A 576716-nucleotide genomic window follows, 5' to 3' on the forward strand; every position below is an offset into this window, starting at 1 on the left:
CCTCTCTTCCCCTCCTTGACATGTGTTACCTGGTCTGTGTGTGATCACTATTGCACATGGTCATCTAGGCTGCCAGTTTATCAAGGTGCACACTGCTTTCAGCATCATGTGTGGGGGTGGTATGCCTGTGCCCTGTCCTGTACAGTCATTAGGGGGTGCATATTTGTTGCCACTGATGCTGAGTCCCAACATAGGAGTGTGAGGTTTCAAATGAACAGACTTGCTGCATGCATTACCAATGTTGTGGCCTCAGACATGATGTGCATGAGTGGGATATTTGCATAGTGCCGGGACGGTTGCTCCTGTAACAGTCAGCTCATTCCAGGACCATGGAGCAGTGTGCACACTACAGTCCCCTGTCACAGCCTGCCCTCCTACTCATGTGTGTCATCCAACACTGTGCACATTCACTGTGGGTTCATAATGGCTCTGCATCTGTGGCATTGTTCCCTGGCCTAGGTAGTAGTTTTCACATGTGTGATACATTTGCCCACTGGACAGGGATACAGCAGTTTGCTTGTGCATGCTCACACTGGGCAGTGCCTGTGTGGCTATTCACAACAATCTGTTGATGTTTGTTTGTGACCAATATGTTTTGCCAGCCCTACAAGGTGATGTCGTGTTAATGAAGCTAGTTTACAAGCACAGTTATTGTAACCCTGAATAAGAGCTTTCACTTCTTGATTGGTATCAGTCACATTGACTCAGGTATGGGTGGGTGTGCGCGGGAGGGGTGTACATGTTCAACCCTGATGTTTCATTGCCAGTTCTGACTTGTGTGTGATGATTCGCAGTACAGAAAGTCATCGTACAGTGCCCCCGTGATGTTGGCCAGTGCTTGTTGTTAGTGCTTCATTGCCTGTGTCAGTTCTTGGCAATCATGTATCCTGCTTGGACATTTTTGGCACCTGTGTGTGGTTCAGATGCTACACAGTTGTGACTTTGTGTGCTGACATCTGTGGGTACATTCTGGCTTGCCATGAGGGGGAACCCACAGTACAGCTAGGCTTTTTTGCTAAACAATTGCAGGCCCATTAGCTTATGCATTGTCCTTGGTGTGGACATGTGTGCCACTCCAGATGACAGTCAGTAGGTCATATGTGTAGCCAACTGTGTGATCAGGTGACGGATAGCCATGTGACAAATGACATTATTCAAGTTGTTACTCTGGGAAAATGTCCATTGGCACTCACTACACCTGTCAACATGTCTCAATGTTTCATATGCTTGACCTTGTTGTTTGGTTGTGAAGGACAATGATGTGCCTGCATGACAGATGTCTCCCAAGGAAGTGCACAAGACACCACCTTTACACTTTCCAGGGACACGCTGGCACATTTTAAAGTAAGGCACAGTTTGGACAACACTTGTTTGGAGTTCATACATATACATGTTCCCACAGCGTGCTAGCATTTGGGTTAGTCCTTGGTTGTTGCTGATACCAAATTACGAGTGTCAAGCCACCCAGCCACCCTGGCGCCATGTATATGTACTTACTGCTACGCCATTTCTGCCTAACAGTGGCTGATTTGAATGAGTCTGGCAGCTCAGACAATGACTGTGTACATGTAGTTTGGTGTGCACCTCCTTGTGTGACTTCTGCTATACAGACACATGTGTGTTGTGTTCACAGAGTGCCACATTCACACATGCTAGACATGTCCATTTTGTAAAGGGTTGTGATTCTCCAGGAGTCACAATGTATTTATTTGGGGTGTCAAAAGTACTCACAGGTCTCTGAGTGTGGGGACACCTTCTGCATTGGCATGTGGTATTTGGCCTTGGGTGCGACAATACTGTTTGTTTCCCAGTGAACAAGAGGTGGCATGCCTTCAAAGTCTTGCTGTGCTCAACTGATCCCAGACACTAGCTTCTCATGATCTTGTGATTTCAAGTTATTTGCTGTTGTGTCCTAATTTTCATTGTTTGCAAGTGGCATGGTGCGTCAACCAACTGGGGAGTGCAGGGCTTACATATGTGGGGAGTATCCTAGATGTTACTCCTGAAGCCTTTCCTGATATACACTGTTGCCTATTTTGTTTGGACTCATGTGTCAGATGTATACAGGTGACTGATTTTGTCCTGTCTCTTCACCTTGCCCACAGCATCATCGGAGGACACCGAGGGAGACACCGGCACGGACGTGGAGGAGGGATCGAGCATTGGTGACACCACTGCTGTGGAGTCGGTGGAATCTAGTGGCACGGAGGGCGAGGGGAGTGAGGTGGAGGACCTGCCCAGTACCAACACAGACTACAAGGCAGACGGGTCCGAGGCTGAGCTCCCAGAGGGGGCGGAGGCTGCTCCCACAGCTGAAAGCAGCGGTACATCTCTCGCCGCCCCCCTCCATTCCCATCACCACCCTCCCACTTGCTCGGGTCCCTTCTGTCCGTGCTAGGCCACACCGTGTCTCCTTCGTGCCAGGCACCGCACCCCCTGCCTCCGTCCCCCCTGCTGCCCTCACTGCAGAGTCTGTGGACATTCAGCGGCAGTTGCAAGTTGGGCAGACATCGATCCTGACTGTCCTCCATGGCCACACCAGACTGCTGACCCAGATGGTGTCGTACATGGAGGGCATGTCATCAGCGATGTCTGACCAACGGATGTTGCCGAGGTCCCTGGACTCGTCACTGACGGCAGTAGCGAGTCACCTGCAGCGCTGCCTCCTTCCCCTACCCCTGGCCCATCCACAAGTCCAACACCCATGCCTGTCCCAAGCACACCCAGACATCCACACACATGCACCCCACCAGACACAAGCAGCACACCACCACGTAAGGGCAAGCGCACACCTCCTGACACGCACACTCAGGGGGTAGCAGGCACACCCACTGGGTCTGGGACACACAGGCAGGCACACAGCCACAGTCCTCATCCACATGACTCACTCCCCAGTCCCTCTGATGTCACTCCCCTTGGCTCACCTGCCCCAGATTCGGAGAAGGAGGCCTACTTTGCTGGGCTGGGCCTCATCCCCACTAGTTCACCTGGACGCAAACGGTCACGGCACTCCACCGGTAGGGGAGTTAAGTCCCCCAGCCCGTCCACCACCTCCCCCAGTAGTGCTGCAACCCATCCCTCCGACCCCCCCCCCCCTCCTTGGGGCCTGTTGTTTCTCCGGGTGCAGGGGAGACGCTTGAAGAACTGGCAGAAGTGTGCAGCGCTGAGCTCGCCTCCACCTTTGGCGCTGCCCCACCCCCTGTGGTGGAGTCGTCTGTCCCTGCACCCACAACACCTACCCTTCCCCCTCCTGTCCCTGCGGTGCCTGGTCCTTCCCCACATGATGCCCCCCCCCCCAGTCGACGACACAGTCTTGTGATGTGCAGGCAAGCTAGGGGAGACGCATGGCCATGTGTCCCCCCCCAAGGACTGATGATATGGACTGGCCATTGGCCTTTGTGAATAGTCTCGTTTACACATTATTATTTTAATGCTGAATAAAGCATTTTCTTTTTCGTTGGAAAAGTCTTGCATTTCAGGTATTGATGTTGATGCTGATGCTACAGGAGTTGGGGTTGTGGGCATGTGTTATGTTTCAGGGAAATGTTGTAGTCTGCTGCTCATGGGGTGGAACCTGGTATCTGCGTGCCATCACACGATCTCTGCAAAGATTCTTTGTCGTGTATGCTCTTTGTGTTTGGAGACATTGTCCCAAGGGGTGTTCCTTCCTCTGTGGCACCTGACATCTCCCCTGCAGAGAGTGGCATAATTGTTGTGTTGCCCTGTGTCTACTTGTCCTTTGTTGGTGATGGATCCCTTCAACTTTGGCCATGCCTGCTCAGCAATGTGTCCGGCTGCATCGTTTGTGCCAAACTTGGTACTCACTGTACTTGTATCTAGAGTATTTTGCCATGCCTTCATGGATAAATGGTCCCTTTTCCGCACAATGCATGTGTGTAATCCCAGCCTACTACACATATGGTACTTGTTCTGCTGGGTATTTGAACACCTGACTCACAATTGTGGCCATTGTATCTGTGGGAACTCCACCCTATTCCTTCCATGACAGACAACATCTTGGTGGCTAGCCCAGCACCTGAACATTCCTATCAGTCCTGGGATGTGCGTGACAGTGTGTGTTCTCTTTGGCTCTCTTAGTTTGTTAGGCAGTGACATGACTATACAGTCTTGTGGCATGATCTCAGTGTGTGTATTGTGCTGCATCTGCCAGGGGTGAGTATGCATGTGTTATTTGTCCTCACACCCACATGTGGTGTGTCATGCAGTGGGGGTAAGACCTCCTTCCACCTGGGAGTGGGACACTGCTGTCAGTGATGTGTTGTTATGGCACTATCATCATTGTCCTAAGTTAGGGATACGTACATTCTCCCATGGAGCTGTGGTCATCTGATAATGATGTACACCTCCCCATTTCTCTGTCCATTGCTGGGAGTCCTCTGCACCCACCCCCATGTCTCTGTCCACTGCTGGGAGTCCTCTGCACCCACCCCTCATATGTCTGGGCACTGCTGGGAGTCCTCTGCACCCACCCCTCATATGCCTGGCCACTGCTGGGAGTGATAGGCACCCACCCCTCATATGTCTGGGCACTGCTGGGAGTGATAGGCACCCACCCCTCATATGTCTGGGCACTGCTGGGAGTCCTCTGCACCCACCCCTCATATGTCTGGGCACTGCTGGGAATGATAGGCACCCACTCCTCACATGTCTGGGCACTGCTGGGAGTGATAGGCACCCAACCCTCATATGTCTGGGCACTGCTGGGAGTGATAGGCACCCACCCCTCATATGTCCGGGCACTGCTGGGAGTCCTCTGCACCCACCCCTCATATGTCTGGGCACTGCTGGGAGTGATAGGCACCCACCCCTCATATGTCTGGGCACTGCTGGGAGTGATAGGCACCCAACCCTCATATGTCTGGGCACTGCTGGGGGTCCTCTGCACCCACCCACCCACCCACTTGCACCCTTGCTGTGGTACACTGCTGTCCTGGGCATACACCACCCCCAATTTACAGCTGATGTGCTGCACGAAGCCGTACACCTACATCCGTGGCGTGTGTACGCCTTGTATCCATCATGTATTGGGGCTGTAGGGGTACGCGTGTACGGACCGTACCCACGCTCTGGGGCGTGGGTACGGTCCGTACACGCGTACCCCTACATCACCACTGCAATGGTGGTACGGCCCGTACCCACGCTCTGGAGAGCGTGGGTACGGGCCGTACCACCATTGTGGCGGTGACGTTGGGGTACGCATGGTACAGCCCGTACCCATGCTCTGGGGGTGGGTGTACGGGCCGTACCACCATAGTGGCGGTGACGTAGGGGTACGCGTGGTACGGCCCATACCCACGCTCTGGGGAACGTGGGTACGGGCCGTAGCACCATTGTAGTGGTGATGTAGGGGTACGCGTGTACGGACCGTACCCACGCTCTGGGGGCGTGGGTACGGTCCGTACACCTGTACCCCTACATCACCACTGCAATGGTGGTACGGCCCGTACCCACGCTCTGGAGAGCGTGGGTACGGGCCGTACCACCATTGTGGTGGTGACGTTGGGGTACGCGTGGTACGACCCGTACCCATCCTCTGGGGGCGTGGGTACGGGCCGTACCACCATAGTGGCGGTGACATAGGGGTACGTGTGGTATGGCCCGTACCCACGCTCTGGGGAGCATGGGTACGGGCCGTACCACCATTGTAGTGGTGATGTAGGGGTACGCGTGTATGGACCGTACCCACGCTCTGGGGGCGTAGGTACGGTCCGTACACGCGTACCCCTACATCACCACTGCAATGGTGGTACGGCCCGTACCCATGCTTTGGACAGCGTGGGTACGGGCCGTACCACTATTGTGGCGGTGACGTAGGGGTATGCGTGGTACGGCCCGTACCCATGCTCTGGGGGCGTGGGTACGGGCCGTACCACCATTGTGGCGGTGACGTAGGGGTACGCGTGGTATGGCCCGTACCCATGCTCTGGGGGCGTGGGCACGGTCCGTACATGCGTACCCCTACATCACCACTGCAATGGTGGTACGGCCCGTGCCCACGCTCTGGAGAGCGTGGCTACGGGCCGTACCCATGCTCTGGGGGCGTGGGTACGGGCCGTACCACCATTGTGGTGGTGACGTAGGGGTACACGTGGTACGGCCCGTACCCACGCTCTGGGTGTGGGTACGGGCCGTACCACCATAGTGACGGTGACGTAGGGGTACGCGTGGTACGGCCCATACCCACGCTCTGGGGGCATGGGTACGGTCCGTACACGCGTACCCCTACATCACCACTACAATGGTGGTATGGGCTGTACCCACGCTCTGGGGGGCCTGGGTACGTCCCGTACCACCATTGTGGTGGTGACGGGTATGCGTCCACGTCCACTTCCGTTGTGGCGGGACGTGGGATTGGTGGACATGCCCCCCGAAGTGACCAGACCATGGAGGTAATTAATGTGCAGGATGTATTAGTATTTTGTGGGGTGTGGCTTATGTTTCCTGCCCCTTGCCCCCCCCTCCCCCCTCTGCCCCTGGGGGTTGTTCTGACCTTCTGCGGCGTCTGCGGCGGTTTCTGAACACGAGGTTGTAGGCTATGAGGGCCGGGATGACGCGTAGGTTGGGGTCCATCGCTGTCCGTCGTGTACCGGTGCTCCTTCTTCGCGTCGTCCTCAATTTCCCGGCAGTTTTTGGCTCCCGTAAAAAATGCTGCGTGCGGAGTAACGTCGGCACGAATCGTACTTGCTGGTCCGCAGAACGCTGCCTGACTCCGTCCGGACGTCGCGTATGCGCCGTCCAGAATCAGATTTGTATGTATTTTTTTGCCAGTCGGTGTTTTTTACGACTCGTACGGAAATGGTGTTTCTGTGCGAATCGTACTTGCGAGTTTGTAAGGTGTTTTTCCCGGGTACGAGTCAGACGGAAGAAACGCTCCGTACGATCATTCGTACCCGGGTTTTACCGGATCGGAATCGGCACCTCTATGTACAATTGGCATGCCTGGAATAGGTGGGCTAGGTCAGGTGATACGTACTACTTAGGCTTAGTTGAAACAAACAAAAGAGGAAGGTGCACCAGTCAGGAGAAGTCCAAATCAAATCTGTATCTTTAGTTATATCCTTTATTTTCTTACAGATACTCAGCCAACGCGTTTCGTTCCACACCGGAACTTCTTCAAGGCTGCAAATAATTGACATGACAAGATAGAAAAACATTTATAATATAAGGACAACAAACATATATAACTTAAAACAAGACTGTCGTATGACACAAACAAATCTGCGAATATTTAGAGAATCTCACAATTACAGAAATCAGAAAAGACATAAAAACCAGTCTTAAAGAATAAACATATACATATGCAATCAAGGACAATATACAAATGAAACATAAATGACAAAAACATGTGTATCGGATAACCGATCCGATCAAATTATAAAATGCAGTGTAGCTGTAAACAAAAATGTGTGCAAGTTCCAGTAGATGTCTAGTCCTAGGTAATCCGACTAGCAGGAACATATAGAAAGTACGGACCTGAGGCAAGATAGATCCGTTGTGTCTTGTAGAGTTAACACAAGATACAAATTAATAGAAACAACAAGGGAAGTAGGGTCAGAATCCCGGAGGAGACAACATGCAAAAGGATCCAAAACTCACCAAATTCAAATCTTTGTGACCAGCGGATAAAGCAATGCAATGTGTCATAATCCCACATACATCGATAAGGTTCAGAGTAAGTAATTTGGTAAGAAGATCAATATATATATATAAATATATTTAAAAGCAACCATCAGTATTGCTATATGTCAATCTAAAAAATACACGGACTGTTGTCTAATAGATGTTCAATGGTTATTAATGTCCTATATCAAGGCATATATCTATAAACAACCACAATTAATATATAAGTTTAAAAAATCATCAAACTCTTGATAAGGTGGATGATAAATAATGAGAACAAGGACTTACCCTCAAGAGTGAATGACATATTACTTGTAATGGGGTGATATTGGGTTGCTGGCGCTGTACGTATAAGTTTAACTTGCGCTCCACAAAAAGAACCGAAATTAAATGGGTTCCAGTGATCTATGAAACATTAAATATAAGATGATCCGCTAAGTACTAATGCAACCTAAAATCGTAAATAGCACACCACATGAATAAAGTGCAAAATGGGCAATTAGGTGACAGCTACGACCCCAATTGTATAGAATTAGCATGATATATTTGCAAAGCAAGCTAATCGTGAACGTAAAGGAACGGCTTAATCTCTAGATATCCTGAAAGAGTTTCTAAGGGAATGACGGCGATGTTAATATAAAAATCGCCATAAAGAAATGCACAACTGCATGTATTGCGGTGCAACAACGGATGGAATCTCCAGAAAGCTTGCATATGAATGTTTGCTAAGTATTCAACTATCGATTATTGATGAATTTTTGTATATATATATATATCAAATCCCCCAAGTTACTACTGCAAAATGATAGGTAGTAGGAGTTATAAGTATAACTACTCGGGATTCTACATATAACAGCACTAGTCGTACCATGACGACAGCGTGACTCAAAAAATCACATTAAGCAGTAGCGCATCACTACTCCAATTGCTTGCCAATGACAGGGTAGTCAAATGCACGGAGGCGAACACACATCTAAGAGGGAGCAACCCTTCGGTAGCTCCGTAGTCCAGTATACAGTCAGTTATAACAAGAGCGAGTGTAACGCTATCCGAGGTAGTAACTAACACTAAGTAACCAAACTCGCCAACAGTGTCTCGCATGTTGAGATAGTTGGCCACAAGCATGTAGCGTAGTAAAAACAGCACACAATCATTTAAAAACGCACACCAATAGTGATCCGTACATAAGGAATCACCGTAAGTAATATAACATAGGGTAATTATGTATAAAGTTAATCGCCACAAAACACACCAAAGAGTAACAGACGCAAGAAAGGTACATACCTAGGAAGTCCCATGGTCCGAAATTCATCCCAGGTAGAAGCAGAAATAAGCGACCAATCAGTCCTAGTCGTACTCCAAACATATTTTAAAGACTTTAGAAAAGACGCGCGAGTCGAGGTCTGAGGTCACGTGGTACACGATGCCTTAGACAGGGAATGCGAAAGAGGACAAGTAAAAATAGTCACCATGGTGGAAAGGTATAAACTACCAACATGGTCTTACACTTTCAGAAAAAAGGGACGGAGAGATATACGGACGTCGCCTATTATACAGCGTGATCATGCCATTCCATAACTTACGAATAACAGACACTTGCGAGTTTGTAAGGTGTTTTTCCCGGGTACGAGTCAGACGGAAGAAACGCTCCATACGATCATTCGTACCCGGGTTTTACCGGATCGGAATCGGCACCTCTATGTACAATTGGCATGCCTGGAATAGGTGGGCTAGGTCAGGTGGTACGTACTACTTAGGCTTAGTTAGTATTCTGGAATCAGAATGGAACACTGGATTAGTGTTGATAAATAATAACTAGTCGGTCCGCGAATCCCCCGATACTACTTGTCGACTAGATTAGATAGGTCAATTTTATTGCAATTGTTGTTTACATTAAGCCTGGGCAAAGCACTACGCTACGCTCGCGTAGTTTGCGAAGTTTGCGCTACTTCGCACTACGCGAAATGCGCGTATCACAGTGCAAACACGCGTAGCGTAGTGCAGCGTTCATTTTTTGCTTGCTCGCGGTCCTCAACGTCAAGTTGGCGACCGCGAGCAAGCAAAATGACATCCTGGCGAGACTTTTTCCATGTTCGCGATCAGCAACATCAAGTTGGTGATCGCGAGCATAGAAAATAAACCTCCAGGCGAGATTCCCAACGCGAGGAGGTCAGGTTTCTCATTGCGAGTGGTCGCGTATGCTCGTGACCGCTCGCGATGAGAAACTACCAGTTCGCGTTGAGAAAGCTGCAGCTCGAGGAAAAATCTACTCGAGCAGCAGAAAACTACAGCTCGCACTGTGCAAGATGCCGTTTTCAATGATTGCACAGTGCCGGTTGCTTGTCCGCACTGTGCAATCATTGAAAATGACATCTTGCACAGGGTACTACGCAGTTCGCGAAGTGCTACGCGTAGCTCGCGTAGTGCGAACTGCAATTTGCGTAGCTTCGCGAAGTGCCACTTCGCGAATTACGCCCAGGGTTAGTTTACATAAATGTTTTTTGACAGTCTTTTAAAAATATTTTATTTGTTTCACACCAATCATCAATGTTTGTCTCTTTCTTTCTTATATCTTTCATGATCAGCACCCAGGGGCAAAAAGACGGGGTCAGAGTCGGCGTGAGCAGTTCAACAACACCAAGGACAAAAGGACCAGAACGAGGGCTCTTCTGCTGGTCCCAGTAAGTCTTCCTGTTTTTAATATTAATAATTCTTATTCACTAACTTCTACTGCACCATATTGTTTCCAAACTATTGTTTCCGTTTCCTAATGCTATTTTTTACCAACAATTATCCTCCGATCTAGACTATCTGTTTCTAAATTCTTGATATCCCTGACTCTAACTGCCTGTGCTATGACTCTCTGTACTACTACTATTAGTCTGTCTGTAGCTAAGCTTGCCCAGTTGGCCACTCTTTATTCAAAAGGTTTTAAATAAAACTCAGATTCACCATTAGCTCTAGCCATTGAGTCCAGTCCTTTGGGTTGTCCTCTTGTACTCCTTCTAGTCTTCTTAATCTTTGAGGCTTTATGAATCTTGATGTTTTTTGACAATTCCACCAACAAAATGCCCAACCAGATTTTACTATTTTGATAGGATAGGACATACTACTACTGTTGTAGGGATTTTGCACATACAGAACTTTGCACAAGAAAATAGGATGTTGGTGATGGGAGGTTGGACCTTCCTCACACCTCAATCAGAACAGAACCCACCACAATCTCCTGCCCGACTAGTTATAGTAGTGTTTCATTACTATTACCTCTCCGAACCCCCCCCAAGATACCCAATGAGTAGACAACCCAGAACATAAGACTCCCGACCTCTCAGTCGTGGAAGTAATGCACATGCACACCCTTCCTTTCGCTCGCTCACTCGTGTAAGTCCATCCACACCAAATACCACTGAGTCTATGTAAGTTCAAAAGTTTTATTTGCAACTGACAAGCTCTGTACGTTGTTCTATAATGCAGCACCAACAGCAAAATGCATAAGATTCAAACTATAAACATGATAACTGAACAGTGGTGGAAGCACCACCAACCCCTTTGTAGGAATATAGTTTATATAAAATTATAAATGAAGATCTCTGAGCGAATTCTGTGGACCCCTCACCTTAAAAGAACCTAGCACTGGTTGCATCATAAGCTCTGCAAAGCTCTGGTTCGTAGAAGGTAATCTTCCGTCTGTTATGAGAAAAATGGTGCGCGTTAGTATATTGCAAGCATTTCTCAGTTATGCCAAAAAGTGTAGCATTTTGGATAAGCAATATGGACTAACACCAGAACTCCATAACAAAGTGGCTTGTTTTGTTTGACCTTGTACGCAGCGCTTAGACAGTAGCAGTATGAGTTCATGTGGGCTCAAAGGCGTCACTCTTTATACAACAAGCCGCGAGGTAACGACGCGTGTGCAAATATAAAAGACACAAAAGTAAAATGGTTGCATGGCTCGGGCTAACTAAGCAAAGACTAGAATGACCCTAGGGACCATATAACTACTAGTGTCTACTCTACTACTACCTGATTTGTACTAGTGATGTCTGTTGTATATGTATGTATTACTATTAACTCATTTTTCAATCTTGCTAGTGAAAAATAGGGGGAGGGGTATATGACACCTAAAAAGTGTGTAATGTTTTTTCAAGGCACACTACCAACCACCAGTGCCGGGGCCAGCGGCGAAGGCGACATGGCTGCTGACAGAGGAGAGGATGCAGCAGTTGCAGGAGGAGCTGCAGGGGGTGAGCCAGCAGCAGTGGGGGGCGGTGGTAAGTTAGATTCCTAATTCTTACTTATCGACATTACACTCACTACAAGGGTGTACTGTATACTGTACAGTTGAGACTTACTAAGTAAGAACTTGTTGTGAACGGTTAAAGACACCCTTTACTTAGCATAAGTAAAAGCATTAGCGGCGGGAGTGTTGAGTAACCAATGGCCCTGTGAAAGTTTTATGGAGAAGACTAAAAGACAAATCAGATGACCTTGATGGATGGGTTGAATGAAAAGGGAAAGAAGAGTGGAAGGAAGAAGGACGGGCGAGATTTAATATTTATGACTGGCAGAGAAGGATACGTGGGATGCATGTATGCATAGGTGGATGATGGGAATCAGATGCATGGTTGGTTGAATGCCTGAAACTCCCACAAATGTTAAAGTCCAAGAAAGTGGGAGGATAGATACATACCACAAATTTTATGTACTGTGCTTGATAGTGCTTCCGTGCCACTATGTGTAGAATTAATTTGTCTTACTGCTTTGCTAAGAGTATATTTTACAATAGTCTTGTTTTTTCTTTTTGATATATAGCTACTCCTTCCAAGGGGAAACCTGACAGGAAGGAGTTGGCAGCCAAGGCCTGGTGCCGGAAGCTGGAGGCCATACAGAATGAATAAAGTCGGCTGGTGGTTCTGGAAGAGGAGGAGGAGGAGATGGCAGCAGCTGCAGCCTCCTCCAATGCCCCGGACCCCAGCCACCGCCCTCCAGTGATACGCGCCACCGTCTGGCAGCTGCCCGCCGTCGCACCTCAATCAGTGCTGCCTCCTCCCCTGTGGATTCAACTGCCACGCATTGAAGCGCCGTGTTGCCCGCCTAGAGGAGCAAGTATGTGTCCTCCAGAGTCAAGCCCGCCGAACATAAGACCCTGTTCATTGCCCCTTTTTTATTTATTCTTTTGGTGGGTGGGAATCGGGCGTTGGGTTTTCTCTTTTCATTGGACTTTATGTTGGACTTTTTCTTTAAGGACATTGGTTGGGGTTAGGGAGAGGGGTGGGTCGGGTGTTGTGGGATTTATTTACATAGTTTATTTTTGTTAGTGTATTAAATAATATATTTCTACTTTACATACGATGTTGTTAATGTTTTCTGGGTGGAGTTACTGTTTTACATCACACTGTTTCCTTCTTTCTTTGCTGGTGCAGGGCCGCCCACAGCCAGTGTTTGATTTTAATAATTGTCTGACTTTATAAGACACAAGCTTATAGATGTGGCACCCCTCACTGAGTGACTTGTTCTACTAGTACTGCCAGTCTCTTCTACTCTAGGCACTCTGCAACTGGACTCAAAGGGGTGTGTGAAATTGAATTAATGAAAACATGTCCATTATTAATTATGCCTCCACCAAACTTCTCTTACCTTTGCTTGATGTTAAACTTAGGCACAGCGATGGCTGCATGGTGATGATGGTTTTCTTTCCTAACATGCCATGGTTGTGGTGGTAGTAGTAGTAGTAGTAGACACTGGCAGCAGCATTTGCAAAAATAGAAAATGAGACAGTCTGTAGCCTGAGAGAGACTCTTCGAGGAGTAGTAGAATCAAGTACAGTACAGAAATTACTGCCAAACAATAATATGCAAAAATATAACAAAACATAATGGTGGTTGGGATAGCCTAGTAGTACACAGAGTTATAAACTCTAATTGTGTCGAGTCACTTGACTAGGCCTACAGTACACTGGACACAAGCGTAACTGTTAGTGCTGTGTAGGAGGATGACAACAAATCCATTAATCCAATCAATGCCTGCAATTAATGCTGATGTATTAGGTTCCTTTGGTAAAACAATTACCTCACAAATATACTGCTCATGGGTGGGCAAGCAGAAGAAGATCCCCGCCCTGCCTTGAAATTGAAGTACTGTTGCTTTTGCCACATCCGCCCCAGCAAGCGTGTGATAAATTATTGGTGTACATTTAATTTAGTTTTACCTCAATAAGTCACACAGCCCGGGGGACGAGGGTTAGGGTTTGTTGAATGGTTGGGAAAGGTGGTTTGGGGAAAGGTTTGAGAAAGAAAAACAGTACGCATGGACAAACAATAAACAACAGAATCTTTGTAGACTACCATATCCAAATCAGTATGTTAAGGGAGAAAAAGGAAATGCATGCATGATGATGATAAGGAGACCCGGATTACATACAGTTTGTGTTCAGTGTTACCGGGCTTACTTTTACAGATAGCAAAGAAAATTTTAAAATATCTGTACGGATGAATTATAAACAGAGAGCAAACCTAATGATAATAATAACAACAAGAACACACTGTTGTAATGATTGTAGACAAAAAAATGAATCAAATTATTTAAAAGATTATGAAAGTTGATACTGTTACTGTGTTATCCTGGTCAAATGGGGAGTTGAATCTCGGCATTCCTCTTGGTTCTCCCTTCCATGGATGCTCCGTCCATCAATTTTGGGTGACGCCACTGTCTGCCTGGCAGATGTAGATTCATTGGTAAGGTAAGTGTGCATTGTTTTCCCAAGTATAGCACAGGGTAAGGCCCGGCCTGTAATTGTAAATGCAAAAATAAAAGGGCTATTGAGAAACCAAGTTGAAAAAAATGCACAAGTTATGGTGTAGTGCAACAAGAACAATTTCTGAGGCGGCATGGATGCATCATCTCTACTCTAGTCTGTTTCCAGTATTAACCTACAACACCAACATGACAGAGCAGGCCAGAGAGCAAACCTAATGATAATAATAACAACAAGAACACACTGTTGTAATGATTGTAGACAAAAAAATGAATCAAATTATTTAAAAGATGATGAAAGTTGATACTGTTACTGTGTTATCCTGGTCAAATGGGGAGTTGAATCTCGGCATTGCTCTTGGTCCTCCCTTCCATGGATGCTCCGTCCATCAATTTTGGGTGACGCAACTGCCTGCCTGACAGATGTAGATTCATTGGTAAGGTATGTGTGCATTGTTTTCCCAAGTATAGAACAGGATAAAGCCCGGCCTGTAATTGTAGATGCAAAAATAAAAGGGATATTGAGAAACCAAGTTGAAAAAAATGCAAAAGTTATGGTGTAGTGCAACAAGAACACTTTCCGAGGCGGCATGGATGCATCATCTCTACTCTAGTCTGTTTCCAGCATTAACCTACAACACCAACAGGACAGAGCAGGCCCATGGTGACGGCACCCTTTGTATATCCTCCATTTAGCGTACATTTTTTTAAAGAGTTGGACAAAGCACATATCCAGCAACATAGCATTTTCCAATTTAAGTGACTAAATCAATGCACCGCAGTCATACCACCGCTACACTTGACTCCACCGCTACACAGACATTTAGGTCTGCTGTGGTTGTTGTTTACTTGTTTACCTTTTATGCCACTCATGACACGCCCTGACTTATTCCATCAATCATCTCCGATCTGTGTACTGAGTGACTGTGAAGATACTATGTCACTGTGGTCATCATGATGGTGTGTACCGAGTGTGTCCAGATTCCATATTCAAAAATGCAATGGATTGGCCTGCAGTAGAAGTACAATTTTGTTATTAAACAACAAGAGTGGAAATATTGACTTGAGTCACTGTTAGTGTGTAGAGTGAATACTAGTACACTTTGACTTCACTTCATGCACAACAAACAACAAAAACACAAGCACCAATCACTCAGAGTCGGTGTCCAATGCATGCCATTCATTACCTGTTCCTTCTCATCTTAAGTGAAGGGGCCGTCTCTCTCGCCATCATCATCATGGTGTTGTCCTACTCAGTGTGCAGTGTACAGATTGAGTCCCCTTCCTATATTCAAAATGCAATGTATCGGCCTGCAGTAGAAGTACAAATTTGTTATTAAAAATACAAGAAGGGAAAAAGTGACTTGAGTTACTTTTAGTGTGTAGATTATTACATAAAGTACACAATGAAGTAACTTCATGCACAACAAACAACAACAAACTCACTCAGTCAGCGTCCAATGCATGGCATAATTCATTACCTGTTCCTTCTCATCTTCAGTTAATGGGCAGTCTCTCTCGGATCAGAAACGAGGATAGTTATAGTAGTCATCATCAATCATGTTGCACTTCTTTTGGCGGGACTAGGAAAGATTTGCTTTTTTCTTCTATTTTGCATCATCCAATCATCATCTGTCTTCTTGAGGGCAATGGATTTAGGGAGATTCAGGAGGATGGAGGAGCAGGATTCGGAGGAGTGTACTGTGAAATGCAGACAGCTGAAACTTGTATATGGCAATAAAACGATTAGAAGACGGTGGTGATGGATTTGTTGTGATTCGAAGCTTCTAACCAGAAAGACAGACACACAAATAAAAGAACATAAGGGAGGAAGACAGTAAGAAGTGCAAGCCTAATTGTCAGGGAAGTATAGCTCGTCCTCAAACTCTGGGGGTTCAGCCAGAAGTAGGTAATCATCATCTAACACACCACTTCCGTCACCTGAGCCGCTGTCCTCATCTTCCTCCCTTGATTCATGTATTGTGTAATTCGGTGGTATAAAGTGCTGATTCAATTTGATCATGGTTAACCTCTGCACGTTTTTGGGCGAGAGACTGGTCCTTCTCACTGTTACAATGGAACCAGCAGCACTGAAAACACGTTCAGAAGAGATACTTGCGACAGGGCAAGCCAGATAGTTTATCACCAGCCTGCTGAGCAGTGGCCATTGGCCCCTTTTCAAATACCAATACCGCAATGGGTTTTGATCAATGTACACCTCTGTTGGGTCATCCAGATAGGCGTGGACCATCCGCTCAATGTTCAGGGGTGCTAAACTTTTTTCAGGCTCTTATCTCGTTGCATCAGCAATGGACTTACCAATGCCTTGCTGTAAATACCAACCGTGTAACGATTTTACTGGCCTAATGATCCAGTTCTTGCTGTTGTCGATAGTGTTGGTGAGTGTTCTGAGCCAAACGCACTGCCCTCAGGCTCCGAAACTGAACTTGACGCCGGATGCCCTGCTGCAGTACTTGTTGTGTGTTTATCTAGTGGGCTTTTAATTTGCAGCCATTCATTTTCCAACTTACTCGCTGACTCAGCTATCCAAGTTTTGTACCGGGCAACATCCATTTCTGAAAAAGGAATTAATGTCTTCAGTGCCCTTTTGTCCGTGGATTCAGAATTGTGGCAGAAATGTAATGTTTTTGTAGCAAAATCTTATTTTACACCCTTGTATTGTCAGCTAAGCGACGGGCTAAACTCTCCACCAACTCATATGCTTCTTTTTTTTCCTCTACACCTTTGTATGCTTCAGACACCTCCTTCAGCTGATGCTCTAGCATTTTCAACAATGGGATAGCTTGGCCCATAGTACAGTCCTCCTTGCTGACTTCACGTGTGAAGACCTCGAAAGGAAGAAGCATCTCAGTCAGGCATTTAACTAGGCACCATTGGTCCATCTGAAGGGTCATGCCTTTCACAGTAGCATCCCCTCTTCGCATGACATAGTCATTGATTGACCTGTACTGCTCAAACAGACGGTCAAGCATGTAATAAGTTGAGTTCCAACGTGTTGCCACCTCCTGGATGAGTGCTTTGACTGGCATTCTATAGTCACGTTGAATGATCCTCAGCTGCTTCCGAGCTTTAAAAGAATGGCTGAAATGAGTGCATATTCTTCGGCAGGTGGTCAGTAAGTTGCTGACTATGGCTTCTTTTTTCAGAAAGTCTTGAACAATAATATTAATGCAGTGCCCCAAACACGGAACCCTGAAATAGGAACCAAACTCCATGGCCCTAAGTACATTACTGCCATTATCTGTGGAAACAGAACCAATCTTAAACCCTCTTGGGCGCAGCCATTCAAAAACCTTGCTGTGAAACTCTTCCAATATGTTTACAGCAGTATGAGATTACTCCATGGTGAACATGGATACAGTTGCATGTTTCCGAGTAGCTTTAAAAATCTCAGCTGTGTCAACAGCACCTACTTCCGATAGCTTATCTCTAACCCCCACAAAAGAGACCCAGTGTGCAGTGATGCACATGTAATCAGTGGCTTGGCAACTGGTCCACATGTCTGTTGTCAGGTGGATATTGTGAACAGCACTCTGCTGCAAAACTTGTCCAACCAATTCCAGCACATTATGATGTAGTGCTGGAACAGCAACTCTTGCGAAATAGGACCGGCTCGGAACCTTCCATTTAGGGCAGATGGTTGACACAAATTCAAGGAAACCCACCCCTTTCACAAGTGAAAAAGGGAGAAGGTCCAGCGCTAACAGTTTAGCTAGCTTCGCATTGTACAACCATGCCGTTGGGTGGTTGCGTTGGTACTTCCCCTCCAACCTAAGCATGCTGTCAATGGTAGGCTGGATTATTTTCCTTTGTGGTGCAGTTGTTTTCTTTAACCCAGTTAGGCTCAACGACGCACTTTGTTTCATTGCAGTACTACTCAGTCGCCTTGGTGTCTCAGCCTGACTCTGACTCTTACTGTGGTGCCACTGAGATGTTGCTGAGGATGTGGGCGGTACCACTACACTACTGGGAACAGGGCTAGAAATGTCTCCCTCTTGTTCACCTTCCACCGCGATAATATCGTCCCCTGATTCTTCATGCCCAACAACAATGGGTTGAGTTTTACTTTGTTCTAAGCGAAGTAGGTGAGCCTCCCACACAATAGTGTGGTGTATTTTGAGATTACTTGTTTGGCCTCCGGTACCATAGTTTGTACCAAGCTTACCCCGCCTAACAGCATGTCGACAAATTGAGCATATAGCAATGTTCTCCTCCTTACTGCTAACCGAAAAGAAGTCCCAAACTGGGGAGGAGAACTTTCTGGTGCTGCTGGATGTGCCACTTTCAATACCAGATGAACTGGAGGGTGTGCTTGGAATGTGACTCTGTGCAGCTACACTGTGACTTCTACCACTACCTACTGAGCTGGATGTAGGTCCCTGCCTTTCCTTTGCAAATGAAAATATGGAAGCTGGAGCTCGTGGTGGTGTTACCTGTGTTGGTGGTATCTGTGTTACATCCCTTGCAGCCATTTTGGATAGGTTAATAATGTTGGTCTCCATATCCTTTGGGCTGGGAGTGATGTCCATGATGACTGGCTCGTCATCATCTTCATCCCCCTCTTGTACATTTACCTCCATAACTCTAAGGCTTTCTGGAACCTTCCTTTTCACTAGCCTTGTCTTGTGGCGTGCATCACTCTCAGACTGTGCTGGTGGCTTCCAAGTGGCATCAAGATCATCAGAAGCGGGGCTTGAAGAAGAAGATGAGGGACTAACCCTCCTTTTCCTTGCTGGGGATCTGGAAGACAATGCATCTTCTGAAACAGTGGTTTGCTCCACTTTGTCTGCAGGAAGCTCGATTTCCTGAAATGCCCCTACTTCAGGAGGAACAACTACTATTGTGGGCTGTTGTTGTGGCTGTTGTTGTGGCTGCTGCTGTTCTTGTGGCGGCTGCTGTTCTTGCGGCTGCTGCTGTTCTTGTGGCTGTTCTTGCGGCTGCTGCTGTTCTTGCGGCTGCTGCTGTTCTGGCGCTGCTGCTGTTCTTGCGGCTGCTGCTGTTCTTGCGGCTGCGCCTGCTGCTGCACACTTATCTGCTGAGTTTCTGCCTGCGTTGATTGTGTACTACTTTGCGATAATGACATTTCAACATCGCTGCTCGTTAGTAGACTGGCTACCTCTGCGACACTCATGGGCTTGGGCCTAGGTTGGTGGGGTTGGCCTGCTGGTGCGGAGGTGCTGCTCCCAGCTTGGTTCCCGGACAACGCTGCTGCAGGTGTAATTTTTTTGGTCCCAAAAACACATTTGCCGGCACACCGGTCGTGGTTAGTGCCTCTTCCTTTTTCTGTTCCTTCTTCTCACCGGCAACTTTCTTGGTACTGGAGGACCTGGTACCTTTCTTTGGGGCCATCTTCTTCAGATGTCAGACAGGACGCAGGTGCACAAGTTGCAGAGATGTCTGTGGTCACACGTGGACGTGATGTGGTGCGCAGCAGGACTTCTGTCTGGCAGTACAACGGATGATGTTGATAGTTACCTCCTCCTCTGTCTTTTTGTGCACCTAAAAGCAAATACGCCAGGAGAAGAACATCAGTGAAATGTTGCATTTGTTGTTGTGGTTCAATTACTACTAGTACAAACAAACAAATAAAGTATATAGTGTAGCCATATGTGATACTTTGGCAACAAGGGCTATGGTATACTACTTACTGTGTACAGTGTACACACTACACTCTCAGGAAGGATTGAAAAGAATAAGAACAACAACCAAAATACAAATGTAATGGAAGGGAGCTGCTGCTGGCAAAGGGGATGGATGGAAGCAGTAAGCCAATAGGAAAACCATGCAGGCCTATATGGCAAAAGCAGCACACTAATAATAACTCCCACCAGAAAAGGCCACCAGCCACATGGACACTCACAAATCACAAGCAACAAGCAGGAGGACTGGGAAACAATGAACTGACAAAAGGCCTATAAAAGAAGCCAGGCAAAAGATGCTAAACCACACTGCTTTGCCTTTTTAATGCAATAGAATGCAAAAATGAAAATCCACAGGGCAAAACAAGGTCTGCAGGGTGCACACCAACACACCAGGCACACACAACAAAGGCATTTCTTTAACACACACCAGAAAACAGAAATACCCCCCAAAAACACATTTTCCAACTCAATCCAATGCCATCCATGCCCTAAATGATGTTTAACTTCAACAGTACACACAGAAACACTTGTTTAATGCACCTGTGACTACCTGCTCTGAGCCTACTGGATGAAAGCAGGCCCGTGGGCAGACAAGGCCACACACCCTTGCAGGCCTTGGCTTCAAAATGGCCACCAGCCACATGGCCTGGCCCACTCAACTACAAGAAACAGAAGACAATGCAGGCCTGTTGCAAAAAACACACTGCCTGCCTTCAAAATGGCCACCAGACAATTTACAAATAGTGAATTCAATCACATGTGGGGCGGGAAACAAGAAAAGGGAGACCGCAGAGCCTGGAAAGGTAAAGGAAATATTTTTTTTTTATTTATTTCTGTCAGTAGTTGAGAAGCACTACAGTACATACATTTATAAAATGACCATAATACACACAATGTGGGCACTGGACCTGCTGGTGAGAAGTGAACGGTGCAGTGACACAAGAGTGCAACAGAACAGCGTGAACGGCGAATTGGAAGAAGTTTTTAAAGTGGGCAAAAGGAATGCAAAACTTTATACAAGTTATTTGTACAAGAGTATTTAGGTAATTGAATTGACCACAAGAGCGCCTGAGTTCTTGGCTGTGTAGTCGACGGCGTTTCAACCTGTATGATTTCAGGTCATCATCAGGACAATAGGTCATTAATTTAAGTAGTAGTGCTTCTATGGGAAAAGGGGAGAAGCGGTTGATCAAAGAGCGAGTAGTCCCAAGAGAGAAAAAAACAGTAAAAATAAATTAATTAAAAAGAGTAAAGAAAATTAAGGAGGCAAAATTACCTAGTAGAGAGGCAGTAAGTGGAGCGTCTAATATGGAGGAAATCCTTGATATTCGTAGAGGATGCAGTGGGGATCTGTGGATAAGGAGAAAGGTAAGGGGAGGAAAACGATGGATGGTAGAAATTGTAAGGTAGTATGAGTGGAGAGCTAGTTACCCAATTTCAAAGCTGGGAAAAACAAGCGCGTGGGGGCAAAATTGCCGGTGGCGCGGGACCAGGAAATGGTCTTGATCCGGTGAGAGGGGGGCAGAGAGACGTCAGGGGCATGAAGAGATCTGGAAAGACATGGTAGGGAGGAAGGATCAGTAACACACATGCGTGTGATGAGAAACAACAGCGCACGGTCAGGGGATGGCTAGGGGGGAAAAAAGGGGGGAGGGGGAACGGAACTTACTATTTGAAAGTCCGAAGCGAAAAGCAATCAAGGCGTCAGGACAGGAGAGTGAATCAATCCAACGTCAGGGAGTCAAAACCTCTGACTGAAACCGGAGTTCCGAAGTCGTCCGATGCAGCCGCATCCGGGACGGGAGATGAAGAAGACACAGAAATGGGGCACGTGACGGTAGTCACACGGGCAGAGGGAAACTAGACGAGGGAAAGGGTAAACAGACATAATATCGAATTAAAAATATCGACAGGACAGAATATCGAGTTTTTAATATAGAATGGATAGAATATCGAATTGCCAAAATATAGTGGTGAAGAATATCGAAAATCAGGTAAGAAATAAAATATCGATTTAAATAATATAGAAGTAAGTAATATAGACATTCATAATATAGTTGTTAAGAATATCGAATTTTTTTATAGTGTTTTAAGTGTTAGTATATGTGTTAAAAGTATGTATAAATTTTGGAATGTATGTTTGAATATTTTTAAAGTAATGAATTTTATGTTATTTAATTTTTGTGTAATTTAATTCCGTAGCGGGTTGTGGGTTTATAGGGGATTAGGGTGGGAAGTAATTTAATTATAGTGCATTAAATAATAATTTTTAGGAATTATTAATTATTTTTAATTTAATTTTGTGTTTTACTTCTGTAGCGGGTTGTGGGTTTATAGGGGAATAGGGTGGGAAGTAATTTAATTGTTATTAGGTAATCATTAATTGGCATTGAAAATTAATTGGTTGTTGACTAATTATTAATTGGTAAATAATTTGTATTAATTGGTAATTAATTTGTATTAATTGTTTAATTGATAATTATATTAATTGTATTAATTTATTATTTGTAGCGGATTGTGGGTTTATAGGGGAATATGGTGGGAATTAATTTAATTGTAAATAATTAATTATTGAAATAATTTTTGTATATTGCTAATTAATGTATTCTTAATTAATTATTAATTGGTATTCATGTAGTTTATTAATTTTTGGTATTGAAAATTAATTGGTTGTTAATTAATTATTAATAGGTTATTAATAAAACAAATATTGGTATTTATAATAAACTAATTATTAAATATTGTGTGATTGGTAATTAATTTTAATATTTTTGGGGGGTATTAATAATTTATTTATTTTTAATAAAATATTAAATTATTATTTTCCCTACTATTGCACTCACTGGAGTGGGAATAGTCATTTTTACCCCTACGCTATCCAACGCTTTCCCTACTATTGCACTCACTGGAGTGGGAATAATAATTTTTACCCCTACGGTATCCAATGCTTACCCTACAGTTGCACTCACTGGAGTGGGAATATTAAATTTGACCCTCCCGCTATCCAACGCTTTCCCTACTGTTGCACTCTCTGGAGTGGGAATAGTAATTCTTACCCCTACGCTATCCAACGCTTTCCCTACTGTTGCACTCTTTGGAGTGGGAATAGTAATTTTTACCCCTACGCTATCCAACGTTTTCCCTACTGTTGCACTCTTTGGAGTGGGAATAGTAATTTTTACCCTCCCGCTATCCAACACTTTCCCTACTGTTGCACTCTCTGGAGTGGGAATAGTAATTTTCACCCCTACGCTATCCAACGTTACTCTACAGTTGCACTCACTGGAGTGGGAATATTAATTTTTACCCCTACGCTATCCAACGCTTTCCCTACTGTTACACTCTTTGGAGTGGGAATAGTAATTTTTACCCCTACGCTATCCAACGCTTTCTCTACTGTTGCACTCTCTGGAGTGGGAATAGTAATTTTTACCCCTACGCTATCCAACGCTTTCCCTACTGTTGCACTCTTTGGAGTGGGAATAGTAATTTTTACACCCTACGCCATCTGACGTTTTCTCTACTGTTGCACTCACTGGAGTGGGACTAGTACATTTTGCCCTCCCGCTATCGAACGCTTTCCCTACTGTTGCACTCTCTGGAGTGGGAATAGTAAGTTTTTACCCCTACGCTATCCAACGCTTTTCCTACTGTTGCACTCTCTGGAGTGGGAATAGTAATTTTTAGCCCTACTCTATCCAACGCTTTCCCTACTGTTGCACTCTTTGGAGTGGGAATAGTAATTTTTACCCCTACGCTATCCAACGCTTTCCCTACTCTTGAACTCACTGGAGTGGGAATAGTAAATTTTACCCTCCTGTTATCCAACGCTTTCCCTACTGTTGCACTCTCTGGAGTGTGAATATTAATCTTTACCCCTACGCTATCCAATGCTTTACCTATTATTGCACTGTCTGGAGTGGGAATACAAATTTTTACCCTCCCGCTATCCAACGCTTTGCCTACTGTTGCACTCTCTGGAGTGGGAATAGTAATTTTTACCCCTACGCTATCCAACGTTTTCCCTACTGTTGCACTCTTTGGAGTGGGAATAGTAATTTTTACCCCTACGCTATCCAACGCTTTCCCTACTATTGCACTTACTGGAGTAAGATTGCACTTACTGGAGTGGTAATAGTAAATTTTACCCGCCCGCTATCCTACGCAGAAAATATTGCACTTTTTTAATTAATATTACGTTAATATATATGTATTTTTTTTTTACTTACATTAATTATTTATTAATTTTAAAGTTATTTAAGTATTTTTAAGTATGTTTCAGTTAATTATATGTTTTATTTCATTAATTTTACATTTATTTTAAGACATTTAAAATAATTCGATATTGTGACTAACTATATTTATTACACCGATATTTTGGATTCTATATTTTTGTACTTACCTGTTTGGAGATAGGGCTTCGATATTTTGGCATTCTATATTTTTCCTTCGATATTTTGGCAATTCGATATTCTCTCCGGAGAAATTGTAAGTGGCGAAAAGACTATCTCAAGGAAGCAGCCATTCTCTCCAAAAAACTGATTAACAGACGGTATCCTAAACGCATTGTCACCCGCGCTTCCAAAAGGGCCTGGTATTGTCACAGGGAGGTTCTCCTTTCTCCCTCTCCCAAACGTACCAATTCACGCATACCCTTTGTATCCACATACAGCCCTTCTAGTAACCAGGTCAGTAGGATAATCAAAAAAAACTGGCCTTTACTTCGGAACCATGCACCTTTCAAAGAACCCCCTCTGTTCTCCTACAAGAGGGGCAATAACATTGCTGATAAACTTGTCCAGGCTATCACCAGGCCCCAAACTAACAAGAAAGTCCAAACAGTTGCTTCACTCTGGGGTTTACCACCAATAGTTGGTCATTACAAATGCCAGTCGTGTCTAGCTTGCAACTTTACACACAACACAAAGGAATTTGTTAACAATGGTCACACCAACAAACTAAATCACTTCACCAATTGCCGTACCACAAACGTTATCTATGCAATATGGTGTCCCTGTGATTTAATATACTTTGGCCAAACCACACAGATGGTTAAAACACGCATTCTTCAACATCAAAGTTGCATTAGATGTAATGTAGATACAGCACCCTTGGTCAGTCACTACAAAGAAAAAAATAATTCAGAAACTGATCTTATCTGGCAGGTTATTGACTCCCCCAAATTGCCACTCAGGGGTGGTAATCTACAGTTACTACTTAATAAATGTGAATGCAGATGGATTGCACGTTGTAACTCTGTGGAACATGGGCTCAACACCCTTGATGAATGGAATACAGTTATTACAGTCACCTAAGTCCGTTCTCCTTTGAGTTAGCCCTATTATGTCTGTCCTTCGCTCTATTCTGTCAAGTTGCTCTGTTCTTTTTGTCCTCTATATACATCGGCCTACTCTGCATAACTACAATTGATCTATTGTACTTAGGTTGCTAGCACAATGTACTTGCGCCCTATCGCTAGGGTTTGATGTTATATCATTCATTTTTGTACCCTACCTGCTTGAAATAAACCCACCCACGGGGTATGTGATTTTATATTTGTATATACTCTATGTCCTCCATTCCTTACGTTATATGCTTTTTCTCCCGATGTCCCCACATGTGCTAATTCAATTGTATATGTTTTTGAATTGATGCTACTTTGCTCCATCCCCATGTCAAGTTGTCTGTTTTCATCATCATATACGCTGATATCCTTTAATACCCACTGCGTATCAAGACAGTTTATCGCATCTATGTACACAAGTAATACAAACACTACCGATCTTTTAATGTTCTTCGCGAGTATAGTTATAACACCAAATGCGAGTTTTGTATCCGCCTGCATGTTCCGCATTTACTTTGGACTGTAATTTTAACTATGTTTGTTTATCACTTATGGGTGCTTATACTCGTTATCTATTACCCGCTTTCTCTTCCCCCGCCTCCCCCCTACCTTACCCTGCTCGCTCCTCCGCTTTTACACTTCCCCTAACTGTATTCCTTCCCTAGCCCCCCTGGGGCAACCTTCTTCTCCTACCCTTTCCCCTGTCTAGTTTCCGTCTGCCCGCGTGACTACTTTCACGTGACCCATTTCCGGGTCTTCTTCTTCTCCCGTCCCGTATGCGGCTGCATCGGACGACATCGGAACTCCGGTTTCAGTCAGAGGTTTTGACTCCCTGACGTTGGATTGATTCACTCTCCTGTCCCGACGCCTTGATTGATTTTCGCTTCGGACTTTCAAATAGTAAGTTCCGTTCCCCCTCCCCCCCTTTCTTTCCCCCCTAGCCGTCCCCTGACCGTGCGCTGTTGTTCCTCATCACACGCATGTGTGTTACTGATTCTTCCTCCCTACCATGTCTTTCCAGATCTCTTCATGCCCCTGACGTCTCTCTGCCCCCCTCTCACCGGATCAAGACTATTTCCTGGTCCCGCGCCACCGACAATTTTGCCCCCACGCGCTTGTTTTTCCCGGCTTTGAAATTGGGTAACTAGCTCTCCACTCATACTACCTTACAATTTCTACCATCCATCGTTTTCCTCCCCTTACCTTTCTCCTTATCCACAGATCCCCACTGCATCCTCTACGAATATCAAGGATTTCCTCCATATTAGACGCTCCACTTACTGCCTCTCTACTAGGTAATTTCGCCTCCTTAATTTTCTTTACCTTTTTTAATTAATTTATCTTTACTGTTTTTTTTCTCTCTTGGGACTACTCGCTCTTTGATCAACCGCTTCTCCCCTTTTCCCATAGAAGCACTACTACTTAAATAATAACCTATTGTCCTGATGATGACCTGAAATCATACAGGTTGAAACGCCGTCGACTACACAGCCAAGAACTCAGGCGCTCTTGTGGTCAATTCAATTACCTAAATACTCTTGTACAAATAACTTGTATAAAGTTTTGCATTCCTTTTGACCACTTTAAAAACTTCTTCCAATTCGCCGTTCACGCTGTTCTGTTGCACTCTTGTGTCACTGCACCGTTCACTTCTCACCAGCACGTCCAGTACCCACATTGTGTGTATTATGGTCATTTTATAAATGTATGTACTGTAGTGCTTCTCAACTACTGACAGAAATAAATAAAAAAAAAATATTTCCTTAACCTTTCCAGGCTCTGTGGTCTCCCTTTTCTTGTTTCCCGACCCATATGTGATTGAATTCACTATTTGTAAATTGTCTTTTCCAATTCACTATTTGTAAATTGTCTTTTCCAATTACCCATCCAGTTGAGACATTGTTTTAGGTTACATATCATGCCCGGTCTCACCTGGGTTAATGGGTTGTACTCCTGTTAATTGTTATTTTGACATATATAGGCCTGCATGGTATACCTTTGTGGCCTAGGCTTCTTGTTGTGGGCCTGGCCATAAGGCTGGTGGCCATTACAATTTCTACCATCCATCGTTTTCCTCCCTTACCTTTCTCCTTATCCACAGATCCCCACTGCGTCCTCTACGAATATCAAGAATTTCCTCCATATTAGACGCTCCACTTACTGCCTCTCTACTAGGTAATTTTGCCTCCTTAATTTTCTTTACTCTTTTTAATTCATTTATCTTTACTGTTTTTTTCTCTCTTGGGAGTAATCGCTCTTTGATCAACCCCTTCTCCCCTTTTCCCATAGAAGCACTACTACTTAAATTAATGACCTATTGTCCTGATGATGACCTGAAATAATACAGGTTAAAACGCCGTCGACTACACCGCCAAGAACTCAGGCGCTCTTGTGGTCAATTCAATTACCTAAATACTCTTGTACAAATAACATTGTATAAAGTTTTGTATTCCTTTTGACCACTTTAAAAACTTCTTCCAATTCGCCGTTCACGCTGTTCTGTTGCACTCTTGTGTCACTGCACCGTTCTTGTTTCCTGCCCGACATGTGATTGAATTCACTATTTGTAAATTGTCTTTTCCAATTCACTATTTGTAAATTGTCTTTTCCTATATATGGCAAAAGCAGCACACTAATAACTCCCACCAGAAAATGCCACCAGCCGCATGGACACTCATAAATCACAAGCAACAAGCAGGAGGCCTGGGAAACAATGAACTGACAAAAGGCCTATAAAAGAAGCCAGGCAAAAGATGCATGCTAAACCACACTGCTTTGCCTTTTTAATGCAATAAAATGCAAAAACGAAAATCCACAGGGCAAAACCAGGTCTGCAGGGTGCACACCAACACACCAGGCACGCACAACAAAGGCATTTCTTTAACACACAACCAAAAACAGAAATACCCCCCAAAAAACACATTTTCCAACTCAATCCAATGCCATCCATGCCCTAAATGATGTTTGAAAAACATTCAACACACACCAAAGGAACAGTTGCTTCATCATGCCCCCACCCATGACTAGCTCTGGGCCTACTGGCTACCCCCAACAATTTAAAAAAAAGAATGATAAGTACCAAAATTGTAGTTGCAGCAACTGCAATGCCCCCAATCAAACAGACACAACACCAACTTACTTGTAAAATATCAAATTCAAAAGTCCTCAAATCCAATGATAATGATGCAGCAGACACAAAGAGTGATCCTTCCAGCTCAAATCCAAAGGCAGAAGGAACAGGAGATGGACAACGCACTGGGACTCCTTGCACAAAAAAGGACAGCCAAATGTCAATCTGAGGAGTTTTTTTCATCCAAATCATCATTTACAGAAGGTTTTATGCTGCTAGAGTTAATATTCTTCTCCAGATTGAAAATTTGGAGTGTTCGCGATCGCGAGCTTCACCACACTTCCGCCGAATGTCGATGGCGCGTCCAAAATGACGTGTTCGCGATCTCATGCTCTCTGTTGCGGTGGAGATTGACATGTTCGCGACATCACGCTCTCTCTCGCGGTGGAAAATGACGTGTTCGCGATCTCAGACTCTCGCGGTGTCTGATGGCGAGGTGAATGACGTGATCGCGAACTCTCACGGGATAGCGCGACCGGCTATCAACATCTCGTGGAGTACGTGAACAGATTGGAAAACTCGTCGGCGAACGCGGGGATCCCGGTAAGACGATCGCACGCGCGAAAACGCGTTTTCAAAGCGCGAACATGAAAAAAATCTTCGCAAGGCTGCAAATCGCGGAAAGTTTGGCATTTTCGCGCTCTCCGCGGAACGCAAAAATTTCAAAATATCGCAAATTCCGCGAGCGGAACGGAATTTGACGCCCACCCTTACTACCTACCTGTGAGTTTGTTTGATGAGATACAATGGCTGCCACATGCTTCTGGGTGGGAGGGAGTGCTCCATTACTGCTCACGGGTGGGACAGGAGTGCCTGGTGGGAGTTGTTTTCCGCTGCCATGGCGGCCGGGGTGGTTTTGAGACCGCCATCCTAATGGGCCCCTTAGAGCGTAGCTAACAGGAAAGCTAGGGGGGGGTGAAGGTGACCCCTGGCTTGCTATGCTGTTTTTGGCAGTGCCTGATTAGATTGAAAAAATCGCTAGAGTTTTACAATTGAAAAGCAAGCATTTTATTTTATTTGCTTAAGAAGCATACCAAATACCTAATTTTTCAAATTAATTATTTGCTTTACAAAGTAAAGTGCATTTCAATTCCTGTAGCTTAACTTAGGACCAGATCGGGGTTAATATCTGGAACACATGAAAAAGGAACCACTCTTCTTGCAGTTGTGTATTGCTAGGCCCATTTATACACATTTCTCTAGAGGGATGGTTCTTTGTAGAAGAAGGAGAGGTGAAGGGAAAAAAACAATGGTTAGCATCTCAACACAGTGCATCCAATGTGGCCACACATTAATCCACTTGACTACTTGAGCTGAATTTAGTAGGGTTTAATTATAAATTTAGAAACAAATCAATGTAGATCAATCTCAGCAAAATCATATAAAAGTACCCAAAGATCAGAATAAGTCCAAATCTCCTGAAGAGATTCGCCCTATATAGTACAATGCAAATGGCTAACTCTATGGTGATCATGCACATGATCAGGAAAAAGAAATGAAGGTTAAATTGCATAAAATGATTCTCTTAAACGAACATGGGCAAGCTATCTTTCCCTACACTACTTCAACAAGGGCAACTCTAAATTAAAAGTGTTTGGGTAAGGATATGATCAGAAAGAAAGAAAGGTGTCAGCCAGCAGAGTCTTCAGCAGAAGGCACTCCAACAATGGATCAAGTAGCATTCTCAGCCACAGTAGAAATCCCATGTGGACAAATTGAGCTCTCATTTCCTGACATAGCGAGTACAACAAGCCGATTTCCACCTCCCTATTCTCCGTATATCCTCCCAAGCCCAACCCATTCTGGCAGCCTCAGTAGCCGCCCCTATCCGAAACAAGTGTGTGCCAAACACCAAAGGGTCTTTTCCAATCCTAACCAAGGCCTTCCTTAAAACAGTTAATAAGTGGGTGCTAGAAATCTTATTGCCTTTAAAATTAAAAAAAATGCTACCAGGCCTGAAAACAGGGGACTTAGAAAATGACTCCCACTCCATCAAAGGACAACAATCAATGACCCCGCTACTGTTTAGGTGAACCCACATGCCTCTGCCTATTTGGTCCGTTTTTTGACATTCGCAACCGGATCCTTAGCTTACCATCATGTAACTGAACCTCACTGCTCTGGATGCCATCCTGATCGCGCAGCCCCAATAATTCCAAAACCCTGAAAGCACCAAAAAACCAGCCAAATCATGCATAACCGAAATCTATAAACCTCCCAATCATCGTAACAACAAAAAGGTAACTGTAACAACAACTTGTGCAACAAATCAAAAGTAACTGGTTCTCTCAATGACACAGAATGAGTGCGCTCCCTGCTAAGCCCTTTCAACAATTTCCTTAACAAAAAGTCATCAACAGGATCATAACCCCACCATAATTGGCCATAAAAGGAAATCCCAGCTAATTTCCCAGAAATAGTCGTGTGAGATAGGCCTTTGTTTTGTTAAATGAATGTAGTACAAACTGTAAAATGAAACGTTTGTTACCATCAAAGTTCGCACCATAACATTGAGATCGTTTTGCATAACTTCGTTCCAAGCCTGTTGGTAGCTTCGTCTGGTGGAAGGGGCTATAGAATGTTCAACTCATTCGGCGATCCTCAATCCCCCAGCACCCAGGTGTTCTGTGAAATCAGAGTTTTTACGCTGTCCGTCCCTGGCGCCAAACTGTGAAATTTCGCCCAATTAAAGCGAGACAAAGCTTCTGCAATAGAATTGTTGATCCCAGGAATGTGCTTGGCTCTGAAAACAATATTCAGTTTAAGACTCTGCAGCATGAAAACTCGCAAAAGGCGTAACACTCTTATATCTTTCGCTCTTTGTTTAATAATCAGATTTACCACAGACAATATTGTCAACATGAAAAAGCACACATCTATCCCGAAATTTCTCACCCCCCACTAGCAAAGCAACTATGAGAGGAAATAATTCCAAGAAAGCGATACTGTGCCCTTGTTGAAGCCAATGGGGAGGCCACTTTTCTGCACACCAGTGACCCTCCCAAAACAGACCAAAGCCATGTGCCCCAGATGCATATGAAAAAAGTTGTATTTGCCAGATTGTCATCCTCCACAAAACATAGAGAAACACCGCTAAAGTCTTCAAGAAACTGTAACTAGATAGAAAGATCTTCCTTGATGGCCTTAGATAATCTGATCCTGTGTTGGGGAAGATAAGCTCCAGACATTGTCATACCTAACCACCTGCAAAAAGTCCTAGCTGCCCTGACCACCCTGCAGGCAAAATTTAAATAGCCCAACAAACGCTGAACCTGCCCGAGCTCAATCTTTTCTTTCACCATTACACACAACAAAAAGGACCTGATTTCCTGTACCTTCTCAGCCGGCAAACGTGCTATCATGTCCTGAGTGTCAATTTCGATTCCCAGAAAGGTTAGTTTGGTGCTGGGTCCTTCCGTCTTTTCCGGGGCTAATGGGACACCCAACTCTTTAGCCATGTTCTGAAAATTGCACAGAGCCCTGCTGCACTGATCTGAATGGGTGGATCCAATGACCATAGTCATCCGATTAATGGCACACATACGTGTGTCCACTTCTCTTTGAGATGTTTGGAACTAGACCCAAAGGTGATACAATCAGGTTTTCCAACGGGATTTGCTGAAATGGACCCGCTATTCTGCCCGCTTGCAGTTCTGCATCTAATTTCTTTTGCACAATATGTTGTAACTGCTTAGCAGATTTAAGATTGTCAGCCCATCGATTATACCTTGGTCCCTGATAACCAATCTTGAAGCCATCCCTGAATCCCCAATAGAGTTTCGAAGCCACTTCAACATCCGGATACTCATTAAGCCAGGATTCAAGAATCGACAGCCTAATTGGGGTATGAGCCCTTTGGGACAGGCTGAAATGTTGCACCCCTTCCCCTTTAAAATCTCCCCAGCTCCACCAAACCTTTGGCTAGTGAAACATTGTGTGATGGCATGTTTACCCCCACATTGTGAACACTCATGTTTAATCTACAGAACTGTCTGGTACAAAACCCCTGGTTGAAATTCCAACAGGCTGCAGATACTGGAAATTGTCCTCTACCAAATCAACCTGCCCCGATTTGGGCGGGGCGAGGCTGAAAGGGCCAGTATGTAATTGGCAAACCACTTGCTGTATGTGTCGTTGCCGGCAGTTGTGTAGATGACATCCACTGAAGCCAAAGCTCTGCGTCAACTTCACCCCAAGGTGTGTCGTGGAATATGCTGACCCTGGCCCTAAATTTCTTGTCATATCTAAGCCACGTATAGCCACCAAAGTGCATTTGAACCTTACGAATTATATCTATGTATTTGAACATTGCAACAGCCCTGTTTTGATGTCTTTCGCAAAACACTTGTGTATATCAAGAAAGCAGATGACCAATACTCGATGTTCTTAGGGACCCTAGGGTGTTTGGCAAGCTCCTTTTCCTCTTCTTTGGACCCTTTTTTAGCCTGTATATCTCTATGTAAGAGCTTAAACACATCAACAAAATCATGATTCCAAATTCTAGTTTTTGTTTTTTCTGAAAGATGAGTCCCCAATGGCATTGCTATACCCTTCTTATGAATATTTCTGTCTTCACTCACCTTCACATTACCAGAGCCATTCGCCTCATCAGGTTTTCCTTGCCTTCTACAGAAACGCTACCCACCTCTGGAACCTGCCCACTCACAGTCCCCACACCCTCCTCAGAAAATACCCCCGAGTCAGGAGCCAACACAGCATCCCCAACCCCCACAGAACGAGTATTGCGCTTGTTGACAGCAGGTTGTGACCATGAAACCCACTAATGTGGCTTATCTCTAGGCAACTGAGAGGAGCGTTTCTGAAATTCTTTTGGATCATCACGCTGACGATGACCGTGCCGCTGTTCTTGGTCCGTTGCTCTGTCCGCTCCTGACTTCAGCAACAGACTAAAAACATTGGTTGCCCCCAACACAGCCCTCAAAACCACATTTTCATGAAGCTTAGTCTGTTCATTACCATCACCTTGTTCCTTCCCCAAACCCCCTTCTTCAAACTGATTATAATCTTCCCCATAATCCAATTGATCATCACAAAATTCCAAAGCAGTGTTGCTATGACCAGGCAGTTCCCCATCCCCCACCCCCCATCATACAACCTCCAATTGGTCACAGACATCCGCTCCGAATGTCCGGCCGCTGCCTGAAAATCCGCTCGTGATCCACCCAGCTTGTCCGTTTTTTTACCACAAGCCGCAACATGGTCAATAGACGAAGAACTGGAGACACCAGCCGTAGACCGTACTCCTTTCGACGCTTGGACCTTCAAGCCGCTCTTGCCTGAGGAAGATAATGAATCCAAACTCTCCCCCCTACCTCCCTTTCAGAGCTGACACCTGTAATCAGGGGGGGTTTGAGTGCTCAACCCAAACCCACTGCCCCGCCTGAGGCCCAAAAGATGAGCCAAAATCAGACGTCAACTGACTAGGAGGAGGACGAGGTGTGGGAAAAAGGAACTCGTTCCCAGGTAAAACCCAAAGCTGTTCAGACTGATGATCAATACTTGCACTATGATAAAAAGGAGGTGAGACTTCAAAATCTTCATGAGAATAATCCTGTCCCGCAGACTTGTACCCTCAACATGTATTATTGACAATGAATCCACCCCTGAAAAACGAACTGAGTAACCAGGGGGGCCTCTAGGCGCCGGGGACAGTGAAACCACAGAATCATCCCCCACCAACAATAAACTAGATACCATAAACTTGTTCAACAATTGAGGATTCCCTCCCTGTTTAGGTGCAGGGAACCAGGGGCTTAACAAACACCCCCGCTGCCCCTGCGGTGCAGGGGGGCCCCTACTCTTCAGTAAATGAAGGGGGCCCCCTCAGCTCTTCGGAAGAGAGCTGTGAGAGAGAGGCTTGCTCTAAATCAAGCCTCTCTCCCTCTAAAGCAGCCTCTAAAGCAGCCTGCACTGAGCTCCTCGGGGCTGACCCAGGACCCAGGACTGAAGAGAAACAAAGTAACAAGTTACATTGATTCTCTTCAGTCAGACCCCGCCAGGAAAGGATGGGGGTGGGGGCCCCAGAGAGAGCAGGAGGCAGCACAGCATTCCCCACAGGGCACTGCCTCTGAGAAGGGAGAGGACAAGGATGGGGGTGGGGGCCTCAGAGACAGCAGGAGGCAGCACAGAGGAGAGCTGACAGGGGAAAGGATAGGTGTGGGGGGCCCCAGAGACAACATTCACCACAGGGCACTGCTCCTCTGAGGCAGCACAGAGCTGACTTCAACCAGAAAGTTTGCAGCTCCAGAAACAGGATCGGCTGGGACACATTAGAAGGTGAGAGTTAGAGCTATTGATGTTGTAATGGACAATGTATTTTACCTATGTGTTTTCTGTTTGGAGGGGGGGAATGTGTGTGGTGTCAAGTGGACATATATGGTTTGGATTGGAATTGTTGGTTGTAGAATTGTGTTGCGTGGATTGGATCTGTGTAGTGAAATAATGTGGCGTAGTGTGCAGTGTAATTATGTGGTATTGAGTTGAGTGGGATTGTGTGTTTTGGAGTGGGATTATCTGGAATGGTATTTTGTGTTGTGGTGGGGTATGTAGTGGAGTTTCCTTATGTGGTGTGCTGTTAAATATTGTAGCATGATGTGGAATTTTGTGGTGTAGATTGGATGTATGTGGTGTGTTGTGCATTTGTGGTGTTAGTCTGAATTATGTAGTTTTTTGTGAATTATGTGGTGTGGAATGGAAATGTGTAGAGTTGAATTGTGTGACATGGAAGTTGTGGTGTTGAGTGAAATTATGTTGAGTGGTATTATGAGGCATGGTGTGAAGTGTAGCTATGTGGAGTGTTGCTACGTGGCATAGACTGGATTTATGTGGAGTGTATGTATGCAGTATGGAGTAGAGCATAATTATGTGGAGGTTAATTATGTGGAGCTGAGTGGTATTATGTGGAGTGTTATTATGCTGTGTGATAAATTGTGTGGGGATGAATTGTGGAATTGTGTGACGTGTGGAATTATGTGGCATGGTGTGGTGTATAATTATGCGGAGTGGAATTATGCAACATGTTGCAGAGTTGTATTTTGTGTAGGGAAATTATGTGTTTTAGAGTTGAGTGTAAATATGTTGTGTGAAGTGTAATTATAAAGGTTGAAGTGGAATGATGTGTAGTTGAGTTGTGTGGAGTGTAATTATGTGGTTGGGAGTAGTATTAAGTTGTGTGGAATGTTATTCTGTGATATGGAATTATGTGGTATGGAGTGAAGTGGAAATATGTGTATTTTTAGGATTGTAATTATGTGGTATGGAATGTTGTAGGATTAAATTATTTACAGTTGAATTGTGTAGTGTGGAATTATAAGCAGGGGCGTAACACAGGCCCCCGCAGCTCCCGTGTTGAGGGGGGGGCCCCAACACTCCAGAGGCCCCCTCAGCGGTGCCAACAAGCACCACACATCCGTGACTGTCTGGGATAGGTAATTAATTAATATAGGTAGGTTATGTAACTTACGCTTGCCCTAGACCTTTCTTAAATGGTAAAATTTAAAAAATGGTAATGGTGCACACTGCGCAGCGTGCAGATGTCTCCGCTGCTGCGTCTGTGCGGTCTTACTCTTCACCCGTAGTGTGGGGCTGGTGACCAATTGTCATGTGCATTGTTGACTGGTGAAGCGAGGAGGCATCCCAGAGGCCAGAGTGGAGACAATTGAGAGGTAACGTGTGACGGCGACTACCTGCCATTATTTAATTATTTCTCTGGCTAGCCTTGTTTGCCTTGTCTTCTGCGGCCCGCGCAGGTGAGTCTGTCTGTTCGCCCAGTCTATGCCACCCCCCGCAGACAAGTGCACCCCACCCAAAATTCATTGCGACGACCACTTGTGTGCATAAGCAGGCACATGCATCAACCACAAAACCGGTCGCAAACGGGCAGATTCTCAGAATCTGCCCCTTTGCGACTGGTATTTTTGCATTTGGGATGCATCATCCCAAATGCAAAAATCGCAATTTAAGGAATCTCAAAATAGCGCTTTCTTAAATAGCGATTGCATTTAAGGAATCCCTAATTGGGATTCCTTAAATGCAATGCATTAAAGTTTAAAAAATAGCGATTTCGCTATTAGCGGGAGCAAATTACCATGAAGCTGGACTTCATGGTAATTTGCTAGAACATAGAAAAATGCACTTATTTGCATTTTTCTAAGTTTCATGTTGCGCACACACATGCCCTTAGAGCATGCATGCATGCATGTGTGCAGAGTTCAAATACATGGGTGCAATAGGGTGTCATTTTGACACCCTTGCACCCTAGAAATTGCGGGAGCAATTTGCGAGTACCCCGCAATCTCCAATGCATTCCTATGGGCCTGGAGGCCCATAGGAATGAATGGGAAGCCATTCATTAATTGCGACTCACAATTTGTGAGTCGCAATTAATGAATGTTAAGGAATTTCTATTTTAATAGCGATTCCTACATGCATAGGCTTTTGCGAGTCCTTAATTGCGATTCCTTAATATTCGCAATTAAGGACTCGCAAAAGATTTTTTTCATGCATGTGCCAGAAGGTCTCCAGTTTAGAGTGAAGGCATTTAGTAAAAGAAAGGCGCCTTTGGTACATGAAGGTTGTTTGGAAAAGGGGGGAGGGGTTATGTTACACATTAAAGATTAAAAGTGCGTGTCATCAGTTTCACCTGCGATGTATGTTGACTTGCGGATTTTACAGTAAACACAAAGATCGTCATTGAAGTTTGTGGGCACAGGAAAATGTACCCTTCACCTATGAATTTACACCTTCGTCTGTGACTTTGGGAGAAGTTTCCCGGTTTCGCCTGACTTTGTCAAGGCAAAATGGTACCCACTTCCCCCAAAACTGACCCGATTTCATGTCGCTGATTTCTAGTTGTCGAGTGATGTCGGTTCTGAAGGGGCGGGTCCAGCTGAACTGGACATCAGGGTGTGAGTGGGTGGAGTGGGGGAAGGGTTGGGGCAGAGAGGGGGAGGATTGGGGCTGTGGTGGCAGTGGTGCTACATAAATTGCAGCTTGCAGAAAAAATTGTTTCTAGCGGAAACAGATAAAAGTTACTAAAATACAGCAACATGCATTGCTGCACAGTCGAATGCCCTTCGCTAAAATTGGCAGGCCACCTTTCAGTTACTCTTTGATGTTTGGTTGTTAAACTTGGACTGAGGTGAAACTGAGTGGGCTGGGCCCACATGTTCAAGTGATGAAGTAGACGTAGCTGAGATGATTTTATGTAGTTTATTAAGTCCATAGGTAGAAGTTACAGCAAACTAGAACAAGCCCAGAACAGGCCCCACCAGGAGCAGCCTCCTAGCTGCTCAGCCCATCTTCCCAACTGTCTCACACCCACACAGGCACCCAAGCATTCCACTCACACTAACATTCTACGCGGAACACTCACACTGGCTGAGCAGCTAGGTACAGAATGAAAGGGAACATATTAACATGACCTGAGGATACTACACATCCTCTCCCTTTACACTGAAAATTAATAAGACCTAAACTAAACCCAAACTAAAATGAAAACAAATAAATACAGAAATGTACAAAAGATATAAAGAGTCCATAAACCCAGGGATGCATGAAGAAATACATCACGAGAGGGAAAACAGACACACTAAGGAGGAAGGAAAGATGAAAGCATAGATCAACACACTAACACCATCCTCCTCCTTTAATACTGAACAAAGAAAAATTTAAGAAGTGAAAAAAAAGCTCACATAAAACAATTGAATATGATACCCAGACTAGAATACTATGGGTAGAACGACACCCATGGAAGCACTTCTCACGTGAGAAGACTGTGGCGAAAACCTAATACGCCACCCCTCATGTGAGGGACACTATGGGACTTAAACCCAAGTGAAATAAACATTGTTTGGGAGTGACACCCAAATGTACAGAATACGTCACATGGGACTAAAACCCACGGACTTGTGCAGCATGTAAAACAGAAATGCAGCACAGTGTGGCATCAAAAGATAGCCACCCACACACACGACAGCGAATATTTAAATGAAGGGATTAATACCCAACACAAACGTAACAAAGGTGGGACTCACAACCCCTTTAACTAAAAAAACTACTGTGAACGTGGGGTGATGGGACTAAAAACCCACTCCCATCCCTAAGCAGGGATAAAAATACCATTAAAGGAAATGGGACTAAAACCCACTCCTATCCCTTAGGCAGGGATAACATATGTGAAATAGGGGTCATGGGACGGAAAACCCACTCCCATCCCTTAGGCAGGGATACAAAATTTTAAACATGGAGACATGGGACTAAAAACCCACTCCCATCCCTAGGAAGGGATAATATAGCTGAAACAAGGGGACATGGGACTGAGAACCCACTCCCATCCCAAGACAGGGATACAATATCTGAAACAAGAAAATGCGTAAATAAGAGACATGGGACTAGTACCCACTCCCATGCCAACAAAACATGTACGTGTGAAAAGCAAATTAACAAAGATGGCATGCAGCAATAGCAAGATGTTGTAAATGCATAGACTACTTTTTCCTGTAAAATAAAACATTTTAGCATTAAAATCAGTAGACATGCACCAAAAATGACAATGAAGAGCATGTCATTACGATGATAATAAAGTCAAAGCATTACTACTAACAAAATAGTACTTTGTACGAGCTCCACGAAACATGCGACAGGAAGGAACATTGCTGGTAAATCGAACCCACAGAAGATGGATGGTCTCTAATTTAAAAGATGTATTCCAACTTGGCACACTAGATGGCAACGTAACATTGTGCAGAGAATTAAAATAATGAAACACAGTTCATGTTGAAAGTCATCATCGCTCCAATAAGCCTTTTAAAAATATTCCTGTTACTCTTTTGTTATGTCTAAATGTAAAATTGCCACAAAACACTCCAACTCTGACACCGGAAGGCAGACAACGGAAGGAACTAGCTGCCACTCACCAACAGTGACCGACGCATCATCCACTGTTGTGGTGGCAGTCCGTTAGACATACTGTGTGTAGCAGTACAAGCCAGTGTGTGTTGCTGTAAAAGCCCTGAGGGAAAGGAAGCAGTGAATGCACTACGTTGAAAAACGTGGTTGGCAGAGGCACAGAGCAAGGCAGGATACTTCAGAGCACCTCGAGTTCAATGTGCTCCGGCGGCGCCAAACATAGGATGGAGGCACGTACTTTACAGTGTGCCGGGTGGCTGCAGGCACACTCCTGCTGCGAGGCATCTGACTGCCAAGGAGGGAAAACGTCATAAATGATTCCACAGGTGCTGGATGCGGAGAGGTGAGGAGCGCGCGCTTACTTTCAAGTTTTGAAACGCAGAATGGCAGTTTTTACCGGCTTCCCTGTAGGGAAGACCACTGACACGAAAAACAAATTAAAAACTGAATATTACTCACTCCGATTGCCTTCTCATGCGGAAAGGAAGGAGATGAAACAAAATCCAAATCGCTTTCAGCTGGCACACGTGGAAAAGCCATACACCAAAGTAACATGACTAATAAAATAAACTGTCACTAGTCGAGCAAAACAAGTCCTGTGCTGACACTGCTTTCAAAAACCCATACAAAGATGAGCAAAAGGTTAGATGACAGTCATAAAGATTGAACTTTCACTTGAACAGCATTCTGTTAAAAATACACGCAGATACAGAGTACCTTGCTTCCCAAGGCAGTATATGTTGGTTGTTGCTTATTAGACATTATTTTAGATGTAAGTCCTTCTGCGTTACGTAAGCAGCATTGATGAAGAATTACCATATGCTGTAGACGCAGAGATGACAACACAGCACGCCTGGGCAGGGCTGTCCGGAGTAGTGGACACTGGTGGGGCTGCGAGACGTGCTTGACTGGTTTCCTGCTAGACTGGTTTCTCTTTTGTTTTTTACTTGAGTTTCTTGATACTTGTTTCTTCTTTTTGTTAGTAATTGTAGTAGGTCCTTTCCTACACGTAGTCTTGCTGTACTCCACATCCTTAGTTGGCATCCAACTACCTTTAGCGTGAGAAAAGCTCGAGATCGTCGCCATAAATGTAGTGGGCTGGGCCCACATGTTCAGGTGATGAAGTAGACATAGCCGAGATGATTTTATGTAGTTTATTAAGTCCATAGGTAGAAGTTACAGCAAGCTAGAACAAGCCCAGGCCAGAACAGGCCCCACCAGGAGCAGCCTCCTAGCTGCTCAGCCCATCTTCCCAACTGTCTCACACCCACACAGGCATCCAAGCATTCCACTCACACTAACATTCTACGCGGAACACTCACACTGGCTGAGCAGCTAGGTACAGAATGAAAGGGAACATATTAACATGACCTGAGGATACAACAGAAACATTTGCCAGAACAGTCTTAAAAGGTGCAAAAATTTAAAAACATTAAGTATAAGTATCACAAAATGTGCGGCATTAGACCGCCTAATTTGCCTTTTCCTGCTGCATAATTGAGTACCTGCAGCATAATTGTCATGGCACTGCATACCATGTACTTCCCCTCTGTTTACTGCTGTCGCAAAGAGCCACCAATCCTACCCCATTCATATGAAAGGAAAAAAATAAAATTTAAAGCCTTTCGACGTTACGAAGCATGTTCTAACAGAGGTTTCACGTGACTTCCGTGGAAACAGGCACCAACGTGTGTAACTCTCTTCTCTTTCTGGACTTTTTTTTAACACCAGCACAACCTACCTCACTTGCAACCTTTGAACTGTGGGGCGCTCCGTGCACTTTTCCGCCCTGAAGCCGTCGTACTCCACTCAGTAGCAGTAAAAGGATCAATGTCTCTGGTCCATAAATGGCTCCAAATCCCTGACTCTGTGGGTGTGACAAGATCACCCAGCATCCTGCCCCAGAAACCTGCCAGCCCCACAGACTTCTCCAGGCAGAGAAACCTGCCAGCCCCACAGACCTCTCCGGGCACAGAAACCTGCCAGCCCCACAGACCTCTCCGGGCACAGAAACCAGCCAGCCCCACAGACCTCCCCAGGCACAGAAACCTGCCAGTCCCACAGACCTCTCCGGGTACAGGAAACCTGCCAGCCTCACAGACCTCCCCAGGCAGAGAAACCAGCCAGCCCCACAGATCTCCCCAGGCACAGAAACCTGACAGCCCCACAGACCTCCCCAAGCACAGAAACCTGCCAGCTCCACAGACCTCCCCAAGCACAGAAACCTGCCAGTCCCACAGAACTCAAGCAGAGAAACATGCCAGTCCCACAGATCTCCCCAGGCAGAGAAACCTGCCAGTCCCACATACCTCTCCAGGCAGAGAATCCTGCCCGACCCACAAACCTCCCCGGGCAGAGAAACCTGCCAGCCCCACTGACCTCTCCACGCACAGAATCTGCCATCCCCACAGACCACTCCAGTCAGAGAAACCCGCCAGTCCCACAGACCTCCTCGGGCAGAGAATCCAGCCAGTTCCACAGATCTCCCCAGGCACAGAAACTTGCTAGCCCTACAGACCTCCCCAGGCACAGAAACCTGCCAGTCTCACAGACCTCCCCGGGCATAGAAACCTGCCAGCCCCACAGACCTCCCCAAGCACAGAAACCTGCCATTCCCACAGACCTAAACAGACACAGATACCTGCCATCCCCACAGACCTCCCCAGGCAGAGAAACCTGCCAGCCCCACGGACCACACCAGGCAGAGAAACCTGCCAGTCCCACAGACCTCTCCAGGCAGAGAATCCTGCCAGTCCCACAGACCTCCCCAGGCAGAGAAACCTGACAGTCCACAGACCTCTCTGGGCACAGAAATCTGCCAGTCCCACAGACCGATCCAGGCAGAGAATCCTGCCACTCCCACAGACCTCCACAGGCAGAGAAACTTGCCAGTCCCACAGACCTCTCTGGGCATAGAAACCTGTCAGTCCAACAGACCTCCCCAGGCACAGAAACCAGCCAGTCCCACTGACCTCCCCAAGCACAGAGTCCTGCCAGTCCCACTGACCTCTATAGGCAGAGAAACCTGTCAGCCTCACAGACCTCCCAGGGCACAGAAACCTGCAAATCCCACTGACCTCCCCAGGCACAGAAACCTGTTAGCCCCACAGACCTCCACAGGCATAGAATCTGCCAGCCCCACAGACCTCACCAAGCACAGAAACCTGTTAGCCCCACAGACCTCCCAGGGTACAGAAACCTGCCAGCCCCAGAGTCCTCCCCGAGCACAGAAACCTGCCAGTCCCACAGACCTCCACAGGCACATAATCTGCCCTCTCCACAGGCCACTCCAGGCAGAGAAACCTGCCAGCCCCACAGACCTCCCCAAGCACAGAATCTTGTCGGCCCTACTGACCTCCCCAGGCACAGAAACCAGCCAGTCCCACTGACCTCCCCAAGCACAGAGTCCTGCCAGTCCCACTGACCTCTCCAGGCACAGAATCCTGCCAGTCCCACAGACCTCCCCAAGCACAGAAACCTGCCAGTTCCATTGACCTCCCAGGGTACAGAAACCTGCCAGTCCCACAGACCTCCCCGGGCACAGAAACCTGCTAGCCCCACAAACCTCCCCAAGCACAGAAACCTGCCAGCCCCAGAGACCTCCCCGAGCACAGAAACCTGCCAGTCCCACAAACCTCCACAGGCACAGAATCTGCCATCTCCACAGACCACTCCAGGCAGAGAAACCTGCCAGCTCCACAGACCTCCCCAAGCGCAGAATCTGGTCAGCCCTACTGACCTCCCCAGGCAGAGAAACCTGCCAGTCCCACAGACCTCCACAGGCAGAGAAACCTGCCAGCCACACAGTCCTCCCCAGGCACAGAATCCTGCCAGTCCCACAGACCTCCCCAAGCACAGAAACCTGCCAGTTCCATTGACCTCCCCGGGCACAGAAACCTGCCAGCCCCACAGACCTCCCAGGGCACAGAAACCTGCCAGCCCCACAGACCTCCCCAAGCACAGAAACCTGCCAGTCCCACAGACCTCCCCAGGCAGAGAAACCTGCCAGCCCCACAGACCTCCCCAGGCAGAGAAACCTGCTAGACCCACAGACCTCCCCAGGCAGAGAAACCTGCCAGTACCACAGACCTCCCCGGGCACAGAAAGCTGCCAGTCCCACAGACCTCTCTGGGCACAGATACCTGCCAGTCCCACAGACCTCCTCCGGGCACAGAAACCTGCCAGTCCCACAGACCTCACCGCCGGGGCATATGAGAACGTTTTTGTATTTTTGTGCTGTGGCCAAAATAGAATAAGCTTACTATGGGCTAATTATTGTTGCTATGTCAGTGCAAAATGTATTTGTTCTGTTTTTTACCTGGTGTTAAAGTGGATGTCTTATGTCCCATAGTTGTAGGTCTGTTGTTTTTCTAATGAGATAGCTCCATAACTGAAATAAGAGGCATTTCTGGCATCTTCACAGTGGCGTAAGATAAGTCCCCGCAGCCCCCTCGGTGCAGGGTGGGCCCTCAAGCTCCAGGGGGCCTCCTCTGCAAAAGTGGTTGGTGGTGGCCCGGGGAGGGGGTCCCCTCGGTGTACTTTGCAGGGGGCCCCCTCAACCTTCGTTACGCCACTGCAGGGAACAATATCTGTTCTTCCATAACTTCTTCACAACTGTCACTGGAATAATCTACCAAAGAAGCAGAGCTCCTGCCATAAACCACGTGAAGCACAATGTCGATTTTTACACCTTCCACACTACAACATGAACATTTTGAGCCAGTAGCTAATTGTTCCCTGGCCCGCTTTGTAGGGGAGGGGCTCGCCAGCAAAGAAACTGAGGCTGTCGACCTGACGGAAAAAACCCGCCCCGTTTTAACTCTCCGATAAGGGGCAATGTGGAAGACTTCCTTGTGGCGGCAACACCCTTCAGAGAAGCTCTCCTTCTACTCCCCTGGCGAGAGGCGGAGACTGCCCCCAATTGCCCCACCTCACATACAGGAGCTGAGAGACCGCGCGCCTGCAACAGCCCTTCGCCTCTGCGCTTCAGGTGAGAACGGCCGCGACTCTGATTTACTGCCGCTACACCGTCCAAATGAACTGGCGCTAACGGAAACCTGCCAGTTGGCGGCAGACACGCAGCTACCGCTTCGGCCACCCCCTGTGCCGCCTTCCTTCTCGGACAACCGGGCCTCAATAAATCTTCCCTTCCCGCGCACAGAGAACCCGCAGCACTTCCCTCACTGCCACCATGGTAATAACCAGAAATACCTTAGTAGCGTGACCAAAAAACACACCACGACTAACTTCTGACAGAAAAGGTGAACACGTCAAAGAAAGCAGTCCACCAGCAATTTAAACCGCCGCAATGTCCTCCCTCCAAAAGCACTCCTATATATAGACTACCTATAAGCTGCACCCCCTTACCTACCTAACCTATAACGCAGCGTGGATTATCCCACCGCGCGTAAAAAAAACAGGGGGACACCGGCTCACGCCCTGTTCCCCCTGGGTCCCCAATGGAGAGAAACTCAGAAAAGGGAAAGCCATCTTAAAGAAATAAATGGGCTCCCTCTTGGAATGGTGGAGGACTCAGTAGAAACACACAAATAAACTATTGATAATATAGTTATCCAGAAAATGGGTTGGCCTCTGCAGTGCCAAAAGGAATTAATGCCTGCCTATGGGCGAACGACTAGATCAAATTATGTTATTTCATACAGTGTAGAGAATTAAATATTGGATATAAATGTCAGACGCGGCTGGTCAAAAATAGAACAATTCGAAAGCTATCTTGAGGAGAAAAGCAAACCGGGCAAAAAAACGAAAAGTGACCCGAGGCTAAAATATGGATGTGCTCGAAACGTTCTAGTAATGAACCTATCTATTTAGTCTGTGAATGAGAGGAAAATAAGGACAGTAAATAGAAAGCTTCCTTGAGTCTCAAAGTAATAGGGAAGTCTGGAGAAGACCCAGAGACGACTATAGGGAGGGAAAGAGTGTAAACAGCAATCAGGTGATGTCCCAGAAACAACTTTAGGGAGGCATAGAGTATTAACAGCACAGTTGGAACTTATGTGACTTTCCATATTATTTCTTCATTAAGTCCCACTTTGACTGTATTTAGAGAGAAAGTCCAAAACGTTTCTCTCTCCTTGTGGACTTCCGTCATAGTCCGCCCTTGTTTTTGTTTCACTTTTTCTAAGATCAACCATTTGGGGGCCGATTCCAATCCTGGAAAAAGGCTGCACAAATCGTTGTATGGGGCGTTTTTCCCGTACGACTCGTACCCGGTAAACTTTTCTTACAACCTAGGAAGTACGATTCGTACAGAAAGCCTCTTTCCATACAAATCGTACAAAAGACCATACGGCTCAAAATAAACCAACGATTCTGATCCGGAACAGCTTGTACGGGACGTCTGTACGTATTTAAGCAGCGGTTTCCGGCCCAGCAAGTATGATTCGTCCCTACGGCACTCCGTACGGCTCTTGTCTTATGGGAGCCAAAAACAGGGGTACGAGTCATACAGGCATACACCCCCGTGCGTTGTGTATGTACGGTGCGTACCCCCAGTACGCATGTACTGTGCGTACCACCAACATCGCGTACCCCAACATCGCATACTCCAACATCGCGTATGTACTGTGCGTACCCCCAACATCGCGTACCCCAACATCACGTACCCCAACATCGCGTATGTACGCACCGTACATATGCGATGTTGGGGTACGCGATGTTGGGGGTACGCACAGTACATACACGATCTTGGGGTACGCGATGTTGGGGACACGATGTTGGGGGTATGCACCATACATACACAACGCACGGGGGTGTATGCCTGTCTGACTCGCACCCCGGGAACAACTTTTCCCGGGATACGAGTCGTACAAAGTTCGCTTCGTAGCGGGTAATGGCATTCCCCGTGTGCGGGACTTTTTCCGTACAAATCGTAAATCGGAAAGCCGGTCCGGATCGTACTAGTACGGTCGGACTGCATTTTTACAATTTGTACGGAAAAGTGTCCGGGTCCGTCTCATACAACTTTTCCCGATCCGATTTGTACGGATCGGGCCGATTCCGATTTGTACGGATCGGGCCGATCCGTACAAATTGGATCGGGAAAAGTTGTATTTTTCCCGTACGATTCGTACTTCGTGGGTCGGACGGGACTTGTACGATTTGTATGGAAAAATTTACCGATACGAGTCATACGGGAAAAAAAAATACAGGATCAGAATCGGCCCCTTGGTGTCATTTTCTGAATGTTGTAGATCCATAATGTGTTGGACTAACGAGGCCTGCTTCTTCCTGGTTCTAATCGCAGATTTATGTTCTCCATTTCAAGTCCTCAGTTCCCTACCTGTTTCCCTGATATAGCCCAAACCACATGGGCATAAAATGAGATAAACTACATTTTTACTTCTGCAATTCGTCATATCCTTCAATTGGCCAGCCCAACCTTTATATTCCCATTGCTAAGTTACTAGGGCTGTCTCACATGCATAGCATGTGCCACAACAATGAATCCCTTTCACCAATGGGATATCTCCAATGGTCGTTTTTTTACCTTCGTTTTGGGGCATATTCTTGAGTGGATCAATTTTTCCCTCAAGTTGGCATTGTATCTGAATGCAAATATGGGTCTCTACACTGGTGGATCCACATCATTTATATTGAGGATTTTCCAATTTTGCTAAACAATTATCTTTACCTTGAAATCAATACTCAAATGATTTGTGACACAGACTAGTTTTTTCTCCTTTTTTGTCTTTTCTTGTAAGAGAGCATCACGATTATAATATTTTGGTCTCTTGAATTCCTGTTTGACAAGGCGCTTAGGGTATTCTCTACTAAACAATCTAATGAAGAGTTCTTGTCCGTATTCGACAAGTGCTTCCATGGTAGTACAGTTGCGTTTGATTATCAGAAACTCTCCAAATGGACTGGAGTCCTTTTGGCTATTAGGATGGAAACTTGTGTGTTGTAAGACTGTGTTGCGTGCAGTGTGTTTTCTATAGAAACTTACCTGCAGAAATCCTGGTTCTCTCGAGATCCAGATGTCTAAGAACGCTACTTTGTGTCTGTTGGTATTAGCTGTAAATTTAAGATTCCTGTTACTGAATCACTGACAGAATATCGAAGGTCAGAATATCGACATCCTATCTACATTATGGTAAGAACAAAAATATCGGGGAAAAATATCGATGTCAAAAATATTGTTGTTAAAAATATCGTTTTTTATTTAAGTAAAAAAAATAATGTAAAATTAAGTAAATAATACATATAATTAAAATAAACATAGTCAAAAATATTTTAAAATGTTGAAAAATTATAAGTAATATATATATTGTACAGATAAATTAAACGTATACATTTAATATATAATATATATACTTACTAATCATTTTTAATAATTATTTTAATAACTTACCATTTAAAAAAAAATATCATATATATTATAAATACATCTATACACATAAAACAATAATATAAATAAAAATTAAATAAATATATATAATAAATTATTTTTATTTGTAATCTTATTAATATTAAATATAAAATTAATTATATACTACATTAACTAATAAAATACAAAAAATATTAGATAGTGGAGGTAATGAAATTACTATTCCAACTCTAAACAGTGCAACAGTAGGGAAAATGTTGGATAGCGTAGGGGTAAAAATTACTATTCCCACTCCAGTGAGTGCAACAGTAGGGAAAGTGGTGGATAGTGTAGGGGCTAAAATTACTATTCCCACTTCAGGGAGTGCAACAGTAGGGAAAGTGTTGGATAGCGTAGGGGTAAAAATTACTATTCCCACTCCTGTGAGTGTAACAGTAGGGAAAGTGTTGGATAACATAGGGGTTAAATTACTATTCCCACTCCAGAGAGTGCAACAGTAGGGAAAGTGTTGGATAGCGTAGGGGCAAAAATTACTATTCCCATTCCAGTGAGTGCACAGTAGGGAAAGTGTTGGATAGCGCAGGGGTTAAAATTACTATTCCCACTCCAGGGAGTGCAACAGTAGGGAAAGTGTTGGATAGCTTAGGGGTAAAAAGTACTACTCCCACTCCAGTAAGTGCAACAGTAGAGAAAGTGTTGGATAGCGTAGGGGTTAAAATTACTATTCCCACTCCAGGGAGTGCAACAGTAGGGAAAGTGTTGGATAGCGTAGGGGTAAAAATACTATTCCCACTCCAGTGAGTGCAACAGTAGGGAAAGTGTTGGATAGCGTAGGGGATAAAATTACTATTCCTACTCCAGTCAGTGCAACAGTAGGGAAAGTGTTGGCTAGCGTAGGAGTAAAAATTACTATTCCCACTTCAGTGAGTGCAACAGTAGGGAAAGTGTTTGATAGCGTAGGGGTTAAAATTACTATTCCCACTCCAGGGAGTGCAACAGTAGGGAAAGTGTTGGATAGCGTAGGGGTAAAAATTACTATTCCCACTCCAGTGAGTGCAACAGTAGGGAAAGTGTTGGATAGCGTAGGGGTTAAAATTACTATTCCAACTCAAGTGAATGTAACAGTGTGGAAAATGTAGGATAGCGTAGGGGTTAAATCAACATACTTATTAATTAAATATTTTTTGTAAAATAAATAACATATTAAAAATTAATTAACTAAAAAATTAATAATAAATACCAATACAATTAAATTAATATTTACTTAAATAACATTAAATTACTTCCCACCCTATTGCCCCATAAACACACAACCCGCTACACATAAAAAAGAACACAATTAATTTAATTGTAAATTAATTACCAATTAATAATAAATTAACAATAAATTAATTAACAATAACAAATAATAATACATTAATTATAGTTAATATAATTATAAATTAACCAATACAGAAAATTGGGTGCCGATTACGATCCGGTAAAAACCGGGTACGAACCGTCGGTCGGAGAGTTTTCTCCGTCCGACTCGTCCCCGGTCGGAAAACTTTACAAACATGGAATTACGATTCGCACGGAAACACCATTTCCGTACGAATCGTAAAAAACACCGACCGACGAAAATATACGTACGAATGTGATCCGGGAATGCTGCGACGTGACGTCGGGACGCTTTCAGGCAGCGTTTCACGACCCAGGAAGTACGATTCGAACCGACAGCAGTCCGGATGGCGATATTTTCACGGCACCCAAAAAGTGCCGGAAAAGCGAAGTACGGCGCGAAACGACCAGAGTAGGTGGCCCGGTACGCGCCGTACCCCCCCCAGCCCCCGTATGTACGCGCCGACCCCCCCCAGCCCCCGTATGTACGCGCCGACCCCCCGTGTATGTACACCCGTGTACGTGTCGTACCCCCCGTGTATGTACACCTGTGTACGTGTCGTACCCCCGTGTATGTACACCCGTGTACGTTCGAGTCGTACCCCCACCCGTGTATGTATGGTGCGTACCCCCAGCGTACGCGCGCTGGGGGTACGCACCGTACATACACCGGTGGGGGGACGACTCGAACGTACACGGGTGTACATACACGGGGGGTACGACACATACACGGGTGTACATACACGGGGGGTACGACACGTACATGGGTGTACATACATGGGGTAAGACACGTACACGGGTGTACATACACGGGGGTACGACACGTACACGGGTGTACATACACCGGGGGGTACGACTCGAACGTACACGGGTGTACATACACGGGGGGTACGACTCGAACGTACACGGGTGTACATACACGGGGGTACGACACGTACACGGGTGTACATACACGGGGGTACGACACGTACACGGGTGTACATACACGGGGGTACGACACGTACACGGGTGTACATACACGGGGGGTTTGACACGTACGTACAGGGGCTGGGGGGGTCGGCGCGTACATACGGGGGCTGGGGGGGGTCGGCGCGTATGCGGGCACATGTCTCCATGGTTGCTATAGGAGTTCGGTGCGGACGGTGTTTTTTACCATACGGTTGTAACATCGGACGCACGGGATGGATCGTAATTCCGCGGTCGGACTTCACTTTTCACATTTGTACGGTAAATCGTACGGGGAATTTTTTTACCGGATCGTAATCCGCACCTTAATTGCCAAGTAATAATTAATTAACAATAAATTAATTATCAATAACAGAAATAAAAAAATATTCATTAATTAATTATAATTGAATTACTTCCCACCCGATTCCCCTATAACCCCACTACCCGCTACACATAAAAATGAACATAATTAATTTCATTATCAATTAATTAATTAATAAAAATAAATTACCAATTAATAATTAACAATAAATACAATAATAAATTAATTATAATTAATATAATGATAAATTAATCAATTATTACACATTAATTACCAATTAATAATTAGTCAACAATACATTAATAATCAATAACAATAAATAAAAACATATGAACCACGTCAGCCAATCCTTTATAATAATCGAGCACCAAATGATCTGTGATGTTTACTAACATATTGCCAGGCACAGCAGGCAGTCTCGTAGCTCTCCCCATGATGATCTGATGGGGCATGAGCCGCGCTCTACGATCTGGGACACAGCAAAGACTCACCAGCACAAGAGGCAAAGCATCAGGCCATTTCAAAGATGTTGAGGCACATACTTTAGCAATTCTAAATTTCAGTGTGTTGTTGACTCCACGATACCTGACGTTTCTGGCCAATAATTGGAATTCAATCTCTGTTCCACTTGCAATGTGGCACATAGCAAGCATTTTCAGGACCTCTTTATTAAAAAAATGAGTTCCCCGGTATGACTCCAAAGAGGTTGGAAATCCGAATCTTGGAATGAGCTCCCTCAGTAACATCTTAACTACAGTGAAGCTATCACATCTCCTAGTCGGATAGGCATCCACCCAATGTGCAAAGATGCATACTACCTCTAAAATGTACCTCAAACCATTACACTGGCATCTCAACAATGTCCAATTGCAATGTATTGAAAGGACCTCCAGATCTCCCTATATGCCTCAGTTTAACCCCTTCGCTGCGGCGCGAATTCCGCCGCAGCGCTGGGGGGGTTTGGGGGCAGCACGGTGGCGCAGTGCTCATGACGGAACCGCGCCGTCATGAGTCACGGGCGAGCTGTGCTCATGACGGCGTGGTTCCGTCACGACTCCGCCCACTCTCTAATTCGCCCGCACAGGCGGGGAATTCGAGCCGCGTGGGAGGAGCGGCCGCTCCATGACGGAACCACGCCGTCATGAGCACACGCCGCCCGTGGCTCATGACGGCGTGGTTCCGTCAAGGGCACACAAGGGGTTAACAGCAGTTTGCTTTCCCACATTCATTTGCTGACACATCACACATCAGTAACACATTGCCTCAACCATCACTTGAAACTTTGGGTTAAACCAAATCTGCCTAAACAATCTTACCATAGCATCTCTCCCTACATGCATCAGTCCATGGTAATACTGCACCATCGGGGGCAACAAATTATTTGGCAATACTGGTCTCCTGAACCCCAAATGTCATCGTCTCATTTCACACAACCTGCGTTTATCCAACTTAGCTGTTCCTCCTCAATAACTTCCTCCGATGACCTTTTCACTTGCTTCCATGAATCAGCAATTTTCATCAAAAGGTTAAAATTGTTTTCATCTGTTCCCTCATTTGTGTATTCACCATTGAAAGTGCAGACGTTTAGTGCACAGTAGCATGCAACTTCATCAGTGTGACAATTTCCTACTGTCATAAAGTAATTTCCTTTACAATGTGCAGGACACTTGACAATAAAAACTTGTGCTGGCGTTTGTAGGGCCTCTAACAGTTTTCCCACATTTTCTCCATTGCGAATGGGGGACCCTGAAGAGGTTATAAAACCCCCCTGAGACCATAACTGTCCAAAATCATGGACCACACCAAACTCATACTGGCTATTGGTGAATATTGTCATTTTTAGCTGGTCGGAAATGCATTATGCTCTGGTAAGAGCAATCAACTCTGCCTCCTGCGCGGAGAATACTCCTTGAAGCCAGGCAGTTTCCCCCAACCCTCCTGTAACAGTACAGACAGCATAAGCAGCTTTCAGGTTTCCATCATTGTCCCTGAGATGAGCCATCCACAAACAGAGTATAATCAGATTCAGGTAATGGCTCATCAGTAATGTTGGAACGGGGCTTGGTGCATAGTTCAGTGACATCGAGACAGTCATGCTCTACTTCAATCGTATCCGCATCACAATCAGGTAAAGGCAATAGAGTAGCAGGATTAAGTACATCATCTTTTCAGGGTTACATTTTCTGCTGTGGCACAGTAAAGCAAATACACACAGGAAAGACTTTATTCAGTAAGGACACTGACAAAACAGACATCAGGAGCAACTGTATTTATTCACAAATTGCACAGATAGGCCCCATTAGAGAAGAGCAAAGCACAAAATGTAGAGCTTGTCCATGAGAAGCTGCACAGGCAGGGGGCAAACAGCAAGGCCAGTGGCCACTCCAAGGTGCAGACTGAGTCCATGAGAATCTGCACAGGCGGTGGCAAACAGCAAGGCCAGACGCCAGTCCAAGGTGCAGACTGAGTCCATGAGAAGCTGCACAGGCAGGGGGCACACAGCAGTGAACGACAAGGCCAGTGGCCAGTCCAAGGTGCAAACTGAGTCCATGAGAAGCTACACGGGCAAGGGGCACACAGCAGTGAACGACAAGGCTAGTGGCCAGTCCAAGGTGCAGACTGAGTCTATGAGAAGCTGCACAGGCAGGGGGCAAACAGGCAAGGCCAGTGGCCAGTCCAAGGTGCAGACTGAGTACAAAAGAAGCTGCACAGGCAGGGGGCACACAGCAGTGAACGACAAGGCAAGTGGCCAGTCCAAGGTGAAGACTGAGTCTATGAGAAGCTGCACAGGTAGGGGGAAAACAGCAAGGCCAGTGGCCAGTCCAAGGTGCAGACTGAGTCCATGAGAAGCTGCAAAGGCAGGGGGCACACAGCAGTGAGCGACAAGGCCAGTGGGCAGGTCTAAGTGCAGAGTGAGTCCATGAGAAGCTGCACAGGGAATAGTTTAACACAGCAAGGAGCAACAAGGCCAGTGGCCAATACAAAGTGCAGAGTGAGTACATGAGAAGCTGCACAGGGAATGTCTGCGACTGTACCTTGCCATGGTCAGCAGCACAGTCAGGGGTGTCATGATGGGCAGCACAGGCCCCTCTGTGGGAGAGACAGGTGTGTGAGGTTGACCAACATTCAGACCTGACTGTCAGTCGGACTCGGAGCTGGCTGTGTGTCAGGCACAGTTGGAGCACTTGACTGGTGAGTGAGAGGCCCAGCTGAGGTAGAGCTACCAGTGGCTTGGGAAGCCGTAGGGCTGCTTGGACCAGGTGGTGTAGGGGCACGTGGAGGAGGAGTCATGCTGACGTGAGACACAGTGTGGGTGGGAGATTGTGGAGGGGTGCCTTTCCACTTCTTGGAGATTCTAAATGGCTTGCCTGACTTTGGATCAATGGGAAGTGGTGTGGACACAACAGGCACACAAAACACCAAGGCTGCATCAGGTGCAGACACTGGCCCTCATTCTGGGGACGTGCTGGATCCAGCGGGACGCTTCGCCTGGCCTTGCCTCTGCCCCTCCATCCCCTGTTTGCCAGGTGTTCCCCCTACAGTGCCCTGCTTTCTCTGCTTCACTGGGCTTGGAATGGGAGTCGAAGTAGTGGGGAATCTGCCTTGGGGCCCTTCTTATGTGTAGCCTTGGCAGGCACCACCTTCTCAGTGTGCACGGAAACGGTCTGCTTGTCTTTGCGAGGCACTTTTAGGACAGGAGAGTCCTTGGCTGAGGATGCCTCTGAGGCATGTGACCCTGAGGTCTGCTTTTTCGCTTTTTGGGCCTTCGTGTCGCCTGACGGGGTTTTCTCTTTGTGCTCTGGGGTGGCTTTGGTTTTCTGTGAGGATGGTGTCTGCAGCCTGGACTGCTTGGGCTGCTGCTGCTGCTGCTGTGTGCTATGTGTGCTGTATTGTGACCCTGAGGTCTGTGGAGTGTGGTCACTGTCATGAGACGTGGCCACTGGCATGGAGGTGGACAAAGTGAGAGGAGCTGGAGTCCAAGATTGTGCCAGATGCAGGGCTGCAGTCACTGTGGAGGACAAAGACTGGACAGTCCGGTGCAGCCCACCCACGTCTGAAAGAATGCCCTCCATGAAAGCAACCACCTGGGCCAATTTTTTGTCATGGTCTATGAATGCATTGAGGAGAGCTGTCTGGTCTACACACAGCTGGCGCAAAAGGTCCACAGACTCAGCACTGGTGGCAGCAGGGGGACAGGGGCAGCAGTGCCTGGGGTGAAGGAGACTCTTCCCCTCTTAATTGGTGCGAACACGGGCAGCAGCAGAGGTAGTGGCTGGGAGGGTGGGCACTGTTCGCTGTGTGGTGGGAGATGATGCAGAGTCCCAGAGCTTCACCGCTGGCATCAGATGACGTTGAACGTTGCATCTCGGGCTGCGATTCCTCCACCAGACTCCTGTCCCCTCCGAGGCGCTGGTCAAATCTGTGTCACTGGACTCCTGTGCAGTTGTTGTGCTTGTTTCCCCGCCACTGGTGTCCGTCCCCTGTCCCTCCGTAACCACGGGAGATGCTGAATGAGAGAGAGAGATGTAGGGTCAGTTCAGTGGCAGCAACAGAACATACATATGCAAGCAAAGCAACACTGAGGATGACTAAATCTACATGTTGCACGCCAACCTGTGCAATAACATTGTGCAAACATACTTTTGCTACTCAAACAGTGCGTGTAAACAAGAAAACCAGGCATAAGTGAGCCATGTGATGACCCCACAGCACAACATCCTGCACGTGGCTCCGTACAAACAGTAACACAAATAGCTCAGACATGAAGCCCACCGCCCAGAATGCTATTGAAATGCCCAGTACTCGAATTCCCTTAGGTAGTACAGGTAGGACATATGCATGACAGCTGCACCCAGCACAGAGGTCACTCACAAGCCACTGCATCACACTACCAACATCACATAGCCCAGCGCTGGCACAGCCTTGGTACACATGCAGCCACACACAGTCAAAGGCATCCTTCCCAGAATACTCACCCCCACTTTGCTGCTGATGCTCCTTCAATCGTGCATCCAGCTCAGGGTGTGTCACGGCCAAGATGCGGCACATCAGTGGTGTCATGCTGCGCCTTGCCAACCTGCCACTGCGAGGGAGCAGCCCCAGTGTCATCTCCGCAACGTTCTTTGCCAGCACTAAAATGTCATCCCACCTCTTGTGGCAGTGGGTGCGCCGGCGGTTTGACACACCCAGGGCCCGCACCTTGGTCGCAATGGCCCTTCACACGGCCTTACGCTGGTGTACTTTGAGCTGCAGGCAAGGAGACAAGAGGGGGCAAACATCAGTGACACAGTGTTATGTAACAAAATTCCTCAGTACAGTAGCATTATACTGACTCATCCCAACTACACAGATATGATTTTCAGAGACAGGAATGCATCTCACAGGGTACATCTGCATGCGAGAAGCACACGTAAATGAATGCAGGTGTGAGGGGGAACACAGTACCTGCACATCTGACATACAAGCAGGATGCTAGCACAGAAAGCCATGTGTAGTCTTCCCACATCTACTGTCCATTTCCAGGTAGAGCAAGACATACGTCACATGTCTACATGTGTTTGGGGGAGACTCACTGTGTCCAACACTGCACAGGCCTCAACGACCTTGCCCTGTGAATAGCTCACTGTGTCATGGATGTCACAATGAGGGACATGATCTCACAAACCCACACCCTTCTCACAGGGCCAGTCATGTGCAATCTACAGGGCTGATATGGCTCATTGATGGAGAGTCCTGCAAAAAACACACATGTAACACTCTGGACATTCAGTGATGGGTCCTTGTAAGATTGGGCGGTGACTGTGCAGGCCAGGTGGGCTCACACTGAGATGGACAACAGGGACCCACACAGCCATTCACACAAGCAATCACTGTCCTGACTCCTGCATTACCAACTTGCTGCGTCAGTGTATGGCTGACAAGACAAGACATGTCCCTCCAATCTTGATGTGCAGGCAGGGAAACGTGTTAAATAGGCTACACACCCCATACCCATGGAGACAGCATATTAGGCAGTGCATGACCCAACCCCACACTCTCAGGCACATACTGCATCAGACAGACTACATGTGTGCCCCCCCGCACTCTCACCCCCACTGTTGAAGATTTACCATGACATTTGGGGCACCATATAGCCTTGGTTACTGTGTGAGCACCTCGTCCACCAGGACCTCCAGCTCCTCGCTTGTGAAGGGACTGGCACCGATCTTCTCAGTCCAGAGACAGCAGCGGCAGCAGTGGGTGGTGAGGGCTCTCAGGCAGCAGTCCCTGGAGGCAGCAACAGGTGAAGGATCTCAGGCAGCAGTCCCTGGAGGCAGCAGCAGGTGAGGGGTCTCAGGCAGCAGTCCCTGGAGGCAGCTGCAGGTGAGGGGTCTCAGGCAGCAGGCTCTGTGAGCAGTGGCAATCTGGGGCTGTTTCCCACACATATATAGGCCCCTGGTGTCATTTCTGTGGTTCTAAGCTGCTGCAATTGGTGTTCCATGTCAGCCTTTTTCAAATGCATCCAATGACCGTCTCCGCAGTGGCGGAGCATGCCTACCGCGATGTTCAAAATTGCATCATGCTATCGCGGTAGCGGATCCCATTGGCTGTCAGGGCATGGTCCATGGCGGTGACACACCGCAGGGGCCAGGCGGGCGCTACCACGAGTTGGGTGCCATAAGGTGATATGGGTGACCGGGATATGGGTGGCGGAGAATGCCAACCGCCATTTGGCAATACATATGTATCAGTGACTACCGCGATTGTGTCCCTGGCATTGGCGGTGATACACCGCAGGGGCCAGGCGGGCATTACCACGTGTTGGGTGCCATACAGTGACATGGTTGACCGGGATTTGGGTGGTGGGTGACTGTGACAGCACCAATGGACACATCATGCTGTGTCAATGGCCATCTGTCAGTCATCCACAGTGCACAGTGTTCCCATGGTTGATGGCACGCCACAGTGCACACAATGCCAATGTGCCATGTACCCCACTGCTGAGCACACATGCCATGTTTGTGTCTGTGATTTCTTAGATTGGCATGTACTCCCTCACATGTCATTCGTGATATTGATGTGCCTGTACACAGGACAGTGTTGTTATGGACTCTCCAAACTGTACACATGTTAAGGTGTAAAAGTGCAGGGAATATCACTGTGATGTATTACAAATTTAAGATTGTCCATATGTGCCTGTTCGCTTATGTTTGACCATGCACACACTTATCATGTACGCTCAGCCTGTGGTCATTGTGTTGTTGATGTGTGCCAGGTTCTACAAATGCCTGAAGGTGTGTCATGTGCAGCAGCTAGGTGTGAAACAATGGTGTTGCATTTTTACACCAATGCTGGATGAGATACTCCCAGGCGTGCCCATGGTGAACGTGGCCATATCCATATGTGCATTCTCATATGGCGAGTATGATTTGGAGGTACTTGCTGGGTGTCGGTTGACAGGTGTAATATCAGTGTAGCTGAAGGAGTCCCGACATGTCAGCTGGTCCGTAACACGATTTAGATGACAGTCACTGCTGGGGTTGTGTCCGGCATAACGTGAGATGCTGTGCCTATCTCATGATGTATTTAAGGGGACCAATCAATACACAATTCAATCAAAGGCAAGGAGGGACAAGAGAGACCAAGAGATTGAAAAAGAAAACAAATTTTATAATTAAATACACAGTTGGTATGTACAATTCAGAATAACCATAACAAACATATGTGCACTGACAGTGAAGTGAACAAGTGAACGACGCAGTGACATAAGTGTTAAAATGACAACAAGGTACGGCAAAATAATTCAAATAAATTCAGGGTCGAGGAGGAATATATACAATGAATAATTCGCACATAATCTTAAAGGTCTCACAGGACCCTTTAATTAGCCGCAAATAATGCTGTCCGGTCGACGACGTTTCAACCTCCTTGCGTTGAGGTCATCATCAGGACTATGGTTATTGAAATATTTAAAAATACCTGTGTACGAGGGTAATTAAATCACCACCTCATAGCTAATTGCAGGACAATGTAGGACAAATAAATCTAGTCCGTCACATTAGAAGGGTATCTTCAGGCGTCTATTAATGACACAGGAACTACGAAGGCCCACAAAAAATACCTTAAAGCATGCGAGTTGCTCTTTGGAATCGACAGTCGGGGTTCTAAGGTTGAATCTAATAATCAAGTATGGAAAAAAAGCACGAAACATCCAGCGGTGAACAATCCGCGGCTTTTGAATGAATCAAGGCTTGGGATGGGCTTGTCAAATCGCCGAATAGCGGGATCAGTCCAAGCAGGGCCAAACAGTCAAAACGGGTAAGACGTCTTACCCGTTTTGACTGTTTGGCCCTGCTTGGACTGATCCCGCTATTCGGCGATGTTTCGTGCTTTTTTCCATACTTGATTATTAGATTCAACCTTAGAACCCCGACTGTCGATTCCAAAGAGCAACTCGCATGCTTTAAGGTATTTTTTGTGGGCCTTCGTAGTTCCTGTGTCATTAATAGACGCCTGAAGATACCCTTCTAATGTGACGGACTAGATCTATTTGTCCTACATTGTCCTGCAATTAGCTATGAGGTGGTGATTTAATTACCCTCGTACACAGGTATTTTTAAATATTTCAATAACCATAGTCCTGATGATGACCTCAATGCAAGGAGGTTGAAACGTCGTCGACCGGACAGCATTATTTGCGGCTAATTAAAGGGTCCTGTGAGACCTTTAAGATTATGTGCGAATTATTCATTGTATATATTCCTCCTCGACCCTGAATTTATTTGAATTATTTTGCCGTACCTTGTTGTCATTTTAACACTTATGTCACTGCATCGTTCACTTGTTCACTTCACTGTCAGTGCACATATGTTTGTTATGGTTATTCTGAATTGTACATACCAACTGTGTATTTAATTATAAAATTTGCTTTCTTTTTCAATCTCTTGGTCTCTCTTGTCCCTCCTTGCCTTTGATTGAATTGTGTATTGATTGGTCCCCTTATTTACTTCCCCTGTTGAGACATTGTTTTTGTTACTACATTTACCCGGTCTCAGCTGGGTTAACGGGCTTGCTCCTGTTTTTCTTGTATATCTCATGATGTATTGCATTGACATGTGTCCCCTTTTATCTCACCTAGGAGGAGACCAAATCTGCATCGTCCCTTTACGGTGCTGGTAGACATGGAGAAAGAGGAGATCATCTGGAAATTCCGTCTGGATAGAGCCACCCTACAGACCATTTGTGCTCAGTTGGAGCCCCACCTGCAGCCTCGCCGAACATATCCAACAGCTTTCAGCCCCACGTCTAAGGTGATGGTGGCCCTGCACTTTTTTCCCACTGTGGTTCCAGCACACGGTATCCAGCGCAGGTGGGATGTCACATCCCATGTTCAGCATGGTGCTACTGGATGTCCTGTCCGCCATGATGAGATACAAGGACACATATATCCATTTCCCCAGGGGGCAGGAATTGGCTGCTGTGAAGGGAGATTTTTGTCCTCTTGGACACATTCCCCATGTGGTTGGTGCCATTGATTGCACCCATGTTGGGCTTGTACCACAACAGGCACGTGATCACATCTACCGGAATCGGAAACATTTCCAATCCATAAATGTGCAGGTGGTGTGCCAGGCAGACATGATCATCTCGCACGTGTGTGCCAAATTTCCAGGCTCAGCCCATGACTCCTACATCCTGTGGAACAGCATTGTACCCCAGCTGATGGCTAATCTGCTTCCTGAGCAGGCATGGATTGTAGGTGAGTATGCCTAGTCAAATAGCGTTCTGTGTGTGTGACATGCTGTCTTCTGACCCAGCCACAGTACAATGTGTATCTGTGTTTGTCACACCTAGGCGACTTTGCATATCCCAACCGTCCTTGGTTGCTGAGCCCACTGTGGATTTACAGGACAGCAGCTGGTGTCCGCTACAATGATGCCCATGGGAGGACACGTCGTGTTGTGGAGTGCACCTTTGGTCTGCTGAAGTCACATTTCCGCTGCCTGGACAAGACCAGAGGTGCACTGATGTGCTCGTCCTGGAAGGTGTGTCAGATTGTAGTGGCATGCTGCATGCTCCACAACCTAGCCATTCGCAAGGTGATCCCCCTGCTCCTGGATACTGATGAGCAGCAAAGGCCCCCGCCTGCAAACCAACCCGTGTCCAGTGATGAGGACAGTGGAGAGGAGGAAGGTGTTGACCTTCGTCAACAGTTCATCAACCGCTACTTCACTTGAAGGTGAGTGACAATGTACAACGGAGCCGTTGTCTGATGATTTTGCTGTTGTTGTGAAGGTGTCTGTGGGCTTTGTGACTGCAGCTGGTTGTTGTCTGACAATATTTCTGGAACAGGGCAGTTTTTTACTTTGACAGGATGTGTGTGTTGGCACTTGTTGCCCATTGTGCTTTGTGCATGTTGGGTTATCTTGGTGGTAGGTGCTGTGTGATGTCTGTGATGCCACTACAAGACTAGGGAATGTTGTTCTGTTGTGTTTTCCTAGGTGCCTTCAACCTTTCCTTGCCTACATACATTCCATCCTCCTGGTACATTGTAATCATGTTGAAGACAGTACATCTTGCATTAAAGATGGAGCAGACACAATAACATGTGTGTAAGGATTTTTTTTATTTACAATGGTGACATGTGAGGGGGTGAACATTTACATTGAGGTGATTAGTGGAGCAGTGAGTTGTCAGTTATGGTAGATGAGATAATCGAGTTGCCACCACATTGGTGTTGTGACCCAGTCCAACAGACAGATGCCATTCACAAGGCAGTGTGGGGAAGGACAGTCCAAAAATTCAATGCAGTGGTGAAGAGGGTTGCCATCAGAGCTGGCTCCATGACTGGCATTTGGCAGGTGCTTTGCCTCCAGATACTCCCAGGGTTTTCCTAGGACGGCCCCTTCATCGCTTGGCTGGGGGGGCCCTACTGTAGGGCCAGTGGGGTCTGAGGACTCACCCCTCTCTGTGGGCGCAGGGGAGGATGGTGAACTGTCATCCTGCGGCCCACCAGAAGGAGGTGGAGGTGTTGGTTGTGGCAAAGGCCTGTCCCTCAGTGCCGCCACTTGCTGGCCCAAGAGGTCCATAATTTGTCCCATGCGGCTGTCGATGGACCTCATCAGCATGATGAGCTCATGGAACAGTTCGTCCAACCGGCCGTTCGTCCCTGGGCCCGTTCATATGCCCCAAGGACTCTGGTGATGTGGTCCAGTGATTGGGTCCCAGCCTCTTGTTGTCTGTGGGTGACCCTGCCCCTCCCACCTTCCCTGCTACCACGGACCTGTTGCCTCACCACTGTAGGCACCTGCATCCTCTCCCTGCCCTCCTCAGTTGGTGGTGTGGGGTGGACATCCTCTCGGACAGGGAGGGTGTTGCAGGCAGCACTGGTGGTGGTGGTGGTGGCGTTGGACGCACAGGCCGTAACAGCAGGGCTCTGCAGTTATGTTGTTTTTGTAGCGGATGTGGTGGGGGGACGATGGGGTCCTGTTGCGCCCTGGCACACCAGATGGGCCGGCTTCGAGCTCATCATCCAGAGAATCCCGGGAGTCAACATCCGAGAGTCATTGTACCAGGGGTGGGGGGAGACTGGCTGTGCAGGTTGCTGGTGATGTCCTCTGCAGTGAGTTCTTGGTCACCTGTGGGTCAGATGGGAGATGGTCATTTTAGTGCACACCGAAAGCTTTGTGTTAGCTTTATTTCATTCACTGTTTGTACACCAAACAGTTGACTAATAATCACATTTTGTTGTATGTGCACTACTGTGCCTCCTAACATGGTGCTGTGGTACATGCATTACTTGTCCATGGTGTGAGTTGTACCTACCATGAGCAACGTGCATGATTTCTGAGTACAGGGACATGTTGTCATCTAGGGAACAGCGCAGGAAAGAAATCTGTGAGGACTCTTTTTTGCTCACTCTGCCCTGTCAGACGTTACATCTGGCCATGAACAGGCCATTGTCATCTCCTGCATACCTTTGTCTTGTCTTGTGCATATCTGGATTTGTACCACCAACCATGTTTTCTAGTTACTCATTTGGTCCTTGCTGCTCTGGCCCCATGGCACTTACACATGGCATTCAGTGCTGTGCCCAGACTTTCTTCTACATGTACATTGGTGTGTCACACATTGGTCTCATTGGCTTAGCTGTATGCACACTGTGAGTGGCAATAGGATCTGTGTGTATGTGTGTTGAATGAGAGGGCTGGACACTGGCTGTGTGCACATACTGGCTACTTACCTGTTCTGTTTTCCCATTTGGCTTTGACTTAACACATCTGTGTGTGTGGTGGAGGCTTGCATCCTGCTCAGTGGTGTGACTAGCAGGCCTGATATGTCTACCTTCCTGTTATTTTGTTTGTGGTGATACAATGACTGACACATGCATCTGGGTGGGAGGGTAGGCTCCATCGTGATGGTCTGGGGGACGAGTTGGCCTGGGGTGAGTCGCTGTTCAGGCCTCCCACCCCCACACAGCCTCCATGGCAAGATGGCTACCTACCTGTTAGTTTGTTTGTAGTGATGGCATGGCTGCCACATACATCTGGGTGGGAGGGAGTGCTCCATCTTGATGAGCTGGGTGACAAGGGTGCATGGTGGGAGTTGTTGTGCAGGTCTCATACCCCCCACACAGCCTCCATGGCATGATGGCTACCTACCTGTTAGTTTGTTTGGAGTGGGACCATGGCTTCCAAATGCTTCTGGGTGGTGTGGGCTGCTACATCTCGCTCGGGGGGGGGGGGGGCAGGGGGCATGGTGAGAGTTGTGGTGCAGACCTCCCACCCCACACAGCCTCCATGGCAAGATGGCTACCTACCTGTTAGTTTGTTTGGAGTGGGACCATGGCTTCCAAATGCTTCTGGGTGGTGTGGGCTGCTACATCCTGGTCAGGGGTGGGACAGGGGGCATGGTGGAAGTTGTATTGCTGGTTGCCTGTGCACATGCCCCCATGGTGATGTTGCTAGCTATGTTTGGGGTGGATGTGAGTGAGTGAATGCTGGATCTGTGAGACATGTGTTGGGGAGTATGTGGTGCATATGAATGTACGTGTGCCTAGGGGGTGTAGCTTTGTAGTTGTGGAAACCAGTACACAGCAGTGTGGTGGTAGTCATTTGTTTGTACTTACCAGCCTCCACACCCCCGGCTACTCCTGTGAGACTCTCTGGATACAGTATGGAGAGCACCTTCTCCTCCCATGCAGTGAATGGTTTTGGTGGAATGGGAGGGTCACCACCAGTCCTGTCAGCCAGCTCACGGTTCTTGCTCCTCTTCTGTTTGACAACCCTCTTCAGGTCATGCCACTGCTTCATGATTTCCTGCTTGGAGCGCGGGGTGGTCCCTACTGCATTGACCCTTTGGACTATCCTTGCCCACCTTTGGGCTCTTGTGTCTAATGGTGTCTGTTGGACCAGGCTACCACACAGTTGTGATTCCACTCTGACTAACTCATCTACCATTACCTTCAACTCACTCTCTGTGAATTTTGGCATTTTATGTGTTGTCATGGTGTGTGATGTGCAAAGGGGTTGTGGGTGCAGGGGTGTGAGTGGTGGAGGGGTGATGTGTATGTTGTGTGATGTACAGGAGGGCCAGAGGTGCAGGTGTGGAAGTGGTGGTGTTGATGTGTGTGTGGTGTAATGTTTTGCCTGTCCTTTCTGTTCTGGTTCAAGCCCTTCTCTTCTGGAGTGTTGCAAAGGATTCTGGTCAGGGAAGGGGCTGGTTGTATGCTCAGCTGTGTGGGTGTGTTCAAATGGGGTATTGCTGTCAGGTGTGTTGTGTGGGTTGGCCTGGGATTTGTATTTTTGTATTTGCCATGTGGTTGTGTCATTGGGGTGTGTTCTGTGTTTTGGGGGCCATGGCTGCTTTGCTGTGTGCACTTTGTGGCCTTGTTGTGTGTTTTTTTCTTTCGTCCGCCATGTTTGTCACGGAGCGTCCGCAGCGGTGGGTGTGCTGCAGCTCTTCTGCCGGCTCTCTCATTCATCACTGTTAGTGACCGCTGCGGTTGGGAACTGCGGTACGTACCGCGTGCGCTTCTGGGTTATCCTTATTTTCTCGGTGGTGTCTCCGCTGTCCTGGCGGCGGTTTGATTGTTTTCGGCCGTGAATGCAACCGCCGCGGACGGGTTTTGGCCATCTCAGCCCGCTACGGGTGGTTTTTCTTGGCCTCGTTCCGCCGCGGTCAGTGTTTTTTGGCAGTTGATCCTAATTTGGATGCCGGATTTTCCACGGTGTCGGTGGGCGGTTGATTTCCAGATCCATGGTGGTCGGGGTGGTTTTCCGCCCGCCAACCTAAAAGGCCCCTAGGTCTTTCATTGTATCGCTGAGATTTAACGGTAAATCTACCACTGTCAGCACGGGGAACAGTGAAACATACAAGCTCTGGGTTGCTAGCTTAAAGGCAATGTCCTTATCCTTTGTCTGAAGTTCTATTCCTTTTGGTATACAATAGATGGTACAATTTATCTTTCACAGTAAGTCACGTCCCAAAAGAAATACAGGACTAAAATCTCACACCACAAATTGATGATTATGCTCAATTTTCCCTATCTTAACAGGTACTTCTTCAGTAAGGGGGTTTGATCATCATTTATACACTACTCCTACAACTTAGATACTTTTTCCCAAGAGGGGTAGGTTTGGAACCCCTGCTGTCCTTACAATAGAGTGTGTAGCTCACTTCAATCAGGAAAGTGACATTGTGGCCATCCACATATGGTCCACTCTAGCCTGCGTCTAAGATTGTGCCAAGTGTACGATCTTCCTCTCCCCTCAGACACCCTCATAAGGACTGATCTGAACCATACTCAATATCAAATATGTGAAACTATTGGTACGGACCATTTTGGTGGGACATATTCTGATTCCCACTCATGTCTGCATTCTGATTAAATTGGGCATTATTTGCAGCTTGCTGTGGCTTCGGAGACTGTGGCACGTGCATCATAGGACCTTGTGAACCAGACGGATTTTGGAATCTCTACCTTGGCACTTTCTGTGTTTGCATAAAATTACCCTGGGACTGATTCAACCCTCCATTCTGTTCTTGATTTGCAGGATTAAAACAACAATCACACTTCCAGTGCCCCAACCTAAGGCAGCAGTGGTATGGGTTTGACTTCTTTAACGTGGCAACATCTAGTCCTGTCTTGGGATCTACAGGAATCCCTTCCTTGTCCCTGAAAATCCTCCACTTTGTTGCATCAGAGTCCCAGACTGATGGACTCCCTGCACAGTGGTAGTATTCCCTAAATAAAGCTGTCCCTGTCCCCTTTGAAATGCGTTCATCTGTGCTACCATCAATTTCTCCACGAGGACCTACAGTGAAGAAATATGCTAAACTTTAGTCATTATAAACATATCCAAATAACTCAGTAACTCAGTAATACAGACAAACACTATTCTTTTCTAATAGTTTTTCTTATTATTTCATAATATGAATGGTCAAACACAAATACACATTAGAATGCCATTTTTTGTTCCTAAAAATGCAGATAAGATTCACAATATTCATCAACAGCTCATTTATGAAGATAATCAGAACATCAGGTATAGAGGAGTGAGAGAGAGAGAAAGAACATCAGCGAAAAACAGTTCCCTTCCGACAATGAAATACTATCCACAGCGTGCAATTAGTCTGAAGAGCTAACCCCACGGCTGTTAGGGAATAGCAAGAGCAGCATCACCAGCCAATGATGTGCAAAGTTTCTAGGAAAGTCTTTTAGGATTAGCAGGTTTCGCCAGCCAGAGAATCAGGAATCAGCACGGCATTCAGCATACCACGAACGCAGGGACTGGTCACCAATCTTGTGAACGAGCAGAGGAACATTTTCCCACAGGAATCTTTATAGTACGCTACTTCCTTTCTTCCGTTAATATGTTGCATTCTCTCTCTTCAGCAAGCCTCTCTATTGGTTATTCACGATGGTGTGACGGTCTACTGACAGTGACTTTACTACTATTTTCTAAACACCCTTTGTCTAAATATTGTATAACTTCCAAGAGAGGAAAGGGCAAGAATCTGGTTACAAATGTATTTTAAACATGTAGATAGTTACATTCATGTCATCTACAACCCTCGCCTAGACAGGAAAGAATTCTAAAATTTAGGCAAAATATCTCTATTCTAACATTTGTAACATTTGAAGGGCAGGAGCACGGAAAACCACATCCTCTAAGAATTTTAAGGCCTCCATTATTTTAGAAAACAGAGAATAATTTCTAAAACCTACACTACTTTCATGAAAAATAAAGGATTTTCTCCGTCGTTTATTTTTATGCAGTTAGAAAAACAGAGTAACATCCAGTTAGCATTATTCTAATAATTTTTGACTAAGAAAATCAATCTGTTATGTCTTGTGCACATTTCACGTGTTATACACTTTTGTGTTATATATTAATAGTTCTGCGTATATTATTAAAAACATGCATTAGAGTGGATTACATCGAGCAGATTTTATTTGCAAAAATCGTGCTCCATCAATCCCCCTTCTGGTGGTATCTCGAACCATCACAATAACCCTTATCAGATTACTATCTGATAACATAATTTCAGAATGTAGTGTCCATTGTTCGCATCTGTTTCAACCTAACACCCTCTAAATCTTTCATCACGCTATAATAAACACCTTTAATAATACTATTAGTATGCCAGCAGCAACAGCAACTATTGGTGTTAGTATTCTCCCTAACAAGCTGTTAGCAAATGTTGAAAACCATTCACCTATAGAAAAGAAACCCTTAACAAAGTTTCTCCCAAGCACCATCAACCTTCAGTTTCACTAAATCATCATGTAAATGAGTAATGTTGCTGATATATCCTTCTAGATCTCTACTTCTATCAGGAATATATATGTAACATTGTTGAATTTTCAGCATACTATAGACCCCATCCTCTTTTGCCAATAATACATCTAGGGCAAGTCTATTTTGTAAAACCATGGTTCTCATAGCAACCATTTCTGTATCAATCAGTAAAAATCCACCAGCAGTATCTGTTGATAAACGATCAAGCACTGTAGACAATTTTCTAAACTTTTGTGAATTTAGAATCACCCCAACTGAAAGTATTTATTTTATTTATTTATTTATTTTTTGCACTTGTACTGCGCATCGGCTACCCAAAAAGGGTTTCCCGGCGCATCTTTGCTGTTTCAGATGGAGAAAGAGAGATCTTATTTATCGAATAGCCAGGTTTTTAGCAACTTTCGGAAACTGGAATAATTAGGCTTATTTCTCAGTGAAATGGGGAGAGAGTTCCAGTGAGACGGGCCTAAGTAGGCAAAGGACTTACCTCCAATGCGAGTGCGTTTAAATTTAGGGATCCTAAAACGTCCCTGAGTGGCTTATCTGAGGCTCCTGGGTGGGATATATATATTTACCAGTGAGCAAAGGTACTTCGGGGCTGTGTTGGCTTTTATTTTATACATATAGGTGAGGGCTTTAAATTTCACTCGATTTTCAATATTGAGCCAGTGAAGTTTACGTCGGAATGCAGAAACTGATTCCCTTTTTGGTACCTTGCATAGTAATCTGACTGCCGCATTTTGGGCCATTTGTAGACGATGGAGGTTAGCCTTATTTGATCCTAAATAAAGGACATTTCCGTAATCTAAATGGGATGTTATTAAGGCGTTCACCACCGTTTTCCTGGTTGACTCAGGGAGCATCCAGCAGATTTTCCTCAGCCATCGTAAGATAGAAAAACAGGTGGCTGCCACTCTAACTGATTGTGCATGCATGCTCAAGGTATCATCCAGGAGTACACCTAGATTACGTACTTGCGAAACTGGGTTTGGGAGGTTGCCCATTTTCTCCGGCCAATGTTGATGGCTCCATAGATGTTTCTGTTTTCCTAGAATGACAACCTCTGTTTTTTCACCGTTTAGTTTTAGGAAATTTTCCTTCATCCAGGTTGCGATGTTGTTCAGTCCGGTTTTAAGCGTAGAAATGTCATTCACGTTTTGGGCCGCCAATGAAAAAATAATTTGTGAATCATCTGCATAGGAATAGATCGTGAGTCCCGACTCTTCAACTAACTCAGCCAGAGGCTTAACATAAATGTTGAAGAGAAGTGGACTCAGGATGGATCTCTGTGGTACGCCACGACTGAATGAATGGATTTTGGAACAAGTATTTTGAGAGAAAACTTGAAATGTCCTGTTTGAGAGAAAGTCCTGGATCCATTTCAGGGCATCCCCACTAATTCCTATGTTGAGCGCTACTGTTTCTTCTTGATCCAATTTCTGGCGGATTGTCTCTGTCACACCCAAAAGTGTGGTTTCCGTTGAAAAACCTGCCCTGAATCCAGACCGTGACTGGTGAAGAAGTTGGTGAGTATTCACATATTGTGTCAACTGAAGGTGGATGTGTTTTTCCAAAATTTTAGATAAGATTGGGAGTAAGGAAATAGGACGGTAGTTTTTCGTATGCGTTGCATCAGCATTTGGTTTTTTCAGCAAAGGGTGTATCATGGCATGCTTCCAAAGGGAGGGAACTTTGGCCTCTTTAATTGACATGTTGAGTACCTGCGTTATAGTAGGTATCACAGATAGATTTAACTGCTTGAGAATGTTGGCTGGAATAGGGTCTCATGCCACTAGCGCCACCATGCCCCATGCACCCAGCTGGACAATGCCAAGTCACAGGCCACAGAAAACACCAACACAAGACACGGTAAGCCGGATGGCGGGAGTGTGGGCCCCAAAAATCACATAGTGCAACTCAGAAGCAGACAACAATGCCCTCTGCCCATATGGCCTAGGTCACAGCCAGACAAACAGTGTGTCCCCACACAGGAAAGACTTGCCAGCAAATGGCGGACGCCTTGCATAAAGACATGGGGGTGAAGGCACGTTTTTGCACATGACAGCAGCTAAGGAACAGCCAACACTGTGAAAGAGTGGCAGCACACACCACCACAGCAGCAGCGCTGACACAGACACTACACCCAATGGGTGCCTGGAGATCAGAAACAAACTCACATCAACAAGCCAAGGGCCATTCAAAGATCTGCAAAAAGTGTGTGCCTAGGAAGCTGGGCTGAGGTGACAGAGGGTGACACACAGAGGGAGGGAGAGGGGGAGAGAGAGGGAGGGAGACACAGGGAGACGGCCAGAGGGAGGAGGCTGACACAGGGAGGGAGGGAGAGGGGGACAGAGAGGGAGTGAGAAAGGGACACACAGGGAGACCAATTCAGCCTTGTGGGGTGTGGGAATGTCTGCTCGTCAGCAGGTGGACTGCGTGCATGTAGACAAGGGTGGCCAGTGCCTGAATCCCCCTCTCTTCTCCATGGCAAAACACTGGGCCATGTCTCAACCTGTGCACGAGCACAACGCCAGCTACCTGCATTATATAAGTGTGTGGAACAACTCCATGTGCCCACGTACAGTGCAACACGGAAGGCGCCAATGCATGGCTCGCCACACCTGCTCACTCCACTGCTGACTGCAGTCACAATTGACACAGCAAGTAAGGCTGTGCCACACATAGGTAAAGTCTCAAAAGCTGTGGCCAAGGGACATACCCATGCTCAAGTGCACTGTGAGTGGAATGCAAGACATATCCAAATTCCCAGAGGAAATGTGCCAACTTCGAAACGAATGAAACATGGATGTTGCATGGAACAAAATTAACATTGTCTCTCTCACACACAGGTCAACGTCGTGGATCACCCCCCAACACTGGGGGGGAAGACTCACAGGACCCGGCTCTGCGGGATGACGGACCCACCGGCAGCGACGACTCTCACCACACTGTGGACGACCCCGACCAACCTGGCCCCTCTGGTGTCCAACCACCTGCAGCACCTGCGTCAGGTACAACTGGGCCAACCACCACCCCCACTCCTGCCACATCCCAGGAGACACCCAGGATCCCTGCCCCACCACCACAACGCAGCCAGGCTGACCAGGAGGAACACGGTGTACCGGGCACCCAGGAGGAGGCAGGCGACAACGCTAATGCCACCCCTCAGGGGTCCCGGAGACCCGATGTGCCCACAAGGGCAGGCCAGGTGCAAGTGGGCAGGGGTGGTGGGAGTGGAGGACGGCGGAGGCGCGAGCCTGACCAGTTGGCTGCGGAACCGGTATATTCCCATGTCAGAAACATCCTGGACACATACCGGCAGGACACCACGGGCATGGCCCAGGTTGTGTCCATCCTAGAGGAGATCAAGACCCAGCAGGCCCAGCAACATGCGGAGCAACATGCCTGTCTACTGCGACACCAAGGGCGGATGGAGGACAGACAGGCTGAGCTCATGACGGTGTTCACGGGAATTCACCGTACACTCCGTCGGATAGCCGACAACATGGGCAACCCTCCCTGTGCCACCAGGCCAAGAACATCACCACCCACAGGGAGGGATCAGGAGCAGGAGGAGACATCTGACGGAGCATCCCAAACATCGTCACGGCCTGCTTCTGAGGGTTCCCGCAGGAGGGCGGGTCGTCCACGGAAAAGACCGTGAGGGTCGGCGCAACAGCACCATCTCCCAGGACACCTGGCCTGGCACCTGGCCCACTGGACCAACAGCAGCACATCAGCAAAAGACATACTCTGCCACATGGACTTGCTGGTCACTGTCTGACCAATGTTGACAAAGACTGTGGCATGGACTCTGAGGATTTCCAATGGCAAGGACACCAACTCCCCTAGTGAACTTTGGATTCCACACACCCGGAAAGCCCCTCATGTCATACCCCACCCCCCCCACGTACCCCAACAAAAATAAAAAGTTACACGATAAAGAGATGATGCCTACATTTTGCATTATTACCTTACATGTGTCTAGTTACGTCTAACCATGCCTGAGTACTCATATGACTTCAACCATCCACACCCTGGGGCCTGAGTCTGGCACAGGACACACATGGGTCACAATGTATTAGGCAACACAGACATGGAGCACCATACACACCCGTGATGGGCCCAACCAGCTGAGGGGGTGGCCGCACACCGTGCCGACAGACATATTGAGTACAGCGACAGCCATGCGCAGAGGTCAGGGATCATGTGGAGTGTCCTGGGGGGCACCCAGGTATGTGTGGATAGGTGGCAGAACCATGTCCTGCAAGCTTGAGTCAGGTGGATGCAGAGAATGGTGACCTGGCCAACGTTGGATGCATGGGGATGGCACATGTCACAATACCCACACAGTCATGGACATCATGCACAATACACAGTCTAATCCCACACAAACAGCTTGCATCTTGCTACTCGACACATAGACACATAGCCACTATCACGGAAAACCATGCCAGACATGCCGTATGCACCGTGGCAACACACCAGCATTGACTGAGAATAGGCACCTTGGAGGCATAGGGACACCTTTATTATTCATGTATTCGGGAATGCAGAGGCAACTCGGAGTACACATACACAGGTCATGTGGAGTAACATGTGGGTCCAACACTGGAACCCCCCTTCTGCAGCACAAATGCGTGATAGCCATGGAACTGGCACACAAGTGTCGGCTAACAGCTAAACACCCCCTGCTGCTCACGGAGAGGCTGCCATACACCATTGATCCTCTGATGTGGAAGTCCCACACCATGTCAAGCCAATGCAAACCGTATGTGTCCGAGGGCAGTGTTACACACATTGATGCCATCATCACAATCCACTATCCCATCACAGATGACTGTCAACAAGTCTGACCATCTATTCAGGTGTACCCAGCTACATGTCATGTGTCCCATGGTGATGCGACATGTCTGCAGAGGAACCAAACATCGACAGGGGCAGTGTGCACACATTGTAAACAACTGCCACACCCAATACACCCCTGATGCATCCCTTACCCTAAGGAGACTTCCAAACTTGTCCGTGCGTGTAACGCTGAGTCAGCACACGATGACGTGTCCATGAGGAATAGCAGTGCCACAACAATGCAACCAGCAGACGGCATGCGCAAGTACCTGGGGATGAGAGACACACAAGAAGTCAGCCACAAAAAGCACAGCCACTTGCATGTGCATGTACTCGACACATGTAACGATGACAACATGCTAGGTCACAATTATGACTGGGAAAATACACTCATCACTGGCACCATCACTCCAGTGACACATCCACACACACCTCTGACTCACGTGGCATACATGCAGATGGACACACACATCGCAACACATGCCACACGGGGACCAATGCGTGCACATTCAGACACTGGTACTCACCACTAAGCAAAGAAGTCGCGTATGAGCAGACTCCGGATGTCCTCTTGCGGAACCACATCCTCCACATCACTAGCCCCATTGCCAAGCCCTTCGTCCTCCACGGGTGGATGGTCCTTATCATCTTGATCCAGGATGAGTGGCACAGCTTTCTCAACTGCCATGTTGTGCAGCATGCAGCAGACCATGAAGATTTTGCAGACCTTCACCGGGGCATATGGGAGGGCGCCACCGGTCTTGTGGAGGCATCTGAATTGGCTCTTCAGGAGGCCAAATGTCCTCTCTATCACTCGCCTTGTCCGGCCATGGGCGGTGTTGTAGCGGAGCTGGGCCGGCGTGATGGGGTTGCGGAGAGGTGTGATCAGCCATGGCATGTTGGGATAGCCAGCGTCCCCTACATGGAAACCACATGGACATAAGTAGGACAGGAGAAGCGGTCGTGCTGGAAGTCTACGCAAAATACAGGACAGACAGAGTGTACCCACCAACAACACATGCTCGTTCGTTGCGCAGCTGCGTCATCATTTCAGGCACCCTGCTACGCCTCATGATGTAGGCATCGTGTGCTGATCCTGGAAAACGAGCACCGACATGTGAAATCACCATGTTGGACAGACACACCACAAGGGCATTGATGGAGTGGTAGTGTTTGCAATTCCTGTACGCTACCTCCTGTGCCTGTGGTGGTACCAAAGCCACATGTGTCCCATCTATGGACCCAATGACATGGGGCATCCCTCCCAGGGCATAGACTCCACGCTTAACCCCAGTCAATAGTTCAGGAGTTGGGAAATGGATGAACTCATCCAGGTGAAGCAACATGGCCTCTAAGAAATCATGCAGCACACGGCTGAACATGCTCTGGGACATGCCACCAACATGAGCTATGGTATATTGAAAGGTACCCGTGGCAAGAAAATGTAGGGCTGCCATTACCTTCAGCTTGGGTGTCAGTGCCGTAGGATACCTGTGCAGCGGTTGCAGGTGTGGTGCCAGCCTTGCCATCAACTCCTCAATCAACGGTTGGGGGAAGCGGTAGCAGCGTATACAGTCATTCTCCCGCATGTCAGCCAAGTCCGGAATTGGTCGGGGAAGAGGCGGCGCACTGCAGTAATTTGGAAGTGACAAGAAAGAGTGAGTGCACTACAACAACAATTTATTTGTACTGAGCACATGTTAATCTGTCAATACGCATATGCTACATACGGAGTCAGGTATGTGCCACATGCCCTGGACACGTATGGCTGCCAGGTGACACTCCTACCAAGACCCAGCTACACACGGAGATTGTGAACCTCCACATGCCATGGCATGGGATTAGCTGTGTCCCAGTGTAAGTGAACAGCCAGACGCAACACAGGAGTGACATACATCAACACATCAGCAGAAGTAGGATGTCGATTTCAGAGACAGGTAGCGGAACACTAGAGCCACAGGTCACATGACATTACACTAGGACAGCCCACACACCTTGCCAATAAGGTGTACATGTAATGACTCACCACACATACATTGAGAGGATGCAGACATGTCCTTGTTATGCTACTCCGTGTCCCATGCATACATACGCACCTCACATCCAATACCACATGTGGCCTGGTGTGCGTAACAGTGTGCCATGTCCATCTACACACAGACACATGTTGGTTGCTGCAACAGCTGATGCTTTTGAGGGAGCACCAACATCAAGCTAATGGGAACACACCACACATACATGACATAGACAAATCGTGCACCGTGGGTAGTCACATGTCTGGTGTGGTAACCCCTGTAGCGGGCATCAGGGGACACTTGTGTGTGTTGTTGACTGTGCCATGCCAGTGACGCTCATCCCAAGTGTGCAGTACGACATGCACACATGTCAAAGGAGTTAAGGGCATGCCTGGCACATATTGCACCGTCACACATAACATCTGTACACATCTCATCATACATCTATTGCCTTCTCGACTCAGGAGTAATGTGCCACATCACAGCCTTTCACACCTGTGCCCCACACATGTAGTACTGCCCAGACAGGACCTCACAGGCGGTCGCTCCTTCCTCGCTGCTCTGCCGCTCGCCTGCCTGCTGCCTCACCTGCTGCCTCACCTGCTGCCAGACCGCTGACGGTTACCGCTGACCTCTTCTTCTCCGCAGCCCTCCGCTGCTGCCCACAGTCCACCTTCCGCTTCTTCCGCCTTCCCGCTCCTCACTTCTCACCGGCCCCGCTGCCCCGGTCACTTCCCTGCTTTCCCGACGCTGCCCCGGAGCCCCGCCTCCCCTCCTCGCACATTGGTCATCCCGCCTCCCGCCTCCCGCCTGACCCTCCCTACCGGCTCCTACTTAAGGGGTCCCTGTCGGCACACTTACTGTGACCCCTGTGACCTCACAGGCGGTCGCTCCTTCCTCGCTGCTCTGCCGCTCGCCTGCCTGCTGCCTCACCTGCTGCCTCACCTGCTGCCAGACCACTGACGGTTACCGCTGACCTCTTCTTCTCCGCAGCCCTCCGCTGCTGCCCACAGTCCGCCTTCCGCTTCTTCCGCCTTCCCGCTCCTCACTTCTCACCGGCCCCGCTGCCCCGGTCACTTCCCTGCTTTCCCGCCGCTGCCCCGGAGCCCCGCCTCCCCTCCTCGCACATTGGTCATCCCGCCTCCCGCCTCCCGCCTCCCGCCTGACCCTCCCTACCGGCTCCTACTTATGACGCCCCCTCAGCGACCGCGCAGCGGACGCGCCGACTGTGCGCCGAAGGTGCGCCAAAGGTAAGCCCGTCTGCGCCCGTCCGCGCCTGGACCGCGCCCAGCGCCAGACCCCCTGGCCCCCGCGTCCGGCACCCGCCCCGCAGGACCTACGATGCCGCCACACTCATCGCACTCAACACCGCCCGAACCCCCGGGTGCCACCAAGCATCCCCGCGACACACCCATGGACCCTTCGCCTGCCGATCCTGCAAATTCTCCTGCCTCCGCACCGGCACCGCACCCACCAAGACGGACAACAGCAACCACCTGAAGTGCATCCTGCTCAACACCCGCTCCGTCCACAGACACGCCGTGGAACTCTGGAACCTCCTCGACACCGCATCTCCAGACATCGCCTTCCTCACGGAAACCTGGATGAACGCCTCCTCAGCCCCCGACATCGCCATAGCCATCCCGGACGGCTACAAGATCATCAGGAAGGATCGCGTCAACCAGACCGGAGGGGGCATCGCCATCGTTCACAAAAGTACCATCCGCATCTCGACTGACTCCATCGACACATTCAACGCCGCCGAATACCTGCACTTCCAGATTCACACTGACCCCAAGACCACCCTCAGAGGCACCCTCATCTACAGACCCCCTGGACCACGCACACAGTTCTGCGAAGACATCACGGACTTCATCAGCCCTCACGCCCTCCCCTCCGCCGACTACATCCTCCTAGGAGACCTCAACTTCCACCTGGAGAACAACAACGACCGCAACACCACCGCCCTGCTGGACAACCTTGCCAACCTCGGACTCCAGCAACTGGTCAACACCCCCACCCACTAACGCCAGCCACACGCTCGACCCCCTCTTCTCATCCAGCAAGCACGTCACCTTCAGCCACTCCACCAGACTTCACTGGACTGACCACAGCTGCGTCCACTTCAGCTTCCCAAAGAACACGATCCGCCACCACCCGAAGCAGGTTCCCCACAGAAACTGGAGCAAGATCACCGTCAACCAGCTCACCACCTCCCTCAGCCAGAACCCACCAGGCAGAACAACGGACTCTAACACAGCTGCCCTCGACCTCACGCAGTGGCTGACCTCCTGTGCCGATGACCTCGCCCCGATGAAGAACCCACCCACCAGACCCAGAAGCAAGAAGGCCCCCTGGTTCACCGACGAACTCAAGGACTCTAAGAAGACCTGCCGCACCCTCGAGAAGGCCTGGCTCATCGACAAAACAGCCGACAACATGACCGCCCTCAAACTCGCCACCCGGAGACACCACCAGCTCATCCGCACCACCAAGAAGACATCCCTGAAGGAGCGACTGGACAAGAACGCCCATGACAGCAAGGAGCTCTTCAACATCGTCAAAGAGTTCTCCAACCCCAGCACCAGCAACAACGACATCACTCCCTCGCAGGACCTCTGCGACTCCCTCGCCTCGTACTTCCACCGCAAGATCGACGACATCCACATCAGCTTCGGCGCTCCACCCCCGCACCCATCGGTCGAACCAACACACCTTGCTGCCACCCTCCAGACATGGACCAAGGTGACCCCCGAAGACACGGCAAGCATGATGAACACCATCCACTCCGGATCGCCGACCGACCCGTGCCCCCACCATGTCTTCAACAAGGCCGCCGCTACCATCGCACCCTACCTCCGAAACATCATCAACACCTCCTTCGACACAGCCACCTTCCCGGAGAGCTGGAAGCACGCCGAGCTCAGCGCACTGCTGAAGAAACCAACAACGGACCCGACCGACCTCAAGAACTTCCGCCCCATCTCGCTCCTTCCCTTCCCCGCCAAGGTCATCGAGAAGATCGTCAACAAGCAACTAGCCGCCTTCCTTGAGACGAACGGATCCCTCGACCCATCGCAGTCCGGATTCAGAGCGAACCACAGCACCGAGACCGCCCTCATCGCAGCCACCGACGACATCCGAGCCCTGCTCGACAACGGCGAAACAGCAGCACTCATCCTCCTAGACCTCTCCGCAGCATTTGACACCGTCTGCCACCGCACCCTAGTCCAACGCCTTAACGACACTGGCATCCAAGGAAATGCCCTGGAATGGATCATCTCCTACCTCTCCGGCAGAACACAGAGAGTACGCCTCCCCCCGTTCCGCTCTGAAGCCACCGAAGTCATCTGCGGCGTCCCGCAAGGATCATCGCTCAGCCCCACCCTCTTCAACGTCTACATGAAACCCCTCGCTGCCATCGCACGCCAACACAACCTCAACATCATTTCCTACGCCGACGACACCCAACTGATTCTCTCCCTCACCAGAGACCCCGACACCGCCAAAGTCTGCCTACACGAAGGAATGAAAGACGTCGCCGAATGGATGAACATCAGCCGCCTGAAGCTGAACACGGACAAGACAGAAGTCCTCATCCTGGGACCATCGCCCTCTGCATGGGACGACTCCTGGTGGCCCCCGGCACTATGCACCGCACCCAAACCAACGGACCACGCACGCAACTTGGGCGTCATCCTGGACTCCTCCCTATCGATGACCAGACAAGTCAACGCCGTCTCCTCAGCTTGCTTCCACAACCTTCGCATGCTCCGCAAGATCTTCCGATGGATCCCGATCGAGACCAGGAAGACGGTCACCCAGGCCCTCGTCACCAGCAGACTAGACTACGGAAACACCCTCTATGCCGGTACAACAGCCAAGCTTCAGAAACGACTTCAACGTATCCAGAACGCCTCTGCCCGACTCATCCTGGACGTCCCCCGACGCTGCCACATCTCGAGCCACCTAAGAGACCTGCACTGGCTCCCTGTCAACAAGAGGATCACGTTCAGACTCCTCACCCACGCACACAAATCCCTCCACGACCTGGGCCCAAGATACCTCAACGACCGACTGACCTTCTACACGCCCACCCACCATCTACGATCCGCGAACCTCGCCCTCGCCGTCGTCCCTCGCATCCAGAGAACCACCGCCGGAGGAAGATCCTTCTCCTACCTGGCGGCTAAGACATGGAACTCCCTGCCTGTCCACCTGCGACTGACCCGGGACCACCTCGCCTTCAGGAGGCAGCTCAAGACCTGGCTGTTCGAGCAGTAGCATCCCCCCTCCCCCAAGCGCCTTGAGACCCTTCCGGGTGAGTAGTGCGCGATACAAATTTCTTGATTGATTGATTGATTGACAATGCCTTGATGTCCATCCATGGACAAGTATGTCAGCTCTATTCCTTCCTGTGTGCTGCCTGTCACCACTGTGATGTGTGAAAGGCACCGCACATTCGCTCAGAGGGCCTGTGTACGTTCCCTATCACTATGGGAGTGCTGCCGTATGCGTACCCATAGTGATAGTGAGCGTACGCACGCGTGTACGGTCCGTATCACTATGGGTACGCAGACGCGAGCACACCCATAGTGATAGTGAGCGTACAGGCGTGTGTACGGTCCGTATCACTATGGGTGTGCTCGTGTATGCGTACCCATAGTGATAGTGAGCGTACGCACGTGTGTACGGTCCGTATCACTATAGGTACGAATACGCGAGCACACCCATAGTGATAGTGAGCGTACAGGCATGTGTACGGTCCGTATCACTATGGGTGTGCTCGCGTATGCGTACCCATAGTGATAGTGAGCGTACGCACGCGTGTACGGTCCGTATCACTATGGGTACGCATACGCGAGCACACCCATAGTGATAGTGAGCGTACAGGCGTGTGTACGGTCCGTATCACTATGGGTGTGCTCGCGTATGCGTACCCATAGTGATAGTGAGCGTACAGGCGTGTGTACGGTCCGTATCACTATGGGTAAGCATACGCGAGCACACCCATAGTGATACGGACCGTACCCACGCCTGTACGCTCACTATCACTATTGGTGTGCTCGCGTATGCGTACCCATAGTGATACAGACCGTACACACGCCTGTACGGGCCCTTGCTATGCATTTGGGGTGCCCTAGGGCCCCGGAACGCACCGTACCTGTGTGTGAAACTCCAAATTACATAGGGGACACATGAGGGACAAGTATAAAGGCCTACATGCATGCTGGTTGTTATGGAGACCAAATTTAAAGTATGAATTTTTTTCTGCAGGTGCACAGCAGAAGTCAGTTTGAATGAATGTTGCAATGTGGTTCTGGAGTTGACATCATGCTCAAGAAAAAAAACAATAAAAACCCACTGACTGTGCTAGGTTTGAAGGGATTGGAGGAAACATAGGATGCAAATGTGAGTGACCAATCACTCTGTACTCCTGTGCATGAAACAGGCCAGCAAGGCAGATATAAGGCAGCCAGGTCCCATGAGGGAGCACTTGCCTGCACATCTTTGGATTCTACGACCCAGCTGCTGCTCCTGATTCCCTGGAACCATGTCAAGGTCTGTGGAGAGGGCACAGCCTTTCACCCTGGAGGAGAACCTGGCATTGCTGGATGTGATCCTCCCACAGTACCCCCTGCTGTATGGGCGACCAGGGTATCAGGTGAGTGCAGAGTCTACTAGCACAGACTGGGTCCCTTTTTTGTGACTGTGACTTCTGGCATTGTGTCCAGGTGTGACACACATGCAATGTACTGTAGGGGGGGTCCCAGGGGGGGGAATGCCTGATGTCTCCCAGCCAGAGCATGCTGTGGTGCATGTCTGCCGTCCTCACTTGCATTGTGTTTACTGTGACAATCACTGCATGGTGCATGCCACATTCTGCCTGTCTTATCCTCCTGGGAATTTAGCCTCTACAGTCCTCATGTGATTCTGTGGTCAGCCCAGTGTGACAGGTGACTGTACCCACAGATGTGTGTTAGTTCAGTGTACCTGTGCTGAGAGTGTCCACATGATGTATTCGTACCCTGGACATCGGTGTGTGTGTAAGTCCCCTGTCATGTGGGTGGGTGCATATGTGGAGTGTAGCACCCGGGCTGCATGAGGGATGGATATACCCTGCCTATCTGATGTGAGCAGGGAGCAGTGCTGTGTGTCTGACGTGCAGAGCCAGCCCCACACCTGTGAGCCCCCCCCGTCTAGTGGCACATGTGCAGAGTGAGGTTTGTCGCTGCATTTGGCAATGGCAGGTGAATGTCCTGTGCCTGTGTGTGTCTGTGTACTCTGCTGAGGTAGCGCCAGTGGCCTGTGGCATGTGACTGCTTAGAGGTGCTGCACATAATCCTGGTGTAGCTTGTGATGCACAGTGTGAGCCTGGATCATTGATTGTGTCGTTGCCCTCATTCCACCTGTGTACTTTCAATGGCGCGTACTGCTTTTGCCCTTCCCCAGAGGATCATGTCCCTATGACAAAGGTGCAATGCGTTGGATGCATACTATGCCTTGTTGTAAACAGCAAATTTGTTCTAATATGTGTCTCTGTGACATGTGACAGGTGTATTGATGCAGTGTCACTTGTTCATCCTCCCAGGTAGGCGCCTCTGCCAAGAAGCAGATCTGGATGAACGCCGTCAGTGCCGTGAGGAGGACGGAGGGTCGCAAGCGGCGCCTGGCCCAGGTGAGAAAACGCTGGCAGGATATCCGGTGCTGGACGCGGAGGATTGCACGGGTCCTGCTGGGGGACTCACCTGAGACCCATAAGAACCGTGGGCGCCGCCGTCTGACCCACATCCACAAGCGTGTGCTGGTAGTGGTCTTTCCAGACTTGGACAGGCGCTTACAGGAGAAGCAGCAGCAGGAAGGGGGTAGGTACATGTGTGTTTGTTGTATGTCACCAGCATTTGTAAGTGCACAGTTGCATGGATACACTGCCAGGGTTTAAAGGTGCTGTGCAGATCCGGTTACCCACAGTATAGCGGTGCTCTCTTGCCTCCCTTCCCCTCCTTGCAATGTGTTCCCTGGTCTGTGTGTAGTCACTCCTTCACAAGGTTATCTAGGCTGGCACTTTATCCACGTGAACAATGCCTGTAGCATCATGTGTGGGGGTGGTGTGTTACAGGTTTTGGGACCTTGCCTGTGCCCTGTCCAGTTCAGTACTTGTGGGTTCCATGTCAGTTGGCACTGATGCTGAGTCCAGACATGGGAGTTAGTCTCTCAAGTGTCATGCCTTACAGCACGCATGTCCTATGTTGTGGCCTGTGACATGATGTGCATGGGTGTGCGATACGCATGGTGCAGGGATGGTGGCGTGTGTTGCAGTCATTCCCATTCAGGACCATGGAGTTGTGTGGCCACTACTGTCCCCTGGGGCATATTTTCCTAGGTGTCATGTGTGTCATCACAAAATGTGGACACTCTCAGTTTAAATCGTTGTATTGTACCTAAATTTGTTTGCTGATTTTCATAGTTGAACAAATCAGAGTGCCCAAATTAGCGTTTGGTACTTACTGCCTGATGTGCCCCTGATCATCCCCATTGCAGCCGAGTAAGCGCTGCCGGGGTCTCCGCCATCTTGGGTGAGGGCAGGAGCAGGGCGAGCAGGCGAGTGCTCAGCCCCTCCCACCCTCCCGCCCCTCGCCATTACAAAATGGAGCCACCACGCTGGAAGCGCAGCGGACGGGCGCAGCGGGCGCGCCGTCAGCGCGCCGAAGGCGCGCCTAAGGCAAGCCCGTCTGCGCCCATCCGCAACAGGCCGGGACCCGGGGCCATAATCCCTGTCCCACCCTCCAGCCATCCACGGCTATTGAGCAAACGCTCCATCTCTTATTCAGGGAACGAGCTAAGAAAACTAAACACCGCTGACTCTCAGACCCAAGTATCATGTGCACAACTGGAACCCTTAAGCACCTTGGGACCAGTCAGCTGTTGGAACTGCCACTGGCTGAGCAACCCCTGGCACTGCCCCACCAACCTCTCTACCCTCGAAGTAACTCTAAAATGTATCTATCTTAACGTAAGGTCCCTCCCCAAACATGCAATTGAAGTATGGGACATTCTAGAAAATGATCAACCAGACCTAGCTTTCATTACGGAGACTTGGCTAGATAACCACAATACCCCGGATATTGCTACGGCCCTCCCAGACAACTACAAAATTCTCAACTTGAATAGGAAGAAAAAGAAGGGAGGGGGGTAGCACTGCTGTTTAAAGACTCATTTTCTTGTAGACAAGAAGTGATCACTCAGGCCAGTACCCACGAGGTTATGGCATTTTCTTTATCCTCTAACACCACCATCCTATTTGGTGGAGCCGTCATCTACAACCCCCCGGGCTGTACCTCTGAATTCAACACTCATCTCTTGGCACAAGTTATGCCAATCTGCCTTCAGAACAAAAATATCTTACTCCTAGGGGACTTTAATATCCACTACGATGACAGTAATAACCCCCTCACTAAACAACTAACTGAAAATATGGAGATACTGCAGCTGTCTCAGAGAATTAACCAACCAACCCATCAGGCCGGACACACCCTCGACCTGATTTTCTCCAATATTAACCCTATCTCCATCTCAGGGATAAGACCACTACCATGGACAGACCATTCTTTGGTTGAATTTGATATTCAATTACCGGCTAAAAACACTAGGCCCTCCTATCAGACAGCAACCCACAAAAGAAGTTATGCTAACTTCAAGGTTGAAACTTTCAAGAAACACTTTGTACATCCCCCTACAGGAGAAATAAGTGTTGATGAAGCAACAGATAGACTGCAGGACCACATCGCAATGGCTCTCGAGCACTGCACTCGACAGTGTCGGAATCCCAAACCCAGGCGCACCATGTCAGAAAAGTGGTACGGCCAGGAACTGAAATCACTAAAAAGGAAATGCACCATGCTAGAACACAAATGGAGGTTAACAAAATCCCAAGAGACTAGGTCAATCTACAAAAAAGAACTGTCGCAATATACTAAAGCCATCAGGAAGGCAAAAAAGGACTACTTTTCTCATAGAATTCTAGAGAATAAAGACTCCTCTAAAGAGCTCTTTAAAATAGTTAATGAGCTATGTAGCCCGCCCAGTTTATCATCTAATCTGATTCCCTCGCAAATCAGTTGCGACAAAATGAACAACTTCTTTTGTGAAAAGATAGACAAGATCTATTCTTCCTTCCCCAACCCCGAGGCTGGCTCCCCGATGGACCACGAGCCACCCACCTCCCAAGCCCACTGTACTAGCTTCGGCCCATTCTCTGAAGAGGAAGTGGGCAAAGCAATGCTCGAAATTAAATCTGGCTCCCCCTTGGACCCTTGCCCCCATCATATTTTCCGACAACTCATTCCTTTAATTTGCCCTGCAGTAACTCAAGTGCTGAATCACTCGCTAGAAGCGGCAGAATTTCCATCCAGCTGGAAGAACGCCACAGTCACCCCCCTTCTAAAAAAAGCAGGCCTAGATATCAACAACCCGGCCAACTATAGACCCATTTCCCAACTTCCCTACTTGTCGAAAGTCCTGGAGAAACTGGTCAACAGGCAACTGGTCAGTTTTCTCGAAACGAATAACCTACTGGACATCACGCAAACAGGATTTAGGGCCAACAACAGCACGGAAACAACTCTCCTGGCCGTGCTTGACAAAATCAGAATGCATGTGGACCAGGGGAAAACAGTTGCCCTAATCCTGTTGGACCTCTCGGCGGCATTCGACACCGTCCCACACAAACTGCTCCTGGAGACCTTAGCATCTAGAGGCATTAGGGACAGAGCACTGGGATGGCTGCGGTCTTTCCTATCGGAAAGATCACAATCGGTGCACCTGGGCAAGTTCTCATCCCCTCGCCGGATCATCAAATACGGGGTCCCGCAGGGGGCCTCGCTAAGCCCTACTCTGTTCAACGTTTTCGTGTCTTCCCTGGCTGGAATCGGCAGAAAATGGGGTGTTGAAATCTGTTCCTATGCGGATGACACCCAACTCACTGTACTCTTGGACGAGAAGAACAACCCCAAGGACAGGCTTCTAAACTGTCTCTCTGAGTTGGCTGAATGGATGCACAAGCACTACCTTAAGCTAAATGCAGACAAATCAGAGATACTGCTGTTCGGAGGCCACACTCAACTGTGGAACGACACCTGGTGGCCCGAAGCCCTGGGTATCCCTCCTGCCCCGACATCAACAGCAAGGAATCTTGGAATAACTATTGACACCTCCCTCTCCATGGAAACTCATGTAGCCGCTATATGCGGTAAAGGCTTTGCAACTCTGAAGATGCTTAAAAGAGTCTTTCCATGGATTCCAATAGAGTGCAGAAGGATCCTAGTTCAGTCTCTCCTGATGAGTAGGCTGGACTATGGAAACTCCCTGTTCGTAGGCATGGCAGAGTACCTATTCACCAAACTTCAAATGGTGCAGAACGCAGCAGCCAAGGCTATCTGCATGAAAAGAAAATTCGACTCGGCCACAAATTGTCTGCGTGATCTACACTGGTTGCCAATGAAGCAAAGAGCAACTTTTAAAATGTGGTGCATCACTCATAGAGCACTGCACAAGACAGGCCCTCTCATCCTTAGAAACAGGATTCAGTTCTACACTCCCACCAGAAACCTCCGCTCACAAATCTCGGCGCAAGCCAGCATCCCCCAGGTAAAGAGAGCCAGGATGGGTGAAAGAGCCTTTTCCCACGTCGCTGCAAGGAAGTGGAACGAACTTCCCGTGGCCCTCCGACTCACAGAATGCCACCTGGCATTTAGGAAACAACTAAAAACCTTCCTTTTCCCCCACTCCGACTAAACCACCCAACTATGCCCACTGCACCCAAACTTTAGCAATCACAGCGCCGTGATATCCCTTTGGGATGATTGTTAGCGCTCTATAAGAAACCTAAATAAATAAATAAATACAGCATAGGTTGTGCTCTGTGCCATTGTCCCCTGGCACCATGTATATTGACGTAAAATGTAGTACAAGTGTCCACTGTACAGCCTGACCTGATTTTCCTTGTTCATACTCACGGTGGCCAGTGCCTGTGTGTTTTGTTACAATCATCTGATGATGACCATTTGTACATGATTATTTGGACAGGCGCACCTTGGGTATTTTGTGTCCAATCTTGCATTTATCCAGCCCATGTGTATTTCACCCAGACTAAGAGATGTAAGTGCTTCCTGTGTCTCAACAAATTGTCTCATGTAGGGGGTGGTTGGTGCGGGCAAAGCCTACATGTCAAAACCTGATATCTCCTTGCTAGGTCTGGCCAGTGTGTGATGTTTGTCTGGACATACACTCAAGGTGCAGTGAGCCAGTCATGGTGGGCATGTTTTCAGTATTACCTATGCAGCATGTGCCTCAAGTTCATGGATATGGTCCCTGCTCATCCCTATTTTCGGCAACGCTGTGTGGTGCAGATGCAGTGCTGGATTGTCCCCAGAGCCTGGCTCCTCTGTCAAAATCCATTTCATGTCATTTGCTATTGTGTCATGCTCTCCATAGTTTTTCAGTGGCATGGTGGGTCAACCAACTGTGTGTTGCATGCCCTACATATGTACCTTGTTTTGTAGATGTTACTCATCTTTCTTTTCAGGCTATGCACTGTAACCTATGTAGATTGGACTCATGTGACATATGTATACAGGTGTATGATTAATTGCTGTCTCTTCACCTTGCCCACAGCATCGTCGGGGGACACGGAGGGAGACATCAGCACAGACGGAGCGGAGGGACCGAGCACCAGTGCCAGCGGTGACATCTTGGCTGGCACATCGAGTGGAACTGAGGCGGAGGAGAGTGAGGCCGAGGACCTGTCCAGTGCCACCACAGAATATGAAGCTGACGGGTCCGAGGATGAGCTCTCCGAGTGGGCGGAGGCTGCACCAGCAGCTGACAGCGGCACAACATCTCTTCCTGCCCTCTCCATTGCCATCAGCCACCTCCCACTTGCTCGTTTCCCTTACCAGCGTGCCCGGTCACCACATGTCTCCTTCCTGCCAGTCACCGCACCCCCTGCCCCTGTCTCCACTGCTCCCGCCAATGCCGAGTCTGTGGACATCCAGCGGCAGTTGCAGGTTGGTCAGGCTGCGATGCTTAATGTCCTCCATGGCCACAGCCAAGTGCTGAACAACATGGAGGCATACTTGGAGGGCATTTTCTCATCGCAGGCTGACCAACGCAACTTGCTGAGGTCCATTGACTCGACACTGACTGCAGCAGTGGGTCTCCTGCAGCGCTTCGTCCAACCCCCTACCCCTGACCCATCCACACTTCCCACTCCCATGCCTGTCCCACGTACACCCAGATGTCAGCATGCACCCACCACAACAGACACAGGCACCACACCAGCAGGGAAGGTCAAACGCACACCTCCTGGCACGCACACACAGGGTGAAGTAGGCACACCCACTGGGTCGGGGGGCAAACGTAAGACACGCAGCCAGAGTGGGAGTCCGCATTCCACAAAATCCACTCCCTCCAAATCCCCTCCCCTCAGCTCTCCTGGCCACATATCCAGCAAAGTCTCCTTCATGGCCGCTCTGTCCCTGAGCCCCACAGTGACACCACCCCGCAAGCGGTCAAGGGAGTCCCCGGTCAGGGTGGTTGAGTCCCCCCCCTGTCCACACCCTCCCCCAGTGGCGCTGCGACCCATCCCTCTGACCCCCCCCCATCCTTGGGGCCTGTGGTTCCTTCGGATGCATGGGAGTCGCTGGAGGACCTTGCTAAGGTGTGCAGCGACATCCTGGCCTCCGCCTTTGGCGCTGCCCCACCCCCTGTGGTGGAGTCCTCCATCCCTGCACCCACGACGCCTACCCTTCGCCCTCATGTCCCTGCGGTGCCTGGTCCTTCCCCCCCACATGATGCCCCCCCCCCCCCCTCTGGAAGACGAAGGAGTCTGACTGTGCAGGCAAGCTAGGGGACACGCGTCCCACTGTGTCCCCCACCTGGATTTGAACTTTGGATTGCCCTATGGGCATTGTACATTTTGAACTTTCAAGGGACAAACAGATTTTTGGATGCTGAATAAAGCAATTTCATTTTCCTTAGTACACTACTGTCTGTCTGGTATTGCTGTTGGTGGACCTGCTCCATTATTTTGGGTGGTGATAATGTGTTGGGTGTGTGGGAATTGTAGTCTTGTGCTGGTCATAGGGTGGATCCTGGTATCTGTGTGCCGTCACAAGCTGCTGGCTACATCGCTTTGTTCATGTAAGCAGTTACTGCATGGTGACATCGTCCCAAGGTGTGTTCCTTCCTCTGTGTAACCTGACATCTTCCCTGCAGGGTCATTCCAATATGTGGTGCTGAGCTGTGTCTACATTGGCTGGGTGTGTGACGGACTCGTTAGACTTGGGCCATGCATGCTGAGCGATGTCTCCACCTGCATCATTCGTGGCGTCCTTGGTGGTCACTGTACTTGTGTGCGTAGACTGTTGTCATGACTTCATGTGGACATGTTTTCTTTTCGGCGCTATGCATGTGTATACTCCCAGCCTCGCACACATGTGGTACATGTACTGCAGGATCTTTGTGCACCTGACTGACATTTGTGGCCATTGGATCTGTGAGTACTCCACCCTTTTCTTTGCAGGGGCACTGCTGCGAGTGTTAGGCACCCACCCCTCCTGTGTCTTGGCACTGCTGGGAGGACTCTGCACACACCCCTCCTGTGTCTGGGCACTGCTGGGAGGACTCTGCACACACCCCTCCTGTGTCTGGGCACTGCTGGGAGTGTTAGGCACCCACCCCTCCTGTGTCTGGGCACTGCTGGGAGGACTCTGCACACACCCCTCCTGTGTCTGGGCACTGCTGGGAGGACTCTGCACACACCCCTCCTGTGTCTGGGCACTGCTGGGAGTGTCAGGCACCCACCCCTCCTGTGTCTGGGCACTGCTGGGTGGACTCTGCACACACCCCTCCTGTGTCTGGGCACTGCTGGGAGGACTCTGCACACACCCCTCCTGTGTCTGGGCACTGCTGGGAGGACTCTGCACACACCCCTCCTGTGTCTGGGCACTGCTGGGAGTGTCAGGCACCCACCCCTCCTGTGTCTGGGCACTGCTGGGAGGCCTCTGCGCCCACCCCTCCTGTGTCTGGGCACTGCTGGGTAGACTCTGCACACACCCCTCCTGTGTCTGGGCACTGCTGGGAGGACTCTGCACACACCCCTCCTGTGTCTGGGCACTGCTGGGAGGCCTCTGCACACACCCCTCCTGTGTCTGGGCACTGCTGGGTGGACTCTGCACACACCCCTCCTGTGTCTGGGCACTGCTGGGAGGACTCTGCACACACCCCTCCTGTGTCTTGGCACTGCTGGGAGGACTGCACACACCCCTCTTATGACTGGGCACTGCTGGGAGGCCTCTGCACACACCCCTCCTGTGTCTGGGCACTGCTGGGTGGACTCTGCACACACCCCTCCTGTGTCTGGGCACTGCTGGGAGGACTCTGCACACACCCCTCCTGTGCCTGGGCACTGCTGGGAGGACTCTGCACACACCCCAACTGTGTCTGGGCACTGCTGGGAGTGTCAGGCACCCACACCTCCTGTGTCTGGGCACTGCTGGGAGGACTCTGCACACACCCCTCCTGTGTCTGGGCACTGCTGGGAGGACTCTGCACACACCCCTCTTATGACTGGGCACTGCTGGGAGGCCTCTGCACACACCCCTCCTGTGTCTGGGCACTGCTGGGTGGACTCTGCACACACCCCTCCTGTGTCTGGGCACTGCTGGGAGGACTCTGCACACACCCCTCCTGTGTCTGGGCACTGCTGGGAGGACTCTGCACACACCCCTCCTGTGTCTGGGCACTGCTGGGTGGACTCTGCACACACCCCTCCTATGTCTGGGCACTGCTGGGAGGACTCTGCACACACCCCTCCTGTGTCTGGGCACTGCTGGGAGGACTCTGCACCCAACCCTCCTATTTCAGGATATGTGCGCTTAGAACATACACGGGTGTGGGTTCGCTCCATGCATATGCGGGTGAGGGTACGGGTCGTACATACACGGTTGGGGTGGGGGTACGCTCCATGCATACACGGGTGAGGGTACGGGTCGTACATACACTGTTGGGGTGGGGGTACGCTCCATGCATACGCGGGTGAGGGTACGGGTCGTACATACACGGTTGGGGTGGGGGTACGCTCCATGCATACGCGGGTGAGGGTACAGGTCGTACATACACTGTTGGGGTGGGGGTACGCTCCATGCATACGTGGGTGAGGGTACGGGTCGTACATACACTGTTGGGGTGGGGGTACGCTCCATGCATACGCGGGTGAGGGTACGGGTCGTACATACACTGTTGGGGTGGGGGTGCGCTCCATGCATACGCGGGTGAGGGTACGGGTTGTACATACACTGTTGGGGTGGGGGTACGCCCCATGCATACGCGGGTGAGGGTACGGGTCATACATACACTCTTGGGGTGGGGGTACACTCCATGCATACGCTGGTGAGGGTACAGGTCGTACATACACGGTTGGGGTGGGGGTACGCTCCATGCATACGCGGGTGAGGGTACGGGTCGTACATACACTGTTGGGGTGGGGGTACGCTCCATGCATACGCGGGTGAGGGTACGGGTCGTACATACACGGTTGGGGTGGGGGTACGCTCCATGCATACGCGGGTGAGGGTACGGGTCGTACATACACTGTTGGGGTGGGGGTACGCTCCATGCATACGGGGTGGGGGTACGGTCCGTACGTACACTGTTGGCATGGGGGGTACGCTCCATGCATACGGGGGTGGGGGTACGGTCCGTACATATCCGTACCCACGCTGTGGAATGCTTGTGCGGGCCATACCCAGGCCTTTGCCACGTGGGTACAGCCGTCCCGCCATTGTTGGGGTGACGTAGGTGTGGGCGTGGTACGACTCGTACCCACGCTCTTAAGGTGTGGGTACGGGACGTACCTGTATTGTTGTGGTACCGGTTCGCGTCGTCAACCACTTCCATTGTGGCGGACGCTGGCTTTGCTGGACACGCCCCCACCCCCTCGTAGTGACCAGGGCCTGGGGGTCAGGTATGTCCAGGGCATGTGTGCTGTGTGACTTTGGTGGGGGTTTTGTGGCCTGCCCCTGCTCCTGCCCCCCCCCTTTCCCCCCTCCCTTTGTTGTTCTGACCTTCTGCGGCGTCTGCGTCGTAACCTGTAGAGGAGGTCGACTGCTATGAGGGCCGGGATGACACGTAGGTTCGGGTCCATGTCTGTCCGTCGCGTGCAGGTACTCCTTGTTCACGTCGTCCTGATTTCCCGGCAGTTTTTGGCTGCCGGAAAATATTCTCCGTGCGGGATGACGTCGGTGCAAATCGTACTTCCTGGTTCGTGAATGGCAGGCTGCGTGCGTCCCGACGTCACGCCGGCGCTTTCCCTGATCACATTTGTATGTATATTTTCGTCGGTCGGTGTTTTGTACGATTCGTACGGAAATAGTATTTCCGTGCGAATCGTACTTCAATGTTTGTATCTGGTTACGACCGGGTACGCGTCGGACGGGGAATATGCTCCGTCCGACGGTTCGTACCCGGTTTTTACAGGATCGTAATCGGCACCATGGTCTTTCATTTGGAAGGCAGAAATGCATCAAAAGTTAATAGGTAATAACAGTTGCTCTACAATTCTGTGTTACCCTAAGTCTCCCAATAGAAATGGTACCTCACTTGTGTGGGTAGGCCTAGTGCCCACAACAGAAAACGGCTCAAAACGCAAAGTGGACACATCACATTTTCACAGGGGTGGGCGGAATTTGCGAAATTCACTTTTGCAAATTATCGCGAAAATGTTAAAAATCTCCGCAAACACGCGGAAATATCGCGAAGATGCGGAAGTTTTTTTCCCGCCCGTTCACGGTATTTTTTGCGTGGTCGCGGCTCGCCAACTTACACATGCGGTTGCTCGCGGGCGCGGCCATCTTGTTTTCACTTGTCTCGCGGTGCATGATCGCGAGAAGAAAGACGTGATCGCGCGACGCATGACGTTACTGCGGGCGCGAACTGTCGCGAGACAGCACAAATGGCTAACAACAATCCAACATCTCGAGGAGAACGCGACCAGATCGGGAAAACTTGTCGGCGAACGCGGGGATTCAGGTAAGGCGATCGCGCTCACGCGAGAATGTATTATTTTACAGCGCGAGCAAGAAACAAATTATCGCTAAGCTGCAGAATGCAGATATTTTGACATTTTCGTGCTTTCCGCGGTACGTGAAAATGCCATAATTATCGCAATTTCTGCCAAGGGAACGAAATTTTGGCCCAGGCCTAATTTTCCCAATGAAAAATTACCCTTTTTTTGCAAAGTGCCTTGCTGTAGTTTTTGGACCCTAGCTATGCCGGGACCTACGGAAACCTAGCAAACCTATATGTTTTTGAAAACTAGACTCCCAGGGGAATCCAGGATGGGGTCACTTGACTGGCTCTCACCAGGTTCTGTTACCCAGAATCCCTTGCAAACCTAAAAAATTGCCCAAAAAAACACATTTTCCTCACATTTCTGTGGTGGAAAGTTCTGGAATCTGCGTGGATCCACAAAATTCCACACACCCGGCATTCCCCAAAGTCTTCAGAGAAAAATGGTACCTCACGTGTGGGGGTAGGGCTAGTGCCCGCAACAGGAAATGGCCCAAAACGCAACGTGGACACACCACATTTTCACAGTGAAAAATGACCCTTTTTTTGCAAAGTGCCTGCCTGTAGTTTTTGAACCCTAGCTCTGCCAGCACCTGGGTAACCTAGCAAACCTATACATTATTGAAAAATAGACACCCAGGGAAATCCAGGATGGGGTGACTTGACTGGCTCTCACCAGGTTCTGTTACCCAGAATCCCTTGCAAACCTAAAAAATTATCCAGAAAAACACATTTTCCTCACATTTCTGTGGTGGAAAGTTCTGGGATATGCGTGGATCCACAAAATTCCACCCACCCCGCGTTCCCCAAAGCCTTCCGAGAAAAATGGTACCTTACTTGTGTGGGTAGGCCTAGTGCCGGAGACAGGAAACTGCGCAAAACGCAACGTGGACACACAACATTTTCACACTGAAAAATGACCCATTTTTTGCAAAGTGCCTAGCCGTAGATTTTGAGCTCTAGCTCTGCCGACACCTAGGTAAATGTTAGATTTGGGGGTCTCTAGTTGGCAGAGGTAGGTACCTTTAACAAATAGGGACCCTTGCGTCTAGTCAGGGTAAGGGGGTACACTCCTAAAATAAACCCTGCTCACCCCCTTGGTAGCTTGGCACGAGCAGACAGGCTTATCTCAGAGGCAGTGTGTAAACTAAGCATTTGTGAACACATACAGTAACCAAGTGACACTACAGATGGACACCACACAAGTTTTAGATAAAAAATAAGTATTCTTTATATAGGCTTTTCACAAGACCACAAACGACAAAAATCCACAATACTGTACTTAAAATGGTAGAATTAGCTTAGTTCTCTTAGATGTTGAAATGCAACACTTTGAGTTCAATGTACCTTAAGATGCGTAACGCTATATAACGAAAGTGTTGCAGGGAAGGTGATGCGTCGGTTCCTTACATGCAAGAACGGTGATGCGTCGGGTCCCTACTGCTGCGTAGGGGATGCATCGGTTCTTCTCTGCGAGGGGAATTGATGCGTTGGTTTCTTACTGCGCTTCCGTGGTGATGAGGCACGCAATGCCGTAATGTGATGAAGATCCGGTGCAATGAAATGGCATCTTTTTCATGATGAGACACGATGCGGACCGTGACAGGCCCTGCGGCACGCTTCTCGGTGAAGCGGCGGCATCTGAGGCGACGTCGATCCTCTTCTCCGGCGATGCGAGACGCTTCGGCAATGATGCGAGCCGTGACAGGTCCTGCGACACGCTTCCCAGTGATGCGTCGGCGTCTGATGCAATGTCGATCCTCTTCTCCAGCGATGCGAGATGCTTCAACAACAATGCGAGCCGCAACAGGCTCTGCGACACGCTTCCCGGTGATGCGGCGGCGTCTGATGCGACGTCGATCCTCTTCTCCGGCATTGCAAGGCGCTTTCTCTTTGTGTAGCGACAGCAGCACTTCGGCGACACGCTTCTTGCTCGTGAGTCGCGCTTCCAGCCCCTTGTGACACGCAGTCCCTCAGAAAGCCTCGCAAAACAGCAGGCACTTCCAAAGAACACAAGTTGAATAAAGTATACACAAAGTTCCTTTCTCCTCTCTTTGGGAGTCAGGTAACCACTGCAGGCCAATCCCTCAAGCTTAGGGATAGTCTCTCCTCAGTCTCTCTGGTTTTTCTCCTCAGCAAAGGTTTCTTCTTGTTCCCCACAGTGATCTAAAGTTCTTGGGTTTGAGTCCCAATATTTATACTCAGTTTGTCTTTGTTCTCTGAAGGCAGAGAGGTATTTGCCTAGTACAAACCAGTTCTGGTCAGTCCTGGAGCACTTTGTTTACATAACTCCTTCTTTCCTTTCACAGTGCAGGGCAGGGACATCGGAGGCACCACAGGAGGTGGAGCCAACATTGTGGAGGGAATGCACAGCCCTATTCATGTCCCAGGTGCAACTCCTCCCACCCATCTGCATGCAGATCTCTCTATTCAGTCCTGTGCTGACTCGCCCTGTCTCCTGGAATCCCCCAACCCCTGTCACTCAAACTCCAGACAAGGAATACACAACCTAGCAGAGGCAGGCTTGGATGGTTAGACAAGAAAATACCTACTTTCTAAAAGTGGTATTTTCAAACACAGAATATTAAAACCAACATCACTAAAAGATGCATTTTTTTATTCTGAGTTCAGGCATACTGAACTCGACTTTCTACCTAGTTCCCTTGGTCAGTTAGGATTATAAGATGTAATAATCAAACTGCCCATTCTGGCCTATGGGGAACAGGTAGCCTTAGCAATGGTGAAAAACGAAAATGGCTGTAATTCACTATTAGGACATGCCACACACATCAGGGCATGTCCTACCTTATCCTTACAATACACCCTGCCCTTGGGCTTACCATAGGGGTGTCTGATATGAAGAAAAGGGAAGGTTTAAGGACTGGCAAGCGGGTGCCCTTGCCCAGACAGCATGGCAGTACCAGACTGCACACAGGCTCTGCAATGGCAGACCTGAGACACACTTTTACAAGCTGCTTCTGTGGGTGGCACAACCTGTGCTGCAAGCCCACCAGCAACATTTGGTTTACAAATCCTGGGCACTCCTGGTGCACTGTACTAGGGTCTGACAGGTGAACTAAACTAGCCAATCATGGAATCACTAATCCATACATCAATCTACATAGGGAGAGCATATGCACTTTAGCACTGATCAGCAGTAGTAAAGTGCCCAGAGTCATAAAACCAACAAAAACAGGTCAGACTAAATACAGGAGGAAGGCAAAAAGTTAAGGGATGACCCTGCAAAATGGGCCAAGTCCAACACAACCCCCTTCCAGCCAAAACGCAGGGTAGACCAATCACTACCTTGATGGGCTTCCCTGCTTTGGGCGATAGATCCTGGAACTGGCCCGCAACTGCAGGGGCATATTCAAGTTCTACGCCAATCTGAACCCATTTGGATCCCTCTGTCCATACTCTTAGGGCCCACCAAGCTAATCCATGGGGAACCATTCTCCTCACCTGTGGACACCATCTGTGAAGCACCTAACCTTAGCCTGCTCACAGGTGTGTCCCAACAGACAGACAGCAAGCCACAGTGGCCACTGACTATAGTCAGTGATGAGACCCATGCCTTATGCCTCTCAGGGCTCTCAAACCTCTGTGGCATCAGAGAGTGGGCAGTAGCCCCAGGTGCTTGGCACCCTTTGTCTATTCTCCCTCCTGTCAGGTCAGGTATGACATCCTGGCACTGACCCACCAGCCCCAGGCCTGTACCCGGCAGCTGGACAAGAGACTGAGGTGGCCTCTCCCACACCTGGTCCTTCTCCTTGGGGCTCTGTACCCTCCCACCTGGAGTGGTACCCCCTTCCAGAATTGTCAGGGTGCCTGTAGCAGGTTTCCTGCACAATTCGCCCACCAGTTCAGGGGTTCTATCCTGCAACTAGGCTTCCAGGTCAGGGGGACACCCTGAACTTGGTCCTCCAACCTAGGGTCTAAACACTCCAGTTGCACCGGGGTCAGAGGCGGGGACTCCCTCCCTCTGCACCCCCTTCCAGAGTACTGCCCCCTCCCATCAGGAGTGGTACACCCAGAAGCTACATCAGTCAGGACACTGATTACAGGTGCCCCTTCCTCTAGGTCAGACAACACCTGAACCTGGCTTCCCAACCCAGGGACCAACCTCTGCAGTTGAACACTCGCCCAGCGCACCAGGACTTCCTGGGGAGCACCTATGCCCCCCGGCGGCTGACACACAAGTCATGTGTCGTGTGACAATCTGCCTGGCGCAGATCTCCCAACCCCTGTCCATCTGATAGCCCGTGGAGATCCCCCAGGACAGAAGTGGTGCCACCATGGTCATTCACCGGTGACTCAGCCCTTCTGGCTGGAGCCCTGACCCACTGGTTCTTCCACTGGGGACTCACTCCCCCTCTCCCCCCTCACTCTGGACTTCTGCACCCTCCACTTAGGAGTGGCACTGCCAGACACCAGAACTGATGGAGGTCTGCTGACAGACACTTCCAGTTCCCTAGACACTAGGGGATCCTCCTCAACGGGCAGCCCATCAGGACAGCCTAGACTTCCTACCTGGTATTCCCTTAAAGAACCATCCAGGCCCTGAGACTGGGTTTCGGGCACCTTGGGACACGCAGCCCCACACTCACTCCTTCTCCACTGAGACAGGACGTGAGTCCCTACATCCCTCCCACTACAACGGGACCTAGCTGGGCTACTCTGATCCACTTCCACCACTCTGGGTTGGAAAATACCTGCGCCACTGGAATCCCCAAATGTCTGCCTTCAATGTGAGCTCCCTGGGGTCAGAGAAATCACTCTCCAACAGGTGTTGGCATAGCTCTGAAAAACAGGGACTTACAATATGCTCTCCCACAATTGGATCACACAGCCCCCTACAGGGGTTTACCAAACTATCCTTCACCTCACCATCAAGTGCCTCGCACACGTACTCCACACCACTCTACTGAGATTGGCAAGACAGTATCTGACTGTCTCTGTCACTCAACCCACACTCTTCTTGACGGTCTTCACACTCACATACCAAGACTTCAACCTTGGTGGAACCCCTCTCCCTGCACCTCTCATCTAGAGTCAGTAGAGTGTCACTCCCACCACTAGGTCCATGAACCCCTGCGTCAGTTTCCCCATTCTCCTCAGGGACACTGCGCACCACTGAAGCTACCTCATGTCTTTGAACCTCCTGATGTATGTTAAACCCCCTCCTTCAAGTCAGGCGCCAAATCTCTGGGTGTATGTACTGCTCCCTCAGCACTAGATAACACAATTTTGCTGCCACCATCTGAGCTGGATTCCACCTCCAACTCCGCAAAGCTCACTGTCTGAGCTACACACATTTCTTGTTGCTGGGCTGAGACACTCATGGCCTCAAGCCTCTCGAGCTCTACATCAAGCTCCCTCATTCTCAACTCATGCTCCATTTGCATTCTCTTGTTCTCTAGGGCCAATTTCCTAGTTTGTAATTCAAATTTTAACTGCCCACTTAACTTGAGCTTGGTCAGCTCCATCTCATGCATCCTACACCTCTCCCTGTCCTCCAACTCCTCTGGGGACAGGCCTTTGGCATAAACACTGCTACCTACTGCGGAAGTTGCTTCCCTCCCACCTGGACCCAATGGCCCACCCAGCTGCTCCTCTGCATTCTCAACCCCTTCCTCATCCTCAGGGGTACTCCTTGCTGCGACCCAGGCCCTCAGCGCCTTCTGGTACTCATCCTTTTCGGAGAGAATGGTCATTGCAACTTTAAATCTCCTGCAAAAGTGCTTCAGCTGGTTTACATTGTAGCATTCCAGTTTCTACTCTTCCCAATCATAATCAACAGATGCTGTGGATGATGCTTTCTCCATGGTGGTTAAACTTGGCAGTTCTTTGCAAAAATAGAAAATTCCAGGAAAAACAATCTACCAAAAGTATGTGGTCGCGTTTTGGTCTGCACTCACTAGTAGTGTTCACCAATCACTGTAGATGAGTCACAAATGCAAGTCCAAATCCTCACCGCTGACCACCAATGTTAGATTTGGGGGTCTCTGGTTGGCAGAGGTAGGTACCTTTGACAAATAGGGACCCTTGCATCTAGTCAGGGTAAGGGGGTACACTCCTAAAATGGACTTATCACAAGACCGAAAAACGACAAAAATCCACCTACATTGTTCTTGTTCTATGTATGTGATTGTATGCTTTTGGCAGACATGACAACATGACAGTGTCCTCCCTGTGACAGTTTTGAGCAGGATTATCATTGTGAGACGCTGTGTGTATCATGTGTTCCACATATATGGCAGTCCATGATCCTAGTGTGGGTACCTTCAAACCATAGAATTGTTATCACAAACCTATATCTTGGCTAATTTTGCGTGGAGGTGCGGAGTATGTGATGCTCGATCAAATGAATAGTGACAGACAGTAGAGGATTTTTACTGTACAGCACTCTAAGTGCTGTGTCACCATCCCTTGGTAACATGTCTGTGAAGGGTACTAATTCTGTGATATGTATGTGGGTTAAGCGTTTTTCATGAAATGTGTATTTCCAATGTTCTGTACCTTTATTTGTTTACCAAATTCATGTTCAGTTTGCCTCATTTCTTGTTGCTTTGTACATTATAATCTGACACCAACTCTGTTTACACCCTACATATAGGCATCGTAGGCATCCTCCAGTCTACAGGCCCTTTCCCGACACACAGACCGTGGAGGAACATGATACCATCAGGCGATATCGGTTCAACAGTCAAATTATTCAGGATTTGTCCACGCAGTTGGCACCTCTTCTGCAGCCGCAACTCCCATGTCCTCTTGCGCTGACACCCAAGGTGAAGGTGATGGCAGCCATCCATTTCTTTGCCACTGGGTCATTTCAATTTACTGTGTCACAGCTGGTGACATGTCCCAGACCATGTTTATTCATGTCCTGCGTGATGTATTGGAGGCACAGATGAAGAACCCGGACCAATACATTCATTTTCCAACAACAGGGGAATTGGCTGACATCAAGGGTGACTTTTTGCTGTGGGGACGATAGCACGTCATTGGCTCGATTGATGGCACCCATGTTTCCTTGGTACCACTACAAGCACATGAGCAAACCTACCGCAAGCACTATCATTCAATCAATGTGCAGGTGGTTTGTCTGGCTGACATGTTAATATCCCATGTCTGCGCAAGATTCCCTGGTTCGGCACATGACTCGTACATCATGTGGAACAGTGTCATCCCACGCTTGATGTCACAGCTGCAACCTGACCATGCCTGGCGTGTTGGTAGGTGATTTTGTATGTTTATGTTGTGGTGTGTGTTGTTTGTACATCAGATAGTGCTCTGTTGTCAGACTACTGAAGTTTTTTCTGTGTTCAATATAGGATATAATCAACCTAATTTTTGTAATATGTATTTTTTTCTGTACCTTATTGTATACCCACTGCACACTTTTTGTTGAATACAAATGAATGTTAGTTTTATTGTTTTTTGTCAATTTTCTTTTTCTTGCACATGATCCAATTTGAGTCCTGCTCCTATTTTGGGAACATTTCTGCCCACAATTCCTGTTAAGATTTGCAGGATTGATTAGGGACTTCTCTGTTGTTTCTCAAGAATTACCCCATCCCTTTTCTAAGTATCAGTGTATCTCCCTTTCTTTTAAATATCTCTGCGTTGTGATTGGCTATAGGAGGGGAGGGAGCATGCCTGTTCCTGTTCAGGACTGGCCCAGGAGCAAAGGTGGCTTGGGACTGGGATCAGGTAAGTTTTAGTTTTATTTTGCTCACTCCCCGCACGATAACCCCAGTGCGACCCCACCACCCGCAATAATTGTGAGCTGCGACTGGTCTCCCATCAGTCCCTGTTCTACATACACCTTTCTGCCCAGCGCAAACAACCCAACAGGACTTAAGCTTACCTCACAGTGTGTCAGAATGTGCCTGCAGGATACCTGACACTGTGCACTTGTGCCTAACTTTACAACAAGTACCATCATGGCCTTGTGCTCCAAACACCAGTCCCTAGTCTCAGGCATTTTGTCGTAACATTTGCACTCACTGTCAGGTTAGCATGGTTCATTGTTGGCCTGGAGGGCTGCGTGTGAGGAGGAGTGTTTTCAATGTCTATATCTCCCTTCAGGCCCTGTACTACACACATTCTTTCCACCGTGCACAATAGCACACCTGGAACTATGGTTTCCTGAGATTGAGTGGATATGTACTGACATAGCTGGCTAACACTGTTGCATGGTGTTTGTAGCACGATTACCTGATGTTAGTTGAGGGAAAGTCAGGGACCAATGTCCATTGTCATGTATCCTGCTAGTAAATTTGGACACACTGTGGGTAAGCTTAGTTCCTGTTGTGCTGTTTGTGGTGTTGTACAGGGCCTGATGTGAGTTGCAGCCATCACAAATACTCCTCCTCCCACCCAGCCCAGCTAATTCCCCTGAGACAATGGCTTACTGGCAGTGAGCGGAAGTGTACTAGTAAGGAAGCTGACACTGGTGCCTGGTGTTAAACGTGGATCTAAATCCCAACAAGGCCTTGTTCCACAAACTTCATGCACCAGTGTCAGTTATCTTACTAGTGCACTTTCATTCACTGTCAGATAGCCATAGGTCCAGATGAAGTGCTTGAGATGGGTGGGTGTAGGAATGTTTCTAATACTAGAACTCCAATCAGGCTCTGTCCTACACACACTCTTTCCACCCTGAGAAAACTGACCACATGGTAGTATTGTTTAATGAAAGTGGTGTACATATATTATCAGCATGTGTGACACTTGTGCCTGGTGTCTGAGTTAGCCACAAATCACGTTATTGCTTTGGTGTCCAGACACCAGTCCCCAGTGTCAGCCATCTTGCCCGTACATTTCCACTCACTGTCAGGTAAGCATGGTTCCAAGTGGGCTGTTTGTGCTAGCTGGGAAGGTGTGTGGAGGACAGGGCATGATGGGAGTTGAAGTCAGTGCAAATACTCCTCCTCCCACACAGCCCAACAATCCCACCAGGAATCATGCTTACCTGATATTGAGTCGAAATGTACTGACAAAATGTACTGGCCCTGCTGGGAATTGTAGATAAATAGGCAACAGTCATCAGTGTCACACCTCATGCAAGTACATTCCCACTCACAGTCAGGGAAGCTGAGTTACAAGTAGGCTTTTGGTGCTGGGTGGGAAGGTGTGTGGGGGACAGGGCCTGATGGAAGTTGTAGCCATTGCAAGTACTCATCCACACATCCAAGCCAGAGAAGTCCTCTGGCTCTATGCTCACCTCACAGTGAAGGGAAGTGTACTGGCAAGGTGGCTGACATCGGGACCTGGTGTTCAACGTGAAGCCAACTCCAATCAAGGCCCTCTGCACAAAACACCATGCAACAGTGGCAGCCATGTTGCTAGTACACTTCTATTCACTGTCAGGTAGCCATAGGCACATATGATCTGCTTTGACTGTGTGGGGTAGGAGTGTTTGCACTGACTACATCTCCCATCAGGATCTGTCCTCCACACACCTTCCTACACATTCCAACTACCTTAACGGAGACTCTGCTTTCCTGACAGTGAGTGGCAATGTGCTGCCAAGATGGCTCACACAGCTGCATGATGTCTGGAGCAGAAGGCATTGATGGGTGTCAAACACCATGCACCAGCGTCAGCCATCTTGCCAGCACATGTTCACTCACTCACAGGAAATCTGAATCACAGGAAGGATAGTTGGGATGGCTGAGAAGGTGAGTGTGGGCACAGGCATGATGGGAGTTGTAGTCACAGCAAACACCCCTCCTTCCACACAGCCCAACAGGCCCACCTGGAACCATGCTTTCCTGACAGTGAGTGGAAAAGTATTGGCAAGAGACGCTGCGGCTCCGGCATGCCATCGTTCCAGCACACAGTGGTCTGACTATCCCTTGCGGGGTGTCCAACTCAATTCCAGGACGAAGTCCCACACTCTCACTATTCAGGTAATGGGGTTCGACTAAATCCTAGTGGGATTCTTGGCTCTTAGACTCCTAGGCTATTAGACTATTAGGCTTTTAGGGTTATTAGGTCTTTCGCACCTACTCACAGGCTACTGGTAGCAAGAGGTGCTGTATTTATACAGTCTATGTGCATTTGTTAGCCATTGTTCAGTATGAGGATGACATTGGGCATTAAACCTTTGTGCGTAGATAGGAGAGGTGAAGTATGCCCCCTGGAAAGTGTTCTCATAAATTATTCATATGTGCTAAGGATGACGTCTTAGCAATATCGATCGGGCAGAACCCACCGTCGTCATGGAACTAGGTGAAAGGTTTGGTCCTTAAAAGTCGTCAGTCCTTATAAAGCGTTCAGTCCCTATAAGGCATTCTGTCCTTATTTGGAGTTAGGTACTTATAAGGCTCGTTCATATGAAATAAAGAGGAGATGATGTAGGGGAAGAGTACGATGTTCTTTAAACCTATATAAGGGTACCGATATGAAATATAACACCCACTCCACCTTATACTTAACAATAATAATGCACATTTTGAGATACACATTTAAAACGGTGTCAGTGCATAATATTATCAAGAGTCACTTTAAAATGTTTCTCAGACCTGATGGATACCTCCCAGGAGCTCTGTGATATAATGGCTGATTTTTCTGCACTAAAATCATGGATATATACTCCTCGTTGGAAATTGCTAATGCCAATAGTGCCCCATTAGTTTCCCCAAATCCCCTCCACCTCTATTCCAACGACTGTGTAACCACGGAGAAGGTTCCTAAACTACTTACCTTTCCCCCCTGCTTTAGAACTTACGGACCATCTGTTAGGGGGAATTAAATCCGGGTCCCCGATAGAGTCATGCCCTTTAAAGATCCTGAAATAGGAAGGGAAGCTATCGTCCCCCGCCTTACCTCAGTACTCAATATTGTCATCTCAGTGGGGCAATACCCCATCCCCTGGAAGACTGCGGTGGTTAAACCTCTTTTAAAAAAACCTTCCTTGGACTCAGCGGAATTAAAGAATTATCGCCCAATTTCCCTGTTACCAGTTCCAGCCAAGATTTTGGAGAAATACTTGAATTCTCACCTCAGTTCCTATGTAAATGAGTACCAGCTGCTCGAGGGCTTGCTGCATGGTTTTAGAAGTAATCACAGCAAAGAGACAGCGCTAACCTCGGTATTCAATAATATTCGTGTTCAGGTTGACACAGGATACACCACGCTGTTGGTTCTTCTTGATCTTATCGCAGCCTTTGATACCCTATCTCCTCTGAGACTGGTGGAACGGCTCAAGGAGATAGGGATTGGGGGCATGGCCCTCAAGCTACTTACCTCCTTCCTCAGTGATCGGGCACAGATAGTGAAAATGGGTCAATTCCACTCGGCTCCTAATCATCTGTTATGGGGAGTCCTGCAAGGCTCCTCTCTGAGCCCAATCCTTTTCACAAAATTTATGTCACCCCACTGGCAAGGGTCGTAAGATCCTTTGGATTGGAGGTACTATCCTATGCTGACGACATGCAAATCATGTTGTTTATTACTCACAGCTTTAGGGAATCTGCTACTAACTTTAAAAACTGCATGCAAGCAGTCTCCTCTTGGATGGTTGAGAACTATCTTAAACTTAATGGGGAAAAACAGATGTCCTGATCTTTGGAAACCAACAGAATATTTAGTCAAACGATTGGTGGCCAGATATGCTTGGTTGCTGCCCCTGTCCTGTATCCCATGGTAAAAACATAGGGGATATTGTGGATAACTCTCTCGCTCTGAGCCTGCAGATTAACAGAACGGTGTCCACCTGCTTTGAGATTTTCAGGATTCTCAGGGAAATCCCCCCCTTCCTTTTGTTCGCCTCCCGAAAGCAGGCTGTGATTGCCTTAGTGATGTCCAGATTGGACTATTGTAATGCCTTCTACCTTGGCATTAACGAGGGGCTTGTTCGTCGTCTGCAGCTGGTGCAGAATGCAGCAGCCAGGCTGGTGGTGGATCTTCTGAAATACCACTCAGTCTCGTCTTCTCTCAGCAAGCTGCATTGGCTTCCCTTAAATCGAAGAATTCTGTTTAAAGCCCTATGTTTTACCCACAGGGCTTTTTAGGTCTCGCCTGAGCCACCGCATGCGCTGCCCTGTCGAGACATTTTGTGAGTGGGCTTTCAAAAGTCCGACCACAGCTTTTGGGGTGGCATAGAGCGTGCGGTTGCGCGCACAATGACGAGCAGAGGCGCCATCTGGCTTTCCTCTCTCGTCATGGTGCGTGCACATCGCACACCACTCGCCAGCCTGCTTTCACTTTTGCCGTCGCGCGTGCGCGCCTGCTTTCACTTTAGCCGTCGCCCGCACCACTCGGCTATGCCAATGCTTGTTTATAGTGCTCGTGTAGCGTTGCTGTTGTTTGACAATCTGTTGAGGCAGGGCAAAAGACTTTTGCAGAGAAGCAGCGGGCAGACATTTTAGAAAGGCAGTCTTCAAGCTTCACGTGAGCGCACCACTCGGCTATGCCAGTGCTTGTTTATAGTGCTCGTGTAGCGTTGCTGTTGTTTGACGATCTGTTGAGGCAGGGCAAAAGACTTTTGCAGACACGCAGCGGGCAGACATTTTAGAAAGGCAGTCTTCAAGCTTATTCAGGCGCAGTATGAGAAACAGAGTGCGCCTTCCAAGCGACAAGAACTGTCTGTCACCACCTCCAGAACATCCCAATTGGTCCCGCTCGTGATTCCATAGTGATGCAAGAGTGTTCTATCTATGGTAAGGGCATCACCGCAGAGCATTCCAGTCACCACACCACCCTGAGTTTTTGACCGCCTGCGCGATTCTACCTCAGCCCGAGCTCTCCGAATAGTATTTGACTCTCGCAATCCTTTTTCTTTCTCGGTCAAATTTCTCTCTCAGGCACTAACAACCAGAGCTGCCGACTTTGGAGCTGGGGCACCAAGTTCGAGTCTAGGCGTCGGCTCAACATCCTGTGATTCGGGGCAAATAGCTTAATCTCCCTGTGCCTACCAAAAAATGAATGTGTACTGTCCATGTGTAACCCAACTGGTGCTCTTGTAAAGCGCTCCAACACATTCGGGTCACATTCGCGCTATATGAAAACTGGAAAACAAATCTTTACATTTTGTCTGTCTCTTGTTTTCTCTCCTTCCTTCCCTAGCCTGTATCTCTCCATAATCTTCCACCCTGTTGGGTATTTCTTTCATCTCCTTCTCCTCACCCTCACACACTCATGCTTTCATTTACTTGTTACACCCGTTTCTCACATTCCCTCTTTTTTTGTGGTTTTATATAGGCAGACTTCACTGGATTTTGAGCGGAAGCCGACACTGGAACCTTGGTCCCCATAATTAAGTCGGCATCTCTTTCTCGCACAGACACACACATACACCTCTGTTGCCCCAGAGGCACCCCTTTTTATGCACACAGGCATGCGCTGTGTTCATTCCTGGTCATCCCGTCTACCAAAACCATTTCTGACACGCTGCTCCCAATAATTGATGCTTCCCCCTCGTGACACAAGAACGACTTTGTATTCCCAAAAACCCAAGCAATATATCGCGGATGGTTGTTGATAATGAAATAGTAACTGGCTGCTTTCAGTGCGCATGCCACTGCTAACAGTTACTGTTTCCATTTAAGGTGTTTATTTTATGAGATAAACAGCAAACGTTTTGAACCATTTTACAGCCAAGGTGGGTTTATAGTGGGGTATATGTGCAGCCCTAGACATTCATGACAAGGGTGTCAAAAGTAAATGCCAGAGCAAAATAAATATAGCCTTTTATATAAAGTTGTTATTTTGTTAATACAAGCATTTGTAAATCATTTTAAAATAATCAAGGGGATAATTGTGTGAACGATTTCATTTGTTAAAGTAAGTGTTGGAAGGCGTTCCCCGGGGAGGCTACGGAATGCGTTCCCGACCACCCGGAGGCCCACCTTTCCCAGAGTTAGGCCGAGCCAGAGCGGGGAGGCCCTTCCTGGAACGGTCTCGTACCTAGGATCGCACACGCTGCGCTTACTCTCTCTTCGGATAGAGGGACACCACACAGTAATTCGTTGTAAGACAATATGCTTTTATCGGTAGTTGTCAGGGATCTTTATGATCCGGCAGGCAGGTGCAGAATTAATGCCACAAGCGGCAGCGATCTCGTGATGAGGGAAAAGGGGTAGCGGGACAGTCTTTGAATCAGTGTCTCTGCGAGGTATCCGGCGCACAGCTCTCAATCCTCGAGCTGAGGGGATGTTGCTTCTCTCGGCAATCTCTGCCGTTTCTCTTGGACGAGCGGGCCGCGAGTCACTCAGCAGGCACTGGAGGTTCGTAGTTCGGGGAGCCGCGACGGCGTCAGCAGGGCTCAGATGGTTCAGAATTCGGGGAGCCGCGACAGCGTCAGCAGGGCTCAGATGGTTCAGAGTTCGGGGAGCCGCGACAGCGTCAGCAGGGCTCAGATGGTTCGGAGTTCGGGGAGCCGCGACAGCGTCAGCAGGGCTCAGATGGTTCAGAGTTCGGGGAGCCGCGACAGCGTCAGCAGGGCTCAGATGGTTCAGAGTTCGGGTAGCGTTCTTCGGTTCGGGGAGCGATCGAGCCGCGACCAGGTCAGCAGGCTCTCGTCAGTCCAGGTCTTCTCTGCTCTCGTCCCTTCAGCACCCCTTGTTATACTCCCCCTCCTCTTTGAAGTCCGGAGTCCTCGCGGAGAGGGGTCTGGTGCCTGGGGGGCGGTGTGTCGGGTTTTCCTGTCGCTCGGCCCTTTGATCTGTTCAGGTGGGTCCGGGAGGGACTCCAGACACCCAGCGGCCGAGGCGCCTGCTCCCCGGGGGCCTGGTGGTCGGTCGAAACCTCCCTCGGGGGAGAGACCAGAGGTGTGACAGGATCGGCGCCTCTCGGTCTGGTTTGGGGGGGGTTTCGCTCTCCCTCGGCCGGGCATGCGTGTTGGGGATCTGGTCGGCCCTCGGGATGTTGGCCCACGGGAGCCGGAAGGCTGTATCAACGAGGTTCGGCGTGGTTGCAGGGTAACTTGCTGGTCGGGAGGGCCCACGCCACGAGGCCGGTCTCACATGTGCCCCCCCCAGCTGAAAGGCGGGGACAACTACCCATCCACTTGGGGGTTCTCTTCGCTGAAGCGGAAGAATCGTGACAGGCCGTCCGCGTTGGCGTGGTCCGTCCCGGGGCGATGTTCCACTGTGAAATCCATCCCCTGGAGGGAGATGGACCAGCGTAGCAGCTTGGGGTTTTCCCCTCGCATCTGCATCAACCACCGCAAGGGGCGGTGATCCGTTTGTACTCGGAAGTGTGTTCCGAACAGGTAGGGCCGTAGCTTTTTGAGGGCCCAGACTACTGCGAAGGTCTCGCTCTCAATGGTGCTCCACCGCTGTTCTCGGGGCAGAAACCTTCGGCTGATGAAGGCTATGGGCCGATCTATGCCCTTGTCGTCGAACTGGGAGAGGACTGCCCCGATGCCGTGTTCCGAGGCGTCCGTCTGGACCACAAACTCCTGGGCGTAGTCGGGTGCTTTGAGCACCCGAGCCGCGCACATGGCGGCCTTTAGGGTGTCGAACGCCTTCTGGCAGGAGGGAGTCCAGTGTACTTTCTTGGGGTGTTTTTTGGAGGTTAGTTCTGGGAGGGGGCCTGCGATGCTGCCATAGTTCTTAATAAACCTCTGGTAGTAACCGGTGAGGCACAGGAAGGCCCGGACTTCCGTTTGGGTCGTGGGGGGTTCCCAGGACAAGATGGCGTCGATCTTCGGCTGGAGGGGGGCGACCTGCCCACTTCCCACCTGGTGCCCCAGATAGGTTACGGAGCCGTGCCCAATTTGACATTTGCTGGCTTTGATGGTGAGGCCGGCCCGGCGCAGAGCCAGCAGGACTTGTCGGAGGTGCTTGAGGTGCTCGGTCCATTGGGAGCTGAATACAGGTATATCGTCGAGGTATGCTGCGCTGAACCCCTCTAGTCCGGACAGGACCCTGTTCACCAGCCGCTGGAAGGTGGCCGGGGCATTCTTCATTCCAAACGGCATCACCCTAAAGCGGTAGTGCCCATCCGGGGTGGAGAAGGCGGAGCGCTCCTTGGCTCCCTCGGTGAGGGCAATCTGCGAGTATCCACTAGTCAGGTCGAAGGTGCTGAGGTAGCGAGCGGCCCGAGGCGGTCAATGAGCTTGTCGGCACGGGGGATAGGGTGAGCGTCCGCTCGGGTGACCGCATTGAGTCCTCGGTAGTCCACGCAAAACCTCAGCTCAGGGGCGACACCCGGGGTAGCCGCTTTCGGAACCAGGACTACCGGGCTGGCCCAGGGGCTGTCGGAGGGTTCAATCACCCCGAGGTCCAGCATCTTCGCCACCTCGGTCTGGATGCAGGTTCGGACCCGATCAGGGACCCGGTAGGCCCGGTGTTCACGTCGTGGACACACCAGTTGGTGACCCCAGGGGTTAGGGAGAAGAGGTCCGCGAACTGCCTTAGTAGCTGGCGGCAGTCGTCGGACTGTTGGGCTGTGAGGGTGGTTGATAGTCTCACCCCCTCTATGGAACTATCGGTCTCTTTCGCCCCCAGGGGGTCTGGAAGGGGCTCGGTGTCTTCTTCGGCCCCATCGTGGGAGGCCAGGAGTAAACTCAATGCTGTCCGTACAAAGTGGGGTTTGAGGCGGTTCACGTGGAGAACCCGGAGGGGGTTCCGCGGGGACTGTACATCGACGAGATAGGTGACTTGGCTCTTCCGCTCGACCACCTTGAAGGGTCCAGTCCATTTATCTTGGAGGGCGCAGGGTTTCACCGGGGCCATGACCCAGACTTGTTGGCCCGGCTGAAACTCGACCAGCGTAGCATTCTGGTCATACCAGCGCTTCATCTCTTCCTGGCTAGCCTCGAGGTTCGCTTCTGCGAGTTCTCGGAATTTCCGGGTCTGGTTGCGGAGCGCCAAGATGTATCGGAACACATCCGGAGGGGTCCCCTGGGGAGTCGTTTCCCAACCCTCCTTGACCAGGCTCAGGGGTCCCTGTACGGGGTGTCCATATAGTAGTTCGAATGGGCTGAATCCCAGGGATTTTTGTGGAACCTCCCGGTAGGCGAACAGGAGGCATGGGAGGAGGACGTCCCACCTCCGGCGTAGGGGTTCCTCGAGGCCCATGATCATTCCTTTCAGTGTTTTTTTAAAGCGCTTGACTAGGCCGTTTCCTTGGGGGTGGTACGGGGTGGTGAACTTGTACGATACTCCGCACTGCTGCCAGAGGGACCTCATATATCGGGAGATAAAGTTCGTACCCGGTCACTCACGACTTCGCGGGGGAACCCCACGCGGGAGAAGATCCCCATCAAGGCCCGGCCTACCACGGGGGCCGTCACGGTGCGGAGAGGGATGGCTTCGGGGTAACGGGTGGCATGATCCACCAGGACGAGGATGAACCGGTGGCCCTGGGCGGTCTTGGGGTCCAGTGGTCCCACGATGTTGATTCCTACCCGCTCAAAAGGGGTACTGACGACTGGGAAGGGTTGTAGCGGAGCCTTGCGCTTGCCCCCACTCTTTCCGCTGGCCTGGCACATGGGGCAGGACTTGCAGTGGGCCTCCACATTTGCTCGCATCTTGGGCCAATAGAAGTGGGTGACGAGTCGTTGGTAGGTCTTATCTTGGCCTAAGTGTCCGGCCAGGGGTACATCATGGGCCAGGCCCAGGAGGAGACTTCGGAAGCGCAGGGGTACCACTAGTACTCGGGCCGATCCCAACTCGGCCGACTTCTGTTTGCTGTACAGGAGGCCGTTTTCCCAGTATACCTAGTGGGTGCCGGTCCGGTCGCCTGCTGCTTGGGCCTCGGCCTGTTGTCGGGGTCCAATGAGGGACGGGCAGGTGGATTGTTCTTGGAAGAATTCTTCATGGGAGGGGCCCCCTTCGCAGTGCCACTGGGCCAGTTCTGGCAAGTCCCCGAGTTCGGTCAGGGATTCGGGGTCGGAAGGCACGGTCCCTTCGTCGGGAGCGGTCGTTTCGTCCAGAAGGGGGTCGTTGGCCCCTGGTGGCGTATTCTGGTCCTCGGGGATGGTGGCGGTGCTTAGCGGCAGGGCTTCTCCCCCCTCGGAGGAAGGCACTCTGAGAGTCATCGAGCGCGTGGTGGCGCATACCCATTCGGGTAGGCCCATCATCTCGAGATGGGCTCTTTGTTCCACTTGTCCCCACGGGGAGTTCTCAAGGTCGTTGCCCAGGAGGCAGTCCACGGGCTGGGAGGTTTGGACCGCCACCTTTAACTTGCCGGTGACTCCCCCCCATTCGAAGGGGACTAGGGCCATCCGGCAGAGGCTCTCGGAATTGTCTGATGATATGACGGGACAAAAGGCACCGGGCAGGATCTGATCTTCGGAGACCAGGTGACAATGAACCGCCGTGACACTCGCCCCGTGTCCCGGAGGCCCTCGACGCGGTGACCGTTGACCGTTACCTGCTGTCGGTACTTCTTCGTGTTGGCGGGCAGGGACGTTCCAGGGACCATCTCCCGGTACCCTAGGGAGACCAAGGCCATGGCGGCTGGTTCCCATTCTTCGGAGTCTTCCATCTCTTCCCCCAGGGCTACGGAGGCCATTTGTCGAGCCGGCGGGGTTGTTGTGGCGGTTCGCTGGTACATGGGACATTGAGGGTCGCTGGCATAGTGTCCGGTTTGTTGGCAGCGGAAACAGGTGATCCTCACTCGGGGCCCCAGCCTCCATGGTGGCCCGGTGCTGGCCGGAGGTGGAGCTGGAAAGGGCGGTGGTTGTCCTCTGGGGGGGCTGAGCGGGGATCCCCCCAGGAGTTCCCTTGGCCGGCCTTGATTCCCTCCGCACCTCTGGCAGGGGGGTCCCTGACTGTGGCGACTGTAGTCTCCCACGGGGCCCCGGGAGGCCCGGGTGTTTACCCACCGGTCAGCCTCGAAGGCCAGTTTCCGAGGGTCTGTGAGTTTGCTGTCCAGGAGGTGCTGGCGCAGCTCTACAAAGCAATTAGCGGACAAGTGTTCCCATGCGATTAGGTCGAACAGCTCCTCAAAGGTGGAGACCTTGCTGCCCTTGATCCATCCGTCCAAGGCCCGGCTGTAAAAGTTCACGTACTCCACCCAGGTGGTACCGGGTATCTTCTTGCAGTCTCTAAACCGTTGCCGGTACATTTCAGGGGTGAGCCCATATCTGGCTACTAGGGCCTCTTTCATGTGACTGTAGCAGTTCATCACCGTGGAGGGCAGGTCCAGCAGGGTATCTCTCCCCTCGCTCAGGAACCGGCCCCACAGCCCAGCCCCCCAGTCTTTCTGCGGGACTCGGTGGGAGGTCATGGCGACTTCATAGGCTTTGAACCATTGCTGGATGTCGTCGTTCTTATAGTATTCTTTCACCGCATCTTTGGGGATGTGGACCTTTGGTTCCACGGTGGAGGAGAGGGGTTGGGTTTCCGAGGGTCTGGCCTCCGCATTCTTAGCCTTGAGCTCGATCTCTTTTAGTCTACGTTCGTGCTCTAGTTGGAGTTTTCTTTCTTCGTGTTCTCTTTGTCGTTTCTTTTCCTCGAGTTCTCCTTGTAGGCGTAACTGTTCTACCGCCAGCTTCTTTTCAGCCAGTTTTAGCTCTCCTTCGATTTTTAATTTTGCTAGTTCTAGTTCGTGGTTGTGACCTCTTTCTCGGTCCGCTAGTTCCTCTGGGGATAGGCCCCCCTCGGGGGCGCCGTTCCTCCCCGGGGTGCTTTGTGGTTCGTTGGGAGGTACTCCTTCTGTTTGTGTCCGGGGAGTTCCCGCCTCGACCCAGGTTTTTAATGCCCCCTGGAAGTCCTCTTTCGTGCTTAGTCCGGTGGTAGCGATTCCAAAGTCTTTGCAAAATTGTTTCAGTTCTCGGTGCGTATAAGATTCTAACTGGTCCTTTTGGAATGTCGTGCTCGGGTTGGTGCCTGCGGCACCTAGGGAAGTTTCTCCTTCCATTTCTTCTTGGTAGTGCGTAAGCCGTCTACTGCACGATCTCTAGGTGTTGGCTCGGATCCCGTCGCCTGCCACCAAATGTTGGAAGGCGTTCCCCGGGGAGGCTACGGAATGCGTTTCCGACCACCCGGAGGCCCACCTTTCCCAGAGTTAGGCCGAGCCAGAGCGGGGAGGCCCTTCCTGGAAGGGTCTCGTACCTAGGATCGCACACGCTGCGCTAACTCTCTCTTCGGATAGAGGGACACCACACAGTAATTCGTTGTAAGACAATATGCTTTTATCGGTAGTTGTCAGGGATCTTTATGATCCGGCAGGCAGGTGCAGAATTAATGCCACAAGCGGCAGCGACCTCGTGATGAGGGAAAAGGGGTAGCGGGTCAGTCTTTGAATCAGTGTCTCTGCGAGGTATCCGGCACACAGCTCTCAATCCTCGAGCTGAGGGGATTTTGCTTCTCTCGGCAATCTCTGCCGTTTCTCTTGGACGAGCGGGCCGCGAGTCACTCAGCAGGCACCGGAGGTTCGTAGTTCGGGGAGCCGCGACGGCGTCAGCAGGGCTCAGATGGTTCAGAGTTCGGGGAGCCGCGACAGCGTCAGCAGGGCTCAGATGGTTCGGAGTTCGGGGAGCCGCGACAGCGTCAGCAGGGCTCAGATGGTTCAGAGTTCGGGGAGCCGCGACAGCGTCAGCAGGGCTCAGATGGTTCAGAGTTCGGGGAGCCGTGACAGCGTCAGCAGGGCTCAGATGGTTCAGAGTTTGGGTAGCGTTCTTCGGTTCGGGGAGCGATCGAGCCGCGACCAGGTCAGCAGGCTCTCGTCAGTCCAGGTCTTCTCTGCTCTCGTCCCTTCAGCACCCCTTGTTATACTCCCCCTCCTCTTTGAAGTCCGGAGTCCTCGCGGAGAGGGGTCTGCTGCCTGGGGGGCGGTGTGTCGGGTTTTCCTGTCGCTCGGCCCTTTGATCTGTTCAGGTGGGTCCGGGAGGGACTCCAGACACCCAGCGGCCGAGGCGCCTGCTCCCCGGGGGCCTGGTGGTCGGTCGAAACCTCCCTCGGGGGAGAGACCAGAGGTGTGACAGGATCGGCGCCTCTCGGTCTGGTTTGGGGGGGTTTCGCTCTCCCTCGGCCGGGCATGCGTGTTGGGGATCTGGTCGGCCCTCGGGATGTTGGCCCATGGGAGCCGGAAGGCTGTATCAACGAGGTTCGGCGTTGTTGCAGGGTAACTTGCTGGTCGGGAGGGCCCACGCCACGAGGCCGGTCTCACAGTAAGGTATAATCCTTACAAAAACCATACCGACTATATTTGAGATGAATCTTTCTGAGTATTGTATTTGTCACTCTACTACTACTACTACAATAATAATAATAATAATAATAATAATAATAATAATAATAATAATGCTATTTTATTAGTTTTATTGTTGCTGTCGATAAAAACATAATTATTCTTAGTAAGATTTCGTCATATTATAAGTTTTATCACAGCAAATAGTAATACCAGTGTAAAAAGCATCAAGAGATGAATAGTAGTATCCATAGAAATATATATTTCCTTCAAATCGTAGCAAAATATCGAACGTTTAAAAACGAAAATTCATAGAACAAAAAGAGTAAAAATAATCTCCCAGTGATTTTTTTTTATACCGAGAAGGTAACTCAAATAAAACTAGAAGCTAGATGCCTAATTCATCTACAAAACTGTAACACTTGCATGGCATTTTGTGTAGTAGTCTTCCTGTGGTGCGTGTACCTCCCTCCGTGCTGCGAATTTCAGTGTGTGTGTGTGTCCAGTTCTCCTCAGTGGGGTGCCTGCCCCTTGTACGTCCTCAGTGTCACTGTGTGTGTGTATTTTTCCCATGGATGTGGGAGCTAGTGCCTGGAACACGTTGCGCTTAGCTCGCTCGGTGCCTGTGCGTGCGTCTCCTGGTTCTGCTTGACGGCAGCGCGCGCCCAGCTACTGCCAGCATGCAGCCTGCGGGCGGGCTGTAATTGTGGTTATTAATTACACGCTGAGCGGCATCGACCACTTTCTGACGCTGGCGCCCACTGCACCCTGCCAGAAGTGTGTGCCGCCCACTGCCTCGTGCGACAGGCGCACAATGACGGATGGTGTCATACTGAGTGGGCCCCTCTGCTTGTGACTAAGGCAGCTCACCCTCACTCCCACAGAAGGTTGTGGATCAGTGGGAGCGAAGAGGAACAAGCATTGGCATAGCCAATAGGTCTCGCCTTTGGGACCTTACAAGTGCTTAGCCATGCAACAGTTGATGTTGTTGCACCAAGGATATTGCGCTGCATAACTAAATACTTAAAATGTCCCAAAAGCAAGACCTATTGGCTATGCCAATGCTTGTTATGGTTTAGGCCCGGATACTATCAAAGGTCGGTTCCAGCACTATGTTCCCACCAAGCAGCTTAGATCAGTTAGTAAAAATCTGCTGACAGTCCACAGGTTTAAGAAGCCTAGATGGGGAGGCAGGGCGTTTTCCATTGCTGCTGCCAGGCTATGGAACTTCCTCCCTGGCAATCTCTCCGGACAAGAGTCTCACTCTCTCTTCCGCAAGGCTCTGAAGACCTGGCTCCTCACAGAGACATCAGTTTGAGCTTTACGTTAGCGCCTTGACGCCTCTAGGCTAAGTTTGCGCTTTAGAAGTTTAATATTCATTCATTCATGCCTCACCAGCCACTTCACTGCAAGCACTGTTAGTTTATCCGTTCTCTACCTATGTTAACAGGATTACCTCATCTTTCCTTCCTGACACGTGATGTTGAAACTCCCTCCCTGGTTGTTCGAGGCCTGCAAAAACAGTGCACTCTTCTTGCACTGAGATCAGACGAAATCCTACTTTCTCTACATGAAACCCAGACCTCACCAGAACCAGTCGCAAGTTCACATTCATTTACATAAACACCAGTTGTGAGGGCCGACTGTAGTAAAAGAATTCCCCAGAGGCAAGAGGAGTAAAGTGAAGATTCATTCCAGTGATGCTCTCCCACAACAGGCAGCGGCCGCCGGCTGGGGTCCCAGGGTGAATGGACACTGTGCACTGGAATCCTCGCCTGCTTCTCCGTTTGCCTGAACGGCCCTAAGTAAAACAATAACATTACATTTAAAGTATAACAAGCAGCGCCGGTGCAGCTCATGAATGTAACAAGTCACACGAGCTGCACAACACATTATAACTTTCCCACCCAAAAATGAAAATAGAATAGTATGGAAAAAATCCAGAAATATCAATTACTGAAACATGAATACATTACATAATCATTGAATCTGAAAGGTCTCTAAACAGCGCATGCCCTAGTAACTACAGCACTGAAGGGAGAAGCAGCATCCTGTAAAATGGCAGTAGTGCTCCTCACATCATCCTCGTGACCAGGTCTGTTCTCCCTGCTTCTTTTGTCAGGCTGTATCCATTGTGTCCAATCAGAAACATGTTTGGAACCTTTACTGCCGTCAAGTTAATGATACTTGTTTGCTGTGGAGTGAGTTTCACTAAACTCCGTTTCTTCCACCAACCTTTATTTTGTACCAAAACTGATCTTTTACCAATTCTGGAAATTCTTCCTAGGGAAGAAAAAATCGACTTCCCTTTCATTATCATACCTGTTTTTTGAGTAAAACCTGATCTCCAGCAGCAAAATCAGGTTCAACACTACTACTCTTATCAAAATGTTGTTTCATACTTGACTGCTTTTCCAATACTCTTTCTGTAACCTGTTCCTTCAAAGTGGAGTTATCCCCCCTTCATTGGGAACATATTCCTTAAGCCACATGGGGAACATAGCTGAATGATATTCACGACCTCTCAAAAGTGAAAAAGGAGTAACACCAGTTGTGCAGTGAGGTGACGTGTTATACTTGTGAGAAGTTGGCCTGGCATATGCTGTCACCTAGTTAAAGTGGGCACCTTGTACCAGGGCAAACAACCCTTATGGTGATTAGGTTAAAGATAACCTTTATGAAAGCTATCCTAGTGTTAGCTATGGAGAGCAGCCTTCAGGCTTAATCTTGAAGGCATATAAAGCAGCTTGTTTTACCAGATCAGAACCTCCTGAATGACCAAATGAAAGGAGAACCACACAAGTGTCATATAAAATATATGTATTTATCACTAAACACTCTCTATTAATCTCTATACGAGATTAGAGCACAAAGCACACAATACTTAATCAATAGAACAACAGTAAATAGCACAATACACAGTGGGCTCCAGGGGGAGACTGAACCATATACTAAAAAAATGGTATAGCAACGACTTCACTAGACACAATGCCTAGAGAACGTAGAATCGCTAGGACCCCAAGAACCCACCCAAAGGAGTACACAGGGAGCCCACGGAGGACGGGTGCAGTGTAGGAACACAGATGCGAACTCCGTACAACTCTATGGGAAAGTTGCGGTTGGAAAATTACAGTTTAAGGACACTTCAGAGAGGATTTCAAGCAAACCCTTGGGAACATAGAAGGTTCTAAGGCCAGCACCCTTGTGAGTACCAAGGTACCCGTGTCACCTATCCCAGAGGAGCCGGGTGTATAGGGGTCAAGTGGTGTCGGAAACCCTTGTCGTTTTCAATGGCGTGATGCGAAGAAGTGCTGCTCCCGGGAAGATGAAAAGTGTCCGGCGGAATCCAAGCCTGGATCCGAGGTGAGAAGAACCTGAAAGCACAGGGAACAGAGTCTGGGTCACTTCAGGGTGACCAGGGGCTCGGTAGACGAATGCCCACCGATGTCGGGTGCTTCAGGTGCAAAGATAGGATGCTTGACTCTGCAGCAGGTGGACCAGGAGACATTAACGATGGCCAAAGTCTGGAGGTGAGCTGTCCCACAAAGGATGTCGAGTGCTGAGGGGTCAGTGCCCGGATTGAACACCAACAAGCCTGGCAAAGGCAACCCACGCGGTCAGAGGAAACAAGTTACGGTGAGGACCAGCAAGGTCCTGGGGACTCTCCAAGGTATGGGGAGTCAGGGCACATCTGGAGCAATCAGGAAAGCCCAAGGAAATTCAAAGTGACCCTCGCTAGGACCCACAGGCCAACGGACCAGGGATAGCGAAGGGACCTTGAGATGAATCACAAAGCACCAGCCCACAGAGCACTCGTGGAGTGGAGGCCGCAGACCTTCAGTGGAAATACTGCTCGGGGTCGGGATTACACATAGTCTAATGCACAGCCTCAGGAATCGCCAAAAAGCATATGATGCTGAAAAAGTACATAGTGCACAGGGGTTCGGGTTGCACGGTCTCCACGAGGGAAACTGGTCTCAGGATTGCTGAGAGAGCAGATTGACCTCAGAGACGCTCGGGAACCCACCTCCTGTGTTGCAGAAATCTTCGGAGTCCTCAGAAGCTCGGGTGATGCAAACCAGTCAGATGCGTTTAGGTGCCTGCTGCTGCAGGGGAGTAACTCCTTTACTCCAAGGGAGATTCTTCTGTCGTCCAGCAAAGTGTAGACCGTCGAAGTACTTGGTTTCTGCTTGCAGAGTTTAGTCCAGAAAAAAAACCAAAGTCATGTAGTCAGGTTTCCTACTTTTTACCCAAGGAAAGGGTTGGACTAACTCTTGGGACCCACCTAGGGGACGGTCAGGACAGAGGGGTGGCTACACCCATGTCCTCTGTCCAGTTTCACGCCAGAGCAGGAGCAAATGGCTCCTGCAACCGGTTTGAGCTGGGCTATGCATGGGGACACCAAATGTGCCCCCAGTGCAGACTTTCTGGCACTCTAAGAGTGCACCCACCCAGCCCCAACACACTAAAGCCTGTCTGGGAGGTGGTCACACCTCCCTGTGACAGGAACCCTATTGTGAGGCCTTCCTCTGCTCAAGCTTGGCTCAGCAGCAGGAGGGCAGACTCGTGTCTGTGGCTGGCAGCATCCATTTTGTGGTGCCCAGGTTGAGAAAGCTGGTACCGGGTGTACCGGTGTTTCACATAAGTCCCTCTAGAAGGGTGGAATTATACCTTCCCCGCCAGTTACTGGCGGGGAGGTATGATTCCAAGGTGTTTGACAGCAAACACGACATGTTTCTAAGCAGCCATTTTAAAGTTAGCATTTATAATAATACAGTCATTTATTGAGTGCGAACAGCTACCTCCTAGGAGGCGTCCCGGCGCTAAAGCGACAAGTGACACACGGGAGACAGACAGCGATCAGGAAATGTCAAATTAAGCCAAGTTAAAAAGCCAAGTTTTGACTGCCTTCCTAAATAGTGTTTCAGAAGATATCTGAAGCAAGGAGTTAGGAAGGGAATTCCACAATTTAGACGCCCCAAACACAAAAGATCTGCCCCACAGCCGAGTTTTCTTACCGCAAGGTTATAATGCACTTGGTTATCTGCATCACAGACAACCCCGGAAAATGGCTTCCGAAGGCTGCAGAGGGGCTCTGCTCAAGCAGGGGCACCCTCTCACATAAAACCCAGCACCCTGCCTTCAGAATTGATAAGGCCTACCATAGGGGTGACTGATCGGTTTATATGTGCAGTGATTTAGAATAGATATAGGTAACCTATATCTAAGTAAGGGGTACATGCCCCACCTCACACAGGCTGCAGCAGCAGACCTGTGGTATCATTTTGAATGGCCTCTCAGGGGTGGCACAATACATGCTTCAGCTCCTGGGAGGCCTCTAGGGTACTTATTCCCTGGGTACATGGTGTACCATATACTAGGGACTGATAAGGGTACCCCAGTATCCAATCTGGACTGTACCTAAAGTACATGCAATCAATTTAGAGGAGAAAGCAGATAGACTGGGGTCCTGAATAGCAGGATCCCAGTCAGTCTAAGTCGAAAACAGTGATACATCAGCAAAAAGTGGGGGTAACTATAAGAAGCAGATCCTACTCTCCTACAATATTCCCATAAATTCTGTTTGAGAAATTATTTAACTCCAATTCCAGCAGTGAGAAATGTTTGCACACCTTTCTATATGACTTTATTCTCCCTTTTGACCAGGCCATTGGATGTCGGTGAATACAAAGCCACCCTTAAATGCTTGACACCATGTTTGTTCAGAATTTTACACATTTGGCTAGAAATTAAATATGAACCATTGTCGGTCACCAGAGATTTAGGCGGCCCCTCAATAGCAAACACTTGGAGGCGTTGCCCACAAGATGGCCGACAGGTATCCAACCCAGCCTTGGCATTGTGCCCTGAGATCTGTGTTAGTGGGCTGCGGCGGAGTACGGAGAGTGGAGAAATGCAACGACTTGCCATGAGCCGGGGCCTAAGGAGGGAATGCTGTGACCTGCTGAGACTTGTTTGGCCGGGTTCCCCCTGCCTTGTTGTGCTGAATCCCCCTTCTGGAGCCTGCATCGAAACACGTAGGGGCCTCCACAGAGAGCTGAAGGCGAGGTGGCCCATCGAGGCAAGGAGGATGGAGCTGGCCGAGTTGGTCTCGCGTTGAATCTGCAGGGGGTTTGAGCGGCGAGCTGAGCGGAGACCGCAGATGAGAAGCTCTTGAGGCCTGTGTGTTGGTGGGATCATCCTGACTCAGTCCCTGGGCCTGGGCTGGCGGTCCGTGGCCTCTCTGTTACTGGACAGGTATGTGTGTTAAGACCCTCTAGAAACATTGACGGTCCTCATGACGTGCTGTGAAGGGGGTCCACCGGTGGAGGATCTGTGCAATGGGATTCGCCCTGGACCTGGTTGTTGAGCATTGCAGCTTGGGTACGGGCCGGCCCTCTAGTCTTTGGGGCACCAACCTACGCAAGGTCTCTGATAAGGTCGGACTGGCGGAGGGCTCCATTGAAGAGCTGCAGACGGAAGTGGCCTCCTTGCGTAAGCAGGTTGCTGCCATCACGTCCCGGTCTGGAGCCCTTGAGGCGAAATTGAAAGATGCAGAGGGCTGCTCCAGCTGCAACAATGTGCATCTCTTGGGGTTCACAAAGTGGGTGGAGGGAGCCCACCCTGAACGGCTTGTTGAGACTTAGATTAAGAATACATTGAAACCTGATGCCTTATCTCCAATGTACATTATTGAAAAGGCGAATCGCACACTGTTGGCTCCACTGTGGCTCTGGCTATAGTTGCACATATTTCGAATTATAACAATCGGGACAGTATCCAGAGTTTGGCCAGAGACTGCTAAGTATGAGAATCATAAGATTGCTATCTATTCGGACTACACAAACAAGGTACAAGGAGCCTGAAAGACATTCCTGGAAGTCAAGGCTAAACTGTGCTCCATGGGACTCCACTATATGTTACCATATCCACCACTCTTGAGGGGTTTTTCGGGGGGCAAGTCCCATTTCTTCGAGTCACCAGATGATGTTTGGCATTGGCTGGAGGTATGGGACAGAATTCCTACAGAGCATACTGGCTCCTGGAGGCTGGAGACTGGGAGGAGAATGTCACAGAGGGGTTCTGGCTGGAGGGAGGACATGGGTCTGGTGGTAGCTGGCCCTTATCGAAGCCCAGAGGGGATGGATACCGCTAGGGTGGAGATCCAGGAGGATGTTACCATGCCTCTGGTCCTCACCGGAGAGCAATCTGAGGCGGGAGACGATGCTGTGCGACAGGGGGAACAGCTCCCACAGAGATGAACTGAAATTTCTCTTCTTAAAGTTTGTCTATCTAACTGCTTTTTTTGCAGAGGATCTCCATCACTTTATGATGCAATATGTAATCCAAAAATGTATTACGGGGAGGGGTGGAGTGGCATCAATCATTGCAATGTGGTTACAATCACTAGGAGAGGTGTAGATTGTTGTTCTAGCATCCTGCAAGGGCTGTTGTTTTTTTGGTATGTGGGATACGATTTGCCAGAAAGCCTTCTCCACAGTTGTGCTACATACAAACTGGGGGATTAGGCTGTAGGTCCTGGCAGAAGATAACGATTGGATTTGAAGTGGGAAGGAATGTTGTTACATTGTATATCTGGGGAGTAGGGGTTGGGGGAAAGTTTTTTGTATCCCTCGGTTGGGGACCCACAGTTTTTTTGTTGTTACAATACGTTTTGCAACAGTGCGCAGTGTGGTTGGCTTTCAGGTCCTCTTGATGAACCTTTGGGTGCCGAAGGATGGGGGGGTGAGAGGGAATGCCCATACTGTGTTTGGCTGACCGAATCAATATTGTCACGTGGAATGTCCGGGGGCTCTGAGATTAGGCCAAGTGCTATAGGGTCCATTCCTTCCTCAGAAGCCACAAGATCCAGATTGCTTGTCTGCAGGAGAAGCACCATGGGGCTGCAGAGGCGCAAAAGTTACAAAAAAAGTGGAGGGGCCAGGTATTTTTTGCTTCTAACTCCTCTTATGCTAGGGGGTGGCTATTTGGGTGGCCCCGGGGATCCCCTTTCTGCTCACCTATTGCGAGGCGAATGTAAAAGGGAGGTCTGTCCTGATCCAAGGCACTTTAGATGGAAAAGAGTTCACAATGCTCAATTAGTATGCGCCCAACATAGATGACAGAGTTGTCTTTGAAGGGTTGCAAGATCTGTTATCAGATAGCTTAGGATCCCCATTATATGGATGGGTGATTTCAACTTTGTTCTAGATGGGGGAGGAGACCCCTACCCCCCTCGGGCGGGGCCAAACAATTGATGACGATTGCTCTGGACAGGGTGATGTGGAACCTGGGGCTGCTGGATAGGTGGCGCCTCTTGCACCAGGAGGGCCCAGAGTATACGTGTCATTCCCTCACCCATAACAGAGGGCCCACAGTATACGTGTCATTCCCTCACCCATAACACTTATAGTCGGCTTGACCATTTCTTGGTGGGTGGTCTGGATCATTCAAGGATTAGTACTGTGACCCACATAGCCCGTTTCCTCTCTGACCATGCCCCGACCCTACTGACGCTGGAATGTGGTGGAAGGTTGGGTGGCTTTAGGTCATGGCGTATGCCCCCGACTTGTTATAGGATCCCATGTGCAAGGAGGACTTACGGGCTGCTATAGACACTTATGCTGATAAGAATTGAGAAACAATGGACACCAGGGCCATTGAGTGGGAGACTTTAAAGGCGGTCGTAAGGGGGAAATGCATTAGCTCTCTCTGTGGGGTGCGTAGAAGGCTCATAGCGAATTTAAAGAACCAGGAGGGGGATGGGGCCAAGATGGCGGCCATGGCAAAGGCAAACTAGTGAGCTCTGCGCCGGCCCAAAATTAACATATATTTATCCTGCCCTCCCGCCCGAATCGGAGAGCAGAGGGACCACGCCGTGACCCAGAGAGGCTGAGACAGGGGCCCGGAGAGTGTGCTGGTGACAAAGGGATGGCGCGCGCCCTGGCAGTCCCGCAGCTGAACTGCGTCCTGTCACGAACAGAGATTCTCGACCTCAATTGATGACTCGGGCCGGCGGCTGTGCTGTGGAGGCTGGGCTAAAGACACCAGAGGCCATCCCGCCAGCTGAAAAGGCCGGGAGGCGGGGCCACACAAATCAGATTGACAGCAGTGGACTCGCGCGATGTTGGCGCTAGGAAGGAGAACTGGGGACCCGCTGCTGATAAGGTGACATTCCATCCTTTATAAGTGAATGCATCTGAGGTCAGGGAGGCAGGAATGATACAATGCACAAGACACGCCCATCCTGATAAGTTGGAGACGCCAGAGCTCGAAGCTGATGGCCTGAGGGAGCGGAAAGGCAACACACGCTGTCTCTAGCCGACTGAAAAGGTAATCCCATACTTAGAGCACCACAACACTACACATAAAGTAGGCGGGTGACAGCGGCTGGGGCAAAAGTGACCAATGCAAGCTACAGGGGAGGGGAGTAGGCAGCGCTCCCTGCTCATTACGGTGGTCCCCCAGTGCCAGGTTGGAAGAGTCATAGATGCCTAATACCTTCATCACCCAACCTGGGCCTGACAAGAGCCCTGGGTTTGGCTGTCCACCCACTGGGCATCCACAGCTGAACGCTTGGAGGACAGAGCGACAGCCAGCTTAACTGGGTGCTCTGGAAAGACAGCAACGTACGACGCGCATAGCCGGGAAGAGATCCGCCAAGTGAGCCACACTGTGTGATCCCGCGGATGCGGGCATCAGGTTTCGCAAACAGGAAATCTAATACTAAGGCACTGACAGATGACACTGTGCCAGTGAACAGTTACCAAGAAACACAGCAATGATGCGAAAGTGGGGCAACTAAACTTACACAAACTCACAACAGGGCCCAGAGTTGTGGTAGCTAACCTTGAGGGCCACTCTCAGTGGGGGATTCGCCGACCTGGCCCGCCGGATTGACCGCGCTTACAATAGTTGTTTGGAAATTGTACCTGAGGCGTGAACTGGGAGAGATTTATCCCTGAAAGCTGGGGTGGCGGATGCTGCTCCCACTTCCTTGAACAGTGCCTATGGGGGATAAGCTGGGGAGCCCTTGGACCACCTAAGCTTAAACACGCTGGGACAAGGAAATCCAGAGGTCATAGACGTCCAGAGAAAGTAAGTACAGAACCACCCGAGTTCGAGCATCGCATACACATCTGGATAGAGCAATGGGGAAAGACAGACCACAAAGAGGAACGTAACAAACAGAAATTGATCAATATACCGTGCAGGGTAGCCCGTCACAGAGCGCGGCACCCCGGGATCCTCAGGGAATGGAGGAGGCTCCACAAACAGACCCCAACAGAGCACAGATCCTTGCTGCAATCGAGGCCACCAGTGCGGCAGAAAAGGTGAAAATAAAGGTGGTATCGCTGGATATCGGACTGCTGGGGGTTGATCTATGGACATTAGTGGAACGCTCCATAGCTACAGAACAAACAGAATGCAAGCGGAGCTATTGACCCTGAAAACAGCATTCTCAGACCTTACAGCAAAGACCTCGATCTTGGAGCAAAGGGCAGAAGATGCAGAGGGACACTTGTTGGCTTCCCGGAGGGTGCTGAAAGGAGGGCCCGTAACAGTTCCTGGAAAATTGGATCAAGAAAGTAATACCGGAGGCTTCCCTGTCTGACCTGTTTATAATTGAGAGGGCACCTCCCGGTACTCTCATAGTGAAGATAATAAACTATAGAGAACGAGATCGAATCCTCAGCGAGGTCAGGAAGGTGGGAGACCCCCACTTTGAGAACCACACTATACGTATCTTTCCTGACTACACAAAGCTGGTACAGCAACAGAAGATGTCATTCACGAGTGAGAAGCAAAAACTGAGGTCTATGCAGCAGCAGTATATGTTGCTATATGCAGCTAAACTAAAAGTGATATATGGGGGTCGTTCGCATTTCTTTACCTTCCCTTAAGCGGTGTGGAACTGACTGGAAGTGAGGGGGGAAGGACGCCCCTTGCCTCCGAGAGGTACAAATGCCACAAATAGAGGCACACAACAACCCCGCAAGGCTAACAGGCACTGACAGTATACTAAACTATCTACTCGCTCATCCCAGAGGATAGTGGTGCAATAGGACGGATCACTCGATGTGGAAATGGCCACTTCAGACTTGGAGGAGTGGCGTCTGTCACACTTGGACCCGGCACGAATGCAAATTGAACAGGAGGAAGCCAGGGCTTTGGTGGAAGTTGTGATTACAACCAGCTCAGAAACCAGCATCGGGATATAGTGGAGGACACACCACAAACAGATGTTGCATGATCCATGGCAGCTCAGTTAACGGAGCCCTGAATGGACCACAAAGATAAGTGATGGGCGGGGTCATAGGCCAAAATATGCAAGAAGGACTGGGTGTGGTCACGTAAGGTACACCTAGCCTGGGCGTCTTCTGGGTCTGCACAAGGAAGGGTGAGAAGGGTAATGAGTGCATGCGTGAGGTTGGCCAGGGCCCCCCAACTCTCTCTTTTTGTTCTTCTCTTCTCTCTCTTCCCTACTGTATTCATACTCTGGATTTTCCTTGACTGATTTTCTTATCTCTTCATTTGTCAATGTGAAAGGGGCTGCATGAAAGTGAGATTGATTGCGTGGTGGAGGAGATAGGTGTGCAGACGAGGTGGCTACTGCCTAGCGGGTTAGCTTATTTCATCCAGCACCATACTGAGATTGTATGAGTGATGAACGAATGAGGAACTCATAGTATATGAATGAATGGATGTGAGAGTGAAGCAGGTGGAATATTGTTGAGTGTGTGATAAGTAGCATTTGGTTGTTTATGTAAGTAGATCTAGGGTCAGGCATATGATTGGGGAGGCACAAATTGTTCACTTAGTGTTGACCCGGAGGGGTGGGGTTGGGAAACTGTTCAGGTTATAGAAATATTTGTTGACAGCAATGGCAGTACAAACAAACTGAAAAGACATTAATATATCAAAGGACAGATGGCACAGTTTAAAATTGTGACCTGGAATGTGTGGGGCCTCAACTCTTTCACTAAAAGATATAGAGTGCACACATACCTCCGCCGACATGGTATACACATAGCAATACTCCAGGATACACATCTGACCCAGATAGAGATAACTAAGCTTAACAAGAAATGGAGGGGTCAGATGCATGCCGCAACGTATTCTACATACTCCCGAGGGGTTACCACATGGGTGGACCCGCAGGTACCGTTCAGACTCCTCAGTAGTGAAGCAGATATTGAGGGAAGATACATTAGGGTACGTGTGATATGCATACTGATTACCTATGCCCCCAATATGGACGACCGCAACGTTTTTCTGCAATCAGAGGCCATATTATTGCCATTCGCGGGCACACCAGCAATATGGGCTGGGGTCTTTAATTGTGTTCTACATGCCACACTAGATAGACACCCTCCCAGAAGCACCTCAAACATGACAGATGCCCTGAGGGGTGTCATGGATCGTCTGGGTTACACGGACACATAGCGCACGATGTACCCAGATGATGGGGGTTATACCTGTTACACTCCAGCACACAGTACTTAGCATATTGGATTGCTTTCTGCTTTCAGGCAAAGCCGCAGTGCAGGCACACAAATACAGGTGTTGGTACGCTACCTCTAAGATCATGCCCCGGTGCTCCTGGAATGGGGGCCATTGTGCAGCCGACCTAGAGTTCCGTTATGGAGACTGCAACCACACACACTAAAGGACGATGCATTTAAAGGGGAACTCAGGGAAGCGATGAACACCTATCTCAAGATAAATTGAAGATCTACTGGGAGAAGGGGGACGAAATGGGAACCCTGAAAATAGTGACGCGCAGGGAATGCTGCAAACGGGTGGGACCACTACGGCGGCAACTAGAGAAAGAGTAGTACAGGCAGACGACACCCTAGCAAGGATATAGAAGCCTGCAACTGATGGACCCCGGACGGTAGAACAGCTGCTGGACGCCCACCGTAGACTGGGTGAGATATGGGACAGGCTGGATTGCTTGGTCTGCCGGGAATATCGACAATTGCTCCATCGGGAGGGAGATAAGTTGAGTCCCCTGTTGGCATGGTTACTTAAATGTAAGTGACCTCCCCCAATTATTCACACATTACGAAAACCAGATGGCAGCTATACCTCCACTAAAGCTGGTGTTAATACACTCCAGCATGCCCATCTGGCATCAATATACCAGGAAGACTCAGAGATCCCCCCAAACATCCAGTCGCAATTTTAAATGACCTTACGCTACCTGGTCTCACTGACGACCATCGCAGGGGACTCTACACGGAGATCACTCTGGAGGGCCTACAGGAGGTGCTGGCCACAATGGCCCACTGCAAACCCTCAGGCCCAGATGGTCTTCCCACAGAATATTATCAAACGTACGAAACATATTACTCCCCCGACTCTTGGAAACACTACAAGAGGCCAAGAGTGTGGGGCACTGATGAGGGAAGCCCAGATGGTCATGCTCCCTAAGCCAGGGGGTGATCCTCATGTGCCAAGGTCATAACGGCCATTGTCAATGTTGGGAGTAGACATGAAAATATTAGCTAAGGGTCTCGCGATGAGACTGGGTTGGGTAATCACCATCTAGTCCACACTCATCAGAGCGGCTTTATGCCAGGCCGTGGCACACATATACATTTGTGTAGACCATCCCACATTTTACACGCCACAACCAACATGGACCTTAGGGCCGCAGTACTCGCCTTGGATATTGAAAAGGCTTTTGATACCCTGAGATGGGATTACCTCTGGGAGGTTCTGGAGAGAACAGATCTAGGCCAGGAATGCACGCCTGGATACGCCTCTTATACCATCTACCAACTGCACGGGTGCTCAACGGTGGGGTGATATCCGAAACACTCTATATTGAACGGGGCCCGAGGCAGGGATGCCCACTGTCCCTGCTCCTGTTTGCCCTGGTGATGGAACCGCCGGTGATTAGACTGCACAGGGACATGTCAGGCTGGGGTATACCAGTGGACGGTTGGGTCCCTGTTGTGTCTCTGTACGTGGACGATGCCTTGCTATATCTAACTCATCCAGAGGAGGCAATGCCCATTTTATTAGACATACTGACGGGTTTTGGTACTGTATCAAGTCTGAAAATCAATAAAGGAAAAACACTTTATTTCCACTTGCCACACTAGCAAGTATGGACTCAGCGGAACTCCCCGTCATGGAATTCCAATGGAGGTGCACACATTTCCGCCATCTGGGGATCCATGTGGCACACACAGCAGAGTAGCAGCATGAACTGAATGTAGTGACGTTAATCAGGAGGCTACAATCCTCCAATAGCTTCTAAAACTGTCTCCGTCTCTCGGTCATGGGCCGAGTGGCCCTGGTTTGGATGGCGCTCCTATTGAGATGCCTGCATGGTATACAGAACTCATTTTGCATTATTCCTAGTTCCACGTTTAAGGCCCTCAATAGTCTTTTGATATAGCTGGTCTGGGCTGGAAAACGCAATAGGGTTAAGTTGGAGATATTGAAACCAGACACTGAGCAGGGGGAACTTGGCCTACCAGACCTTCAGTTATACCATATGGTCGCCCTCCTCCAATATGTGGCGCTCTGGTGCGCGTAGGGCCCAAACATGGAGATGGAGCTCTTGGCAGATATGGGACGGGAAAATAACTTACCAAGATGTCTCATGATAGGATCACGAATGCCGTCACACTACCCATTTGTGGTGCGCCAGGTGGCGAAAGCCTGGGAAAGGGCAGTTACATTGGTACTGCGTAGAGCACCTTATGCGCGTGCTCTACCTTTACAGTAGCTGCGTGGCTACTGCATTATCCACATTTATTGGACTTGGCAAAATGGTTTGAGGGAGGATGCATTTACTGCAGGTGACCTATACAGTAATGGGACATTTCTCACATGTGGGGAGGCACAGGAATGCTTCAGTTTCTACCGGACAGTCAATTTCTGCAGTATGCAAAGATCTCTCATACCACATGGGACATATGGATTGTGTTCCCAGAGGAACCAATGGAATCTTACACTTTGATGGCAATTTTAGATCCAGGTACACATAGGGGCTTGATCTGCGTGCGAGCGCTCGAGCAGCGTATCATCCTTCTGCTCAACCTACTGTGTTAGAGAGTACAAACTGCATTTTTGAATGAACGGAAACCTTTTAAAAATTGTATTGTGTTGAATTTGTATTAGCATGTTTTAAAACTAGAATTTGACAGTTAGCACACTGGGGGGCTTACCCACTCCGGCGCCAGCATACTCGCGCTCGATACCTGCCGAATCAGGGCAAGGCACCGAGCACCAGGGTTTTAGTGGCGGCCATCTTAGGGCGGGACAGAGCGGTGAGAGCGCTCTAGGCTCAGGGATAAAAGGAGCCCTCTGACAGTGTTTTGCGGATTAGCGAGCGCTCGAGCAGCGTATCATCCTTCTGCTCAACCTACTGTGTTAGAGAGTACAAACTGCATTTTTGAATGAACGGAAACCTTTTTAAAATTGTATTGTGTTGAATTTGTATTAGCATGTTTTAAAACTAGAATTTGACAGTTAGCACACTGGGGGGCTTACCCACTCCGGCACCAGCATACTCGCGCTCGATACCTGCCGAATCAGGGCAAGGCACCGAGCACCAGGGTTTTAGTGGCGGCCATCTTAGGGCGGGACAGAGCGGTGAGAGCGCTCTAGGCTCAGGGATAAAAGGAAACAGTCTCTCTCCGCGATAGCGGACGCGTTTTGAGCGGACGCGCCTCGTCTTCGCCGGAGTCCAGCCAGAGTCAGCCCGTCTGTGCCCGTCCGGGCCAGGCCGGGACTTAGGGCGCATTACTCTGTTTCTACGCTATACGGTATGATAACAAGTGCTACACTTAGGGCGTTACGCCCCATTAACCATGACAACTGTATAACCCTGAACCCGTTATTAGCTGGCTCACAAACATGCCCTGAATGTACTCTGTCCTTAACCAATTTTCAGCCCTATCGTGAAATCACGCAGGGTACGACTATCAAATCTCGCCAGCAGGGAGCGAGTTCTAACAATTGTATATTTTACTCGGTTAACTGCCGTTCACTAGTACAACATAAACTGGACATTTTTCATCTGTTAATGGAAAAAAAGCCTACCGCCTTGTTTTTAACCGAGACCTGGCTTCATGAAGGATCAGGCCCGGACGTTGCCATGGCCCTCCCCCCGAACTATGCTATTGTAAGGAGGGATCGGGTAGGACAAGTAGGAGGGGGCATTGCCATTATTTACAGTAGAGATTTTGTATGTAACTTCGAACCTGTAGACATTCCTAATTGCGAAGCGGCATCATTTAAAATTACTCTCAGTCCCAATTTTACCTTCTCTGGCGTACTGGTCTATCGACCGCCAGTAAATAATCCCGCCTGGTCAGATTATTTGGTAAACTCTATCCTACCCGAATATCTGAATGCTCAAAACTACACGGTCCTTGGAGATCTAAATCTTCATCTTGAAGACGATAATAATAAGACCTGCAAGAACTTTATAGATGACTTTACGGTTTTAGATTTGACGGTACGCAACAAGGGTCCTACGCATAGAGCTGGACATTTGTTAGACCCTATCATAACAAACATGAAGGAACTCTCATGGCTTGACACTACGCCCGTTCTCTGGTCTGATCATTTTCTTTTACGTTTTGCCATCTCACTTAAACCTATAAAACGCCCAGTTACGACCGAGCTAGAATCCTGTAGGAGAAATTGGAAATCCCTAAACTTGGAGGATCTTAATAACGCGCTGAGGAAAGACCACCCATGCTTAGATGGAGACATGGAAAGCATAGCAGAAGCCACACAAAGATGGCTAAACGGTGCAGCGGATTCTTGTGTACCCTTATCCCGCTGCAAAGGGAAAATACACCGCCCTCCTGCCCCCTGGTACACTGAAGCTCTCAAGAAAGAAAAATCCACATGTAAGAATCTTGAGAGGCAGTGGCGAAAAAACTATGAACTCCATCAAAAAGAAGTCTACCGTAAAGCCAGAAATAGCTATCATTCAGCATGCATGAAAGCTAAAGCATGCTATGTTACCACCAGCATTAACATGGCCGTAAATAAATCTCAGACTCTCTTCAATACCGTAAGAGAGCTGGCTGGTGAAAATTCAAGAGCGGAACCTACCCCTCTTGACACCCAGCAATGTCAAGACTTGGCTTCATTTTTTACTGACAAAATTGATAATATTGTCTCTAACATCAAAAGAGACAGCATAACCACGCATAAACATTTCAACATCCCTCAAGTTGTCAGAGGAAATTGTCATCTCGAGGCCTGGCCTCCTATTAATCTGAATATACTGAAGGAACTCTTAAAATCGATCAAATCAGGTTCCCCACGTGACATCATTCCTATAAGTATTCTAAGTAAACTAGAGGACTCGGCTATGGTCCCCATAGCGGAAATACTGAACGCCTCCATTTAGCAGGCCTCAGTTCCTGCACTATGGAAACATGCTATGGTCACTCCTCTACTTAAAAAGCCGGCCGCAGACCCTTTGATACTGGCAAATTACCGCCCAATTTCATTGCTGCCTGCCTTCTCAAAAATCCTTGAGAGGCATATCCACAAAGCACTCTCACTCTATGTGGAAAAAAACGAGCTTCTTCACTCGTCCCAATCTGGCTTTAGGAGTGGTTATTCCACTGAGACGGCCCTACTTGGGGTCACGGAAAAAATCAGGGAGCTCATGGACGATGGCCAAACGGTAGCACTGGTCCTGTTGGACTTAAGTGCGGCCTTCGACACCATTTCTCACTCCATACTGCTTGACAGGCTGGGGGAGAATGGTGTCGAGGGCAAGGCACTTGAATGGATTAGATCATACTTATCCCTCCGCACTTTTCAGATCTCTTCCTCGGAGGCATGCTCTGAGATATTCCACTCTCCTCACGGCGTGCCACAGGGATCGATACTGAGCCCGCTGCTTTTTAATTTGTACCTTCGTCCATTAGCAGATCTTGCTGAAAAATTTGGCCTTGTCTTAATGACTTATGCAGATGACTCTCAAATTCTGTTCTCTCTTTCAAAATCCGATTCATCTGCTCCATCTGCACTGAAAATAGGCCTCCAGGAAATATTTAATTGGATGTCAGTTAACCAACTTAAATTAAACGGGGAAAAAACGGAGGTCCTCCTTTTGGGAAATAGCAAAGATCTTTGGAGCGATCCCCACTGGCCATCATCGTTGGGTAAACTTCCTCCTCCTGCCTCTCAGGTCAGAAACCTTGGAGTCATCATAGATGATAGTTTATCTATGACGCAGCAAGCCAACAAAGTGGCTGGCATATGTTTTGCCATTCTTAAATGGCTTCGCAAAATTGCCTGGATGTTACCCCCTTCCACCCAGAAGATCGTAGTCAATGCCTTAGTGACATCTCGGCTTGACTACGGAAACATCTTGTACCTGGGTTCAAACAAAGTGGTAATAAGACGGCTGCAACTGGTGCAAAACGCCGCTGCCAGACTGCTTTGCAGAATCCCCAGATCCGTTGGGATCACCAAGCATCTTAGGGACCTGCACTGGCTCAGGGTCGAAAACCGGATTCGGTTCAAAACCCTGATTTACCTATTTAAAATCAAAGCTGGTATCGCCCCTAAATACCTACAGGATCTTGCTAAACTCTATCTTCCCAATCGCAGCCTCCGTTCAGGCACTGCTGCGAATTTTGTGGTACCTAGGTTCAAGCGGGCTAGAATAGGCGGAAGATCGTTTTCCTATTTGGGCCCAACTCTGTGGAACACCTTACCCATCCATATACGTAAGGAGGAAAATTTCATGAGCTTTAGAAAAAGCATAAAGACCTGGTTGTTCGATAAATAATGTGCTTCAAGTTTGCTCCTTGTCCAGTGGATGTTTGTACGTTACGCTGATCCGGCGCCGGGAAACCCTTTGTGGGTAGCTGCGCGCCTTACAAGTGTTATAAAAATAATAAAATAATAAATAAATCTCAACTTTATATTAGGCACTCAAAGCTGACTGGGATGTAGATGTCTTGCATGTCGGGGATAGATGGTTGACAGACTTGCCAATGGCACTCACAGATAACATGTGGAAAAAAGAGTTGGCGCAGGTGCGCGACGTGGCTAGTAATGCCCGTTTCAAACTCATACAATTCCACTATCTGCACCGCACTTATATATATGACCCCCCTCAGGCTGGCAGGCATTAGTACAGCACGCTCTGTGGAATGCACTCACTGCGGCATGGAACAGGCTGTCTTCATCCTTATGACATGGACTGCCCAAGACTTCAACAATACTGGGAGGGGGTGTTCAAGACACTTAGAGAGGCGACCGGTCTCCATGTCAAGAGTACCGTTAAACACTGCCTACTGAGGGTCCTACCGACCCCGAAGACGAATAACAAAATGTAGCACAGGTTTGCAATCTTAGAACTGGTACTTGTTAGACATTGCATTGCGATACATTGGATGCAGACTGCACCACCCACAATGCACAAGTGGATGACAGATATGTGGGAATGGGGGGTGGCAGAAGAGAGGCAGTTGCGGATAGTATGCACAGACGAGAATGCCAAAAGAGATTTGCAGACATGGGGGCTATTGTTGACCAACTTATAAACACAAGGTCAGATAGATGAGGGGGCAGGTTCCCCCTCGCAGTCAGGTACCCTGACTTTGCGGCCTGGAGGCAGTGACGACACCTCAGACGTCCTAGCCTCCAATACTTAGCATACCGCATCTGGTCAGATGGGGTCATTATTTACAGAGAGCGGAGAGGTGTGTGCGATTCACTTACGAAGGGAGCCCCTAAAACATTTTGGGACAGATTTACAAGCCCCTTTGCGCCTCTTTTACGCCGTCGTTGCGTCACTTTTTGATGCAGCAGCGGCGCAAAGCCAGCGCCATGGTGCGGGGTACTTACAACGTGACGCATCTGGGAGATGTGTCACGTTGTAAAGCCCTGCGCCACATGTAGGCGGTCCGGCGCAGGGGGGGGCGTTCCGGCGCAGGAACGCCTCCGAAAAGTGGCTGAGTGAAATCTACAAGATTTCACTCAGCCACTTTTAAGGCCATGCTGCGTCAAAACCCTGCGCCTGCTTGAAGCAGGCGTAAGGATTGACGCAGCATTTTAAAGATAGGGCACCCCTGAGCCTTGCAGGAGCTGCGTCGCGCTTGCGACGCAACTCCAGCAATGCGTCGCCTTTACGGTAGCAGATGCATCACACATCTGTCCATTTTTGCCCCATGGTGAGCCGCATTGTAAATGCGGCGCATCCATGGTGGCGGAGCCGTGATGCACAATAACTGGTGCATCCCTACTGATATGCAGGGATGCGCCAGTTGTTGTAAATCTGCCCCTAGGTTTCCATAAAAGAGTCATGCCATGATTGTAGGCCCGACACACCATTTGTCACATAATGTAACACATACCTGATGTACAAGATAATACGTTGTCCTGGAACAAACTTTTACACCACATCTATCCACGATACCAAGGGATATACTAGAAACTGCAAAGTTAACTGCTTCCCAGTCTTGTTTTGACTTTATATCTGTTTTAGTTAGATAGTTATACAAACTTATTGACAAGATGTAATGTTGTTCGTTGTAAACAAGAAAATAGGGATATGTAAGCTCTTTCAGATATGCCTTGTTACATGCTTACTAGCATACGTTGGGAAACAATGCTTTCGTAGCAAGAGAAATCCAAATGTATGTTATACTATAAAAAGTATGCACAAGCTGTAAAATAATGTTATGGAATCCCACAATAAAAATAGATGAAAAAAAAGTAAAAAAGAAAAAGAAAATCCAGGAAGACCGAAGACTGCACGACTGTACTGGCGGTTCATAGAGAGGTATGCTCCCTCCCTCTGGGACAAATTGGATAAGAAGGGTCTAAAGACTTTCCGACAACTACTACATAGAGAGGATGATAAATTGGTTAAACTCCTGGCGTGGATTATTAAGAGAGAGTTGGAGGTACCCCCATTGTCTTTATACGGGACGCAGAGGTTCACTTACATTCCTGGTGACAAGACATAATGACAACACTGTTGGACCATTTCAAATCTGTTTATAAGGTTGCTCCACCCAACATTGAGGGCCAGATGGAGGACTTCCAGATTCGGTCAGAACTCCCACAATTACAGAGGTGGGCCATGTTAGAGTTAGAAGAGGAACTCCCTGTGGAGGAGGTGAGCCCGGCCATTGAGGCTGTACACAAATCGAAGGGGGGTGATGGGTTCCTGGCAGAATTCTATCGGGCCTACTCCCTGGCTCTTAGGGAGAAATTGCTGGAGGTCAACCGGGAAGCAAGAAATATGGGACGATTGCCACGGACTATGAGAGAGGAAGTGGTATGTTTAATTTTAAATCTGGGAGGGAACTCCATGGATCCTTCTGCATACAGACCTCTAGCCATGCTCAATACCAATCTGAAAATCATGTGCATTATGCTGGTGACACGATTGGGTGGGGTTATGCGAGACCTGGTTCATGAGGACCAATGTGTTTTCATGCAGGTGCGCAGCACCATGCACAATCTTTCCAGGTTGACGCGCGTTCTTCATGATGCTCTGGGTGGGGAGGAGGAAACGGCCCTGATTTCAGTGGACCTAGAAAAGGCATTTGATACAGTGGAGTGGGCCTTTCTCACAGCAGTGCTGAGGGAATGGGATTTGGTCCCAATTTCTGTGTCTGGATTCGGATGTTGTATACAGAACCCTCGATAGGTGTAAGGGTAGGGGGTGACCTCTTGGAGATCTGTCCGGTGGGGAGGGGGACCTGACACAGATGTCCCCTCTCGCCTCTATTGTTCACATTGGCGATCGAGCCACTTGTGCTGTTGCTGAGCGTGGAGATGGTCTCTTGGGTAATCCAGATGGGAAACAATCATGCAGTCTCGTATTATACGGACGATGCACTGGTGTATGTGTGTTCATCCGGGATTCTCCATCCCATTATTGAAGAGGCACGGATGTCTCAGGATTGAAATTTGACATCCGCAAGTCCTTGGTGTTTCCCTTGGGGGGGTTGATTGGGAGACACCTAAACCAGTTGCCGACTGTGGGACTCCGATGGGAACTGGAAGAGTTTTGATAATTGGGGATCCGGGTCACCCACATGGATGCCCAACACCAGTGTCGGAATGCCGACAAGGTGTTGCCTGGCCTGGAGAATTCCATTGCCTTTTGGAACCGGCTCCCCCTCTCTGTCATGGGCAGGGAAGCGATAGCAAAAATGGTCTTCCTCCCAAGGTGTCGGTATCTGAATTCTATGTTTCCACTGACAGACTGCTATTTTAGGTGATCTGATAGCCTGCTAGTGACACGCCCGTTGGCGGGTAGACGAAGTAGGGTGGCGCTTGCAATGTTGAAGCGGGACATGAAGGACGGTGGCTTGGTAGTCCCGGATGTACATTTTTATTATTATGCTGCCCACCTACAGCATGTGTCCCATTGGCTCACGGAGTCGGACAACTGGGAGGAGCAGCTCCAAGGAACAGAGTTTGGGGGGACCCCTACCTCAGCTGCTGATGTGGTGGGGGATCAGAGTTCCCGATACCATACTTGATCACCCACACTGCAGGGATATGAGAGAAAGTGGGCCAAAGGGTAATTCGTAGGACTCCCTTCATTAGGTAGGTGAGGCTGTGGGATCTAGCGCACTTCAGAAACATCGACTCCACCATGCCCATGAAGCAGTGGCGGAGGGGAGGACGTCTGGAAGTGGGTGACCTTTTCCCTGGGGACACCTTTTTTATCATTCCCGGATGCGCTGGACTCATTTGGGGTAGGACCAGCTAATTTTCTTCACTATGCTAAGCTGGAGAGCATGGCTAAAGTCCTCAGGGTGGACAGGGGTTAACTTTGCTTGCCTGTCTCCTGGGAGCAGTGGTACGTCCTAGATCCCCTATAAACTGGCCCAGTTCGGCCTACTCTTGGCAAAGAGGCGGTTGGCCATCAAGTGGATGGGGGTTAAGGCCCGTCACTGACTCATTGGTTGAGAGATTTGATGGAGTTGGGGGCTGCGGAAGAATAACACATGCCCCTATCGTGCACTGATGGGGGGGCATCTGAGGCTATAATGCAATGGGTATAACTGTTGGGTATGTTCCAAGAAGATGAAGACCATCCCGCAGAGGATGGGTCAGAAGAGGGGGATTGAAGGGTGTTAGCAATATTTTCCCTTGTTGTTGCGTGAGGACCAAGTGGGCATTAATGTTACTTTGTGACATGGGGCTTGCTGTCTTGGGTTTACTTAATGATGTCTTGGGATACCTTCGGATATACAAATGCTTCAACATGTGCAATGTAAACTTTATCTGATTACATACGTCTTTATTTTATGTCTAATAATGAATCCCTTCCAGATTTGCCAACATGCGCTGTATGTTTGTTGTTCACTACAAAATTAATAAAATACAGTTAAAAAAAATGATAAATCCCTGTTCCAGGAATTTGACAGCCGCTTCTGATGATGGAGAATTAACAAAAGAAAAGTACAACCTTTTAGAGTAGTAGTCAACTAACAAAATAGCATACCTCATTTAATCAGGAAGTGAAACAAACTTCCTTGAAAAATTCATGCCTAATGTGTCCCAAGGTGCTTGAGGATAAGGCACGGGCACAGGGGCATTTTGCTGACCTTTTAGGACGAAACTATTGACTAAATTAAGTTCCCCAGCCACCCGAGCATAGGTCTTCAAATCACCGTGTAAACTTCTGATTTCAGGCAAACCCTGGATTATGTATATGTTGACCTGCTTAAGAATTTCATCCTGTTGGAAGGCACTCTTCCAGTCTTCCTCTGAAAATGTGGACTCACTATTTGGTTGGGGCTGAACTGGGATTCTAGTCCGTAAATTTTTGAGGTAAGCGGGTTCTGTTCTAGAAAATATTTATTGACCATTCCTATCTGGTCCACTGACCGGCGTCTGTATTTAATCTGTTTCAGATTGACCAAAAGCTTGAACTTCAGGACCATCTAGTCCTGCACTAATGCATTTGTCACAGTAAACGAGTAAAACGAGCACGCCGCCCTGCGCCGAAGTGCAGACACGGCCCTTATTATAGCCTGCATTTCCCTCCTCCCTACCGCGACCTCCCTTAACCTATAGTCTGACCTTTCAGCATAGTCACAGTGTTTATTCCCCTTCCCCCATATGCACTTCACCCTATTTTTAAAGTATTACCATCTACGAGCAGACTCGCTGCTCTTATATGCACTGGGTAAACAGGCTACGCTCAGCCCCCTGTGTCCTAAACCTCAGCCATTAGAAAATACTTTTCTAACCCTTGCTTCGTTCCCTCCCCATAGATCCATACTCTGAACACGGGACCTGAATACTGAACTCATTGTTAAATTATGTAAATATACTCACAACTTATCCTTTTTTGTATATACTAATGGCCTTCACTATTTGTTTACTATTATGTATATGTCATGTAATTGGAATTATATGTTGGACTCCTAACTACTGGCATACTCTCCATGTCAATCATTTTGCCTGTCTAATCAACCTATCTATTTTCTAGGGGTGGGCGGAATTTGCGGAATTAACCTCCGCGAATTATCGCGAGAATGCAGAAAATCTCCGCAAACACGCCGGAAATATCGCGAAGATGCGGAAGTTTTTTGCCGCCTGTTCGCGGTATTTTTTGCGTGTTCGCGGGTCGCCAACTTACCCATGCGGTCGCTCACGGGCGCGGCCATCTTGTTTTCACTTGTCCCGCCCTCTGGCGTTGTTTACTTCCTGTTCCGGGTCGCGTAATGCATGTTCGCGGTCGATATTTCCTGTTCGCGATCGCTTTTACTTGATCGCGTTGCTTTTTGCTTGCTCAGGGAGAAAATATCGCGCGAACTTGCGCACGTGGTCGCAACGGGCGCGGCCATCTTGTTTTCCACTCTATTGCATGGTTCTGGGGCCTGATTTTCAATCCTCCCTAAATCTTTTCAATCCTTTGTTTATAGCCACTTTTTTCGGATCTTTATTACTTATTATTTCTCTAACTATTTTCCTGCCTCTATATTTTTGGTTTTTGTGTACCTTTTTTTTTGTTTTTTAGCTACTTTTTCTCTTTGTATTGCCTGCTATTTATTTCCTTTACTCCTTTATTTATTTTACCTTTTCTTTCCCGCCCCGTCCCCAGAACCATGTCCAAGGGCAGGGCTGTTCGCCGGCGCAGCCAGAGCCGCGACCGCCTTCCTTGCGGAAGGCGGCGCCCACAAGGGGCGCATGCACGGGCCTTATTTGGGGAGGCGGAGTTGGCTGCACTAATTTTCTTTGTGCAGCGCCACCTCCCCTCAACCCTGGCAGCAGGTGGCAGGCCTGGGTCCGGGTACGGCCTCCGGGAGCGTCGGCAGCGGTGGGGGAAGGTGCGCCGGGCAGTGTCGCGCATATCTGGGGTCCGGCGCACCCAGGCACAGCTGACGCACCGGTGGTCCGACATCCTGGACCGTGAGCAGGACCTGCTGGACCTGCTAGGAGTGGAGGTCCCGGGGCTTGGTGAGTACCTATTTAATTATTACAACTTTGTGTCTGTTCTTCTGCTCTATGTTATATATTGCGAATATCTTTTTTTCCTTCCAACCAGATAGAATGTTGCTGCTTGCAATACATTCCAGGTTAATAACGTTTAAAAGTCTTCTGTGATTATGACACAGGTGCTCTTCTGCGCTACTACTAATCTTACTTGTTTGCAGCTTTGCGTTTGCGCTTGCTTAGCGTGATTCTTTACGAGTTTATTTTAGAGAAATTAAGTTACGTAATGCTACAGTGACTCATGTCCACTCCTTACTTTGTCCTGTCACTAATAGATAGGGGCGGATTGATACATAGGTTTAGGTACTTTGTATGAGCTTCTAATTGGTTAGTGGTATGCGTGATGCCCCCTCACTCAGTTACGTGACGTGCTGCTAGTACGCCAGTCTTTAGAACCTTTCTAGTTTGTTCAATGAGTGGAGGTAGGCTTTGCAGTTACTTAGCAGTAGCAGATGAGCATCAATCAAACCAAAATCGTGTATATACAAAAAATGTAGTCATGTTAATGTGTCCTCCATGATTGGATCATACACATTGTTGAGGAATACAGTCGAAATGCATACTTAATGTACAATTGGCATGCCTGGAATAGGTGGGCTAGGTTGGGTGGTACGTTGTACTAATACTTAGGCTTACTTGTAACTTAGTTTTCTGGAATCAGAATGGAAGAATGGATTACTGTTGATAAATAGTAACTTAAGTAGTCGAACTGCGAATCCCCCGATATTACATGTTGACCAGATGAGATCGGTCAATGTAGTTATTGCAATTGTTTACATAAGTGTTTTTTGACCGTTGTTGAAAAAAATTGTATTTGCTTAAGTTGACACCATCCATCAATGTTTGTCTTTCTTATATCTTTCCTGTTCATCAGCACCCAGGGGCAGACGGGCAGGGACTGGGCAGTCGGCGGGACAGGAACACCACGAGGAGGACACCGCTGAGGGCTCCTCTGCTGGCCCCAGTAAGTCTTCTTGTTTTTAATAATATTTCTTATTCCATAACTTTTACTGCCCCATTTCTCCCGAACTATAGTGTGTTTCCAAATGCTATTTTTTTACCACCAATTATCCTTCGATCTGTACGGTTTCAAAAAGCTTATCCCTGCCTCCGCTATGATGACTGAGTACTACTACATACTATCAGTCTGTCTGTCTGTACTGTAGTAGCTAGTCTTGCCCAGTGCCACTCTTTGTGAAAGGTTGTAATATAAAACTCATATTCACCAGTAGCTCGTACAATCCGTTGGGTCGTTGTCTTGTACTACTTTTTACTCTTGTTGATGTTTAGGCTTTGAAAATTCACAGCAACAGCCCTACCAGATTTCTTAATATTTTGATATGATACCCTATAGGACATACAACTGTTGTAGGGATCTTGCACATACATTTGCACCAGAAAATAGGATGTTGGTGATGGTAGGTTGGACCTTCCTTGCACACCTCAATCAGAAATTCCGCACCCACCACAATTCCACTGCTTGACTATAGTACTGTCTTGTCATACCTATTAGGTCTCGGAACCCTCCCCCCAAGACAACCAACAAGTAGACAACCCAGAACATTAACACACCCAACCTCTGTCGTGGAAGCAATTCACATGCACACCCTTACTTTAATTTGCTCAATCGTGTCAGTTAGTCCACTCCACACCAAATACCACAAAGTCTATGTAAGTTTAAAATTTTTATTTCAATTTGAGAAGGTCTGTACACTGTTTTCTTAGCAGCACCAACCGGCAAATCAATAACATTAAAACAATATACATTGTTACACTTATACAGTTGGGAATTAAATCATGATAACTGAAGTGGTGGAAGGCAGCACCACCATCCCATAGCAATTTAGTTTATATACATTTATAAATGAAGATGTGAGTGAAGGGACCCCTCACCTCAGAAGAACCTAGTACTGGTAGTTGGTGCATCGTTCAGAAGCTCTGGTTCGTAGAAGCGAATCTTGCGTCTGTAATGCGAAAAAAGGAAATGGTGTGCGTTAGTATATTGCAACTTGCAAGCATTTCTCAGCCGTGCCAAAAAGTGTAGCATCTATGGATAAGCAATATGGACTAACAGTAACAGTAGTACACCAGTTCTTCCTAAAAAAGTGGCTTGTTAATGTTTGTTGACCGCCTGTACGCAGCGCGTAGACTAGACAGTAGCAGTGTGAGGCAGGTCATGTGGGCTCAAAGGTGTCTTAAGAAGCTGCAAGGTAAAGGTAACGTCACATGTGCATGGCTAGGGCTAATCAAGCAAATGCTACAATGATCATATAACTTAGTGTCTACTCTACTACTACCTGATTTGTACTAGTGATTTATGTTAGTATTAACTCATTTTTCAACCTTGCTACTGATCAATAGGGGGGAGGTGTATATGTTGCCTAATAAATGTGTAATGTTTTCTAGGCGCACTACCGACCACCATTGCTGGGGCCAGCGAAGGCGACGCAGAGGGCGAGGATGCGGCAGTTGCAGATAGCAACGGAGGGGGAGTGGCAGCACCAGTGGCAGGCGGTGGTAAGTTAGATTCATAATCTTTAACTATTGTTGAACTTGACAGCACACTCACTGCAAAGGTGTACTGTATGTATATGTATACTGTAAAGTTGTGAATTAGGGCCCCATTAGGATGGTGGGCGTATTGCCCCCGCCGGGCTGGCTGGAATTCACTGCCGTCACAGCAGGGGCAAACCTCCCGCCATCCCTGTAGAAAATATTCAGACATGTCTAGGCGGAAAAGGGTTCAATATGGCGGTGGTGTCTCTCTCACCACACCGGCAGCCTTATAATCTGCATTTTGGAATACCTTTGCGTGGCGGCATTACCGTCCGCCACGGAAAGGCATGCACACATTGCAGAGTATGCTTGGGGGCCCCCATGGAGGGTACCTACCGATGCTATGGTACCCCCCCGACTTTCAAAGCAAAACGTGACAGGCTCCGTGCGAGGCCCGTCATGTTGTGCTTGGAAAAGCAGCACAACATTTTAGCATTGCTTTCAGCAAAGCCAACCAGAATTTAAATTTAAAATAACAGGGTGCGCCCGCCACTGTGCCGGGCGCATCATCCTAATTAATTGTCCCCACGGGACCCCCACCCTTTTTAGCAGTCGGATGGCGGGCGGACAAAGTCCGCCCGCTATCCGATGTCGTAAGTAAGTATGAGTTCTTGGGGACGTTTGAAGAGTGAACTAGAAGACTAGAATTCCCTTTAATCGGTATAGGACTAGGAGCCAGAGTATTGAGTAACCAATGGCCTCATCTATCTGATTTCAACTCCGCTTTGAAAGTTTTATGGAGAAGAGCACCTGGTGCACTGTTCAACTAAAAAGTGTAAGACAGGTGGAAGGAAGAAGGACGGGCGACATTTAAAATGTTATGTACTACTGTGCTTTATTTTATAGTGCTACTCTACCATGCCACTATGTGTATAAATAATTACCTTGTCCTACTGTTTTATTAAGACTATATTTTACAATTGTCTGGTTTTTTTCTTTTTGATACACAGCTACTCCGAAAATCAACCGGAAGGAGTTGGCCGCCAAGGCACGGCGCCGGAAGCTGGAGGCAATCCAGCAGGAATACCGGCGGCTGGTGGTCCTAGCCGAGGAGGAGGAGAGTGCAGCAGCAATTCAAGCCTCCTCCAGTGCCCCGGGCCCCAGCCACCGCCCTCCAGCGGTACGGCGCCACCGTCTGGCGGCTGCCCGCCGCCACCGTGCCATCTCCGGTGCCCCCCCCCACTGTGGCTGCAACTGCCGCGGCCTTAGACGCCGCGTCGCCCATTTAGAGGACCAGATTCGTGTCCTCCTCCAGTCCCGCCCCACCAGTTAGTCCCTGTCACTGCCCCTTTTTTAATTCCTGTTCGTTCTTGACTCGTTTGGGCGTTCTCTATTTCTATGGACAGTCGTTGGGGTTAGGGAGGGGGGTGGGTCAGCTTTTGTGGGTTTAGTTTATTTGTTAGGGTCAATTAAATATATTTTTCTATGTTACATGCAATGTTGTTAATGTTTTGTAGGTGGGGTAACTGTTTTACATCACACTGTTTCTTTGCTGTGCATGGCCGCCCATAGCGTGTGTTTGATTTCAATAATTTGCTGACTGTATAAGACACAAACAGATAGATGCGACACACCTCACTCATTGACTGGTCCCACTATGCATTCTTTGGAGTGGTGTTTGAAACTGACATCATTGACAACATGTCCATTATTGATTCTGCCTCCCCCAAACTTCTCTCTTACCGGTGCTTGATGTTTATGTCCAACTGTGGCACAGCACTGGCTGCATGGTGAAGATGGTTTCCTTTTTCATACATGCCATGATTGGGGTGGTGGTGGTAGTATAGTAGTAGTATACACTGGCAGGGTGGCAGCATTTCCAAAAAAAGAAAAGGAGATAGTCAATCGCCTTTGAGAGACTGTTAGAGGAGTAGTTGAATGAAGTACATCACAGAATTTACCGAGCAACAATTATATGCTCAAATATTTGACAAAAAAACTGAATGCTGGATATTATGAGGATAGCCTACTAGACAGAGTTACAAACTATAGTTTTGTCGACTTGGCTATGCCTACAGTCTAACAGTTAGTGCTGTATATGAGGAATGACAACAAACAAATCAAATCAATGCCGGCAATTCATGCTGAGGTATATGTTCCTTTGTTAAATAAAATAACCTGTGAAATATCCTACTCATGGGTGGGCAAGCAGAAGAAGATCATCGCTCTGCATTGAAATTGAAGTAGTGTTGCTTTCACCACATCCGCCCCAGCAAGTGTGTGATTAAGTATTGGTGTACATTTAATTTAGTTACACCTCGACAACAAGTCACACAGCCCGGGGGAAGAGGGTTAGGGTCCGTTGATTGAATGGGAAGGGGGATTTTGGGAAAGGTTTGACATAGAAAAACAGTATGCATACATAGACAAACAAACGACAATCATTGAAGACTACCATACCATATCCATTCCATATGTTAAGGTATAAAAAAGGAAATGCATGCATGATGAGACCCGGATTACATACACTTCTATTTCTTGTTCTGTTCCGGCCTTAATACTTTAACAGATAGCAAATAGAAATTTTAAATATTGGTAGTGAAGAATCGTAAACACAGAGCAAACGTAATGATGATTGATAATAACAACTCCAAGAACACACTGTTGTAAAGAATGTATACAAGATATTAATCAAATTATTTAAAAGAAGTGAAAAGTGGATACTGTTACTGTCTTATCCTGGTCAAAAATGTGGACTGGTTTTTTGCATCTCGGCATTCCTCTTGCTCCTCTCGTCCATCAATCTTGGGTGTGTCGCCTCACCACTCGCCACTGCCCGGCTGGAATAAAAAGGTGATTGATTGGTAAGGTAATTAATATGCATTGTAATGTTTTACAAAGTTTTGGACAAGGCCCGGCCTGTAATTTTAGATTGAAAACCAAAGGGGATATTCAGAAAGAAAGTGAAAACAAATGCACAAGTGATGGTGTAGTGCAACAAGAACACTTTCCGAGGTGGCATGTATGCATATGCATCATCTCTACTGTAGTCTGTTTCTAGCATAGACCTTCAACAGTAACAGGAGAGATCAGGCCCACAGTGCTTACCATTAGCACATCCTACGTTAACACTTTAGAGTCCTTTTTTTTTTTCTCTCAAAGAGTTGGACAAACGCAAAGCACATTATCCATTCCAGACATAGCATTTTACAGTTAAAGTTAGTAATATCAATGCACTGCAGTCATCCCACCGCTACACTCTATTCAACTTCTACACAGACATTTGGGTGTGCTGTGGTTGTGGTTCACGTGTTTACCTTTAGGCTTTTCCGTTTTATGCCACTCATGAAACATCCTCCTGACTTCATCATCAGCTCTGATACTTCTACTGACTGAAGATCGGCCTGCAGTACAAGTGTAATTTTTAGAACACAACAAGAGTAGAAATATAAATATTACTGACTTGAGTCATTCTTTATTGTGTACAGAAAAATAGATTAACACTAGTACACTTTGACATCACTTTGTGCACAACAAACAACGCTAATACAAAGACCAATAGCTCAGAGTCAGGTGTCCAATGCATGCCATTAATTATCATCATTTATTACCTGTTACTTCTCATCTTAAGTTAACGGGCCGTCTCTTTCGCCATCATCATGACGGACGGTGCTGTTAAGTCACAGTCATTTGCATTGCGCAGATTGAGTGAGTCCCCTTCCTGTATTGAATTAAAAGCAATGTATCACCAAGATGCAGGAGAGAAGTACACATTTCTTGTTTGCCAGAAGGGGAAAATTAGTAATTACTAGTGTGTTCTGTAGAAAGTTGATTAGTGGCAGTGCACAATTACATCAATTCATGCGCAACACACCACAAAATCTACATCATTCAGTCTGCTATTCTGCGGCCAATGCATGGCATCAATCATTACCTGTTGCATCTCATCTCGTTAACGCTGCAGGCCGTCTCTTTCGCCATCATCATGATGGACGGTGCTGTTAAGTCACAGTCATTTGCATTGCGCAGATTGAGTGAGTCCCCTTCCTGTATTGAATTAAAAGCAATGTATCACCAAGATGCAGGAGAGAAGTACACATTTCTTGTTTGCCAGAAGAGGAAAATTAGTGTGTTCTGTAGAATGTTGATTAGTGGCAGTGCACAATTACATCAATTCATTCATGCGCAACACACACAACAAAATCTACATCACTCAGTCTGCTTTTCTGCGGACAATGCATGGCATCAATCATTACCTGTTGCATCTTATTTTCAGTTAATGGCCAGTCTCTCTCGGCTCTGAAGGAGGATAGCTATAGAAGTCATCAGATTCATGGTCCACTTGTTTTGGAAGGACGAGGAAAGTTTGAATTTGTTGTTACCATCATCCAATCATCATTCATGAGGGAAATGGAATTGACCAGGAGATGCAGTATGATCGAGCGGAGGAGCTGGATTCTGAGGACTGTAGTGTCAAATGGCAGACACCTGAAACTTGTATCTTAAATTAGAAGATTAGAAGACGGTGATAATGCATTGGTTGCGATTCACAAGTTTATAACCGGAACAACAGACACAAACAAAGGGGGAAAAAAGGGAGGAAGACAGTAAGTGCGAGCCTAATTGTCAGGGAAGTATAGCTCGTCCTCAAACTCTGGGGGATCTTCCAGTAGTAGGTAATCATCTGACACAATACTTCCGTCACCTGAGCCGCTTTCCTCATCTTCCTCTGTTGATTCATGCATTGTGTAATTCGGTGGTATGAAGTGCTGATTCATTTTGATCATTGTTAACCTCTCCACGTTTTTGGGAGATAGACTGGTCCTTCTCAAGGTTACAATGGAACCTGCAGCACTGAAAACACGTTCGGAAGAGACACTTGCGACAGGGCAAGCCAGATAGCTTATCGCCAGCCTGCTGAGCTGTGGCCATTCAGACCTTTTCCTATGCCAATACTGCACTGGGTTTTGATCAACGTACACCTCTGTTGGGTCGTCCAGATAGGCCTGGACCATCCGCTCAATGTTCAGGGTTGCTGCTGGTAAGCTTTTGTGCTGTTTTTTCTGTGCATCAGCACTGTGCTTAAGGCCCATCTTTACATACCAATCTGATAATGATTGTACTCGGCAGAATGATCCAGTTATTGTTTTTGTAGTCGATGGTGATGGTGAGTGTTGCGATTGTGAGCCAACCGCACTGCCCTCAGCCGACGAAGTTGCACTTGATTCTGCATGGCCTGCTTCAGTATCAGTACTTGTTGTGGGTTGATGTGGCGGGCTTTTAATTAGCAGCCCTTCGTTTTCAAACTTGATGGCTGCTTCAGCTATACAACTTTTGTAGCGGGCAACATCAGTGTCGGAAAAAGAACGGAATAGTCCTAATTTTGCACGTGGATCCAGAATTGTGGCACAAATGTAATGGTCTTGTGACAACATTTTATTTTGTATCCTTACATTTTCTGATAAGCGCCTGGATAAGCTCTCCACCAAGTCATGGGCTTGCCTTCTGTCCTCTACACCTTTGTAGGATTCAGACACATTATTCAGCTCATGCTCTAGCATTTGCAACAATGGGATAGCTTGGCCCATTGTACAGTCCTCCTTGCTGACTTCACGTGTGAAGACCTCAAAAGGAGACAGCATCTCAGTCAGGCATTGAATTAGGGTCCATTGCTCCCTCTGAAGGGTCATGCCTTTAACACTAGCATCACTGCTTCTGTACCAGACATAATCATTGAGTGACCTGTGCTGTTCGTACAGACGATCAAGCATGTAATACGTTGAGTTCCAACGTGTTGCCACCTCCTGGATGAGTGCCTTGACTGGCACCCTACGCTCACGTTGGAGGATCCTCAGCTGCTTCCGAGCTTTAAAAGAATGGCTGAAATGAGTGCATATTCTTCGGCAGATGGACAGTAAATTGCTTACTATGGGTTCTTTTTTCAGAAAGTCTTGCACTATAATGTTTATGGAGTGTGCCAAACACGGAACCCTGAAATAGGAACCAAGTTCCATGGCCTTAAGTACATTACTGCCATTGTCTGTGGCAACAAAACCAATACCAAGCCCTCTGGGCTGGAGCCATTCCAAAACCTTGGTGCGAAACTCTTCTAAAATGTTTTCAGCCGTATGAGATTTCTCCATGGTGAACATGGCTACAGTTGCATGTTTCCGAGTACCTTCAAAAATCGCAGCTGTGTCAACAACACCTCGTGCAGATAGTTGATCTTTAACCCCCACAAAAGAGATCCAGTGTGCAGTGATACACATGTAATCTGTGGCTTGGCAACTGGTCCACATGTCTGTTGTCAGGTGCATATTGTGCACAGCACTCTTCTGCAAAGCTTGTCCAACCAATTCCAGCACATCATGATGTAGTGCCGGGACAGCAATTCTTGCGAAATAGGACCGGCTTGGAACTTTCCATTTCGGGCAGATGGCAGACACAAATTCAAGGAAACCCACCCCTTCCACAAATGAAAAAGGAAGAAGGTCCAGCGCTAACATTTTAGCCAGCTTCGCATTGTACAATCGTGCCGTTGGGTGGTTGCGTTGGAACTGCCCCTCCAACCTAAACATGCTGTCAATGGTAGGCTGGCTTACTTTCCTTAGTGGTGCCATTAACCCACTAAGGCTCAACGACACAGATTGTCTCATTGAGGTACTCGCCGCCGGTCGCCTTGGTGTCTCACCCACACTCTGAGTATGGCTCTTACTGCGGTGCCACTCTGATGTTACTGAGGAGGATGTGGGCGTTACCACTGCAGTGACTGCACTACTGGAGACAGGGCTAGAAATGCCTCCCTGTTCTTCACCTGCCACCACAATAATATCGCTCCCTGATTCCTGACCAACTTCAAAGGGTTTAGTTTTCCTACTTTCTTTTAACTTAAGTAGGTGATCCTCCCACACAATAGTGTGGTGTATTCTGAGATGACTTGCTTGTCCTCCGGTACCATAGTTTGTACCAAGCTTACCACGCCGAACACCTTGCCGACAAATTGCGCATATAGCAATGTTCTCCTCCTTGGCGCTAACAGAAAAGAAGTCCCAAACTGGGGAGGAGAACTTTCTGGCACTGCTGGATGTGCCACTTTCAACACCAGATGAACTTGAGGGGGTCCTTGAAAATATGTGACCCTGTCCACCTACACTGTGACTTTTACTACCACTTCCTACTGAGGTGGTTGAGCTGGATGTAGGTCCCTGCCGGGCCTTGGAAAATATGGCAGCTGGAGGTAGTGGTGGTGTAACCTGTGTTGGTGAGATCCGTGCTGCATCCCGCTCAGTAGCAGCCTTTCTGGATAGGGTTAGAATGTCGGTCTCCAATCCCTTTGGGGCGGGAGTAATGTGCGTGATGACTGGCTCGTCTTCATCAACATCATCACCCCCCTCTTCTACATCTACCTCCATAACTCTAAGTTTTTCTGGGACCTTCCTTTTCAGAAGCAATGTCTTGTGGCGTACTTCACTCTCAGACCGAGCTGGTGGGACCCAAGTGTCATCACGATCATCAGAAGCGGGGCTTGAAGAAGAAGATGATGGACTAAGCCTCCTTTTCCTTGCTGGTGGTCTGGAAGACAATAGATGTTCTGAAACAGTGGTTTGACTTCGCTCCGCTTTGTCTGCAGGAAGCTCGATTTCCTGAAATGCCCCTACGTCAGGAGCAACAACTACTATGGTGGGCTGTTGTGGCGGCTGCTGCTGTTCTGGTTGCGGCGGCTGCTGCTGCTGTTCTGGTTGCGGCGGCTGCTGCTGCTGTTCTGGTTGCGGCGGCTGCTGCTGCTGTTCTGGTTGCGGCGGCTGCTGCTGCTGTTCTGGTTGCGCCGGCTGCTGCTGCTGTTCTGGTTGCGCCAGCTGCTGCTGCTGTTCTGGTTGCGCCGGCTGCTGCTGCTGTTCTGGTTGCGCCGGCTGCTGCTGCTGTTCTGGTTGCGCCGGCTGCTGCTGCTGTTCTGGTTGCGCCGGCTGCACACTGATCTGCTGAGTTTGCGCCTGCGTTGAACTTGATTGTGTACTACTTTGCGGTAATGACATTTCTTCAACATCGCTGCCCGTTAGTAAACTGGCTACCTCTGCGACAGTAAAGCCCTTGGGCCTAGGTTGGTGGGGTTGCTGGACCGCTGTGCTGCTCCCAGCTTGGTTCCCGGACAACGCTTTGGTGCCAAAAAAAACCTTGGCCGGCACACCACCAGTCGTGGTTAATGGCACTTCCTTTTTCTGTTCCTTCTTCTCACCAGCAACTTTCTTGGTACTGGACCTGGTACCTTTCTTTGGGGCCATCTTATTCCGACGTCAGGCAGGAGGCAGATGCACAACAAGTTCTGGTCACACGTGGGCGTGATGCGCAGCAGGACTTCTGTCTGGCTGGCAGTACAACGGGTAGCCAGGTGATGCCGATGACACCTCCTACTCTGTCTTTTGTGCACCTAAAAGCAAAGAAGACAGGAGAAGAACATCAGTGAAATGTTGCATTTGTTTTTGTGGTTCAGTTACTTAGTACTGTACTAGTGCAAACAAAAGATAGTCTAGCCATTTATGAATTTTTTTTAACTAGAGCTATGTTATACTACTAGTACTGTGTACAGCCACACTACACTCTCAGGAAGGTGATGTCTAAAAATTCAACAGATCACATAGAAAACACTTGATCAATAAAGCTGTGGCTACCTGCTCTGGTAGCAGTGGATGAAAGCAGGCCTGCTGGCAGACAAGGCCAGGCAAGCTTGCAGGCCTAGGCCTCAAAATGGCCACCAGCCACATGGCGAGCCCCAACAACATCAGCAAGGCCACCCCAAAAAACACACTTCCCCAACTCAATCCAATGCCATCCATGCCCAAAATGATGTCTAAATTCAACAGAACACACAGAAAACAGTAGATTACTAAAGCTGTGGCTACCTGCTCTGGTAGCAGTGGATGAAAGCAGGCCTGTTGGCAGACAAGGCCAGGCAAGCTTGCAGGCCTAGGCCTCAAAATGGCCACGGCACCAGCCACATGGCGAGCCCCAACAACATCAGCAAGGCCACCCCAAAAAACACACTTCCCCAACTCAATCCACTGCCATCCATGCCCAAAATGATGTCTAAATTCAACAGAGCACACAGAAAACAGTAGATTACTAAAGCTGTGGCTACCTGCTCTGGTAGCAGTGGATGAAAGCAGGCCTGTTGGCAGACAAGGCCAGGCAAGCTTGCAGGCCTAGGCCTCAAAATGGCCACGGCACCAGCCACATGGCGAGCCCCAACAACATCAGCAAGGCCACCCCAAAAAACACACTTCCCCAACTCAATCCACTGCCATCCATGCCCAAAATGATGTCTAAATTCAACAGAGCACACAGAAAACAGTAGATTACTAAAGCTGTGGCTACCTGCTCTGGTAGCAGTGGATGAAAGCAGGCCTGTTGGCAGACAAGGCCAGGCAAGCTTGCAGGCCTAGGCCTCAAAATGGCCACCAGCCACATGGCGAGCCCCAACAACATCAGCAAGGCCACCCCAAAAAACACACTTCCCCAACTCAATCCAATGCCATCCATGCCCTAAATGAGGTCTAAATTCAACAGAGCACACAGAAAACAGTAGATTACTAAAGCTGTGGCTACCTGCTCTGGTAGCAGTGGATGAAAGCAGGCATGTTGGCAGACAAGGCCAGGCAAGCTTGCAGGCCTAGGCCTCAAAATGGCCACCAGCCACATGGCGAGCCCCAACAACATCAGCAAGGCCACCCCAAAAAACACACTTCCCCAACTCTATCCAATGCCATCCATGCCCTAAATTATGTCTAAATTCAACAGAGCACACAGAAAACAGTACATTACTAAAGCTGTGGCTACCTGCTCTGGTAGCAGTGGATGAAAGCAGGCCTGTTGGCAGACAAGGCCAGGCAAGCTTGCAGGCCTAGGCCTCAAAATGGCCACCAGCCACATGGCGAGCCCCAACAACATCAGCAAGGCCACCCCAAAAAACACACTTCCCCAACTCAATCCAATGCCATCCATGCCCAAAATGATGTCTAAATTCAACAGAACACACAGAAAACAGTAGATTACTAAAGCTGTGGCTACCTGCTCTGGTAGCAGTGGATGAAAGCAGGCCTGTTGGCAGACAAGGCCAGGCAAGCTTGCAGGCCTAGGCCTCAAAATGGCCACCAGCCACATGGCGAGCCCCAACAACATCAGCAAGGCCACCCCAAAAAACACACTTCCCCAACTCAATCCAATGCCATCCATGCCCTAAATGATGTCTAAATTCAACAGAGCACACAGAAAACAGTAGATTACTAAAGCTGTGGCTACCTGCTCTGGTAGCAGTGGATGAAAGCAGGCCTGTTGGCAGACAAGGCCAGGCAAGCTTGCAGGCCTAGGCCTCAAAATGGCCACCAGCCACATGGCGAGCCCCAACAACATCAGCAAGGCCACCCCAAAAAACACACTTCCCCAACTCAATCCACTGCCATCCATGCCCAAAATGATGTCTAAATTCAACAGAGCACACAGAAAACAGTAGATTACTAAAGCTGTGGCTACCTGCTCTGGTAGCAGTGGATGAAAGCAGGCCTGTTGGCAGACAAGGCCAGGCAAGCTTGCAGGCCTAGGCCTCAAAATGGCCACCAGCCACATGGCGAGCCCCAACAACATCAGCAAGGCCACCCCAAAAAACACACTTCCCCAACTCAATCCAATGCCATCCATGCCCAAAATGATGTCTAAATTCAACAGAACACACAGAAAACAGTAGATTACTAAAGCTGTGGCTACCTGCTCTGGTAGCAGTGGATGAAAGCAGGCCTGTTGGCAGACAAGGCCAGGCAAGCTTGCAGGCCTAGGCCTCAAAATGGCCACCAGCCACATGGCGAGCCCCAACAACATCAGCAAGGCCACCCCAAAAAACACACTTCCCCAACTCAATCCAATGCCATCCATGCCCTAAATGATGTCTAAATTCAACAGAGCACACAGAAAACAGTAGATTACTAAAGCTGTGGCTACCTGCTCTGGTAGCAGTGGATGAAAGCAGGCCTGTTGGCAGACAAGGCCAGGCAAGCTTGCAGGCCTAGGCCTCAAAATGGCCACCAGCCACATGGCGAGCCCCAACAACATCAGCAAGGCCACCCCAAAAAACACACTTCCCCAACTCAATCCACTGCCATCCATGCCCAAAATGATGTCTAAATTCAACAGAGCACACAGAAAACAGTAGATTACTAAAGCTGTGGCTACCTGCTCTGGTAGCAGTGGATGAAAGCAGGCCTGTTGGCAGACAAGGCCAGGCAAGCTTGCAGGCCTAGGCCTCAAAATGGCCACCAGCCACATGGCGAGCCCCAACAACATCAGCAAGGCCACCCCAAAAAACACACTTCCCCAACTCAATCCAATGCCATCCATGCCCTAAATGATGTCTAAATTCAACAGAGCACACAGAAAACAGTAGATTACTAAAGCTGTGGCTACCTGCTCTGGTAGCAGTGGATGAAAGCAGGCCTGCTGGCAGACAAGGCCAGGCAAGCTTGCAGGCCTAGGCCTCAAAATGGCCACCAGCCACATGTCCAGGCCCAACAACATCAGCAAGGCCACCCCAAAAAACACACTTCCCCAACTCAATCCAATGCCATCCATGCCCTAAATGTGATTGAAAATGAAATATATTCAAAAAACAAAAGGAACAGTTGCTTCATCATGCACACACACACCCATGAGGCCATGCCCATGGCTAGCTCGGGCCTACTACTACAACCCACAAAATTAAAATAAATAAAAAAAAAAAAAAGGAATGATGATAATTAATTATCAAAAATAAATTGTAGTTACACAACAACTGCAATGCCCACAATCAAACACAACAACCACTTACTTGTAAAATATCCTATTCCAAAAATCCTGAAATCCAATTGCAATGATGCAGCAGACAAAAAGAGTGATCTTTCCAGCTCCAAATCCAAAGGCAGAATGAGCAGGAGATGGACAAAGCACTGGGAGGAGCCTGCTGGACAGGAACAGGAAGTTGGAGAATCTGTGTCACTTCCTCCCTCTCTCCACCTTGTAAAAAAAAAATGACTCCTGGAGTCCTTGCACAAAAAAGGAAAGCCAAATGTGAATGTAAGGAGTTCTTTTCATCCAAAATCAGTATTTGCAGATGGTTTCATGCTGCTAGAGCCGATATTCCTCTCCAAATTGTAAATTTTACGTTGTTGAGTTCTCCAGCTTCACATTACTTCCGCCGGCGTGTCGAAAACGATATGATCGCGTTCTCTTCTTTGTCCCTGTCGCGTTGGATATGACGTGTTCGCGGTCTCTTTCTCCTGTTCGCGTTCGATTTCATGTGCCCGCGTCCTCATTCTCTGGCTCGCGATGTAGAATGACATGTTCGAGATCTCAATCTTCTCATACTCGCGCGGTGCATGATCGCGAGAAGAAAGACCTGATCGCGCGACAAATGACGTGATCGCGTGAAAAATGACTTGAATGCGGCCGCGAACTCTCGCGAGACAGCGCAAAATGGCTACCAAAATCCAACATCTCGTGGAGAACGCGACCGGGTCAAGAAAACTTGTCGGAGAACGCAGGGATTCAGGTAAGGCGATCGCGCGCGCGCGAGAATGTATTGTTTTACAGCGCGAGCAAGAAAAAAATTATCGCTAAGCTGCGGAATGCGGAAATTTTGACATTTTCGCGCTTTCCGCGGAACGCGAGAATGCCAAAATATCGCAATTTCCGCGAACGGAACGGAATTTTGGCCCAGGCCTACTATTTTCCTTACTTTTTCTCGAACTTTCCTACATCTACATTGCCAATCCCCGTCTTATTAATATGTAAACTACCCTTCAACCTGACCACCTTCCTGTATCATCTCTCGATCCTCCAACTATATTCTACTCTTCTCCTTCTCTTCTTTTTTCTCTCCTCTTCTCGGTATCTTCCTATACCTTTGCATCACTGAATATCGGTTATCCTTTTGACCTTTGATTGCCATTCATGTAGATGTTTCCTTTCGTGAATGTCGTATTGGTCCGCTCAACATGCCTCCCCCCCTTCTTTCCTTACTGCCCTTCCTGATCCTATTCTAAACCGCGTGATTCATACATGTTTTCTGCCTTTTGTAATCAACCACACAACCTCTATTGTAGATTTTTATTTAATGTTTTACATTTCTATTTAATAATTATTTTTCCTGTTGCTCACTGCATGTTCCAATGTTGTGTCATTTGTCTCACCTATGTATGCTATATATGTACAGCCCTGAGGAAGCCCCAGGCAGGATGGCTATGTATAGGGGGCGAAACACGTGTTGCTGTCTCTCTTGTACTGACTCTATGAATCAAAAGAGTCAGATAATATAAAATTCACCAAGTACAAACCGTGTATTAGAATGTTTTCCTCATAAACAACAATCTTTACTTGTCCAGATGTCTTCTCAGAGCATCCTCTTGGAAGGCACTCTTCTAGTCTTCCTCTGAAAATGTGGACTCACTATCTGGTTGGGGCTGAACAGCATCCACAAGCGCAACATAAACATCGTCATTCATTTCAGAATCTTCATCAAGATCAAGTAGCTGCATACGAGATAGGCAATCAGCTCAAAACTTTTTTCCTCCTGCCACATTTTAAATGTATATTCATGCAGCTTAGAAACCAACTGTGTAAGCCTTCCAGACACATTGTTATGAATCCCCTTAATGAAGATCTAAACATGGGGTTTGTGGTCAGTTTGTATATCAAATCAACGTCCCCAGGCATGCATTTTAAATTTCTGAACTGCCCGAACACTCGCTAGGGCCTCTCGCTCAATAGTACTGTACTGTTGTTTATATTTCCTGGGAGAGCTGGAAGCAAATGCAACAGTTTGATCTTTGTCACCTACACTCTGGCTTCAAACTACTCATAGACCACAGAGACTGCCATCCACAGTGAGGAGGGGTGTGCAATCATCCCTTAAAGCAGAAAGAGCAGAGGCATTTACAATCAAATCCTTCACTTTGTCAAAAGCGCACTGCATTTCCTCACCCCACATGAACTTCTGCCTCTTGCGTAAAAGAGATCTGAGGGGTTCTACAGCAACGGCATATTCCGACAAAAGCCAAGTATAATGCTCTGCAAGACCTAAAAAGGAACTCAGAACATTCAGATCAGTGGATGCCCTAGCATCTTTGTGCATCTTTGATTGCTTTGACCCAAGGAGAACTTGGGTTTCATTCCAGAGTCAGGGATATTATGACCCAGGTAATCCAAAGACCTGGTGGCAAACGTGCATTTGTCCTTTCTGTAGGTCATGCCAAGACATTATCAAGAATGCCATTGTGTTGTTCTAATGATTCTGCAAAAAACAGAATATCATCCTGGTACGCTTGTACCCCTTTGAGATCAACAAACAAAACATCCATGAGCTTTTGAAAAACACTGGCGGCTGATGCCAACCCAAATGGTAGTCAAAAGTATTTGTAGGCACTGAATGGGGTGACAAAAACTGTCAGTTCCTGAGACTTTTGGTCCAATGGAATTTGGTGTTATGCTGATCTCAAGTCAATAATGGAGAACTATTTGTCTTTGCCTAAGTTAGCCAATATCTTGTGTATTTTGGGAAATGGGTAACAATCAATCAAAATGTTGAAATTTAATGTGTGGAAGTCGGTACACAACCTGATAATCTCTGATTTTTTGCATGCAGCGACAATTGGTGCAACCCAGTGTGATGATGCCACTGGTTGAATGACCCTTCGGTTTCACAAATCTTTTAGTATCTGTTTGAGTTCCTCTCTCTATGATGAAGAAACTTGTTGCACCTTATGTAAACATGTTTTAGCAAGCGGCTTGAGCCTGAAGTGATGTACAAACCCTTTACTGTACCGATCTCCTGAGAAAATAGATCTTTATTCCTACTCAGAATCATGTTGATGGACTCATCTATAATGCACACTGAACTTGTTGGTAGCTCAGCCACAACTACAGGAGTGCTGGAACCAGGGAAAAGATATGAACCCATCTTGGCAAGGTCTTGCCAACCAATGATGTATTTTCCTTTGATGGCACCGTATATTTTGGTAAATGTTTCTCTGCCCATACCCTGAACCTTACCCATGAAGAAACCTAACAGATTAATGAGTTTCTTACCAAAAGCTTTGATGGCACCAGGATTCCAAACTGTTGATGAGATCAATGAAAGTTCAAAACTTTTATACAAATCCAACACCTCACTAAGTGTAGGATTGTGACATTTTAGTAATCACTCTTGTATTTTTTTGATGCACAGTTAAAAACAAATTGATCATGAATGCAGGTATCCAAATTGAACCAAATTCACAGGTCGTAGCTAGTATTCTAAGCGCAGCTACATATTCTTCAACTCCTCCATCAACCAGTTGTTTTCACTTAACAAAATTATGTCTTTCAAGCATGACGTTGGGTTTTCTCTGCAAATAGTTTTTTTTAACCTTTTGATAGCTTTTATATAAATATTCCAATTATCACCAGCTGGAACTCGAGGAGCGGAAATAGGTGGTAAATTGTCAAATATCTGCTGTGCTGTACGCCCCAGACTGCCAAATAAAAGTGCAAACGTTCTCAGTGGGCTATAATCCCCCTCGTCTATGGCAATTAAATGATTTTCAAAAAGATAAAACCACTTTGCTCATTTAATAGTGGGTTTGCCAGGAATAGCAAAGAAGGGAGGTGGTTGTGTTATTTGCTGAGTAGTGGCCATGGCGTTTGTAAACTAACCCACAAACTATAAAACTGCTTATTTTGAAAAATGGAAAAATAAACACCTTTTTTTGTTGGTAATCCTAGTCTGCGGTCTTATGTTGCAAGCGGTGTCTCTGGTGAGTGAGGCACTGCGGAGAAAACTGCAAAACGCCCCAGACGTGCTGTCGTTAGTGGCAATATTTATGCTGTGAAATTGACCAATTCAATATGGCCGCTGCGTGTGACGTCACACGCGGCAGTATCAGGTCTGTTTTTAGCCAGAGTCTGGCCAGAGATCCCAGCATTCCCAGGCAATCAACTGCAATGTAAAGAGAGCGTGTACGATGAGACACGCACACATGCTATGCACGAGCCTGCGAAGTGCCAGATAATGCCAAAGGGCCATACAAGGTGCTTTGCAGCATGGAAACAAAGGCACCTTCACGTGCGCCCTCCAAACTTTTAGCCTGGCGATTAAGGAGGGTTGTGAAGCCACTTGATGAAGCCAGAGATGAAAATCGCCAAAACTGATAAAATTGAGGTGGCAAGGGGTGTTGGTGGGCAAGGAACATTCGTTCTGAGGGCCTCATTTATGAGAAGTGACGCATCGCTGCGTGAAAACAGCGATGCGTCACTTCTCAGTGCGCCCTCCTTGCGACATAATGGATGCGTCATATTTACTGTATGACGCATCATGTCGCAAGGAGTTACAGATACGTCAGTATTTCTGACATATCTGTAGTCGCAAAAGTGACGCATTGCTGGAGTGTGTCACAAAAGTGACGCAACTCCAGCAATGTGTCCTTTCACACGGGGCAAGCCCCATGTGAAAGGGCCTGCGTCAGTCTTACGCTTGCTGTGAGGCAGGTGTAAGATATTGACGCATTTGCACCCTAGAAGTGGCACAGTGAAATCTCGTAGATTTCACTGCGTCACTTCTATGAGGCTTACTCATACTTACTGAGGCCCACCCTGCATACATTATACCTGACGCAGGTATAATGTGGTGCAGGGGTTTACAAAGTGACACATCTGCTCAGATGCGTCACTTTGTAAATAGGGCACAACAGGAGGCATGTTTTACGCCGCTGATGCGTCAAAAATAGTGACGCAACGGAAGCACAAAACTGTCGCAAGGACTCAAGAATAAGCCCCTACATTTTTAGGAAAAGAATTCTCCAGAGGCAAGCGGTATGAGTGAATATTTATTCCAGTGATGTTCGGCCACGGAAGGCAGTGGCCGGCTAGCTGGCTGGGATCCCAGGGTGAACTGACACCGTTCACTGGAATCCTCATTCGCTGCTCCGTTTGCCTGCAGGGGCCTAAGTCAAACAATGGTAGTCATTACATAAAATGGGGTGACCCAAAAGTGATCAACGACCTGGGTAAGGTACGATACAAAAAACAGCGGTCCTAGACCTTCATTCATAAATCAACAAATGATTTTGTGAGCATTCATTAGAACAAATTAATTGCTCATAGAACTTCATAATTATTTATAACAGAAGAGTGCAACAAACCATAGTCTGGTTCACCATACATTTTATTTTCATGTCAATTGGTGAAAATCATATGTACGTTATCAATTTGGCAGAGAAGGTTGCTCCAGAGGGAACGTGCATAGCAATAAGGGTGCTCAAGTGGAAGGTGGTGAGAAAGAATAATCAAGAAGGTGGCAAAGGAAAGTTTACTACATCAAAACAGTTGGACTGGTTTTTAAATCACCGTCCTTGAGAGCCTGGTCACGCTATTCAATACATAATCACAAATACAATGCAGTTTCAATTTACATAAAAATCAATTGTAATATGGCACGTGGCGGGGAAGTTCGGGCTCCAGGCTAGATTAAAGGGGGTGTCGACGTTTCGACCCGTCTTATGGCCATGAGGGTGATTTGATCCTCGGCCTTGCGCATCTTCATCAGGACAGGGTGGGGCAACCTAAAGAGGTATGGGGCCTAGTCACATACCGTAAACTGTAATATACTGATCAGTAATGAAGGGCTAGCGTCCACAATTTCAGTGGCTGATAAGGCCAATTACGCTGATGGATGCGTTTTAGGCGCAGTAGCTTGAAGGCTTGGGGCAGGACATAGAAATTATATCCAGTGATCTCAATGAGGTGGGTCCGCATATAAGTCAGTAATGTCCAATATTATTAACGAGTAAAGTCCGCATAGTCAGACGATCGTTGAAATGAGAATCCATTTCCCCAACTTTTAAGCGCTCCGGTTCCGCGTCCGTCTACCGCCGTGTGTAGCTGGATACTGATTTGATGTAGTAAACTTTCCTTTGCCACCTTCTTGATTATTCTTTCTCACCACCTTCCACTTGAGCACCCTTATTCCTATGCACGTTCCCTCTGGAGCAACCTTCTCTGCCAAATTGATAAAGTACATATGATTTCACCAATTGACATGACAATAAAATGTATGGTGAACCAGACTATGGTTTGTTGCACTCTTCTGTTATAAATAATGTATGAAGTTCTATGAGCAATTAATTTGTTCTAATGAATGCTCACAAAATCATTTGTTGATTTATGAATGAAGGTCTAAGTCAAACAATAACATTACTTTTAAAGTATAACAAGCAGTGGAGCTGCAGTTCAAGAATGTAACAAGTCACGTGATCTACACCACGGGCTGTCTAGCACAATATAATATATTACACTGACACACTCATGTATTTACACAATCCATCCATGCGGCTGTGTACAGCCATCCCATTAATGCACTTGCCTTAGACAAACCGCGTGGTATGCCAGCCTACCTCACTATACTCCCAGGAGACCACATACATTCCTTACAAGGACGAAGCTGCAGCATATTTTCTCTACCTCTTGTGGCCTGATTGGGCCAAACAAGCAACCTGAGGGGTCATAAGTGGTGCAACTGGACCTCAGTTTAACAGCAGCCAACTCAATGCCAGCTGTGGTGCTCTTAAATGTAAATTTACCATGATCACACTTGGCATGGCACATGCACAGTTGCATCTTATTTACTACAGTCTTTCATGTACTCATTATTTAAAGAAATAATGTTTGTAGAAACATAAGTTTTAGTTTACACATAAGAACCTTTGAATTAGCCATGTAAGATAACATCACAGTTCCTTTCTGTTTTTGACTGTAGCCTGTTATCACAAATATTTTGTGTTTTATTTTCACACGTGTTGCATGCCTCAATACTTTGGATGTACTATAGTTAGTGTTTAGCTAAGAATGACAAAGTAATTGTTATTTTGTCTTTTTACTGTATATTTAATCTATTGAATATTGCAACTCTTGTTTATTATTTGGCAATCTATACTGTCTTGAAAAATCCATGGCCCATGAATCAAATGGTAAAAAAACATTCTATTTCACAGCACAAGCTTTTCTTTTTACAAATAACTAGTATCCAAAAGACAGTACCAGTTTTGAGATGGCTGCATAGAGAGGCTAAACTACTCTGACAAAGCCCAGTGTACAAGATAAATGTAAAACATGTGTTGACACCAAAAAGTAAAAACAAATAAAACTAAACATTAATCAAACTCCCTTCTATGAAAAATCTTTTTCATACTGTCTCTATATGAGATATCAGAGCCACTTAATAATTGGGGTACCCTAGCCTAAACAATAACTGCCAAAGAATGGTGTATCCGTTGTTTTGTTTTCTTCTCTTGTGTGGGTCATTCACAGGTTGAGCCTAGCAGTGCGCATGCGCTGCTCTGCGAGGCATGGTATATTCACTACATGGGCTTCAAGGTGGCTCATTGCTTTTGATTGGTTGTTCTGGGTGCCTTTCTAAATTCCTTATTTTTGATCGGTAAATTGTGCCCATTTGTCCCTCCTTTTGATCTGTTGTTTCCTCCAATAGTGCCTGCCTCGTGTTCTGGAAATGTTGCAAATGCGAGCAGCTGACCAGTGTTCCTGCTTTCCCCTCCCACCGACCGTTTCTCCATGTTCTCCCCTACGCACCTGAGCTTCACTTATGATCTACAGTGTATGAGTAACTGAAGATCGAGTTGAGCAGTCACAAACTTAGAATGTTAGAAATTTGACTTTACTCACTAGCACCCTTTCACCCAATAATTTGTTTTTAGCATTAATTATGTTTCACTCGCTCGGAGCTCCATTGCTCCTTTTCTGTAAACAGGGCTGTAAATCTTGTTCTCTGTCTGTTCAAAAATGTTGCAGCTGTGTCTCTGTCCACAGTGGTAATTCCCCTTTCTTAGTCCTCTAGGCAGTGCTGCAATTGTGTCTCTGTTCCCAGTGGTAATTCCTCATTCGTAGTCATCTAGCCAATGCTGCTAGCTGATTCTCTGGTCCCAGTGGTAATTCCTCATTCTTATTTCTCTAGACATGCTGCAGCTTCTTCTCAGGTCCCAGTGGTAATTCCTCATTCTAAGTCCTCTAGACAGAGCAGAAGCTGTTTCTCTGGTCCCAGTGGTAATTCCTCATCTTAGTCCTCTAGGCAGTGCTGCTAGCTGCTTCTCTGGTACTGTCTGTAATTCCTCATTCTAAGAAGACAGATCTCAAGATATTTATTTTATTTTTTATTTTATTAAAAATTATATACAACACAAACTGAAACCTAAGGTAATAGAATTGTTTGCAGACAGCAGTACTATCTAAGGTAGGACACATGGAATAGAGAGCTATATCTCACTCTAGAAGGCAGAGCTCTCTCCTTTTAGGAGGCTAAGTGCACGGGAATATAAATACTATTAACATTACAGGTTACGAGTCAAAGCTTTCACAGGACAGGTGGCAGAGCTCGAAGGATAGGAGACTGAGCTCTCTCAGGGTTGCAGGCAGAGTTCCACCATGCAGGCAGCAGCGTGCATCCGGTAGAAGATCCCAAAAGGGAGGCAGATGTTGTTGATGAGAACCCACATGGTCATTCCATAGAACTTCACTTCCAAGTTATTATCAAACCGCAGTCGGGCCCCGAAGGCTGGGATGATCCAGAACTAGAGGAGAGAAGAACAATGAATTTCAGGTGGGATGCCAGGGAATAAAAAATATTGATCTAATGACACAGCAATAAAATAAGAATATGAAGAAAAATACTTTCAGAGGGAGCACCACAGTTGAAAGGAAAGATCCAGAAAAACAACAGATTGGAGATAAAGTTAGAACCGATGACTGGAAGGATACAGGTGAACACTTTGAAAGGGAAAGTTACAGACCAGAGGAAATGCCTGGATGAACCTAGGCTTTCAGAGGGGTGGTGGCAGACCCAAAGATAGGAAACATCTAGAATAAAGAATTAGAGAGGGATTATTACATACCATATGGAGAAGAAAAATTGCAAAAAGTGAATTTCAAGAAGAGAGTTACATACAAAACGTAATAAATCTAGCATAAAGACTTCAAAGCTACCATCATAGATTCTAATGTCAATATTTAGCACAAAGACCTTAGGAACAACAATAAAAGATGGGAGGAAGGTCGTAATGTTCTAGAGTATATTCTTTCATGGGGTCACTCATGTCATGGGTCGGATGCAAAGTTAAAATCTGAAAAGCACTGCACTGCAAAGCTTGCCAAGTAAATAGGTGTCCAGTAAACTTCTCACGATACTCACTGAATGGAAAAAACACATCATAGAATTTAACTTTGTGCAGTATTTATTTTGCTAGCAATTACTTTTCTCCAAAAAAAGATGTCATTCTGTGGAAGAATGAGCCCACTCTGGTTCACAGTGCTGATCTTGTTGAGGGTGGAACCACCCAACTGTGGTCATAATTTTCTTTTAGTACCTCACTGTGACAAATGTTTCTCCTCGGTGGTCAAACTGCTAAATATCTTTGCAAGTTTTCCTTGTGCTAATTTGGCAAGGTGCTTCTCAGTTGATTCTGTCTTTGTGGTTACTTTTTGATAAGCTCTGTGGAATGGGTAGGGAGAGATCAGGGTGCACTATGCTAGTAATGCGGTATTTATGTAAAGCGCAAACTACTCACCCCTAAGGGTCTCAAGGTGCTGGGGGCCATCGGAGAGATTAAGTGAGCTATTGCCCAGAGTCACAAGGTGCTTAGCTGAGATGCCGCTGGCCTCAAACCATGAGGCCTGTGCTCCGGAGTCAACTGCCCTGGCCGCTGCGCCACACCTCTCCCAAATTCAAGAAGTTAGTCGCTTCGCTCCTGGGCACACTGCAGAAAAACCATGGTCACAAAGCTTCACTACAGCAGCACTGCATTTGTACATGGAAATCTCCAGTACCCTTCTCTAACAGTCAGTGTGTTACTTTCCACAAAGGGGTTCAAGATAGCTTCTATTAACAGGGTGCACAATGTCTCCCTGCTAGAAGAAGCTGCCCTTAACCACTTAGAGGAAAGGAGCCCACTACCTTTCCTGAACCTGGCAAAGGGAAGTTGTCAGTCAGCGGTCCTAGCCCAGGGTCTCAGATATCTTTCTCGGTATCCACTGATGTGGGATGTCGGACACTGATAAATGAGAAATCTTGCCACTGGGGGTTTCGGTCACATGCTTAAAGCAAGTTTGCTGGCAAAGATTGCATTTTGAATACTTTTGGCTTTGAGACCTGTTTCCACCAGTTCTTGGCTTTCATATTCCTCCCATTCTAGTCATGCCAATATCTTTACAATTTAGAGTCCGCAGAAAGGAGTGATGGTCCGGGAGCTTCTGTTAGCAAGACCAGGAGGGTGTGAGGGAGGGCAGAAAGCACACAAGGCACCAGGGAATCCCACAGTCTTTCTGCCCCCCCCAGGAGGTAGATGGGGGCAATAGCCCTTGATCTGCCCCCCAGGGGGCAGAAAGACCACTAGGCACCAGGGATTGATTTTTTTTATATATATAAGTAGGGGTGGGACCTGCTGAGAATGGGCATGCTAATGCCCCCACCACCAAAAAAGGCTTTTTGCCACCCCAGAAGGCAGATCGGGGCTATAGACCCTTACGCCCCTTACGTGGGGGCATAAAGCCCACTAGGCACCAAGAATATGTTTATGGACATGCCAGTGAGAATCCCCATAGGCAAGGGTCGCTCCTTTTTTTTAAGCACATGTTTTGGCTGTTTCAGTGATATTTTTATTCTCATCTGCACCCAAGCAGGGGCAGAAAAGCACTTGAAACCAGGGTGAGTTTGTGTGTGTGTAAACTGGAGTTTGGCTGATGGTCTGCATTTACTGACCTTTGGCTGGCATTTTGCTGGCAGTGTGTGTGGACCTGCACTTGGCTAATCGTGTGGACTCGCGCTTGATGACGGTGTGTGTAGATTGGCGCTTGCCTTGTGGTGTGCGTGGAATGGCGCTTGGCTGGTGGTTTATTTGGACTGGTGCTTGGCTGGCTGTGTGCATGGATGGGGCTAGGCTGCAGGGCCCGTCTGGCCGTAGCTGGCCCAGGGCGTTACCCCAGTGGGCCGGAGGAGTGTGTGCTGGTTTTCTGGCTGTGGGGGGGGCAGTTTTGTCACTGGGGGGCGGTTATGCAGCAGTACTGCAATTTCAGGCCCCAGTAACAAAAGCTGGAGTGGTGCATCTTGCTAGCACCCCATCCCCCCACCCCCTCTCCCACGGCCGGTCGAGCAGCAATCTGCCAGGGCTGGTGGCTGTTCCCAGTCCGGCCCTGCTTGGCTCGCGGTGTGTGGGGATGGCACTTGGCTGGGTGATGCTTGGATGGTAATGTGCATGGATATTGCTTGGCTGACTGTGTGCATTGATATCGTTTAGCTGGTGGTGTACTTGGATGGCGCTTGGCTGGCGCTGTGCATGGATGGTGTTTGGCTGGCGGTGTGTGTGGATGGCGCTTGGCTGGTAGTGTGTGTGGATGGTGGTGTGCATGTACTGACTCTTGGCTGGCAGTGTGGCTGGCATGGACCCCCCAGTGTTTTCTTACCCAGAATCCCCCACAAACATCAAATTTACTTACAAAGTCACATTTTCCTCAAATTTCTGTGTGGGAAAGTTATGGTATCACCGTGCCGGCACAAATGTCCTACCACGCAGCGTTCCCCTCAGTCTCCCGAGTAAAATAATACCTAACTTGTGTGGGTGGACCAAGGGCCTGTGACTAGGAAGGGCCAAAGACATAGGGATCAAGGGTATAGTACAGCGAATTCTAAGCGCTACATTTTTTTAAAAATACGTTTTTAGCCGAATCTGAATTGGACACCCACAAGTGAGGTGTCATTTTTCTCGGGAGACAAAGGGGAACGCTGGGTGGTAGGACATTTGTGCCGGCACGGTGATCCCACACGAAAATGTGTTGAAAAGGTGTTTTTTTCAGCTAAATTTGAGGTTTGTGGGGATTCTGGGTTGGGATCCACGCAAGCCATACCTCCCGGGTCTCCCCTAATGTGTCTAGTTTTCAGAAATGTGTGGGTTTGGTAGGTTTCCCTAGATGGCCGCCGAGCCAGGGGCCAAAAACCAAGGTGCCCTCTTGCAAAACCAGGTAGTTTTGTGAAAGGTAATTTTGATGTCTCCACAATACGTTTTGGGCCCTTGCCTGTCAAGGGTACTTGGCTTACCCACACGAGTGAGGTGCCATTTGTATCGGGAGACCAGGGGGAACGCTGGGTGGTGTGAAATTTGTGTCAGCCCGGTGATCCTACAACTTTCCCACACAGAAATTTGAGAAACATTTGATTTGTTCAGCTAAATCTGAGGTTTGAAGGGGATTCAGGGTAGGAAAACGTTGGAGGTCCATCCAAGCCATACCTCCCTGGACTCCTCAGGGTGTCTAGTTTCCAGAAACGTCTGGGTTTGGTAGGTTTCCCTAGATGGCCACCGAGCCCGGGGCCAAAAACCCAAGAGCTCCCCCTGCAAAACCAGGTCGTTTTGTGATAGGTAATTTTGATGTCTCCACAATACGTTTTGGGCCCTTCCCTGCTGCAGGCACTTGGCCCACCCACACATGTGAGGTACCATTTTTATAGGGAGACTTTGGAGAATGCGGGGTGGGTTGAAGTTTGTGGACCCACGCAGATTCCAGAACTTTCCATCAAAGAAATGTGGGGCAAAAGTTTCTTTTTTTTTACAAAGTTTAAGGTTTGCAAAGGATTCTGGGTAACAGAACCTGTTGAGAGCCACACAAGTCACCCCTTTCTGGATTCCCCTGGGTGTCTAGTTTTAAACAATTTATAGATTTGCTAGGTTTTCCTAGGTGCCGGCAGAGCTAGGGTTCAAAACCAACAGCTAGGCACTTTGAAAAAAAAGTGTCCATTTTCACAGTAAAAATGTGGTGTGTCCATGTTGCGTTTTGGGCTGTTTCCTGTCGCGGGCAGTAGTCCTACCCACACAAGTGAGGTATCAATTTTATTGAGAGACGTTTGGGAATTCGAGGTGGGTGAAAATTTGTTGAGCCACGCAGATTCCAGAACTTTCTATCACAGAAATGTGAGGAAAATATGTTTTTTTGACAAAGTTTGAGGTTTGTAAGGGATTCTGGTTAACAGAACCTGGGACACAGATCACCCCCTCCAGCATTCCCCTGGGTGTCAAGTTTAAAAAAATGTATAGGTTTGCTAGGTTTCCCTAGCTGCCGGCAAAGCTAGGGTTCAAAATCCTCAGCTAGGCACTTGGAATAAAAGGGTCAGTTTTCAATGTAAAACTGTGGTGTGTCCACGTTGCATTTTGGACCGTTTTCTGTAATGGCACTAGGCCTGCTCACACAAGTGAGGTACCATTTTTATCAGAAGACTTTGGGGAATGTGGGATGGGTTATATTTTGTGGATCCACGCAGATTCCAGAACTTTCCATCACAGAAATGTGAGGAAATGTGTTTTTTGTGACAAAGTTTGAGGTTTGCAAGAGGTTCTGGGTAACAGAACCTGGTGAGAGCCACACAAGTCAACCCCCTCCCGGATTCCTCTGGGTGTCTAGTTTTCAAAAATGTATAGGTTTGCTATGTTTCCCTAGGTGTCAACAGAGCTAGGGTTCAAAATCCATAGGTAGGCAGTTTTTTAAAAAATGGGCAGTTTTCACTGTATAAATGTGGTGTCTCCATGTTGCGTTTTAGCCTGTTTCCTGCCACGGGTACTAGACCTACCCACAGAAGTGAGGTATCATTTTTATCTAAAGACTTTGGGGGATGCTGGGTGGGTGGAATTTTGTGGATCCACGCACATTCCAGAACTTTCCATTACAGAAATGTTAGGAAAATTTGTTTTTTTGGACTAAGTTTGAGGATTGCATGGGATTCTGGGTAACAGAACCTGGTGAGAGCCACACAAGTCATCCCCTCCAGCATTCCCCTCTGTGTCTAGTTTAAAAAAATGTATAGGTTTGCTAGGTTCCCCTAGGTGCCGGCAAAGGTAGGGTTCAAAATCCACAGCTAGGCATTTTGCAAAAAAAGAGTCAGTTTTCACTGTAAAAATGTGGTGTGTCCACGTTGCATTTTGTCCTTTTCCCTGTCGCGTGCACTTGACCTAAACACACAAGAGAGATACCATTTTTATTGGGAGAGTTAGGGGAAGACAGAATTGTAAAGCACCTGGTATTACCTATTGACTTTCTATGCATTTTTGCCTTCCAGATGCAAGGCAATGTTTAAAAAAGAAGTCACTTTGAAAAATGTCCTATAATTCACATGCCAGTATGGGTACCCACAATTTCGGAGATGAGCAAATAGCTACTGCTTCTAAACTCTATATTTTGTTCCCATTTCAGAAATACATAGGTGTCCTTGATACCTATTTTTCATTCTTTATATTTTACGGTATGAATTGCTATATACCCGGCACACAATGAAAAACCATTGCAATGCGCAGCTCAGTTACTGGCTCTGGGTTCCTCGGGTTCTTTGTGAACCTACAAGTCCTATATATCCCAATGACCAGAAGGGTCCTGTGGATGTAACAGTATATCGCTTACAAAAATCTTTTCAACTCAATTTCAGTTTTTCTTATTTTCAACTGTTAGTTTCAATAAACTAACTGGAAGGAGGTTGAGAGCACAAAAAGTAGCAAAAATAGGCTATGTCCCAGTGAAGTGCCAAAACTGTGTAAAACTTTTTGGTTTTCTGATAAAAGTCTGCATGATCCTGAAAGCTCGATAGATGGTGATTTCAGCACCACAAACCCATTGTTGATACCATTTGCAGGGAAAAAATCGGACGCTTTCTTCTGCAGCACTTTTCCCCCATTAAAAAAAAAAAAAAGAATAATTTTGCTGTATTTTGGCTAATTCTTGGGCTCCCTCAAGGCGACTCTACAAACCCTGGGTACCTTTAAAATCCCAATAATGTTGGAAGAAAAGGACGCAAATTAGGCGTGGAAACCTTATGTGGACAAAAAGTTACAGGGTCCTAAGCGCGAACTACCCCAAATAGCCCAAAAAAAGGCCTAGCACAGGTATGGGAAAAGGCCTAGCAACGAAAGGGTTAAACTTACGGCTGACTGCCCTGATGCATCCCCTGGTCTGTCAGTGGAGTTCACTGATTCGCTTACAGAGAGCATTACTGTGTTCAGTATTCTAATTTTACTGTCAGTGGATTTTAACCTCCATTGCAATGACCAAAATTATTCACAGGTCCGCGCACTGACTGATGCTTTCCTCGATTTTAAATTAAATCAGTTCGTCACTTATGTGACTCACACAGCACTACACATGCGTTTTTTGATTTTCAAAAATCTCAGGCTTGGAGAAAAATTTTGAACAGTCCCTTATTAAAGCTTTATTCGCATCTTCTCTGTCACTGAAGATCCTTTTTGAGTATAATTGACTCTTATCGACCCTAAATAATGTAGCCTCCCTAAAGTAAATGCATCAGGTCGCCGCTTCATATTGGCCCCATTGTTCTCACAGGCCTTTGCGGAAAGAAAGAAGCAAGTGAAAATCAGTGCAAAGAATATGGAAAAAGGAATTACCACTTTTTAGATAAACCACCCACAAGGAAGCATTAAAAAAAATCACACATTTATCAGGAAGACACAGGCAGACTTCTATATTCATAAAATTAATGAGGCCCCATAAGGCCCCAAGGACATCTTTCGAATTGTAAAATCTTATTTAAATCCTCGGATGGGAAGAACCCTGCCATTACCCCCTACTCAGACCTTTGCGGACGCTTGTCTGAGTTCGTTCATGAAAAGATAGATAAAATGTACCTTGAGTTTTTTAGTTCCTCCAGGTAATATTGATGCTTTGCCTACTGCGGAGCTGGTTGCTTTCATTTAAAGGACCGTGCCTGTCTCATCTCGCTGGAGGACTCAGCCCAAGCTTGGCTTGAGTGTAGGCCTGGCTCCGCGGCTGACCCTGGCCTCATGCGAATGTTTTAGAAGACACTTCAGATCTCAATCCAGAGCCTAACGTACTGTTTAGTCAATCACTGGTAACTGCCACTGCTCTTGACTGCTGGACGCCTTCCTGTATTGTACCGCTGCTAAAAAACTGGCATCGACCCGGACCTCCTAACAATTATCGTCCGGTAGCTTTGCTTTCAGCAGCCTCAAAGATGCTTGAAAGGTTAGTCAACTGTCCTATGTCTATCTATATCGAACAACAGGAGCTCTTGCATTTCACCCAGTCTGGTTTTCACGTGAATCATAGTACAGAATCGACACTTCTCTAAGTTACCGAATCTATTAGGTTCGGCTTGTATGAAGGTCGCACTGCTGCCGTTGGATTTATCCACAGCATTCCATCTTCTTTGCACGACATGCAGATGTGCAAGTCGATGGGCTGGTCCTCAGCTGAATAAAATCTTTCCTTTCTAAAATAAGCCAAATCAATGACGATCTCTCCCATTAGGTCAAATTAATGTTGTGCCGCAGGGCTCTTCATTAAGCCCAATGTAACTCTCTATGATCCCTTTAGCTATGATTGTGCAGTCCTATGGCCTTAGGGTGGATTTGTATGCTGACAATACACAGCTGATGTTCTCCAATAATAAAAATCCTACCATTCCTCAGGAAGTCTTTACAAATGCCTCCCTCAGGTTGTACATAGGATGGAAAATTGTTGTTTGAAATTAAACTCTGATAAAACTGAGATTTTGATCTTTGGTTACCCTGAATCCATCTGGTCGCCTGATTGGTGGCCTAAGGAACTGGGAGATTCCCCTTGCCCAACTAGCACATCATAGAATTAGGGTGTCAAATGTGATGCTGAGTTATCCTTTAACACCCATATATTGTTCGATGCTGGCATCTGATTTTCTTTGTTATGCTCTTTAAAGAGGGGTTCGAACATCTTACCTGTCTCAGTGTGAAAGACAGTTGTGCATGCTCTGGTTACATCCAGATTGGATTATGTTAACCTACTTTATTTTAGTCTTCCTCAGTATTTGGTTAGGCATCAGACTTGGTCAGGCTGATCTTGAAGATATCACTTTTGTATTGTGGTGACATCCGACTTCCTCTCCTGTGTTGTTTTGAGGTCAGGTGTGTGATTCGGCCATTTTGGTGGTGCTGTTGTTGAGGTTCATTCTCTGAGCTACGCTCTAGTCCTTACATCTATGACTCTCTGCATGAGGCCCATTCCCTATAAAAATAGGTACAATGTGTGGGCGAGTGCAGTGATTGTGTCTTTGGAGTAACTTTCGCCCTCAAAGGCAAGCCCGTATGCGCTCAATCGTGCCAGAACAGGTAAAGGGACCCTGGTTCTCAATCCACAACCTGTCTTAGATGCAGTGCTTCTCAGCTGTTTCTGCTTATTACTGAAAGCGCAGAGCAGGACCATCGAGCTGCTGCTTAATCTACGCCACTTGGGAAAGAGCTATTCTGATTTCTCAGCTTGAATTGTCTTTCATTAGCTAAACACAATTTAGTGTGTTTAACCTTATAGCTGATTGTAAACTTGATGCCATCTGTTTAACAGGAATGTGGCTAAACGAGCATTCCACGCCTGATATTGCAATGGCTCTCCCTGACCACTATGGCATAGGTAATTTTGATCGTATGGACAAAAAGAGAGGCGGGTTAACAATCATTCTTAAATCTAAGCATACTTGCCTCATTGAGAATCTCTCTATCCCTGACAGTGAAGGCGTTGTTTTTTCGATAAGCATTTCTAACAATTTTGCATTCTCCGGCTCCCTTATATATCGTTCTCCTGGACAATCTTATCAGGTGGCGATCAATGTTAGAGGAGGCTCTTTCTCTGTTTGTTTTAAAATATGCAAATTTTAATAATCTGTGTGATCTCAACATTCATTTTGATGACCCCCAACTGCATAGCTGCTACCAACCTGGAGATTTGAATGCGCTTGAGTTAAAGCAACTAGTAAGATATCCCTTGCATTCCCTGGGCCATATTTTAGACCCTATCTTATCCACCCTCTCCTCTCTCGCTGTTGATCCCCCTATTCCTCAACATGGAAGGATAATATTGCCATTCTGGCAGTAGTGTCTGGCTTGACTGCAGCTGTCTTGAGCAAGGCTCCTGGTAAAATATTTAGACTCTGGTCTAAGCTGAAAACCTATTGCCTTCTGTAACCTTCTTTTGACCAGTTTTCCTCTGTTATATAAGGTTCCTTTGACAACTGCGTAAGGCAAGTTGACCAGTAGGTTATGACGATGTTAAATGACCTTTCCCCCCTGGGAATGGCCACAAAGAGCAAGGTACATCTACCTGATCCATGGTTTAATCAGAAGCTCTTAGCAGAAGAGTTATAAGTGCTTGGAGCGTGACTGGTGCAAACATTACAATGGTGAGGATAGACCATTTGTAAAGAAGCCTTCAAAATGTATCATAAGGCTTGCTTTGATGCCTGTGCAACCTTTTAAGATGGGACGTTAGCAGTGCCCACAGCTCTTCTACAGAACGTTTCCAAACCCTTAGATCTCTGCTGGGCCCAGCTTACCTGATGCCACAGCCTTCTCTTTCTCAAGCCAAGTGCAATGAACTTGCTGATTTTTGCTTTAAGAAGGTAGCTGATATTTATGTCCTCTTTGACAGTCCTGTGGAGGAAGGCATATCCACTGCAATCTGCCAACACTCTCTTCTTTCAGTCTACGTGTCAATGTAAATTTTGAGGCGCTCTAGACCACCATTAAGTCCAGGTTGCCTTTCGAACTGACGCATCTGTGGATTTTAAAATTGGGTAGTGAAATTCCTTCACCAGTTTGGTTTAATGTGTTGAACAGGTCCATCGTGCCGGCCACTGTTCCCTCATTGTGGAAACATGCTATGATTGTGCCCCTGCTTAAAAAGCCACCCTTGAATGTGAAAATTAATTGACTGATCTCGCTCTTGACCGGCACTAACAAAGCTTTTTGAAAAGCACATTAATTCTCAATGATCTACCTAATTAGAACCTGTAATCTTCTCACGGCTCTCAGTTGGGCTTCCGTCCTGATCATAGCATTGAATCTCCCCTTTTGGGGTTCACTGAGAATCTCAGAATGATTCTGGGTGCAGAAGGGACTGCTTCCTTGATTGTTTTGGATTTTAGTATGGCTTTTGACACGGTTTCCAATTTTGTGTTTCTAGGTAGGCTTGCTGACAGTTTAATTCAGGGTTTAGCCCTTCAATGGTTTTGTTCTTTTCTGGAAGTCATACTTTTCAAGTCATATTGAAACCGTTTCCTTCTGCTGTATGCTAGATGCCGTTCGGGGTCCCACAGGTATATTCCCTGAGTCCCATCCTTTTCAACATTGTATGCCTGCCACTGGTGGACATTGTGGAGGCTTTCGGCCTCATTGTGCTCTCATATCCTGACGTCACGCAAATTGTGAACGCTCTTCCCTGAACATACTTACAGATATCCAGTGACACTATGGGGCCGATTCCGATTCGGGTCGGAAGGGCACAGAACGCGATCAGTCCGGAAAAACTACGCGCCGTACGCGTGTTTTCCGCCCGACTCGTACAGCTGTACGAGCGAGCAAGTACGATGCGAGCTACATGAAATTCACCGACCGACTCCTTTCCGGGTCCAAACCACTCCGTACGTCTCGGTTGGAAGCTAACCATGGCGTGCAATGGATGCGATTCACGACCGAGCCAGTACGACGCACGCGTCGGACAGCCTGTGCGAGCCGGAGTGTCCGATTCCCAAATTGTCCGGGTGGTTGCCTTTGTGGGTCCGCGTCGGACCCCTTGTCACCCGCAGCCCTACGACTCAGACACAAGGGGAGACCCATGGGTCTCCCCAACACAGGCATGTACGGTGCGGATGGCACTGTAGGGGGCTCACTTGTCCTCGACATACCCATTCAGTCAATGGGAGCCCATGTACGCGTCGTACGACCGGCTCCCATTGACTTCTATGGGAGTCCGACCGAACCGAGTCCGACAGCATACGGCCGCATCGTACTCGCTCGGTCGGACTGCAGGACTCCGGCTCGGTCGTAAAACACTCAGGATACGGCTCGGTCGGTGTGCTTTCTGACCCGAATCGGAATCGGCCCCTTTGAGTGGTAGTTTTATAATTAAAATACTGCATATATTTTTTAGAACTCCCGTGGTATTGCACAGTGTTGTTGTAAGGTGTTCGTCAAGGGGGAATTTCAGTGCGTTTTTTTGGTTTACAGGACCCTATCCCCTTGGTTCTAAGGGCTTCTCTATACATTTTAGACATTTATGTACTGCGTTTGTGACTCCTTGCCGCAGAGGTGGAAAAATCAGTGCCAAGAACATTAGGTACGCAGTGAAATGATGAGCACTTTGTTTACTTTTTGCAGCTTCTACTGAAAGGTTACACTTTCACACTGGTAAAACAAAAAATTAAGAAGTACAGTGTGCTATCTTTAGCGTACAAAATATAAATAAATTAAAAAAAATGCAAATTATTTAACGTTTCTATGTTTCATTATTGTGCATTCATGAAAAATTATGTGTTTCAACAGAAACCACACCTCGGTGCTCTACAAGTGTGACAGCTTCTTATAAGTGATCATAAATCAAAACTTACTAACAATGATAAGGATTAAATAAAGCCAATAGCATAGTTGACATGCAGTGTAGGGCCCATACAAATGAGTAACTGTGGTAGGCCTGACCACGATTATTTTTAAAAATCTTTTGCTTTTTTTTGTGTCTCATCCTGTGATGTATAATAAATATTCTTTCATTGGGCTTTGCGCTACAATTCAGTGATGCAAATTATTGTGATGTTATCACGAGCAAGGTCTTATGGCATCACATACTGAGATTCAGGGTGACTGCCATATGATGTCATTGAGGTCAGAGGGTGCGTGATGTCACTTATGAGCCGGAGCCCCAACATTTTTGTAAATTAACGTCTACGCTTTGTATAAAGAATATACTATTTTCTAAACAATGTATAACAATTTGTGTGCACAATATAAATGAACATATTTGTGGTATGCTCTCTGCATAATATCTGTGTTTATTTGCCAATCACGCTGGTGAGCAAAGAGCAAACACTGGTTTATTTATTTATTTTTTTTATTTAATTTTTTTAATTATTATTTCAAATCAGGAAAACCAATACATACAGTTGTTTCAAGAATGACACAATCTTTTTCATCCATAAATCAATACATATATTCACATATTACTATATATATATACCAATGGGATGGGTGGAACCATGATTAGAAGAAAGAGAGAGATTCAGACTACTTCATTGGGGCTAACAGCTATTTTCTTAGTTCTCCTCTGCTACCCACAATGGACCCCAAACCCGGAGACCTCTTTTTTTAGCCCTTTTACCTTTACATTTATACAGTGCCTTCTCTAAATTAAAAACATGAAAAAGCCTTGCGTACCATTCCTGGAAAGAAGGCGGTTCAGCATCCTTCCATCGAGTTGCAATAATTAAACACAAAATGGCTGTTACCATAAAACAAAAATATGTTTGGGAAGAGTCCATCTGTAAACTGTCATCAACCCCAAATATAATCAGAGTAGGAGTTAATCGAGCTAAACCCCCTATAGCTTGATTGAGAAAATGATCTATTCTTTGTTTCAAAATACCGAGCTTGCTGCAGCCACAAAACATGTGAATCATATCAGCTGGGCCCTGATTACATCTTGGGCACCTATCAGTTTCCCTTTTCCCCCAACTAAATAATTTTGCTGGGGTATAGTAAAGCCTAAACAGAATTTTAAAATGTTGAGCTTTAAGATTTGCAGCCATAAAGATTTTTTTCGACAAATATAAAGACCTACACATGTCCACATCATGATCCCCCAACTTCCCAGCCCAAACACTTTCTGAAATGGCTATGTCGTCTTGATTGACATTCAGAAGAATTAGATGCAAATCTTTAACCCGTGGCTGCCTATGCCCCACCCAGTCAAGCATTGGAATATTGTCCGAATTGCAAAATTGAGCCATTGCTGGTTTAATTATCTCCCTTATTTGTAGATACTTTAAAAAAGTCTTTGAATCTACGCCATATTGTATTTGAAGCTCTTCAAATGACTTTATCTCTGATTGATCAAACATATCACCTACTGTATTGATTCCTGCCTGCTCCCAGTTCCTGCCTAACATATCATAGAGTAAAGAAGAGAACATTGACGAGCGCCATAAAAAAAGATATCTATGAGCCTTTGGAATTCTCAGAAGTTTTCTTACATTATTCCATACATTCCAGGCGGTTCTAATGAGTTTAAACTGCGTTTTTTTATAATATCTCCCATCGAGTTGCCTCAGTAAAACACCTGGAGCTAGCTCCCCTAGGGCCAACTCATAAATAGAGGGGGGTATCTCCCTAATTTGATCTGCCTGGATAGTTCCTATACAGTTTTTAGGCCGAAAAAGACTGACTATTTGCTGCAATGTTACAGCCCAAAAATAATATAACATATGGTGGATTGCCAAGCCCCCCCGGTTTTGTGGAAGAGTCATCAGCTTAATTGATCTTCTGATCTTATTATAGCCCCAAATAAATTGTGAAAATATTCCTTCAATTTTTATGAAAAAACCCTTTGAGGGTTCCAACGGAATACATCTAAACAAATAAAAAAAATTAGGGAACATAGTCATTTTGATGATATTTGCTCGTCCTATGATAGAGATATGTAAGTTATCCATTCGCTTTAATAAGTTACTTATCTTGTTAAACAGCTGTGCCGAGTTAATATCCCATACCGTCCCAACCTCCGCGTTTATATTTATCCCTAAATATGTGGCCTCCAAAGACCTCTGTGCGTCGTGAAATTGAGTATTTTTGGAGCAGACAATCTTGGTTTTACCTGTATTCAATCTATAGCCAGATTGACTCCCGAATTCCATTGCCAAAACCTCAATTCGATCCAAAGCTTCCTTAGAGTCGGGGGTAACTATTGCGATATCGTCTGCATATGCTAAAACTTTAGTGTTATATCCCCTGACCACTATAGGTTTTATAGCCTGATCATTTAACATTGTTCTAATTAATGGGTCAATATAAAGGGCGAAAAGAATAGGGGAGCACGGGCATCCTTGTCTAGTACCGCGTGAGATCTTGATTCTCCCAGATTCCATCCCCATCAATTGAATTTTAGCGTGAGGTTGTACGTACATAGCCTTTATAGCTGTCTGAATACGGGGGCCAAAACCATTGGTACTTAAAATCTGCCAAAGGAATGCCCACTCAACCTGATCAAATGCTTTCTGAGCATCCAATAAGATAAGGGACATTTGTCCCCCTGTCTGTTCCATAATGTCAAATAGTGAGATTACACGGCGAACGTGATCCGTTGTTCCCCGAGCAGGAATAAATCCATGTTGCCACGGACTGACCAGAGAGGCGATTATTTTTGCAAGTCTGAGCGCTATGATTTTAGAATATAATTTCTCGTCCGCTTTTATAAGAGATTGGCCAATACGAAGCGGGATCTTCAGATAATTTACCTTTTTTCAGAAAAATAATTATATTAGTGTCCTTCCAGGACTGAGGCGGACTACCCCGATACTGCACTGCTAAAAACAAATCCAGCAGCAGGTGTGCAAGCACAGGCTGCAAGGCTTAAAAGATTTCCATCGGAATTCCATCTGGGCCAGCAGCCTTACCAGACGCCATGATCTGGAGTGCCTCAGTGACTTCAGTTAATGAAATATCTTTTTCCAATTCCTGTATTATTGGGGGGGGGATAACTGTTCCCACCCCAACTACTGTTTGTGGGTCAACTTCAGAGCTGTATAATTCACCATAAAATTCTACGAGGACTTGAAGAATATCCTGAGGTTTGGTTGCCATATTCCCATCCTTCCTCGTTAGCTTCATAATATTATTTGCTGCCTCTGTTTCAATATAAGTGCGAGATGTCTCCCAGTCATCTCCCCATATTCATAATTATCCCTAGCCCGAGTTTGATAAAATATGGCATTCCTGTTGTTGTATATTCCATTAATTTTTGCTTTAGCACTAATCACTTTTAATTCTATTTGGCTCAATAATTCCATCTGTTTTTTTTCGATAGCTCCCAGGTGTAATTCCTCATAATTAGAAAGTCCAGCCATAAGCAGTTGCAAAACCTCACTCTGTTCTTTCCTAACGTGCCCTGCAAAACTAATAATCTCGCCCCGTAAACAAGCTTTAAATGTGTCCCAAACAGTTTCTCTAGATGCACTATACCTATTTGCCTCAAAAAATTGTTTAGTCCAGCTCCTAATATGGTCTATAAAGCCCTCGGTTACCAAAAGTCTCCTATCAAAAGACCATTTTGAGGGACAATTCACATGTTCCAGAACCTCAATTTCCAACATCAAAGGGTTATGATCTGATAAAGCCTTAGGCAATTTCCGTATATTAGCTCCCTCTATAGGGGAGGCAGAGATAAAAAAATAATTAAGCCTAACATATTTCCGATGAGGACAAGAGAAATATGTATACCCGGCATCTCCAGCTTTTTTCCTAGCCCAAACATCCACTAATCCATGACTACCCGCTAAAGCTTTAAGTGCCTTAAATACAAACACTGGTTTAAATGAGTTTTGCATTGACTCCTGTGCTTCATGCACTGGTTCGCTTGCAGGTGTCACAAGGGACAATTCAGGGGTAGCAGTTGTTACCCCAGGCAACTTTTAAATGATGTCTATGTCATAGCTGGCAAATTTTCAGTTTGTTTATGCGTGACATTTCTCTATTTTCAGCAGACTTATGTGTGACATTTCAATACATTATTTGTGACACTTTGCGGGACAATTCATCGCTAGTAAAGCAAGGCAGTAATGTTCAAGCAGTGAGTTAAATGTCCCCCTTTCGTGCAACATAATATTCTAATAACTGACTTAGAAGATCCATGTGGTCCACTCCATGGCCTAAGTGCACAACTACGAAAAGCCATTTCCAGGCCTTAGGTGATACATTAAGGATGCAAAGGGCGACACGCTCCAGAATCTGGCACCCTCTGAAAAACACTAACTTCTACATACAGCCACAGTACTTACCAAACAAAGTTAATCATATATTCATTTTACCCTTAGGCTGGAGCCAGTAATAGGTTCCCTTCACTTGGTTCAAGTACTTGTTCTGCCCGGAGTCCCTCAAAAGCCTCAACAGCCTCCTATTTAGAGTGAGGGGCTGGAGGATGGGCAAAAAGTACAAACCACAGAAGGTACATCGATATCTGTGAGTGTAGTTTACTGTCGGTTCCTTTCTCTTCCTTCATGAGTCTTCCTTCCTGGGCTTGTTGGGGCTAGTAAGGCCAGTGTTAGGGCTTGCAAAGGTCGGGCCATGGGTGTCAATTGCCACCACTGTTTGCCGTCCAGGGGGGTGAGCCTCATCCCGCTGAGGTGCATTCACTCATCAGAGGTCCTCATTAGTTGCCAACAAGAGCTTAAATATGATTTTGCTTTTTTTGGCTTATTTTAGACAGTGAATTCTAAAGAAATGTATTCTCTTTATCAGAGAGAGAAGGTACATGGAAAACGAGTTCTGTCAAAGCATACCATTTTCACTTACATATAGTGCAACACCTTTTCAAGCTTCATAAGGACATAGATAGAGCAGGTACCACATGGGCATCAAGAGCGCAAGGTTCCCTCCTATACACTGAATAAGTGCGTGGCACAAGTGCACGCTTCCATGGACGTCAATTCACTAAAATGTCAGGAGTAGCGGAAGTGACATCACATGCCATTTGACGTTTATTTTCCTTAACACACGCACAGATTCACTCACACTATTTCTCATATAAACACCTTCTCCCCCGCAAGTACACACATAACATACATTAAAAATCTTTTTTTACTTACCTCAGCAACCAGATAGGGTCCTATTCTTGCTGATTTTACTTCCTTTTTTGAGTAAATAATGTAGCACGAAAAGGCAAATTATGTGGCTAATGCAGCACTCTTTGTAATAGTATTGCTACATTATTTCTTCATTTTTAAACTTGGTAACACTCTCTGGGCATTGGCTGCACCTCATTAATACTAGTCTAACACCCAACTATAGCAATAAGCAAAAGAAAGATGACCAGTCCAGCTTTAAAAAAAAAAAGGCCTTCCACTGCGCAGCAACACGTGTTGTCGCATTTTTTATAACTTTTCAACCGTTTGACCTAGAAACAATTTTATTTTGTTAAAATCAGCAGATTATGAGGCAGATAATGGATTATGTAGCAAATGCGGCAAATCCATAATTATGTGAAAATCGCTTTGGCTCCACAAGTGCATAATTCCAATGGTCCTGCTATTAGTGAAATAAAACAATTAACAGAAAACAAGGAAACTGGAGCCCTAACCGACATCAATAATGAGGAGCTGCCCTTGTATTCCTGGTACTGATTTTGCCACTTCTGAGACCAAGGACGCAGTGGCAGTGCCGGGGTCACAAAGTGAAAGCCAGGGGTCGCAGCTGCAACCCCTGGTGACTCCTAAATGACGTTCATGCAAGCTTCTCTTGCACAAACACATGTATAGAGATAGAGAACAGGGATAATGTAAGCACCAGCAGTGTGAGCTTCCCTCCCCCTGAGCTAGTACAGTCTGAAGCAGCAGTGGAAGGATTACTCAGACAGAAGAGTTTAAAGGACACGAGCAGTGCACCTACACACCCAGGCAAGCAGCATCCACGGTACAGTTGGATTTAAGGTGTCTTGCAAAAAGGTAAGTAATGGGCTTATATTTGACATAAAGAAAATTTTTGAAAGCACAGAAAATAGAGATATAGACATGATATTTCACAGCACAATAATTGCACTTCATCCATATTTTTTGTAGAAGAGCTGATCATTTTATGCTCCTCTAAGCTATCGTTTTCCTGGACATTCTGCTCCCAGCTCTGAGCTTTTCTTTTATAAATCATCATTAGATTGACTAGCCCAGTTTAAATTTAGTCACTAAAGGTCCCCTAAGACTGCAGGTCTCAGAATGTTTTTAGTTTGTAAATGGTAAGTTCCAAACTGTAAACAAGCTGACCCGCATGGTCTTAAAATAAGTGAAATACATACTACTTAGGAAAACAGAGCCTCCTCTCTGAAAATTTGAAGATCTTTGTGTGATTGCTTTCCTTTGAAATTATCCTGATATGCTGCTGTATTCAGACTTTCTGTTGCGAATCTCAGAAATGGAAAATACGTCTTTTTAATTAAGAATTCACATTCTGTTTTCCTTATGCTTCCATTTTGAGATGCAGTTGAAGGGCTAGTTTTGGTGGGGTGAAAAAATTGAGGTAAATGAAAGAGTAGCTTTGTGAGGAAAATATTTCCAAGGTGGGAAAATGTCATTTGTGGACGTTTTCTTCATAAACAAGTTTTGGCACGTCGGCATTTTACTCACTAGAGCTTCCATTGCCCACATTACATTCCTAGTTTGGAACATACCACCTCCAAGTATCCTACCACCTCCAAGTATCCTTTCCAGTGGGTATGCAGATGCTGCCTGTGACCTTATCACGGTGGTCTGGAGCTGAGCCCTGAAGACACTGTGCCCTCTGAGATCAGCAGTGCTGAAGAAGGTCGGACTGGACCGCAGTCCCACCAGTTCAGGTGAAACCTTATATGGACATTCTGAGGAAGGGCAGTTCTGCACCACTGTGTGCCCTATAAGTGCTCCATGAAGAGGTCAGTGACGAGGATGAATCTGAGTGACTTTGCAATGGCTGTCAAGTGCTGCTGAAGCATCTAAATACATGTGGAATGGCCACTCTCGTCTCTTAGGTTACTTGGTGCTGTTGATGAGCATTAGGGATTCTGTATTTGATGGGTTAAGTTTTAAGTGGGAGCTTGACATCCAATTCTGGATACGAAGTAGGTAGATATTTAGTCATTGGATATATGGGGTAAAGAGATTTTCTGGAAGTGTTGTGCATCGTCAGTTTACTAGTGGAAATTGGTATCATATTCAAGGAGTGAGGATACAGGGAGTCCCATGTACAGACTGTACAGATAACAGGGGAGATAAAGGATCCCTCAGGTTCTTCAAGGAAAACAGGGGACTGGTAGTTTCTGTTATCTAGAGGTTTGCATTTGGACAAACTGATGTCCTTTATTACAGTTGTTTGGGTGGGTGATGGTACAAACATAATAAAGTCCAAAATCCAGAAAGTACTAAATAGTTTTGGTAAGGAGCATGTCCATATATATTGCATGCAATAAGCACCAAAGAAAAAAAATCAAATGAATGACTGACGCTCAGCTAATAATAAGTTAGGCTGCAGTACTGGAGTTTGTTCTTGTTTATTTTCAAACCTTGAAATTGTCCAAAGCTGATTAATTTGAATGCAGTTAGGAAAATGAACTTTAACCATTTCAAAGTTTAAAAATAAACAACATTAATCTAAAAATATTTCATATTGCATCCTGAAGTATTTTAAGGCGATTGGTACATTTATTATAGTTGATTATTCCATTCAATATTTTGTGTATGCTCTTTGCTCACCATATGCTAATTAGTAACTTCTGGTAATTCTGATTAGGTTTGACTGTCAAGACTCGGTTGGCAGCAGCAGAGAAGGTCCATTGTTCTAGGAGTTTCTCGTTAAGTGGGTAATTGTGATACAAATGCAAAGACCCTTCTTTATATGAACTCTTCAAACCACTTAGAATTTGGCACATGTCCAATAAAAAGTGGTAGAAACTACAAACAGAAAGAACATTTCCAGTAAGCAACGCGGCTAAAGCCGTGTGTTCTGTAAGGACCTTTTGGTATGATTTAATGATTTTCTTATCGTGTTCAGTTGCACCTGGCTAGAACCTATCTTGCTCGATGTATTTAAAACCCTTTTTTAGAAGATTTATTTCACAAGCGCTGCTATCTCTGGACAGTGGGAAGTCTAGGACTGATATCCTCCTTCTATCTGCAAAACATAGAATTGAGATTGTTGAACTAACTTGGGTTCAGTATGGTCAGTACAGGTTGGAGACATTTGAGCTATGCTGGTCTGGTGATATACCATGCAATTAAGGTGCTGCTGAGCATGTCAAATAGCACACTGGATCAGCAGAGTTCAGTCGGCATCTGTCGCATTCTCCTTATTCTACCTAGCTACCTAAGTGGTGCCTTTAGCTGCAGCCGGCACGAGGGGTCCATTTCAAGGTCTTCTTCATTGGCCATCATGCATCCTATGAGTATGAATATGCCATTGATAGACTCCCATTTTCACTCTTTGATTATGTGATTGTTGATTTAGGTGCCTAGGATCAAGTGTAGGGTTGTCATCTTTCTTACCACCCTGCACTTAAAAATACAGCCAGGCAAGTCTAAAAGGGTGACCAGGATGCTACACACCCTACTACCTTCACATCCAATTATGGAATGTTCTCCCATTAACAGGGAGAGGTATCCACCCTCATCTAAACTTCAAGTAAATAGTTAAAGTTTCACTGCTTGCCTCCTTATGCTAATGCAAAGATGCTTGTTCAGTTAGGTGCTATATGTCCAGCTTCAGTTCCAGAATGTTCTCATTCAGGGAACAATGTGCTCTGAAGGTACCATCATATTATACCTATCGAGGACTGAGGTGGAGATCTGAATGACTTGCTAGCACCATAAAGTACCAGTGTTACTTCCACATTTGCCATTTCCAATACATTATATGGTTTGGACAGATCTGACCTGAGCTTCCAGACATGGACGCTTGGTTTGATGATGAATTTCATGCACAATCATGCACTTGATACAAGGTTTCCATGTTAGACTTCATACTTACAAGGATGTTTCCTAGTAGCAGGAATGCGCAGATCTCTCTCAGAAGTCTTCTCCTCTTTCTGTGGGTTGAGAGAGAAGTTGACAGAGTGGCTCTTATGGATGCAATTGATGCCCTCTGACGGGAAAAGGCATTCCGAGTACCCGGCTCTTGCTGAGAGGCATGGTGGCTGGCACTGTCTAGTGTGGAGGAATCTTTTCTTGGTGTCTCAGGAGTAGCCTTGTGTTGGGGCTGCCAGTCGTTGGGCAGTTGACGGTGCAGGCCTTCAATGATGAAAATGTTCTGAATTGTGTGCTGCACAATCAGAAGCAGTGAGTATGTGAGAGTTAGGGCCCTCAGATGATCTATTGGGTTAGTGGCTACCATGGCCACAATGGAGTAGTAGGAAATGCAGTACTGCCCAATCGTGGCGACAAAGAGCAAAGCAACATCCAGGGCGCGGCTTGGGTTCTTCCGATTGCACATTTGTCTCCTGTCAAATTTGAAAACAATGATTCCTCCAAGGGCCCCAATCGACATCAGGCTCAAGCAGATCACATGGAAGATGAAAAAGGTTGTGAGCACTCGATTCCTTAGCTGCTCATCCTTTAGTTGCAACTCGTAAACTATGAACAGTGCTAATCCCACAACCAGCATGGCAATCCCACAGATCAGGCCTATGAAAGGGGCCTCCCGCCAGGACCTTAGCTTCAGGTGGTGCGGGTGATGGACCTCGTCATCTATTAAGCGCCCCACGTTCTTCCACATCACATATGACATGGCACAGGCAAAGAGGCTGAACTCTAGATGAAAAGGGTAGAGATAATAATAGGCCTTCTTCAGGAGAATGCACACAGAGTTGCAGTTGCAGTTGCCTTTGGATAAAGTTTCATCTGAAAGTAAAAATAAAAAGAATAAGCTCAAGTGAAACTCAAAAGCTCTTTCTACTCACAATTGCATCTTTTTTAATCAAGTAGTTATCTTTTGACTCAAAGGAACTTTTTCCCATAGTGACATGGAGCAAGCTAGTCTGCAAAACAGTAGTCTAACACAAGCCAAAGACGCGCCTGCGGAGCGGGGGCAGATTTACCATAAATGTTTTCCCTTTCATTTTGGAGGTACTTTTAATCCTTCCTAAATGTCTTTATATTACCGCTATGCAATTTATTTAAGAGGTTGAACAATTTTGCCTATTATTGCTAATCAGATTTCATTGAGTTGTTAGTGTTAGTTTTTAGTAACTTTAGACCCGTTGACGCTCAAAACTATTTTTTGGTTAAAATTGGCAAATTATGCAGTAGAGATGATAGCTTATGGGGCAAGTGAGGCAAATCCATACTTATGCAGAAAGGGCTGCAGAATCGCATAATTCCACTGGCCCTTTACGTATGTTACTGCATGCCCCATTATAATAGAGTGTATAACGGTTTAACTGTTCATGCTTGACATAGTCTTATAGACTTTTTGTTTTTCTTTGTGTGTGTATATATATCATAGGAGTATTTATAAATCAGGGAAGGTGTGTTGCAGTATATCATTGAGTCTTTTACTTTTTACACCAGCTGTGTTGCATATTATGGCGGGTGGTTCATATTGTGATGGTTCATGTGTGGTAGTGAGATAGTGGGTGTCTTTGTCTATGTTATTTCTTCTGTATTGGTTTATGACAGTTGTAATCTGTCTCAATATTGTTGTATGTGTTTTTAAACTAATATTATTTATATAACAGTAATGGGTTAATTTGTGAAATAGACTTATGTTTTTGTAGTATTGGTTACCTTAATAATATTATGCTGATCAATAGTCCTGCGCTAAGTGTATTTTGAACGCCAAACATTGCAAATATATTTTTATTTAAAATAAGCTTTATTAGTTTTCAGAAATAAGCAAGCATATCAAAAATAAGGCAAACAAAGTAAATACAGGGGTGACAAGTAGGTACTGGTAGTATAATGAATCGTAAGGTCTCTTGGAAAAGGCTGCCATAGTACATGGTTGTATGTATACTCAACATTAGAACAAGTAAAGTAATCACAAGTCTAGGTGAGGATACAGAGCAGAATCATAAGGAGAGGGTTGTGATAGAAGGGCACACACTTCAATGAGAATTCCCTTAGGGGAATATGGGAAATTGTGTACAGTTTATGGTGGTTTATTAGTAGCAAAATAGTCATCTAAGGACTTCCAAATATATATTTGTTGAGGTTTCCATGGGGAGTGTTGCAAGGTGATGTTGTTCGCCCCACTGATATGTGATACCCAATTGATCCAGGTTTGAAAAGAAGCCTTGTGTGTGTCTTTACAATTAGAGGTAATGTTTTTTTTTTATGCTGTTAGTAAGAGATCAATTAAAAGGCAATCTGCCGATCTTTTAATGCTCGGGGCAAGGAATCCTTTAAAGATAAATGAGAATTCCTTCTTGGGGTGGATGGTAAAGAGTTTTGTAAAGAAGAGGAAAGCATTTTCCCAGAAGAGGGTAACTGATTTGCAGTGGAAGAGAAGGTGTGCGAGGTTGCCAACTTCTTTACACAGTTCCAGCAAATGGGGCTCTCTAGAATTTCCAGGTTGTGAAAAATGTTGTCCAAAAGGCTTTGTCTTTTAACCAAGAGTTTTGTAAAGAAGAGGAAATCATTTTCCCAGAAGAGGGTAACAGATTTGCAGTGGAAGAGAAGGTGTGCGAGGTTGCCGACTTCTTTACACAGTTCCAGCAAATGGGGCTCTCTAGAATTTTCAGGTTGTGAAAAATGGTGTCCAAAAGGCCTTGTCTATTAACCAAACGTTTGTTTTAGAGAGTACTGGTGATATTTTATGTGTGGTGATGGATTTCCAAATGGCTATCCAATGTGGTTCGGATATAGGGTTGGAAGAATGGGTTTCCCAGTATTGTATTATGTTCTTTTTAGGCTTTGTGGATGTGGGTTGGGTTAAGTGGTATAGTTTAGAAACCTGGTGACCAAGTTTGTTGAGTTTTCCAGTGAGCATTGGGAGAGACGGCCCCCTGGAGTGGTGTTTGGATTTGTGTATGGCTGTTTTTATCTTGAGGAATTTGTAGAACTCCGAATTATCTAGTTAGTATTTTGATTGTAGGATTGAGAAGTGTGGGGGGAAATAATGAATCCTAGCTGTCGAGGAAAGAAGATCCCTTTGTTGATCCAGGAACCCCAATAGAGTGGTTGACCACTTTAAGAAATACCTGGGTTCTGCCAGAGGGAGGCTAGAGAATAGCATCTCATCCGAGAGGGAAGATTCCTGATTATACTCAGTAGGATTTTTTTTGTTTTTTTTAGTATGGATTTGGAATCGGTGTGATATTTGCAGTTGGTAGTAAGCAGGGTTAGTAGGTCTGAGTTGTTCAGAATAGCACTTTCCACCTCTAACCATACAGGTGTATAGTTATCCGGAGGATGAAACCTGTAAGTGCCTTGTTTGGCTAGGAAGGCAGTCTGGTAGTCTTTGAAGTTGGCCAGGTTAACGCCACCTAGGGAGGTATGTAGACGGAGTTTATTTAGTGTTTTTCTTTATTTTTTGTTTTGCCAAATGAATCGTGAGAGCATTATGTCTAATTTGTGGTGGAAGTCTTCAGAGAGTAGTAAGGGAAGGATACTGATTAAGTAATTAATTATTGGTGTGATCATCATTTTAATGGTTTCTCTGCGCCCCCACCATGTTATCAATCTAGAAGACATACTATCAAGTAGGTTTTGTTTTTTCAAGGGTGAATTGTTCGTTATGTTGAATGGTATCTATTAGATTTGAACCAAATTCTACCCATAGATATTTTGTGTTTTGAGGCCGCCAGGAGAGTCCTGAATTTTCTAGTATTTCTTTTGTGCCATGTGAGTTGAGTGATTTAACTTACGATTTGCCCTATTCAGTTTTGTAATACTATAAGCATTCAAATGCATTGTGAGATTGTGGTGACCTTTGACTGTATGTGTTTTAACTAACTCCATTTTGAATGTACAACATCATTTTTGTGCTCTTGCATGATTTCATTTCGTGCCTTTTGCAGCTTCAGAGTGGGATGTTTTCATCTTCTCAGCACAGAGCAAAACAGCCTTGCTGGGACAGAATATTTGGAATGTACTTTTGAAAGCGTGAGAGAGGAATGTACTTCTCTGTCTCAGAGTCAAAACACGGAGGGCTGGTCAGCTTCTGTCTTTCCCTTGAAACAGTCTGGTACGGTCAACCTTGATTTTGCAGTAGATGAAGGGATGGGGCATTTCTAGAAGTCTCTCTCCCTGGGTAGGTAAAGGTATTAAAGACAGGAAGTTTTGGTGCTCATTTGTGGGATGGACACACCGTCACAGGGCAAGTTTTGCTGTCCCATTGAGAATTCTGGACGACTGAAAGGGCTTCCCAGTTGAGCTGACCAGAATTTTGTGCACTAAAATGGTGATTGTTAGACCTGGTACCATTGGCCTGAGTCTCCCTTCCATTTTTTGCTGTTGTTTCCTCTGTTTTTGATGTTTTGCTGGTTTTAGATGGTTTGGGCACTGTGTCACTGCTATTCAGTGCCACAGTGCAAGTGCTCCCTGTTGGAAAGTATTGTAATGGATTAGTGACTCCATGATTGGCTTGTTTGATTTACTTGTCAGACCCTAGTACAGTGCACCATGTGTGCCCAGGGCCTGTAGATCAAATGCTGCTAGGGGGCTTGCAGCACTGATTGTGCCACCCACAGAAGCAGCTGGTAAAATGTGTCTCAGGCCTGCCATTGCAGAGCATGTGTGCAGTCTGGTACTGCCATGTCGACTTGGTAAGTGCACCCACTTACCAGTCCCTAAACCGTCCCTTTTCTACCTGTTAGCCACCCCTAAGGTAGGCCCAACGGCAAGGTGCATTGTAAGTAAAAGGTAGGACATGCCCGGGTATGTGTGTGGCATTTCCTGATAGTGAATTACAGCCAATTTTGTTTTTCACTATTGCAAGGCTACCTGTTCCCATAGGTGTAGGAGAGTAGGATCTGCTTCACATGGGTACTCCCCCTTTTTGCTGGTGTTTCACTGTTTTTCGACCTTAGTCTGGCTATGGCCCTGCTAATCAGGACCACAGCCTAGCTGCTTCCTCTCTAAAATGGTTTCCATGTACATTAGGTACATATCTAATTGGATTCTGGAGTGCCTTATAAGCCCCTAGTATATGGTATACTATGTACCTAGGGCATAGGTACCTCAGAGGCCTACCAGGGGCTGCAGCATATATTATGCCACCCCTGGGAAGCACTCCAAAATGACACCACAGGTCTGCTACTGCAGCCTGGGTAAGGGTGTGCTTGCACCCCTTACTGTGGTATAGTCTACCTATATCACTACCCTATACAGACACATATAAACCTATAAGCCACTCCTATGGCAGCCCTTGACAATCCTGAAGGCAGAGTGCTTGGTTTTATGTGAGAGGGTGCCCAAGCATGAGCTGAGCCCCTCTGCAGCTTTTGGAAATACTTCCTTATGGCTGTTCTGTGATACAGCCATACCATATACTCTTAAGTGCATTATAACTTTGCGGTAAATGCTACCTTTGGAATGGCTGCATCAAAACATGTCGTGTTTGGTGTCAAACGCTTTGGAATACTACCCCTCCCGCCCGTTCTGGCGGCGGGGGTAGCATTCCACATTTCTAGACGGAGAGACATGTTCACACTGGCTAAACCCGGTAGGACTTTCCTGAGCCCTGGCATCACAAAATAGATGCCTCTGCCACAGACACGGGTCTGGCATCCTGCTGCTGACCGAAACTCCAGCAGGGGAGGCCTGGACAATAGGTTTCCTGTCGAGGGAGGTGTAACAACCTCCCCAGACAGGCTGATGTGTATTGGGGCTGGGCGGGAGCACTCTCTGGTTCTTTGAAGTCCTGCACTGGGGGCACACTTGGTGTCCCTGTGCATATTCCAGTTCAAACCGGTTGCAGGGTCTACCTGCCCCTGCTCTGGCGTGAAACTGGACAAAGGAAATGGGTGTAACCACCCCTTTTTCCTGGCCCACCCATAGGTGGGGCCTTAGAGTTAGTCCATCCCCTAAACTCACTATAAGTATAGGAATCCAGTCCCTAGGACTTTAGATTACCCTGGACGAAACTCTGCAATGTACATAGTGGACCTTCGACGTTCTATCCTGACTAGAAGACTGAAGAGATCTCCCTTGGGGTCAAGGAGTGACTCCCCTGCTTGGCAGGCACCAAAGAAGCAACTGAACGGTCTGCAATTCTGAAGCTCCCGCCCGATGCCGAAGTTTCTGCATCCCCAGAGGTGAATTTCCAGACTTCCCCGAGGCTACCCTGAGTCCACAGCAAAGCTGAGGCCCGTAGCTATCGTGGGTGACGTAGAACCATGACCCCTGGACACCGTGAACTTTTGCAGCAACACTATCTTCCTGGTCTTCCTTGAAGTTGTGCTTTGGGCTCAGAGTAGCCCCAGTCTTGAGCACCTCCTGCACCAAAGATTGTTGGCCTCCACTCCATGAGTGACCCGTGGGCCAGCTTCAAGTGCAACCACTCGAGGCACCTTCACGATCACTAGCCCGTTGGCTAGCAGGTCCCGACGAAGGCAACTCCTTCTCTGCTTGGGCTTTCCTGGTTGCTCCAGACGTGCCCTTACTTACCCTTGCTGGGTGAGTCCATCAGACCTTGCTGGTCTGCACCGCAGTCCTTTCTCTGATTTCCAGTGACTTGCCGTTGCCAAGGCTTGTTGGGTCCATTCTGGTCGCTGACACCGCAGCACTCGACAGACTTCATGGGACAGCTCGAATCTGGCTCGTGGACTTCGTTGACACCTCCTGGACCTCGTGGCTGAAGAGTCAAGACACCCATCAACTCACCTGAAGCACCCGACATCTGTGGGCATTGGTCCATCCGGCCCTAGGTCACTGGCTAGTGACCCAGACTCTGTCCCCTCTGCTTTCAGGTTCCTTACCTCCTAGATCCAGGATTGGATCTCTCCGGACACTTCTCCTCTTCACGGCAGCAGCAGTTCTTTGCAGGCTTTCATTGAAATCGACGACGCGACCCGACACCAAAAGACACCTATGCACCCGGCTTCCCTGCGTGATGTAACTCGAGTACTCCGGTGCTCCCGTGGGTGCTGGCCCTAGAACTTCTTAAGTCCAAAAGGGTTTGGTCCTGACTCGATTCTAAGTGTCCCTAATCTTTAAAATTCCAACCGCGACATTGCCCATAGAAGATAATAGGAACCCGCGGTTGTGTTTTCACACTGCATACAGCTCCCGTGGGTCCCCTGTGTCACTACCTTGGGTGGTTCCTTGGAGTCCTAGCGATTCTAGAGGCAATAGGCCTAGTGCCTATTCCAGTTGTGGTTCTTATACCACTTTTTTGGTATATGGTTTGGTACGCCTCTAGGGCTCAAACGTGTATTTGTGCTTTTACTGATGCTTGTTCACTTGTAACTTAAGTACTTCGAACTCCAGTCTCATAAACAGACTAGAGGGGTGTGTGTTAACCTAAATACATATATTTTAAATATATACCTGGTGTGGTTGTCCTTTCATTTGATCATTCAAGAGATTATAGACTGGTAAAACAAGCTGCTTTACATTCCTTCAAGACTTAGCCTGAAGGCTGCTCTCCATAGCTACCTCTAGGATAGCTTTCACATAAGGTTGTCTTTAACCATTCACCATAAGGGGTTGTTTGGACTGATACAAGGTGCCCACTAGAACTAGTGGACAGCATATATCAGGCCATCTTCTCACAATAGGCCAGAATGGGCAGTTTGAGTATAACATCTTATAGTTCTAACTGACCCAGGGAACATGGTAGGAAAACAAATTTAGTATGCCTGAACCCAGAATGTTAAAATACATCTTTTAGTGAAGCTGATTTTTACATTCTGTGTTTGAAAATACCACTTTTAGAAAGTAGGTACTTTCTTACCTAACCATCCAGCCTGCCTCTGCTAGGTTGTGTATTGCATTGCATGTCTAGTTTGTGAGTGACAGGAGGGCTTGGGCTCCAGCAGTCTGATGAGTCAGGGCTAGGCTGAATAGGACCTTGGCTGAATAGAGAGTGGGGGGGGGGGGGAGATTTCCTTTCACCCCCATGAGCCCTCATAGAATAGAGAGTAGGGGGAGGAGATTTCCTTTCAGCTACCTGGGCCACGTCTGCTTTCAACAATGCTGTCTCCACCTACTGCTAGGAAGCTGCACAGAACTGGGTTTGGCTAGGTACAGGCACCCTCTGCCTTCAGAGGACAAAGGATTTACTAGTATAAATATTGGGGCCCAGACCCCAAGACTTTAGATCACTTCTGAGAATCAAGGTGAACCTTTGCCACGGAGAGGAACCATAAGAAGCTGAAGGAGTTGACTGCCCCTGTGCCAGTGTGCTATTTTCTGGGGTTGGCCTGCAGTGATTGCTTATTTTCCATGGAAAAGGAGAAGGAAATTTTATTGAACTTTCATCATCTTGAAGAAGAATCTCCAAGGGCTTGAACTGTGTTGCCTCCTGCTGAAGTCTCAGGGATACAAGACTTCACCCCCAGCCCCCCCTGAATTTCCTTGCTGGGAATTCTGTCTGCAGAAGCCTGCGTATTGTTGGGAGCTGAAAGCGCGACTCATTGAGAAGAAACGTGTCACATCCGCAGCTGTTGCCGTCGCATTATCGGAGAGGCGTGTCGCCACCGCAAGGATCGCTGTCGCATCACTGTAGAAGCGTGTCTCTGTCGCAGCTATTTGTCGTCGCATCACCGGAGAAGCGTGTTGACACCGCAAGGGTCGCTGTCGCATCACTGGAGAAGTGTGTCGCAGGGCCTGTCTGGGCTCAGAAGTTCCAGAGTCGCCGCACGGCCGTCGGGCATGCACGCATCGCCTTCACGTCATCGCATCGCATCAAAGACGCCATCTTGTCACATCACACCTGATCGTCGCATCGACGCACCATCTTGTCGCATCGCAACCGGAACGCAACACGAGAGCGACACATCACCTCCTCTCCGGTAAGGAACAGACGCATCTCCTACTTTGCGCAAGCACTGAGGAACAGATGCATCGCCTCCCCCGAAACAAGGAGACGACGCATCGTTCTCTCTGCGAACCTTTTGTTTATCTTGAGTGACGTATCCAAAGGTACTTTTTGAGAAACGTGTCGCATTTACCATCATCTCTGAACTAAGCTATTTTCTACCATTTAAAAGTCATTTTCTTAATACTGTATTGTGGATTTTTGTTGTTTGGGTCTTGTGTTAAGTCTATATAAAGAATACTTATTTTTATAAAACCTGTGTGGTGTCCATCTGTAGTGTTTTCAGTGTATTACTGTATGTGTTCACAAATGCTTTACACAATGCCTCTGAGATAAGCCTTCCTGCTCATGCCAAGCTACCACAGGGTTGAGCAGGGGTTATTTTAGGAGTGTAGCCCCCTTACCCTGACTAGACGCAAGGGTCCCAATTGGACAAAGGTGCAAACCATTGCCAACTAGAGACCACCAGTTCTAACAGTGATGTATGAGCTACAAGGTTTATTGTTCTGTGATGTTTTCATGTTGGGCTCTCTATAATTGATTCTTTCATTTGACAGTTTATTTCTGGCATTTGAAAGTGCTTCTTTCTTGCATTAGACGTCCTTTATTATCTGCTCATGTTTTCCTCCCTTACATTTGACTTGTGAATCTTCCATCATTATTATCTGCGTATATGTTTTGCTCCTTTGCATTTGGCCTGTGAATGTTCCATCATTATTATCTGCGTATGTTTTGCTCCCTTGCATTTGGCTGTGAATTTTCTATTATAATTATTATCTGCCTATGTTTTGCTATCTACTATTATTACCTGCTTGTGTTTTAGCTCATGCATTTAATCACTTGTGAGTATTTTATTATTATTTGCTTGTACACACACACACACACACACACACACAAACACACACACGCACGCACACACACACACACACACACACACTTGCAGATTGTTATACCGGATTCATTTGACATCTGGGAAAGTCTTTCTGTTAGAGAGTGTTGCATTAATAAAACCCCTTGCTTTATTTTAAAACTGACTTTTGATTTGCCTCATTTTGTGGGTGCTGAGCTTCATTTCCAGGTGCTTTTGCCTGCTTTACGGAGGGCCTCATCTTAGGAGTGCTAAATTATTTTTTTGGGGAGCGTAAAGCAAGACAAGTTTATATCCCAAAACTTCTATTGTTCTATAGTTTCCATTAGAGCCTGGATAGAGGGGCCTGGGTTTTCTGCGATTATTAAAATATTGTCTGAATAAGCCAAAAGTTTAACTATTTTCCCATTGAAATCAATTCCCGAGATAGTGGGGTTTCCTTTAATGTTTAAGAGAAGGGGTTCCAGTGCTAGTAGGAAAAGAGATGGGGTCCTCTGTCTGGTGCCTTTTTGTAGCTTAAGTGGGAGCAATAAGGAGCCATCGATGCAGATAGGGACGCTTGGGTTTGTATATAGAGCCATGGTCATTTTTTATAAATTCGGCACTTAGGTTAAAAGTGTTAAGGGATTGTTCAAGGATGGTCAATGATACTCTGTCAAACACTTTTTCGGCGTATAGTGTGATCGCAACAGAGGCTGAAGTAGCTGATAAAGCTTTATCTAGGACACAGCTTTCCAAACTTTTCATGTTGGTGAAATACTTTTTGGAGAGACATCAATTTGGGACACAGTAAGGCAGTGTAGCGAGCGAGCGTAGCGAGCGAGCCCGAACAACTTAAGGGGTGTTCGGGAGGTTCTCCCCATGAAGAAAATTTTGAAATAAAAGTGAGCAAATGGTGCATTTTCAAGAAAATTTTGAGAAAGCAGGAAGGTTACTAAAACAATTGTGAATCTGTTCTAACAAAGACAGTGACTGGCATAACTGGGTGTAAGGTTAGGTTTGTGGCTGAAGCAAGAATATAATCATGCCCAAATTGACACATGCCCCAGTGATTTATGGCACAAAGAGGGCTGGTTCACGCACTGCCAACCCTTCCAACCATGTACAAAGTCCTCCTGCTGGTGAGCGAACCCGAACCACCCAAGAGGGGTTCGGAGGGGTTCTCCCCCCGGAGAAAATTTTGAAAAAAAAGTGGACAAATGGTGCATTTTCAAGCAAATTTGAGAACACAGCAAGGTTAATAAAGCAATTGTGAATCTGTTCTAACAAAGACAGTGACTGGCAATACTAGGTGTAAGGTTAGGTTTGTGTCTGAAGCAAGAATATAATCATGCATACATTGACACATGCCCCAGGGATTTAGGGAACAAAAAGGGCGGGTGCACGCACTGCCAACCCTTCCAACCATGCACAAAGTCCGCCTGCTACCTTACCGAATATGAGTTATACAAAAATCCGTTCAGGAAGGGGAAATTGTGAGTGGTAAAACAATCATGCAACTTATCAGCTGGTCTCTGCGCATTGAACTCAGAAGGGACCGCTCTCCATTTCTAAGTGCTGTAATATACAGGCACTATAGTTAGCAATGTTTTGGAAGTATGAAAGGGTGAGTCAATCTTGCTGTAATTCTGACTGATGTTTTCAGTCATAGAAAGACACTGCACCAAGAATGTCCTGAAAACCTCCCTCTGTCTCCCTCCCTCTGTCTCCCTCTATCTGTCTCCCTCTCCCTCGCTCTGTCTACCCCGGTCTCCATCCCTCTGTCTCCCTCCCTCTGTCTCCCTTTCTCTCTGTCTCCCACGGTTTCCCTCTCTCTGTCTCTCTTCCTCTGTCTGTCTCCCCCTGTCTGTCGCCCTCCTCCCTCTGTCTGTCTCCCTCTGTCTGTCGCCATCTGTCTCCCTCTCTGTCTCCCTCTGTATCCATCCCTCTGTCTCCCTCCCTCTCTGTCTCCCTCTCTCTGTCTCCCTCCCTCTGTCTGTCTCTGTTTCCTCCCTCTGTCTCCCTCCCTCTGTTTCCCTCCCTCTGTCTCCCTCCCTCTGTTGCCCTCCTCCCTCTGTCTGTCTCCCTCCCTCTGTCTGTCTCCCTCTGTCTGTCGCCTCCTGCCTCTCTCTCTGTCTCCCTCCCTCTGTCTCTCTCTCTCTGTCTCCCTCCTTCTGTCTCTCTCCCTCCCTCTGTCTTCCTCCCTCCGTCTCCCTCTGTCTGTCACCCTCTGTCACCTCACCCCAGCTTCCTGGGCACACACACAGCCGCATCCGAGCACTTCACAGGTCTTTAAAAGACCATTTACTTGTTAATGAGTCTTTGTTGTGAATCGCCCGGACCCAATAGAACAGAGTGTCTAGGAGTGCCTCTTAATTAGTAGCAGTTATGTGCTAAGTGCCCGCGACACACCCACCATTTGCAGGCGACAAAGTACTGTGTCGGGACACACAGTTTAGAAAGCTCTGATCTAGGACATGGACGACGGGTGCTGTCGTTTAAGAAGCAAGCCTGGGAATTACTTATTAATTGGGGTAAAAATAGGTTGAGACATTTGATTAGGATCTTTGCCTAGATTGTACCATCCAAATTAATCAAGAAGATGGGCCTGTTAAGTCTTTCCCTTCCTTCAGGTTACTACAATGTTGGCTTCTGCTGTGGTACCTGTAATAACACCTGTATTTGCGAAGTGGTTGGAGTGACTGGGAAAATATTTTGTAGAATTTTGCCACATTAAGATGGTGTTCTGTGTTGGAGACACCAAGAGCCACCAGAGTGTGTGGGCTTGTCTGCAAGATAAGTAGGGGTGCTGGTTGTGATGACTTTGTAAACAATGCAGCTGGTTTTGAAGATGATGTGGCCAGGCTATGAGAGCCAATGGAGTTCCATCACAATGGGGGTGATGTGATCATAACTCTTTAGGTCCTGAATGAGATGTGCTACAGTGTGAAGGATGGTCCTAAGGGGTGCAAGTGTGGAGTCCGGGAGGCCTTGGTGTCGGGCATTACAACCACTCAGATGTGTAGAGTGAAAGTGCTTGAACAGCAGTTCTGAAGTCACTTTCTTGAAGAAACAGTTCGATTTTCTTTAGAAGAGAGAGTGGGTACCAGACCATTTTTGTTTTGTTGGCAATGTGTTCCTTGAGGGTGAGGTTGGTATCTAGGGTGAATCCAAGTGATTTGGCTTTCTGTGAAAGTTGGAGTTCAAAGCCATCAAAGTTCATGTCATAAAGCCCTGTTTGTACTATATCTCGGTTTTGAGATGCCATCAAGGATGTCATGGAGGATGTCATATGTGAGGTCTTAAGCAGTGCATGATGGGGGATCAGTTATGTTTAGTTTACTCAACCATGATTGTCAAATTTCAATCGGCCAGAGTCACAAAGGTAAACTTTCACTTTAGTCCTAGTTTACAATTGTTTGCTATTCACAAAGAGATTTACAGGTTGTATCTTTACAAGCGTGGATTCTGCGCACGCAAAAAGACCTATGTTTTTATGTGTGGAGACTCTCCTCTCATAAATAAACTTCTCATAAATCCCTTTGTGAATAGCAAACAATTGTAAACTTACACAAAAGTGTAAGTTTACCTTTGTGAATCAGGCCCAATGTTTTTTATGTTTTGGCTTTGAACCATAATTTCAACTTTTTTTGTAAATTATTTGTATTGATTTTTGACAAAATGACAACATTAGCAACCGTATAACAACATAATCCAACATTGACATTACAATGACAATAACATGGGTGGCTTAGGCGGAACGCCTGGAGAATCCAATGAATCATAGGAACAAAAAGGAAAAACCCGTCGGTATTGCACAGATCAATTCCATCATTGAATCATTTGCGAGCAACAGAATGAAATAACATGAAAAATAAACACTAAAGGTTGATCCCTGTGCGTAGGCACAGGCCAAAGTATACATGTCGGTGAAGCGCTTCAGTGGACATCACGTATGTACCTAGATAGGTGTGGTAGTCCGTCCGGTGGGAAATGAGGCGGGGAACCATAACTTCAACCTAACTGTGTTTTTCCAGTGAATTTCTGAGGTTAGAAGCAAAGCAAACCATAACTTCCCCTTAACCTTCGTTTTTTTCATTTGGGGTTTTTGATGCATAGGGGCATGGTGTCCAGATTCCCACAGGTGCCAGGCCCTGTACCCAATTCACCGCACAAGCCCAACCTCCACTGCGCATGACATTTCACCCGCAGCCGCTCCCTGCACCCAACCCACCATAGGCAGCCGTGCAGGACCTTATTGTTAATAGAGACAAGTTCTTTGATTGTTGTTGGTGGTTCTTTGTGTTTTAACTGTTTTAACAACAGGTGTGGCAAAGAGCCACTTTAAAACTTTTTTTTAATTAATAATGGAACTTGTGGTAATGTTCTTCCGTCTGCTCCTTCTCAATCCGCTTGTTCTACTCGCCACATCATGTATGTACCCTGCACTTCATAAAAGAGAGTGCAACATGCACATGTGTAAATTGGTTTTCTCCTGTTGGTTCTCCACCATCTTTCCAGGAGCACATGGTAGTGCCACCTGGAGTATTCCTAGTCATACTTAAAGTTTAAATGTCTGTTCATGGTTCAGGTACCAAATGAGTAGTGACCTCTTGGCCTCTGGCTAAGCGTTTGCTCCCATAGTTTGCACATAACCCACCGTGCACTAATTTTATTCTCCTCAAACAGATGTGTGAAAATGTTAGAGACATCTGGCTCTTCCTCTCTACCTCCTGTTGGATGCATGACGGAACTACGTATTCCACTGTAATGCCTGCTGCTACAACGCAGCCGTTAAAATGCGAATGCCATCACCATGCATAACCTTTACCACACATGCCTTTAAAATGCATATGCCTTTACCACGCATTCCTTTAAAACGAATTTCGTTTTAAAAGCATGAATGGTAAATATATGTGCATGGTAAAGGTTTTACAAGCAATTATAACTATTTTATAGGTAAGTATAAACCCTTTCCCTATGTATATAAAGAAGGGTTTATATTTTCCTGTAACATTTTCATTATAAAAGCATGCATGGTAAAGGCATATGCTTGCTAAAAAAATGTACTGCTAAGTTCAAACACTTATATATACATGCTTTTTAAAGATTTAAAGATATACATAATATATATATATATATATACTTAAATATATGTATATATTTATGTATTTACACACGCATAAATGCATATGAGTGTGAATATATATATATAATATATATATACACACACATATATGTATCCTTAAAACCCCACAACCCCTCAACCCATACCCACCCTAAGCCCTAAAATTACCCTTGCCATCCCAAAACCTATACCCACCCTAAACCCTAAAATTACCCTTGCCACCCCAAAACCCATACCCACCCTAAATCCTAAAATTATCCTTGCTATCCAAAAACCCAAACCCACGCTAAACCTTAAAATTACCTTTGCAGCCCAAAAACCCATACCCACTCTATGCCCTAAAATTGCTCTTGCTACCCAAAAACTCATACCCGCCCTAAACCCTAAAATTCCCTTGTCACCCAAAACCATACACACCCTAAACCCTAAAATTGCCCTTGCCACCCTAAAACCCATAGCCACCCGAAAATTTTCCTTGACACTCAAAAACCCATACCCACCCTAAACCCTGTAAATACCCTCCCTAAACCATTAAAAAATATATATTTTTCTAATAGATCTATATATCTATATTATCTACTGGCGGTCGCCAGTTATAGTTACAACCTAGTTTCCATAGGAAATCTCAAAATTCTATTTTGAATAACTTTGGCACCGGTTGACGAATCCTCGCGAAATTTTCAAAACTAATGGGGCGCTCCGCTCAGCTCCTACCCTGAAAGTCTCGGGGTGATTCGTTAAGCGGGGGCCGAGAAAAAGGGGGGGTCCCAAAACGCGTTTTCCCCATGCATTTTTCCATAGGACCTTTAGTCGCAGCTACAGCCCGAACGGCTGAACAGAATTACGTGAAATTTGGCAGAGAGGTAGCCGTAAGGTCAAGGAAGTGCCTTTTGCAGGTCTGTTGTAAATCTGTTCAGTATGTCCTGAGAAAATAGCATTTAAAAGCATATCAATATCTATACGCGCGCACCGTGCGCGCACTGTGCGCGCACCCTGTCGTGCGCGAGCGCAATTCTGATTGGTTGTTAGATGTCGGTAAACATTCGAATCGGTCGAGACCAGGAAGTGTCGACCCCCTCTCGCAGTCTGAGGGCGTGAAAAAAAAAGGTGGAGAACGTGAAAAGGGGGCAGAGTGGACAGTTCCTGACCCCCTAGCCTTGGTCACAGAAGTACCCCCAAGGGAGAAATTTTTTTTTTTTTTTTTTTTAAATTCCCAAGGTGCGCGCATCCTGCGCGCACGGCACGCACTTCGAACCGTGGGTGCTCGGTGCGCGAAGCGCACCAAGCGCCCACAGCGCGCGCACGGTGGGTGAAGCGCACCATGCGCGCAGGGTTGCGCGCACCTAGCGATTTAAAAAAAAATAATAATAATTTATGGTGCGCGCACGGTGAAAAACCTGAAAAAAAAAAGAAATTTCATAAATACATAACTTAGCATTTAAAAAACCGTACAAATTCACTGATAAAACCATAGGTTTCACACACGTTATAGTTACGAATTAGCATTTAAAATACCTTGCAAATTCACTTAAAAAACCATAGGTTTCACACATGTTATAGTTAGCTGGACATTTCACTCGTAAAAAACCAATGAAATTCCCCCGTTATAGTTACTGCAGGCAACTATAACTCACGCGAGTCTAAATACAGTGATGTAATATCTGACGTCATCAGCAGAGGATTGCGGTCGCGTGAGTTATAGTTGCCTGCAGTAACTATAACGGGGAAATTTCATTGGTGCGCGCACGGAACGAACTGCGTTAAGTGGGCGCGCACGCCACGAACGGCGTAAAGTAACTTAGCATTTAAAAAACCGTACAAATTCACTGAAAAAACCATAGGTTTCACACACGTTATAGTTAGGAATTAACATTTAAAAAACCTTGCAAATTCACTGAAAAAACCATAGGTTTTACACATGTTATAGTTAGCTGGACATTTTACTGATAAAAAACCATTGAAATTCCCCCGTTATAGTTAGTGCAGGCAACTATAACTCACGCGACCGCAATCCTCTGCTGATGCTAATACTGTATTTAGACACTTATTTGCCCATGTCTTCTTCCATTAAATTTTAGCTATACATATATTACAAATATTTTTTTTTCATAAAGACACATATGTCATCAGCAGAGGATTGCGGTCGCGTGAGTTATAGTTGCCTGCACTAACTATAACGGGGGAATTTCAATGGTTTTTTATCAGTAAAATGTCCAGCTAACTATAACATGTGTAAAACCTATGGTTTTTTCAGTGAATTTGCAAGGTTTTTTAAATGCTAATTCCTAACTATAACGTGTGTGAAACCTATGGTTTTTTCAGTGAATATACAGATATATATATATATATTACATTTAAAATTCAACCCATACCAACCCTAAGTCCTAAAAACGCCCACCCTAAACCCCCATATACATCAACACTTGATATTTACCTAATGCTTACATTTAAAATGCTTATGGGTTTACCACTCATGTCCTTACAACGAAATTCATTGTAAAGGCATTCATGGTAAAGGCACATGCATTGTAAAATCCTCCTTGTTAATGGTTATGCGTGGTAACAGTACGCACGTTGTAACGGCTGCGTTGTAATGGTAATGCATTGTAACAGCCACGTTGTAATGACTGTTTTCTCCTCCTGTCTCTCAGAGATACTGCACATCTTCCTATCTTCGTCCTCCTCCTCCTGGGCAGCAGCAGACAACGGTCCTGGAATTTCTCCCTCAACAGATCACACCATAGTGGAGCCAAATTATGATTTGTGTTGCAGTAGCCCATGAACAGGTCTCTTGCTTCTCACAAAATGATGGGTGTGCCTCCGGTTCCCAAGAAAAATACACTACCTCCCAGCTAATGAGAACCTCAGAATGCTTTTAGAATGTGAAATAGTCCATGGAAGCTCACGGACTGTGCAGGAAGTCCTGCCCTTGTAGCTAGAAGTGCTGGGTCCATAGTCTTGTGACAGTGGCGTAACAAAACCTGAGGGGGCCCCCCTGCAAAGTTCATGGAGGGGGCCCCCCACGCTCTGGACCCTTTCAGGAACTCTCAGGCCAGGGGCCAGCCACACATGCACAGTGCTGGAGGGGGCCCTCTGGAGCTTGACCCCCCGCACCAATGGATGGATGAAAGGATGACAGAGTTATGGGAAATTTTAGAGGATGGATGGATGACAGAGTAAATGGAAAAGGGTGAAAAGATAGTAGAGTAAATGAAAATCTTAGAGGATGGATAAAATGCCCAATGGATGGAATGGTGAACGATTGAAAGTTTGATGAAATAATGAATGGATGACAGAATGTAAAGGTGAAATGATTGATAGCAGAAGGTGGATGGGAGAGTGAAAGGATGAATGAATAGATGCTCGGATGGAAGAGACAGAGGAGCACTTCTAGGGTGTTTTGGACTCACTTGCTGCACTTGCTTGGAGCCATCAGAGCTTTGGTTCGAAGTGGTAGGATATTCTAATTTTCTGGCTAATCCGTTACACACAGGCATGTCTCTCACTCTCCATTCAACCAGCCCCTCCTCTTCCCATGCATTCAGACAGACGTGCCTCTCACCCTGCATTCACACAGTCACACACTCCCCCTGAACTCACATGACTCACCCTCTACTTAAGCGAGCACGCCTCCGACTTTGCACTCACGTGGGCACACCACTCACCCAGTACTCACACAGGCACACCACTCACCCTGCACACACATTTGACCACTCACCCAGTACTCACACAGGCAAACCACTCAATCTGCACACACATTTGACATCACTCACTCTGCTCACATAGGCACCCCTCTCACCCTGCACTCACATGGGTAGACCGCTACTCACTCACAGAGGCACATCCCTCCTTGTGCACTCACATGGGAATATCCTCCCCCATGCACTCCCCAAGGTTTATCTCTCATCAAGCATTTACAAGGGCTCAAATATCCTCCTGCATTCTCCTTGGCGCCCATGCATTTACAAGAGCTCAGATCTCGCCATGCACTCACATAGGCTCACCGCACCTCTCACCATGCACTGTCACGCACTCACCTTTCACCATGCACTATCATAGGTACTCCTCTCACCCTTCATCCACGAAGACTCCTCTCTCACATAGACATACCACTCACCCTGCATTCACATCAGCTCACGTCTCAACCAACAATCACAGAGGCACACCCTGCATTCCCAAGGACTGAAGTGCATTTACAGAGGCCCCCCTTTCACACTGCATTCACACGGCTCAGCTGTCACTCTGCACTCACATAGGCTCAAAGTTCACTCGGCGCTCGGACAGTTACATCAGCTCAGCTCCGCTCAGACGGGCTCACCTCTCACGCTGGAGTCACAACTTCAGCTCTCACCATACACTCACAGCGCCACATATCTCAATCTGCACGCACAATCGCACCTCTCACACTGCATTCACAGTCACATCTCTCACACTGCATTCACAGCCACATCTCTCACAGCCTCCACTCACAGCCACATCACTCAACTAGCACTTTCACCTGGCACCCGCACTTAGGCACCATGTTCTGCCACTGAAATTGAATTTCCCATCTAAGGGACCAGGCGGGTGTGCAGAGGTAATGTTTAAACTAAGCCTCGAAAGGGCTGTCGAGTCTTGCTGGTAGGACAACTTTAAAATACTGAGGCCCCAGCCGCTGCTGGTGGCCTAACAAAACGTGAGAGGGCCCCCCTGTACAATGTGCTGAAGGAGCCGCTCACATCTGTAGGGTCTAAGGGGGCCCCCTTCAGTATGGGTAAGCCTGGGGCCCCTCCCCCTCCGCACCGAACGGGCTGTGGGGGCCTTTGGTACGCCCCTGATCTGATTGGTTGGCTGAATCATAAAGAGAAAGTTGTGGTTTCCATTTTAGGACTCAGGGACTCAGTCCCCATGTCATAGAAAACAAATCAAAATAAAAAAGGGAGCAGGAAAGCAGTACCCTGACCCATGCCACAGGGACACACCCTGGAGTCAAATTTAAAAAAACAACCTATTTTTTGTGGTGCTTGGTTACTGCGGTACTACCTCAGGCTCAGCATAGCCCCCTGTGTAATTTTGCAGTAGTACTGCAGCGTCATGGAAAAACAAAGGCGGGCCTTGGGATGCTGCAAGACAGCAAGGACACAGGTCTTGGCTGCACCTAGGGGGTTGTGTTAAAAAAAAAACTATTAACTCACTGAAAAAAACAAAGGTTAAAGTGGCGTTATAGTTAGGTATGGTTATAGTACCTTACTTTACGTTAAAAAAAAAACATTTACTGAGAAAACTAACCAAGATCTTTGGGAATGGCTTATAACCATTTGAAGATGCCAGCCTGTGCTTGCGCATGCATACACACAGACAGCCTTCTTTAAATAGGATTCCAAGATTACCCCGGCTTCTGTGCACCTGAAAGGCAGGCAAAGGTGGCCATCATTCAAAAGTTTGTAAAACGAATTACAAAACCATCCAAAGAAGGCTGGTTGTGAGCACACATGCTTGCGTGAGCTGAGGTGCCCATTATTTTTTTAATTCCTTTTTGTAATAGAAATTTACAAAAACTTTCAAAAGAACAAGCAATGGCCAACACCAGCCTTATTGGCTTTGCCAAAACGTCTTAAGTCATCTCGCCAAGCCACAGAGAGAGCAACTTGTCCAACAGGATCAACTGAAATACTGAGCTCAATTTATCTTGCACTAATCTTGACTTTGAAGACTGATGTAAAGACTGACTGAGTTTTTTTAAAGTTTAACTAACGGGTGCACTCACAACAAGCATTTACAATGCAATGGTCTCGGCATTGTTAAAGTTAGAGCTGTTGGCATTGCTCATGACATTCTTGTATGTTTTTGTTTTTAAAACATTTAAAGAAACGGCATTGTTATTTACAATGTCAATAGCTTAATCACTCTCCAATGCGAGACCTATTGCATTTGCACCCACACACAGAGCCACCCACACAGAGCCACCCACACATACAGAGCCACCTACACACACAGAGCCACCTACACATACAGAGCCACTCACATAGAGCAACCTACTTACAGAGTTACCCCCACCACTCACATAGAGCATTCTACACACAGAGTTACCCCCACACAGAGCCTCCCACGCACACAGAGCCTCTCACACACACACACAGAGCCTCCCACACACACAGAGCCTCATACACACACACACAGAGCCTCCCACACACACACACACACACACAGAGCCTCCCACACACGCACAGAGCCTCCCACACACATATACGCTACAGCCAGGGCTTTAAGAGGGCCGGGTCTCACCAGTGAAGAGCATCTGCAGTTTTTTAAATGGGGCCTCGAAACGGGTCTCTATCGGGAGAGACCCCATGAGACGTGTCCGGGAGGTTTTGAGTTCTCAACCATCTGAGCACCTGCTTCTGGGACGGCGCATGGTCCGGGTGCGCGCATTGTCTGACCACCCGAATACCTGCTTCTTGGGGGTGTGGGCAGGGAGACTCCCGTAGCGTGTCCGTGGCTTCCAGGGTCTGAAGCGCACGTGTTCCAGCTTGTCGGGGTAGAGACAGCCAGAGGCGTGGGATCTCAGAGTTTAACCCGATGCTCAGAAATGTAAGTTTAATTCCAACAGCATCCTCATAGTCGCCCACATTTTCGCTCTCAGGGTCCGTCCCTGCTACTCAGAAAGTCGGTTTTATATCCGTACGGTTGGCAATTCACCGAGGGGCACTCGCATGTCTTCCAAACCCCCGGGCACTGTACTTCGTGGGGATTTAACTACCCATGTAAGTATGACACATAAAGATTGTCTTTAACTGTATGGTCTGGCCGCTAGTATTATTGGGGGTGGACTCCTCGAATCCACGAGCACGCTCTGCAGCCACGAATTCTTTAACAAAACCTTCACGCGCGTTGTAAGAAGTCTCGCGGGTGGGAAAAATGCAAACCCAGTGAAAGTTTAAAGATGTATGCACTGTACCACCTTATCACGTTCAATTCCGCGGCTAGTCAGGGGTCGGGAATCCCGTGCATCCCTTGCACGCTCACTTCAGCGCCTAGACGCCTTGCACGCTCACTTCAGCGCCTTGTCAGGGGTAGTACATAGGATACGGACAATATAAACACATACACCACTCTTTGCAGTGTCTACAGTAAAAGGTGTAAAGCAGAGTGTGAGTATTCGAACTACAAGAATACAGTTATCGGTGAGGCGTGGCTGTGCCTGTGTTTTGGAATCGAGTGGTGTGAAGTGTGTGCTTGTGTGTGTCTGTCTTTAGTGGCGTCCGCTGGCCGCCGCCGCTGGTTTCACATCACACAGCTTTAGGACCCGAGGCTGCAACCTGGCAGGACGCAGACGTCTCAAGTGTCCCACGCCAGCGGAGAGTACGAAATACGAGTTTCTTTTCTATCTTTTGCAAATCTACAAATTCCAGAATGTACCGGGGTAAAAAAAGCCTGCCAGTTTCAAGGGGACGATTCGCAGAGTTTTTAATGCACTGAGATCGAGTTTATGTGCACAAAAAGGTCAACTAAGCGTTAAGGTTGGATCTTCTGATTCAAAGTGTCGGCCTCTGCGAAAGACAGGAGTGCGTGCCTCGGTCTCCCCAGGGTGAAAACCGGAAGGCAGCACCGCCATACTCATTCACTGGCAAAATACGGTCCCTGTAGACAAGATGAAACAAAACCATTGTGCAAAAATCAGATCTTTCAAATAAATGTACCTGTGTGATCAACAGGAGTAGGTTTAGCGAATGTGAAATGTAAGCCTCCCACTTGCTTGGATGTCTACTTACTTCTGTGAGTTTTGTCAGAGGGAATCGCCCTGAACACCACCGCCTTTCTCCGAGGTCAAGCAGAAATGCCTCGGAAAAACGCAGCGGTGTTTTCGGATTCGGGGGCGTGTTTTCCTTTCTCTCCTCTTGCCATTGGCTGGAAAAAGAATCGAAAAAACACGCCCCCGAATCCGAAAAGGACGGGGCTTGTTTGGAGAGACAAACCTCTTCTCCAATGGCTGACCAGCATTTAAGAGGCCAGCCAATGGAGAAGAGGAGAGAAGAGGGGCGGGTTAAAGCTCCTCTCTCCAAGTCATTAAATCTCGCGAGCGAGACTGCGCAAGCGCAGCCTTCGCTAGCCGAGACCCAAAAAGCACCTTTACTTTGGGAGTCAAGGGAAAATTAATCTTTCTTTGACCACCTAGTCCATCCCTCTCTTTGTTGCTTCTGCTGTCACGTTGTCCTCTGCTAGAGACAATAAAAGGTGAGGCGGATACGTTGCGAGGTTTCATACAAAACTTACAGTGTTTGCCCATATTTCAGCTTGCATTCCTCCTCTCCTGTTCCTCTTGTGTTTTTGCAAGGGGGTAGCTACATTCCAAGATGCAACGCCTGTTTTTTACTTTCTGCAGCCTTGCGGCCACCTACCTCGAACATTTAGAAATATAATATAGGCACATTGTGAACAAAAGACACATTTTAACCAATTTCTCCATGCAATGGCATAGTACACAGCGATTTTTTACATGTGGCCAAGCCCGGATCGGGAACCAAAAGCAGCCCTGGTAAAAGTGTTCAAAACCAGCCTCTGTCCTTTCTACCTCACTTTCTTTCTCCTTCACTCTATTCTCTCTCTCTCCTTCACTTTCTCCTCGCTTTTCTTTATCGTCTCTGGAACCCCCCCCACCAACCCCCCCCCACCACCTGGCCTGAGGAATCTGGAGAAAATTAGAGAGGTGCCAGCAATGGTCCTAAAAAACAACTTGCAAATGCTGCAGTCCCCTAGGGAAATACCCAGGGGGGAAAACGGGTAGTCTGGGCCTATGTGGCGAATCAGGACATCGCCTACAAATTGGCATGTTTTAATCCTACAGAATGACTGGTACTCCTGAAGAGGGACGAATGAGATTGGTTGCAGCAGGCAACCACCGAAGAGGACGCCCACTGCCCCGGCTACACTGGAGGCAGTAAACAGAATGTCACTGCTTCGTACTGTGTACAAGTAAAAGCGTGTATTGAAACAGTAGGTTTGTTTTAGCAGACGTCTTGACAGGCCCCGCCTACAACAAAGCCCTTATGATTGGGCAGAGATCACAACTGATCTTCCCTAAATGTACTTATTGGCCCTTCAGAGACACTGGCCTGCGCACAACGTCCCTTGACTTCAGGCCCAGTGCTAGGAGTTCGACTCACTTGGTAAACTAACATTCATCAGCCTGCAGGGGGGGAGCATTTTCTGCAGGTAGGAGCAAATTTATGAGGCATACAGAAGAAGAATGTGCCGCCTTTCAGTGAGATGGTGCAAGGGTCCCTGACAAGGCCCTTTGAACCTGCGTTGAAAAAAAAAAAAAAAAACATTGCTGTACCCTGCTTGCATTAAATAATAAATGCTTATAAATAAAAAAAAAAAATAAATGAACCTGCGTTGAGTACAATAACATAATGTGAACATGGGAGAAAGGCTGGAGACACAAAAGAGACAGTATGAAGTGTTGCTTACATAGAGGGCACGTGTACGGGAATATTAATGGTCTAACACGTAGTTTTCCGCAACCTGGGACAGGAGCGCGCTAGTGGCCATGCCCTGATTTCCTTACTACATTCTAGCTGCGACATCAATACTGCACATACATAGAACTGAACATCACTACTCACCACATGAACTGGAAAGCTGCGACTGAAGGTATTAGGGCATGAAGAGCGAACCTCTGAGGCCCGGCTGGGGCAAAGGCGTGCGCATGCGTGCCGTGCGCACCATTTAATTTATTAGGAGGCCGTGCGTGCCGTGCGCAGTTGCGCACCAATGAATTCATGATGAAGTGAGGGGGCCCCTGGAGCGTGGGGGCTGCGGGGGCCTGTGTTACACCCTGTCTTGTGAGCGATGCCGTGGACCTGGCGCACCAAAAAAATTCTGTATGAATGACACCCTTCATATTGAATATGCTGCAGATGTAAGTGTGTCATTTTTGGCGGGGGTGCTTTTTTTTAATGGTATTGTGCCATCAAAATTATTGGTCAACTGCTGACTACTTTTCAAGGTCTGTTGCATCTGTGACTTTGTGGATGCCCGGGAACTGTGATACTTTGCTGGGTCTCGCGGTTCCTGGGTCTGAGAATATGCCATGTTGGACCTGGCCCTGCAGGGTCATCCCCTCACATTTTGCCTTCTTCCTCCTACTTTTTGCTGAATTTGTTTTGTTGACCCTAGGACTCTGTGCATATTACAACTGCTGACCGGTGCTAAAGTGCTTAAAACATGGTGAAATTGGCTTATACACAATTGGTATATTTAATTTACTTATAAGCCCCTAGTAAAGTGGCACTACATGTGCCCAGGGCCTATACATTAAATGCTACTAGTGGGCCTGCTGCACTGATTGTGCTACCCACTTAAGTAGCTCTTTAAACATGTCTCAGGCCTGCCACTGCAGAGCCTGTGTATGCAATTGTAACCTGCCATGCATACCTGGCAAAATAAACCTTTCATCCAAAAAAATGATACAATGCACATCGATTTAGTCTTTCTTTTCAATACCAATCAAGTTTGTATGTGTCGAGTAAAGCAAGATGAGAAATTGATGAAATAGGAAGCAGCTACGAAGGTACGAAAGTCAGTTTCAGTTGTTTTTCAACATAGTTTTGCGCATTAACAACCAAGCAGCAATAGGCGTATAAAAGGGAAAAGCGTGTTTTTTGCATTGTTATTGGGAAAGTGAATTGAGAAGGGGAGAGGGAGGATGATAGAGGCTTTTTCAGTTTACATTGCTGGGAGTGTATAATCACATTTCTAGAGGGAAATCGCTGGGTAGGGTCACCTGTATAACCTTGAATAGTTTCTTGCATGAATTGCAATTTTGTCAAAATGTGGAGACGTTGTAATTTATATAATCTAATGGCGCCGTTCTTTTATTTGTAGCAAACCCCTGACGAAGGGACACAAATGGCTTGAAATGCATTGGGTATAAGATCTTTTAAGGCTGAGGATGTTTGATGGATTCAAGCGTGCCCAGAAAAAGGCCCGGATGGGCATATCTGGCGCATGAGAAACAGTAATGAAAACATAGCATCCTACGTGTGTCACGTTAAAGAACAATAAACAAGTGAATACAACACTTTGGAGCAGTTTGAATGACTTTAAAATTGAAAAATTGATAATATTTTCACGTGAGAATTTTGTAATATGCTGTGTGCTTGGAAAGGAGTGTAACTGTGCTCCCCCCATAGTTGCATCTACGAACATGTGAAACCAGGGTGGATCACGTTTGTCCAGGCTGCACGCAAGCGGCTCAACACATACATACTTGATTGGTATTGAAAAGAAAGACGAAATCGGTGTGCATGGTATCATTTTTTGGATTTAAGTAATACGTCTGCCCTACCCACAGTAGCACCCACTGGATTATAAGCAAAACAGAGTACATGGAGTTCGCACACGCAGGATGGCACATCCCTGCAACAGATTTGAAAGAACTGTGTTGGACTTTCCTTAAGACCATGGTTATATCGTTCTTGAGGAAAATTATGTGTTAATGTCTTCGTAAAAATTATTCTTTTGTAAATGTTGTAATTCTTGCGCAGAACATCTTAATATTAAATGGCAGTACCGGCGTGTCATTTGACATCAAAAGGGAGGGCGGGGCACACAAATGTAGACATTTGAAGTGAGTTTCTAATTTTGGTAGGGGAGTATCAATGAATGGAAATCATGCAACAGTAAGTTCGCATTGAGATGAAGCCTCCATTAGTGCATTATGGGTAATGTAGGTAGAAAGGATAGTTCTTGGAAGTGATGGGCCGCAAGTATTGGTCAGGTATAAGGGGTGGAGTTTCGTTGCACTAATTAAAATAGGTGGAAAGCTAGTAACACGCAAATTGCGTTTCCCGACGAGTAAAGCAAGATGTGAAATTGAGGAAATAAGTAGCAGCTACGAAGGTACGAAAGTCAGTTTCAGTTGTTTTTCAACATAGTATTACGCATTAACAACCAAGCGGCAATAGGCGTATGAAAGGGAAAAGCGTGTTTTTTGCATTGTTATTGAGAAAGTGAATTGAGGAGGGGAGAGGGAGGGTGATAGAGGCTTTTTCAGTTTACATTGCTGGGAGTGTATAATCACATTTCTAGAGGGAAATCGCTGGGCAGGGTCACCTGTATAACCTTGAATAGTTTCTTGCATGAATTGCTATTTTGTCAAAATGTGAAGATGTTGTAATTTATATAATCTAATGGCACCGTTCTTTTATTTGTAGCAAACCCCTGACGAAGGGACACAAATGGCTTGAAATGCATTGGGTATAAGATCTTTTAAGGCTGAAGATGTTTGATGGATTCAAGCGTGCCCAGAAAAAGGCCTGGATGGGCATATCTGGCACATGAGAAACAGTAATGAAAACATTGCATCCTACGTGTGTCATGTTAAAGAACAATAAACAAATGAATACAACACTTTGGAGCAGTTCGAATGACTTTAAAATAGAAAAATTGAAAATATTTTCACGTGAGAATTTTGTAATATGCTGTGCGCTTGGAAAGGAGTGTAACTGCGCTCCCACCCATAGTAAAATAAACCTTTCGCAAGGCTCAAACCTTCCTTTTTAATGCTTATAAGTCACCTCTAAGGTAGGCACTGGACAGCCCCAAAGGGCAGGGTGCAGTGCATTTGAAAAGTTGGACATGTACTTTGAGCCACAGTGACTCAAAGTGCTAGTCTGATGGTCTCCTGATCTGAGCCTTTAGAAACATAAAAGGCTCGCCACAGCATCTGGACCCGTCTTCAGCGAGTTCCTGAACCCCAAGTGGGACCCCCTGAGGTCCTGGACCCTTAAGGTGACACAGTGGGCTCTTAATTCAAGCTTTTGGTTTATTCTCGACTGTGAATGAGCATGTTCACACCAGAACCGCGCCGCTCGAATTCAAAATTCACTGTGAACCGCAACCAGCCTGACTCTTTGCACAGCAAGCATCAATCGCCTGCAGAGGACTGCCAGCACGAAGCACAAGCCCGCCCATCCACGATATACTGCCGTGTTCATCGCGCCACCCTGACCACCATCTGTGACGCCTTCTTTGCTCCCTGTGACCCTTTTTGACACAAACAGGACTCTTAGCACAAAACGTAAGATGTTAAACCTTCAGTGCGACTAATCTGGGACTGTATCCGACTCATGCTTCTTCGCGGTGGGCTTGAACTTTTGACTTTGACCCGGTCAGGCGCGACCAGATAGCTGTGGTTGATGCTTTACGCTAATAGGCACTATATTGCAGATTATGCTATAAAAATTCATAATTCCAGTTCTACTGATTGGGTTTTTGTCATTTTGGTCTTGTTCTATTTATTAAATTAAGCTTTAGTTTCCTAACCTGGTTTAGGATTCTTTTGTATGGTGTTTTCACTGTTTTACTGTTTAAAGTGTTGCACAAATACTTTACACATTGCCTGTAAGTCAAGCTTGAGTACAGGTTAATTTGGGGTTTGCTTGTGCCTTACACTGACTAGGATTGTGGTTGCTGCTTGACCGGGTCTCACACCCCAATCAACCAGTAACCCAATTTCTAACATGCCCTATGAATCTCACAGCTGCGGGCTTTGAGAGTGTTTCACCTAGGACAGTTTCCTATCATGCTACTGGACTCCTGGCTGCTGCTCCTTCTCTCTTCAACTCTAAAATCACCTGCAGGAGGGTTTACAGCTGCCTTTTATTGTGACTCCTCAGCTAGTCCACTTCAGGTTTTCATTCTCTTTTCTTTTCCCTTTCCATCATGGCTATTCCTTCCATGGGTTCTTCTTGTCTTTCCCAATCCACTATATTTACTGTCATGTGGTGTTTGATCTCATTTCCTTATCCTGTTCGTTTACTATTTAAAGGTCTCAGTCTGGGTGGAACGCGTGTCGCAACAAAGCCATGTTCCTTTGTTCCCTTCCTCCTTCCTCGCTCCCTCCACTTGTGCTTCCTGAATCTTTGCTCTTTGGATATCCTTTCCTGGATTCTGGACTCCTTGTTTTCTCCAACCCTAGGAAGACTTCATCAGCAAGGAGGTTCTTTACATCTTTCACTTTTTCTTCCTGAGAAGGTGGCAGCTTCTCAAGGGCACTTGCCTTCCAGTGTGTGATGACAGTCTGTGGTGAGACATTGTGGCTTTTGGAAACAGTCACCATTACCTTGGACAGAAGAAGACCTCGATCTGGATGACTGGTAAGTACCCAGACTTGAATAAGGACAGAGACCTAAATTGGCACCCAGAGACTTCGGCAACAACAACTAGATAGTGGACCCTGACAGGCACTGACCCCCCAAGGAGTGTAGGCTAAAGGCTTAGGGAGTCTGTGCTTATTACAGACCCTAGTCTAGATGTTGTGGCCAAGGAGTATGAGTGCCATTTTTACTGTGTTGGGTCCACAGCCATGAAAAATAGCATGCAGACCTTGGTGCACAGACAATTATAAAAAAATGTTTGAAACATTTTGGAGTGGGATTCTTTGTAAAGTAACTGACTATGCCTGTTGGGTCAAGATGTGCTCATCCAACACGCTTATGTGGCCATTCAGACAGCCGCCGCGGGTATCCAACTCCCTCTGTGCATATCTTTTGGATGTATGGAGCAGTGGTTGATCACCTGCACCACCTCCACTCTGCACCCAACGATCAGATCCTGCACCCAACAGGCCCCGAGAGACCAGCTCCCACTCTGCATAGCTTTCAGTTGTACTTAGGGGGTGTTTGGCAGCAGGGCCTAGTCAAATGTAAATCCCTGTGCCCAGCCTACTGCAGGTGGCCAATTCCCGCTATACATCGCCATGCACAGCAGAAGTTGGAGCAGGGCCTTTCCATCTGCAGGTCAGGCACCACCCTTCCAGCCATTAGCAACCAACCCCTTGTGCAGCGCGGGTTGGCCGCAGGGCCTGGCAAAAGTAAGCCCCTTTTGATTAAAAATTATATATATTAATGGGTCCATGGACCCTGTAATGGGCCTGCAAACACCGGTGGAGGTCCAACATGGGTTCAAAGCCCTTACCATGTTTTTGGGTACCATTAGTCAAGCTGCGTAGGTTTTATGCTTCACTGGGGGAACGGAAAACCAGCCTTGGAGTCAGCAAACCTTGAAGCAACATCAGTTTTTTTATATTGACCTAAGGAGTTCTCTTTGGGCCCCCATCCAAATCTGAGCCAGGGTGTCAGAGGATGCTACCCCTGCCCTGTTATGGTTCTATTTAGTTTTTTGGTTTCAGGACCCAAGCCATATAAATACTTTATTTTGAAGGGTCTGCCAGCCAGTCAGAGGTCTTCAGGTTCACAGACCGACTTGGGTTCAATGATCTGCAATGGACGATGGGAGAAAAAGCTTTGTTGTTCAAGTAATATATGAATAATTTTTAGTCGGAGGATGGTCATGAAAGAAATGGCTGCGGGCTAATGATCCGGATATCATTATCTATTGTACCCTTTGACGCCCACCAAAAAAAATGTAAATGCTAATTTCTTGAAAACTACTGAAGAGATTCAGTCCCAAGCAACAGGACTCGCCAGACCTTCTCTTTCTAGGAACTGTGATAGCATCAAGCTCTTCGATTAATGACATTGATACAACATCTAATGCGACATTCGTCTGGGTCAAATGTCTACTCCTCACCACTTCACAGTTAAATAAGAAAAACACATACATACATATAACCAAAATGATGTCTGAATTGATGTTCTTTTGTTGTATATGTTCATAAGGAAATTTCTGGGACGCATATCTTGATGCTCATAATCTATGGCAGGCATTCCTAAACTTATTTAGGGTAGAAGGACTGTCACTTGATCACTTGTCAGGAGAGGTCCTTGGCCTAGATTATAGGTTGAGATTCTGCCAAACACAGTCTCACCTGCTGCCAGCACATTTCACACTTTGCAGGTGATACATCTCGCCTGAAGACTGAAGGTGATAACTGACTGCTACCGCAGTGGGTGTTTTTGTGGAGAACACTGTTTACACGCCTGCGCTGTTAACCCTTTCGCCGCGGCGGGAATTCCGCCACGGCGCTGGGGGGTTCGGGGGGGCAGCGCGGTGGCCCGGTGCTCATGACGGAGCCGCTCCGTCATGAGCCACAGTTGAGCTGTGCTCATGACGGAACGGTTCCGTCATGACTCCGCCCAGTTGCGTTGTCCCCCCGCACAGGCGGGGAAACAGCGCCGCGTGGGCGGAGTGGCCGCCAACGGTCGTGTCATGACGGAACCGTTCCGTCATGAGCACACGGCAACCGTGGCTCATGACGGAGCGGTTCCGTCATGAGTGGGGAAGGGGTTAAAGGCAGCATTTGCAGTCAACAAGGTATGCAGTATGTCTCTCCTCCGTAAGAAACACTAGATTGCAAGTTGCTATGCCGTTCATGTTCTCATAGTATAGCTCATAGAAGTAGGCATTAGGGTGTTTGGTTGTAGATAATATTTGAAATATTTTATATGACATTTTAACAATGCTGGATATGTTCATTTTATTTTTGTTACTTATCACATGTTTTGATTCTATTTTTATAATATTCTGTGTAGTTGTATTAGATGTACAGAGAAACCGATTGTTTTTGTAGTAATAAATACTTTTAATGTAAAAATGTTATTTCTTCGTAGTAGAGGGAGTGTGATACTGTGAATAATAAAATATGGTCTGTTGTTGTTTTCACTGTGCCTAAAAAAGCAATACTTCTATATCAATTACACATTGAACAGTGTCTTGCAGGGCTACAATAACTTGTCTTTCGCATTCATTGCTGGTGCATTGAACAAAGTTTACCCGTGACACCCATGGGCGAGAAAGCACATTTTGTAGATTTATGCCAAAGTCGTAACTTAAGGAAACGTTGGCGGGCAAAACGGGGCTCATATCTTATGGTTTCGCCTTGAGTAGTTTACACTTATCACACACGTCTGAACCATTATTATATCATTACCTAGACGTCCTTAGTAATCATGGTTAACTCCTATTAGAAATAAGGGAGCACCTATTTTTGCAGGTTTGCTAAGTTTGACTCATAAAAGGATATTCCCCATTCTGTGGGTTTTCTAATTCTTTGATTCCAATTTCAAATTGAATTCATTCATCATGACAGCACCTATAGAAGGGCCAATTGCAGGGAAGCAGTTACTCAACACCTCAAAGCTCGAGGTGTCCCCGATTTGGGGGGAGAGGGGTCAGCGATTACTTTTGTAGCTGCACATCCACCATATGCCTTTGAGACTTGTTACTCCTAGGTGGAGTTTGAACCTATTGATGCTGCCTCAGGGCAGTTTCATGAGTATACAGTGGTAGAGCCATCTGCGCATTATAGGGCTTACCCAGATTTGAAAATCTATTTAACTTATCAAGAACAGTAAAATTGGTTTGGTGGTCAATTGCCAGACACGTACATACAAGTTCGTTTGGGGACTCTGGGCAATGACCGGACTAGGTGGCCAGCCTTGGTTAGTTATACTCCCGTTCCTCGCCCTGAAATTCTATCACATGCAGATGTAGCAGGGGTATTAAATTACAGAGTCGCTTTACACAGGAGACTTGTGCAGTTTGTGCACTGTACTTTGAGCTCCAGACCTGCTGTCGCAGCAGGACCTGCCTCTCCTGCACAAATACAAACCATTAGTCAACAGACTATTAACTCTGCCATGGAGAAAGCACCTGCAAAGCATGATGAAATGGCTTTCCAGATTGCTCGCAAGACTAACCACTTAAAAGCAGTGTATCTGTACACTGCGCCCAAAGATAAACACAAAATACTGACTATGGGCCCGATTCACAGAATTAACTTAAGACTAAATCCTAAACTTACTACTATGTGGTATTCACAGAATGCACTTACTACTTTTGGTATTCGCAGACTGCACTTACTACTTTTGGTATTCACAGAATGGATTTACGACTACTAACTTTACGTCCGCACTCGGGCCGGAAATTCCGGCCCGGAGGCGGAGCTTCTGGCCAGGAGGCGGAGCTTCTGGCCCGGAGGCGTGGCTTCTGGGCCGGAGGCGGAGCTTCCGGCCAGTGGCGGAGATTTAGCCATGGCCGAAATCTCCACCTCCGGGCCGGAAGCTCCGCCTCCGGCCCGGAAGCCCCGCCTCTGGCCCGGAAGCTCCGCCTCCGGCCCGGAATTTCCGGCCCGAGTGCGGACGTAAAGTTAGTAGTCGTAAATCGATTCTGTGAATACCAAAAGTAGTAAGTGCAGTCTGTGAATACCAAAAGTAGTAAGTGCAGTCTGTGAATACCAAAAGTAGTAAATGCATTCTGTGAATACCACAAAGTAGTAAGTTTAGGATTTAGTCTTAAATTAATTCTGTGAATCGGGCCCTATGTGTCTTCCTCTTGGGATGTGCCTCTGGTAGAGGAGTGTAACTCCTGGAGGAGCATCTTTGCATGAATTTATTCCAGTACGCATGGGATGCCTTCATTGGCAGCCTAACCTGATGTACTTAGACAAGTTCAAAATGAAGACGGAGCTGCCCCAGCTCTGGATTTAGAAATTAAGTTAATGGGAAACTTCTCTACATTTCTAAGCTAGATAAAGGGAGAGACTTCAGTTCTGGCTATATGTCAGGTTGTGGAAGCAGTTCCGGTTTAGGACCGTGAAGTGGAACTTCCAAAAATAATCACAGACCTTTATACCTCTGTAGGTACAGATACTTTAGGTACTCGAGTCGTTAAGCCACACTTAAAAAAAAAGATGTCACCAAGGGTTCTATTAAGGAGAAATCTGCAACGAAAGGGAAGAAAAAACAAAAAGACAGACTGGATCATCCGGTTCTCGGGAATCCTGAAGAGGTGGTTATAACTTAAGTGACTGCAAAAAGATTAAAAAGCCTGAATGGTTTTAGTATTCTGGTAGCCACTCTTCACGTTCTTTTCAGGACACTGAAGGTAAAAGAACCAAAAGAGGGAGCAGATCCAAGTAACAATGAAAAGAGGAGTACAATAGGAAAAGTAAAGGAGGATGCAAGGCTGATGTGAGAGTACAGAGGGAAGAGAAAAAATTGGACTCTAAAACCTCAGCAAAAAAGAAGTGGCCGGACTTTCAAAAAACATGCAGATCCAGCTACGAGTCTTCCTGCTAAACAGGACATGAGTGAGAGCTCTTCTAGACAGCGCAGCAGAAGTCACAAACTTATATCAGAGGTTTCTGAATGTGAATCCAACTGATGACTCCAGAACAACATTTAATCCACCTGTAAGGGTTTACAACCTAAAAATACAAATTGTAGGGGGCATACCACACATTATCAAAGCAGTCTTCTGGATCCAACTATCTGATGATTAGGACATTATCCTAGCATGGGAAGACTGGCCTCCAGTTTTCATTAGAGAAACACCCCTGGAAATGGTAGTCATAAGGGTAGCCTTCACTCCCATAGTACCTGAAGATATCTGGTAACTGTTTCACAGTGAATGGGCTGTGAGACAGGCTCCAACCATATATAGAAACCAAGCGGGGTGGGACAAACACTCTAGTCCACATGGTATCCCCCTGCGTAGTGAACCACAAGCACAATACTACTAGAAGCAAAAAATGGTATCAAAGCAAAATTAGACCAACTGGAGTATCAAGGCATAATAACGCCTTGCCTCTCACCAATACACACATCCCTTTTTCCTGTCTCCAAGCCAGATATATATAGAATAGTCTTAAACTATAGAAAACTGAATTAGCACACCTGAATATATGCAGCACAAAATACACACAGCACAGGTTTGATGACGAATCTGATGTGGAAAAAATACGAAACGACCCTGGACATTTCCAATAGGCTTTTCAGTCAAAATCATGCGCATAGAAGTCAGAATCTAGCTGCTTTTAGTTTCGATGGAGTGCAGTTTTAATTCTGACGATTGCCTACAGGCTATACGAATAGTCTGCATTTATTTGTAAAGAATACTGAATACTGAAATATTTATAAAGCGCACGAATGCCGAGGCGTCTTGGCGCTAAAATGACATCGAGAGCGGTGGAAGTAGATCTTAGTGAGGGGAGAAAAGCCAGGTCTTTAATGACTTTCTGAAACATTGTTTGGATTTTTGTGATCGCAGATGAGAGGGCATCGAATTCCATAATCTAGAGGCCTGGTACGAGAAAGACCTGCCACCCCACCGCATTCTTCTTATTCTTGGGTGGCATATCAGATCATGATTGGCTGACCTTAATGTACGCGATGGCACATAGCGAGGGAGAAGTTTAGACAAGTTATCTGGTCCCGTGCCATACAAGGATTTATGGACCAGGCAGAGGGCCTTAAATTGTATTCTGGCTCTAACCGGGAGCCAGTGAAGTTCCTTGATGGCTTTTGACGTTGGGTGACGGTAGGGTAGGTTAAGCAAAACCCTAGCTGCGGCATTTTGAATTGCCTGGAGTTTGTTAATTTGTTTTTCACCTGTGCCCAGGTAGAGTGCGTTGCAATAATCCACTCGGGACATTATCAGGGCGCCCATTACAGTCTTTTTTAAAGTTGGAGGAATATAGGGTAGGATTTTTCTAAGAATCTTGATGGTGTAAAAGCAGGTGGAGGTGACCTGGTTGATCTGTGCTTTACAAGAGAGATCTTTATCCACCAGGAAACCGAGATTTCTGACCTTGTCAACCGGACTAGGGCAGGCGCCTGCCTCCTGAGGCCACCAGAGGTTGCTCCAGACAGGCGGTTTCTGACCAAATTCGATTATCTCGGTTTTGTCCGCATTTAGTTTTAAAAAGTTACAACTCATCCAGTTTTTCACATCAAGAAGGCAGTTTTTGAAACATTCTGCCGTGGCTTCGAGGGTCTGGGATACTGACACTATAATTTGAGTGTCGTCGGCATAGGACACTAATTGTAGGCCATGAGATTGAATTAGGGCAGCTAAGGGAGTGACATATAGGTTAAAAAGGGTGCGCGACAATGCCGAGCCCTGAGGGACCCCGCCTGGAAGGGAAAATTCGTCAGATTGAAGACCTTCCCAATATACTTGTTGGATTCGAGAGTCCAAAAAGGATGTTAACAGAGTAAGAGCCGTGCCAGTAAATCCTAGAGTTTTTAATCTGTTTAATAGGATTGAATGGTTCACGGTATCGAACGCCGCTGTAAGATCTAATAAAATCAGGGCCGTTCTACCACCCTCATCCATTTTCATTCGAATGTTTTCAGTGGCCATGATTAGGGCGGACTCTGTTGAATGAAAGGGACGAAAGCCATGTTGAGAGGGATCCAGAAGTTTGTTTTGGTCAACATATTTCATCATTTCTTGATTTATAGCTTTCTCGAGAATTTTAGCTGGCAGGGGCAGGCAGGATATTGGCCGGTAGTTCTTAAGTACCGTTGGATCTAATGAGTCCTTCTTGAGGATCGGTCGGATGCAAGCTTTCTTCCAGCAGCTGGGAAAGTCACCAGACGAGATAATATTATTTAACAGAGGGGTCAGAACAGCTGCCACCGTCTGTGGAATCAAGTGTAGAATGCGCGGCGGACATGGATCTAATGGGGACCCTGACTTCATCTGTACAATTAAATCTGCCACCTGAGTCTCCTCTAGCAGCAGAAAACAGGGATAGCTAGGCCTAGTCAGGTGGCCAGTGTCATTGTAGTCATTGGGTACAATTAGTGCAGATGAGCTCAGATCGTCGTACACATTCTGAACCTTTTGCTGAAAAAAGGTTGCAATATTGGTGACGAGGTTCTGATCCGGACTAAAAACAGTATCCCGGGGGCTCTTAGTCAAATGAGTGACCGTTTTAAATAGCTCTCTGGTAGTATTAGAGGCTGCCTGAATTTTATTTGTGAAATATACTGACTTGGCCTGAACTATTGCTGACTTGTACTCCTGTAGGGCTTTTGTGTATACGGATTTATTTAGGGCACTATAATCCGAACGCCACAGCCGCTCAAGTCGTCGACATTTCATTTTTATGTGTTTCACCTCTGCGGAATACCACAGTGCAGTTACAGATCGCCTTCTAGCTTTTTTTATTTCAACAGGCGCCAGCTGATTGACTGCCTGGCTGATCCAATTTTGAAATTTAAACGCTCCCTTATTAGTGTTGCCAGATCCAAGGGTAGGGGGATTGTTTGTAAGTGAATCAGCCAAGCTGATGGGTTCAAGTTTATTCCAGGGACGTGTTTTCTCAGGAAGTGAAAAGCCTCTTCGATGATTAGACAAGTTGTTCTGAGGCAGGTTAAAAAAGATGGCACTGTGGTCGGACCAGGGGACTGCTAAGATCGAGGTGACATTAATATGGCTATTGTTGGTGAAAATGCCATCAAGGGTATGGCCCGCAGTATGGGTAGGGCCAGATATTAGCTGAGTCATGCCAAAACTGAGAAAGTTGTCTATTAGAGTGGCTGATTCGAACACTTGTTTGGTCACAAACAAATGGTCAACGCTTTTTAAACCCCAATTGTATTTTAACGGGGTTATCCTCAGGACCTGGAAAGAGAGCTTGTGTAAACTTTATCCTGGCACCAACTGGCTGCCAGACAGAAGGACAATTGTACATGGGTGCTGAAATAGAAGCGCGAGATTGACAAACACGCATGGTCGCTTGACGGTTTTCAAAGAGTACGGATTTATTCTTGAGCCATTACGGCATATCTTGAAGGTTGTTTGCTGGAGCTTGACCTTGCCGTCTTTACCCAAAACATCTTTAGAGGTCCACTTGCAATTTCTAAACAGTGGCATTTGTGTTGCCATTGGCAGTCGTGATATTATCGAGTGGCACAGTTGGTGCCAGGATAAAGTGTACACAAGCTCTCTTTCCAGGTCCTGAGGATAACCCCGTTAAAATACAATTGGGGTTTGAAACTCGTTGACCGTTTATTTGTGACCAAACAAGTGTTCTTTATACATTTTGAGTATCAGGTCTACATCTTATTATGACAACTAATAAATTTGAGTTTTTTATGACCTAAATACAGTATTGTTGGGCAAACTTTTTCCCTGGGTCTGTGTTGTATCGTACATACTCTTGATTTTGTGGTGTACTTTTTCAAACTTTCCCTTGGGTTTCTTTTCTGGTTTTTCTTCTCTTTGACTTATTCTCCCTAGTGTTTGTTGGAATTTGAGCTTGCTCATATCTTGTAAATGTTTTTAAATAGGAAATGCAACGTAGTGTCATATTTGTGATTGTGACACTTGTGTTATACGTTTGCATTGTTTTTGTGGTCCTAAAAATGTTTGGAATGTTCATGAAAATAGTAACATGAACCGATCTACTTTGAAACAACTCTTTAAAAGACATATAAAAATATAAAAAGAAAACATTTATTTGTTTTACAATCACTATGAGAGTCACGTGTGATTGTGATGAGTGAAGTGGTGAATAAATATCAGTATTGGCATTTGTATTGGTGTGTCCATTATAGATTGGTCCAGCCTTACTGATTATGGGCCAGAACCCTTTATTGATTTGAAGAAAACTTTCCATAAGTGGCATTTTTAAAGTTATAATCATAAATCCAACTTTACCATTAAAGAGGATTTATCATTACAAGTCGATAGGTATCAAATGTGACTATTCTACTAATTCTCATTCAGGAATACACTTAATAAATGTATCAAAGAATCCCCAATGTTAACCTGAGAGAGGGGTAGGCCTTACAGTAGTGAAAAATGAATTTGGGAGTTTTTCACTACCAGGACATGTCAAACTAAAACGTATATGTCCTGCCTTTTACTTACACAGCACCCTGCCCTATGGGCTATCTAGGGCTTACTTTAGGGGTGACGTACATGTAATAAAAGGGGAGTTTAAGGTTTGGCAAAGGGTTTTGAATGGCAAGTCAACATGGCAGTCAAACTGCACATATAGAGTCTGCAGTGGCAGGCCGGAGACACGTTTGAAGGGCTACTTAAGTGGGTGGCACAGTCCGTGCTAGAGGCTCACTAGTAGCATTTAATTTACAATCCCTGGGTACATATTGTGCACTTACTAGGGACTTATAAGTAAATTAAATGGGCCATTTGTGGATTCACCAATGTTATCATGTTAAGGGAAGTGAGCACATGCACTTTAGCATGGGTTAGCAGTGGTAAAGTGCCCAGAATCCTAAGGCCAACAAAAACACATCAGCAAAAGGTGAGGCAAATAGGCAAAAGGTTTGGGGAAAGACCAACCTAAGGCTGACATGTCTAACATTGATGAGATCTACATAAGTGATGATGACTTGAATCTACACCTTACCAGGGTAGACAGAGTAGTGACTATGTGAACATCACATGGTTACAAGATACATTTAAAAAAATCAAAGATCGCCTATCTGATGGCGACCTTCCTTGGATCTGAATTATCCCGGAACGGCAAGTGTCTAGCTCCAGACTTCATCCAGAAGTGCTCCACCTTGCAGCTTCCCAACACACTGAAAAAGTTGCAGTCCCTGTTGGGGTTTCTTAACTTTGGACGTACTTATTTGCCTCACTATGCGGAAAGAATGTATGAACTGATTTCTCCCACGTTTTCCTCTAAACAGTGGCTGAACACACATATTGGTATATTTTGTGCTCTACAAGCAGACATGCTTTAGACTAAATATTTACAAACTATGACAATAAAACCAACCTAGTTATCATAGTCATGCCCAGTCACCACAGGGCTTGAAAAATCCACTCACCCACTCGCAATAGCGAGCCAGATTTAATCACGGCGAGCTATTTTAGGGCCTATTTGCCCGTTCTTGCGGTGAACAGGTGTTCTGCTTGCTCACAAAGTGAATAAGAAATAAAGATGCCTTTAAATCTTGTTATCTTGTCACATTTCTCCGCTTTCAGAGACAGAGGTCAAAAGTAAATTCGTCTTTCTACATTTACTTTTCTTTCTGTGACTCAAGTTAAAGGATTTTTTGTAAAGTGAACCGTGTGGCAATCAGCATGAGACAAGTTCACAGGTCAAGTACATTAACGTTAGGTCGAGTTGTGTATTCAAGTTACTAGACCTGCAGGTCTAGTAAAATATTTATGAATTTTCAAGCTCTGCACTATGGTTACACCTACGTGACCTACAATGAAGGACAGACTGTCCCTATTGCCTACAAGTTTCACTTGTATTCCCTAGTTGAAGCAGAATTTGCTTCCATTGTAATATCCTGACTGCTGTATAAACAGCTATTCTAAAGGTGGTCCCTTTGGTGCAGGGAAAACATATTGTTTTGTTTCTCCTGTACCAGCACTAGAGGCGACTACAAAGGCATGCATTCCTAATCTACAGGGTACAGTGGGCCTCTTCTTTAAGTGCAGTGCATTTAAAGTTTCATTATGATCCTTCTCTTCATACACAAGCTTTTCTGCAATATGAACAGGATACTGTTCCAACGCCAGACACTTTACCTGTTGAGTCTTACCAGAGCATCTTTTACACAGATCTCTCTACCCAACCTGCAGTAGAAACTAAATGTAGCCTGCACAGCAGTGCAAGGTGTAGTATAGGATGGTGAGTTCATCCTACAACACACCCACACCAACCTCCTAGGTGACAGTACTGCCTGAACAAAGGGGTGTAGCTGCAGGGAGGGTGTTTGGGTGTAACACTCCCCTAAGAAACTTATTTTCTGATATATATAGACTATATAGACTATGTTGTATGTCTGGCTCGTGTGCGCACATGTGTCAGACGTACAACATAGTGTTTTTTTAATTACAGAAGGAGGCGAGGAGCAGGATGGAGAGCGGCCAGGCATTGGAGGCGACAGACAACAGGTAAGTGGCTTCTTGTACATTTTTAAAGACTTTAGGAGGGGGAGGAAGCGAAGCATATTTCCACAGAGTTTGTTTTAAACTCCGTGGAAATACGTGTAGAGGCACTACTCCTGCTACGCCCACGTTTACAGTCTGTGCATGCAGGAATAAATGCAACCGTAGCAATGCTACTGGTGGCCTAGTTTGTATAAACAGACTAGGGACTATGTTAGACAATGTGACATTTGTCAGTAGATTAAACCCTCCACTGTCAAAAGCTCCTCGCCGATCCCCTCATGATCTCAGATTTCCTCTTTGGGGTGATTTACCACATCGGTCCCCTAAATTCAGCTAACCGATGTAAGTATATATTGGTAGCTTGATTCATGTTCTCGATTCCTATAAGTTTGGCCACAGAAAAATGCAAATGCTTCTGCAGTCATAAATGATTTGGAGTGCCTAGTGTCAATGGGGGCAGTTCATTCATTTCATTCAGATAACAGTCCTGCGTTTGCCTCCAAAGCTTACAGGGATTTTATCTCTGCTCTGGGAGTCGGTTTGCAATTCAACAACCTGTTTAAAGCTATTTCGAACAGCAGTGTAGTGAGGGCCAATGGCATGATTAAACAAGCTTTGACTGATAGGGTGTTAAGTTCAGGGTTTAGCTAGTGCCATAATCTGTATGTAACATTGAATAACTTGCGTAGACGAGTATTGGGAGGACACACGCCATAGGAGGTTCTCTTCGGAGCTCCTAGGTATGTGTATAGATAATTCTGGGACGGTGGGGGATGAAGATTATTATTATTATTATTATTATTAAATTTTATAGAGCGCGTAGTCACCCGTGAGTATCCCAGCGCTAACTTCGACTTGGAGAATCGTTTGAATGTTTGACAGAGTATCCAAGAAGTCAGAGACAAATGGTCTAACTCAAACCACTCTGGCGCCACCATCTGTCAAGATAAGGGTATTACTGCTGCTGATGGGTGGGTTACCAAAGTTGGGGACCTACTTCAGAAGAAAATCCACGACAAGTTAGCTTTTGAACCATCCTACAGACCACCCAACACTGTTATTGGGGTAAAAAGCAACATAATTGTTAGCTTGCCTCCTCTCCCTGGATCAAGAACAAACAGATAGGTGTCTATCGACCATGTTAAAAAAATACTGTGTAGCTAGTCTTCTACAGCCAGCCACCGCAGACACCAAGAAGGATTCAGAGTAGTTCCTCCCAGCCTACTCTGAATACCCTATCTTCTGAACAAAGCAGTAGCATTCCTAGCTCAAGTTCCTATGTTGTTTGAGCTTAACATTCCACGAAGAACATTGAGTGCAACAAACACAGCTGATGCTGCCGATATGACAGTGGCTACTGTCCAATGTAATTCATGGTCTACTATGAAATTCTATCTGATGCTAAGCCATTTGAACTGGTACCCTTTTGAGAGTCCAAAGAAACCAACAATACTGAAAATGACTCTGGATATTTCTCAGAGGATTGTGCAACCCCTTTTACAGTCACTAGTGACGGCTTCGCACCTGTCAGTTATTTACTGCCTGGCGGGATTACTTTAGGAGCCTTTTTTCTCATTATGTGTATGTCAATGATATTTGTAGTTCTACTACAACTCAGCTGACATTTTGTCCGTGCAAAAGCAATTGCATCCCTTGTAGTTTGTGAACTACCGCCTCACTCTTTATCCCACAGAACCTGAAGAAGTTTCAATGCTTCACATATTGCAGCCTATCTGGTGCCCGCAGGCACAGCCTGGGAAAAAGTTCCATATTAGATTAATGTGCCCACTGAGACATAGCAGTTGCCTTATGTGCTAAAAGTTTTAACGAATTGTGTTACAATGCCTGGTTCTCTTTCAGATTATTGTGAAATTGAGACTGTTAAAAGAATGCTGTCTGATTTGCAGGTATATGCCACTTTGAATAATGAAGACCCTATTTTAATTCAGAAAACTACAAAGAAATGTATTGCTATCATCACTATGCACATTATTGTATGCATAGGACTAGCTATCCTTGAGAAATTCACAATCAAATACAAACGGAACATTGTAAGTCTCCTCTTCCCAAGAGTCATTCTACTTTCTTAATGAAATTCCATTACTTTCAGTGTTGGCATGTCACACCCTTCAGCCTTCTATTCCACACACAGTTTAGTCAAAACCTGTCTCTTCAAGGATATGAGTATTGGAAAGCAAATTTTCATGATAAAAGCATCTGGGGAACCAAACTCTGGCAGATTCAATATAAAGAAGCCTTATTTCGAGCCTGTATAATACCAAAAGAAATGACCTTTCTAAACAAAAATATCCAGCAGACTGCTTGTCTGGGATTGGGAACAATGAAGGATTTAAAGAAACCTTCCATTTCAAAAGTCAATTTGACTATGTTCAATAATGGGCGCTTTCAGGTGAATATTTCGGAAATAGATATAAATAATATGATACAGAATGGAGCCTATAATTCAACACAATTGTCTGTTGAAGGTTTGGCCTTGTGGCCTTATAATTCTAATACATACATGCAGCGTTCCCTTTCCAACACTCCTGGAACCAAAATGAATCGTCCTGATCCATGTTACAATACACAAACACCTGTAATGGTTACCACAGACCGTGTAGGCATGTTATGCCGACGATGGGCAGAACACTCTAGCCTCTCAGCTGTGAAGGAACACTTCTCTCCTATTAATGAAAATAAGGATTTTCTGACTTTCTTCTGGGACCACATCCTCAAAGAAATAAGAGTCCTTGCTACAGGAATATATACCATCTAAACATGAATTAAATCAATGTTCTGAAAAGGAATCTCCAGAAAGAATTAGGCAAATAGATCCAGAAAATATGCAAACAGTTTTTAAAGTTATCGACAATGGAATACCGCACTTTCTAAAAGCATCTACTCGCTAAATCACATTTTGTCCTCAGCCTCTGACCTCATGAAAGGAGGTCTGAAATTGTTACAACACGAGAGAAAACTTATACAACTAAATTGGGCATTACAAATGCTTAGATCAGGTTTCATGCCTTGGCAACTCCTAAATGAAACAGCCTTATTTGAACCATATAATTTGACAGCCACTCAAAAACCAATGACTAAGAAAGAATTCACATACACCCTATTAAGTATAGAACAAGTTGAATATGCACCATTTACAGTCAGTGACACACCACCTATTACCTGGTTAATACATGGTATTATTTCTTTACCCATAACAACCTTTCATTTTCATGACAGTCAAAAATATAAATCGATTGGTCGGTATAAAACAATGCACAATTCACAACTGTTCCTTTCACTTAAATCTGTTTAAATGAAAAAGAGGATGACTGCAAATTGCATAAATCCTCTTGGACACTCCCTTCTGTGTGACACCATATCTTTGCACAGAATGTTTAGAGCTTTGATGCCAGGGTTAAGTTGAAACTTATCGGTTTCCCTCCTTGCATGTATTCCCATACATCATGAACTTTTAAATAACGGTTCTTATCTGTGGGTTGGAACCTGGCCAGCCGTACCTGGTAACGGTTTCAGAAACAAACACAGGGTTGTGGAAGGACCTTGTCTCCTCCAACTAGAAATGTTATTAGGAACATCTCTTGGCCTAGTATAATCATGAAGTCTATGCATTTTGGGGACTTGAACAAACTATTGTCTGTTCTCTTACAAAAAGAAGCCCCTTTGACTTCAGCAGTTGAAGTTTATAAGCTTCAGACAGTGAGGGCTGCTTCAGAGATTCAGCGGCTGTTACACACACAATACCTGACACATTTTGCAGATATTGTGCAAACAATATTTAATTAATCTATAACAACTGGTGTTGAACATCTTTTTAAGAACATTGTATTCGGTGTAGTGACTGGATTTAAAGCTGTATTTGGACTGAATCCATCATTTTTTCATTCTCTGCTCTCCAACCTTTTGGAGGATTTAGCTCATAATACTGCTAATTGGTTGTGGTATCATCATCTTTCTCCTGTTCTGCCAAAGAAATCAACCACAAGGAGTACCCATATCCAGCTGAACAAATTTGCATAGATACTCTAACACGCTACATGGGACATGTTTGGCTATCTGAACTCGGCGAGCACTGGTTGCTCACATTTCACAAAGTGAATGCTACACAAGTACAACCTGTGTTCTGGTGCATAATCTGTCTGACTGAAATCATCTTGGACTTACTTCTGGAGCAGCCCCTAGTGGCTTATCTTTATATGGAAATGATCCTGCTACCTCTACATGCACACTAGAAAAAATGCAGAGCAAGGCACCTGTCCCTTCTACAGGATGCCGCCCATGACAGAGAAGTACCACCTGTGGCATTTTTCAGTGCAGCTCTTGACGAATGGCTGGACTCATTGTTATTCTTTGAGCCCCCTGTAGAGAAGCCACAACTAACATCGATTTCCTCAGACAAGCAATCAATTGCTGGTCAATCTAGCACACCAACTGTCAACTGTGAACATGCTCTGTATGGATTTTGCAAAGACCACACGTATGCTGTGTGTGAACATGGTCATGTCGACATGTCCTTTGATGAGGAGTGAACTCAACAAGTAAGTCAACCAACGGACCATGACCTGGATCCAGACGTAGCACAAAGCATACATGAACCGATAATTCAAAACAAAAATCTTTTTGATCCCTCTTTTTAACGGACTCTTTAATTGTTTTTTATACCACTTATTTTTAATTTGGCCCATCTATATTATCACTGGTATGTTTATTTACCAACACGCATTAAATCCTCTAGATAGATTATTAAATATGATTTTTATTATTGTTAGCTGTAATGCTCTAACTATGCAAGGATTACACTTATTCATGCTTCTCTATGTGAACTATATATTATCACATATGTTTTATATTATTGTATGTTATACTACAAGTATATAACCTATAAATATTTTAGACATGTATCTTCTCTGAGATAAACATAGATGACAACTTGAAAGCACATTTTTTCCTACACCTTAGTCAAATTCGTATTGATTAGACATGCCCTATGATGTCACATTCAAGCGCACAAGCTGGGGATGAGATAATGTCGTAAAAGGCCCAACTCTTGCTTATGTAGGTCTTTACTCCTAATTCATGCAGACCGCCATATTCGTTATCTAAGACAATGGAAGCCACCATATTCCCTGATTTATGCAGAATCATTGTCATGTCTGCCTTTAAACGCAGATGTCACCAGACCTTATCTTTCTAGGAACTGTGATAGTGTCAAGTTCTTTAATTAATGACATCTAATGCAACATCCATCTGGGTCATATGTCTACTCCTTACCAAGTCAAGGTCAAATAAGAACACATACAGACATATAACCAAAATAATGTATTGATTCCTTTTGCCTTATATGTTCATAAGCAAACGTCTGGAACGCATACCTTGATGCACATAATCTATGTCAGATATCCCTAAACGTTTTTATTTTCTTATCACAAACTTTATTGTATTTTTATTGTACCAAAATAGACAATGTTACAGGAGAATGAGGTCCATCACAGTAGTTCATCTAAGGACCACCTATGGTGCGATTCTGGCTGCTCCCCACGGTGCTCCGGCCTGATCAGTGTGACTTTGTTCCTGGTAGGAGTACTTCCCACAATCTTTGCACCCTTTTTGCCACCATGCAAGAGATTGATTCCGCTCTCCCTGCAGCTGCCATCTTTTTGGATGCCACCAAGGCGTTCAACACCCTGGAATGGCGTTTCCTTTTTAAACTTCTCGCCTGCATCGGCCTGAGTCCGTTCTTTTTAAGAAAGATTGCTCTTCTGTATTCCACTCTGACGGCGAGGCTGCGGATAAATGGAGTCGTCTCCCTACCTATCAGAGTGGCGCGTGACACGAGGCAGGGCTGCTCGTTGTCACCCCTCTTGTTTGCCATGGCTATGGAGCCACTTGCAGCTAGATTACGGCAGCCCCATGCACAGCGAGGGTTTAATGCCACCCCTCAGGTGATCTTGGTGTCAATGCATGCGGATGATGTGACTCTGTATGTTAACTGCCCGGAGACAAATCTGGACCCTCTCATTCATGAAATTACTAGGTTTGATGGCCTCTCAGGTGTCACCATCAACTGGGGGAAGTCCACAATCTTCCCACTAACTGCAGCCACTGACGAGTTCTAGTCGGAGTTCCAACTTAAATGGGCAGACTCCCTAGTGAAAAATTTGGGCGTAAGTATCAGTCAGGACTCTGAAGAACTCTGGCGTTATAATTATGGCAAACTGATTGAATGGCTAAAGAGCTGCCTGAATCGGTGGAAGTCGCTTCCGCTGTCTCTGGCAGTCCGGCTCGCCAACGCCAAGATGGTGGTGCTGCCCAAGTTCTTATAGGTTTTTATCAACCTCCCGCTACCTCTCACTGCGGAATTCAAGAAGAGACTCCGATCGAATGATAACTCTTGTCTGGGCGGGTGGACAACCACGAATTGCACGGCAGACTCTCACACTTCCATTTGAACAAGGAGGGCTGGGAGCTCTGGACATGAAATTGTACTATAACTGTGCGCAGGCCCAGTTTGGCTTTCATTGGATCTACCCAACTCTGCTTATGGTGCATGTCGCCGCTGAAAGGGATCAGGCAGACCCGGCTCCCACTAAATATGGCACTGTTTCAGCGACAAAGCTGCCCCCGGGCTGAAATTAATCCGGTCGGCTGCACAGTCTTGGCATGGCAGGAGCTGCGCCACAGGGCACGTTTGGACAGACTGTTCGCACCTTCCGTGCCACACATCAGACACCCAACATTCCCTTTCACGGACGAAGCGGGAGGCTTGCAATGACTGCGGAGGCTACAGCTCCATACGCTAGGGCATGCATTCCCTGACGGCACCTTCATTAGCATGGATGAGGCACTAGGGAACGACCACACGCGACTGATGGACAGAATGACGTATTTCTCTTTCAGAGCTGCTTTGCGCACGATTTTTGACTCATTCCAGACAGCACCACTGACATTCTGAGTCTTGGAGGAGTTTTTAGCCAACTCCTCTCCTCTAAAAACTCATTACCCGCTTATATTCTGGTATGCTTCGAGAATCCCCGATAAGCACCCTCCCCTGCACAGCGTGAATGGGAGGAAAGCCTAGAAGTCCCCTTTGAGGAGGGAGTGTGGAAATACTGCTGCTCGCAGGCCAGGGAGTTTTCGCTCAATTACAGATTGCGATTGATTAATTTCAAGTTCATTCATAGGCTCTACACGACCCCTGTGTGGATACATAAAGTTGGATTCCGGACGCCTCCTTCCTGCACTTGGCGTGGTAAAGCCCAGATGTTATGGAGTATTGGGGAAGCATCTTTGATGTGCTGGAGGAGGTGATAGGGCACAGATGTGAGCGATCCCCGCTGGTCGCCTTGCTTGGCTATGTGCGAAAAGTGCCGATGGAAAACAGGAGGCTGTCAGCCGTGCTCCTGCTACTGGCTAAAAGGAGGGTGGCAATCTACTGGGGTCGCAAGCAAAAGCCACGGTTGGCTCACGGGCTTAAAGATCTTAAAGATGCAGCTTTTTGTCACAACCAGCTATCAGAATTCTGTGAACTAATGCCCGCACAGGCACACCCCAAAGACATTTGGGGACCACTGCAGAGCTACCTCGCTGCCCACCCGCCCAACCGGGCGGAGGGCCTCGCCATTATAGGATAAGGTGATGCGTGGAGAACGCTCAAACAATGAGTGATCGGACGGTTGGAGTCCTAGAGATACTTCATGCCCGATGGCCAGAAAGATCCCCTCACCTCCCCTCCTCCCCCCTTCCTATCTTTTTCCATTTGCATTCTTCTTATTTGTTCATTCAATATATAATGTGTTATGTTTATAATGGGAACTTTAGCGGACTAAGAAGGCCACATGGACACTGGGATGTTATATGCTATGCTGGACTGGCAACGCATATAGTCTGCTCAATACGTTTTGCGAAGATAATGTATATGCATAACAATTTCCTGTCCCATTAATTCTTCCACTGGATGATCGATGCGGTATGTATATGATGACAAATTATAAATAAAAAAAATAAAAAATAAAAAGTATGCAGTGCATCTGTTCTCTCTAAGAAACTCTAGATTGCAAGTTTCTCCGCCTTTCATGCTGTCATAGTATAGTGCATAGAAGTAGGCATCAGAGTGTTAGATTCTAGATATTTTAAATGATAGTTGAACAATGCTTGAAATGTACATTTTATTCTCATTATTTAAAACGTGTCTCGTTGCTGTTTTTATAATATTCTGTGTTGTTTTTTTAGATTCACTAAGAAACCAATTGTTCCTGTAGTAATAAATATTTTTTCTGTAAAAGTGTTCATTCTTCTTAGTACGGTATGTGAGATACTATGAATTATGAAATAAGGTTTGTTGCTGTCTCCACAATGCCCCAGATCTCTTTATGGGATTGTTACTAACCCAAAAGCAATACTTCTATATCAATTACACATTGAATAGTGTCTTGCAGGATGCAATAACTTGTCATTCACATTTAGTGCTGGTGCATTGAACCAAGTTTACCCGTGACACCTGTGGGTGGGAAAGCGCATCTTGTAGAGTTACGCCAAAGTCATAACTGGCACAATAGTAAGATTGACTTATACCCAATTAGCATATTTCACTTACCCAGGGCCTGCAAATTACATAATACTAGTGGGCCTGTAGCAATGATTGTGCCCCGCAGCTAAGTCGCCCTTTAAACATGTCTCAGGCCTGCCATTGCAGCCTGAATGTATGACGTTACAATGCATACATTTACAACGCATGCCTTTACAAGGCAGTTTTTACATCGCAACATCCTTTACAACGCATACATTTACATTGCATGCCACTACCATGAATTTTTTAAAACTACATTTACAACGCATTCCATTTCATCGCATTATACCTTTACAATACATACCATTACAACACATACCATTACATTGTATTTAAGGTAAGTGTTGAATAGTGTAGGAGTAAAAATTACTATTCTAACTCCAGGGGGTGCAACAGTAGGGTAAGTGTTGGCTAGTGTAGGGGTAAAAATTACTAATCTAAATCCAGGAGGTGCAACAGTAGGGTAAGTGTTGGATAGTGTAGGGGTAAAAAGTACTATTCTAACTCCAGGGGGTGCAACAGTAGGGTAAGTGTTGGATAGTGTAGGGGTACTATGCGTTGTAATGACATGCGATGTAATGCTTGCGTTGTAGTGACATGCGTTGTAGTGTCATGCGTTGTAGTGACATGCAATGTAATAGCTGCGTTGTAGTGACATGCATTGTAAAAGATGTTGCGATGTAATGACTGCGTTGTAAATGTAGTACGATGTAATGACTGCGTTGTAAAGGTTGTTTCCCTTGCATCCTGTGTGTGTGCATTTTTAAACTGCCACTTCGACCTTGCAAAATAAACCTTTTGCCAGGCCTAAACGTTTCTTTTTAATACTTATAATTCACCCCTAGTGTAGGCCCTGGACAGCCCAGAAGACAGGGTGCATTGTATTCCAAACGTAGGACATATACCTTTGAGTTTTACATGTCCTGGCAGTGAAACATTCTTAAATGTGTTTTTCACTACTGCAAGGCCTCCCTCTCCCATAGAATAGTAATGGAGTTACCTTCTTACATTTTATATTTTTTAAAAGAGTTATATCCAAATGGGAACAGGTAACCAGTTGACATTTGATGTCTCTGGCATTGTAATGTAAAATCCTAACTTATGGTGAAGTTGGATTTTAAATTACCATTTTGAAAATACCACTTTTAGGAAGTTCAATATACAAAGTAAGACCCCCTATACCACTGATATGTTAATTATACAGGCTGCATGATTATTTGGCGCCTGATCTTACCAATAAAAGCAAGAATTGTTTAAGCAGTCCTTTACAAGTGTCTTTGGACGTCTGTAGCTGCAACCTTACATAGTATGCATGTGAATCAAAATGCAAAATGTAATAAGCATTGTCTTGATTGACGCACACAAACATTGAAAACAAGAAGTGTACTTTCCCGTGGACATGTGGCTTGTCCACAACATGTATTAACATTGATATACAATACAAAGTGACACTGATAACACTTTTAGACTAAACAAATGACATGACTTTCCGACACATACATTTGCATATTCACAAAGTGCTTTTGTATTTGTCCACCATGCATATTTACATAGTATTTGTTTGACAAAAATAAGTGTCTAACATAAATATTTTCCATTATAGGGGATACATTATTGCAGGAGTGGCCCGTGCAGGTAAGATCGGTGAGGCAGGGTGGGGGGGGGGAGGGGGGGGGTGTCGATAGATGACAACGAGGTAAACTGAAATTTAAAAAAATGAAAATCACTTATCTTGCGCTCGCGATGCGACAAGAGCAAAGTAATTGTTATTTTTTTTGTTTTGCTCGTCGTTTGTCGACTCCTCCCCACCCTGCTGCCTCACTGCTCTTATCTGCACAGGCCTACTCCGGCATTATTGTCTCCTTAGTGTCTGCTCATGAGTATAACATGAGTCCCAACTTGCTTGGGGCACATTAGTTCATCCTTATTCAATTATCTGGGAGGTATGAGTCCTCCTAGTTTTTTGTCCTTTGGCCTTGTATGGATGTGTGTGCCCTAAAAACACACTTTGGTACGCCGATGCGCCTTCTCTGTGGGCCTGATAGATGGTTATTGAAGGTCTTCCTCAGGGTGAGAAGGACTGGACCTACATCTATTGAACCCAGAACCCAAGAGTGACTCCAAGAGCTAGTTGCTGGCCTCCTGATTCGAGCCTCAGGGACGGAAGGCTCCAACAACCTTGCACCTGCATCTTGACTCTGCCATCTGTGAGTCTACCCTGCCAAGTAGTGCCACTCCAGGACTGGATCTTTGGAAGCCCCAGTTCTGGACCCTTAGAAGTGGGACTAAGGTGCTTTTCCAGCCTCTGTGGATCCAGCTTAACCAACGCATCTCCTCTACTGCGCGGTGCAACCCCGAGCATAACCGATGCTTCTCCACTGCTGCGTGGATTGGACCCATCGCAAAGACTCGCATCGCTGACACAACCCGCAACACTTTCGGAACTGCCGCTGCGTGGCGCTTCCTCAGTGCATGCTGTCGCATCCCTCATTGACGGCAGCCTTGATGACGATGATGGATTCCGCATTGTAGACTTGCAGCTCCACGGAACCAGCGTATCACCAGGACTGTGCGATGCACCCCGACTCCAGACTTCGGATAGCAAGCACTCATCAAGGGGCTCTTCAACGACCCTGCAACAGGACCTCGCACTTCAGTCTCACTGCATCTCAGAACTGACGCATTGCTTCAGCTGCGCTACGCATCTTTGACGCGGATCCTCACAACGCTCTGCAAACCAGGATTGAAGGTACTTTGAGGAGCATGCCTAACTGGGTCCCTGTAGTCGCCCCGCGCTCCATCGCGGTCAGCCTGAACTTGTGACATTTTCTCATTCCGGCGGGACCAGATATCTACAGTTACCGTTTTACGCTTTTTGACATAATTTTTACAAAAAACATTAATATTCAGCATCTCCTGTTCTACTGATTGGATTTTAGTTGTTTGGGCCTTGGTTTATTCATTAAAAATGACCCTATTCGTCTAACTCTGTTGTGGGCTCTTTTTGTGTTGTGTTTTCACTGTGTTACTGTTTGAAGTGTTGCACAAATTCTCAACACATCGCCTCTGATTTAAGGCTGACTGGTCTGTGCTAAGCTGTCCGAGGGTTGGGCACAGGTTAATTAGGGTTTGCTTGTGACCTCTTAGGGGAGAACTGTGGTTGCTGCTTGAAAAGGGTTTCACCATCCTCAACCAGTAACTCAATTTCTTATAGCGACAGAATATCCTGTCCATCAATCTGAAGGTCCACCCTCCCGAGTTAGGTGGATTGCAAGTTTTATGTTGATGCAGTAAAGTTTACTCTGTCAGTGTAAAACTTTCTTTGCCGGCCCGACGGAGTAGGTGCTATTGGAAATAAGTGACCCGACTATCCACCCTCTTCAGAAGAAATGGTGAGATGGCATTTTGTGTTTTTTACTGACCGTCATTGCAAACTATATCCTGGTTGTGTGGGTCAGTAAAAAAAGAAAAATGACCCCCACACCATAGGAGAAAACTGGTGTTTTTTTATTTTTTTAAAACAAATTTCCGTTTTGTTTTGTGCCCATTTTATAACAAGCCTTAGACTTTGCATTTCTATATTTGTACCAACATTGCAACTATTCGGTGCTGTTGTGGAAAAATGTAGGGCTGCAGTGGATTTGTTCAGAAAAATAGCAGTGGTTGCTGAAGGATATTGTCACAGATTTGTGGAGCTTTGTAGGACTGGGTGATCGCTGGCTGGATCCTATTACATACATTGGGCCCCACAGTAGAAGGGGGGGCATTACTGTGTATCACTTCCAAACATTTCTGTCTCTCAAGCTTAGGTCCATTAAAGGAATTATACGAAAGCATATCTAGGCTGCCCTGATGCTTTTGAGCAGAATTACTTTAAACTATACCATTTTACACATCTTTCACCATCTGATTCCTTACGGTACAAGCTCCAAACCTAACCTACAAAGGTGTTTCCATTCTATACACTTTTCATCCGTGTTAATGGCCCAATGTACGTGTAAATGTGTCATTGGCACCAATTTTCTCAAGCAATCCTTGCTATGAGAACCTTCAAACCCACTGTAATGTTTTACTTAAATTGTGTCCAATTTAGACTAATGTGATTGCTCCAATGTGATTGTGATGTTCCAAATGCCACAACGCACTGCAAGATTCCATTATAGGAGAAACCACCTTTAACCCCTTCGCCGCGGCACGAATTCCGCCGCGGCGCTGGGGAGGTTCGGGGTCAGCGCGGCGCCGCCATGCTCGTGACGGAACCACTCCGTCATGAGCCACGGGCGCGCTGTGCTCATGACGGAGTGGTTCCGTCACGACTCCGCCCACTTGCATTGATCGCCCGCACAGGCGGGGAATCAGTGCCGCGTGGCGGAGCGGCCGCCAACAGCCGCAGCATGACGGAACCACTCCGTCATGAGCACACGGCGCACGTGGCTCATGACGGAGTGGTTCCGTCATGAGCCGGGAACGGGTTAAAGTTATATTGAAATCTTATCAAGTTTTCCCTGGGTTTACTAGCCCAATGTGCAATATGGGCAACACTGGACACTAAGGGGGTCATTAGTCCGCCTTCCATACCCCCGGGAAACGAGACCGCCCGCAATGCATGCGGCGGTCCCACAACTACAAGTAGGATGCGCCGGCCACACTGGCGGGCGCATCATGCATTCATGACAGTGGCCCGCCGCAATGCCACAAAAGCAAGTTGTGCCTTTCAATACAAAACGTGACAGGCACAGCGCGGTGCCTGCCACGTTGTACATTGAAATGCAGGGGGGTAGCATAGGTACCCCCATTGTGCACCCCCCACCCCCCAGAATAAATGTCGAAGACCGCATGCCTTTCCGTGGCGGCGTTGCCACCATGGAAAGGCATGTCACCGCCTGCATATTAATATGGATGGCGGTGTCTACCAGAAACTGCCACCATGTTAACAGCTTTTCCGCCCAGTAGGCAATCGAGCGGATTGCCTACCAGCAGAAAACCTGCGGATGGTCTTTCCATCCGCCGGGGTCCCCCCGCCATAGTAATATGGCGGGGGGAATTGGCATGCGGGCGGGAAAGAATGTCGGGCGGATCGCCACATCCATGTGGGCGGTGGCGATCCGCCCGACATTCTAATGGTCCTCTAAGGCTCACACCTATAACAAGAGGGGACTTAATACATCTCTTATAAAGTAAATTATTCTCACTTTTCAAGTAAAATGCTTTAAGATGCACCATTCCTCATTCATTTCCTCTACTGGGGAGAACAGCATAAAAAAATGTTTGTGTGCTTCAAATTATCATCGTCAGTACACCTCCGTACTCTCAAATATAACAGTATATTTGTATTTTTGTATCTTGTTAACTCATTTCTTTATTTTAATCCATATTAGTGCAATAAACATGCAATAAACCACTATCCCACGCCCCTTTATGATCACTTACGTTCTATCAGCATGTGCATGTGTATTCCGGTCCGGAGGGAAACAGTATTTTGGAGTATTGAAGAAGGTAGGAAAGCACGGCGGCCAAAGCTGATGGAGGGACCATAGAGGAGAGACAGTAATCAACTTGTCCCCAGGTGTGGGATGGAATTAATAACGGAGGGTATTTAAATGGTAAGAGACTTGTAGTAAGATCGATTCGAACATAAAATGGGAACATCCGTTTGCCCTATACGGGAATTTCTTTGCGGTAGGTGGCAATTAATTGACGGTGGGTTCCGCGCCAGGTGGAGGACTGCATAGGAGTGACATGCGATTGATGTGGTGTGCAGGTGTTTGAGATTCAAAATTAAAAAATGTTTGTTGTGTTTGTGCACCTGTGCTGGAGGATCAGAGCACCGTAGTTGGGAAACTCACGTCACGAATAGAAGGAAGTCGTGACTAAAAGTGTTCGGAGCTCGATCGAGGTGAAGCGTGATTAATGATGTCAAAGGTGATGCTCTGAATGCCCCGGGATTATGATTGAAAAAGATACAGTATTAGCGATACTGTAATTAGATTGAGATTTGCGGTAGCAGTTGGACATCTAAAGAGAGGACAAATGGTTGGAGAAGGATTGTAAAGGGTACCTCCTGTCACAGTAATAAATACAATGCTAAGAGATTGGATAAGGATTAAGTAGGAAACACATTGCCCGGGTATATTAACACAAAACACACAGGGTATGGGGCATCAGTGGCTGCACTTATCCACTAGTTGGGTAAAGGTAATTCTTCTTCTGGGTGCCAAGGACCTGAGGCGCAATACCCCTACGCCCCCTATGGAGGACTCCACAAAAGTCTTTAGACAAACAAAGGGCACTCCACTTAGTAATGGTAATAGTAGCTTCTGTCATTTCCTTTTAAGAAGATTTTGAATAAAGAAAAATTGCACAAGACCTGCTGATTGGATTTGAAACTTTGTTACCTATAATATTTATAACTATTACTAAGTGGAGTGCCGGATCACATTGCCCGGGTAGTAAGGGCAGTGCAATAAGATTAATAGTTTGTGATTAAGCTTGACTTGTTTGTATAAATACGCTTGAATGTTTTCTATACTCTTGTTAGCAGTGTTCTTAGTGGATTGAAATTGATGAGAACCAAATAGATGTGATTACAGGAATGAGATATAATATTTTGTAAATAATGGATTTGTCCTCCTGTCTATACCATATGCATTAGGATATACAGCATGGTGGGAAAGGAACATAGGACATTAAATAAGCACATATTGTGTAGCTATGATCACCAAGATCACAAGGGAATGATTAGGTTAGGATGTGCATGTAAACTGATTCACAAAAATTTGGAAACAGTTTAGATTTAATATGTAAAATGGGGCAAGTTCAAATTGAGGATTCAGGCTTTTGTATAAGACACATGCCTGTGTTCCATTTTATATAAAATTAAAAAGAATTTAAAAAAATGCAAAAAGTTTGTAAAACAAAAAAGGAAGAAACATGATAATGTTTTTAACATAATTAAAGTATGGATTGTGATTATAAGTAATTGTTTTAGACCCTGATGAAGTCCCTATAAGGGATGAAACGCTTTGGCTGGCAACTAAATATTAGAAACTGGCTTGTATTAAAGAACATTCGCAACAGAAAGAAAGACTTTGATTATGAATTTTGGATCTAAAGTGATTACCACTATATACATAAAATCATGAACATGTCAATCAACCAATACATTGTATGTTGCCCTCCTACTAAAAAGTGTTTTTGATTTATTTTGAGTTTTGTGGGCAGTCACAACTCTAGGAGTAGGCACAATATACATAGGAATTTAGGAATAGTGACCGGTTTGGTCTGAAGGATTACTACTGTCATGGTTTTGAGTTTCAGATACTATTTTCATACTCATACCTCATTGTGGAGTTTTTTGTGTGGTATTTTCACTGTGTTACTTTATCCATGTATGCACAACTGCTTTACACATTGCCTCTTATGTTAAGCTTGACTGCTCTGTCCCAAGCTACCAGAGGGTGATCATGGGCTGATTTAAGTGTGTGACGGACTTACCCTGACTAGAATTGCGGTCCCTAATTAAACAGGGTGCCTACCTCTGCCAACTAGAGACCTGATTTCTAGCATGTAGAGTGTATGGGAGTGCTGCCTTCCACTGCTGCCTTTTCTAACAATGGTCCTGAACCCAGTGATAGACATCGAAATAATCGATGTTATCACTCCTACTAAACCTATTATTAATTTTGAATATATTATGTCCTCCCTTTGAGAGCCATCTATATTAATGAGAATACTCTGTCCCTCCTACGATGCTCGTCTTTGTTAAGGGGTCTCTTCGTGGCCCCTTATAATTGTTGCCTATAGATATATAGTGCACTCTTCAAACTAAATGGTCTTAAAGCGCTGCATATAGAAGGAATACATAAAGTGTGTTAAATAACTATATGGCTACTGAACCACGTTAGTTGAAAAAAAAGGTAGGTTTAGTTGTCCTTCCTGAAACTAATGAGTTTTGGTTTATGTTTTTTATAACCAATGGGAGAGCGTTCCATTCCTTACATTTCGTTCATCACTTACCACCCCTCCAGGTACATGCTTCTGGACATAAAGAGGGGCTAGCAACATACATAGGTTACGCAAATGCTTTTGTGCAAGATCCTGTTTTGAACTTGTAGCTAGTGAAGAGAGCGAATATATACACTGAAGTGCTTGAAAACAGTTTGGGAACTGTGATGCTGAATTCAGTGAGGGCAGGGACAGTGACTTAAGATGCGGGTCAGACACGCAGCTAAAAAAAATGTTGTCATTTAAGTGACTGGTAACTATATATAAAATATAATTATACAACTTAAATGAGAAATGGAAGGCTGTCCTGACAATGGTGGAAGATGATTTAGTCCCGGACGGTCCCCCAATCAAAAGGAAGAGAACTGGTTGTAAAAGAGCCCTCACACTGACTTTGAACAATTTTTAGACATTCCTTTACCCAGTTTGGACTCTCTGTTTAATACATTAATAGCATCTATATGGCAACAGTCGGAGGGCATAGAGGCTTGCCTCTCTTTCTCTATCAGCACCCTGTCAATTTATTGGCATGGAGCCCACGGTGTAGGGGATTATACAGGGGCATTACCTGCTGTGATTAGCAGTCCAAAACAGGTGACACAAAAGACACAAAATATTATGCCATCGAGCCAGGGGGTGGCCCAAGGGTCTGGGATAACCCATGCTATCAACAATTTGGACAATGGGCAGGTGGTATACACACAAGAGGCACGATTGCCAAAGGGGTGTTCAATTCACACATCTACCGTAAATAGACCTGCCATGGCACAACTGGATACCTGAGTACCATAGAGCTGCCCCCAGAATCAGCACCTTTAGCTGTAATTTTATTGGGAGTTCCACAAATCACACAAGGTTCAAAGGAATCCACACTGGATCTTATGCATAAGGTCACTCACTGGTGTGATACTATTGTTGTTAATGGTCAATACCTGTCTCCTCATATTATCATGGCCAGAAGAGTGGGATGGGTGGAACGCAGGGTCAGGAAAAATATTGAGGGGGGCTGTGTTATAGTCAACGTGAGACACCCTGCCCAAGCCAAAGCGCTCATTGAGTGTCAGTTTAGGAGAAGTTCCAAAACATCAATCAGGACGGTCCCCCTTCAGTATTTGTACCCTTCCAATTACCTCTTCCAGACCTTCCTAGGCAGCAGGCACTTAGGCCAGCTAAGCCTGCCCAGGGAAGTAATAGCAGATGTGTACTTCTCCTAACTAACAGATTCAAACCTTTGCTAAGCCCACAGGGGTTAGATGGCAATTAGTGACTATCACCAGCTCAGGCCGAGTCGCAGGGCCCAAGGTCCTTGGGCCTGGCTGGCACTTTATCTGTTTCACCCCCCAAGTCAGTTTCTGCTCCACCTTCTAAGCCAGCACCTATTACCCGTGGTCTTTCCTGTATGAAGATCCTGTTGTGCAATATTACAGGTCTACGGTCCAAAATAGATGACATGCTATGGCAGAGGTCCCTTTTATGTTGCCATTTAATTGCTTTACAGGAAAAATGGGATACTACTGAGAGCTTTTTTCTGGATTGCTTCACCTCGTTTTTTACGTGTGCAAATTATTCAACAGTGGGTACAGCCAAGGGGGCGTCTTCTTTTACTGGTCTCACTTGAACTAACATGCACAACTAGAATGGTAGATTGTTATTCACCTCATCTGTTAGCAAGGGAGCCGTTGTTCAAGAATCACCCCCCCCCCCCTGCTAGTTGTTAATTTTTATAATTCCTTTACTAGAAGTTTTGAGATCAAGCATTTAGTAGCCTTAGAGGGGTTTCTTGAACATTATGGGGAGAGGAAACACTCTTACTATGAGGTCATAATTTTAGGTGATTTTAATACTCATCAATGTCGCCTTAGTTATACTTCCACAAAGGGCCATGCAGATTTCTCATCACTGGCCACACATTTTGAGCACTCAAAATAAGGCACTCACATAGAAGAGCTCCTTTCAGCTAATAACCCGTGCTGCTTAGAGCAAACGGGAACAAACCCTCATGTCCCTACCTATATAGTTAGGGGTGGCTCCAGTATCATTGATTTGATAATGCTCTCTACACTGTGGGTTCCTGCAGCCCACAAGCTGAGGGTTTCCTGGGGCAGCGATAGCGATCACAATCCTGTTATGCTTGAATTGGCTTACTCATCTGCTCTACATGGAGGGGAGGGCAGTAGCATTCCAAATTCTGTCATCAGCACTAAAGACCAAACGAATAGACGGAAGTGGGAGAAGGTGATACCGGACACCTTCCTTGACAATTTGTATGTTGAGTGCTAAGCAGAGATTGCTCTATGTATGGATACTAGAATGCAGGCCAGAGTTGTTCTAGATGCTTTTGACACGCTAACTAAGCAGATTGCCAATAGTTTAACCAGTACGAGCAGATCTAAAGGTGCCATGGAAAAGAGGGGGTTTGACAGTACCTGCTCTAATGCCCATAGAAACTTATTGTTGGCACTAAAACAAGTTCCGAGGGATGAGGCTGAGGTTAGGACTTGTAGGAGGGCCTATAAATTTGCAACCCAACAGAGGAAGAAGTTCATTAGGGGACAGGTTTGGGAGGCTTTTGGGCAGGATAGTGTACTGTCAGATAGCACAAAGTTTTAGGCTGTTGTCAACAGTCCCATTTTTTCTGATACAGCTAATTCCAGTACAGATTGTGCTATAGCCGCAGAGCAATGGGTTCAGCACTTCGAAGGACTGTATAGTGGCGACGATTCAGACGGGCCTGAAGTACAATGGGACTCCAGGTCAGTTAGCGCACCGCAGCACATTAGCACAGATGAGGTACACAAAGCTATACTGGCCACAGCCGATGGGAAATCGTCAGGTCCGGATGGGGTTCCATCGAACTGTATAAGGCTGACCCTCGAGTCTGGGCCAGGATATTGGCACAGGTTTTTAACGCGTTCTGCATATGTGAATTCCCCTCCTCTTGCGCCAAGGCTGTTATCGTACCTATTTTTAAAAAGGGATTAAGGGACGATCATGCATATTACTGATCGATTTTCCTCTTAGACTTGGCTGCCAAAATCATGAGGAAAGTGATTTTGGCCCGTCTAACCTTTTGGTTAGATAATTTTAATGTTATCTCTGATCTACAGTATGGTTTCAGGGAAGGCGAAGGGACGCTTAATCAATGCATCAACCTTCACCTAGTGGTCGGGAAATACACATTAGCAAACAAGGGTTCCCTTCACATGGCCTTCATGGGCCTAACATCAGTGTTGGACTATATTAACAGATCCAATCTGTGGTTGATTCTTCAGGATCTGGGTCTGAATACAGACCTTGTGGCCTTTCTACACTTTGCCCATAACAATACTACTGCAGCGGTGAGATTCAATAAGAATGGAGGTGTTTCGGACTCCTGGGAAGTCAGGCGAGGGGTCCGGCAGTGGTGCATTTTGGCACCCCTGCTGTTTACGCTTTACAAGAATAAGCTAGGGGACCTTCTCTCATCTAGTAGAAAAGATATTCCGAGAGCTGGTTCTAAACTGATCCCTGCACTCCTATACGCAGACGATGCAGTGTTGTTTGCCAAGACTGCTGTAGGTCTGCAAAAACATTTAAATGTTTTTATCGATTTTATGGATTTACTTGATCTTGCCACTAACGTTTTGAAATCCCACACTATGACGATAGGTACTCAGAAGGCTGCTAGGTGCAAGTTCTTTTGTAGGTTACCCGGGGCTGCTGTTTGATGTCCGAAGCACTTGGGCTGCGCAAAGAACACACAATAACAATGTTCTGGCAAGAGAAGTAGGAGCAACCATGGACTTTGCAAAAAGATTGGAGTCAAAGCCTGAGCCCGCCCTGCTAAAGGTGTACAGAGAAAAACGTGTCCCTATTAACAAGTATGGATGTGATGTATGGGGATATAAAGACATGAGGGGCATCCAGGGGGCAGAAAACAAATGTATGCGTAGGCTTCATGCCAGCACTCCAGCTTTTATCCTGCATGAGGAGCTTGGCATGGGGTACATCTCTGACCTTATTGATGAGGCACCCCTACTGTGCTGGCTGAGAATTTGGTCTAGCCCAGCCACCACTCTAAACCAACTTGTCCTAGCGGACTGTACTCCACTTGAGGGGGCCCTATTTATCCCCTGGTTAAAGTACATTATGGAGCAAATGAGGTGGCTAGGTTGCCCTGACCTGTATACCAACCCCAGGCCTTTAGGCCCAGCAACCATTAGGATGATCAAACTACTGTTATTGGCTAAGCAGTAGGGGATAAGGGAGGGCAAGGAATTAGTTAAACCCAAGGTGAGAAAGTATGCCACACTGAGTCTGAGCGCACAGGTGCAGCCTTATTTGTCACTGGTCACTAACGTGCACCATCGCTTCGTGTTAACCAGATTCAGACTGAATCTGGTACACTGGCTATTAGCCTTTCCTAAAGGCTACACGAAGTCTGGTGCCCTAAACCAATGTCTTTGTGACAATTTCTCAGAACAAGACACTTTACATTTTACTTTGAAATTTATGACCCCCTGTGTAATAAATATTTTCTCCCGCTGCTTAGATCTGGCCAATTTGTTCAAGTAAGGCCTGCATTATTAAACCTACACATGCTTTCCTCCCCCATGGTTTGTTTTGGGCTTGCGAGTTTTTTTACAGGGGCCTTAAGACTCAGGAAGAGGATGTTTATGCAGTAGCTAGGCTGCACTTGTCTAATGCTTTTTGGGAAATATATGTGCCCTTTTTTGTGCTTGATATGGTGTGATTATGCAGTCCATTTACCAAGCTAATGCCATACCACTTTTGCACTTTATCTGTTGTATTTTATTTTTAGATCGGCTCTCGGTATCCGTTTTTAATGATGAGTTTTATATTTATCTGTTTGTATATATAGCCTGAGTTAAACCCATTCTTACATTTTTATATGTTTGCTTTTATGGCTTTTACTGGACGAATAAAGTATCTTTGACTTGACTTGAAAAATGCAAGGAAGTAAAACTAATCTGTAGAAAATGAATTGTTCTGATAAGAAAGCTTAGTTGGATAACCACTTCAAATGTCTATGTGTCTAACTGGAGGTTGTAACCACACTAGCCCCAGATTCTACTGGGAAAGGGAACTAGAGGCAAAATAGGGCGATAGGAGCTGGACAGCTTCCAACATAAACTGTTATACACAAATAGGGCCGCTCCCATCAGAATGACCTAAATGGTGCTCAGGAGTGTTATGTGTATGTGAGTGTAGACATCTCACAAAAAGTTTAGGACTGGCCTAACACACCACCTGGTGTCATGCTTCATCATTGGCCGTCCTCGCCCTCTAAAAACTTGGTTTGATAGAGGGCAGGCATAAATCTGATGACAGGGATGCACTTCTAACTAAGTGGGGACCCAAAGTGAGTGAGTGAAATTAAAAACCATTTCAGTTACCTCACTTAATTTTAATGAACTAGGTGACTGTATGGTGTCTAAAAACAAGTGAGTGGCGAAATGGAGAAGGTTATTAACCCCTCGCTGTGTAGAGTTGGGTCGACATGTTTCTGCATAGTGTCAACAGTGGTACATGGCATTCATCAGGACCTTAATCTATTTTATAAAGATCTCCACTCTTACCAACAATATGTTTAGAGAACCAACGGTGGGGTGACCTTTGTCACTTTCCACTAATTGGGGGTCTTTAGTACCCTGTGAAAAAAAGGAAAAAGAAACACACCAAACAACCATCAGAAATTTTGGTCATTCATGTAAAGGCAAAAACCACTCCACACATTTTAAGCGCGCGTGGTTAGGTGTGTAACACGTGTCTGTCATACGTGAACACACAAGTAAGATACCAAGAGGGAGAAATAACTCCCACGTCTTACCCAAAGTCTTCACCCTACGTGCTTCATGGGGGGTGGAGTAAGGGGAAAGCCCCTGTAGTCAAACCCTAGAAAGATAAGCACAGGTAGCCAAAATGAGAAGCAAAAAATTAAAAAGTACGTAAACGAAGAGTTTTGGCCCTGTTAACACTGGCTTCATTTTCAAAACTAGGGGGCCGATTCACAGAACTAACTTAAGACAAAATCCTAAACTTACTACTTTTGGTATTCACAGAAGTTAGGATTTTGTCTTAAGTTTGCCTTAAGACAAACTTAAGACAGACTTAAGACAGACTTAATACAAACTTAAGACAGACTTAAGACAGACTTAAGACAATCTTAAGACAGACTTAAGACAGACTTAAGACAGACTTAAGACAAACTTAAGACAAAATCCTAACTTAAGTCTGTCTTAAGTCTGTCTTAAGTCTGTCTTAAGTCTGTCTTAAGTTTGTCTTAAGACTGTCTTAAGTCTGTCTTAAGTCTGTCTTAAGTTTGTCTTAAGTCTGTCTTAAGTCTGTCTTAAGTTTGTCTTAAGACAAATTTAAGACAAAATCCTAACTTCTGTGAATACCAAAAGTAGTAAGTTTAGGATTTTGTCTTAAGTTAGTTCTGTGAATCGGGCCCAAAATTTGGCCCTCATTATGATGTAGGTGGGACCGCCACTGACAGTCCGTGGGTGGCGGACCCACGACATGTAGGGCAGTGGTATGACTGCCAGATTACAATACCGACGGTTGGAGCGTAGTGGTAGGGGGCAAGACCGCTGCCTCTGACAGGCGGTGGGACACTAATCCCTACAGTGGTGGCAATGCCTGCGCCATCAGAGGGATTAGGATGTGCCTTTACGACTGCCTGTTCATGGTGGTCCCACGGCTATGAAAAGGCACATGTTGCCTGGCACACAGTGCATGGATGTTTAAAAATGCCTTTTTCTACTGCTGCTTGTGCTGCAGCCCTTTTCCAGGCCACAGCAGAAGCCACAAAAGAAAAGGGCATTTTACGACCACCTCCTCAGCGGTTGTATCGTGATAAGGCAGTTGGGACTGCCGACTCTTTGTTGGATGGCCACCTGCCCGCAACGATGGCGGGCAGATGCTCATCTGACCACCATCGTAATGAGGATCTTTTTTGTTAGTATTGGAGAAGCTGCTGGGCTCTTGCCATTAAAAATCAAACACTGGCTAAAAGCAAAAATATTTTGTGGTCTCAAAAATCACACATGTCCATAGTAGTCTTTGCCATTGAAGGGAACTGCTTGGTGGGTGAAGCTGCTCCTTTTGAAAGGCTAAATGATGTCACTTAGAGTGAAGTTAGCCAATAGCTGAAGTGGACTGACTCGCTGCCCCATGCTGTATGCTGTAACGCACTGAAGAAAAATGTGAATGACAAAATATCAGACCAATGGATAAAGAGAGCTGGCTGAAACCACCTGTGGTAAATATATTATACTTTAGTAAAATGAAATGGTCTTCACTCACACAAGACATAACAATGTTTTCAAAAGAGGTATCTATTTAAGTATTATTTGTGAAAGACACTAGAATAATTCACCACCTAACCCAGTACTGAAATCGCAGACAGCTATGGCCTCCGGAGCGCGGGTTTCACGGTTCGAAACCTGCATTAGCGGCAGCTCAGCTCAGCATCTTGTGACTCTGGCCAATAGCTCACTTATTCTCCCCGATGGCCCGAGTGCCTGGATACCCGTAGGAGTGATAAGTTGCGCTCTACAAATCTGGAATTTATTATTATTATTATTATTATTATATGAAGTTACAATGTCATTTGAACTGGAAACAGCATTTACAACACAGACGGACCCACACGTTCTGGTAAAGGCAGTCAGCACTTTAGATTTAAAGTGGATGGGTGGGGAGATTGGAAGGATCGGGACGTGACTTGGCAAGTAGGGTCAGGGCCAGGTATTAGGGCTCAGGGCAGGGGGTTTGGGATCATTTTTAGGGTTGGCGACAGGTTTTAGGGTTCAGGGCGGAGGGTCTAGGTAGTTTTTAGGGTTGGGAGCAGGGTTGTTTATTGGGCTTGGGCTTTAGTACTGAGGGCGGGGGGATTGGGGTGAGATCTTTACCATGCATATGCCTTTACCAATCATGCCTTTACAACAAAATTTGTTGTAAAGGCATGCGTAAAGTGGGTTGACCCACTGTTCTATGCAGTATGCTATGGCAGAAGGATTCAAAATCTGAATGGCAAATTGACAGACCAATGGATGAAGGTTGCTGTCAAAATGCTTCTCTTTACATTTATTTTATGTATATTCATTAAATATACAACACGATTCGGTGTATAAGTGCTTACTGGGCTTTCAAAAGTTATATTTTTAGTAATGCATGGACTGTATGAAACAGCAAACCTTTTTTTAATAGGTTTCCATGTAAAAGATATATTCCACAAATACTAACACATCCCTACAGTACCTTTCAAAAAGAATAACTCTTTGCCATAATGAGCCTTGAAATGTTTTTTATCAATTAAGGTCTATATTGGCTCCAAACCAGCCTTTACATTTGCTGAATAACCATCGGCACACATTACCATTTCTTTCAGTTTGCACTGGCAGGTGCCCTGGAGGGAAGGTGTGTTTCTTCTGTAACTGTCGGTCTCTCCTCCTGCTTCATAGTACAGTTCCATTTCAGCATGAGGCAAACTTGTTGTCAACATTAACCGTTCAGGAACACTTGGTTTTTCACAATAAATATGGGAAATGTTGTCGATAAAAATAAATAAGCTTTCGAACGTCATTCCCAATCGATCCCACCCCCTTCAACCTCTGGATGCACAGTGATGCTCAACTTGGGAGAGGGTTTCCTTACCATTGCTGTGGTACTCCAGCTCATCTCTTTTTGTGTAATTCAAGGCCTCCATCATTTCTCTGCTCAGGTGGCTGGATTCATCAGAGACTGTGGCCATCCAGACAGCAAGGTTAGTCGTGAGGATGAGCATCAGGCCGCATCTGTGTGCGATACAAGGTAAGTGAGGGTAGCATATGTTTGCCCGTACAGTCAGCTGGTCTTACAGAATGCTGTTAATAATTAACGTGAACTATTTTTAGTTTGGTGCCCTCGGTTTGTACTGTTAATACATTTCAAGAAAGGGTGTTTGCAATGTTTTTGATTTTTGTATTCCATAAAATCCACAACTGTAGTTCTAAGCATAAAGCAAGGAGGCAAGGCAGCTGTGCTTATCTCTCAGTGGGAAAGGGAGTGGATGAGGTGGCCTCGAGAAGAAGGGAGTATGTTGGTTGGTTGTTGGTAGAGTTTTGAAGGTTTGTGTGAATGCTGTTGGAATACCACAGTGGACCACAACTACCCATCAATCCCACCTGATCATTTAATGTGGCTTTTATGCATCACAAAAGATAGAGTTCAAGTTTTAAGCGTGATTCATGTAGGCCATAGTGAGAATCCTAGTGCAAACCGTGCTTCACCAACGATTAGTGCCAGGAGTAATAGAGCAAGACAATTTGCTAATATTTTGGGAAATATTTTCCAATCTGCAGTGAGAAAAGTAATGGGGTTGCAAGAGGAGATCATATTTGGGCCATCGTTGGTCTTCGGAAATACCACAACGCTAGCAAAGCTGTCCTCACTGTTGATTTCTCAAACCTTTCCCTAATTATAAACCTGGCGCTAGCTATACCTTATAGATTTTACTAAAATTATATTATATAAAATGATGTGCTTTCAGCCAGCCCTCATCATCCATTGGTCTGTTGGCAGTCGCATTCTTCTTCCGCTCGCTACAGTATAGAGCATGTGGCAATTGGTCAGCCCATTCCAGTCATTTGGTAACTTCTCTGTGAGTGACGGCATTCTGATCTTTCAAAATGACGCATCCTCACACAAAGGTGTTTGCTTAATGCTAGAGGCTACTATGGAAATATGTGGTTTTTGAGACCCAAAATATTTTTCTTTTAGCCATTTTTTGTTAATTGGCTAGTGCCTCCCTAGTTCTTACAACAATAAAGTTTTGCAAAATGACAACAAGCATTGGCAAAGCCAGAAGGCTGCGCGCCAATGCCAGATCTGTTGACTTTGCAAATTCTTGTTGGGTCTGGCATTAGGCAAGACCTTTTGTTTTTAATAAAAAAAAAATGCAATGCATACTTACTTACAGGAACTTCCAGTCTGCCCTCTTTATCCATTGGTTTGCTTTCGTGTCATACACATTTTGCTTTCACCCACTACACTTTACAGCGTGGGGCTCAGGGTTAGCCAACTTAAGCTAATGGCTTGCCTTATTGAGTGATAGAATTTTGCTCTTGCACAATGTGCACATTTTCACAATACCTAGTCCCATTCATTGTCTGGGTCTACTGGTGCGATGTTCTTTTATATAAAATATGTACATATATTTTGGATTATAGACAATACTTATTTTCTTACAATGTGTGCCTTCGTTAAAAAAACACACATTCACGAACAAAAGTTCAGCAGCCAATGCCATACCTACTGGCTTTTCCAGTGATTGTTTTTAGATGGCTTCCTAGAAATTGCAGCTTAGTACTCCAGGCAGGGTCAGCTAAAGGGCGAGTCACTAGAGGACCCAGGCCTACATGGAGACATGCTAGATGTTATGTAGTGTATGGGCCTAGGAGGCTTGTTTCCAGTCCAGGGAGGACCTGGCCTGGCAGTTCAGGCTGGACTGTTCCCATTGGGTGCAGGGTTAAGACTGATTTGCATATGGCTGGGTCCAAACTGGAATGGCATGGTGAGCAAAAAAATGATGGATTTAGGCCCAGATCTCTGTACTGGGGTGAATGTATGACATTGTTCTGCATTCTGTCCATCAATTGTTCTTTTTGCATTTGTCACCCAGAGTGGGACGGGTATGCCCAGACGTGGGTGCCGTGCTCTCCATGCCACTGGAATCAAGCTATCCTGGCTGATGAGGGCTGAAAGCACGAAACTGGTTCTAGGAGGCTTGTTTCCAGTCCAGGGAGAACCTGGCCTGGCAGTTCGGGCTGGACTGTTCCCATTAGGCGCAGGGTCAAGACTGATTTGCATATGGCTGGGTCCAAACTGGAATGGCATGGTGAGCAAAACAATTATGGATTAGGCCCAGATCTCTTTCCTGGGGTGAATGTATGACATTGTTCTGCATTCTGTCCATCAATTGTTCTTTTTGCATGTGTCTAAAGAGAGGTCCTCTGCCACTATTAAAGTGAATATGCTGTATGGGGGACTTTTACCCAAAAAAACATTTGTTTGTCAAGTTGACAAACAAATACTTTTTTTTGTGAAAGCGCCCCGTGAAAGTGCGCATGGCGCGCTGAATGTTGTAGGAAAGCATGTAGTGCCTGCAGTAGGAGAAACCATTTAAGAAAATAGTGCTTACAGAGTAAATAAAACATACAGTGTAACAACCGAAGTAAAAGGGCCAGTCCTCATGGGAGGTTACAAATGAAGACAAGGCGGTACTAAGGAGGGACTAACAAGCGTATTAACGAATCAGAAGCCAGCATTTACGAAGGACAATGACACAACAAGCCAATGACAAATATGGGTGGAGAGTGGGCGGGGCTTCAAGACCATACTCCAATACAGTGTGGCTTGCAGAGCAGCGAATGCGCTGCCCAGGCTCGACCTAAAAATGGTAGAAGGAAAGCACTTAGAAATGTTTTCCATGTAATGTGCTCTATAAGTGTTTTTGATCTGATTTCAAAGGCCATATGTTCACTAAATTCACTGCCCCTTACACCACTTCCCCTGGAGACTGCCCCCTCCTTTGTGAAGGCACAGTCATACATTTGATAAAAATAGAAAAACAATCATGCCTTGGCTACAGTTATCTTTGCAAACTGGGGAAAGTCCACTATGCATTGTTACGTTTTTTAAATTCTCACCTATATTTCCTATTATCTTCACCTAAGGTAGCACAGAGAGTGTTAAAATACAAACAATCATGCTGTCCCACTAATTCTACACAGCAATATACTGTACACATCTAACAAAAGAAAAAGTCCTGTGTCTTTTTCTGATATGGTTTAAAACAGGGATCTCCAGCCTTTTCTGTAGTGAGAGCTACTTCTGATCAGTCAAAATCATCTAGAGTTACTGAAGGCCAAGCAACTTGGACATTGTTTCCAGACACCCCAACTCCCATTTTCATTGACTTTAAGCCTAATGTCCATAGAGCCAGATACTATGGTTTGAACAAAATACTTTGCCTAGGGGCACTATGACAGGGCTGCCATGTGTGTCAGCTGGAGCGTGGTCGTTAGGGGGGTATGAACATGTGTGCGTATAAATGGTATATATACATATAGTGACTGAGAGCCTGTGTCAAATGTACGTGCAGCACAGGACATACCTTTCGCCAGATGTAACATCCTTACATGTATAACACAAACATACATACATTTTTTTAAATGGGAGATCTGTGAAGTGCCGAAAGATTTTCAGCAAAAATGTTATGATATGGAATATTTTCCAGCTCTTTAAATTTCTCTTATTTAAAAATGGCTATGTTTTCAGTTATACTTATAGCACAGTGCCTGCTGTTTGTAAATGCAACACTTTGAAATTGGAGAACATTAAAATGAAGAGTTAACTTAATCATTAAGGTAACTTTTCATTTTCACCCATTTAAAATCATTCAGAAACATCATTTTGTTCCCAGCTCCAATATTGAGTTGACAATTAAGTATTTTAAGAGTTAAATACCTCAGTGCTTCAGTTGTTCACCTCTGTGCCTCAGACCCAACTTGGATCATAAATCTGACTGTGCACTGCTCATTACCAGGCCCTGCTATCTGCAGCCTGAAGATAATAATGTAAAATAAACACAGCCTTCCCTTAACCTTAAAAGGAAAATATGACATTGTGCCTAATTAACACGCATTTGCAACGCAATTGGTCTCCCATTTGGAAGAGTTTAAACTATTGGCATTGTAAATGCCAATGCTTTTTATTTATGTGTTTTGAAAACCTGCAAGTAATCTGTAAACACACACATAAATACAAGGTATTTTCATTTAATGTGCAAATAGCTTAAACTCTTGCAAATAACTTATTGCATTCCAAATGCTTGTTTTAATAGTTATAAGAAAGAAATTATGATGGTTTCTAAATTTCAAAGTGTGGTGCACAGTGATTAACTCCTCCTATTTTGACGAGATACCACCACCAGGGACCACTGATGATACTCAGGTAGCTGACTGATGGAGTGTGCAATTGAAGTTAAACTCTGTCCATAATGCCCACCAACACTTTCAACGAAAAAGCGCAGGTAAGATGGCACAATGGGGTGGGGGATTAGAGGTGCTGAGGGCACTAGGTAGTACAAGTGAATATCGAAGTGGGATGTCCCTGGGGGTAGCAATGTTGTACAAGTGTGGTAGATGTAGTACTTTTATTGTGAAAGTACTTGGCATAACGGGCAATGTGCACGGGTGCGGGTGTCATGTACCAGGAGGCAGAACGGTCTTTGTGCTATGATTGTTGTGGATAGAGTGTGAACAAGGATGCATTGACCCCATAGGGCGGCTGCTGCGTGTGGGAGGAAGCTTAGCACTGCTGCAAGAGTCAAACCTGCAAGCATCAGAGTTGCCCCCCTCCCTTTTGGGTATATGTCTGTGTGGGGCAAAAGGGGAGCAAATGTCAAGTCATATGGGGCAGCTGTGCTTCTGCACCAAGGTGGCAGAAGTCCCTATTGAGCCTGGTGCATGGATTTCAATGACAGCAGCCTTAGGGAGCAGAGCAAAAGGGGTCCAATTACATTTACAGCGTGGCACGTGGCCCCTCCCTTCCCTGGTACAATATATACCGCTTGGTAATGGCCCTGTGATTAGGGGTGTGGGGGTGGTGGCTGCGGGATCGGGGTTTGTAGGATGCCAAGGCAGATAGTGGTGCAAGGTTTCGGGTTTTAAGCCACAGAGCCGTTTTTTTCTGTGGGGAATATGCTTCTTGACAGGGGCGCGGACGTAGGGGCATACGTGACTGTATGAAGTGTATTATTAAAGTCCCTTTACGTAGCTAGGTTTTGTGGTGCTTTTCCCAGTACGTTTAAGTCTTATTAGGTGCACAATAAAAATGCACAGGGGTTGGGTGTGTAGTCTGTGGGTTTTAGGATTCTCACTCATAACGCGCACATGTGGGATGTCGCACTCATTTCTTCATGCAGCAGAGACGTGACACATTGAAACTGGTCCTAGGATGCTTGTTTTCAGCTCTGGGAAGACCTGGCTTGGCAGTTTGGGCTGGACTGTTCCCATGAGGCAAGACTGATTTGCATATAGCTGGGTCTGAACTGAGGTGGCGAAGTGAGCTAAAAAACGATGGTGGATTCAACCCAGATCTGTGACTGGATGTGAGTGTCGGAAAAGTTTCAGCGCTCCGTCCATCATCTCCTTGTGTTTTCTTGGTACAGTAACCTATGCCATGAGTGTACTGTGAAACAAAGAGACCTTACCAGCCTTCGCGCAGGTGAAGTGCTGCTGCATCCTGTTCAAGTGAGTCCACGCGTCCTGCGCCTCTGTGCAGTCGTCATTGCTCAAGGGCAGCGTCCCGCCATTGTTAAACAAAAACTAAAGTGATAGAGCGCAGTGCGCGCGGATAATACAAAAACGAGAACCACCCGCCGTTGCTCAAGGGCAGCGTCTCATGAGTTGTGTGGCAGCGGCAGGCGCCATTGTTAAACAAAAATTAAACTAAAAGTGCACATGGCACGCAGAAAATACAAGTGAAATTGTTTTATTATAGTAAATAAAGTGGGCGCCATGATAATGCGCAGAGCCGGTGCATGAAACTGACTGGAATTATGCCTATCCTGTCCTTTTGTACCAGGCTAGTGATGTTGACAGCAGGCCAGCCCTTAGACGGGGCACTGGGAGGGCCGGGTTTGGTGATTTAAAAAAAAGCAATAATGATCAAATGGGTGCCGTTCTACAACATCTTGCTAGGCGCCCGTGCATATTAAATTAAGCGGGCGCAGTGATCAAGCACGAAGCCTGTGCATATTAAAATTAATTAAGTGGGCACCATGATAATGTGCGGCGCCCGTGCATCTTAAAGTAAAGAGGGTGCGTTCTGAAAGAAAATCAATTTTGGACTTACACATGGCCCCTCGCGCCGTTTGCTACTTGTTCTGAGCGTTTGTGAAAGAAAGCTGCGTTAAAAATAGAAAAATGGTTATGGGAGAGCATGTCCTGCCTGCAACAGCTGTAGGGGAAAGTCCTTTAAGAAAATAGTGCTCACAATCTGTAATTAAAACATCCCGAGTAAGAACACAAGTAAAAGGGTCAGTCATCATGGAAGGTTACAGAAGTTGAAAAAGCGGTACTAAGAAGGGCCTACTAAGCCTATTGACGAGTCAAAAGCAGTCATTTAGAAAGGACAGTAATTGGAGCCAATTGAAAAGATGGGTGGAAAATGGGCAGAACTTCAAGTCCCTACCTGAATACAGCATGTCTCGAAGAGACAGCGCAAGTGCTGCCTAGGTAGGACCTAAAAATTAACTGAAGGCTGTGAGCTACTTTGAAGGTGTCTTACCAGGCATCAAATTCTACTTTGCCTTCAGTTTATTTCTGCCACAAATGTACACCCACCTGGTTGTTTCTGTTATATTAACACTAAAATTATTTGTTCTTACAAACACACACACACATATCCTGAGTTTTTTCCTACCAGTTGCTGTGGGTTGTCATCTGTTTACCACAGTACTGTAGGAACATTAACTGTTAAGCCCATCTTACCAGCTAAGCCTACAGACAATGTGTATCCTTAACATGTTAAGGCACCTCATGCACAACATATATCAACTCTGAGTGTATTTTAAGGCAGGCTAGATGATGGTATCATACTGGAAATCAAGCTTAGATGGTTAACGCGCTTGCTACAGAGAGCTGTTTCAAAAAAGATGTTCACAAGGTAGACTCTGCAGGGCATGTGTTTGAAAGCTCAAAATATAGTTCAGTGTGTCCCATCATTTTTTTCAGAAGCCTTTTTCCAACCTGCAGGTCACAACTTCTTATTCGGGTACATACATCAGTGCACTATATGCTGCTACAAATATTTACATGTTACCAGTAAAGAATATGTAAAGGTTTGCATGTCTAACCAAAATGTTAATCTTTCCAACTCACAGAATGTGTGCTATTCCATTAGGTAGTAATTTACACGTATTATTGAGACTCCACAGTCATCTTGCAGTCATATGGGAGATTACGTGAACTGAATAATCATGTTAGATCGCGCTGAAAATGTATCTACGTTTCTTTGCTTTCACTGAATACAGGGTGATATCTTTCAACGTTCAAGGCTTCTGCTGTTCCTTGGGTTGCTTTTATTATAACACAGATTTACTTCCAAAAATCTGACTTTTCTTTTGCAAAGCTGGCTGCTTGCCTTTTTTTTTGTTTCCTCGGATGGTTTGCTCAATTCCGAAAGAAGTGGCAGCAGGCCCAGCTGTGCAGACCTCTGGACACCTACTGGGAGAAAATATCTCCTCACAAAAGGCAGTACTGATTACCTGTAATGTAACAGATGCTGACCCATTCATTATTTTATTTTAGGAATCTCTGTAGCCTGAAGAACTGAATAATAGAGATCCAGAGACAGAGTGAGGATGATGCAAAGTGCGCCCAGCTGAGAGCCAGTTGTGGCACTGGCAACACCATTTACTGTTTAGGAGCAGGTAGCCTCATTTTCTCTGTCTCTCTGCGTGAGATGGGGTGACCCGGAACTGCAGCGTGGCTCACCTCGCCCTCCAAAGAAGATATTCCAGCCGTTCGCCTGGTTTTATTTTTAACCTGCTGTGAAGTCTGAGTGCCAGGAGCGGCATGCGCATCCCCTGATAGATCTTGGGCGCAGGGAAAAGGTAGGCTGCTGACGTGCACAGCTTACAGGGATGTGCTATGCTTTCATTTTTGGTTGACAAAGGACACAAACGAGTGTCCTAGGCACTTTGTGAATACCCACAGCCTGACATAGCATGCTCGAGGCTTGAGAAGCCAGGGAAAGGGTACCTTGTCTGTTGTGTGGAAAATAGCTATCTGCCCAGGTAAGTCTCTGTGGGGTATCACACTTGCCTTTGTAGTTCTGGTCTATGAACCACTTTAGTTCGGTGCTGTCAAAGATCTATTATCTACAATACATCACAAAGACTAGGCTTTAGGTCAGCCCCTTGACCATGACTGAATTGATTTATTACGTATCTCACTTCAAAGCTCCTGATTCAATGGCTTCCTCCCAATTCTTGCTTTTGTCCCACCCCCTGAGCAGGCTCGGATTGGGAAGGTGGGCAATCGGGCATTGGTTGATGGACCGGTTCCCCAGGGTCACCTGTGGGCCAGTTTGGGGCCTCTGTAAACCGGCCCAAGAGACTGAATTTATTTCCCAGTCGCCGCAAGGCTACTTTAATGTGGCACCAGTATCTTGGTCACTCCCCTGCCGCACTGTAAATTGAGGCGGGCGCATGGTGTTGCTTTAGCCTTTGGGGCATTCTCACTTTGGTGCCCTGCCTCGCGTGCACTTCTAGAAGCAGTATTGTGCCATGCCGGGCCATCACTTTTAGGCCATGGAGGGTGGGGGGGGGGGGGTGCAGCGAGGGTGGGTTGTATGCAGGGGCCTCAGAGGGTGGAAGGTTTTATTTAGCCATTCTCACCTCCCCTTCCCCCACCTTGAGCAGCAGCAATGTGCTTTTTGACACCTCCCTTGCCAGGTAAATGCCCTGAGGCTATAATGGGCTGGGGAGGGGGTGAATAAGATAAGTGGCCTCCATAGTAGCCAGGTGTTGTGACCTCATCCCCAGTGTCTATGAGGACTTGCTGGGGGAGAGGAGAAGGTGGCATAAAATTGAGCGATGGTCAGAGTTGCAGACGTTGAAATTAGGTTCAAGTACCAGCGTCAGCTCAACATCCTGTGATTCTGGGCAAATCACTTAATCCCTATAACGAAAATGAATTTGATCTTGTGTAATGTAACTGGTGTTCATGTACATTGCTCCAATGACTTTGGGCTGAGTTCACACTATACAAAACTATAACAAAAAATAACCGGCCAGATTCCAATGAGACTAAACAGATGGTGATCCATGAAAGGGATGATCAGGGAATGTGGGCCTTTTTTTTTAAGTGCTCGGGCCTAATTGTGAGTTGTGACCCCAATCCGACCCTGACACTGAGCATAGCTTTGTTACCTCCATTTTGATTGGATGAGTTGTATTCCTCCATTGCTAACATAACAGATTTTTTTTTCCCTCCATATTTGAGCACTACATGTTAGCGCCTGGCTTTCCTTGCTCTTTCCTTTGGCCACCCTCTTCTTGCTTCCCACCAGTTCTCCCCCATCCCACATCTATGCTTGTCCGTTAGTCCCATACCCCTCCCCTCTCTCCCCATCCCCCAGTTCATTATCTTTTTTATTTTATGTTTTATTTGATGTAGTGTGATGTCCTGCATTTGCCCACTGCTGCTGTTTCCCTGCTTTCCATTACTCTCCCACCCGTCTCCTTTTTTCACATTTGTTTTGCAAGGGTTCGGCAGCTGGACACTATAAACAAGCCACTCGGTTCTGTGTGTTTACATGGCATCCCTGTGCATACTTTAAAAAATATTTTCTGCTCCAAAATGGCCCTCAGGTGTCTTGAAATGATAAAATAAGGATATAAAGTATAACAAAAAAAGTAATTGCAAGATGGCCGCTGTGTGTGAGCAGGCACGCATGCAGATGAATTTAAAGTATAACAAAAAAGACATTGCGAGATGGCCGCTTTGTGTGAGCAAGCATACATGCAGATGCACAGACGAACATCTGGAAATTATTTGTTATACTTTGGTAACAAAAGCATTTCAAGATGACTACCCCTGTTTGAACGTGCATGCCATATTAGAGCAGTTTTTGCAACTAAGTATGGCCATCCAAACAAGCACTGGCAAAGCTAGTAATTCTGATGCCCACATTTGAAAGGCGAATGTCATGATGAAATCTGTTGACTTCTATCTTGCGGACAAGCAGGAATTTTCCCTAGTGACTGTTTTGAAAACAACAAACATGAGGCATGCATCATCGCCTTCAATTGGTAAATGTGCTTTTATTAAAATGAATGTGCTACCATCCTAAATCCACAGGCCCAATACAAGTGGGCTGATAATCAGTCTGGTATCCAACCTTCCTTGGAATTACAGATACTGTGGGCTTCAGTAGTTCCAAGGGGGAGGATTACCTCTGTTTATAAAATAATTGGCAATAACATATGGTAATTGTGTTTCTGCACTGATTTTCATATTATTTCTAGGTCTCACCTACATACAGCATTAGATATCTGTTCTCAAAAGACCTATTGTGCACAATGTTAATACTGACAGAGGGCTTTGGATCAGTCCACTGCTTATCATTGGTGGCTTTCCTGTGAATATCATTAGCTTACTTTTTATTCACTGGCTTACCTTCCTCTTTAGGTCTCGCCTGACCCAGCGCATGCGCTGGTCTGGCGAGACTTATTGAAAGGGCTCCAAAAAGTGCTACCAGGCCAGCCTAGAGCTACAGTGCATGTGTGCGGGCGCGCGTGCCGCGCTTGACCGCGATTACTTACACTTTCGCGGCTGCTTTGATGTTTGATCGCGATCACTTTCGCGGCCGCACGGCCACTTGTTCTTCTTTCGTCTGTCTTACCTGCGTCCTGCCACCCATCACCAATTGTCTGCAGCCATAAATGAATACCCCAATAACTAGGCATACGCCTACCTCCTGTGGTCTCTTCCTGAGCTCCATTTATTTATGAGTACTACACCAAGCGAAAGCTCGTGACTTCAGTGGAAATAGTTGCTCTAACAACGGCCTTAAGTGTTGCAGCTGACCCCACCCTCCCATGCCTTCTTCCTAATGCGTGGTAACCTTACAGAATGTTCATGCCCTATATAGGTGTTCTGTGTGTGCCTATGTGGCTTCGTGGGTGCCCAGCTGTGTTTTGTGTGTATGTCTTTAGTCCTTGTTGTAGATGCGTTTATATAATGGTTCTTGCTTTAATGTGCTGATGCGGAAAGACACAGGCATGCACAAATGAGGTATCCTTTCTTAGCACATTAAACCCAGACTTATTAGCTTTGCCAATACGGTTATTCATAGTAGCTTTCATTCGCCACTTTTGATTGATTCAGCTCTTCCGTGTCCTCTCTAATCTGTGTACGCACAGATCCTGCATTCATAACAAGACTACGTTTGTGGGTCCTTTTGATGTAACTACATGCCCCCCCCCACCGCTTTTGTGTGATTGATGCTACTTCACACAAAGGCAGTGGCCAAATTGAGTTCTTGGTATGTTGGCTGTAAGCTGGCTAGAATGTGTAACTCGGTCATTATTTGCTAAACTTGAATGTGGAGGCACCCGCATGGACTATGGCACTTTAGAATGTAATTTATTCAGGTTGGTTTTGCAGCACGTGGCTTGACAAATTTGTATAGCTGGGGGTTAGTTATAGTGTTAACGTTTAGAAGGTATTCAGTAGAATGTCACGGATTTCTTAGTCACCAAGAAGCGTGTGTTAGTGCTTGTTGTTGAAGTTGGTTTCATCCAGCTGTTATATCGTGCTCTGACTAGGGACTCGTACTCCTGGTCGTTGGTAAACCCTTGCATAAATCGCTACCTCTCACAAGCCACAACAGAATTAAAGAAGAGTCAGTAGATCTGACTTGTGAAGAAGATGCCATGCACATGTATCCAAAGGCTACCCTGCACACAACTTTGTATTTGTACAGGCTTAATGCACGCTCCATGCACTGAATTAGATTGTAAAACTATCAATGGTGAAAGGGTGGGAATAAATGTTTTGAACGTGATGTCTTTAAATATGTTCATGTTGCAGTGCATTGGTGTGTGGTAGGGTTAGTATGCATAGGTTAGTGCAAATGTCACAAGCAGTGTAAAGGCTGGAGAAAACGTTACTACACGTATAGATAGCATAATATCTTGTCATATTTTCCATAGTATGACTTAGGAATTGTTTTATTGCTATTATATGCATAGTCTTGTATGGGTGCAGGCATCACCGTTATTCCTCTGATCAGTTTTCTTTCTAGTTGGGGAGAAAGTGGGGGTGGAGGGAGAGTTTCCCCAAAGTTCTGCATGAGCTAACACCCAGTTGTGGTTGTAATGGTGCCTCTTCAACCTCCCTGCTAAGAATATCGGAGCAGATTTTCTACAGCCAACCTTCAGACCAGAGCCTCTTCATTTGGGACATTATCTGTGAGACATGGGGACTCACTAAGTAAAGTGCTTAATGAAAAGGAGCAGGTTATCCGCTTAAAGAACTACTGCGTCCTTGCCTATCCATTCGGCCATGGTCTCAATAGCCTGAACAACAAGCATTGGCATAGCCAATAGGTCTCGCCTTTGGGACCTCATAAGTGTTTAGCCATGCAACAGTTGATTTTGTTGCACCAAGGATATTGTGCTGGATAACTAAACACTTATAAGGTCCCAAAGGCGAGACCTATTGGCTATGCCAATGCTTGTTTTATGTTTATCCTTCCACTGAGCATAGATTTTTTTAAACATTCTCTTAATTAGGTGACAAGTATCCTTTCACTTTTTTCTTTTGCCTTTAGTTCTCCAGTTGAATGCATATGTTATCTTGCGTTCTCCTACTCTCCCCTGTGTGCTTTTCCCCTTTCACAATCCCAACCTCTATGCTCTAGGTGTGATAGTTTCCGTAACCCCTCCTCTTCCTTTACAACTTTCTTTTTAATAACCTCCAGTCCATTGCATCTGAGTTCTCCGTGCTCACCACCGCTGATCAGTGGTGGCACTTATTTAATCCGCACATCCCCCCTGATCTTCGATTGCTTCCCCAATCTCTCAGTATCCCATAATTTTGATTTAAAACAATTCTAGCTTTTTAATGGGATGTGGCAGTTGAAAATTGCTACATGCCCACTCTTCCCTGCTTTCAGGGACATTTTGAATATTTTTTTATTTATTGCTCCAAAATGAGCCTCTGCCATCTTGGAACGATAAATTAAAAAAACAAATCGTGGCTGCGTTATCACCCATAGATGGGTACGCATAGTGACACCTGTGCGTGTATATGTCATCTTGCTAGGGCTGCTGTGGTGTCATGACACATATGTGCACTTGTGAGAGGACATGTGCATGTATAAATCATTGCCCTTTTTTTTTATGATATTCAGCATTGACAATTACCATTTTCTTTTCTTTTCGCCAGTGATTAACAGCATTGACTAAAAGCAGTGGCATTGGCAAAGGCATTAGTCAAGACAAAATGTGAGATCTATTGACTTTGCCAAAGCTTCTTTCCATTTTCTGTCGGATTTTCACCTACATCGGAATGTAAGTGAGACAACATTTCTTGAAACAATATTTTGACAAGATGGAATTTCTCCTCTGTGGTGACAAACAACCCTTGGCCCATGATTTCCTAGTTCAATATAAGGCGGTGAGAAATATTGGGTTTTTGCCTATTGAAAATGGGTCTTTCATTCCACCAATGCATGAAATGCCCAAGGAATACCACCACCAGCTGACAGTCTTTCTACTGGAATGTAAATGTATTGTTGTCATTTTGCCCCCCTTTGCCTTAGAGTGGACTAGTGAAATGGTACATTTATGGGGATTCCCCAGCAAATCCGGATCTCATGGCACCATCTACAGAACTCTACTAATCACTAGTAGTGCCTGTCAGTAGCACATTCTCCCAAAATGTGCATGCCTACATTAGCTGCTAGTCCATCACCGTATAACATTTAAAGCACTAAGTGCTGTACATAAGGCCCGCCCTCTTGTGCTTGGGCTCCACTTCCGACGCTAATACATATCTATGATCTGATAATCGGAGGTTGATCAGACTGAAGTCAAGAGAACCTGTCTTGTAAGTCGGCCAAAATATTTATTTTTCCAAACTACACACTTAAAGTCCAGCAGTAGCGGCGTCGATCCTTCAAGCAGAAACTGAGAGCCGTCCAATTGTGTATGTTGCTGTTTCCAGCCTGACTTAAAGTAATCTTCAAGGCCAATAGTTGTTTTTTGACTCCCCGGAAAGCGCATGGTAATCGCTAGAACGAAAAGAGATAACGTTTACACAAACACACAACACAGACGTCCCTCTCTGGTTGTGGCTAGACTGTAGAGACTGGAGGCACAGATGATGACACTGCTTCCAAGCCAGTTTTACCTCCAGCTCTAGGGCAGTAGCCATCTTCCTCCATAAATCTTTCCGCATGATAATAGAAAGGGTGACACTAGATTTCTTGGGCTAGTTTATAATTATAACAGTCTCGATACAAGGACGGCCTTGGTTTTTCCTGTCATTATGCATCCCCCCCCAGTGCTTCTGGAATCAACACTAGATCACCTTACCATGTTACTGGCTGGAGCAGTTATAGGTGGACTGCAAGACACATGCCACCTGCAAAGAGCTTGTGCACAGCACCCACCAAAAACTCTTAAACTGACACAAGCCCTTGGACTAGGGAATGCCTAGTGCCTCTGGCATAAGACTAAAAAAATCTATACATACTTCTCAAATGCCCAAATTTCATTCTACCGCATTGATTACTTGTTTATGCCAGCAGTGGGCATATGAAGTAGCAGATATAGAAACACTACACAGAGGTATCTCTGATCAAGCCCCAATTCTGCTCCACTTATACGGCCTTTCGGATAGACCCAGAGGTACATGTAGAATGAGCGTGTGGTGACTCCAAAACAAAAGCACAGTGGATGGACTGTGACATGACATTGTTGAATACTTTGACTTAAATGAAAATTCAGTACGATATCAGTCCTCTTGGAGGCATTTAAGAGAGTGGTCAGGGGCAGGGCTCTGTCTTACATCAGTGGGGAGAGAAAAAAAGGTCACACAAAATAGTTGCTTTAGAGACACACACAGCCCAACTGGAATGGCTGATTTAGGACACTCAGATCTCGTACAGGACCCGGAGACAACCGGATCCCAATTAAATAACCTCACTTCAGACACTGTGAGGCACATTTGGATGGCCCCACAGAGAAACTATAGGACTGTGCAGATAAATCTGACAAGTTATGTCTATCCTGCAGACCCCAGAGGGTCAAAGACATTACTGATACTTTTACTTCATATTTGTGATCCCTGTATGTTCACCGTCCTTTCCCAGAGTTGAAATGTCCACTCCCATTGATCACAGAACTTACAGACGATCTTCAGACCACTATGAGCGGGAGGCCTTGCAACTCCCAATCACACCAGAAGAAACAGGGGCAGCGATTGCAATCAGGGAAAACCTGGAGATCAATGGCTTCCCTATCAAATAAAGAAATAATGAGGCCATCACAAGTGGGCGCCTGCTGCAGGACTTTTTTAGGGCTACGATTAACAAGTTGCTTACCTTCGGTAATGCCTTATCTGGTAGAGACTCTGTCTAACCCCACTTTACCTTAGAATTCTCTCAAAGGCATCAGACTGGATCCGGAAAATCTTGAGCAGTGCTTCTCCACACCGGTAGGTGGCACTGATCGGCTCCATGTCGGCATTGCTTGCGCCAGATGTAACGTGGGCATTGTCTACATTGGTGCCATCCCAGGGCGCTGACATCAGTTTCTTTTCGGGACTATTTCGGCACCAGAAGCACTGAGCCACGTCAGAAGGCTGATTGACCAGTGTGCAGAGCTAAAGGACTGCAGGAACTTTTTTTTAGGAAGAATCACTGTTTTGAGGAAGCGGGTGGTTGGGAAGGTCGATAAGGAATATGTGACTAGATTTCGTCTCTACCAGGTAATGCATTACCCAAGGGAAGTAACTGGTTCATCTAATAGAAAGTTCTAGCCGCAGATTCCTGAAGGACTGAATAGGCAAAGTGCCCGTCACAACAGACCTCACTATTAAGCCAGTAGTGTTTGGTGGACATATGCAAAGATGCCCACATCACAGTCTGGCAAGCATCCAGGACGCGGACCCTCCGAGCTAACACAGTGGTCGCAGCTTTGGCTGTGATGGAATGAGCCAGCAAGCCCTCAGGGGGTTGCTTTTTGGCTGGTGTATAGCAGATCTTAATGTGGAGCACTATTCATCTGGTGATGGTGCATTCCTGCACTGCTTTCACCTTCATTGCTGCAGAAAACCCAACAAATAGCTGATTGTCCACCCGGAGTTCTCTGGTAATGGTAATGTTGATGTAGACTGGCAACGCTCTTTTTGGGACCAAGCGGTGAAGTCTCTCCTCCTCCTTGGAGGGGGAGACGAAGCATAGAAGGTCAGCAGTGTGGTGCTTTTGCCCATTTGGAAGTGTGTCACCACTATAGGTAGAAAGTAGGCAAAAGTGCAGGGAACCAGTTTGTTTGGGAAGATGCTGGTGTACGGTGGTTGAACAGAAAGCACCTCCCTCGCGCTGATCATCCTGGTCATTGTGAAGGCCACCAAGAAGACTGTATTTTTTGTCAGGAGTCCTATGGGTCAACTATGCATGAGTTCAAAAGATGAGCACATTAAGAAAGTTAAAACCAAAGTAAGGTCCCAATGGGACATGAAAAAAGGTTTGGGTGGGGCCATATGTTGGATGCCCTTCAGAAACTATGTCACACAGATGACTTGAACAGAGAAGGTTGATCCATCATCCGCAAAAAAGCAGACGTGGCTGAAAGATACCCTTTAGCTGTGCCCAGAGCAAGGCTTTGCCAGGATAAAGACAAACCAAAAATTAATATTTCGGACAAGGGTGCTGACAGAGGGTCAACAAGCCACAATCATGTCCCAATGGCAGGTGTATACAGTCTTTGTGGAGGGACGTCTGGCTACCAAGATGACCTCACAGACTTTGGGAGGGAGATTGAAGACTCACAACAGTCGCCGCTCAGTCTCCATGCATGAAGGTGGAGCATGTGCAGGTTCGGATGCAGAACCCTGCCCTGTTACTGTGACAGAAGATCCTCCCAAAGGGGCAGCCTGATCGGAAGGATGATGCTTATGCTCAGGGGTATGGGATACCGTACTCCCCATGCCCGATCGAGAGCAATAAAGATAACTTGGGCCCGATCCGTCCTGATCTTCTTCAGAACTCGGGCAGTAGTGGTATTGGCAGGAGGACATCCAGGAGTCCTGAGCCCCTTTGGAGACAAATGTGGAATCTTCAACATGCGTAAGTGCTGACATTGCACATTCTCGGCGGTGGCGAATAGATCTAACCAAGGTTTTCCCCAGTCTGTGCAGAGCTTTCAGGCACAGGGTCCACTACCCCTCTCTGCCCTGTTTATTTCTGTACCATATGGAGGTGGTGTTGTCAGTGATCACCTGAACCAGCCTTTCCTTGATTGAAGGAGGGAAAGCTTTCCATGCCAAGAGAATCCTCTGATCTCCATCTTTCCCAGATGGCTGGCCCAACCCAGGAGTGATGCATCTGTCACCACTATGAGATCTAGGTGAGAAGGGAAAACGGTTTCCTGCTGACCCAATCACTGTTCATCAACCACCACTGCAGGTCCCACCAATATCTGGACCAGATCAGAGAAATTCCCCTGAAGCTGCACCCAATAGGACTTCAGGTCCCACTGCAGAGCCCACATATGCCAGTGGTTATGCTTTACCGGCAGTATGCAGGATGTCAGGAGACCCAGCAGCTGCAAAGTCAGTCTCACCGAAATCCATGATAGAGACTGGAACATCAGAATCATACCAGGAATATCCTGGACTTGCTGCTCTGGAGGATAGGCACAGGATTCAGATGAAAGGGAGAGTCTCAGACAGAGTCACACATTGATAGTGAACACCAGCGAATTCAGGAGATCTGCGGTAGGATGGAGGTGGATTACGACTGCCTGAGCTGAGCTCGCTTTCAACAGCCAGTCACCGAGCTAGCTAAAAATTGGAACCTCTGACCTCCACTGCCATCACTTTCATGAATACTGGGGGGGGGGGGGGGGCGCTGGTAAGACCAAACGGGTGCACACCAAACTGAAAGTGTTCTTGGCCCACCACGAACCGCAGGCAACGTCTATGGGTCGGCAGGACAGGTGTATGGAAGTATGCATCCTGCAAGTCCAATGCTACAATTCAGTCTCCATTGTCCAGGGCCGACAGGACTAGAGGGTGGGTGGAACTTGCAGAATTCCATGAAGTTACATAAAAACTCAGATATTTAGCAGCGGGAGCCCTATATCCCACTGTAAAATCAGCTCAAACAGCACCACGTGGCGTGCCAGAGGGCTCTGCTTCTTTCTGCTGGTCGAGTAGATTTTCTACTCGAGTGGCAGCTTTCTGAACATGAACGGTAGCGATCTGCTGCAACCACCCACGTTGAGAAATCTTGCAGTGAGGTGTTCTAATGTTCGATGTTCTTGCTCGGCAATTTAACATTCATGAGCTGCATGTGAGCAAAATTTCCACCATGCAGCGGTTGGCGGCGTTTTTCCATAATTCTGCGCTCCAAGCAGAGCATGGAGTGGGCAAAACTCAGCGAACTCCGCTGGAGGAGAGTTTATTGCCCACCCTTAGACAGGACCTGAGCCAACATGGGCTCTGGAATTTCTCCTTTTTCAGGGAGTAGTTGAGAAGGCACAGGTCTAGGACAAAGCAGAGGCCTTCTTTCTTTTTCAGCACCAGAAAATAGCAAAAATAGCAACCACGACCTACTCCGGATGTTGTCACTGTCTCGATGGCTCCTTTAGCTTGCACTTCCTGACGCTGCGGGGAGAGGTGGTTCTCCGTCAGCCAATATGATGATGGTGGCTTGGACGGCAGGGTTTTTGTGAATGGAAGGGCGTAACCCAGCTGAAGAATTTGGAGCACCCATTTGTCCGAAGCTGTGGACTGCCAGCTGAACATATGGGACTTGAACGTGCCACCAACCGGTTGCCTGTGATGTTTTGAGGGCATATCAAAGGCGTTTGGAGGCTGCACCTGCCTGTTGTGTAGTGGACTGGCTAGATCGCTGCACCACCAAACTTGTGGGAGCCACGTCTGTGGCCCCGAAAGGACTGGGTAGCCTGTTGGGCATGGTGGATGGGTGGAAATGGACGCAGCTAGTAGCCCCTACAATAGCCATAGAAAGAGCGGAAGGCAGAATGAGGCTGGTGAGGGTGCATGGAGAGTCCCAAAGCCCTAATGTCCTTGGAAAGCTCAAGCACCGAATCTGCCTTATCACTAAAGGAGCGAGTGCTGGTGAAGAGCATGTCCATAAGGAATGCTAGGACATCCCCTGAGAAGCCAGTTGTCTTCAGCCAGGCGTGTCTACAAAGTATCACCGATGAAGCAATCGCTCTACCTAGTGAGTCTATCATGTCCCGTCTTCAGTATATTGTGAACTTTGCAGCATCCCTGCCATCAACAATAGCTTGAGTCAGGATGGCTCGGCCACCTTTATGGCAGCACTTATCCAGTTACACCGGCCCCAGAGACATGTGGTATTTAGTGTAAGGCTGGAAGATGAGAACATCTTCTTGCAAATGTATCCAGCCTCTTGGATTCATCAGACTGTGTGGTAGGAAATGTGTCAGGGTTGACTTTGGTCATGGAGGTCTAGATGACCAGGCTCTCCAGGGTTGGATGAGGAAGGATGGATTTCCAGGAGCAGGGTGGTGGAGGACGATCGTCCTGAGCACAGGAGTGCCTGTGCAGGGTTTGCCCTAGGCTCCAGGCAGGACATAAGAGAAGAGGTTCTGTGGGGGGTACCCCGAGTTGAAGCACATGTCTAGATGTTGGTCTTGACTGCCACTAACCACAATGTAAGGTCCAAGACCTCAGCTGCTTTACGAACCACCATAACAAATGAAACCCCTTCCTCTGTAGCCGCACTAGGAGGAGAGAACAAGCCAGTGTCTGGCAAGGTGCCCAGACCACTGGCATGAGACAGTTCCTCATACCATTTATCCTCGGCCAAGGGTTCCACAAGGGGATCAGGATAACTGTACGAATCCTCAGATCTGCCCTAATCATATTCTCAACAGCGCCTGTCAAAAAAGGGAAGAACTGTCTCCGACCAAGATGGTCATGGGCCGGTCGTTGCCGGAATCGCGGTTGAACGACACTGATCTGGCTCTGATGATGGTAGGTGCCGCAGACGGGCATTGGCAGTGCCAGGAAATGCACCACTTGGACAGACTTCAGTGAAGGTCATGGATTCACAACTGGGGTCGATGGGGTTCAATGGGCCCAGCTGGTGCCAAGGGCAAAACTGTTGGCTGGAGTCCAGTTCGGGCACCTTCCAAACCCTTGAGGCCCGAAGGCGCTCCTGCAGGGGTGGCTCACCCAAATATGAGGCGCATGGCCTCATAAAATTTCTTTAGGTGGGTGGACGTCACTCTGGGAATTTCTGGGAGGAGCGAAGCAGACCCAGCCTCGAGCTCCATGAGTGAAGTGTAGGTGCAGGGCCAGGACATGTGGCGTCATTATTGTGCCTTGGCTGATGATATGAACCAGAGCAGTGAAGTCTAAGAAAGCATTAACGTCTTGGCCTTCTTCTTCTTGTGGAACTTACCCAATGAAGATTTTGACCACGACGACGACTGACAGGAACGACTCTGAAAGTGGGCATGAGACCTTCCACGCGACCGGGACCTAGAGCAGTGCAGAGTTGTCCAGTGTTGAGTGACCGGGAGCTTCAGGGCATGCTTCTTGACTACCTTGAGGTTCATTGCTTGCCACTCTTGGTAGGCCTTGGAGTGATGGCCCGGCACCATAAGCAAACGAGGTGGGGGTCTGTCCCAGACATCTGCCTGTAACTACCTCCACATGATTTAAAACCAACAGGTATTTTGAGGGCCATTCCTAAAGCACACTGGAAGCAAAAAAGTTTGAAAAAATAGTTGACAAATGGCGCAGGTAGGTTTTTTTGGGATCTGCTCTGATGGCATGGAAAGAAAAGAACTGAAGTCAGTGCGCTGGGATGGAGCCCATATAGGCACCTCTCACATCGCATCAAGCGCAAACGCAGACGTGGGGCCGATCGGCATCAACTACTAGTGCGCAGAGGAACTGCTCTACATTTTCCAGATCCAGTCTGACTCTTGGGGATAATTCTAAGGTAAGGAATCCTTGGCTGGAAGTGTCTTTGAGATAATCATGATTCTCAAACCAAAAATGGACCCAGATACCTGTTCCTCTTACCGTCCCATGTCTCTGTTAAATATTGAAATTAAGGTGCTGGCAACGATTCCTGCATCCAGCCTAGTGGGGATTATACGATCTGTAGTCCACAATGATCAGAATGGCTTTATGCTTGGCTGTGGGAGGGACAAGACACTGCATTAGACGATTATAGCTTGCCCTCGCGAGACACAAGAAGTTAGAGGGGCTGTCTCTGATCCTCCTTTACTTCAAAAAGACTTTTCACGTCTGTCGATTGGGGTTTCCTGTTCCAGGTCCTCCAGATTATGAACTTTGGATCCTGATTTATAGCAGGAGTTAAAACATTCTATATAGATCTATGGTCTGGTGGCAGGGCAAATGGGACATTGTCTGATGCTTTCCCGATACAAAGAGGCACTAGGCAAGGATGCCCCCATTCCCTTTAACATCTGCCCTTGTTATCAAACCACTAGCCGAGTGGATCAGAAGAGACTCATTCATTCTGGGCTTTCAGTGGAGGGGTATAGACGATGTCATCCTGTTCCTACAGACTCTGGCCGAGACAGGCAACCATCTAATGCAGCCAGGTAATGCAATGCAGACATTTATGTTTCAACCTTTGGCCTGGCGGTTGATTTGGAGAAGTCCATTCTCGGCCCGATCAGAGCGGAAGTGTCCAGCTATGGTAAACTCCCTACTTGGTTCAATGGCAACAAGGACGATTTCGCCCACTGTCAAGAGTTGGATTAGATCCTCGAAAAGGGCACTCCATACTTCCTCTACAGCTCCAGACATCATATGACTTTGCCAGAAATTACTAAAACAACTCTGTGGACTTTGGCCCTCAGGCACATCAGGTGGTATAAACCACCCACACTAAAAACCCCCCTATGGTTGGGTGACTGTCTGCTCTGGGCCAACAAGGCAATAGACTTCCACTTGGGACTGTATCTAAACTGGGTGACATCTGGGATGGGGGCCACATGTAGTCCTTTGAGGACCTCCAAAACTGATTCTTCTTGGAGAATTCCCAGTTATTTTGCTTCCTGCAACTAAGATACACACTCAAACCCCTCTGAGACAGCTCAAAGCCCTCCTCAAATTAAGTAAGCCTGGGCAAAGCACTACGCTATGCTCGCGTAGTTTGTGAAGTTTGCGCTACTTCGCAGTACGTGAATTTCACGTAGCACAGAGCAAGCGGTCATTTTTTGCTTGCTCGCGGTCCTCAACATCAAGTTGGCGACCGCTAGCAAGCGAAATGACATCCCGGCGAGACTTTTTCCTCGTTCGCAATCAGCAACATCAAGTTGCCGATCGCGAGTGTGGAAAATAAACCTCCCGGCGAGCTTCTCAACGCGGGGAGGTCAGGTTTCTCATGGCGAGTGGTAGCGTATGCTCGCAACCGCTCGCGATGAGAAACTACCAGTCCGCATTAAGAAAGCTGCCGCTCGAGTAGAAATCTACTCGAGCGGCAGAAAACGACCGCTTGCACTGTGCAAGATGCAGTTTGCACTGATTGCACAGTGCGGACAAGCATCCGGCACTGTGCAATCAGTGCAAACAGCTTCTTGCACAGTGGACTATGCAGTTTGCGAAGCTACGCGTAGCTCGGGTAGTGCGAAGTGCACTTCGCTTAGCTACACGTAGCGCTACTTCACAAACTACGCCCAGGGTTAGCATACACCTGATGACAGGGATGCACTTCTAAACTAAGTGGGGGCCTGTGAATAGTGAATGTGATACAAAAAGCATTACAGTTGTCAAATTAATTTTAATAAGGTGGCCAACTGTATAATATTAAAAAAGTGGTACGGTGATAAGGGAAAGTTATTATCCCCTCACAGTGGTGTATAGGGTCAACATGTTTCTGCCTAGTGTCCCAGTAGGATACACGGCATTTATCAGGACCTGTTTTACAGCGGGCTCCGGCCTTACCAAACGCGTGATAAGGGAGAACCACTATGTGGGCTGACCTTTTGTCTCTTCACTCGTTAAGGGGGCTCCACGTCAGCCTGTTGAAAAATGAAACAAAGCACAGAAAAACCTTAAGAGATTTCTTTGGTCATTAGCAGTAAACTCATTCATAACCACAGCAATTATCGCGCTTGGTTAAAGTGCATGACACGTGTCAGTCATCTGTGCACACAAAATATATTAATTGAGAGAAAACATCTCTCATACCTTACCCAAGTTTCTTAACCTATGTGCTCCATGGAAGGAGTGGAGGAAAGACCCTTTAGTCACACTCTGGGGGTGTAAAAAAGAGAGAGACAAAAACAAAAGAAGTTGACATGGTAAAGCCTTTGGATATGCAAAGTCTACTTAAGTATGTGTAGCGTGTCTAATCACACCCTTTTGGTCTCAACCTGGGGGTCAAAAACGCAAAGTTACTTGTCATAGTATAAATCTATGTAAGTGCAAACTTCATTTTATGTATGTTTAGCGCGTGTCCATATTAACCACAAATCACATTCACACTCTTACTGTGTCAAGGTATGCCTTCCGCCGAAAACACCTAGCTCTGTCCATATCTCCTTCTTGTAGATAACTAAGCCCGGATTCGGCGGGGTATAAGTAGTGTTTCCGAAATGGATAAGTGGCCCCAAATTTATCGTAATTGTTTACACCCTTGTTGTATCCGGTGTCACAATGTGCGCCATGATATTGATGTGCCTGGTCGCCTGGTTCTCTAAACGAGAGGAAACGGATGTTATCCTCCGTGCCCCCCTGCATCTGGAGTCTCTTAGAAAGACCGTCTGCAGGTCAGGCCAAAACCCGGCTGGGGGCGTGATTAGGGCGGGGCTCAGCATCGGGACAGGAATTTGAAGAGGTCATATACAATCAGATCAAACGCACGTCCACGGGCAGCACCTTGCGTCGAGCATGGCGTGCCTTTATGTACACCAATTTGAGGAGGACCATATTTTCAATCAAAGTAACCCCTATGCGGCGCAACTGAAAACCTGGAAGCGCTATATTGATGATATTTTCATCATATGGCACGGAACACCAGAAGACGCAACAGCATTTGTTCAATGGGTTGATACAAAGGATGAACACCTCAGATTCACCCATTCCATTAGCAAGAATCACGCCATCTTCTTGGACCTTGACATTACAATGACCACAGAAGGCATCTGTACCAAAGTGCATAACAAACCCACCAACAAGAGCAGTCTACTCCTGTATGAAAGTTACCAACCGAGGGCGTTGCGGCAGAACCTACCAGTAGGGCAATTCCTCAGAGTACGGAGGAACTGCTCCAACATAGAAAGTTACAATGAACAAGCGGAACAACTTGAAGGGAAACTCCAGGAACGGCATTACCCCAAAAAAATTATTTAAAAAGCTAGGAAAAGGGCCAATAACAGCAACCGGGAAGCCCTTTTAGAACCTACCACAAGAGAAAAAACTGAGCGAGTTGTATGTGTAACCACATATACCCCAGTATCTAATAAAGTCCAGAACATCATAAAGAAGAAATGGCAAATCCAAAACGGCTCACAGAAGCAATGGGAACCACCGCTTTTTGCTTTCAAAAGGAGCAAGAACCTACGTGATGATAAAACACTGACTCAGAAAGTATGTGGTAAATATTCTTTTTACCTATACTGAATTTCATACGGAATCTTTAAAATAAAGTAAATAGCTCAGAATAACAAGAGGCAGAATCCGTGGTATAAGAGGTTTTCTAAATGGGCTTTATTCCATCCAAAATGGCCGACTCGAGTCGCGGCCTTCAGGTTCCGTCACCACGAGGGTTCAGGAAGTGAAGTACAATACTTTATTGACAAGAAGTAACTTTTATAGGTCATACACTTACAATGAAACAAGTGCAAAAAGGCGTAACAATTGATAAGATAAATTAACATAGTGATACGTAATTGAAACTAGGCGTAATAAGGAGCAAAAAGAAACATGATTGGCTCTGATTATCTTACATAGGTGGATCTATACGATAATACTTAGCATAGCTGCGTGCGCAGCAGCATGACGTGTGATTGACGTGCAACTAGGGGGTGAAGGGGACTTGACATTTAGCTCTACATGTGGAGACGAGAAGTCTGGGGGTCATGTCAACCTAATCCCAAATCATATCTAACATCCTATGTTTAGAGAACTATGTTATCCACAAGGAAGGACTCTCGGACAGAATCTATTCTATACTAACTGTATGTGCGTGTACAAGCGTCTAAGTGCCTATATGAGAAGCGAGGGGCAGAAAACTTTCCATGGCAACAGGGCTATGAATCACTTGCAGGAGGACGGAAAGGCTGAGTCCTTTGCTTGTGAGCTAAAGGAAATGTTTACCTAAATCACTAGACAGGAATGCATCGGCTGAAGAGCAAAATAGATAATTCGAAGGTGAAATACAGCTTCTTGGCAGGCAGGCGAAAACTGGCCGAGGCAGGCACCGTTAGCTGCACAGGGAGTAGGACAAAGTTCATGGATACAGATGCGAGCTCAAGCTGAAACTGTCAGAGACAGAGAGCAGGGAAAGGCTTTGAGGAAAGAATCGGGCCTACTTGCCTGAACTGTAAAAATGGAGTAACCTAGCCATATAAAGTCGGTGGCTTTTCATACTTAGGAATTGAATATCCAGCCCATTGATGGCGGATCTGACAGAGAACATGTCGACGATAACACACATATGTTTGCGTCTTGGAAACTGGAACTGGAGGGAACACACATGCATTTGTAACATGCATATAGAACCGTTGGGGTCCAAGATAGGGGACATAACTGATCAGGAAAATCCACATTTCCACATTCCCTCCTTGTCCCCTACTTGCCCTTCAAGAGATATCAATCTTCATCATTCCATCGATTTGCTCATGGAGCATCATTTCTTCTTCCTTCTTTTTCCGGCATTTTGAACGAGAACTTTGATATGGAATGCATGATGTGGCACACAGACCACAAATCGCTGGTCCACATTGTAGGCATAAACAACAACTGAAGAGCATAAAAAGGCCAATACCTAGGAAAGATAGAACTCTCCATCCCCAGGCTGATATCACACTCCAGAACCACCCGGACCACGTCCAAGTGCCTGGATTCTCGTGTATCTGGCTTACAATCTTATGAAGGCGTGTTATAGCTTTATATACAGATGGCGAATTTTCTGGTATGAATATGCAGCAGCTGGATCCGATGACCCTGCAAGCTCCGCCCCTATCAGCCAGGATGACGTCAAGGACAAGACGATTCTGGAGAACAACAATTCTCATCACTGATTGTTCCTCTGTCAGGTTGCCTAGGGCGGCTATAGTCTCGTTTACTACAGCTTCAAGAGTCTTGGTGAGTCTGCGTATCAGCTTACTATTTGATATTGTACCTATATAGGGAAAGATACCTTTATTGAAATCTACATACTTGTCCCATGCCGTCTCAGTATAATCGACAACTGGGAGATCTCTACGCTCTCTTTTGTGTACTAAATGAACATTTCGATAATAATCAGGGGGAGCTAGGAAAACAGGTGGCAAAAGGAATGCTATGTAACAGGTACCATCCCAATCTAGAGGCAGACGCATATATGCCGTCTGACCACATATAAAGTAAGAATGGCGAGAAGCTCTAAATGAAGATTTCCCTTGATCACTATATTCTACTGTAGTAACGCATTTGCTATGGCCCATGTGTATGGAACCAACTTTTCTCACACATAATTCACCCTTAACTGGAAATACTGACATAGTGGGCAGAATTAATTCAACTTCGGATTTGACGTTCAAAATCATGAGATTAGGCGTAAAATTACCTAATTTATACACTTCATTTTCTAAATCAGTTCCTGTTCTACTGGGGTGACCCTCCTTATTAGGGTGACAGACTTTGAATAAAACTAGATTCAGATTTCCCCATATCCAATGTTGTTGATAAACTGCTGTGTCTGGGTCTATGGAATTTAGTAAACTAAACCATGCTCCACAGGAGCCATTGTGTGTGAACGGATGTGGAAAAAAAGGCAGAACTCCTTTGTTATTCTGATAGGGAGGGAGTCGGCCACACACCCAACAATTGGTGGCATTACTAGTCTGATGGGAATGATGTAACATACTAATGAAGGTGTTATTGCGCAGCGCAAGTCTATAAGATAATTCATGTGGCGGTAGGTCACTAAAAGAATGTTCAGCAGTAATATTATAAACATGTCTAGAAATAGGATGATATATGTGCAAAATCACACTCGTAATGATTATAAAAACACTCAATAAAAACAGAATTAATAATGTCCTCACACAGTAGCTACGCAGTGATTTACAATACTCCTGTCGTTTCAACATTTCTCTGGTATTTTCTCTACTCAGGTCCAAGGGATACATGTCAGAGACAATTCAACCGCTTCACCTTGGAGAGGACTTAAACAATCAAATTGCTCGACTGTTTGGGCCTAAGTTTTAATTTATAGTTCTGAGAGTCATTCCTTTCAACAAAGGGAAGTTTTGAATCAGTCTGTGAGGGAGTGCAGGGCACAGTGTCTATATCCGAGGATAGTCCATGAAATTTCTTAACGTGGCTGGAATGTATCCATCCTTTGCGGCCCTCAACTTTCACGGCTGTTCTTGTGGTCAGCAGGACTAGCTTCGGTGTTTTCCACCTGGGCTCCAATTGGGTTTTCCGATCGAAATTCCTCACAAACACCAGATCCCCCGGAGCAACGTCATGGGGTTTCACCTCAGTGTTGTCAGGAAAAGCTGCAGCTACCTGTGAACGACAAGATTGTAGTGCAGACATCAAGGAAGCCAGGTAATCTGTCAGCATATTACAATTTACATCAGTTATTTTACGTGGTACAGGCGTCCCCCACATATTTGGTGGCCTTCCGAAGATCACCTCATACGGGGATAGCCCTGTTCGAGAGTGTGCTACCATTCTTATGTAAAATAGTGCAACTGGTAAGGCTACTATCCAGTCAACACCTTTCTCCTTACATATTTTAGACAATCTGATTTTCAAAATTTGATTATGTCGTTCCACGAGACCTGCTGCCTCGGGGTGTCGGACACAGTGGAATTTCCACTGATATCCCAACAAAAGTGAGACATGTTTCATTAATTCGGATGAAAAAGGCTGGCCGTTATCTGAATATACAACACGTGGTAGCCCGTACCGTGGGAAGAATTCTCGAACTAACTGTTTGGCAGTAGTCGGGGCCGTGTAATCTGATACTGGGTACGCCTCAGTCCATCGGGAGAGAGCGCAGACAACTACAAGAACATATTTGAATCCTCGACATCTTTCCATCTGGATATAATCCATTTGGAGCACTTCAAAAGGATGATCAGGAGTCTGGAATCCACCCTGTTCTACGGGAACACTTTTTCCCGGGTTGAACTGACAACATATCATACAGGTACGGACCTTTTGTTTAGCTGCTGCTCGTAAATGTTTATTGAACCAAATGTGTTGAATGCTATCTAGCATAGCTTTTTCTCCTAAATGCGCCGGGCTGTGAATTGTAGCTATAATGGCTTGGACCATAGAGTCAGGAAGAAACCATACAGATTTCTCCTTCGTCATCCATCCCTGATCTGTCTGGATCCCTCCTAGTTCAGTCCATTTCTTTAATTCTTCTGCAGTAGCATGTGTCTGTATGTCAATTACGTCAAGTGCGGGATCCTTAATTGTCATACACTGTGTTGGTGTCTGAACTATTGGCTTTGTCATGTCTAATGTGCGATTCTGAGCAGTCTGTTTAGCTGTTCTGTCAGCTAAATCATTGCCTTGAGAAATGATATCAGTAACCTTCGTGTGTGCTTTACATTTCATAATCGATATGGCAGTGGGTAGATGTATTGCGTCTAACAAGGCATGAATGAGGGGTCCGTGCTGAATGTGGGCACCATGGGAGGTTAAATAACCTCTCTCTCGCCACAGTACGCCGAAGTCGTGTACAACTCCGAATGCATAACGTGAGTCAGTGTATACATTAACTTTCTTATTTGTGGCTTGGATACAGGCTTGTGTTAGAGCAATAAGTTCTGCTGCTTGGGCTGACAAAGTATCTATACAATTTGTCTCAATAACTTCAGTGTCTGTTGTGACTGCATACGCGGCCACTAAATCTCCTGTACTTGTTCTCATGCACGATCCGTCTACATACAACGTCAGGTCTGGATCTAACAATGGAACGTCTGTCAAGTCTTGTCTAGGTTTCGTCTTTATTTCAATGATTTCAACACAATCATGAGCTAGTGGGTCTGTTCCAATTACAGGTAATAGTGTAGCAGGATTCAATGTATTACACCGTCGGATCTCTATGTGTGGTTGAAACAATGTCAGTTCATAACCGGTAAGTCTTGCTATGGTCAAGTGTTGTGTCTGTGTTCGGTTCACAAGAACCTCTACTGCATGTGGTACTTGTACTGTCAATGGATGTCCTAATACTATGGCATCGCTTTGTCTGATTGCTAAAGCTGTCGCCGCCACTGATTTCAGGCATGCAGGCAAAGCCTGAGCTACGGGATCTAATGTGCTGGAAAAATAAGCACATGGCTTGCGTGATCCTGCTTGATCCTGAGTGAGTACTGACAAGGCAGTACCTTCACGTTCTGTAACAAAGAGTGTAAAATGTTTGCTATAACATGGTGTTGCTAAAACAGGTGCTTGACATAAAGCTTCTTTTAGGCTTTCAAAAGCTTGTGTATGCTCCTGAGTCCAAGGGAGAACAGTCGATGTGGCTGCCTCCTGTGTGGTTAGCTGAATGAGTGGTTTTGCTAGAAATGCGTACTGAGGGATCCACTGCCTACAATATGAAGTGAGGCCTATAAAAGCCCGCACTTCCTTTTGTGTCTGGGGTATTGACATGTTAGCAATTAACTGGATGCGATCTGGTGTAAGCTGCCTTCCCTCCTTGGACAGCGAGTGACCAAGATAAATAACTCGCTGGACACAGAATTGCAGCTTAGAAGGAGACACCTTGTGCCCCTTGTCGGCTAGAAAATGTAAAACTGTCAGAGAAGCCTTTTCACATTCAGGTTCGCTTCTCGCGGTGATCAGCAGATCATCGACATATTGAAGCAGTGCAGTATTGACTGGCATGTGGATACTGTCAAGTTCTCGTTTCAGTGCTTGGCTGTAGATGCTGGGGCTTTCTGTGAATCCTTGGGGAGCGCGTGAGAATTTAAAGCTGCGCCCATTTAAACTGAATCCGAACAAATATTGGCTTTCCGGATCTATTGGGACGCTGAAAAAGGCATTCTTGAGATCAATTACAGTGAAGAATGTTGCTTCGGAATCAATTGCTGTCAATAATGATGATATATCAGGGACCACAGGAAATTGTGGTACAATGCACTTGTTTAGTTCACGCAAATCAATAACCAATCGGTATACTGGTGGGGCAGTAGGATCAGTTCGTTTAAGAATCGGAATTATCGGTGAATTACATACATTGGAGTCTGTTTCTACAACTACTCCCTGGGCAATTAGCTCATCAATGATTTTCAGCAAAGCCACTACAGCATCATGCGGTAACTTGTATTGTCGCATTCGTGGTAGTACCACTCCTGCTTTCAATGTGACTCGGTATGGTGTAATGTTCATGCAGCCAACATCCGTAGGGCCTTGTGCCCATAGATGTACTGGTAAAGTCTGTAGTCGGGGATCCATGTCCCTAGACACATAGTGACCTTTAAAATCACGTAGAAACAACCTTACTCCTTCCGGAGAACAACATATTATGGCTCCTAGTGCTTTCAGAGTTTTAATTCCTAACAGATTTTCTGGGCATGATTTAGTAAGCAATAAATCTGTAGTTCGTGTCAAAGGTCCTATCGTAAGTGGGAGAGGCTGTGATACTTCATTAACAATAGGTTTTCCTGAAAAACCAAGGGAAACATTTTGAGAGCCTGAGAGGGGTGCCCCTGGAACTTCACTACGTTTTATAGTTGTTCGACTTGCCCCTGTATCGAGTAAGAATTTTCTATCTTGACCTAATAATTCACTATGTACATACGGTCCTTCTTGATCTACAGGAATCTCGATGAGCGGTAAGTCAACTTCCCTCTCTAGGCTTGTTCATGCGTAACGCTGATACTCAGGATATTCATATTGTGCAGTCTGATACATTTGTCGTGTTGTGGTTTGTGTGGCAGTAGCAGGCAACGGTGGTGCAGCTGGCACAAACTGTATGGGCTGCTGTGAGGCTGGCATGGACTGTTGCTGAACTGGCATGGACTGTTGCTGAACTGGCATGGACTGTCCATGCTGCATAGCTCCTTGTTCATTCTGATCTTGTCTAACTAATCGTGGTCTCTCTTTTGCAATACCTGTAGCTATATTACGTTTCAGGACTGGACAATCGTGTACATAATGGCCTAGTTGTTTACAGTAATTGCAGGTTCCTTTTACAGGAGCTGCAGAATCACCAGAATGTGTCACACCCTTTTTGTGACCCTCTGCTGGTACTGTCTGAGAAACTAGCATTTTCATTTTTGTATCCTTCATGCGTCTATGCTCGTGTTCTTGTTCATCCCTAATTCTATTGTGATGATACTGTAACATTTGTAGCATTTGTGACGGAGTGTTACTTTGCCAGGTACTCTCGAATTTCAATATTCTATTCTTCACTGGAGGCAATGCATTTTCCACTAATTTTGTCACAAATAAATGTGGATATGAGTCACTACTTGCTTTTATACCACTGTTTATACCAAAACATTTTTCAAATCGAGCATAATAATCGCTTGTGTCTTCATCTTGCTTTTGTTTGCAGGCTGTGATTGCACCCCAATCTTCCTTTTTTGTAGTTAATAGACGTGGCAGTACCTGTACTAGTAAACCTGGTAACAGTTTAACTTTATCCCCGAGCCCTGAACCTGCAGTTCGGGCCCTTTCTTCCTCTGCTAATGCTGTCCAGTCTATCTTTTGGTCTCCCACTTCCCACTCTTTTTCTTTCAGTTTTTCATAGATGCCAGCAGGCAAAAGCACCTTTAATATCGTCATAATATCAGGAAAGGTGTACTCTCCCATTAGTAACATGTCTTTAATTTCTCGGTGGAAACCCGCTGGGTCTTTGTCATGACTAGGTACTACTTTCTTCATTTCTAATAATTCCATTTTTGATATGGGTGTGTAAACAAATACACGGTGAAACTCATTGTCTTCGCCTTTTATTGGGTGCACTTCTCGTAAAGGATTTTGTCTATCCATATAGTACGGCGTTCTTTCTCTGTGGGGCAGCGAGAGAGAATCCGGATTTACAAAAAGGACATACTGTTTACGTGACACTAATATCTCTTTAATTAGCTTGTTACTAGAACCTCTCCATCTGTTCGTGAGTAGTTCCGTTAATATATCAGGTAAAGGACCAGGGTCAGCATGTTGGCTCTTATATAATATAAGGAGTTGCTGAATCATATAGATTCCAGCTAAACGTTGTTCATCTGCACTGAGATTAAAAAACGTGTGTGCTACGGTCTCATCACCGTATTTTTCAGGACTGTCAATCCAGTGAACAGCTGATCTGGCTAATTCTTGCTCATCCATGGAATCGAGGAGGTGGTAACCCCTTCGTTCTCGTAGTATTTTATCTGCGGCTTGAAACAAATGTTCAGGAGACTTCAGATTTATTACAGGCGTCGGATACGTTCTGCTATTACTTGGGCATACAGAGTGTATGGGATCAGAAAAACATCTAGCATTATCACAGGATCTTCCTCTGCCTACATAGGCTATGGTCTCTGACTGTCTTGCGGAATTCCCTGATTCGGACACTTCATCTTGCTCGAACTCGTCTGTTCCCAATCTTTCTTCATGAATACGCTCTATTTCTCTACGGATTTTTCGGCACATGGCTATTATACAATTTTGCTTATCGTGTCTCCCTTCTGATATATTCTGGCTCCATCTTGTAAGAATAAGCATTGCATTCGGGTCTACCCCCGGACGGTCTTGATTTCTGATCACACAGTTTATGAGGAAACGTAACAGTTCCCCCTGTATCTCTACTTTCTGGAATTCCATAGCTCTGTTAATACATCCTGGATCTCGTCCTGTTTGAACAAAATGATATATGTTATCTAGATGCGTAGTCATTCCTGGTAACCTTGCTAAATACTCTGCGGCTCGCCTGATGCGTAATGATGCCAGGACCATTTCGTCCTCTTTACCAACCACCGGGTCATATCTACAATTTACAAGGAGTTCCTTAAGCGTACGTTCACTTACGAATTTAGGTGTACGTGAATGCGCTGATTCTTGAAAGACAAGTTTATTTATTCTGGGTGGTGTAAAGGTATTGCTAGCACCTCCCGTGGCCCCATCTGGGGCGTCGGGTGTGAATGGGTTCGTTGAACGTGACACAGCAACTATAGGTGTCGATACCACTGTAGAATCGACTGCGGGGACAGATGTGCTTGCCGAAGCTTGTATCGGGACTTGCTGTTGCACGGGGTCGGATACCTGATCCTGACGTTGAACCCCTCCGCCAGACGGTCTATGTGGTGTGGCGTTAGCATACTCGGGAGCTGTGTCGTCTAGATATGAGGAAAGAAAAACATCTTCTGCGGTTCTGGGATGCCCTTTTTGATGTACCTTAATTGGAAATAATGGGGGTGGCAAGTCTTTTGGCATTCCTGGAACAGCCGTAGGTAGTCCTTCGGCTAGAAGGGGATACATACCATTCATAAGAGCATTTCTTTGTCTATTTACTTGTTCTGACTTCACTCGGATACCTTCCTCAATTAATAGATTTTCTTGAACTTTATTTGAACTTTCTTTACTCCTCTCTTCTTGTCTACGTGCTTTTTCTGTACGTCTATGAGATTCTTTACGCCATAACTCAACAGCGTCTTTCTGTGACTGTCTGACCTTTCTTTTCCATAACTCTTCCTCCACTTTCATGATGCACTCTGCATCCCAGGTTCCCGCTGCGGGCCACCTTTGACTTTCCGGCAATCCCTTGGTATAATCTACCCATAGATCAAGAAACAATATGGCATCTAAGCCATGCTTGTGGTACATAAAATGCCCTGGAGTGTCCCTAGGAGGAATAGGAACTGCTTCTTCAAGCACCCCTTTTCTGGTAGTAATCTGTCTTAACTTCGAGAAGAGCGGCATATTGACAACTGATCTGATACTTACTCTTGAATTCACTTAATACGAAAAACACAATAATGAACAGTGAACAAAGAACAATCATTCATACCACAATATGCAAGACATTTGAACACTTTAAACATTGAACATTAAACATTTTAACAATAACCGACAATGATGACAGTTTGCCTAACTAATCACCACGCTGAATTCTTGACAATAACTGAATACTTCGGAATACTTGATATACTGCTAAACAGTACATATACACTGCTAAACAGTGCAGACCGGATTTTGTGTACCCAAATCCGTCTTGACCGGCACAACCTATGTGCGCGTCAACACGCCTCCTCGGCGATGGTACTCACCGAGTAGCTCCTTGAAACGGAAGGCCTCAGAGAATGGACAGGACTCGATGACTGCGGACAGCGGACCCTCTGGACATCGGGATTTCGAAAAACCTGGTGGGCTTCTGTATACCTCGGATCTTGCTCTCTCAGCTAGGCTCTGGTCGGGATACTTCGCACTTCTCACCGCCTCGTCTGGGTTGATCGCAGCCTCAGTCGCCCCCGCTTGACCGGAGGGAGCTTACAGGAAATCCTGCTGGTACGCGTTTATGGTCCGTCCAGCTGTGGCAGGAGACCGGGCCTGCAACGCACCGCCGGCGCGTGAGATGAGAAAGTGTCCCTATTCGGGCGCCATTATGTGGTAAATATTCTTTTTACCTATACTGAATTTCATACGGAATCTTTAAAATAAAGTAAATAGCTCAGAATAACAAGAGGCAGAATCCGTGGTATAAGAGGTTTTCTAAATGGGCTTTATTCCATCCAAAATGGCCGACTCGAGTCGCGGCCTTCAGGTTCCGTCACCACGAGGGTTCAGGAAGTGAAGTACAATACTTTATTGACAAGAAGTAACTTTTATAGGTCATACACTTACAATGAAACAAGTGCAAAAAGGCGTAACAATTGATAAGATAAATTAACATAGTGATACGTAATTGAAACTAGGCGTAATAAGGAGCAAAAAGAAACATGATTGGCTCTGATTATCTTACATAGGTGGATCTATACGATAATACTTAGCATAGCTGCGTGCGCAGCAGCATGACGTGTGATTGACGTGCAACTAGGGGGTGAAGGGGACTTGACATTTAGCTCTACATGTGGAGACGAGAAGTCTGGGGGTCATGTCAACCTAATCCCAAATCATATCTAACATCCTATGTTTAGAGAACTATGTTATCCACAAGGAAGGACTCTCGGACAGAATCTATTCTATACTAACTGTATGTGCGTGTACAAGCGTCTAAGTGCCTATATGAGAAGCGAGGGGCAGAAAACTTTCCATGGCAACAGGGCTATGAATCACTTGCAGGAGGACGGAAAGGCTGAGTCCTTTGCTTGTGAGCTAAAGGAAATGTTTACCTAAATCACTAGACAGGAATGCATCGGCTGAAGAGCAAAATAGATAATTCGAAGGTGAAATACAGCTTCTTGGCAGGCAGGCGAAAACTGGCCGAGGCAGGCACCGTTAGCTGCACAGGGAGTAGGACAAAGTTCATGGATACAGATGCGAGCTCAAGCTGAAACTGTCAGAGACAGAGAGCAGGGAAAGGCTTTGAGGAAAGAATCGGGCCTACTTGCCTGAACTGTAAAAATGGAGTAACCTAGCCATATAAAGTCGGTGGCTTTTCATACTTAGGAATTGAATATCCAGCCCATTGATGGCGGATCTGACAGAGAACATGTCGACGATAGACACACATATGTTTGCGTCTTGGAAACTGGAACTGGAGGGAACACACATGCATTTGTAACATGCATATAGAACCGTTGGGGTCCAAGATAGGGGACATAACTGATCAGGAAAATCCACATTTCCACAAGTAGTAGAACAAACAACACTCTGGAGCCATCAGAGACCTATAGGACATTTCCCATGTGAGAGCTGCGTGGCCTGCGCACTCACATACACTACTAAAGAAGTAGATATAGGTACAAAGAAACCATGGAAGCTGAAGGACTTCAGCAATGGCAAAACTGAGAATGTGGTGTATTTACTAAAATGCCTGTGTAATCTCATGTACGTGGAAATGACCACGAGGAAAGTAAAGACCTGTATCAACGAACACCGAAGTACAATCCGTTTTAATAAATCAAACACTAAATCAACGAAACATTTCTTGAAACAAAACCATAAAGACTCTGACTTGAAATGGGTGGTTCTGGAAGTTATGAAAAACAAAAAACAGATGTCACCAGAAACTTGCATGTCAGGGAACAACGATGGGTGTACCGCCTACACACATGGGATAAGGGTCTTAATGACGAAATCCCATGGCTGCAGATGGGTTGATATCTGTCCACTAGATTTCCCCAGTCTAATCACTGAGAAACGAACTACTGGATGTAATTTGTTTAAAAAACACAGATGGCTTTTAGAAAACATTAGGAAACCTTGAATATCTACCATTACGCCGTCATTTAGCCTCAGAACGTAACTGTAAGGAATATAGTGACACACATTACACCTATGCCAACACCCAAGTAAAACCACACTGTGTAAACAGGTGTGTTATGATGTCATTGAACTTTTTCAATATCCTACTGAAAATATCATATTAAATGTAAATCCGTTGTAGGCGAGTAACACTGTTTTTTTTCTTTCCGGGCACCAGATCGTTTAAATGTAAATTACCAATGCGTAGTAGGTAGCCACCGAAATTAACACTGTAGTTAAGGCCAGCGTGATTTTTAACCAACAGGGTCAGGGGACTAGGCAAATGCTGGATTGCTGAAGGCAAGACTACGTACCGGACGCCACGTCCCGATGCTGAGCCCCGCCCTAATCACGCCCCGAAACAGGTTTTAGCCTGACCTGCAGACGGTCTTTCTAAGAGACTCCGGATGCAGGCGGGCACGGAGTATAACATCCGTTTCCTCTCGTTTAGCGAACCAGGCAGCTAGGCATATTAACATCATGGCGCATATTATGACACCGGATACAACAAAGATGGAAGTAATTACATCCGGCTCCTTATTCCTATCGATCCAGGTGACCAGGCACATCAATATCACATTGTGACACCGGATACAACAAGGGTGTAAACAATTACAATAAATTTGGGGCCACTTATCCAATTTGGAAACACTACTTATACCCCGCCGAATCCCGGCTTAGTTGTCGGCAGGAAGGAGATATGGACAGAGCTAGTTGTTTTCGGCGGAAGGCTCACCTTGACACAGTAAGAGTGTGAATGTGATTTGTGGTGAGAATGGAGACATGTTAAACATCCATAAAATGAAATTTGCACTTAAATAGATTTATACTTCTATGACAAGTAACTTTGCGTTTTTGACCCCCAGGTTGAAACTAAAAGGGTGTGATTAGACGCGCTACACATACTTAATTAGACTTCGCATATCCAAAAGCTTTACCATGTCAACTTCTTTGGTTTTTGTCTCTCTCTTTTTTACACCCTTAGAGTGTGACTAAAGGGGCCTTCCCTCCACTCCTTCCATGGAGCACATAGGTTAAGAAACTTGGGTAAGGTATGAGAGATGTTTTCTCTCAATTAATATATTGTGTGTGCACAGATGACTGACACGTGTCCCGCTCTTTAACCACGTGTGATAATTGTAGTGGTTATGAATAAGTTTACTGCTAATGACCAAAGAAATCTCTTAAGGTTTTTCTGTGCTTTGTTTAATTTTTCAACAGGCTGACGTGGAGCCCCCTCAACGAGTGGAGTGACAAAAGATCACCCCACATAGTGGTTTTCCCATATCACGTGTTTGGTAAGGCCGGAGCACGCTGTAAAACAGGTCCTGATGAATGCCGCGTACCCTACTGGGACACTAGGCAGAAACATGATGACCCTATACACCACGGTGAGGGGATAATAACTTCCCCTTATCACCGTACCACTTTTTTAATATCATACAGTTGCCCACCTTATTAAAATTAATTTGGCAATTGCAATGGTTTTTATATCACATTCACTATTCACGGGCCCCCACTTAGTTTAGGAACGCATCCCTGTAGTCAGGTGTATGCCCGCCCTCTATCAAACCAAGTTTTTAGAGGGCGAGGACTGCCGATGATGAAGCATGACACCAGGTGGTGTGTGAGACCAGTCCTTCACTTTTTGTGAGATGTCAACACTCACAGCGTAACTTGGATTATTGAGCACTAGTGGTCATTTTTTCTGGGAGCAGCTCCATTTGTGTGTAACATTGTGTAACATTGTATGTTGGAGGCTGGCTTGCTCCTAGCGCCCTGTGCCTCTAGTTCCCTCCTCCTGCTACCCGCCGGGGATTAGTGTGGTTTATATGAAAGAAGATTAGCCCAGGAAGAGAGGAGGGCCAGGCAGGGCCTATAGCCCAGAGACGATTGTGGAAGCAGAGTGATAACTGGAGTTTCTGACGGTGTGCTCCTGATGTAAGATTACCCAAAGGGAATGTTCCTAGTTATGTCCAGGGGGATGCCATAGATAAGTGGCTGGCCTCCAAGATGAGGAAGGTGGGTGCATAACAGTGGGATGCATTACTCTGGGAGTTAGTGCCCGTAGTTGGTAGGGATAGACTGCTTACACTTGAGGATGAGGTAGCAGAATCCTGCACAAACATGATAACAAGTACTTGTCGAGTTGTTTTGTCTCACCCCTAAGGAGTATAGACAGAAGCTTAGGACAACACAAAAGGTGGCAACACAAACATAGGTTTACTTTGACACTTCAGTTAAGGCACTAAATAGTTGGATTAAAGGAAACAAAGTAGACACATTTGTAGGGCTCTACAATTTGATTGTTAAGGAGCGCATTTTGACAAATTGCCACTCAGTGAAGTTGCAGGACTCTAAGCTATCTAACCCCCGAGAACTGGGCAGGGCAGCTGGTGAGTGGTGTTTTTGTCTCTAGTTGGCAGTGGTTTGTACCCTGTCCAAGTAGGTACCCTAACTCTAAGCTAAAATAACCCTTGCTCACCTCCTTGGTAGCTTGGAATGAGTCTCAGAGGCAATGTGTAAAGTATTTGTACACACACACAGTAACACAGTGAAAGCACTGCAAAAGGAGTCCACACTAGTTCAGAACAATATCCAAAATTTATGTGAATAAAACAAGACCAAAACAACAAAAATCCAACATACACAAGTTAAGATATTACTTTTAAAAGATTAATAGTTCGCACTTATAGTTCTTTGAAATCAATGGATGCGCTTGAATAAGTCAAAGTACCTTAGATGTGTTAAAAATCAAAGACATTGCAAGGCGCAGGGGAGGTGAAGTGTAGGAAAAGCCGGTGATGTTTTGTTTCTTTACTAGGCCAGGGGAGGTGATGCGTCACTTCCTTACTGCTAGGCAGGGTAGGTGATGCATTGGTTCCATACTGCCACAGTGCAGGTGATGCATCGTTTGCAGCACGATGCTTCGGTTCCTTACTGCGGTGCGGTGTTGATGACAAAAGCGGCACACGGGGACGATGCGTCAAAAGTCAAGTTGTGCTACGTCGGTTTCACAGGGTCGAAGCAGACGCTACGTCAGAATTGGATCGTGCATCACAGACTTCGGTGATGAGGTGCTGGAAACTCAAGCAGTGGCTATTCCTCAGAGGCGCTGCAACAGAAAGCTGGGGCCTGCATTGTAAGTCCTGGTCATTGCGTTCAGTGGGAAACAAGCTTTGGTGCATGCAGTGGTGATGCGTCGAGTTTTGCGATAATGTGCCGATTCCGAATGACGCTGTCAGCCGATGCGTTGATTTCTTCTTGTTCCATCAGAAGTCACTTCCAAGTGCTCAGGTACTGGATTTGGTACCATCTGGTGGGACAGAACTCTTAGCAAGAGAGTCCAGATGCTGGTAGGTGAAGTCTTCAAGGGCCCTGAGACTTCTTAACAGCAGGCAAGCTCAATTCTTGGCAATCACCACTAAGGGTAACCCGTTGATGGATGGTTTTTGGCCTTAGGAGTTAGGCGCTGCCCATGAATCCGTGGCAGTTGTGAAAAGCCTTGGTATCAAGTTGGATAGTAATCTGACAATGACTCGGCAGGTGGCAACAGTGGTGGGAAGCTGCATGGGCCTACTAAAGCAGCTCCAGAAATTGGTGCCTCTTCCATCCTTAAGATCAATAAGCATGTCCTGGATCTCCCTTCTTATATCCAGGACAGTAAGGATATTTTAAATAAATTTCAAAATTTTGAGTGGTCTGATGAACTTCTTTTCGTCACTTTTGATGTCACTAGCTTATATACTTGCATTCAACATGAGTATGGCCTCAAGGCTATTTTTCTATTTGGATAGGGACAAGGCCGATCATATGGGCCAGAATCAGATGATTATCGAAATGTTGAAGCTAGTCCTCAATAGAAATTATTTCCTATATGATGACGTATGATACCATCAGAAGAGAGGTACGGCCATGGGATCCAGGTTTGCCCCCTCTTATGCTTGTCTATTTATGGGATGGTATGAGAGGGGGCATGCATGGGGCAGATGTGCCTCCCCCTGGACTGATAACATTGTGTTCTGGGGGAGGTACATCGACGACATCATTTGCCTGTGTTCTGGTACTACATTACAACTTCAGGATTACTTTGAATACCTTAATTCCAATCCATTCAATGTAAAACTTACAATGGAATATAGTAGTGAAAAGATTCATTTTTTGGACCTTCATTTCTATATACAAGATGGGCAGATTCACAGCACTCTGTATCGCAAAGAGACTGCGTGTAATGCAGTCTTACATCCAGAAAGTGCACATGCTAGCTCAACCATTAAAAACATCCCATATGGTGAGATGGTACCTGTTAGACGTAATTGTAGTGAGGAAATCAACTTTAATAAAAATCTCCAGTTGGTCAAGAAGAGGTTCCTAGCCAGGGGTTACAACGAGAAGGTAGTGGATAGGGCAGAGACAAGGGCACGTTCACTCACCAGGGAGACCACTTTGAACATAAGCACCAAGAATAAGATCAAGACGAATGACAGTAACATCAGGTTCGTGACTCAGTATACTTCACACAGTAGTGACATCTTTAAATTGCTAAAGAGAATTTGGAGTCTCCTGTGTGAAATACCGAGTCTATGAAAAACGATACAGACTAACCCATCAATCACATACAGGCGAGGAAAAACTTTAAGAAATGATCTCTGCCCCAGCTATATCAAAACCTGTGACAACAAAGCAGTAACATGGTTACCAGCTAAACCATTGGGGTTTTTCACCCGCACAACTTGTAACATTTGTGAACTGGGGATTAATAAAACCAAGAATTTCTCTTATGATGGTTCCAAGAACTATAGGATTTACAATTTTATCAACTGTAACACTACCTTTGTTGTCTATGTTATTGGTTGCCCATGTGGAATCATTTATGTAGGCAGTACCAAGCGTAGCCTAAAGATTAGGATTCAGGAGCACAGGAGGGCCATACTAAAATGCGATTCTAGATATCCCCTCACGGAACACTTCATTAAACATATGAGGGCCGTGCTAACTTCTGGTTTCACGCTATTGAACATATAGGGAATATGGAGAGAGGAGGCGATCGGGAGCTTCGACTCAGGCAGTGTGAGGCAAAATGGATTTGTAGACTTCGGAGCATTGCTGAAGGTTTTAACAGTGACCATGAAATGCATTATTTCCTTGAAAGTGAGTAATTTACACAGCTTTATGATTCAACATATGTACAGGGCTATCACACTCCCTTGAATGGATGCAAATATTGATTTGATAAATAAGCACACATATCCAATGTTTTACTCCTTTGGTTACATCGAGGTATCTTAACATTTTAGATGTGAAAAATTGGTTTTTAAAAAACTGGTTTTCATAATTATGTGTGGCCTCTGAAATTTTGCTCTTAGATTTCCGTACCATTACTTTTTTATCAAGATAGAAGGCGTATTATTGTTAATGAAACAAATATAAGACTGGAGGCCATATGTGTCACTGTTAATGGCTTATTATTCATCTATTTTCTTTCCATCTTGATTACCATTCATCCTTCTTTTTTCTACTGGTGTAGTTTAACCACGGTTGAGGGCTGAGAGACATTTTTTATTATATATTTTTTTGGCCATTGGATTTCATGATCATATTGATATTAATTTAAAAAAAGAAATCAGTATTGATTCCTCGTCCCTTGTCCCTGGTTCAGTAATAAAAAAAAGAAGGACTACGTGATGACATATTTACGGAGCTTGCTGTTATTGACCCAATACAAGCTGACAACTGTGTTGTATTATTACATTGGATCAGCCCATAAGTGAATATTATTATGCACTTTCAAAGCTGTAATATTTTATAAATTGCGTATCTTTGATGATAGACCCTTTCTTGACATTTTATTCTTATATATTGCGATAGAACGTCGCTAGACCAGATTGTTCCATTCAATCATGGCGCACCACTTTAGACAAACGAGTGGCTAGCCGTGTAGGTTTTAAGATCCGCGCCCATTGGCTAGCCGTTCTACAGAGGGCGGAGCACCGTGTGTTTTTTAAATGAGGCATACGCGAAGTAGCAAACTAAGCAATACGTCAAATGTCCTTTGATACCTTGGAGCGCGGTTTGACCTTTATTAATGATGCCATACATGTGGCTACTGATAAGATTAAATTGCATGTTTAGGATAAATATTTTTGATAATTGTTTTTTTCGTTTCTATTTTACTTTAATATGCTTATACATTTCTAAGGTCATATGTATATATTTGTAATTCGTGATCTTTGTCTTCGACACTACATTCAATCATGGCGCATCACTTTAGACATACGAGTGCCTTGCAGTTCAGGCTTAAACATTTGCATACATTGGCTAGCTGTTCTACAAAGGGCGGAGCGCCGTATGTTTTCGAAATGAGACATAGGCGTTGTAATATACTAAGAAATACGTTAATTATTTTAATGTTCTTTGATGTTTTGGAGCGCGGTTTGATTTTTATTAATGATACCATACATGTGGCAATTGACAAGATTAAAACACATGTTCGGGATAAATATTATTGATAAATGTTTTTTTACGTTTCTATTTGGTTCTAATATGCTTATACATTCCTAGGTCACGTCTATATATTTGTAATTCGTGATCTCTGTTTACGATACTATATTCGAATGAATGGAAATACAGGCTTTCCATGTAACTTAACATGTTAAGATATGGCGTCAGGTTGTGAGAAACAAGATTGATCAGTGATTTGTTTTCGGCTTTATACTCATTGGCCAGCAGTATACCAGGGGGAGGGGCGTCGCACATTCATAATCATGGCGGACCGGGCGATAAACATTGAGGAACACGCCGCATTACTGAGGATTTTGTTCGGGACACTGCCGGTAAGGAGAAGTTTGTTGGGTGACGTTTATTGATTGATTGTGGCTGTGGATTTTAGTTACGCGACCCCCAATTGTTCTGCATGTAATTCCTAAAAACACCGAGCCCTGTGTGTGTTCGTCTACGTATGGATACGGGTTCTTAATATTTTGCTTAAGAAGCTAGGGTAATGGTATATAACAGCTGTGTATATATATTTTTTTGCCGGTTAGACTGTTTTATTTTCGCCTTTCTTTACTGCTGCAAATAAATTACAGCAACGCACACCGCTGGTGTACATGGCGTACTAATACAGGTATGAGGGGTGTATTATGTCTTTCCAAGTAATCAGGGAATCTCATTTGAAGCATATTGAGACCTTTGTTAATATATAAAGACTGTAGGGCGCGACACGTTGCATGCCATCATGAAAACCCATACGAGCCACTTATGGCTCTCGTAGGAAAGCCGAGGATCTTATGTCAGAGACTCTGATTTCGGTAATTATGTCCCTTTATAGGAATTTGAGGCGCATGTTAAATAGATTGCATCTCGTGAACTCTTCAAGTTATCTTGGAAATGTTGTGAAGAGTGGAAATATTAAGCAAAGGTATGCATGTTCTCTTTTACTCGTACTTTTTCTTCTAAAAATGTATGCACTCCCATTTACCTTTTTTTCTCACTTAGCATCTTTACTGATTCTGATTATCTTTTGGGAGACCAAGTAATATCAATGTATCATGGGGGTGGGAGTGGGAGGTGGGAGGATTTTTACTTTTACCCCCGTTCGATCACATGCCACTGTTTGTTATGTTTCATAAGAATAACTATTTTGAGTGGATGTTCTGATCAGGAATGGTGGATTTAGAACATGGTTTACCTATCGAAATTGTGGTCTGTTTGAAATTATATATAGATGTATTCATCCTCTCCAGGCCACCAGTAGATTGGACAGGTAAAGACTGTTGATATGTTGATAGATCCAATAGATGGTAATATTGATAAAGAGATGCCTACTTGGACAACAACTTGTAAATATGTATATTTTGTAAATATTAGAGTATGTAATTTATGTGTTCCATAATATACAAAAAGATGGATATTTTGTAGGTATAGGTATGTAACCTTTTTGTCAAAACAATATGACTCACAGTGTTATGAGGTTTGTGTGTCATCCTTGTGGTTACATTTTTATGTTGAGCATCTTTGAAAAGTGCGCTTTTAACTTTGATGTATTTGTTTGTGTTGTTAGTCCTGTGCCTCATGATTTATATGTAATATATATGTTGTTTTGTCATGTTACAGCCCTGATGAAGTTCCCCTTGAGGGAATGAAACGCGTTGGCTGGCCATTTCTTACCAACCCCAAAAATTTTTGGGACATAAAGAGGACATTTGAAGATTATACTTTGGTTGTTTTCGGACTGTTTGATACATGCACCCCCATTTCTTTTTCTTCTGCCTCTTCCATCCTTCTCAACAATGCGAACAGTGGAGGCCGCACTGATTGTGTCATGTTTGAACTATGGCAATGCCTTGTACATTGGGCTCCAGACAAAGTTGCTGGGTAAGCTCCAAGTAATCATGAATGACGAGGCTAGACTAATATATAATTTACCAAGACAGGTGCATGCCTCGCCACTGCTGCAACAATTGAACTGGCTTCCTGTGAAAAAGAGGGCCAGGTTCACGGGCTTATGTATTCCACACAAGACTCTGTATGGGATGGTACCAGCGTATATATCAAGGATCATCTAAGGCGATATGTACCTGGACGTTGTCTTTGTTCCTCTGAGGCAGTTTTGCTGACCTGTCCACGTTTTAACAAATCGACCTTGGGCGGTCGGGCTTTCTCAGTTTTCATACATCAGTTGTGGAATGGACTCCCGGAAGGAAGAAGAGAAACTGCCCTCCTTCCATTTTGTAATAGACTGAACCTTTTTGTATAAACAGGTCTTTGATAGCGTCTGACCGACTGTCTCTGCCAAGTATTAGTTGGTGCAAGGTGGTCAACCCCTTAGAAAGTGCTAAGGCACCAATAGTAATTATGCGCTATATAAGTGTTACTAACATAACTCAAGCCCTTGGAGAACCTTAGAAAGCAGAATGTAGAAAGCAAAGTCCAGTCCTTTCACTGCCAGGACAGAAGTAACAAGCAGCAGGCCTGCACAGCAAAGCAAACAGCAGAGTGGCAGTTCCTCCTGACAGCATTCAGCTCTTCATTCTATCAGAATGTCCTCAATCCAGAAGTGTCCAGAGTATATGGAGTCACAGGTCCAGTACTTATGCCCATTTTAGCCTTTGATGAAGGCAAACTTCAAAGGAAAGTCTTTGTAATTCTCAAGACCCTGCCTTCTCCTGCCCTGGCTCCGGACACACTACAGGGGGGTGGAGATGGCTTTGTGTGAGGACAGGCACAGCCATATTCAGGTGTCAGTGTGAACTCCTCTCATTACTCTAGCTCAGAAAAACCCATCAGCCTGGTGATGGAATATCAGGATATGCAGGGCACACCTCAGCTCCCTAAGTGTGACTGTCGAGAGTGAATGCACAAACAGCCCAACGGTCATCCTAATCCAGACATGTATTCAGCAGACAGGCGGAGGAACAGAATGGTTAAAGTAAGAAAATGCCCACTTTCTAAAATTGGCATTTTCAGACTTACAATTCATAAACCAACTCCACCAAAAGATGTATTTTTAAATTGTGAGTCCAGAAACCCCAAACTCCAAATCCCTATCTGTTCCCAATGGGGAATCACACTTAAAAGATATTTTAAGGCAATCCCAATGTTAACCTATGAGAGACAGGCCTTGCTGCAGTGAAAAACAAATTTAGCATTCTTTCACTATGAGGACATGTAAATCACACCAGTACATTTTGTTCCTTTTAAATACACTGCACCCTGCACATGTTGTAGCTTGGGCCTACCTTAGGTGTGCCTTATATGTAATAAAGGGAAGGTTTGGGCCTGGCAAGTGGGTGCACTTTCCAGGTCGAAATGGCAGTTTACAACTCCACACACAGACACTGCAATGGCAGGTCTGAGCCATGTTTAAAGGGCTACTAAGTGGGTGGCACAATCAGTGCTGCAGGCACACTAGTTGCATTTGATTTACAGGCGCTGGGCACACACAGTGCACTGTACTAGGTATTTACTGGTAAATCAAATGTATCAATCAACGAGAGACCAAATTACCATCATGTATTAAGCAGAAAGCACTTGCGCTTTAGCACTGATCAGCAGTGGTAAAGTGCCCAGAGCCCTAATACCAGCAAAAACGAAATTCAGTACAGGATCAAAAACAGGAGGTCAGAAGGAAAAAGACTGGGGAAACCCCGTCATGAGCTGATAGGTCTAACAAGTGGATTTGTACCAGGGTCCCCAAGAAGTCTCTGGGAGGTGACCAGAAGAAAGATGGGTAAAGATAAAAAGGATAGCCCCAAAGAACCCCTAGAAGATGCCAAAGGAGGGAGCCCTGAGCCACATCCTAATCAAAGGGGAGGGGGTATCAGGGAAAGAAGGTTGACCCCTTAAAGGCTGGATTGTGTTTTGACTGCAATTTCCCAGGACACAAAAGGGGAGATTCAGTGTGCACCAAAATTACGCCCACTAGTGACTAGTCCAAGGGTTTGGCCAGTGTAAGGATGGAGTGGGAGATTGCCCCTAGAGTTCCCAAAGGGTACACAGAGGCTACCTTAGTGTCTATGGCTGGGGAGAACATTGAACCTTTGACTCGCTGGCTTCCAAGTATTGAGAAATACCAACAGTGGACAAAAATCAATGCGGTGGAGGTGAAAGCTCTGAGGGATACAGGTGCCAGTGTGACCATGATTATGGCTAAACTGATTTCCCCAGACCAGATCCTACCAGACGAGGTGCACAAGATTGTCAATGCTGACAGTGTTACAAAGTCCCACCCTATCGCTGTGTTTGACATTGAGTGGGGAGGATTTACTGGCCCAAAGAAAGCAGCTGTGTCCCCTGCCATTCCCGTAGAGTGCTTGCTGAGTAATGATTTAGACACTTCTGCTCGGGCAGAAGTAGAGAGCATTACCCTTGCAGCCATGCTGGGTCTAACTGACTGTGTATGTGTTACCACAAGAGCACAGAAGGCCTTGAAGGAGAGTCAAGGGATCTTGGAGCCTGAAACTATGGACCAGGTCCCTAAAATCAAGAGGAAGGGTAGGAAGGCTGGCTGCCCAGCCTCTAAAGGTCCACAGACCCAGAAGGATCCCAACCCTCAGGTGTAGGCCTGGTGCCTGCAGAAGAGACTACTCCTGAAAACCTGCTAGAGCTAGCAGAACTCCACGGAGCTGGGGGTCCTTCTAGGGAAGACCTGAGTAATGGAGAAAGGACATGCCCTGCTCTAAAACACCTGTGACAGCTGTCTGGGATGAGCATGGGAATACCAGTGGTACCCATAAGGTATACTGAGAGGAGGGGCTCTGGTACAGTGAGCCAAGGGACCCCAAACCAGGGGTATCCAGGAGAATGGTGGTCCCTCAGCAGTAGAGGGAGTCCCTTCTTAACCTGGATCACGATATCCCCTAAGCTGAACACATAGGTAGACCAAGACCTGGGAGAGGCTGGTCAATCACTTCTACTGGCCCTAAATACCTGAGATGGTCAAGGAGTTTTGTCACCCCTGCCCCACCTGCCAAGCTAGCGGCAATGCAGGGAGGAAAATAAAGGGATGCCCTGACACCACTACCTGTGGTGGGGACTCCCTTTGAAATGGTGGGTATTTACATTGTTGGCTTTCTAGATCCCCAACAGCTTCAGGGAATCGATTCATATTGGTAGCAGTGGACCATGCCACCAGATACCCTGAAACTATTCCCCTTAGGACAGTCACTGCCCCTGCAGTGGCTAAAGCCCTCCTTGGAATCTTCACCAGGGCTGGATTCCCTAAGGAAGTAATCTCAAATAGAGGCATGAATTTCATGTCTGCTATCTGAAAGCCATGTGGGATGAGTCTGGTATGACTTACAAGTTAACCATCCCCTACATTCTCCAATTAAATTGTCCAGTTGAAAGGTTCAACAAGAACATGAAAGGCATGATCCTGAGCCTGGCACAATAAAGAACGTAGAAGCCTCAGTTGAGTGTAGGAGATATTTATTAGTAATGCCACAACCCCAGCAGCATCAGGGCAACTGCCTCACATGGAATATCCACAATGGTTTACATTCCACATTCTATGGGCCCCATGGAACTGCTCCCTGACACATTGAACAACATGACATCACCACAGCATCTCCCTTCTTCTTATAACACAACTAACTTAAAAAGAAAAATGCAGCATATATCTTGGACCACACATAGGTCAAACAATTTGTACTCATTGGTCCATACTTAACATTGTCACAAAAGAATGACAAAGATACAAAACATAAACAGTAAAATACAAAAAGATCCTACCACATTTTAGATTAAAGTTCCCAGTAACACACCAGCTTCATAATGTGCCTCCCACTTCTGAGACTCTCAACAACAACATTTTTGGCAACATCACAAGGTTGAGCAACTCTGCCATGATCAAGTGACATGGGCATATTCGACTGGATGGAATGACCTTCCAGAACCCAGTTTTCTCACACTTTGCCAATCCAATCTGACCACTCTCTCGAGGTTCCACCACTCATTCCTTCAGATGAGATCAGCATTGCCAGACACAGCCTCAACCTGGACAGGAGCTCTGAATTTTGAGAAACCCTTCACCACATGGTTTGGGTCTTTAATACGCACCCATTCTCCTAATTTAACCTTGGAAACTATGTCTTTCGCTCTGTGTTTGTCATCATACCAACTTCTAATTTTGTTTTGGAATTTGGCAACATTTGGTCATACAATCCTGTAAACAGACTTCTCATGATCAGTTTTTACTGATATCTGTGGAACCTTGTTGAACATAATTTTGAAACAGCAGCAGGTCCCAGCATGACTTCAAATGAACTCACCCCAGTGCTGGTATTGGGACAAGACTGATGAGACTGCAACATGTTCTCTACATCCATACCATTTGTAAAGGCCACTGGAGACAATCCATCAAAGTGTGATTCATCTTTTCCACTCGGCCATTGGCCTGTGGATCATATAGAGCGTTCTTCCTGTGTAGGATGGCATTTTTCTCCAAAAACTCCTTCATCCACCTGGAAACAAACTGGACACCATTGTCCGTTACAATTTCTTTAGGACAACCCTCTCTTGAAAACACCTTTCTCATTAACCTGATTGCCCCATGAACTACACCTGCCACCATTTGCTATATTAATCTACCATCACAATGGCACATCTCAAGCTGTAAGGTAGAGCATAAAAAGGTCCAATAAAATTGATGGCTAATTTGGACCACAGGCCATCAGGTATTTCAGTGGGTTGTAAAGGCACAGATACGGTCTTCATAGATTTGCCACTGTTGGCACAGATAACACACCCCTCCACCAATTCAATGATGTCTTGATCCATAATAGGCCCTTATCTTCCTTTTAGTGATAGTTTGTCCTAAATGTTTCTCGTGGGTGCCCAACATAATCCCTTCTCTTAAAGCTGCAGGAGATACACATTTATCACTATGGATAAGCATCCCATCACCTTCTGTAGACAATTCCTCTGCCACCTTTGAAAATGGCTGAATTCCAACAGCACAACCTTTTCTCTGTGCAATCCTACAGTGATGTACCGCGCAATTTCTTTCAACACTTCATCCTCCAAAGATGCCACTTTCCATTCCACCCATGAAAACCCACCTTCATCACATACTTCAACAGTGATAATTAGACATTCTTCATCATCATCTGGATCACCCATGTTTTCATCATCACAAGGTAAAGGTGAACGTGACAGGTAATCTTCTCTGATGTTTCTTCCACCAGCCACATGCTCTACACTAAAAGTGTATTATAACAATTATGGGGGTATGATCATTGAGTATATTGACTAAAGGCTTGTGAACAATTTTCTAGTAAAAAAATGTTGATCCCAAATGAAGCATTTAAACCGCTCGAACAGCCCAACAGCATGCTAGGAGTTCCTTTTCAATAACAGAGAAATGTTTTTCATTCTCTCTCAAAGCCCTAGATGCAAACTCAATGGTTTTCTCTACAACACTGAGTCAAGATTGCACCCAACCCACCATTGCTCGCATACATCGTAATAATACACTCTTTAGAAGAATCAAAAGGTCCAAGTACTTGTGCCGAGACAATATAAGTTGTCAAAGACAAAAATTCACTTTGACATTTTTCATCCCACTGAAATGTTCTCCCTTTTTTTAGTCGTCCACGCAGATTAACAGTTTTGGATGAAAAATTCCTTATGAATTTGGTGTAAAATTTGCACACACCCAGAAAAGAGGAAACCTGGTCACTCGACTTGAGAGTGGGAGCCTTTGTTGTAGCATTGACCAAATCCGGCCGAAGTTGAACACCTATCTCTGAGATGACATGTCCCAGATATTCTATGGCATCCTTCTGAAACTTGCACTTATTCATGTTAGCAACCACTTAAGCTTCCTCCAATCTCTTCAGAACTGTTTCCATAATCATGCTCTCCTTTGTCCTTACCAGCAATCAAAATGTCGTCTTAAAAAGTGACAACACCTTTTATCCCTTCCAAAATTCTCTCCAAGAGGCTCTGGAAAACTGATGCTGCGGATGCTAATCCAAATCGCATCTTTTTTTAACTGGAAAGTGACCATAGGGGATGAATGGTGGGCGTAGTTGGTGGAGCACCACTACACGGAATCCTGTGGAATTGATCAAAAACTATATGAATTCCGCTGCGCAACTCCATTCCGTCGCACCACAATTAATAAAACAGAAACCTCACATACCCTTGGTAAAACATTCAGTAACTCTATTATTACATGCTAAAATACATATAATCATCTCACTAAAGTGAAAATGAAAATACAGGAAGCAGTGAGAGAGGTGATGATTTTGATGTCCTCACTAAGCTAGAGAAAGAACCAAGCAGATGCCTTGAACACAAAGAACACATCATGCTGATCGATTGGTGGTGGTCCCATCCTCCTAGGACCAGCCCAAGCACAGTTATGGGCAAAAAATACAATCCCAACCAAAGACCCTGCAAAGCATTATGGGACAATATTCTAGGGTGCAGTGAATATTATAGTATCCAATATCAAAACATTCCTCAAGGTGCAGGCTCTCGGGCTCAGCTGAGAGCTAATACTATAGTTTTCACTAAACTCTAGAATCTTGCCCCATAATGCTTTGCTGGGCCTTTTGTTGGCATTGTATTTTTGCCCATAACTTTGCTTGGGGTGGTCCTAAGAGGATGGGACCACTACAATCATTGAGCATGATATGCTCTTTGTGTTCAGGGCACCTGCTTGGTCCACCCCCTAGGTTAGCTAGGTTAGGGGGGCCCCAAATTCATCACCTCTCTCATTGGCTGATATTTTTCAAAGCTCACTTTTGTGAATTGGTTACATGCTTTGTAGCATGTAAAGGTAAAATTGTTTTATCAATGGAATGTGGGCGCGGTAGCTTATTCCAGAGTTTTTGCATGAACTCCGTTGTTGGTTTTTGAGTATTAATAAAAGTTTTAAACAGAAATCTCCCATACCTTTGCTAAAAAAGTTTTATCTTTGAATGCTAAAATACATATAGCCATCTCACAAAAATGAAAATGATAATATAGCAAGCAGTGCCTTTAGCTAAACAATAAATAATTCTATCTTTACATGCTAAAATGCACACAGTCATCTCACAAAAGTGAAAATGAAAAATAGCAAGCAGTGAGAGACGTGATGATTTTGGGGTCCTTCCTAACCTAGGGAGAGGACCAAGCAGATGCCTTGAACACAAAGAGCACATCATGCTGAAATTATTCGGTGGTGGTCCCATCCTCATAGGACCATCCCAAGCACAGGTATTGGCAAAAATATAATCCCAACCAAAGGCCCTGCAAAGCACTATGGGATGACATTCTAGAGTGCAGTGAATACTATAGTATCCAATATCAAAACATTCCTCAAGGGGCAGGCTCTCGGACTCAGCTGAGAGCTAATACTATAATATCCACTAAACTCTAGAATCTCGCCCATTAATGCTTTGCTGGGCCTTTGGTTGGCATTGTATTTTTGCCCATAACTTTGCTTGGGGTGGACCCAGGAGGATCGGACTACCACCGAATCATTCAGCATGATGTGCTCTTTGTGTTCAAGGCATCTGCTGTCCCTCCTCCTAGGTAAGGGGAGACCCCAAAATCATCACCTCTCTCATTGCCTGATGTTTTTCAAAGTTCATATTTGTGAATTGGTTATATGCTTTTTACCATGGAAAGGTATTGTTGATTTACCAAAGGGTTATGGGTACGGTAGGTAACTCCATTGCGTAGCGGAGTTGAAATTCTTGCATGAATTCTGTGTTTTCAATGAAATGTGTAGTTACCAAATCTCCGCAACTTCCACTAGTGGAGCGGATTTTATTGCCCAGGGTTATAGGGGATAAGAAGGCAGTGAGATGTGTAGAAGGATTTAGCTCTACTTGCTGATATGAAGAAGCAAGGTCAATCTTACTAAACATTCTGGCACTAGCGAACATCGTGACTACATTATTAATTATGGGTAGAGGATGGGAATCAACTCAGATTGCCCTGTTCAAATTCATAAGGTCTATGCATACTCTCAATTGGCCATTCTTTTTCCGTGCAATAACTAAAGGAGACAACCATAATGATGACTCTACAGGTTCAATCACATCTTCATATATTTTTTCAGAACATTCATCAAATCTTCTCTAACGCTGAACGGAACATTCCATAACTTCTGTTTTACAGGATTAATACCAACCTGGACCCGGATTTTATGGTTAAACCCCTTGATTTTGCCTAATTTACCACTAAAAATGGATTTAAACTCTTTGCCCTAAACATTATCTTTCAAAGACGCATCACCTTTAGACACCACTGACACCTGAACTTTTGTACCTGAACGAAGGGTCATGGCAAATAGGCCTTGATGGTACCACTCTATTATGTTGAGGCCTTTCTTTGGCACATAAATCTTCCCTGTAATTCTTCTCCCTTTGAACTCTAAACAGGTTTCAAAAAATCCTGTTAACTCTATTTTCATGCCATCATACATAGCCGGGGTCCTAGCAGGTGAACACAACTTGCCATCTGGCCACATTTCTTAATACATCTGTAATCATGGTCATTGTTACCCCGGAGTCAATAAGCAAATTAATTACTATTCCATCAACAATAATATTTTAAGGATCAATACATTCTACTCCCTCCACCTCACCATCCTGAACAACTAGAACAACATCCCTTCCAAAACTTTGCTCTTCATCTGAACCCTCGGACATTTCTCTTTCTAGTATGGCATTAACTTGATTATTTTTTGATTGACTCATTTTGGCAAAATGTCTCAGTTTCCCACAAACTATACAATTCACATTTTCTGTGGGACATGGACGCCGATTCGGGGAATGACTACGATAACCAGAATGGAAACACATATTTTTCAGTTTGAAAAAGGGATGTTTCCCTTCTCTTTTCTCTACAGTCTTTTTGGGCTGATAACTCTGTTTAGTGTTCACAGTCTCTTTTACTTCAGGAACACTATTTTGCTCTTTTTGTTTCAATTCAATTCTTTGCAAGATTTCCGTGACAACACTATGCTTTTAACAATGTCAATTGTTTCAGTAAGAGTAGGATTTTTTTAAGTCAACAACCTTTCCTGTACCTTCTTATCCCAACACCTTACCACAATTTGATCACGCATCATTTGAGTTGTGTTATTTCAAATTCGCAATCTGCCGCAAGAATGCGTAGTGCCACTAGATAATTATCAATCGACTCATCCTGACACTGCTCTCTCATGAAGAACTTATGACGATTGACACTTAAACTTGACTGTACATCGAAATGTTTTTCAAGCTTCAATACAGCCAATTGAAACTCATCTACACCCTCTTGATCCTCCCCCAACTCTAATGGTGGTAACTGTTCATAAATGGACTGTCCTTCAAATCCTAAATTGTGTGCAAGAAGATATCTCTTCCTCTCTGGACAGTATCTGTTTCCACTGATGGTCCCAATATACTTCGTGAATGCCCTGAACTATGCCTGCCTAGGTGTGGGTGGATCTCGAGGCGTTTGTAGAAAAGGTGGGGGCATTAATGCTCTGCATATTTTTTTGAACCAATGATGGCATATTGGTGGAAGTATGAAGCGTTGTTTGAATGCACGCAGAAAAAACCTTCAAAAGTGGAATGCACTATAAATATGAGTGTATCACAGCAATCTACTGTAACAAACAGAATATGTGGAATAAACAACATTGGAACCTGTGGATAATGTGTGCGTATCACAGCACTTGCTTCCATTCACATTGAGCAACAACGCAATGTGTGACAAATGTGTGCGTCTTAAAGGTGTACGTATTACCGCAATAAATACTTATGTGACACGCAGTAAATGTGAGCGTATCACAGTGTTTGAAGATTAATGGAACTATATGTGTTCCTTTATTTATTCTCCACAGACAGTAAACAAATGGATTTGTGCTTGCCGCAGCAATGACACGCCCTGAGGTCAACATAAAGGTGCGCGTATCACCATACTTTAAATTCCAAACCTTAACAGGATGACCAATAAAAGAAAATAAGCAAGCTTAACAGGGTGAGGCAACACCCTTTTGCCTAACAACAGTTATGATGCTAATAAATACAACGTCAATCCTGCTGTGCGTGTCTGAAGTCAGAGGATGCTACTCTCAGCGTGCGCACAAACTGTTCACAGAGACTATGAGGTTGCGCTGAACCTCGCGCCTCGATGTCCGTCTCACGCTGAGTGTTGGGCCACACAAAAGTTTTCTACGGGTCAGACTAGTGGTACTGGTACTAAAACCCAATCCCAAAAGTGAGAATCCTGATATGTGGTTCTCTATGGACTACAGGGGCCTTGGTGCAGTCACTAAGACTGATGCGTACCCCATACCAAGAGCTGACAAGCTCATTGATAGGTTGAGAGCAGTCAAATATCTGAATACCCTTGACCTGACATCAGGTTATTGGCAGATAGCCCTCACCCCAGGAGCCATGGAGAGGTCTGCATTTTCTACACCTGAAGGCCACTTTTAATTCAAAGTGATGCCATTTGGGTTGACAAATGCACCTGCCACCTTCCAGAGGTTGGTGAGTAGAGTACTTTTGGTCTGGAAAGTTTCAGTGTGGCTTATCTTGATGACATAGCTGTATTTAGCTCCACCTGGGAGAATCACCTGGTCCGCCTCAAGAAAGTGCTTCAGGCCCTGCAGCAGGCAGGCCTGACTGTCAAGGCAGTCTTGGGCCACCAAGTTGGTGGGGGCCATGTACAACTCTCCAGCCCAAGATCCAGACAATTCTGGCCTGGAAGGTTTCCAAAGCCAAGACCCAAGTCAGAGCCTTTCTTGGCCTGACTAGATCCTGCAGGAGATTTGTGAAGGGTTGTAGTACCATAGTGGCGCCACTAACTGAACTGACCTACAGGAAACAGCCAAGAAAGGTTATGTGGACTGAGCAGTGGTAGAGGCTTTTGACATCCTGAAGGAAGCTCTGTGCTCAGTACCTGTCCTGAAGGCACCTGACTTCGGTAAGGAATTCATTATTTTGACAGATGCCTCTGAACATGGGATTGAGACTGTGTTGTCACAAGTTAATGAATTAGACCAGGATCAGCCAGTTGCCTTCATTAGCAGGCGACTCCTCTGCAGACAGCAGCATTGGAGTGCCATTGAGATAAGCGTTTGCTGTGGTTTGGCACCTGAAGAAGCTAACACCCTACCTACAGGGTGTGGACTTTACAGTAGAACACAGACCTGGGACTGACCATGCCAATGCAGATGGATTTTCCAGGTTCTTCCACTTAGATGATGAGAACTGCCAGGATAAAGGTGGGTTGCTTATTACATTTCATCTGGACGGGGGCCGTGGAAGGAAATGCCACCTTTTGTATGGTCAGCCCCAAGGTTCTGGACTGGTTCTGCTGGCCAGACCTCAGTGTGTGTGCCCTTACCCTTAAAGAGGTATGCCGAATTGGCTTATACCCAATTGGATAACTTAATTTACAAGTAAGTCCCTAGTAAATGGTACCCAGGGTGCCCAGGGCATGTAATTTAGAGGTTCAACTCAGGGTCTGCCGTACTGGTTGTGCCACCCTGGGTGTGACACGAGTAGAACAAGAATCCCAGCCCACCATTTGCAAGCTGGAAGAGCAGTTTGGACTGCTAGCCTGATTTTGCCATATACAGTAAAGGCAAAGACAGACTTCCCTCTGCTTATGTAAGCCACCCCTAAGGCAGGCCTATGGCGTCCGAAGGCTGAGTGCAACAGAGCACATGGGCAGAACATGTATTGTACATGTTCTGATAGAAAGAACATGAAACTGTCATTTTTACTGTGAAAAGGCTTGGTCGCCCCATTGGCTAGTACTGTGTTACACGCTGATGCCTCAATTGTGCTAACTCTGGAACAGTGCAACCGAAGTGGGTCATCCAAGATATCAAACAACTCATTACCTCAAGATGGACTTTACTCTCAAGTCTAAATTAATGTAACAAGTTACAATATGAATCTTTAACAAAGTTGCAACTTTGGTGCCTTTGGTCCCCTATGCCAATAATGGTTGGATACGTGTCCTCTTGCCAAGACAGCTTTCTGCCCTCCTGGGGAGATGTGCTAATGATTTCCGGAAAGGATACAATAGGGGCCTTCTCTGGAAGTAGGTGTCACCTCCCTGCAGCAGGAAGCCACACAGGTGTCGGCCCAAAAGACGAGTTTCAAATGAGAATCTGCCTTTGAAGGGAAAATGGGTAACAATTGGGAGAGGGGCTGCTCCATTGTTTAGGTAGACAGGCTAGCACTAGGGACAGGAGAGGGAAATCTAGTTACCAACCAGGTTTTCCAGGAGTGTGTAGCCCCCCTTGTAGCCACACCTATGGGTTGGGCTAGGGAGTTCCACACGCTGGGAGAGGGATCCTGCGATATTGAAAGTGGGCAGAATGGTGCATCGTGGGATGCAAAGATGCCACATTTCGCAGGAAGTTGTCATCAGGTGAGAGGCAACCCGGTAGCTCTTTGGCTAACAACTGCATCTTGCCCTGAGGGCATTTTCTGAGCATACGTATGGGCACCCTGAACTCAGATCTCGGCTGGACTGGAAGAAGGACCGAGATAGAACTGCCCTGCAGCTCAGTGGAACTAGCAAAGAGATGCTGCACCATAGTGGACTGTACCTTCTGCACTTGGTGGTTAGCAAAGGGGAGGGTCTGTGCCTGCTGTGTCCTACTCAAGCAGAAGTCATCTCCAGAGCCCCATCAAAACTAAGAGACTCCAGGGGCTAGCTGACTGGTCTCCTGTTGAAAGCTCAGGGACACAACAACTGAAGAAGCCTGATGGGGCAAGTTCGTAGCCTAAAGTCTTCAACCCACTGCCAACCACTGTCGTACAGCACCATAGACCAAGACCTGACACACAAAGATGCACTCTTATGCGGTGAGGCTGGGAGTGCCATCAGAATGCAGTTGGAACCCCGGAGGACGAGTTATCGAGCCATAAAGGAATTGACTGATGACCGTGATACTGGGCAACTGGTAGTCCAGTGGCAACTGGACTTCTGCCAGCACTGAGAGGACTTCAAGGGACATCAACCTTGTGACTAGGATCCCCTCACCTCCTTCGTGGACCGAAAAATAGTCGCAGGAAGACACCTCTCGACCACATTGCATCCACAGCATCCTTGATCATCTTCAGCCTCCTTTGCATCAAGACCACTTCTATAGGAAAGTCCTGCAAAGGATGAGAGTGCATGGAATTGACTGAAGACTGCTTCACCTGTTGAAATAACTGTTTCTGAGGACCTTGCTAATCCCCCTGACTTGCTCCCTACTGGAGTTAGTCACCTAAACTGACTCTAAGTGACTGCATTAACTAGTCAAAACATTTTAGTGAAAACGTTTCTAAGCGTCAAATTTGTTGCATACTTTGATTTATATACCTTGTAAATTATATATGTCCAGAAAACTCCAGTGGATCTTTTTTGTTATAGTGTCTAAAAATACATAAAAATACAGTCTATTTTTATAAATTGGTGTCAGATTTCTTTAGTGTCTTGCTGATTTCTTCCTCAATTGTTTTGGTGCTTTTTAAATACTTTACACTTGTTCCTTTGTTTAAGCTTTGCTGCTCAGAGCCACAGCTACCCCTGATTGAGCTGAAGATTTGATAAACAAAACCTGAGGGTTCTATTATAGAGGTTGGTAAGGGGGTTACACGGTGAAGTCGCAAAACCACACCAAATAATACACCCCATTTCCTCACACCAATGAGGAGCCACACATGGCAGCAGGGGCAGGACCTCCCAGTTTCTGATAGGGCTGTGCTTCCAGTTCTCTCAAGAAGCTGGTGAGAGGGCTTGAGGTTGATCTTCCTGTAAAACCTAGCCCTGCTGCTCCGTCTAAATCCTTGTTAAGAATCTGGCTTGCTGGTTCCTATACCCAGTGCCAGATTCCTGCTCTGCTGCTGCCATGGAGCCCCTGAGTTGTCAGCAAAGGAAGAAAGGTAAATAAAAGAAATCAGTGTTGTTTCTCTGTGTATGCGTGATAGCAAGTCCCACATTTTGTCTTCTGGTCGTAGAGCAAGAAAACCCTATTCTTTCTATTGTAATGGGTTGGAAGTGACTTCGGTCTCTTCCTTCACCTACTTAGGGGTTGTATTTGATGAGAAGTGTTCTTGGCTACCTCAACAGAAAATTAAAAAGAATTCTATTACTCGATCTGCCCTAGGATTAATGGGGTTCGCAAAGCGTCTGGGGGCTAGACCGATTGAGAGTATATTGAAAATATAAAGTGCAAAGTGTGTAGCGATTGCGGCCTATGGGTCCTCTATATGGGGTTTTAAAGAACAGCCTGGTATTCAAATAGCCGAAATAAACGCCAGTTTTTTCGATACAGCAGGAACTGGGGATCGGTTATATTTCGGACACTTTGAGCATAGCTCCGTTGCTTTGCTGGCTCAAAACGTGGATTAATCCTGAATTGACTTTGAATCATGAGATCCTATGAGACTGTGTTTATTTAGACAAGTCTAACAAGATTAAGTGGTTGTCTTATGTTAAAAGTATGTTAACCAAACTGGGGCGGCCAGAGCTATTTGAAGCGCCTGAAAAGATTCTGAGGGAGGATGTGCAGTGGGTGAAAACAAGCTTTAAGAATTTATTGTCTGCAGAAAGGGAAGAATCAGAGTTGCATAAACCCTCAGTCAGGGCCCATTTTTTTAATAAAAACGAACATCTGTATTGAACCATATGTGGTAATAGTAAATAAGCCCTTCCATCGTTGGCTTTTAACTAGGTTTCGTTTTAATTTGGTTCCTTTCTTATTAGGTGATTTCCAGGAGTGGTGTAACCCCGAATATGCGGTTCCTTGTCATTGTGATAATTTTTCTTCCCAGAATACCCTCCTTTTTATGATGTTTTTTCCTTTTTATACTGATATCCGTAAGAAGTACATAATTCCCATTCTGAGAGGAAGGGGTTTCCTGCAGGTTAGACCAGCATTACTCTATCTCCAGACATTGAACACGCCATGGGAAATTTTTAATATTGCGTGTTTTTTGGTTGCTGCTTTGAGGATTAAGAAAAACAGATATTTGCCACTTGATTATTGCTTAGATTCCTAAATGTTGTCATGTAATTTTATAGGTCCGTGATTTTAGTAACAATGATTTTCATATGAAGGACTGTTTTTTAGGAGGCCCATAATGTGTCAACATTCTAGAGATCATCATAAATCTATGAGTTTTTCTTATATGCACGTAGCACCTTAAATAACGTCTTTATATGGTTGTCTGGAATGAAATTTCTGTAGTTTGCCCCGTATGGATTATATCTTTTTAGCATTTTGCACTTTATAAAACACGTTGCACTTTAAGATATATTATAGGGAGTGAAAATTGAAGTTTCGTATTTTAATATGTTTGCCTTTTTGCACTTTGAAATTTTATTTTGAGGACTAACGCGCTATTTTAATCTATGTACTTTTTAACTACATTTTGCACTTTATACAAAATTTGTACTGTGTGCTTAGCAAAACTCTAGCTCTATAAGACGAATCATAGGAAAAGACTCTTGTAGTTTTGCACTTCCTGTTTTTTTTAATTCTGCCCATTAAGTTTCTTTTTTATATGGATTGTTATGAGCTGCCTACGGATCTGAAATTAGGATGGCTTCTTTTTAAAATGAATTGTAGTATTGAATGAAATGTTTACTTTTATGACTTTAAGTTGTCGAATAAAGCATTCATGACTGACTGACTGACTGTGTATGTGTGGGTGAAAGTGTGTTTGTGATTGATTGAGTGAGAATCAGATTAAGTGAGAGTATGTTTTAGTTTAATGTGTTGGAGATTGTCAATGAGAATGAAATAGTGGAAATCAATGAGTTTTGAGAAGGAGTATGAACATGGGAAAGGAAGTGAGTGAGTAAAGCAGTGTGAGTAAGTTGGAACGAGTGAGTGGGGGAGATTCTGAGAGGGAGTGGGAGTGAGTTAGGGGTGTTTCTATCAATGGTGGAGCAGGTGCAGTTGCACTAGGGCACACAGGCTCTAATGGAACCGCACCTGCTGCTCTAATTCAACAGAACACCAGTACCTCAGGAGTGGAAATCATCGCCTCGTACACCAGTAGTTGTGAGTGAGGGTCAGTGATTATGAAAGTGTGCCTGTGTGCAAGTGCATTTGTGAGTGAGAAACGGTGTGTGTATGGATGCATCTGTGTGAAGGCACCCAATGCAAATATTGAAAACAATGAGGTGAACCAGTGGCAAGTATTATGCCCCACCACTTTCAGGGATCACCAGCCACCACTGTTGAGATCCTTCAGTAGCATGGTATGGACAGACAATCATCCTGGAATGTGCTGTTTGTAAGGCTTGTCCACAGCCCATCCTGAAACACATGGGATTTGATTGCCAAATGAATAGGAAGTCTAAGTTCTACATTTTTTGTCCAGTGCTGAATTCAGCAGTCCTGCTGCCACTGTTTGTGCCTAACACACCAGGCTGCTCACAAATAAACCCTCAAGGTAACTGCTAGCACAGAATTTCCAGAGTGATTCATGTGGTGAGGAAGTTCTTCTATGCGCTAACCTTGCAGTCCCACACTGTGCTGCTCAGCAGTGTGAGGGATGCTCCTTCTTCTCTTGAACGCATGTAATCACTGGGTACTGGGCTCAGCATAGATGTAACAATAGAGCTTGAGATCATGAATATTTTTATACCACTGTATGTAGTTTACTCCAAATGTTGTAGGGTGCTCCATGGCATTTAGTGGTTACCAGTGCTCCAATTGCCCTGGTCCTGCCTGTCCCCCTGCATGGCTCTCCTTACCTCCCTTTTCCCTCCTTGCAGGAATGATAACTCTATGTGTCTGGTTCAAAATCACATTAAACTGAGTGGAGAAGAAAGGATCCTTTGTGATCACACTTCATGGAAGAAGCTAATTGCAATAGGTGGGAGTTTCAACACCTGAACAAAAGAATGTGATAAAGGTTATGGACAAAGTAAGTCCTAGGCAATTAGATGGGCTTCCTGCCCATCCTCAATATCTTGCTTCCTCTCTGCTCAAGAAGCAGCAACTCATGATTGAAAATAGTCATCTGGTTTCCCTTTACAAAACCAAAGGTAGAGTTCATCTTGGTAGCTGGCTGCAATAGAGCTGTATCACCCTTGAATGAAATGGGCTTTTGAATGATAGGTTCCCTAGAGAAGCTTGTGGCAAGCTTTAAATCTCAGTGGTGAATTGGAAACCAACTGCTGCTGTATTTGAATTCAAACTTGTTATTTATCGTACTGACAGTTCATTTTTTAGGTCAAGTCTAGGCAGATCATGGGCTGCCTCTTCGAGACCTGCTGTAATCAGTCAGTGGGCTTCAAGTCTGTTACCCTTCTTACCATTACTTTTGTCTATATCAGTGTTCTTTAAAAATCATTGCTTATTAGTGGTCAGTCCTGCCTCTTTGTCCCTCCTGTCTCTCTTCCCTTCCTCCCACAGATCAAGTACTGTCTCATTAGGCTATGGTTCTTTATCTGTTCATTAGGGGACTAATTGTTATAGCTTTCCTGCTCTGTTATTGTTTGCTGGTGTTCAGCTTCGGTGCCACAGCTGCTTACATTTTGAAATAGGATTCCTCTCTCCCACCTCCTCTTAATGCCACAGTTGTGTTTGTGCTGCCTCCCGTGCCGTGCCTCCCGCTCTGTTTCTTGTATTTTGATTTTGCCTTTTTGCAATTTTGGATGTTGACCGGAAGTTTGGCTTCTTTTGGTAAGATATTAGTTTGCTTTTGGGCTTCCTTTTAAGGAGGATTCAGCTTGTTTTTAGCCTTTTCACACAGTGACCAAATGCAAATTCATGTGCCATCGCTGTAACTGCAGCCATGTATATCAGGGGGACTAATCAGCGAGGGTCTCATCCACATGCCTCCTGCTCCGTTGCTTGTATTTGGATATCGACCATCTGTTGGACTCAGCTGCTCAGACTGAGTGTGCCCGGGTCAGTTTCACGCTCTGATCGAGCGCACACTCTACCGTTCCCCTGGGGCACAAGAATGGACCTCCTTGTCTTCTTTACTCTTGCTTCGTAAAACTCATTTTTGCACTTTCAGTAAAAGAACTATTGCACACGGCTACACGTATATATGTAGGTGGGGTATATAATTTCGAGAATTCTGTAGAATAGTGACGTAAGTGATTGGGTGTGGTTAAGAAACTTCATGACGTAGTACAGGCAGTAAACGGTTACACTCTGAAGAATAAAGACGTGTAATACCCAGCTTCGTGTGTGGTGTGATCATTTACATGTATCTGGACTGGGAAGGAGGCCATAACTGGCAACAAAGATGGGAATACGTAAACCCTGCATCCCGAAGAACCGAGAATGCTCTCCCGTAGAGTTTGCCATTGACCAGCAAACTGCTGTGCGTGCCATGTGTGCCTCAGTCAAAGTAAAATAGACGATTGGTGTATGTAGAGTCAAAGCAGCACTCCAGCCAGTGCAAGGTCTGTGAAGAAAGTGGGGACCTTACAGAAAGCTTTTTTGCAGTCAGCTAGAAATTTTGCTGGTAAACTGGAGACAAGAGATACTGCTCCGAAGCCTAACACAGAGCCGCCATTCATACAGTACTACAGTGCTAAAGGCAGCGTACGGAAAGTACAACGAGCGGTGACAGCCAGGTTCAAGAGAACGCTGTGAGTAGAAGCAGATAAACACACAGAAACATTAGAGGCGGCAATAACCATATCTATATAGAATATAATTATGCTTACCAGAACCTGAGTAAAGAGAGCAATCCAACCACAGCACCAGGTCCCGCAACCTAAGCAGAAGCACAGGGTTGTGCTTACGCGGCTGGTAAGTCACATCAGACCAACTGAAAGGCTGTGGGCGGTGGTCTGAATAGTGAAAATTTCTTTTTCCAATGGCCGTGGAAAAGAGTGCCAAATATGGCACTGTCACCTTCTTAAAACCACTGCTTCCCTTTGATAACAATAAAAAGCAGAATATTAGCAACAGATAGACTGCCTGGATCGAATCCTTCAAGATGTCATTTATGCACTGGAAGAAGCAAATGACAAAAAGATCTTAAGAATTTGGTGGGTGAAGGAGTAAAAGAAGTGATAAAGAATACACCACATGGTGATGAAGTGACGTACCGTCAAATCAAAGAGACGCTAAACACCAAGTTCAATCCAATGCCAAATGTCAACTACGAAAGGTACATTTTCAGTCAGGAAAGTTGGTGAACCGATGGATGAATTTGTAGAAAGACTTGATTGGCTCATCAAACATTGCAAGTTTAACAAGCTCAACAATGAAGAGGCCATGCGGTTCAGAGTAATAGATGATTGTCTGATTCCTTCAGACAATGAATGCTGAAAGAGACACTCATTGGCTGCCAGAGTGGAAGAAAGAGCTAAAGACAATCTGTTAATATGGATGCTGTAACGGGTAAAAATGAATCAGCACTGAGTGTGAAAAGTAAGCTGAAACACAAGGTAGAAGGCCACAAAGTGATGTCTCCAAAGAAAAAGAAGTTATGTTTTTGATGTGGATTTTTCTTTCGACATTAAGTTAAATGTCCTGCCATTGGACAGATATGCAAAGGCTGCGGGAAAGAGAATCATTTTGTAATGGTTTGAAAAGCGAGGGAAAAGTCAAGTGTGCCACATCAAGAGAACAAAATGGCCTCCAGAAAATTCCATACATTCCAACCACGCCCACAAGGCCAAGTGACAACATCAGGTAAGGCAAGCAGAAACTGAATAACATGAAATGTCAAATTCATCATCTAAAGGTTTGTCATCATCATTGTCAAGCAACAGTGAAGAAGATGGCTGTGTGATGTCAAAGTTGACCATTGAACAACGTGCACATGTAGGATTAGCTTCTTGTGAGGAAGAATGTCGGTCGAAGCGAGATCGACAAGTGAAAATTTTAAATTCATTTGGACCCTGTCCCATAATCACAGTGAACGAATGGGTGCTTTGTTCCTTTTATCATAGACAGTGGTGAATCGATTAACATTATGGCAGTGGAAATGTACAATGAACTTTCTCCAGTGCCCCACTTAAGCCTGTTAAAAACAAAAATGTGTATGTGGAATGCTTCGACACCACTGCAAAGTTAAGGTCCATTTATGGCAACTGTGAAGCAAAAAAAGACAGAAGTACAAGCATCAATTAATGTTCTGCAAGGCACTTCATCAAGTGCATGTTTACTCAGTTTCAGTACTGCTGCTGACATGGGGCTGATTTCTGTAAATTTCAATGTCAATGCCTATCATGAGACAGTGAATTAGTTTCCATCCTTGTTTCATTGGCTAGGAAGACTTAAGACAGTGAAAGTGCAATTTCACTTAAATGAGGACATCTGTCCTGTTGCTCAATAACATAATTGAATTGCATTTAATTTACAAGAGTATTTTGAGAAAAACTTGAGACACTATTAAAGCACAACATCATTAAGCGATACACTGGCCTGGCGCCATGGGTATCCTTCATAGTGATTGGGCACGAAGATGGATAACTGAGCAGCCATGTGCATCTGCACTGATATGTGCAAGCTAAGAAGGCAATTGAAAGAGAATGACATCCAGCTCTGCACATTGCTAACATGATTACACAGCTGAATGAAACCAAAGTCTTTCCCCTCCTTGATTTGAACAACGGGTATCACCAAATCGAACTGGAAGAAAATTGCAGGTACATTACTACCTTTTTGACTCATGTTGGTTTGTTTAGATATAAAAAACTTATTTTCAGAGTGTCATCAGCTGCAGAACTCTTTCAGGATGTCATTCATCGCATAATACAGCCAGTCACAAATGCTTTCAATTACAGTGATGACATATTGGTTGTTGAGGCCGCAAGGAAGGAACTTGATAAAGCTCTTACACAATTGTGTTGTATACTTGCTGATGCAGGTGTCACTTTAAATGCAGCAAAATGTGAGTTTCATGAACCAAAACTCAAGTTGTAAGGGTCGAGCATTGTCATACGTGAGAGTCTGAGAGGCGAATGATGTTGTCGAGCGATTCATGAGCATGCTGAAGATGACCGTTCAGCGTGCTGTGCTGAAAAGACTTGAACTCAAATCAGTTCTTCTCTCTACTCTTCATGCAAATAGCTCAACTCCCCATTCTACCACAGGTGAAAGCCTTGCCACCTTCATGTTTGGGAGAACCATGGGAACCAAATTACCACAATGGACCACTGAAATATCTATTAACCATGATAAGCTTTGCACTACTGATTTGTCTCACAAATGCAAAATGAAGACCTATGCGGACAGATGCCACCGTGCTTAGGACACTGTGTTCAACAGGGAGACCAAGTCATTGTCAGGCAGAAACAGAAATGCAAATCTGATGCTCCTTTTGATGTGTGACCCATTGAGGGTTGTGACTAGTAAAGTACACATGGTGTCTGCTCATTGTTCTGGAAAGTTCATCACAAGAGATTCGTCATATTTCAAGCACCTGCTTCGGGGTTTGTTGATTCCAGATGATCAGTGTCAGACCCTTCCATCTGGGAGTCAGAAGAGCCCAAAGACTGCATCTGTGTCCGAGTCACCAGTTCCTGCTGCGGATGCCTGTCCTGTCTCCTAAAGCTCACTCAACGAGATCAGAAAGATTGATTCGAGCTCCTCGGCTACTCATTGAAGAGTTATGATGTATATATGTATTTTCTTTGTCCCTTTTTATTTAACAAGGGGGAGTTGTACTGTTGTGTGTGTTAGAGATAGTGGGGCCCCTCTTCTCCCTGACAAACGTTGTAGAATAGTGACGTAAGTGATTGGGTGTGGTTAAGATACTTCATTTATTTATTTTTATTTATTTATTTATATAGCGCCTGAATCACCCCCGCAGGGGTATCTCTGCGCTTGCGGACATGTGAGAAAGTGATGATTCTATGTGAGGCGTCTAGAACAGAAATGTTTTCAGGGACATTCTAAAGTGGAGATGGTCCGTACACTGCCTCAATGTAAGCGGAAGCAAATTCCAGAACGTGGGGCAAGGTAAGAAAAGGCCTTTCCCCCGGTCCTAGCCTTGTTAATACGAGGAACTTTTAGAAGGAATTTAGAGCTAGATCGCAGGTCTCTAAGGGGAATGTATTGGTCAAGCTTCTCCGCAAGATATGTTGGCCCATTGCCATACACTGCCTTATGGACGAAACAGCAAACCTTCAATTTTATTCGCTTGCGCACCAGAAGCCAGTGCAACTGCCGCAGCAGCAGACTCGACGAAGATCTATATGGAGCATTCAGTACCAAACGCGCTGCTGTGTTTTGAACTACCTGCAAGGGATCTAACAAGGCCTCATTGGCCGATATCAGTAGAGCATTGCAGTAGTCAAAACGACTCAAGACTAACGTCTGAATAAGAGTCTTCCGTGTATGGTCTGGGAGAAACGGAAATACTCGTCTCAGCAGACTCAATACATGAAAGCATGAGCTTACCGTTTGAGACACCTGTTCCCTCATGTTTAGACTCTGCTCAAAGCGCACCCCTAGATTCTTTACTGATGTCTTCAAAGCGGGGGTACACCCAACTCCCCAGGCCACCACTCAGGTGTCCACAGCAATGCGGCCTCCCCGCATGACATTGTACGTTCAGTTAACGGTTACACTCTGAAGAATAAAGACATGTAATACCGAGATCCGTGTGTGGCGTGATCTTTTACATCTACCCAGGCCGGGGAGGACCCTACATCCACCCCCACCTTTCACATGCAATAGTGACCCCTGAGGAACACTAGCCAGTGTGGACAGTGAAGTGGTTGTTGAAAAGATAGAGCCAACATTTCTTCAATCGTCCTGATGACTGCAAAACATACATGGCCAAGACAGTTTTTTTAGCAAGATGCCTGCTGTTGATGGCCCCTGGTTGACCTTCCCTTTCTTATTCAGCTGACATAACTCATTCCCGAACTCTTGGTCACAAGCAGCAGTAATAGCACTGAATTTCTTACTAGAACTAGGGGTCTTGAAGACAAGAGTTGCAAGAGTCACACTGAGAGCACACTTCAACTTGGTGAGCCCAGCAGCCGTCGAGTCCACAGTTCAGTATGCAACTGGGTGTTGCTTCTTGGATGCCAGGTTGGTGTGTATGTTTACCATATCGGCAAAGCTTTCAAATAAATTCACAGCTGGCATTTGATGTGGACTTATCATCCAGGTAAGCCATGCTATATTTCTCAGTGCCACGCAGGACTCCATTTACAAGCCTTTGAAACGGAAGAGAATCTTTCTTCAACAATCCCTGAACCTAAAGTGGTCCTCAGGTTTGTCGTCTGCAGAGCTTTCCCAGAGTGACAATTAATATTTTAATGAATTCATCTGCTAGAGAGACTAGGGAGTGTCGGTTTTGGTGACACAGTTGAGGCCTCTACAATACACACACCTCAGCTCATTTCTACCAGCTCTAGTGAGGACTGCTCAAGAGTCTATGATATGCATCAACTAAAAGCAATCACAAGCCAACTCATTGCAATCTCCTAGATACTGGTGTGTTTAGCAATGCTCACCACCTTTGTATATTTCTGATTTCATGGGTGCAGTAAATATGTTATCTGGGAAGGGAAAAATGGCCATTGAGTTGCTGTAGAATTGGATGGTGTGGGGTAGAAAGGTGAAGAGGCTCACTTTTCGTACCCCCTTCATAAAATATTGTATCATATCAGGATTGATTGAGCAAGATTAAACTATATCACTTGAAAAACCCAGACTGTAAAAAATGTTGCCATTGTTATAGATGCGTTGGAATGTCCCTTCAACACCACTGTCCTACAATTAACTGACCATGGATTCAGTGTGGATTTGTCGCAGTTGGTAAGGTTACAACGATAAGTGAACGAGGCAGCTATGAGAAGGCTACAGAGGCAGTCTACAAAAGAGAGATATCCCTGAGGCATGTATACTGTCAGACATAACGCTACATATCCCACTGGTTTCTATCTGTCCTGTACTTGACACCAAAACTCACTTGGACAAACCTGTGGGTTGTTGTTGGAGCAGGTCTAGCTTCTCTCATCTGGGCCGAGCAATAGATCGGGGGTGCTGGTGTTGGCTAGACCACTGGTGAGTGATCTTTCATTTTTGAATGGTCTGGAGTGCTATGAGGAGCTCAGTTACTGAAAGGGCCAAGAAGAATTGAAGCCCAAAGACATCTGGCTTCTACAGGAGAGTTATGTGGTCCGGATAGAAGGATGTTGTTCAATCTACATGGCTTGAGTGCTTGTGACTTCAGTATCAAGGGAGTGCAGCATGTACTGTAGCCAGTTGTTGAGGGCGGCAGCATTGGGAATTCACCTGCTATACTGCGTTGGACAGAGGTGGAGGATATCCGATTATCGATTACAGACTTGCTTTCTTCTGCAAAACAGGGTAAGCAGGTACCAGGTGCTACAGAATATTCAACTATTCCTTCTAAGTGAGGCATGGAGATGCCGTGCACGCACAAGAGAGATATGCAGAACCAGTAGCAAGAGTCAAAGGAGTTTAAATCAGAATGGATCCAACACTCTAAATGTTATTATTGAGCTTCTTTGACACTGCAATTACTCTTAAGGCTGTCTGGCTAAATGTTTCTTGTATCAGCAAGAAATATGAGTGATGTGTCTTCTACAACATACCTCAGAGTGCGAATAAGGACTGTACATTTGATAAGTGCAATTAGAACTAAGATTATTGTGAAGTGTGGTTTGCCCACGTTTCAGATAGAAATCTTCAGAAACCAAGGAAGCCAGAAGACATCTAACACATACAGATGATCACAGCCCAGGAGGAAGTGCATCGATTGCTTAATTTGACCCGGTGGTTGCTGAGGGCCACCAACACTCATTTATGGGGACCGACAGGCATTTCCCAAGAGCAAAATAAGGAAAAACACACAAAGGAGAAACACAGAAAAATCGTCTCAAAGGTAAGGGGTGTAGTGTAGTGGTCTAGCTGCTAACCACCACGTCACAGGAGAGCATGACGGGAAGTGCGGCGGCCATTAGCCGGGAGAACATCTCTGGTGCAAGCAGCCGGCCCACACTCTCCCTCCATAGAATAAACTTACGTGAACCTCCCGACCGTCTCCAGCCTCTTCTTTTGCGGGGCGGGAGGCACCACAACAAATTGACGATGAGGTGGTGCACGCCACACTCCTACGCAGGGAGAGTGTGACAGCGGGACGCCCAGCGGATGGTGCCGCTTCCCGCCTTTGATGATGCAGAAGCAGAAATGCAAGGGGCAGTTTACACGGGCGCCCCACACTGGGAGATACAGACAACTGAACTTCCACAGTAAATGCCTGCAAGGGACCACATGCATACTTTCAAAAGCGTACTGCCTCCAGAGCCTCCATTCACAGCTGGTATCCACGCAGTGCCCCCCAGCCCTATTCGCATACAGACTCTAGTGGAGAGTCTGCCTATCACCACGGGGGTGCACAGGTTCCCCACCCCCACAGCCTTCCAGCTGCAAATACCGGGCAACCAGGTGAAGCCCTCAGGCCGACCACGCCCTGACCCTAGACGGCGCAGCAGACGGAATTTACAAGCTCTCCCCCGTTGCGCAGTGCCACTTTTGCACACCAATACCACCTGCCTGCTGCTCCTGTGCCCGCCTGTGGAAATCCCTGCTGTCCCCAGGCCAGCCCTTCACCACAATGTGTGCGCAGACCTTCTCACTCCCAGCCCTGTTCCTTTCCTGCCAAAGCCCGGTGAACCGGCTATGAAATGGACCGATTGGAAGGGATCCTTCTTGAACTATCTGTCAGTCCTTGAAGATGAAGGAGAAGAAGAGTTTTCCAGTAAACGTATGAAGACAATCCTGTTGCATAACCTGGGGCCAGAGGGGTTGAGAGTGTACGAGAACATGGTCAAAAAGACCAGGGCTCCCAATGATGACGACGTCTTTCAGCATGCGTTGGAAGACTTAGACAGCCACTACCAGCCAGTCGTCTGTACCGCCATAGACCGTTATAATTTCTTCCAAAGGAAACAAACTGACACTGAGTCTGTGGAGGACTATGTAGCCGAGTTGAAAAGACTGTGACTTGCAAATTTGGCCCTCTTCATGATGAGCTGGTACGAGATCAGTTTATAATGCACACAGTCCATACCAGCATCCAAGAAAAATTGTGGGTGAGTGGGGATGCCTCCCTCAACGTATAGCCACTGTGAAAAAGGCGTAACTGTCCAAGAGGTGCGCAGCCGCAGCCAAAAGAGACAGTGAGAGAAAACCCACAATGTTCAGAGTGAGTGATACCAAAGCACCCAACGACTGACCTCCATCCACACCTGGGACAAGAACCAACAGGAAGCTAGCACCGAAATCTACGGCTCCCAACAAGTCACCTAGCGACCACAAAGGTAGTTGCTACAGGTGCGGGAGCCATTTGCACATGGCTAATGATAGACGCTGTCCAGCTTTCCGAGTTAAATGTTCATTTTTTGGGGTTATGGGTCACTTTGGCAAAGTATGTAGAATGAAACCCAGCAATGCAGCTGTTAAATGTGTCATGTATGATTCAGACACAGAGGGGGTGGAGGGAGCTGCCGTTGATGACAGTGTCTTATGCATTAATGACCAAATCCTAGGTATTGATTGCTACAGCAACAGGAAACCATCATGTTTGTTAACCAATTGGGGGAGTCCAAGTTTCCATGGTAGACGACTCAGGGTCCCCATACACCATAATTCAAAACGACATTTGGGAAAGGGAGTTTGTTCACACGTTAGGTACTCACCTTCACCCCACTGACATCCACCCAGTCACCTTTACGGGAGAAAAAATTCCCATGGGAGGGTTCCGCCCTCTTCACTTCGAATTCAAGGGGAGGACTTCCATGGGCAAACTGTACGTGGCAGAAAAGGGACCCTCCGTGTTAGAGTGGGCAGACCATGGGGCATTATGGATTAAACTCAACCCGGGAGGGGAAACACAAGTGCTCATGACCGACAGTCCGCCTGCACCAGAAAGTGAAAAACTCAAAAAAGACTTTCCCTCAGTCTTCGGTGGCACCATAGGCAAAATCTCAAAATTCACACACAGAATTTGCCTAAAGGAAGGAGCCACACCGGTCTGCCACAAAGTCAGGAATACCCCATTCAATTGTAGAGATGCGGTGCCGATGGAATTGAAGCGCCTGGAAGACAATGGCGTGATTGAACCCATTGAAAGCACTGAATGGCTGGCACCCTTGGTGGTGGCACGCAAACCTAATAGAAAAGTGCGCCTCTGAATAGACCTCAGGGAACTAGACAAGAACATCATTGTCGACAAATTTCCGCTACCAAATATCAGTGAAATATTAGCCCAGACCAAAGGGATCAAGTGGTTCTCTACCTTTGACCTCATGGCAGCTTATCACCAAATAGCACTTCATCCCTCCTGCAGGAAATTAACGTCCTTCATCACGCCATTTGTATGTTACAGATTTCAGTGCATGCCATTTGGCCTGGCAACCGCGGCCACGGTTTTTCAGAAACTGATGCACAAACTACTCAAAGACATCAGCGGCGTACTATACTTCCAGGACGACATACTGATCATGGGGAGAACCAAACAGGACCATGACAACAAACTGAAGGCCGTGCTACGGACCCTGTCCACCAACGGTCTCACAGCGGAATGGGAGAAATGCAAGTATGGCCTACGCTCCGTCACGTACTTGGGGCACGAAAGAAGCGACAGCGGAATTGTCCCAAAGAAGGCAAACGTCAAAGCAATTATGTCTGCGCCCACTCCATGAAACAAAGAGGAAGTTTGCGCATTCCTAGGATTGGCCGAATTCTATAGCAAGTTTGCATGGAACTTCGCCACCAAAACGCACCACCTACGTCAACTCTTGAAAGAGAAGAATGCCTTCAGCTGGTCGGATGACTCCAATGCTGAATTTGAAAGAATCAAGGCAGACATCTGCAAAGCCATTCCGCTACACGGATTTGACAGCTCCGCCGCCTCCATCTTGTCCACAGATGCCAGCGACAGAGGCTTGGTGCGGTCCTGTCGCAGATGTCCACGGATGGCGCGGAAACCACCATCAGTTTTGCCTCCTGCTCCCTCGCCCCCAACGAGGAAAAGTTCAGTGTCATAGAGAAGATGCTGGCAGCCGTTTGGACCATGGAAAAATGTCGGCAATATCTCTGGGGCTCCCGGTTCACCCTCAGAACGTACCACAAACCGTTGGTCAAAGTCCTCACATCTACTGGACATGCCAGCGCCCCGCCATGCCTCGCCAAGATGACCCTCAGACTGTTGTACTTTGTATACGACGTCGCCTACTTACCAGGGATGCAAAACAAAGTAGCCGATCTGCTGCTAAAGCGGAGGCGCTGACCCACACAGAATGGGATGAATAAACCATAGCGTTCGCGACGGACCAGGAGGAGGTCATCAGCGCACAAGAATGGAATGTGGCATATGACGCAGATTCCCAAATGATGAGTGTAAAAACGTATGTTACGCAGGGTTGGTCAGAGAAAAGACACATCAGCAACGATCTCAGGAAATACTGGGAAGTACGAGATGAACTCTCCCTTAGTGACTATACCACGTTCTTACTACGAGGGACCAAAGTAATCCCTCCTCAACAGTTAGTGGATCGCCTCCTCACCATCCTGCATGAAAGCCACTTGGAAATTGTCAAATCGAAGAGATGAGTCGAACAATCCTACTGGTGGCCCGCAATCGACAACCAAGTGGAGAGGTACATGAGGGCATGTGAGCAGTGCGGGAGTGTGGACAAATCACAGGCCTTGCTATGACCACCTCTGGGAAAGTTCCCCACACCCCACAACCCCTGGGAGGAGCTGTCCGTCGACTTTCTGGGCCCCATCCTGGATTCTTGGGGGCTACCCAAGTATGCCATCATTCTCATTGACCGATATTCCAAATGTCCAGAAGTAGAGATATGCGAGAAAGTGGATACGAACAACGTCATCACGTTCCTCACCACCACTTTCTTACGAGAAGGGATCCCAAAAAGCGACACATGCGGCAATGGGCCGCAATTCACGTCCGATAAGTGGAAAGCTTTCACAAAACAGAAAAGAATTGTAACCAGACACACCCCGGTCTACCACCCTCCAGGAAATGACCTAGCGGAACGATTTAACTGAGTAATCATGGGGTCCATGCAAGCAGCCATCAGTGCGGGAAAAAATTGGGAGACTGATATCAAGCATACCATTTGGGCATACCGCATCACACCCACCATGACTGGCTACAGCCCATTGAAGATCCTATGAGGTCGGGAACCGTTCACACAAGATAACTCAGTGTGAATGAACCTTATGTTGCAAAGCAAATGGTCCCTAGCAGTGGTCAGGAGCAACTTGAAGAAAGCTCAGACGATCTACACGGAAAATTACAACAGGAAACACAGAGTCCACAATGTCTCATTGGAAAAAGGGGAATGGGTCAGGGTGAAGCTTAGCCAATTACGCAGGAAAGGAGACAGCAAGTTCAGCGAGCCCTTACAGGTCAGAGAAACATACTGCTAAGCGACTGCAAGATATGGTCACACAGTAGGATGGCAAGATGCAACAAAGTGATCAATTGGAACAAAGCCAAATCATCGACACACAGGACAAGCAGAGTGGCAATTGCACAATGATGAAGATGGACCAAGTACAAGCACACCTACCAATGACACGATAAGAGACAGCAACAGTGCGGTGGGCCATGAAAAGGGTTAGAGTAGTACAGAAGCCACACAATGCAGCATTCCCCAAGAAGAGAGCCATGACACCTTGTAATATCCTGGCTTTGTTGTTATGCATTGCATCTCTTGCTTTGCCAGTGGAATGTTCATCCTATGATGTAGTACAGAATGTTGGGAGCCAGAGATGTCAGTTGAGAAGGACTGAGCACTACACTGGCTGCTCCTGGTAGGGTCTATGATTGGTCTTGACTATCTTGTATTGGATTGAACTGGATTACCTGTAACTTACTACTAATAAACATCTAAAGATCCTCTACACATCTGGACTCGGGCAATACAGAATTTTGGCGACGATCTTGTAAAGAACCTGCTTCTGTCACCTCTTCAAGGACTTCAAGTAACTTAAAATAAAGAACCTCCTGCAACTCAAGTTAAGGTACCCCAACTGGCATCCTGACCCCACCAGTGACCTCCCATCGGTCGCCCACAGCAGTCTGCCAGTTGTTCCTATAGTCTGCGCAAGTGCTGTGCCCTCAATGAGAGTAAGCCTGCCAATATCTTCAACGTCTTCGCTTTGTGCTGTGCCTTCAAGTGAGGGTAAGCCTACTGATGTCAGGGGAAGTGTTTTACTTTCATCTGGACTTCTACAACACCTGTAAATACGTTTACAAGCCTGCATACACCTTGGAGAAGAAACTATCCCACAACAAATGTCTGCAGTAACACAAAAACGTCTACTGTGCCACAACCAACGTATTTTGTGCAACTAGAAACAAGATAATCTGTGGCTGTTAGTGTTTTTGTCTCCAGTGTGTAGTGTGCTGCATCTGTTTTACATGAGGCATTTTTCTTCAAGTTCATCATCCATCACTTTATTGAGCTCAAGCTTTCCCTTTCTGTGGGTCTGGATGTGTGACTTTTTTTTTAATTTTCCATTAGCGCTCCTCTGTATTAGCGCTGCGTCCACTGGTTTGTAGTTACTCTCGGACTGTTTACTGCCATGAGGTAGATCTATTTGACCTCTGCGTTGTGAAGTAATTCACCTTTGGGTCAGCAGAACTGTGCTACCATTTGGGGGCAGTTTGTCAGTGTGACACTAAAATCATCTGAGGTGCGACAACTTTATAAAATTCATTACATTTTAAACAGATAAAACTACTGTTGGACTGTTTTTCAAATTTCGAATTTAGCTCGCGCTTCTTACCTGGCTCTGGGTGTCGCGCGAGGCAGCTACAGATCTCCATGACGTTTTCTTCCTTGTGTAGCACGCATTTCTGCCTTTAGATGTATTTAGTGCTTGGCGATGCCGCGAGCCATCTGACGCGACGTAAAATATGTGCCGCCATCTTGTGGTAGGCACCATTGTTACTGCATTGCTTTGCTTCACAAGCCATTTGCCAACCACGCTCATTTCACTGGAAATCAACGCCAAGCCATTTGCCAACCACGCTCATTTCACTGGAAATCAACGTCAAGCCATTTGCCAACCACGCTCATTTCACTGGAAATCAACGCTCGCTCACAGACAACCATCTCGTACTTCGTGTCAAGAATAAAAAACGTAGAGTACATCCGTCATCTTATCAGTTCTCCTTTTTATGTCACCGGACATTCGACACCTGCCTATGTTTTGGAGTCCGGAGACATCCCATCGAGGTCAGAGAACACTCGCATCAAGGTTGTAGAACACTTTTTAGTTGTTTTTCTTATTTGTTCCTCAGTGAAAGGCTAATATCTTACGATGGAAAAGCTTCAAATTGTTCTATTGCACCATGATAAAGTTTAAAACTGCGAGACTGGCCAGAGCTACACTGCCATCTACTGCCAAGTTGAAATAAGACTAGTTTCTGTTTTCCAAGGAGTCTTTCTCACAGTTTTCCTATGTGTGAAGTTTTTCCACACCCCGTATATTACTGCTTCTGTATATGAGGTGTCTATTTTCGTTTCTTGGCTTGTTTTCATTTTGTTCCTTTAGGCAAGGGCATTTGTTTACTTGGGATGCTCGGGTGAGTAGTCGCTCACCGGTATGTGACATAGGTCTATGTCATTACATTTCTGCGTCTGTTTCAAATGTTTTATCATTTGTCTACTGTTTTTTTTTGCTTGCTTTGTGTTCCCCTACACTGGGATTGCAATGAGTAGGTAGTCCTTTTTGCCAGCAGTGGGTTTAAGTCCCATCTGCGCGTTGGTCACTTGTACACATTTCACATATGCACTATTCTTTTTCCCTCTCTTGGAGGATCCATGTAAAGGTTACACTCCTTTTGCAGCAGTGCGGGCTCCTACCCGTACGCTTTCTAATGTACCTGTTAGATGGGTATTTAAATTACCCTTAGGTGTGAAGTGAGCTCTGCACTCCTGCATGAATGAAAAACAGGGTAGCCTGCAGGGTTCGTAATAAAAGACAGAAACACATTGCATCACAATGAACAGTGGTCACCTTAGGTTTGCCAGCTTTCCAGGAGAAAAATACCGTCCATTTGTTATTTGTTAAGAGTCTGCAAAGGCCCAGACGTTACACTAAATAGCACTTTAAAAAAATAGTGTGTATTAATTTGTATCATTACTTTTCTGCCTTTCTTTACTTTAGGTATTAGTCAGGTATTGCTAATGCATCTCTAGAACACATTTAAAAATACTTTCTATTTATACCTGCTGTTTGCAGTATGTACAGGTAAGGGTTAAAAATACCGGCTCTAGGAAATTTAGCTTCATTTTTCTTGTGGCCAGGACATGAAAATGCCGGTGATGCTGGTCGAAAGCCGGCCAGGTGACAGCCCTGTTCACCTAGGATAAAGGAAAAGAGGCAAAGAAGAAAAAAAATGTGCAGTGCATATAAAGGGGGTGTGAGAAAGGAAAGAATTAAGATAAGAGGTGCCGGAAAGATGATAGAGTAAAAGTACATCAGAGAGGTGGCAGATGAACGTAATGTGGGCAGAATGGCAAAAAAGAGCAAAAGGCTTGAGAAAACAGATGAAGAGGAGCAGTGTATGTGATGGGCTGAATCAATGAGAGAAGGAAAGAGTCTGGGCATGAGCAATGTGGGCAGCTGAACAGGGCCCTGCGCTCAGGTTGAACATTTGTGTGAAATGTCACACTATCAGTCAGCCCAGCTGCTCCTCCAGTGCACCCTACCCAATCCAATCCCATCACAAATTTATTTTTCAAGGGAAGTGTCTTGACCTCTCTTGTCTAAGGACATGGTGGCATTCCTGGAGGTGTAGGGGTGGTGAAAGGAAAACGGAGGGTGGGGATGTGTGCAGTAGTTAAGCCAACAATTGTGTTGGCTCACAATGTCTAGAGCAGTGCAGCACACCTCGCTTAACAACCTGCCTTGATAAGGAGCGCGTGCTGTCACTTGGGATTGCGGGTTGCCTTGCGGGTGTGGTTTTTTGTGTTGTTGTGTTTTGACAAAAGGAAACCGTATTGTGGGTTTGGAGTTATGTGGCCTGCACTACTGATATCTCCTGATTTACCTTTTTGCACCGCCAAGAGATTTTTGCTGTATATATGTCATATGCTTCTGCCACTCTAGCGGCCGGCCAGACGGTTGTAGGCCCATACCTGTAACTATTTGAGATTGCAATAAACGGTTTAAAAAAAAAAAAAAAAAAAACAACCTGCCTTGAACCCTTGCCTGCCTTTTCTGTTTTGCATTGCCAGGCAACAAAAGGGCCCCTTTAGTCCAAGGACCAGCTGGACATTATCAGGTGAGGAGAGGCAGGTTAGGGGAGGAAGGAGCAGCCAGAAAAGATTGCCATGACAGGACAGAGTTTATCAAAGCTCAGTCGCCTGGGCCTTGAAGCGCTGCATCAGGTTGCAAGGTCCAGGTATGGCGCCCTCTTCCCTGGGCCCTGCTGCCATTATCCAGTCTTGTGTGGCCCGGTGCGGGGGTCTCCTTTCCTTGGCCTCAGAGCTGTGATGCCCAGGGGATAAAACTCCCTCACCTGAGCCTTGCAGCACATGGAGTAGTTTAAAGGAAGTGGGGAACAAGGCACAGGTTCTGTCATCAGCTTTAAATCCTGTGATAATGGGAAAGTCATGAAACCTTCTCATGCTAATAAAACCCCTAACCTTTTGTAATGGGATTCGTACTTTTGTAAAGCACTCCAAAGACCTTGGGCTGTGTCCTTGCTATATAATAGTGCAAAAAAAGGAACCACACGCCATGTTTCAGTCACCTTACATCCTGGCACTGTGCATCATGTATAACTCGTGAACCCCCTACTGAATGGATGGGTGGAAGGGTTGAAGGATGGAAGAGTAAAAGGGATGATAGATGGATGGAGTGAAAGGGTGGATGGAGGGATGAGTGAAATAACAGATGAGTGGATGGATGGATGAGAAAAAGGGTAGATGTAAGGAAGGATGGAGTGAAAGGATGGCTGGATGGAGTTAAAAGGTTTCATGGACGGATGAGTGAAAAGATAGGTGAATGTGTGAAAAGATGGATGAATGAGTGTAAGGGTGGATGAGCGAAAGAATGGATATATGAGTGAAATTGAGGGAGGAGAGATGGAAGAAAGAATGGATGGATGAGTGAAAGTGTAAATGGATGGGCAGATGTGTGGATGGATGAGTAAGTGGAAGGATGGGTGGATGAATTAAAGGATAAATGGATGGATGAGGGAAAGGATGGAGTGAAACTGTGGCTGAATGGATGAGCGATAGGATGGATTGATGATTGAAAGGATGGGCAGATGGAGGAGTGAAAGGGTGGATGTAGCAATGGATTAGTGAAATGATGGATATGGATGGAAACATGGATGGACGTACATACAGAATGGTGAAAGACTGAATGATGGATGAATGAACAAATGACAGAATGTAAAGGGGAACTTGTGGTTATCAGCAGGTGGATGGGAGGGTGAATGGATAGATGCTTAAATGGAAGAAACAAGAGAGCTCTTCTGGGTAGGGCTGCAATGACTTGCTAGGCTTGCTTGGTGCCATAAAAGCTTTGGTTCAAAGTGGGGGGTATTTTAATTTTCTGACTATCCCTTGCCTATGAGTGATGTTTCTGTATTTGCTGTGTGTTTACATATGTCATATCTACATCACATGTATGACATTTTCAGTGCCACCCAACTGCAACTTGAATGTCACACTAGTAATGTTTTGTTTTAAGTGTAGGGTTCTGAGGAGGGCCTTATAGTGCCATGAGCTGTGCTTGAGGTGTATATTGTGCTTTTTGCAATAGGCAAGGTATCCAAAATAAACGATGTAATAATGTTTTCTCTGTGTCTTCTTCAAAAGCGCAGCAGAGAAAGGCATGTTTGTGACCCCTGCCAGCCAGTGCTAGCCTCCTGGTATGGCAAACATATTGCAGCTCTATGCATTGCCCCCAGAAATATAGTCTGACTCCCTATTTTATATCACACTTTTTGATACATGTATAATCCACCCCCTATAGTGATTCTTCCACAGCATTGCCCCGCTTTGTTCACCACCACAGTAAGAGTTCTTTAGTAACATCCCCTCACCAATACAAAGCAAGAGTCCAAGAGTAAGATCAATTCTCTGGGGATGAGCAAGGTGTCGGCTTCCAGTTTATAGCTAATACATTGAGCTGTTTCGCAGTAGCCTTGAGGCAAAACCTAATTGCTGATATTGTTTCTCTGTCCAGATTATACAAAGGCCTAAACTCTCATCTCTAGCAGCAGCAGGAATAAACTGGTGCAACAAACACACGCTTGTGTGAACACAGTCACACCAACGCTGTCTACTGCTTTATCCTCACAGCTTGCTTCACTAATGTTTCCAAAACAAGTGCATCATCAAACTTTTTTTCCAGTCAGAATGCAAGGGATTTATATGAAAACTGTAACTCTTACTAGCACAGACTTCAACCAGAGGAGGTCTCAAATTGCTTCTTTAAACCACATGTAAGAAGTGCTGCTGTTATTTTCTTGCATTCTGGAAGTTGAGTTTTCATTTTGCCATCATAAATGCAGCAGTACAAGATACAAATTAAAGGAAAAAATCAACTGACATTTAAGTTTGGGAACTGCAAAATTGCACATTTTAAACAGTCTTTTCAGTTCGGGAAGATTTTAACCCTTCTTTCATGCAGCCTCACATGGAGGCATGGCAGTTGTCTACAATACATGCTTTGCTTTGTTTCAGTTGCCCTTTTAGTTCTGATCTGTGATTTATAAAGCTTTCAAATAAAAATAAAGCTTTCAAATAAAAATAAAAAGGTACATGTATTTGAACTCAACTTTATTCCTCTTTATCCGGTTGTATAATTTTCACCATAGTGATGCCATTCAAATAACATTTCGCAGTGCTCTGGACTTCTTATCATGCTTTAATCTGGAAACAGGCAGTTAACATTGACTAAGGAAGTCCATCCTTGTGAGCCCTGTGCCTAGCTTTTCTGTTCAATGTAACTAATGTAATCCACTTAATACAGCTTTAAGACTGACTGACTTATTTCATTTGGGTATGGATCTTTTTATCCATATCACAGATATGCACACACAAGAATTCCCGCGATGTCACTTTCTGTGATGCTGCTTCTTGTGATGTCACATGCAAATTAGAGGGGCCTCACATCTTCCCATTTGCCCAGGGTCCCCAAAACTCCTAGGACTGGCCCTGGTAAGAGAGGAAACATCTGCAGAATGTGATGTGAAAGTTTTCCCCAAATAGTTTGAGGGCATAGTCATGCTGAAGGACAGGCAGATCAGACTGCACACAGACGCCGGAGTGAGGCCCCTTGCGCAGCATTTAAGTGGGAACCATTTAAATTTCAACAACAGTTTGAAGCAGACATCAATAGCCTGTTACTGGAGGATTTTATTGAACGTGTCGTGGGAGCCAACCCCATCGTCCTGTTTGATCGTTCCACTGCGCAGAAGGCAATCAGGAGGCCAAACCAGGATCTATGTGGCCTGACGTCAAACTAATCTAGCCTTGCCATTTGTATAAAACATCATCTCCCTCCCTGAATCCAGGACATGATGCAACATCTATGCAATGCATAACCATCCCCCAAACATGACCTTTGGAAAAGGTTTTCTAAATGGAACTGGAGGAGCCATCTTGCAATTTCCCCACATATACCCCACACAACCTCACATCGCTTTGTTCAGATATGGCGCATTATCAGCATCTAAGGTTTGTCAGTGAGAATTATGGAAAAACTCTCAAATGATATTTTGGTCTCTTCAGAAACCAAAAAGTACACAATGATACCCTTGTGTAGGAAAGTGCTCTTTGTGTATGTTCACCCCACCATCCCCCATGTTTTGCTCCAGTGATGATGGTTATGACTCTGAAAGTGCACTGGACCCTGCTGCCCAGACCCCAGTGCCAGTACTCCCTCAAACTGATATGTGTCAATTAGTAACCCCAATTGGCAAAGGGATTTAACTCCCTTATTAGTCCCTAGTATATAGTACCAGTGGTACCCAGGGCCCGGGACTTAGAGGGGTAACCAGGGCCTGAAGCACTGTTTGTGCCACCCTGAGTGACCCAAGTAAGCTACTGAAAGCAGGCATGCCATTGCAGACTGCAGGAGTAGTGCAAACAGCTCAAACTCGACTTTTCCCTCACCACATTTGGAAAAGTCAGTACACTTTTTGTAATATATGCCTGTCAACCCTGAGCCCAGGAGGTAGGGTGCATTATATTAAAGGTGTGGACATGTAAATACAAGCTTATATGCCCCTATAGTGGCCTTTACCATTAAAGGACACTATAAATGATAGACGGTCCAAAGGATAACATGGGCTGGCACTGGGCAAACACAAGATTGGCAGCTCCATTATGGTACCTCTTAAATATGTCATGTTTGGTATCAAACAACGTGCCTCATCTCCCCGGAGATGAATCTTGTGTCAAGCACCCAGGTGGCATGCACCCAGGTGGCTACCTTAGAGGTTGCCCACCTGGTTACGCCAGCCTTTTCTGTGCACTGGTTGCCAGCCTGTGCTTGCTGCCACCAAGACAAATTTAAGGCTTTGGTTATCTTTTTCAAAGCCTTCCATGGCCCAGGTGCTGCCTATCTTAGAAAACGAGTCAGCCGTTATGGGCCTACCAGGACACTCAGTTTGTCCATCTCCAACCTGGCCTGCATCCTCAAAGCTCATCTGGCATGCAGAGGCGGCAGATCTTTAGGCTTTTTGGGAGCCCACATCTGGAATAAACTGCCGTCAGCTCTGAGAGCATTAACAGTTCTCTCCCGCTTTAAAAAACAGCTTGAAATATGGCTATTTAAAAACTAAGGGCCTCATGTAGGTAGCCAAATACCGGTCGGTAACGGCCGACATTCGGTAAATATGCCGTTACCGACCGGTATTCAGACAAGTGAGATGTAGGAGTCCAAAAACCACTTTTCGGTAAATATGAGGCGGTAAATACCGATTCATATTTACCGAATTCCAAAATACCGATTCAGATTTACCGAATACATAATTAACGAATCGGTAAATATGAAGTGGTAAATATGAAGTGGTAAAAATTAAAATGACATGTAGGAGCACTCGGTAATGAAGAAATCCAAGAAAATCGGTAAATAAGAGTCGGTAATTAACACGGATTGAAAGCAGGTGGTAACCATCAACAGTGCAGATAAGCAATCCCAAAATGCAACAGCGTGGACAACATGGCCGCTATGTACGTCATTGCAAGGCGCCTACGTCTACAGGCAGCAGGACTGAGGGTTTGGCGACGGGAGGAACGCATCCACAGACAGCGCATCACACTATTCCAGCTGACTGATGCAGAGATACATGAGAGGTACAGGCTACACCCCGAAACCATCATGGACTCAATCAGGGACCTGCACCCACTCCTGGACCAGCCAATAAGAAGGGCGCACGCCATACCCCCACATGTGCAGGTGCTCTGCAGCCCACATCTGTTGGCATCCGGCAGTTATCAGGTGGTGACAGCTGCGGTGGGTGGTGTATCCCAGAGTTGCCTGTCCCGTTCCTTCAGGAATTTCCTGGATGCCATGATGCAGAGAATGCACCACTACATCAGCTTCCACAACACACAGGCTGCACTGCAGAAAACAAAATCAGACATTTCTCACATGGCACAGTTCCCCCATTTCATTGGCTGCATTGATGGTACACACATCCCACTCTGTCCACCAGCTGACACAGAGCACATCTACAGGATCAGGAAGTCCACCCACTCCATCAATGTGCATACCGAATTGAATGATTTTGTGAATGGTCCTGTGGGTGGCAGAACCAAAAGGTGGGCGTATGCTATTTACAACGAAGTCTGCAAGTTGTCGCACAGTGAGGCGGCTTCCAGATTGAGAGCTATTAACCAAGCAAACATGGAGAAGGCCTTAGCCGTTATAGATAATAGCTTTAGCACTCTCTCTTCTAGGATTCATACATGAGACAATAGGCACATGCAAGTACACGGCGCATGCAATGTACAAGCCCCGAATTTTGCGTGCGTCCTACGAGGTATCCCAGTGCCTGTGATTACACCTTCTTTCAATCTGCTTGCAAACGGTATTTATTTAATTTTGAATAATGAAGCTTGCTGCGGGATGTGAGTGGGAATCCCGTACATAACTGTCTCGCATAAAGTTGTCTGCTGCAATACTGTTCTTTTTCCACCCCCGCATGTGCGGCTGGATGTTTCCATCTGGCCTTCGATTCCAACCTTGAAAGCAGAGTTCAACAAGTTGAGCAGAATAGAGCGCTATTGTCCCACAAAGAGGTGCCTTTGACTTCCTCTCGTGAAACATTTGTCCTTCACGTTGCTAATACGCGCACTGAGGTACAGGCGCCTCTGAATACTGACCTCCCCCTGCATTTCGGCTCTTTGATCCAAACTATTTTCAATGCCTCGTCCACGACCGGCCTGGCTCATTTTGTGAAACATGTGGCCTCGGGTCTCGTGACCTCTTTACAAACTATTTTTTGGTGTAATTCCGGCATTTGTTCATTCACTTTTCTCGAGCATCTTTGGAGGTGTCCCGCTGCTCCTGGCGCTAGTGGCAGGTGTGCTGCTTTTCCTTTTCATACTCCGGAATGGCTGCTCCTTCTGTGCCACACGAGCACCTGTCCCGTCTGCATCTTCTTCGTGATAGGATGCTTGACTTCTATGGTACTTTGCCATTGGCGACTTTGAGCCTGGCTTATGGATTATCCTTCAGGTATTCCTACTTCACCTGCGTACAACCTGTATTTCACTGCCTGGATTGTCCCTTTGAATGGCCTCTGGATTTGTGCTTGACCAACATGGTGTCTCCGGTGCCGGATTTCGATCGACTGATGAGGCCCTTAGTGTCTCACGAGTTTGCCTGTTCTGGTGTCCGGATCATGGCGTGTGGTGCGGCGCATGGTATCCTGGGTAATTGGGACATCTCAGCGGCAGCCTACGACTTCTTGTCTATGAGCTATTTGGAGGAACATTCCGGGTGCCCTCTGATTGTGCTAGAGGCTCCGTTGGTTGGAGAACACGTATGTTCCTTTTCTTTACTGAATTGGATGGCTGAGACTTTCAGTGGCCCTGCAAACGATTTTTTGTTGGAAGCCGTGGCCACATATGCTGCCTATACATTCATGGATTAACTGGATTGTCGTCCATTGCGCCTGTGCTACTGGACAGCACCCTGGCGCAACATTTATTTCTTTTATTTCTCTTTTTTCTCTTCCTGATGGTCGGCTTGAGTTTTTTACTATACTTGCATTGTGTTTTTTGGAATATTATGCTGCAATTAATTGGACTTTAGGACTTTGGCGCTGCATTGGTTACGCCTTGTTCTGCTCTGACGAAACTGAACTCTGCGTTCTCTCTTTTCTTGCCTATTAAATATTGCTTCGCTCAAGGGGGCGTGTAGTGAGTTCTCCCTGAATACGTACATACATTGTTCAGTTAGCATAACCACGTTGAATGTTATGTAGCCATCTTTTTGTCTTTGCACACGACACTGCGTTTACATGTTCTTTCTTGAATAAACTGCTGACTCGAGACTTCCTTCAGACGAGTGCAATCTGTTGTTACCATCCCAAGCTCTGCGCAGCAACCTTGGTCTGTACATGCTGTGACACACAGTCTGGAATTTTACACAATGCATGTTTTCCACTCTAGGTTGATCGACCCACTATTTAGCCATGGCACACGCGCAGCTGCAAATACCTGAAAGTTGGTGTTTTTCATATCACAGACATCATGTTTCTTATTCAGACCGAAGACGAGCCTTCCTGCGAGAAGGCTCCTGATGCTCCTGTGATGTGATTTCACTAAGCTGAATTTTGAGGTATGGGGTCCCCTATTCAAGCCTAAGAGACCTTCTATTATAGCATAATTATGATATTAGCTACTTAGTTAAGGGAAGGTGGTAGTATCCTCGGTATTTTCCGAATCACTAAATACCACCTCGGCATTTTCCGATTCGGTAAATACCACCTCGGTATTTACCGATTCGGTGAATTCCGATTCGTGATTACCGAATGTTACCGAATCGGTAACTGTTACCGAATTTTTACCTACATATAACTTAACGATTCTAATTTAACGATTCGGTACGGCTCGGTATTTAAGAACCGGTAAAATTTATTTACCTACATGAGGCCCTAAGCCTTCTGCAGGATATGGACATGTGAACTGTTAGCGCAGGGACACTCCGGTCGGAGTAGCTGTGCGCTATATAAATACTGGTCATTCGTTCATTCATTGCTAGCTTGGAACTGGCAGAGCTGGAAGACTGGGAGGAAAGACAAAAATTAATTGCTTTCAATCAAACTGGTTTCAGAGCTAACTCTAGTACCAAAGATAACTTAGATGCGCTCTAAATAATTGCTGAAAAATATATCATCAATAGAAAAAAAGCCTTTATATGCCTGCCTTGTGGATTTTTCCAGAGCCTTTGATCATGTCAACCGTAACCTCCTATGGAGTAGTCTGGCAGGTTGGAATGTCCCTGCAAAATTATTATGCAGCATCCAACCTTTATACTCAAACAATTGGGCAATGTTCAAACTTGACTCTGATAATGGCTTGTCGGCCAAAATAGAATTCAAGAGTGGCCTGAAACAAAGGAGCATTCTGGCCCAAGTGCTTTTCAATATGTTTAGATTGGACTTAAGTGCATTCCTTGGCACAGCTAAATTACATCCAGTAAGGCTGGGACATTGTCAGGTGATCTCATTACAATATGCTTATGATGTGGTTCTGATAAAACTTGACTGGCATTGGGCTTCAGAGGCTTTTAAGAAATCTCCATGCTTATTGTGCCAAAAATAAAATGGTGGTGAACCTCACAAAAACTCTGATCGTGGTGTTCGGAAGGAAGGCCAGGAAGAAAAGTAGTTGGTTACTGGGTGGCCTTCCGGTCTCAAGAGACACTTGCTACAAATACCTTGGTTTCTGGCTGCAGGAACGCAATCTTTTTGTTTGCATCTAAACTCATTAAAGCAAAAGACTTCACCCATTCATTGCAACTTTTCAATCCTTACACCGCAAATTGCAAACCATAACTTTGGCACCTCTTCTTGCATTGATGAAAGCTAAACATATTCCAACAATCAGCTTTAGCTTTGGCACAGTGGCTTTCCTAGGGATGGTTGGGGCCTTTCTAAATTCTGCGCAAAGTAAGGCATTTCGCATTCCTTTTCGACTACTGTAAAATGCCTCCCTGACCCAACCATGGCTGGAATTTGGTCTGCTAAACCTAGTGTTAGTACAACATGGCTCTTTACTTAAGTGCATGTCACTATTGAGGCTATCCGATCAGATGACACTGCGTTCCCAGATATGGAAAGAAATTCAAATTACAATAGCAAAAAAACACAAACCGCTGCACACTAGCTTTTGATCTGTCCTTGAATGACCTTGAAGCAAATGAACTCTCCTGCATGCCCTCTTTAAACCATCTCTAAATAAACAAATAAAAAAGATATCATGGAATAGGGACAAAAAAGACTTCAGTAAAAAAATCCATGCATGAACCGTCATTAATTCTTATTAAAAAAAACACGTCCACAATCATGCTTAACTGCTTCAATGAGATTCTTTTTTTAATAGCAAGTTGCTTCATGTTCGTTTTGGCCCTTGTCCTACTACTGATTGCCTGCCAAAAATGGTCAAGGAAACCTTTGTTCTAAATGCAGGTTGTGTAATTCACATACGGAAAGTTTGACTCACATTGTATCAATTTGCCCTAAGCTGTTGACTGAATGTAAGGCTTTGTTGCATCAGGACATGCCGTGATGCCTTACTCTTTTGTCTAAGGGGTTTCAGCTTTCATAAAATGTATTGCAAATACGGACAAGCACAAGCAACAGCTCTAAACTGACACCGTTTACGGACAAGCACAAGCAACAGCTCTAAACTGACACCGTTCAATGTTTTCAATGTCACTGTTACATTATATAGTGGCTTTGCACAGCCTTGCACTTTATACTAGGTATAATGGAAGCGGCAGTACAGGACATGATGTGGAACAATAAGGACCAAGAGAATATGAGGGGCCACTATGAGGAAAATGTTATGATCTGATGCTGCTGAATATAATCTTTTGCACTTTATAGCGAATTCTGCACTAACCGGAAAAAGTGGATAGGTCATTGTCAGATAAAGTGCTAATTGTAGATGTTGCAGTATGAGAGGGATTGAGTACATTTCTTTTAGCTTCCGTTTTTCAGCAAATGTTATCTTGACACACCTGCGCTTTATATTTGGTTTTATGAGAGAGGCAGTGTATAAGATAATAGGCAACAATGTGGAACAACTGAATATGGGGCGATACTACTGTCCAGGAATGAGTTTACCTCTTCTTTGTTTCTCTTTTATGCTACCCTTGCACTTCTAGCTTATCTTGCACTGTCACATTTGCATTATATATCTGGTTTTATGGAAGAGGTAATGCAAGATTAGATGGGATATAATGTGAAACAAGAGAATAAGGGGTGATACTGCTCCCCTGAAAGAGGTTATTGTTTAATATTTCAGTGAATCTATTGTTTTGTGAGGTGTACATTTATGGGTTTTTTAATTAACTGAAATAAACTTGTCAACTGTCTACTGTTCTCCACCACGCCTCCAAATAACGTGGGGGAACCACAAGTTAGGCAGAGTAGGAGCACTGTAGGTTTAGTGCTTGCACTTTGCCAAAGTGTAGATGAGCTCCTTAGCAGGACCTTTGATTTTAAACAATGTTTCCTCCTGGCCCTATGTTAAATACGTGTTTTTTCATTGTGCTAGACGTTTTTCAGCTTTTCTGACTCTCAATTCTTTTTGGTGTTTACCATGTTTGTGAGTCGTAGATCTGGGATTGCAGATTTCTTTCATTAATCATTTGTTGATTTTTGTTTTTTCTTAGTTGGTCCATTATATCTTTGGTTTCCTGTATGAGGCCAGTGACAAGGGAGTTGTGTGCTGTATATGACTCAAATTTTTACATTTGACATGGGAACCACTCCCCCGGGTACATTTGTGAGTGGAAGAAATGTGCACATTCTGCGGGTGTTTACCACTCACCTCGTAGCATTTTGCAGTGGTTGCACTGGCATTGTAACATTTGGGATACAAGCTGACAAACATTCACTTTTGTTAAATTTGAGGACATAAACAGTCATAGGACTACATTCAAGAAGTGTGAGGGCACTCTCCTAGGTACATCAGGAATGTGGTAGATGCCTTGCTAATATTGGTGGTGGGTAAACAGCTAGTTAAGTTTGGGGTTTGTGGCACTAAGCTGGTGTATTTAATTTGTAGAGGAGAGCTCACCTTCTTGCACTAGTCATGGGTGATGTGATGCATATATTTCATGAGTGAATAAAGCTCACCTGTTCACACTGTGGTGGGTGGCATGCCCATGGGTTTTTTCATGAAGTTGTGGATGCTCACCTGGGAACTGTATACACAGTGTACTCCTGAGGGGGAGGTGGGGTGCAGTACTAGGTGATATATGCCAACGTTTGTTTAATGGATGACGAAAACAATCACCTGTGTATATTCAATAAGTGTGATGATGCTCATATCAATACATTTGGGTTGTAGGCACGTAGGTGTGTTTGGTGGATCAGAGGACACTCACTTAAGTACATCCTAGGGGTGAAGGGGCATTAACCTGTGTAAATCTAAGAGGAGTGAGAGACACAGAAATCGATACATTGAGGGGTGATGAACACCTTCATGCATTTGGCCGATCGGAGTGCTCCCTTTAATTTTTCGGAGGGTAAGAGGTACATTTGATGAATTAGGTATAAAGACCTGTGTGGGGCATGGCTAGCGCCCGGAGAAGATGGGATCGGGAGGTTTTCTACCTTTTATTAGAAACTGAATCTACCCAAATTGAGGGGACAGCCGTCGGAACCTTCAGAGATGCTGTTGATGTAAGCTCAATCAGCAATTACACGGTCTCTGTCGACTGGCCCTCACTTATCTTTCCGTGACAGGAATGGCACCCGCAATTTTGTATTTTCTCGGCGCGATGAGGAGAACGGCATTTCCTGAATAACTTGGCCCACGCTTGCAAATAATTACGGCACATCTTACTCATTGTCTGAAAGGTGCAGATTTGCTGTGAGTAGTACAGAGGCACTATGTAATGCCGATTTATCCTCTCTCTTCTCAACGATATATCTGACAGAATCTGCAGTTTACTGCACATTTGAATAAAGCTCAAACTTGGCTTATAAAATCACATTCCATTTCCTGAGGTGGATTTCTTACCGCACGATTGCCAGAGATGGGAGTACGCGATATATACACCTCTTTCTTTGTTCTTTGAGGAACATTATGTTTTTATATCTCCTTAATACATTGCAAAGCAGCATTTCTCCTCAGGATTTTTCTCCTCTTTTTGCCCAAACTCATGAACTGTTTGTGACTTTTGTGACTTTTCTTTTTAGAGCATAATAATATATGTGCGAATCCGGCCACTCGCAACAGTCTGTGTTGCCTGCACTGCTTTTGCCACGCTACAGGAGTAGCACCATACACCCTTCCCGTGTTGTAGGAGCCGCTGGGACGCCGAAACAGATCGTGTGGCGGCAGAGGAGGGTGAGGCGCAGGCCCCGGGACTGCGAGGACCAGCATTCAACAGCTCCAGCTGGTCCTCTTCCCGCGAGAGCCGCGCCCCCTCACAGCGCCACGCCCACAGTCAAAGCCCTTTAACTACTCGCGGCACCCGCTTCGCGGGTGCCACTCGCAACAGTCTGTGTTGCCTGCACTGCTTTTGCCACGCTACAAGAGTAGCACCATACACCCTTCCCGTGTTGTAGGAGCCGCTGGGACGCCGAAACAGATCGTGTGGCGGCAGAGGAGGGTGAGGCGCAGGCCCCGGGACTGCGAGGACCAGCATTCAACAGCTCCAGCTGGTCCTCTTCCCGCGAGAGCCGCGCCCCCTCACAGCGCCACGCCCACAGTCAAAGCCCTTTAAATACTCGCGGCACCCGCTTCGCGGGTGCCACTCGCAACAGTCTGTGTTGCCTGCACTGCTTTTGCCACGCTACAGGAGTAGCACCATACACCCTTCCCGTGTTGTAGGAGCCGCTGGGACGCCGAAACAGATCGTGTGGCGGCAGAGGAGGGTGAGGCGCAGGCCCCGGGACTGCGAGGACCAGCATTCAACAGCTCCAGCTGGTCCTCTTCCCGCGAGAGCCGCACCCCCTCACAGCGCCACGCCCACAGTCAAAGCCCTTTAACTACTCGCGGCACCCGCTTCGCGGGTGCCACTCGCAACAGTCTGTGTTGCCTGCACTGCTTTTGCCACGCTACAGCAGTAGCACCATACACCCTTCCCGTGTTGTAGGAGCCGCTGGGACGCCGAAACAGATCGTGTGGCGGCAGAGGAGGGTGAGGCGCAGGCCCCGGGACTGCGAGGACCAGCATTCAACAGCTCCAGCTGGTCCTCTTCCCGCGAGAGCCGCGCCCCCTCACAGCGCCACGCCCACAGTCAAAGCCCTTTAACTACTCGCGGCACCCGCTTCGCGGGTGCCACTCGCAACAGTCTGTGTTGCCTGCACTGCTTTTGCCACGCTACAGGAGTAGCACCATACACCCTTCCCGTGTTGTAGGAGCCGCTGGGACGCCGAAACAGATCGTGTGGCGGCAGAGGAGGGTGAGGCGCAGGCCCCGGGACTGCGAGGACCAGCATTCAACAGCTCCAGCTGGTCCTCTTCCCGCGAGAGCCGCGCCCCCTCACAGCGCCACGCCCACAGTCAAAGCCCTTTAACTACTCGCGGCACCCGCTTCGCGGGTGCCACTCGCAACAGTCTGTGTTGCCTGCACTGCTTTTGCCACGCTACAGGAGTAGCACCATACACCCTTCCCGTGTTGTAGGAGCCGCTGGGACGCCGAAACAGATCGTGTGGCGGCAGAGGAGGGTGAGGCGCAGGCCCCGGGACTGCGAGGACCAGCATTCAACAGCTCCAGCTGGTCCTCTTCCCGCGAGAGCCGCGCCCCCTCACAGCGCCACGCCCACAGTCAAAGCCCTTTAACTACTCGCGGCACCCGCTTCGCGGGTGCCACTCGCAACAGTCTGTGTTGCCTGCACTGCTTTTGCCACGCTACAGGAGTAGCACCATACACCCTTCCCGTGTTGTAGGAGCCGCTGGGACGCCGAAACAGATCGTGTGGCGGCAGAGGAGGGTGAGGCGCAGGCCCCGGGACTGCGAGGACCAGCATTCAACAGCTCCAGCTGGTCCTCTTCCCGCGAGAGCCGCGCCCCCTCACAGCGCCACGCCCACATTCAAAGCCCTTTAACTACTCGCGGCACCCGCTTCGCGGGTGCCACTCGCAACAGTCTGTGTTGCCTGCACTGCTTTTGCCACGCTACAGGAGTAGCACCATACACCCTTCCCGTGTTGTAGGAGCCGCTGGGACACCGAAACAGATCGTGTGGCGGCAGAGGAGGGTGAGGCGCAGGCCCCGGGACTGCGAGGACCAGCATTCAACAGCTCCAGCTGGTCCTCTTCCCGCGAGAGCCGCGCCCCCTCACAGTGCCACGCCCCCACAATCCACCACACTCTAAACAGCGCTCTCCGGACCGCGCATCGCGGGACGCGCGCGGGTCGCAGCCCGGGGCGAAGACCGGGCAAAGAGCGGGCCGTTTGAGGCCGTTCGAGAACGTGAGAGTCCGGTCCGGCCCATCATCCAAAGCTTTTCTTCGAGGACATCTAATTGCAGGTATTTACCACTTCTGTGACTCGTTTCTGCCAATTCCATAGTTGTCACATAAAATACCTCCTGGAGCCACTCCGTCGAAAATGAATACGAGATCCAGCAAGCACAAAAAAACAAAAAAAAACGGGATAGGAGAAAAACTGCTAGGCCCAATGGATGACTTTCTCGCAAAAGCTAACACATTCATTGACCAAAGCTTAAGTCTAATTGAGGGGAGGGTCTCAACAGAACTTGCAATAGCACGTCGATCCTCAATGGGACTATTAGCAACCGCAAGATCTCCAGTCATACAGCCACCGATACCGCAAAGGGATACAGCTGCAAACAGACCTAGCCTCCCAAACAACGTAGACCTTTCAGCTTCCCAACTCAGTGCAACCTCTACAGAAAGCGACCTAGAAAAAACCCCAATTATTTTTTCTGATCCAACCCCCGAAGAATTAAGGCAAAAGAGAGGGAGGAGGGAGGGGGCCATAAAGAAAAGGAACGTTAGGAAAAACCTAAACCAAACCGAAAATATCAAATCAACTGACCACACAGTTCCGGTCGGTGATACAGACTTACTTGAATTGCCCCATGACTCTGTTCCCCTGAATAACAACGTGATAGAAATTCATCAGCCACCACATGCCCCCCAAGACATTTCTACACCAGATTCCCCAGGCCCATATCATCTAGGCAAAGAAAGAGACCTATCAAGACTAACCAAAGAAATAGCTTCCCTCCTAAATTCTTATATTCGCCCATTAGAAATTAGACTGACTAACATCGAGAGCCAACTAACAAAAATCTCTGGCTCTCTCAAATCTATACCCTCTCAAGCTCTTCTAAAACCAGTCTTAAATCCCACGACTACTCTTCCTACAACCATGCAACCTGTAACTTTGCCTCTTCCATACACCAAAAAACAACCTTCATTAAAACCCCCCACAGTACCAAACATTCTCACTGCACAAAATCCAATTCCCAAACCCCTGATTATCCCCTCACAAACTAACCCCCAACCTTTATCATTAGTAAATACCCCAATCACTGGCACATCTGCCCCTAAAAACCCAGCTACAATAAACACGCAAGCATCAAAAACAAAAGGACCCCTGAAAGGGACCACTGAGCAAAGACCCACCCTAAACATGCCACCTGAGGCATGCCCATATGTGGTAGTCATGACGGGGGTCCCGGAGCTTACAGTTGAGGGGACGGAACCAAACTGGTCATTGAAGAACAAGGTCCAGTATTGGCTGAACACAAACCGCCCGGTTCCGCCACCCTGGAAAACCAGAATAGTATCAGTCAGTAGGACCTCGTGGGTGGGCCATAGAAAAAAAACTATTCGGGGAGACTGTGTCGTAATTACATTCGAGGACCCCACAATAGCTGAGTATATCTGCTCCTGGGAACATAATAACACCACAGGGGTGATCAATACAAGATCGTTATCATATTTTTACCCAAAAAGATCCAGTAACAATAACACCTTATACGACACTGATAATATCTGGCGGAAACCCATTCCACAGCCGTGGGAGTTAGAGGTCGTCGGTCCAAAACTACCGCTTCGACATAGCGACCCTCATAACTCCTGGCGGCCAGTAAATCAGAATCTCCAGCAAAGAGAAGTCCCATGGCAGATTATGGGCCCACAAAATAGACCCAGAAACTGGGAGCAGTGGGAGAGACCACCCCACCAATCATATGGATTTAATCACAGAGATACCACCAAGGGGCAAAATTGGTTAGGCATACCGACCATGAATCGGTTCAGTGGTCTGGAAATGGTCGATTGACTAATAACTAAATCCCCGGAGTCCCCACAAACAAGCCCGGCCTCATCTATCCCTATTCCAGCCGCTGTACAAACAAAAGCTATTGCTTTAGACTGCACTTTCTCACAGTTTCCTGTGATCTTTTGGAATGTGGCGGGTCTCCGAAGCAAAATAGAGGACGGTTCTGCAGCTGATTTTTTGAAGGAGGCTCAAATCATCTGCTTACAAGAAACCTGGTCAACGACGCCCATACACTTCGAGGGATATAAAACATTTACATCCCCTGCCCTTCCTAGTATGTCAGGTAGACCTAAAGGGGGACTGGCTATCTACCTAGCAAACACAATCTCTGAACTGGAGATTACCAAGGTAGACCTCCTGTCAAACTTCCAGATCCTCACGTTCAAAATAGGGAAAAAGCTCTTCGTTACATTAATTAACATCTATAATAACCTAACGGATGACAACCACCCAAGAACATATATGGCAAACATAGCAAACTCCTTAACACAGAACAGGATTGAACAGGGGAAAAAAAACGGATATACCATAAAATGGGAAAAACTGGACCCCAATATCCTTACAAAACAGTTAGTAGAATCCACTTATAACAACATCCTGATCTGTCTCGACCCCCATGCAGGGATGAATCAAATCATCGAAAACTATAAGATAGTAATAGATCAAGTTAGAAAACTACTAACTAAAACACCTAAACGAAACAATATAAGTTCCACAGGTTGGTTTAACCAAGATTGTACTAAGGCACATACTAAGTTGAAAAAAGCTCTCGGAAACCCAATCAGAGACAAAACAAATATCCAATCTCTTCGACGGGAGTATAACACCGCCAGAAAAACTAGGAAAAAAGAACTGAAACAATCTTTGTGGAAGGCTTTGCACAAAAGTGCATTCCAGAAAAACAGCCAGGCATTCTGGAAAATAGTCAAATTCCCTTTGTTAACGGATAACAATGGCCCAAAAATAGACGTGGCCATTGACGAGGATTTGTGGGTGAACCACTTTTCAAAAATCTTCAAATTAACATCTACGAGTGAAGAACATCATCCCATTATCAACCCAGTAGTTTATCCAATTTTAATGGATGGTCGAGCTGCAGGACATTGATACGGCGCTATCACTAAGCAAGAGTGGGAAAGCTCCAGGTCCTGACGGGGTCCCAGTCGACTTATTTAAACATCTTCCAGATCTCTGGGTACCAATACTCACTAGAGTCTGCCTAGCAACAATGAAACTCGGGCTGTTAGAGTCATGGTCATCCTCCATCATGGTCCCAATCTTCAAGAAGGGGGACCGACAAGACACCAAGTGCTATCGACCAATTTCGCTCCTCGACTCCGTGGGCAAATTAGTTGGCAGAGTCCTTCTCGAAAAGTTACAGCAATGGGTAGAAGACAAAAACATCCTATCAGACTTACAGTTCGGGTTCAGGGAGGGCTTTGGAACCGTTGAACAGGCCCTAAATCTAAGTCTGTTAATATCAAAATATACCCATGCAAAACCTGGCTCCATTTATATGGTTTATGTGGATCTGTCCTCCGCATTCGACTGCGTCTCGCACGCAAGGCTCTGGTCACTGTTGAGCGAAATGGGGGTAGATCCCCCACTTTTGGACTTTCTGAGAGAGCTATACAGCGAAGCCACGGCGAGAGTGAGGTACGGGACAAAAGGAGAATTGACATCACCATTTAGGGTAGAGCGGGGAGTGAGGCAAGGTTGCGTCCTGGCCCCCTTCCTCTTCTCTTTGTACACCAATGGCCTAGAAAAGTCTATGCTGAGAGGAGGGAGAGACCTCCCAAGAGCAAAAGGTCGCTCGATCCCCGCGCTGCTCTACGCGGACGATGCAGTCATCTTAGCACGTACCCCCATCGAACTGCAGAAATCTCTATCCAAATACGCAGACTTCATGGGCGCCCTGGACCTTCACATAAATGTTAAAAAAACTTTCGTTATGGTAGTTGGCGGATCAAGAAAAACAACAAAGTCCATTTTTCTAAAAGAACAAAAAATCGAAAAGACCTCACAGTATCCGTACCTAGGCATCATGATCGACGATGCCCTGAACTGGAAAGCGGCAGTAGAGGCCAGGAGACATCTCTTTAAACGAGCAATTATGGCGTTGATGAAATTCTCCAATAAACTCGGGAAAAGACCAGCAGTAGAATTGCTACAGATTTATGCTGCGAAATGCCAAGCCACCGCTCTATATGGCGCAGGGCTCTGGGGACATACACCCACCGGCCCCATGCAATAAGAGGAGAACATCTTCATGAGGTTCCTTTTATCAACTCCAAGAGGCACTTCCATCTATGCCTCACACATAGAACTTGGAATCCCATATATTGAAGATCTAATAAAAATTCAACCTATTTTGCTCTGGAGGCGAGTATGGGTATCAGAAAAAAACAGTTTGACTAAAACCATCTTACGCGACACCATGGATCTGGACCACGCCCATAAAATAGCCTGGCTCTCTTACGTAAGACATTTTTTCCGCAACCTGGGTCTAGAAAAATATTACCATATGCCAGAAGAAGTGAAGGAATTATCCAAAAAGGAATTGAAACTAGCTGCCTTGAGCCACCTGGAATCCCTTAGACTGACATCATTGATTGCGAAAAAATCAGTTACTCATGCAATTATGACACAGCAGTCTCTGAAGACCCAGCTATATCTGACCATGGAGATCACAACTTATGAAAAGATGCTCCTAACAAGGTTCAGAATGAATCTCTTTTTCAGACTAGTTTCATTTCCTGAAAAAAATAACTGGAAAACTCAGATGGAACCATGCCCATGTGACGATCTTTCACAACAGTCTACTATGCATACACTACTGTTTTGCAAGTTCTTCCATTCCCATCGAAAAATTTGGCTAATTCCCTTATTAAAAAAATGGGGCCACAGACAATGTCGTCCAGCCATGCTGGCTCTTCAAACTTTGGATTCTGAATGCACAGTGTATCACGTACTGAATTTTTTAAAGTGTATTATGAGGCACAGAAATAATTTGTAAAATAGTGAATTAATTTTCATATTACTTAACTACTTACATTCTCTTTTTTAACTGTTTATTCAAACATATTTTTTAAACAAATTGTACTATGAACATCTGTATGTCATGATATCTTTTATGGTTTTATAATGCTAAAAACCGAATAAAGATTATTATTATTATTATTATATGTGCGAATCTTCCATTGTTATCACTGAACAGGCTTTAACACTTTTAACAAGGTTAATATTGTATAGACAAGGCTTTTGTTCTCTTGAAATTCTACGCAATTTTTAAAGCATCCATATTTGCCACAGTGTTGTATGGGCAGACTGAAGAAAGCAAAACCGGTGTTCGCGTCTACCAGTCGCACTTTCATTATTCGTTCAAAGCTGCGCACTCCTCTCATTCCAATGGAAGAATCTGCGACTCCACCTCCTAAATCGGCTTCTTCATCTTTTGCATCTTCCATAAGTGTTTCTTCTGCAGCTACTAAAGCAACATTTAAAAAGGCTGAAAAAAGATCCTCCTTCCCCACCAAAACAAGCCTCTTCTGTGTCCATGGATCTGCTCTTAGAAGAAATTCGGGCTCTATGCCCATTTGTTGAAGAAACAAATTCTAAATTGCAAATCTTGATGGAAGGTTGGTCAAAGATGGAAGAATGAATATATTCAACGTAGAACATATTGTGGAAGCTATGGTCCCATCCTTAGCCAAAGTTGAGACTCTTCACTCACAGATCACTTCATTACAGAAACAAGTTGAAAACCTTGAAAATAGGAACCGACGAAATAACCTTTATATTTATGGTTTATCGGAGGGTTTGGAAGGTTCTGACCCTATTACTTTCTTCATGAAGTTCTTGCCATCAGTCTTGCACCTACCTGAGGATACTCCTCTCAATATTCAACGTGCACACCCATTAGGTCCTCAGCATCCATCGACTTCAAGTAAGAGAAAATCAAGAGGAATTATATTATACTTACTTGAATACACAGACCTCCTCAAGGTGTTATCAGCGGTCAGATCCATCAAGCGCATCTCCTCTTTTGTAACTCAGCTCTTCTTCTCACAAGACTATGCGAAATCCACGGCAGACAGGCGTAAAGAGTTCTTAGCATTGAGACCCGCTCTACGATCAATTGGAGCTCGGTTTGGCTTATCCCACCCTTGCCTTTTCAAAGTTACTTTTAACAACAACACAGTTACGTACGAAGATCCAGTGAAGCTACAAAGCTTTCTCAACAAGCACTGCCCAGAAAAGTTGGATATTTCCAGTTCACGTTTCAAATGACTTTATCCTAGTTTTGTTGACTGAATATATCCCTTTTCTTGACTTTAGATATCTACTAAAATGATTTAGCTTAAGCGTTAGCAATATATATTCGTTCACTTGCCTTGATGAATTGTAACTTTTTTTTTCCAGGTTACGCCTCTTTAGCATCTATTTAAGGATTTAACAACTGTTCTTGTTCAGCAATGTTTTTTGAAGATTACTAACACATTTTTTCTTCTACAGGTCCCCATCCCCGTTTGTTTGATGTATCCGTCTAGTATGTTGTCTCCTCTTGGAATCTCTCTACCCGACCCCACAGAGTCTGGACGTGTCATCCTTCAATGTGGCCTTCTCCCCCCTTCTTACATGTTTTGGATTATATGTAGGTATAGTTTTTCTTTTTCTATTGCTTCTCATACTATGTTGTCTCTCCTTTGCCATTCTCTTGTTTCTTTTCTCTGACTATCTCTTCTATCTTGCCTTCTTTTATCATCTCTCTCTTCCTCACTTCCTTTATCTTTTCAATTCATTTCACATAGTTTTGATATTTCTTATCTTCATACTTAATATAAAGATTGTCCGATTGGTTTTACTGGTTGCTATGATTCTTGTTTTTGTAGTTATTCAAAAATGTCTTCTAATGGCTTATACAACGCATATTTTTATGTTTATCATACATTTTATTTGTTATTCATATATTAATCGATTGTCTTTTATAGTATTTAATAGATGTTTTATATCTGAAATTATTCATGTTATGATTGGTTCACCTGGATTTTCATTCTACTTGATTTATATACGTTTCCTAAAAATTGTCACTTGGAACGTCATAGGCTTAAATTCCCCTATTAAAAGATAGCGAGTCCTCTACCACTTATCCAAATTGGATGTAAACATAGCTTTGATACAAGAGTCCCTTCTCACTGAAAGCAAATCACTAAAGCTTAAAAGGAATTGTGTAGGTGAAATCTTTTTCTCACCGAGAGACGGTAAAAGAAATGGTGTCATAACCTTATATCATAAAGCATTGAATGTTAAACTCGTCTCACAAGAATCAGACAACGAGGGCAGATGGTTGCTTACCAATCTTTTGGTAGGGAAAACTCCCATATCCTTATTTAACATTATGTTTTTATATCTCCTTAATATATAGCAAAGCAGCATTTCTCCTCAGGATTTTTCTCCTCTTTTTGCCCAAACTCATAAACTGTTTGTGACTTTTGTGACTTTTCTTTTTAGAGCATGATAATATATGTGCCATCCAGCGAATCTTCCATTGTTATGACCCGACAGGCTTTAACACTTTTAACAAGGTTAATATTGTATAGACAAGGCTTTTGTTCTCTTGAAATTCGATGCAATTTTGAAAGCATCAATAGTTGCCACAGTGTTGTATGGGCAGACTGAAGAAAGCAAAACCGGTGTTCGCTTCTACCAGTCGCACTTTCATCATTCGTTCAAACCTGCGCACTCCTCTCATTCAAATGGAAGAATCTGCGACTCCACCTCCTAACTCGGCTTCTTCATTTTTGCATCTTCCATAAGTGTTTCTTCTGCAGCTACTAAAGCAACATCTAAAAAGGCTGAAAAAAGATTCTCCTTCCCCACCAAAACAAGCCTCTTCTGTGTCCATGAATCTGCTCTTAGAAGAAATTCGGACTCTGTGCCCATTTGATGAAGAAACAAATTCTAAATTGCAAATCTTGATAGAAGGTTGGTCAAAGATGGAAGAACGAATATCCAACGTCGAACATAATGTGGAAGCTATGGGCCCATCCTTAGCCAAAGTTGAGACTCTTCACTCACAGATCACTTCTTTACAAAAACAAGTTGAAAACCTTGAAAATAGGAACCGACTAAATAACCTTCATATTTATGGTTTATCAGAGGGTTCGGAAGGTTCTGACCCTATTACTTTCTTCAAGAAGTTCTTGCCAACAGTCTTGCACCTACCTGAAGATACCCCTCTCAATATTCAACATGCACACCCATTCGGTCCTCAGCATCTATCGACTTCAAGTATGAGGAAACCAAGAGGAATTACATTATACTTCCTTGAATAAACAGACCTCCTTAAGGTGTTATTAGCGGTCAGATCCATCAAGCGCATCTCCTCTTTGGGAACTCTTTGGGAAGACAGTGAGCCCTCTACCACTTATCCAAATTGGATGTCAACATAGCTTTGATACAGGAGTCCCATCTCACTGAAAGCGAATCACTAAAGCTTAAAAGGAATTGTGTAGGTGAAATCTATTTCTCACCGGGAGACAGTAAAAGAAATGGTGTCATAACCTTATGTCATAAAGCACTGAATGTTAAACTCGTCTCACACGAATCAGACAAAGAGGGCAGATGGTTGCTTACCAATCTTTTTATGGGGAAAACTCCCATATCCTTATTTAACATATATGCCCCTACCACTGGTGATGTTCCATTTTGGACCCACATATCTCAGCTACTGTTACAATATCCCGCAGAAAACCTCATTTTTGCAGGTGACTGTAACCAAGTAATGGATCCTTTGCCGGAATTCCAAGGTTTCCTTCACCCCAAATAAACGACACAAAGCTTTTCTACGCCCTATTGAACAGAGAAATGTAGTTGATGCTTGGAGACTTTGCAACCCGGACTTGAGAGAATATTCCTTTTATTCTCCACCTCATCAGACGCAATCCAGAATTTACCATATTTTCATCACACGTAACATTTCCCAATCTCTGCTTTCAGCAGACATAGGACCGATCCTTTTTTCTGATCGTGCCCCTGTTATGATTCAACTGGATATCCTTCAACAATCACGATCTTCCAAGAGATGGTGTTTTACCAACTCCTTACTTCTTGATCCCAACTTTAATACTTTTATTACTTTTATTCACGAATACTTCCAAATCAATCAAACTGACGCTCTTCCCTTTCGTTCAATCTGGGACGCTTTTCATGCTGTCGCCCGAGATTTTATTATTAGATACTCATCAAACAAACGCAAATCTTTTTAAACAATTCACAATACACTTCTTACTAAAATTAAAACATTAGAACATGCCTTTTACACCTCTAAAACAAAAGCCAGTTTGCACGATCTCAAAAATGCAAAGCTAGCTTTTAATAGATCCGCGACTGTGAGTGCCTCCTTATTTTTATTAAAGACGAGCGTGAAATTCTACGGTGGTCAAAAGAAATCAGGCAAATTGTTAGCCAACTATCTTAAGATTAAGCAAAATAGGCTTCATATTGATTCTATTATAGCTGATAATCAAATACCAAAATATAAAGATCCCAAAATTCTTCAGGAATTTGTACACTTTTATGAATCTGTCTACACACCAGAAACTATTCCTCCAAACAACGCTCTATCTCAATATTTTTCTAATATCCAGAAGCCTGATCTCCCCCTCTTCAACCTTGATATTCTTAAGTCCGATATTATGCAAGACGAACGATTAGCTGCACTCAAGATTCTAAAGAAAGATAAGGCTCCAGGTCCTGATGGATTCACAGTTGAATTTTTCTTACACTTTGCCCAGTTCCTTATTCCGCCATTACACCTTCTCATCTCTTCCTTTACTTCTTCCTGTAACTCATCAGGTTCATTTTTAGAGGCATTGATTTGTTTAATACCGAAAGATGGCAAGGACTCTAGATATTGCAAAAATTATAGATCCATTTTGTTAGTTAACGTGGACTATAAATAAAATTCAAAAGCTTTAGCCAAACGTTTAGAACCGCATCTTCCCATGTTGCTCGGTAAGGAGCAATCAGGCTTTGTCAAAAATCGTAATATTACAGATAATACTAGGTTGTTCTTCAGTATCTTATTTAAGATGTCTCACCATTCAGACTCATGAGCTGCAATTGCCCTTGATGCGGAGAAAGCTTTCGATAGAGTCTCATGGCCATTAATTTTTCACGCCCTTAAATGGTTTGGCTTTGGTCCAAAAATCATTTCCTTTATTGCTTTGCTTTACTCAGAACCCAGGGCAGCCATTTCTGCCAATGGTCTCATATCCTCTTACTTCACTCTGCATAGGGGGTCCGTCAAGGATGTCCTCTATGCCCTTTTCTTTTTAATTTAGCGTTAGCACCTTTTCTTTCTCTAATTCGACAAAATCACCCCATTACGGGTTTTAAGTCTGATTCCCAACATATCAAACTAGCTGCCTACGCAGATGACATATTGGTCTTCCTCTCTCAGTCACTATCCTTACTCCCTGCTTTCCTACAGGAGGTTGAAACTTACGGTCTAGTATCGGGTTATAAATTAAATACGGACAAATGTGAGATTTTACCTTTAACCAAATACACATTCAAAGAAGATTTTCAGATCTCCAAGTTCACTTGGAACTCTAAACATATAAATTATCTAGGACTTTGGTTCTCTCCATTCATAGCCACATCCATATCGCTCAACTTAGATAAATGTGTAGATAAATTACAAGCGCTTACTGCGAGGTGGCATCCGCTTCATCTCTCTTGGTGGGGTCGCTTAGATACCATTAAAATGACGCTTACCCCTAGAATTCTCTCCATTATGTCTAATATATCACTGCCTATACTGGGTAAATACTTTTCACAAGATTAACTCTACATTGGCAGCATTTTTATGGAATAACAAAAAAACAAGAATGGCACTACAAAAATTAACACGTCCAAAATCAGAAGGAGGTGTTAATTTCCCCCTCTTTCCTAGCTATCATAAAGCATTTCAACTATAACATCTTTCACATTGGATTTCTTCTCACTCATCCAACAGCCCGATATGGGTTGACCTTGAAGCTACATTTTTAGCCTCTTTTTCATTTCAAGAATATCTTTCTATTACTCGCAAGCCACACAAAAGCTGCACACCAGTAATTAAACATTCATGTAAATTACTACAAACCACTCTTTCTCTGATCCCACATGATCTTGAAACTTTTCTCCATTTCACAATTTGGCATAACAGACTTGTATTAATTAAAAATAAACCTACATACTGGAAAATATGGAGAAATAAAGGTTTAATCAGGGTACATCAACTATTTGATCAAGGCTTACCGCTTCAATTTTCGCAAGCACAAGACCTATACCACTTACCGACTTCTTTCAAGCATACATTTTGCAAAATGCAATCTCTGACTCATATGCTAAGTTCTCACACTCTCCCTCCTCATCCTCCTTGCCTAATAACATTTGTAATAGCCTCCTATGTGTACACCCTAAGGCCTCTACTATTTATTCTCGTTTAACACAACCTCTCACAAATAGAGATAAATCTAAAACAGAACTTTCTTGGGAGACTGACTTGAAAGTTGACTGGCCCATCTCTTTATGGAATAAAATATGGCTAAAAATAAGGAAATCCTCCAGAGCGGCAAGCACTACCCAAACAATGTTTTTTTATCTATAACAGACTGCTTTTTATACCTGCACACTTACACAGGATACACGTTGCTACTCCCAATACATGTTGGACTTGCTCCCATGACAATGCTGACTTAAAACACATGCTATTTACATGCCCATTTGTCTTAAAGTTTTGGGAACAGGTTTGGTCTCAAATTAATACCATCTTTAATACCACAGTGCCCTTGTCCTTTACTAATATTTTCTTAAGTAGCTTATCTCCTGATTGGCAAAAAAAACCTTCACAATTCTGAATCAATGATTTACTACTACCAGTTGCCTTTCAACAGGTAACAAAGAATTGGAAGAATGCCTCCAAGTTGTCATACCTCGCCTGGTGGTATGCTATTTGCCACAATCACAGATTAGACACAACTCTTGTCCATCCAATCTTGCTCGCCACAAAGCGATTACACCTATGGTCTCCTGTCACACAATTTATAGATAGTAGTGCGAAAAGATCCATTATTCCCCACCCTTCATTACTAGAAGTTGCTAAGCCTCCTTGACTTCCTTTATTATGTATTATCATACGTTTTATATCTTTTTATTACTATATACATGATTATATATTGAAATGACATTACAGTTTTCTTTTTGTCCTATACGTTATTGAACATGAACCAGTCTTTCCTTGCCTATAGTTTTGTTTATCTCTTAATGTGCTTTTCTTTTCATATTTAATATAACCATGCATTATTAATATCCTTTATTTCTTTATATATTCTGGTACTTATTTTTTCTTCCCTTCCATTGATTATATGTACGAAGTATTGTTGATTAATTATTATTCTTAAATAAACTCAGTTTTTAAAAAAAGGTATAACGACCTGTAAACATCTGAGGTGTGAAATGAGGGGGCATTCACTTTGTACATGTGGAATTAGCTTTGTAGAGAAAACAATCAACAGATAGATTTACAGGAAGTGAAATGGTGGCGGGGGAACATACACTCTATTACATTTACAAGTGAAGTGGAAGATACGCACATGGTGACGGGAGAGCATACACTTCATGACATTTTCGGAGAGGTGGCAGATACACACTCCATTACACTGTGGTTAGAGACACTTACCTCATTACATTGTGGTGGATCTGAAGGCAATGCTTGCTGGACACCCAGAGAAAGTATATCTGTGGAAAAACACAAATTATGTAAAACTATTAACTTTCTGGCAGCTAAAATATTATATTTAAAGCACCACTAAATATATTTCATAAATGTCTTGTGGAAAACTTGGATATGCTTAGTATCCTGTTTGCCCTCCCAGAGAAGTAGATGCTATCTAATGTTCCGATGTAACACGAGGCTAGTGGCAGCTCTGTCTGATGAAAATTGTTATTCGGGTAAGAACCAGACATTTAAAAAGCGTGAAACATGATCGAACCTAACATCCAGTGCTAGAGGAGGAAGTGCGCAAATTCAGGTGGATATAATGTGCGCATATTTTGTTGTGAAAAGGGCTTAGTTTATTAAAATAGAAAAATAAATTGCAAAAGTCGAAAGATAATTAAGGATGAAGCGCTGCGAGGAAAACAAAGATGCAGAAACGTGTGTTCTGATTCAATATCGTGATTCTTCCAGAGATAAGTTGACACATTGATGGCATTGGGAGCCTGACAACTTTAAGACTGCTAAAGAGGCCACATTGTGTACTTGCTATTTCTTTTGCTTTCCGAAATCTATATCTCATCAATTCTTCAAAACTGTGTAATGAGTAGTACATAAACAGAGTGGGTCAGTGGGTCAGCCCATTTTAGTTTTTGGTTTGCCTGAATTTTTCTTTATTTTCCGTTGTTGGATGGAGTGTCAATCAAGGCTTTTCACGGATAGTTATGTTATGTTATGTTATGTTAAATTTATTTATAAAGCGCGCGTACACCCAGCGGTTTCATGGCGCTATGGTAATTACGTACTAGATCAGGAGGTTACTGGTAGGCTTGAATGAATAAGAGAGTTTTGAGGAGGGATCTGAAGTGTGGCAAAGATGTTTCGAGTCTGAGTTCCAAGGGAAGGGAATTCCACATTTGAGGTGCCAAAAAGGAAAAACTGAGTCCGCCGTGTTTTTTCCGGTTAAAGCGAAAGGGGGTGAGGAAGTTGGCATACGACGAACGAAGTGCACGAGTTGGGGTGTAACGAGAGGTTAAGGAGGAGATGAAAACAGGCCCCCGACCTGTTAGGGCTTTGAAAATAGTACAGCCCAATTTAAACAGACAACGTTTGGCTACTGGGAGCCAATGAAGATGTTTCAGCAAGGGGCGGACGTGTTGAGTGCGTGGTTGATGAACAATGAGGCGTACGGCCTGATTCTGGACCAGCTGAAGGCGGTGGAGTTGATAGACAGGGATACCAACATAAAGGGAGTTTCCATAGTCTACCCGGGAAATGACTAAGGCCATGAGAACCACAGTAAGGGCCTCGGTGGTGAAAAATCTTGCGATCTTACGAATTCTGCGGAGATGGAAAAAGCATGAGGATGTAACTGCACCGATCTGAGGCTTCATGGACAGGTCATTGCTGATTATTACTCCAAGGCTTTTAACTGACTTGGTGGGTATAGGAGGATTTCCTAACGAAGGGGGACAAAAATTATTGTTCCAGGGATTTGAAGAGCCGGTCAACACCAGCTCGGTCTTATCTGGGTTGAGCTTAAGTTGGCTGGCGTTCATCCAGTCCCTGATGAAGCATAGAGTGGCCTGAAAGCTGGAAATAGACGCGGTGGTAGAGTTAATGTTGAACACAAGTTGAAGATCGTCCGCATAGTTGAAGCAGACTACCTCAAAGTTGCGAAGTGAATAGATTAAGGGGACCATGTATAGATTGAATAGTAGAGGAGAAAGAGAAGAGCCCTGTGGCACACCGCAGGTTAGAGTGGTCTTTTTGGCGGAGAAAGCGGCAAGGCGAACGGCCTGCGAGCGGTCCCTCAAAAAAGAGGAAATCCATTTTAGGGCTGTGCCCTGGATGCCTGCATCCCTGACACGGTCGATCAAGAGTTTATGATCGACCGTGTCAAAGGCGGCCGAGAGATCTAGAAGGACGAGGGCTTGAGAGAGATTGTTATCAGCCCCCCTACGGAGCTCATTCATCACGGCAAGTATGACCAGCTCAGTAGAATGTGCAGGCCTAAAACCAGCCTGGTGGGGGCAAGAAAAGACGAGCGTTCGATAAAGGAGCTGAGGCATTGCGTGACATGGGCTTCCAAGATCTTGCTCAAGTAGGGAAGGAGGGAAATGGGGCGATAGTTGGTGAAATTGGTGGGATAAGCGTGAGGTTTCTTCAAGATGGGTATGTCCTATTTTGTACCCTTTAAGTTTTGGTGATTGAGCATTACATATTCCTTTTGTTAGACATAAGACCTACTGTGCATTCTTTGACATATACATTTTTTTGCACACTGTTTTTTTATTTGTTGGTTTATGGCTGTTTTGTTTAGCATGCAGGAGCTGCTTGGTTGTCTTAGCCTGTCTTAAAGACATAGTGCAACTCAATAATCATCCATGCCCATTCATTTGTTTCACTGTGCTGTGAAGAGAGCATGTCTCTTTTGGAAGCATTAACATTGGCTTCCATTCTGTTAGGGACCACAATATCAACAAAGGTGGTCCTATGCAGAAAAAGTCCTTAATATCCCATATGCACTAGGAGAAATCTACCTTTGCTAGCTTTGTTTTTTTCTGGAGTACGACACCCCCACTTTGGGGCTCTGTCTTGGGAAAACATGGAAATGTCACATGCTTGGGCGTGGTCAGCCGCCGAGGAGGATGGCCGCTCTCTAGAGAGGCTCCTGCGACCCATCACTTAATCCCATATTATCTGCTACAAATCTGCATGCTGAGACACCCACTGGGCATCATTCAGCCCCCCGAGAACCACTTGAGGCACCCAGCAAAGTGTGGATTTCACAGGAGCTCGGTGTGGCATGCCGCGAGGTGGGGCCTGCCCATGGGAGGCGACCCGGATCTGGTGCCTCGAAACACCCTGGAAGCTGCCAAGACACTGCGAAAGAGAAACCTGCCGCATGAATTGGAAGGAGTAACCAGGGCCGGATTGGTAACGCGGGCACTCGGCAAATGGCTGAAGGGCTGGTATCCGAGTTCTAGCTGTAGGCTGCTTTTTTGGACAGCCCGGGGGCTGTCTGTGCTGTTAGAATGCCACCAGTGGCCCAGAGGGTGCCTGAGTGGCATTTCTAAAGGCAGATGGGTGGAGTTATCACTCCTTTTCTCTCGCTAGGCCAGCTCATTAATGTATGCTGATTGAGCCCGGGCAGGGGGCCCGAGCAGAAATGGTCTCACTTGCATTCATGTGTGGCTCAGCACTGTGAATCTGTGCCTTTTTTAATATCTAAGTGAAGTTAATAAAACTTCGCTGAAGCAGTGTTTTGCAGAAAGGCAACACGCAAATGTGGTGTGCCGGGGTCGATTTTTGATCCCAATCCCACCCTGGGAGTAACCCAATGCTGGTGATTCCCTACCTTTGCCCTGCGACAGCAGCCTTCAGAGATGGTGAACAGGGGCCACCGCTGACATCAGGCCGGAGACCGGGCGAGGCGGAGGCAGTACTGAATCCTGTGGTGCGGCATAGTGGAGACGCGTCGTTTGGAGGCAGCGGAACCAGAGCTGGAGGAAGCTGCCTCTGACAGAGCAGTGTCTGAGCCGGTCGGAGCCCGCGTCACAGAGCAAGGGCACTGCTGGAGGTGACAAGGAGGCCTTTGATGCGATAGTAGCTGGGTGAGTGCACACATGCCCCCAGTGCAGCTGGCATATGTGGTGCCTACCCCTCCTGTCATTGCCTGTGGTGGGAATGAGAAAACGGTGGTTGGGGCAGATTTGAAGAAGAGGGCTGCGGGGTCATGATCTCAACGTGACTGGCCTCAGGGCCCAAGCACATTCCACTCAGAATGTTGGAGTGATCTTCCCTGAGGCAGGAAGAGGGAGGTGATTACCTGGACCCCCACCTGTATCAGTGATAAGGCCTGAAAGGGACTAAGGTCGATACAATGACCCAGCCCATGAGAGGGGCCTAAATAAAGACCTGAGCTACTTGTGGCGGGGTGGGACAGCCCCCAGGCTATCCCACATCACTCCCGAGCCATTAAGAGTCATGTAAGAGTGCCCTGCGGGCTCCAACGAGAGCGACAGATCCAGGGCAGGGGCCTAGCTCCACACTAGGACGTTGGGAAGGGGTCTATGTGGAATGTGCCGAGGAGTGACTGAGCACCTGCGGTGATCCAACAAGACACAAGGAGAAAAAGGGGGTGTGGGCCTCTCTGGGGGAAACCTGATAGGCCGTGTGGAGTATGGGGGAAAGGTAGTGTGCAGCTCTCACCGTACTAAATTGGACAAGTTCACGCTACACAAAAACCAAGATGCAGCGGTAAATTCCCAGGAGCAATCGCAGACTCTCACCCAGCTAGCGCTGGAGAAGGAAGACCTCACACTCCACGACATCATGGTGGCTATAAGTGGAGTGTGAACATCCCTAGAAAAGTTTTTATAAACAACCGCAATGGACCGCACTCCGCTAGCCCCTCCTCCGGGTCGCCCCAAGGGAAGCTGGTACATGAAGTTCTTGAGTGGTTCACCCCAGTGGGTGCAAGTAAGTACTTGTTGAACTGATGATCTCTGATGGAGTTCTTGAGTGGTTCACCCCAGTTGGTGCAAGTAAGTACTTGTTGAACTGATGATCTCTAGACCCGATACATGTCCCGGGTTTTAAAATATCGCCCGAGACATGGCTCGGGTTTCGGGATAACTTCCCTCATCAGTAGAGAAAATAGTTAGGGGTGGAAGAGAGGGCCGCCAAGCAACCATCAAAGGCCTCAGTGCCCGCACAGGCACGCAGGTGCGTCGTCCAGGAGCTCGTCAGCTCAAAGCTCGAGGGAGCCATTTTTATAAACAACCGCAATGGACCGTACTCCGCTAGCCCCTCCTCCGGGTCGCCCCAAGGGAAGCTGGTACATGAAGTTCTTGAGTGGTTCACCCCAGTGGGTGCAAGTAAGTACTTGTTGAACTGATGATCTCTGATGGAGTTCTTGAGTGGTTCACCCCAGTGGGTGCAAGTAAGTACTTGTTGAACTGATGATCTCTAGACCCGATACATGTCCCGGGTTTTAAAATATCGCCCGAGACATGGCTCGGGTTTCGGGATAGAAAAGTTGATAGACTTGGTTGACAAAAGTCTCGCTCATCAGAGCAGACTTCCGAAACATAGACTATGGGGTCAAATATGTAGAAAAGCTACTCAAATCTTCAGGCCGATGCGGAAGTCCTCTAGAAACAAGTCTGTGATCTACAGGCTACAAGTAAACTTCTAGAGGCCAAACTTGACGATTATGAAGGCAGGCCGCAACAATGTGCGAATAAATGGTGTGCCCGAGCGAGCAGAGGGGCCTGCAGCAGACCTCTTTGTCGAGGACCTGATCTTGAAACAACTACAGCCTGGGGGCTCTCTTGATACTTCTCTGTTGAAAGGGCGCATTGTGTCCATGGAGGACGACCAAAACCGCCCCCCCAACCAATCCTGGTTCCATCTTCACAACAGAGATGTCATACTACAAACGGCTTGCAGCGCTCCTCCACTATCATATGAAAATTAAGGGTGGGTGGCGAACTCCACTCCAACAGCGGATTTTGTGGAGTTTTGCCAACTCCGTGCTCCGCTGGTAGCATGAACTTTGGCAAACAATCTCCAACTCCTCTGTGTGGTGGAGTTTGTCCCTGCTGCCCACCCCTAACACATACAACCAAGCCCTGCTCCTGCCCGAGTCCTCTCTACTTGGATCTTAGCATGGCATTCTCTGTGCCCGGTCTGTTTCCTCGTCCTCTGCGGTACAGGATTCGTCTTCTCCTCCTGGGCTGTAATAATGAAACCCCTTCACTGCAGGACTCGCAAGGACTGCGCATGCACGTGCATGGAGAGTGGAGACCGGGTTAGGGTCTCCACTCTCCATGCGCGCACATGCGTAGCCCTCACGAGTCCTGCAGCAAAGTTGTTTCATTAGTTACGGCCCAGCCAGGGGCCCTTGTCACAAATCCACGGCGACCTAGAGAGAACTGGTAGAGGACTGATATCCTGAGGAAAGCATTTGGCCTCTGGTATTTTGGTAACACTTTCTTGTTTCTCAGCATGCATGAAATGGGGGGTGGGCAGATTGGTTGAGCCACAGTCCTCCAAAGTTCAAGTTGGAGTGGGACAACAGGCACTCTGCAGAGTTGGGGAAGCGGGTAATTATAGGCCCGTCATGCAGGGAGGGGGGTTTCATGTTTTCCGGTTCTGTGGGCGTGTTCAATAAGCTTCATATGGAAGGGGGAGGGTGGGACAACAGCTAAACAAGTTTATTATTGTTCAATCTGTGGAAAACGACGGCAACTGGACTGTTACACCACGCAGGGTGGCGTGACAGGGCTCCACAAAAGGCTTCAAGCCTTGGCCCCATTTTTTTGATCCGTGGGCTAGTGGGGAGGGGGGCAAAGACAGGGTGGACCCACAGACCGACCATGGCTGACCTGGGGGGCGCTCACACGTTGCTGCTCCTGTCCTGAATGTAAATGGCCTAGGAGACAAACTCAAATGTGGGATAGCGCTTCACTACATCAAACGCCTCTCTCCAGATGTAGTCTTGTTACAGGAACCTCATCTGATAGGCAACACTTGTAGTGCTTTGGACTGATGGGGCTATAAATTAGTGGTACACGCAGGGTTCACCTTAGGATTGAGGGGGTGGGGACACTCCTGAAGAAACAATTCCCCCTTACAGTGGGGCAGACCTGGATGGATGCACAAGGCAGATACGAGGTGATAGGCACATGGGAGGGATGGATGGTGACAATAGTAACAGTATATGTCCCGTCAGCACTGCACAACATAGCTTTCCCAGACCTGTTGTTGGACCTACTAGAGGGGGAACTTCTGATAGGAGGAGATTTTAATAGGCCCTTAAATGATCCAAGGTACCTATTCCCCCCACGGTGCCCGCCAAGTAGAAGCTCTTGTCTTTCTGACTTTTTGTCAGCCATGGGACTGGTTGATGCATGGAAAACACATAATCCAGACATACAACACTCCACATTACACTCAGGAGCACTGAACAGTCTTTTGAGAATAGGTTACATCCTAACCCTGGCCGATCAGTTCACCAAGTTTCGTGAACTACGACAGCTGGCAAGAGGAATCTCCGATCACTCCCCAGTATGGGCAACTTACAGTGTGGGTACACCGTGACGCTCCCGAAGAACCATCTCGTTGAACCCCTAGTACCTAAAAGTCCCGCATATTAGGTACAGGCTGGTGGAGACAGTGGACCATTACTTTAGAGAAAACTAAACCTCATTAGAGTCCCCACAGATTTTATGGGAGACCTTCAAAGCGGTGGTCAAGGGACAAGCACTCTCCCTCTTGATTGGGCACAAAAGAGAAAGAAGAGCAGCCATAGAGAAGCTGGAAAGGGAGATACTAGATTTAGAGGCGGAATTGGCAAAGAGGAACAATGACACCACGAGGCATACATTTGGTTTTAAGAGACAGGAATATAGAGATTTAATAACCAAGGCTATGAAGGCGAAACACTTGGCGACATAACACAAAATTTATGAAGTGGGTAATAAAGCTGGGAAATTATTGGCATGGCTCGAGAGGTGCAAGCGCGCAAGCCGGTGGGTCACCACTTTAAACTCCTACACTGGAGCAATTATAAAAGGTCCGCAAGAAATCGCTGAAGCCTTCGCTACCCACTACTCCCTTCTCTACACTTCCATAACTCAAACCACTGCAGAAGATGCCACAGAATTAAATCAGGTAAAGCAATGGGAACGAATGGCCTCCTTATAGAGCTCTATAAGTTGGTGGCCTCCAGAGTGGCCCCTTATCTACGAAATATGCCCTTAGAGAGTCAGCAGCGGGGTATGCTTCCTGAAGACCAGCGATTGGCGTCCATAGTGGCCATTCACAAAGAGGAATAAGCCATCGGAAAATGTACCTCCCATTGCCCCATCTCACTGCTTAATGCAGAGTCCAAGATTCAAGCCAAAATACTAGTGTCCTGACTTATACAAATCATCCCCAAATTGGTTTGCCGGGACCAATCCGGCTTCATGCCGAGGCACAATACGGCACTCAATCTGCCTCATGTTCAGGGAGTGCTTGGTCGGGTAGAGACCATACAGGAAGATGCTGTGGTTTTATCCCTCAGTCCCCGCATGGCCTTCGACACTGTCGAATGGTTATATGTATTTCCCATACTGGAACGATTGGGCTTTGGTCCTAAGTTTCTCGCATGGCTACCGTTTCTCTACAATCAACCCCTAGCACAGGTGGTGGTAAATGGGTGTTTTTCCAGTGTTCTCCCCCTCCTGTACGGAACCAGACAGGGATGTCCCCTGTCACCGCTAATTTTTGTTCTAATTCTTGAGCCCTTGGCGACCTGGGATCAGGAAGACCCGCTGATATGGGGGCTGCGTTGGGCAGACGACTGGGAGGACAGAATATCTCTGTATGCCGACGATGTGCTCCTCTATGTTGTGGTGTCGCCGCCTCTATCAACAGAATACTGAATATATTCACCAATTATAGCAGGTATTTCAGATACACAATTAATTGGTCCAAATCTACGCTATAAGGCCTCCAGCCCTACCATTGGAGTGTGCAGCGAAGGTGGTACCAGGCAGCTTTCGATATCTCGGGATATACGTCATGACAAACCCTGATCTCTTCTACACCCATAATCGTAAAGACCAACTGACACCACTGCATTGAGATGTTCGCCATTGGAGATCAATGCCACTCTCCTTGCTCGGGTGGACAGCCCTATTCAAAATGATGGCGCTCCTGCGATTTCTTTACGCTTTGCAAAATGCACCATTCCCTGTCCCGGGGTCCTATTTCAAGGCCATAGAAGGTGAGATCAGAGCACTACTGTGGGATGGAAGGCTGCGAATAGCTAGGGCGAAGCTGACGCGAGGATGGTATGACAGAGGGATAGCACTACCTGATATCTGGAAATATTACTGGGATGCGAAACTGGCAGTCATCAATCAGTGGGTACACAGGCCTCAAGATAATCCGCATATCGAATGGACAGTTATGTCCTATCGACCAGGAGGATATATGCGTTCCCTATTTATCAATACCAGGAGACTCCACCTCACTGGGCCGACTGAACTGATGGTTCATCTCTGGATCTCGATACATAGAGAGCTAGGTTGGTGGGACAAGATCACACAAACTACACGCTATAGTACACAGAAAGACTAGAGGGCATATGTATCAAACACCGTATTTGCGATTCCCAAATAGCGATTTTTTGAGAATCGCTATTTGAGAATTGCAAAACGGGATGTATTTAAATATTCGCATATATTTTGCGAACTCTTAATATTCCCTAATTGTGATTAGCAAATTGTGAAATCGCAATTAAGGAATACCTTCCCATTCATTCCTATGGGCCAGGAGGCCCATAGGAATGAATGGGAAGTAATTCTCAAATTGCGAATTGCAATTTGCTAATTGCAAATTGATAATAATTTCAAAGGTGCAAGGGTGTCATGATGACACCCTGATGCACCCCTGAAATGAACATGTGTGTGCATATGGCGCACATACATGCCCTAAGGGCATGTATGTGCGCCACATGGCACTTTGAAAAATGTCAAAAATTGCATTTTTCAAAGAAATCGCAAATTACCACCAACTTGAAGTTGGTGGTAATTTGCGATTTCTTAAGGAGAATTCGCACAACTTGGGTGCGTGTTACATAGCATTTAAGGAATTGCAATATGTGATTCCTTAAATGCTTACGCAAAATTAAGGTATCGCTAAATTAGCGATTCCTTAATAATGCGATGCGAAAATGTCACATACATCGCGTTTTGCGATTTTGTATTCGCAAACGCTGTTTTTTTGCGATTCTCAGCGTTTGCGAATACAAAATCGTTTGATACATATGCCGCTAGGTATGTTAAGTAGATGCCCAGGCTTTGACAGATGGGATCTTATAGGTATCTCAAGAGTGGGAGACCTGTGGTCAAGGGGGAATGTGGTCCTTTTCCCTGATATGCAGCAGGACTATGACCTGGCAACAACGGAATCATTTCGATACCTGCACATAAGACACACCCTACTTGCAGTTATGCCACGAGGGGACGAACTCCCTGAGGCATCACCATTAGAAGACAGACTACTAACGGATCACATGAACTGTAGGGCAATCTCCCTGACCTACCAAAAGCTTATTAATAATTTCCCGGATCCCCTCCTCCGTCTTCGAGAGCATTGGCAAACAGATTTGGGAGACCTAGCAGATGAGGACTGGCCAGAAACCCTACCCTCTCCTAAGGTTGTGGCCATATCAGTGAGGCTGAGACTGCTTCAACTTAGAATACTTCATAGATCTTATCTCTCTTGCAGTACCCTGGTTAAGATGGGCAGAGGCTTGGACTCTAACTGCCATAGGCAGTGTGGGAGGGAGGGTACCCTCTATCACATTTTATGGGACTGCCAAGTGGTGAAAGACTACTGGGAAGCCATAATGCATTGCATACAGGAAGTGCTTGGGGTGGAAATGTTACCTAAGTTTGGGTGGTGAACTCCGCTCCACTCGCGGATTTTGCAGAGTTTTCCACCCTCCGCGTAATGCAGGGCTCGTTGAGTTCCTGGAGTTTTTTTCCTTGCTCGCGTTCGTCAACGTCAAGTTGACGAGCGTAAGCAAAAAGAAAATCTAACTTCTGGCGAGAATTTTCCTCGTTCGCGATTGTCAACATCAAGTTGGTGAGAGCGAGCATGGAAAATCGACCTCCCGACGAGATTTCTCAACACGGGCGGTCAGATTTCTCATTGCGAGTGGTCGCATATGCTCGCGACCGCTCACGTTGAGAAACCTTCCGTTCGCACTGAGAAAGCTGCCACTCGAGCAGCAGTAAGGAAGCAGCACCTGCTTGCGCTGTGCATGGTGGCGTTCGCGATGCTTGCACAGTGCGGAAAAGCACCTGGCACTGAAACACACCGTGAACGGCATTTAGCATGGTGGATTTTTTTTGCAACTCTGACCAAGCTTAATGTTACAATCGCCTAAGTGGTGTCTCTTAAACATATGGAAAGCTATGGATCTGAACTGTAAGGAGCAGTCCTCGGTAATCTTGGGGATGACTATTGCCAAACGCAACATTGCACGATTGTGGTAAGCGCAGGCCTGAGACTTCACACCTTTGACAATCATGTTGACTGGACTGAGCGGGGGGAGTCCGGCCTAATGGTGAAAATATGGATCTGTATGTTGAATACCCTGTTGATATCCTTGGCTACCTTGATGTATTTGCCGCTGAATACTTCGTTGTTTCATCAATAAAAACAATAATAACTTTTTTCAATGTCACATGCCCTACCTGGCACCACAGTTGTGTTTTCCCTTAAATGGCTTTTCCATGGAGGGAAAATGTCTGCACGCAGGGCAACTCTAGATTTGACTAGCTGGCCTGGTAGGAGTGGATACTATGCTAAACTATGCTGATTTGTAAAGCTCTTAGCTACCCGAAGACTTCCCGGCACGGAGTGAGTCACAGATGCACTAGCTCACTTAACTTAGACTAGGGGCTAGTGTGGAAATAGCTAGGTTTGGCAGGATGAGGCAATGTGTGTGTAGGGCCCCCTTCCAAGAGAGGCTTATTGCCCTTGGGACACATCTTGGGAGATCACATCCCCTTAGGAGAAAGGATACCATACTGAGCGCCACCTTGCTCTCCCTCCATCTGTGACTCCTCCTGCACCCCTTGCCTGTGACAGGTGGAAAGGGAGGGGAAGCTGCCTCAGTACACACCGCTTGCGAGGACGTGGGCGGGGAGAATGCACATGTGTTAGTGGGCACGGGAACCCAGGAATTAAAAGGAAAAGGGTCAAAAGAAGCGCGGAGCAAGGATGCCCTACAGTGACAACAAAAGGAGCCACTAAAAAGTATTCATAAAAACGGGCCAAGGAGCATCCTAATAATGCCCTGTGAGGGCACCACATGCTTATGTTATGGTTTCAGAGCAGACCCAACATGGGCAGGGGCACCACCAACGTTTTATCAAGGGGTTGTGAGGACCTGCAGAACATGTAGCACCATCCAAGAAATGCTTCACAACTTCACCCTAACTCTTCTGTGGTCTTGCGCACATGACCCTAGTCACTGGCTGAGTTAAAGCTTTTGCTCTCCGATTCAGGAGAGAAGTGAACCCTTGTGGTTGACTGCAATATGTGGCCCGTACACAGTAAAGAACACTTAACACGTTGATTTTCTATGCTTCATTTAAAATGCTTTATTAAGAATCTTAATGGCAAATGCTGAATAGAAATATTGTTCCTAAGGGTTTTTAATGATGGTATAATGATAAATCATAACATGTGGTTGTTGATAATAATGTGATCACACCCTGGCAAAGCCTGTAGGTCTGCATTATATAAAGTGACATTCCCTCATAGTGTGATGTTGCATCTAATATACGTGGGGGGGCATTGTGATTATGGATTTCACGATCTGCTAGAGGTGAAATGTGGTATCAGTGCGTCACCTAAGGTACTTCCATCCACCTGATGTATATATTTTTGACTTAATGCATAGTATGTCAGTCAGTCATGTTAGCTTTATTTCGATAAAAGCATATCTTAAAAGCTGTGAAACACAGGTTAAAAAACTACATTATACAAGGTACAAAACATTTTATCAAATAATAAAAATACCCTAAGTGACTGAGTAACATATTTCATCAGAGGATCCTTATGATGAGATAATTGGCAATAGCACTAAAAATAATATTTACAAGATAAAAATATATAAAAAATACATTCACAAGGTGCAAATAGCTCTTAGCGGCAACAATACTTAAGGATTAGCTTTCAGAGTTCTCAGTCTAATCTTCCATGCCCAGCTCAAGAATTTGGCCAAGCCGCACGCGTGTAGTGCTCGTGCATCAGATCTTAGGATGCGCAACGCCACAAGGTGGCTGCGAGTACCCAACTCCCTGCAGAGCAGTTTAAGCCATCGTTCCCTTGGCACTTTATAGGCTGGGCACACGAACATGACATGAGCTATTGTCTCAAGGTTTGCTTTGCAATTCGGGCAGGAGGCTAGTGTCTGGTAGGGAGCCTTCCATCGAGCGGTCATTTCACGGGTGAGGAGTGAACCAACCCTGATCTCAAAATACAGAGCTCTGTCATAAGGTTTTTGTATGACATCTGGGTATGGTTCATAATAGGTGGTATATTTATGCTGCATAAACTCCTCAGATAGCCTACCTAGTTTGCAATCTAGAAAACCCTTATTGTGGACCCAGGACCAATAAACATAGTATGTAGAAGAGTATGTGTGTGTAATAAATGTACTTTTCCTTTTTTTAAGGAAAAAGCACTGACTAGAAAATAATTGAGTGTTGCTGTTGCATGCCAGCAATTTCAGCTTACTAGCCCACACCACCTACCATGAGCAGACCCTGAACTGCGCAGCTTCACTTTGCTGAGAAAGTTAAGCGCTACAAAATTTGGTTTATTTTAAGAACACAATTGTGGACTTATTACTTGTGCAGGACTCACATCCTTCACCACTAATAACCCAATTTCTTGCAACTGTGATCATCATATGATGGTCACTTTTAGGCGCGTAGTATAGATTGATCTGCACCGAGTAAGATTAACAAAGATAGGAACAGCAATGATCACGGAGGCGGCGCACACCTCGGCGTAAGTGCCCCGCCGGATGAGACCTAATGGAGCACATCTGAAAAGATTAGCGCTGCTGTATTGCCTTCTCTAGCGCTAGTGCAGAACGAATATTGCTTGCACCTGCACTTGCATTTTGGAGAGTAACAAAATATATGAGCATTTGTGTACAGATAGCAGGGAGATACATCTAACCAATCACATGTGAGGAACTCAACTTGGTATAGTAAGTGGGTAGTGGTGGGAAGCAATACTTTCTGCAATGTAAGCTCTAAACCTTTTAAATACAGTGGGGTTGGCAATTCATTTCTCTCCCTTATACTGTGTGACTACAGGGGTTCCTGAGCCCTTCCTCCATGGGGGTCAGATAACCCTTAATTAGGGTAAGAGTGTGCGAGCTGGTCTTACAGCATGACACTTAGATGTGTGTGATACACTAGTGCAGTGTCACACCTACACTGTGGGAATTTATGCCTACATGTCGTTGAGGGACACCTGGTCCTGTATCATCAGCCTGTAAATTTCTAAAGGTAACACACAATTGTCATTATTGTCTTTCAGGTACCTAAGGGACCTAGGAACGTAGGGTGGCGACAAGGATAAGACCACCGACATAGTGACATATACACTTAGTATATGACACCAGAGGATCCGATGTCCATCCTGACGAATGCGCTGGACTCTGTTGAAGCAATAGACCGAAGCATGTTAATTTAGTGGGCCTGGTGTACTAGTTCCCTATTCCTCCTTTTTAATTTTTCTTAACAAGTGGTACGGTATGTAGTATAATAAACCAGACTGGGTCACCACATTGGTTTATTAGTTTAGCTATCATGGATCTTTAGTTAGTTATAAGTGCCTCCCGGGTTTCAGGGCGCAGGCCGCTCTTCATCAAACACGGTTTTTGAAGAGCGTGGGGATGTCCTATGATGAAGCATGGCACCTGGTGGTGTGTGAGGACATTTGTTCCCACCTTTGTACGTGTCTAGGAGTCGACTGGAAAATATGAAAAATTACAAAATATGGTAAATTAAGGAAATGTTATAAAATTACTTGGGCAGCTTTTTTGTTTATAACAGGTCCTGTTTGGTGGCCAGACAACCCTTGAGGCCCTATAGCCTGTGGTTCCTCACCGTGGATAATTCCCATTGTTTTTGTGACTTGATGATTAGTGCAACTGGTATGCTCGGGAACAAAATTTGGGCAAACAATAATCAACATCTAAAGTGTTAGTTGGGGTAATACCCACATAGGGATATTGAACCCCTGTTCACAATCCTACAGAGTGGGATTAATAACCCTTGGCAGTCATTATGGAGGGAGGAAATTAATTGTCCTTTGACGATGCTGCAGTAGCAGAGATTTTAGGAGCTCCTTCACTCTTTTTTTTTTTTTTTATATATATTTTTATTTATTAACAGGCTGACAAGTAAAACATACATTAATACATGTACTAGCAGACATATATATAAAATAAAGAAAACAGAGATGAAAGGGAAAGACAAAAGAAAGTAAAAAAATATATAAATTCTCTAATAAATTATAACATTCTTTCAACACAAGGCCAAAATAAATAGCTCTGGAGACAAGTTATAAAGAAAAAAGAAAGAAGCTCGTTATTAGATGCATTAAAGCTCATTGTTTGACTATGCTTAACAGGAGGAAAGAGCGCCATCATTCCACAAAGGTTCCCCAGTTTTTTTCATATTTACTCAATGAGCGTGTTCCCTTAAGATTCGCTAATGCTAGCTCCATCGAGTGAATCTCGGTTACAAGTGCCCATCAATCCCAAACCGTAGGTGGTTTGGAGCAGGTCCAAGCTCTGGCCAATGTTAATTTGGCACATGACATAAGTATAGTAACCAAGGCAGCCTGTGGGAAAGAGATAGGATAAATATCTAACAAAACCGAAGCAGCAGTAAATATGGGCAGCTGAATCAGCTTAATTTTCAAAACCTTCTGAATGTCCCCCCAAAAGGCCTTAAGATTGGGACAAGAGAACAGCATATGTGCCGGGTCGGCTGCCTCGGCGGAGCATTTGGGGCATTTCGTACGATTGCTGTAGGAGTTGTTAGAGGACCATTTGGAGATTTTTTCGGGCATGTAATATAACATGCAGGTCGTTCTAAATTGTTGGAGCCTTAAACTAGATGATCGTACTCGCTTATTAATATTTGACAGGGAACACTCTATCTCTTTTGATGTTATATTTAGACCTAGTAGTCTGCCCCACTTATCAGCTAGTTTAAGGAAGTTGTTTGATTTAAGACCGATTAAGAGACTATAAGTATCACTTATTACTGACTTGTTTTTAAAAGAGTATAGACAGGTCCATATGTCGCTATCCGAAACCTCCTGAACCTGTTTTTTGTTGATCAGATAGTCGTGCATCTGTAGGTGTTTGTACCTCATAGTTTCAGGTAGATCATATAACAATTTAAGAGTGTTAAAATCTAGAAACCCTTGTGTACCATATAGATCCCCTAAAACACTAATGCCTAACCTAGACCAACTATGAACGTTGTTATCATTGAAGATTCCCGGGAGACCCGGATTGCCCCACAGCTGTAACTTTGAATGGAAGAAAGTAGTTTTGCAGTAAGTTAATATATTGCCCCAAATCTTTATTAAGTCTCTTGCGGTCTTGAATTTGACCCTTTTGAAGTAGTTAGGGTCATTTGCTCGTAGCAAAAATATATTTGAATCCTGTTTTAACATAAAGGAGTGAAAAAAACAGTGCCCTTCCTCTGTTAAGTAGAGAGCGGAAGCGTATAACAAAAGCAGACCAAAAGTACATCTTAAAATCAGGAAAATTAAGCCCTCCCTCATTCGTATTGTTTTTCAGAAGATTCAGCGACCTTCTCGCTTTTTTGTAGGCCCAGATAAATCTGTTGAGTGCTCCATCTAGTTGCTTAAAAAACAAATTGTTTAGTGCCAGTGGGATAGATCGAAATAAGTACACGAATTTAGGCAGTACCTTCATCTTAACTAGATTGATTCTGCCAATTAGATTCAAGGGTAGTCTGTGCCATTTTTTTAATAGTAGAATAGTAGATTTGGTTAATTCTTTGTAATTTATATTATTAATTTTCTGTAGTTTGGCCGTTATTTTTACCCCTAGATATGTAGCAACTTTACAAATCTCGGGAACCGCCACGGCTGGGGTGTAGTTAGCTACAACTTGCGTCTTTTGTAGATTAAGTTTATAACCAGACACTTTCCCGAATTTACCAGCCTCTAGGACAATACCTTGTAGTGCCTCCACAATATCCTGTGAATAGACCGCAATATCGTCAGCATATGCTGTTATTTTTAGCACCTGTGAACCGGATCTAAAAGGTACTATCTGGGTTTGGGACTGAAGAGCAAACAAAAAAGGTTCCAATGAAAGGGCAAATAAGAGAGGTGAGAGGGGGCATCCCTGACGAGTACCGCGTAAGATTAAGAAATCTGGAGAGGTCAGGCCCTCATAACTAGTGCAGGCCGTTGGGTTATCATACAGCACCTGTATACCCCGCATAAATTGCCCCCCAAACCCAATTTTAGACAGGACACACCAGAGATAGTCCCACCCCACTCGGTCGAAAGCCTTCTCGGCATCTAATAAGATCATGCCAAGTGGGGTGGACTCTATCTCTGCTACATCAAATGCCGTAATGGCCATGTTTACGTGCGTTGTAGTATCTCTCCCGGTTATGAACCCATGTTGCTGTGGGTTAATAATTTGAGGCAAAATAGGGGACAGTCTTAACTCTTATAAGAGTCATACAGTCAGTGTCACACTTGAGGTGACTGGGAATCACTAAAAACTATCAAGACAGAAATATGCTAGGAATATAGGGTTGATGCCTTTTCAAGAGAGGTGTTAATTTACATAGAGAAGACGCCTTCACTGTTTCAACTTGGGTACCGCATTATAGTGTTCAGTGGCACTATAATATAAAGGGTGATAGACAAGAGTATACATTTGTAACATGGAATGTCCGGGACCTGAATAATTGTGTCAAACGTAACCGGATAGTGGCATATTTGTGTAGGTATGGGGTCTCCATTGCATACCTTCAGAAAATGCATTTGTGGCGGAGTGTGTGAAATATATACAGAGGGCCAGATATTTGCCACGTCCTACTCAGGCTAAGTCCAGAGGCACACTAATAATGGGTAGTGCCGGGAGTCCGATTTAAGCCCACAAGGACCTGCTTGGACCCAGAGGGCCAGTATGTGTTGGCAGAAGGTACACTTGATGCACTTAGCCCAAGTTTATTGAACATATATTTCCCAAACACTGATGATGGTAAATTTCTGGAATCGGTACTTAAGCATGCCCACCTTACTCCTGAGATGGAAGTTATAATGGCGGGTGACTACAATTGTGTACTGAATGACCCAATGGACAGACATCCCTCCAGATTAGACACTAAACCCAAGGTGCAGGAGGCCCTGCGACAGGCCCAGAGTAGCTTAGGCCTGAAAGATATCTAGAGACAGCGCAACCCACATAAACAAGCCTATTTGTGTCATATACAGGCAACAGATACATACAGTCGCTTTGACTATTTCTTTATACAAGCAACAGGCACTCACAGAGTTACAGACGCCCAATACTCGGCCCGCTATTTATCAGATCACTCCCAGCTATTGATAGTATACGTACTGCTTAAACCTACTCCTAGGATTCCACTCTGGAGAGTAAATTCAGATGCACTTACTGACCTGATCTTTTGAGATACAGTATCACAGGAGCTGACACAGTACTTTGGGGCCAACTGGAAGTCCGCGGATAGTGGGGCTGCAGAATGGGACGCCATGAAGGTGGTCCTCAGGGGGATATGTATGTCCATGGAGGTAGGGGTAAGACGAGCCTTGGAGGAAGATTTGGGTAGGCAGGAACACGAATTGGCCACCATGGAGATGGCACTTCCTGTTGAATGGGGTGGCCCACAGCATTTAAATGCTCAACGGCAAAAGGTCGGGGGACTGTGGAATACATTAGACAAGTACATTAGGAACAAGAATAGGAGGCATTGTCATATAGAGGGAGATAAATCTGGGCGCCTACTGGCATGTTTGATCAGAACCGAAATCAGCCCCGACCAGTCCTAGAGATACTTAACAGGAAGGGTGAATTAGTTGATACACAGCAAGAAATCAACACCACCTTCGCAGCCCATTTAGAAGTGGTACATGCAGAACCACAGAGCACCGTGGGTGCCTCGGGGATATCGACATACCTCAGTAAGATTTCCCTGCCCAGACTTGACTCTGAGGCTCATAAGGCCCTTGGTGGCCCGATGAGCAGACCAGAACATAATGGCTGCGATAAAAGACCTAAAAGTGGCTAAGTCACCTGGCACTAATGGATTCCAAGCCGAATTTTACCGACAATTCCCCGTCTTGGTTACAGATGGGCTATTAGACGTGCTTTAGAAGAAGGAGTTACTGCAGACTATGAGGGAGGTGCTAATAGGAGTGGTGCCAAAACCAGGGAAAGACCCAGCATTGATGGGCTCATATAGACCCCTTTCCATGTTACATGTAGACCTCAAGCTCATTAGCCAAGTACTGGCGAACAGACTCCTGCCTTATCTCCCCCAGCTCATACACGAGACCAGTTGAGATTTATACCACGTAGAAACACCCTCAGAAATATCCATAGATTGGCTCATGTCCTGCAATCCTTAGGATCTGTAAAAATGACTACGCCCTGGCCTTTCTTGACACAGAGCAAGCTTTTGATTCTGTGCGATGGGAATACACCTGGCAACTACTTCATAAAATGGCCTTGGGCCTCCGATTTATAGACTGGGTAAAACTACTATACACAAAGCCAACAGCCAGAGTTCGCACAGGACGATGTATATCGGCAGCCGTGAAACTACAACATGGAACAAGGCAAGAGTGTCCACTCTCACCTTTGCTATATGCCATAGCAATAGAACCACTGGCGAGTCATCTGAGACAGGTGCTTGAGGGATGGGGCATAAGGATAGGCGAGACGGAACATGTGGTCTCCTTGTGTGCCGATTATGCCCTAATCAATCTGAGGCAACTGACAGTTTCTATTCCGAAGTTATTGGGTGCCCTAGAGAAGTTTGGTGAAGCATCGGGACTCCAAATTAACAAATCTAAATCCCTGTTGTTCCCACTGGGTGGATTGGGTGGACTCACATTGTCCCAGCTCCCACAGGTCGAGCTGCTTTGGACATTGGACAATGTTCGATATCTGGGTATGTATATAACATGTGAGGAGTACAGTTTTACGACCTGAATATGGGACATATTGTGGCGGGACTTCACAGCTCCGTCCAGTTTTGGAACACTCTGAGACTGTCCTTGATAGGCAAGGTAGCCCTGATCAAAATGGTGCTACTACCAAGATGCCTTTACATTATGCAGAGGACGTTTTATGAACTACCCGCAGGATATTTAAAGAGCTAGACACACTCATGGTGAAACTACTGTGGAATGGAAAACGATGTAGAGTGAGACTCTACACACTGAAACAGACCTGGGATAAGGGAGGTTTAGAGATACCGGATCTGGAATTATTTTATCTGTCGTTGCAGCTACAACATGCGATACATTGGTTAGACACAGATCCAAACTGGGAGAGATCCTTGCTCGCAGGTACATGTGATGGCCAACAATTGCGGACAATACTGATGAGGGGTGGGCGGCCTACGGTAATCATTCTCCCCATTGGTCTGACTGATGGCTAGGATATGGGAACGCACGGTTCAGACCATAATAAAGAATGCCCCAGAGTTGGATATTTAGATTGTCTGCCCCTTTGCTCAGATAGCACAGTCAATATCAATGGGGCGGTGGAAAGAAGGCTGCTGTCTAATTATGTTCAACTTGTACCCCGAGGGTAGATTTATCACACTACCAGATGCAAAAGAAACGTTTGCACTAGGTGAGAGACAAATCCGACAAAACGCAAAGATTGCCACTACGGCAAGACAACTATAGCCAACATTCCCGAAGGCCCCACGCATACACTAGTCACTATGTTCACTATGGCGGGAGGGCGCGCATTTGTAACTCACCTATATAGGTCATTACGTTCAGACAGACAGGGTAAAACACTAAAAGTGGAGGAGAAATGTCAGGCAGTGTGCGGTGAGCCCCTGTCCCCTTAGGACTGGTCGCACATACATTCAGAGGTCTGGAAAGTCTCAGTGTACACAAAGTTCAAACAGACCCAATATAAAATAATACACATGACGTATCTGTCCCCCAGATGTCTGCATGCTATTTACCTGACATGTAACACTCACTGCCCCAAATGTCAGCACCAAGAAGCAGATGTTTTGCATATGGTGTGGCACTACCCTCTGGTAGTGGAGTATTGGATGAAAATGGTTGAGCAACTGCACCGTGTAACAGGCTGGGGGGCCCCGCTAGCGGTGGGTAGTTGCCTACTGGGACTATTGCTAAGGGACCCAAAGTTTAAGATTAGCAGATGATTTGCAGTACTGGAATTGACTATGGCTAAATGATGTATAGCAATACATTGGCTAAGCTCATGAGTGCCTACTAGAGACAAATGGGAGGGAGATTTGAAAGAGTGGGCGACCGCAGAGGAGGATGACATGAGAAACACAAGGAGGGATGACAAAATTCCGAAAGTTCTACTGGCATAGAGAATGATGATACAGGAGTTGATAGTACGCAGCAGGAGATGGAGAGGCAGGCAGGATTGGACACTGAGGACAGCCCGGTGATTGCTGTCCGTACTAATAACACCACGACCCACAACTGATGGAGGGAAATCGATATGTAAATTAATAGTCTTGAGGTATATTGTAAAAAGTACTCTATGTAACCCGTGGAATTATCGATAACTGGAAGCAAGTTGGGGTGGGAGGGTGGCGGATGATAAAATGTTCGGTTATTTCCTTGGTTCAAACAAAAAAGAATGGATTGCAGAGATGCATGATATGGTTATTGCAGAACATCCATTGTGATATTATCTTGCATGTGAAAACTACACGTGAACAAAATTCAATAAATATATATCCTAAAAAAAAATATCAAGTCGGAACAGATAAGAATTGCTTTACATGTGGCATCGATGAAGGAATATCTTAGGAAGAACTCAGCCCCTAGGGGTTTGATTGTCAACAAAAAAACATGCATTTTTCTGAACAACAAAGAGTTGGAAAAGAATTGGTCTTACATAGCATGTAAGTGAATGAGAGACTGGCTGGTACTGCTCATTAATACTGCGCGAAGAGCCAGGTCTTGAGGTGTTTCCTGAAGGTGAGATGTCAGTAATGTAAGTCAGCATTCACTTGTATGGCAAAATAGAAGTCTGACGCGGGAAGAGCAATTTACAAGTTGTATTCTTGTCCTTGAATGGACAAGGTTAAACAGTTGAGTGCATCTTTGCCACAAAGTAATGCAGGAGATATTTCTTCACATTTCCAGCTGTTGTTTTATAGCTGATATAAAGCTCTTGAATCATGGCTGCCATTATTCTATATGGGGGCATTTGATGCAGGAGTGCTGTGAAGAAGGAAAGACAGAAGTGCATAGTGTGACAGCATCTTCCACTCTATGCCACCTCCTTCTCTCTGATCATTCACGGTGAAGGGTTGGTTCGGGGAAGGGATCTCATCTTCATCCTCAGTTGCTCGACAAGGTTTCAGATGTGCTGTGCATGCCACAGAACAGACCCCACACACGAGCCCTTCCGGAGAAAGTCCAGATTTATCGGTCACATGTCCTGATGTCTGGATCCCTCAGTGCATGTGGGTATGAGAGCGCTGAACGAGGATCCTGCCCTAAGGGCTAATGTATCAGGAGCGGCACAGAGAACATAGCAGTCCTGGCTGACTAAACAAAGGAAGACATAGGGCGTGTGGTCACATTTTGTAAGCCTCTCTTTAAAAGAGCCATGTTGACTCAATGAACCAATGTGTGATGCATGCATCTTTTAAAGATATTAAACAGTTAATGGTTCTGCCAAGGGGTAGGGGATTTTGCATAGCTTAGTGGGGAATATTAGGGGTATGAATAGCAGAGAGACAAAGATTAAACTGAGATTGAATGTTAATGGGGGTCCTGGAGTTACTCTGACCCCACGAAGCATGTGAAAAGACAATACACCTCAGTTCTCACCTGAACGATGACAAACACACCCTGGATCACGGGGTAGATAATCATAAGCTTAGATGTACAGCTCATATATCCCAGATGGTGCCCGATTTTAAATCCATTCAAAAGAAGCGTACATATGCCAAAGATGACGAGGCCACCTGTGGAACAACAAAGAAGTAGCAGTGCTTATTTTTAACCTATTTCAACCAAAATACATGTCTCCAGTTAATCTTTATTTTCATGTTTTATATGCTGCTATCCTCCTTACCTGCATTAAATTCATGCCTCCTTGTCTTGCAGCTGCAATATCTATGGGATAATAAGTTTTATCAGAGAAAACGTCTCCGCAGCCACGGGAAGGCATACTATTGCTCTGCTTTGATGACTATTTGACTACAAGCACACCTTCATTCCCATTAAGTGTTCATGGAGCATGAACAAATGAACAATTATGTCTAAACAGAATCAGCATACCCAGCAGGTCTTAACTGAATCTACATACCTACATACCTAGTAGGTAATTGCATGAATTTAGCATTTCATCAATGCAGTGAATTTTACAGCTAGTCTAATCAAGTCATACTAGGAGTTGTAATTGGGATCAATACCTCTGGTCCTGACGAAACGCCTATGTGGTTAGGCTTGAAACATGTTGACCTGGAGAAAAATAACACCCATCACAGTGTAAATCACCACTACCCCGGTTTTTAGTAGTACCAGCTAAAGGACTTAATATTATATTCAAACCAGCCAGGTACTTTTTAGCAACACTTATTTTTCTGACCCTTCCACTTCCATCCCGTCATAGTCAACGCCCAACAAAGGGCTCCCACGTCTTCGTCGGTTGTAGCACACCCCGTCCAGCAGCTGGGCGGGAAGAACCCGATGATGAAGCATGCCACCATGGGAAATTTTGGTGGGTGAGGGTTATTTTAAGAAAAAAAAAATTTATCTGATAAAACTTATATCCCATCGATAGGACAGTCACAAGTGGACTTTTTTTTGTTTATGTACATATGACAGGAGACTGAGTCCCTCTTGTACCTTACCTCTCCCTCCCCCCTTTGGTTTACATTGCAGCTGAAATAGGCATTCTCATTCAGTGAATACCTCCCTCGCTTTTTTTCCTTAGTATATGGATGATGAACAATGAGGTCTTCCCTTGTTTATATACCTCCAGGGTGAGTGTGGGTGCAAGATGTATAAAGACTGTACTGCATTTTAACCGTATCTACTACAAGAATCTGGGCATCTGTATAGGTTAATGCTGTCCTGGTAATGGCAGCAGGTGTGGGTGTGAAGTACCTGAATTCATAAAAGCAGAAGACAGAGTCTCCACGACAGATTGGGAAATACTGAAAGCTAAAATGCAAATGCTCTGTCAAAACTGTGCTCCACAGTAAAGAATGCAGTCCCATATATAGTTCTCTCACTACTGCCTTCACTTAAAAATTAATTACTATCATATGTCATCAGTATTTAAAATGCTAAGCATGTAAATAAAATCATGCTCCCAAGAGTTTGCATTACGTATGTCATGTATTAATTACCTACTGAAGATTGCCAGTAGGTAGTTATAGTTAGGATCTAGTTTCCATAGGAAAGGCGTTTTTTGACTTGCCTATATCTTTGACACCTGTTGATAAATCTTCATGATATTTTCCACGAAAAAAAGTGCCACCATGATTCTTGTTGTGCATGGAAAGTTTTGGGGCAATCCGTCAAGCGGGGGGATCCAAAAATGTTCAATTCCCATGTTAATTCCCATAGGAATTTTAGACATGACTATAGCCTGAACGGCTGAATTGAATTACACCAAATTTGGCAGAATGGTAGCTATTTGTCCAGAAAGCGACCTTTTTGTCAATTGGTGTAAATCCGTTCTGTAGTTTTTGAAATATAAAAAAAAAAAACATTTGTAAATTTATAGGAACGCAGATCCTCCGAGGATCCAACAGTCCCTTTGCTGAAATCTGATTGCCTGCCAACACTTCAACTAGAAAGTGTTGGCAGCCATCTTGGAACTCGGCTTTATCCGAGTCCCACCAAAAAACGTTAAAAAAAGAGAAGGGGCAGGGTAGGAATACCATAATCTCCTAGGTCTCTTAGGAGGGTTCTGCAGAGACCCTGCCTGGACAGAAAAATATATTTTTTTTTAATTTGCTGCAGGAGCCTTGCTGGATCCGTAGCTCCCACTGGAAAATAAAAAAAAGAAGCGCGGACTATCGTGCTTCTGTAATGTTTAGACCCCTGGGTGGGCAAATTCTAATGGGCACGCAGAATGTAAAAGAAGGGGGCACATGGGGCCACCCTCCTGGGGCTTAATTATCCCCCAGGGACAACCTTCTCCCCAGGGCTCATAAGATAAATGTTGTGACGGACCCTTGCACTGCAAGTCCCAGCAAACACTGGGGTCTCATCTGAGAAGCCCATTGGAGGGCAGGTAATTCAAATTCAGTGCTGTAGTAACGCGAGACTTGGGACAAATGCCTATGAATAAGGAAATGTTTTCCGAAACGCGTCAGGCTGCCTGTTATGATTAAAGCATCTACAGAGCCCAGAGGATGATTACTGTTTCCTGAGTGCGCCCTTATTTGCTGAGCAAACTGTGGTTTAATATATATATAAATATATATATATACATATATATACATATATATATATATATATATATATATATATATATATATATATATATATATATATATATATATATATATATCTATGTATATATATATATATATTAATAAACAAATTGCCCTGAAGCATTGAGAGCGCACACAACAACGCTCTAACCATCCGTCTTTCTCTTGCTGCCTGCCTTTCTGCTTCACCTCTCTCTGATGTGCCAACGCGTTTCAAGGTATCACCACCTCTTCCTTGGGGCTGCGAACAAACGACATCTGAGGCTTGCATGTAATCTGGCTTTATTTCTATGCATCACTGCCCCCACTGGGCGTGTCTTTAGGGCAGGTTCTCTCGATGCCTCCTGGGATGTGAAGTCCCAAATGCAAGCGCAGTTATTCACTGTTAGTCAGTTCAAATGTTCATTTGTAATTTAAGCAAGTATTTGTTACCTATAGTAGGTTGTGAAGTGTTCGGGCAGGCTAATTTGCATATAGAATGATGTGCCAGTAATTCTTAAGGTTCAGGATTACAGCCTCAACTCGCTGGTGATTGCACTTCTCATCAAGCTGTCGATGGTGCAAACATTAATAAACAAATTGCCCTGAAGCATTGAGAGCGCACACGACAGCGCTCCAACTATCTGGCTTTCTCTTGCTGCCTGCCTTTCTGCTTCACCCTTCTCTGACGTGCTAACGCGTTTCAAGGTATCACCACCTCTTCCTCGGAGCTGCGAACAAACGACATCTGGGGCTTGCATGTAATCTGGCTTTATTTCTATGCGTCACTGCCCCCATTGGGCGTGTCTTTAGCGCAGGTTCTCTTGATGCCTCCTGGGATGTGAAGTCCCGACCTGCAAAGTGTCCTGCAGATTGTTGGCATCACAAAACTGTTTCTCCGAGGGATCGGATCTCGCAGGACCGCCTCAGGATCAGACCAGGCACACGGCCACAGTCAGGAAAAGCCTGTGACTTCATGGGGAAGCGGGATCATTGTACCCTAGTTTCACGGCCCGGTTTGACTGTAGATGTTGGGGCTGGAACGTTGGGGACTCGAGGGAGTGCTGGACTATTACTTACAGGGACTCTCCATATCATACAAAACCCCCTTGCCAGGTATTACAGCACCTATGGCTCCACAAACAATACCCACCGGAACAGTGCATCATGGGAGCTGCAGTTCACCAACATCGAACTGCAGCTGCAACTGATTAGTAGGAGATCTGTCTCCTGCAATGTTATGAAGTAACTGAGCAAAATTTGTTTCAGAATGGTAAATCATAAAATGTAAACACATGCAATAGTTTACACATCCTATACAGTCCTAAATGTTGAAATCAACACAGTAACTTTATAAATAATGTAATTATTTCTCTGGTTGATGAACCAAAGCTATCAGTGATGCAGCAGGTACAGCTTCACTGGGAACAAAAGGTGGTAGGGGACCTCACTGCACCAGAGCCCTCAAAGTACCTCTACAATAGGCCCAGTGACACTTGTGCCTGGTCCTCCAGTGCTGCACTTCATCCCATGTAACTGGCTGTTACAGACCTGCCAACTTTTGAAAGTATTCCCCGTGTCAGAATAGGGCAGGGCCTTGAAGGGCTGGGGCTTTGTGCCGAGCACAGTTGGAGGCACTCTAACTCATTGCCCTCCCTAAACAGCAAAAAAGCACAACACTTTTGATGCTGCCACAATGTCCTAGGGTGTTTTCCAACCCCATAATGGATATTACTGTGCAGAGCCTCAAAACAATTAGCTGGAAACCTAGCAGCAGTCTATCATTAAGGTTCCCCCTTGCCTTTAGCAAAGCATGATGAGTGCCTGTCAGGCTGAGTAAAGTTCAGTCTGACAGATACTCACCATGTCAGGGTTAGGCAGCCAGGTGCTTTACATGTGCAAAATGCAGAGGCTCCTGGCAACCTGAGTCAAGCTTTGCCAGACTGAAGATTTCACAGCCCTGAGGGTGTGACCTCATCAGCTGCTCAAAGTATTTGGTGAGCCTCTCCCTCAAGACATGGGGGGTCATCACTAATAGAGTTTGCCCTATGTGCTTCAGGTTCAAGCCCTGGAGTGGCTAGAGCTAACTGTCCATCATGTTGCCTCATCACAGAGTGAGGTGAGGTCAGCAACTCTCACTGACCCCATCCCACTGTGTGAAGAGGTAGGGATATTGCTGCCTGCCTTTCTGCTTCACCTCTCTCTGATGTGCCAACGCGTTTCAAGGTATCACCACCTCTTCCTTGGGGCTGCGAACAAACGACATCTGAGGCTTGCATGTAATCTGGCTTTATTTCTATGCATCACTGCCCCCACTGGGCGTGTCTTTAGGGCAGGTTCTCTCGATGCCTCCTGGGATGTGAAGTCCCAAATGCAAGCATAGTTATTCACTGTTAGTCAGTTCAAATGTTCATTTGTAATTTAAGCAAGTATTTGTTACCTATAGTAGGTTGTGAAGTGTTCGGGCAGGCTAATTTGCATATAGAATGATGTGCCAGTAATTCTTAAGGTTCAGGATTACAGCCTCAACTCGCAGGTGATTGCACTTCTCATCAAGCTGTTGATGGTGCAAACATTAATAAACAAATTGCCCTGAAGCATTGAGAGCGCACACGACAGCGCTCCAACTATCTGGCTTTCTCTTGCTGCCTGCCTTTCTGCTTCACCCTTCTCTGACGTGCCAACGCGTTTCAAGGTATCACCACCTCTTCCTCGGGGCTGCGAACAAACGACATCTGGGGCTTGCATGTAATCTGGCTTTATTTCTATGCGTCACTGCCCCCATTGGGCGTGTCTTTAGCGCAGGTTCTCTTGATGCCTCCTGGGATGTGAAGTCCCGACCTGCAAAGTGTCCTGCAGATTGTTGGCATCACAAAACTGTTTCTCCGAGGGATCGGATCTCGCAGGACCGCCTCAGGACACGGCCACAGTCAGGAAAAGCCTGTGACTTCATGGGGAAGCGGGATCATTGTACCCTAGTTTCACGGCCCGGTTTGACTGTAGATGTTGGGGCTGGAACGTTGGAGACTCGAGGGAGTGCTGGACTATTACTTACAGGGACTCTCCACATCATACAAAACCCCCTTGCCAGGTATTACAGCACCTATGGCTCCACAAACAATACCCACCGGAACAGTGCATCATGGGAGCTGCAGTTCACCAACATCGAACTGCAGCTGCAACTGATTAGTAGGAGCCAGCTGACCTCCCCTCATTGGGAGGACCACAGGATATCAAGGGAGGAAGGAGGAGTTTCTCTGTCAAGCTAGAGGCATCTGAGGAAGCCACACACCGAAATCCATTATGCCCAGCATGCAGTTAATAAAGCATTTCCCTAAAGCTCCCCGCTGGGTCCTCTGGCTTCTTTGATGGAGGAGTCTTCGTTGGATAGTTTACATGTTTCCCAGTAGCACGTTTAAGAAGTCCCGATCTGCAAAGTGTCCTGTGGATTGTTGGCATCACAATACTGTTTCTCCGAGGGATCGGATCTTGCAGGACCGCCTCAGGATCAGACCAGGCACGTGGCCACTGTCAGGAACAAACCGTGACTTCACGGGGAAGCGGGATCATTGTACCCCAGTTTCACGGCCCGATTTGACTCTAGATGTCGGGGCTGGAACGTTGGGGACTCAAGGGAATGCTGGACTATTACTTACAGGGGCTCTCCACCTCATACAAACTTCCCCTTGCCAGGTATTACAGCACCTATGGCTCCACAAACAATACCCACCGGAACAGTGCATCATGGGAGCTGCAGTTCACCAACATCTAATTGCAGTTACAACTGATTAGTAGGAGCCAGCTGACCTCCCCTCATTGGGAGGACCACAGGATATCAAGGGAGGAAGGAGGAGTTTCCCTGTCAAGCTAGTGGCATCTGAGGAAGGCACACGCCTAAATGCATTATGCCCAGCAAGCAGTTAATATATATATTTGCATTGACAGCAATTAATGTGATGCAGATGATGGTAAACATATCTGTTTCCTGCAATGTTATGAAGTAACTGAGCAAAATTTGTTTCAGAATGGTAAATCATAAAATGTAAACACATGCAATAGTTTACACATCCTATACAGTCCTAAATGTTGAAATCAACACAGTAACTTTATAAATAATGTAATTATTTCTCTGATTGATGAACCAAAGCTATCAGTGATGCAGCAGGTGCAGCTTCACTGGGAACAAAAGGTGGTAGGGGACCTCACTGCAGCAGAGCCCTCAAAGTACCTCTACAATAGGCACAGTGACACTTGTGCCTGGTCCTCCAGTGCTGCACTTCATCCCATGTAACTGGCTGTTACAGACCTGCCAACTTTTGAAAGTATTCCCCGTGTCAGAATAGGGCAGGGCCTTGAAGGGCTGGGGCTTTGTGCCGAGCACAGTTGGAGGCACTCTAACTCATTGCCCTCCCTAAACAGCAAAAAAGCACAACACTTTTGATGCTGCCACAATGTCCTAGGGTGTTTTCCAACCCCGTAATGGATATTACTGCGCAGAGCCTCAAAACAATTAGCTGGAAACCTAGCAGCAGTCTATCATTAAGGTTCCCCCTTGCCTTTAGCAAAGCATGATGAGTGCCTGTCAGGCTGAGTAAAGTTCAGTCTGACAGACACTCACCATGTCAGGGTTAGGCAGCCAGGTGCTTTACATGTGCAAAATGCAGAGGCTCCTGGCAACCTGAGTCAAGCTTTGCCAGACTGAAGATTTCACAGCCCTGAGGGTGTGACCTCATCAGCTCCTCAAAGTATTTGGTGAGCCTCTCCCTCAAGACATGGGGGGTCATCACTAATAGAGTTTGACCTATGTGCTTCAGGTTCAAGCTTGGAGTGGCTAGAGCTAACTGTCCATCATGATGCCTCATCACAGAGTGAGGTGAGGTCAGCAACTCTCACTGACCCCATCCCACTGTGTGAGGAGGTAGGGATATTTCTCCTCTTGTTGGCTGGCCCATGACAAGGTCAACCAAGGAGAGGAAGAAGTGGGGTTTTCTGCCAGTCCTTCCCTTCTCCGAAGCCTACCAAGGTCTTTCTGCCTCTCTCTCCCACCTCCCTATGCCACACCTCTAAGTCCCTGTTGAATTTTGGATGCATGTGTGTATCTATAAATGTATGTGTATGTGTGCATGCATGCAGTGAATGGGTGTGTGAGTTTGTATGTGCTTGTGAATGATGGGTGTATGTGTGCACACATGTGAATGGATGGATGTGAGTGTACATGTCAATGAGTGTATATGTGTGATTTTGTGGAAGAAAGTGAGTGTGTGTGTTCCTGCCCCCCTACTACCGCACATTATGGGCCACCACTGTGGAAACCTGCTTTCTACAGTGGTGTCAGGTTAATTGTGTGCTCACCGTGTGATATTGACTCCTCACCAGGTCACCGTGCGAAGGGGGTGATATCATATGACAAATGGGGGACCATGTGAGTTGGAAGGTCTGTTGGTAACTACGAGTGCCTCAGCTGCAAGAGTCAAGGCTTCGAACATCAGCCCCGGAGGCACCTCAGAATGAAGCTTATCACATATGCACTGAGCCAAGTGACACTGGTCTGCAGGAGTGGGCATGGCCTTATATGTAACTATAGAGCACTGCTCTTGTCTATATTCCACCAAAGAAAGGCAATAAAGAAGTTGTGTCTGTGCTGCACAATATATGCACTTTGTTCAGCCTCACTAGCAAAAGAAAGTGAAGATACAAAGCCCACTTTAGAAAATGGGAAAACAGATTTTGAAGGGTATTTAACCTAAAATAATGGTAATACAGGTAACATCTCTACAATGGTTTGTGATCGCAAATTTCAGAATTATTGCTTATTACAATTAAAAGTGGGAATAGTTATTCTTCTGAGATCATGGAAGCAAGTCAAGATCCCAGAGAATGAGAGGTTGTGATCCCCAGAGTGTTATACATACCTTTCGACCTTTGGAGTGTCCGGAGTCGACTGGTTTTGGAGAGTTAGTCCATTGAAGTGAATGGAGATGAAGCATTTTTTGGGGGTGAGGATCATTTGCAGTTACATTCAAATGAGGGTCAGTTGGGAAGTATGTGCTAAAGGAAAGAAAGTTGTAGCTCAGTAGAACAAGCACAGGTATAGCCAATAGGTCTCGACTTTGGGACCTTATAAGTATTTAATTATACAGCACAATATCCTTGGTGCAACATCAACTGCTGAAAGCTAAACACTTATAAGGTCCCAAAGGCGAGACCTATTGGCTATGCCAATGCTTGTTAAAATAAAGAAGGTTGCCAAAGCTGGTTTTATGGCCCTGCAGAAACTGTCTCTGTTCCAGGACAGTGAGGTCTGCTTCAGAAGGAAGAACTCAGTTAGTACGTAGCTCGGCAATAAATAAGGAAATATGGTAAAAACCGGGGTCCAACCGCTTCACCAAATGTCTTTTGCTCAATAACACTCTAGTACCTTGCTGTGCAAATTCTCACAGCGCGCATGAGTTTGGCTGGTGGTGACCGCCAGCCGCAGTGTTTACATCGCCACGTCTGGCCCTGGTGTCACTGATGGGGAAAGCCTCGCTGACACAAGGCAGGCCTGCTGCCTGTCTCTGGTATCACAGGCAGACAGTAGAATGTAAACTTCCCGCCTCACCAGTCACATGTACACACAACAGCAAGGCTAGCGCGCTCCCCGCCCTTCTGTCCATCTGCAGGGCCTCTGCACCACCAGGACATAACGGGGAAAGCATCTCCATAATTAGCGCATATTTTGGAGAAGCGGACGTGCCAGGGCCCGTAGACATGTCATATTATTCTGAGCTGTTACTCACAATTGTCTTCTGCTGAAAATTTGTAGATTTGTACTTATCGTTTTTAAAGTGCCTATTTAATATTTTTATAAAGCACAAACGCGAAAGAGCTCTAGAAGGCAGGCGGACGATGGTGGCCTCTACATTTAACACTTAATAAATGAAACACTGCAGAAATAAACCAGCGTCTGAATACATTGCTATAGCGCCCTCATATGAAACGCCTCCAGGCACTGAAGTCTGACACGTGATTGTGAACGACACTGGGCTTTCAGTCAATTTCTACGTGAAAAACCCTCTAACACAGGAGAGACCAGATCAGTTCTGTGCACAAGGAAATTACACGAGGTTGTAGGAGTTCGCGAGGCAAGAGTTGCATAGAAGGGTGCTGGGGAGGAGGAAAGAAGGAAACGAGAGTGGACAGAAGAAGTCCTGTAAGCTGAAAGGAGAGAAGACAGGATAACGCCTACAGGAAAGAAATGAGATTGGGAGTTAGGTTTAGGGAAGTGTGGATGGGAAAAAGAGAAACATTTGAAAGGAATTGATGCGAAATGATGGACGACTAGAGAAAAAAACAGAGATAGGCAAGGGGAGGGAAAAGAGAAGACAAGAATGAAATGGAGCATAGGCTACAGGAAAGAAAGTAATTTAAAGGAAGAGTGTGGGAGCCGGCCTCGTGGCGTGGTCCTGTTTCCCCGCGCTAAGCCGCACGAGGTCCCATGCACATCGGGGCTCCTCCATCTTGGATTGCACGTAACTCCACGTGACCACCTGTATGACCCTGTTCTACCCGGACTCGGTCCCAGCGAGGCCCGACATCGAGACGCCAACCCCTGGCCCGGGGGATACCACGTGAGCCCTTCCCACTCCCGGCGGAGGGCAGTATCGATGGGACCCCCTACCGTCTCTCCACACCTAGGTGTGATCACCCCACAGCTCTCTGGGGCCTGGCGCCTCTCCTGCTGGGCGTCTGGCCGCTCCCTACCCGGCCTCTCCGCCCCCTCCGGGCGCACGGGTCCGGACATCAAAGGGCTCCCGTCCTATATCTGGGGCGACCCGACAACAGGGCGGTAGTTGTATCCTGGAGTCAAGAGCCCTGCTGATCGGATCGCGGCTGACCCTACGGAAGAAGACTCATCCTGAACCGCCACTTTAGCCCTGCTGACGACGTCGCGGCTCCACCGTGCTTAAAGACCTTCACGAACCTTTGGGGCCCTGCTGATGCCGTCGCGGCCCGACCTTGTTGAACTTTACCACCAGAGCCCAGCTGACCTCGTCGCGGCTCGACCGAAGCGGACCTACCACCAGAGCCCTGCTGACCGTGTCGCGGCTCGACCTAAGCGGAACTACCATCCGAGCCCTGCAGAGGACGTCGTGGCTCTCCACGTCCGAGCCGCTCTGAGACCAGCATCCAAGGTCTGGCGCAGAGCCCTCCCGTGCCTGGCTGGCACTAAGACTGTCCCGCTACCCTACCCTCTTGAACGAACATTGAGACTCTGATAGGATCCCTCGATCCCTCTGTAAATATTGCCCGTATTACTGCCGATAAAGAATCTGATCTCGCAACTACTCTTGAGTCCTGTGTGGTGGTGTTACTGGGCCTAGTACGAATATAGGAGAAAGACCTCCCCGAGGGGGCTTCTCAGCGGCGCTGGGCTATAAACTTTGCAGTAGGAAGGTGCCCGGAATAGTCTCCCCGACTACCCGGTGGGCCTCCCTCCAACATTTGGTGGCCAGCGACGGGATCCGAGCAAACGCAATCGTACAAGCAAGTAACGCAACCACTACCTGACCAGACGAGGAGAGAAAAAGGGAACCATGGATGGCCAAGAAGCAACCGTGGCCGCAACCTTCCAGTTGGAGAAACTGGAGGAATACACCCACAAGGAACTCAAACAATTCTGCAAAGACAAAGGGATCCCAACCACAGGATTGGGCACCAAGGAAGAAATGCAGAAAGCCCTGAAAGCCTAGGCAGAACCCGAAACCCCTCCACCCCGAGCCGAAGGGACCTCGGCCCGGGACGGAAGCCTGCCAACCACGACCCCGACAAACGGGGAGCGAACCACCCCAGACACCAGCCTTTCCCCCGAAGAGATCCGAGAACGGGAAAGGGCCCGGACACACGAAATGGACCTTGCCCGACTCCGGCTGGACGGGGAGCTCCTACTGGCAGAGAAAAAGATAGCCCTGGAGCAACTACGACTACAAGAAGAAATCGAGGAGAAGAAAAGGCATCGGGAGCTAGAGGAGAGACGGCTAACCCTGGAGCACGAGAGGAGCCTTAAAGAACTTGAACTAAAAGCTAAAAGTGGGGAGACCAGCAACCCCCGGAGCCCGGGACGCTCTGCCCCCGACCGAGCCAAAGGTTCACATCCCCAAGGATGTCGTCAAGGAATACTATAAAAATGACGACATCCAGCAATGGTTCCGAACGTACGAAGTCGCCATGACCTCCCATCGGGTACCCCGGAAGGATTGGGGCGCCGGCCTATGGGGGAGGTTCCTCAGCGAGGGACGGGATACCCTGCTGCAACTCCCCGACGCAGTGATGACCTCGTACGACCACATGAAGGAAGCCCTACTCACACGCTACGGACTGTCGGCCGAGATATACCGGCAACGCTTCCGGGACTGCAAGAAGATCCCCGGCACCACATGGGTCGAATACGTGGACTTCTTCAGCCGAGCGTTGGAAGGGTGGATCAAAGGGAGCAAGGTCACCTCATATAACGAACTGTTCGACCTCATTGTCTGGGAGCACCTCGCCAACAACTGCTTTGTGGAACTAAGGCAACACCTCCTGGACAGTAAACTGACCGAGCCCCGGAAGCTCGCCGCCGAAGCGGACCGATGGGTCAACACCCGGGTCCCCCGGAACCCCGTGGGGGACTACCAACGGAGCACCACGGGCCCTCCCCGCCAGCGCGGCGGAGGGGGGTCCCACCGCAGTCGAGAATTCCCAGCCGGGTCGCCCAGAAGCCCGCCACGAGGTCAAGCAACCAACCAACCTTCCCCGACCCAGGGCCGAAGAGGGACCCCTATCGCCCGGTCTGGAGCCCGACCGACAGTAACCTGCTTCGGATGTCAGCAGACCGGCCATTATGCCAGTGACCCGGCTTGCCCCGTGAACCGACGGAACGGGACCACGGGGCCACCTCCCCGACAAAGTGCCGCCGCAGCCCTGGAGGGGGGAGAGGACGAGGAGGAGAACCACGACGACGGGTCCCCCGAGTGGGAACCAGCCGCCATGTCGCTTGTGTGCCTAGGCTCCCGAGAGATGGTGCCCCGCGCCCCCATCCCAAGCAACACCCAGAAGTACCAACAGTGGGTCACCATCAATGGGCGACGGGCCGAGGCCCTCCGGGACACTGGGGCCAGTGTGACCGCTGTCCGCTGCCATCTGGTGACCCCCGAACAGATCCTACCACATGTCCTCTGCCCTGTCCGGACCGCCGACAACACCGAGAGCATGTGCCGGATGGCCCGAATCCCCTTCGAGTGGGGAGGGGTGTCCGGCACCCTGAAAGTGACTGTCCGCGACGACGCCCCGGTGGACTGCCTCCTGGGGAACGACCTAGAGAGCTCCCCCTGGGCCCAGGTGGAGCGCCGAGAGCATCTGGGGATGCTAGGACTACCCGAGTGGGCCTGCGCCACCACTCAGTCCATGACCGTCCAGCCAGCTGCGGCCCCGGCCCCCGACCAACCGGCGGGCCCCGAACCATCCACCTCCTCAGTCCCGGAGGAACCTGACGAGGAGGCCGGGCCATCCGAACTTTCTTCCAACGAGGCCACTCCCCTCAGCGAGATCCCCGAGCTGGCCAAGTGGCGCCACGACGGGGGCCCCACCTGTGAACAATTCCAGCAAGAACAGAAGGGCTGCCCATCCCTCGAGGGGGCCCGACAGCAGGCGGCCGCCCAGGCTGCGGGGGACCCCTCGGGAACCCACTGGGTCTATTGGGACAATGACTTATTGTATAGCGAGCAGAAAGTCGCCGAACTAGGGGCCAGCCGGGTGCTGGTGGTCCCCCTCCGATTTCGAGGATTCCTCTTGAACCTGGCACATGACGTGCCCCTCGCTGGACATCTCGGGCGGGACAAGACTTACAGCCGCCTCGTGACCCATTTCTATTGGCCCCGAATGAGACGAGACGTGGACCAGCACTGCCGGTCCTGCCCGACCTGCCAAGCTAGCGGGAAGACTGGGGGACGAGTGAAAGCCCCCCTGCAGCCATTTCCAGCCGTCCACACCCCGTTCGAACGAGTGGGGATAGACATCGTGGGGCCCCTCGACCCCCGAACCGCCCTGGGCCACCGCTTCATCCTGGTACTGGTTGACCACGCCACCCGGTACCCGAAGCTGTCCCCCTCCGAACTGTGACCGCTCCCGTGGTGGGCCGGGCCCTGATGGGCATCTTCTTCTCCAGAGTGGGGTTCCCCCGAGAAGTGGTGAGCGACAGGGGGACGAACTTTATCTCAAAGTACATGAGGCCTCTCCGCCCCCTCCGGGCGCACGGGTCCGGACATCAAAGGGCTCCCGTCCTATATCTGGGGCGACCCGACAACAGGGCGGTAGTTGTATCCTGGAGTCAAGAGCCCTGCTGATCGGATCGCGGCTGACCCTACGGAAGAAGACTCATCCTGAACCGCCACTTGAGCCCTGCTGACGACGTCGTGGCTCCACCGTGCTTAAAGACCTTCACGAACCTTTGGGGCCCTGCTGATGCCGTCGCGGCCCGACCTTGTTGAACTTTACCACCAGAGCCCAGCTGACCTCGTCGCGGCTCGACCGAAGCGGACCTACCACCAGAGCCCTGCTGACCGTGTCGCGGCTCGACCTAAGCGGAACTACCATCCGAGCCCTGCAGAGGACGTCGTGGCTCTCCACGTCCGAGCCGCTCTGAGACCAGCATCCAAGGTCTGGCGCAGAGCCCTCCCGTGCCTGGCTGGCACTAAGACTGTCCCGCTACCCTACCCTCTTGAACGAACATTGAGACTCTGATAGGATCCCTCGATCCCTCTGTAAATATTGCCCGTATTACTGCCGATAAAGAATCTGATCTCGCAACTACTCTTGAGTCCTGTGTGGTGGTGTTACTGGGCCTAGTACGAATATAGGAGAAAGACCTCCCCGAGGGGGCTTCTCAGCGGCGCTGGGCTATAAACTTTGCAGTAGGAAGGTGCCCGGAATAGTCTCCCCGACTACCCGGTGGGCCTCCCTCCAACATTTGGTGGCCAGCGACGGGATCCGAGCAAACGCAATCGTACAAGCAAGTAACGCAACCACTACCTGACCAGACGAGGAGAGAAAAAGGGAACCATGGATGGCCAAGAAGCAACCGTGGCCGCAACCTTCCAGTTGGAGAAACTGGAGGAATACACCCACAAGGAACTCAAACAATTCTGCAAAGACAAAGGGATCCCAACCACAGGATTGGGCACCAAGGAAGAAATGCAGAAAGCCCTGAAAGCCTGGGCAGAACCCGAAACCCCTCCACCCCGAGCCGAAGGGACCTCGGCCCGGGACGGAAGCCTGCCAACCACGACCCCGACAAACGGGGAGCGAACCACCCCAGACACCAGCCTTTCCCCCGAAGAGATCCCAGAACGGGAAAGGGCCCGGACACACGAAATGGACCTTGCCCGACTCCGGCTGGACGGGGAGCTCCTACTGGCAGAGAAAAAGATAGCCCTGGAGCAACTACGACTACAAGAAGAAATCGAGGAGAAGAAAAGGCATCGGGAGCTAGAGGAGAGACGGCTAACCCTGGAGCACGAGAGGAGCCTTAAAGAACTTGAACTAAAAGCTAAAAGTGGGGAGACCAGCAACCCCCGGAGCCCGGGACGCTCTGCATTGGCAACAATGTGGGGTCACCTATAAATTCACCCCCCCTTACCACCCCCAGGGGAACGGACTGGTCGAGCGGTTCAACCGAACCCTGAAGGGGATGATCAAGGGCCTGGAAGAGCCCCTCAGGAGGAGATGGGATGTCCTGTTGCCCTGCCTCCTGTTCGCCTACCGGGAGGTACCACAGAAGTCCCTGGGCTTCAGCCCCTTCGAACTATTGTATGGGCACCCCGTCCGTGGGCCCCTCAGCCTGGTCAAGGAGGGTTGGGAGGCGAACGTCCAAAGTGCCCCGCCCGACGTCTACCGGTACCTCCTGACCCTGCGGAACCAGACTCGAAAGTTCCGTGCCCTGGCAGAAGCCAACCTTGAAGCCAGCCAAGAAGATATGAAACGCTGGTATGACGAGAATGCCTCAGCCGTCGAGTTTGAGCCGGGCCAGCAAGTCTGGGTCATGTCACCCGTGGACCCCTGCGCCCTGCAGGACAAGTGGACCGGGCCCTTCAAGATAGTTGAAAGGAAGAGCCCCGTCACGTACCTGGTCGACATGGAGTCCTCGAGGAACCCCCTCAGGGTCCTGCACGCCAACCGGCTCAAGCCCCATTTTGCCCGAACTGAACTAAGCTTACTACTGGCTACCGACGATGGGGGTGAAAGTGACTCCGAGCCCCTACCAGACCTCCTGGGGTCCTCGAGCCAAGACGGCTCCTTGGAGGGCGTCCACCTCTCCGCCACCCTGACACCGGAACAGCGCCATTATTGCCAGAAGCTACTGCAACCCTTCGCTGCCCTCTTCTCTCTCACGCCTGGGGTAACCCCCTGGTGCGTCCACGACGTGGACACAGGGGATAGCCCCCCTGTACGACACCGCGCTTATAGAGTGCCTGACCGAGTCCGAGCCTGCATAAAGACCGAGGTCGCCAAGATGCTCGCCCTCGGAGTCATTGAGCCTTCCGACAGCCCGTGGGCCAGCCCGGTAGTCTTGGTGCCGAAGGCCGCCGCCCCCGGTACGGCCCCCGAACTCAGATTCTGTGTCGACTACCGGGGCCTGAACGCAGTTACCAAGACCGATGCCCACCCTTTGCCACAAGCCGATGAGCTGATTGATCGCTTAGGGGCCGCCCGCTACCTAAGCACCTTTGATCTCACCGCTGGGTACTGGCAGATCAAGCTCACTCCCGGCGCACAAGAACGATCAGCTTTCTCTACCCCCGACGGCCACTACCACTTCCGGGTGATGCCCTTCGGCATGAAGAACGCCCCAGCGACCTTTCAGAGGCTGGTAAATAAGGTCCTGGCCGGTCTCGAAGCCTTCAGCGCGGCCTACCTCGATGACATTGCTGTCTTCAGCGACCACTGGGCCGCGCACCTAGGACACCTTGGGGAAGTCCTGACCGCTCTCCAAAGAGCCGGGCTCACAATTAAGGCCAGCAAGTGCCAGATCGGTCAAGGATCTGTGACCTATCTGGGCCACCAGGTGGGGAGTGGGCAGGTGGCCCCCCTCCGGTTAAAAGTTGACGCCATCCAGGCGTGGGAACCCCCCGCCACCCAAACCGCAGTCCGGGCATTCCTAGGCCTCACAGGCTACTACCGACGCTTCATAAAGGATTACGGCAGCATTGTGGGCCCCATTACGGAACTCACCTCAAAGAAACAACCCAAGGCGGTGCACTGGACGCCCCGCTGCCAGACCGCGTTTGATGCTCTCAAAGCGGCCATGTACGCTGCCCCTGTGCTACAGGCCCCCGACTACAGCAAGGAATTTGTAGTCCAGACCGATGCCTCGGAGTACGGGGTCGGGGCAATCCTCTCCCAGTTGGACGCCAAGGGCCTCGACCGACCGGTGGCCTTTATCAGCCGCCGACTGCTGCCGCGAGAACAGAGGGGGAGCACCATCGAGAGGGAGGCCTTCGCTGTGGTATGGGCTCTCAAGAAGCTCCGGCCCTACCTTTTCGGTACCCACTTCAGGGTCCAGACTGACCACCGGCCCTTGCGGTGGCTCATGCAAATGCGGGGCGAGAACCCTAAGTTGTTACGCTGGTCCATCTCGCTGCAAGGGATGGACTTCACTGTTGAACACCGGCCCGGCAACGACCACGCCAATGCTGACGGCCTGTCCCGATTCTTCCGCCTCGGCGAGGAGAACCCCCAAGAAGATGGGTGACTCTCCCTGCCTTCAGCTGGGGGGGACGCGTGTGGGAGCCGGCCTCGTGGCGTGGTCCTGTTTCCCCGCGCTAAGCCGCACGAGGTCCCATGCACATCGGGGCTCCTCCATCTTGGATTGCACGTCACTCCACGTGACCACCTGTATGACCCTGTTCTACCCGGCCTCGGTCCCAGCGAGGCCCGACATCGAGACGCCAACCCCTGGCCCGGGGGATACCACGTGAGCCCTTCCCACTCCCGGCGGAGGGCAGTATCGATGGGACCCCCTACCGTCTCTCCACACCTAGGTGCGATCACCCCACAGCTCTCTGGGGCCTGGCGCCTCTCCTGCTGGGCGTCTGGCCGCTCCCTACCCGGCCTCTCCGCCCCCTCTGGGCGCACGGGTCCGGACATCAAAGGGCTCCCGTCCTATATCTGGGGCGACCCGACAACAGGGCGGTAGTTGTATCCTGGAGTCAAGAGCCCTGCTGATCGGATCGCGGCTGACCCTACGGAAGAAGACTCATCCTGAACCGCCACTTGAGCCCTGCTGACGACGTCGCGGCTCCACCGTGCTTAAAGACCTTCACGAACCTTTGGGGCCCTGCTGACGCCGTCGCGGCCCGACCTTGTTGAACTTTACCACCAGAGCCCAGCTGACCTCATCGCGGTTCGACCGAAGCGGACCTACCACCAGAGCCCTGCTGACCGTGTCGCGGCTCGACCTAAGCGGAACTACCATCCGAGCCCTGCAGATGACGTCGCGGCTCTCCACGTCCGAGCCGCTCTGAGACCAGCATCCAAGGTCTGGCGCAGAGCCCTCCCGCGCCTGGCTGGCACTAAGACTGTCCCGCTACCCTACCCTCTTGAACGAACATTGAGACTCTGATAGGATCCCTCGATCCCTCTGTAAATATTGCCTGTATTACTGCCGATAAAGAATCTGATCTCGCAACTACTCTTGAGTCCTGTGTGGTGGTGTTACTGGGCCTAGTACGAATATAGGAGAAAGACCTCCCCGAGGGGGCTTCTCAGCGGCGCTCGGCTATATACTTTGCAGTAGGAAGGTGCCCGGAATAGTCTCCCCGACTACCCGGTGGGCCTCCCTCCAACAAAGAGGTAATACATGAAAGAGACTAAGGTGTGATAAGGTAAGCGAAGAAGAGAAAACGGAAGAGAAAGGAAACGGGAACTGAAGTAGAGGTGGGGGTGACAAGCGAGGTGAGAGGAACGCGGAAACAGGAAAGAAACAAGAAGGGAGAATAAAATGTGAGACAGGAGTTAAAAAATGAAAAGGGAGTGTAGAGAAATGAAGAAGGAGGGTGAAAGCGAGGGGAGCTATAACAGAAGAGAGAAGGAAGGATGAGACGTGAAGACGAAAAATGAGATGAAAGAGAAAGGGGGAGGAAAGAGGAGGAGCTGTGGACGGTGGGAGAGATAAAAACCATAAGAAGAAATGAGTAAAAGTTGGAGGATTTGAACTGGAATTATAGAAAGAAGTAAGCGAGAATGTAGACAGCGGAAGGATGGCACAAGGGAGGGAAATAGAGGCGTGTGGGAGAAACGAGCAGAGATCGGTGAAATGAAGTCGGACACAAGAGAGCATGTGTGGTTGGGTTTTACAGCGAAAGTAAGACAAGAGGTGCGAGCAAAGACGAGTGGGCGAGGAAAGAGGCGCGCGCAGGGCTCTCTCCTCGCGTGCAGGCTGCAGCAGGAGAAAGAGGCGGAGAGGTGCACCCGCGAGTGGTGTGCGCATGCTGGGGAGAGCAGTCTGCTCTTTTTCAAAGCACATACTCATGCTTGTGGCACGCTGCTGCGCACTCCCGCAAGGCGTATGCCACCACAAGCACGAGTATGTGCTTTTACAAAGAGCTGCACGACAGCTAAAGGTCTCCTATGCACCAGAACCAGAACATGGGCTTCTATGGGAATTCTAATGGCGATAATTTTAACCCCGTTTCTTGATAATATACCCCTGAATGTTCTCAGTGGATTTCTCTTTAATGTCTATCGTTCTCCTGCCTTGTGCTCCAGTCACTGCTGGCTGCTCTTTCATTAGCAGGTAGCCATTTTGACCTCGCGAGCACCGGTTAGAGTGGCAGCGCTTGGTCCCTCCAGAACACAATTGGGCATTAACTAAAAGACCGCTTTTTTCTTCTGAACCTCGGTGCTGCTGGTAATGATTGCGAAAAATGTCCCAACTGAGTAAGAGTAGTCGCATAACAACTCTTCTTAAATGATTCCGCAAACGCTCAAAATAAATGGCATGGTTTGTGCTTTCGGCATCAGGAATAGGGGGGTAATTTCAAGTAGGAAACTCCGCCAGATAATGCTAATAAGCGTGGGCTGCTGTCCCTGAGACAGTATATTATTATTCATCAAACCTGAACTTATTTCTCAAATATTTGCCAAAATCTTCTTCTAGGCTGGTACTGAGGAGCGACACAAAAGCCGCTCTTCCGGGGTGGAACACATGGAGGCGGATTCTTTACCACAGCAAGTCTTTGCATTGGTCACCTACATCATATTTATCTAGCAGAGCTTTTATACAACATACTGAGTGTATTACACTGCACACTTTGGTTTGGGGGCGTGCCTACCTGAAACCTCATGAATTTTCCAGGCACCACAAACTTTGTGCTAATAAATGGTCTATAAATAGCTCGCAGCCAGTTTTTGGGTGAGTTTACTTTTAAACAAAGAAGATGATTTTATACCTAAAGGCTTTGTGGAACTTATCTTGTATATTGCAGTCCACATTACAGACTTACCCGATTGGACCGTATTGAAAATTACTTAAAAATCATCCCCTAACATTTAGGCAGCCGGTCCTGACATTACAGTCTTGGGCGAGTGCGCCAGCTACCGAGAAAGCTAACAAGATATGTAAAATCATTGCCTGGCCGTCTAACATGTCATTCAGTGGACTTTCTGAACATATGTAAGTTTATAAATACTGCTCTTTCAAATAGATCTTCACAGCCACTGTTATCCCTACTAATATATTGATAAGCAGGCAGCCGATCATCTGCAGGCATGGAGCCCCATTCCTTCCAAATCAACTGAGCTTTAAAACAGTGATACACAAACGGAGCCTGTATGTAGGAACTGTGTCTGAACCTTTCTGAAATGAAGGTTAATGCTTCAGTTACTTACCAGTAATTGCATTACTCTGAGTCGTCTTCCCTCGCTGCTATTCATTACGACACTGAGGCAAGCGTTCCTCGCCAGACACCCATGCCACCTGATTTATCTATGAAATAAAAAGGCCCTTCCCCCTCCAATCGTCCTGTATATACCACGTAACCCAACACAACTCCAAATTGGTTGGCCTGGATCATCGCGAGGGAGTGATGTAATGAATAGAAGTGAGAGAAGACGACCCAGAGTAATGCATGCAATTACTGGTAAGTAATTGAAGCATTACCTCATTGTCGCTTTCCTTGCTTCCCTTCATTACGACATTGAGCTGTATAAAGCCAAACAAGACAACCAAAAAGGCAATGCAAAACTCAAGCATATGAAACACAAAAGCAAAGCAACAAACCACCAAAAAGACAACTGAGTGGGCAACACCTGCAAACCAAATACCTCAGAAGTCCAGGCTCTTGAACCAGCCGAAAAGGACAGGCAAAAGACCGGGGGAAACCAAGGTGATTGCAGTGCACATCCCAGCAAAGGAAGCCCCCTGCATCGCAGCCCATGAGGTAGACAAAGATCGACCCAGAACCCCAAACGGAAAAACCTCACCCGACGTCCGATAGGCCAGAGAAAGCAATGGCCAAAGTCACTGACTCATTGAGAAAGCGGAAGGCTTCATTCCCATAGACACTGGGCCAAAAATCACAAACAAGGAATCGGAAAGCATGAAAAAGCAGTCCGATCCAAGGAAATAGGAGACCTTCTGACATCCAGACAATGCAGCCGCATGCTATTCCCAGAAGGAGGGCAAAACAACTCCTGGTCCTTATGAAACTGGGAATCAACCTCAGGACCAAAAGAGAGAAGAGGCCACAAAACATTCCAGCATCAAAAACCAGACATAAAATGAGGCATGAAAGAAAAGGCTCCCAGCTCACACAAATGCCGAAGAAACAGCCAACAAAAAGAACGCTGAAAGGGACAACATCCTGATATCAATGGAGACCAGGGACTCAAACGGAGTATCCATCCATGCCTCCAAACTCAAAGACAGACCCCAAGAAGGGAAAGAATCCCAGGAGAAGGAAGGACAATCTACAAACCCCACATCTGACAGAGTGCACCAAGAACCTCGAAAAGCGGAATGCAGGGCCGCGAAAAAAGTGCCATCAGTAGACGAGCGTTCAGAAGTGTGCAGAGTCGGAGCTAGTGAGCCAGTGGTGTAGCAAGGGGGGAGCGGCCTCCCCCCACTCTTCCATGCGCTCCCCGATCGCTGTCAGAGTCAGTATGCCGATTCAAAGGAAGACCGTGCCCACCAGCAAAGAGAAAAGTAAAGGAGGTCCAGCCGAATCACCTCCAGCTGATAACTCCAAGGCCACAGACCCAGAGAACCCCCCCACTCAATCAGGCCCCCAACCACACACGTAGGTAACCTGATTGGAGCAACAACGGGACTGGAGGGAACAAAGTACCCCCCACAGGAGGTAGGAAGGCAGCAGCTGCCAGTCCAGTACCCTCCAGATCACCCCTGCCGCAGGCATAAGGCAAGACCAAACTTGTGCAAAAGGAACCCAGCGAGTCAGAAAGACACGTATGAGGACAGCGAGGTGCCACCAAACCATAGGGCACCAAGGACACCATGACAGCCAGAACGCCTCCTGCACTGCCAGCCAGAGAGACACCGCCCAAACAGGTGTCGACAACAGGTCTCAGATGCGACTGAAACTGAAACAGCCACAAGTCTGAAAATGCAAAATGCCCAGAACTGGGGCCACAAAGAAAAACATGAACCAGAAGAACACATGCAGCCATGAAGACTACTGGCAACATCAGCGGAGCATGCCCGCTGCAACCACAATGCAGCCCCAAAGAAGCCCCGAGATGAGATGCCAATACCCAGGAACACACAGGAGGAAGGCCCCATAGATGGATAGGGCAGGCAGTGCAGCACAACTGGACACCGGAGTTCCCATCCCAAAAGGACAGGGAGCAAGCCACCAAAGACTGATAGGGTGGACAGCACAGCACAGCAGGCCATAGTAACCCCCTGCAAGGCAACTGGTGAAAACAACAGATAAAAACCACAGCACTGGCCACAACCTGTAAGGCAAGGACGCCACCGAGTAGTTAAGGTGCTGCAGAACCAACACTGGCTGAAAGCGCTCAAATGCAATCTGAACCATAGGAAGCCAAAAAGCACAGGAAACATGTAGCCAAGAGACAACAGGGCCTAAGAGGAGCCCATGAACAACAAAAAGGGGGCTCAAAGAGTCCTCAGCCGAGGTAGGTAGGAACCTACCACCACCATAACCCTTGGGGTTAGCGTGCAAGATCAAAACCACTTAGAAAGCAGGCCTCGAACCATAAACCCACAAAGTGCGAATTCAAAAGCCAACCCACTAGGCCAGAAGGGACTCTCACCAGGCTAAAAGGAACACATCAACACCAAACACAGAAACGATGGAGAAGGAAGACACCCAGCCAACATCCTATAGGCATGACCAGAATCACAAAGTAAATGCTGGCGCAAATAAGAGAAAAGGTAAGAGAAATGGCATAGGCCCCCCAAGTAATCAGCAACAAACAATAGTGAAGCCTCAAACTCATGCTGTAACTGTATAAACATCTCGTTCAACAGCTGGATAAACCAGACGACACAATCCATCATAGGTGCAAGGAGTCGCAAGGGTCAATCCATAATCCAACAAGAGAAACGCTGATAAAGAGCAACAAGTACAGTACCGCAGTAATCTTCTAGGCAAAGTGAAGAAGTAAAATAACAAAAACAACTCCCAGCCCACATATAAGCAGCTGCCCCGCACATCGAACAACCAGTCAGTGACAAACGGATCTGTCCAGGGCCCCAGAGGTGCAGTACGCCTAACGCAGACATAGAAAACATAGCCTTACCCCTCCATGCACTACCCAAACAAGCATTGGAATAGCCAATAGGTCTCGCCTTTGGGACCTTATAAGTGTTTAGCCATGCAACAGTTGTTGTTGCACCAAGGATATTGTGCTGCAACTAAATACTTAATAGGTCCCAAAAGCGAGACTTATTGGCTATGCCAATGCTTGTTTCAATTGTATTGGCGCGTAATATTGACAGATCTGCGCTCTGGTAGTCCTTTCTCCATTGCCTTTGCGGGATTTTGCCACCCAGGGAGTCGGAGGACACCAGGGAACCGAGCGTTGCTCCCATCGGTAAACTGACGTGGCTCCATGTAATGTGACTTGTTGCGGGTAGAGAGATTTTGCTCTTCAATTCAGGTGCTTGTTAAAAAGCTGTCAGCACCGCTGTGCTGTAGTAATTTGTACAACCAGCATTCATCATGTCTTCAGCAGACGCGCTGCAGGAACATAAAGCCGCGGCAGAAGCCCTATTCCTCAATTTACCAGAGGTAGATGATATACCCAGCGGCAGTAATATCTACAAAAATGCAAACAATGATGTTAAAACACTGCTAAAGAACCTAGAGAAATTGTTAACAAGCATTGGCCGTGTGACGCTTGTAATAAGAGAACCGGCGCAGATTCAGAAACACGCTAGTGATGCGCACGCGCGTGGGAGCAGGAAAAAGTGATCAAGCTTGAAGGGGGCCGCAAGCAATGTAAACAAAAAAACACGCCAGTGATGCTCGCGCGCGCGCAGCAGCAGGAAAAAGTTCAAGTGATCGCGCTGGAAGGGAGGCAGATGATGGCTGCGCGCATACACGCTCGCGTGAACGCAAGCTTGAGGCCAGCAAAAGCCTCTGGTAGCACTTTGAAAACCCCAATACTAAATGTCTCGCAGAGCAGCACATGCGCTGGCTCAGGTGAGTCCTAAAAAGCACAAGCAACAGAGAAGCCATAACACAGCGCCAGGGCTATGACACTCCAGCACTGCGAGGCTGTCGACATGACAGGAAACAAGCAAAAGAAACATCTGCAACTTCAAGCAATTCAGCAATAAGTAGTCAGCTGGCGCCTACGGGCACTGAAAAACGAGCTTACAACCTGTGGCCTGCTATACTTGTGCCTCCTCACAAAAAAAAGAGAAACATCAGTAAAAACAACTGGGTAGTGTGTGCCCTCAGACAAGCAGCCACAAGCAGGAACGCTTCATGAGTTTGCATATCATCCGTGTGTAGGGACCATGGTAATCACCTCCGTATCATCCCAAATATAGTATATGTGCTGCCGAAGCGAGCACCACTGGCCTACATAGAGAACATTGCAAGCTGAGCAGCTGGGCGCCGATGAGACACCGTAACCTCGGCAACCCAGACACGCCCAACCCAGCCATAGGAAGGCACTCCAGCCCCTAGACCAGGCAGCACAGTCAAACCCCCGCCCACGGCTTGTTTGCCGCACGGTAAGCAGATGCCAAAACACCCCTCAGGCCCCTCGGGGAACTAAGAGCACTCACCTTAGCAGGCCACAGCTCTCAGAAACCCTGAAGCCTGCAAGATGAATCATCGATTGAATACAAGCAACATTTTAAAGACAATCTTCTTGACACATTGCTGTAGGTGGTGGGACTTGAAACCTTGCATTGAAGGTGCCTGTCAGACCAAGAACAGTAAATCTCAGCACCGGAAGCACAAGAAAGGTGATGGGAGGAGGCTCAGATGCTGTCATACCGCAGGCAGACACCACCTCCTTCAAGCACTCACCGCACTCTCCTCTGGCTTCTGCAAACGTCCTCAATCTGGCCCCAATCCCAACAGGGCTGCACTGCTCAGTACAGCCGCAATACAGGCCACGAGGATCTAGGAAGCCCAAATGAGCTGGCACACGGAAGGACAGCCCTAACCACCATGAGCCAGTAAACACCGTCTCACCGGCATGCATCGAACACGCTGCGAGGACCGCACCGTGACATCCCATGCAGCAGCGTATCATGGCTGACAAGCTGATCGGACGGGCACTGCACTGCCCAACCAGCACTACAACAAAAACTCATGTCCATGAACAACGAAGAAAACAGCCGCAGCACCGCACACTGCTGGCGCAGTATCGCGCAGTCTGGTAAGACAGAATTAAAACAGGAGGATAAGAAGGGGAAGGGCCTCTTTATTTTGTGAAAAAATCACGTCGCAGGATTTCCTCAATGTCATAATGAAGGGAGGCGAGGGAAGCAACAATTTTATAATAGGTTCAATTAATCAAATGATTTACCCTTGGGAATCGTCTTTTTTGTTGGGTATGGCCCCAGCTGCTCATAGTGCACTAATTAACACCGAGCTGTGATGGACTTTAGCTCAAATTACTAGTAAACTGCTAGCAATGTCCCCATCCCTTCGGAGATGGGTCTTTGAAGGACTGCCATTGCGCATGCACACGTGTCTTGTCTTCTTCCAAAAAGTCATTTATGGAACTCTGAGTCCACTCAGCCACAGGAGCTCCAGCAAATCACCTAACCATTTCATGGAACTCCAGCAAATCACCTCACCACTCCATGTTGCCTTTTCGCCTCAATGATGAATCTTAGTGAGGATATTTCTTACTTCACAGACCACATGCTCAAGGGTGTTACGAAGGGCCTGCAGACCTTGGGAGCAGGGGGACCTCCAGCTGTTCACACCCCCACTTGCCCTTGAGGCAACCCCCTTTCAGACCTAGTTCAATGAATATCTGTGAGATGGGATGGACTCAGGACATCTATTGGCATTCTCCAGTGTCCCCATCATTTTGCTTTACCCCACTGCATTTTCTCATGGTGATTTGTTGTCCTCCTCCAGATTCCTCTTGGGGAGGAGCCTTAAGTAGTAAGTATATATCTCTTTCACACAATTCGATAATTTTCTTTTGGCGTGCTCTGCAGCTGATGCTGACGTTAGGGCTAGACCACTCGTAATTTAAACATTGAAAACCAAGGAGAGGCCATACTCGTTGAACTTGATTTTAAGGATTTATTGAAGTCTTATGATCACACCACCTGGTAGTGTGATCGAAAGACTTTATACACATATATTATCTACTGGTGGTCGCCAGTAGGTAGTTACAGTTAGGACCATGTTTCCATAGGAAAGCATTTTTCTGACTTGCGTACATCTTAGACACCATTTGACGAATCTTCACTACATTTTCCCACAAAAGTGCACCAGTGATTTCTGTTGCACATGGAAAGTTTCGAGGCTATCTGTCAAGCAGGGGCTGAGAAAAAGGGGGGGTGTAAAAAACAAAATCCATAGAGATTTTTAGACACGACTACAGCTCGAACCGATGGTACACCTAATTTGGCAGAAAGGTAGTTCTTGGTCCAGAAAGAACCTTGGCGTTATTTGGTGTAAATCCATTTTGTAGTTTTTGAGGAATTAAATAATAAACAAATTTGTGTATATAGGGACATGCATCCTCCGAGGATCCGGCAGTCCCTGTGCTGAAATCTGATTGGCTACCAATCCTTCAACCAGGAACTGTTGGCAGCCATCAAAAAAGTAAAATAAAAAAAGAAGGGGGTAGAGTGGGAATACCCTGACACCCTAGGCCTCTGGGGGAGGGGGGCGTGGGCTCCTGATCTTCTTTACAATTTAGCCTCGAGTGTGCCAGGTCCTGGGGGCATAATAGGAAATTTGAAGGAGGGGGTGCATGGGGCCAATATCCTGCAGCTCATTGAGGGCCATCTCTGAAGGGCTAAAGAAAGACTAATGGGCGGGCTGCACGGACCCCTGCGAGCCCAGGGACCACCACCTCCCCGGGGCTAAATTATACCCACAAGTAAGTCCCCCACACAGGATTGCTGAGACCTCGTCGGAGGCCCTGCCCCCTTTTTCAACCACTCTGAAACGGGGCCTCCTGGCGCACTACTGGTTGGGGGATGAAGTTTAGGGGTGAGCGCCCCGGTAAACTCCATTTTGCCGGCAGTTGGTGGAGGTTATGCCAAACTCTGTATTCTAAGTGGAGTGGCATAACTCTGCAAACTCCACCGGTGGAGCAGAGTTTACCACCCACCCCTATCAGAGACTCCCACATTCACTCTCAGACCCACTGAGACACTCATATACCCACTTACAGCCCCACTTATGCTCTCTCACACCCACTTACAAACCTACTCAGACACTCATACACCCACTGATTCACTCATGCACTCACTCACACACTTAGTGTCAAAGGTTAGTGGTTACAGGTAGGAAATAACATTAAAAAAACCTTAAAAATTGACTTAAAAAAACAACGGTTTACATGGACATTATTTAAAAAACAGTAGAAATGTCACAGGGATACTATAGTGAGGAAATAGAATTTTAAAAAACTTGGAAATTCACTGAAAAAAACAAAGGTCACAGTGACATTATAGTTAGGCTCAGATTTCACTTGAACAAAACACGAGAAATGATTGCACATATTGCATCGTTAATAACATGGTCAGTGACATCACTGACGACATGTCAAATGACATCACTGATGACATCATCCACAGAACCCCTCACACACCCACTCACACCCCTTAAAACCTCTCATGTGCCCACTCACACACCCACACAACCACTCACATACCCATTCACAGACCCATACAAGTACTTACGCAACCACTCAGTTATCCATAGAGCCACTCACACACCCACTCATTCACTCATAGAGCCCCATCATGCAACCAGTCACTCACTCATACTGCCACTCTCACAGCCACCCACTCACACATACAGCTACTGACACACCCAGTTATTAACCTATACAGTCACTCACACACCCATACAGCCTCTCAACAGAACCACTCACCCATACAATCACTCACACAATCACTCACACACCCACACAACCACTTACATACCCATTCCCACAGACACTTATTCTTCCATACAGCTACTCACACACCACTCACCCAAATGCTCACTCAAACAGCCACTCACTCACCCATACAGCTGCTAGCACACTCAGTCACTCACTCATACAGCCACACACACAGTCGCTCACTCACCCACCCATACAGCCACTGATACACTCACTCACTAATACAGCCACTCACACAGCCACTAGGTCACCCACACAGCTACTCAGACACCCACGTATACCCCCATATAGCCACTAACACACCCACTCATGCACCTGTACAGTTACTCAGATACCTACTCACACACACTCACACAGCAACTCACATAAACTATGTTAAAAAAAGGAATCCCTCATTAGTAGTACACAAAGTATACTAATTCAACTTTTGTGGTACCTTAGTATATATGTTTAATACATGAAAACATTTAGAATATACAATCACAGGATGATGTCATCAGTGACAGTCACACACTCAGTCAGATGACAAATGCTAGAAATAGTATCACTCATTAGTAGTACAGAAAGAATAGTAATTTAATTTATGCAATAGCTTAGTATCTATCTTTAAGTCTCAGAAATGTTTACAACACAATTACACTCACTGGATGATGTCATTAGTGATGTCATTTGAGATTTAGTCAGTGATGTCACCAGTGATGTCACTGATCATGTCATGAATGATTTAATATGTGAGATCATAAGCAGTGCATTGCGGCGGCGTAAGTTGTAGATAGCTCAGATAGCCATAACTGCTGAATTTCACAGGTTCTGTACGAGTGAAGTCTAAGCCTAACTATAACGTCCCAACATCCCTGTTTCCTTTGGTTTTTTCAGTGAAGATATATATAGATATATATATATGTATATATATATATCTATATTCACTGAAAAAACCATAGGTTTCAGGCACGTTATAGTTAGAAATTAGCATTTTAAAAAACATAGAAATTAACTGAAAAAACCATAGGTTTCACGAACGTTATAGTTAGTTGGACATTTCACTTGTACAAAACCATAGAAATTCTGGCGTTATAGTTAGTTCAGCTAACTATAACTCGCGCCCCCGGAATGCACTGCTGATGACGTCACATATTACATCATTCATGACATGTTCAGTGAATCACTGATGACATCACTGATGACATCTCAAATGACATCACTGATGACATCATCCAGTGACTGTGCGTTTCTGTAAAGTTTAATTTTGTTTTATATATATGCCAAGCTGTATTGAGGAATGAGTGGGTGTATAAGTGTCTGTATGGAGGATTTAGTAGGTACGTGACTGACTGTATAAGTGAGTGATTAAATGTGTCTTTTTGAATGCATGGGTTAGTGACTAAACTGTGTGAAAGTCTGTATCAGTCTGTCTGTTGTTGTGTAAACTGCTGCATGGGATAGTGAGTAGCTGCATGAGTGTCTATATGCGTTATTGATTGCTTGCCTGAGTATTTGTATGGCTGCCTGAGTGTGTGTGTGGGAGGTGTGTGACTCTGTGCATAGATGTGTGAGTGGTTGATTCACTGGGTGTATGGGTTCAAAAGTGAAACTGCTGTATGGGTGGGTGAGTGTGTGTATGGGTGTGTTGGTGAGTGAATGGATGTCTCAGTGGTACATGTGCAAGTAACTACATATGTAAAAGGCAGTATATGTGAGTGATGATGTATATAAATAACTATATGTGGGAGTCTGTAATTGTGAGAGTGGCCACATGGATGAGTGTGTATTTGTATCAGTGATTCTATAAGAGAGTAATTATGTGTTAGTATCTGTATGAATAAGTGAGGTTGTGTCTGTATAACTGTATAGGTGAGTAAATGGAAGTATGATTGATTCTTTGCATGACTGACTAAGTGTGTGAGTAACTCTGTATATGTGGCAGTGTGTGAGTGTCTGTATAGGTGTGTGAGTGCATATGATAGTGTTGTATTGATAAGTGACTGCATTTATGAGTGACTGTATGGGTGAATGAGTGGATGTGTGTGTAGACCTAGGAATCAGTCAGTGCGTATTTAGTAACTGGTATTGATGTATCTATTTTTTCGAAAATGGTATTCTGTATTTTAGAGTGGGTGTATCAAAGGTTATATTCAGGTGTGAGGAGGTGCATCAGATTTTCACGTGGATGATGTCATCAGTGATGTCATCAGTGGTCATTTGAGATGTCATCAGTGATGTCATCAGTGATGTCACTGACTTTGTCATGAATAATGTAATATGTGACGTCATCAGCAGTGCATTGTGGGGGCGCAAGTTATAGGTAGCCGAACTAACTATAACGCCAGAATTTCTATGGTTTTGTATGAGTGAAATGTCCAACTAACTATAACGTTCCTGAAACCTATAGTTTTTTTCAGTGAATTTCTATGGTTTTTTAAATGCTTATTTATAACTATAACGTGCCTGAAACCTAAGGTTTTTCCAGTGAATTTCAAAGGTTTTTTAAATGAAAATTTGTAAGTCTAATGTACCTCAATCCTATGTTTTTTAAATTTTTTATATTTTAAAAAATTGTGAATAATTTTTAGTTAGGAAAACTATATTCATTCTTTTAAAAAAAAAAAGTATTATAAGGGAGTCGCGCACCCTACACGATGGCTGCGCGCATTCCGGTAGCCATTTTGAAAAGTCGCGCTGTGGTCGCGACTTCGGCGTACTTTGTAAAGTAGATAATATCTTTAAATTAATTATAAATAAAAGTTTTCCTTTAAGTATTTGTTTAAATGTATTAATAAAAGTATTTTTAAAGTATTATTTTCAATATAATTTTGAATAAAAATTATTTGATTATTATTCTATTCGGAGGTTAGGAGGGATGGCCATTTTGCTCAATCTGTTTTGCAAGATTTTTTGGTCTGGTCAAGAGGACACCCTCCTTCGGGTGAGGTAGGGCTTGAGGATTCTTTTCAAAAGGTGAGGAATCAACAGGCAGAAGTATCCATCAGAAGAGCAAGTTACTTACCTTCAGTAACGCTTTTTCTGGTGGATACAGTATCTGCATGTGGATTCCTCACTGTCCCACCTGCCTCCCCGTTGTCCACCTGTTTCTACCAAAAAGATGCTTTTACTGTTTGGCATGAAGGTTTTTAATATGTCTTAATCATGCTTATGTTTTAATAGTGAGAAATGCTTGATCTGTTGCTATTTCTATATGCCTTTATTGGTTATGCATTTGTAGATATATATATATATAGTATACTATGTACACATGTGAAAATGTGTCAGTCAACCTGTTTACCTCAGTGGCACGGACAAAATGGGTGGAACTGACGTCAGTACGCCAACGAGGTCCTCTTATGGCTCCTATGACGTCATACATTGTCGCGAGTGGAGCCGTGCTATTATGACATCGTCGTCAACGTGGGAGAGCTAGGAAAGAATTTCCGTGGAATGCTGGTGCAGGGTATATTCACCTAAGTGTTCAGGCTAGTCCTTTGGGAGCAACTGTTTATGTTGCCACTCCAGAAACCGAAACCAGTGATCCGATGGCAGAGGCCCTGCAGATGGCACACGAGGTGGGGAGCCCAGTTGTGTGCACCGGCGGGCAGCGAAGTGACAAGCACCACTACCCACAGAAAAGGGAACGAGGGCACTGAATAACACAGGATCTTGTCTTTGTATCTGGCAGGAACAACAAGGTTAAAATGCCCTAGTTCCAAAATGTAGAAATAGTGCTACAACGGTCTTCGAGAGGACCTGCGATGGATGCCGCTTCTGCCTTCCGTACACTGGAGGCGGCACATGGGTCACGCAGTACGGTCATACTGCGGTGGGACGCACACTCTTTGACCTCTCATGGCACTGCTCCACACTTCGGGGACAATGCTTTCCATTAGCTGTGTTTTCTGATGACATGTAGCGCCGGCCCTGTCCAACAGCAGAACCCCTTTAGATCCAAACAGACTCTTCCACTCTCTCACCGGAAGTGAAACTAGGCCACGCGGACACTTTCACAATACAACGGCCGGGAATGCATTTTTCGGTGAAAAAAACAGATTTCTTCCTCCTAATTTATCAAATAAACGACTACAACGACTTTTTTACTTCACGATACCATTACAACGCATGCATTACCACGCATGCGTTGTACATCGCAAGGTCATTACTACGCATTTTTTTAGAACGCATGGTCATTTACCACGCATGCCTTTACAACAAATTTTGTTGTAAAGGTATGTATGGTAAATGACCATGAGTTCTAAAAAAAATGTAGACGATCCACGTCATCGTAAGGAAACAGAGGCTGCTCCGTTTCCTCACAACAACGTGCACCGCCCCTCAGAGACGACATGAAGCAGGAACCACGAGGAGATAGGAACCACGAGGAGTGAGAGGTAAGGGGGATTGGGCATGGGGTGGTGGTTACTTTTCTAGGGTTTAGGGTAGTGCAGTGGTTGTTGGGTAGTGTAGGGGCTCGTGCTGAGGGTAGTATTTTAGGGTTTAGGGTAGTGCAGTGGTGTTTGTGTAGTGTAGGGGGTCGTGCTGGGGGTAGTGTTTTAGGGTTTAGGATAGTGCAGTGGTGTTTGTGTAGTGTAGGGGGTCGTGCTGGGGGTAGTGTTTTAGGGTTTAGGATAGTGCAGTGGTGTTTGTGTAGTGTAGGGGGTCGTGCTGGTGGAAGTGTTTTAGGGTTTAAAGTGGGGCAGTGATGTTTGTGTGGTGTAGGGGGTCATGCTTCGGGTAGATTTAGGGTTTAGGGTAGTGCAGTGGTATTTGTGTAGTGTAGGGGGTCGTGCTGGGGGTAGTGTTTTAGAGTTTAGGGCAGTGCAGTGGTGTTTGTGTAGTGTAGGGGTCGTGCTGGGGGTAGTGTTTTAAGGTTTAGGGCAGTGCAGTGGTGATTGGGTAGTATAGGGGGTCGTTCTGGGCTAGTGTTTTAGGGTTTAGGGTAGTGCAGTGGTGTTTGGGTAGTGTAGGGGGTCGTGCTGAGGGTAGATTTAGGGTTTGGGGTAGTGCAGTGGTGTTTGGGTAGTGTAGGGGTCGTGCTGGGGGTAGATTTAGGGTTTAGGGTACTGCAGTGGTGTTTGGGTAGTATAGGGGGTCGTGCTGGGAGTAGATTTAGGGTTTAGGATAGTGCAGTGGTGTTTGGGTAATGTAGGGAGTCGTGCTGGGGGAGTGTTTTAGGGTTTAGGGTAGTGCAGTGGTGTTTGGGTAGTGTAGGGGTTCATGCTGGGCTAGTGTTTTAGAGTTGAGGGTAGTGCAGTGGTGTTTGGGTAGTGTAGGCGGTCGTGCTGGGGGTAGTGGTTTAGGGTTTAGGGTTTAGGGTTTAGGGTAGTGCAGTGGTGTTTGGGTAGTGTAGGGGGTACTGCTGGGGGTAGTGTTTTAGGGTTTAGGGTAGTGCACTAGTGTTTGGGTAGTGTAGGGGTACTGCTGGGGGTAGTGTTTTAAGGTTTAGGGTAGTGCGGTGGTGTTTGGGTAGTGTAGGGGGTTGTGCTGGGGGTAGTGTTTTAGGGTTTAGGGCAGTGCTGTGGTGTTCGGGCAGTGTAGGAGGTCGTGCTGGGGGTGGTTTGTCAGGGTTTAGGGCAGTGCAGTGGTGTTCGGCAGTGTAGGGGGTCGTGCTGGGGGTAGTGTTTCAGGTTTTAGGGCAGTGCAGTGGTGTTCGGGCAGTGTAGGGGGTCATGCTGGGGCTGGTGTTTCAGGGATTAGGGCAGTGCAGTGGTGTTCGGGCAGTGTAGGGGGTCGTGCTGGGGTAGTGTTTCAGGGTTTAGGGCAGTGCAGTGTTGTTCGTGCAGTGTAGGGTCTCGTGCTGGGGTAGTGTTTTAGGGTTTAGGGCAGTGCAATTATGTTTGTGTAGTGGTCAGCGCATGCGCTGCGTTGCTAGGCGAGACCTAAAAAGCATTGCGCCAATATAGCTGCCAACACTTCCTGGATTGAAGTGTTGGCAGCCAATTAGAGCCAAGGTCTAGCTTGTGTAGTTAGGTCCCGCCCAGATATATAAAGATTTTTTACCTTTAATATCTCAAACTACTGAACGGATTTACACCATTTAAAAAAAGGTCGCTTTATGAATCAAGCACTACCTTTTTGCCAAATTTGGTGTAATTCCGTCCAGCAGTTCGGGCTGTAGTCGTGTCTAAAGTTTCCTATGGGAAATATCATGGAGAAAACGCGTTTTGGGACCCCCTTTTTTCTCGGCCCCCGCTTGGCGAATCACCCCGAAATTTCAGGATATGAGCTGACCGGAGCGGGACCAACGTTTTGAAAATTTCGCGAAGATTCGTCAACCAGCGCCAAAGTTATTGGGAAAAGAATAAACGCTTTTTGAATAGAAACAAGGTCCTAACTATAACTACCTACTGGCGACCGCCAGTGGGTAATATACACTTTTATTGTTTGATTAGTTAAAAAACCATTACAATATAAATGCTTCAGTTCATTCGTGAAAAAGACAACTCAATAAAAATTACAAAACTGTGTTTTTCTTTCGATTCGGTAAAGCAATGTAAGCAGTTAAAATTAAGCTAAAAAGTCAGGTTCAGATCGGTAATGATTAACAGTCAAAGATTCTGTTATGGGACCTGTAGACAAAATGCCGCTCTGCTGAAGTAAAGGAGTATCAGCGGGTCTAGTATCTTGCAACAGTTTTGACGCTTTATACGATTTTGGTGAACCCAATGTTCAGCTTCGTGTTGTCCGGGTCTAAGGCAGCTATTATCGCTTGGCGGCATGATCGAACTTCTAACCTGATCCATTCTTCTCGCAATAAAGACCGTCTGTCTGCAAGCATTATGGGACATACACAGACTATGTGTTCAATGGATTCAGAGTAATAGCTGCACATCCTGCATTTAATACTGTTGTCCGAACGACGCCAGTCAGGATGATTCTTCAAAAAAGGCCATTCATCCATCCTCAGTGCTAAAAACTTTTGTTTCCAGCAAAGTGCAAATGTGCTTGTTAAGTGGAGTGACTCAACGCCTGGTTTAAAATTGGAAATCACTGCCCATGCATGCTTCCTCTTTGACAATATTGCCCTGCCAGAATAAAAGGACCAGTGCCGGACACTCTTCTTGACGATCGCCTATAGCGCCGGCTGTGAGGGATTTGTTCCCCAGAATTCCTTAACTCCAAGTAATTGTAGACTGTGATCCAAATGATGTTGATATTTCTGGCTGGTAGGGCTTTTCGATATTTCCTTTCAAAGTCTGGCCTCCAAGGAGCCCAACCGGGCTTGACGCAATCTGTTGCAGATCTTTATAAATGCGCCAGCCTCTATGCTATGGTAGTCTACTAGGCCTATATCGAGATGGACTTGGGCTGGCGCAGCTGATTTTGGCAGGCGGAACGCACGTTTATACATTTTTGTTGATTGTTCAGTAAAGTGCTTGTTGAGCCCCTCATGATCTCTTGACCATATGACAGAGAATTAGTTATCTTTGCCTTCATCACTTTCAGCATAGGGGTTAGACTTGGGCCAAGTAGCTGTTTTGACAATTTTGCAGTGGCGGCCTCTAGTGACAAAGCTTTGGCCTTTAATGCTTCTTTCTGCTTGACGAATGAACATCTGGTATCAAGAAAGATTCCCAGGTATTTGTAGTGGGGTGTTGATGCAGGCTTAGCGTTGTTAAAGTACCACCCTCCGCGTGACCTCTTTTGCTTCCCAAAGGAAATTGTTTTTGTTTTCAGCAGGTTCAACTCTAGGGAGTTTCTTGTTCTGTAGGGGAGCAATTCGACGAGTAACCTCTGTAGGCCAACTTTTGTTTGGCTTAGCAACACCAAATCATCGGCATACAACAGGTTGCTGATGCGGGTTCCGTCCAGTTGAGGAGGGGTGACAGTTAACACTATCAAGTATTGGGGATAAATCCGATATGAACAAGTTAAAAAGGAGTGGGGCCAACACACAGCCTTGTTTGACACCACTATTAGTTCTGATCTTCCTAGAGACGTGGGAGCCTTCGCCCAGCTTAATTCTAATCCATGTTTTCGAGTGGAGTTGCACTATAGCGTGTAGGAGCATCGGTGGTATGCCCCAGGACTCTAATTTTTGCCACAGCAGGCTCCGAGGCACTCGGTCGAAGGCTGCCTTAAAATCAACAAAGCAGCAGTGTAGTCGGGTTTGTTGGACTGCTGCTTTCTCTATCAAGACGCTTAACGTAAGTAAATTGGTTGTGGTGCCAGAATTGGCCACAAAGCCCGTCTGGTTAAAAGGGAGGCGCTTTGTTGTATCAGCCCAGGCCAGCAACTCTTCCAGTAAAATGCTTTCATAATATTTAGACTCGACATCGAGGAGTGCTATAATTCGATAATTATTTGGATTATTTTTCTTCCCGCTTTTATAAATTGGGTGAATGATAGCGCCTCTCCAGGACTCTGGAATGGTGTTATTTAGCCTGCAATGGAGAAACAAGGGGGTCAAGTAGACTGGCCATAGTTCAGCTTCTGATTTAAACAAGGTCTGGGGATGACCTTTTGGCCCTGGGGCTCCTTCGGCCCTAGCTTTCCCTATTGAGCACGAGATCTTGTTTTTTAGATCGTCTGATGTCGATACGGTCTCGGACAGTGATTCATTATTTTCCACGTAGCCCTCGTTTGTAGGTTCGTCTATTGCGTTAATAGCTGAGGGACTTAGGCCAGGTCGGCTTGAATTCTTAACTTCCGGAGATGGTGTCACAGCATTGGCTAATCCGAGGGGTTTATGGTGGTCGTCCTTTTTTATATGATCTCTGAAATGAGATGATAAAAACTGGATCCATTCTTCCGCGCTGATGTTTGTGCTACTGTGGTCACGGTTGCCTTATAAGCCCCTATTTACGAGTGACCAGAATTTTTTGAATTGGGGTTCTTGCTTTCGTAGATAAGTTTCAGCCAGAATTGATCTGAGGCGACTTGTTTTTTCCTGTGTATCGCGGACTTAAATGCTGCTTGGGCTTGCTTGCAATTGTTGAATTTGGTTATGTTACCTGGGCTCTTCCTTGACAAGCGAAGGGCTCGGTTTCTGTACACCTTTAATTTTTTCGTTGCTGGGGAGATGCGGAATTGAAATACTTGTGGTCGTGTACACCTCTTGGTCGGAATTTCATCAAGTAATTGTTTTATGAAGTTAGCCCAGCTACTGATAGCAGAGGAATCTGTGTCCGGTGGTAAGTGTAATAAGGCTCTGCATTTTTCCATCCAGGGGAGAGCCAAGCCATTTGACCATTTCAGTCGCTTTAGGTTCTCAGTATGACAGCCTGAATGGGTATGGGCAAGTTCCTGATGTCGTGGGATGTTAACTGATAATGTTATAATTTGTGGCCGATGGTCGCTCTCACCTTGGGGTGCGATGTGATAACTCTCAATCAGAGGGAGTGCTTCCCTACTCCGTAAGGAAAAATCCAAAAAGGAATGGGTTCAGCCATCTGATCGTGTCCAGGCAGGAGGGGTGTCCGTGAGAAAGCGCCTATTCAGTACAATGAATCCTACACTGCTAAGCTGGATGACAGCATACTCCCCCCAATTACGACGGTCTATTTCCAAAGGGGGCGGATTGTGAAGCAAGGTGTGGAGGAAACAATGGACAAACAATCCCTATGTCCTCAGGAGGATAACAGTAAAGGTTGGGGATGAAATCTCCTGAGATTATACTAGGTATGCTGCCATATGCACTTAGCAAATTGCAAACGATATTGGTCAAACTATCCAATTTGGATTTTTTATCGGTAGCACATATATATATATATATATATATATATATATATATATATATATATATACACACATATATACATCTCCAAACAGTCTTCTGTCGACGGGGGCCTCGACCCTGCAGGGCGGCCTCAGCTGATGGGGACAGAAACTCCTGGTAATTAATTCCACAACAGAAAGGTGCTGAGGCCAATCCACGGATCTTAAGCCTTGTTTATTTAAATGCAAAATGTGGCAGCAGGTACATAAACCTGACGTGTTTCGACGGAATGCCTTAATCATAGGTAAAGAGGTAACCAGACACAGGTGCTTTTATGTCCATGCCCCCACGTGACGTAGCTTAGTGCATGCAAGTCCCACAATGTATTATTACTGCCTTGAGAAACTTGCTGTATTGTGGCATTCATTCCAATGTTGCTTAATAGCGTTTTTTTAGAACGACAAAGTCTTTCAATTTGTCTTGCTTAAATGCAAACATAAAGTGTCACGTGCAATATAAATTACATTCTTGACTGCGTTTATTCACCAACCCCATTTTCTGTCCAGCTGCCACATCGAAACTCTTTTCATGCAAACGTGCATTAGTCCGGAATTGCCTGGAAAAGGTGAAAACCTCTACCTTTCTTGCCTCGAAAATCACGTACTTTTAGGTGCAATCCTCTTTCAACATGTGGGAGCAAGTAGGTCATGCCCCCCATATAACATCTCCAAACAGTCTTCTGTCAACGGGTGCCCCGACCCTGCAGGGAGGCCTCAGCTGACAGCAACAGAAACTCCCGGTAAGTATTCGGCGGAATGCCTTAATCGTAGGTAAAGAGGTAACGAGACCTAGGTGCTTTTATGTCCATGCACCCACGTGACATAGCTTAGTGCATGCAAGTCCCACAATGCATTGTAACTGCATTGAGAAACTTGCTGTATTGTGGCATCTATTCCAATGCTGCTTTATAGCGTTTGTTTAGAACCACAAAGTCTTTCAATTTGTCTTGCTTAAATGCAAAGATAAAATGTCACGTGCAATATAAAATACAAGACCAAACATTTCTACACAACCATGGACCTTCCACTCCAAGGATATGTCCTGGGTCAAAAATGTACTCGATGTAAGCTTCTTCTTGTACAGTTAACGTCAAGAACCTATTAAACCATCAGTTAGGCCACACCTGTGCACCTAGGGTGGAGTCCTATTTGTTTGTGATCTCTGCATCCTATGACTGATGGTTATTAACCAAGTTTAGGCCGGATTCTGTTGTCTTTTCCTACAGGTTGGGCAGCATGTGATGCCACTAAGGTTTGTGATCATGTATCTATCTAAAGACCGATGCACTTTTTTTGTACATTCTATGTACTTATTTGTGCAGACTATGTAGTCCTATTGTTGAAATCATGTGGTTTCACAAGCATTTCCCTTTTTTAAAAAAAAATATATATATTAGACTACTATTTTGTTTGGTTCTCTGTGAGCTGCTCTTTAGTAGGAGTGTGTGAAATTAGCATATTTTCTTTATGGGAAATTTGAGGAAAATTACATATGACTACGGAAAATGCACATTTCACATAAAATGCATCATCGTCTCAAAATCTGACGCAGGCAATCAATGCATGCCTAAAAAGTACCAGAACTGCAAGGACCTCAAACAGTCGCTCGCATTCTGGTTGATCGTATTGTTCCCACGCTAAAGTTACATGACGTGGTGTAACGCGTGATACTAGGAATTACATGTAACAAGCGAAATGCAAAACTCACAACATTATACAACATTATACAAATTAACGGGCATAATTTAAATTCTGCTCAATCCTACTTTTTAGTAACTCTTTAGTTGCTGCTGTTAAGCAAAAAATGTTTTACTGTGAATAAGGTCATGTATACTTTTAATTTACTTTATGGGAGGAGCCTAGCGCGCAACCAAGATGGCCGCGTAGGTGCGAGGCTCCCGAGGACCTCCGTGACCTCCTACATAAATCCTGAAAATATCCTGTCCTAGATGAGGGGACTGTGTTGGTGAGCCCGAGCTGAGGTGTCACCCGTTTTCCGCTTCCAAATTGGACCTCGGACACCGGCGGGAGCACCGATTGAGGTTTGCGGCCTTCTCCACGCCGGCCCCCCGGATTGGAGTTGCGGGGCGACCCGGAGACAAAGTGATCAACAGCGGCGGGCAAGGCTGGGCGACTCGCGTACCCCGCACTTTCACTTTCGCTTTTGCACCCTCCTTGCTGCGTAGGCGAGGTTGGGTTGCGGGGCGTTGTGCGGTGGTGTGGCCTCGTTGGGGTGCCCTGCTGGCCCGCCGGCTGTGACCCGTCCTGCGGACCTGTGGTTGCCCCCCCCGGAGCCCGTGAACTGGTTTGTCGGCCTTTTCCGAGGTGATTGGCGCGACTTGGGGACTGAAACCATGTCCACAAAACAAGATGGCGACCGGGCAAAGGTGAAATCGACCCGCCGTGGCGCAGCCCAACAGTCCAACAACATGGACCGCTACACCCTCCAGAAGGGATCTCCCGAGGTGCCGCGTAGGTCCCCTAAGGGCCCGACTGATGCTCCTGCTCTGCCCACGGATCTGACCCTGCGAGATGTCATGGGCGCTATCGCCGAGATGAAGGCCTCGGTGGACCAGCGCTTTGACACACTGGCGCAGAAGATTGACTCGGTCCACGTGGATGTTGGCCTGGTGAGGGCCGATTTATCCAAGACCAATGACCGGGTCGATTCTTTGGCCCACACCACCTCGGGCCTCACAGCGGACGTGGCGGCCCTCCAAAAGGAGGTGCGCCGGCTTGGCCAGGCGAGCGCCCTGATGGATCGTCGACTGGAGGATTCCGAGGGTCGGGCCCGGAGGAACAATGTCCGCATTGTAGGGGTGCCGGAGGGACGTGAGGAGGCGGCGGCGGACCTGTTTGTGGAGGACCTGATTCTCACCCATCTCCAGCCCCGGGGGCTGAGTAAATTCTTTGCGGTGGAACGTGCCCACAGGGTTCCTGGAGGAAGACCTAAGGCCGGAGCCCCTCCGAGGCCTCTCATTGCCCGGATTTTCAACTTTCGGGACAGAGACGCTATCCTGCAGACTTCTAGGCAACAAGGACCGGTCAGACTTGACAATATGGACGTAAACTTCTATCCTGATTTCACCCCAGCGGTCCAGAAGCAGAGACTGAGCTTTATCGGAGTCAAACGTCGTCTACGGGACCTGAACCTCAAGTATGCGATGCTTTTTCCAGCTAAGTTGCGGGTGGAGGTGGATGGCCGCACGCACTTTTTTGATCGTCCCGAAGCAGCCGGGGACTGGTTGGACTCCTTGCCCGGGGATCGGGGCCGGGGGGGTGGGGGGGGCGCGGTTGGAGGGGAGGGCTCGCCGGATCAGAACTGAGGGACTAATAGCAGGCCTCGCTCTGGACAACATTATCGTCACTTTTGACTGTTCGTCAAGTTCCCCTCCTGTGGAGGTGGTACGGGGTCTCTTGGGGGCTTTCCCTCCTCCTCTGGGGGACTAGTTAGTTTAATCATTCATGGAGCGACAGGCACACTGCACTTTGGGGGGGCTGTTTGGGCTCATGCAGGGGTGCAGGGAGGGGGGAGTTCTGTTGGGATGGGTGGGTTGGGGTGGGGTGTTGTTCGTTTTTACCGCAAGGCAAACCCTTTATTGTATTGGTGTTTTTAAGGTGCTCTCGGGGGGACGAATGATGGCTTCTGTAGGTGATGGGGGGTAGGGACCTGACTTTATTGTCCTGGAACGTTAATGGACTGGGGGATAGGATCAAGCGAGGTGTGGTCCTGCAGTATTTGAAACGACTTTCGCCAGATGTGGTCTTTCTGCAGGAGACACACCTTATTGGTAATTCCTTTTGTGCCATGAATCGGCGTGGCTATCGCTTGGTGGCCCACTCGGGCTTCACGTCGGGCTCACGGGGGGTGGGCATCATGGTGAAGAACTCGCTCCCGTTGGAAATAGACGAGGTGCGCCATGATGAGAGGGGACGCTACACTGTCTTAGTGGGGAGAATGGAGGGCAAAGTAGTTGTCTTTGTATCAGTATACGTCCCACCGGGGTTACAGTCTACCACTTTTGCAGACCTAGGGCGCCTCCTCCTTGACCTTCCGGGGGGGCTTCTGGTGGTTGGGGGGGACTTCAATGCGGTGGTTTCTGGGACCGTGGATCGTCACCCCCCTAGGGACCTCCCCCGGGCGCAGGCGTGGCTGTCCGGCTTCTTAGATACACTGGGATTGGTGGACTGCTGGCGATTAAAACATCCCACGCAGCTGCAGTACACTTTCCACTCGGGTGCCCATGGTAGCCTCTCACGGCTTGATTATGTCCTTGTCCCTGCGGCCTATGTTGGGAGGGTAGGAGAGGTGCGCCATTTGGCGCGGGGTATTTCAGATCATTCCCCGCTCCTGTTGCACGTTGATGTCTTCCCGAGGGGGGAGGGCAGGGTGGCTCCAATCAATGCCTGGTACCTGCGCGAGCCCACCATTCGCGCTGATTTGATTAAATCCTTGCAGCGGTATTTCGATGAGAATGTGGGGTCCGTCCCTTCGGCTATCTCCCTGTGGGAAGCCTTCAAGACAGTTCTTAGAGGGGAAGCCCTCTCCTTTATCTCCCATGCCCGGAGGCGTGAGCAGGAGGAGGTGACCCGGGTGGAGGCCGAAATCGCTGAATTGGAGGGTGCTCTAGAGGGTGGGGTGACGGATGCTGCACCACATGTCCTACAACTTAAGCAGGCGGCCTACAGGGCCCTCGTCACGGAGGCGGCCAGGGGCCTCTGTAGAGAGCAACAGGGGCGACTGTATGATGTGGGTGATAAGGCTGGTAAACTGCTTGCATGGTTGGATAAAAAGGAGAGAGCGAGTCGTGTGGTCCCGCTGATTGAGAGGATGGATGGTGTGCGTGTCACCGAGCCGGAAGACATTGTCTCTTGTTTCGCGGATTATTTCCGCGAGGTGTATTCCCCGGTTTCTCCTTGCTCGGAGGAGGATTCCCATGCCCTGCTTAGGGATATCGCGCTGCCGTCCCTTTCGGTGGAGAACAGGGTGTCGTTAGATGCCGCTCCTACCTCCGACGAAATTGCCCTCGCCATACGCTCGGTCGCATCCGGCAAGGCCATGGGCCCGAACGGCATTCCTATCGAGTTGTATAAGCTGCGACCGGATGTACTGGCACCCCACCTCCGCGCGATGTTCCTGGCGGCCCACTCGCTGGGCTCCCTCCCGCCGGACCAGCGTCTGGCTACAATCGTGGTGATTCACAAGGAAGGGAGACCCCGAGACCGGGTTACATCCTATCGGCCTATCTCGCTCTTGAATGCGGAGCCCAAAATCCTCGCCAAGGTGCTAGCCAACCGGCTGGTCGGCGTGGTGGGCGATCTGGTCCACCAAGACCAGTCCGGCTTTATTCCCCATCGCAACACGGCCCTCAATCTGCGGCGCTTGCACAGGGTGCTCGCGCGTGTCCCGTTTATGCGGGAGCCGGCCATATTGGCGTCCTTAGACGCCACCATGGCGTTTGACACGCTCGAGTGGCCATACATCTGGGCGATGCTGGCGAAGTTTGGATTTGGCCCGGGGTTCATCAGCTGGGTCAAATTGTTGTATTCGGGCCCATTGGCGCAGGTGGTGGTGAATGGAAGAGTATCGGTCCCATTCGAGCTGGGACGGGGCACGCGACAGGGCTGCCCCTTGTCGCCGCTCCTGTTCGCGCTGGCCTTGGAACCCCTAGCGGAGTGGCTGCGGTGGCACCCTTCCATCCGTGGTCTCCGTTGGACCCCCGAGTATGAGGACCGCGTGTCCCTATACGCTGACGATATCCTTTTGTACCTAGCCTCCCCGCGTAAATCACTGATTGTCCTGGTTGATGTTTTGCGCTCATTCGGCCGCAACTCAGGCCTTGTCATCAACTGGGCTAAATCATGTGTGTATGTGCTTTCCGGGGAGGCTCCCGTCCTCCCGCGGGGCTGCCCGATCCAGATTGCCTCTCAGGGGTTTCGGTACCTGGGTGTTTATATTACTCTGGACCCGGAGGCCCGCTATGAGCGGAATTTGCTTCCCCCCCTCCAGCGCTTGAAGGAGGACGTCGCGCGCTGGCGGCGCCTGCCGCTTTCGCCGCTCGGCCGGGCGGCATTGTTTAAGATGGTGTCGTTGCCACGCTTCCTGTACGCTCTCCAGAACACTATGGATTTAGTCCCGGCGCGCTACTTTCGTGAGGTGGAGAGTCTACAGCGCTGCCTGTTCTGGGACGGGAGGCCGCGTATTGCCCTGGCGAAGTTGACGCTCCCATGGTATGACGGGGGGATTGCCCTCCCGGATATTAAACAGTATTACTGGGCCTCCCAGCTAGCTGCAATTAATCATGGCCTTTACGGGCCCGCCTTAAACCCGGCATTTGAAATGGACAAGATGCTCCTGCCTGGTGGCGACTATAATCGAGCGCTCTACTCTGGCGCGCCCGACCCCCGCCTGACGGGACCTACGCGTGTCATGGTGCGAGTATGGCACGCGGCTAATGCAGCTATGGGGTGGAAGGACCGTTTGACCCGGGCATCACCGTTGTACGCGTCTGAGCGATTGGGCTCCCTGTGGACCTCGAAGGGCTTCGAGAAGTGGGACACGATAGGCATCAGTAAAGTGGGGGATCTCTGGACGAGGGGGGGCTTTAAAACATTCGAGACGCTGCAGACGGAGTTTCAGCTGCAGGGCAGTGAATACTTTCGGTACTTGCAGGTCCGTCACGCACTGGGCTCCGTCTTCTCAGACGTCGCCTCCATCCCGGAGTCTTCCCCCCTGGAGGATAGAGTGCTGGATGGCCACGTTCCGGACAGCACGATCTCCCTTATTTACAAAAAATTGATTTATGACCGCTCGGGCTTGCTGGCTGGCCTCCGCGAGGCTTGGGTTGCCGATGGGCTGGAGTTGGACGACGAGGACTGGATTTCCGCGGTGGCCTCTCCGAAGGAGGTGGCCATACCGGCTCGCCTTCGCTTCGTCCAGCTTAAGGTACTCCACCAGGTTTACATGACGGGGCCAAGGCTTCTGCGTATGGGCTATGCTGAGGATGGGGGGTTGTGTAAGCGTGGGTGTGGTGCTTTGGCGACTTTTTTGCATATTTTGTGGGAATGCCCGAAGGTGGAGCGATTCTGGCGTGGTGTGCATGAGGTCCTGCGAGTGGTTACGCATGTCGCGCTGCTGCCTGAAGCGAGGAGATGCCTGCTGAATGTGTGGGAACCAACTGACTACTCGGTTCCGCAGACGCGATGGGTGACTCTGGGATATATGATAGCTAAGCGTGACATTGCTCAATTGTGGGGATCCCAGAGGCCCCCGGCGGTGCCGGCCTGGAAAGAACACATGGATTGGTGCATGTTCCGAGAAAAGGTGGTGTATGTGGCGAGGGGTAAGCCTGGGGCATGGGTGAAAGTATGGGGCCCCTGGAACGCCTACCGCGGGGGTATCTGCGCACCACCACTGCTGCCTGCTGCCTCACCAGCCCCGTCCCCTTAGTTGACTCCTTTCCCTAGCCCCGGGCACAGAGTTCCCCCAGTCCTCGATCTGTTCCCCTTCCCCTCTTTAGACTCCTGTGGATGGCGGGGGTCCCCCATTCGGGGAGCACGTGCTGTTATTTTCGATTGCGGGTTGCCTTGCGGGTGTGGTTTTTTCGTGTTGTTTGTATAAAATGAAACCGTATTGTGGGGTCAGAGCGATGTGGCCCACGACGTTGATACCTCCTGATTTTGCTTCTCTGCAACGCCAAGTGTTTTTTGAACGTATGTCATATGCTCCTGCCATTCTAGCGGCCGGCCGGAAGGTTGTAGGCCCATACTTGTATATTCTTGAGATTGCAATAAACGGTTTAAAAAAAAAAAAAAAAAAAATTTACTTTATGTTTTCAATTGAATGCTGCTGTTGTTTTATGTTTATTTTTGAAACAATTAAACTTATTTCGGATTCTGAATGACACCTAAAGCAAAATGAAATTAAACAACAACACATATTCAAATCAATTAATGATGTTACATTCATAGTCCTCTCTGTAAAATTGGTAAGGGTAATTCGATATGTAACATTATTTGTAAGGTGATTTTCAGCATTTGTAACTGCATCTTTTTCTTTACGGGTGTGGTCATGAGTTTTCAATTTAGTGTCCGGGTTATGGTTTGCATGTCTGTTGTGCAAGTTGTGGTTTGGGCTCCTAAATAACTTGCAAATTTTACTAGACTAGATTTGTGGGTTTAAGTCCTACACATAAGTGCGATTTAACTGTGTATTTTATTGGAATTTCTGAGGTTTTTTATATATATGTTGAGGTGTTATAAAAAAACGAATCTTTACTTACATAATGCACACCATGACTGAAGCCAAGCCATATGTTAATTTTATTTTGAACTTTTCAGCAAAGTGGTGCCAGTGTTTTAATTAATTACTTTATAATTTTAGTAAAATTAAATATCTTGGCTAACACCAGACCTAAAAATGCCTCTTCAGTGAAACGCATGTGTGAACCATACCTACGCAGCGGCTCTCAGCCACCTCACTCCATGTCACTGATATTAGGTTTCAAGTCCTACTGTGCTTTTCAGCTACAAATAGGTGCTAAAAGGTGTGTTAGTGTGATTCACTCAGCAAACAATTGCTATAACACCCAAATGCATTAAGTTGCCATGAAATTAAAAATTGAGTCTACAATGACTTTGAGTGGGGTTCCCACAAGCATGGGTAGTTCATCTGGTTCCGTTTTCTCTTTGCTTTATAGAACTGGTAATTTTAATCTACTCATTAAACATGCACGAACATACGCACCACAGTGAAAAGGAAAAAATCCTGGCATAGATGAGCTACTCTACTAATGCATGGAGCATGAGGCTTTTGGAAGAAAGTGGTAAAATCAGCAAATGCTCAAATTCCTCAAGTCCGTGCACTACTAGCTCATCCAGTGCTTGCTTTTGCTATTCATTTGGAATGAATAGGATGAAAAGTCCCTGTATAAATGCATGAGAGCTAGAGCAGAGGGGAACATAGCTGTTTCCCAGATTCCTCAATGAGTGCAATTCATGCATGGGGACCTGGGAAACATGAGAGCCCTGCAGGTGTAACCAGTGAAATGCCAAGAGCCATTTGTTTTGTCGAGAATTCTGTAGCCGTTTTTAGCCCTGCAGGCATAACCAGTGAAATGCCAAGAGCCATGCTTTTTGTCAAAAACTTTGTAGCTGTTTTAGGTCCCACCCTGAGTCCTTGCATGCGCTGTCACTTGCAAGACATTTTCTTTACTTACAGTGGGCTTAGAGCCTACCAATTGCTTTCCATTGGTTAGCTTCACCATCACTCTCATTTGTTTGCCTCTCTATGCTCCGTGCTAGCTGTTTTTTCTTCTTCTTTGTGTGTTTGTCCTGCCTCTGGAGCATGGCCCAAGTACTTGTGTACTTCCAATGCTTACGCTTTGGGAGCTTCTTTTTTCTTTTAGTTGTAGCTCTCCATAAGAGTGCATGTGTCTGCAGGCCGTTTCCCAACTCCTCCCATCCCACTCCACATTCTTGCTTGTCCCCTGCCTCCTCCTGTTCTACGTTATTTCTTGCCCCCTTCCAACCTCCCGTCCTGCACTGTTTTGCTTGTCCTCATTGTTGCTTATCCATCCTGTCCTGTGTTGTTGCTTGTCGTCTCCCACCCCGGTCCTGCATTGTTGCTTGTCCCCTACCACCTTTCTACCCTGCAATGTTGCTTGCCTAACTCACCCCACATTGCTGCTTTCCCCTCCCCCTCTCATGCTGCATTGTTTTTCTTGCCCCCATTGTTGCTTACCACAGTTGTTGCATGCTTCCGCTAGTGGCATGTTGTTGCTTGACCCTCATCACCCGTTGGACCCTCATTGCGACTTGCCTCCTTCAATCATCACGTCCTGCTTTGTTTTGCTTGCCACATTGTTGATTGCCCTTACTGTCCTGTATTGTTGATTGCCTTCTCCCATCCACCCGTCCTATGTCGTTTCTTGATGCTGTTGTTGCTTTCTCCCTCTCACCCTGTATTGTTGATTGTCTATATTGTTGCTTCCCCTCGCAGTTTTGCTTGCCCCCATTGCTGCTTGCCCCCTTTGGTGCTTTCCCCCTCCTGTCCCACATTGTTGCTTGCCGCTTCCTACCCTTCTGTCCTGTGTTGTTGCTTACCCCGTTGTGGCCTGCCCCCTCCCACACAGCATTGTTGCTTGCCTGCCTGTTGCTTCTGCCTCCTACCTTACTATCCGGCATTGTTTTGCTTGCTCCCATTGTTATTTGCCCCTTCCGTCCCACTTTGTTTCTTGTGCCCTCCCAGCCCATATTGTTGCTTGCCTGCTTTGTTGTTTCTTCCTCCCAACATCCTGTCCCGCGTTGCTTCTTGCCTTCTACTACTATCACATCCTCCATTGTTGCTTGACCCCATGTTTGCTGGCCCTCTTCCACCCTACAGTGTTGCTTGCCCATGTTGTTGTTTCCCCCACCCACTCTTCCGCCCTGCGTTGTTTGGCTTGTGCCTGCTGTTGCTGCCCTTGTTGTTACTTGCCCCCTCCCATCCCATGTTGTTTCTTGTCCCATCCCACCCTTATGTCCCTCATTGTTGCTTATCCCCGTTGTTGCTTGTCCCTTTTGTTGCTTGCCCCCACCCTACTTTGTTATTTGGCTGCATTGTTGCTTCCCACTTCCACCCTCTGATTACCAGTTGTGTTGCCTTCCCTCTCCCATTCTGCATCGCCACTTGTCTCCGTTGTTACTTGCCCTCTCCTGCCCTGCATTATTGCTTGCCGGCATTGTTATTTCGCCTACACCCTCCTGTCCTACGTTGTTGTTTGCCTCCTCCCACCCCTCCTTGTTGCTTGCCCTCGTTCTTGCTTCCCCCTCATACCTTCCCATCTCCAGTTGTTTTGCTTACCCCTGTAGCCGCTTGCCCCCTTCTGTCTTACATTGTTGCTTGCCCCTGTTGTTGCTTGCCCCCTCCCATCCCGCATTGTTGGTTGCCTGCATTATTGCTTCCTCCGCAACCTCACGTCTAGCAATGTTTTGCTTACCTCTATTGTTGCTTGCCCCCTAAAATCTTGCGTTGTTGCTTGCCTCTTTAACCTGGGATTGTTGCTTATGTGTGTTGTTGCTTCCCCCTCCTACGTCATTGCTTCTCCCCTCTTACCCTTCCGTCCCCCCAGAAGAAATAAGCATTGGCGAAGCTGATAGCTTTTGCCCATGTGACCTGTTGGCTTGGTTTTTAGCCATGTTGCACAGAATTATGGCTGCTATGTAGCATGTCTGAAAAATAATAAAACAAACTATAATGTGGCCAGCGCTGGCAGCGTCAGAGCACTTTTTTTATTGCACGCAGGAGGACAAGGCAGCGGGTGGGAAAGGTAGGCGGCCTCTACATCCTCTGTGTTGCCCTCCCACCTTCCTTTCAAGATACCTCCCGCCAGCAAAAAAATATATATATATCGCTATGACACAGCTACTGGCCGTGTCATAGCAGCCTTTTTTTAAACTTGCAATCATGCTGCACAGCATGGCAAAAAACATTGACAACGGCAATACTGTGCATTGACGAGACTTGGCTGGTGGCGACTTGTTTGTCACCAAACTCAACTGCTCACAGCTAGTAATAACCCTGAGAGATAATGGGTAAAGTGTGCCCTCTTGGCAGGCAGTGTTGTCACCTGCTATGGCCATGCACCTGAAGATAGCTGGAAGTTTCTCCTTTCTTTGGCTGGCTATCATACTGCAGGAAAAGGTCTTGCATGCCTATGCTACAATCATGGGATAAATTGATTTCAGCAGACAGGGAGTAAATGGGACTTCAGGCAAAGGCAAGAAATAATGTCTGAATTCCTGATGGGTGAACTTTTTCAGTCAACTCATGGACGAAGTTTAAAACAAAGCCAACCAGAGTTATTAGATGTGCACGTCTTTTCACTCTAATTGGAATGAGATATGACTACATTTACCAGAATACATTTGTTTCTTAAACAAAAGCACCTAACTAGACTTAGTGCAAAAATGGCACCATTTGGTTAGGTATGAGGGTGCATTCCAATGATACTGCTCTACTTTTACCCTCTTACTCTCCCCTCCGTCCATACAACTGCCCTTTCTCAATCCTGCCATTTCCCCCAGGTCACGTGTGACACCTTTCGCCTTTTACGGCAAAAGCACCTTTCACACTGGGACATATACTCAATACTTTCAGTGTTAAAAGCAAAACTACAGGCAATGTCTACTGGGGCGCTCGGTGATTTTTAAAATTGGGGCACTCCCTCGTCTGCTCTACTAATTGCAAAACCACCCATTCCCGATCGATAAAAACGTTCCTTAGCAAAGTTAATGCGCAACTCCAACTGCTGCGGCGGTGTACCACTTATCGCCTTAGCGAAATGTTGTCAACCCGCGGTGGATGGGGGATTGGCCACCCAGGCAAACTACTATACTACTGGGCAGCGCATCTGCTTGTTGTGAATGAGGGGTGGTGAGGTGGCTTTGGGGAACCTTCGTATGCTGAGGATGTCTGTTGAGTGGCCGTGACCTTCCCCACCTACTCTATGAGGGAGGGCCTCTGCAGCTTTCTCTTCCACCACCCAAGTTGTGCTGGAGGTATGGAATGCTGCCATGAAGTCTGTGGGATGGGCTAATCGTCTCACTTTGGAGACCCTGTTGTGGCTCGGCACCAGAATTCCGCAGAGGGGATTTGCGGCCTGGGACTCTATAGGCATTTCAAAGTTGGGGGATGTGCTGCATGGTGGTATGCTCAAGTCCTTTCAGGACCTGCAGGAGGAATATGACATGCACCGCACGCAGTTCTATAGGTATTTGCTGCTCCGTCACGCCCTTTTCCCTCTTGGAAGATATCCTAGAGTTTTCCCGATGGAGGCCAAAATCCTTCTTGTAATCTTCAAGGAACATAAATTATCGGAAATATAAAACATGTTACAGTGTACTGTGCCGGACCCGATGGTGGAAGTGTGGCAGGTGTGGGGAGGGTGAACTGGGCTGTCTGGGTGACGACGACTGGAGGGAGGCAGTGGAGGCCCCCAGAGAGGCAGTGATTGCCGCCCAATTTCAATTTATCCAAATCATAGAGTGTATCTCTCTAGGGCCAGACTCCTCTGCATGAGCCTGATCCCTGTGGGAAACTGTCTGCGGCACGGGGACCCAAGGGGGGATTTACCTCATACGTTCTGGCACTGCCCGGGGCTGGGCCACTTCTGTCGTGGCATGCTGGGTTGACTTGAGAGGGTGATAGGTTGGACTATCCCCGCGACCATAAACTCATAGTTTTGCAAATCACGGATGATCTGGGAGGCACTCACTATCAGAAGACACATTTTTGGTTTGGACTCATTGTCGCAAAGAGGGATATTGCCAGGGCCTGGAAGGCGACGGGGGCCCCCACATGTAGACACCTAGGCCAAGGGCATGGATTACTGTATGGAAATTGAACGTCCAATTTACTTGTCATGGGGCTGCCCCCAGAAACATAAGATCTGGAAGGATTGAGCAGCTAGAACTGTGTGCAGAGAGGCCATGGGCGGATGGTGGGGTGGGCAATATCAATGTACGAGCGGGGAGATGGGATCCTGCCCTACTGTCGGTTGGTGAGAAGTTCAGTTGTGGGATGTAATGTGATGTCTTTTCCAGGAGTGGGCAGTGGCGCGGGGTGGGAGGGACTCGACAGACGACGGCGACGAGGGAAAATTAATTATTTATTTGGTTTTCCCTCGTCGTCGTCTGTCGAATCCCCTCCCCTCCCACCCCACCCAATCGTCCCACCACTCTTACCTGCCTGGGCTTCTCATGGTCTTTTCTGCCTTCTTCTGGTAGTGTAATGTATTCTGATATTTTGCATTGGCACTGCGCTCATTGTGCTGCTTTTACATTGAAAGCTGCACATTTTTGAAAAGTAAAAAAAAAAGAAACTACAAGGAACGTGCTCTTGGCTAAAAAGCCAGAATGATGAATGTGTCATGCGATATATGGGACCCCGTGGTACCAATGGCAATCCCTCTGGGGCCTCTGGGGATAACATACCTCGCATCCAGATGGGTCCTGCGTGAGAGTCTTTGTAGAGTACGGAGTTCTGGTGCATGTGGGTCAAGTACATCTGGACACACATCCACAGGACAGACAGCAGCATCAGGGTGCACAGGAAGGCCAGCACATCTTTCTCTTCGATGGGTACGTGGTCTACCGAGCCTGCGGTGATGAGACAGCAGCCCAGCAGGAGGATGTTGATGGCCATCAGGACGGATAGCGCACGCCCTCCTTTCTTCCAGAGTCCGAAGCTGTCAGGCGCACTCCCTCCCGGCAGGACGCCGGACTCACCGTGCTGGTTTGGGGGGAGAGATTCATCCATTTCCAGTTCTGTGACTGACTCTTCTGGGGAGTCTTGCACCATCAGGTCCCGAGTCCAGGGGCCACTATCTGGAAAGACAAGACATTATGAGTATTAGAACCTTACATGAAATGGTATTATTGGCTCAACTTACCAGAAACATTATTTTGCGGCTACTGACTACTTGTTTGCCTACGTACTAGTTCAGTGGTAATGACAGCCTGCCCTGCGTGAGATTCAAAGGGTGGAGGCTAATACCATAACTGCCCTCATTTTGGACGGCATCAGCTGTTAATTGCCATTGCCTTCATTATGCGCCCTCAACTCGGATCGATTATGGTGTAACAGGCATGCAACGATGTTGGCCTCTTTCTCCAGGAGGCATTAACCACTTTTAATGTTCTGTGGCAGAGCACTCTAATGTTAATGAGTCACTAACGGGGCATACCAAAGGCTTTCATTAGTGGGGTGCAGAACAAGAGGCCACTGGACTTCACACAGTAGTGAAGTACATGGGGGTTTGTATGGGGGCACTGTGGAATACAGCTCCCCACAAGTGTTCATGCGTGTGCCTGCTGTGCAGCTGACCTGTATTGTAGCAGGGACACATCCTGGTCCAGTGTACTATATGAACACAACACAACACATAACATCACAAATCACCATCTATACTGCCTCCGTCCAGGTAGTAGGTCCAGAAAAGCAAAGAACCAGTCATACAAAGCTACCTGCTTGTCCCACTCTGAGAAGTATGTTAAGAATTGCCTGTTGAAGCAGGGCGAATAGAACTATGAACAGCAATCACACTCTGTAAAGATGGGTACAACATACTCCTAGAGGAAGCATATCATGGACTCTCACTCCGTGCCTCTCTCACTCCAGCCCCAGTGAATCACACATAATGTTGCGTTAGCATAGGGTGCACGCTCAGGTATTGTTTCACGCACATAAGATGGCATCACCACTGTTTGGTATTAAGCGGCCATTGCTTATTTTATTACATCAGCCTTAACCCTTTGAAGTATCGGGTGAATCAATTGAGAACTTTGTCACCACACCTTGTGTGCACACTTTGACACTTTGACATGTGATGAATAAGAGATGATACGCATTAGGACCGCATGCAAATGATAACACATCTTTTAGATGATGACATCATAACTGCATTGCAAGTGTTAGCGTCTTGGGCAGCTTGATATGACCTTCTTTGTCTAACATCAGTGTCCAAATATAATCCGAATGTGCATTATATTAGTACTTTACATTATCAGGAATTTACAACTTTGGGTATTGCTCCTTCTTCGGAGGTAGCATGGGAAGTCTATTTGACTGAAATCTGACAGATAGGAACATGAGCGATCTCATTACAGAGGGGGTAAGCAATGTGGAACCCTCTTCTGAGATTAGTGTGGGTGTCCACAAGACAGTTTCAAAGTGTAGTTTCTACTGTTTTATAAATCCACTGCTTCCAACAGCACTTTATGGTAGCCTTTTTTCTCCCGCATGCAGGGCGTGGTTCATTCTTTGGACACGGGTGGGGTATAGTGTAATAGAGGGAGTTTTAGTTGATTTCTGGTTCTCCTCTTTGTCCCTAATTATACCAGTCCTAATCCCTCTCTACCCCTCCTTGGTAGCTGGTTACTTTGACCTCTGATGGCTTTGGAAGTAAAAGGAGGATTGATGGATAAAGGAGCCATTTTGAACTCAGTCCAAAATAGTTCTAACCTCCAATTATTTTGAGCTTGTGCTCCCTGTTTCACTAAGGTCTTTCTGAAAAAGTTGCCACTCGCCTTGTCACGAGCCACATAGAAACGGATCATTGATTCACAGGTTGCTGTAGTCATGCTAGCAACAACAAGAACAAAGCAGTGTGGGCTATTCTATGGTCGCCTAGTATGAATATACACACTCAAAACAGACCGAGTCGCTCAACTCTATACGACCCCATTGCTAAGGAACCGTTGTATAAACTCGATTTTTATAGAAAGCTGAACCAGGAGTTCTTTGCATCTTTGCAACTTATCCCTCCTGTTTTTAGAATATTACATAGAACAGTATACAAAACAATATCATTTGATCAACCCTAATTCCATGGATAACATTTATATCACACAGTCACGCTCCTGTTGAAGATGCTACTTTTATTGGTTCTTCATGGACATAAGTTAATCAGCCCAGCCAACGCGTTTCATCAGTGAGGACTTTATCAGGATTTGAATTTTTGTGAACAAATCCATAGGACCAATTACTATAGTTGAAGCCTCAGTGCGGCACTGTATATGCCCTCATACAATAGCCAGAAGTTTTTTTTAATCTTCTTACAAATCCATTTTCAGGGATGTCGTTTTCTAATTCAATAGTTTAGTATATAAATGTGTGACTCCAAGATATAATCCTCCCTGTAGGATTCGGATCACAAAATGCCAACAGAGTATTAGCCACCGTCTTCAGGATTCTGATCAAACTATTTAAATAAATATGAAAAGCAGAGATATTTTAGATGCCTTGCTTTTTTTACTTTCTAGTAGAAGGTTCCTGTCTGGATGAGAGACCACCTACTAAGGTAAGGCCTCTGAGTAGGGTTTAGGACTTTGACCAATGACCAGCAAGTACTTTAGACACGCGTGCCTATCACTTAGGAGCAATAAATTCTGGAGCTATGCTAGCAGCCTTCTCAGGCCTCTGCTCTCCACCCCACAAAATGCTTTATACAAACATTGACATGTGTTTACGTGTGCCTATTTCACCATAGTCAGGTTCATTCATGACTGCCCCGTTCGCACCCTTCAGCCCCAGTATTAATCCTGAATTTTAGTTCCTCTTTAGCCACATTATGAGGATGTCTGTCAAGTGGCACTTTGTCACCTGTGACACTGTCACCCAATTCTGACGTTTTAGCCAACTCCACATACTAAGCGCTGACTTACAATTTTATTATTAAAACTATAAACCAGGGCCGGCTGAAACTTTCAGCTGTTACCTGGTGCCACTTTCATAGCTATACAAGTTGTAGTAATGCAAAGCAATCAACAAGGACTTTCATGGATTATGCAATGCTTAATTTGTGTTTGTGGTTTTCGGTGCTCACCACCGGCACTTAATAGCAACACCACCACTTATGACACTCTGCCACATGAGGGCACTGTCTAATTTGGGGATGAGCACAATCACAGTTATTTATTGATTCAATATACATTGAAAATGACTAAATCCTGCCACCCAAACCCTTCGTATAGCTTTGGGGGCCTGTAAAAGTCTCAGTTGTCACTCGTGTTGTTGTTGTGCTGATACTGGCGTTGGCAGCGCAGGCAGGGGCAATGGGTGGTTGAAGCTACAGTGGACTCCTAACGAAGTGCCATGGTATCCTTTTAAAAAACTTTTTTTTTTTTTACAATTTAAGAAATGGATTTATGTCTATTGGTATCTCTGGTCATACCAATGTGGGGAATACAGCAAGGGAGGAATATTCCTATGGGGCACCATGAAGGACGGAGGAAGCAAAATCAAAGCGCTTTCAACATGCATGGATTTTGATTAGATTAGCATGAGGACCCGTGTATTGGGGCAGCAGGTTGTTGGTCTTGGGATATGCCTGTTAGGAGTGGGTTGGGTTGTCTGTGTTTCTCAAACGATGCCTGTAGTTTTCAGAAATACCTCTGTTTTTACGGAGAATCCTGTGGTTCTCAGAAGCAGATGCTTCTTTGACAGCTGTTATTAGCTCCCCGGTGATCTGACCCTTGGAGCACATGCATCTTGGATAAATGTCTGTTGTTTTCAAGAGGTCTGCCTATAGTTCACATGGAGACTCCATCATTACCAATGTCATTGGTTCTCTGGCTCACCTATGTATTTGCGTAAAGTATGAAGTTGCCAGCCCTATTCATTTATGAGTTCATTCAATTATGTCTACATCAAAAATGTTATATATGGAGAAGATGTACAAAATCCCCAGTGCAAAGTGTAGATTCCTCCAGGTGGATTCCTCTGAACTCAGTTTCGTTTATCCAGTTTTGTTCTTCTACAGCTCCCTCTGTCCTTCTCAGCCCTACAGCCCGAGACTCCGGCTTCTTGGAGAACGTTTTGAAGCATATTTCGAATTACTATTTGGTTTATTAATTTCTGCTCCTTCTACTATATTCCCTGAACACTGAAACCCTTAAGCAGTCCTTTAGGTAAACCAAAGGACCTTCCATGGATGCCGACTGACTTGGGTTCGTCTGTAAATATCTCGATTTGGGCATTGTGGGCTAAATCTTATTAAACCCCCAGACACTCTTCAACTCCTCCCTCTGAAATTTGTTTTAAAGAATCATCTCTATGATGTCTGCTTTGCTTCCCAGGAAAATACTTTATTCCCGGTTTCAGGAAAGGGGATCTAAATGCCCAGTTTATCATTGGTGGTGATCCCTAAACTAATTCTAACAAAACTCCTACACTTCTCCACTTCTACTGTTGCACCCACCACAACAGTATCCCTGTGGTGCAATCCGCTGCTCAGTCTGCCTCCCAGCTCCGCACACGCCCCTACCCCAACGCACATTAGGTCCATGCCATCATTCAGGGACAAGAAACCAAAAAGGCTACCTTGGCCTGCCTTCTGACTAGAGGGCCGTGTTGCTGTCTCTATTCGCCAGCAAAGCCCAGGTCAGCTCTTCTCTCATCTCCTGCGCTTTGTGTGAGGATCCTGTAATGCTCGGTAGTGAAGAGTAGAGTAATTAGTAGGTGGCAAGTGCTCCTGAAAGGTGTATCCCATTTTTGGACAGCTGTCATCTTATGACATTGCTTCCATTTTGGGGGAAATTCTGGAAGGACTTGCTGCCAAGCTTCTCTCAGCATTCCCTGAGGAGCCCACTGTACTGAATCCTTGGAAGCTGGAGTTCCATAGGTGGGCTTTTGCTGAAGAAGGCCAGTGCTTTGGCAGCGGCAGCAAATTACTTGAGTCCAGGATGAAAGAGTGAGGGGTGATCCTTCGAAGTCTATCCACCACATTCGATACTGTTGACCATGAGATCCTTAGGGTCAGGCTTGAGGAAGTGGGTGCTTGTGAACAGTGGCTGCCTAATATGCCTCGTTCTCGGATTAACGTTGTCAGTCTTTTACTTAAACTTCCTTTACATCTGGTAGCTTCACCGTCCATTGTGGAATCGCTTCCTGAAATGATTTGATCATTTGACTTGTCAGTACCATCGTATGCTAATGACACAATTGAAAGTAAACTGTCTAATTTACCAGATAGTTCTTTGAGTCGTTCAGCAGTAGACAAGCAACATTTTTTACACTAAAGATTAATATGACTGAATTGCTGTTTTAAAAACTGCTGACAAGACCCCATTTGGCCTCCCGCTTCGAGTGTCCTCCTCTTTCCTGCAGCAGAGTTAACATTTTGGGTGGTACTACTTGAGGAGGCACTGTCCTTCAGGGCACAGATCCATGCAATGCCATCTTAGTGCTTTGTCCCTTTCTCTTAGAAAGAAGCACCTACTTCTCACATGCACTGAACATATTGCCCTGCATGATTTCAAAGAAACAGGGCTCAAACAAGACACTTACCAACTCATAACAAAATGAGTACTGTCAGATGGAGACTAGGACCCAGGGATTGGTGGCATTGGAGAACAGGCTGACGGTGCATGAGAAAATAGTCTAGCACTAGCACTTTACCACAAGTAGCATCCTCAGGTCATCTCGCCCTTTATGAATCTTAGGATACACAGTAGTCCATGTCACACTAGAAAGTAGCAGAATAAAGAAGCTGAAAACTTTCACTGTGGGGGCTGGCAACATTGTGTTTGGGTTGTTGTGGCTCCTGCTTCTAGCTCTAGTTTGTTCATCGGCTTTTGCGTTCCTGCACCTTCAGTCTTTTATTCTCCAGTCAGTCCCTCACGTTTCCTATCTCTCAGCTGCCCCTTTACTCCTGTGTTCCTACTTGCTGGCGGTTTGTGCGTGTCCTGTATTTGTTATACACCTGGCAGGTGCTGAACTTGTCCAGCACCGTTCGGATTCCAGGAGGCTTCCTGGTTATTCATGGAGAAGGTGCACTCCAGGGTGTGCTCATTTCTGGAAGAGAGATGGTGCAGGACCCCCTGGTGCTGAGAACTGACAGAACCTTGTGATTTTGCTCGGCTGAGCAGACGCAGCGGCAACAGCAGTGGTAGGCAAACACGTTGCAGCACCAAATATCTTAGATAGACTACTAGGGCAATTGTGTGGGCTGGAAATCACAAGCGACCTCTGCCTGTTTATACATACTCTCTGGCCACGCCTCACCAGAGAGTGCTCTAATGTGTGTGGGGATGTGGAGGCAACTCCTTCTTTTGCATCTAGACCGCTACATCCCTTCCCAAGTCAGTGTTCAAACCAACAAACAAAAAAAGTCCACGAGTCTTTGACTCGGTCTGGGGTTGGGTCGTAGGCTGTATCTTCGTTGACCCTCCAAAGTACTACTTGGCTGCGTGGGGTCATTGGTCACAGTTGTTTCAGTGCCAGTGACCATGGGAGATGGCGAACCTGCCACGGCCGAGTCTTGCCCCCGACAGAGGATGCTATCCTCTGCTGTAACTTTTGCTCTGTCCATAAGTCTGGACATCATTTCTTCAGTGTCAGGGTTTCTTATTCTTTTGAACCAGGATATGTTCCTGGTGATAGTCTCATCACCCTGTTGAGCTGTAATGACTGTGCTGTTGGTTGTCAACACGGTCCATTGCCCAGGATCATATGTTGTGCGGAACTTCCCTCCGCTGCGCCGGTTCTGTACCAGGACAAAACTCCCTGAGTTATGACCCAGGTTTTTGCTCCTCTCCTTCCACTGGCTCGCTTGTTATTTGTTGTTCGTCGCGCTTGGGTGCCAGCAGGGTCATAGGGCTCTGGGGTCCAGCCCTCGGCCGCAGGGATGGTGTCTTGATGGGGCCCAGCCAGCATCAGGGACCAGGGAGATCTTTGTGTTGTGGAATGTGGTGTGCTTCAATAGTCCCGCAGGAATCAGTGGATTGCAGGCTCTGGCTCTGTTTGCTCCGACACGGTGATCCGGATAATCTTGTTAAGTGTCCGCATAAAGTGTTCTGCTTCTCCGTTGGCCTGCGGCCATTAGGGAGTGATGCGGGGATGTTCTTGATGTCCGAGTGGCTCAAGCATGTTCTTGATCTCAGTTCCTTGAAATGGAGGTCCGTTATCAGTTTTGATTACCTGGGGCAATCCAAATAGTGCGAATGTCTTTTTCAGGACTGGTTGGAGATGTGTGAATGCCGTAGATGAAATTATTTTGACTATGGGATACGTGGTGTAGCTGTTGATCAGTATCGCCGTCCCCCTGCCGTCCGGGAAGCTTCCAAAGTCGAGGCTCACTCGCGACCATGGGGGCGTTGCTGGGTCCTCAGTTATTACGGGAGCAGGGTGTTCTTGGCCGCGTGTGAGTTGGCACGGCCGGCCGTTCCTCACCAAGGTATCTACGGCCGCTATTAGCCTGGGAAACCACACTTTCTCCCTTATTCAGGATTTCATTTGAGTGGTCCCTTGGTGGCCTTCATGAGCCAGGATCGTGGCTCGTTCTTGGAGGCACGCGGGGATGACAATCCGGCTCCCCTCAGCACGACTCCTTCAGGGGCTACACTTAGCTCGTCTCACGCTTTCCAGAATTTGCCTATGCGATCTCTGTCTGCTTCGTTCCAGCTGTTGGCGTCGCGAAGGAAGTTGCTCCAGGATCCTCTTCGGATGGACTCCAGCACTTTCATGAGCACAGGGTCTGAGCTGGTTTAGCCTTTATCTTGTCCATGGTAAGAGCTCGTGGGCAGGCCCATTGGGATACCATGTCTACGTATTCTTCTGTCTTCCGTTCTTGTTCTCCTCCTTCTTCAGTCGTCTCCGGGGGGTGCTGTGACAGGAAGTCTGCTAGGTTCTTTGCGCCTGGTCGGTAGACTAGCTCCATCTGATATTGCTGTAGCTGTATCTCCCAGCATTCAATCCTTGGTGGGGGATGTGGTGCTGTGCCCCTGAATAGCGGGATTCATGGCTGGTGGTCAGTCACCACTCAGAATGGGTGCCCACTGATGTATAGATGGAAATGGTTGCAGGTCCACTTAATCGCGAGTGCCTCCCTCTCCATCTGGGAGTAGCGAGCCTCTGTTGGTGTGAGGGCCTTGCTTGCAAATGCAAGTGGAGCCCATTTTGACGAAATTCCAATGTTCAGCCTTATGTATCGTCGCAGGCCTCTGTGGGTCGAAAAGGTTGTGATGTATCGGCTCTCCTCCGCTAGCCTCAACTGATGGTATCCCGTGTTAAGGTCCAGCTTGGAGAACCAGCGGGATTCGTTTAGATCAGCCAGGATGTCGTCGACTATCGGCGCCAAGTGCCTTTCACATTTGATTGCTTGTTTAGGCAGGTGCATGTCGATGCACAGGCGGATCTTGCCTGGCTGTTTTGGCTTCTCCGCTATCACCATAGGTGAGACCCACGGGGTTGGGCCGGTAACCTTTTCTAAGACTCCTTGCTGCTCGTGATCGAGGAGTTCTTGTTCGACGAGTGGCCTGAGATGGAAGGGTATTCGTCGATGTCGATGTCGCAGGGCAACAGGTTTCACTGCTTTATCGATATATCGTTTTATCGGGACCCTCTTCACACATCAAAGTCCGCTAAACAGCTGTGGAAACATGTCTAGGACATCGTCAGTTTGTAGGGTCTTGACTGCGTTGGCAAATGTGACCAGACCGAGGTCTTCGGCTGTGTGGCTTCCTACTAGGATGTCGGCGTCCCTATCGACTACGTGAAGCGTTGTGGTGATTTTGTGGTTTTCCGATTTCACTTATACTATCATCTTACCCTTGAGGGGTGTGGCGTTTGACTGCCGTAAGTGAGGATCCTGACATGCAATGGGACTAGTGTAGGTCTTGGAATCAGTCATTTGTATTGTTGGCACCCCATCACATTCACGGATGCGGCTGTGTCAATTAGGGCAGTGACACGTGATCCGACGATCTCGAGGGCACATGTGGGTTGTGGGCGCCTCCTTCGCTTGAGGTCATTCGCAAACGATATGAGGTAGCATTTGCCTTCCTCATCTGTGTATGAGTCCTCCAAGTATTGTCTTGGGCAAGCTGCTGTTCTGGGTGTCTTTGGGTTTTCGTGGTCTTCAATCGACTGGTGTTTTACCGATTTAGACTGTGGTCTTCTTCCGCGGGTTGTTTGATTCCGTGGCCTTCCTCTGCACGCCACTGCAAAATGGTTGGGGGTGCCGCACTTTGAGCATGTTTGACCATCCGTGGGGCATTCTTCCTCTGGGTGTTTTTCCCTTGCGCATTAACCGCAACGTGACCCTTGCGCACTACTGCTCGGCCACCTTTCGCGAGCGCCACGAGCGCCTCTGTTTGGCGCATGCACAGCATCCGCTCTCTCAGTTTTGATTGTTACTGGTTTTTCCACCTGTTGTGTTATGACTATGTCCATCGCTGTCGCTCTTGCATCTGACAGGTCGTGTGAACGTGCCATTATAAGGATGTCTTCAAGGGTGATTCTGGTTTGCCGTAGGATAAGGGTACGGAGGTTCTTGTTTCGACACCCTTTTATCACCTGGGCCCTTACTTCTTTGTTCCGGTCGTCGGCCGTACCTGTGCTGGCTAGCTCCCTTAGCTGCACATGAAACGCATCCATTGACTCTCCTTCCCTCTGGCGTGCTTTGCGTAACTTGATCCTTTCATAATCGGTATTCAGTTCGAAATGGGCGTTTAGGGCCGTTACTGCCGCGTTGTAATCATTGGGTGCCCCAGTGCTGGATAGGTGGGAAAATAGCTTGTAAATCTCTTTTCCCGCAAAGTGCAGTAATAACGACCTTTTAACCGCACCATTTGTATCACGCGTCGACGTGAAATAGTTGTCTAGCCGGCTAATCCAGACAGTCCACCTGGTGGAAGCGGTGGCCGGGTCTATGAGCTCACTGAACAAGGGCAGCGCATTGATTTGCGAGTGTTGCGCCGTCTGTTGTATGGCTGGGGGTCCAACTGGTTGAGTGGATGGTTGTGGTTGGGGTGCTGCCTAATTTGCTGGGTCATTCATCGTTGTGGGTGCACCTTTTGCTTTGTGCTGTTTAGGTGCCTCCTTCCTGGTGAAGCGTGACAAATGCTGCTAGAGATTGTGGTAGGCTGTGGCACACGTGCTCCTCCTTGACGCGTCTGAGGTAGGACCCTCTTATGTGGCTCTCAGTAGCAGTTAATTTATTGCGCAATAGTTTCCCTTTTTTTTCTCTGCTGTATTGCTTTGGGGGCCTCTTGTGGCGATATCGGGTCCTGGGGGATGCTGCACTATTATTGAGGTGCCCTTGGTGGTGCCCCCACGTGACTCTGTCCTGGAGGGTAAGAGCCCTCTAGTGGGAAAGAGAAAGACGAGCTGGCAGAGTTACTCAGGCTGCCCGCATGCAGCCACTGGGCCCAGCGGGACATCCTGCATATGCGCGCCCCTCGCGGCCTGATGCGGGCTTCGAACGGGATCTCACTGGGAGCACCAACGTCGCAGGGACACGCGGGAAAGATGTGGAGCACAGGTAGGCTGTGAGCAGACTTGTACCTGAAGGAGACGCAGCTACAGTAGCCTCAGGCAGGGGAGCACACAGGTGGGCCCAACAACTCTAGTTGTGATAAAAATCACGCTTCCGTGTGCTCGGGCACGCGTTTTCTGGGCTGCAGCACATTTCTTCTGTGTCATGCTGCTTCTGCCGGACTTGGCTCCACCGGGCCGACGGGCCGACGGGCCGGGTGGGGTCTAGTCCACTGTCGACAGGCCGGGTGTGATGTTGCTCGGTTGAACAGCCGCAGCGGCAACAGAAGTGGTAGGCCCAAAAGTCGCAGCGCCAAATAACTTAGACAGACTACTAGGGCAACTGTATGGGCCGGAAGTCATGAGCAACCTCCACCCGTTTATTTATACTCTCTGGCCACACCTGGCCAGAGAGTGCTACAGTGTGTGTGGGCCCTTCCGGGCTAAAGGGGATGCGGAGGCAACTCCCTCTTTTGCATCTTGACAGCTACACGCCCTATACCAGTTGTTAACAAAGTGTGTCTTCATTCCCTCTCTTCCCTTGTTGTTAACAAAGTGTGTCTTCATTCCCTCTCTTCCCTTGGTTTGTTTCCTGCTTCCCTCTGGAGCGCACACGAGCAACCCATGCAGTGCTGTAAGGGCAGTCCCTCTTAGAAGGGCAGGGTCTATGCCGAATCTGCTGCCATGCACTCACGTATGCTGACTGATGTAGACATTCATCCGCGTCCACTTCAAAATCATTCAATGCTTTCTTGTTCTGTTAATCTACTTTTCATTTATTTTACTAGAATCACTTTATTTTTTGGCAGGGGTATATTTTAGCTCCATGATGCTCCGCTGAGTAAATATGGATGTAATAATAATAATAACAATAATGTGCTCCGTCTGAATTTAGATATATTGTAATCAATATCCCAAAACTTCTATAAGTGTGCATGATAAATCAAATCTGATTTTAAGCATAATATTTAAAGTCCATGCTGCGAATTTGGTGACTGCATGGAGATTGGATGTGTCAATCAAACATCAGAAATGAAATGTCACACGACTTTTTGAGGGTATGACATACGTTTTCAGCAGCATAGTTGTCAAAAAAGGCGTACAGCTTTAAGCTGCATGCAACATGTAAAAAGTGGCTGGGGGCTCATATTCTTCACTGCTGCATTCCGTAGCTGCACTCTGGGCTTCACGTGGAACCCGAATACAGAGAGTTCACTTACAAGAGATTCAGTTATGGCATTGTGGAAGTAGAAAAACAGCAGACAGGCAACATTTCTACCCTTAAATCTGTAGTCTCAAGATTTCTTCCAATGTTGCTTAAGGGACTAAAGGATTCTGTTTGCATTGTGGAAACACAGAATAATATTTTGCAGAAAATTAGTGTCATTTGTGCTGCACTTATATTATAAAGATAGTCTTGTGAGCTTTGCACACACGGATGAGTAGCGAATTTTCGAGGTGTTGGTGTGAATAGTAATTTTAACACATCCGAAGTCCAACTCTTTCCTTATTGTTGCACAGACTAGAGTGGGAATATTAAATTTAATCCCTCTGAAGTCCAACTTTTTCCCTACTGTTGCACACGCTGGAGTAGGGATAGTAAATTTTAACTCTCCAGAGTACAGCGCTTTCCCTACTGTTTCACAGACTGGAGTGGGAATAAAATATCTATTATATCCAGCTTTAATACTTTAAAAAAAAATATTGTTTAATTATATTTAATACTATTATGTGTTTATTTGTTTGTTTAATGTTATATTATTTGTATATATATGTAAATTGTTTGCATAGCTTAAAACAATGTCTTTTTTTATATTTATTTAATTTAGGAATGTATTTCACATTTTGCATTTGATTTGTTTAATATATGCTTTTTATAATAGTAAATTAAAAAAACACAGAAAATGCAATATAATGTAAAACATTTTTTTAAATAGTGTGATAGATATGTGTGTATAAAAATACACGCCTATATGTTTATATGAGTATATATTTATATGTAGTATTAAAAGTTATTTAAATGTATTTATTTTACATTATATTAAAAACAGACTATATTTGGATATTTTTTAACAAAATTAGTGCAAAACAATATTATTTTCTCTATACTTTTGTACTTACGTTTATAAGTATAAGGAAACAAATATTTTTATAATAGATATTTTTGACACAATAGTTCTTGAGCACGATATTGTTGTGATCGATATTATGTCAGCTATCCGAATGATAATTTGAGCTTGGGTACAACCTGTCATAATCAGTCTTTCTTTGGAAAGTGCAATAGGGTCAGGCAGATTCAGTCACTTCCGATGCATCCTCCTATCCCATGATTGAAATTAAGATAACATAACAAGTTACAGCTACGTTTGAACAACAGTCATATCTCTTAGGTTACACCATTCGTACAGGTTCAGCTCTCAGACGGGATCAGTTATCAATGCACGTGATGAAATACCTCCAAATGAGTCCACAACCACAGCAGCAAGTGCTCTTCAATGCAAAGCATATAACACTAACAGTAAGACTCTTCTGATCCACATGCATTATCGCTTAAACATCAGCTGTAAATATGTTTTAGAAATTGACTCATTTTATCCTCAAACCAGTTTGTCATTTTATGAGTGCTTTCGGTTACTAGCTTTTTTTTAGTAGATACATAAATTTTTCCTCAAACATCAGCCTGTCATTTTCTGAAAATGCACCCACTCTAAGCTTAAATACTAGTTCTTTTTACTTTTTGGTAAATAAACTTCTTTTCCCTCAAAATTCAATCTGACATTTTCTAAAAATACAACATTTTCCTTTCAAATACTAGCTTTTTAAGAAAGAAATTTTATTTTCTGAAACAATTGGCAATTTAAGACAAAGTGCTCTTTTTTCAGCATTTCTTTCCATATGGGATATTCAGCAAATGCCAGATATATATACTAAATCCCAGTATATATTAAATCCAGGATTCCTGATTGAAATTAGCGTCAGAAGTAGAACAAGGGACGCTGAAGGGGTGGGGCTGCGGCAGCACTCAGGGTTTGAGTGACAGTGCACTAGACAGCAATAGTGCGCATGTTCGGTTTTGGGCTGGTCTTTTTTACAACCAGCCCGAACATGCGCACTAGCCTTCCCCTTAGGAGAGAGAGAGTTGATTCATGCCGCAGCCCCCAGTCTCCTAATGGGCAGGGAGCCTCCCTGCTCAAGTCAATCCTGGCACTGCTGGAGCAGCGTCTGGATTGGCTGAGAGGGGTTGCCAGCCACTCCAGTGATGCAGACGACGTTGAAGGCGCCAATGCAGGACCCCTGCCCAGCAGCAGAGGTGGCGCGGATCCGGGCGGTCAGATAATTTTTCTTTACTTTATTTTTAACCCCCCCTGGACCCCAAACCCACGCGCTGCCCCCCTTCCCCGCGAGTATTGCTAGCCGCGACTGACTGGTGCACAGTTCCATGTCGAGATATAAATGTAACCAGTATGTGCAAGATAGGTCTACGCACAGGGCGCCGACCTCCGGAGGACCTCAGGGCGCAGGAGCTGCCGGGCCAGCAGCAGTGTGTTTAAACTCTGTTTCCGAAAACTGCTGGCACCTATGTCCGTAATTAGTCCCTTTTTTCCTATTCATTGTGCTTCTCAATTTTGCCCCCCCCACCCCGTGGTATTCCTCCAACTCCTCCCAAATTGTTGACAAGCTGACAAATAAAGAGGTCGAGTAGGAGGGGCGCCACATTTGATTCTGCCCAGGGCGCTTTCTGGGCAAAGACCAGCGACGAGTGTAGCCTGCAACTCTCAGGGTTTGATTCCGGAAACCCAGCTCAGTGGGTTGGGCACACATTGTAGACGACTGACGAATGCCAGGCTGGTCTTACAGTTACAGAAAAAAAAGAGTACGGAAGGATCCCAAAAAGAATGAAGCGCTATATAAGGGCAGCGCCAAAACAACCAATGAATGCAATGGGGGACAGACAAGTTTACAATATCATCCAAACGTTTTCCCTCATCCGAGTTGGCATGCATGAGAAGTGCCCCTCACATGTCAGATATGGCATGTCATCATTCATTCAAAGGTGTGCACCTCTGCCAAAGGGCACACATTTATCCCCGCCTTCAGTATTATGAGTGGATTCCTTCCAGGCTCTGCTCACAGCAGTCCCCGTGGGAGCCATGCTCATGAGCTTTGGTTGGGACATTTAAAAGACCTTTCTCAAATCAGTAAAACAAATATTCTTTGTTTAATGTTCCGATGCTTTGATGCTAATGCCCTGACAATGGACTTGGACACGTGTGTCTAGGACCCCCCTCTCTCCCAAGACTGCAGAGATGATTAGCTGTAAGAATGTTTTCTTTCTTGCTCAGCTGTTTCCTCCTCTCCTCCTACCTACATGAGACCGTCTCTTCCTCCTCCCTCAGTCTCGGTCATGTCCTTCCAGGGTTAACAAGTGAAGGTCTTGGGGTCACCCTTTGGCTGCTACCGGAGGTTACTGGTGAGGCTCAGCCACCAAGATCCCTTTTAACCTGGTGCCCGTAGGAGTCCCTCAGGCCGTGGTACCCACAGGGCATGACACAGCATGAACTTTCGGCCATACCCTGTTAGCATTAACCGAGTAGCCCAGGGGCCGTGGCAAGCAAGGATGCTGCCGTGCCCCAGGGGGAGTACCTCTGTTCGCTATACTGGCTGGGCATGGCCTGAGCCCCTATTCCCAGCATGCCTTCCTCCGCCAATATTTGTATGTGTTATTTTTTTTCAAAGGCCTATCATCTGGAGTCAATGTGCATTTAATTCTGCCATTTGTACAGTAGAATCTCTTTGTACAGTAGTATCTCTTAAGTTCTTCATGGCTATGTCGCTCATTTTAAATTAAAACCCTCAAATTTTCCTTTCACAGGCTGCGGGTACCAGTGCTTTGTACCTGTTGCAGGTTCTGCAGATCTTTCAGTATAAACAATATCATGGTATTTGTGTAACTGATCAGCAAATGGAACTTCAGAAACAGTTTGTCGTAATTGTAGGAATTACTTTGTTTTCAGTGAAGGATCATATTCAAACTGTATATCAGTGCTAGCCTGACTCACAGGCACTGCCCCCAACAGGCGCGCAATGCATGGGTATTTGGGGTACTTGGGCAATGCAGTTTCACACCTCGCCTGTGACTGGTGAACTCAAAAAGTGGACGAGGAGAATAATTACCTTTTCAGGTCATTTCCCAATCCAAATCTTCATCCTTTCCTGTCTCTCCCCATTCTCCAGTCCTATGGGGCCATGCCACTTTACACTCTTCCTTCCTTCAGCGCTACAAGCTTTCTCCCGACCAAGCTCCCTTTGTACTTAGTGCCCACTGGGTCCCCCTACCATTATCTCAATGCCTTGCCTCGTTGTGCTCCAGCTTTACCCATACTTTTTCACAACCTTTCTGGGTGTGAAAACACAGACAAACTCAACAGAACTCTGTGCACACATCTAGAACAGAGGCAGATGGGGTGGGGCGGGCAGAAAGGTCACTCAACTGTGAAAAAGTCAAAGTTGAGCTTGTTTAAAGTCTCGCTTAAGCCTCTCTGTGTGTGTTATAGAGCACTCATGTCCCATTTCATGACTCATGAGGATGCTTCTGCTTTCACAATGTTGATGTTTGATACTGCTGTCAGGTGTGAGGCCACCCTGGATTTTTAGTCCTTTGCAATCTCCTTCTCTTATTACTACATTTTAAACTAAAACCAGTTACGCATTCATAATGAGAACTATTAATATACAAAAATCAAATGTGCAATTCATACCTGTATTGATTCAGTTTTTTAATGCAGGGTGGGGTTGTCCATTTCATTGTTGTGTCTGTGTGCATTCTGGGTGTTTTTCATAGGCATTGGATAGCTCTATTGAGTAAGAGTGTTGGGGGGTTCAGGTGATGGAATATGTGTAATATTGAATGCCCAGTCCTGTGCCAAACATGAGCAGTATGATTAAGAATAGTTGTGCTACTTCGGTACCAGTAAATTGTTGTTCATTTTAGTTCCATATTCCCAGAGCATTCTCATTATGTGTCAAACTTCTATAAGGTTTCTTAACTCCCACAACTCTAAACAGTAGTATTGACTGAGCTGTTCTTCACACCTTCTGGTTTGCTTGAAAATGCACCATTTGCCCACTCTCTTTTTCAACATTTTCTCAGGGGGAGATGCCCCCCTAACCCTTGTGGGTGGTTTAGGCTCGCTTGCTACGCTCGCTCGCTTGCCGCAGTGAAGTACGACAATTGTTTTACGCTCACCACTTTCAAATGTCACCAGCCGCCACTGTTAAATCCACTGTTGTCCACCATATGCCAACAATGGCTAACTTTTTCTAGAGATGGCCATCAAATCCAATTGAGGGCCACCTTATTCCTGGGGAGTCAACTTTCTGTTGGGATTGGTCATAAGATGTCAAGAATACTCACTTTAAGCCTGGGATGCCTTTTAAATGACAGGAACGGCCATAAGATGCCAAAGGAGGCTGACAGATGCATGTGATAGCTATACAATGCCACAGATGCCAATACTGTATCTTGCTGGTGGCCACTGCGATGTACTCTTTTGGGTAGATATTCCCTCCAGGTGACAGGTGTGATTATCAGATATCAGGGTTTACCACCAGATATTATTGGCACCCACCTTCTGTCAGCGGTGACCCCTGTTTGTCAGGGTTGCTCGTATTCTGCCAAGGGTAGCCACAAAATGCGTGGAATGGCCACCTGATGTCAAAGATGCCTACCTTATGCCAGGGATGCTCACCGATGGCAGTGAGTGTCTTCTAAGTCAGGAACAGTCTTTATAGGTCAGGAGAGACAACTAGATGCCAAGAGTTGTCACAGTCTGCAGGGCATTCACAAATGTAGTGACAGTGATGATGGTGAGTAACACACAAACATGTACCTAGGCAGAATCATGCAAACAACGACACACTCGTGTACCATACCTGTTAGTACCACTTTTAGGCTGATTTCCTCACTTTTTTTCTCCACTCCACACAGCATGGATAATGTTTCCAAACTACCTCTTTGGTCTCTTCGGCAGAGCCCTGGTCACGCAGGTGCAGAGTGTGATTGACAGCACAGAGCCTGCAGCACGTGGCCAGTCACAGTGAGGTGAGAGGTGATTGGCCGTGCTGTTCAGACCCTGCACTCTGGGTGAGAACGGGACTAAATGATAGGGTGATAAACACATGCCACTGCTTACCCAGCGGCGTGCCTAGCTGGCTGACTTTTTAGGCACGTGAGAACATGGATCCTGAAGCAGCAGTGCCATCTCCAGCATTCTCAGGATGACGTATAAGCATGACGCATAAGGTTATTTACAGCATAGCGCCTCAATACCTAAAGAATTGCTTATCTTTGAACAGCCAAGTCGAGAGCTGTGACACAATCAGAAACAACTGCTAGTTTCACCCAAAATATAAGGTGCCAGGTTGAGGGGTAAAGCTTTTACCACGCACGCACGTGAGTAATTTATGCAATGACCTGTCAGAGAAGCTGTGACTGACAGACCAGTTGCCTGGGTTTCGGACAGCTGTGAAGACACATCTATTCACCTGATGTTGTTTGTGGTTCTCTTGGCCGGTACACTAAGCACTTGACTGCCCGTGGGTTTTAAGCAATACACAAATGCAGCCAGCCCATGATAAGCTCTCTCTATGGCAGAGCCCCGAGGGTCCAATCCTCCTCCAAGCCAACACAAGGCACATGTAAAGGGGCACTACTGCCGGCGCCCCTGCAATGCTTACTGGAGTTACTTTAGTCACTTTGGAGGTCTCGAGCTGTGCATTACTTCGCATTAAAAGTGTGCAAAATTGAAAGCATTTCTGAAATTCCATAACAGTTTCACAAAATTGTATTAAATTATGCTTTCAGAGTGAAATATGATTTGCCTGTATTTTTTGTGCCTTTTTTTACTTGAATACATGCCTAAAAAAATAAGTCTTGCGATATATTTGAAGGTGATTGGTCAGAGAAGAAAATGACTCTTAAGAGGACATGCAAACCAGTCTCCCGCTGCTATTTTTTCTGCAAGGTACATGCTTGCTTGAAAAAAGTTAAGAGAAATTGATAACGCGAGATTTTAAGAAATTTTATGAATTTCACATAGTGTAATGCTCAGGAATTTCACATAATTCAAATTTTGCCTAGGCCCTTCTACATTTTGCCTCACTCTCATTTATCAGAGGTAAGTTGAGAAAATAAAAGGGCCCTTCTGTCAATTTTGTTGAGTTCACATTCGTTGTGAGCATCCGAACTGTGCTTAGTGCCGAGCAAGATCATCTGGGTGCTGTTTGTGATAACCTTCATGCATACACTCATTCATTCGATATGGTAATTGCACTAAACATGTGGAACACAAGATGACCCGTTGTTCTGCTTAATGTCCCCCACAGTGTGATGGTAGAGACACCCAAATACATACACTTTGATAAGGGCTCTTTGACACAGACATGGGTCACAGACACATGCACACGCACACTCATAGCAAGACACGATATTCTTCATACAGTCATGGTCACCACCAGACCATGTAAATAGCAGATGTAATGCTTTACTAATATCACATAACAATCACTCCTAGCAATAAACATGGTCAGGTCTTCCTTGTGTTGTGTCTCTGATTCTCAGACACCTCCTAACATGTCACATAGCTAAGGCTGTAACTGATATTTAAATGTGGACAAATAGAAATCCACAAAGACTTCTGCAAGACTCTGGCCCTGGGCCGTACAACAACTTAGGTAACAGAGGGAAGAAGGTGCCAGAGAAAAAAGAATTAGGAACCTCGCTTACTGCCTGACCATTTGAAATACTCAAGAGAATGGGGAACATGGTCTCTACCATTTACTGGTACAGATAGCTCACATTTCCCTTACCTGGTGAATGGCTTGAGATGACCTCTCAGTTCTGGTTCCCGGATCACCTGATGGCTGATAGACCCTCCAAAGACCCTTGGATCTCAGATAGTTCTAGGATTAATCAATGTTTTTTGGTTCAGCCAATGGATCCGGAATCACTTAAGGGCTCACTTGATGGATCACTCATTTGCTCCAGGATTACCCAAATGTTCCAAGGCCTCCCCATGACTTTCGGTTCACCTCAGTGGTGTGAGAAGCGCCCATTGTATTTGGGATCTGCCAATGGCTTTGGTATCAGCAGATGTTCAATGTTCACCCAAAGGTCATCCAAATGCTTGAGGGTAGATTGATGCGATCCTTATGAGTCAAAGATGACTCCGCAGCACGTGATGCTTCTGGACCACTCGTGGCTCTGGGATTGTCCAATGGCTCCTGGTCATTCACTGATTTCAGTACTACCCAATTGCTCTGCTATTGCTTATTTTGAATCAATATTACCTAATGACTCCAAGATCGCAGATGGCTTCAATATCCCTCCCTTGCTCCAATATTAGCCATTGACTGCAAAATCGCCTGACGGCAATAATAAGGGTGTGTGGCTCTAATATCAAATAATCGCACTGGAATCACCCGATTGCTCTGTCATTTCTTGATGACTCTATGAGCGTTCAGCTGCTTCACGGGCCTCCCAGTGGATCCGAGGGTACCCAATGGCTCGTGGATCACTCAATGACTCTGTGACCACTCCGCTGCATCCAGGTCTCCGAGTGGCTCTGTGCACCCAAGGGATCTGCGAACACCCACAATGGCTCTGGAGTTTTCCAATGGCTCCTGTGCCCCTTGATGACCTTGGGGTGGCCTAATGGCTCTGGTAGTGCATGTTGGTAGTGGAGTCTGTCAGCATCTTTGCAATCACCTGACGGCTCTTGGAAAAAGTAGCAGCTTCGAAAGCACCCGTTGACTAGTCAGCAGCGTCTGCAACCAAACCTTCGGCTACTGTACATCATACAGAGCATTTATGGCTCCTGTCACCGGTATTTGGCATAACTCCACGTAATTACCACTCAACAAACTGGTTAGGTCTGAAATTATCTGGCACCGACTTCATATAATCTTCGGCTTGGGTGTAGCACTGAACATTGTCAACAGAACCAAAGAAAGACGTTAGCTTCGGTTTATCTGGTTAAGGCTTCAGCGAGTGCCCCCAAAAGATGACAACACAGGGGCGAAAAGACAATTTTCTGTAAACTTCGGCGGACAGCGCCTAGCGTTGTACTGGCTTCAGACTCAAGACGCGTGAAAGGAAAGCTGGAGACTGCAGGGCAGGTTGCGTCACACCTCATCCAAGCTTGCCAGCAAACGGTATATTTGTGGCGGTGCGTGGGAGGAGAACATGATAGTTATATCATTGAAAGACAGATGCCCCGGGGGGTTCACTCACTGTGCTGCTGGTCTCGTGCTGATCCTCCAGGGGGCGCCTGCCTTCCGGAAAAGGGTTACTACTTTTTAATTTTGTTGTTGCATATTTATATAGCGCGAACTCGACCCGAAGGTATTGGGGCGCTTTACATGAACACCAGTTACGTTACACAAGGACACATTCAGGTACGGGGAGTTTAAGTGATTTGCCCAGAATCATAGGATGTGGACGCGACCCCGAGGATCGAACCTTGGTTTCCCAGCTCCAAAGTCGGCAGCTCTTGCCGTCAGACCACATCCTCTCCCCAGCCGGGCTCTGGATCCGGGCCAGTTCCAGTGTTTCTTTCTCTCAGTGTATCCAGAGCACTGTGCAGTGTGTATGCCTGAGCGCCGCAGCGGCGCCACGCCACGTTGGCCGTGTGAATCGCTGGCGGTGCCCCCTGGGGAGACGCGCATGTTTACCATGGCGCACCTTGAGCTCCATGTGTCCGTCTGGAAGCTGCTGGCTCCCATGCTGAGCATGGCCGGATCCTAATGCCTGGCTCCTCAGGGAAACTCATTTACACTTACATGCGATGTCACGATTTGACAGGAAATAGAGTGAGATCGAAAGTTTTTTAAGACTTTCACAAGTGATTTATGCCCCACTACCGGTCTATCTGTAAGTACACTTGAAATCATATAATACAAATTGTGTGTTTTTTGCCAGCAAGGACAAGACCAGGAGAATCAGGACTAGGGACCAGGACAAGGAGGACGAAGTGGATAATGGCCATAGGGAAGAGAAGGACGCAGACCAGACACACAATGAAGACGGGGCAGTGGAGAATAAGGACCAGAGCCTGGGGCCAGCTCCAGGAGCGCCAAGAGGAACCGGGTCAGATGCCTCTGCAGCTTGGGTTGGTCAGGTCCAGGGGACCAAGTCCAGAAGGACCAGTAGCAGGACCAGAACCTAGAAGATTAGAAGGAGCAGGATCCTGAAGACCAGAAAGATTAGGACCTGGAGGAGCAAGAGGACCTGGAGTGGTGGACCAGTCCAGGATCCGGAGGATTTGTATCAGGGCTAGAACTAGGCAGTGGATGAGTAGGAAAAGGACCAGAAGGAAGAAGGACCAAAAGACACTCCAGGGGCCATATTATGAATATGGTGCAAAAGGTGCACGGGGCGCAAACAGAGACAGTGCACCGTTTTACAAAGAATGCACTGCCCCCAGGACAGCGGCAAACTCGCGCTGCCCAGGGGGCAGCACATTCAGGTGAAATATGGAGCCGCTGTCTATTAAATGCCGCTCCCTGCTTCACAGTGCAGCAGGGCCGGACTGGCCGTAGCAGGTACTGGGCATTTCCCCAGTGGGCTGCCATGGTTGGGGGCTGGTTTTGGGCCCCTGGGGGCCGATTTTGTCACAGGGCCGTTTTTGCAGCATAGCTGCAATATTGTCCGCTGTAACGAAATCGTCCGAAACCGGCTGACGCAAGCAGCTTGGCCGCACCCCCAACATCGGGGGGGGGTGGCCGAGCACTTTGCCAGGGCCGGTTTTGGTTTCTAGTCCGGCCCTGCAGTGCAGACGGCAACCCGCCTGCACTATCAAGAGGGGAGAGAGACCAGTATGCAGGCTGGTGCAATGAGTGACTGCAAACGCCTGAAGTGGATGTCTGGGGGGTCCACAGGATCCCCTTTCTTTCCTCTAGAGGACTGCCTTTAGGTGACGAACTGAAAGTACACCACCTTTTTGTGGCACACTTTCAGTGCGCCTTTTAGAGACATGTTTGCTTCTGTGCCCACACCAAAGGCAAAGTGATTCCCTCAGCCCCATGCAAATGAGGAAACACCCTCTTATGATAGTGCTGTCGCAACATGTGCACCAGTGCAATGCAAATGAGGAAACACCCTCTTATGATAGCGCTGTCGCAACATGTGCACCAGTGCAATGCAAATGAGGAAACACCCTCTTATGATAGCGCTGTCGCAACATGTGCACCAGTGCTATCAGTATTACAGAAGGAGACACAAAAGGATCTGCGCCTCCCTCTGTAATACCATTGCTCCAGGGGTGCACAAAGCAGGCACATCTGCCCGTCGCGCCTCCAGGTCACAATGTATAATACGGCCCCAGAAGGATGATGAAGATGACCTGGACCAGGAGGAGGACCAGGTGAAGCAGGAGAATGCCAGTGTGATTCTAGGCCACATGTATAAAGATAGGCCCCCAGTTATAGTTGCTACACCTCTTATAAACCACTCTTAGCTACTCTCTTAAGTCACAGTGTCTTTAAAAAACCCACACCTTTTGCTGCCCTCTTCAAGAAGCTCAGCGTAACCCCCCTCAGCTGTCTTACTATAATATTTTTTCTTGTTGCCAGTTTCTTGGGTGTGGGTCTGAGTTTGTGAAAGTTCATGACTACGCAGACTGCCATTGGTTCCACCTTCCATTTTTTTTTTTTTTAATATCTTTATTGCATTTTTATCTTTCCTGTTACATAGGTACTAAGGAGCAGCACAATTGGTTCCACCTTCCATGACTCCATTTCCTTTCTGCTTCACCCAATTTACAGCATTCCAGAGCAAACTTTTCCTATTTTCAACACTGCCCGCAGAGGGTGAATTACATTCGACTGAATATTGGGTCCAAATCCATGAGTTCCCCCATTCTGGAAGGAAGGTGTTGAATATAGTAGCTAAATCAACATTCATTTTCCACCTGCTGGGAACATGAGGTAAATGGGGTCAGAGGCTTTCTTGAGTCCCATGGTGTGGCTGGCCTGGCAACAGGGAGAGTAGGTGAGAGAAAAGCTGGGGGAGCATTTGTAGTTTCCCTCTTCTGCTGGGGGCCATGTGCAGCAGCTGCCTGAAGACCTGACACTTGAGCCTAGTGCTCCTAGGCTCAGAACCTGGTAATTTCAGGCCGCAGACACCAGAGACCAGACCAGTTCGAATGGTTTGGAGTGGTATGCCCCCAGGGATGCCGCTCCAGGCCACTCGTAATGAGGGCCAGTATGTTTCTGCGCACTTGAGCAGAGCCTGATAGTAATGTCTGACAACAATATCTACACATTTCTTTGGACATCTTTCACCACATTCCAGTAGCCAAGGCAAACTACATCCTTTACCTACACACACTTCACCTACATGGAACTGGTAGCTCCACATAATGACAAAAAGGAAATGCTTTTTGTACTGTACTTTTTGGTGCAGGTAATTTGTTACTGGGTTTTCCAAATGTAGTCACTAATGGCTACCCCTACACACGATACGCACCGTGACACAGGTCCTCGTCACCAGCTGACTGGACTATGGCCACGCCCGCTATGTAGGAATTGCTGCAAACACCCTACAGCGACTTCAGACCATACAGAACGTCACAGCCAGACTCATCTTCGGGCTTCCACTGGCGAACCCACATCACACCCTGCCACAGGCAACTGCACTGTCTCCCCATACAGAAGCAATGGCAATTCAAACTACTGGCCCACATGCACAAGGCTCTACACAACCAAGGACCAGTCTACATTAACTACCGACTGAAGTTTTGCCAACCATCGAGAAGACTATGCTCCACCTCCCTCTCACTTGCCCATAATCCCTGCATCTACTGAAGTAGAAGCAGAGGACACTCCTTCTCCCACATCGCAGCAAAGTCCTGGAACAGCCTCTCTACGCCACTCCGGACCATCACCTCACTTCTGGAATTCCGAAAGGCCCTGAAGACCTAGTTGTTCAAATAAGCCTCACAGGACCTGCAAGTGCCTGGATACCAAATCAGGTGATTAGCCGCACTTTATAAATCCTGATTGATATATTGGTTGGTTTGAGAAAAGGGGTCTAAAATGCAGTGTAAATAAGAGGTGACAAAGCCAACAAGTCTAGCCAAGTTGTGCTAATGCATGTAAACATAGGCACCACAAATGCTCACAGGCCATCTGTGCCATGTCACTTTAAACTTCTCTATGACAACACAAGCTTGGAAAATAAAAATAGGGTACAGACATAGGAGGCACAGAGAGAAGCAGGCCGCATAGAGACAAGGCACTAAGAGTTTGTGTGCTTTGTGCATGTCATCATCACACGTTAGCACATGCTTTGGCAAGGCATTTGTAGTGAGATGCCCTAAGTGCAAAGGGTATGCTCAGTCATGGGTTCCTTGCTTACTGTGCTCTAGGGCTCAAGCTGGACCTCAGTAATGAGACCAAAAAGGACAAAGCAAGCCTGTGGTGCTTGTTTTCCTTTTCAGGAGGGACACTGCTTTGACATTTGGGCTGGACTGTTCCTATTGAATCAGAGCCAAGGCTGTTTTGCACATTTGGGTCCTGTCTGTAGAGACACAGTGTGCAATAAAATAAATGGTATGGAGCTCAGAATATTACCAGAGATATTAATTGAAGCATTCCACTAATCACTTTATTTCTCAGTGCTTACAACCATGGTCACTGCAGCTGTTATCCTGCTGGCAGTTCTTATGACATTTGTTGTTCTGGCTGTGATGGCAGCTGGTGTTGCTTCTTTGGTTTATTTTTGATGTTTTCTCTGCTGTCCCTGCTGTGATGACATTTGTGGTTGATGCTGTTTTCTTTGACATGTTGGTACTATTGTTGTCACTGTCATGGTGACTAGGCCTGGGCAAAAATTTCGTTCCGTTCGCGGAAATTGCGATAATTTGACATTTTTGCGTTCCGCGGAGAGCGCGAAAATGTCAAAAATTCCGGTTTCCGCAGCTTGGCGATAATTTGTTTCTTGCTCGCGCTGTAAAATGATACATTCTCGCGCGCGCGCGATCGCCTTACCTGAATCCCTGCGTTCGCCGACAAGTTTTCTTGATCCGGTCGCGTTCTCCATGAGATGTTGTATTGTTTTTAGCCATTTGCGCTGTCTCGCGACAGTTCGCGCCCGCAGTGACGTCATGCGTCGCGCGATCACGTCTTTCTTCTCGCGATCATGCACCGCGAGAACAACTCAAAACAAGATGGCCGCGCCCGCAAGCAGCCACATGGGTAAGTTGGCGACCCGCAACCATGCAGAAAATCGCGCGAACATGCCGGAAAAAAACTTCCGCATCTTCGCGATATTTCTGCTTGTTTGCGATAATTTTAAACATTCTCGCGATAATTTGCGAAGGTTAATTCCGCAAATTCCGCCCACCCCTAATGGTGACAGATGTGGTCAGTGTTGGGCTTTGGCTCTGGTCACGGCAGTTTGCAGTTGCAACAAATGTGGTTGCCCACATTGGACAGTTATTGTTGCTGATGGTATTGTGGGAGCAGATGTGGTTGATGCTATGGCGTCTTCTGTGGTTTCAGTTCTGGAAGAATCACTTATCACCGCTGTGGTCCTTGCTGAGCTTGCAATTGCAACTATTGTACTGGCTGTGTCCACAACTTTTGTTGCTGCATTGGTCCCTGCTATAGTAGGAGCTATTGTTTGCTATTAATACTGCTCTGACCCGGGGACCTGCGCCGAATAGGTTGCCATGTGGGGCAGGACCCTCGATGTTGTAAGTAGTAGCGGTCACCAGCAAACCACTTGCTAGGATTCAAGTATGTGTGATTCCACCGCTAAACAGTACTTGTTGGTGTCTTTTAATCTTCATATCTTTTTCTCCTCTCTCGTTTGTCCCTGCCTGGCACCATCTTGTTTACTACAATGTAGTGTGTGACTACAGGGCTACCCCTTGATGCGGTAAGGTGCCCGGAGATGAGTTCCTCTCCCACAGCGGGGTAAGGGTTACAGTGTGAATGGGTTGTATGAATGGCTAATCACGGCGATTGACAACAGCATTGTGCTGTATGGAGTGAGTGACACGGGTTAGCACCACTATTGGTACTATTGGTACATCACTATGATTGTGCGCGAACAAGTACGTGGATACCAACAGTATGTGACAAAGATCGCCACAACACTACATTTTGCCACCTATGTGAGTGTGGTAAAACTAAAAACAGATTTTGAATCTCATACCAAATTAGGGATGACGAAAGATGTGTTTTCACACTGTGTTCACAACACAGGTGTTCTGGTAAGCACATCGCACGTGGGAAGCAGTGACATATGTCCAGAGATCAATACACTATGATGTCCTTTTCTTGTTTGTTTTTACTCACAGATGGAGTGATAAGAGCATTTGAAAAGTCTTTATCCAATTAAAAAGGAGCAGCTATCTGCCCTTTCATGAAAACAGCAGTATAGGGAATCTCCTTCTGCAGTTTCCAGGGAGGTTATTGCGTTGCCCTGAAGAAAGTCCAGGACCTAACGTGGCCCATTTAGGACTGAAACATGTTGGCTTTAGGGTCATAGGACCATTCAAACTCCCATTGACCCCATTCTTACATATTTCTTATAACCCTAGCAGATCCAAGAATAAAGGTATACTGGGATCTGTCTACGGTTTTTTAATCTTTATCTCCCCCTGAGCATTCTCTCACTAAGAGCTCCCTGAAATATGGTTGAGCCCACCCTGACTTATAGGCGTCAGGATGACCCGATGATGAAGCATGACACCACAAGGGTGAGTGAGGGTAATTAAAACAAAAGGAATTGTTTCCTTCCCCATTCTCTAGTGGGTCTCTTCACGATAGGACTTCCTTCTAATACCTCATTTAATAATACGGGGTTCCCATCCACACACTCAAGGAGTACCTTTTGTGATTTAGTGTTTTGTATACGGGAGGGTGTACTCCCTTGCGAGAATTCCTCTCCGCCCTCACGGCATTGGGGAAGTGCCCATTCCCTATTTGCCATAGTAGTGTTAAACAGCAACACTGCCATCTTTTTAGCTCCAGCCTAGCAGCAGCGCGCAAGCACTACTCGCTTTGCGAGACTGCTTTATTAGAGTATCGGAGAGAAGCCATGCCCACTCTACTCCCATATTTGTCATTGGCTTGAGTCTTTGTCTTTCGTAAATGCTGCCTTCGGATTCGTTAATAGGCTTGTTAGTCCCTCCTTAGTACAGCCATGACCTCATTTGTACCCTCCCATGGTGACTGGCCCCTTTACTTTTGTTGTTACACAGGACCTGTTATTTAGTCTGTAAGCACTATTTACTTTATTTAGTTTCTCTTACTGCAGGCCTGACATGCGCTTCTTCAGCTGAAACCGCTAGTGTTTTTTTAAGCAGCATGGCTGCCCTAGTAACAGGGCGCCCGCTTTCAATGACTTCAACCCGGCATTATCTCGTGTTGGTTTCAACCCCCCAAGTAAAATGGATTTAGAAATGATTAGCAAATTAAGTCCTGTGAATTCCAGTTAGCACATAATCCTGTGCTAATGGCTGAAGCTGACAACAGCACATCTATGTTACATGTCATCTGTACCAAAGCCACCTGACGTGTTGTTTTCAAAAGCCTATTTTATTAACAACACCACCACCACCAATACCCCCACCACCAATACCACCCCCAATACCACCACCATCAATACCACCACCTCCACCAATACCACCACCACCAATACCACCACCACCAATACCACCACCACTGCCAATACCACCACCACCTCCAATACCACCACCACCAATACCACCACCACCACCATCAATACCACCACCTCCACCAATACCACCACCACCAATACCACCACCACCAATACCACCACCACTGCCAATACCACCACCACCTCCAATACCACCACCACCACCACCATCAATGCCACTAACACCACCATTACAACTACCACCACCACTACCTTTACCACCATCACCAATACCACCACCACCAATCCCACCACCATCTATACCACCACCAATACCACCACCAATACTACCACCACCACCAATACCATCACCACCAATATCACCACCAAAACCAACACCAACAATACCACCACCACAATACCACACCACCACCAATACCAATAGCATCAGCACTAATTCCACCACCACTAATACCACCACCACCAATATCACCACCACCAATACCATCACTAATACCACCCCACCACCAATACCACCACCACCATCACCAATACTACCACCACCACCACCAATATCACCACCAATACCACCACCACCAATACCACCACCGCTACCACCACCAATACCACCACCAATACCACCACCAAAACCACCAGAACCCCCAACACCAATACCACAACCACCACCACCAATACCACCACCTCCACAAATACCACCACCACCAAAGCCACCACCACCAATACCACCACCACCACCAATACCACCACCATCTCCACCACCACCAATACCACCACCACCAATACCACCACCACCATCACCATCTCCACCACCACCAATACCACAACCACCAATACCACCACCACCAATACCATCACCACCAATACCACCACCAGCAATACCACCAGCAATACCACCACCAGCAATATCACCACCACCAATACCATCACCACTTCCAATAGCACCACCACCAATGCCACCACCAATACCACCACCACCACCAATACCACCACCAATACCACCACCAATACCACCACCAAGACCACCACCACCACCAATACCCCACCACCAATACCACCACCACCAATATCACCACCACCAATACCACCACCACCTGCACCACCACCACCACCACCACCAATACCACCAGTACCACCACTAACCACAATACCACCACCACCAATACCACCACCACTACCAATACTACCAGTATAACCAATACCATCACCAATGCCACCACCACCAATACCACCACTAATACCACCACCAGCAATACCAGTTCCACCACCACCAATACCCATACTGCCACCAATACCACCAATACCGCCACCACCAATACCAGTAGCACCAATACCACCACCACCAATTCCAATACCACCATCACCAATACCAATACAGCCACCACCAATACCACCACCACCACCAATACCAGCACCACCAATACCACCACCATCACCAATACCACTAGCACCAATACCACCACCACCACCAATACCACCACCTCAGCGCCTCTTGCTCACTAGTAATAGCAGGGGCACTGTACGAGGCCGGAGCTGCAGCTGAGACCATCCCTCCCTCCCTCCATGCCTGCCATTAAGTACAGCCTGCCCTGCAACAGGAGGTGAAGCCAGGGCCCTACTACAGCTGGAGTGTTTTTTTATTAGGCTTAAGATAGCAATGACATTATACAAAGCAACCTCACACTCAAATTACAGAGAGGGCAGGAAATAGCACCCCCCTCCAACTCTTCCTCCGGAGCCACGACAGTGTAATCACAGAGCAAAAGGTGTTGGAGCGCTTTGTTAGTGTTTATAGCTCAGATCATATGTAACTCTCACTTTACACTTTGTGTCTGGGTAGTTTACAACACTTACACATCTCTTTCACTGCATTATTTATCTCTACTTTGAAGACATCACAGGCCTTTCTCTTCCTCTGATATTTACAATCTAACAAGAGGTCGAGAAGGCCCTTTATTGCAATGCTATAGGTCTCGCATTTGCAAGAGTTTAAGCTATTAGTATTGTAAATGACATTGCCTTTTATTTATGTTTTAAAACCCAAAACATAAATAAAAGGCTTTGTCATTTAAAATGCCAATAGCTCAAACTCTCGTGAATGCGACACCTATTGCTTTGCATGTTTGCCAAAACATATTTGAGATCGCAGGCCCATAGACTTTGTAACTTTACACACTCCTAGTCCCTGAGAGTGGGTCCTACTACCTTTCTCATTAGATGGCAAGTATTTCTGGTTTATTCTGTATCACATTATGTTACAAGGAGATAAAGTGAAATACGAAAGATTATTTTGGAGCTTTCACATGTGATTTACCCCTGACTATAAGTGGTTTATGAGAATGTGACGGATATCTGTCTATATGTAGTCCACAACATACAATACAAACTGTCTTTGTTTCCAGCAGAAAAAAGACCAGGAGAACCAAGGCTAGGGGACTAGGACAAGGAAGACGAAGTGCATAATGGCCACATGGAACAGAAGGAAGTAGACCAGACACACAATGAAGATGAGGTAGTGTAGAATAAGGACCAGAGCCTGGGGGCCAGCTCCAGGAGCGCCAAAAGGAACAGATCCTGGGGCAGGGTTTGGTTAGGTCCAGGGGATCAAGTCCAGAAGGACCAGGAGCAGGACCAGAACTGCGAAGACTGGCAGGACCACGATCCTGAAGAACAGAAATATGAGGACCTGGAGGAGCAAGAGGACCAGGAGTAGGTGGGGGGCCAGTTCAGAATCAGGGGATTAGGATTAAGATCAGGGCTAGAACTTGGGGATGGATGAGTAGAAAAAGGACCAGAAGGAAAGAGGACTGTAAGGCAGATTAAGAGGAGGACCAGGTGAAACAGGAGAATGCCAATGTGATTTTAGGTCACATGTATAAAGATATCCCCTAGTTATAATTGCTACACCTCTTATAAACCACTCTTAACTAGTCTTTTAAGCCACAGTGCCTTCACAAACTCCACACCTTTTTCTGCCCTCTTCAAGAAGCCCAGCGTAATCCCCTCGGCTCTGCTACCATCCCATATTTACTTGTCGCAATGTTCTTGGGGGGGGGTGGGGGGCTGATTTTGTCAAAGTTAATGAGTATGCTGGCTTCCATTGGTTCCACCTTTCATGACTTCATTTATGACTTCATCACTAAGTATTACACAATTTACTATCTAGGAAGGAATCTAGTGTTTAGATCCTAATGAAAGTCAATTGACCTTTGAAGCACGTAGACTTGACTGAAACATGTAGACCCAACAGATGTCAGAGTTCAATTAATTATTCCTACGTCACCCAATGTTTATAACTTTGCCAGAGGATACCGTGATAAATCAGACTTTTAGTAGGCCATTGGTATACCTGTAGGCAATTTTAAACATGGATCTCTCCCTCCGAAAAATCACGAGAGCTCCCTTGAGATTGACGGCTGAGCCCACTCACATACAACCAGTGTCTGGTTGAGGACCCTATGATGAAGAATGCCAATGAGTTCTCTCTCCCATGTTTTGATTACTGAATTGAGGTGGAGAGAATCCTCTAATACAAACTTCAAGTTCCTCCTCCTCCTCATTCGGTTTACTGTAAAACTATCAAAGAGACCCTGTTTCAAGATGACAGAACCTAGATGCTACCAGGCAGGCCTGTCTTCAGCTCCTTAGCTGCTCCCCATCAGCTCTCTCCACCCTGGCAGGGACAAAACTGTATGTTTTCCTCTTTTGTGACTAGAGCCAGGCTGTCTGGGTGGGCCCAGGAAAGAATAGGAGAAGCCTGCCCTGGGATCTCAAAGTCAGGAGAGGTAGTGCCAAAGCCACCTTTTTTTACTGCCACCTATTCCTGTCCACTCCCAGATAGCTAGTCCCTGCTAAATGCTCAGCAGCTAAAACCCATTTGCTGTTCTTGGACTCAGAGACACAGTCATTAACTGTTTCAGCCAATAATGTTTATTCCAGAGTCGTGATGCATGTCATAACTGATTCAAAATTTAAATTAATCTAAATTTTTATTGTTTTATTTTTGGGGGGTAAGCCCCTCCAACCACCCTCCTTTTTATTTAAAATTACCCTTATTGGCCTTTACCACTACTCACCCCATAATCCTAAAATTACCCTTACCCCTATACTAATACCCACCCTATAACCCTAAAAATAATCGTAAAGATATCGTGCTGAGATCTGATTGGCTGCTAACAAATCAAACAGGAAGTATTGACAGCCATTTTGGGACTTGGACTCAGCCAAGTCCCCCCCCCAAAAAGTTACATAAAAATGAGAAGGGGCAGGGTAGGAATACTCTGACCCCCTCAGCTTGGTGGTGGGGTCCCACAGGGACACCGCCAGGGCCAAAAAGCATTCTTTGTTTCTCAATTTTGCAGCAAAATCGCGGATGTATCTACGAATTTGCAGCAAAATAGAAAAAAAACAAGGACAGTCTCCAGCGCCTATTTATAGATGAAACACTGGGTGATTTAAATGATTCTTTTTATTGAAATAAGGGTATGACATCCAAAAAAGGCAGTATACACGAATAATGACAACTTAGTTATGCTACAGGTGAGATGCAAAACACAGTAATTTCAAGCCAGCAGTTGAATAATCACAGTTATTACATAGTAAGACCCCGTGCTACCGCATCGTCCCTCGCCAGCGGGGGCTCGTATATCCCTCCCCTATAGTTATTTCATTATTCCCAGATCTGCGACCACTTGGTGGGACACCCCCTCAATTCATAAATGGTCTTTTCAGTGACCATGCACCAATTCATGTCTTTACCCCAGTCGGCCAAACTTGGCGGGTCCCGAGCCCTCTACATTCTCACAATGTTTCGCTTCGCCACCATCAATCCCAAGGTTACCCAAATATGCACCCTAGAGTTTAGGTCAGTTGGGCCCCAGGCGTTTAAAATAGCCAGTTTAATATTACAGTCAATCTTCTGCCCCAGTACCCCTTCCATGCGTTCCACTACTGTCGCCCAATACCTTTGGATAACCGCACACTCCCAGAGAGTGTGGATGAAGGTACCCTCCTGCCCACATTGCCTGGAGCAGCCACCATCTGTGCAATGGCCCGTACAAACCAATAAGGGCCCAGACAAATAGGATCTGTGCAGGAGCTTCAACTGTATTAATCGGAACCTGGAGGAAATGGCCACCTCCCGAGGAGAGGCCGTTGCAGCCATCCACTATGTCATGGTCCCATTTTGCCCATAGCCGTATTATTATTCAGTTTCTTGTAATGAGTGATATGGCCTTCTCTGGCAGGTCACCATCTAAGACTCTATCCTCGAGAGGGGAGGCCTCAGGGATGGATTCGCCTCTTGGCAGTACTGCAAGCAAAGCGTGCCTGATTTGCAAGTATCGGAAATATTCAGATCCCGCCAGTTCATATTCCTGCTGAAGTTGAATGAAGGGAATTATGTCACCTGACTGTCACATGTCGCCCACCCTCGCTATGCCTATAAGATCCCAGCGATCAAAGCCCTTCAAGTGGATCAACCAACCCAACTGCTCACTGTGCCAGAGCGGTGTTGCCTGTGTAATCCTCCCTTCCCACCCCAGACTTTTCGTGGCTGCCTTCCACACCTGTATCGCGTGCCTGGTGGGTCAGGTTCAAGCCCAGCTTAGCCAAACTCAAGTATAGTGCCGCTTTAAAGCTCCCACCCGGTAGAAGCCATCTGTCAATCTGAAAGGCAGGGTAACCCTGCGGTCTATATGTGCACTGGTTAATTGCTGCGAGGTGGGATGCCCAGTATTATTTTTTAATATCCGGTAGGCCAATTCCTCAATCAAACCACCCCAGTGTAAGCTTATTAGTGGCAATCCGGGGGGGTTTACTCTCCCAGATCAGGTACCATTAGCGTGCAATCAAGTTCCCCAAAGAACGTGGAGTCGACGTAATGCGGAGTATTCTGGAGAGCATACAAGAATCTGGGGAGGGACATCATCTTAAAGAAGTGCCGTGGGCCCCAAATAGGGACAGAGGGGTGATTTCCAGTGCCAGACATCGCTCTTGAGACGGAGCAGGGGTGGCTGAAAGTTCCACTCGTAAAACCGGGACGGGTCCCTAGAGACCCAGATCCCCAGGTACTTAAAGCCATCTGTTGCCTCCATTAACTGGAACCCCCGGGGAAGCGGAGGCGTCACCCCATATGGGACATAAAGCACTGACTTTGTCCAATTTATTTTATAGCCATCGAAGAGGCCGAACACCTGAAAGATGTTGAGGACCTTGTTTAGGGAGGCCATCGGAGAAGCCAGGTAGAGTAAGATATCGTCCGCGTAAAGCGAGATACGATCCTCCCATCCTGAGGTCCACTAGAGGGCCCTGATGAGGGGGTCTCTGCAGACCCACATTGCCAGCGGCACAAGGGTAAGGGCAAAAAGGAGCGGGGACAAGGGACATCCCTGCCTGGTGCCTCTACTGAGAGTGAAGGTGCAAGATTGTCTATTATTGATCACTTTTTGGGCCAGTGGCTGCTGGTAGAGGAGCCGAACCCATCCAATCTATTCCTGGCCCAGGCCTAGTTTCCGAAGCACAGCGAACATGAAGGGCCACTCAATGGTGTCGAATGCCGCGGCTGCATCGAGGGACACCACCACTACATCTCTCCTACTGGTCGTGGCTCAGCTTAATACACCATGGAGTCTGTGTACAGATTAAGGGAGGTGTTCCTGGCGGGCATGAATCCCGACTGTTCCGGGTGAACCAAGCCTGCAATGACCCTAAGCAATCAAGAGGCAAGGACCTTAGCCAATACTTTAGCTTCACCATTTAGCAACAAAATCGGTCTGTAGGAGGAGCACCTGTTGCTCAGTTTCCCCTCCTTGTGGATGACCACAATAATAGCGAGTCTCTGGTTGGAGGGTAGGAGTCCCACCGCTTTACTTTGAGAAACATTTTAGTTAGATGGGGAGCAATCTTGCCCGCGGTGAGTTTGAACAACTCTATAGGCAAGCCATAAGGGCCCATTGCTTTGCCACCACGCAAGTCGCGTGATTTTAATTATTAATTTAGAGGAGGGGGCACACGCCTCCCTCCCCATGGCCAATATTGGCCCCAGGGTCTGCCACCTATCCGAGCAAGGCCTATACATCAAGTAGCAGTGGAAGGGGGCCGCATGGACTCCCTCTCCAGGGTTCTTTAACGGGCCATGGGACCACCACCTTCCGGGGACAGCACGAATAAACAATAAGGGGGAGGGGGTTGTGCTCCCTCCCTCCCTTCCTGGGCTATTTACGGTCCTGGGGACCACCACCTCCCCGGGCCAGTTCTGATAAACAATAAGAGATAGGAAGGCCATGCGCCCTCTCTCCCAGGCTGTTTTCAGCAACTGGACCACCACCTCCCCAGGGCTTGCCCTACAAACAAGGGGGGGTGCGTGTGGTCTGGAGCCATTAATGGTCCTGGGGACCACCAACCCCCAGGGCCAGCGCCCTTTGTCCCTCGCCCACCCTCAGGACATACATTTTGCTGTTGCTTGGCAGGACCTTTGACAGCTCCTGCTAAGTGAGAACAAACAGTAAGTCCACTCCCAGCAGGCGGTAGCACCACAACTGCTCCAGCTTCATGGGAGTGGCCAGTGGGCAGTGGGCAAGAAAACAGATGAAAAAATGACTCCCACATGCAACAAACAGTTTTTTGCTGCTCTCTGCTTGCCTTGGGGAATGGGATCTCCTGGGCCAAAATTGGCCTGTGGATGGGGGCCACGTGGCCCGCACCTCTTCTTTAAAGGACCGCCTTGGTGGAGGTAACTGCATTGTTATCTTTTGGAGTGCAATCTATAGTGAGTGTGACAAGTGGATTCTTTCTTGTCCTCTCCTGATTAGAGCAGGTGCATGGTTCTCCCTTTAAATTACTACCAGTAGTAAAATGTGCAAAATTACCTGGCTGGAAGTCTCGCCCTTTTAGCCCCGCCCCATCCAGCTTAGTAGTATGCAAAGGTCTTCCCGCCTTTGCCAGGATGATGGACAGCTTACCAAAAGGCCCCCTCAGCGCATTTCCAGCAGATTTTAGGGACGGGTTCTTGATGCCGTAGAATTTGAGAACAACTCAACGAAACAAAGAATCACTTGCTTTATATAGTTATATAGTTAAGAGACAGTACCCTTGTTTGGCGGAGATTTACCTCTTTGTAGTCTCGTTGTCTTTTCTATACAAAGTGCTCTGGGCACACTGTTGATCCCATCTGGAGATTGGCTACACCAGTACTAACTGGAGGAGGACTAGGGAGCTTCTTGTTAGGACAAGTAGCATCTCTAGTTACAGTTGAAACACAAGGCCTTCCGGCGATCTAAGTTCTTTCCTTTGTACCTACTAGACTGGGAAGAGTTTTGGGACCCCCCCACCCCGAGCATGTTTTTGGGGCCCTTTAGAAGACTCTGGCTTTTTGTCTTTGGGATTCTCAGCCCCTTTCCCCTGGGGAGGTTTGGTAACCCCTTTTGTTTGATCAACCCCAGTGGCTGCTTTTGTTACCATAGTCTTGACCCAGTGGCCTGCCTTCTTTCCCAATTCTTTGGGAAAAATTAGACCTAGGTCTACCAGATGTTAATCCAACTTCTCATCAGTGCAAGTACTCAAAATATGTTCTTTCATGAAAAGATTGTAAAGTCCATTGAAATCATGGACATTATTTCCAGTTAACTATCCTTCTAGTGTCTTAACTGAGTAGTCTACACAGTCAATCCTGGACTGGTTTTGGGTTTTGTGAGCCCCCCTGAATCTAATCCTATATTCCTCAGTTGTGAGCCCAAAGCCCTCAATCAAAGTGTTGTTCATGAGGTCATAAGACCCAGCATCTGCCCCTGTAAGGGTCAGGAGTCTGTCCCTGCAGTTACCAGTGAACAGTTCCCAAAGGAGTGCCCCCCCAGTGTGACTTCCTCACTTTTCTCATTTCACAAGCTCTCTCAAAATCTGTGAACCATTTGGTGATGTCATCACCTTCCTCAAATTTGGGAACAATCCCTTTGGTGATTTTGGGATCATAAGATTGCTCTCTGTCTCTATTTATTAAGTTGCTGCCACCATTGATGGGAGCTAAGCCCATCTCTCCTCTTTCTTTTTCTAGAGCCAGGAGTCTGGTCTCTATGTCTAATCGTTTGGCCAACCTCACTAAGAGGTTGGTCTCCTCATTGAGGCTGTCCTCAGTGGACTCAGGAGCACCTGACCCACCTGTGTGGGATCTAGGTGCTGTGAGTTGTATTCTTGGAGTCAGGGCTACAGGGATCCTGTTCTGCCTAGGAAGTGAGGGGGTTGGAAATTATCCTCATCCCCTCCATTCTCTTCCCCATCTGAGAGGTCTTCACCTTGCTCAGAGGGGTGGCCCTTAGCATACGCTGCCAACAGCTCCTGGAGCTTTTGTTTGGAGGGATGGGACCCCATGGTAATGTTTTTAAGTTTACATAGAGACATTAACTCCCTACATTCTAAGTGGAGATAAGGGGTGAGGTTGAGCCACTCAATCATGTTCTATATGTCATTAGTTATATTTTCAGTAATAGCTGGGATCTTGTTAAGAGACATTCTTCAAAATGATTCTAATCCTTTTAACCCTAACTATAGTGAGTTTTAATTTTTCTAACATTCTAAAGGGACTTAACCAAGGCTCTAACAAGACTTATAGTAATTTGGAAAAATGTGTCAATTAAAAAAAAAATCAGAATTCTAAAGACAATTTAAGAGTTCTATCGTGTGATCAGGATTTGACCAAGTCAGTTCAACAAATGCAAGGTTGTAGACCCCACTGCTGATCCATCAATGTAGGAAGCTAACTCTGTGCACACTATACCTTACTTTGGTATAGTATTTACAGAGTCCAGTGGATCCCCAAAGGTAGGCAGAGGTAAATGTAGATAATACCTTACACACTATTTGTGGCAGTGTGGGCAAGAAGTAAGGCTTTATCAGAGGATAGTGTTAAGCATTTATTGTACACACTTAGGCATGACATTATGTCGCACACTCTGAACTCAAACCAATTTGTATTTATAAAAAAATTATTTTGTTGTATTTTATTTTCTAGAACCAAGCCAGGCCTGGTACAGGTAAGAGTAATAGTACTTTGCAAGAATAATGCAGTTAAATACAGTTTCAATGCAGTTGAATGCAATTGGGTTGGTTACAGGCGAGTCACTTGTTCATAAAATAGTTGGAATTACTTTTCAGATACTATTGAGATTACTTTGTATGTTACTTTTCAGTTTACCTTTTAAGTTACTTTTTCTACTCAGTCTGATATGCCTAGATATCACCCTGGGACATTTCCTAGATAAAAGGTAAGTAAATCCGTTTTTGTACATATGCAGTTTCTTAAGGTTTCACACAAGCCAACTCCACACTTAGAACAATTTTCACAAAAAAGCAGTCAATGCAGTCCTATGGGAGAAAATCAGGTTATCGGTTTAACTGTAAGTACTTAGTGTTAGACCTTGCACCATTGGCGTGAGTCTCCCTTCCATTTTTCGCTGTGTCTCCTCTGTTTTTGCTGGTTATAGATGCTCTGGGCGCTGTGCCACTGCCATTCAGTGCCACAGCGCGAATGCTCCCTTTGTAAAGATGACATGTGAATTGGTACATCCATGATTGGCTTATTTGGTTTACCTGTTAGTCCCTAGTAGCGTGGCCTGTGTGTGCCCAGGGCTGGTAAACCGAATGCTGCTGGTGGGCCTGCAGCACTGGTTTGTGCCACCCACAGAAGCAGCTTGTAAAGGGTGTCTCAGACCTGCCACTGCAGTGTCTGCGTGCAGTCCAGAACTGCCATCTTGGCTGTGAAGTGCACCCACTTCCTAGCCCCTGAACCTTCCCTTGGCATCCTGTAAGCCACCCTTATGATAGGGTGCATTGTATGTGTAAGGTAGGACATGCTCTGATATGTGTAGCATGTCCTAGTAGTGAATTACACCCAATTTCGTTTTTCACTACTGTAAGGCTACCTGTTCTCCATAGGCCAGAATGGGAGGTCTTGGCTATTACATCCTATAGTCCTAACTGACCCACAGAACATGGTTGAAAAACGAATTTAGTATGCCTGAGCTCAGAATATTAAAATACATCTTTTAGTGAAGGTTATTTTATATTCTGTGTTTAAAACTACCACTTTTAGAGTATAGGTACTTTCTTGCCTAAGCCTTCCAGTGTGCTCTGCTATTATGTGTATTGGCTGTCTGGTTTTGGAGAGACAGGGCAGGCTGAGTCAGACCTGGGTTGAATAGAGAGATCTGCCTTGGAGTGAGGGGAGGGTTAGCTCCTGCACTTGAATAGGGCTGTGCCTGGCAAGGTGAATGATGGCTCCACGTCCCACTGTGCGTCTGAAGGCAGACCCCCTCTTTCTGAAAGGAAGGATGCAGCCTGGTAAACAAAGTGCTCCAAGGCTGGGCAGAACTGGTTCTGGCTGGGTTCAGAGACTTGTGACTCCTAAGAACAAAGCCTTTGGGGGTATAAATATTTGTGCCCAAACCCCTATAATTTGTATTGCTCCTGGACAACAAGAAGAACCTCTGTCCGTGTGACTACAGGAATCTGCAGGAGAAGGACTGTCCTTGTGCTTGTGTGCTGTTTCTTGGACTGGCCTGCAGTGGTTACTACTGGACTTGGAAGAAGAGGAAAAGGACTTTGAAGGAACTTTGATTTTGTGGCTACAGCAATCACCTAAGGGCTAGAAGAGAGCTAGCCTCCTGCAGGAGTGTCAGGCACACCATACTCCACCACCAGCCTCCTGTGTCCTCCCAGCGAGGATTTCTATCTGCAGGTGAGGCTCCTGTGAGTTCCAGGGCCTCTAGTTCTACTGCTGAGAAAAGAGTGCTGAAAATCGTCGCTAACCCCCGTTAGCGAGCCGCTGCAGCTGGTGAGCGTAAGAAAAATCGTCGCTCTGCTGCCGCCGAGTGCTCGCTACCGGAGATCATCGCTTCATCTGTCAGCGGGCCTGAAAACGCCCGCTATCCCGAAGATTATCGCTTCATCTGTCAGCGGGCCTGAAAACGCCCGCTATCCCGAAACTTATCGCATCACCCGTCAGCGGGCCTGAAAACGCCCGCTATCCCGAAGATCGTCGCAGAGCCTGTCAGCGGGTCCCAAAACACCTGCAATCCCGAAGATCGTCGCAGAGCCTGTCAGCGGGTCTGAAAACGCTCGCTAACCCAAGTATTTGAATCGCCTAACGGCGGGCCTGAAAACGCTCGCTAAACCCAAGGATTGTCGCATTGTTTGTTAGCGCGCCCCAAAGCGCTCGCTAACCCCGAATCAAGCTAATCGCAGCGCGGACGCCGAGCGTTCGCCATTTTCCCCGCATCGTATCATGATCGTCGCTCCCTCGCGGAGCGCCATTTTCTTCTATCGCAGCAAGATCGCAAACGCCCCAGGCTCGGTGTATCATCCTCCCTTAGCGGCAAGGATTTTATCGCATCACCGGCTTAGCGTGAAGAAGTTTGTCGCTTTGTCCTGCCCTCAACCCAGCGCATCATCCTCCCTTGCGGTAAGGATTCAACGCATCGCTCGTTAGCGTGAGGAAATTTATCGCTACAACTCCTTAGCGACATTTTTGTTGCTTTGCTACAGAATCCAGATACCTTGGGAGTAAAAAGGGTCGCAGAGACCACTGCATTGAACTGAACATCATTTTGTGCACCTTGAACTATTTTTGAAGCATTTTTAAAGTAACCATATTTTTCTAGTATTGTGGATTTTTACTGTTATTGGTCTTGTGAGTAAGTCTATTATAAATATACCTATTTTTTATAACTACTTGAGTGGTGTCCATTTGTAGTGTTCCTCATTATATTACTGTGTATGGTCATAAATGCTTTACACACTGCCTCTGAGATAGGCCTAGCTGCTCGTGCTACGTTACCACAGGGTTGAGCAGGGGATCAAAGGGTGTAGGCTGCTTACTCTGACTTAGGAAGAAGGGTCCCTACTTGGACAGTGGCCAGCCATTGCCAACTAGAGACCCCCATTTCTAACACTTAGGTTTGGGAGTTGGTTTTCTGGGGTTAGAACAAGGGTTCTCCCAGGGTCAGGGATGCACTCTGAGAGCACCTTCAGCAGCACTAGGGCGGCCGGGTGCAGAGTGCTGTGGCCCAATGTTATCTAAAGGGTTATAGGGGCCTCCAATTGGTGGCTACTCACGAGCAGGCCACAAGGTTGTGGGAGCAAAGCTCCCGGACTTAAGCTCAGGGCAAAGGGGGACCCGACTTAGCACACAAGGTGCACCCACAGCAACACAGGGGTGGCCGGGTGCTGTTTTTGTGTTGCGTGCCCTGTTGTTTCCAATGGGGATTCTTTGGTTGTAACAAACACAGCAGGCTCGGGGGCAAAGAGCTTCTGGAGGCGACCACCAGTTGGAGAGGTAAGTTGGGATGTTGAGGGATGCTGGGACACCATTGGTTGGTCCACCCACGGCCGTGGGTCATCGGGTGCAGGGGTGTCTTTTGGTGTCTGGTTTTTCTTACCGGCTCTGGTCACGGTTGGGGGATCCTCCAGAAAGGGGCTACATGCGTTGGCTGGAGACTTGAAGTAGTTCAGGGATCACCAGGTCCCAGGCCAGGATCACCGGGGAGAACTCTGCGTGGTGTTGGGGCACTCGAACTCGGGCAGTGGGCGTCGTGTGAAGAATGGTGCAGACTTGCGGATTTGGCAGGAGCCAGAGTCTGTTGGTGAGCAAATCCGGTGCTCACGAGAGACAAAGTCAGGTTGGGGAAGGCAGGGCAGGTTCTCTGGGTTCTTGGGAGCTGCTGGCTGCAGGACAGCCCGGGATTTTGCTGGGGCAGGTGGAGGTCTGGACAGGCCGGTAGGGCTGGTGTCTAGCCAGTTGGCGTCCTCCTCTTCTTCCTTCAGCACGGCTCTTCGGTTCTTCTTCTTCTTGATTCTTCTTGTCTGAGGAGGCAAGATTCAGGGTTGCCCCTAAATGCTAAATTTAGGGACGTTACAGATAGGTACAGGTTGGGACCAATAGGTCCCTTCCTTGGGATGGGTACACCCCCTATTATGCCACCCTCCAGTGGGAGGGGGGCATAAGCCTCACTCTGGTTGGCTGGGTCCCCCCATCTTCAAGATGGCAGGGACTGAGAGTTGTGCTTCGCCTCGGCTCCCTCACCTGAGGGGTGCGGGAGCCGAGGTAACTTGGTTTTCCTACCGATTCTCCCACCTAAAGTTGGGGTCAGAACCGATGGGGGCCAGTTGCTGGGAGCAGCAAATGGCTGGGGTAGCTCACAAAGGCGGCAAGCCTTTGAAGCGTCCCCTTCATAAACCCTGCCCATCCTGGGGAAGAAGGCTTGGCACCTCGACCCAGGATGTGGTTTGTTTCAGGACCCTGAGAACAGTAGGCTCTCGACCCAGGGGTCCAGGATCATTTCTGGTGGTGGCAGCTGGCGAGTAGCCACTCAGCTAGGACACTAGAGTTAGGTCATTTTTCAGGGGGCATCTCTAAGATGCCCTCTGAGTGCCTTTTGTCATTAAATCCCACACTGTCATCAGTGTGGGTTTAATGTGCTGAGAAGTTTGATACCAAATGTCCCAGTTTTCAGTAAAGCCATTATGGTGCTGTGGACTTTGTAATGACAAACTTCCATACCAAATACTCTTAATGGCTTTTACTGCACTTACAATGTCTAAGAATGGACTTAGACACTGTAGGGGCACAGGACTCATGTACCTGTACCCTCACCACTGGTATAGTCCACCCAGCTAGAGGGGTGGCTTACTTATGCAAGGGCAATGAATTGTAGGCAGGGCAAACAGGGTGGTGTGCCATGTTGACTCTTCACTTTATTCTGCACCAAAATCTCAGCCTGCAATGGCAGTGTATGTGTACAAAGGTACAGGGCCTCTCAGGGTGGCACAATAAGTGCTGCAGCCCTTAGAGGCCTACCCTAGTCACAGGTCCCTTGGTACCTATGGTACCTTTTACCAAGGACTTGCATGTGGCCAGAGAGATGCCAATTGGGTTTTGCAACAATTCAGTTTAGGGAAAGAACATAGGCCCTGGGTACCTGGTTGGCAGCAATCCAGGGCACACTCAGTCAAAGTGCATCAACATTAGGCAAAAAGTGGGGGCAACCATGCAAAAAGGGGCACTTTCCTACACCCAGGTGGAAAAAGCAAAAAGGTTTAGGGAAACGCTACCTGACGAGTATCAGGTCCAACACACAGACACCCTCTTACACACCCATTCTACCACTCAAACATACACTCACAGGCCCACACAGCTACTCACACACTCACACACCCATGCAGTCACTCACACACCCATTCACACACCCACAAAACCACTCACAGACCCATACAGCCACTCACACACTCACTCACCTACATAATCACTCACAGACCCAAACAGCCACTCACATGCCCACTCACCAACTCACAACTCCACTCACACACCCTCAAAATGACTCACACACCCACTCATACACCCATACAGACACTTACACACCCACTCACAGCCCCATAGTGCTGTAGAAACCTACTAAAATTATTACAACTCTGTCATCACATATGATGAAAGAGAACATTTATTACGTGTAATACGGGGACAGACAGCTAGCGGCCGATTGTCCAACAAGGGGAAGTCTCACACAAACTTTTATTGTTCTAAACTACAAGGAAAGGGCGTTATGATTCATGCAATACATGTCTAGTAATAGTACAAGATTAAGACAGCTTCTCAGAAATAAAACACAGGGCGTCTCCTGCCCATCACTAGCCTTGGCAGGTTACACAAGTATGGAACATCAAGCTAATCAGAAGAGGCCAACACTGCGTGATGTAGTTCCTAAAAATAAATAGGATCTGCACATTTTTTTGACAACATAAACTATGGGATTGATGTCTAGACTAATTCCGGACACCCTTGCAGGATATGTTGGCCTATAGAGGAGCTAGCTCACAGTGCCACCATAAGCTCCCTAAACTTACCAAGGAGTGAATACTTTCTGGCAACCATCGATCATGGCAAACCTTGACCCTTCAGGCATCGTGGAAACAGGACAGTACTTTTCGCTCAGTCAATCGTGCTCCCTTAGTCTCAGGGAGAGACACAAAATAAACGTTGGGGGCGTTTTCAATAAGAATTTATTGAACCAGCGTCATTCCAGTATAAAACATATGTGTTGCAACAATCAATAGACAGCAGCTAACGTGAGAGATTACAGGCACCAACAGAGTAAATAGAAGGTAGAATTCTACCATGGTGCCAAAACAGTGAATATATGCGGCATATAAACATGACAATATTCAGGTGTACTCCTACGATGCAGACCCTACCTAAGTGTACCTAATTGTACCTATCATGTATGTGGGTATAAGCGAAGAACCCCTAGGAAAGAGCCAACACCATTACCTGATGGAAGAGAATGAAGGACCCTGTCTTGCTCTCAAGGGATGTCAGACCGCTACGTGTTGAAGCTTCTGCAGGCCGGGACCTCAGTGTCTGTGTCAGAGTGAAAGCGTCTGCTCTCCTTCTCTAGTGAGTGTGCAGTTCTTTTAAGCAGAAAAGATAGCCTCAGGGGTTCTACCACAATCAATATTTTGTGAGTAGGAGTATGTAGATGAGCCTAAATCAATAAATGCAATTATACAAGGTAGCTTGGTCAGCCTAGGATGAAAGATAGCGATGACTTTTGTACAGAGATATGTACGTCATGGGCAGCGGATTTTCTAAGAATCCTATGCATAAATAAATGAGGCTTGTTTCAAGGAAACCAACTGACATTAATTCAGCACGTAATCTAGGTAAAAGGTCAGTGCTAGAACTGTTATACAGATTAAGGTAGGACAAATGTAGGTAAAAGGTCACTTTGCTACTCAGGCCTAGTTTAAGGAACATAAGTTGGGGACTTTCTGGACTAATGCAATATACAATATACTGGAAACGGCTTCTGCTGTTGTAATGGCTTTGGTCACAGGAGGTGTTTGGCGGAAGTCGGTGTGGTGGGTGTGGTGGCGTGTCGTGGTAAGCTATTCCTCCGGACCTTTGGTGGCTCCTGTATCGTTGTACCCTGTGCCGTTGTATCGTGTACCGAACGTTTCACAGAAGTGCACATATCCCACATCTGTTCACTTCACCCCACTACACAGCTGTACTCATTTTGCATTTCTTGAGGCTGCAGATCAATTAGTCCATATTCCAACCACGCTATCCTGTCTCACTCACATATGCAACCATTTTCATTCTCATCAACACTTTGCAGGCCTCTCATGTTCTAGTGTAAGGCAACAGTGAACCAATAAATCAACTTCCCGTATCGCCTGCAGCGAACTGCATCCCTATCATAAGAGACACTCAATGTCCCCATCACGTCCTTTGGACAAGATCCTGCAGTAATTTACCACCCTTCGTGGTCAGGAAAAATGTATGATGGTGGGACATGTATGTATATAGGCTTAACAGGCTCTTCTTCAAGGCAGTGGTGATGCCGGTGGTATTTCACATAATGACATAATCCCTTATTTGACTTTTCTATCGCTGCCACAAAACCCACAAGTTCTTTCATCATCTCATTTCTTACGTACTGTAGCGTGTCAATTATTCTGCCACTCCTCAAAGATTAAAACTGGACCCTGGAAGCTAATTGTAGAGAGGTCTAATTCACACTACTGGGACAAGGGAGGCACGTGAGCAAAGTCCTGATGTGCCGTGCATTCAGTCCGCATACTCTACACATGAAACTAGCCCACACCAGACCCAGCACAGTGCCTCAGTGTGGCCCATGGGTACTCAAAAAACATTTTGACAGGGGCCAAAATGTTTGGTCTGAGATGTGGCCAAGGGACGTCAATCTTGCCAGCAGTGTGGTGGTCGGGGCAGGAGGGTTAGCAGGAGGGTGTTTGAGGTACAGTGGACATAGGGAAAGGGGCACATATACAATTAGTGACTGAACTGCACAATGTGAAACCAGAAAACCTGGGATTAATCCCAGCTTCCCCAATTTACCAAATTGTGTGATCCTAGGCAATTGTTTTCACTTTCCCTCCTTTTTCTTCATTATCACACATAAGACAACCTTGAAACATAGGACTTCAGGATATGTACTTTAAAATAAAAATCCTCTCCTGTGTTTCATTTAATAAATTATAACATTGTTCATGTATAATAGCAACCCAGACCACCCAGAGGATGCACATAACAACTGGCTTAGCTCTTAGTTCAATACTGGCGTTGTTGTCAGGGTGGGGGAAGAGAATGAATAATTTTTAAATTCATGTATAAAAACTATCACTGTAAACAAAAACAAAAATACTTCTCAACGCACTGATATAATCTGCATGTTAATGAAATACACGTTTTTGAATTTTGAAGAGACTTTATAAAAGTGTTTACACTTTTGCTGCAAGATGTGTTTAAAAATGAAAGTGTTCCTAAAGTTAAGAGGTGCAGGACACCCTATTTACTTCCTTTCATTACCTTTAAATAAATGCTTGCCTCATTATTTAACTTATTTTTAGTGTTAGTGCTGAGTAGAGTAAACAGCAACCCAGTGTTGCTGTTGACCAGGGGGGCACATGTAAAGGTCAGGAGGGTCACGTGGGTCCCCCAGTCTGTACTTTGAGTATCAGTGGTGTGGCATATCACACAAGCTTGCAGGTTGACTTTCTAAAAACGTGCCCTCCTACTATGTAAATAAGTAGCTATTAGCGCAATGCGATCTGTAACTCTTCAAAACAATAAATGTCTCCTCTTAAAAGGTACTCTGGGAGGTAGTTGGCAGGGGTGGGGGACCTTGAAATGCCATCCCTCGGGTTCTTACTTGTTTCGTTACCTCCCCCCCCCCCCCCCGCACTGAAAGGGGTACCAGCTGACAACAAGCACATCAGGAAACATCAGGAAACAAACACGTACAAAAAGCAAACATCTCCTCTTTGACTTACTGATACCTGAAATATAAAAAAGTGAGGAAACAAAATACTTTTGCACCAAAGCTTATAATTAAAGTACAAATATATATTTACACTGCCCATTGTTTATGAACTTTATACAAACTATAAATTGTAAGAGGATCCAAACATATTGTATTCAAATATATATGCCTGTTGATTCCTTTCCATTCTCCACTATAAAGAATACATGCTTAGACCGACAACACTCTCCTGCCTTGCTTCTTCTTGTTCCTGTTCTGTTTATAACCACAGGAAACTATTGCATTGTGCTGTTTTGTTCTTGGCTCAATGGCTTGAGTTGGTGGCCAGCCAGGAGCGTAAATACAAAGGCGACAAAACGAACAAACAACATTCTTATTTCTCCACCGTAGCTTAATATTAAAACCCTTGCTGGACCAAAATAATTATGAAACAGGCTCATCAACCATTGTCAAATCAGCTCCTGACTCTTCCAATTTGAGGAATCATCAGGAGTGCTATGTGTCTCAGGAGATGTTAATTATTGTATTTGTAACCAAAATATGTGGCCATCGAGTTCTTGAATAAACTTCCTAAATGTCCGTATGTGTACACTTCGCTAGTATTAAAATAAAGCCTATCAGGGGGTGCATTATACGTATCATGCATGTTTTGGTTTCCCAGGCTAACCCCAAGCAATACGCCCAATCTTCTAATGTATTGCTCATAGAGGCAATAGAAAAGACACGAGTCCTCTGCCATGCAATCACATGCAAGGCGCAGCATTTCTATCAACTGATGCTGTGAACCCATGCATGGGGTCCAATCTGGTATTTCAACTTGTGGGTTTGTTGGCTTGTCTAACAACATTGTAGATGGAATTGCATCTGTTGTTGTGAGTAAATGTAATGGACCTGGATTTTGTAGTGTATTCTAGTCCTATCTATTGTCCCTATCCTCATCCAGAATTTTCATTAATGTATGTACGCCATTGTCGGCCTTTAGCAGCCATTTCCAAGATGACACTGTTAAGTGTAGAGGCCGTCATTGTGGATAGGGAATGAGTCATCGAAACTTTGAGGTCAGGAAACTTTATATGTCACCCAAGACGGACCCTCTACCTCTTCCTGCAAACACTGGCAAATAACACTGTATAGAGCTTGATATGCACTTGCCAGGTCGCATAGAGCGATTTGAAACACAGTGTCCAGTATATCCTTGTGCATTAAAAACTGGAAATCATATGTGGCCAGCTCCTTGCGTGTTGAGAAAATACTGTTCCTATATGTGAATCCGGCGCCCTTGCATAAAATGGGTGTAGTAGTGGGTGTATATTCCATTCCACCAATGTATCTCCCTTCTTGTCGCCCGAGTTCTGTGCACTTAAAATCTGGAGAGGAGACCAGATCGGTATGGTTAATTCCTCCCCTGTGCCTATGTTCACCATCTGTTCCGATATTTGCTTTTGCTTTCAGTGCAGTGTGACTCACTTCCTCATTCTCTAGCTGCAGCGTCAAAATCTCTCCCGCAGCAGCTAGCTGCATGCACTCTGTGGCTAGGGCAGAGCATCGAAGCTCTTTGGGGAGGTAGCCATCGGTCTATATCTAACTTTTATAATATTCCCTTGAACTAGCACCTGTGCTTTGTCCCGTGACTGTGCAGTTCCACAGGAACAATTCCTCACCACAGCAGCTGTTTGAGTATCCGGATCCAACCAAGTTGGGTCCCACGCCCAGAAGGGCTCTCATTACCCTAAATAACTGTTCTTCTCTCCTAGAACCAAGACCTGTCACAAATATGACCATAGCACCATATCCCAGCCGTCAGTCGATGGAAACGATAAGTCCAGTCTTCTGGCTGTCAAAGCATGACACTTTGTACTATTTATGGTAATTTTAGGGTGAGCTGGGTGACTACTGTTCAAGTCACTTTTGTCTCAGTGCCTGTATTCTCCACCAAATATAGAAACATACTGAAATAAATGTATCTCTGTCAGTACAGATGATGAAGGAAAAAATGTATTACATGTAACACAGGGATAGACAGCTAGCGTCCGAGTGTCCAACAAGGAAAAGTCTCACACAAGCTTTTATTGTTCTAAATCACAAGGAAAGGGCGTAATGATTCATGCAATACATATCAAGTAAAAGGACAAGATTAAGACAGCTTCTTAGAAATAGAACACAGTGGTGTCTCCTGCCCATCACTAGCCTTGGCAGGTTACACAAGTATAGAACACCAGGCCACTCTGAAGAGGTCATCACTGTGAGATACCTGTATGATGTGAGGTGGTGGCATTCTTGTTGCCCACGTGGTCCTTGATTGGGACAATTGGGGACTTTCTGGACTAATGCAATGTACAATGTACTGGAAACGGTTTCTGCTGTTGTAATACCTTTCCCATCGAAAACACGCACGCCTTGCAACTTACAGCGAAGGTATTGCAGTGCATTGCGGGGGCGTAAGTTATAGTTAGCTCAGGTAATTATAACTACTAAATCTATGGTTTTGTGCGTGTGAAATCTGAGCCTAACTATAAAGTCCCTGTAACCTTTGCTTTTTTTAGTAAATATATATATATATATATATATATGATCTATACATATATATATGATATATACACCTATTTATATGTATGTGTGTGTGTGTGTATATATATCTCATATCATCAATTATGTCCACTCAGATGTTACAGTGATGTTATCAATCATGTCATAGAACATATCATGAGTGTTCTAATGCGTAAAGTCATAAGCAATGCAGGGCACAGGTTACTTCGGGTACTTTGGGGCACAAGTTATAGTTACTTGAGATAACTATAAGTGGTGAATTTCTTTAGCTTAAAATGTTACATCGTCACTGAAATTTTCACCATTGGCTTTTTCAGTGAATCTATAAGTTTTATTTTTATGAAAGTAAGATATAATTACCAACAAACTATAACATCACTTTAGCTTTTGTTTTTCAATTAATTTGTAGGATTTTTTTTAACATAAAGTATTATTGTATTACTGTCTGTAACAGCATGGCTGCAGGGCCAGGCCCTGCGCCCAATCCCCTGCGAGCGCCCTATGTCTGCTGCACTCAGCCTTCGGCTGTGCGTAGTGTGAGGGTGGGTGCAGGGCCTGGCACACTCATGCAAGCTTACTGACTTTGTCAAAGAGTCAACACACCAACATATACAAAGTGGGCCTATTGGCTTTACCAAGGGTTGAGCATATCAATAGATATAAAACAGATCAATCGTCTTTGTCCAAAAATCACCAATATTTTTAATCACATGTATATTTCAGTAATTCAGACAGTGCAAGGTTTAATAGCAGTTATTATAAAAATGTTCAATAAAGTTTTAATTATTAAAAATAAAATAACCATGTCTGATTATTTCTTTGAATATAGTTTTAATTATTGCATTTGGGAGCTGAAATCTATTAAAAGAAAGACTCAGAGACATATTGGTGTTTTAAAAAAAAGAAATAAGACCAACATGTCTTTCAGTCTTTCTTTCATCATAAAAACAACCACAAGAGGGCCTTGCACTGTAACTGAAGCGCAAAAAGCTCCAACTAAGAGTGCTTAAAAAAAAATGGTAAACTCTCCTTACTTACTGTATTTTATTATGTGCTGGAGGTTGCTACATTCCCAGCAGCACTCCCGCAACATCAAACAAATGCTTGTTGGCGGCCCTGCCCATTCCTGGGCGATTAACAAGCTAAAACAAATATGTAAATAGTACTCACAGGGCAATATGTGGTGCTCCTTCGAGAGGCATAGAATAATAAGTGAGCCAATTTGTCATTCGCTTAAAAAAATATATATTGTAATAGGTATCCCAGTGTACACCAGGGACACCCACTGTATAACTTTTGTTTAGAGGGCTTGGTAGGAGTCCCTGTGCCCCCGCAACCCTAGCCAGCTCTCAGCTGGATACCTGCAGGAGCCAGCATTTTTTCTCTTAAGTGGGTGCCCCAGTCCCCACCAGGGGCACCCACAGCTCCAAATTTTGTGAGGACAGCTGGGGGAGCCTCAGGACTTCTGCGAACCCAGCCAGCTCCCCTTGTGCGAGCCTGCTAATTTCTTAAGGGAAGGCGGGTGTTCTGGTGCCCCCACACACCGCCCATACTGCATCTGTCGTTGGGGCTGCTTGGGGAGCCCCATGACCCCAGCCTGATCCCCAGCCAGCACCATACTGGGTGCTGGCGGGAGTCATCACTATCTCTTTGCTCCCTCCCGGGCGCGAGCAGCATTTTTTAACTACTAATGCCAGGTGGGAACAAAGTTGAGTGTCCTGCCCGGGAGAGTGCGAACAGTGTATGCCTGCACCCAGGGGATGGGCACCTCATTGCATATGCCTGTAAAGAGAGGGAGGCATGAGACCACCCTCCCCTTTTAAAATATATTCACCCTGGGGGATGAGGTCCTAGGGCCTGAGGAGGCTCAGAGAGGGGGCCTGTGTACCCCCTCCCCTTTTTAAAAATCAGGCCCAAGAGTGGCTAGGGGGGGAGCTGTATGACCCGTCCCATTTCATAAAAATCGGCCAAAGTGTGTCTCAGGGAGGGGGTTTTATTTCCTATTTGGCTCCATGGGATGTGCTCCCCAAAGCCTCAGTGAGGGTGAGGGAAGGGGGCTGTGGTGTATTTCTGTATATTATGTTTGTATATCTTGTACCACGCAGTTAGGGTTATGTGCTTAGTGTACTTGTATCTTTAGCATAAAATGCTGCATCACCCATGTTCTATGGTGTTAGTGTACTGTGGCAGAGTTGGGTTCTTTCTGTAGTCAGTTGTCTGCTGGCTGGAGAGGGAGCACCAACTGCAGTTATTGATGTGTGCAATAAAGTTATCTGTTTAAACATCTATTGACTTCCTGGCTTCGATTTACAAGAGGCTGCATGCCCGCTTCCCTTAAGACATTGGCCTTGGGCGATGGGGTTCCTGTGGCTTCACAGAGGGTTGGGAGGGAGACGCGCACCACACTCCCCTTTTAATATTAAATTAGGCCCAGGGGATGAGGTCCCTGGGGCTGTAATTGACTCAGGAATGGTGGGCCACACGCGCAGCCCCTTTCCCCAAACAGTGGTATATATTGGCCCCCAGGATCTGGCCCACCACAGGGGTCAATGTAAAAAAAAATGGTGGCTTCCATTTTCTTTTTTTACACTGCAGGGGTACTCCTAGATCATGGGGACTTTTTGTTTTTTTAAATTATGGCACCATGGGGTCCTTGTGGGAACCCCCCACAAGGGCTGGGGGGAGGGTATCCCTATCCTACCCCTTCTATATATTTTTTAGATCATTTTCAGAGCAGGGGACTAAGTCCCCGGAGTCCTTTAATGGCAGCCACACGATTATTGTTCATATTCTGGCCAGCCAGTCAGAGTACTTACTCCCACAGGAGCCTCATTCCCATGGAAGCAAGATGTCCCAAAGGGGAAAAAACCCTCACCAATCGGAGTGCTCTATTTTTTGATGTTGCGCTCTCACAAGATTCCTTCGCACCCAACTGTCCTAATAAACAAATATTTTTTACCTTAATTTTCCAAAACTACTGAACGGATTTACAACAAATCATAAAAAGCATGCTTTCTGGACCAAGATCTTTTGTGCCACCCTGCAGTGCATCAACAGGTCCAAAATATGATGTACTTATGCAGAACAACTTCTGACCATAATCCTGTACTATTTTGATTGGGGTGACACTTAAGAGTGGTGGCATTAGAAGACACTGTGTTTCGCAATGATGTAGGAGTGTCAGAGGAAATAAAATACTTCTAGGCGAAAGAGGCATCAACTGCGCCACCTTTGACGGAGTGGGATGCATTTAAAGTTGTATTTCGAAGTCGCTGCATAGCAGAGATAGTAGGAGTTAGGTGTACCCTTATGAAAGAGATTGAAAAGTATGAGAAAGTGTTACGCAAATTAGAGTTGGCAAAGTCAGGAAAGCCGGAGTTGAAACAGCAGCTTTTGGATGCTAGGGAGTAAGTAGTAGTAGATACCCAAATGTTGTGCAGCTTTGTCTATAGAGAGTATATGAGAAGGGCGCATGAGGGGCGTGAGAAAGCTGGTACTTTGTTGGCATGACTTACAAATCCTCAGAATAGGGGCACCCAGATACTGAAGGTAGATTCTGAGGATGGCACGCACCTTCATGCACAGGAGACAATCAATAGAAAATTTAGTGATTATTATGCAGATTTATATACTTGGCAATTGGTGCTTCCTCCACAGTTCATTAATGAGTTTTTGGAGCCGGTGTATTTGCCGAGGATTACAGCGGAGCAGGCAAGAGATCTGGGTGGGGATGTAGCTATTCAAGACGTGAAGGCTGCCATAAAACAAATGGCAAGAGGGAACGTTCCTGAGTTGGATGGGCCCCCTTTGTAATTTGATGGAGCTTATATGGAGGTGTGAGGACCGAAGCTGGCTAACCTTTACTTGGCAGCCCGGGAGGCGGGTTGTTTGAACCACATCACTGTTGAAGCTATAGTGATTCCGTTGCTAAAACCAGGAAGAGCCCCTGAGGATATACAAACATATTGGCCTCTTTCTATGTAATATTTAGATGATAAAATACTGAGTAGAGTCTTAACAACATGCTTATCACCATTAATGCTAAAACTAATACATACAGACCAGTCTTGGTTTGTTCTGGTACTGAATACTGCTCTAATATTAGGAGAGTACTGGTCATTATTGAAACAGAGTTTGAAGAAAAGGAAAAAGGGGTTACTGTGACAATAGATATTGAAAAGGCCTTTGATTGCCTTCGTTGGGATTTCCTTTATGAATTACTGGAAAAGATGGTATAGGGTAGCCAATTTATCACAGCGAATCAGCTTTTGCATTTGGCACCTACCGTTTGTGTCAAAAGGGGAAGGCACATGTCAGAAAAATATGTGGTAAGTAGAGGGGCTCGACCAGGATGCCCGCTTTCGCCAATGCTGTTTGCTATTGCCATGGAGCCACTTGCGAGTTGGGTGAGAACTGGAGGGGTTTACAGTGGACGGGAGGTGCAAGGTGTTCACCATTATTCAGCATTATATGCAGATGACATGTTGTTATTTCTCGAAGACGTAAATGTAGATTTGTATCTTGCAATAAACCTCCTAGATCGGTTTGGGCAGGCTTCAAGCTTCTGCATTATCTGAAATAAATCATATTTGTTCATGTTACAGAGGGATGTGCCGCAGCGTGTTGACCTGAGGGGACTCAATTGGGAGGAAACCTGTCTAAAATATCATGGAGGTCGATTATATCATGCTCCCATGGATTTACTGGAGGGCAATATTGGTGTGGCAATTAGAGGGTTTCAGGTTACTGTGGATTCTGGAGAACACTGCCGCTTTAAGTTGCTGGACGACTAGCGGTAGCAAAAATGGTGGCATTGCCCTTGGTGATTCCTTATAAAGTTTTTTGAAAAATAAATTCCCCTTTGGTAGGTGAAGAGAAGACTTTGGCTAAGCGCCAACGGTCCATTTCACAGGGAGGATTAGCGGCGTGAAATATGGAAACCTTTGACCTTGTGGCTCAGTTACAATGGTTTATACAGTGTATTTATTGGCGTAGAAATCCAGACGAGGCAATTTTGAGATGATGCCAATTTTAGATGTGTAGTATAGAATGCTCTTGACCCCTTTTAGAGGTTCAGTGTAGGGTATGCCCACTGAGTTGAAAGTTGTATGACACTATTGGCGTCGAGCTCTCCAGCAAACTCATACTCAGAAGCCTTATTCTCCAGACATTCCATTGAAATGTTTGGAGGAGATCGATCCGGGGGGTAGATTGAGGGTCTTGGCAGACTGGGCTAATAGGGGGGGGGTTAGGGTAGGTGATCTGTATGGGTGCTGCTTCCATTTGAGGAATTATCCGCAACTTATGAGAGTCCCACAGGGCAATTTTTAATATATATCGAGCCGTGATTGGAAGAGTGGGCCGTCATTGGGGTTTGAAAGTGAAAACATTAAACATCTGGGAAACTTCTCCTGACTCAAATAACACAAATCATTGAAGAAAACAATATCTTAAACCCACCGACACAACACAAACATCAAATTATGTTATAAATATATTATTTTTCATATATCAAAACATATGTATATATATCTTTTCATATTTCTCTTTTCAACGGCTGTCCAGAAATCCAGCAACCAGCCTCTTCAGGTTGCTATAAAACTGCCGGTTTGAGCGCCCTTGTTCACACACAGGAAGACTGCAGACAAGAAAGGTGCCGCTGCTGGTCACACTCTACATTTTAAAACAAATGAATCCATGGTATGTAAAGAATATTTTTAAAGTCTAGCGAAGTCTAATTGGTATTCTTTGCTTGTGCACGTGAAAGGCTCAACACACATAAACACAGAGCACTTTTTCCATTTAAATAGCACTGGGTCCTTTCATTTCCCTCACATGATTTACTCGGTAAGCAAGTGTGGTAAATAATAGGGAACTACCAGTCCAATACATGAGCACAGCTGTTTAAAATGCTTTCAAGCAGTTAATAAATAGAGGCACTTATTAGGGCCTTAACAACAAGAGCATTCAATTAGTTCTGCTCTACCATGTAATTTTGTGGCAGTGTTATCTCTCAGTGTAATTAATGAACTACTGAATATACCACACTGGGTTGTGTGTTTTCTTTAAATCACAATTTTCTTAACCACCGACTTGAAAACATTTGTTCACTCACATCATGTGTAACTTCCATTTATAGATTGGGCCAAGAGGTTTACAATTGAAGGAGGATAACTGATCAAGACAAAAAAACGCTACCCACAGCAAGCAAACCCTGGCTGGGTGCTGAGATATCATGGTATATATCTAACGGATACCATTCTGGACATGCCACATGTGTCTTTCTTTCAATATATTTAAGGTGAGTGACCATAGCTAGGTCCGTCCTAATGAAATTCTGTTTTTAAACAACGATTACCTGCCATCAACCACACAACACTAATATAGGGCATTTATCTTCCTATAGGCTGTCCTTTGTTCTGTTTAAGTCCTTAGGAAGACCCGACATGATGTATAGTCAGGAACACTTGAACACAGGGTCGAAACGTTGACAACATTACGTCCTATGTCAGTTATCCTTGGAAATATATGATGAAGATATAAAGATACACTGAACAAAACTTGTTTTGGACATTTTGATTATATGTGGTTCCAAGGTCTCATATCTGTGAATGTGATCACTGGTAGATTTTGAGTTTCATTTGGTATATGTTAATGTGATGTACTGGTCTTTATGTTCTTTATGTTTTCTGGACAGCGTGGAAAAGAAAAGAGAATTGTGAAAAGATATATATATATATCTATATATCTATATATCTATATATATATATATATATTATATATATATATATATATATATTTTTATTTTTTTTCACTGAAAAAACCATAGGTTTCAGGGACGTTATGGTTAGAAATTAGCATTTAAAAAACCTTAGAAGTTCACTGAAAAAAACCCAGGTTTCAGGGATGTTATAGTTAGTTGGACATTTCACTCGTACAAAACCAGAGAGATTCAGCCGTTATAGTTAGTAGACCTAACTATAACTCATGCCCCCGCAATGCACTGCTGGTGACGTCACATATTACATCACTCATGACATGGTCAGTGACATCACTCATGACATCACTGATGACATCTCAAATTACATCACTGATGACTTCACTGATAACATTGATGGAGCAAGGACTCGTAGAAAAGAGACTTGCTCGGACGCAATCCGCTCCTTTAACCTAATAACACGTTATTCATTTTGTTTTGTGTTAAACTAATGCGCACCACACAAACACACGGGTTAGAGAAGCTTGCCTATGTGTTACGAACGTTAATAAAATGAACGAAGGAGGGAGGAGCCTAGCGCGGGACCAAGATGGCTGCGTGAGCACAGAGCTCCCGCGACCCTCGTTCCCTCAGGCAAATATCCTGAAAAGAATCCTGTGTTAAATATCCGGAATATTGGAGACGAACCATTGCTGAGGCGAACGTCGTTGTCCGGACTGAAATCGTACACCGGAGACCGAAGTTGTGACAAGTGGAAGTTCGCGGCCTACCCCCGGGAGATGCCCGGGTCTCGCGTTGGCATGGGCCCGGACACTAATTGAACAACAGCGGCCGTGTGTGGTGCAGACCATCGGAAGGGGGCTGTTTTCACTTTCACTTTCGTTTCCTCTACAACTGCGTGCCTCGGCCCGAGAGTGTCTTGGGCAATAGTCGCCTGTAGCTCAGCCTGTACATGCCTGGACCTAAATAGGGGTTTCGGATCCAGCGGACCTCGTGTCAGTTGGATGGCTGAGTGGTCTGTCTTTGACGCTGACTGTTCCGGAGTTGAGGATGTCGGCCAAATCGGAAGCCGAAAAACAGAAGCCCAAGAATACCAGGCGGGGGGGCTACACTCAAACGAACAATATGGATCGCTATGCCCAGCAAAAGGGATCGCCGAGTGGACCGGGAAAGCCACAGGACGTACCGAGCGATGGTTCGCTCCCTGAACCGGAATTGACACTGCAAGACATCATGGGCGCCATTGAGGGGATGAAGTCCTCTATTGGGCAACAGTTCGAGACCCTGGCACACAAAGTGGATACTATATCAGTTGATGTTAACTTGCTTCGCGCAGACCTGGGGAAAACTAATGAGAGAGTTAAATCATTGGATCAAAAAACCTCTAGCCTCACGGGGGACGTCTCTGATCTGCAAATAGAGGTCCTCACGCTGAGGACTGCTAATGATCTCTTTGCCCTCACGATGGAGGATTATGAAGGCCGGGCGTGGCGCAATAATGTGCGCATTGTTGGCGTTCCGGAAAAATCGGAGGACCAATCAGCGGACTGGTTTGTCGAGGACTTGGTGGTTAATCACCTGGCGCCTAAGGGCCTCAGCAAGTTCTTTGCGGTCGAACGGGCCCACAGAGTCCCAGGCGGGAGGCCCAAGGTGGGGGCCCCCCCGAGACCGATTATCGCCAGGATCTTCAATTTTAGGGACCGCGACACCATTCTACAAGCGTCACGAGTGTCTGGACCAGTCACTCTCCAGAACACTGCGGTGAGTTTTTATCCTGACTTCACCCAGGCGGTGCAGAAGCAACGGCAGAGTTTCCTGGGGGTTAAGAGGAGGCTACGTGAGACGGGTCTGAAGTATGCCATGCTCTTCCCAGCCAAGTTGCGAGTCGAGTACGAAGAGCGAACCTTTGTCTTTGACTTGCCGGATGTGGTCGGGGAATGGCTCGACACATTGCCTCAGCGGCGGACTAGTGGGGATCATGCTGGCGGAGCAGAAGGTGGTCAAGTCGCACAAGAGTGAGGATTCCGGTGATTGAACATTCTGACTAAGCTCAGGACAGTGGTCCGCTGATTTTCGTTTTCTTGCTGGCTATTGTCCGGGGGTGACGGGGGTACAATGGGAACTCTTTCCTCCTACGGGGTTTCTTCTTGTAGATTAGTTTTTGCTAGGGCGACAGGCACACTGCAAGTTGGGGGGGCTTTTTAGGCTTACGCAGGGGTGCAGGGTGGGGGGTGGTATGGGTCTGTTGGGGTGGTTGCTGTTGTTTTTCTCTCTGCAAGGTATCGAAATGCAAGTCTTTTTTACTCGAGCGCTGCTCTCTGGGGGGGGCGGGGGTCTCTTTCCATTTCGTGATGGGGGTAGGGGTTTGAATATACTTAGTTGGAATGTTAACGGCTTGGGGGATCGTATTAAGCGGGGGATTGTATTGCGATTTCTGAAGAGGTGCTCTCCTGACATAGTCTTGCTGCAGGAGACGCACCTGATAGGCAATATGTGTCATGCACTCAATAGAAAGAGCTATAAATTTGTTGCGCACTCTGGGTTTTCCTCGGGATCTCGGGGGGTGGGAATACTTGTTAGGACCTCGCTGCCGTTTGAGATTGAATCTACTACTGTCGATGAGAGGGGGCGCTTTGTGGCTGTTGCTGGGAGGTGGGAGGGCAGGACACTGGTTTTGGTTTCTGTTTATGTCCCTCCTGGCCTGCAGACCGCCACATTTGCTGACTTGGGGAGGGCTATGCTGGATCTCCCCGAGGGCGTGTTGTTGGTGGGTGGTGACTTTAATGCAGTTGGTTCCGGACTACTAGACAGGCATCCGCCAAGAGACCCCGGGGGGGCACAGAGATGGCTCCCAGACCTTATTGACACACTAGGTCTGGTTGACTGCTGGAGGCTGCTGCATCCCGCTCAGCGGCAGTACACTTTTCACTCTGGGGCACACGGTAGCCTCTCTAGAATAGATTATGTTCTCACTTTGGCTGCCCAGGCTTCATTTGTGTCCGAGGCAAGGCACATGGCTAGGGGCATCTCCGATCATTCGCCGGTGTGGATTTGTATGGATTTTGGCCGGGGAGCGGCAGGTAGGGTGGCTCCGATTAACCCCTGGTATTTCCGTGACCCTAGGACTCGTAGCGCGTTGCTGAAAGCGGTCGATCTCTACTTTTTGGAAAATCTTGGCTCGGTTATCTCCGCTGTGTCTTTGTGGGAAGTGTTTAAAGCGGTACTGTGAGGGGAGGCCCTCTCCTTGATAGCGGATGTCAAACGTCGGAGAGATGCGGAGGTGGCGCAGATCGAGGCTGAGATAGTGGTATTAGAGACAGTTCTGGAAGATGAGGTTACGGCGGAAACACTGCATAAGCTGAGATTAAAACAGTCTGAATATAAAGCACTGGTGACAAACGCGGCTAAGGTTATTAGCAGGGAACAACAAGGGCGATTGTATGATGTAGGGGACAAGGCTGGGAAATTAATAGCGTGGTTAGACAAAAAAGAACGAGTGAATAGAGTTGTGCCAGAAATAGTGACAGTCGGCGGGGATATTGTCACCGAACCCGACGGGATAGTCCAGTGTTTCGCGGACCACTTCCGCACGGTCTACGCGTCCGTGTCGGACAAGCCGGAGGAAGACTCGCATGCACTGCTGCGTGATATTGCCCTGCCTTGTCTCTCTGACATAGACAGGGAAGACCTTGATGGTAACATCACGGAGGATGAGGTTGCAGCTGCTATCCGCTCGCTACACCCGGGCAAGGCCTCGGGCCCGAATGGCTTACCGATCGAGTTGTATAAACTCAGGTCGGATAAGATTGCTCCGCATTTGCGAGATATGTTTGTAGAGGCGCGGGAGAATGGGTGTCTCCCATTTGACCAACGTCTGGCGACAATAGTGGTTATACACAAAGATGGCAAGCCCAGGAACAGATGTGGCTCGTATAGGCCGATTTCACTACTCAACGCTGAGCCAAAAATCCTCGCCAAACTGTTGGCTAACCGTCTGATCAGGGTCATTGGGGACTTGATCCACCCGGATCAATCCGGGTTTATCCCACACCGCAACACCGCTTTGAACCTCAGGCGACTCCATGGCGTGCTCGCGAGGGTTGGGACGCCGCGGGAGTCGGCCATCTTGGCGTCACTTGATGCCACGATGGCTTTCGACACTGTGGAATGGCCGTATCTGTGGGCAGCACTCACAAAATTTGGCTTCGGACCGGGTTTTATAGGCTGGATTAGGCTACTCTATGAGGAACCTTTTGCTAAAGTCGCGGTAAACGGTAGGGCGTCATCTCCGTTCGAGCTTGGGAGAGGCACCCGGCAGGGTTGTCCTCTGTCGCCATTATTCTTCGCCCTCGCCCTTGAGCCGCTGGCGGCATGGATTAGATGGCAGCCAGACATAAAAGGGATCCGATGGTCGCCAGACCACGAGGACCGCATTTCTTTGTATGCTGACGACATTTTGTTATACTTGACCTCCCCTAGGAAATCCCTCATAGTAGTCTGTGACGTCTTGAATTCTTTCGGTAGAAACTCGGGTCTCGCCATTAACTGGGGAAAGTCGCATCTATACGTGCTCAGTGGAGACACCCCTATCGTCCCGCGGAATTGCTCCATCCAGATCGCCCAGCAGGGCTTTCTGTACTTAGGGATATATATTTCCACCGATCCATCTGTCCGATACGAGAATAACCTACTCCCTCCATTGTCACGTTTGAGACGGGACATTGCGGGTTGGAGGCGGCGGCCGCTCTCCCTCCTAGGCCGTGCCGCATTGTTTAAAATGATGTCTCTTCCCCGATTTCTCTATGCCCTACAGAACACCCTAGAGTTAGTTCCGGCCTGTTATTTTCGTGAGGTGGAGAGTCTCCAGCGCTCGCTGTTATGGGACGGTCGACCGCGTATAGCTATTGCAAAGTTGACCCTTCCATGGTATGACGGGGGGATTGCACTCCCTGACATTAGAAGATATTATTGGGCTACCCAGTTGGGAGCGATTAACCACGGTGTTTATGGTCCGGCGTTGAACCCCGGGTTTGCTATGGATCGGTGGTTGTTGCGCGGGGGTAATTATCTTAGGGCGCTGTATTCCAAATCACTGGATGGGTCCCTCACGGAGCCAACCAAGACGGCGGTGCATGTGTGGAAGGCGGTTACAAATTCTTTGGGCTGGAAGGACAGGCTTACCCAGGCTACTCCGCTTTTTGAATCCGATAAATTGGGGAAATTATGGCACACGAAAGGGTTCGAGAAGTGGGACCTAATTGGGATTTCTAGAGTTGGGGATCTGCTGGCAAAGGGTAAGGTAAAATCATTTGAGATGCTGCAGACGGAGTACGAATTAGGGGGTACTGAATACTTTTGATATGCCCAGGTGCGTCATGCTCTGCTATCTGTTTTTGCCGAGTGGGAGGTCGTGCCTGAGTCTTCTCCTTTGGAGGATCGGATTCTGGATGGTCATATGCCGGAGAGTACAATCTCCTTGATTTACAAGAAGCTTGTAAATGTTCGGACCGTCCTCCTCCTCGATGTGCGCGAACAATGGACTAGGGATGGTCTCGAGCTAGACGATGAGGACTGGCAGTATGCCATCTCCTCTCCGAAGGAGGTTGCGATCCCGGCGAGACTGCGGCTGGTGCAGCTTAAGATACTTCACAGGGTTTACGTCACGGGGCCCCGCCTGATTCACATGGGTTTCTCTGAAGATGGCTTATGCAAGAGAGGCTGTGGGATGTTGGGCACCTTTCTACACATTATTTGGGAGTGTGGGGAGATCACAGAGTTTTGGAAACAAATTCATGACGTGATGGAAGAGGTCACGGGTATCGCACTGTTCCCGGAGGCAAGACGATGCCTATTGAATGTCTGGGGTCCCACCGACTATGATGCCGCTCAGACCCAATGGGTGACCCTGGGGAACATGGTGGCGAAGCGAGATATTGCGCAGCTGTGGGGATCCCAGAGACCTCCCACCCTGGTAACATGGATGGAAAATATGGACTGGGGCATGTTCCGGGAGAAAATGGTGTACAGTGCCCGAGGTCGCCCTAAGAAATGGCATAAGATATGGGAGCAATGGAACCATTATAGGGGAGATATTTGTGTGCCCCCGGTTACTGAGATGCTAGATGTGCAACTTTCCCCCTAGCTCTACTTCCAACTTTGGATGTAAAACTGATCATAACTTGGAGTCCATACCTCTGCTTTCCCCCCACTTCTTTAGCGTGGTGTACTGATCCGCTGATGGGAGTGGGACCTCGCCCCAACTGAGAACTAGCGCATGTTTATTATACGCTCTGCCTTGCTTGTGTTTTTTATTTTCGGTTTATTTTAAAACTAAACCTTTGTTACTCCTGCTCTATAGCTATGGACCTTCTTACGTGTTGTTCTCATAGTGCTGCCGGACCTCCGGAATGTTGGCTGAATAGCTGTGTACCATGTTGACATAAATAAAGGTTTTAAAAAAAAAAAAAAAAAAAAAATGAAGGAAGGATTGAAATTGCTTCAAGCGGGGAATCTTTACTGCGCATGCGTCAACTGCATCTACGTAGTATGACGGTCTAAATCTTGGAGGGAAATTCTTGCGCATGAGCAGAAGGCACTAACATGGTGGTTTAAAGGCTCACATGCATGGCATTTGCTTTGCTGAAAAGAAAACAAGCTATTATACTAATGCTAATGCAGGGAAAGTATTAATAAATAAAGGGGAATAGAGTAGAGGTGGGTGGTATACAGTGAAACCATTTATTTTTTAAAGTAACATCTGTCTTTCTGACTTTATTATTAGTACACATTTGGGCCTCTTGTGTATGACAGAAATAATCAGAGCCATGTGATTGAATCATTCATCTGTGCATGCCTATTGAGAGTGAACCCGGAACGATGACTACAAATTTGAATACAAGCTAATGCCGCAGAGTGCCCTGGCCTGGGAACTGAGCGATGAAAAGTTCACTGGAATGAAAGAATATGTGGAAGTTATTATAAATGTTGCAAATGTAATGTGAATATGGGTGGGAAATAAAGTTTGAAATAAAAATTAAGGAGATGGGTTTTACGAACAATGGTAGATAGATATTGATGTCATATAAGCATGGTGTGATGATCATCCCCCCTTGCATGACCAATTAGATTTCGAATTTTACGATATTGAAACTTTGGTGGATGGAACATCCAGAAGGTATAATTAAGGTAACTTTAGTTAGTTAAACAGCACAAGAGTGCGAATTGCTGAATGCTGCAGAGGGGAGATGCTGTCGGTATAGCGGGTGATGCTGATGCTGAGAGAGACTCTGTGAGATGCTGATGAAGAAGCCGAATACAGATCTTCCTATCCTAAATTAATTGGGGTTAGAAGAAGACTTGCGGAAGAATCTCGAGGAGGAAGAGAGTGTCAGAGAGGGGTGTGGCACAATTGTCGGTATTAGAGAGGTCAACTATACTGTCCTGGGTCCTGTCCTGAAGTGTTTGTCGCCTGAACTATCCCAGGGGACCCTTACCAGCCCTTTGGCCAGGGGGTTGGTCTTCATACCATTCTTGGTGGCTATTATTTTGTGTATTTGTAGATGTTCTATCTCTCTGTCCTCTCCCTTTCTGAGCATAAGTCATTGCGAATGTTCGAAGTATGTGTTTGATGATTAATTGAATTTTCTCTCCTAATGAGTGAAGGCGACTGTACTGTTTTTTTGAAGTAGTTCACATGCTCTAAAATTTTAGATAAAGTTTTAAAACTCTAAAGGAGTCTGTGGGTATTTCATTTAATTAATCTATAGGTAAGTTAAGTTGAGTTTGAGTCATTATCACCATCAATTAGTTCAACTAATGGTCCATCGACCACAGGAAAGAACTTTTTGATCTGTGAAGGGTTAGTAAAGGTGATTTAAACTAATCCTGAGCACTTGTGAAAACAACATATAAACTTGACACCCAGTGGTTTACTCAAATCGTGTGTTTATGGGCCCAGGTGAGTATATGGTTGTTGAGTATTTGTTGTTGAACCGCTAGCTCAGGTTTCTGATAGCAGAGCTATGGTTATTATTGACTAGTTTGGTGATATTGATTAATGATTAACAAAAAGAGTTAGTGTCTTGTTTTATGTTGTCTGGAAAATTCACGGGGAATGAATAACGAGCGGTGACAGAAGCCACACTGCAATGAGGTTACTCATCTGTTGAAATAGCACTGAGAAGCTACACAGGGCTGGCAGTGTTAAATTAGGGATTATTTTGTATAAAAGTTGAGTGCGAGTAATAGCAGAGAGTTCGCTGGTGAAACTTTGGTCTTATATTTCCTAGTAAGGGTAACACTGAAGGAAGAACAGGTTCTCTTGAGCTTGAATGAAGGGTAAACAGAGGTTTTTACTCGCAGAAAAAGAGGAGCAATTCTGAGACTCCAGATTAAGTCGAAAATCTATCCTTTGTTTAGTGGAACAGGCAGAGTAGCGAATGTTTTTATGTTGTTATTAACGAAAATATTAGTGCAAAGTATTAAGAATTTTTTTTTGTATTACCTTGTGAAGGGAGGGTCAGTTGCCAGAGTTGCACTGATGTCACAGAGAGCCGCGCTGGGATTGGTTGAAACAGCGGGCGTGTGGCAGAAGAGGTAAAGGAGGGGTCAGTAGTAAGGAGTAATACTGACGTTGCAAAAAAACAAAAGGCATTGGTCAGACCACGAGTGTGAGCCTGAGTCTGATTGGTTGAAAAATATTGAAGCTGCGCTGGGATTCGTCGAAAGAGAAATTGTATGTTGAATTCTGATTTTACTACTAGTGTGAATCACGCAGATAAAAGATTTTCAGGGTTTGTGGAATACAATTTTATATATCGTTCATACAGAATGTATGGAGAAGAGAAAATGTCATTAATAAAGAGAATTAAGAATTACTTTAAGATAGATAAGCCTGTGTTGACTAGAGAGGGAATTCCTATTCTGCCACCGAAAACACCTGCTTCTTTTATGATGATGGAAAGAGGATATGACACTTGTGTATGGTTGGTCAATTGGATAGAATATACGAAAGGTGATGGTGTGCTAGCTTTTCCAGAAAATGGTGCGTTTAATGGGAGAATTCTTCAGAATTTGAGGATGCGAATGAATCATTTGGAGCCAAGACCTAGGTTAACTCAGTATGAGTCTTTAGAAAAATGGGAGACTGAATCATATGAATGAGAAAAATGCAGAGGTGGTAGATACAAAGGATTTTTTCCCAGATATTTGCGTGAGTCATGTGAAGGTCAGATGAAGCAATGGAGAAGAGCTATGGTATCAGAAGGTTTATATCCAGTGTTAATGGCAGAGGAACAGTATGGAGGCAAGTGTAAGGAGAAAACAAAACACATGAATGTGACAGGGTATGGTGAGTCAGATGATGAACTAATAGAGGATATCTTAACTAAAAACCCTCCACCGTACCAAGAAGGACCCAGTAGAGTCACCCCAAGTGCACCGGTAATGGGAACACCCTTAATACCCCAAATTTTACATGATACATCAGTCAATAGGGTACTGCAAGACAAAGAAAGAGAAGCATTAAATAAAAATAGGGATGAATTAATACAGAAAATAAGTCAATTGAATATAAGCCCTGAAGCCTTGACAGTACCAGTGACCATAGGTCCTGTTATCCCATTATATGGAGATAAAGTGAATTGCCCAAAACCTCAAGCTGTAACAACTCCTTTGAATAATCCAAGAAAAGAGATAGTAATATCTGACGATCAAGTCAGTGAGTGCGATTCAGTTATTTCTTTAATGGACCTTCCAATAAGAGAAAATTTAACCGAGACCCCTAAAAGAATTACACCAGGAAGTTTGAGAGAAAGAAGGTCTATGGTACCTTTGGGAACTAAAAGTTCGGCAGCAGTCACTCCAGAAGATTTAGAAAGATGGGCACAGGGAATAGAAAAACAAAGCTCAGCACCAAAGATTTTAGATATCTACAAATTGAAAGTGGAATTGGAAGAAATGATTGCTGGAAATGTGGGAATAGATTGGTTGAATCTTTACAATGAGGAGGAGTTGTTGCTTATAAGTAGGAGCATAACCAGAAATCTGAGATTGTGTCATGAGAGATTGACAGAGCTTGCTTCAGAAATTGGAGTGGATATAGGGAGATCAAAGTTATTGCAGAAACCATACAGAGTGGAATTTACTGAGAAGGATTTGGAGAATATGAATGTGTCTGGAAGAAAACTACAGGTGAAAGAGTTAATGAATATTTTGCAGAAGTGGGGAGACATTGACAACTTAAGAACTAGGTGTACAAGAAAGAAGCAGGAAGCACAAGCAAAAGAAGCGTCATCTGCATTCTTACTAAAAGAGTCAGAAAAAGCAGAGAGATTGTGCCCCATGAGAGAAGTTCCTGGTGGTGGATAAGTTCATGGTCCATGGAGCAAATAGGATATTTTGTCATTTACAAATGATTTTCCTAGATTAAGAGAAAAACCAGTTGAATGGTATAAACAGGTTTAGAGGTTCGTGAAAGTTTCGAAGGTTCTGTTGAAGAATCTGGATGGTTGGTTTAATATTGTGGTACCTGCTGACTAATGGACAGAGTGTAATATTACGATTGATTGGCCAATTGAAGAGTTTCCAAGAGATTCTAAAACAGGAGCACCCTCAGATGATGTAATGAAGAAATATCACCAAGTAATTACTTTCCTGAAATGGAAAATTCCTCCCAAAGAAACGGATTGGGTAAAGATAGATAGAACAACTCAAGAGCCAAATGAGTCTGTGCATGCCTAATGTGAGAGGTTATTGCAGGTATTTAAACAGTATAGTGGTTTTGAGAATATTGGTGATAAGGATATGGGACATTTTGTGTATCGGTTTGTGTATGGTCTGAAACCGGAGATTAGTCAGATGATTCAACAGCACATGTTTTGCTGGCAGGGAAAGTCGATTAACGACATTTTGAAATACGCAAAATATTGTGGAGACGACATTGAGGCAAGTCATAGAAAGCTAAAAGAGAAAATGATGTGGGCACAAGTGAAATTGGCAGAACAGCAGGAAAATAAGATGAACACCCAGATTGATAGTCAGGTAAAAGAGCAGAACCAGAGCGATCATGCGGCGAATGGTGGTAAACTAAGAGGACGAAGGAATAGAAAAGAAGAAGAAGTTTCCTTGTCATGCGTGCGGAAAGCTTGGACCTTGGAAGAACGAGTGTAAGAGTATACCAAATAATAATGGGCCAAACCAATATTTAAATAGACAGATGCAGAATGAAGTGATTCTGAATCAGCCGCAGCAGGTAGTTAATCCGCAGTATCAGGTGTCACCAGCTCCTATGCCAAACTTTGTGAACAAGCAAAAGTACAGTTCAGACGCCGGATTTCAAGGAGAAAGAGGTAAGAAAAATTCCATAGTTTCACAATATCTTGTGCAGAATAATAGTGACGAAAAAGAATACTCGCAATGACGGTACCTAAGGGGGGAGGAAGAGGAGTGCGTACTTGGCGCATCCTTACCGGTAGATCAGTCAGGTCCATTTATTGATGGGAAAGTGGAAGGAAATGATATCACTTTTCTATTGGATACTGGTGCTACCAGGTCTACTGTGAGAACGGCAGACATCCCAAACCTACCCCTCTCGAGAGAAAGCATCCAAGTAGTTGGAGTGTCGAGTAAACAGATTAGAACCCCGATCACAAGACCAATGGAAGTACATATTGGAAATTTTAAAGACATGCATCGATTTGTAGTGTGTGATTCTAGTTCAGTAAATCTGTTAGTATGAGACCTACTGTGCAAAATGAATAGCACAATCTATTGTACACCGGATAGTGTCACTGTCCAAATCCCTAATGAGGACGTTGTATTTAAAATGTTACTACCTAAGCAAGGCACAGACGTAGATGGAATGTTTTCATTAATGACTGAAAGTGAATTACCAGAAGAATTGAGAACCACAATGAATCCCGGTGTATGGGATTTTACAGGAAAAGATATTGGGCTCATGGCAAATGTAGATCCAGTGAAAGTAACAGTGAAAGAAGGAGCAGTTTATCCAAACACACGACCGTACAAAATGAGTCCAGAAGTGAAAGCAGGAGTTTCTCCAGAAATTGACCGAATTATTAAAAAAGGCATTTTGAAAGAGATAATTCGCCAATAATGGGACTTAAAAAGCCTAGTCAGAAGTACAGAATAGTACAGTATTTACAAAATATAAACAAAATTGTTGTGCCTTGTTGCCCAGTAGTGCCCAATCCAGCAGTGATTCTTTATCAGATACTCTGGAATACAGGCTGGTTTACAGTAATTGATTTGTTTCAAGCATTTTTCTCTATTCCTTTGCACCCAGACAGCCAGTACTTGTTTCCATTTAAATTCGAAGATCGTATCTTGGCATGGTGCCGAGTTCCTCAAGGGTATACAGAGAGCCCCTCGATTTTTAATAAAATCTTGAAAAAATTGTCTAGTAAAAATTGGTCATGCACAGAAACTCATTCCTGGTTCAGTACATTGATGACCTACTGGTGGCATGAAAATAAAGAGACGATTGTGTCACTCACGCAATTGCATCACTGAACCATTTGGCCGAAGGAGGACACAAGGTGTCTCCAGAGAAATTACAGTTTTGTAAATGAGAAGTGAAATATTTAGGCCACAAAGTAGAAAGAGGAGTGAGGAAAGTTACCCCAGAAAGAATAAAAATAATCAAGCAAATGCAGTTACCAAAGACACAAAGGGAGATGAGAATGTTTCTCGGAGTAGTTGGGTACTGTAGGCAGTGGATTATGGGATTTTCCCTGCTAGAAAAACAATTGATCCAGTTGACCCAAACAAGAGCAAAAAATCCACTTGTCTGGAATGATGAGTGTGTGGAAGCATTTGTGAAGTTGTGAAATAGTCTGTGTGAGGCCCCTGCCTTAGGCATGCCTGATTATACGAAAGAGTTTGCATTGATCTGTTGTTAAAGAGAAAATTGTGCACTTTTTTTAATTTTTACTTTATTTACCGTTTTCATGATAAAGTACAATACAATATACCAGCTCCAGTGCAATACCAAGTTGGGCAGATCAGGTTCATTCCACAGTTTGGACAATGCATGACATTTATCTCCACTGTTTTAGAGTTAGCTAGTTTGCTTAGTTTAACATTCACATGATATACATTCTCGTGACCTTCAGAGTGTGGTGCCTTATCTTGCATACCGACTGCCTGTAATACGAGAGACATTCCCATTCATAATTGACAGATCATCATCACAAATGCATCGTGCATATGCCCGCCATTCAAACTATGCCAGCGGGCACCAGCCCGTCTTCCAGTCGAGCGGCAGGTTGTGAGTGCGCTATCGCAGTGAGGTGTTTAAGAGGGCCCCAGATGTCACGTGGGAGGGATGTGCTGGCAGGCGCGGTGCGTCCATTGGGGTGTGGGGGCGTAGCCCCCCCGCCCGCGCCCGCAGCTCCCTCCTCTGTGAATGGCAGTAGGCATGACGTCGGACCGTGGGCGGTCCGGCGTCATGTTGACTGACATCATTGTCAGACGCCTTTGGGAAAGGCAGCACAAGTGCGCATGAGTGGGCATGGAGCTTAATTTTTTACTCCGTGCCCAGTCATGCGTACTTGTGTTTTTGCTGCCTTGCGCATGCCCATTAGGAGCCCCTCGGTCTCCTAATGGGCAGGCGGCGGGCGAGGAGTAGGCTGTGCCGTCAGCCAATCCTGGCGCTGCTGCAGCGCCAGGATTGGCTGAGGGCCGGGTTGCCAGTCACTTGCGTCACGTGGACGTGGTGTTCCGGACCGTTTGAAGGGGCAGAGAGGCGCCAACGCGGGCCAGGAGAAGAGGCGGTCACCGGTCAGGTAAGTGTTTTTTAATTTTAGGGTGGTTTGGCTGGGTTGGGGTTGGTCAGGTTTGGCTGGATAATCTGGCCGGGTTGGCGCCTCGGCAGTGCTGGGCTTGCTTGCAGTTTTGCTGGTACTAGTAATGTCGGCCTCCATGTTTAAGACTGTCTTTGCTCTGCATTGCTGCCAGGGCCTAAGTTCGATCTTGGCAGAGGGCCTTTTGCCTCTTGGGCTGCAATAGCTCTCCGGTGTTTCTTCACTTATCAATGTCACCTTGGATGTCTTTGGTAATTGTTTTTACTCCTGGGCTCCTACCGCTTCATGTTTTTTTAGCCGGCACACCTTCAATGGAGACAGTGCTCCAGTCCCTTCTGGCAATTGGGCATTCCGTGCTCCTCTAGTTTTTGCAAACTAAGCTGGCTAGTGTGTACCTCGTGACTCTTCCAGTGCTCCGTTACCTGGATTTCAATCACCTGTCCTGAACAATATCCCTGTTTTTTTGTACCTTGATGGAGTTCTAGGGAAGTACTCATACTGTTCCTACCCAGGGACTACAGTGGGGTGTTGAGCAAGCAGTAGAGTAGCAAGGATGCCATAGGCTCAAGTGTAAGCAGGTGAAATGGCCCCTTTGCTGTTGGAGCGATTAAATCCAGCAATTACTAGGGTTTAATGGCCCTTTCAATTCCCTAGTGCGACTGCACCTGCTGCACCCATGCAAGGTGACATTGAAAGGGATGGAGCAGAGCAGTCGATTCTCAGGTCTGCTTCATTCCCCTGCTGGCCACGGTTCCCTTTCCTTGTTTTAGGCATTTATTCTTTACACTCTCTATCCCCTCAATCTACACCATAACAATCTAATTTCAAGAACTGCCCAATTTCTTAGACTCTGTGTAGTATTTGAATAATGTCTGCATACTCACCATCACGCTGTGTTTGACAGAGCAGGGTCCATTCAGGCCCTGTGCTGTCAATCATATTCGCCCTATTGTGTGCATTTGTGCAAACACAGTTATCATGACAGTACCCTGGCAGTGCCAATTAAAAGATCCATGGTAAATATCCTCAACAATGCACCATTTGCACACTATTTTTACCCCCCAAAATTGGGGGGGTTCTACCTTATGACGGTCGGGCTTGCTCGCCGTGCGAGCACACCAACAGCCACTCATCCCAAACCTTTACGCCCCACTAATTTCAAATGTCACCAGCCGCCCCTGTGTGCTGGGCAAAGTGGAAGCATATAAATCATGGTTGAGGTTGCAGTATGCTAAACTTGTAAGCCAGTCTCTGTGCTGCGGCGCAGCCGTGAGTTCCCACTTTAACGCTATTTCCCTTTTGGCAAGTAATAGACTTAGTGCTGTTAATTTCCTGACTTTCTTTGGAATGTTGTTCACGTACCCCATCAGAGCCATTTCCGGGGTGGGGACCAGATCTAGACCTATCATTTCCCCCAGTGTGTGGAGTATTTCGGTCCAATAACAACTGATTTTGCTGAAGTCCATGTAAGGTTGCAAAGTTTGCGTGCGGGGATTTGCATTCTAGGCAGCAACGTGGTCTATATGCGTCTATTTTGTGCACCTTCTCACATCACATAAATCCTCCGGAGGAACTTAAAGTGGATATGTTTGCGGCGACTATTTAGGGAGACTGACTTAGTTTGTTGGCAGCACGCTTCCCATTGGTTATCAGTGATTGGGTGGCCTAAATCTGCCTCCCAGGCAGCACATCGTTGCCTGGGATAATCTCTGTGCACGATTTATACAATTTTGAAATCAGATGGGTCCCCGTGTCGCTGTCTATTACTGTGGACAGTGGAGTGAACGGGCTAGGTTTGATGGGGAACCCGGGGATCTTGGCTCGTAAGGTAGAACGGAGACGGGTGAGTACAAACTTATCCATGAATGATGCATTGGGGAATTTACCTTCATCTGATACCGAGAAAGCCTGACCATCAGTGTAAAGGTCCCCTATAGTAGCCATGTCAAACCGAGACAGGGTGCGCTGAACTATGCTCTCCCTGGTAATGGGAAACGAGTGTTGATTTGGTAGCAGTAAACTCGGGGAGTACAGAATTGGCGATCCCATCATCCTGACCAATTTTAACCAGGCCCAGCTGGTAGTTGAGACCGTCTGAATATGCCGAGGGTCTCAAGGGTATCCCAGGGGTAACACTGTGTTCAGTGTGTCCGGCAGGACTAAGTCAGCCTCAGGTCATAAATAGGGGATCCTCGCATCAGGGTGGAACCAGGCGTGCGCATAGCCGCACTGAGTTACCAAATAATATATCTGTAAATTAGGGACTCCCAAGCCACCCCTGTGATAGGGAAGTGTCATAATCTCCCAGAGGACCCTGGGGCGCCTGCCCCCCCAAGTCAGCCGAATAAGATGGGTGTTTATGGAGTGAAAGAAGTGATCTGGTAGCGGGATAGGTATATTATGAAATAAGTTAGGTATTTGGGCAAAACAATCATCTTAATAAGAGCAATATGCCCAGCAATCGAGAGTGGAAGTCTGAGCCATCTATCCACCTTCTTTACCAGCGAGTGAATTGCCGTTGCGTAGTTGGATAGCATGATTTCAGGGGTGTCTAAATGTATATTGATTCCCAAATATTTGACCGAGTCGGAACACCAGGTCAATGGGAACTCTCCCTCCCATCTGTGCGTACTCTGAGTAAGGGGAAATATCACTGATTTATGCCAATTTATGCCAAGGCCAGAAAAACCGCGTATAAGGACACCAGTAATGGCCCTGTGTTAAATTGGATCCCTCTGTGCAGATGGCACTCCTGAAAGTGACGGACGAGCGGGTTCATGGCAAGGATAAAAAGCAGGGGCGACAGGGGGCAACCCTGCCTAGTGCCCCGGTATAATGAGAAAGAGCAGGAAAGCATGCTGTTTAAGCGCAGTCTGGCAGTAGGGGCTGAGTACAGCAGCGCAGTGAGCCTGATGAACCCAAAGGGCACGCCCAGCCTGCGCATGACTGTCCACAGAAACGGCCACTCCAGAGAATCAAATGCTCCAGAGAGTCAAATGCTTTTTACGCGTCCAGCATGACGGCTGCGGACGGAATATCAGGGTTGATTCTGTGTAGTACTGCAAAGAGAGTGCGTAGGTTTAGGGAGGTGGATTTATGGGGCACAAATCCCGATTGGGCATGGGAAATTATTTTGTCCATCAGCAGTGCGAGGTGCACCGAGATCGTTTTCACTAATATTGTGTAATCGAAATTTAATAGAGAAAGTGGTCTATATGACCCGCAGTGCAGGGGATCCTTGCCAGGTTTCGGTAATAAGACGACCACTTCTTCTCGTAGCGTAGGAGGTAACTGGTTCCGTTCTAAAGATTCATGGTAGACTTCAATGAGTTTCGGAGCCAAGATGTCTTTATAACGTTTATAAAAGTCGCCCGTAAACCCATCGAGGCCAGGCTCAGTGGAACCATTTAGCGCATCTAATGCGTCAATTTCGTCTATTAAAAATGGTTCAGCGAGGAAATCCTGCATGTATTTATCCATGTATACCAGCGCGATTTCATTGAAATATTCATCACGCTCCGCCTGGGTGCGCTCCTGTTTAGAAGTGTATAGGTGCTCATAATATGCCAGGAATTCGTCCCGGATATCAGATGTGTGTGTTAGCATGGCCCCTGAGTCAGAACGGAGCAGAGTAATGTGTGTTGTGGAATACTGGGGCCTAAGTAGCTGCGCTAACATGCTCCCTGGCCTCTTGCCTTCACCATACCTACGCGCCGTTGCATATTTGCTGCGGAAGTGCGCTTCTCTATCAGCCGCCTCCCGAAACTCTAACAATAATGTCAACCGGCGGCTCTCCTCCTACGTGGTGTCCGATAAACACTGCATCGAGGCATCTAGAGTTTTCCTCAAGTCTTTCAGGACCCCGGCATGTTTGGCAATGGCTATGCCCCTGATGTACGCCTTGAAGGCCTCCCATAGCGTCGCCCATGTATCGACTGATCTCGTGTTTAGTTCAAAGTAGTCGTCAATGGCTTCCCTAATTTCTGAGTCAAATAGCTCATCATTGAGAGCCCTGCTTGGGAATCTCCACCTGCGCTCCTGCCCCTCGGGCCTGGGAATGCGTAGCTTAAGCAAGACAGGGGCATGATCAGAATAGGACCTAGGGAGAATCACACTTGTGGTGTGCCATGTGACGGGGCATAGGGAGAGCAGCCAAAAATCCAATCTGGTCCAAGTGTTGTGCGGGGCTTAGTAATGTGTATATCCTGGGTTCGTCGGGTTGCAAAGTCTCCAAACATCGCAGTGCTGGAATGATTCACATGTGTATAACAATACCTGCGGGCCCGGGGCTTTGAATCTGCTGCGCTAGAGGAACCGTCAATGCTACAGTCCATGAGTAAATTAAAATCCCCACCCAATAACAGACTGCCAGAGCTCAAAAGTGTAAGCATGGTGTCTAATTCGTGGAAAGAATCTGGGCTGTCAACATTTGGGGCATAAACACACATCAATGTAACCATGTGGCCCATCAGTCTACCCACTACTATGGTATGTCGTCCCTCCCGGTCCATATGGGAACAAGTCATGGAGAATGGTAGGTGCTTGTGAATTAAAATCGCAGTGACCCGTGCATAGGTGCTGTAATTAGAGAAGTAGCGCTGCGTGCCCCAGCTTGTTGCATAGTGTGTGGAGTCGGACCTAGGCAAATGTGTCTCCTGTAAAAAGGCTATGTCAACTTTATGCCGCTTCATGTAGAGTAGGACATGTTTTCGTTTTTTAGAGTTATTGAGACCCCTTACGTTCCAGGTCATGAGAACTAAATTTGAATGATCGACTAAGTCATGAACCGTGGTCTGTTGTGCCATGTGATAGGGTACATGTAGACCTTGACGAGTATGAAGTAAATGTCATGTGTGGAGCTGGCAATGAAATAACAACTAACACATCAGACCCCTTCCCATCCCCCCACCCCCATGCCAACTCTCGACCTAATTCGGAAGGCAAAGAACCAAGTGACCAAGATTCCAATGCATCCTGTGAACATCCTACTTGGAGATACATAAACATTAACTGATGCATTATTATCTGCAAGTACAACAGTGTGCTACGCACCTTGGGGGGAGGCAACGCTCTGGCAGAGCCCTGCAAAACCAGAACAGTGTAATAGAACAATTCTCATACTATCTCAATTAGTGTAGTTACATAGTTGAAGCCAGCTACCGCTGTAGAAAAACGTCCGTTAACGTCCACCCTCAGGGGTGCTGGACACAGCATTCTATATCTGAAGCCCATATTGCGGAGCGTGGCCTTGACACCAGTAAACTTACGGCGGGCCTCCTGGACCATCAAGGTGAAGTCTGGGTATAACAACACATTGGATCCCTGCCAAGTGAGCCCGCCACATTCTCTGGCCGGTCTCAGTGCAGTGTCCCTGTCCCGGAAGTTCATGACGCGCGCTATGATAGGCCTGGGAGGGCAGGCGGGGTTGGGGCGAGGGCCCAAAGATTGGAGCGCTCTTTCCACAACAAACACTGGGGTAAATTTCTCTTTTCCAAAAATGTCTATCAGCAGTGTCTCCACAAAGGTGTCCATAATGCCAGTGTTTGCTGATTCCAGAACCCCAGTAATGCGGAGGTTGTTGCGCCGGCCACGTGCCTCTAAACCTTCATTTTTGATTGCGACCTCTTTTTAAAAACATTCCATACATTCTAGCTTTTTCGTTGATTGTGCGGCACCATCTTCAAGGTCTGATATCCTTCCTTCTGCAGTGTCCAAGTGTCTGTCATGGCTCTCCAGTTTAGCCCCAAATGCGTCTGGTCGTTTTTCCAGCGTATCGAACCTGTGGTCAAGCAACTTGAAACCAGCCCTAAGCTCTGCAAGTATATCCGGAGAGGAAGAGCCCATCTCCGGCATGGCGGAGGAAGCCTGGCCCCCCTCGGCCATGGTGCAGCTATGGCCCTGTACTCCGTCTAAAGCAACTGGAAATGTGAGCAATTGCTGTTTAGGGTTTTTCCTGCCCATATCTGTGCGTCCCACACCAGATGAATTGGTCAGCTCAGGCCGCAGCTACTGGTTCCGAGAGTAGCATGTGTACGCCGCAGTTACCCCAGTGCGAGGCAGCCGGCCTGCCGCTGTTGGCCTCCTGCGATGGGTCATGGCCTATTAGTACCACAATGCTCAGTAGATGGACCGGCTGAGCAGGGAGATAGTGGAGGCCACAGTGGGCGCTTAATGTACCAGTGCAGACAGGGGGAGTTCTCCTCCAATGGTGGGGACCAAGTTCGGTGCCTGGACTCAGCCAAGTATGCCCCAGGTGTTGTAGGCCCAACAAGGCCTCCACAGGAAGCCTGAGGAAGGATTCTGAAAATCCAGTGATCTCTGGTGACAGAAAGATCGTGCTGCTCTGCTCCCTCGTGGTGTGGCGCAGTTATGTTAAATCATCGGGCAGACGTGGTGTGAGTCCGTGGGTAGGGGGTGCGTCACTGCGGTTGTGTTGCCTCACCCCCTGCGGTCCACCGTGCAGTCCGGGCATGCTGGGTGCCCTATGTCTCTGCTCTCAATCGCCCCCACGAGTAGCCGGGCGGCTGCCTCTTGACACCACGGGGGACCCTGTCTCCTCCGGTGGCCTGCGGGAGCGTCGCCTGTCTGCACCACCCCCTCGGTTGTTGCAGGGGGGTACTGCAACCGCTCTGGCGGCCCAGAAGCAGGGGGTTTGGTGAAGCACTCACCGCCGTCCCGGTGCAGGCCAGGTGTATTTCAGCAGAATGCTGCTGGGGGAAATCAGCACGGTCTTGAGGGCAGCAGTGCAAGTGTTCCAGCCGGCCGCGCACCAGGTCACAGTTAGCTCCGCCCCCTGAGCTCCCGGAGTTGTTTGCTGCCGGTTGTGGAAGGATTGTATGGCTGAAACGGACACTCTGGGAGCACCTTTGAGCGTGGATCAGGCTCCCGACATTTCAGCGGCTGAGCTAGGCTTTATTGTGGAGATAGTCTGATTGTTGCTGGGCCGCCATACGGAGCTTCAATGATGCGTGGCCATCTTGGTCTGGGGCTTGGCCACACTCCCAAAATTGTGCACTTTCAGTGCTGACTCAAAGACATGGACTAAGCCGACGTCCAGGAGCATATTTCTTTGCTACTTTGGATCCTGTGGCTTCAGCTCTACCTGTCTGCTTAAAAGCAGTGGCTGCTACTTGTATGAGTCTGGAGCAAAGTGAGTCAATTGTGATGGAAAATGCAGTCAAAGTTTATGTTCCACATTCAGTTGAGATTCTTTTAACAAGAACTCGAACACAGCACCTTACCACTAGTCGGATGACTAAGTATGAAAAAGTGATTCTGGGAGCAGAAAATGTGACAGTAATCAGGTGTACAGTAATAAACTATTACCAGACCCATGTTGTGAGGAAGTGAAAGATGAAGTGGATCATGATTGTATGGATGTGACTGAAATGTGTACCAAGCCCCATCCTGATATAAAGGAAGAGCCTCTGATCTTGAACTATTTGTAGATGGCTCTTGTTTAAGAACAGAGGAAGGAGGACTTAGTGCAGCTTATGCTGTATGTAAGGTTTCGGGAGTCATTGAAGCATCCTGTTTACCGGGAGTCAAGTCTGCACAAGTATCCAAATTGGTGGCCTTAACAAAGGCATGCAAAATTGGGAAAAATTGAAGAATAACAATATTTACGGATAGACAATATGGTTTCACGGTTGGGCACGACTTCGGCCAGCTATGGATGCAGAGGGGATTTCGGACTTCTTCAGGATCTCCTATTAGGAATGGCAAAAATGTAAAAGAATTATTGGAAGCAATACAATTGCCGAAAGAAATTGCAGTGGTTAAGTGTGCTGCTCACCAGTCAGGAAATTACTATGTGGTGGCAGGTAACCGTTATGCAGACCAAATCGCTCAATATTGTGCAAGAAATAAAATGGCACTGAATCGAAAGATTGAAACAAGTGAAATCAGCTGCCAGCTTATGTTTTTCTCAGCTCTAGAAACATGGGATGAGATTAAACAGTTGCAGGATGAAGTTGAGGAGAAGGAAAGAGAGATTTGGATAAAGTCAGGTTGCGAAAGAAGGAGAGGAGATGATGTATGGGTGTACACTGATGGCAGACCTGTCATGCCAGACTGTTTCCTCTCTCAAATGGCAATACTGCATCATGGAGACACACATGTTGGTAGGGACGTCATGATTAGACTATTAAGACAAAATTGTTATAATCCAAAGTTTAGGGTAGTTGCAGAAAGTCTTTGCCTGAGATACTTAATTTGTCAGCAGCTAAATCCAGACAGGCAAACAGTGGCCAGTTGGGGAAAAATTCACAAGATTGCAGTCAGATTTTATTGAATTACCCCCACACCAAGGATTAAAATATATACTTGTCATAGTGTGCCTTTTTCTCAAGATGGGTAGCGGCATATCCCACCAGAAGAAATTATAGCCTCACAGTGGCTAAATTACTGTTGAGGGAACTGATACCTCGGTTCGGTTTCCCAGTGACTTTGGAATCAGATAGAGGACCTCATTTTAATAATGAAAATAATTCGATTAATTTGTGAAGCATTCAAAATTGAACAAAAACTGCACTGTGCATACCACCCAGAGGCTTCTGGAGTGGTTGAACAACTAAATGGCACAATCAAGTCAAGGTTAGGGAAAGTGTGTGCATCAACATCACTGAAATGGCCAGATGCATTGCCTCTTGTATTGATGGGACTCCGAAGTATTCCTGACAGAAACACAGGATTGAGTCCTCACGAAATACTCATGGGAAGGGCAATGAGACAAGCATACATACCTGGACATAAATTGGTGAATATAACTGATGATTTGGTATTGGACTATTGCAAAGGATTGGCTGACCTAGTGCGTTCTGTCTCTCACCAGGTTGGAGAAGACACAGTTGCTGGGCAGCTAACGCAGGCGCATGATTTGAATCCTGGAGACTGGGTGATAGTGAAGAAACATGCCAGAAACTCGTGCTTAGCATCCAGGTGGGATAAACCACGTCAAGTCATACTGGTCACTACAACAGCAGTGAAGTGTGCAGGTTTACCCAATTGGACAAATGCGAGCCATACCAAAAGAGTTCCAGACCCCACTGAAGAACAACAACAACTGAAAGAACCAGTTGAGATTGCTGAAGGTTGTGAAGTCCGGGACTCTAGAGTGATAGATTCTGAAGTGATAGACGAAGAGCAACGGAGCACAAGTCAGGGTGATTGGATACAGTGATTGGCACACCTGAAGTTGTTATTCAAACAAGAAGGAGAACCAGATTAGAGAGAGAGGAAAGTGGTGAGGACCAGATAGGTGTAGAAGAACATGCTCAAGTAGAAGAGAACAAAGTTGCCCAAAACATTGTGCAGGACCAGCGAGGGAGAGAAGAGCATATTCAGGCAGAGGCGAATAGATCTGTTCAAAGACCTGAGGAGGGACAGACAGGTGAAGAAGAACACGTTCAGGCAGAAGAAGAAGAACAAATTATCTTAAGCCCTGAACAGGACCAGTTAGGGAAAGAAGAACAAGTTTGGGTAGAAGATCAGTTTGAACAAAGACCCGAACAGCACCAGATAGGAGAAAAAGAACAAGTTCAGGTGGATGACAACAGGCCTGAACAGAAACAGGTAGAGAGTGATTCTGAAGAAGAAGAACTGATTGTGCCTCGACACCCTAAAAATAAAAGAACTTTAGAAAAAGACGAAGAGGGTGAAAGTGCAGTTCAGATTAAAAGGGTCAGAAAAGGTGACAACTGGCCAGGTGGAGTGAAAAGATTGAGATACAATCTGAGAAAAACAAGAGAATGCTGAATCGGTGCCAACGTGCACACTGGTTTGTAGGGTGGTTAAACCAAGTTATCTAATAGTTCTGGATTGTGCATCAAACACCAAGGCGCCTTGGTGTTTGATGCACAATCCAGAACTATTAAATAACTTGGTTTAACCACCCTACAAACCGATTCAGTATTTCTACATTTTTGTCCATAGCCTCCAAAGTAGCACCAACCCACATCATGTCGTTTGAAGATATCGCTTCTTTGACCACCAACAAAGCAGACACTTTAGCATTTTTCTCTGAAGCAGCCACAGAAATCTACGACTTAATCCAAGAGGCAAGATTCTTCAGTCCTCAAATATCCACCACGACACAACTTTTTAAACAACTTGAGTACCTTAGCCGAAAAGAAATTAACCAGAGATTACAAGCGACCACTCTTATTCAGTATCATAAAGCAAAAAGAATTCCTAGAGGTATACGGATTGCTCTAAAACCAATGCTCTGCATTACCAATAAACAATTTATGCAAAGATGATATCAAATTTTGAACAAATGTTCATTGGACCTGATCCTTTTAATAGTGGGAGAACTTTCTAATATATTAAAAACTTTAGAAACTGAAATATCAAGTATCAAAGAAGAACTTTCAAAAAAAGAAACTGAAAACTGGGATGAACTTCTACAAGATTTGAATGAAAAGCTTGATAAATATGCCAAAGAAATACATGAGAGGAAAATCAAAAAATTTCGCAGAGACACGATAGACTACAAACTTGATGAGGTCTACACGTGGGCGGAGGTTTACAATCAACGTAAATGTCAGAAACCGCAAAAGTTCCTCCCAAGAGAGTGTTGTTTCTGACTCAGAGTTAGCTCAAAATCGCCCTCCAGTTGTTAGAATTGACAATTCAAGTGACACTAGCAACAACACGTCAACAGGTGCTCAAGCCAGAAAATCTTTTTTAGCCACCAGCCCGGCTGCAAACCATCAACCCGAAAAATCTTCACAAAGACTAGGAGGGGCAAAAGGAAAAGAGCAAGATACCGAGATGGACAAGAGATCTCTGCGTAGAAAGATGAGAGCAACCTAGTTGTTAACATTTCCAAGGTTCAATTGTCAAAAGCTCAAATTGCTGTCTTAAACAAAGGAACCTCATATGTACCCACCTACCACAGCAATATTGCTGAGACTGAAATCGCATTCTTTAAGTTTGTCAGAATTCTGAGGTTGAAATATTTCTTCAGCAGGATTGAATCTCCAACATCTCTCGATGACACATGTCAACTAAAAGAATTTCAACCAAAAAGTAAGTTTTGTCCTCCTATATCTCACAAATCTAATGACACCTTCGCCCAATAGTTTCAGCATGTGGTTCACTGTTTGAACCCATAGGTAGATACCTTGATTATTTCCTGCAACCAATTGTACAACAACAAGAGTCATATACAAAAGACACCACTGCCCTTTTGAATTTTTTTAAAGAACTGGACTTAGACGGAATTGAGAACTGGTGTCTTTGTACTGTGGATGTTACTGCTCTTTATACTTCCATTCCACACTCTGATGGAATGGACGCTATTGAATGGGCCTTACTAAAACACAATAACATTAAAGCTGAAAAAGTGTTGCTCATGGAACTATTACAATTCGCACTATAACACAGCTACTTCGAATGGAAGGGCGTGTTCTACGCCCAAAACAATGGAACTTCCATGGGCTTTGCTGGAGCTCCTTCGTACGTGAATATTTTCATGGCTAAACTACAACATGATCATATTTTAAATAATCAATCATGGTCTGCTAACCTGGTCCTCTACAAGCGTTACATTGATGATATTCTTGTAATTTGGAAAGGAGATCCCAGCCATCTTGAACAAAACATTTTGGATCTTGATCTCATACACAATCGGATTAAATTCACCTATCATATAGACAAACACAGCATTAACTTTATGGACGTACTCATCCAAATAGATCATGGCATCATTAAAACCAATGTATACATAAAACCTACTGATAAAAACAATTCTCTTCATTTCGATAGCTTTCACCAACCTTCTTTGAAGAAGCATTTACCTTTTTCCCAATTCATCAGACTCAAAAGAATCACGTCTAATCCACAAGAGACTGTTGATATTACTCATCAATTTATTGATAGATTTCGTAAAAGAAGCTATCCTTTACAGATCTTACAAGATGCCAAACAAAGACTTGAATCCATTGATCGTAATAGTCTACTATGTGGTTCCAACGAAAAACGTTCTAATCCATTAGTGTGCACATTAAAATATTCCACTCAAGCCACCACCATTAAATCCATTATCATGAAACACTGGAACATCATTCAAACTGAACCAGATCTATCCACCTTATTTCCGCTAAGACCAACTTTTGCAATGCAAAGATCTAAGAATTTAAAAGAACTAATTACTAAAACATCTAACCACTCCACTGAAACTTTTAAAGGCATGCAGAAATGTATGAACTGCGTACATTGCAACAACGTAATGGTAGGAGATTGCTTTATCCATCCTACTAAAGGCTATAAAATCAAATTACGGCACTCCAGTACTTGTTAATGTTAATGTTACTGGGTATTTATAGAGCGCACGGCTACTCCCAAGAGTGTCCCGGCGCTAACATGGAAACCCGCAACAAAAAACCTTCAGCAATCAGAACCTAGAACACCGATCATGAAAACAGCAGCGTTTTTAGTTTGTGACGAAAGCGCAGAAGATCATTTTCCCAGCGCAACTCAATAGGTAGATTATTCCAGAGTACAGACACCAGTACCTGAAAAGAACGACCTCCCAGCCGGGCACGATAGAACCTTGGGGTAAATAGCAAACAGGAGGATGAGGACCGTAGATTGCAAGCGGGTTCATACTGCTGGCATCTAGCCCTTAAGTAAGGAGCACCGACGTTGTGAAAGGCCTTAAAGGCCAATACCAGTGCCTTAAAGGATACCCTCTTACGCACTGGGAGCCAATGGAGTGTTCTAAGAAGAGGGGTCGTGTGAGTACGACGGTCAGCTAAAAAAATCGCTCGGGCAGCAGCATTCTGGTTAACCTGAAGCCGATTAAACAAATACTCAGGGAGGCCTTAGTATAGAACATTCACATAGTCGAGCCGAGATAGTATCAGGGCTTGCACGACTATCTTCCTGTGGGACATAGAGAGTAGCGGTAAGAAGTTTCGCATCATCCTAAGCAGTCCACAACAAGTGCCCACCAGCGATTGAACCTGGGCAATCATGGAAAGATTACTGTCCAGTTTAACCCCCAAGTTCTTGACCGTAGTGGCCAGGACAGTAGGGGGAGACATATTAGATGGCCACCATTCGCGCCATTCATCGTCCGGTGAACAGCCGAAAAAAATCATTTCTGATTCCAGTACTTGTGATACATCCAATGTGATTTATGCACTTAAATGCCCTTGTGGTAAAATCTATGTAGGCAGGACTGAAAGAAAAGTGAAAACACGCATAAGAGAACATAAAAGCAATAGCCGCAATAAAAATCTACTGTTGCATCGCATTGGATGGAAGCAAGACATAATATCACACAACTACGTTTTACCGTTTTGGAGGCACAAAAGCTAAAAAAAGATGCAGATCCTCATAAAACCCTAGCGCGTTCTGAATTTTATTGGACTAAAAAATTACAATCCTTACAACCCCTGGGAATGAACGATTGTATTGTATTTAATTGTTTTCTCTGAATTCCACCTTTACATTTTTTGAGGCAGACATTATCGAGCTGTGATTATGATTTACATGACTGCTTTAATTTCATTTTCACATGTATTTTTATTTGTGATTTGTCACTCTTGCATCTTTTCATAATCACGTGTTTCTAAATGTTTAGAATTATTCATACTGTTGATGACCATTTCATAATCAGTCTAGAACCAATGTCGATTCATTTTTTTCACGCATGGACTTCTTTTATGTTCACCTATACATCTGGACTCTTTCTATGTCTATTAGCTTACACTCGCGTACGTTTACCGTCTTCACTTTCTATTTTTAAACGCTTTCAATCACCGGTACGCTTTACGCATCTTTCTGACTTGTTTCCGATCTATGAAACAATGGGCGTCTAACTTGGTAAGAGTTGCACGAACGTTAGGTTCGATTTGATACTATCCTTTCGCTAAAGTTTCTGACCGCTATTATCCGTTTGTCCAACTGCATTGCATTTGCTCTGTTTTTGCACGATAACCTTTCGCCGCACAACTTTTGATAACTAGCACTAACAAGCTTATTTTGGTACCACGAGAAGGTGTACGCTTTTCACTTTTTCGTTCACTCCTTCGTAGCACAACTTCTTAACTTGTGGATGCATACAGCTATCACTCCTCTTATTATCACAATTAGTCTGTTATAGTCACTCGTTATTCGTCACTCGATATATCTTTTTGCATGAAACGAACACTGAACATACTGTGACCGTGAGCTCGAGCCAGTTCACTTGTTTTCTTTTGCCTTCCTATTTATTTTCTGACGCACAGTCTACTAACTGAAGCTTTCACTTGTAGACCCTTAGTCTATTCTTGCACTTTTCGAACATTAATAGGACTGTAGTTTGAATCGCCTTTTGTTTTTTTCAGCAATGACAACGTTGTTCCCTGATGAAGGGTCATGACTGGACCTGAAATGCATTGGGTTTATTAACATTGTCAACTAAATTGGATGATTTATATTTCTAATTGGACAATGAATGAATTTGGATTGAAGATTAAATGCAATCATCATTGAAAATAAATTTAGCTGAAGATTATATTCAGTTGAAGATCACCAATTACTTGTCATAAGTCTCTTCACATTTCGTCATTTAAGTTTTGAAAACGGCAATGTAGTTGCCTGTGTAAATGTGCTCAAACTAGTAGAAGGATTCTTTCCTTTTTGCACTTTGTTACAAAAACAAGAGAATGACCAGAGCAAGTGAATGAGGTTACCGGTCAAACTAAGTCTAAACAGTCGATTATGAGAAACACTCGAAGAAGCCCAAGACTGAGAAATTTGAACAACAAATACAAGGGTCCTGAGTGGACCTATATAATATTGGAAGGATTTGAAAATTTAGAATTAAGTGAAGAGCCTGAAGAAGTAGATGCTGTACGAATTGATGAAGGAAAAGTGAGGCTGCCTTGAAAACAAAATTTGAAATTCTTAGTGAAATAAAGAAAAGAAGAGAAATATTCTTAGACTAAAAATGGCTAAAAACGAAGTCACTGAGCGACCAAAACGAAGTTTTATATGAAGATGCTGTAGAGCTTATTGTTCAACATTACTTTCAACAGAGCTGGGAATTTCAGTTGCACTGAGGCACCCAATTTCCTTAATGGCTCAATCCTTTACCTAATTCCCATTGCCTATTAGAAGTTACTGTTGACAAATCTGATCTTACTTCAATCGGAACTCCGTCCACCTCCAAAACTCACTTTTTTAGGGCCTTGGCTAGAAAAAACAATACAATAAAAGGAGATAGAGTAGAATTAGAAGCGCCAGATGAGACAGATTTACATCACACAGTATTAGATAATGATACTTCTTTAAATGCTTTCACAAAATTGTTGTTTCAGTATGTAGATACAATGGAGATTAGTGACTGTTATGTTTGTATGAAATTACCAGCATCAGTATCAGAATGTGTCACATATCACCATTTACCTCAAACATATAGTATTTCATGTAGTGTATTAACAAGTCTGTTATATAAAACAGGAAAACTTCAGTATTATTATTCAAACTTAGATGTAGTATTCTCAGAAATTCCTATTAGAAAGAATATGAATACAGTACTTAGTAGTCAAGATGCACAGTTTATGGGTGAATTTCTTTTAACAATGAAATAAATAGATATAGTAGAGGCAAGCAAGAATAACTTAACATGTAAGTTACGTGAAGAAGAGAAAGTGTTTTTGAATTTAGTTGATGAAAGGAGACAGGATTTCCAAAAGAAAGCTGCTGAACAGAAAACACATGTACCACCATGGGCTGAGAAAGAGGGAGTTTATACAGCTGGCAAAGTTCATGCTGCAATGTCCCTAGATTTTGTCAAGAATGGGAAAACCTGCCTCCATAGATTAAAGACAGATTATAATAACTTATTTATCAGTTCCAGTGAATGTGAATATAATTTCCTAATTTTGGGAGGTTGGGGACTAAAAGGGGGAACTGATCCAGTATTTCCTAGAGTTTACAATGTGTGTGGGAGTAATGCTTACTATAAGAAGCCTCACGGTGGTACGGAAGTTGTTATTTTGGGATTATATTTCCTAAATTATATCATGTAAAAAGAATCACTGGAAGCAATGAAAACACTAATGGACTAACAAGAAGAAAGAGAGCTAGTTTTTCAGAAATAGTAGGTGATATATTTGGTGCATTGATAACTTCAGTGGGAGTCATTCTGAATTCACACAGAATTTTTAAATTGTCGACAGTAGTTGATCGTCTTTCGACGGATATTGCTGGGGGTTTCTTGATGATTAATACAGAGATGATTGCGATTAGATCTATGGTTTTGCAAAATCGACTTGCGCTTGATATCTTATTAGCAAAAGGGGCAGAGTCTGTAGAATGATAAAAGTGCAACATGGTTGTACTTACATTCCTGATAAAAGTAAGGAAATTAAATATTAAGAATATTACTAAACGTCATGAAGATTTGAAACCGCTGAAGGTTGACAGTGTGTGGGAGAGACTAACAAGAAGTATTTCTTCAATAGGGACTTGGTTTTCTGATTTAGGGAAAAGTATTTTAGGACAAATAATTCTTTCAGTAGTTGGTGTAACAATAATAGTTTTGACAATAATGATTTGATGCAAGTGTTGTAGAAACAAAGGAAAGGGAAGGAAATATGAAGTTACTGGGAAAAGAAAAAAAAAGAACGAGGGAATATGATGAGATTCAGATGGAGGAAATGAAAGGGAGAATTTATAAAAAGATGAGAGATTTTGAAAATAAAGATGAAAACGAGAAAGCAATGAGAATGAGAAATACTGAAAGTAGGTATCTGGTTTGGGATGGGTTATTCTGTGATGGCTCAAAAATGCCATCAGAGAGGAGATTGATGGAGCAAGGACTCTTAGAAAAGAGACTTGCTCAGACGCAATCTGCTCCTTTAACCTACTAACACGTTATTAATTTATTTTGTGTTAAACTAATGCGCACCACACAAACACACGGGTTAGAGAAGCTTCCCTATGTGTAACTAACCTTAATAAAATGAACGAAGGACTGAAATTGCTTTAAGTGGGGAATCTTTACTGCGCATGCGTCAACAGCATCTACATAGTATGATGTTCTAAAGCTTGGAGAGAAATTCTTGCGTATGAGCAGAAGGCACTAACATGGCGGCTTAAAGGCTAACGTGCATGGCATTTGCTTTGCTGAAAAGAAAACAAGCTATTATAATAATGCTAATGCGGGAAAAGTATAAATAAATAAAGGGGAATATAGTAGAGATGGGTGGCATACAGTGAAACCATTTATTTTTTAAAGTAACATCTGTCTTTCTGACTTTATTATTAGTACGCATATGGTCCTCTCATGTATGACAGAAGTAAGCAGAGCCATATAATTGAATCGTTCATCTGCGCATGCCTATAGAGAGTGAGCCCGGAACGATGACTACAAACTTGAATACAAGCTAAGGACGCAGAGTGCCCTGGCCTGGGAACTGAGCGGTGAAAAGTTCACTGGAATGAAAGAATATGTGGAAATTATTATAAATGTTGCAAAAGTAATGTGAATATGGTGGGAAATAAAGTTTGGAATAAAAATTAAGGGGGTGGGTTTTACGAACAATGGTCGATAGATATTGATGTCATGTAAGCATGGTGTGATGATCATCCCCCCTTGCCTGACCAATTAGATTTCAAATTTTATGATATTGAAACTTTGGTGGGTGGAACATCCAGAACGAAAGGTATAATTAAGGTAAATTTAGTTAGTTAAACAACACAAGAGCGCGAATTGCTGAATGCTGCTGTCGGTGTAGCAGGTGATGCTGATGCTGAGAGGGGCTCTGTGAGATGCTGATGAAGAAGCCAAATACAGAACTTTCTATCCCAATTTAATTGGGGTTAGAAGAAGACTTGCGGAAGAATCTTGTGGAGGAAGAGAGTGTCAGAGAGGGGTGCGGCGCAATCGTCGGTATTAGAGAGGTCAACTCTCCTGTCCTGAATCCTGTCCTGAAGTCTTTGTCACCTGAACTATCCCGGGGGACCCTTACCAGCCCTTTGGCCAGGGGGTTGGTCTTCACACCATGTTCTATCTCTCGGTCCTCTCCCTTTCTGAGCATAAGTCATTGCGAATGTTCGAAGTATGTGTTTGATGATTAATTGAATTTTCTCTCTTAATGAGTGAAGGCGACTGTACTGTATTTTTTAAGTGGTTCACATGCTCTAAAATGTTAAAGTTTTAAAACTCTAAAGGAGTCTGTGGTTATTTAATTTAATTAAAGTATAGGTAAGTTGAGTTTGAGTCATTATCACCATCAATTAGTTCATCTAATGGTCCATCGACCAGAGGAAAGAACTTTTTGATCTGTGAAGGGTTAGTAAAGGTGATTTAAACTAATCCTGAACACTTGTGAAAACAACATATAAACTTGACACCCAGTGGTTTACTCAAATCGTGTGTTTATGGGCCCAGGTGAGTATGTGGTTGTGGAGTATTTGTTGTTGTTGAACCACTGGATCAACATCATCCAGTGAATGTGTTTCTGTAATGTTTAAATATGTTTTATATATATATGCCAAGGTGTTTTGAAGAATGAGTGGGTGTATAAGTGTCTGAATGGATGATTTAGTAGGTGCGTAACTGATTGTATAAGTGACTGATTAAGCGTATCTTACTGAATGCATGGGTTAGTGAGTAAACTGCGTAAATGTCTGTATCCGTCTGTCAGTTGGTGTATAAGCGGCTGCATGGGTTGGTGAGTAGCTAAATGACTGTGTATTTGGGTTATTAATTGGTTGTCTGAGTATTTGTATAGGTGCCTGAGTGTCTTTGTGGGTGGGTGGGGGTGGGTGACTCTGCATAGATGTGTGAGTGGGTGATTCACTGGGTGTATGGGGTCAAGAGTGCATCAGTGAAGGGCTTTATGGGTGGGTGAGTGTGTGTATGGGTGTGTTGGTGAGTGAATGAATGTCTCAGTGATATATATGTGAGCAACTACATATGTGAATGGCAGTATATGGGAGTGTTGGAGTATATAAATGACTATACGTGAGAGTGAGAGATTGTGAGAGTGGCTGTATAGATGAGTGTGTGCTTGTATCAGTGATTGTATAAGTAAGTATGTGTTAGTATTTGTATAAATAAGTGAGGTGGTCTGTGTAGAACTGTATAGGTGAGTAAATGGGTGTGATTCATTCTTTGCATTATTGAGTAGGAGTGTGAGTAAGTCTATGGATGAGTGGTGGTGTGAGTGTATGTATAGGTGTATGAGTGCAAATGATAGTGCTGTATTGATGAGTGACTGCATGTATGAGTTAATGTATGGGTGAATGAGTGGATGTGTGTGTGTAGACCTATGAATCACTGAGTGGGTATGTACTAACTGCTATTGGTCTGTCTATGCTTTCAATATTGGTAGTTTGTATTTTAGAGTGGGTGTATAAAAGGTTTTATTAGGCTGTGAGGAGGTGCATCAGATTATCACATGGATGATGTCATCAGTGATGGCATCAGTGATGTCATTTGAGATGTCATCAGTGATGTCACTGACCATGTCATCAGTGATGTAATATGTGACGTCATCAGCAGTGCATTGTGGGAGCGTGAGTTATAGTTGGCTCTACTAACTATAACGGCCAAATTTCTCTGGTTTTGTACGAGTGAAATGTCCAACTAGCTATAACGTCCCTGAAACCTGTGGTTTTTTCAGTGAATTTCTAAGGTTTTTTAAATGCTAATTTCTAACTATAACGTCACTGAAACCTATGGTTTTTTCAGTAAATTTCTAAGGCTTTTAAAATGCAAATTTCTAACTGTAAAGTTCATAAAACCTATGGTTTTTTCAGTGAATTTCAAAGGTTTTTTAAATGCAAATTTCTCACTATAACATAGCAGTTGCGTTTGCAGAGTGGTGGAGAAAGGTGAGCGTGGTCTCCAAACACCTTTTAGCAATCCCACTGTGTGGACATTACTGGAGGTAACAGGAGGGGTAGTTAGCCCCCAATGTCAACCCTGGGGGCCAATTATCCCTTTTATTCCCTCCAGTAAGTCCCACACAACAAGATTGCTAACTTGTTATATCTGGCCCGCCCCCTCCCTGCACCATTGTGCAAACACGCCCCCTGGCACATTGTAAGTTGGGGGATTAAGTCCCCTTGAATCCTGAGGGTCCCTGGGGGCCAACTTGTCCACCGGGTACCTCCAGTAAGCGCCACAGAACTGTGTTGCAGAGAGGTGTTCCGAGGCCACGCCCATTTTTACACCATGCAGCAAAAGCAGCTTCTGTCGCACTGCTGCTCGGAGGACGAAGTCCACTTGTGTCCTGAGGTCCTCATGACACAAGAGGACCTCATCGCCCCACCACCAGTGCACCAGAAGCTGCATTTGCAGAGTGGTCTAAAAAGGGGCGTAGCCTCGGACCACTTCTCTGCAACGCAGCTCTGTGGCGCTTACTGGAGGTACCTGGTGCGCTAGCTGGCCCCCAGGGACCCTCAGTATTAAAGGTGAATTAATTCCCCAACTAACAACGTGCCAGGAGGTGCGTTTGCAGAGTGGTGGAGAAAGGGGGCGTATTTTTTTACATTTATTTTTAACGGGGGGCTGTGTGGCGCCCTTTTTAAAAAAAACTTTTTGGGGCCCGGGGGACCCCATCACCAGAGCCTGACCCCTTTTTCTAAATTTTTTATTTATTTTTTAATCGGTAAGGGGGCTGCGTGGCCTCCCTCCCGAGGCCAATTTCGGCCCCTGGGGAACCCTTTCCCCGGGGCATGGCTAGTCTTTTTTATTTTATTTAATACTTTGGAGGGGGGCCGTGTGGCCCCTCTCCTCAGGCCAATTATGGCCCCGGGGACAACATTCCACAGGGCCAGCCTTTCCCTTTTTTTTAAATGTTTTACAAATATTATTGTGGGGGAGGAGGCCCTGTGGCCTGGCCTCTGTGATGGGGACCATGGAGGGAGCCCCAATGCCCACAAGGTCTCGCCGGCTCTCCGCCTCCTGCGGGAGCAGCCATTGCTTTTGAGCATGGGGAGCTGCTGACACACAGCTCCCCTTGCTCAAAAGCAATCCTGTTATGCTTCCTTGAAGCGAGAGCAGGTTTTCCTGCTCTCGCTTCAAGGAAGCAAAGCAGAGTTTGCTATGACAGAGCGGGAGCTGTGCTCCCGCCCTGCCATAGCAAACAGCAATGTCCCGGGATGGGCACCCCGGGACATTGCAGGAGCCGGCCCTGGGGAGGGGTGGTACCCAGGGTCATCAAGGGCTCCAGGAGGGGAGCCGTGCCCCGGGAAGGTGGTGATCCCTGGGGCGAGTGGGGGGGGCTTGAGCCCCCCACTAATTTATTTATTTTAAAAAATTGAGCCCCGGGGGAAGTGGCGGTCCCCAGGGCTTACCCTAATTATAAAAAAAGCCCCGGGCAGGTGGTGGTCCCTAGGGCTTGGGGGGGTCTGCAAGGCCCCCCACACTTTTTCCACAATGCCCCAGGGAGGTGGCGGTTCCCGGGGCTGCGGGGGGCGGCGTGCCCCCGCTCATCATTAATAAAGCCCCAGGGAGGAGGCGGAACCCGGTGCTGTGGGGGCCCCCGCGGGCCCCCACCACATAATTAAGCATTCCCCAGGATGTGGCCCACCCGGGGGCATAAGTACAACGAAGCGCAGGAGTCCGCGCTTTGTTTTCTTTCATTTTCTCAGCCGGATTCGCTACCCCAGTGTGAATTCGGCCGATTTAAAAAAGTATAATCTTTTTTTGGCCCGGGGGTCCTTGTGGTACCCCCTGAGCAGGCCTACGGGGTCAGGGTGTTTGTACCCAGCCCCCTTATCATGTTTTTATCTTTGTTTCACCCTTTTTCTTGTGACTCGGTTACTGAGTCACAAGATGGCTGCCAATACTTCCTGGTTTGGAGTGTTGGCAGCCAATCAGAGTGTAGCTCGTGCCTGGGAGGGTTCAGGAACCCTCCTCGGTGCTCAGATATCGATATTTTTCTTTTTTAAATTTCTCAGGAACTACTGAACGGATTTACACCATTTAACAAAAAAAGGGCTCAGTCTAAACCAACACCTACCTTTTTGATAAATTTGGTGTTATTCCGTTCAGCAGTTCGGGCTGTAACCTGTAATAAAGTTACTATGGAAAATAAGATGGAGAAAATGCGCTTTGGGACCCCCTTTTTTCTCGGCCCCTGCTTGACGAATCCCCCCGAGACTTTCAACACACAAAGTGAGCGGTCCAACCCTATTTTTTCGAAAAGTCAAACGGCGCCAAAGATATTGGCAAATCAAATAACGCTTTTCCTTTGGTAAATAGGTCCTAACTATAACTACCTACTGGCGACTGCCATTAAGTTATATATACTTATATATATATATACACACACACGCACATATGTGTTTTGATATATGAAAAATAATATATTTAAAACATAATTTGATGTTTATGTTGTGTAGGTGGGTTTAAGATATTATTTTCTTCAAAGATTGATGTTATTTGAGTCAGGAGAAGTTTCCCAGATGTTAAATGGGTTCACTTATAGGCCCTTCCAGCATTTAATGTATAATGAATAACATTATTTACAATTCCTTTACCCGGCAGAACCTTTTTGTAGCTCATAACTGTATACCCAGGTTCTGAGGGACACAGGGTAACCCCATTATATTTAATGCCACTTGTCAAATGTACTACAACAGGCCGCATAAAGGGGAAGTAGTATCTCTATCAGGCATTAAGAAGTGACATGATAACGCCTCTTGTGGGGCAAAGAGAAAAATTGGAGGAGGATTTGGCAATTCCAATACCACAGCCGGAATGGGCTAATATTCTTGCAAACTCGGGAACTGTGTCAAGAAATGCAATATTTAAATTGATTAACTTTTTTTTATTTACACAGGGCATATCTTACTCTGCGGGAAATACCTTGGATATATCAGTCAGCTGTGGCATGCCCTAGGTGTGGGGAACAAGGATAGGAGATGTTGCATATGGTGTGATCATGTTCATTATTTTAGTATTACTGGAAGGAGGTAGGATACTGTATAAATGAAGTAACGCAGAGATCTATAGTCTCACTGCCGGGGGATTTCCAAGACCTGCTAAGCATCAATGCACAACAGTATTCATTGACTTGGCTTTGGTACTTGCTAGACGGGAGGTAACTATGAGCTAGAAGGCACCCAGGCCTCCCAGGGTAGCAAAATAGAAATAGGAGCTGATTCGCTGGGCAGGTTATGAGAGCTGAGTATTATAATGAAGTAAGGAAGGGTAGTGGATCAATTGAAAGGGTACGAGCATGGGACCATTTATTAGATTCCTTTAAAAGTTTGGGATGAGTGATGAGTTTGGGGAAGAAAACAAGTGGTAACGTACTTTGCAATGGAAATGAACTGCGTAAACAAATGCAAATTAAGATGAGTCTATTGGAAGAGTATGTTGGTTCATTAATTAGAGCCCTTTAAAAGTTTAGAATTGAGTAGAAATGTACTTCACAAATTAGTATGTGTAAAACAAAAGTGTACTTTGCGAGTGAAGATGTGCCTATATATGCTGTAAAGAGGATTGGACTGAAGTGGGGAGCAGCTGGGGTTTATTGTTAGGTATTATTTTTAAAAATGCCAATAAAATTATGTTTGCCAAAAAAAATCTGGCTTCCTCCCGAATATCGTAATTTCGTTCAGCAGTTTTTGTGGTATCACGTTCCAAATAAGTCTATGGAAAATGTATTGTGAGTTTGCGTCCCCCTCTTTTTCTCCGATCACCCCAAAACTATCTGGGAATGAGCTAAGGTGGATGCTATTAACAACTGTGCTGAGTCTTATGTCCATTCTCCGCTTCCCTCAGTATTTAGTTCAGCTTCTGGAATTTCACTGTGCATTAACAGAAGCGAACCACGTTCTGGGAACCAGACAACATTAACGAAACCTGCTAGTTACAGAGTTTTATATAGCGCGAACTTGACCCGAATCGGGCATCAGAGCGCTTTTTATAGCACCAGAGGCATTACATGAAGACGCATTCATTAGGTCTCGTCTGACCCAGCGCATGCGCTGGTCTGGCGAGACTTATTGAGAGGGCTCCAAAAAGTGCTACCAGGCCAGCCTAGAGCTACAGTGCATGTGCGCGGGCGCGCGCGCCGCTTTTACCGCGATTACTTTCACTTTCCGCTTTGATGTTTGATCACGATCACTTTCGCGGCCGCAGGGCCGCTTGGCATAGCCAATAGGTCTCGCTTTTGGGACCTTATAAGTATTTAGTTATGCAACTGTTGCATGGCTAAACACTTATAAGGTCCCAAAGGCGAGACCTATTGGCTATGCCAATGCTTGTTTTTGTTAGGCACGGGGAGATCAAGTGATTTGCCCAGAGTCACAGGATATTCAGCGTCATTGCCGAGACTCGAACCCAGTTCCCCCGATTCAAGGTCGACCGCCCTAGCCGTTAGGCCAACTCCTCCCCCCGCTGCTGCTTAAGTAAAATATTGCCTTATCACAAGGGAGTTTAGAAATCTGTCACCTGCCATTCCTCATCTGGCTTGAGACCCAAATCCAGTGATTCAGCCTCAGAGCTCTGCTAATCTGCCTTTTGGGCATGTTGCCACCAGAAACTTCACCTGAGTCCCTCAGTTTTTCCAGTCTTTCTTCACACTTTCAGTGTCATTTAACTTGTCTTTGCTGGACTCAAGCCCTTTCTTTAGATGTCACTAAAATGTCAGTCGTTTTATCATACCTCAACAAGGACACTTTTGTCTGAAGAGACTCCTTTATTTTTAATAATAGTCCTGGCCTGCAGCTATGTAATATGTTTATGAATTTCCACTACCATTATTGGTGTTAAAGATATGTGCTGTGCTATAACTCTAACCTGCCTAACAACGTCAGCCTGTGACAACCCTGTTCCCACAGACCTGACGTGAGAGAGAGGCTGCATGACAAGAATGAGTATTCCAAGCTGTCTTGTTTTCTCTCACTCCCATTCTCTTTTCCCTCCATACTTGGTTTTGCTTCTAGTATTTCGCTGTACTAACTGATCACATTCTGGGGAGCGGGGCGGTGGAAATTATAAACCCGACAAATATGCCTGAGTCTGGCACTGGGCATTGCCCCATCATTCCCCTGCTCCAGCGCTGCTTTCATCGAAGTCATTTGTGCCACCATCAAGAACACCAACCACTCACTATCAAGGCTTTGATCACCAATGAAATAATGTACACACAAAACCAGTCAATGATTTGTTGATACAAGGAGAAGCTGGCCAAAATACTTATTCTCGTCCTGTCTTCAATGGTGGAAGGAGATGGATTCCAACAATTCATAGAGGGCATGTGCTCAAAATGGAAGGTTCCAAACCAGATCTGTCACCTCACAACAGGCACCTGGAGTGGGAACCAGCTGCAGTCCACATGTGCCTCACTGCCCATTCCAGTGCCTTCAAGGTGCCTGACTCCAGTGTAAACAGCACCTTTATTGCAATGCAAGACACAGGTCAGAAGAATGCAACCATTGCAATGTTTGTTATGGAGAAATCACACACAGCTGTAAACGTCTTTGAGGATTTTATTGCTAAGGATAAATGGCTTCAACCTCGGGTGCCGAGCATTGGTTTGTCCACACAGACAATGTGCATAGCATGGCCAGTGGCACATACTTCCGATGCTCAGTTTTACTCATTGCATAACCCCTATTGTGTGTAATTTCTAAAAAATGCCCGGTCATTTGTTGCAAGTATATAGCAATCCGTGTAAAGAACAGAAACAGCTGGGAGTGGGTCAGAAAGTCAATGGTCTCTTCATACACTGTCTTACACTGTCTCTATGCGTTTCAATACCTGTTTGAGCAGCACTGAGCCGTCAATGTCTGATGCAGAAGAAAGGAACTGAGTTTTTGTGGTTGTAAATGGTTATTATATATTATTAGAAGTTTATAGGTAGTCGTTGCACTGTCACTATTTCTATATTATGACTCGTGCTGGTTAGGCACGAGCTAGCCTTCCTGTCTCGTGGGATCCATTGCTGTTTGCATTCTTATTTTACTACTTGTTATTGTATATTCCGGAATGCATCCGTCTTTAGCAGTTGGACCAGCTGTCTCACCGGAACAGGACCTTCAGCTGAGGCCTCTCAATGCGTCATTACCTTGGCAACAAGTTTACTCCCGCCTTACTCCCGCCTTCTACTTTCACGGACATCCGAATATATTATCAGTGCCTAATGCTGTGATTTCCGCAGAGATCTGAGGTTCACTTGATGCTTCACTCTTGCCTATTGTAAGCAGAAGGTGCCGCATTCTTGGCGCTTTTTAGGCCACATGTCACATCATTAAGTAAGTGTCGTGAAGCCTGGTCTGTTGATGAACATTGCTGTGTTTGTGCTGCCAGACGGTTGTCGGCACGGACGCTTTACTCGCCCGCCCCTTCATCGTACCAGGATTTACTCCTTTCTACCGATCCAGTCACCTTTGGACCAATTTTGCTTTGTTCTTCTATCGAGATTTAACTCCTATACCCGGCGCCCGGACTCTATCGAGATTTGACTTCTATACCCGGCGCCCGGACTCCTTCAATCGCTCCCGGTTGCAGCCCATATTTGACGACGACCCTTGACTGCAATATTTCCCCTTGGACCCAGATTACGCGCTGATTTATGCCCGCGTTTTTCTACTTCAATTGGATTCCTTGTACTTACCTGTACTACGCCCAGCACACGCTTAAATTATGACCATTGTCCTGATGATGGCCTGGAATCAATCTTGCTGAAACGCCGTCGACCACTCCCAGCAAAGAATTTTGGCATTGCTGTGGTCAATCTAATTTGCTCATTGAAAAAAACTAGATTGTATATAATTATTTTCCTTGACCACATTGTTATTATATTACCTCTTTCGCCGTTCACGCTGTCTTCACCCTTGTGTCACTGCGCCGTTCACTATCACTAGCACGCCCAGTGCTCACTTGAGTGTTTTTGGTCATTTGTACCTTTATTGTACTGTAGTGCTGTAATAACTACCTACACTATATATCCTTCTCTTATTTCCTTGTGGTCTCCCTTCCCCCTTTTTTTCCCCTTCCCTATGTGATTTACATCACTGACTTTGTACTTGTTATGTCAGTCAGTCAATACTTTATTTCGGCTATATGTAGCCATAAAAGTCAAAAATACATGAACAACAATACATATGGGCCATGACATACAAATTACATACAATTGGTAAAGGTGAATATTTCTCCATGATTAAGCAATACCAGATAAAATATAAATAAGCACATTAAATTAGCTAAAAGCCAGAATTCTTAAAATGAATAATACTAAAACTGAGGTAGACTTAATAGAGTGAAACTGTTAGCAAGGGTAATCCATAATTCCTCCTTCTGCAATTACAGTTTATAACCGGAACGTTTCCTAATGATGTACACATTGAATAAAAATCTACTTATACCATATACCATTACTTGGGACGAATTAGATATTAATATGCGCTCTGCTACTTTGTATGACTCAACCCCCATATTTCTACAAAGGGGTTTAATCCAGGAGGTCCTCGGTTTCTTATAAGCCGGACAAAAAAAAAGTATGTGGGGAATATCTTCCCTAGCCCCAAGGGAACACATCATACACGCATCCGTTCCATTTTCCCCAGCCCACCTACATGTGTAGGAGTTTATCAATAAAACCCCATACCTAAATTGTAGGTAAAGAGATTTTGCTAAGGGAGGAGCAATCTCATCCATAAATTCCTCAAAGTTAGGTGAATCTTTTACATTTAAGAAATTCTGAGACAAAATACCAATATGAGGAAAATAAAAATCTATGAGGCCTATGTGTCCCCATGTGCCCCCCCCGAACGCTTATGTGCACATACATGTAACCTATGTATTTCCCCTCCATGGCCTTTCTATCATGATGCTTATGTTATAACGTGGCCTGCCATCATCCAGTCTCCCATGAGAGAAACGACAAATCTGTATTGAGGCCTACACGTTTTTCATCATGTTTTCCTGCATTTTCATGAAGCCCATGTTTATGGCTCAGCCAGAGCCAAAAAGAGGTTTAATGCCTCAGAACGCTCTGAAAGCTACAGCTACGTATCCTTGGCCTTGCACACTTGGGCCTCAGCCAAAGGGGCCCCGACCGAGGTGTCGAGACAGTATTGAGCACGGTTATCTGCTTACTCTTACTGAAACCACATTCTTGCCTGGTGAAGGAGGAATGAACGCGACCCATCTGCAAGGAAGGAGCCCAGCCCTACTGTCTCTCTTTGTGAGATTGCAAAGCTCACGTCAGTAAAAAGCCCATAGCCCCCATGTAAGGCTTCTGCAGTAAATGAAGTAAATGAAGAAATAGATGCCACATCGGCTCTTGGTGATGAGCAACCTATGTCACAAATCAGTCCCTGCTCCAGACATCGGATATCAGATAATACAAGATGTGCTGGTCGTCTTGACACTGAAGGCCTCACTAACTGAAGGCCTCACTTCCAGACTTGTTCGGTTGCATAGCAACCCTCCCCACGTCAGTTACACGTCATGCTCGAGTTGAGCACAAGTAAGGCAAAGTTCCAGTACAATTCCAGCAGATCACGCAACCCACTCCAGGTATCCACCCACACATGACAAATTACCCATTATCATCAAGTGGACGCCCACATGGACGCCCACCTTCACGCCTACTTACACGCCCACATGCTCTTATCTCATTCTCTCTTGCTCTTTTGCTTACGTACAATTGAGAAATGTATATATACTGTACTCTGTGAATAATGTTTTGAGAATATTGAGAATACTTTTGAGTCCCTTTCCAGATCCTTTTTTGGTGATGGTAATATTCTCCCTTTGACTCGAGTTAATGGAATAAAGCCCTTTATGAACCTGATACCACAGACTCAGCCTCTTGCTTTATGCATGATCTTATTTATATATTAAAAATTCTGAGAGCGTAATATTTTATTTACCACATAATGGCGCCCGAACAGTTACATCTCTTTCCCCACACGCCGGAGATGAAGGTCCAGTTTTGCCCCCTTCCATAGCCGTGACGGACTTCAAGCGCGCACGTCGCGGGTCTTCCCGCCAACTCCCTCAGGCCAACGAAGGGGACAGACTGCGACCAGGCATCCATACGAGGCGGTGAGGAACGCAGATTGTCCTACCCAGAGCCCACCTGCGAGAGAGCTGTGTCCGAGGTATACAGAGGCCCACCAGATTCCGAAGTTCCGAAGTATCCAAGTCACGAGTCGAGTCCAGTCCAGTCCAGTTTGGTCTAGTCCAGTTCAGTTCCGAGGCCTTCCGTTCCGTGCTACCCGGTGAGTACCGTTGCTGGGGAGGCAGTTAGACGTGCACATTAGGTTGTGCCGGTCAAGACGGGTTTGGGTACACAAATCCGGTCTGCACTGTTTCAGCAGTGTATCTGTACTGTTTAGCAGTATATCTAGTATGTCTTGCATATAATTCAGTATTCTCTAGTGTTAGTATTATGTCAGTAACTAGTTTCCTATTAGTTATCATCGTTCGTTAAATGTTAAATGTTAAATGTTTTAATATGTTTTAAAAATTGTGGTATGAATGAGTGTTCATTATTGTGTTTATTATAATTTATTGTGTTCAAAATCAAGTAGCAAAGTTTAAAGATGCCGTTCTTTTCAAAATTAAGACAGATCAAAACTAGAAAAGGGGTACTCGAGGAAGCTGTTCCCATTCCACCTAGGGACACCCCAGGGTACTTTATGTACCATAAGCATGGCCTAGATGCCGTATTATTTCTTGATTTATGGGTGGACTACACCAAGGATCTAGCCGAAAGTCAGAGGTGGCCCGCAGTTGGGACATGGGATGCAGATTGCATCATGAGAGTAGAAGAAGAATTATGGAAAAAGAAAGCCAGACAGTAACAGAAAGATGCCATTGAGTTTTGGCGCAAGGAGTCACATAGGAGGACAGAGTAAGTGTTTCACGAAGCAGAGAGAAGTAGACTGGAGTCTGGAAAAGCCATGGAAAAGATGTTACAGGAGGAAGTTGAGCAGGTAAAATGAGCGCAGGCTGACAGAGAAAGAAATACTGACGTTGCTGGTATTTATCCCGTCCTTTCAGAGGACCTAGCAAGAGTGGCCCCAGTAGAAGGTCCAGTTAGAGTGCCACCGCAAGTACCACGATACATATAATAATGATATAGTAGCCCAAAGGTTCTTGAGCCTCCCACCAAACGAACAGCGCATAGCTGGTGTTTTCATGGTCCAACATTTGATTACGTTGTTAAAAGGGACTTGAGAGGGGTGTAGCTAGGGTAATAGCAACACCTGTGATTTGATGACACCCCTAATGTACAAAGTGTTAATGAAAAATAATTAGTGAAAAGTTTAGCTTGAGAAAAATTGTGGGTATTTCGAATTTGCAAAATTGTTCCAGAATCCAGGTTTGTGTTCTTGGTGGTCCAGTGAGCCAATGTGCTGGGTCAAGACGGTAAGATTATGACCCCCTGAGAGCAAATTGTATATAAAAATAATTTTTCAATTGGGCGAATTATTGCAGTTTTTATGGAATTGAGTAGTCTTTTTGTCTTTGACAGCTTCAGAGTGAGGAGAAGGTGGGGGCTGTGTAGAGCAGTATGTGATACAGAAATCGGAGACAGATTCTGACCTTGTAGCCAGTGTAGGTGGGGGCCGGTGAGAGGAGCAGAACAGAGGCACTGCTTAGAAAGCTTCTCTGACATCGCATCTGTGTAATGCCTGCAGCCGGAACAACAAAAAAGTTGGCTGGCAGCCCAGGCTCAGGCCGCGCTGAGGGGCTATTTTTAGCTTCTCTGATAAGACAGGGCAGCTGAGAAATGTAAGTCGAGAAAGATTCCCTTGGTCTATTCTGTGCTAAACCAGTGCCCCGGGGAAATGTCTATGGAGAAGATTTGTTTTATTTTTTAGCAAATGTTATATTGCTTCTGGCCAGAAAGTAAAATGTTGCTCTTGCTTGGAATTTTAAGGGCTATGTGCCTATATAAAAACGATTTTCAAATTCAGACATTTTTTAATTGTGGCCACAAGCTGCCACCAGTTGCATTGGATAAATGATCCAGTGGTTAAAAGTCTGTGAGGAGAGATGAGAGGTGCGTCTTCGTCTGGGACATTAGGGTACATTGTGTTGACGAAGATGCATAGCTCATTTTTATAAAAGAAAACAAACAGGTTCGTGTGTTCTTCGTTTTTGATTATTATTGCTGATTCTGTGTGTCAGACTTGACACGGTGATTTCAGATGGGGGTGTATAGGGCAGGTAAATCAGTTATTGATTATAAGCCTGACAAATTAAGCAGGCCAGAATGTTCGCCTCTGAGCTGTAGGTACTGTAATTGCGCATCACTGCTCATTTATATATGTTAGTGTAATTGTCTATGCTTTCTGTGCTTGGTATACTGATGGCTTGGCATATGTATTTTATATATGTTTTGTTTTTGTGTTGTATTGACCAGTATGTTTGGCATTGATACAAGTTCTCCTGGGCGTCAAAGAGATGGACGTGACGACGTAAATCTTTGCGCAGCGCTTGGCTGGAACTTGTTCACAATTACTAAATTTCACAGACATGATATTTCCTTTATCATGCTGTCAAAATAGCAGACAACACGTTATCAGTGTATGTCTAATTGGTATTGGTGATGAATAAAAGAAGAAAATAGTTATGCAAGACTTAAATATGTATCACATGACTGCCTTTCTCTTATAGACAGGCAGCCTCGGTCATATGTTTCCAGATTGGACATTAAGGAACCATTATGATCTGTGCACTCGCATCTTACCTCTTGAAAGGCCTGTTTTAAATAAGGACTGCCACCCCAGAGTGACAAATGAGGCTCGGTATTTAGGGTAATGAGAAAATATCTGACAGGATTTCCTTTTTAAAGTTTGTTTTAGTAAGCTCATTCTTGTAAGTGGTGGCCCCAAAAGTTGACTTGTTTTTAAATTAGGCTGTTTATTGTATAGGTGGAAATTATTGCAAAATGACTGATTTCTTTAGCAGATGAATTATTAATTATCAACATTAACAACTGTTCTTAAACTTGGTTTTCCGAATATTTAGGTAATTTAGCATTCCTATTAGGGCCTCCTAGCATTAATATTGACTTCAGGTTGGTGTAGGTTCATGTAATAGGGACATTTGCATATGAGATGTCATTTGGCCAGCTTATGAGCTAACACAATGAGGTTTGTACATTAATTTGAAGGATTTCTCGCCGTTTCAAATACGCTGTGTATCTCCTATAATTTTGCTTACGCCCAGTAGCTACACACAGGGATTAATAGTGTTGACAAGACACAGGGTTTGATAGTGTTTGACAGCAGTGAAATCTGTTTCGGATTTCCTCCTGTCAAAAAGGGGGGGAAGGAGGAGAATATTGGCTTTCTGCTGGCCCCTGAGGAGGTTCGCTTCCCGCTAGCCCCTTAAGAAATTAAGCCCCTTAGAAATTAGCCCCCTTAGAAATTAAGCCGAGGAAATAGGTATGGTGCTTTCCCCTTTTTCTCATGTTTTATTGTGATCTTTCAGGGGAATTAGTCCAAGCCCCTAATACAGCTTCTACTAAAGTCCTCCCTTGGACACAAGAACACACTGTGGCATTTGAAGAATTAAAGAGAGCTTTATGTCAAGCACCAGTTTTAGCAAACCCTGATTACAACAAATCGTTTATGCTTTTTGTGACAGAGCGGGATGGAACAGCACTATCTGTCCTAACACAAGATCATGCAGGAAAACACGAGCCCTGTGCTTATTTTTCTAGTACATTAGACCCAGTAGCACAGGCTTTGCCTGCGTGCCTAAAATCAGTTGCAGCAACGGCCTTAGCCATAAGACAAAGTGACTCGATAGTGCTGGGCCACCCTCTGACAGTACAAGTACCACACACAGTAGAGGTTCTCTTGAACCGGACACAAACACAACACCTGACTGTAGCTAGACTGACAGGCTATGAGCCAACGTTATTTCAACCACACATATAGATCAGACGATGCAACATACTGAATCCTGCTACCCTTTTGCCCTCCAGTACAGAAAGCGTTTCACCACACGACTGTGTTGAAGTAATACATACCGTGACTAAACCAAGACAAGACTTGACAGACGTTGCACTCCCAGACCCCGACCTAACACTATAAGTTGACGGCTCATGCATGAGGACAGGGGCGGGAGAATTAGTGGCAGCATATGCAGTGACTACTGATACTGTAATAATAGAGACTAAAAGAATAGACATATTGTCAGCACAAGCAGCAGAGCTCATCGCCCTGACACAAGCGTGCATAAGAGCTAAGCACCTGAGAGTAAACATTTACACCGATTCTGTGGCGAGAAAGAGGTTTCTTGACCTCTCATGGGGTAAAGATACAGCATGGCCCCCTTATTCAAGCCCTACTGGAAGCAATACATTTACCAACAGCCATAGCTATCCTAAAATGTAAAAGCACATACTAGAGCCACAGATACCATTTCCCAAGGCAATGATCTAGCAGACCGAACAGCTAAACAGACAACTCAGACCCCACTAGACATGACAAAATCACAGATACTATCACTGTCCAAAGCCATGACAGTTAGGGATCCTTCCAAGGATGTACAAGACATACAGACACATGCTACTATGGACGAATTAAAGAAATGGTCGGAACAAGGAGGGGTACTGACTGATCAGGGTTGGATGAATAAGGGCAAATCCACATGGTTTCTTCCTGATTCGATGGTACAAGTGATTATAAATACCGCACATAGTCCTGCACACTTAGGAGAGAAAGCAATGATAGATAGCTTACAGAATATATGGTTCAACAAGCACCTGCGTGCAGCAGCGAAACAAAAGGTCAGAACATGTATGATCTGTTGCCAATTCAATGCAGGTAAAGGCATTCCGATGGAACAAGGTGGATTCCATCCACCTGACCACCCTTTTGAAGTGCTCCAAATGGATTATATCCATATAAACAGATGTAGAGGTTACAAATATGTCCTGGTACTAATGAAGCAAGTGTCCCTTCTGTTAGGGTATACCTGGAAATTCCATTGTGTGCGACATCCTGAAGCAGCAGGCCTTGTAGAAAGACATAATCAGACATTAAAAATTTGCGCAGACAAAGGTGTAGATTGGATGGTAGCCCTGCCGGTTGCCCTCTTTTACATGCGAATGGTGGCCCATTCTAGAACAAGCTTATCTCCCTATGAAGTGGTCTTTGGTAGACTACCAAATATGTGGGGCACTCCAATGCTTAAAAGATTACTGATGCTGATAGTAACATGCTGACAGATTACCTGGCTTCCTTGATGTCTGCACTACTCTCTTGTTGTTCGCAGGTTGCTGCCGCCTTCCCTGACAACACCCAGGTCAAAGAATACTCCATCGCTCCTGGATGGAAGGCGCCAAAGTCAGTGCTCTGGACCACGGGGACGGCCGTTAAAGTCAAAGGGCGGAAAGGATGGTTGCACCTTCACCACTCTTTTACAAAGGAAAAAGACTTTGAACTTGGACTTTGGACTTTGAACACCATTTTCTAGAGGAGACTCCCCAGCAGTTTCCACAAAGCTAAACTTTGATCTAAAAAGTCAGAACCCGTTTGATCAATTAAGTCCACTAGGTGGTGAAGCGGTTGAACATGTATTCTGGCTTGCATAAGATCTTGGACAATAACATTGATAAAAAGAGCAAGATGTGCATCACGATAATATGTATCAGCTTAATACTACATGCTATTTTTCCTCCTATTGCCTCACTCTTATACTCCTCCACTAATGATACCATAAAGCACACATTTAGTGATCTGCCATCCTATGAGCTATCATATCGACTTGCCTTACGCAACAATACCTTTATTCAGATGCTGCACCATTCACATCAGACTAGCAATGCTACAGACTGCTGGGTCTGTGGCCGATTTCCCCCGTATCAGAAGGTAAAGGGAGTGTTGCCTCTTTTTCCTTTTCCGTTCTCCCATAATGGTTCTTGCGGAGCATGGTTTGCCTTAATGACATCCATCAACGGTGATGCCAAAGAATACAAAGCAATAACAAGGCTCCACAAGATTGCCCAAAACATACATCAAGACCCAGGCACGTGGACATGGTCCGGTTGGCTCTGGGGATTAATATCGGCTTGGGGATGGAAAGTGTTGACCGTCTGTGGGTTGATACTATTAATGATATTCAGTTGTTGCCTATGTCTGCAGTGTGGCCCGGCCATTTGTGGCCTGTGTGCTACTGCATGTGTTCCACATCCCTATTTACAAAGCATTGAAAATGGAAAAATAATGCTGCAAGAACAGATCGACTGTCTCATGAAAATAGACGTTACATAGGGGGTTCACTAAGGTACAAGGAGGGAATGAGGAAAATAAAAATCTATGAGGCCTATGTGTCCCCATGTGCCCCCCCCGAACGCTTATGTGCACATACATGTAACCTATGTATTTCCCCTCCATGGCCTTTCTATCATGATGCTTATGTTATAACGTGGCCTGCCATCATCCAGTCTCCCATGAGAGAAACGACAAATCTGTATTGAGGCCTAAACGTTTTTCATCATGTTTTCCTGCATTTTCATGAAGCCCATGTTTATGGCTCAGCCAGAGCCAAAAAGAGGTTTAATGCCTCAGAACGCTCTGAAAGCTACAGCTACGTATCCTTGGCCTTGCACACTTGGGCCTCAGCCAAAGGGGCCCCGACCGAGGTGTCGAGACAGTATTGAGCACGGTTATCTGCTTACTCTTACTGAAACCACATTCTTGCCTGGTGAAGGAGGAATGAACGCGACCCATCTGCAAGGAAGGAGCCCAGCCCTACTGTCTCTCTTTGTGAGATTGCAAAGCTCACGTCAGTAAAAAGCCCATAGCCCCCATGTAAGGCTTCTGCAGTAAATGAAGTAAATGAAGAAATAGATGCCACATCGGCTCTTGGTGATGAGCAACCTATGTCACAAATCAGTCCCTGCTCCAGACATCGGATATCAGATAATACAAGATGTGCTGGTCGTCTTGACACTGAAGGCCTCACTAACTGAAGGCCTCACTTCCAGACTTGTTCGGTTGCATAGCAACCCTCCCCACGTCAGTTACACGTCATGCTCGAGTTGAGCACAAGTAAGGCAAAGTTCCAGTACAATTCCAGCAGATCACGCAACCCCCTCCAGGTATCCACCCACACATGACAAATTACCCATTATCATCAAGTGGACGCCCACATGGACGCCCACCTTCACGCCTACTTACACGCCCACATGCTCTTATCTCATTCTCTCTTGCTCTTTTGCTTACGTACAATTGAGAAATGTATATATACTGTAGTCTGTGAATAATGTTTTGAGAATATTGAGAATACTTTTGAGTCCCTTTCCAGATCCTTTTTTGGTGATGGTAATATTCTCCCTTTGACTCGAGTTATTGGAATAAAGCCCTTTATGAACCTGATACCACAGACTCAGCCTCTTGCTTTATGCATGATCTTATTTATATATTAAAAATTCTGAGAGCGTAATATTTTATTTACCACAAATACGAGAGCCCAGAATTATTTCACCATTAACATGGGACCAAAAGGTATCCTTGAGGAGTTTTTTGGAAGACTGGGTCAAATTATGGGGCTCCTCCCAAAAATTAAGGAGCCCTAATCTCTTAAACGACGTGCAAATATACTTCAACCATGGGGTTTTCAAATACACGTCCAGCTTAATTAGTTCAATCAAACCATCCTTCTAAGCTATCAGCTCAGGGGGTGACCATATCCTGATCCAATACAATAGTGGTCTTAATAAAGCTAAGTGCTCTGTTCTTTTAAGATTGATGTCTAAAAACAGGGGGACAACTGGAGTGCGAGTCGGTATTTTAAGTAGACTACGCACAAATTTATTTTCTATCAACGCAAATTTGGTAGAGTTACAGTATCCCCATATCTCGGCACCATAAAGGGCTGCTGATTGAGCCTTAGCTTTAAAAACCTCCAGTGCTGGTGTGATGGCTTTGGAACTACTTGCTCCGTGCACCTTTAGGATAGGGAGTGAGTTTTGTTTGAGGGACAATAAACTTTTATTCTGCTGGCCTTGCCAGGTCAATTTATTATCCAACATCAAACCCAAATAGTTAAAGCTTTCTACCTGTTCCAGTGTGCGGTTCTCTAAGAGCAAGTTTTTCCTAAACGATTTGGTTGGATTTATAGCCATGTATTTTGTTTTCGTTGGGTTAATTTCTAACCCCTTTTCCACACAATAATTATGGAAAGAATTAACCAAATTTTGCAAGCCTCTCGGGGTCTGGGAAATAAGGATAGTGTCATCGGCAAAAAGTAAGGAAGTAATTAATTCACCAACTAGCTTCGGAGAGTCGTGGGCACAATTCCTCAGGTATATTGGGATATCATTAACATACAATGAGAACAATGTGGGTGCTAATACGCAGCCTTGACGCACCCCTCTATCTACAGGGATCGCTTTAGATAGTTCTCCAGCTTTTCCCCATCTAATTTTTGCATAGTTCCCTGTATGAAGTTTAATGAGTTCATTAAGTAGCTCGCCAGGGATGTCTAGCTTCTTTAATGTAGACCACAGCAACTTACGGGGAACGAGATCGAAAGCAGCCCTTAAATCTATAAGTGCAACGTAAAGACTACCCTGCCTGATCTTTATGTATTTCCAGCAAATACACATAAATCTAAACACCTGGTCAACTGTACTTATTTTTGATCTGAAGCCGGCTTGGTATTTAGACAGTAGTTTTGTCTCCTCAATCCAATCTAAAATTCTGTTTAAAATATGTCTGGCAAAGATTTTTTGTAAAACATCAATTAAACTAATGGGGCGGTAGTTGCTAGGATCATGGCGATCACCTTTTAAAAAAATTGTTATGATTTCTGCCCCTTTCCATGATTCTGGAATTGGTGTACCGGCCACAATTGAGTTACTTAAAAAGTTAATGTACGGCCCCCATACTTTAACATCGTGTTTCAATAAGTCGCCAGGAATTTTGTCGGGGCCAGGGGCCTTACCTATCTTAACAGCTAATAATGCCTGTTCTGTTTCTTCTAAAGTAAAATGTAATGGTGTAGTACTACTAACTGGATTGATGTCTACATTATCTAGGGACAGATCATCCTTACTAATCGTGTAAAGTTTAGAAAAGTGATCACACCAGGTCAATTCGTCCAAAAAGATATCCTTGGGTGATCTACCCTTCTTATTTCCCTTAGTAATTAGATTCCAGAACGTACTTTGGTCATGTAACTTAGCTGCACTCAGTAGGTCATCCCATAGGTTAGCATCCCATACTTTTTTAGCTTGATTCAAGGTGTTTTTGTAAACCTGTCTTGCATTTTTTATGTCACATTGGCTCCCATTTTTTACTGTACGGATCAGCTGTGATTTTGCAACCCTACAGTCTTGGTTATACCACTGATTTTCTAACTCAACATGATCCATAATTTTATTCCCTTCTTTTTTATAGACCTTACTCAGAAGGGGGGATAATGCGTCGACCAACTTCAAATGTAGATCAAGAACTCCCCGGGTGCCTAAGGAGGGTATTTGGGGAGTCCCAATGATTTCACTGAATTTATTATAAATGTTGGCCAGCGCTTCTCTTTTACCCGCAATGTAAGACCATTTTATGGCACGTCTATTGTTAGAAATCTGGATGTCTCCAATCGGGGAATTTAATGGGCCTTCTACAGGTAATCTAAGAAGGAAGAGAGCAGAGTCTAACCATAATTGGAGGGGAAAGTGATCACTCTCCATTCTGAGGTCGACCTTAAAATCAATTAATGATCTCCATAAATTTCGAGAGGCCATTACAAAGTCAATATGTGACCTAAGGCTTCCCTTGAAGTAAGTGGGAGCTGATGGAGTATCTGAAGGGAAGCGGCCGTTACATGATCTTAAATCATGTGACACAGTCATCTGTAGGATCTGTGTGGCAGCTGTTGTGCTTTTAGCATAACTTAAGGCCTCCAGGGGCATAATGCCACTAGCAGCATCTTGTTCATCAAACAATCTATCAAGAACCTGAATAGGTTCGTATTTACAGTTAAAATCTCCGCAAATTAAAAAGTAAGCATTGTCTCCCAATCCATCTAAAGTGGAATCCAGAATTTCTATCACCTTGGATTCTCTATTGGATGGGTATGGTCTATTGTATATGTTTAGTAAATAAATAACACTTTTGTTACAGGTCACAATTTTTAGTCCTAACAAGTCCGGGCAAGGAATAGACAGCTGGCTAACCTCTATTTCTAGGGAAACTTTAACCCAGATAACCAGCCCCCCAGATGCCCTTCCCCTATTAGATGGTGTCGCTTTAGAGCCGAAGGTTTTATATCCTACTCTGTGGGGGGGTTCTACCATCCAGGTTTCCTGAAGGGCAATTATATCATGTTTTTCAAAAAATGAACATACTGCCGCATCCATCAGGTTCCTAGAGAGGCCAGCAATGTTCCAGGACAATAGGCTGACATTACAATTCTCAATTATCATTGGAGGAAATTCCCTTAATCCAATGTCATCACTAGCGGTATCAGACACTGGAGAGCTATCTGGTACCACTTTATGGTCATCAATGACAATTTTATTGCCTAATGACTTTACCCGTGCTGTAATTAACTTTGGAACTATATCTAAGCCAGCTTCAACTTGCACTCCCCGCTTATCTCCAGAGGACCCAGCTATTTGTGACTGCCCATCCAGTGGAATGAATGGAAACCTCAGTGCCACCGTATTTTTATAACCAAGGATTTCACTACCGTTAAAAGTCTCCATTGGGTGAGTAACCAACAATGGGACTAGGCTTTTATTTTTGTCAACCTCTGGGAGTCAATCATTTTCGTCTAGGTCACTCAACACTGCATATCTATTTTCCATGGGGATTTCAAATTTTAATGGATTATTAATACAAGTGGGGCTTCCCCAAGTTGTTTTTTGTAATAATCTATCTGGGTGTCTATAAAAAAAGCCCAAAGGGTGTACACGCACAGCATTTTCTCCTGATACAAGAGAAGCTGCCCTTAAGAGGGTAGTTGCCACATGTTGGGGATGTCTGAAGTTTATTATGACACAATCCCCCTTGCATGTTTTCCTTGTATTACCTAACCAGGCGACTCGTCTGGTGGACAATATTTGGTTTGAAAAATTTGTGGGAAAACCACAGTTTTTATTTAGCCAGGCAACTGATTTCCTCTTAAGTGAATCATGCGATTCATCCGAAGATTTAGGAGTTACAGGGACAAGTGGAGGAACATTAGACAAAATAACCACATATGGTTCGCAGGCTGGTGGGAGATTGACACAATTTGGTTTTTGTGCTATAACTCTAGGACCCTTGCTACTAGATGAATCTATATTGGTTCGAATGCCACCACCAACTGGTTGCAGTGTTGTCGTACAACCAGTTAATGTCCCCCCCTCTAGAGGAGGTTCCGGGGCAGTATGAACAGGTTTCAATGGTGCCTTAGGCGAAATAATAGGCTGTTTCATTTCGTCCAGAAGACCACCCAGCCTCGATACCTCTATTGACAGGGTTTCAATTTTATCTACAAGAGGCTTAATCATAAGCACTAATTTTTCTTCCAAAATTTTAGCTATAGCCTCCTAGAGAGTAGAGTTCTCAGCCTCATTAAGGGTCTGTATTTTAGCGTGAGCCACAGCGATCCTCCGAGATTGATCTAGCGGTGGCTTGTGATGTGCACTACCCTTCTTAAGTTGGGACTTTCCACACTTCCTAACTGCTCTTTTCGGAGGGGATGGGAGGGGTTCAAGCTCACTTGGGGACTCCAATATATCTTGGCTTAAAGTATTGACTTCATTGTCCACAGTGCAATGAGACGAATTCCCCACTAAGGTAGCTTCAGTTAAGGAGTTCCCTGTAGCTAACCTATGGGCACCATCGTCTATACATAGCTCTAAATTATCTACCGTAGTCTCCTTCCCAAGTGACTTACGTCTTTCACTATTAATCATGCTGACCCTTTTGACCAAGTAATTGTCCATTGTTACTTTAGCCTTTGCCATAATAAACACTAATTAGATCAATAATCAGTTACAATGTAGTTGACATCACAGAGAAATCACCAAGGGAGCAGGATAAATGCTAATACACTAATGCAATAAAATTAAGATTAATACAACAACAAGTTAGGAATTTTTGTAGGAAGAACAGTAACCAATAGTCACTACACTTAAAAGTATGACCTGTATACTATCAACCTCAATAAACGATCAATGTTAACTCGTGACTGACTGAGTCCATTAAAATGAATATACTTGCAAGTGCGTATCCACTATACAATCAAGGGGGGTGGCCCGACCCGACCGCCTACGGCCTCACAACGGCCCGCCCTTTGCCCGGGCTTAGCCCGGCGTCGCCCGCGCGCGTCCCGCGACGCGGAGGAAGTCTCGAACTTTTGAGCGCCTCCGGGCGCGAAAGGAACCGGAACCGGAAGGTGGGCGTAAAGCAACCCGGGAGCTGTAGTCTCCCCCTGTCGCGGGCGCGATAGAACCAAGCGCCGACAGGGGAGACTCACAGCGTCAGCAGCCCAGGAGCAGCAGAAGGCCAGGATACACCTCGCAAGACCGCAGGTAAGTTGAGCAGGTTCCAGCCGTTATCCCCGCTCCTCTGAGGAAGTCTCGAACTTTTGAGCGCCTCCGGGCGCGAAAGGAACCGGAACCGGAAGGTGGGCGCAAAGCAACCCGGGAGCTGTAGTCTCCCCCTGTCGCGGGCGCGATAGAACCAAGCGCCGACAGGGGAGACCCACAGCGTCAGCAGCCCAGGAGCAGCAGAAGGCCAGGATACACCTCGCAAGACCGCAGGTAAGTTGAGCAGGTTCCAGCCGTTATCCCCGCTCCTCTGAGGAAGTCTCGAACTTTTGAGCGCCTCCGGGCGCGAAAGGAACCGGAACCGGAAGGTGGGCGCAAAGCAACCCGGGAGCTGTAGTCTCCCCCTGTCGCGGGCGCGATAGAACCAAGCGCCGACAGGGGAGACCCACAGCGTCAGCAGCCCAGGAGCAGCAGAAGGCCAGGATACACCTCGCAAGACCGCAGGTAAGTTGAGCAGGTTCCAGCCGTTATGTTTTAAATGATTTCCAGCTGAGACGTTGTTGTTTGTTGAAAATTATTGCCCGGTCTCTGCTGGGAAAACGGGCTTACTCCTGTTCATTGTTTCTAGACTGTTGTTTCAAGCAAGCTGCATCAGACGGAATGAACTTTAACAAGCCTCACTCCATAGTTCATGCAAAGCTCACAAGAATGCGAAGAGAGAGAGGTCCATGCTGAGCCACACGAGACCGCAGTGTGGCCTCAGAACCTCAGTACATCACTACAAATTAACATAGTCAAACTTTTAAAGAAGAACATAGATTAAAGCAGAACAAAACATGTATCTTGCAATCCACATTCATTCACAGCCCGCCAGGCCTTGGGACACGTTTTTGGACAACCCCTGCCAGGCCGAGAGAGCCGCGAAGTGTTCTTATTGATTTTTACAACCGTCATGCCATCCCAGCATTCATTCCTGTTTCAATTCCGCCTCAGCTGCACTTTCTTTACTTTTCTTCAATATCTGTGATGAAAGCTTGGGGAATAAGGCTTAGCCCTACTGGACTTCTTTGTGTTATTGCAGGTGGGTGACCTCACTTGGCTCCAGCTGTTCCCATAGTTCTCGTAGTATGAGACAAGGATACATTTAACTCAATTTTATCACTTGCTGACTTTCTCAATAGAATTTCAATTAACCACCTCATGCGACTGGAGGCTTAGTTTAAATTGATCCACAACTATTTAATATTTGTTAATGGCTAAAGCTTTGGCATGGATCCAAGTAATGCCTTATTATTGAATCTGCTGGTTTTAGATGGATAAAGTGTTTGATCTTCCACGTAGTCCTCTGCTGTGAAAAGCTGCAGGTGATTATGATAAGTTTTATGGATCTATAGACCAGGGTGGTCCAAAGTAGCTTCAGAAGGTGCGGCATGGACTACGCTCTTGGTTATACGGGCGGTGGCGATCCGCCCGCTATCATAATGACCCCCTTAGACTTAATACGTTTAGAGCCACAGGTCCTTGTGAATGATATTTAGCGATTCGCCGTAAGGTTTAATTTTATCATAAAATCATTTAAAAGACTTTGAAGGCCATTTGCTGTTAACACTAAAAGAACATCGTCTGCATACAAGCATACCTGGACTGCAGGGGTACCAATTCGCGGGCTATCTTTACTAAGCACCCCTAAAAAGGCATCAAGTGAGTTAAAATAAAATAAAAACAGGAATGGAGCCAAAATACATCCCTGCCTCCCTCCTCTACTGACCCTTATAGGTTTTGTGCAGTCCCCTGATTGTGTATAGCGCACTTTTGTTGTTGTTTCCCAATGCAGGTGCCTAAAAAGGTCCAACAAAATGGGATCCATGCTGGCTTGTTCCATTAAGTCCCATAATTTCTTCCTATCTACTAAGTCATAGGCACAGGAGAGGTCCATAAATGCCATTTGAAGGGTACCTCACCTGGCCTTGACGTACTTCCCCCAGATGAGGTTTAAATTGAGAGCCTACTCTACAGTCCTTAGACTTGGTCGAAAACCATATTGAAATGGTGAGAAAAAGGAGGTAGTCTCTGCCCAATTCTAAAAACTTTCCAATATGACCCACCCAAGAATCTTATCTGTACAATCTATTAATGAGATTGGGCGGGAGCAAGCTGGTGAATTCTGTTCACCCTTTTTTATAAATTTGCATTATTGAAGCCTCTCTCTAGGATTCAATTAGATTGCCCCTAACTGCTGCACTCCAAACATTTGTTAAAAGAGGGACTGGAAAATCTACATTGTGTTTAAAAAGAGCTAGCGGAAACCCTTCAGGGTCTGGGGCCTTACCACTAGCTGTAACCTGAATAGCATTGGTAACGGAAGCTACATTTATAAGATCTGCAAGCCAATCCTCCCTTATTAGTAGAAGACTGAATCTTGTGGCCTTTTTGTGGTCAATCCCCTCTTAATACTGGTTCAAAATTATGGATAAATGCTCAATTTAATCCTGTTTAAGAATATATACCGCGGGGGCGTGGCTAGCAGCCGTAGAAAATGGCCGCTACCTAGAGAGACTCCGGGATTGAGGAGACATCCCCGGGGATCCGTGACATAATCCGTCTCCAAACTGACCTGATTTGGCATGAATTCGGCGTCAGAAACGGTGGGGCGCCTTCTGATCCCTCCACGAGATCCGAGCAGTGGAGTAGGCAGATCCAACGTTGTGTCTCGGAGACGCAGCTTGAACACCCAGCAGCAGACGGGACCTCGAGTGACACCTCGGCTCGGCAGGGAAAGCAGTGCATCGCCGACGCCCCGGGAAAGACGGCGAGATTTCAGTGCACTGATTCCCTCTGAGAAGCTGGACTTCTGGGCAGGGCGCGTGCTCGTGAGGCGCTGAGCATCATCGGACTGAGGAGATCTGTGGGCGCCTGAGGGACCAGACTCGCAGCAGGGATCGGAGATCGCGTTGCTTTGGATCTCGACCAGGTACCTCGTGCAGCGCCGGTACAGTGTGATCCGCCACGAGGAAGCTACAAGGGGGTGTGAGGTGACGGCGAAACGGCTGGGGCGGGACTGACTTTGAAGCTGCCGGCCGTGAAGTGCCTCCGCCTCCCCGCACCGGACTGAAGATTGTGTACCCAAAGAGAACCTTGACCTGGTGGGCCCATCTAATGAACTGCCATCCGCACTGGCGGTGAGCCCATGTGAATGATACACACTGCCTCTGTGGGAGAAAGGAGCTAGGTGCAATTGGTCTCAGGAGGCCCTGGATGGTTAAGCTGACCTGGTGGACCTGTTTGGGACCCAGCACAAGGCACACCACAATGTGCACCACTTGGGTTCGGACTCTGCGGGAGGGGCCCGCCTCGCTGCATCTAGACTTCCACCGCAGGAAACCCGAAAGGCTGCGCGTGGCTCATACCCACAAGGCAGGCAGCGGCGACTAATGCTGCATACTCGAATCCTCTCTTGGGACACCCAGGGGCCAGGGCCAACGCACTGCTCACCAACTCAAGTTGGATAAATATGCCTATGCCAAGGACCAGTTGGGCCTGGTGGAACGTACAGTCTCACAAAAAAGAGCCCATCACCTGAGGGCCAGGCAGAAGTCATGCTTCAAAATATCATGTCCGCCCTCAATAAAGTGCAAGCTACAGTGGGGACAATTTCCACGGATGTCTCGCTCCTACAGGCCTACTTCCAGAAAATGGCCACTGGGTGACGAAAGTCGAAACTGTTACAGCGGCTCTTTCCACTGACACTGCGGCCCTTCAAAGGCAAGTGCGCCATTTTGAAGCAGAATGCAGATCAATGGCGGCCAAGCTTGACGATCAGGAGGGCCGCTCTAGAGGCAACAAGGTCCGTATTATTGGCTTGCCTGAAGGTAAAGGGGGCCCTGCGATGGATTTGTTCATCGAAGATCTCATTAAGACCCACCTCCAGCCACGAGGACTATCTAGTTTCTTCTCGGTGGAAAGGGCTCATCGCATCCCAGGCGGCAATCCACAGCCAGGGGCCCCACCCCGACCTAGCTTGGCCCGCATCTTCAACTTTCGAGACTGTGACGCCATACTACAAACGGCACGAGTGGCCCCTCCACTGAAGCTGGAGAACTCTGTGATCTCCTTCTTTCCAGACTACACGGCAGCTATTATTAAACAAAGACGGAGCTTTCTGGAAGTTAAAAAAGAACTGAGGCAGCAAGAAATCAACTACTCTTATGCTCTTCCCGGCAAAGCTGTGGGTTACAGCGGATGGAAAAAGATGGTTCTTTGAGTCACCCGAGGAGGCCCACGACTGGCTGGAGGGATGGCGAACGGCCCAGGGGCCGCGTAGATCAAACAAGATGCAACAACAGCGTATTCTGGATGTGGCATCCCAGGGCTCGAGAGACACCGGCTCCACGGAGGATTTGACGCAGGCGGACATTGGACAATGAGGACACAATGAGCGCCCATGCTCCAGGTCTATAGCATGGAGAGACACCAACGTGGGTAAATGCAGAGTTACAACAATGGCGAACTCGACAGATCTGGACTAATGTTATGTATCAGGTTCCATTTTAATGATCCTTCCCCACGGGTGCCTTAATATCGACGCAATATTATCTAAGATTAGACGGAGACGGACTTCTCTGAACAGATATGTTAAGTAACAAGGGGATGGCTCAGGGCGATCTCCGGACTACTCTCCCCCCTCACGCAAGTACAAGTTATGGGTAATAAGCGCTCTGCGAAGTTGGGGTGGCGGGTAGTTGTGTTTTTCCGTCTTGCAGGGAGGGGGTGGGGGACAAGGACCAGTTTGAGTTTATGTTTGTTTTGTTAGCACAAGTACACCTTAGACTGATTTTATCTATACACAGTTTGTGCATGTTTCTGGTATCGCATTGCTCCCCATGCGCCATAGTCACATTCATGTGGGGCCAGGACCCCCCTTCTCCATTATATTGTGGAATGTAAATGGCTTATGTGGCAAGATAAAGAGGGGGTTGGTGCTGCAATATCTTAAATGAGACGCTCCGGCAGTAGCCCTCATCCAAGAAACACACTTGACGGGATCGGCCTATAAGGCTTTGGATAGATGAGGATTTAAAATGGCGACACACTCTGAGTTCACTTCGGGTTCACGTGGGGTGGGAATCTTGGTTTGGAAATCCTTCCCACTGTTTATAACTGGGTCCTGGGCGGACGATCAGGGGCGTTTTGCAGCTATTGCATGTCAGTGGGAGGGACGCGCATACACTGTGGTCTCTGTATATATCCCGCCTGTGCTGCAGACTCTAGCCCTCCCAGCCCTTAATAAATTCCTGCATACACTCCCTCAAGGTGAACTGATCATAGGGGGCGACTTCAACGACACACTTGACGCCACACTTGACAGGCTGCCGCCTAGGGGACACTGCAAGACCCACCTTCGTATGGCCGAATTCCTCGATGCCTTTGGCTTGAAAGACGTTTGGCGTTCACGCTTCCCTCAGGAACGACAATACACCTTCCACTCGGGTGCGCACAGTAGTCTGTCTAGAATAGATTACATTCTTGCTCTATCAACCCACTTGGAAGAAGTGTCAGAGATTTTGCATCATCCCAGAGGTATTTCGGATCATTCCCCGATTATGCTAACGTACGCCTCTCGCTTCCAAGGGAGGCGATGCATGTTTCCCATACACCCTGGTTTTCTTCAAGACCCCACAATTCGTATATGCCTCCGCACTACTACAGGGCAATATTTCACCGAAAATGAGCATTCGGTGACCTCCCCAATTACCTTGTGTGAGGCTTTTAAGACTGTTCTGCGCGGACAAGCAATATCCTTAATTACCTCTCACAAGCGGGACAGGGCACAACAGGTAATGTCCCTTGAGCAGGCAGTATGGCGAGCCGAGGACGAGCACTCCACCGACCCCCAGTGACGACACAACTCATAAGCTTAGCCTTGCACGGCAGGAGGACAGGGACTCCGTGTGGGAGGAAGCCAAGACCAGAGTAAACAAGGTGCAGCACTCTGTTTCCGAAGTTGGAGATAAAGCTAGCAAACGTTTGGCCTGGCTGATCAAAAGGGACCGAGCTGGGCGCTGGGTAGCACAACTGATGTCAGTAGACGGGATGGCGATTACGAACCCGCAAGTGGTAGTAAACGCATTTGCCCTTCACTATGAGACAATATACACTCACAAGGCCGAGACTACACAAGAGGAGAATTTGGCATTCCTCAAAGATCTACAGATGCCCAAACTTGCACCTCACGAGGCTCAAGCCTTGTAAACAGACTTGACTCCTGATGAACTAACATTAATGGGCTCCAGTCGGGGAAAGCCATGGGTCCCAACGCCATCCCTGTAGAACTCTACAAAAAGGAAGCTGGCAACCTCACATCGCATTTACTCAAAATGTACGAAGCCAGTCTTGCGGTGGGACTGCTCCCCAGGGCTCAGTGCATCGCTACAATTGTAGTAATTCCGAAACCCGGTAAAACCCACAGGAGTGCTACTCTTATCGGCCGATCTCGCTGCTGAATGCAGAAGCCAAAATACTTGCAAAGGTATTGGCAGCTAGGCTCCAACCATACCTTACCTCTCTAGTGCATCCCGACTAGTCGGGCTTCATGCCTGGCAGGAATACGGCACTTAATCTCCGACGACTCCATAGTGTAATGGCCCGTATACCCTCTATTCAGGAGGAGGCAGTCATGCACAAATGGGTTTCGATCTTGTTGAGTGGCCCTTCCTTTTCGCAGTCTTAAGACACTTTGGTTTTGGCCCCAAATTCTGTGCCTGGATTCATCTCCTATACATGCGGCCTCTGGCACATGTGGTGGTCAATGGCCGAGTTTCGGCCGATCTTCAGCTTGGTCGCAGGATAAGACAGGGTTGCCCACTTTCTCCCCTGCTGTTTGCTCTTGTGCTGGAGCCGCTAACGGCCTGGATTAGGAAGGACCCTTGTATACGTGAGCTTAGATGGACGGAGGGATGGGAAGACCGGATCTCTCTGTATGCCGATGACATCTTGCTCTATATGGCATCCACCAGACGATCAATAACTGTACTACTAGATATCTTCGCGTCCTATGGCAGAGTGTCAGGCTATACCATTAACTGGGCCAAATCGGTCCTTTACGTGCTAAGGGGCCCTCCTCAGTGGCTACCTTTGGGTTGCCTGATACAGGTAGCGGAAGAGGGGTTTCGGTATTTTGGAATATATATTCCTTCCCAACCCGAACAATTAATGAAAGGAACCTTTCAGAACCCTTGAAAAGACTCAGACAGGATGTGAAACATTGGCACTCGTTGCCTCTGACACTTCTGGGTCGCGCAGCCCTTTTCAAAATGATGGCACTCCCCAGGTTTTTATATGCTTTGCAGAATACTCCATTTCCGGTTTCCCGCTCTTACTTTTTTTTGATGCAGCAGTAAGCCACCTTCTCTGGTACTGGAAGCAGGCTCGAATAGCAATGCCCAAACTGGTACGGGGCTGGTATGATGGTGGGATTGCCCTACCCAATATCAAAACATATTATTGGGCCTCACAGCTCATCGTGGTGAATCAGTGGCTACATGCCCCTCAAGATGAGCCTGCCCTACGCATGGACAGACATACTTTGGGTGCCAGAGGAGTTCTGAAAGCACTCTACAATAGATCCCGTACAAGTACACTACTGAGGCCTACCGCACATACGGTACATATTTGGTTTACTGCGCTCCGTGCGCTGGGTTGGGAGGGGGTCTTCACGAAGCATACACCACTGTGTGACAGTCGACAATTAGGTAGGGTCCGAAATAGAAAAGGTTTCGCTCAATGGGACCTCATAGGTATGTGGAGGATAGGGGACCTCTGGCGAAAGGGTGGGGTTGTGTCATTTTCCCATCTTCAAGAGACATATGAGATGACATCGTCAGAACACTACCGATACCTGTAGATTAGGCATGCGCTCTTGAAAGTCATTCCACCAGGCACTTATCTTCCCGAGTCCTCACCCTTTGAGGACAGATTGTTGACGGACCACATGACCAAAAAAGCCATCTCCCTTACATATCGTAAAATTGTAAATAACCAGAGGGACCCCACGGCTACCCTTCTTGAGAAATGGCAAGCTGAGTTGGGGGAATTGGATGACTCGGACTGGCAAGAGGCACTAGCATCCCCGCGCGAAGTAGCAATACCCTCTAAATTGCAACTAATACAACTCAAAATATTACACCGAACATATTACATGAGAACAACACTTCACAAAATGGGTAGAGCCGATAACCTGTTGTGTCTGAGAGGATGCGGGATTCCGGGTACCTTCTATCACACCTTGCGGGAATGTCCTGACATTATGCGTTACTGGGAAGGTATCATGGATACAATCACGCAGGTTTGTGGACCCAGTGTCTCCACAAATCCCAAGAGGTGTCTCCTCAACATTTGGGAACCGACAGACCTTAACCATGCAGCTCAGGATTGAGCGACTTTAGGTATGATGCTTGCTAAACGTAACATAGCTCAACTCTGGGGAGCGCAGGGCACCCCCACACAGCGGCAATGGTGTAGAGACATGGATAGTGCAATGGTGGCTGAAAAAGCGGTTTTCATACACAGAGGGTGCCCCAAGAAATAGACTCGAGTATGGGGGAAGTGGAACACCTTTAGAGGGAATATATGTATCCCACCTCCTGAGGAGTAGGCCCCGGACCTGAGCAATTAATGGACACTGCTGGGGTCTCTCTGGGAAACCAGTCAAAACTGTGTGTGTAATTTGGGGGCAAGTGTGTGATATGAACAATGCAAATACAGACTTAAAATGGAGTTGTATAGATAATCGACACAACTGTGTAATTGGAATTAAAATGTATTTTCGGATTTTAGCAATCGGTACTACTAATTGTATAAAACAATAAAAATGTTTATAAAAAAAAAAGATAGATACCGCTAAACTAAATTTCAGTAAAAAAGGGCTGATTAACAAATTCCCAGAAAAACCTGGTGTCTCTTAAATTAGCCATTTCTTCTCAACCCTCCCAGGCCTGAGGCCTAATTTCAAACCTCCTCTTATCTTGGTATGGCCTATAATGTTTCTTGCTACCCTGATATCGTCTATATTTCAAGGGAATTTATTAGTAGTTTGTTTTGAAACTTCAAACGCTGCTGCACATTTGGGACTAAAGTAAACCATGACTTGGCGGGCGCTCTCTTTGTGGTTTATTTATATACAATTCAGAGGCCCCACTTCTGCTAGTTTAAAGAAATCTCTCCAGGATACTATCTGGAGCCATGATTAGTGAGAGACAGCAGATAATATCATTAATGGCCAACGTATCTGATTCAATATTTCTCCAGTTTATTCGAAACCGTTATTTGCAGAGTGACTAAGCGGTATCTTATTAATTACTGGTGTCCCTGCTAGAAGAGTAAACACAAAACATAAAAGAATAGGATTATGATCACTGAAGAGGAGAAGACACACCTCATACTGCAAAAGGCTTTGTGCAAGGTCAGCTGTCAAAAGCACCAAGGGGCATATTATCAAGCACGGCGTTAAAATTATCGCCGCTTTAGCGGCAGAAAACTGCCGCTAAAGCAGCGATAATGGGCTTGATAATATGCACTGGAGAATTCCAATAGAAGCCCATGTTGACACCAGAACATGGGCTTCTATTGGAATTCTCAAGGGCATATTATCAAGCCCATTATCGCCGCTTTATCGGCAGTTTTCTGCTGCTAAAGCGGCGATAATTTTAACACCCTTTCTTGATAATATGCCCCTTAATCTATAGTTCTCCACTCACCTCTGCTTAAGAACGTTGGATGGCATGAATTACCCTGAGAGCAATATTCCGAAGTAAAAATCAGATTATGAGTTAAAATTATCTCATTTAGGGATTCACCATAAGATGAATGTATAAAATGATTTATATCAACCATCTGAACATTAGAGAACCCACAAGTATGACTCTCACTACGTATGCATTGGTTATATTGAAATCCTCCGCCCATATGGTTGAGGTATCGCTATTTGTCTGTTCATAAAATCTGAAAGTATCCTACCCAATTCTTGTATGATCTCTACTGGTTGTATTGAGAAGAAATGAAAATAAACGTTTATTTATTAAAACCACATTGAACAGGTTTTTCACTTGTAAATTTACAATCTGATAACGTGGTCTTAATGCTACATCTTTGACTGTCACATGAGACAAAAATAACCAAACCTCCCTTTTCTCTCTCAGCGAAAAATTGAATTACATGGGAGCAATAAGATGTATACCCATTTAAGGAAATAGGACCAGCAGCCCATGCTTCCTGACAATAGACAATATCGAAGGTTTTGAGGTATGCCACCCAATCTTCATTGTTATGTTTGTCCCGAACCCCCAGAGTTTTCCACGAAAGGAAACGCATACCCCACCCACAATCAGCATTATTCATTTCTCTGTTTGGGATGCACACAGGTTGAGTTGAAAGGGGTGAATTGATGACAGTCTCCAATTAGTCAGTTACCTCAAGTGGACCAGTCAGGTTCAAGCATCATTCATTTTCCTTGAGCCCTGATAGTGGTTCAAATCGATTAGGGTGGACAAAATATACTGAAGAGGGCGGGTGGACATCTTTGCATTCGGTTATACTGCACATTGGAAATATGACCTGGTCAATGAATTAATGATGTTACACTTAAACTGATTTAATTATAATGTTTGGAAGTGTGATTGTTAACATAGTTAGGCCACATTAGCATGAAGACACTTTTATTAGGATGGATGCAGTGTCTGGTGTTTTGCTCATGCTGCTCCTGCTTTTTCTCCCTCCCAATCGTTTTCCCCTTACAAGTCTTCTCTCCCCACAGTGTTGGCAGAGCACAGGACACTGTGATGCAATTGGTTATTTTCCTTAGAGAGCATGTCTTGTGAATAAAACTTTCCATAATGCTCCTGATGCATCTTTCAGAAGGACACTTCCACTGCAAGTTCTGATGCAAGCTTGCTAGCTCGCTAGTGGAAGAGTCTTTGAGAATGTTTCAGATTGTATTTTACATCTCCAGACTGCTGTTGCTGTTGAAGTGAGTTAAAAATTCCTGATTACCTTAAAAATGGGCTAGTGTTATAAAACGTTTAATGACAATCTCACTTCTGTTCATTTCAAAATAATCAATCACTAGTCATGCTACACTGCATCTGCAGTTTTGCTCATTGGCTATGCGTAAAATGTGTTTAAATTTGTTTTATTATACTTTTCGTTTTCTTTGAAGAGTTCTATCGGATTATTTAGAGATGTTTCTTTTTTCCTTCAGTATTTCATATGAATCTGACATTTGAATTTTAGAGAGACTTTAATACTTATTAGGATTTAAGTAATTTCTGCCTATGTACTCTGTATCTGAGCCTTGATGGCATTTACTACGTTTTCCTGTATCACCTTTTAAAGATTTTTGCAATAAAACTCTTTAACTTTTTATTGATCGGTAACTCAGCTATTGAGTGGTCCCAGTAGCTTTTTGATTTATTCTGCTAATTTATTTGGGCCTGATGTCATGCAGGGCAGTGTCTCTTATTGCTAGATCAAGGGTGATGGAGCCAAACTGCCAGAAGTAAATTTTAGGGTGTTCAAAATATTGGGGGCAATTAATTATTGCCAATTGAGGTCCCACTGTATCATAGACCAAGTGGTGGCACACTGAGCCAATAAGCCTTGAGGCATAAGGTTTCTCATTAAGAGATATCATTGATATTACCAAAAAAGTTGAAGCGTTTTCTAAGTCTGTAAAAGTGTTCAGTACTGAAGTACAGTGGAGTAGGGAGCAAGCGTTGTGAGAAGTAATCAGAAACTTGAAACTCAACATATAGATAGAATCAAACTGAAAATGTTCAATAGTGGCAACAAAAATATGTATATGGTGTGACAGTTCTCAAAACTGCAACTTACGTAAACTTGTGTTGGCTATTAAAGATTTTGAATTAGAAGTGCATGGAGAGAGTGGAAAGGTTTATTGTAGATGCAGTATGGTAGACCATAAAAAAGATTTTAAAGATTTAGCCAGCAGGTATTTTTTATGAAATACATAAATAATTGATCACTAGGCACAGGTGTGCAAGAGTAGATGTATAAAAAAGGATAGAGATGAGAGGGTGTTGTTTTGATGGGTGTGTAGGAGTTGGATGAAGAAATGAAAGGCTAACTGAATATTGCAGGGGTAGAGGAACAGAGTAGCATAACAGAATATTGAGATAAAAGACACGGAACTGGACCTATTGGTAGATTCTGGTGTAAGGTACAACATTATTTCAGAAAGAGAATTTTTAATATATGGGAAAACAGGGAATGTGATTCCAAACCTATCAAGCTTAAAGCAGGTTTAGGATAGATTTGACCAGACCTTTTTGACCTAGATTTGATTTGACCTATGGGCCTCTAGGCTCATAGGAATGAATGGGACGCCATTCCTTATTTGCGACTCGAAATTTGCAAGTCGCAAATAAGGAATATGTAGGTATCGCAATTATTATTGCAAAACCTACATAAATTGCATTTTGCGATTCCAGAATGGCGAATCGGTAAAATTCGCTATTATCGAATCGCAAAATCCAATATTGATACATCTGGCCCTAAGGGGCCTATTACGATGTCGGACAGAGTTTCCTCCGATGGACACCGTGAAGGAAACCGGACCAACCGACCTCCGGTCGGCGGTCCCGACCGCCTAATTACATGGTGCGGTGGCATTCTCCCATTTCTGTATGGGAGCCTGCACCACAGCCATACACCTGCCGTAATACAAGCTCCCAAAGAGAAATGGGAGAATGTGTTAATCCCTCCACCCAGTGGCAGGTACCCCAAGGTGCAGGGCTTAACAGGGGGGCACCATAGGTGCCTCCTCAGCCCCCAACAGGAGGCCGCAAGGGAAAGGGGGCCTGCCAGGGCCCCAAACATGCTTTCTGACAGGGTTTCAATGTTGGAAAGGCCGGCATGGAAACCCTGCTAGAAACCGTGCATTGTAATCCGGATGGCGTAAACTGCCATCCATGTGGACTACTGGCGGGTTCTAACTGAGCCCGTAGGAAGCCAGCCGGAATGACCAGCCTGTTTCAATTCTGACCGGCTGTATCATAATCATCCGGTTGGAATTGAAACCGATGATGTCGGTCGTAAAGCCTCCGACCTAAGGTTGAAGGCTTTACGACCGACATCGTAATTAGGCCCCTAAAAAAGCAATGTGCTGCAGGGTGTAGGGGTGAAATGACCAAGGTTTATGATGGAATGTTTCCATGAAGACCAGTGTCAGTACTGATTTGCATTAGGTGAGATCCCCTTTCTAGAGTGGCACAGTGGGTGAGAAACAATGGGTTGTAATGCTACCCCAGTATTGCCACTGGTTAGACTATTTGCAATCATTCATATGATCACCGTTAAGGTATTAGATTGCCAGTAGTATGCTTGTAAACCTGGGAGTGGCGCAGCTTTCTTTTCAGATCTCCTACTGCTAATGTTTGTGAATTCCAAAAACGAGTACATTTGCATCCATTCAAGAAATATCTCTATGGGTTCAGATTTACCACCTTTTTGGTAAACTGATCACTAAATATATTTAAGATCCTGATCCTCAAAAATTAACAAGTTAAAACCTCTTCGTGAAATGAGAATGATGAGAAAAATCCACACAGACCCGACTCAGGGCCCCCAGACCCAAGAATGCATTTTGGGGGGTGTCACACCCCAACACCCCTTCTGAAGCCATGCCTTTACCCGTCCCATCTAGGTCTGGTAGTTCTCCCTGAGAACTCATGACTATGTTCATGTACAACACACAGCCTGGAGTCTGTGCCATTGGGTCACTTATTTTAAATGCATTTTCACTGTATTCACTCTTCTTTGTCTCTGCTACACGAATCCTTGATGGTAGAGTTGTAAAATTGGTGTATGTGGGCAGTGATTCATGTTTCTTGTCCTCGCCCTTTACAAATCATTTTATCAAGTGATTGAGTGCCCCATGTAGTAAGGAGGAGGGCTCACAGACAAAATATTAGGGTGAGCCAATCCACGGGTGTGGCTCGACTGTAAGAGTCCGTTCATGAACCGAGCCATGGAAACTTTTAGCATGTACATCATGCAACAAACATAATGGAAAAATATGTTACAATCTCTTCAAAACAAAAAAAAAAGTATTTCTTAAACATGCGGAAACATTTCACCTTAGTTCATGAGATTATATAACAGACAGACATTTATTAAAAGTGATAGTTTTTAGAAATATTCACCGCTCTCCCCCCAACCACAGTGCCATTAGTGAACTAAGAGGCAAGTCACTCGTCATGTAAACCCTATATGTGGCCTAGATTCTTATTATAGATGGAACAACATTACAGTTAATTAATTAAAACGGTTCCCTCATTTGAGCAGTAGGGTGTTGCCCCCTGATATTTCTGACCCCATTTCGCTAATTAAAATGTAATACAAGTGTTAATATTTTTATATTTACCCCGCAACAGTTAGCTGTGGGGCAGTTCCTTCCTCTGAGAATCAGAATGCATGCAGTGGGCGCCCTGGAGGGTGGGGCTTAATAGATTGACGCAGAGTAGATGGTGCTCCAGTGGCAGCTCCCCGAGGGAGTGCTGCGGGGTGGTGGGGCAGGGTGAGGGGGTAGTTGAGTCCGAGATACAACAGACAGGAGTAAGGTAAGTAATTTAATAAATGAAACAATTCACCTTGCGCGCGCTGCATCGCCAACTCGGCGATGCGGTGCGCGCAAGGTAAATTGTTTTATTTATTTAATTACTTACCTTACTCCTATCCGTCGCATCTCGGATTCCACTACCCCCCATTCTGACACTTCCCCGCCTCACCACCCCGCAGCACTCCCTCGGCGAGCCGCCACTGCAGTGCTATGCTCAGCAACAAGTAGTGAACAACAAAGTGTGCATATCTGGTTGAATTAGTGCCTTTCCCTGTCCAGCCCGACATACGCACTCTCGAGGAGTCGCACTTGGTCAATTAGTGAGCTTCGGGGATAAAAGCCACAGTCCCCCGGTCTCCTAATGAATGGTGGGTTGGCCTGTGCAGGCCAATCCTGACACTGCTCCCATGCTGTGTTGACAGCAAGGGAGCAATGTCTGGACTGGCTCAAAGATTGTTACAAGGGTCCCTCTGGTGCAGACTGCAGAGGCAGGCAGCGCGGGGGTGGGAGGCTCAGTCCTGTCCACGGAGCAATGGGAGCATAATGACCAATCACTGTATGGCTTTATTGGGTAGCTGTGCTGTGACTGGCCATTCTGTCGTTGCTGCTCCACCTCTATCTCCCTACCCTCTTGGTGGCGATGCCAGTAACGGCATAGCACGCAGTGTTGCCAGAGTGAGCTATTTCCTGCACAAATGGGCAACATTTTTCCCATTTGTGTGGGGGAAAAACCCATGTGGTGAGTGACTTATTTTTGGGCTGGACTTGGCCTTCTGTGCGAAATGTTTTAATGGGAGGCGGTGCCTCCTCTAATGCTTCTGGCTGCATTCAAGGTGAAGGCATGATTCAGCTGCCTGGTTTCTTTTCCTCGAGCCAGCTCAGGCCTTCCTTAACCTACCCCTCCCACCGTCCCCCAAGTCAGCCCTCACCCTCTCCTTTGAAGCAGCAGGCTCACACACAATTAACACAAGTAGTTACTTTAGGGCATGAAGGAAAGCGCCTTACACAAACTACTTGTGTCATCATTGACAGCGCCCCACAGTGGTGTTTGTCTGCAGGGATGTCAATGGGGCTTTGGGGGGCAGCCGACCTCCAGACAGGCTTGCACCTTCGGGGTTTTTGGGCCAATGGTACGGCCCTGAGCACAATTGGGCTCTTTGGGTGACTTTCGGCTGGGGGGGGGGTGTGCTGTCTCACCATTTTGGTAAGGAGACATGGCAGCTGGTTGTGTTGGGAGAGTGGGTAGTTGTTTTTGTAGTAATTTGAGGTAGTGGAGTTCAGGATGGCAAGCACAGAGACCCGTGTTGATTGAGGCCATGCGCCTTTGGGCTGAGGCGGGTGCATGGACCTCGTGGTGGGTTCTATGACATAATTTCGACAGACAGAAAATCGACCTACAAATATATCGCAACAAAAATATCGATGTCAAGAATATCGACATCCTATCTACAACATGGTAAGTACAAAAATATCGAAAATTAAATATCGATGTCAAAAATATCGTTATTAAAAATATCGTTTTTCTTTTACTTTAAAAATATATGTAAAATAAACCAAATTATACTTAGAAATTAAATAAACATAATTAAATATATTGTATAATATTTAAAATGTATAATTAATATATATAATTTAATAAAACTTTAATTAAACATATACATATAATATATAATATATATACTTACTTAATAATTAATTTTAATAATAATTTCTGTAACGTATAAATTATTAAATGTTTTAAAAAATTACCAATACATCTATACACATAAAACAATAACATTAATAAATATTTAATAATTACATATAGCAAATAATAATCAATATTTTTAATGTGAATCATTTTTATTATTAATGATATATTACAATAGCAAAAATAATACAAAACATATTAAATATCAGACACAATAAAACTACTAGTCCAACTCCAACAAAAACAACAGTAAGGAAAATGTTGGATACCGTAGGGGTAAAAATTACTATTCCAACTCCAAAGAGTGCAACAGTAGGGAAAGCGTTGGATAGCATAGGGTTAAAATTACTATTCCAACTCCAGAGAGTGCAATAGTAGGGAAAGCGTTGGATAGCGTAAAGGTAAAAATTACTATTCCCACTCCAGAGAGTGCAACAGTAGGGAAAACGTTGGATAGCGTAGGGGTAAAAATTACTATTCCAACTCCAAAGAGTGCAACAGTAGGGAAAGCGTTGGATAGCGTAGGGGTAAAAATTACTATTCCAGCTCCAGAGAGTGCAATAGTAGGGAAAGCGTTGGATAGCATAAGTGTAAAAATTACTATTCCCATTCCAGAGAGTGCAACAGTAGGGAAAGTGTTGGATAGCGTAGGGAAAAAAATTACTATTCCAACTACAGAGAATGCAACAGTAGGGAAACCACTGGATAGCATAGTGGTAAAAATGACTATTCCCACTCCAGTGAGTCCAACAGTAGGGAAAGCGTTGGATAGCGTAGGGGTAAAAATTACTATTCCCACTCCAGAGAGTGCAACAGTAGTGAAAACGCTGGATAGCTTAGGAGTAAAACTTACTATTCCCACTCCAATGAGTGCAACAGTAGGGAAAACATTGCATAGCATAGGGGTAAAAATTACTATTCCCACACCAGAGAGTGCAACAGCAGTGAAAACGCTGGATAGCGTAGGGGTACAAATTACTATTCCCACTCCAGTAAGTGAAACAGTAGGGAAAGCGCTGGATAGCGTAGGGGTAAAAATTACTATTCCAACACCAGAGAGTGCAACAGTAGGAAAAGCGCTGGATAGCGTAGGGGTAAAAATTACTATTCCAACTCCAGAGAGTGCAACAGTAGGGAAAGCGTTGGATAGCGTAGGGGTACAAATTACTATTCCCACTCCAGTAAGTGAAACAGTAGGGAAAGCGCTGGATAGCGTAGGGGTAAAAATTACTATTCCAACTCCAAAGAGTGCAACAGTAGGGAAAGCGTTGGATAGCGTAGGGGTAAAAATTACTATTCCAACTCCAGAGAGTGCAATAGTAGGGAAAGCGTTGGATAGCGTAAGGGTAAAAATTACTATTCCCACTCCAGAGAGTGCAACAGTAGGGAAAGTGTTGGATAGCGTAGGGAAAAAAATTACTATTCCAACTCCAGAGAGTGCAATAGTAGGGAAAACGTTGGACAGCGTAGGAGTAAAAATTACTATTCCCACTCCAGTGAGTCCAACAGTAGGGAAAGCGTTGGATAGCGTAGGGGTAAAAATTACTATTCCCACTCCAGAGAGTGCAACAGTAGTGAAAACGCTGGATAGCATAGGGGTACACATTACTATTCCCACTCCAGTAAGTGAAACAGTAGGGAAAGCGCTGGATAGCGTAGGGGTAAAAATTACTATTCCCACTCCAGTAAGTGAAACAGTAGGGAAAGCGCTGGATAGCGTAGGGGTAAAAATTACTATTCCAACTCCAGAGAGTGCAACAGTAGGAAAAGCGCTGGATAGCGTAGGGGTAAAAATTACTATTCCAACTCCAGAGAGTGCAACAGTAGGGAAAGCGTTGGATAGCGTAGGGGTACAAATTACTATTCCCACTCCAGTAAGTGAAACAGTAGGGAAAGCGCTGGATAGCGTAGGGGTAAAAATTACTATTCCAACTCCAATGAGTGCAACAGTAGGGAAAGCGTGGATAGCGTAGGGGTAAAAATTACTATTCCAACTCCCGAGAGTGCAATAGTAGGGAAAGCGTTGGATAGCGTAAGGGTAAAAATTACTATTCCCACTCCAGAGAGTGCAACAGTAGGGAAAGTGTTGAATAGCGTAGGGAAAAAAATTACTATTCCAACTCCAGAGAGTGCAATAGTAGGGAAAACGTTGGATAGCGTAGGAGTAAAAATTACTATTCCCACTCCAGTGAGTTCAACAGTAGGGAAAGTGTTGGATAGCGTAGGGGTAAAAATTACTATTCCCACTCCAGAGAGTGCAACAGTAGTGAAAACACTGGATAGCGTAGGGGTACAAATTACTATTCCCACTCCAGTAAGTGAAACAGTAGGGAAAGCGCTGGATAGCGTAGGGGTAAAAATTACTATTCCAACTCCAGAGAGTGCAACAGTAGGAAAAGCGCTGGATAGCGTAGGGGTAAAAATTACTATTCCTACTCCAGATAGTAAAACAGTTGGGAAAGCACTGGATAGCATAGGGATTCTATAAACATAATAACCAATTAAATAATTAGTTATAAAAAAATAGCATATTAATAATTAATTTACAAAATATTTATTCTTAAATACCAATTATTTAAAATAAATATTTATATAAATAACTTTAAATTACATCCCACACTATTCCCCCTTTAACACACAACACACTACACATACAAAATACACAATACATTTAAATATCAGTTTATCTATTATTTACAATTAATAATACATTCTTTATAATTAATATACTGATTATTTACTAATTTATACATATTAACTACCAAATTACAATTATTCACAAATTAATTATTAATTAACAATACATTAATTAGCAATAACAACAAATAACATGAAATAATAAATTATTTATATTTACTATATTTAACGTACTAATACCAATTAATTACCAATTAATAATTAATTAACAATTAATTATTATTAATCACAAGTAAATAAAAATTATCAGTAATTATTTGAATTTAATTACATCCCACCCTATTCCCCTATAAACCCACAACCCACTGCACATAAAAATTCACATAATTAATTTAATCATCAATTAATCACTTAATAAAATTAAATCACCAATTAATTAGTAATTAACAATTAATTAATTAACAATACCAATAAATAAATATTAATAATACACTAATTATAACTTATATAATTAACCAATTAATAAAATTAATTTACAATAAATAATTAATTAACAATTAATTAATCAATTAATATATTTAATTTACAATTAGTAATTAATTACCAATTAATTAATCATAAATACCAATTAAACAATACATATTAATTAATTAATTATAATTAAATTACTTCCCACCCTATTCCCCTATAAACCCACAACCCGCTCTGATACTAAAACGCTAAATTATATTTTAAATAATTATTAATCTCTAAACATTTATTTTTAAATGTATTAAAATACATTACAATAATCTTTAACATACAAATAAAATACATATTAAAATACATTACACTAATAAAATATCGATATTATTGACATCGAAATTTTTCAATACGATATTACTTACATCTATATTAATGACTTCGATATTATTAACTTCGATAATACTTACCTTGGGGACGATATTCTGTCCATCGATATTCTTGACTTCGATATTCTTTACCTACGATATTAACAACTCGATATACTTGTAGGTCGACATTTAAAACTCGATATTTAGACTAACCACCCTCGTGGTGCCGGTGGCGCAGGAGATGTGGGCCGCATGGCGTGCAGCCAACAGTGTAGCCATGGTGGTGTGGGCTTGCTCACTGCCGCGGCCTAGAAAGGAACCAAAGGGAAAGTGGGTAGGTCACAGGGGCCGCGGGAGAGGAGCGGCTCCGGGGAATAAGGTGGGGTAAAGGGGGTGGGGTGCAGCGCGGTGTCTCGTTCTCCAGTTCTTTGCAGGGAGGGGCCGAGCCAAAACAGGCATTCAACATAATGAGGTCACAGCGGCAGGAAGAGCCGCATGTGGCACGAGGGAGGGAGGGGGGTAAGAAGCCGGATTTGCTGCGACCTGAGCGGTGTGGAGTAGGGGAGAACAGATGAGTAGCGGGGACGGGGAAGAGAGGGTTTGCATAACTGGAAGTTGTGGACAAGGGGGCCATAGTTCCAGTAGTGGCCCCCCGAAAGGCACCAATAGGGGGTACAGGCCGGAGGAGGGTGAGAGCCTTTTGGGTAAGAAGGGTGGCAAGGTAAAAGGGGAGGGGGAGACTACACAAGGGGGTTTAGTTACAGTTTCAGGCAGTGGGCAACAGGTGTAAAAGGGTGAGGGGGCAGGGAATGGAGGGAGGGGAGAAGTGGCCGTGGCCCTGGTGGGCCCCCACGGTATCCTTGGAGATGGGAGGGTGGTTGGATAGGGTCCGCTGGAGGCTCAGGTTGTGGTGGTCTGAGGAAGGGTGTTGCAATCGGGAGTAGCAACCAGAGGCTAGGGAGATGCAGGAGGGGGGGAATTGGAGGGTGCGGAGGACATGAGGAAAGGATGGGAATGGGGACCAGCGTCTGCCTTAGTGTCAGCTATGCTGGAGTGGAGTGAAGGGGAGGAGGAGGAGGAGGAGGAGGGGAGTCTGGGAGAGGGACAAGTAGAGGAATGTATACCACTGGCCAAAGTGTATATGCGCCGCGGGTCCTGGCAGGGCGGGGCGCCTGCACAAAGGGGGGCACTCAGCAGGGGTAGGGAGAAAAGGGGTAGTGCGGCAAGAAACGAGTGTGGGTGATGGTAACGGGTGGGGAGGTTGGGATACCCCAGTGGAGGAGCAGAGCAAGGGGATTATATTCAGTGATGTCCGGTCCCAGGGAGGGCAGGAGCAGGCAGGGTTACTAACCCCGGCTTTCCGGGCCTTATCTTTAAGTTACAGGATCAGCAGGTGCAGGACACGGCAGACTCGGGTGAGTCACATGCAGCTAGCTTTGTGCTATTGAGGTGAAGGAATGGCATGGTCCGGTGCGGTCTGGCCGGTGTGCGTCACAGGACGGTCGGGACACTGTCATGCGAAGGTCGGAAGTGGCCTCGGCGGTGCAACAAACCTGTTGGATCAATGCGGCCTCTGGGGCAGCGGTGAGAGGAACAGGTCATGAGCACGTAGCTGGGGCCAAGGGGCATCATGCGGCCCATTGGTACATGGCAGTGGATCTAGAGGAGCTCATTCGCAACAGGCGTGAAAGTACCGAGGCATGTGTGGAAGAGCTGACAGGTACTGGGGGTAGAGATTGATGCTACACAGCTGGATTATGATAAGAATAGTATAGAGGAGGGGGAGATCGTTGAAAAAGAAGCATGGTGGTGCAGGATGGATTGGGGGGCTGTAGTAATGTTGTGCTTAGTCTGTTGCAGAATCAGAAGAGGAGAGACGTTCTACCGGCCCTGGCCAATGCCGTTCGACCCCCTGCATGGCTGGTTAGGTAGCAGGATCCAATGCGGAATCCGACCTTGGCATCAAGTAAGGGCACAGGGTGTATGGTCAGCATGTCCTTCTCAATGACAGGGTCTCGGTAGGGACTGACGCGGGCTGAGGTGAGGCAGATGGGGAGGTCTGTCTACGAAAAAGTTTGAATGTGAATTATACTGGCGTAGGCACAGAAGCACAGAAATTAGAGGAGGAAGCTGCAAAAGGTTGGTCGGTAGAGGGTCAACAAGACAAAGGACAAGAGACGGCAACACACAAGGATGAAGCACAAGATGGGGGAAGGACAGCTGTGCGGCACGAGGGGATGGTGCAAAAGAAAGTCACACGATTAAACTCTAGAAGCTTCCCTACGTGGGTGAGACGAAGCCATTGGGGGCACACCTTATGCTAACAATACGTAGAGATGCTGAAATGACTACACAGAGAACAGAGGTCCAAAGAAGGATCGAAGGAGGAAGAGCTGGAGTTGTTTAAGAGGCCTAAAGTGCCCATGACAATAGAAATTGGAATGCAGCCTTTCTGATATTTGCAAGCTTTTATTGTGAGAAATTCCCAGAGAGTTGTGTGTCCCTTTTTAAATACAGGGATGTAATCAGGAGGGCTCAGGTGACATACGCGGAATACTCGTGGTCACACTACACTGAGGCGTTAAGAGACAGGATGGCATGGGACCCAGAGGCAAAATGGGGGAGATTGACTCAAGACCTGTACTAACAAATGGTGGGTGCAGTTAAGTTTTGGAAGACCACGTATTCGCCCAGTGGGCTCCTTTAGTCTCCCGCCCCTTTCAGAGTTGCCCCACCCTATACAACAAAGAACTCTGGGGGTGTCCAAGGGGCCTATTGGGACAATGAAGGAGCATGCACCAGGGAATTATGCAAATTTAGGAATGAATGTTCAAAATGTGTGGGTCAACACATTTTGGTGCAATGTTTTGGTGCAGGATACAACAGCAAGGGCAACAATTTAGCCAGGCGTTTCAGCACAATGGCCCGCACAATGGACAGCAGGGACAGCAGATGTCAGGGGACAGGGGAGGGAGGGGAGTACAGGGTTCCATGGGGAAAGGCTCGTACATCCATTAAACAAGAGTGCCTGGATGCTTGCCTGGCATATTATCCCTGCCGGGAGGATGCCATATTACTGAGTCTCAGTTTTAAGGAGGGGTTTAGGCTGGGGAGAAGGGGCCACGTTCCACCAGGTGGGCGGAGAAGTAGAGGTCAGTGGCCTCCCACAAAGCAGTAGTGGGGGAGAAGTTGTTCAAGGAACTTGATGAGTGGTGAATTAAGGGCCCATTTACTGATAGGCTGATCAGAGACCTGATAATTTCACCCATTGGGGTGGTGCCAAAGAAAGAGCCGGGCTAGCTTAGGTTGATACAGTACCTGTGCTGACCAAAGGGGTCTTCCGTAAACGATTGAATCTCTGAAGAGCTGATGTCTGTTTCATATTCCTCAGTGGATGTAGCCAGGTGGTTGGTTGAGAAAGTGGGCAGAGGTGCTGAGATGGCAAATGTGGCATAAAGTCCGCCTTCCGGTTAATGCCGGTCCACACTGATGATTTTCAGTGTGTTAGGCATTTGGTTCAATGGACAAATCTTTGTGGACAAAGCGTTACCTGTGGGCTGTTCCATCTCGTGTGCCTTGTTTGAGTGTTTCAGCTCCTTCCTGCAATGGGTTTTCTTGTGGCAGACAGGTAAAGAGACGGTGACACACTACCTTGACGACTTCTTCCTGGTGGGCCAGCCTGGTTCGACAGACTGTCAACAGCAGCTGACAAGGTTCCAAGAGATCATAGGGGCCCAGGGGTGCCCCTGGTGCCAGAGAAGACACAAAGTCCAAGCACGGTGTTGTAATTTCTGGGTATTGAATTAGACTCGGTGGCTATGGAGGCATGCCTTCTGATGGAGAAGAAGCTGCAGATACTGATAGATGACATTTTGATCAGGCATAAAGTGACAGTTAGGTATGTACAAGTGCTGCTAGGGCATCTTAATTTTGTATATAGAGTAGTACAGACAGGACGGAGGCTTTGTAGGAGAATGAGCAGGTCTTTGGGGGGGGGCCTTACGCTGCCGCACCATCCCATGAGCTTATTCGCAGGGACCAAGGAAGACTTAACGCATGTGGCTCTGAGTTTTTTGAGGATTTCAATGGTATTCCCATGATAGCACCTAAAGAATGGGAGTGAGATGTCCAAATATATTTGGACACAGCAGGAGCTAGTAGTTTTGGACTTTACTGGCAGGTTTAATGGTGAGTGGAAGAGTGGCCAAGACACTGGAGGAATGGAGGAGGGAGTATTGCCTTCTTGGATTTATTTCCCCTAGTGGTAGCAGTGACAGTGTGGGTACAGGAGTTGGCTCATAGGAAGGTCATTTTCAAGGTGGACAACATGGCAGTGGTATATGTGGTAAATAAGCAATCCGCCAGGGATGAGCAGGTGCTTAAGCTGATGAGAGTTCTCATCCTCAGTTGTTTGAAACATGATATTTTGTTTCAAGCCAGACATGTGCCAGGGGTGGACATGAAATTGCAGACGCTGTGTCTCATTTACAGTGGGAGAGGTTCCATGGGCTGGCAATGGAGGCGGACACCTTCAAGACGCTGGTACCTTCGGGGATGTGGTCCATAGGAGACAAAGGATACTGCAACTGGTGGTAAGGTCTTTGGCCGTCTCCATTAGGAGGGCGTATAATCATGCCTGGGAGGACTTCATAGAGGGAGGGGCTGGAGTTTGGACACAGGAGGAAGATGTTGTCCAGTTTATTTTGTCATTGATTGACAGAGGTTGCCCAAGGTCATGATTGCAGGCAAGCTTGCAGGGATTGCCTTTATGGGCAAGCTTAGGTGGGGGTGTGCCCCTTCGGGGGGTGAGCTGGGCAGGCGTATTCTTGAAGTCTGGGTCAGGGAGAAGGGGACCAGGCCACGGGTCAGGAGACCAGTGTCAGAAGTACTTTTGACCAGGCTCCTGAAGGTCATACCAGGGATCTGTAGGAATCCTAAAGAAACAACATTATTCTCCACCTTAATGTTGTAGATGTATTTTGGGTCATTCCGGGTGTTGGAGCTGTTAGGAAGAAAAGGAGTGTCAGCTTTAGATTGGAGGGAAGTAAGCATTAAAGAAGGCAGGCTAGGAAGTGGTGGCGGTGAAGTTCAAACAATCTAAGACAGACCAAAGGGGAACGGGTGAAGTGATAGTAATGAGGGCCAGATCAGTCGTGGCTTTATGTCCCGTGCGCTGGGTGTGTACACTGAGAGGTATAGCTGTGGAGGAGCCTGGGGTGGTCTTTCGGGTGGTTTCAGACCAGGTGGTGACTGCGGCGCAGCTTTTATGGGTGATGCGGAGAGGTTTGTTACAGGTGGGGGAAGCCCCAGGTGACTATGGCAAGTGCTCCTTTAGGACTGGGGTAGCTACGTCTGCAGGGCTGGGATAAGGACAGGATCATGCACTTGGGGCATTGGACCTCTGATTGTTTTAAGAGATATTTTAAGTTGGGGGAGCCAGGGTACTGCAATGTGAAATTTCTCTATGTACTTAGTGGCGGGACCAGAAATAATGGAACTGGCGATTTGGATAGTCGATCATTCCTTTGTTTAATGGGCTAAACGTCACGAACTTCAAAAGGGGAAAGGTTTGAACCTTGGTCTGGATACGTCTTTATTTAACATTTCTTGGTACAGGAAGGGTGCCATGCAATGGCACGAACTCATGACCTGTTTGAACGAATTATGACAACGTCACATTTGCCCTGATGTTTTGGGGAGATTGACCTGGTGGTATGCAAAAGATTAGCAGAACTGAAATAGATGAAAAGGGATCTATTGGAGATCAGGCAACAATGGTCCAGATGTTTCGTCATTTGGACGGAATTTATTCCTAAGAGACAGTGGAGGGGGGCCAAAAGACCAGCCGCCATTGATAAAGCAAGAAGGAAAATCAATAGGGATATGAAATTATTTTCAAAGGGATGAAAGTTTCGTTCGGATGGAGCAGCCCGAGTTGAGGTATGCAGCAGTTTATTTCTTCAGGGCCAATGGAGTGCACTTGTCATGCTTCGGGATGGAGCTATATCTGATTCAGATAAAGGAGGTTTTGGACAGGGCATTAGACATACATAGGAACCCTAAATATTCCAAGAGTGCGGGGGAAGTCAGAAAAGTCATAGAGAGGGAGGGACTTTTCTGAGTGGTGGTTGGTAGCTGGTATTTACTTGTTTACAGGTTAAGTTTACGGTTGTGAACAAGTTATTTTGGGAGCAGGCAATAAGGAGAAGTTAAGATAGGTGATACTTAGGTCGATGTTCAGATAAGAGCTTACAGGGTTAAAGTTCAACAGTTAATGACTTAGTTGGGTTTTTTAAATAGTTGCAAGGAAAGGATAAACAGGGAAACCTTAGGGTGGGGGGAGGAGGTAATAGTGTATAGTGAGGTGTAGTTTTGTAAGACAAAGTTCAAGGTTAATGTTGTGAGGTGCATCTGTCTTCAATAAAGCAGCCTTTTTCACAGATAATGAGCATGATTGTGTTCTGTGCTGCACCCCGTTTGGCCCAATATATGAGTGTGAGGAAGCGCTTTCAATGTCGGCCCTGTTTAAAGAGCGAGCAAACTGCTGCTGATCAGCTGAATCTCCAAATCCCTTCTCTCTTGTGTTAAGAGAGAAGGGGTCAGGCCTGTCTACTCCCCCAGCTTGAAGTAGGTGATAACCTCTGCTAGTCTGTCAGTTTGCTTACCTATGTTATTATTTCCAATTGCGTCGAAAGACAAGGACAGTGTCCACTTCTCCTGCTCTGATTCTGGCTGCTGCTCCCCCCTCTCTCTTTCTTCCTCTTCCTCCCTCTTTTTCTGTCTCTGTCTCCCTTCTCACTTACCGAAAGCCGTGACTCCAAGAAACGGCTCTTACCCTCTCTTTTCAATCAATAATCAATCAATCAATCAATCAATCAATCAGAGTACTTGTATGGCGCACTACTTACCCGTGAGGGTCTCAAGGCGCTGAGGGGGGTGGGGGGGAGGGGTGCTGCTACTGCTCGAAGAGCCAGGTCTTGAGGAGTCTTCTGAAGGTGAGAAGGTCTTGGGTCTGCCGTAGGTGGGTCGGGAGGGTGTTCCAGGTCTTGGCGGCGAGGTAGGAGAAGGATCTGCTGCCGTAGGTCTTTCGTTGGATGCGGGGAACAGCGGCGAGCGCGTGGCTGGCTGAGCGGAGTTGGCGGGTGGGGGTGTTGAAGCTGAGTCTGCTGTTCAGGTAGGCTGGCCCGGAGTTGTGGAGTGCCTTGTGTGCGTGGGTGAGGAGCTTGAAGGTGATCCTCTTGTCGACGGGGAGCCGGTGTAGGTCTCTCAGGTGGGGGGTGATGTGGCTGCGGCAGGGGATGTTGAGGATCAGTCGGGCGGAATCATTTTGGATGCGTTGTAGTCTTTTCTCTCCTTTACTTCATTCGTTCCCCTGTGAAATGGATTCAAAACAGAAGAAACACTTTTGTTGGAATTGTCCTTTTCTGAAATGTTTCTATTCCAAAGTGCAGCCACGGGACGGAGAGGAAACAAAAGGCTGAAAATACGAAAAATAAATAACTAACTAAATAAAGCAAAACAGAGTGGTCGCAAAGTGGCCAGATTGGGTTTATTCACACCCAGGCACATTAGCGTAACTTTACAGAGTTTGCCAGTAAAGCACTACTTTTGGCAATATGGCAAGTATGGCAGAGCCATAATTATGTGGAAAAAATCTGCAAAATAGAATATTTTGCCATTCATGTTTGAACTGCTCTTGTGGGAAAAGGTAGAAGTGCTGATGACAAATGGCTTGTGATGACACTTTTAAGCGTATTTGGGACATTCTGTGATTGGAAACGTATCCAACTTTGTGAATGTATTTTAATGTCAATAACTCATATTAAACCTTAAATAAACATGTGTATCCATTGGTTGACTTAAATAACATAATAAGCTGTAACTAGTCAGGTAAATGCCAAACAAATACAAATAAATGGGATGTTTTGCTCTTTCTAGCCACACCTCTGACGCCGCCCACTTGCCCAATCCTCGGGTTATTCCCACACTCTGATTCTCCGCCCATAGTTCCACTACTTTTTTCCCACTTCAACCACTGATAACACTGTTCGGTACGACAGAGTGTAGAACACGTTCGTATTGTGTTTCTGTTGTTCTTTTGCTCACAAGAGCTTCTTTTTGGTCCAAATGCTATGGCTGTGGCCTCACCACTTCTTTCATCCAGGTCTAGCAGCTAGTGCCAGGATGAATCAGGGAGGTGCTGTGCTCCACAGAAAGCCATATGTAGGTACCCCTTCCGTAGCAGATACTGGGTGATCGTCTAGACACTGCCGCAGTAAATGTAAATGTAAATGTAAATGTCAAGGTACTTATAGAGCGCACTGTCACCAGACAGACACCTTGCGGTGTTGCCTTTGCGGTTTCCTGGCGCTGATACTCATACCGCTGTGGAACCCCTCCTGGCTTTCCCTGTGAAGTGTCCACTCCTGGGCACCCCCAGGGTGAAGCCAGGCATCCTTAGCGCTGTTGGGGCCGGTGTGGAGGCTAAGCAAGCTATTGCCCAGAGTTGCAGCGTGGGGCCCATGATTAGAATAGGCACCGAGGCGAGAATAGACAGGTCCGAGGAAATTGAGCCCGAGCCCCGCCGAGGCGGGAATCGAACCCTGGTCCCTGGCCAGAACTCTGCTTCAGGGTCTGCCACTCTAACCATTGAGCCACACTCCTCCACAGTTCGCAGTGACATACACATCGTGAATGCCTTACTTCCCAGCACAGTGTGGAGTGCAATGTCCCTCGGTCAAGAGAACTTCAGGGTTTATTATTTTTTATTATATGTGGGGTTATTTAGCAGCTGGTGGCACTGTATGCAGGGACGCAGATGCACAAAGTGGCAGGGTGCACTTTTGTGTGGTATACACTTTAATGTGAATCACCTCTAGGAGCTAGGCCATCCACGTTTGCAGAGGGTGTTGAACCAAGACAACTGGGGGTTGTCTTCTGCCGGGTACAGAATCCTGCAGTCTGCTTTCTGTGCTTTGTGAAACTTAAGTGTAGCTGTGGTTCATACAGAACTTTCAGTGGTTTTCTTTTCAGGCAAGCGTTGAGCTTTTGCCGTGATTTAGGTTTGTGCAACCACATTTTGTGTGTGTGCGCAATGCAGCCTAGCAGGTTCCGTCTCTGAAGTATACAACGGAGACAATGGTGCCGATCACAATCCGGTAAAAACCGGGTACGAACCGTCGGACGGAGCATATTCTCCGTCCGACGCGTACCCGGTCGTCAAAATATACAAACATGGAATTACGATTCGCACGGGTACACCATTACCGTACGAATCGTAAAAAAGACCGACCGAACAAAAAACACCTACCAATGCGATCCGGGAAAGCGCCGACCTGACGTCGGGACGCACGCAGCCAGCCATTCACGACCCAGGAATCACGATTCGCACCGACGTCACCCCGCACGGTGAATATTTTGCGGCAGCCAAAAACTGCCGGGAAATCAGGACGACGCGAACAAGGACCACCAGTACGCGACGGACAGACGACGACGCGAACAAGGAGGACCAGTACGTGACGGACAGACATGGACCCGAACCTACGAGTCATCCCTGCCCTCATAGCAGTCCACCTCCTCTACAGGTTACGACGCAGACGCCGCAGAAGGTCAGAATAACTAAGGGAGGGGGGAAAGTGGGGTGGGGTGGGGGTGGCACTACCAGGGCAGGCCACAAAACAACCACATGAGTGACACACTACACATGGCCTGGACATACCTGACTCCCATGCCCTGGTCACCACGAGGGGGTGGGGGCGTGTCCTGATAATCCAGCGACCGCCACAACGGAAGTCCGTCACCACGCGAACCGGCAACACAACCAGACAGGTACGTCCCGTACCCACGCCTGAAGAGCGTGGGTACGAGTCGGACCACGCCCACACACGTCACCCCAACAATGGCGGGACGGATCGCACCCACGTGGCAAAGGCCTGGGTACGGGCCGCACAAACATCACATAGCGTGGGGACGGATATGTACGGACCCTACCCCCACCCCGTATGCAAGGAGCGTACCCCCCACCCCAACAGTGAAAGTACGACCCGTACCCCCACCCGCGTATGCAAGGAGCGTACCCCCCTGCCCAACAGTGTAAGTACGACCCGTACCCCCACCCACGAATGCATGGAGCGTACCCCCCATGCCAACAGTGTAAGTACGACTCGAACCCCCACCCACGAATGCAAGGAGCGTACCCCCCAGCCCAACAGTGTAAGTACGACCCGTACCCCCACCCACGAATGCAAGGAGCGTACCCCCCACCCCAACAGTGTAAGTACGACCCGTACCCCCACCCGCGAATGCAAGGAGCGTACCCCCCTGCCCAACAGTGTAAGTACGACCCGTACCCACACCCGCGGACGTACGGAGCGTACCCCCAGCCCAACAGTGTAAGTACGACCCGTACCCCCACCCGCGGACGTACGGAGCGTACCCCCAGCCCAACAGTGTAAGTACGACCCGTACCCCCACCCGCGGACGTACGGAGCGTACCCCCAGCCCAACAGTGTAAGTACGACCCGTACCCCCACCCGCGAATGCAAGGAGCGTACCCCCCTGCCCAACAGTGTAAGTACGACCCGTACCCCCACCGACGAATGCAAGGAGCGTACCCCCCACCCCAACAGTGTAAGTACGACCCGTACCCCCACCCGCGAATGCAAGGAGCGTACCCCCCACCCCAACAGTGTAAGTACGACCCGTACCCCCACCCGCGAATGCAAGGAGCGTACCCCCCTGCCCAACAGTGTAAGTACGACCCGTACCCACACCCGCGGACGTACGGAGCGTACCCCCAGCCCAACAGTGTAAGTACGACCCGTACCCCCACCCGCGGACGTACGGAGCGTACCCCCAGCCCAACAGTGTAAGTACGACCCGTACCCCCACCCGCGAATGCAAGGAGCGTACCCCCCACCCCAACAGTGTAAGTACGACCCGTACCCCCACCGGCGAATGCAAGGAGCGTACCCCCCTGCCCAACAGTGTAAGTACGACCCGTACCCACACCCGCGGACGTACGGAGCGTACCCCCACCACACCAGTGTCAGTAGACTCGTACCCTCACCTCTAATGCAGTGTGCGTAACCCCACCGTGTATGTGCCAAGCGCACATATCCAGAAATCGGAGGTGTGTGTGCAGAGTCCACCCAGCAGTGCCCTGAGACAGGAGTGGTGGGTGTGGAGTCCTCCCAGCAGTGCCCTGACACAGGAGGGGTGGGTGCAGAGTCCTCCCAGCAGTGCCCTGACACAGGAGGGGTGGGTGCAGAGTCCTCCCAGCAGTGCCCTGACACAGGAGGGGTGGGTGCAGAGTCCTCCCAGCAGTGCCCTGACACAGGAGGGGTGGGTGTGGAGTCCTCCCAGCAGTGCCCTGAGACAGGAGGGGTGGGTGCAGAGTCCTCCCAGCAGTGCCCTGAGACTGGAGGGGTGTAACACATGTGTGTGAGGCCAGAATTATCCACATGCATACTGGCTACAAGGGAACATGTCCCCATGAACTCATGTCAACAGACTCCACACACAAGTACAGTGATCACCAAGGATGCCACGATTGTCGCAGGTGGAGACATGGCCCTGCATGCATGGCCAAAGTAGAAGGGCTCCGTCACACACACAGCTCATGTAGACACAGCTCTGCGCTAAACATTGGGAACACCCTGCAGGGAAGAAAGCTGGGTACACAGAGGAAGGAATACACCCTTGGACAAGTGCACCATGCAGTAACTGCCTACATGAACAAAGAAAGTTAGCCAACACCTTGTGATGGCACACAGATCACAGGGTCCCACCAATGAGCAGTACACTACTACATATCCCACACACCCAAACCCTTACACACCACCCAAAACCATGTAGCAGCCCCACCAACACCAATACCAGCATAGCAGTAGTGTGATAATGAAAACAAAATTAAGCTTTATTCTGCAGGAGCACAATGTCCGTGGATCGCAGGCAGTTCAATCTTCACAAAGCCCATAGGGCAGTCAATGATTCTCAGCTGGATGGGGGACACAGTGGGATGCGTGTCCCCTACCTTGCCTGCACAGTCAAATGGCATCGTCTTCCACACTGGTGAGGGCATCAGGGGGGGGGGGAGCAACAGGCACCGCAGGGACATCAGGGCAAAGGGGCGGCGTTGTGGGTGCAGGGATGGAGGAGTCCACCACAGGGGGTGGGTCAGTGCCAAAGGCGGAGGCCAGGATGGCACTACACACCTTTGCAAGGTCATCCAGGGAGTCCCCTGCACCCGAAGGGACCTCAGGCCCCAAGGAGGGGGGGGGGTCAGAGGGATGGGTCGCAGCGCCACCGGGGGAGGGTGGAGACAGGGGGGGAGACTCAACCACCCTGACCGGGGACCTCCGTGACCGCTTGCGTGGTGGTGTAACTGTGGGGCTCAGGGACAGAGCGGCCATGAAGGAGTCCTTGGGGGAGATGTGGCCAGGAGAGCTGAGGGGAGGGGATTTGGAGGGAGTGGACTGGGTGGAATGCGGACTCCCACTATGGCTGCGTGTCACACGTTTGCCCCCCGACCCAGTGGGTGTGCCTACCTCACCCTGTGTGTGCGTGTCAGGAGGAGTGCGGTGGACCTTCCCTGCTGGTGTGGTGCCCGTGTCCGTTGATGTGGGTGCATGCCGACGTCTGGGTGTACGTGTGACAGGCATGGGAGTGGGAAGTGTGGATGGGGCAGGGGTAGGTGGGGGGAGGTCGCGCTGCAGGAGACCCACTGCTGCAGTCAGTGTGGAGTCGATGGACCTCAGCAAGTTGCGTTGGTCAGCCTGCGATGAATGAATGCCCTCCAAGAAAGCCTCGATGTTGGTGAGGGTTTTGCCGTGGGCATGGAGGACATTAAGGATCGCAGCCTGACCAACCTGCAGTTGCCGCTGGATGTCCACAGACTCTGCATTGGCGGCAGCAGTGGAGACAGGGGCAGGGGGCGCGGTGCCTGGCAGGAAGGAGACATGCTGTGACCGGGCACGCTGGGAAGGGACACGAGCAAGTGGGAGGCGGCTGGTGGAAACTGAGGGGGCGGTGCGAGGTGTTGTTCCGCTGTCAGCTGCTGGTGCAGCCTCCGCCCACTCGGAGACATCGTCCCCGGACCTGTCAGCTTCGTAGTCTGATGTGCCAGTCGACAGGTCCTCGGCCACACTCTCCTCCGCCTCTGTCCCACTCGATGTGCCAGCCCCGATGTCACGGCTGGCACTGGTGCTCGGTCCCTCCGCCTGGTCTGTGTCCATGTCTCCCTCTGTGTCCCCCGACGATGCTGTGGGCAGGGTGGAGAGACAGAAATTATTCAGACACCTGTACACATCTGTCACATGAGTCCAATCTACATAGGTAACATTGCATGGCCTGAAAAGGAAGATCCCTAACATCTACTGAACAGGGTACCGATGTAGGGCATGCAACACACAGTTGGTTGAGCCACCATGCCACTGAAATACCATGGAGAGCATGAGACAATAGCGAAACACAGGAAAAGGAGTCTGACATAGCACCCAGGTCCTGGGGACAATCCAGCACTGCATCTGCACCACACAGCGTTTGCGAAAATACCGATGACCAGGGACCATATCCATGAACTTGAGACACATGCTGCATAGGTAATGCTGAAAACATGCACAACATGACTCGGTCACTGCACATTGCGTGTGTGTCCAGGCACATCACACACTGCCCAGACCCAGCAAGTGGTAATCAGGATTTAACACATAGGCATTGCCCGCCCCAACAAGACCCTACACGAGGCAAATTGTGGAGACACAGGTGGCACCAACATCTCATGGTCTGGGTGATACACACAGGGGCAGGCAAAAAGCAAGATTGGACGCCAAACAGCCAAGGTGCGCCTGTACAAATAATGAGGTACCAGTGCCCATCCTCAGATGAGTATAACAAGACACACAGGCACTGGCAACTGTGAGTATGAAGAAGGACAATCAGGTCAGGCTGCACAGTGGACACCTGTACAAATTAGCACGTCTATATACATGGTGACAGGGGACAATGGCACAGAGCACAACTTACGCTGTAGACACTGACAGTGGCCACGTTCATGATGACACATACACCACTGAGGAAAAGGTGCCCCAGGGGACAGTAGTGGGCACGCAACTACATGCTACTGAATGGTAATGACAGCAACACACGTCACCATCCCTGCACTATGTGTATCGCACAGTCATGCACATCATGTCACAGGCCACTACATAGGACATGCGCGCTGTAAGGCATGACACATGAGAGACCAACTCCCATGTCTGGAGTCAGCATCAGTGCCAACTGACATGGAACCCACATGCAGTGAACTTGACAGTGCACAGGCAAGGTCCCACAACCTGTTACACACCACCCCCACACATGATGCTACAGACATTGTTCCCGTGGACAAAGCGCCAGCCTACATTACCCTGGGAAGGAGTGACTACACACAGACCAGGGAACACATTGCAAGGAGGGGAAGGGTGGCAGGGGCACAGCGCTATACTGGGCCAAACAGGATCTGCACAGCACCTTTAAACCCTGCCAGTGGATTCATGCTACTGTGCCCTTACAAATGCCGGTGACACACAACAAACACACATGTACCTACCCCCTTCCGGCTGCTGCATCGCCTGTAAGCGCCTCTCCAGGTCTGGAAAGACCACCGGCAGCACACGCCTGTGGAGGTGGCTCAGACGGCGGCGGCCGCGGTTCTTGTGGCTCTCAGGTGAGTCCCCCAGCAGGAGCCGTGCAATCCTCCGCGTCCAGCACCGGATATCCTGCCAGCGTTTCCTCACCTGGGCCAGGCGCCGCCTCCGACCATCCACACCCCTCACGGCACTGACGGCGGTCAGCCAGATCTGCTCCTTGGCAGTGGCGCCTACCTGTGAGGAGGAACAAGTGACACCACATCAATACACCAGCCACATGTCACAGAGAGACATATGGGTACAAATTAGCTGGTAACAACAAGGCATGTCATGCAGCCAACGCATTGCACCTTTGTCATAGGGACATCATCCCCTGGTGAGGGAAAAAGCAGTACGTGCCACAGTGGGTACACAGGTGGAATGATGGCAATGTCACAATCAATGATCTAGGCTCACACTGTGCATCACACCCACCCCTCCTGGCTCAGGGCACTGCTGTGAGGACTCCACACCCACCCCTCCTGTCTCAGGGCACTGCTGGGAGGACTCTGCACCCACCCCTCCTGTCTCAGGGCACTGCTGGGAGGACTCTGCACACACCCCTCCTGTCTCAGGGCACTGCTGTGAGTGATAGGCCCCCACCCCTCCTGTCTCAGGGCACTGCTGTGAGGACTCCACACCCACCCCTCCTGTCTCAGGGCACTGCTGTGAGGACTCCACACCCACCCCTCCTGTCTCAGGGCACTGCTGGGAGGACTCTGCACCCACCCCTCCTGTCTCAGGGCACTGCTGGGAGGACTCTGCACACACCCCTCCTGTCTCAGGGCACTGCTGTGAGTGATAGGCCCCCACCCCTCCTGTCTCAGGGCACTGCTGGGAGACATCAGGCACCCCCCCCCCTGGGACCCCCCCGACAGTACATGGCATGTGTGTTACACCTGGACGCAATGGCAGAAGTCACAGTCACCACATAGGGACAGTCTGTGGCAGTGGCCTATGCACTCACCTGATAACCTGGTCGCCCATACAGCATGGAGTACTGTGGGAGGATCACATCCAGCAGAGCCATGTTCTCCTCCAGGGTGAATGGCTGTGTCCTCTCCACAGCCCTTGACATGGTTCCAGGGAATCAGTAGCAGCAGCTGGGTCGACGAATGCAAAGATGTGCAGGCAAGTGCTCCCTCATGGGACCTGGCTGCCTTATATGTGCCCTTCTGCCCAGTCTCATGCACAGGAGTACAGAGAGATTGGTCACTCACATTTGCATCCTATGTTTCCACCAATCCCTTCAAACCTAGCAGTCTGTGGGTTCTCTATCGGTTTCATTCTCCTGCATGATGTCAGCCCCACAAACACATTGCAACAAAGTAGACAAATCCCAACTGACTTCTGCTGTGCACCTTCCAGAACAATTTCCAATTTTGAACTTGGTCTCCATGACAACCAGCATGCATGTAGGCCTTAATACTTGTCCCCCATGTAATTTGGAGCATCACACACAGGTACGGTGCGTGTGGGGGCCCTAGGGCACCCCAAATGCATGGCAACGGCCCGTACATGCATGCCTACGCTCTCCATCACTTTTGGTCTGCACGCGTATGCGTACTCGTAGTGGTACGGACCGTACACTCGCATCTACGCTCACTATCACTATGGGTCTGCACGCGTATGCGTACCCGTAGTGGTACGGACCGTACACTCGCATCTACGCTCACTATCACTATGGGTCTGCACGCGTATGCGTACCCGTAGTGGTACGGACCGTACACTCGCATCTACGCTCACTATCACTATGGGTCTGCACGCGTATGCGTACCCGTAGTGGTACGGACCGTACACTCGCATCTACGCTCGCCATCACGATGGGTACACATACGGCAGCACTCCCACAGTGATTTGGGAACATGCACAGGCCCTCTCAGCAGCAGTACGGCGGATTTTACACATCACTGTGGTGATAGGCGACACACATGTCGGAATAGGGCGGACATACTTGTCCATGGATGGACATACTTGTCCAGGAATGGACACCAAGGCATCGTCTGTGCATTACCACATGTGTTGGGCACAGGTGTCACAGGCTGTGATGTGGAACATGCCTCCTGAGTGGAGAAGGCACCAGATGTATGATGAGATGTGTACATGTGTACTGTGTGAGGGTGCAATGTGTGCCAGGCATGCCCTTGACTCCTTTGACATGTGTGCATGTGGGACTGCGCACTTGGGGTGAGCGTCACTGGCATGGCACGGACACCAACACACGGAAGTGTCCCATGATGCCCGGTACAGGGGTCATGACACATGACTCATCACTACCCACAGTGCACAATGTGACTATGCCATATATGTGTCCGGGATTTACATCGGGTTGATGTTGTTGCACCCTCAAAAGCTGCAGCCGTTGCAGCAACCAACATGTGGCTGTGTGTAGATTGTCATTGCACACTGTTCCCAACACCATGCCACATGTGTTACCGGATGTGAGGTGCACATGTATGCAAGGGACACGGAGTAGCGTGACAAGGCCATGTCAGCAAACTCACAAGGAATGTGTGGGGAGTCATGACATGTGCACCTTCATGGCAAGGTGTGTGGGCTGGACTAGTGTAATGTCATGTGACCTGTGGCTCAAGTGTTCCGCTGCCAGTCTCTGCAATCAGCATCACACTTCTGCTGATGTGTGGGTGTATGTCACTCCTGTCTTGCGTCGGGCAGTGCACTT

The 576716-nt window shown here is 46.2% G+C and overlaps 1 protein-coding gene and 1 non-coding gene across 2 annotated transcripts; both read right to left on the reverse strand.

Moving 5' to 3' along the window:
- Positions 1-159472: 159472 nt before the first annotated feature.
- On the reverse strand, positions 159473-449133 carry LOC146810126 (proton channel OTOP2-like). The gene is made up of 7 exons (XM_085617073.1): positions 447414-449133; positions 427724-428116; positions 375840-375976; positions 353106-353164; positions 247711-247850; positions 181918-182786; positions 159473-160935 (listed from the first exon to the last, which is right to left on the reverse strand). Exons 2-7 carry the CDS (start codon positions 428088-428090, stop codon positions 160765-160767), a joined length of 1743 nt encoding a protein of 580 aa, XP_085473199.1. The 5' UTR covers positions 428091-428116; positions 447414-449133; the 3' UTR covers positions 159473-160764.
- LOC146810127 (U6 spliceosomal RNA) lies at positions 400417-400523 on the reverse strand. The gene has a single exon (XR_014967146.1). It is a non-coding gene; the product is annotated as a U6 spliceosomal RNA (small nuclear RNA).
- Positions 449134-576716: the final 127583 nt, after the last annotated feature.

This window comes from Triturus cristatus, chromosome 7 (genome assembly GCF_964204655.1).
Source record: "Triturus cristatus chromosome 7, aTriCri1.1, whole genome shotgun sequence".
Lineage (NCBI taxonomy): Eukaryota > Metazoa > Chordata > Amphibia > Caudata > Salamandridae > Triturus > Triturus cristatus.

Coding starts and splice junctions, on each gene's coding strand:
- LOC146810126 (XM_085617073.1), bottom strand. CDS start 428,090: ATGGTGCAAGACTCCCCAGAAGAGTCAGTCACAGAACTGGAAATGGAT. Junction 247,851..353,105: donor ATCCACCACAATGTAATGAG/GTAAGTGTCTCT, acceptor TATCGCACACAG/ATGCGGCCTGATGCTCATCC. Junction 160,936..181,917: donor TGCTACTAGGAAACATCCTT/GTAAGTATGAAG, acceptor TCTCTCCTCTAG/TTCTGGATCATCCCAGCCTT.